Below are 576716 nucleotides of genomic sequence, written 5' to 3' on the forward strand. Positions count from 1 at the left end.
TGCAATGAGCTGGTGTCCTCAGTGGCAGCAGGTAATAACATATCAGCAGTGACTGGTACCTTGAGAAATTACCCACTATGTAAGGAAGGTTTCAGCGGACTGTGCGCTAAACTGTTGTTATGACCTCCTAGCACTTCCCTCACTCGCTCCCACAGGTAGTGTTATATTACTCAGCCTGCAAGTCAGGGAAAGAAGCAAGGACCAAACTGCTATCCTGGAAAGCAAATGTTTCTTCCTCCTTTTCCTGTTGAAGAACAATTTCTGCATGGTCAGAAGCAGATGCCAAAATTAGCAGAGAGTGTGTAGAGTGAGCTAATTAATCTTCAGAGTAAAATGCCTTTGGTGTGACAGAGAAAGCCAAGATAAAAACTGAGGTTAGTCCCTGCAATACTGTGCTGGTGTGTGTTGCAAGAGCCTGCTCCCATTAACTGGTGCTCTTCCAGTGTCCTTCCAGTGGGAATAGAAGTGTTATGAAGTGTGAAACATTTATGCAGTTTGAGTTCCAAATATGTATGTATAAAGTTCCCCTTTTGTGTTATTTGCTTTTACTTAGTTTATGAGTACTGAGCTATATTCTATAATCTGTGGATTCCTGAAAATAGTTTTTGAGAAGTTCTGACTCATCTTTTTTTTTTTTTTTTTTTTTTTTTTGTCAGAAGTAGACGTGAGGCATGGTTTTTAAGTCAGCTGAATGTATTACTGAAAGGACTAGAATTAATCCAAATTTTTGAAAGTGAGTGAAAAAATTACCCTTTTTTTCAAACTGATTCCCTGTCAACAGCATTTGGAATCAATATGCTGGAAAGTTTCTGTTCATCTTCATAGTTTTTGGACTGATGTTTTTCCTGATTTTGTAGTAGAATCAGTGATACTGTTGTAGATGCCATATATACCATAGATCCACTTCACACTCTTTTCCCCACTGTGAGGCTCATGGGAGGAGCATGGACTTGGTACCCAGTGATTTAACAGATGCCATGATCAATCACGTTGTGAGGCCTGCCTGTACCCTGCAGAGCTCTTACTTTCTCACAGAGTTTGTTATTTTTCACACAATTATATTGCACAAATTGACATAAAAAAGTATTTAAGTCCAAGAAATGAGATTGCTTTGTCCACTAAACCATTGCTTTAATTCCTTCTCACCACCCTCCTGCTACTTTTTGCCTTATTTTCTTGTTTTGCTGCACAGGCCCCAGGCTGAGCTTCACACTCAGTCCAAATAATTTAAAAAAAACAAACAAACAAAAAAAAAAACCCAAACCAAACCAAACTTGAGCTGGGCATTCCTAAAAATCCCTCACAAACCTCCTTAAGCAGGCCCCTAAAATCTCAGTTGGATTATCACTGAGATATTGAGTATTTCTCTGGGCTGAAGTGATGTTATCTGGTGGAGGGACATTGGGCTTTCCTGATCCGTGTCTCGCAGTCAAGTGTGTTTCTATCCAAAGTGCATCCTGCTCCCTGACTCGTTAGGCTCACACTCCTCACCAACACAAGTCTGGTACAGGGCAGCTTCTGGGACTGACCCTTCAGAGGCTGTTCTGATTAGCAGAGTCTGGTACTTCATCCTTTGAGAAAAGTGATAGATGTTGCTTGACTTTCTGCACAGGAAAGTGAACTGTATTCAAAGGCAAACCAAGATGTTCTCTGTGTTTCAAAAACAAGGGAACACAAAAACAACCCCTGACAGCAGTACAATAAGCAAACAAGAAAAACAGAGCAGATAAGGTGTAGTAGGACAACCCTCCTGTGGGAGATCAGACCTTTTTGATATAGTCAGAAAAACAAACCATAAAACCTGTCTGCAGTTAGGCAGTACATGTTCAGTGATTACTCAAAAATATTTAGTATTTGAATTCTCTCTGCTGGTGTCATGCTGCTTATGCATCACTGTGAAGTCTCAGAAATCAAAAAGATCTGATATCAAATACAAATGGAAAGCAGAGGGTGCTATAATTCACTCACTCTCCCTGCAGTCATGCTCCATGAGATAATCTGGAATTCCTTAGCAGAGACCCTGAAGCCAAAGTTCAGGTGATCTGATGATCTTGATACACTGCAAGGAATTGTTAATAATATTCAAAATTAAAGACTTGTGGTTAGTTTAAAGATAAGTGCAGTTGTCAACAAGATCTTTTATTGTCACCTAACTTGCATCATTCTGTCTCTAGACTTTAATTTTTAACAAGTCTGCCTCACTGCTGCATATAGGTAACTGAGAGCCGTGGTATAACAGTTGCTGTGTGCAGGGTATATCTTCAGGGAAACTTGTTTTTGGATGCTGTGCTGCTCTGGGGGACAGTCTGCAGCTTGAAGCTGTGCTTGATAGCTGGTGACTTCTGTTTTAGTTCAAGGGCCACACAATGTTGCATACTTGGTGCTACCTGGCAGCAACAGACACAATGCCAGCAAGGTGATGTTGCAGGCTGAGGCTGGTTTATGGGCTTCAGGTTCATTACAGCCTGCTCTGGTTGGTCAACTGTAAAATAGTCAATAATTTTTGATATAAAATAGTGTACACATTCACACTTCAGAATGAGTGGTAAATGAATATCCAGGGGTACACCTCCATTGCTTTACATTCTTTGCAATTATAGGAATACCTTTCAATGGTATATACAAGGTTCATATTTTTAAAAACAACCCACATCTGTGTGTTTATGCCGCAACCCATAGACATATTGTAGGAATCTTGTCCATTGTGGTTTTATGACCCAGTCCTTCTCTGATTTCCAACTAAGGTACTGAAGTGACAGTGTAAAAGCAGTTCCAGACTGCTTCATGATAATTTTCCTTTTTCCTATGCTAATCATGACTTTCACTAATCATCTTTGTATCAGTTACCCCAAGTTCTCCCTCTGGCTTCTTTTCTTAATCTCTTACTGAAATCTGAGAGTCAAAACTGAGCTGCTGCTGTTGGCATCTCTATTGTCAACTTTGTTACAGAAGTCTGAAAACTAAGCGTGATCTTTGTCTTCTGTCCCTCTTGAAGGTCTACGCCAATTATGTGATAATTTGATGGATATTTACAAGTGTTATGCTTTTCTTTGTGCCCAAACTACCAAAATCTTTATCTGAGCATCCTGTCTTAAATCCTGTAACCTTCCTTCCCTCAGGATGGAGTTACCTCTGACTGCTAAGCTTGTCTCACATCTCTTCAGCACCAAAAAGGGGAAGTTTTTCTCCTGCCTGTTCCTACTCTTCATTCCTTCCCCTCCCTTGACCCATTCTGCCAGCTGCCAGACCCTGGGTTCAGCCTGACAGAAAGCTCTCCACTGTTTATTGCTGGATTAGCTTTCTGCCTTTTTAGTGAGTTGAATATTTTGACCGTGGGGTCCAACAAGCACCAGAGCCACTGCTAAGCAAGAGGCAGCTGCAAGGAATAAGAACGTGGAAACTGGATGAATGTTTTCAGCACTGAGGGTCATGAGCTCAGCCAGAACTCTGCTGTTGAACTTTACCTTCAACCTCCATTGCTTCAGTGGAATCCTTGTGATGTGTAGTTTCTAAGCTTGTCTCTTCCCCTGTCCCTTTGGACACATTCCTTCCTGATATTTCTCTCCTATTTCTGCACAGAAATTTTAAGCTTCCTGTCTTCATTTTGAATACCCTTCAGAGTTCTGCTTCTCTATGTTATCTTCTCCTGTCTTAACCCATACCTTTCATTTTACCAAAGATACTTTCATTTTCCACCCACTTGCCTTTTTTTATTTAAGTCAGATATAGAGCTATGTGTATGTGTATATATACACACATTTGTTTCATATTTACCTCTATATGCAAAGATCCCTCCCCCAGTTCATTGGCAAGATGAAAACCCTTTCCCCAAAATATGCATCTTTGTATGAAAACAATGAATAACAATAATGTAGGAGAAATGAAAGAAGCTACTGTTTATGGTTTCTTTGGGTAAGGAGGGTAATGCTTATTTGGGTTAGATACTCAATCACTCTCCTCAAATCTCTGTTATAGTAAAGAGTCAACTTTGTGCAACAGGAACAGTGTGTTGCATGTATTTGTTAGGCCCATTACACCGTGGGAACCTGACTCTGATGATCATACCCAAACAGATATATTTCATAACAATAAATGTAAGTGAAGGAAGTCAAGTAAAATATCATCTGTCTTCAGTGCTTGAAAACAGAACATCATCAAAAGGAAGTGGTTTTTTTTAAGTTTGTCTGTACCGAAAATATATTTTGCATTTTCTTGGGTTTTGTACCTGACACAGACAACAGCAGCCTGTGCTGGCAGCAGAGGCAGTGTTCCCATCAGATACATTTTCAAAATAGAACTGCCACAGGAATTCCAGCTGTCACCCTACTCATGACATGGACTTTGCTGACGGTGCTCTGGAGAGCATCTTTTTCTTACTTCAAGAGAGGTGGTGGTTGTCAAAGACACCCCTAACTGATGCCTTCTCCCATTGCTTGTTATACAAATGTTTTTTTCAGTGTGTATCACAGATCAAAGCATAGATAGTTATCAGGAAACTTAAAATGATCCCAAAATGTTTCAAAAGGAACAGTACAGGTACAGAAACAAAAATGGGTAGCATTCAGATAAATTCAGATTTGATGTGGCCCTCATGATATGGCATAGCAGCAGAAATATGGACAGAAATTGAAGTACAGAAGCTTCCATTTGTTATGCTCATCTCGGAGGCTGCTGGTGCTTCTGAGGGGACTGGGTCATCTTAACAGGTTGGCTATTTCATGGCTGTCTTTTGTATATCCCTGTGTACTATAGTTTGTATGACTTTCACTAGGTAATTGAGTGTGTGTGTGTGGTCAAATATTTGAGAATATCCATCAGCCTGCTGCCCTGAACAAGGCAGGGATAGAGTGTCAGCAAGCAGCTGCTCAGCTGGAGGGTTCTCTTTCCTTCTCCCTGACATGCCCCCAATGGAGCCCATGATGTATTTTCTGATGTCTGCCCAATGGGCTTTGGTTTCTCACTTTTTTTAATACCACTTGTGTGTGGCTCTGATAGTCAGGCTTGGAAAAGAAGGAAGATTTGTAAGGGCATGCAATATGTGTGATTAGATTAACAGATTAAAAATGTGATCAAGCTTTCCAGTGTGCATGCATTTTAGCAAGTCTGATGCAGATAGCACTGAAAACCATTATTCCCAGGCTGTCTGTGTCCCAGCATCAAAACAGGAGTGTTTTGTCCTTCCAGAGCTACTCATTCCTCACCCCATCCCTGCTTTGCCTGTTCTTTCAGAATGGGACTGTACTGAAGTTCTGCAAGACATTTTGAAGTAGCCAAAAAAAAGAAAAGGTAATCTCTAATTATGTTAATGAATTAGGCCATTTGTGGGAGAAGTGATGTTACCAGTTTCAATTGCAGGAGAGTTGACAGATTAAAACAAAGAAAAAACATTTGCAGAACAGGAACAAGGCAGCCAGATGAGATGCTGAGAGAATTGTAATGAGCATAAACCAAATGTCTCTATTCTGTACTATTTAATACTAAATTGTATAGTAATAGTAATAATATTTAAACCTAAATATTTTGTAAGTCTCTCTTCAGAACTGGGACAGAGATGCAAGAGGAAATTATTATTTTGCAGTGGTAAATGATAACCGATTTTTTATTTATAATTCTTGTGAGTTCATTCTAGTATGTAGATGTTGACAGGTTTCTCCCACATGCACTCTCCAAGGACCTCTGGCACATTGCAGAATGTGCATCACATACTGAATGTAAACTTTGATGGCTGAGGCATTAAGAACATTTCTTGCAGACATTCTAGGGGCAGGCTGTTAGCTTTTGCATTTCTGATTCTGGCAAGATCTGGTTGTATTCAGTCCTCTGCATTTTTTTTTAAAGTCTGAAAGACTGAGTGTTTGCTTGAAAGCTCTGAGATTGGATTCTGGAGAAAGATTTGTCAAGGATGTCTTTCTTCCCAAATAGGCTGTATTTCTTTTCCATCTGGCTGCCAGTTTGAGGCAATATGTGACAAACAGAAGTGTCTTGTTAATGGGAGTTTTCTTATTGTATGTGATGTTTGCTAGAGAATGAGCCTAATTATTTCTTACATTTCTCATTCTCTGACATGAAGGTAGCATTTATGCCTATCAGCTTTAGTGATATTTAAGCCAAAATACTGGTGGAAGAATACATTAAAAGTAGAAGCTGAAGTTTATTGTCATTTGTTTTCTTCAAAATTCATTGATTCCTCTATTTCTGCCCACTCAGAGTGAACAGCTATCTAAAACATGCCTGAAATCGAGACCTTCCCAGCTTTGCAAACTGTGAAGCAACCAACTGTTTCAGGTGTCCAGAAAGGAAAGCTCCTTCAAGAGTGGAGGCTTTTTTCAGAGTTAAAAAAAAAGTCATATTTAAAATTCTTTTGACACTGCATCATAGCATGAGCAGCTGTCACCACATCTGACTGGGAGCCTGAAGGATTAGAAGGAAAAAACTTTGTTCCCTGTAGAAAGTTCTTGTAGTGGTTTTAAACCATTGTGCCTAATGGCAGGAGCTCTGTTTAATTCCTCCTTATCATCCCTTGAGCTTTATGTTATCCCCAGCTCTCAGTCTGTCTATTTTCTGCCCTCATGATTTTCTTACTGTTATGGAAACAATTTTTTTTTCTAAAATGTTGTCTCACAGCATTTATTTACTGAGCTCTTACCCTGTCTGCATTTAAGAGCTCCATTTAAAATTGAGCAGCCCGTCCCTGTCCCGCACAGTTACACCTCTGTGCTGGGACAAGGATCCCTTCCAGGCAGGACCCCCTCATCTCAATCTAAGCAAGACCAAGACGAAGAGAAACAATTTGAAATAACAAACATAGTTCACAGAAGGCCACTGCATTAAATGTGGCCTGTGTATCCTTTTGAAGCAGTTTTTAAATTTCATTAAGTACAATGTATAAATACAGGATGCTTATTGCTAGTAAAAGTATGTCTTGCAGCACAGAAGAAAGCCCAGCAGTGCAAGCAAATGGTTAAAGCACTGTAGAGCTGTAAGAAATATGTGTATTTTTATGAAAAACATATTAAAGCAAACTAGCCAACTAGATTCAATCCTTATGCCTTCTTAAAGCATGTACCAAAAGTAGCAATGACTCTCTCTCTCATTTTCAGCTTCCAGAAAATAGCAAGTTAGAAGGAAGGCACATCATATATTGCATAACGTACAAGATAAGGAATTACAGGCATGAGAGGGAGAAAGGTGGATTCCACATTGTTGCATATGATGCTGTTTTCTTGGTTTCTGCTTGTAAGTTGGCAGTGGCAATTTGTATTTCCTTCCATGTATTTTGCTAATAATGCTGGTGGATTTATATTGGGAATGAATTTCACTGACTGCACAATAAGAACATATCCTTGACATTTTCTTGTGAAGCTTTAACAAAAATATTTATAAGTTTAAACTTGCATCTTGGACACTACTGCTGTTTCTGCTGCTGAAGTAAGATAATGAAACTGGCTTTATAAGAGTGGACCAAATTCAAAAGTGAATCAGTTTTAATTGCTAAGTAAAGGGAAATATCAAAGCCTGAAGAATTTTGACATATACTATAAGTATCTCAAGATTCAAAATTGTCTTTTAGTGCTGTAGTAACAAGATGTTAGCATTAATAACAATATCATTAATAGTCTCATTAATACTATCACAAGATGTTACTATTAATGCTTAAAATTATTTATGGATTATGTTTCCCAATAGTTTTCTAGTCTTTTGGGTAGTGTCCCTTTTTTGCATTTAGTAGTATACATATCTACAGTCAGTACTTCCATGTCGTGCCACCTTATTGACACTTTCTTTTCTCTGAGTTGTTGGTTAACATAAATGTGGACATGGTGTGCTCACCAAGTCCAGTCCTACAGAGATTGGGGTGGATTTCCTGCCAGTGCAAGGCGGTATTTTAGGCTGAGTGAAATCTTCCAGGACAGAACCACTACATAATTGATCTGTTTATCCATCCCAGTGAACTGTCATGCTCCACTTCACCTGTCTGTGTGTAGCTGAATTCTCTGTAAAATGCTGCTGGAGCCAGCGAGCAGAGCCCAGGAGCCTGGATGAGACAGCGACAGCCCCTGTCTCAGCATGGACAGGTGGTGTGACTGCCCTTGCTCCACCAGCCTCTGGGGTTGCAGGCACTAGAGGCAGGAAAGCTCTTTTGACAGATTAATGTCTGCCTTTTTTAATTGTAATGGCGAACCAGAACAACTCTTCTTTAATCAAGACATAAGTATCGTTTCACAAACTAATCAGCAGTTTGCTGTAGCATCTCACCTCGATCTACATGGGTATTCACAAGTTCTTTGTTGTATTTTTAAACTGTGAGGGAGGTCTTGTACGGCTCTCCAAGCAGCAGCTGGCCTGTCAAAGCAGCAGGCAGCAGCCAGGCTCAGGCTGGAGAGGCCTTGTGAACAATTTTCCTGCTGTTGGTGTGTTCACTGGGGTCATTCTGCAGGGTCTGTTTCTGGAATTCAAGATGACCACCGTGCTTATTCACCTCTGGAGAGTATATTTGTAACATGGTTGAAGGGAGCAGCCTGTGCTTGCTGAGGTCCCTGTAAAATTTATTGGTAAGGGATTAACAGTGAAAAGCAAGTTTCATGAAGAAGTTTTGTTTCCAAAACTATAGAATCCATAGGTGACTGCAACACTTCCTTTAGAAAGAAATATTGAGGAAAATATTTGTATCCACCTGCACTCATAGAAAATTTTCTTAATGTCAAATTGCTGTAGGTTTTGCATGTTTGTTCCCAGAGAACAATGCACCAAATAGTGCATTATTCTCTGGGATTAATAAAAAGGATTGTGCTGGGATACATGCGGACCAGTACTGTGTTCTGCCATGCAATGGTGACATGGAGCTTGCTTATCAACAGCAGCAGAGCTGCCTCTGCCCTCCCTTCAGCTGGGTCTTTCAGAGGAGATGTGTCTTCATGTTGAGATACCTATCTTGGGCTAGAACCACCAGAGATACTTAGTGTAGCTGGGCTCACCTGGAACTGGTGACACTGGGTCCGCATTAGTGTTTTATAACAGAAGTGATATCTTGATAGGAAAGCATGAATTCTTTGCAGTGAGGACAAAGCATGGGAGTGATTATGTAGCACAATAATTACCTGGTGTTTAATTATTTTATTTGAAAAAAATGTGGTCTCTGGATGTATCTATACAGGCTGTTTTGTAAAACATGGTAATCTGCCAACCACATTTGAGGACCTGTCCTTCAGAAGAAGTTTTTCAGAGTAAACATTTTTCAAGATCTGGGCAGCTGAATGCAAAACTGTGAGGTTACAGATATATACAATAAAGAACCCCAAAAATGTAAAGCCCAAACCAACAAACAAAATGTACACTTACTGTAGCTGTGATTGATTTGATTCCAGTATCAGGTCACAAGAGATTGCCCTGAGAGCAGACTCTTGTGATCCTTACTGGTAGGTAATCCATCTTGCCTCAGTTCAGCACTTCCATCCCACTCCGCAAGTGTTGGTGAAGTAGCTTTGAGAAGGAAAAACCTAAAGCAGTGAACACAGATAATATAATTTATATATTTTGATGTATTTTGAGAATTTTCAAGCTGACTAATTTATTGGGAAAGACAAAATAAATTTCCTATTTGTGAAGTTATTGGACTTGCTTTTTACAAATTTATCCCTATATAGCTACCAATTATACCTAATGTAGTGTATTCACTCAATGGGTTGTCCCAAGGCACCACAGAAATGACTTAATCATTCCTCATTAGAACAGAGATATAAGAGAAGGTAATAAACACACTGTGGTTTGGAGTTGCATGAGTTCAAGTTAATGGAAACAAATAAAAGCTTAAACCATAAGACTACAAATTATTGCTCAATTGCACTAAGTGAAAGCATCAAATCTTAAAAGAAGAAATGTTTGTTTGTGTCACTGTTTGTTTTCTTTGCATGATACACGTAAACATGTCATCTGGTGGTGCTGTGTGAGGAGGGGATTTCACCGTTAGCCAAGGATGGGCAGGAGGAAGGTTCAGGCAACTGCAGGAGCTGGGCGTGGAAGAAAAACATTGCAGCACTCTGAGATTAATACAAGTTTTCTGAAGGGTAGCTTTTATCCAAAAAGAAGGGCCTAAGGGATTAATTTCTCTCTGCTGCTGCTTTCTGGGGGGTAAAAAAACCCAAACCTAACAATCACCATCACCTACATCATTAGATTTCCAACCTGTGCAACACCTTCCTTTTTTTCTCATTTTGGCTAGTTCATTCCTAAATGGTGCTTAGCAACTTCTTATTTTTATCCTGAATGAAGACTGCTATAATATCCATGATCTGCTTCCATCAGGTTTCTTTAAGCCTTTAAAGTATCAGCAAAAATCTGGGATTTTTTAAAGAAGTTCCTGAGAAATTTTTTCATCAGTGATCATCAGGTACTCTGTGTTTGTCAAGACAGAGGCAGTTGAGAATTCATGCAATCCATGTATTCTCAAACCTTCCTGTGCCGAGTCCCTTCATCTCCTCTGCTTACAGTGTTGGAAGTCAGCCCTGGCAGAGGGGAGGTGGGGAGCAGCTTTGGCAGTTCCTGGGCACTCAGTCCTGGCCTTGGGCTGGCATAGCATCCACCCAAGCTATTTCTGTTGCTTTTAAACAAATTATGCTGGAGCTCATTAGTTCACTCCAGTGTCCTTCCAGTGTCCACTGTTGCTATTGGTTCTGAGTACATGGGAATATCATAAAGATACAATCCTGTCCAATTCTAAGGAGTTTTTGGTGGAAAACCAGTGAAATGTCATCAGTTGTCACCCCTATGGCCCTTGCTGTGCATTTGATCATGTGCCAGCAGAAGCTGTCTGCTGTGTGGCTGTGAAATGGATGTGTGGTGCCTTGGTCTGCCTTGGAAGTGCAGGCTGCATAGTGAAAAAAGAGGCAAAACATGCAACTTGATGGGAAAAATAAGGAAAACATGAATAAAAAGGAGGAGCACAGAAAATCTGGACATGAAGGAATATTTTTGTGTTTCTTTAAATTTATCAGTGGGATTTACAGCACACGGTATGCAGTAAGGTGACAAGTAATAGAGATAGAGACATTGAATCTTACTGTATAAAACAGAGGGGAAAAATATCTTTTAGAAGAACTCAGGGTGAGATAGGATATTAAGAATATAATGGAAACATTTTCCTAGCATTAAAACCTGCAAAGGAGAAGACCTTTTTAAGAAAACTCATTTGCTGAAACGGAAGACAGGCAGTAGAGAGGCTGGTGATACATGAGAAAGAGTAAGAAAGAAAACCCAGCTGGGTAAAGAAACCACCCGACCATCTGTGCCAAGAAAACTGTGCACATGGAATCGTCCTTTGGAAACAAAGCCCCACAGACAGATAGGACTTGCCAGTAATTTCAGAAGAGATTTTGTTTCAGTCTGATTTTAAAACTTCTATATACAACAAATCATTGACATTCAACAAGGAGGTTTTATAAAATGTGGGCAATGTTGGAAAAATTTAGACAGTCAGCTGAGGAGACAGGAGCTACTTCATTCCATGCTTTCATTTCTCTAGTAGGGAGATAATTTCAGCATGTGTTTTTGTGCAATAGAAAGGCAGTTCCTCACAATTGTACCAGTCACAGTGAATTCATATTTTATGTTCCAAACCAACCAGCTCATACTGAAAAGGTAAAGTTTTTAGTAAATCTCCAAAGTTTAAAGAGCTCATTAATGTCAGACTTTTTCCACAGCATAATAGGATGGAATAACAAAAATGTTAGAAGAAAAAATAATTCTACAAGGAGACAGCAGAAGATATGATCCTTGAAATCTATGCATGTTAGATTTCTCTAGATTTTAAGCCCTTCATCTTCCTTCTAGGGTTATCCTCCTCTGAAATGGCTCAGGAAAGCAGATGAGCAGAGGCTAGAATCAGCTCCAGCAAGACTGGCCCCAGGATTATCTCTGGGCTTCTTCAGCCCTGAAGAGAAGCCAGAGACATCCCTTAAACCCATCCTGCAGAGGAGATGCAGGGGGAACCTTGTTAGGTCCTGGGAGAAACCTCTTCAGGAGAGTTGACAGGAGGGATAAGAGTGGTTCTGGGTGGGCAGAAAACCTCTTCAGGAGAGGTGAAAGGAAGGATAAGAGTGGTTCTGGGTGGGCAGGAAACCTCTTCAGGAGAGGTGACAGGATGGGTAAGAGTGGTTCTGGGTGGGCAGGCAAGAGCACACAGTGGCATCGCGGACTGTGAAGGCTCTCAGATAAAACCAGGGCAGGCAGTAGGAGCAGGCAGAGCCAGAGAGGGTTGGTCTCCATCAAAACAGAACGGGTAAGAGGAGCTGAGCAGCTGTGTGCCTGCTGGAGCCGCAGGGGGGATGGCAGGGCATGAGATGTCCCACTTGCCCCGAGAGCTGAGCAGTGCTGGTAACACAAAGCTTTAGTCCCAGCATCTGGTGGCAGCGAGGTTGTCATTGTGTCATGTGCTTGCACTTTCCTGCTGGGTGGAGCTGGCAGCATTGTTACCACAAAGAAAACCAGGGGACTTGGAAAATGTGATTTGCAATCCCACTTTGCTGTGACTCTTTTAATTACTGTGATCTGCAGCAAGCCAGTACATTCCTAGAAATGTGCCATCGCAAACAAATACATGGTTACACACTGGCCCAGTTCCTTTGTTTTCCCCCCAGAGATTGACAGAGTTTTCTTGAATGCAAGAGAGCCTTTTGTCCACAGGCTAAACTTCAGTGCTCTGAGACGTAAACACAAACTTTGTCAAAGGACTGGATAAAAACCCTGCTAGGAATTTCACTTCCTGGGCCCTGGAGCAGAAGGTCATTGGGCTAATACTTGGTACAAAATGTCTAAGTGCTGTGAGGTATGCATGTATAAATAATACAATAACTGTGATGATGCCCTAAGGAGCTCCTTTCTATGGCTTTCTCAGTGTTTTATGAACACTAATCCAGACTCTTAATCAAATTTCTTTAATTGACTAAATAAAATGAGTATAACAATGCAGAGTTTAGTGATGAGAATGACAGTAGATGGGCTTATTCTGAAGAGCCTGAAGATTTTAGTTGCACTAGAAGGTTCTTTTTATCCTCTAGCACTGGGGAATCTGGAAACATGGAAATACGTAATATCACATCAGGCAGATAAATATTTAATGTGGTGCTGGAAGCTGGGAAGAAATGACATGTGCAGATTCATACTAAAAATACTCTCTCTTCTGTAGTCTTCCCCAAAACATCTGCTACTAGTTCTAGAGTTAGTATAGTGAGCTAGATGGATATCGGTTCTTGACAGTACGGCTGGTTTTCTGTTCTTATACACATGTATTGGCTTAGTCTGGCTTATTGCAGCAGTATATTTCCAAGTGCTTATGAATTAAAGAAAGAGGAATGAGCAAAACATGTGGACTGGAGGAAGAGGATCTAGCATAAAACTGTTATTTAGGTGTTAACAGAAAGGATGTGTGCAATACAATAATGAATAAAACTTGGTAGTCAAAGGTGCCTTTTGATGAATTATTATTTTATTGTTTATTGCATTTGAATCTGTTTGGTACTCATACTCATAGAATGGTTTGTATTATGTGTTCTTTTAACCTTGGCCACACTCTGCTTGTGGGTTCCTGGTATTAACCTGGTAAGCAAGTATTCTGATTGCAATATAGACTTTGAGATGGTGCTTCTGGGAACAGAACTGCACCCAGAGTCACTTTTGAATTGGCCAGCTGAGAACCAATAACATTTGCAGGTTTTTGGTGAAGAAAACATACCAGATCACAGCCACTGATGAAATTCAGCTGACCAGAAAGATGCTCACTTTAGATATGTCCTAAATATGGAAACATAAGTCACTGTCAGTATGTGAATTTATCTATAATATTTAGTAGTTCCATAAGTTTATATATTTTATTAAACTGAAAATGGGAACTTATGGCTTGCTAGTAAGTGTGCTGACCATTTTTTCAGAATTTCCTGTGTGCTTTTTTATTTCCCTGGGAAAGAAAGATAAGGAAGGGGCAGATTTTATTTGTAATTATATCACTCAACCAATATTAAACCTGTTCCTCTGATACAATGTAGCCGTTTTATTTCTCTACAACGTTGATTTATTTGCTCCTGGAAAGGCCCTTTTCTGGGAAGGATGTCCTGTAGGAATTTGGGTCTTGTGTGCTGTTGGTCCTTTGTTACCTGCTGCTCCAGACTGAGTGGGGAGATGGAAGAGAGCTATTCAGAACTGCTTAGGAAGGTGCCCTCCCAGGATGCTGTTCCTGAGCATCTTTTGGGTTTATAGCACTGTGAGACATTCCAAGAGCCAAGGGGAAAATGAGATTCAGAAAATAACCTCAAGACTAGAGTGGTAGAAAAACAATCCTCATGTCACCTTTCCAATATATGACTTGCACTCTCCAGTTGTGCTACACCCAGCAGACTGGCCCACTGTTCTGCTTTGGAAAAAGCGTTATTACAAGTTGAGGCAGGTTAGTTTAGGCAACACTCGCTGTAAGAAGTCATTGCCCTCAGACACCCATGCACACACCTACTTCTTTGTCCGTAGATAATTGTATGTACATTAGATTATTCTGAATCCTAATTATGACATAAATTCAATAAATTTGAATGAAATTGTGTGTCCATATTAGATTTGGAAATGAGTTTGGGTTTTTTTAAAGTTTAAAAACAGGCTTGAGAGAGACTGATTTCACTGATAACTTACTTCTACAGTTCTCTCATTCACTTGTATCTTCTTGTAACACTTATGGAGTAGGAGCTGTTTCTATGGACTTTGAAAGGCACTCAGTACAGCTGCTGATCTTGAGCCATAGGCACTAATGTCTGCTTGGCAGAGGGCAGCTGAGGTAAGGTCTGGAAGAAAAGCAAGGCACTTAAAGAACCTTCTTTGTCTTGTATGCCTGCCATGCCTAGTAGACCCAGGGCCTTTCTATTACCTCTTCTCTTTTTTCCAACCAAAATAGTCTGTCCAAATGAGAAATATTCTGTGTATTGCAAATTGGTCACAATACTTTGATGGTTGGTGACACACTGAGAATAAAGGTCATCCAGTTCTTATTGATAATGGAGAAATATTCTCTGTCTTCCCTTTAATTCACACAGAGAACAAGATATTTTCCAATTTACTAACTTAAATGAAAAAGTGGTGTTCTTGGAGCTTAGAACTCTTAAAATATATCTCTGCTCTGTCAATGACTCACTCTGTGGCCCTAAATACCCCCCAGACTGCAGCTTCCTCCTCTGTCAAAAGGGGAGATGAATACTCACTTGTGTTTAACTGCAGAGATGATGCAAGACTTAATTAGCTATGTTTGTTGAGAGCTCTGAAAATGTGGAAATGTCACTGCTCTTGATCTTCTTGAATAGCTGATAGCTTGGCTTGTCAATGCATTACTGTTGGGCCCCCTCTTCAGAAGTGAATGGGACACACAATCTCCTGGGTTTGTTTGCCTGCCTTGGCTGGCCTCAGTGCACAGCTGAAGCTCGATTGAGGCTTTACTTGTCTAAGTAGGTGGACAGAAACTCGGCGGTTTCAGAAGGGAGGGTCACATCCCACCTGCTCCTGGGTATGCTGGTTCCAGGTTTCCTCTGGGGCCACATTAGAGAAGGTGCTGCAAGTGGCTTCCTCCTTAGCCTCAGGTTACATCTGCCTGCTCTACAACTATATTTTCTCATCTTCTGTTTTGTTAACACAACAGCTCATTGGTAGAGGCTATTAAGAAATTATGGCTCCTCTGGCAGGACTCCGGCAGCAGCTGTACCAGCAGAGCTACCTAAAGTTACAGAAACAAATCAGAGAGGAACATCATCAGAGGAGAAAAACTTCCATGCCAGTGACCAGGACCGTTCAAAACATGAATATTTCAAACCTTTTTTTTTCCTTTTTAAATGAGACTGCTCACTCAGTTATCCATGGATTCAGCTCATTCTGATCCATGAGCTTGTCCTACTGTGCTGCAGTGAGGTTTTATACACCCAGGCTGTAAAATGGTTCTTGATGAACTCTTAGGCCGAAGTATGGGCAGGATTTCCTATAGATGTAAAGAAAGGAAGGAAATACGAATTTTGGATGTAACGCAGACCTTAACATTTCTTCATACAACTGCTATACAAGAGCCTATATACCATTTTTAAGCTCATATTTCCAATAGCTGATGCATTTCACATGTTCCATGCAATACGTATCTGCAGCTCATACATTGCCCACAGCTTTATTGTTGTTCATTAATGATGAGCTTACAGTGAGGCTCCTTTGCAGAACAGGTGGAGTAAGTCTGTGCAACTTACAGAGGCTTTCAGAAGCTTAAGGTTTGTGGTCTGTGGACCTCTGAGGCACTACCACTGAGTAGCAGCAGGCAAAAAACTCCACCTGCTTACTGTCAATAGGCTTCAAATTTTTATGGAAGCATCAAAAGATCCACTGATAGTTGTTTAGGGTCTACACACTGAAAAGGATTGAAAGCACTGAATGTAAGTTACCCTTAAGAAAGGTAAATGAACTGTAGGTATCAGGCTATCAAGCACAGATGGTCCACAAAGAGAAACACCCAAGCAAGATGAAAGTTACAACATAAAATTAATCTTTCTTTAGTTAAGCTCATATAATTTTGTGGTCATTGAATTACAGAATAGAAAGAAATGAGGAAAATGCCTGGGGACAAAGTACACTTTTGGTGATAAGTGATTTGGAAAGAATAATTTAAAAATGTTTATTGTGCCCACCTAAATATAGATTGAGCAAATCAAATTCATTGCCTATTGCTTGCATTTTGACAAAGCTAAAAGTGCAAACACATAATTAATTGTCTTGGAGGTTTTATTTAAGTCACAATAATGAGACCTGCAATTCTGTAGCTTTCTTTTAAGTTATATCAGCATGTCTGTACTTGAAAAATGTTAACAGGTTTGTTGAAAAATCTTGCTATGATTGGCCAACTTTTTATAAGCTGCAGTCTGATATCCAGTTTGAACATCCAGAGAAATATTAACCACTCTCAGTCTGAAAATCAATACTGGTTTGTTGGTTTCTTTTTCACTGTGTGACTACCCTGCCACAGGTAGATCACTTCAGCCCTCTTAGACGCCTTTAAAACATACCTTCCCTCAGCAGTTCTCAAAATGAAGACTTTATACGGTGACCAGGCAATTCTCCCATGCAGTGCTATGTGACATGCAGGTATGTCCCTCTCCCAACCTTTGTGAAAGAGCAGAACAGTTTTTCTTTCACAGAACAAGCCATCATTACTTTTCTTTTTACAAGATTGCGATACCATGGCTACTCCTCCCCAGTTGGCCAACATTTATCTCTACTTTACTGAAAATGAACTTTCCCTTTCCACCTCTCCCACATCTCCCTGGTACTCTCAGGCTACCCCTGCCCCCCTCCCTGAATTCTCTCGCAGGCAGAATAGTGGTGGGCGGTCGTATTATTTCAAGCTCCTCAAGCTGGAAAACTTTGCCAGAGTGAATCACTTTGCTTTCTTATTACTGCAGTTAGAAGCAAGCTGAAACTTGCCATTCGCGAGGTAACTTTCATTTTGTTCCCCACATTGTTTCTTTGTCCTTGGCTTCCAGAGCTCAGAGTTTTTTTCTCTTTTGCCAGCTCTGCTTGGATTCAAAAGCAGGCTGAGTGAAGTAGTTACTAAAACTGCCTGAATTCAGATTACTGCTGAGGAACTGTACTATTTGCAGTTATCTGTCTTTTAAACACGCTGGGCTCTTCTGGTTGACATGAACAGTCAAGTTCAGTGCTGTGGGTTATTTTACGGTCTGATGAGAAACTGGTGATGAAATCAGGTGTGTCTGTGGCACAGTCCTGTTTATTTATAATCAAAGCCTTTTTTTCCACTAGTATAAGGCAGATCTTAAATAGCAGCAGTTTTTTGCATTTAAATCATATTTCAAGCTCACTCAAGCCTATTTGTGAGGCTTGTTTTTGGGTCCATACATTTTTATATTCTATTGTTGCTTGCTTTCTCAGTTTCATGGACTTCCCATCCCTCTGATAGACACATCCAACATTGCAAAGTAAAACTAAAGAAACTAATCCTTCTACACAGGTCTCTATTTTGGGTATTGATATATGGTATGGAAGCTGCAGGTCACAAAGGGGAGTTGCAGCTCATCTTCCTATTCAGCCCACTTGATTACAGATGTTAACATGGTCAGATGGGAAATTGTTGCATTGTGAGGGAGAGGTGAGAGCAGGCAGGTAGGGGAGACTGTCCAAAATCTGTGTCCCTGTTGCTTTTGGCAGAAGACTTTGTCCAGAGAGACAGTTGTCAAGAGGAAAAAGAAAAATGGTCCCATCAGTCTCAGGGATCACCATTGTTCTCTGGATTGCAGGAGAAAAAGGAGATACTTGAGATAATAGATTGGGCGTTTGGGCAGGGAGGGTTTTGCTGTATTTTCCAAAGGACAGCTCTGCGTTGCCAGGTCTCTTTCATTATCAGGTGAAATGCTTCTATAAAATGATGGCTGAGAATATCTGCACTGGTGGAAGCTGGAAGCATAGGTAGGATTAGGCAGCTCCCGGAACAAAGTTCTGGAGTTCAGAGGAACATCTGTCCCCAGGGAGGGCGGGACTGCCTGGATGTGTTAATTACTCCTTTGTAGGCAGAGTAATCCTCAGAGCAGATATTCAAATATGAATATGAGCCTGAGCATTATGATGTGGTGACAGTGAGCCAGATTTTCCTGCAGTGTGAAGGCAATCAGGCTCTCGATGGATCCATCCCACTGTTGCAGTACCAAAAATACATTGAATAATTTTGCATATGGGGAAGTGCTGACTCCACAGCAGAATAGGCAGACTCCAGCAAAATGACACTGTTAATCTTTCTGCCTATACAGTGTCTGTTCTATGAAGAGAAATCTTTACTTAGTCATTAGTGCTGCAAAAGCAGTGTGCTAACAATTATTAAATCAAAACTCTGCAGTCAAACCAACAATGTTGTTTTAGCTCAGTTAAAGTAGGCATAAAGCACTACACAAGCAAAATCTACATCAACATCTTCCATGTCTGATAAGTCTGGCACTTTTCACCATCACTAAAATTGCCTCCGGCCTACCAAGCACTAAGACAGGGCTTTACGATTAGTTCCACTAATGCCAGAGAAGAGTCTCCTGATGATGCCAACAACTGCAGCCGTTTATCCGTCAGTATTTACAGAGACAAGGGTTGGATCCTTCCTGCTTCTATCTGCACAGTCTCAGGGAAAGGCCCCACTCAGCCCATGTGTTTGGATACTTGGTTTTGTGTCCCTTCTGTGAGCACCATGATTAAAGGAGAGCTTTTTTTTTCTATAGTAGCTGAAGGAATTTGAGACCATGGAGGACCGTGGCTTGCTGCAGGGATGGCTGCTTCTCAGCTCTGGTGACTTGAAGTTGCCAAAAATAGCTTGAGAAGAGAAAACTGCAAAAAGAGAAATCGTGGTAGTGAAAGGAAAAAAGAGCTGCAGTGTCAGCAAAAAGAAGCTCGTGCAAGGACTTTATGTACACAGCTCTCACATCCCTCAGCTGGGCATGTGTTTGTGTTTGCATTAGGGATGAAAAGACTTTCTTAGTAGTCAATTGTAAATTATTGAATATATCATGTATCAGTATATGAAAAGAGGAAATGTAAAAATAGAAAAAGGAATATCAATATTGCATAAGCAATACAGAAAATCTGAAAAAATTCAAAGGGAATAGATGAAATTAAGATTTGATGAAGCTGAGACATGCAACTAGAAAACTTGAGAATAAGTCATCATATCCTAAAAGCTTGAGACATTAGAGGAGGCAAGAAAGTATATTCACTGTATAACAATTAAGAATTTAAGAAGATACTATGAAAATAAAGCTGTACTGTAAAGATGGGCAGAACATACAAAATATTTTTATGATGAACAGGAGGAATCCAAACTTTTGCAGTCACTACAAGAGAAGAAAAGTTCAGGTAATTGCTATGTGCAAAACAGGATACCTGGCAGTATGGAAGAAGGGAGGGATCTACACCTAGTAGGTGTTTCTTGTCTGAAAAAACCTGGATTCTGAACCACGTGCATTGGTAGAATTGTCTGTCTGAAGATGGAGAGGATGGGATGAAACAGAAAGTTTCTTTGAAAAAAATCACTCCCTGCATACAACTTTCTGATGAGGCTGTTATTTGTCAGCCTAAGCAGTGGGCCCTGTGGCAGACACGTAATTCTAAGGAAATATTAGGAGTTTAAGTACTGACCTAAATCACATAATGCATGAGAGTTATATTGACTTACCTTTACCATCTTGCCCATGCACATATCAACCATTTCACTGTGAATTGCAAAGCTTATGTGATTGAACCAAATATATTCAGTAATTTTTGCTGTCATTCAAAAAATATCAAATTATATGGTAAGTTTGTGTCATAAAGTTTTCTAAATTTTTTTTTATGTGTCCAATATGCTCCAAGCATGGGTAAAGATCTCAGCGTATGAAAATATGCAGATAGAGTTCATTTCTAGAATATAAGACACTTAAAGAACATTGCTAATATAAAAAAAAAAGAAAAGAAAAAAGGAATTGCCCACATTTATTGCTTGGAGTTGTTCACTCAGCAAAAAACAAAGAGGAAGTCAGAGAACAGGCAAAGGCACAAGTCATGAACATACAAAATATGCTAAAAATTCTTACTAGATCTAAACCAGGTTGATATCTACAGAAGGTAAGTGTTGAATATTTAGTGTTTCAGAAAATTTGTTTGGATAGAATTGGATAGATGACTCTCAAGCATTGCTAACACCTTCTTTTTGCCTGGAGCATATGGTTCAAAGCATGTGAAAAGCTCTGGCCAGAACAGAGTATCCATCTCCCTGCACTGCTGAAAGGAGCAGGGATAAATATCAAAGCTATTAATCTCAGAAGACAAAAACAGCCACCCTCAGAGATAGGAGTGTGACTCACAAAACTGGCAGCCCAAAGCTGAAACTACTGCCCGCTGTCTGTCCTGCCACAGACAAGGACAACTCAGCAACATGAAAAGCAGCTCTTTGAGCTGCTACAGTTTAGTCGACAGTATTTTAAGTTGCATTGGCCATTTCAGGTTGCCTTTGGACACCGACACAGCAGTGATTCAGAGTGTGTCATCTGGCTGTTTGCAATATGAGGTCAGCAACCCCCAGGAGTGAGGTGGAGGAACCCCAAGGCAGGGCAAACTGTTTTTCTCCAGCTTTAATGTTCCCGAGTCCATTGCAGCTGCTCTTTGCTACAGTAAGAACTGGAAAATCTGGGATCCCTTCACATCCCTCCTCAGTTGCTTCAGACTTGAAAATCTATCTCAGGCAGGAAAAGTATAGAGAAAACATCATTCAGTGCACTCATATTTCAAGCTGTGAGCTGGAGTAGGGGTTGGATTCTGGAAGAAAAAAGATTGGAAATCTTTAGCAGCATATTGATAAATCTTGCATGTAAGAAAACACAATTGTAAAATGACATGTCAAACAAATCACCTACCATGTTACCAGTTTAACAAGTTGAGAAAAAATTGTTTTCCCTTACAGAAAATAGTTGTTTGACCATAGTAGATTTAAATTATTGAACTCTTGCAGAAGCTTATAGGTATTTAAACTCTTTATTGTCTTGCCTGTGTGCTAGTTTGGGCTGGGATAGAATTAATTTTCTTCATAGTAGCTAGCATGGGGCTATGTTTTAGATTGGTGCTGGAAACAGGTGAGGTTGTAGTTTCTGTGGTGGCAGAAAGACAGTTTTTCAGTCCTTGAGAGGGGTTATAGCTTCTTTGGTATAATGCACTTGCATGCCAATATTCATGTTTTATTTTCTCTGTCTTTATGTATTGAGCAATATCCTGTACTAGCAATTCACTGTACTTCAACTCATCAACTAGAGACATCATTTAAGTTCTCAATAACTTATTAGTAAGAAGTTTTATTTTTTTCTAAAAGAGAAAATAAACTTTACTGAGACATATGAAGGAACAGCTATTAAACCCAGAATAAACTGAAATCCTAGAACAGATGACATGATGGATGTAGTCACAGCATCAGCTGGATTAGTGTGGAGCCACAGTATGAACTTCTGGCAAATTAGAGGGCACTTGAGTTGGTAATTTCAGCTGCAGGAAGATGGGTAGAGCTAAAATTGTCCATCTGATCTGTCTGTCTTGGTTTGGATGTGTGAGTTAATCTGCTCTAAATTCTGCTCTGAAATCTAAACACACAGTCCCTGCTGACGGTAGCAGGACCTGTGCTCAGGTGTGGTCCTGGAGACCATTCTGTAATTGTAATGTGTGAGAAATCTTGCTTTTTAAATATGCTGCCGTTTTCTTGAGCCCTGGAATGTCAGTTGCTGAAGGGCCTGTGTAGAGGGTGTCTTTTTGCCCAGTGAAACAAGATGAGACCTGAGTGAAGACTTTTTTTTGGCACTGAGCAGTGGCTCTCTGCTGCTGCTCTCCACAGAGACACTCCTGCAGTGCACTGTAGTCCCTGTGTTAGTGTAGCCAACAACAGATGAAAAACCAAAAGGTGATCTTATCAAGTGATTTTGTTGTCACTGCTTTCAGCTCTTCTCACCTGTTGGAACTTGATGGACTCGATATCCTGCGTCTGCCAGGGCTAGTTAATTGACTTTGTATTGGAGAAGACAGATTGGTTTCAATTACAGATTTTAAATCTTTGCAGATCAATTTAAGCTGTTTGGCTTCTTCTGTGAAGAGTTAAAGCATTCTTATGCTGTATAACACTGTACTGTATTTTGGAAAATTTACCCATTTACTGTCATCATCTTTTCAATCTTGAATAAAATAGATTACTGGTGTTTTGACACAATCTGTCATGTATTTTTAGCTCATGGGGACTCTCCTATTTCATATGAGTCTTCCTTTTTACTGATTTCAGCATCTGCAAATACTTTTAAGCAAGACAAGAAGAATGGAAGGCAATAAATGGACGTGAGATGAAAGGGGAAGTGGGATTGGTTATGGAAAAGAGAATGAAATAAAGAAAGAGAAGAGGAAGGAAGGAGAATCTGATGTTCATGAAATGAAAATAAGAGAAAGCAAGTAGTGAAACAGATCATGTGTCACCTCTTTCTGATTCTTTTTTTTCTTATTTCATCTTCTCTAAAACAAGAATTATCTTAAAAGCAATGTACAAATTTCAGCTGTCTGCTTTTGACCCAGCCCTCTTTAAAGAGAGCTACAGTTGCTCAGAACCAGAGTGGATTTGGAAGTTTTTGGAAGTTTTGGAAGTCATCAGCCAGCAGTTTTGCAGCAGTAGTGAAAGGAAATGTGCAACTCATTCCCTGCTGGTCCCTCATGCTTTGGCACTTGTCTGCTAGCCTGTGCCCTGGAAAAGGCTTTCTGCAGGTGCTGTGGGACTTTGCTCGGGAGCAAATATTTATGCAGGAGCAATAGATAGCATGTGTTTTCAGTGTGAGTAGCAGCAGGAGTGCATTTAACTCTATGTGTAACAGATATGAACATGTTCCAAGTGCATGTCTGTATTTATATCCCTCTAAATTCCTGTGCAAATTGGAAAGTCTCTGCTGTAATATCCTTACCCCATGCAGTCCTCCCTGTTACCATCAACCCAGGGACAAGCTGAGCAAAGGACATATTTCCCTTCAAGCTTCATCAACCTTTTCCTGCAAACATCAAGATAAACTTACTGAAAGCCATGACACTATCCCATTCATTTTCAGTCAAACAAGGATGAGAACAGGGTGTGAAATTATTCTGGGATCCCTAAAGGGGAACACCAGCTGAGACATATATTCTTAATATGCTTATAAACCACATGAATAACTTGTGTGGTGGAATATCTGTATTACCATGTTTTGATAGGCCTTTTGACTAACATACCCCGTGGGTGTTCCTCTTCATGTCACAGGAAGGTATTTTTTCAGGAATGCTCATCAATAGATAAAACCTGATTGTGGCAAATAATTTGGCATAGCTTCTCCAGTGAATGGGTTCCTCTGACAGTATCTGAACTAGTTCCAGCTCTGGTAAGTACTTGACAAACGAGCCCAGTACTGTAGCTCTGTGTTGATAATGTTTATATGTTATTTTGGTAGGGTAGATAAGGCCCTAGGGGCTGATCCAAAGCCTGCAGAAGTCAATGGAAAGACTCTACAAGGCTTTTTAGTCACTAGAATTCTGCATTCTGTGTTTCAGAGTTTGGAAATCTTTGCCAAGAACTTCATCAATAACTGACAGGCTGGAAGAAAAGCAAAGGCAAACTTCTGGACAGGCAGAAAGAAGGAAAGAAGAAAGTAAGAATCCAATAAATTCTCAACAGAGACAAAATGTCTCCAAGTAGCTTTTGTACATGAAGATTAAAAGATAAGTAACCTCTGACATTTTTAGGAAAGTACCATGTTTCTAAAAGCCTAAGACAAAACTAAAATGAACATCACAAGGTCTTAAAATAATTTATTCTACAAATATCCTTTAGTTCAGTCTTCTGTATGAAGATTTCTGGTGGTACTTTTAAATCTTTCAGGTTCCGCTATTTTTAACAGCTTTATTTTTACAATTTTTACTGATAATTTCTGGTAATTGAAAAGTTGCTACAAATCTACTTTTACTGATGATATACTTATGTGTTTGTGTCGAATACTATAGGGATAGGCATCAATGACCATTCTACTTAGCTTATCTAGTATTTTCCATGGAGGAAAATACTATGTTTAGTTTTTCATTTGCTAGGTGTTGGGAAGCTCTGATGATTGAATGTCAGGAGCTGCCTTTTGAAATTGGTCAGGGATAAAATTCCAAATTTGTGTAAGTGCTTTTTCTTAGGTCTGTGAAGTTATGTAGGGATTTTCTGGTCTCAGCTGCTGACATTCACTGTTCCCCTTCTCCCTTTTCCTTTCCTCTGGAAAACTTGCTGACATAGTGGACTTCAGGTATAACTGGCCTCATATCCCCAGAGCAAACCCATCAGTCACAGTGGTGTGGGTGGGGTCTTCAGAACAGCTCAGTGGACCGGGAGAAGGTGGCAGATCATTCTCCTCCTGGTGCAATCCCTGGGTGACTCTGTCACTGTGGGCACAGATCTGTGGCCCCTCCATGGCCCCAAAGGCACATAAAGAATGGCCAGATCCAACACCTGACTTAGACATGTATTTTGCAGTACAAGAACATTCAGAAATTCACCTTTATCATTGTAAGAATATCATTCTATTCAGCCCATAGCATAAACACAGTACGTGGTAAGAGAGCTGGGGCTGGGTAAAGCTAGTAGTGTGAATGTTTTCCTTATGACAATCCATTGCTCTCGCACACGCAAAGACTGTTTGGGTGTCTCCTGGCGGTGCACTCCTCTGTGCTCTGGTTGTCACCAGTATCTTCACTTTTTTCATGTAGGTCAGGTTTTTCACTTTTTAAACCTGCGATTATTCTGCTTCCTTATCTGTGGATTATCTCCAAGTGCCCACATCAAAAAGTGACTCAATATTCTAGCTCAGGCCTTCCCAGTTCTCAGCACAAAGAAGCCTTTAGTTGGCATAACTTAGAGAAACACTCCCATTTAAACAGTTTATGATGGCTTAAACCCACCAGAGCACTATCAAGAAGACTATTAAAAATCCTTGAACATAGTTCATAAAGTAGCCTAAGACCAGTATAGATAAAAGGGGAAAAAAACAAACGGTAGTGAATTCACCTAAAGTCATTCTCACTCTTCCTAATCACCTTCTCACCATCTGGAGTTGCTTGAGACATAGGTTGGAGCCTCTGAAAAGGTTAAAGGTCTTCCGGATTTTCCTCAATATTATTCATTTTTCTTTGCTACAATTTCTTTCTTCTATTGTACCAAAACTTGTGCATCTACATCTCCTAAGTCTGACATTAATATGTGTGTATTTTTGTAATTGCTTTTTACTGATTTGAGGGCTTTTCAATCTCCAAATCCCAGCCTCTTTTGAGAAGTTGTTGAAAATATGTTTTTATTCAGTCTTCTCTCCTTTTTTTTCTTTCTTCAGACCAGAGCTAGCCACAATTACTTAATAAACTTTAATGATTTTCTCATTCATAAAAGAAAATGATGGGAAACACGGCCTTACTCCTTTGTGGAAGAACTGTCAGTACGCAGGAAAAAAAAAATCACAAAGTATAACAGCTGAGAAGTCAACCCACTCCTGTAGCTAAAAGGTTATCCACTGAAGGATCTTAGTCACAGGCATGTTTACTGTGATAAGATTAAAAATTCAAAGTAAAATGTAAATGATTCAGAACTTTAAAAGTCAGATTTTTGAAAAAGAAATCAAGGTTTTCCGTAATAACTAAGCAGGAGAAGAGCAACAGCAGGTAGGTATCCTTAATAGTCAAAACCTGTTAGTGTTTGGTATATTCCCCATGTCATTTTCACAAATGGCACAACTCACATTGGGTACCAGATTTAAGCTTTTTTGTCTGCTTCATGTAAATTAGCTACCCTATTTTTCTTTTGTGACTTTGATACCTATAGGATTTTGATAATTTTTTTAAAAAACTGTAATTCTGCAAGGAATACCATTACTCTTCATTTTGACACTGGTCTTTCTACAGTACTGTATTAACTTTATTTGGCTTTAGGAAATACCCATATTTAAAATCGTGTGAACTTTGAACATACTGTACACTGGATAAGTGTATTCTTGTCAAACCAGGGAATATCTGTATACCATGAACAGACAACTAAACCTGAATACATACAGAATTATGCCATAAAAATTCTTTGTTGTAGAGTATAAAGGCAGGATAAACTGTGAAATAGCTCTGGAAATCAGCAGCATTCCACTGTCTGAATATTTTAACATTCATATAAAAGTGGATTTTGATAATCTGCATTTAGTTGCATGATTCTCTCTCCTTGCATATTTGCAGAGGCTACACAGGGGATTTCAACTGGTGAACATTTTGGATAGAACTTGAATACCAATCATTAGTAGTTGCAAGCTCAGATTCCTTCCATCCCATGTTCCATCTCCTACTTCTTTCTGCCAGACAGATAATCGTCTCTTTATGGAAATCTTCCAACAATGTAACTTTTAATAAATGAATTTTTAGGTTCTATGGTATGTTAGCCCAGAAAATCTCAACATCCAGAACTATACAAATGCCACCCATATTGCAACATGGTGTCCTCTCACTAAGTACATGGAAAGTAGTTGTAATTTTTGTAAACTAGTAACTCTTGCCAATTTTTCTCCTGATTAGTATAATCCTTTTCTCATAATCTCTTATAATAATGTTTTATACTTCATTTATCTTACATAATTAGACCTCGTACAACCTCACAGCCTTGTGACATTTGTTTCTGAAAGTTCATTCTTCCTTTTAAGGAGGAGCACAACAAACACTATACATGGTAAATTGTTTTCAAAATGTTTTCGGAATCATATATGTGTAACTTGTGTATGTGTATCTAGTGGGAAAGAAGCTAAAATCTTGGAGGTTCCCATTCCTGTTAGTACTATCAGTATTCGTGTACAAGTCTTTAAGCTTTGGCCTTAAATCGGATCCCAGGATAGACTTGTTTTCTTGTACTTCATTACTGAAGTTTCCCGTTTCACACATTTAATGGAAAAACTATGAATGTTTCTTTCTACACTGTTAAAGTTGGGTTTTTTTGTTTTGGTTTTTTGTTGTTTGTTTGTTTGTTTGTTTCCAGAAGACTGTTAGAACAGCTGGGAAAACTGCCAAGAAACTTACTAAAGACAGCAAGAGCAGGAATTAAATCACAGAAAAACATGAAAAACCTGTAGTTGTATCTGAACGGTGAAATAGTTACTGCTGACCAGCAACAGTATTAAGTTTTATAAATAAAATTGTGGTAAAGTTCCTGATATGCAACATTATGTTTCAGTAGATAAATGCAAATGACAACTGAAGTATATAATGTGGAACATTATATAGTCTGTGCCATTCTTGTTAAAAGTTCTTGTTAAAAATAGCATGGGAAGAGCCTCTACTGACTTCACATTTTCACAGTTCCTTCTTCAAGTTTCTCAGGTGATGTGTATTAAACAAAGGATTTATACCTCTTTCATCTTCTTGGTATGTTCCCAGCAGCTCTTATGATCACATATAAAATGCAGAAGCAGCAGCTTAATGGAAATTTTCATCATTTTCCAATAATAAATTTGATGAGCTATGGCCATAAAAACATGGAGTATATTCAGTTGTCTCAGTCATCAGCTGTAAACTATTTACTCCAGTTTTATTACATTTCTGCCTTTCTGAACTCCTGCATGCTGCCTTTATTCCACACAAGTGAGCACTGGCGATATGACAAAATATGCTTGTTTCTTGCTTTAACAGACAGATGTACTGTTTCTCATATGGAATTCAGATATATTAGTTCAGATAACTTATGCACGTAATGGCAATAAAATTGATGTCTAAGCTAGGAATTATCTGTGGGTCAGCAGGTAGATTGTTTGACCTTGTGAGTGTCCCAAAGCTTTCCTAAACTGCAATTAGTAGCAAAAGTTCTGTGGATTTCAATTTAATTAGGCAATACACATGGAACCAAACTAATATAAACTGACTGCTCCCTTTTTTACACTGGAAACTGCTAACTAGAATGCAAAGGGTTAGGGGTGCCATTCTCACCCTTGACTTAACTGGGCAATAATTTCACCTTTGATGTTTTAAAAACATCATTAATTCTGCTCTTTAGCTGGGTACCTATTAAACCGCAGACAGCTTTGCCATTTGTACCAGGTTTGAAGTTCTTAAAGTTACTAATACTATTGCTAAGGGAACAAGAGCAGACTGCCAGCTGGGACAGCTGCCGGGCAGGGAGCACCAGAGGACACGTGCTGAGTTGCCCGGTGTTGTAGAAGGATGTTGACATTATGTGCTACAAAGCTTACTTGAACTTCACATCTCTAGTGCCGCGTTTAATTACAGAGAAAAAGAAAAGCAGCTTTCCTCCTCTCGCCTTCCTGTCCTCCAAACTTTGCCTTTATTCTCTTTAATTTGAATTGTTTCATCATTCCTACTCAAAAGATACATGTTGTCAAGCCACACTGAATGTCCATCGAACTGCGCAATACCATTGTCAGAGAAATCCATGAAAAAAGTCAGCGATATTGACAAACCCCTTTGACTTGTGACAGCTTTGAGGAGGAGATGGCTCAGCGGTTCCACACGGATGCTGATGTTACTGATGCACCAGTTTTCGCTCTGCATTAGTCCACTTGCATTAAGAGATGCCCGAAACACCATGAAGACCATGTGATTTCGGCTGGGCGCGGTGGCACACCCGGAGGGACAGCAGACCTCTGCGGTGCCTCGCAGCGCACCTTCTCTCCGGTGCCATGACTTGCTGTCCCTCGGCTCGCGTACCTGAGGCAGGGCGGCAGCAGGCTGCCTTCCCAGGAGGGGCAGCAGCAGCGCCCGTCCCCATAGTGCACCAACTGAGCGACCAGGAGTTTTCGGGGCTCCTTGTGCCGGTGCGCCCCAGGGACCCGCTAGGGCAGCCCCTGCACCCCCGGGCTCGATGCGGGCACCCCGGCCCCGCTCCGCGGGGGCAGCGGGCGGATCGCGCTGCCGCCAGCTGTGGAACCCCGTCCCGCTCCCCCCGCCCCGTCCGCGGTGCCCGGCGGCTGCCCCCGCCCCGCCGCACCGCCCCACGCCTCCGGAGCGGGAGGCAGCGCCGCCGCCCCGCCTGCTGCCGCTGCGCGCCGGGGTAGGCGCCGAGCAGGTGGCCGCGGGCAGCACCGCGGCATGTGAGCGGCCCCCGGCCCTCGGGAAGGCAGCACCGGCCCCCGTCCTGCGCTGCCCTCCCTTCCCTTCCCCTCCCCTCTCCTCCCCTCGCCTCGCTGTCCGGCCGCGCAGCCGGGGCGGAGGCAGACAGGGCGCCCGCAGCGGCAGCCCGGCAGCGGCCGGGGGCTGAGCGTCGCGCCCCGCCGGGGGCGGCCGTGGCGGAGGGCGGAGAGGAGGAGGAGGAGGGGGAAGAAGAAGAAGAAGGCTGCGCGGGGCCGGAGGAACGCGGGAGCCCCCCGGCCGCGCAGGATGAAAGTCACGGTGTGCTTCGGGAGGACGCGGGTGGTCGTGCCCTGCGGGGACGGGAACATGAAAGTTTTCAGCCTGATCCAGCAAGCGGTGACCCGGTACAAGAAGGCGATCGCCAAGGTGAGGGGCGCGGGGAGCGGCGCCCGCGATCAATATGGCGCTTCCCGGAGTGGGGAGGGAAGCGAGGGGGAAAGTCCGGGCTGCCCCGCCGGGGGCGCGGCGGGACCGGGGCCGGCGGAGCCCGCGAGGACTGTGCCCGGCGCCGCCACGGGGAGCGGGTAGCGGGCCGGGGGGGGTTTGGCACCTCCGCGATCCCTCTGCGGCTCCCCGCGGGCGCCTGGCGGGCTCCAGCCCTTTGTTCGCCGGTGCCGGGCGGCCCCCGGGGGTGTCGGTGCGAGACCCACCCGAAGCAGCCGGCAGAGCGGCGCGGGGTCCGGCTGTGCCGCGTGTGCCCCGGGGCGGACCGAGGCGCCGCGGGCCGGGCAGGATTCGCCGCACAGGGCTGGAAATCCAGCCCCAGGCTTCCCGGCCCTCCAGGCCCGGCAGGGAGGGCGGTGCGAAGGGACCCCGTGGCGGGGGCGTCCGGCGGAGCCCCGCGGGCCGCCCCCTGCGCCGGGAGAGGGTCCGGGGGGGTCGTGGCAGCGCCGCCGCCCAGGCGCGGGGGGGAGCGCCCGCCGTGCCCCGGAGTGCGGGAGCGGCTCCGGCTTCCCGCAGCCCCATGTTGAAATCCCTGGCTGTGGGTGTACAGGCAGTTTCACACTTGGCTTTTCCTCCATGGGCGACTTGTTGGGCTTTGTTTTTTTCCCTTTCTGTCTTTTTCCTCCCCCTTTGCTTTCTTTCTTTCTTCCTTTCCCCCTTCCCGCTCCCGTACTTTTTTGTTGCTGCAAACTTCTTTTTAATCAATTGGTTTGTTGGGACAGTACGACCGTGTTGGCTGAGAACTTGAGCAGTGCTCTTCCCCTTTCCTCTGCCTGATCCATCCCAGCAGCTGAGTGTGCTTTCCCCCCTTATCCCTTCTGACATGCTTTACAGTTCTGACTCTGAAAGTTTTGCTTTGGCAAATGCAGACTGCCAGGCTCTCCTGAAACATGCAGTGTAAGGAATACTGTGAATGGTGTATTGATTGGCTTGAAGTGATTCCCAAGAAAATTGTTAAGATCAGGGTTTTTTCATGGAGAATTCCACTTGCTGGGAGGAGAAAACTAACTGAGGTTCCCATCACCTGAAGAACATGGTTTTGAAGAGGGAAAACATACTCTGATTCTGGCTGGAAAAAGAATAAAATGATTCTCTAGGATATGGCTATGGCTGCAAAGCAGCTGTTATTTATATACAACAGTTAATGCACACAGATCATCTACCTGCATGTAGGAGACAGGAGCCAAAAGTACCTCTCTGGTTAAGGTAAACCAGTAAAGTGTGACCCTTGGTGGAGCACAGAATGCCTCGTCGGTGTTCAGATGAGGAGCATTTGCAGCCTTTGTTCGTCAGTGTTACAACATTAATAAAAGTAATTATTTTGATGAGTTGTGTTCCAAAACTGTGGCCTGTGTAACTCCCGTGGCAATGGACTGCATCCTGGCTTCCAATTGTTAAGTTGCATTAAGTGATGGCAATTGCATTCTGCAGCATAATGTTAAACCTGGAAGGGACTGCAAAAGTGAAACACGTGTCAGTCATCAGGAAAAGGTTACATGATTGCAAATGGTGTCAGTTTCTTCAGGAAAGAAGTGGCCCACCTGAGGAAGCAGGAAGAGATAGCAATGTAACTCTTCTTTGAATGTCTGAAAAGACAGTTTGCAGAGGGACAGCCAGACTTCGACTGATCCCTGGTAACAAAGCTCTGCACCCTGGGTTTAAAATGACACAGTGGTTTTGTTTATTAGTATTTATATGGTGGTTATGCTATATGCCACTGGTGTGGACTTGAGGTAGCCATAATTACTGAGATTGTTTCTATTATATGGAAATTCTGTGGTTGAAGACAGTAGCAGAGTCCATGGGCTTTCTCTGTGTTTTATATGGTCACTGTCATACCTTATTTTTAACTTAAATTCACTGCAGGTTTTCTGTGGTGGTGTTTATGTAGTAAGGCAGTGTATCCCCAGTGTTTTGTAAACAGATGTATAGTGCTGCTTGCTATGCTAACAGTTTAGTAACATAGTAATTTTATGGTTTAAATGCCAGAATTTCAAAGATGACCATCTTTTTTGTAGCAGTTAGTTGGTTTCCTTCTGTGCTAGTGTAGCAGAGGAGCAAATCTTCAAAAAGAGACAAGAAAGGGGACAAAAGTAATTCCTAAACTGAGAGGATCAAAGTATGTGTGTGTATATGAATTTAGAGTCTGGCAGCTGGTATCAAGCTGACACTGAAATCTACGTCCCCACCTCTGTGCTGTTATGGAAAAAAGCATATCTGGTGAAAGATTATTCAAAATATTTGAATTAAGTTTATAGTTTTCATACTTAGAGGAAAACCAGCATTTCTCATCCTACAAGAATGTGTGTGTCTGCTGCATGCAGCAGTTCCTTCAGAACTCCTTGAAGCCTCTGAGAACTGAGTTGTCAGCCCTTTCCAGATTACCTCCAACTTTGTCATTGTTTCCAGGCTGTGATTAGTAAGAATTGATCTGCACAATGTGCACTTTTGATGTCCCTGCAGTTGTAGCCCAGTATTGTGCTCGCAGAATGCCAGGAGTGAATAACTTCAAAATTTGACCTCACTGTTCTGACTTGGTACTATTTAGGTTGAAGAGACATATCAAGAATGGAAAAAATACATGTGGAAATAATCCACAGAATAGTAGGGTTCTGCTCTGTGCAAAATTTTGAGTTCAAAACACAGAGATACCAGACCTGCAGATAACTGCAGTTAGCTCTGGGTGTAATGTCTTTGATTATGACTCATAAATATATAAGAATTAATTATGGTTTAACACTGCTGTCGATATTAAATCTATGGGTGTGGCATTAATTATTAATAGGACAGACTGTGTTTGAAGCTTGGTCTGTGCAGCGTGTGTAAATTTTTCTGCTCTTTTGATTTTATTCCAAAAGAGGCTTTGCGCCTGAAACATTTTGTCTGCAGGTCGTGTTTGTGGGGAATGAACAAGCAAATGATAAGAGGTATTTGAAAAGTCCACCTTGTCCAGGGCAAGTGGAGTCAGTAAAATCGATGATGTTTAATGAAGTCCAGTTTGCATGGTGGCATACTAATGGTGCACTATTTGTGTGGCTGGATTGACTGATGCAGCCTCTGGCACAATGTCTGTCTGAGTGTTAAGGAGCACAGCTGGGGCTGGGGGTAGATGCCTGAGAAATGGTAGGTGCATTTTCCAAACCTTGCTGGTGAAGGGATGTGCAGGTTTGGAGATAATGTAGTTCTGCTTATGGCTTCCTAGCAAGAAGGTCAGAGGGATTTGAAAGGGCCAGCCAGCCACACCTGAGTGGCTTAACATTGGTGGCAAGACATGATGGACTGCACCAAAAGGGAGTAAACAGACAGGCAGTTGAGATGAAATGCACTTATCAAATACTGACCAAATGTTAAAATGTGGAAAATTATTATAGAAATGATGTATCAAGTAACTGCTTATCAAAAGGAAGTAATTGTGCATCTTGTAACTTTGGTTTGATCTAGTTGTAGCTAGAGAGGTTTCTGACTTTTTTTTTGGTTGATTTTCAACAACATAATCTTTCTGTGCCTTATTTTTTTATATTGTAATAATTTTCCCTTTTATCTTCTTTTTCTTGCAAGTATAAATAAGTGTGTATAAATAATGAGCAGGTATTTTTAAAAAATAATGTGATTCAAATGAGCACAGTAAGCAAGAATATGAAATAGGAAATCATAGATTTGCTGGAGTTGTTCACTGTCATGTTCAGTCCCTACAGGAATTGTTTGGTCTCTATCATAGAGATGCCCTGCATGACGAGCTTGTTGTGATGTTCCTAAACCTTGTATATAACCCTAACTTTCCAGTTTAAATAAGTAAATTAACAGTTTTCCTGCTGAATAAAAAAGATTTTTGTAGAAGTCTCTTGAGGCACAATACTTCAATTGTTAATTTAAAAACTGCAGTGGGCTAATATTTGTGAAAAGAAATTGTAATCTGCTCTTTGATAGTGTTTGAAGGCAGTTGCTGATAAGAGACCAGAACTCAAGGAAAGTTGGCAGTGTAAGCAAAGGTAACAGGTGTCAGATGACCATATTCTCGCTTAGTTTGTACATGGGAGGCTTAGGCCACCCAGAGCTTAAAGCTCCATCTCTTCGGTAGGTCTGACATTCATCAGCAGGGAATTGTGAGAGAGGGAGGTTGTAGTGTCAGGGAATGTGTGTGTGAAACTTCAGCTATTTTCTGGTTTTGACTTTTTTCCCCAGTGCCAGCTAATAGGGACTTCTCAGATTATTTGCTTAGAAGTCAGTTCTCAGACAGCAGATTGTCTTCCAGGTACACAGTGTCAGCTTGGGTACATTTTATGTTCTGTAGAGCAAAAGGTTTTCATAGTTGCTTGTGATTGTGTCCCTGGGGCATCTTTTATAGATCCCAATACATAGGCGTGGGTTGGTATGAGAATCTGCTGATTTTACTTGGGTTTTGTATTGGTCTTTGCCTATTCCCTTCTTGAGCCTGACCACTAAATTTTGGCCACAGTCTTAACTGGGTCCTCCACAGTGCCTGTGAAGAGATGACTTTGGAATTGTAATGGAAACACTCAAGGGCAATAGTGGGGTTTTTTTCTTTTTTTTTTTTTAAGATTAAGATTTCAGTTTAACATATCTGTAAGTCTTAAGCCTTTTAAAAGAAATCTTGCAGTTTGTTTTCAGAATGTGCAGGAATCCACTCAACATAAGAAGGCTCAAAAAAGAATGAAAAAGCCAAAAAACCCTATCACCCCTGCTGCTCAGTTGACTATCAGTTTTCTTCTAGCTGACACCACCAAGATGATGTTTCTGGGCTCTGCATTTAATATTGGCTGGGTGGTTTTCTAGTGATTTACCTGACGTCAGTCAGACAATTTTCTCAGGATGGCTCTTGACCTCCTCACTCATGCTGGGCTCCCAACAGTTGCAGTGAAACCCAGCTGCTGGGTAACATCATTCTGCTGCAGCTTGGTGAAGGTTGTGAACAGCAGTGGGGAGATGCTAATTTAAGCAGGATTAAGTACTGAAATGGGTCACAGTCACTTAATATTTAGGAAGCTGTTATGTGATCTTGTGGGTTTGGGGGTTGACACTGGAAATGCAAAGCTATAGCAATCAGTTCCTGCACCTTATTATGGAAAACTTTCTTTTAACCTCTTCTCTTCAACTCCCTCTGTGTTTTCAGTCAAATCAATGTTTTCCTGTCATTGTCCTCATCTGTAAATACAGGCGACTCTTGCACATTGCAAGAGAAGTTGCAGGGTGAAGGTAGGAAGGAACCTTTGGTGTGAGTGTGGCAGCAGCTGTGGAGGTACAGCAATGCTGTGCCTGAGGGGACCTATGGCTGGCAAGACAGGACCTGCACAAGTCCTGCCATGCCCTGGGCATGGCTTTGCCACAGCCCCTCTCTGCCAGATCTTCCTGCATTCAGCTATCCATGGAGGGATGGAGGAGGCTTGTCTTAGAGAGGCCCTAAAGCCACACTGAGACTGTACCCCTGTGGTCTGAGCAAGCAGTCTAAATGCTTTTGGGACTATTCAAGACTAATAAAGAGGATGACTGAATTCTGTAGTGCTTACAGAGAGGTGCTTGAGCAGTGGTCAGCATGCAAGCCCTTCAGCTTTGCAGGTTCTTTCAGTAAGGGGGTGTGTGGTTCTGCGAGGGCGGTTGGTGTGAGTAGCACCTACCCCTGCCTTCCGCTGGACGGGATACATTGTTGCTCTCAGTTTGGCATTGTGTGATTTCTCAGCCTTTCTGAGTTACTTAACAGTGATCAAAGTGAAGTGTGTGTTTGTGGAAGAGTGGCTTGAGAGTGATTTCCCTTTGAGCAAACCCACCATTCAGCTGCTGTGAGCCATTCTTGTAGCTCTGAGGGGAGGACTGTGGAGGAGCCTGTGAAAGTGCTCATAGCGTTTGGAGAACGGTTCCTGGAGGCAGTCTGGGGTTTAGGGAGCTGCCAGCCTTCCTTCTCCTGGGTGATAGCCTTCCACCAGTGGAAAACCATCTGATTCTCATAGCTTTTTACACTTTAAATTAGGTTATAACAGTCGCAGATGTTTTAGTTCTGTTATAAAAACACCACTGGAAGTAACACTTTCTCAGCTGTACCAGACTATGACATCTTTTGGTTGTGGCACATTTAATCTGGTAAAATAAGATGGAATAAATGGGGGAGAAATGCTGGTGATGTTATACAGAATACGGTTCATGTAGCCTTAAAACAATTTCCTGATTCTTCAAAGGAAAACAAACCTTTTCATCCAAATATAAATTGAATGGATAAAACATGCAACAATGCTGAACCAATGCTTATGTATATTGAAAATAAAGTGGAATTCTTCTAACATCAATCCAGAGTATAGCACAGATGTTCTCACTCAGGAATATTTTCTGAGCAGTAAGAAAATAAAAAGTAAAGCAAAAAGTATTAAAAATTTCTGCAAGATACTTCAGGGCATCTGTGCTTTATTTTTTTTCCTCCTCTTTAATATACATTATGTATTTTCTTTGTTTCTTTGAGGTCACTTTCCTGTAATGCTCAGCAAGTCTGCTGTTGAAAAATGGATAAAAACCACCAAAAACCAAACTGCCTTTGAGCTAAGTTACATAATTCAGTGGTGCTGTTTAAAAAACTGAGAAAGTAAAAAAAGAAAACAGCAACACAGACATACGTAATACTTGTTGAAATGACTAATATTGCTAGTGAGAGAGAAATGAGTCAAATTTTAAACTGGGGGAAAATAATTTTAAATTAACAGCAAGTATTAAGGTCTTTTTGGTTTTTTGAGATAATCACATTAGTTTTACTTGTTATGGTACCTCAGCAATGTATTTTTTTTCCTTCAAGTAATCTTAGTTACTTTCTCAAATTGGTCCCAGATATTTGTTAAATTGGAAATAATTTGCTGTTCTGTTGCAGTATTTGCTTTTATTCTTTTTTCAATCAGGTAGCAGTTCCTCAATGGCAACTTGTTTTCTACTTCAGTTTCTTATGGTAAAGTGGTACATATTATTACCTATTCAATTCCAAACAAAAGGAGAAATGTATTCCTACTATAAACTGCTGGGTTGGATTCCACTCTCTACATCTCAGGGATGGGGTCTCCAGTGAGGGAGAAGAGTAATAAAGATCTGGTGGGTTTCTGTGTGATTCTTGCTGCCCAGGAGCAGAGATGGGCACCCCATGAAGCTGGACCCTGTGGTGGTGCTGCTGTGTTCCTGGAAGGGACCATGTTCTGGTCCTGAAGAAGTTGATTGGTGTCACCTCCCAGGTTGTTGTGTCTCCAGCCTGGCAGGACTTCTGTGGTGATGGAAACAGGGCTGGTGGAAGGGAGTGACTGTGGTCTTCTGTAGGAGTGGAGAAAAGGATGGGGGATGTCCTTGGAGTTTGGTGAAAGGAAGCATTTTTGGGGTAATAAGGGATGTATGTGACTCTGGGTGCCTTTTCTTTCCAATGAGAGGAAAATGGAAGTTGGTATGGAAGCAAGACAATAATGCAGCAAATTAAGTCCTGACAAATATTAAGAGCCAACAATAGAAAGAAACTGGTTAACTTGGTGCCCCAGAGGTAAGTGGTCCATTTAGCAAGAGGATGAAAAATTGACCTCAGGGTCACTACAGATGTCACCCAAAAGGCTTTCTTTTAAAACAAACCTGTGGAATTTATTATAAGAAGTTTCTCTCTTTGTGTAATAAGCTTAGTGAAAGTAGTGGCTATCTGATTTGGTAGGGAAAATAGACTCTCTTTTGGAAAAGCAATGTCGCAGTTTTGGCCATACTTTCCACATTCTCTCATGCTCAGCCTGCTCTGATGCAGTGAAATTATGAATCCTTTGCAGGAGGAGCAAGCTGGTATATCATTAGCAGTTTTCTTTTTAAGTGGTCATGTTTATAGCATTTTTGTTCTGGGTATGCATGTTTTTACAGACTCAGAATGGCAATTTAGAAATGTTTCTGGTGTTGATATTTTATTACTAGAAAAAAAGTTATGTGGGTATAAAGTGTTTTAAATGGAGATAGAACTTCTGGGAGCGCCTGTATGTTTGTGTGTGCACCCACTTAGGTGTTTCCATTTGTTTGAAGAAATGTAGCCACACTTACTAAATTAAACAAGTAGCTTCACCTTACCCAATATTTTTTGCATGTGCTTTCAAAGTTGTTGTATCTTCCCCTGTGCAAAGGCCACATAATGTTTTTTCTTCTTGTCCTGGGTTGAGCTGGAAAAAAGCCAACTGTCCAGGACAGAGTGAAAAGGGTTCCTCTTCCCCCCAACCAGCCAAGGGAAAAGAAGAGGGAGAGGAAAGAAAAACCCTCAAAACCAGGTTTATGCTGAAACTAACTACATGTATTTATACAGAGAAGAGAATATTAAGAGGAAACTACAATATAACACACACTTACACAAGTTACATATATATAACAAGGAATAACTCCCCACTCCCCAATTAATACAAAGCCCATTACTCTAAATTCATAAGCACTCCAAAAGACACTCAGCAAGAAAGAGAAAGTATAACAACAAAATATTTCTACTTCCCTGAATGCAAACAAAATGCAAGCACAGGCAACAGGAGCAGGACCTAGCATAGTAGAGGAGCTGCCAGATATCTTCCTCTTAGTGCAGCCATGATGGAACTGACCAAGCCACTTCCACACACTGGATTTTACCCCCTTTGAGATGATGTAGTACGGTATGGAATACAATATTATTGGCTAGAAGAAGTCAGGTGTTAGCTAGCTCAGCCCAGCTCAAGTCAGCTGACAATTTCAGGCCTAATCTGAACTTTAAAGCCTAATTTAGGCCCACCTGGCTAAACCCATAACATATTCTACCCCTTATTCCATACCATATTATGTCACTCATACTTTAGATCTATCTATTCCCGCGCTTAAACAGTCTTTGCTCTTTCCAGGGCCATCTTCCACCCTTCCATATTGCAGGCTATAATCCATTAGGATGGGGTAGGTACTTCAGGCAGGGAAAAAAAAACAGTTCATCATTGGACACCAACACCAGTTCAGCTCAGGTCTTCTTCATCTGATGGTTCATGTCCTGCAACACAGAACTCAAAATGCAAGTTACCTTTTTTTTTCTCAAGGTTAAATATCCTTGAGGCACACATTGGGATCATCCCATCCCCTTCTCAGGGGTCACTATACCCTCATTAGGGTCACCATCCCCACACTGGGGTCTCCATCCCCTTTTCAGGGGTCACTATTCCCACACTGGGGTCTCCATCCCCTTTTCAGGGGTCACTATCCCCACAGTGGGGTCTCTATCCCCTTCTCAGGGGTCTCTATCCCCTTTTCAGGGGTCACTGGACCCTCATTAGGGTTACCATCCCGACACTGGGGTCTCCATCCCCTTCTTAGGGGTCTCTATCTCCTTCTCAGGGCCTTCCATCCCCACACTGGGGTCACTATCCCCTTCTCAGGGGTCACTATAGTGGATAACCTGGGAAATAATGTCCATGGTTACATCCACCCCTCGGTCCCATGCCCATTTATAGGTGGGCTGAGGCATCCTGGGCCCATTGAGCCAGGAACAACTCTCCCTTATGCTAGTCCAGGTGTGATGTTCCTTCATTAGCTCAGCCTTTGGGCGCATGAGCATCCACTTGATGAATCTCTACAGATTCTACTCAAGCAGCAGTGTCCTGCCACACACCAACAGCCCACATGGGCCTCTCTGTGCTTCAGTTGATCTTCTTTTATCAGTCCAGCCACCCTCAGAGGGGCACTGGCTGTCATCTACAAGTCAGTGTAGAGGTAGAGTCTTGGCTAGTTTTCTGGTTCAGCAATGTCCAGTAGACTTGGTCGTTCTCCTCCTCCTCTTGGCTGGAGGCAGGGCAGCTTAATTGATGTTCTTGGTTCTGTTCTGGGATCTCTGCTTCAACATGTGGACAGCCTTTTTACCAGCTTTCTTACGTTTTGATTTCCATACCTGGACTTCAAGCACAGAAGTAGATGCACTGTCCCACCTCCTCATGCCTTTCCCCTGGTCACACAGGAAGGACGACAGTTCACCATGTGACTCACGCTTGGGGTTTGCTCTCTGTTGATGTGAGGCAGGAGAGAAAGAGCTTGCTGTGGCTGTAAGACTTCTCCTTGCAGTGGCTGCATTCACAGCAGGTACGAGTTGAGCTGTCTGAACTCACAAAAACAGTCAGTACAAGGAATGAAACGAGTATCCAGTAGCAAGAGACCATTAGTTTATATTAGATGTACCCAAGCAATGCAGATATCAAGGAATGTTTCTATAACAATGCTCCCGGGAACCCCGCCAACCTTCTGGGACACTTGCTAGTGTCCTTAGTTTCCCGGCCAATGCACCGTTTATCTGTCCTGGGATGAGCTGGCAAAATGCCAACTGTCCAGGACAGAGTGAAAAGGTTTCCTCTTCCCCCCAACCAGCCAAGGGGAAAAGAAGAGGGAGAGGAAAGAAAAACCCTCAAAACCAGGTTTATGCTGAAACTAACTACATGTATTTATACAGAGAAGAGAATATTAAGAGGAAACTACAATATAACACACACTTACACAAGTTACATATATATAACAAGGAATAACTCCCCACTCCCCAATTAATACAAAGCCCATTACTCTAAATTCATAAGCACTCCAAAAGACACTCAGCAAGAAAGAGAAAGTATAACAACAAAATATTTCTACTTCCCTGAATGCAAACAAAATGCAAGCACAGGCAACAGGAGCAGGACCTAGCATAGTAGAGGAGCTGCCAGATATCTTCCTCTTAGTGCAGTCATGATGGAACTGACCAAGCCACTCCCACACACTGGATTTTACCCCCTTTGAGATGATGTAGTACGGTATGGAATACAATATTATTGGCTAGAAGAAGTCAGGTGTTAGCTAGCTCAGCCCAGCTCAAGTCAGCTGACAATTTCAGGCCTAATCTGAACTTTAAAGCCTAATTTAGGCCCACCTGGCTAAACCCATAACACTTCTCTGTCAAATGTCAGAAGCAATATCCTACTTGTGAGAAACTTGCAGCAATACAGCTCTTTGCAGATATAATGAGAAGAACAACTTTGTTCCAAGCTCATGGAGTCCTTCTGAACAGGAAGGAGCAGAATTCAATAAATATTGGAAAAAGTATTTCCAGGGATGCTGGAGTGTCACTGAGACCACATAGCCTGAAAGTTTTGTTGCTATAACTTAAATGACAATTAAAAAAAAAAAGAAATAAATTGGAAGCTTCAGAACCTTTAGCGTCTTTAATAAACCGTGAAGTGAAATAACAAAGCTTGATTTAATTTGGTCTCTCCAAGAACCTGTGTACCAAACTTATTTACATTTTTTAAGTGTACATTTGCTTATGCTGTCTGATTTTTCCCCTCTGCCTTCCTGTAAAGACTCTGTGCCTGCAGCTGTGAGCACTTCGAGAGCAGCCAGGCACCAAGTACCAAAAGAAAAAGGATTAAGGTAGCCATTGTGGTGGCCAGCCATTCCTGGTGGGTGATCCTTTGGCTTCACCACTGTGTGGGGCCTGGGAAGATAAAGAGGGAAGGGATTTTACTCACCCTAAATTTGTCTATCTTTAGTAGTAGTAGTCTGCTGGAAGACTGCTAGCCTCAAGTGTTAGGCTTTGCTATAAGTTAAAAATTATTGTGCAATCATAATAATTTAGCCAGTTTGAGAGTAGTCCTCTCCATACACATCACTTGTTCTGCTGGGTGTTTCTGGCTTTTATTATGGAGATGAGTGCTGGGTAAGAGGGGTAATGCTGCTGCTTTAGGAGGGAGATGAGAGGAGGTAGCCCAGCAATGGCTGTGGCTTGCCTGGATTGGGAAAGTCCACTTTGCAGGGCTGCTGTGAGGTGTGTGTGAGGGGGCTCAGTGTGAGGCAGCAGTTCAGGCTTGGATCAAGGTGAGGGCATGTCCTGAGTAAATTGGAAAAGGCTGACAAAGCTGCTGCTTCTGTTGTGGCACTGTAGGTCTGACATGGCTGGGGATGGGGGAAAGGAAAAGACCTGGCACAAGAGACTCCTCATCCTTGCTCAGTCAAGTTGAAAGTCCTGTCTACTGGGCATGGTGGTTATTGTTGCCAAATCCTATATGCAACATTTTTTTCTTTCATTAGGAATACTAATTGGAGAAGATATGTTTGATGGTTTTTGCTCTCACCGAGTTTCTTAACAGCAGGTTTAATTACTCTTTGTAGTTTTTCTTCAAATGAACAATAGCACAAATAAACGTGGTCTGTAGTAATTCTGGAAAATTTGAAGTCTGAAGTAAAAAAATCAGGGAAAAATGGACTGACTGAAATAAGTAGAGCTTTTAATTTTGGAATACTCTGTTAGTGTAGGCTCTGTTTTGGCCAGTGGGTGTGGTTTCAATGTCTATAAATGTGTATGCAAAATATTTGTATGTTTAAGTGCTGCCATTTGAAGAGAAAACCTTCTATATTTTCTAGACTTAACTAACCTGGTCTTAAAAGACAATGTTATGCTCTGTGTGTAAAACAGCATATTTCACTTCTGGTTATGCTGGGCAATGGAGTAGCCTCTTCACCCTGTGCCCAGCAATCACTGAAAAACACAATGCTTTGGTAAACTAAACCCAGATGTTAATGAGTGTGAATTGTTGCTGTAATCAATGTCTTGTAAATCTCTGCTTTATTACTATAGTTGTTTGAAATAAATTCCTGACAACCCTTTTGTTGCTTTGGCGTTGCCATAAAATAGCTGTTGTTAGCTTGAAGCCCCCTGCTAAATTGGAAGTCACAGATAATGAATAGCCTGTATTGTATCTTCTGGGGTTTATAAAATATTTAGCTGAAATGGCTCCTGGTCCTCCTCCTGTCTCAGTGGAGGTAAGAAGTTTCTTTTGCTGGTTAAATTCCCTAGCTGAGGAATGAAAGTAGCAATGAATGGGAGCTAGCTTGTAGGAAAAGCTAATTTGTGCTGAGTTAAATATTCTTTTGATACTTGAATATGAAGTAATTAGCTTGGATGTACTGCTGTTTATATTTTAGCATCTGGAAAAGTCTAAACTAGCTGCTGAAGGGAACTGTATCCTAAGTCAACTTCCAAAATTGTTGTTTTTTTTTTTTATGATTGCGTGTTTCAGACTGAGACTAAATTTGCTTTTCTTGGTGGTATTTTTCCCATAGCCAGTGGCTTGTGGGAGAAAGGCTGAGCTAAATGACTGAAGAAGGGTTTGGGCACTGGTCTAGTGTCTTCCTGTGGGCTGTACAGGATGATCAGATAGATCCACATAGATGCCTCCTTTTTATAAATGCTCCCAAGGTAGGCCTGTAATGCTTATGAATGCATGCTACTCTTCTCATAAAAAATAAAAAGTTTCAATATTTACCTTAACCATCTACTGTACTTAAGACCAATTTGTAGGAAATGGTCTATTTTGTTCTCAAATACCTCCTTAATTCAGCACTTGCTTGGTCTCATAGGAGAACAAAATTAGAAGAGTTTTTTCTTTGTTTTATGTGAAAATTATTGAACTATTTTTAATCTGTAAATCATCATAGTTAATTTTGTAAATTGTATGTCTTGTTTTCATGGAATCATAGAATGGTTTGTGTTGGAAAGGACCTTGAGAATCACCTAGTTCCACCCTTGAGATCATGGAGAGGTTCCACTAGACCAGGTTGCTCAAAGCTCCATTCAACTTGGCCTTGAACACTTCCAGGGATGAGGCACCAACAGTTTTTGTGGGCAACAGATGATTTGCAGATTTTATGGGTTTTTATGGGTGGTCTGTGTTTCCTTTTATGAGAGTATGTATTATGTCTGTGATTAGGCAGTGTGTAAAGACTGCTCTAACTCTAGCAGCCTTCACAAGTTGCTTCTGATTGAGTGTGCCAGTGTTTTGTTGCCTTCTGAAAGGCTTTGTTTCCAAAGGTTGGTGGATGCCAGAGATGTTTAGAATAAAGAGAATTAAGACACAATGAGTACACGTTTTTTTCTTGATCACTTCTGAGTGTTAAAGTTGTGCGTGATACTGATACTTAAAAAAGAGTAGTGTTTCTGTAATTAATTAGTGTTTTAGAAGCGTGCTGCTTTTCATCCAGAGTTTTCCAGTCACTTTTTTCAAAAAGTGCCTTGTTCTTGCTGAACTTAAGTGTGAAGTGTAATAATTGACTTCGTGTTTTGTGTTACTCTTCAATGTAAGGTAGAAGCTGAGATAGGAAGCAGAGATCTGAACTCAGTTTCTAATCAACATCCCTTTGCAGTCTGCGTTTCACTTGATGCACTGTTTGGGAAGGCAGCCTTTGGGGAAGACCACTTGGCTTTGGATTTGTACGCTGTGCCTAGATGCAATAGATAAGAGGTTGTGCATTTCTCAGCATGAACAGCAACTGGGAGTCAGCCTGCTGCTGCTCACCTGCTTGCTTTGTGCTAAGGGAAGGGCTGTAAAATCAAAAACTTAGCTGAAAGATGTCAAGGTTTATCTGTTTTACAATTTTGCAGCTCCCTTCTCCCTCTCTCTAAATAAGTAAGCCTACAAATCCAACATGATAAGCAAAGCCGTGGAGTCCTCCCCCACCTCTTGCATCTTTATATATAGTTTATTCTGCAGAGCAGACTGTCACACCTGCTACCAGCCTCCTTCAGAGAGCAGATTGCAGTCTTGCAATTAAGGGCTCCTAACATATGTTGGTGATACACCAGCAGCAGGCCAAGGCTTTTAGCTTTGATTGGCTCTGATGGTTTGGGAATGTTGTTAAATGGACAAGGGAGAAACAAAATATCAGAGTAATTCTGTAAAAAAATGAAAGCAAATATGCAGAAGGAAGAAGTGAGCTGACAAAATTTCCCACTTCAATTTTTTTTAAGCATGGATTTTAGTAGATATTATGCTCAGTGTAGAACTCCACTAACAAAGCTTCCTGCTGTGTGGTGTTACTTACACTGTTGCCCTGGTCACTGCCATGGGCTGCCCTTGCTGGGCAGTACAGGCACCAGCTCTGTTACCACAAGGTGAGCAGAGGCTCTGATTTGCCATGTGATTGGGCTGCCATGGTGTAATCCTCTCTAGCAGAGGAACAGTTTTTATAACTTGTTTTCATTAAAGAATGAACTATTTGAAATTGTCTTTATTTTTAATATGGAGGTAAGGTTATGCATACGGGTTGTAAAAGTTGTTAGAAAGGACCAAACGTTTTGTGTTCCTACACATTTAAAAGATTCACTAACTCAGCTGTAATTCAGAAAGGTGTGTCTTCAAAGGAGTTTAATGTGTTTTCATTAATATGTTGTAAAATATTGTGAGTGAGTTTTTTGTGACTACTATTTCTTGTTCCATTTTAACAAATTTCCCAGTGCACAGGAGGCTAATGTATGGAAAAAAGTATATGTAGACATAAATAGAGGTGAATACAAATGCTATGGGTTAGCATTTAAGATAACAATTACAATGTCTTTTGGTACCCTTTGGAAGCATTGGCTGAACCTTGTGTTGAAGTTACAGGAAATACCAGTTTCGCTTCCCTGGTGTGATTTGAGAAGGAAAATATATATATCAATGCCCTGCTTTTTTAGATGTGAAAGAGGGGTACAGAGTAGGAATGGGCTCCTTTCCATCACTGCTTTCCCAATGCAGCCCTGTGTTAACTGGGAAGGTGTGTAGGTTTATTCCAAATACAGATGATGAAGTATGGGATCACTCACCTGGAGCAGCAATGTGTATTCCTGTGGCACATTCTCTGCAAGCACCTCCTTAACTGCATTTCGCAACAGCACAATGTTAATTGCAGCAAGCAAATACTGGTATAAAATCCTTCTGTGCTTTTTCTCTGCATCTTTCTTTTACCTTAGGAAAGAGAAAAGTACTCTACTGTACTGGTGATCTGTACTGCAGCAAAGCTGTGAGGCACCTGTCAAACTAGGTGCAAGGAGATGGCTCTTCAGGACCTACTCCTCTTAACAGGGTAATTCCTTCTTTGCTTTGCCACTTTCATACTTCAAAAAAAAATCTGCAAACAAATGTCATTTCATGAGTTGGACAAGTATGGAATTAGGAATTATCCATATAGAGTGTGTGGAGAAGGGAAGCACGGGAGCTCGCTGTCTGATCTAGGATCACACAAACTATTCAGAAACAAGCTGGAAATAAAGTGCTGACCTGCTGACTCCTTAACTGTCAGACTGTCTTTCCCCTCTAGTAAGGATGTGGTAAAATACCACTGTATTTAATCTTTCGCCTCTCCTTTAGCTCAGCTTCTGTATGAAAAGACACACCATACTTTGCCAACCTGAGAAGAGAATAGGTTGTGGTAAATGGATATTGAAAAGAAAGTCTCATCCCCTGAAAAAAGTGTGGAGTCCATCATGTTAAACTACTTAATAATGTCTGTTTCTTATGTAATTTTTTTCAACATGCTCATGCTGCAGTTGAAACTTTTATATAGTAATCTGTACTTGGCACTGAGAGTGTTGATTCCACTATTGTTGACATGTTTATAACTTAGAATGAAAGTAAAGGAAATGTTTATGTTTGACATCAGTATAGCTATCTAAATGGATTTATGAATAATGTTGTTTTTTTTTTAAACTAAGTGATACACTGAAGGCAGGAGATCTGTCAGTGATGTATTTGGTTTAAATACAAGAAATTTAGAGAATGGGGAATATTGATCCATGATAGTAAAATTTAAATATGTTTTTCAATTTTTTTCACTCAGCTGAGTTCTGTAATACACTTCTAATACAGAAGTGTTGTAAATAAGGTGGTTGTGGCCAAAGAATCTGGGGTAGTCACTAAGTGCTCTAACAGAGTTCAGCTGATGTTGTTGAGCCAGAATTGTCTTCATGCTTATGCATTCATTTTAGTTTGATGGAGTTTATTGCCTTGATCTCAACTTTGCTTCTAGATTACTGTGCTACAGATGTTGATTTTAAAGGAACTCAGTCTACCAAAACTTTTAATCCCTTCTGCATGCAGTGCTGAAGAAAGTATGTTACCCCTTGTAGATGTAAGTTCCATGATTCTAATATTCAGGATCTCTGTATTAGGAATAAAGAAATGTGCAGGGCTGCAGTAGGGCCAGAGAGAGTAAAGAGGGGAGTGCTTACTATAGTACATATTAAATCATATTAGTAATACTAAGCCCTGATCTTTGGGGTTTTGCAAGTTATAACTCCACCCTAGAACAGTTGTTCTTTTTTAGAATGATTAGGTTGAGTTTGGCAAGTGGTGATTTATTCTTTTGTATTTTAAAAAGCATGCTACATCATAACTGCCATTTATTATTACTGCCTTTGTTGAAGCCTTCAGGTTTTGTTAACAGCTGTCATAGTCATCGTGTTATCTGCATCTTTTTGCAAAACTGCAGCTGATGGACTATACAAATGGAGGCATTTACAAAATAATTTTAGATGACATTATAAGCAGGGTTCGTCTTTTACCTCTAGAATTTGTCTTTTCAAATGACTCTGTGCACCTTTGATAAACATGCTGTTATTAGGCAATGCAGAGTAATTTTTTGAAACTGGATAGCCTGAGAGATTTCAACAAAATCTTGTAGCACATATCTCCAATGTTTCACATGCATTGTTTTGTGTCTCTTCCTTGATTTTGGCATATCCCTCTTACTCTAGACACCTCTCTCCATTGGAAAGCCCCTGAGAAAAGAAGAGCTGCTTGTGTCTAGATTTAACCATCCCAAAGGTAGCAGTGCTGATGCTTTTCTTCCTTTGCTTCCTTTAGGAACAACCATTCCTGACCTGTTCAATGGCATCTGTGTTCCTGGCTTTTTCATAAGAAATAATTCTGTTCTACTACTTTCTAATATCTACTTTTTTAATTCTGATTTTGGTTTTGATTCTTGCAATTGATTGTTGCATGACAATGTCCCTTTCCCTTGTATGTGCTGTACACACATCAAAGGCTCTGGTTTAGAAGGTTTTCCGTCCTCATGCATTACTGAGTTATATGAAGATGCTATGAAACAAATAACAATACTATGTAAAATACTACTATATGTATATATATTTTTTTTCTTTTAGACTGTCCTCTGGTTGTCTCTTAGGGTATCTGAATTTATTTTTTGCTGTCTTAAATTCAGGCTATTCCCTGTACCAGAACAGTAATCAGAGAATTCTGTATGGGCCTGTTAATCTTGTATCCTGATTAGATGAGCTGTTCCTTAAGGCATGCCATAGCAAAACGAAAGGGGTGCCTGGTGTGCAGGAATGATTACAGCAGCGTGCTCTGGGTCTGGACTCTCTCATGCCCTTCCATGCTGCACTGCTCTCATATGCTTGAACTCGCCATGTGAGGAGGATGCAGATGGACAGATTTTTAAGCTACCAGCTATACTGGCATGGGAATCCTGCAAATGCTACTGAGTCAGGAGTTTTAACAAAATGTTGAGTTTTATTGAAAGCAGGTGAATTGTGATGTGCGGTGATGAATGAGTATGTGGTGGTAGGGGTCTGCCATTTCAGACGTTGTTATGATTGTTTGTCCTCTACTTTGTAAGTGGGATATGTTTCCAAATGGACTTTGTTCTGATAATGACTTAAAAGGGTATTTCTGTGTCTGTTCTATCCCAGGTTGCATTTATATTGAATTTGTACACCATTAAATAACTTTTAAAAAAGTGTATTTTTTTAACATCAGGTAAAGCTTTTTTTATGTAAACACTTATATTAATGGTAAGAGGATGTATAGTCAGCATTTTATCAACAGCAGATGCAGAAAATGCATTGGATGAGCTTAATGCCAAGCAAGCCAGAAATAGAAATCAATATTAGAAAAAGAAAACAAACCAAAAAACAAACCCCGAACGAGCAATGTGAAGGAGAGGAAATAATTTAGTTAAAAATGTAAATAGATAATTGTTGGTATTATACAACTACATTTCACTGAACTACAAAGCCTATGTAAAATCAGGTACATTCAATGACTTACGGACTGCTCAAATATAACTGATCTGAGTCAACTGAACTTCTTTCCTAAGAGACAGCAATGTATCCTGAGGATCAGAAGCCCTTATGTTTCCAGGTGGAAGGAAAATGCTATCTTTTTTGTCCTCCTTCCTCCTCTTCTCATTTCTTTTTCCTCCTCCTCTGGAATTGATTGTAGTTGTAGAACTGACAAGGGCAGGCTGTGCTTTCACAAACCAAGCACACTTCTGTACAATTGTGCCATGGCTTGCTTCTTTATCAGCTCAGGACAAACTGTTCAATCTATCTTTTTACAGCACCTCCTTTTATTGCACTTGCACAGAGCATGGGCGCGGTTGTTAACATTTAGCTGGGCTGTGTACACAAGAAGAAATAGGAGTCATCCCAGCTGCATTGGCCACTGAAATACCTTATCTGCTTTTCTGTTTGAAAAAAAGCTTATTCACGTTTTTCCCCATATCTCATCTACAAAGTGTAAAACCTTTGCAAACATCCGATAGTTTGTGTTGTATGAATGAATGGAGAAAATAATCTGCTGCATCTCTGGAATTTGATATTTACCTATGAAATCTGGAAGGTAAAGCATCTGAGAAAAAAAATTATCTTGACCCAACTTTTGCTCTACTCTGTGAGAAGGGCATGCTTAGTAAATACAAACTTTTGAGTCTTAGAATTAGCATATATGGTACCTGTCCCCTCAGACTAATGGTTGCTTTGTTGGAGTATGTTACATTATCAGGGTCGCTTTTAGGTAGAAGCACCCTGAAATCAGCAGACCTGTGTCCAGGCAGAGGGATCTGCCCATGCAGCTAGTTGTTAAATTCTAGAGCTAAAATCTTAATGATTCACATTTAGCGTTCTATGACTTGCAATCTTTTCAAGTAGCAGTCCTGCAGTTGGATACATACTGTGTCATGGAATCTGTGCAGTGCGACTCCCCACCATGAGCAAGGGTGGCCTTGTCCCCAAGGGTGACTCTGTGTGGTTCCTGGCTCTGTTCAAGGCTGGTGGTTTGGATATGACTGCATCCCTGGGCATTACTGGTGTGCAGAGACAGCAGGCAAAGGGGGTGGTAAGGAGAGAGAGAGGGATGTATTTGTGTTAGACTGTTATGTGGACTGTTTGTAAGCCTGTGAGTGCCACCTGGAAGTGCTGAATGTCACTGGTGTCACTTGCTTGGGTCCCTCTGCAGGACTGCCCATGGAGAGTATTGCTGCATGGGTAATTGTGATATCTATGGACGGAGGGAACTGCTTTGTTAGCCTGACTGCATGTCGTTACCCTTCCCTAAGTCATGCCATGTGCCCAAGTTCTGATAGCCCCTTCTGATTACTCATGAAAGAGGTTCTCAGAGTTGTCTCTGCTGGGGTTTGAAGGGCTTCTAGTGAAGTTGAAGCCATTGTGTTTATTGGTAAATTGAGAATGTGCCCTATAGTTCTAGTCTGAATATAGACCATCACTTTTCAGCCTTGTATTGTGTTGAAGCCAGGGAGGTGGTTCTTGGGTTTTCAGGAGTGGATTTTTTTTTTTTTAATTTTTTTCTGGTGGCACTTGAGATCCTCCAGAATCAAATTTACCTGTGTATAATTGCAGGCACTGTGATGACATTTGTCTTTCCTGTTCTGGATAAATATTTTGAATTAAGTGTCATTGACATGAAAAACTGAAGAGAAAAATGGTAATGTGTAAGAGACTACATTTGATCTTGCAATGACTTATCTTCAGATGCAGTTTTGCTATCTTTGTTTGGGCTCTAGATAGTCACAGGATTGGATTTCATTGGATTTCAGTTACAGGAATGGCATCCATATAATTAAGGAGTTAAGTGTGTATCCTGAGTGTCAGGTTATTGACATTTTGAGGAGTTACTAAGGTGGCTGCTTAATTTTTGTTCAGAGATTTTACTTTTATGGGGTTTTGTTTATTTATAGTATTTCTCTCATTGTCACTCTTACACTTGAACACACATACAAAGATTGTTCTTAAATAGAGCTTAGTTGCTGTCTTATCAAGAAAGAATTTAGATTTTGTTTTCCAAAAATCCAGAGTTTCCAGAATGTGTTTACAGTGGCCTACTGAAATATATATAAATGTTTTCCTGTGACAGAGAGCCTGCATAAGGGGACTGTTTCTCTTCAGTGATGGCACATAGAAGTGCTCAGTTATTCAGAAGTCCTTCTGCTCCACTGTAGCAATTTGGGTTGAGCATGAAGTGTAACTTTGGGGTAATTTGGTGCTATTGGCATCAATTCCTGTAGATCTTGTGATGAGGAGTGTCTCTCTATGTGTAATGAAATGACGCCAGACACCTAGTGAGTGCTGTGAACTTATATAATACAAAATATGAATCATTGTGAAAGAAACCAAACCCAGTGTCTCTGCTGGTTAAAGGTGTATCTTTGCAATCGGAAGCCAGCAAAAAATGGAATAGTGAATCAGCTGGGAAGATAACTTGAGTCAGGCAGCCACTCCTGCTCATGTGATGGAGTGTGTGTGTGTGTGTGTGTGGACTCTGAGCACAGCAAGGCTGCATTGAAGCTTCAGGCATTTATTGGGAGAATATGTTTAACTTCCACACTCACACTAAGCCGGGAGTGTGTACCAAGGTGTCTGTGAGGAGGAACAGAAAGGTCACATTTGTTTCAACAAGGAAAATAAAGATTGAATTTTTCATTGGAAAAGACTTGTACATGTCAGGATTTAGCCATAGAGAGTGTATGTCACTATGAAATTTAATATCAGAGTGTGTGAGAGTTGTTGCACATCACCAGATGTGCATGTTGCCGTCTCCAACCCTTACCCTTGTTTTTGTTTCATATTCTATACTGAGAATGAAAACCCATGTTGGAAGAGTTATCCAGATTGCTCTGTGTAACTGTCAGCTTCTTGTGGATAGTTTAAGACACTTTTGTACCCTAATTTCTTATATTAAATGCTGTTGCTTTACACAGGGACTCTGCACAAATCTCTGATTGCAGCTCTTATTGATACTACAAATCGATATCCTCATAGGTTATCTTCACCTCCCTCACCTCAGCTAAATTTGATGTGTAGAGTTCATGTAGCCCAGCTGTTAATCTACAAGTCTGGAGACTACATATGTTCTGTTTAGAGGCAGTGCAGAGAAATAAATGATTTTAAGGTGTGATTGACCTTCTCCTCAAGTAGCCATGTGAAATGGCTCAGATTTTAGAGTTTGGGATCTGAGTGGAGCATGCTGCAACTATTTTTGCACACGTTTCAAATGTGGACTGTTCAGGTTGCTCAAGTGAGTGCCATCCATTACATATGTCCGTTTGTCACAGGTCCCCTTTTACACTGGTGTGTGATCTTGCTGAGTGGCTGCTATGTGTAAAAGTAAGCATATGTGTGGAAAAAAACTCAAGCTACCTCCTTGAAAATCTCTGCTGCTAGCTCTTTGTGTGGCCATAGATATGTTGTACTTTCTTTACTTGGGATAAGAATGTTGATGCCTTGCAGGATGTTGTGAGGGCTAGTCGATGTTTGTATGAGATTGTACTTATTAACTTGTTGCTGAAGTACACACTTCCCTCTATGCTGGGAACTACTTACCTTTGTGGAGCTGCACCATGTTGAGAAAGGCTTCTTTGCATCTGCTCTTGAGAGAAGGGATTAGCACACCCCAGCTCCTCCCACTTAAGGCTTTTACTCTTATTCCACCAATAATTTGATGATTATTTTTAAGGTCAGCAGCTTATGAATCAAAATGTTTAGAAAAATCATAAACATATTTTTCTAAATAAGCTTATATAAACTTTCCAAACCCATGGGTTTTAAAAAAGGGATATAAGACTGTTAATATCTGTCATCTATTCTTCTACACCTTTGCCGCTTCCAAGGTGTACAAGACATCACACTGACTTTGTTACATGCTATAGACAATAATTCAAATTGGGTTATTTCAACCAAATAATGTATTTCAAGACTGGCATCCCTGCTCTTTCTGCAACTTTGAAACCACATAGCTAAGCAGGTAGAGGCAAATGAGTTTTACACATACCTTACTTTTACATATGAGATGTGATGAACAAATATTGGGAACCCTGGAAAAAGTGCAAGAGAAGTACCAGGGTTGTATAACCACTTCTGTTAGTGAAAGTGGTGTCAATCAAATATGTAGGTGTGTTGCAGCATATCTAGAAGCTGTTTGAAAAGGAATCAGGGCAATTGTTCCTTCTACTGTAAACATTTTGTAACCCTAAAATGTATAAGCAGAAAAACAATTGTTCTTGCAAGTATGGAGTTGTTGTATAGTATGTCTGGGAAAATAATGATTAGTGTTTTGCAATTTATATAATGTCATTTTAAAAACTCAATTGTTAGTGGAATGCCCTTATGGATGTAGTCAATGTCAGGTAACCCTAAACCTACAGACAACCTGTTACAAAGAGGAGCAGGTCTAAAATGCTGCAGGCAGTTACTAGCGTTATTTTGAAGTAAAGTCGAAGTTAACAGCTTGGCAATGTTGGTAAATTTGGCAGTAAAACTTTCTACAGTTCTTTATAAGAGTTTAAGAAGGAAATATTTCATAGCATGAATACTATCGCACACAGACAAGTTGTAACAGTATGTTGAATTCAGAAGAACTGAGAAGCGAAATAGTCATTTGCAGTCTTGAAGTGTAATGTTTCCAGTTCAACATGGACGGGCATCAGGAGTTTTGTACCACTATTAGTGTTATTCTTGAACTGAGATTTTTGTGCTCCCTAATGTTATAATTTCTATTGCTTGCCATTACTCAGCAAAATACTGAGAGTTGTTTCAGGGCTGGAAGCCTATCCCTTCTGCTGAAACAGTTTTAACAGCCAGAGCTGTTTTTTATTGAAGTTACAAAATCTGAAACATGAAATCCTTCATAATTTGCCCCTTGTGTATCACTGGGTTATTATTACTATTATTATTATTATTTTTCCCAGTGTTGGTCTTAACACAGTGTTTCTCCCTGCGGTGTTTAACTGTGTGTGTGTCTGCTGGATTAGCAGATGGAGGGTGTGTGCTTGTGGGCACTGGGGAACAGAGTGGGTTTTTTAAAGCAAATCTGCCTCAGTGCAGGCAGGTCCTATGAGCTTTGCCATTCTTCCTCAGTTCCCATTTGGCATTTTCCTGAACTGTCATGGTGAACACTGATGCTTATGCTTGCGGGTACTGATGTTCACATGCAGTCTTGTTAGTATGTTGTGAAGCCAGAGGAGCTGCTTATGTGATGATGACAGCATTAAATTTTTAATTTGAGCTTGCTCTTTTTCTTTAAAAAGATGTTCTACTGCGGGCAGATCCTGTTTCTGTGAATCAAAGTGGGAATTTACAGCATTTTATCTCTGGGTAGTGTTAACAAATACAAAGTATCAAAAGTACCACTTAACCATGAAACAGTAAATCTGGATGTGGTGAGTTAGTGATCAAGTATCAGGGAACCCATCAGTCATATTCTGTTGGAGAGTGAAAGATGCTTTGCCACCTCCAGTGACCTGTGAAGAAGTTGAGTTGGTGCCTTGGGTATTCAGGATGAAAACCCAAGTACCTTTACAGTGCACAAAACTTGCCTGGTCAGGCCTTGCTAGCATGAAAGTTCACATCAGGTAAATCTGAAAATTTCTAGTTTCATACTTACTTCCTTGAAGTTTTTAATTTCTCAGAGTATTCACTTCAGACATTTGCACAAATTTGAGGTTCTTGGAACTCTTGCTGTGCCAGCATTGCCAGACTGATACAAGTGGGCTTTGAATGTCTTGAAGTTAATAGGGGTTTGAAATGAAGTATTCAAATTAGCAACTCCCAGGCTTAAAAAAGGCTGCTCTAAAATCTTTTATGTTCTGGGTGGTGGATGTTCAGCACAGAATTTTGCATAGAATTATTTAAAATATCTCTGCTCATTTGGTGCTAGTATCAGAGTGAAAGAAAAAGAGCTATCTAGCACTATAAAAATATATACGAGTATCAACACTAGTCAGAAGAAGGAATTCTTCCAGGGAAAATTTATTAGGTGTATCTCTTGCAATTACATTGCATTCAGATTTTGAATATTTTACTGCAAGTTAAAAGATTTTTGGGGGAAAAAACAACATGGGGAAGCTCAAAAACTGTTAGGAGGAATTGGGTATTTCATCAGGGAGGTTGGAGTACAGTTGCCTCCTGTGACCTTACAGTTTGGTGTTCTCATTTACACAATTTCCTCTTTATTTGGAATGATCCTCTGCCCTCTCAACCCTCTAGCCTGGATTTTGAACTGTAGTTTAAGAAGATTTATAAGACCTGCCACTGCTTTGTGTAATGGAGTATACTTGCAGAATCAGAAGGTAGCTGAGGTGGGGGATTCTCAGAGGTTTAGGGTTATTTTTTTTTTCCTTTTTGTGTATACCATCACTGACAGTGAAATCAATAGCAGGTTTAGGCTTTATGTATTTGTCATCTGAAACATATTTTTTGATCTTAAAACAAGAACCATGTTGATTTTTCACCTGTACTTGGAGTCTACTGCAAGCTGAGGTGTTGACTCTCATTGAAGTTGCAGCGCTTCCCTCCTGGGTATGGGGGACATGGGGAGGGAGCCCCTGCATGGCTCTATCTGCAGGGCTGTGGGGACATGGCTTGAAAAGGGGACAGACCTTCTGCTGGGAATGGGTTGGAGCCAAAATGGAAGAAGGATTATTTTGAGGTGAGGTAAGCAAGTGGTTGGTCTAGGAGAAGCTTTGGAAAAAGTCAGCAGGAGCAGGAGTGGGGAAGAACCTGACAAGCAAGTAGGTTAACTCCCAAATGGAGAAGAGTAGGATGTCGTAGCCAGAGGGAAGAAATAATAAGGCCAAGAAGGATAATCATCCTTCCAGTAACGCCTGTACTGAAGAGGGAAGAAGGTTCAGTTATGGCCCTGCCAGCAACACTTTGAAGTGGACCAGAAACTTCTATAGCCTTTGGACAAAATTAGTGAGAAAAACTGTTGTGAAAGAATTTTTTTTTAGCTTTTTCTTAAGAATTCCTTGGAAAGGGCTGGGGCAAGGGAGAGAAGTTTCTTTAGGGTGTGGGACCAAAGAAGCATTTGTGTATGAAAAAAGAGACAGGAACCATAATGGGGAATGTTTGAAAACTAGAAGTTTGTTTGTAATCATGGGAGAGCTGGAGGAAAACAAAAGTTTCCTGAATATATACACCACGGTGGATTTGGAGCTAAAGGCAACATGCATTCAATTTACATCCTCCTTGATCTTGTGAAGGGGTTACCACACTGATGCTGCCATCACTGGGGGTAACTCAAACTCCAACTCAGAAAGCCAACTCCCACTAAGAAAGACTGTCCTTCCCTGCAGCCACCTCTTTGTTTCATTTGGTTCATATATATTTTAGTAGTGAGGACATTAATAAAACCAAATGCATGCTGGTAACACCTTCTCTATTTAAATACTTGAATACTTATTTTCCCTCCCCTAGTTAATAGGAATGCTTGATATTCACATTCCTATTTCTGCACAAAGGAAAACCTGAACCAGCAAAATACTGGGACTTTTATTTCAAATACTGTGCACCTACAGATTGCAATGAAATCAGCAGGAGGAATATGCAGAGGTTTTTCCAAGTCTGTGCTTTGAGTTATTCATCTGTAATTATTCTAAGAAATATCGGACCTGGAGTAAAAGTTTCTGCTCTTTTTTTTTTTTAAGTCCATCATTGTATTCTGCCTTTCTGCAGCACAGAAGCTAGTAGGTCTTCCCCTCTTCCCACCATTTATGCTAATGTTTACTCCTTTATAAATTATTGGCATGTTCTTCAGTTAATTCTTTGATGACAACAAAAAGAAGATTGTGTCTTTTTTTCAGTAGACAGCAATTTCCCTGAGGTGACTATCTTGTTGCTTTTGCATTACTGCATTGTCTTCGCTTCCAGGATCCCTACTTCTTGCTTTGTAAATTGATTTAAAAATAAAATCATGAAGGACAGAGACAAAATGTTTTATTTTATTACAGGCATTACGTTATCTAATTGATACAGCTGAGAACAGAAGTAGGACTGGAGGTACCTGCTTTTAAGGAAGGAGCAGGAAGGTTAAAGATAGGACTGGTTTAAAGGGTAATAAATAGGATGGATATAATCCAAGGGACATAGATGCTGGCCATGTCTGCTTTGGGGAGGGGTTGCCTTTGTGATGATGATAACAAACTGCTTACAAGCAGTGGTGGTGATTTTTCTGCAGTTGAGTTATTTGGCATGTACCCTTGAATTGGTTGTTGAGCTACCGTAAGATGGGCTGGAGCATGAGTGTTAAACTTGATAGGGATGGTAAGGTGTGTGAGGGACAGAAAGGCCTGAGCAGATGAATCTGCTCATCTTGAATGGTGTCTGCTGCATTAGAGTGTGGAAGTCCTGCTCTGTTTGAAAGGGACACTTTCTTGATAGTTTGACCAACATAATGCACAGACTGTTGAGTGGTAGGTGGTAGGATACATACATATTGGTATTTTTTATCTTTAGCTGATACTTCTGAGCTCTTTTTAAATGAACTCTGTCCCTGACTAAGACACCTGAAGGCAGAGGATGAGACACTGGGGAGGATGAGCAACTGCAGAAACTGCTCTGACACTGTTGGTGCTACTGCCTGTCAAATTCAACAAACAACATTGAAAGGTGTCATTGCTGCATCTGTAAATAGGTCTGCTGTGATGTAAAAAGCTGCTGTTTTCCAGGTGAGTGTTGCCAGTCTTTGCAGCCGTGCCAGGTAGAGTAGCTGCCCCTCTCAAAGGGGAGAAATGGGCTTTCATTGCGTGGTCCCTCTGAGATGCCTGTGCTGCACCTGGAAGGTGGTGCCTCTTCCTGTCCTGCCCTGAGACTATCATGCTTTGCTTTCCTCTCAATTAATAAATGCTCAAGCATTTATTAACTTCATTCATTCTTTATTTATTAGCAGAAGTATTTAAGTGCGAACAATTACATTCAGTTTCACTGTTAATTTCTTGCAGGCAGTCTCACTGTTTCTCTGGTTACCTACAGGGGTTTCTTCTGTTGATGTAAAATTTCAAGATGTTTCTACTAAAATATTTTATTATAAAATCATCTCTTGTAAAAAGACTCTTCTGGTGTGACTTTTATTTTTTTTCCATTGGAATTGTAAACTCTGTAATTACCTTAGGTTGGGTTGAGATTGCTATTTCAACCACTGGAAAACTTTGAGTCACTTTTTAATAATTTTTAAAATGGAATTATTCAGGAAAAGTAAAAATTAGTTACTCTTTTCCATGGAGTTGTAAAGTTTGTTGTATGTCAAGATTTCCAGCTAATTTCAGAAGTCCATTGGAATCCTGAGGGGGCAGATAATGATAGCATGAAGGTTACCCATGTGTGTGTTTCATTGCTTTGTTATGGATGCCTTGATGGAGAGTGCTATGCCTACCAGTGATCCTGCTGCACCACTGGTTCCTGTTAACTACTCAGTGACTAAGAACTGTATTGCAGTGTAGATGCTTGTAGAGGTTCAGATTCCCTGAGGAAACTGATGCATCTCCTCTGGGGTCCTGTGCACCTGAAGGGGGTCTTTCTTTTGGCAGTGACCTCTCCAGCTTCCCTGGGCATGGTGTGTTGGTCAGTCCTGGCCCAGCAGTGCTTCGTCATCTTTTGCCCTGTGCCTGATTGCACCCCCATCTCCAGTTTCCTGCTCTGCCACCCTGAGCTGAACATACTGGCTGTTGAAGGCTTTAAAGTGTTGCCACCTGACCTGTGTTTGCAGATGTGTTTGATGTTTGGTGTCCAGAGCAGCTTCTGCTGCTGGGAGTCACCCACAGCACTAAAGAGTTTTGGTGTTCATGGCATTGATGCCCATTTAAAGTTTGTAATGTGTTGTGAGCATCACTTGTACTTTTGCATTGATACTGTATCTGTTTAGCAAGCATGTCTATGTTGTTAAGAGAGAAGATAAGCAGGATTCATAAGGATGCCTCATATTGGAAGCTTCTGTAAGCTTATTAAAGGCACAGGATTTAAAGAAAAAAAGATGTTTGTGATGTTTTGCAAAATTCCACTCACATGAGGTCATGAAAGTGAGAGTATTGGCCCAGATTTTCCAGTAGCAGTATTCCCATCCGATGCTGTAACCCCAGAAGGCACTAAACATCCTGCCTGTTTCATTAGAAGAGAGTTCTCTAGAGTTCTTGAGAGGCAATTCTTACTATATTTGTACAACATTACTTGAAATGTACTTTGAAATGAAAAGGAGGTCTTCCCAAGTCTACTGCTCAAGTACTGTACTTGCAGAGAAAATCTGTTTTTCTCCTAAATCTTCTGACACTTCAGGATAGCTGTGAAGTTAAAAAATCTCTCCAACATGACAACAACAGGAGGTTAAAGAAAAGAACGACAATAAATGACACACCAAAGCATACCCAACCCCCCCACACATATTGCACATAATCACTTCCACTCCCTCTGCTCCCACTACATTTATACTTTTTTCCCTCTCAACTAAAGGAGGAATATTCTTTCCAGACTAGGTGAGTAAGCATTGACCTTAACTTTTCTTTCAGATTTTAAAAGTATGAACTTCTTTCAGTCCAAGTAAATGAACAAAATATAATAATGAGAAAGAGCTTGCATGTACTTAAATTTGCTATGAAGAGAATAGTTAGTGTTCTTAATGGAGGAAGAAATATGAAGAAAATGGAAGAGACTGCAGAATATACATGGCTGTTGCAGAGGCTTTTTTGCAGTGCATTGTGGAAGGTTTCTGGCACCAGTTCTGGACATGGTCTGTCTGTGTTTCAGCTTCCTTTCTTAAAGCTCTGCACTGGAGAGAAATGATACGCTGGCAAGTACAAATTTACACTGAGGGACACCAGGAAGGGAAGCCTGAGCCTGCTTAAGTGGAATGCACAGCATTGATTCCTGCAGGAAGAATTGATTAATCATAAACATTAAAAAAACCCCAAACAGCTGAGCTTGTTTAAAAGGCAAGCTAGTGAAATCAAAACTGAGTCAGGATGTAGCACAAGGCCCATAAATGTAACTGTATGACATATGGATGCACCAGATTTTTAATTAAAGGAATTATTTTATCCTAAAGAAAACACCTGGGAGAACAGAAGGAAATTGGAAGAACAGACACTTTACTGTCATCCGTCTTTATATGTACTTTTCCCATCCTTGCTGCTGTACTTGAAACTGCATTTGGAGTGAGGTGCTTGTGCTCACAGTCCAGCAACTCCAGGTGTGGATATTTACAAACAAAATGAGATACCTGGGATGGTTACTTAAAAAGAAAAAGTAATCTGCACGAGGTTTTAAGAGTAGACACCTGTGATCCAGTAGCCAATGCAGAGAGGAATGATGCCTTGGCCTTGCGGGATTTCTTGTTGGTTTTGAGTGACTGGAGTGGGATGAAATCTGAAATACTGCTGAATGCAAAATCAGTTTGCTATAAAATATGACTTTTTTAGCAGTTAATTCAGATAATTGAGGAAGCCAGTTTGCATTCACTTTGGCTTTTGTAATTTTTGTTGTGGTTTCTGTATTACATGATGTAGCAGCTAAATTCTTGGATATGGAGCGGATTTCTAGATTGTGCAGTAGCTGCATTTTAATGCACCAATAGCTATTTCTCCAGCTAACCTTTGTTATTTTAAAGACTCCAGTAAGTCAGATACTTTTTTGTAAGCGTTTTTGGTATGTCATTAGCTTTAAAACTTGTGTACACAGGAAAAGCCACATTAATAATACTCTAAGGGTTGGAGCACAGCAGATGAAGTATTTTATTTACTTTGTCCACAGATTCACTTCCCATCATTGTGAAGTACTTGCCTAATTTCCTCTGCATTCTTAATTTGATGGAGCCTGTCATTTGACTCTAGATTTTACTGCTTTCTGACACCTTTTTTAAAAAAAATAAAAAGTCCCTCTAGTGATTTGAGCTACAATCCCCTGTGTGGGGGACAAATACTTAATTTTCTAGAAGTGCCTGCTATTTCTTGTTTTGATGTTTTTATTTTCTTTATTATTTAAGAAGTTTCAGTATCAACAAGGCAAATAAGTTACCAGAGCAACTTAGTGTTCTCCTGCAAGAAGTCTTGCAAAAGGTATAGTGTTTGTCTTTTTTTTTTTTTTTTCTGGTGTAATGCCTGTTTGCCAGATGGTCAAGAGTCAGTCAGTGTGTTTGAAGGGCTTGGTGTGAAGGTGCACAAATGCTGGAGCCCTTTGGCATGTATGTGGTGAAAGCCAAAAGACCACGGCAGGTGTGAACAGTTTGGGCAGTGATGTTGGCAGGACAGAGAACCTGGGTGGCTGGGGGACACTTTGTCTTAAGGATCACTGAAATAACTGGGTGTGTGTGATTGGGAAGTGAATTTCCTTAACCCGCAGGAATCTGCCTTCCCCTCTGCATTTCTAACCTTCCAGTGTTGATGTGTCAGGATTGATGTGTCCTGGACATGGATTCATACAAGCCTCAACAGTGCATTTTGTTGGGAATGAATCCTGTTCTCTAATGAACAGCAGGGTTGCACTGTGTGGAAATGGCTGCTCAGCAGCACTGTAGTATTTGGGCAGTGTATTTGTGAGTATATTGAAGACCATTTATGGCCTGATAATCTGTGTTTTATGGTGGCTGTGACATGTGGATTTTTCCCACACTCAGAGATAGGTAGTATGAATCCATGAGTTGTGCTACAGTATCTTTTCTTTGGTCTATGTGGTTGTAAACCTTACTTGGCAAAGGGCTTGGAAAACCTACATAACTTAGAATTTTTGCCCCCCTATTAGTAAAGGGAAAGGAATAAGGAAGGATTGTGTTACCCTTTGCCAATCTACAGTGAACTTCTCCGCTGAGCCTCCTGTCCTCTCTTGTATGTTCGGTGACAGTCCTTGGCAAAATGGAGAGACCTCCATGCCTCATTGGTTTTGTTTTCCTGAGGGTGCTGGTTCTGGTGAGAGGAATAGCAGATGTCATCCAGCAGACGGATGGCTGTTGATACTGCTGGCCCATGTGCCCATCTGTTGAATCTGAGGCTACTTTATAGCTGCTGAAGCCAACGAGAGCTGGTGCTACTGCTGGCACTGCTCTCCCACCCTGTTTTCCCTGCTGGGCTGCAGAGGCAGCATTTGGGAGCTACTTACTTGCAGAGCAAGCCAAGTGAGGAGAGAAGAAATAGCAAAAAGAGAGACCCAGGCTGTACTGTTGGGATGTAGGAGTTTGGGGAGGCCCAGGGATGTGACCTTGCTTTATCTGCTTGTATTGTTGGGGGCCACGGGTCACAGCATCACACTGGCTGTGGGTCAGTGTCAGGTGTGTGAGAGCCGTGTTTCCAGTGGAATCTTGGGGTAATGATTTGAGCCTGCTGATGCCATGGTGTCCTGAAGGGAATGTGCTTCCTGTTGCAGCCTGTCAGGCACCTCTGCCTCCCCTCAATGCTCTCTGACTTGGGGCAGCCCTGCTTCTGTCCCCCATCCCTACAGTCAACCATGCTGAAGAAGGCCAGACTTCTGTGGGTGGTGGGGCATGATGAGATTGCCCTGAGTATGTCAGCATTAGCATTTTATTTCCAAGACCGAACAGGTAAATACATTTTTATCTGTGCCTTGATTCTCATTTCTGCTTTCCAAAAGCAATGGGAAAAAAAAACTGTATCATGAATTAAAAAATATTTTTAGCCTAGATTTTATTTTTTTGAAAATGACACGTTTTCCAGTATTAATTTAACTACAGTGATAAAAACACTTTTATCAAAATAAAGGGGAACATAATAATTGACAAAAATGTATATAAAGAAAACTGAACAGATGGGGAGCTCAGATCTTGGCAGTGATGTTTTTGCAGGGGTGGACAGTACTGTTGTGCTCAGGAATAAATCCTATATGACCTCCAGTCATTTCTGTCCTGCATGTTGTAGCTGACAAAAACTTCTGGTATTAATATTACTCTGAAATTCCTTAAATTATCCCTTGTTTCCTTTAAGTCATGTGCAATATGTCTGAAAGTTTTGTTTTATCTGTTTTTTTTTCATGTGGTGAAGGAGGGAGTCGTATAAACTATGAGCTGGCTGTTATATAGACATCTTATATATTATGACACACTTTCACTCTTTATGTATATGTGCCAACAGCCCTGTATCACAGCATAGTGCCTGCTTTATAGCAAAATGGCAATTTTCCTCTTTACTCATCCCATGGGATAGGAATGAAATATCTCTCTGAACTTTATTTACTTTGCTTCTGGGGTGCTTCTTGTGTACTTTTAGTTGAAAATTTTTCAAATGTTTGTTAATGTTGGCCCATTGTAAAGCCATAGCAAGCAAGAATTTCACTAGAATAAAACAGGATGCTCTATGCCAATTTAAAATGTTTTCTGAGAGTGGGCAAGGAAAAACAATGCAGATGTGCTATACACATCTTGGCAGAAGACAAGGGCTTTTTATAGTGTATTTACCATCACAGCTCGAGTTGGGAATGCATTCCTGTAGCATTCCTGTAGCATACGTATATGGATTTTCAGGCAAACAGTAAACAGATTTTAATGTGGCTTTCAGCACGAACTGAATCTCTCTGGAGTTGGGGACGCTTTCTCCTGACTTCAGTGCCATTTGAGCCAGAACAATTATGTGGTTATACATTTGTCTTGGCCTTTCAGGGTAGTCTCTTTTGGATTTAGTCTGTAATCAAAAGAGAATGTCAGAAACACAAGTCTCAAGTAACCTTTCCCTATTGCCAGTAAGACTGAAACAAGAGAGACTTAGGTAGGCAGAAGTAGTCTACAGCTAAATACAAGGTAATTGCACAGAACCTTATGCTTATTATTACACTTCTGCTGGGCTACACTGTGAAAATTTGAACTGTGAGTTCTAGTCCAAAGACAAACTATTTTTTCCAGCATTTGGCTGAAGTGATGAGCTTTTCTTTTAAAGGATCGAGATCTGTTAGTAACAACAAATTTTGGATTTTCCCTTTCTCACTTTTCCCCCCCTCTTTTTCCTGTAACATTTCTGTGCTGTGCTTAAAGCTGCTTCTGCACATCTTCAAAAGATGGATGAACATCCAATGAACCTTCATTTTGTGCCCTCCCTCCTGCTTGTCTTAGCTAACCCATGTCTCACCCATATAATTTAGACTCTTAAGGCTTCTTAGTGTGGAACAAAGACCCAGAATCCTCTGAAAGGATTTGTGTAATTTTCCCACAAATTGTTTTGTTTCTTGTTAGAGTACACTGATTTTTTTTTTTTTTTTTTTTTTTTTTTTTTGGTTTGAAGCCCCTTTTTATTTTCTTTTTCTGGCTTCAGAGGCAGCCAGGAGAGCAAAGCAGAGCGAGGCAAGGGGGAAGAGCCCTTCTCCCATGCAGTGCAAGCAGTGAAACAGGCATGAAAGCTGTACTTCACCCCCTAGGAGAAATAGAAAGTTTCTCATGTCATTGAACTTACACTAAAATAGACTGAGGAATTAAAAGTAGCTAACTTAGCATTGACAGCTTATGAGCACCTTCTACTTGTGGAACACCCCTGTCCGCAGTCTTCTCTGGAAACAATAAAATGAGTTGTAGGAAATTCACTTAGGTACATCAGTACATCAACTAGATCAACTGTGAGCTGACAGTTTTCTGAGGCAGATGGTCCATCTGTGGCAAAGCAGGACTCTGGCTCCTGCTGGAATCTCTGGCTGTTGTGGTAATGTCAGGAATAAGCTGGAGTGGAGGAGGAGAGGGAGATCTCACTGAGCTGCTCCTCTGTGTCACTGCACCATGCCTGTGCTGCTCACCTGCAGGTTCTGCTGCCACAAACGCTGGATCTGAGCTGGGCGTGCTCTGCAACACCCCACCCAGCTCTGCATCCATCCAGCATTTTCAGGAAGTAGCTCAGGAAGCCTCACATTAAAAAATGAGCTCAAAATACAGCTTAGCTTCTATATGTCTAATATTTGAAGTCTGAAATTCCTAAAGGAAAAGTAAATTCCCCCCCACTTTGAGACATCATGGTGATGAGAATCAAAATACAGGCACTTTTTCAGTTGTGACTGAGTCCAAATTTTGTATCCTGACTATCTCTGTACCAAGTGATCTGTGCAGATGTAATTATTTATGGAACTATTTCTGATGTCTGTCATTGGTATATTGATCCTAATTGTTTCAGTGTAACATTTGCCTTCTGAGCACATCTGTGTGTGAAAGCTTAAGCACAATTTTTTTGTTTCTTTGGAGTTTGGAAGAGTAGCTGTTTTGAAAACATGCCCTTTTTCCTGTGAATCTTGAAAGAGGCATATATCTTTTCAAAGGCCATTTGTTGAACTACTAAAAATTTCAAGGAAGTCTTTTTTAAAAAAAATCAGTTATCCAGGAAAGACTGCTGTATTCAAAGTATAAGAATTTTGTTATATTTATGGTGTGTGAGGTTATAAATTATCACTTTAAAACATAAGTGTACTAAATTCAAATGGATTTGTTCAATTTAAAAGGTACAGCTTGATCTGAATTAACAGCATAAAAATGTCTGCTTTATAGACCTCTATATTGGTCTCTTACTTTGTAGACCAATGCAGAAAACAGCTTGAATATATTTATTGTGTTGTGCAATGAGATTGTACTTTTCATAGGAAGCTTGAAAAATTCCAGAGTTCAAGAGATTTTGTATACTTTTCCCCGCTCTCTTTGTATTTTAGAAGTTTGTGTGGCTATCACAGTATTATACTTGATCTCACTTGATGTACATAGTCTAAATAGATTGTTTTATATGAGCTTGAGAAGTCTTAAAAGTTTTGAGTCCAAGGCAGTTTAATTTTTTTTTTCCCTAAAGCTAAATGAATTTTGAAACAACCATGGTTTCAAATAATAGAACTTACTAGGGAAGAAATTTTGGGTTGTGTGAAAATAAATAAGATTTTACTTCTTTTTTAACCCCAGCATTGTAATGAAGGGACAACTTTTGTGAAAAATACTCTGTAAAATGCCTGCAAGGGCTGTTTCAGAGAGAGTGTCCATGGGGCAGAGATGCTCAGCTGGGAGAAGGGAGGTCTGGCAGCGAGGCCATACCTCTGCAGAGCTCTTCAGAAACCTGCAGCTTTTTCAACCCACATGTCAGATGTCTTAACCATTGACACTGAAGTCTCTTATAGAAAATCTTCATATCAAAGCAAAGTTTTACCTAAACTGACATTTTTACTTTAAGTTTGGTTTTAACAAAGCTTGCATTTAAGAAATTTTGCTCCTAAGGGTGAGGATGATTCCTCGTATCTAAGCTGGCTAGGATATTTATCTTTTCTCAAAGGGCAAAATTTTACTTTATTGCTGATTTTTGTGTTTTACTTTGTAGACAAAAGGGAACTGCATTCCTAATGTAACAACCTGCACTGTGTAGAGGAACAGAGTGAAATGAAATCAACCTTTTAGAAAATCAGAAGAGTAGAAGGTGTATGAGTCATCCAGCAAAATAAAACCTTATTTTATTGTTTGATACAAACCTCTTGATGATATCCACGCATGTGAACTTGGAACAGAAGTTTGGCCTTTCTGAGGGTGTTTCTGTGAGTCACTGTCTGATTCACAACAGCTGGGAGAGTGCGTGCTGTGCCTGTCTCCCCCCACCTACCTTATAGTCTTGGGATCTCTTACATCTACTCATATAAACATTTGTTAAATTGAGGACTGAATGAACAGGTTTCTTGCCTCTCCCTTTTCTTCATCGCTGATACTTAAGACTCCAGCAAAACTTTGATTCCCCCCTTTAGTTTTAAAGGCTGTGGATTGGAAATGTTGTCCACGTGGAGCACAGCAAAGGCCCCAGCTGGCTCTATCTGTCCTTGCAGCCTGTAGATCTTGCTCTGTGTCTTAACCAGTGAAAGTTCATGACCTCTCCATTTCTGAATGGCTCACTATATATAGACCAGGATCTTCCCTGGGAATGCTGGTACAGCCATGGAGCAGCTCAGTGCCCAGGGGACGATGTAGGTGCCATGTGTAACTGGTCTGTGTGCAGATGTTTGTCCTGCCTGTGCTGGGGCTTGCTCTGTACATGGCTGTGAGTTACTTGTCTCTAGTAAAAAGCCTGTAAAAGCAGCTGTTAGACTATATGCCAAGCTGAGGAATTCTCCACCAGAGAGCAAGGCACCCTGTTTCTGGAAAATGCAAATGCATTTCAGGCTCTTGAAAATGATTTTATTTTCCTTTGTATTTTCAGTTTTGTAAGCATATAGAATTATTCTTCTGTATCAAAAACAGAGCACATAGAACTTGACAGAAATCTGAGAATTCATATACAAATGTCTTCTGTGGTAGTTTTGTTCTTCAAGAACAGTATTCTTAGGTTTAAGAACTGGAGAGTGGGTTTTATATACAAGAGTGGGCGTGTATATGTCTGTGCGTGTATATATATATGTATATACATAAGCTTGTTATTTTGATGCTTGCAAGCTTCTATCAGTCCAGACATCTCACTATTTAAAAATGTATGAGGCATTTTTAAAAAAAATATTTTTCTTTCAGTTATTGAAACTTTCATGGTATTGTTAACAGCACTGTTGCTACTACCATAGAAAAGAAGACACAAAACAAAGGCCTGATGGTTGCTAGGAGGAAACCTGCAAAGTTAAATTAATTTATTTGAAGTGGGTTGTTTTGTAAAAATACATGAGTGGAGCCTTGTGGTTAGGTTAAATTGTTTAAAATTTTGGTTAACTTGATGCCATACTGACTGGGGAACTGTAAGTGTATGCTATCTAAACCATATGCTAAACAGTCAAAAAGGTACCATATTTTAATCTCTTTCTAGTCATCAAGGTATTTTCTTTTTGCTCTACCATGTTATAGAACAACAAGCAGATTTTTCTCTTCAGTGGAGTTTAGGACACTATCTCCATGTACCTAACCAGAGTCTTGGTTATGCACTGATCGTTCAAAGCTATCAAGAACTTCCAGCACCTTCTATCTGCATTTTGGTGGGGATCCCATTGGAGAGATCCCAGGAGAATAATATAAACAGGCTTTCTGGCGGGGGGGGGGGGGAGAAAAAAAAAGAGGTAGCTTTTAAGAACCTGGTTTTCATTCTCCAGTTTATTAGACAGGGTTTTCTGCTTGTTCTTCTTAGTCTCAAGTATGCTGTGTTTTACAGAAGTTAATTACAGAAAATGGAATTTGCAATATTTTGAAAAATACTGCTTTTCTGTGAACAGATGAGCTGCACCTAAATGAATAATAAGTCTTTTCTAATAATTTTTGATTTTTAATCAATCCTATGTAAAACTTGTTTTTGCTATTAGTTATGGAAAATTCTTATATTCTGCATGTGTGTGTACATACAATATAATTATGCTGTTACATTGAAAACACTTTTAATAAAGTCAGTTTCTCAAATCACAGAAAGAACCAGAAACTGGAGGTTTCAAACCCAGGTTTCACTGTGTGGAGGATACTCTCTGCTTTGTCTACCAGAAGAGAAGCAACTGCTTGAGATTTACAGGGCTTGAAGGTATAATTCTAGGTGAAATACACATTGGAGTATAATTATGACATTGTCCTTGTGTGTGCAATTGCAGTAATTTCTCTGTGTCTTCCACCCGTTTGCTTTGTTACGAAGATGGAAACTTCAAATTTAGACCACAGTGTAGTGTATGACTGGAAACACCAAAATGTTGTATCATTCTTAATCAAAACCTCTGGAGATGCAAACTGTGGTACCCTGACCTTGAAAAATTGAGCAGTTTTTACAATTTTCTGTATGACAGACTCATAACTCAGCTGAAAAGACTTGAAGGTTTGCCTCTTGTTTGGAATAGGGCTTGGCATTGCTTCACTGATTTTAATGGTTATATTTGTTGCTTTCTTTTCTGGTCAAGAAGACTAGCTGGTTTTGCTTCTCTCTTAATAAAATCTTCTGCTTTAATTTTGACGAGTGCAGACATGCTGTTAGAGATTTAAGCGATTTTGCAAGATGTGTGATGGGTTAGAGTTCAGTGTACTGCTGTTAGCTGCTCCCTGTCACTGGAGGTGACAAGGGAGAAGATAACTAAGGAAGTAAAAAGAGCTTTTTAGTGCTGATCCCCATATTCCTGCACTAGCAGACTCATTTTCAGTGCTTAATTTGGCAGGCTTTGCTTATGTTGATGGGTGCTAATGCAGCTGGGTCTGTGAGGGTAGTGCAATGTCTGCTTAGAGGGAATACTGCTGTGGAAAACCAAAGGGGGAAACTCTACAGTTTTTTCCAATACCTGTCATCTGTGTTTGCTTTAGGATCTTGGAATTAAATCTGTTTCTACTGCTGGCCAGGTATGGAAGTGATGGTGAGCGATAAGCAAATGTGGAAAATAGAGGAGGAGAGTGAGTTTTGAGAAGCCAAAGGAAGAATGGTGGTTGGGGAGCAGAGGAGGAGAGTGAGTTTTGAGAAGCCAGAGGAAGAATGGTGGTTGGGGAGCACCTGGGAGCTGCAGTTGGCTGGTGAATTTTTGTATTTATACTCAAATCTGGAACTGGAAATGAGATTGAGGGAGGAGTTTGAAAATGAGGAGAGTGCTCTTTAAGTAATGAGTAAGGTGAGGGCTCAGGGCAAGGAGTTTTCCTGTGTTACAATCTTCCCATTATGAGCTCTCTTGACTACTTAAGAGTGTGGCAGTTGGGATTCTGGTGTTCTGGTGTGTTGGTGTTGATAAACTGGGGCTAACATCAAGCTCAGACCAGACCTGATCATACTTGTCAATTTGAAAAAGAGGATTATTGCAGATTTGTGAGTAGGAACTGCTACTGATCCTCTCTGAACAAAACATGGATGTAAATTAAAATAGGAGTAAAGGTAAAATGTGATGTTGGTAGCAGTTAGCATTAGTTCTGCCTTTATTTTCCTGGTGAATTCTGCAGCCAGCTGTGGTGTTAATTGCTTTTCATCTTAAATGTGATAATATCCTACAGCAGGGCCAGTAGGAGTACAGCCATGGCAAACCTAAAGTTACCTTAGGGTCAATCTAAAAAAAACTGGCAAAAAGTATTTATCTTTAGAAATAATGAATTTATTTGAAAACAAAACAAATAATCCTTGAGACTACTGGATTTAGAAGTTTAGTTTTAAAATACTTCCCTTCCTTCTTACTAATGTGGAGTGTGGCATTGCAGTTCCTGCCCTGGATTAGCAGCACTCAGAACCTTGAATTCAAAAAGAATGGCAGATCTGTTTTATTTAACCTTATAAAATAAGCATGATTATAGTAGTTGAATTTATATAATGATTCTTCTCAAAGTTTCAGAAAAGTGCTAGGCATGTTCAGAAATGAGTGACTACACACTATCAGTGTTACTAGGAGGTATTGAAATTACACTCCTTCTAAAAGATTGGGCAGTTTGGAAAAGTAATAGCTAAATATTGTTGCTAGAAATTGTTCCCTGGAGATGAAAGTAAGTTCTGCTTTGGTTAAAGTATCTTTAAAAGTATTTAAGAGATAAATTAACATGATACCATGGTTTTTTCCACACTGCTTTTGCAGATGGTTACTGGAAACTAGTTTTCCCTGGTGGGTTTGACCTGTAGACACCTGCTTGTATGTGCACAGCAGTGTGTTAAATGCAGATACTGACCTGTAGGTGTCTGATCCTTATGGGAGGAATGGTGGAGTGGGGGTGTGCAGAGGTCATCTGGCCTCCTGGCAGCCTATTTAGGTAAGGTAGAAAGCTTTTTGCATGAGCTACATAGAAGTGGAGAACAAAGAAAGGGAATATAGTTATAGTCTTGGCAACAGTTTTATAGGGCACACTGGAAACTCCTGAACCTTTCAGTTCCCCATTCACTACTAGCAGGGTTTTCCTACAACACAAATCAGTAGAAATGCTCTGTGTATCTATGTTGGGTCCTAGGACCTTGTGTTGGTCTGTAGGTGTTTTTCAGCATATGTTAGTTTGTCACTTCATTTGTGCCTTTTGCCAGTTTGATCCAACAGCTGTAGGTGACAAACTTCTGCTCCTCTGTAACCAGACAGAGAATGTGTAGGCTGCTGCTTGTGCATCCTGCGGTGTAGGGAGTGTAGGGAATCTCTTCCCATATCCCCCCTGCTTACAGCAATTGCAGAGGAGGCAGGGAGATCTCTTGGTGCCCCTGTGCACAGCTGACCGGATGGAAGGGGAGAGCAAGGCATCTAGGATGCTAAAACTCTAAATCCTATAAAAAATGTAAGATATCATAGCTGACCTAAATCAAGATAAACTTTTCAGTGATTCACATAATCTGTGCATTCCTTCCACATGGTTCAACAAAGCTGTTTATATTGCAAAGTTCTACACACCAACCCTTGAATTTGAAGCACTCAGAGGAATAATATAGCCATCAGGGCAGAGAGTAATATTTCATATTTTTTCTTACCTTCATAGTTACAGTATGTCAGAAATGTGAGGCATTGTATGTAATAATGTTTTTGCAACTCCCTCTGTATATTTGTCATTGTTTAGAGTTCACATACTGCTTGATTAATTGACTGTGCCCACTTGGGAGCATATATCAAAACTGGTGGTTTCCATCTTTCATGGCACTTGCTATTAATGGCCCCCCAGTGAAAATCCGATTTCAAGTACATTTCTCAAATAAATTAGGCTCTTCATCTCATGCAAATATCACTGGGGTAGTACCAACTGTATCTCTACCCTCTTAAATCTTCCCTCAAAACATTTTTCTGGGCTTACTTTTTGTTTAATCAACATTAATCAGTGATGCACATGTTGGTGTATAATATATATGGCTGTGTGTATATATGTGGTTGGTTATTCCAGTAAAATCCATTATTCCGCTCTAAATCTAGTATTGTATTTGGAGAGCTACTATGGTGGCTGAAAAAAACAATGGACTGCTTAATGCAGGCAATGCTGTAATGATGAGTGGAGTTCAAAAGCTCTTGAAAGAAACAGAAAGCACTTCTTTCATCAAATTTACTTATATAAATTCAGTTGTCAAGCTGCAATCCAAAGGTGTTCTGCAATTCTTGAGCATTGTTGTCCAAATTCTAATTCACTGCATATAACATGGTACACCATTATACCCAGTACATTTCACTACATATTAATGAGCTATGGATTTGATTACTGTAATTCATATCTGTCATCTGGAGTTAGTACTAGTAATTACAAATTGCAATCAAGAAACTATTTTGTTTCATTATTTGCTGTATTTAAATGTAGACAATGAAGTAAGGTCTGAAGTAAGCAAAATAATCTGAAATGGGCACATTTATCTTACCTTACTTGTGGACTTATCACAATTGGAGTTTGTGGCAGTGCTTCGACAGATGTCTAGGATTTTCTTATATCAAAATGAATCCCATGTAAAAGTTTTATTTTGCAGTTTGGGCAGAACAGTGTTATTCAGTGCTCACAGCATGGACATGACAGAGTTTAGAGATACAATGTCATTTCCACCCAATATGTTTTTCTGAAATATTTAATTTTTTCCATTTTGCAAACAACGTAATTGTTCGCAGCGTAAACAATCAGGAGTCAGGGTGAAAGTGTGTTAATCTTTCATAGCCAAATGTAAAGCTTTATTCTTCATTTCTTATTTCTCAAATTTGATTGGCATATGCGTTCTACTGGCAGCTCTAAATAACTTTTCCTTTTTTGTGGTTGCCTGACTTGATGCTAAACGAAGAGGCCAGGTGTTGGCTGAGTGCTCAGGAGCCTGGACCTGCCCTTTGGTGGTGGCACCTCCTAGTGGTTAGAGAGCTGTGTGCTGTGAAGAAATGTCATAAAGTCATTAGTTTTGACAATGTGCAGTATTTTCAGTGCAATATTTTTGGAATAGGCTGCCAGGAGGCATGTGAAATGCAGCCATAGCCCCAGGACCTGGGGGTATTGATCAGCTAAACATGAGCCAGCAGAGTGCTCAGGTGTTCAAGAAGGCAAAGGGCTTTCTGATCTGTACCAGCAATAATGTGGCCAGCAGGACCAGGGCAGGGATTGTCCCTCTGTACTTGGCACTGATGAGGCCGCACCTCAAATCCAGCCCATCACTACAAGAAAGATACTGAGCTTCTTGAGCATGTCCAGAGAAAGGCAATGGAGCTGCTGAAGGGTCGGAAGCACAGGTCTTATGACGAGTGGCTGAGGGAGCTGGGGGTGTTTAGCCTGGAAAAAAGAAGGCTCAGGAGAGACCTTGACACACTTTACAAGTACCTGAAAGGAGGCTGTAGCCAGGTGGAAGTTGGTCTCTTCTGCCAGGTAACAAGTGATGGGATGAGAAGAAATGGCCTCAAGTTGCACCAAAGGGGACTGACTTAGGTTGGATCTTAGGAGAAGTTTCTTCACGGAAAGGGTTATCAAGCATGGGAACAGATTCCCCAGAGGAGTGTTTGGGTCACCATCCTTAGAGGTATTTAGAAGGTGTGTAGATGCTTCACTTAGGGGCATGGTTTTGTGGTGAACTTGGAAATGTTGGGTTAATTTAACCTTTGGATTTGTTGATCTTAGAGGTCTCTTCCAGCCTAGGCGATTCTGTGATTCTATGCCTAGTCCTGCACTAGGGAAGGAAGAGCCCATACAGTGCCACGGGCTGAGACTGAGGTCCCTGAGTGGGCAGAAGTCAGACCTACATCTGCCAGCAGGCAGTGCCCTGCGCTGGGCCAGCAGGGCTTGTCCAGGAGATGAAGGAAGGGATCACCCTCCTCTGCTCAGCATGGTCCATGTCCAAATCTGGGATGCCCTGAGGGCCCTTCCAATCTGAATTATTCCTTGGCATTGAATTATTGGGCCAAATAGAGATTCTATGCTATTTAATAGGTAAGGAAAATATGCAATACATAGTAAAGTTTATATAAATTAATTAGTGGTATGATTTCTTATGGATTGGTATAGATTGTTTCTAGGTAAATTGGATGAGTTAAAAGAATAAATAAAAAAATTCCAGACTTTCATGATGCACTGAGGTAATACATTACAGAAAGAACTGTTCCTTGCCAGTATCGCCTAAGGAGACGTTCCGCTGTGCCTTTTGCGACCAGACTTGCCTATCCTGCATCGGCCTTTTTAGCCATCAGCATGCTTGTAGCAAGCGTGGGGAGAGCCCTTCCCAAATCTTTGTTCATGAAGCCTAGCCATGATGAGATCTCAGACTACATTCCTTACAGATTTAGGAAATCACCATTCCTTTTTGACAGAGCAAGAGATTCATATATATTTGAAAGTTTATGCAAACTGTGTAGTGGCTAACAGCCAAGATAAATTTAATATTTTTATTAGCAACCTTTTGCCACTGAAAACAAGATCCAGTAGTTTCTTCATGCTTTTTGTTGTAGTCCCGTAGTAATGCAGCACAGTTCAATATGTAGTAATGTTGAAGATTTTTACTGACCATGTTATATCAATTTAGTGGGTTTTAGGAGACATTTAATTGCTGAAGTGGTCAACTATTTTGCTCATTTTTTTTCTCTATCAGACTTCTGTTCTGGGGACTGACACTGATGGTGGAACATGATCAATTTTTAAATAAGTCACTGCAAATGGTGAAATTGGACATGCAGGATACATGGAAAACCTAACATTACTTTTCCCACTTCATAAACACCCTTTCCAACATTTCAGTATCTCAGGAGGAGTGGTAGTTCCCATATGTTCAGATTTTGTCTTGGATGGATTTCTGGTAAGCTAAAGCCCTTTTAGCAAGGCTGAGAAAGCATTGCTGAGTGTAAAAGTGGACCAAGAGGCTTCAGTGATCCAACTTGTATGTTTTTCTCTTTTTCATGACTGGTTCATATCATATGAGTATATATCTTTTGGCTGAAGACATTGTATATACTCTAATATGTTTGAAAAAATTGAATCCTTGACCAAACGCTCTTATAATGGCATGATTTGTAACCTTCCTGGCTGTGTATTCCTCTTACTCAGTAATACCAAATTGCAAGAAATTAGCTTTAGTGTGGTACATCCTCAGAACAAAGAGCAGTTTTACAGGTTAGGGATCAAAAAGATGAAAGGGATAAGGCTTATTGTCTGCTGTACAGTATTCAGCTGTTTTCTATTGTTGTCTGTAGTGCTGTTTTTCTTGACTTCATGGGATACAGGGAAAGCTGGAATGAATGTGCTCTAAAATTGGTCTGAGGGAGTGATTGCAGGTGGAATGAGGTCAGACATGGAAAAGATAAGTGTCCATTCAACTCATCAGCTGGTAACTTAAGATTTGCTGTGGGTATCAATTGCTTTCTGAGACTTACTGGGCAGCTTTCATTAATGTTAAATATTTTTCCAACTTGTGCCCTTGCAGAGACAGTGAATGCACTTAAGTTGTACCATTAGTGCCAACTGTCTGTGGTACAGTATCAACATATTTTAGAGAGCACAGTCCTATTTGAAGCTGATTCTCCTGTTGCTGTTTCTATGTGTTATGCAACAGGTCTTTGTGCCTGGAATTTGAGGAGACAGATGAAGGGAAGGACATGCAATTCAAACCCAGGGACTTGTTCTTGCTGGCCTGTCAGGCTGTGGAACGTAACTGGAATCCAGCTGATGTGAGCATTCATGGCTTTCCTTTGGCACCTGACTGCTTGTTTTGATAATACACTCCTGCAGCACAGAGCTAGACAGGGAAATGAATTAATTCACTGGCAAATTTTCAGATATATTAGGTTTTTATTAACCATCATTTTCCTCTCAGACTGTTAACACGCCCAAATGCTGCTGAACAGACAAGTCTGGGTACACACCCCAGCCTGGTGATTTAATCGGTTTTGATCTGTGTGTACTCTGCCACAAAGGCTTTAACGGTTCTCAAAAAACTCCATCCAGTGATGGTAGCCACACACACGGCCTTGTAATATTGAAAGTCAAATGGTTTTGAGCAGAAACTAATAATATATACTTGCTTTCCCTTCATCTCCTCATTTATAGTGAGGAGTTATATCAACATACTTGGATATGCTTCTGTTCTTTCCTTAGTTCTGGCAGTGAGTCTGTTTTCCTTTGAGAGCTACACTGAAAGACCTGTGCACAGCTGTCCAGTTGATACTGTTTTTAAAAAAATCATTGAAATATCTATGTACAGAAAAAGATTCTGGAGCAAAAAGCTATAAATTTTATCTAATTTAAATAGTTTCAGTTCTAGAAATGTGATCTTTGATAGGCACAGAGAGCCTCTGTGAGCTAAGCTTGGCAAAGCCGATCCATTTCCCCAGAGACTCCTGTGTGGTAAGAAATACACTTCCTATTTGTGCCGGAACAGATTGGAAAATATAGGAGTGTGTGGGAAAAAAATATCTGGTTTACTTGATTTCCAGATGTGTAGCAAATTGTAGTGGCAACTATAGTTAGTCTGCAACCAGCTGAAGGCAGTAGTTGGGGAACCCAAGTTCTTATGGTCAAAGATAAGTAGAAAGAGCTTTTGGGGAGAAGTTGGTGTTTTCCCCTAGTAGTGCTCTCTTCATGGGCTTCAAACCAAACACAGGAAATTACATACACCAACACACACCTCTCTCTGCCATCCCACCTCCAGCTATGTAATTGGTTTTTGTGGTGCTTCAGGACATTGTCCTGGTGGCGGATGAGATTAAATAGGAGTAGTGGGCACAATTTGTAAACACTAAGCATTGTACAGCAGGCTTTAAGGAGTCTGATTTTCTGCTTTCTGTTAAACAGATGGCTACTTCTAAGAAGTGTTGGTGCTCTCTCCTTGTATGACAGGGACAAAATATTTCAAAGAATTTATTGTAACTTTTTATGTTAAATATTTTAATAAACTTTTGGAAAGGGTACATTTGCGAAACCCAAGACATCTATTTAGATGTAAAGCAATAAGACATCTTTCTTTGCCATTAATAAGAACATGTTGCAGTTTCCATTCTGATTTCTAGGTATTGTTTTCCACATATGGTCCTTGCTTCTATTATATGGGAACATAAAATTGTTAGCTACAGAACAGTGAATGATACTACTTAAACTAATAGTTTTCTCTGTTTTTCCTTTGGGCTTTTCAGAAGTCTCGTTTTGTGGAATAAACAGAATATGAATGGCTGCATTCTTGTTGCCTTTGTAATGTGCTTTTCCTTCCACTCTTAGTGCTGGTGTTCACTTAGAAAATATTTATCTCCCATTACAGAGGACTTTGGAGCAGAAAATGTGATGCTCATGAGTTTAAATTATAAGTACTTTTATAATCATAGTCAAGTAGAATAGTTAAATGGGTGTAGACAGGAAATAGGAGATCTGACTTGCTTAGACATGAGCTGAGTGATGCAATATTTAAATGAAGATATTATAAATCAGGTTTAGCGTTATTTCTATCCTCGTATTCAATGAAGTGAACTTGCTGGTTCTTCTGCATGAACTGGTGACAAAGGCATCTATACAGCTTTTTCACAATAATTGCATACTGCTAACTTAGACATTTTGTGGAGCAGTGTAGCTAATAACTTTTCTGTCAATGCTGGTTTTTATGTCTAAATGCATTGCAGATTTGGAGAGTGCAGTACCCTTTTACACAGTCATAACAGTGAGAGAATATAAATGTAGCTTTGTTTTATTGAGTGTGAAAACCTGATTCTAATATACAAATTCAAATTTTGAAACAACAGCAGTGTGTCTGACTCTGGGACATTTTGTAAAACCATAACAACTCCAAAGCAGGTTTCTTGAAAAGTTTGAGTGAATTTTTTTTTTTTACATTTGTTTCATATTTTTCTTCATCTTTACAGAAACTGACTTTTATAGACTTAATATACTTTGCATTTTCTACGTTTAATAATTAGAAAATATTTTCTTTTTCACTTGTGAAAGCACCCTGTTGCACATGCCCTGAGCAGGTCACCTCTCTGTGGGCAAGTGTTGGTGCCAGTCCCTCATTTGTGAGATCTCACCTGAGAGCCCTGTGCTGCCACCCACAAAGGGTATTCACGTATCCTCAAGGAGTGATTGGACCACTTTACCCCACAGATGAAGTTGTGTCAACTCCAGTAAACTTTGGAAATAGCCAATTTCCACTTTGTGACTTGGGAACTGGTCTAAGCCAAAACAGTGTCTCTGACTGCTTCGGAAAATGTTTGAAGACTGTATTACTGCTATTGCATAGGGAATTGTGAGTATTTGTTTACTGACTGAGATCGAGAAATACAACTTGGCCAAGCCGTGAATACAGATATTGTAACATCGATGTAGTAGTACTTAAATTCAAATCAGTGTCAAGTCTGGTTCAGTTTCTTTTGTATTTGACAAACAATGCATATGAGCTGACTCTTACACAACATTATGTTCATTTTAGACAGATCATGGAATAGGAACTTAAATGTGAGCATTTATATAGTTTGGGGTTTTTCAATGTTGTTTAGTTGGTTAATATATAGAAATAATTGCTAAATTTTGGAACCATAAATAACTGTGGATTTTCATAACTTGTTAAAATCACTAGCTTCAATGCTGTTGTTTTCTTCCCCCCACCCCTCTATGGTGTCACTAATCTCTATATAAGTACTCCCTTCCCTCGTAGACCTCTCTTCCCTCCCAAGCCTCCCCCATCAAATGCTTGATTTATGCAAAACCTTTAATAGAGTAAAAAAGGCCTTGAGAGAAGGGCTGCTCTGACGTTTGGAGAGGGCTTTAATGAAAAGTTGCATTGTTATTTCATATTTACTTAGCAAATCCCGCCAGAGTAAATTCTTGCCAAACTAGTTTTACGTGTTTCTTGTCTGGTCTTGCTCATGTATTGTTTTGTATCAGGACCTTGTCCGACAGGAAAAGCAACCAGAGCAGTTCAGGCTATGGCATTGCTAATAGGTGATGCAGGAAAAATGAAGTCTATCTAAAACTTCTTATGCAATATTGAGAAACTTTTAAAGGAAGTAATTAGCAGAAGTGATGCAGCTTATATATCAAAGCTATTTTTAAGTAGATTGTGCATGCTGGAATAGCACAATAGTGACTTAGAAGTGGGTGTTTCTACTATTGATTCTGTAATCGTGAATGTTTTTTTTTTAAATTTGCCTTGGAGGTAGGAAATAGTTGTTGTAGGAAGGAAAAAACAAGGATGCAGGAATATTGAAGTTGTAGTTTCAGTTTGGGTACTGCTTGTTTTGAAGGATGTAATCAAGTCACTGAACCAGTATTGCAGTTACCTGTTTTTAATGTGCACATTCTTCAGTAAGAAGATTAAGTGTTGCAAGCAAAAATGGTCAAGTGGGTGATGTATGAGGGATGAGACTCTAAAAGCCCAAACCAGGTTTTCCATCTCTCATTTTGCAGTGAAGGCTGGCTTCAAGTTCAGTTATGGCTCGGCTTTAAGATGGAGAAATTTGTAGCGGAAACTCAGTCAAGTCCTTTAGGAGTGCAAAATGCTTCATAGCTTGTCTGTTTGGTTGTGTCTTCAAAGTCTGGGTCTTGCCAAATGTGTTGCAGTCTTTGGTGTAGATATGAGAGGCAGAGGAGATTTTTGTAATGGGCTGGAGGGTGAGGAAGGGTCCTCTTTTAATTCGAGAGCAGAATTTACAAAGGCACCTCTTCAACAGACTTCCCCTTAGAATGTCTGTTAAGGAATGTTGAAGGATTTCTGGTGTACACAGGTGATTTTTTCCAGCTCTTTATTAGTGGAGGAGTCAAACTTAGAAAAAGTTTATCCAGGAATTTGCACTATGAACCTTTTTTACAGAGCAAGTTTCTGTATTGTGTAGCTATGTATGCTCCAGTATGCATGACGTGAATGATGTAATACTAATTTTCAGTTTTTCCTGAATTTTTATTTTTAAAAGATGGATCCTGTATTATCTTCTTTAATGTGTTACAACACTAAGTGCTGCTTAGGGAAAATCTATATACTAGAATTCCAGTTAATTGCATAATAAATGCTTGCTTAGAAGAAATGGAAGTTAGTGATACTTAACACTTAGAGAAATCAGAGAAAAAAAATCTATAATTTAATTTCTGAAATGGACAGCCTAATGACTGTAAAATGTAATTCTGAAATCTGTTCATCATCTGATGATGACTGACAGTAGTATTTAAGGTGAGTGTACTTATACAATGAAGTAAGTTTCATATTAATCAAATTTCTCCAAAATATTTGACCTATGCATATATATCATAAACAAATAAATACAGTTCTGGGAAATTAAAACCAAAATGAATATACCTTGATGTTCTTTTGTGCAGTATGTTCTGTCAAGGTTTAAATACCCATATGGATTTAGAGGAATTCTGGTGGTCCCTTTTCTTCTTCTGTTCCATCTTTAAGAAATCAAAATATTTTGAAGACCTTTTAGAGTGGAGGTTGTTTATTTATTTATAACTTTTGTTTTTTTAGTGTGGTGGGTTTTTGCTGGATTTGATTTTGGCTCCCCCCCTCTTCTGGACACTGATATCTCACAAAACTGATGCTAATTGCTGTTTTTAGGAAGTCAGGAACCTGCAAGATGTTGCAAGTTTGAAGGTCCTCACATTAGTCACTTTGTGCAGTCACAGCTTCTCAGTGAAAAGCAAGGAAGCTCCACTACTGCGAGACTCTGACCAGCAGCCTGTGGCATTGGAAAGTGGTTTTGAAAAGCAAGAAAGGATTATGTATCATGTTCAGGTTGTGTGTTTACAGGGCAACCTTCCCCCATTAGAAAACAAACCTTGTGAGAATAGCAGTGCTAAACACCCCTTGGGTCATGTAGCCATACGCAGGTGGCACTTTGTGGACACAGCCTTATTCCTTATGGTTTCCTTTGGTATCTAAAGTAATAGTAAAGACTATAAAGGCAGTCTTCCCAGTTCCTGGCAGACACATGTATAAGCATAAACCCACAAACACACATTTATATGTGCATATATATATATGTGTGTGTGTGTGTGTGTCTGTCTGTCTGTCTGTCTATCTATCTGCATCTATGTGTGTGTATATCTGTTTTTTACTTAAAATGTGGAAAATGTTTTTAGCATAAGATTTAGATATTCCATCTAGTGACTCTACCAAAGGACAGGTAGAAAGTCTTTTGGTGTTTAAATCTTGGTTTGCACCCTTGATAGCTGTTCTGTAAATAACCCATACCCTTCACATCTGTCCTGTAATTTTGTGTGCCTGTTGACACTGTCTGAGATACATTGTCCTAAAAATAAACTATTTTCCTTTTTTATAGTGCATATGTTCAGTAACATTGGGAATGCTGTTCCTCTACATGTCAGTGATGGGATTGTGATTCATGCAGAGCTGACAGAAGTTGGAAGACTAGATATCTAATCTGAGGCAATTCAAAACAAAGAATTTTCATTTTACATGTCAATTTACATTTACTTACAGAAATATGACCTAAATAGATGTTTGATGTCAAACATTTGTAGGACTGCGATGCTAACTATGTAGTGGAGTAAAATGTTTCTGTTGGCATGTGATATCTGATATTATTTTCTTCCCCATTTATGCAGGATCCAAACTACTGGATACAAGTACACCGCCTGGAGCACGGGGATGGGGGGATCTTAGATCTCGATGACATTCTTTGTGATGTAGCTGATGACAAAGACCGTGTAAGTACCAATGGCTACAAAACCAACTCGGTGCAAACCGCACTTTGGGATATCAATGTTCTGTCTTTTACTGCATGTGTCCCAAAGTAGGAGTCAATACACAGCTTTTAGAGGTTTCTTATGTAGTTTGCTTGACTGATGTGAGAAATTGGTTACTGTCATGGTTTTTTTTTTTTATAATTGAAATAATGGGTTTTCTATCCTTTTTCATTCTTTAACAGTTCATATATAGGAAAAGGAGGATGCAAGAACAAAAAAACCAGTGCAACAATGATGCAAAAAAGAGAATGTCTAAATTGACCTCTAAACTTTGTGTTACTGGTTGAATGTGTGCACAAAAAATGCTGGTTCTAAACTGTGGAATGTTGGATTGTTTTTCAAAAATTGTTTTTGGAGGAATTGCTAGTTACACAGAACTTGAGTCAATAATTATATACTGCTGAGTCTTCACTTTTATTCTTTTTAAAGTAGAGATTTAGATCACAGTCAGCTAAAAGTTTATTGGCTATTTGTTTGAGGTTATAGATACTTGCATCTTTGAGTTATATGTTCCAAAAGGGTAGGTAAGAAACATTGTGGCAAACTAAAGTCCTACACCACTTTTCTCTGGAAAGCCCTGTGTGTTTGCTGAAGCTCTTGAGAGCATCTGACCCTGACACAGAATTCAGTCTGGAAATGTGTTTCAGAACCACGCTTCTTCACAGTGTACTTAATTGTCTCTGTTGGAAGCAACAGGCACTCTGAAGGCTCCTTGAAAACCGGCCAAATGATGACTCTTAGGCTAATTTTTCAGAAATAGATACTTTGCCTGTAGTTATTTCTTGTGACAAAATTTAAGTGATGTTGTTATTTCAACCAGGACTTTATAAAGAAAAATTATGTGAGGAGTCTTGGGACATGGAGACTCCTTGCTGTCTGAAATGTTGGGATTACTCAAGCTGTATAGAGTAACAGTGCTGAGTTTTCAGGAATTTCTTCCATAAAAATAGTGCCCAGCTAAGATTTCATGAAAAGCTAATTAAAACTTCTAGTTGCCTATCTCATACTGAAGTGCTCAGCTGCATGATTAGTTTAGCTTTTGCTTACAGGAAGGAGGCTGGTGCAAGTTGTCACTATATATATATGTATGTATGTGTATATATATCTATCTATACGTATATACACAGTTATTTGGATCATGCACTTCTTAGCTCCCTGCATGCTCTTACCTTCAGAAGAGGTTTGAATTCTGGTGACTTCAAGACCTTATTCTTTGGCTGCTGCCTTGCCTTGATACCTTCAAGTGGGGTAATTCCTCACAGTGAAACTCTGTGGGTGTTTTTATAAGCATGACTAATAGTTGAAAAACTCTGACTGCAACTGAAGCAGGCAAAGTCACTATTACAATATTGTTTTGGTGTATAGATGGACAAGATACCTAGCAATTAGTAGTATTTATCTCTGCATTTGCCAAGCTCATCTCTACTGATGGCAGTTATGAGTTAAATTTTGTTTTTTTAAAGGATGTTGTAGTATTGATTGTAAGGGTGCAATATAGATATGCATTGTGCTGTACTGGTTTATATCCTTGAATTAGTCGTTCTCACTTGACCTTCACATTTGGTTCTTTTCAAGTATTTTGGTCATTAGTCATTGTTTTTTCAATTTCCCCTTAGTGTGTTTTACTGCTGACCTTCCTGGTTCCCTTTGGTTTTGTTAGCTTTGCCTCCATACTAAGTGTATCAACTAGGTTGGTGTTGGTAGAACCTAACATAGGTCTCATTAATGCAAAGTTCAGAATGTATCTCCAGCTGGGGATATTTTGTATATGTACACTTGAGTGTAAATAGGTGGTGTCTAAACATTTAATTGAAGAACTACTGTGGTCTGTAGGATTAGTTGTGCTCAAAATTAAATATTAGCCTTTCTCTCTCACCCTCTCTCTCTCTTCCTATGAACCCTCTCTTTTTTTTTTATTTTTAATTGGGGCAAAACTATCTAGGTTATTGCTAAACCGAACACTTAATGTTATTGGATTCATTTTCATGAGAAACTTCCTTACATTCTTGAAGAGGAGTTTGTTGTGCTATTGACTACCAGACATCTGTACCTTTGAAAATCAGTTTGTTTTTATCATGGTTCTTTAGACTTAATGATCAGTTCCAGTGATAAATGTAATTTATGTCTTTTTAATGTTGCTTTCATGCCATAATTGTTTTTGCAGTGTCATATCAGCACAATACAGATTGTAAAGCAGCTAAGGACCAGCTTGTCCTCTTGATGAATTTATTGCTTTGTATAGTCAACTGCATTAGTGAAATAAAAATCTTAAGTGATGTGAAGAATATGTTTACTCCTATTCCACTGTCTCCATGGTGAAAATGTTCTGTCCTATAACAAACACAAAGACCCTTATAGAGAGCAGCTGTTCTGAATGGAATGAGAGAAGTATCTGATGGTGTCCTTTACACTAAAATGCAGCATGGTAGGGTGACTTTATTTAGCTTCTTCTGCCCCTATATTTTGCTATTCTTCTGTCACTTACTAAAACAGAATGGATGTCTAAAGGTTAGCCAGTTGCTTTCTGGAATAATTTGTGATGTTCAATGTTGTTCCTCCTTTAAAAAAAGGAGAAAAACGTGACAAACTGCATGGAAAAACTGATTTTGCGAAGCTGTTTGTTCCTTTGTTGCTTTTCTTAAGCCCTTTAACATAGTTCATTGAGAAAGTGCATAATGCGTTTTAACTTAGCTGGCATGCAACTTGCACATTCATATTACACAATATGAAACACATGAAGTTTCTTAGTTAATGCAGTTAAAGGCAATAACAGAATTAAAATAAAAATTAATAAATGCGCATTTGAATAATTTCTTTTCTTAGAAAACTTCTTGTAATTTATTATAATGCAATTTCCCCCCCAGTTTTTACTATGGGAATATATATAGTTTTCAATTAAAATATGTTAGTAGTTTCTGTATTTATATATCTCTGTATTTACATGAAGACAAATGGGTTGACTTGTTCTTATTGTTTTTGAAAAATATTTGACTACAGGAGACAAGATTCTGTTTCCAACTAGTAGCATCCACTCCAGTTCTAATATGAGCATGTTTGGTGCTGTTTTTGAAAACTCATGGATAAGCTTGGGCAGATGAATAGAAAATATCTCTTTTCCAGAAATAAAACAGAAAAAACTCCCTTTAACCTGCATTTAGTCCACTGCATAATCTGCTTTTGTTATTTTAAAAATACAGATTTCTTGTGCATTTAGTGATCAGACCAATATTTTAAAGAGAGGTTACCAACCTGTTTTGTTTGGATTCCTGCTACTTGCAGAAGTAGCCCTCTCTTTAAGGCTCTCAAAAAGCATATGTCAACTTGACAAGTTTCCAACTTGATGATAACATACTCGATGACCTCAGTTCAGTTTTTAGTAGGCAGAAATTCTCAGCAGCAAAAAAAACCCAACTGCAGAACAAAACCAAAACACATATTTTCTTCTGGTGGACAGAAGCACAGAGACACTTCAGTGATCCTCACACTTTGGGTGTAATATGGAACAATTTTCTGTGATCTCATAGGCCCCTGTTTATCCCTGGAAAAATTATTCAGGAAATTGTGATGTAATCGATCATAAAAAAAAGTACAGTTATGAATATAACTTGCTCCCAGCTGAATTCTCACTGAAACAGTAATCTGTATTTTAGGCAACGTAAAAAAATTATTTTGTATGCAGTTGTATGTATCTTTTTCCTACATGATAATGCTCAGACTGTTATTCAGTGGGAAACCTTAGAGATCAAAATGTCTGCATTTAGTGTAGCTTCATTCCTGAAAAATCAGAGCCTTTTGCTCCCAAGAGAGTGACAAGAATCTGACATTAACAGCCGCTGGTTGTGGTGAGCAGTGGGCAAATAGACCTACTTTGAAACAATGTAGGGATGAACTTAATGTCAATTACTCATAAATTCATTTCCTCAAATGTATTAGTTTTTTGCTAGTTTGTGATTAGCAACTTGTAAAGGTAAAAGCATTAGCCTCTTATAATTTGTTTTATCGTTGTCCTAATAAATGCAACACTAGTCCTCAGAAATAACCACTGTAATTTGGTGTATGCTTAGATTTACAGCCTGGTGTTATTTCTCTAAACTAAGGCAGGCATGGGCTTCCTTTTCTTGACTTAGCATTTTCAAGTATTCAGGCAGCTCTTCACCCTGCATAATTCATACTTAGGCCCACTGAGTGCAGAGATAAAACGCAGAGGAATATGGTTTGATCTTGCCTGGAGTGAAGTTTCCTGCTTACCACAGTGTGTGTGGTGTTTGTATCTGGCCCAGGTCACTGTAAGTTCAGGCTGGTTGTTGGTGCTTCCTGCTGGTTAGACATACTTTGAATCTCCTGGAAAGACACACAAGAAATTTCTGGTTTGAGTGGAATACTGGTGGTGAGAATGGCATGGAGATTCATTTCATTGATCTGTGCTGAAATGGAATTTGTAAACACTCTTCGCTTAGAGTTAACTGTATTAACTAAGCAAACTGCTGCTGAAAATCAGTGAAATCAATTGTGCTTCATTTGCATCTGCTTTTAGAGGCCTACAGAGATGCTATTAATATTATTATGAATTTAGTGCCTGCTTGCTTCTAGAGTGATGGGAAAAAAGCTTTGAGCATATTTGAAGGCACATTTTCCCAGTGTAGTGGAAAGGAAATGAACTTTTGGGTTTTGTGTTAAAACAGATGGTCATTCTAAATAGTACTGGTGTTTTGTTTACTTCCTCTTGGAAAGCTCTCTTGAGTTAGAGAGGCATGTGATACACAAAGTGTGGGTTTGGAAAGAATGACTGTATTTTGTTGTAACAAATGTTAATTTGAAGCCAACACAGAAGTAAGGCTATTTTGAGCAAATTCACTATGATGTTACAGTTAAAGGCTAGCTCAGGACTGGAGAGCTGTGATTACATATCTTGCCTCTATTCATTTTTGCTCTGTCACTCTTATTTGTAGGGACAATTATGCAAGACCCCATTTCTCTAGTAAATTCAGGGTAAAGCAATGACAGCAGGATGCTGTTAGAAATAATGAGGTTCTGGTAACCCCATGTCTGTTCATTCTCTCTGAAATGTTAAAGAGCTTTTGAAGTTGATGAAAGTTGCACAGATAAACTAGTGTTATCTTTAGATTTCCATCAGCATGTAATCAGAATACTCAAATAAATGTTGTTTGTTCTAAATTTGGGTGTCTCTGTCTCATTTACGTAAACTTGCAATTCAATTTACATATGATTTCTCTTTGACTCTGCAAATTAAGAATTTAACCCTAAAACCATGAGCAGAGAAGAACAACTTTTTGTACTTCTTGTTTGTGCCATCGACAGATTAAAAACCTGGAGTGAATAAAAACCAGCTAGGTCCTCTGCAGCAAAGCTGACAGCAAAACCTAAAAATGCCAAAAAAGTTACTGAGAAGTATGATTCTTAGTATTTACAATGTCATGATTGGTAGGCCCTTCTTTTTTCCTCACAGGCTTTCTATCAGATTAATTTTCAGCTATTGCCATGATTATCTCTGTAGAGCGTGTAGCTTTACTCTTCCTGTTCTATGTATCCCTGTATCCCAGGAAAACAGGATGACCTTGAAAAAATTGTTGTTACTCATAAGTGACTTGGCAAAACACATTTTGAGCATAAGGCATTCTTTTCTTGTAACAGCTTAAAATAACTACTTGACCCACCAAGCCTGGGAAAGTATTGATACTGGTAAAGAAGCTCTTTGTATGACAATTCCATGGTTATTTTCTGTTAAAAAATTAAAAACCTTCAGTTTTTGAACAGTGGACTCTTGATCTCATTTACTGTTTCGCATTAAGTTTTATTTTAATTATCCATTTAGAGTGACTATTTTATTGACTGAAGTTGTGAAAAATTGATAATAACAGAATGTGTCCATTTCAACCAGGTTTTCTTGCATTAACACTATGGACTCATTATTGCTGAGATTGCCATGATTTTCAGATCTGTTGCTGACAGATTTAAAGTAGAAAATCAAAGTTTTTACAGAAGCACACAGTATTCTGAGTTGGAAGGGACCCACAGGGATCATCAAGTCCAACTCTTAAGTGAATGGCCAATACAGGGATTAAATCCCCAACTTTGGCATTATCAGCACCATGCTCTAACCAGCTGAGCTAATTTACAGAGCCTTTATTCCCAGCTGCTATTTAGTGAAGACATGTTTGGAAGTAACAAATAGAAATATTATCTTCTGTCAAAGAATGAAATTAAAATGCTTGTAATATTTCTAATAATAAACTAAATTTTAAAGTCACAATATTTATGGATGAGACTAAACCCAATGGAGCTGAGGAAATACAGGGCATAATATATGACTATTAGAATGAGCATTTTCCAATCGCTAAGATATATTAGATGTAACTAAATGTTGTCTCCCATCTGTAGTTCTCAGTTTTTTGCCTCTTTCAACACTGTTCTTCAAATGATTAATCACATCATTTTTCTAGCTGTGTGAAAACAGCATTTCCATTCATGATTTGCTGTTTATTTTTGGGATAAACTGCAACATTCCAATTCCTTTCCTGTATTGTGAAAGCAGTTGTATCAATGCACTAAGAATTCCTGGGTAGGAGAGAAGTGACATTTATAAATTCATAAATTAGTTTCCATGGAGATCTGAGTTGCTGCAGGTAAATCAGACTTCTGAAAACTGAGTATTTCAGTAAAAACTGTTCTCTGAGGTATAGCAGGTGCATGAATGAATATGATATACCAGGGAAGATCATGACAGTGTTGTCAAGAAAGTCATACCTCATGCCTGTGTTCTCAGCAGAAAGACAGACTTGAGCAACAGTGACTGGGTTAGTACAGTCAAAAACACCACAGACTTGGCATGGAATAATAGGAAGGGTCTTATGGGTATGTAACTGGTTGGAAGATGGAAAATAGAGCATGTATTGTTCAATATATTTGCAATTGTTCTGAAATAAGGGAAAGAGGATTTGGATACTGTAGTGATAAATTCCATTATTGTGTGTGAAGCTGCATGTTGATGGTGAGTGCTGGTCATGAGGGGTTTCAGAAGTGTCCAGGGAGTAAACAGTAACATGGTAGATGTAATACAGTTTTGGCAAAGGTGATGTATTTTTGGAGAGAGACTGCTTTAACTGAATACACAAACTAATGTATTCTGAGCTAGCTCTTACATTTGGGAGAACATTTTTGATTTTGCAATAAGCCTCCAAAAACAGTGGCTTACAGTGCAAGGTACAGCTTTGTGAGATATAATCAGGTCTAAGAAGGCTTCCAACAGTTTGCCCTTGTGTCTGCCTCTCACCCACATTTTCATCCCTCTCATGCCTCTTAGGTCATGTGGGTTGTGGCACTCTTTAGACCCCATCTCATAGCAGATTTATTCATTAAAATGTAGAAGACTTTTCCTTGTAAAAATAACTGAGTATTTTTCTGCTATTTCGCGAACATGGCAAATTCAACAAAGGATCTGGCAAGCTGAGAAGGAAGGGGAGAACACCGTGCTGCTGGGAGTGGTTGAGGTGTGAAGGAAGAACAAGACGAATGGGAACATGAGAGGGCTGAGATCTTTCTTTTTGTGCAGTGAAGCTGTCCATGGCTGTGGAGCTGCTGCAGTGGTGCCTGTGACGAAGCAAGGGGTAGAGAAGGGAACGGGTGGTGGGATTTTTCTGCTGTGTGTGCTGGTGGTGAGACCTCTACTTCCTCCAGCCACAAACCAAGCAACCAAAAAAGATTTTGTAGAAATAACAAAAAGCACAGAGAAAATGCCAACTCTGACTGCAGGCATAGATTAAAGGTTTCTCTAGCAACAGTGTCTAAATGGACCAAGATCTCGGCTTCGAAAGAGGTTGTAAGAAGCAAACTATAGATGACTGTAGAATCAAAGGTGACACTGAGGAATTGTTCTTTGTCTTTTTCAGTGCAAAATCTGGGGCATCAAATGAAACTGAAATTTTCATTATCAAAGTAAATGAAAGAAGATACGTTTTGTATTTAGAATACTACCTTTTGTTTTCAAAATGTGTTGAGTGTTGCAGATTGTAGTATTTGGGGGAACTGTGAATATAAATAAACCAGACCATTATCTTTAATGATTTTAAGGACCTCCATACTTTTCAGTTTTCTTTGCAATTTGCTATCTCTCATTCTGAAAGCCTTTCACTAACACTGATCATTCCTGTTACAATTCTTGCACCTGTTTTAGGCTTAATGATTTATTATTGAAGTGAAATGATCAGGATTGCACCTTGTATTTGATACAAAGTCAGCTGCATTTTTCAAGTTCATTTATGCCTTTGTCAGCCTTAATTGCCGTACTTATTTTTGTGCTAAAAAGCAGGATGAAACTCATAATTATAAATAGTGATCCTTGACCTTATTTTTTCTGATAGATCAGAATACCTGTAATTTTTATCAAATGCTGTAGAAGTTTTGGAGGATATATTTTTTCTTGAGCTGTTGTGGTTTGCAAGCAGACATAATGCTGAATTGTGTGCTTAGTTTTACTCTTCAAAAGGGTGATGCTTATAAAGCATGGAAACTGGTAATTTAAGTAGGACCTCAGTTTGTGAATAAAAATGTTTAATCTAAACTTTAGTGAAAACCACAAAAAATGTTGAAATGATGGTCTCAGAGTGTCTAATAGTCACACTGAAGGTCAATATGTGGCTATGGATGATGATTGATACAGTATTATAAACACATCACAATTAAGAGAGACTTTGTACTAAAAATACTTAATAATGTGTTTTTCTATATCCTGTAATAATTACAGATGTAGTTGCAGATAATATGAAGCAGTGCTTTCTAAATCTTCACAGTGGAGATCTCCACAAAAATGTGCGATGAGTCTAGAATTTAGGCTATTTTGGCTAATAAATGCATAACATTCTGATGGCTTTTGGTCAATTTTAGCAATATCACTTTGTCCTAGAGGTATATTATTCATCCTACAACAGAGGAAGAAGTTGCAGGAAAGGTTGGTTATGGGAATTCATTAACACTACCCTCCTACTCCTTGATATCAGCAGGTCTTAAAAGAAATTCTCTTCCAACTTCACAGATATTTCCTAACAGAGGTGGTGAGGCTCATATACTAGAGGAGTGACCCATATTAAAGCTTAATTATAGTAATGGATAATCCTGCATGTATAAATTATTCACAGTTGTTTTGTATGTGAAATAGCGTTATGAATAAAATAAGTTTCTGAAGAAGACTCTGCACACTGTCCTAAATTTGTCAAAAGGTAGTTTTCCTCCTTGTCTTTTAACATGGATTAAATCTCAGTGTTAGCTTTGTAGGGCTTTGCACTCTGGATATGTTTTGCTTAATGGAAATCAATAGCAGCAGTCTTGGGGCTCTACACCCTTGCAGTGTTCCTTGACTAATACATTAGGCAAGAGAAACCTTCCTACCTAAACACAGTTGTGATACAAAAGTTGCAATCCCAGCTCTCTGATAAGATTCCCACACTGTCACTGAGATGAGAATTCATTAGTGTTACCCTCTTACCCGTTAATACCAACAGGCCTTAAGAGAGTGCTGTAATTTCATAGTTATTTCCCAGGAAGGCTTGTAAGATTCATACATAGTCATGGACTGTACTTTCTAGTTGACTTGTTAGTCAAAGTACCCCAGAAGCTGGTAGTGTGAACAGTGTAACTGGCAAAGAGAGAAAAGAGAAAATTTAAATTAGATTAAAAGAGAACCCCTAATGCATTTGATGGGGCAGCTGCCTCATTCTAAAGGTTGCTTCAGAAAGTGCCTTGGATTCAAAGAGAAGAAAATAGTTCTGTGTTTTTTGGTGAGCTTTCACCAGTCTGACTTCTCAGTTACCTTCCTAGCAATAGCCCAGAAAGGAAGGAGTTAAGAAGATGCTTTGAACCTAAAGTCTTCTGCTTCATCCCCACACCCTGTTGGTGTACTTCCACACCCTGTTGGTGTGCAGGGAACTACCTCCCGTTCACCTTTCGCGTGCTCAGCAGCATAGTCACTGTGTTTTCAGATTAGCATCACTGCTGAAGCCTGCTTGAGTTTCTACAGCAAGGAGGAGTTCTGCCTGCCTTCCGTGACATACAGCATTGCAGGACCATCGGCTTCTTTCTTTTGTACAACCTGTTGGAAGAACTGAAATTGTTCTTAGGTGGGCTCCATGCCTTGTAGGCTGCTCCATTTTCTGTGGGATTGAAGACTTTCATATAAGCTTGGTGGAAGCTTGATGATACCGAGTTTTTATTTTCTTGGGACAGTCTTTGTTGGAAGGTAACCATACTTTGGATGAAATGGCAGACACACCTAAGAGGAAAATTACAAAGAAATCGTCGTCTTTTTCATACGATCGCCGGAGAGATTCTGTGAAAGTTAGGAGACAGTCCAAGTCTCTTAGCTTTAAGTCAGCTACATTGGGTGCTCAGAAAAGGCAGGCACAGAAAAAACAGGTTTGTATTTGGATACTTCTCAAAAAAATATCCTAGCCTCCTACATTTTTATCAAGATTGTAAAGCTTGCTGTGTTAATATGAAGTGCAAAACAATCTGTGCTGATTTGCAATCTGTGTGTGGGTCCGGATGTGCACACACACAAACCTGAGTACAGGTACAGCCAGCTATGCTTGCAGTGTTAGTGTTAAGGCAAGAAAAGCCTACATCTTGCCTGCTTTTTAGACATGGTTTATGGTTTCTGGTTTGTCTCAGTCAATTGCTCCTGTAGCGCAATATGCTTTCTGTGAGCTTTATGTAGTGTTGTCTGCTGTGCTGAAAAACATGTTGGATGCTGAAATGTTTGAAAGTATTATTCAGATTACAGCTGTTCCACTGCTCTTCACTATTATTATTTTTCTTTTTTAATGTTGAAATGTACCAGACTGAGAGCTTTAGGGAGTGAAATATTTTACTTATTCCAGAACAGGTAATGCAAGTCAGCAGCAACACCTGTTCTGGTGGGACCAGTTCTTAGGGTTAGAGGGCAGTTTAATGCCTTGGCAGTGCTGCTCTGCCATAGTAAAAGACTTTCCTACACAGGTCTTTATTTTGTAGCTGGGAAAATGAAATGAAATTTCTCCAAAGAGAAGATGTAGTGCAGTAGTAGTGCACTGTAGTATATGGCTTAAAGAGTGAATCAGTTAATGAAATATCTTTGTATACTGATCCCCAATTTAATCTAATATCAAAGGAGCACAGGATCGCTGCCATCTCTCATTCTGCATTTGGGTGCACAGGGTACTTTTTTAAAGTGTTTAAATGAACTTTACCGGGAATTTGTAATTAGATGTGTAGAACATGAAGCATTTTAACACTTTGAAAATAGTGTTTCTGCAAATGCTTTATAATAGACTAAATTTTCATTAGCAGTGTGTGCAAGTTTCTCACAAGTAAATAGTTCTCAGGTGCTGACAATCACAACTGTGCCTAAATTTTGAGGGTATATATCCATTCAGATTGAAGAGAATTTAAGTTATTGTGTCCAGTATAAACTTTGTTATTATATTAAAAACACAATCAATTTGATTTGTGTGTGGGATCATATTTCTGTTCTTCTTGGAAGCTTAAAATGTCTATTTAAATACCAGAACATTAGCTAGTAAAATCTTAGTATATTCCAGCTTACTGTGATTCTTTAGTATTAATTACAGATATAGCTTTTGTTTGAAATGAAATTCCAGAAGTTTTAAATGAGGCAATATTTGAAGAAATCAGGAAAACCTTCTAACAGGCAGCAAGCTCTGGCAATCCCTCCACCCCCTACACCCCATTATTGGATGTGGTTTTCAGCAGTAAAAGTCATAGATCTTAATTTTCTGAATATGTAGAATACCAAACAACATCTCTGAGCATTCATTTGCATTGGATCTTTTGAGAATATAGGCTACTCAAATTAATTTAATAATTTCATTTGTGGGTGCAACTCAGTGAGGTACCCCTGTATTTTGATTTTACCAGACCAGAAGGTTTTGAGTCCTCTCAACTTTTGGATAGCTGCCATGGTTACTGTGTGACCTCTAGTGGTTAGTGAAAAATGTTCTCAATTACTGATTTCAAGCTGTTCCTTGAACAAGTCCTGAATATATATTCTTGTTGGTTTAATTATTTAATCATCTAGATTCTATTTCTATTGAAAAGGGAAAAAAATCATCTGCTTCCACTTAATCTTATATGGTGTTACTTCCAGAAAAACTGTTTTACTAAAAGTTATTATTCACAGGGATATGTGTCTGAATTGCAGTACTCACAGATTCAGAATTATAGGAGTAATTTTAAGACACTTTTCCTACTTTGGCTTGATTACAGTATGTTAGTGAAATGAAGCTGCAATGAAGCACTCTAGACAAAGCTCCATTCTAATCAACTTTTGTATATTGGTTAGGTCTGAGGAATGTATTTTTATCCCTTCTAAATGCTCCAGTTAACTGTAAGGAAAGTTAATTTTTCCTACAAGCCTGGTCTTGTTTTCCAGATCATTATAATTAAGTGAGACAAAACCATTCTTACCTCCTCTTTACCCTCCCCCTCTTCTCACAATGGCAATACACATACTTCATTGAAAGTTCTGGAGAACACAAAGCACAAATGCATTTGTTACTGTTGAACTTTGGAAATACTGAAGAAAATGATGGGTTTGATGTTAGCAGTATCTGATCAGTTTTTAACCAGCCAGACCTAACTCTTCTCAGCACAGTGTAACTCTGGGGGCTATGCAGGCTCGTTCCAGGCCTCAGTTACTGAGTGAGCAGTAGCTCAGTTACTGCACCAGGAGAAATGTTACTTAAAAATGCTATTCTTTGGTGATTGAATTTCTTTCTCTTTTTTTTTCTTTTTTTTTAATGTTTTTCTAATAGATATTTGACATTTGAGAACATTTAAAACTCTGCTTTGGTCTTTGCTATTTTAGCAGACAATAGTAGACTTTGCTGCTCACAATATATGTGGTTTTACTTGGGTGGTTCCCAGAGAAACAAGACTATGCTTCTGCTTATACAGGCAGGCAAGCCAGAATTATTTTTCTAAATGTTTTGGCAGATTGATATTACTCAAAGTCTCTCTAAATCACAATATGCTACAAAATCCTTTTCTACTTCCTTGACCTTTGTATTGCAGACCCCCCTTTTTTGGAGAGTTTGATTTCTTTTTTTTTCATTTTTTGGTAAAATTTTCATTTTTACTTTTTTCTACTCCCTGCCCCCTGTTCAAATTAGAATTATTAAATCACTGGTAAAGTAGTACTGAGAATATGAGAGCATTTTAAAAAAGCATTTGTCATATTTTCTGAATTAGAATGATGCGATTGTGTTTAAGGAAAATTGCTGCACTTTTCTTGCTGGGGTTTTTTGTGTTTTTTTTTTTTTTTGTTTTGTTTGTTTGGGTTTTTTTGTTGTTGCTGGCTTAGCTAACTTACTAGAGATTGAAAATAATAAAGTTTTCAAACCCAACAATATCAAATATTCTGTCTAATGCATAAATCTTCCCAACAAGTTATTTATTGATACAGATTTTATTCCATGGATTTTCCTAGACTTATCTGTTCTGAGGTAGAAAGTCTCATGGTAATTACTTTCACTGGCTGCTGATACTGTCATAGGAGTTGAAAAACCACATTGCTGAATTTTTAGGTTGGCCTTCCCGGGTGTGCAGGTGTTACGTTACATAATGCATGAATGGTTGATAGTTTTAGGAGAACAGGTTGCCTCGTTTTAGGTTTTGAATGAAGAACAAATTGAATTTCATGAAGTAAAATCTATAAATTAAAAAAAAAAAGAGAGCAATATCCTTATCTGCAGGGGAACATAAAAAAGAGATCCGGTGCTATTTTTAGCTGTTTTGTGAGAGCCTCTCAAGTCCTATTTCTCTTTGTCAGTGCCAGTTGACTGATTACTGTGACATGTACTGGAGTCTCAGTGGATTAATTAAGATCTGAAACTGTTTTCCTGATAACTACTTGTGTTTTGGCTACAGCATTTTGAAACTTGGCATGGTTTCAGGCTCATACAAGACTAAAAAGTGCTAGCATAGACTGCAGATTTGTGGCTTGTTCACGTATATTCCTGTTTTTCTTCCAGGGAGTGTCATAGAATTGAGCTGACAAATGCTTTTCCCCCTTTTATTTCAAACTCCGCAATTCCAGACCCATGTGAGGTTCACTGTCCGCTACTGCAGATGTGGAACAACACACACAAAGAGGGTATTGTTAGAAAATCTTCCACTCCCTGTATTTAAATATGGCTCAGTTAATAGGAGTGCTCCAGATCCCTTGTTAGGAGCTTCTGAGAGCAGGCAAAGGCCTGTGAGTTACACTTTGTGCTTTCTTACTAGAGAGATGCCCTGACTGGAAGAATGGCACTGGGAGACTGGGGATGTGAGGGGAGGGGACTGGTCAGAGGAAGCAATGGTTTTCCATGTTAAACTCTGTGTAAAGAACATATATAGTAGATGTGTCAGGTGTAGGGCTATTGATGTGTGACAGGTCTGGTGAGCAAAACCCATATGAACAGCAAAGGAAATGATCTGTTAACTAAGCAGTAAAGAAAAATTAGGAATGAGAGAATTCTCAAATAATTAATTTTCAGATGTAGTTTTTGAAAACCATGATCTGTGATTACTTTTGCTCTACTGATTTTCTTTCTGTCTTTACAAGAGCTTGTTTTGAAGTCTCTGGAGCATCTCAAATGCCTTCTCTGGAGAGATGGAAGTCAGCTTTAAGTGCAAGCCCTCAGAGTTTGTTGTGAAAAATGTGATCCTGTTTCTTTTAAAATGGAACCAGACAAGTATGTAGAAAGAAAAAGCATGTGATGTGTGTAACAGAGCACTGGGAGATAAGAGTGTGTGGGTTCCTCTGGCAGCTGGGTTGTTAGAAGAAACTTCGTCTAGCAAAAGTCATTCCCTGTGGAGCATGGCAAGCTGTTAACCGTAGGGGTTAGCTATTGTTATTGAAACTGTGGTCGTAGCAGGTTAAGGTGGATTGTAGCTCATGAAGCAAGCCCACCTGCAGTAAAACAGAGTAAAATTGGAGCAGAGTGGCATGGTAGTGAGAAGCTTGACCTTCATGGGCCTTGAATTCCTGCTTTCCCTTTCTTACTGAGGCTTGTTTGTGGAGATGTGGTAGATTAGGGTGCGCCCTACGGCGGTGTAAATCATGGTGCCTTGGCAGCATTTGCTCCTCTGCTGATTTCCAGTGCACTGAGAGAGAAGTTGCCCTCTCCCAGAGGTGATGGCTTCCTTCTCTTGGTGTCTTGTCCTGGAAGTTGTTATGACATTATGTACAGTCATACCATCTTAAAAAAATATTTTGTTGTGGTGTTGAAATAACAGCATGTTACCAGGAGGTTTTCAAATTTATTTGGTGATTTCTTTAATACAAGCAAAATATTAGACTTCTATTTTGACAATTTACTGGTTCATCTGACCTGAATTGATCTAATATTTTTAAATCTGGCTGAGTGGTTGTTATTATAGCTCATGTAAGAATTAACATGATTAACCACACTTTTTGGTTCCTGAAGGTGTGGCTTTGTGACAGATTTTAGCTGATCCAAGGCTGTGATGGTGCTGCAGAGGAGAGTGGCCTCATGCTCCCCCTGGCTGTGCTTCCCACCTCTTCCTGGTTTCAGCACTGGAAATTGTTGGTTATGATGAGTAGGGTCAGTGTGCTGATAATCCTACCACAAAACAAGGAAAGGGGTCATGGAAAAAGAGGTAGAGACAAGGCCCCTGCTGCAAGGAGCAGTCTGTATGTCAGGACCAGCTTTGCCAGAGTTCTGGATGTCATAGCAGAAGACAAGTCTCCCTTAGTGATGCTTCAGGGGTCCAAGTGTGCCAGCTAAGGGAGCAAAACAGCTGACCTGGCATCCGATATGCCAGTGCAGAGCAGTACCCAGTGTTGAGAGCAAAGGAGGTGTGAGGGAAGGCAGGTCCTTGGTCTTGTGTGTGCCCACAAAAGGCTGGTCCTGACCTGAGTTTGGCGAAATGCAGCAGGGTGAGCTGAGAGGTTCTGTGTGTATTGACCAGACTGCTCACAAATGGAAATACCCTGCCTTGGTGGAATGCATTTGGTCAGCTGTTGAAATGTAGGCATGCTCCAAGGAGAGTGACGAATGAAACAGTCACAGAGTACAGAATGATTGAGGTTGGGAGGGACCTCTGGAGTCACCAGGTCCAACCCCGTGCTGTGAACAGGGCCTGTGCAGTCTGGATCTCAGCATCTTCAGAGATGGGGATTGTACAGCCTGTCTGTGCACCTGTGTCAGTGTTTGCTGCCAAGGTGGAAAAGTGTTTCCAAAGCCTAAGCTGAATTCCTGGTGTTGCAATTAATGTGACTGTTGCTTCTCCTCCCACTTCTGGGTCACCTCCCAGAAGATCCCAGCTCAGTTTTCTCTCTGCCTGCCTGTTAGGCCACAGATGACAACAATAATTGTCTCTTTTAGCCTCCTCTCAAAACTGAACAAGCCCAGCTTTCCTGGCATCTCCCTTGTATATATGGCAGGACATGCCAGATACACTCATGCTGTCACAGCCTGGTCTGCAGGCACCTGCCTTCACCATGAGGGTACAGTCCTACCTCACCTTCCAAATGCTGTCCAGGAGGGATCTGCCCATCCTTTTCTACAAAACCACTCCAGCTGGCACCCAGGCAGTGCTGCTGCACACTGATTATTAATTTAAAATTCTTGGTGGCATTCCCTGATTAACAAGAAAGCAGGAGGCGTGTTAAATAAATCCCTACCTGACTTCTACTGTCTTTCCTATTGTGCTGGTTTAAAGGCGAACCAGCAGGGGAAATGAACTCACCATGAGAGAGATTATAAGTCAGACCTAAAATTTAATAATAATATTACAATAAAAACACTGAAACAAAAGGGAAATTGCTTTCAACTCACAAAAGCCCAGCAGTATAACTCAGAGTCCTGGGGCACAAACCCAAGGGGGTTTGTTTGCCCTTGTGCTGAGAACCCTGTGGCTCCCCCAAGTCCAGAGTAAAAGGAAATGAAAAACCTGTTGGTGCAGGCTGTGGTCTGGGCGAGAGCGGTGATCTCCTCCTGTAGAGGTCCTGCTGCTCCTCTAGATCTGACGAGAAGTTACCAAAGTCTTCTTACCCACCACTTATGTGCCCTCAGGGGGCACCCAGTCCCTCCTCCTGGGCGGGGACTCACACAATGGGTGATTAACTCTGGGAGCCAGGGGGTATTGAACTGTTGATGGCCCATTAGCAGTTCCGCCCCCTCAGGCTGAGTGTGAGGGTGATAATGGCTCCCTGGGCAGCTGCTGCTAATGGCCCATTGTCCTTGGGGAATGAATAGAGGGGGTAGAATACACAGCTTTGATCACCCCCACACAGTGTCAACTGGTCCCTCCTGCTCAACTAGGACACCTATGTATTTTGCTTGCTGCTTATTGTGCAGCATTATATCCTTGAAATGAGGATGCTGCCTTTCTAAAGAGACTGTTGTCAGCTGCAATAATACATTTCTAGGTTTAGCCATTCTGTTCCAGTTAAGAGGGGAAAGAACACATCATATATAAACTAGATGGAAAAAGAAAACTAGTGTTTTAGTACCATTCAGTACTTAAAAGTATGTTTTAAGTACTCTGAGAGTGTTTTTGTGAAATGATGACCCTTGTGAGGTGTAAAACTGTGATTTTGTGCTATATAAGCCATATTTTTACAGGTATTTTGAACAGTCACTGAAGTTCTGCATGGTCTTTGTTTCCATTTTAATATCTGTGGAAAAAATTATGCTTTAATGTTACAGAATTTGCTAATGGAAAAGGATTTTATTTCATTTCCAACTGTGTTGTCACTTTTGTAATAGCAACAAAGTTTTGTCCTCTGTTGTTCTGTGCAAGAGCGATTGAGCATTTTGCTTTACAGGAGGTTGATTTTAATGTTTCTTGACAAAAAGAAAGGAAAATTAATTTTAATTATCTAAAAATATGTCCCCTGGCTCAAAGTATAGTTCTCAGATAGAAAGCAAGTAATGTTTTCTTTCTGAGCAATTTCTGTCACTTGAAGTGTGAATTTATCATGGAGGTAATAGAACATGGGGAAATCCAGTGGGAACTGTCTGATTTCATATGTGTTTCAGTTTAAACACTTATGTTCTTTTGATTTGTAGACTGTAATTTTCACTGTGGTATTAGTGGCTTTTAGAAGAACATCCCCTGACAGATGACATCCATCTAACCAGCTGCTGCCTAATCTGACTTGAGGCTGAAGATTGCATTATTTGACTGATTTGAAATACAGTAAATATTAATGACTGTTCATCTGTTCTTTAAAATAAATAAAAAAGTAGTGAGAGAGTGATGCTCATATTTCACACTTCTGCTGTAACTACCTTCTTGTCATCTGTTGAAATAGTATCAACATTCGTGACTGACAGCTTTTCTTCTAGAGTAATTTCTTCGGGGAAAAATAGATGTTGTTTTAATTTTCTTTTTTCTCCCACAGCCTTTATTACTCTGGTTTTCAGTATAGTCAGAAATAGTGAGATGTCTCATGTGGTGTAAGTTTAAAAGTAAAAAATCAAGTTGTTATTTTCCTTGTCAATCTTGTGAAAATTGTCTTTCAGATTAAATAGTTATCAAGAAATTATAAATAAAGTTAAGAAAATAGCAAAAATAGTATATTGCAGATTTAGAATCACAGAATCAATGAATCATTTACATTGGAAAAAACCCTCTAAGATCATCAGGTCCAACTATTAACCCAGTACTGCCAAGTCCACCACAAAACCATATCCCTAAGTGCCACATCCACATACCTTTTAAATAGCTCCAAGGATGGTGAATTAAACTCTTCTCTGGGCAGCCTGTTTCCATGCTTGATAACTCTTACTGTGAAGAAATCTTTCCTAAAATCCAATGCAAAGTTTCCCTGGTGCTACTTGAGGCTATTTCCTCTTGTTACTTGGGAGAAGAGACCAACCCCTACCTGGGTACAACCACCTTTCAGGTAGTTGTGAAGAGCAATAAGGTCACCCTTAAGCTTCCTTTTCTCCGGGCTAAACACCCCCAGCTCCCTCAGCCACTCCTCATAAGACCTGTGCTCCACACCCTTCACCAGCTTCATTGCCCTTCTCTGGACATGCTCCAGAACCTCAGTGTCTTTCTTCTAGTGGGGGGCCCAGAACTGGACACAATACTCAAGATTCGCCAGTGCTGAGTACAGAGGGACAATCACTGCGCCAGTCCTGCTGGCCACACTGTTGCTGGTGCAAACCAGGATGCCATTTGCCTTCTTGGGAACCTGGGCACACTGCTGGCTCGTGTTCAGCACCCCCAGCTCCATTTCCACTGGGCAGCTCTCCAGCTACTCTTCCCCAAGACTGTAGCACTGCCTGGGATTGTTGTGACCCAAGTGCAGGACCCAGCACTTGGCCTTCTTGAACCTCATACCACTGGCCTCAGCCCATTGATACAGCCTGCGCAGATTCCTCTGCAGAGCTTCCTGCCCTCCAGCAGATCAACACTCCTGCCCACCTTGGTGCTACTTGCAAAACGACTGAGGGTGCCCTTGATCCCCTCCTCCAGATCATTGATAAAGATATTAAACAGGACTGGCCCCAGTACTGAGCCCTGGGAGCACCACTGGTGACCAGCCACTAGCTGGATGTAACTCCATTCACCAACACTCCCTGGGCCTGCCATCCAGCCACTTTTTTACCCCGTGAACAGCACACCCATACAAGCCATGACCAGCCGTTTTCTCCAGGAGAATGCTGTGGGAAATGTGTCCAAGGCTTCACTACAGTCTAGGTAGACAACATGCACAGCATTTCCCTCATTCACTAAGTGGTCACCTTGTCATAGAAGGAGGTCAGGTTGGTCCAACAGGACCTGCTTTTCATAAACCTCAGCTAGCTGGGCCTGATCTCCTGATTGTCCTGTGTGTTCTGCATAATGGTACTCAAGAGGATCTACTCCACGACCTTCCCCAGCACCTAGGTCAGGCTGACAGGCCTGTAGTTTCCTAGATCTACCTTCTATTCCTTCTTGTAGATGGACATCAGATTTGCCAAATTCCAGTCACCTGGCATCTCCTCAGTTAGTCAGGGCTGCTGGTGTATGTGCCTTGTTTGCCTTCCCCCTGATTTTTACCCAGAAACATTCAACCTAAGTGTCACCATCATTTAGCTCTAGGCAATCAAAACTGTTCCTAACATATATAGCTTGTCCCACCATGTGTTCTTCATTGCCTGTCCCCTCTGAAGAGTTTGTAGCCATTCCTTGCAGCATTCTGGTTGTGTGAGTTGTTTATGATGGCAAAAGTGCCAGGTTTCCCTGCTGCACAATGGCTTCCATCTCCTCTTGTTTTTGTGTTCAAGCAGAGGCAAAACTCTGTAAGAATGTGATGGTTTCAAAAATCTGTCCTTGAGTAGTTGCTGAAGCACAAGATAGAATTTATGACCAAAAGTTGGAAAGAAGTTAAAGAAGTGAAGAACAGGATGATGGTTATGGTTATTCCTAGTGGTCAGTAAAAACTTTGCACAAGGGTTTGGACTTATATCTGTGGTATGTGATATACTTTAAATATATGGTTAGAAAGGTCACTCTGAACTTAAAAATGCTTTAGTTGTTTCTGTGCTGATCATCTTTAAGATGAGTTATGGAAAGTTTTCATAATGTAGTTTTCTACTTCATCTGCTAATTCTTAAAAGAATTCTGACAAAAGAAAAACCCCACAAAACCAAAGAAAACCCACACAATGGTTTCCTGTTTTCTGAAAAGAAAACTCAAGAAAATTGAGGTAGTAATAACTCTACTGTTTGTTTGTCTTTCATTGCTTTCATTCTGCTTTTATTGAGAGCAAGATCAAACATGAAGTGTTAGTGCTTGTGAGAACTGCAGTGTCCCACAGTCTGTCACTCTTGAAGTCAGTGTGTTCATTAACGGCTGTTCCAATTTTTTAAACATTGTAAATTTGATACCTTTCTATGAATCTGACTTAGATTCTTTTTATAGTCCTTGCTTTACTGAGTTACCTATTAGTACTTTGGCACGTTCGGGCAGACTACATTGATTCCTTTATTTTGAATATTGTTAATCATGTTGCACATATTTCATCAAAATAGCTGTCATAAATCTGTCAGCTGTCAGAAATGGAAGTCAGCTTTGAAAACTTTTAAATATTGCAGTATGTTTTCTTAAAACAAGTTGTCAGCAGAGAACATATTTCTTTTCTTGACACCGTCACACCGCTTTGATGGATGACACTGGGCAGTGCTGTTTCCCTTTCCAGCACTGGTTGGGTACGATACCAGCACTGCAGATGCCGACTGAGAAGCCCTTCCCTTCCCTATCAGGCTGCTGCAGCTGTTTGCTCACAGACAGGCAGTGGGGCATTGGCACCGCCAGGAGCTCATGGACATGGACAGATTTGCATTGGGGAAACAGATGCAGAGCAATGGTGGAACAGCTTCTTGTCTTCTTAGAACGACAAGGATTTCCCAAATTGTTACAAATGTTGATGCTTGCTGCTGTAAAACAATTCACTGAACTCTAATTCTGTGCATGTAAAAATATGTTCACTAATTGAAATATAACAATTATAATGAATTCCTTTCTCTTCCTCCTTCCACGCTCCATCAGAAGTTAGGTGGGCTGAATATAGACATGGAAATCAGATGCAAATGAACTAAATAACTTGAGCATTACCTTTGGCTTAGTGTCTTGGAGTCAGTATTTAGGCACCTGAACAGCTACGTGTGAATTACAGAACAGGGAATTAAACTTTTTTCCCCTGTCATACATCTTAAAAGAATAACAGCTGACAACTGCTGATCAGTAAAAACACAAGACTTTAGTCCTACAGATGATAAAGTGGTGCTTTAGTAAGCAAATAAACTCTATAGTAAACTGTTTAATTCTGTGGCTATGGAGCCATCCTTGTTTAACTAGCTTGCAAGTTAAAGGTTTGTGTCTGTAGGCAGCAAGGTACAACCAAAGCAGGGTAGATCTTTAGGCCATTTCTGTCTAGCCCTCTGCCTCTTGGCTCTTTCCTCTCCATTTACATGCTCAGTCTCTTGGGTGGCCATCAGATATGAAAGGGTTGAGGGTATTTGCTGGTAATTTAAAGGATTGTTCTGTAAAGATGTTACAGAACTGGTGTATGATGCTCGCTGGTTCACAGATCAAGATAACCACCTTGTTGTACCCATTCATCACCTTTCCCACCCTGTTCCTTTTTACGGTTTCCAAAAAACAACTGTGTTTTCGACTGCCAAAACAGAAAAAATAGGCTGTTATGTGTGCGCTCACTCTGCTTTTATTGGGAGAGAAAGTGCTTAACTAGCCCCTCTGAAGATATTGCATTTATCTTATGGAGAGGTCAGTGTTTCCTTCAGATTTCCATAGGACCTCCTAGATACCGTATGGATACTGAATCCAGGTTAAATAAATATTTGAAACTGCTCTTGCCTGTTCTTAATCATTTCCAAATTCAACAGCCTGGTGATGTGGAGCCTAGATGGGCTACTTTTAAATCACTCCCGAAGTTGATAGGTATGTATTGATGTACTCAGTAAATTTATGTTTTGGTAACTTGCAGAGATTAACACATTAATCTTTTGCTGCATGATTGTTCATGATTCTCATACCCTGAAATTGAAAACTTGTTGCATATTTGGACCTAGCTTGTCTCAGCTCATACTGTTTAGATCAGCGTTTAGGTTGGACTCATAAAATGTTGCAGCTGTATCTCATGCTTTGATCAAACAAAAAAATACCTTTAGACTTGCTGATTTTGATTCAAGTTTCTTTGCTATAATCCTAAAATTGTACCACAGGAATGATAATCTGAAGACAATATTGTCCCTTCAAAAAAATGCTGGTTATATTAATTTTTAAGTAATTTTAATTTAAGTGCTTTCAATTTGTTTTCGGGTTTACCTTTCCATCACTACTTATTTTCTTAATTCTACTGCTAGAAGCTGGTTTTACAGAGACACTGAAGTGAAAAAGCATATGGCTTTTTGTTGCTGTTGTGGGAATTATTCTTGGAGCCATGACAAAATTAATAAGAAGAGGAAAAAAAAAGCAATAAGGTTTTTTTTTATTGGTTTTACCTCCTGCTTCATTATATGTTTAGTTAAGTAGATAAATCAATAGCAACATCTGTAACACAGTGAATTAATTTAATAGGAAAAGTTTGGAAGCAGTAAATTAGTGTAGACAGAATTAAGACAGGACCTTTTTTTTAAATAAAATCTTTTAAGATGATAGGGGATTAAAGAAAGTAAGACACCCCTAGATATTAAAAAAGAGAATTCCAGTTCAGAATATAAGCATAATATAAGAAAATCTCAGTGATCTAACTGTGGAAGGAGAGAGCGTAGACAGGTTTCTTTCCTGTAAGTCAGCGGAACAACTGAAGGACCTGTAGGGAAAACTGATGTTCCACTCCGGCTGGGGCAGGCTGTGTTTTGACTCTGTCACAAACATCCTGTGTGACTCTGGGCAAGTCTGTTTTGGAGAAATTGTTGGTATGATACACCCTGGTAATGAGGAGAAGGAATGTGGCACAGCCAGCTCGGATTTTGTTTTACAATACAGCTGCTTGTAAGCAGGAGCAGGGGCTGAGTTGATAAAGGAACAAACATGAAGGAAGACTTTGCAACTGATTGCTTTTCTTAAGTTTAGATGTTTTTATGAATCTGATCTTGTGGGGAGGCTTGACATGTTGTCCAATTTCTGTTTGTTAACATAAGCCATATTTCACAAATCTCTTTGGGCTACTCTGGTGGAATTAGGATGAGCCATTTGCTATTTCTCACTTGGATTTCTGAATGGTGTTTGACCAGGTCTCTCTCCAGAAGCTCTAAAGAAGATTTAACAGCCATGGAATAAGGGAGAAGTTTGTCTATAGCTAAGGAAAAAGAAATAAAGGTGGGAAATAGAGGGTAAGGATAAATACCAAGGTTTTATAGTCAACACTAGAAGGTCACTAGCAGTTTTTTTCAGAGATTGTGTTCTTAGAACTATAAATGAGCTGTAGGGGGAAGCAGATGGCAAAACTGAGGGTTGATCTAAGCTGTTTGGAGTGGTGGAGACTGGGTCTGCCACAGTCTTTCATGTGTGGTTGTTAGAGGACTGTGTGATGAGCATTACAATGACAGATAAAACGGACTTCAGTTAAATGTTGAGGATTTGTAGGGTTTTTTTCTCCCCTTTTCAATTTAGGTCCTGAGTAATGAGCTTTGAGATAGCTGTTAGAACTAAAGACTGAGATCCTATGCTTACAGTTTATAACTTAACAAAACCATCTCTGTGCTCAGTAGCATAGGATGGTGTAACTTTATTTTCATTTTTCCATCACACTTTGAAGTTTTGTAATGCTTACTTCTTTGTGTAAGTTTTTTGTAGAAAAAAGATATTTTATTTGTTAGTAGTACATGAGAAACATTTAGCTTTCTGTATCAATAAATGAATGTGTAAATTATATGTTTATCTTTAAAAAATATAAATTCTACTTTCTACTTTTCTAAGATTGTACTGCTGAACTGGCTATTGCTAGGTATTTTACATGCTAGAGTAAAGATGTTACTTCTCTGTGGAGTTAGAGTATAGATGACATTCATCAGACTTTTATTAAGCGACTATTATTCAGTGTTTTTAAATTTATATTGATGTTCTACAGTGGTGTGAATTTTCTGAAAGCAATTTTTTTTTCTACTTGCAGTGCATTGTAATTGTTATTGATAAGATGGAGAGATGATCCTGCCATCTAGTGATGTAGCAGCATGGAAATGTATTCACTGACTGTAAACATGAGCACTTGTTTGTATTCAGTATACAGTGTGATAGGTGGAGTACTCCTTTATCTAGGATATTTATAGGGAGGTCTAAGTGAATAATAAAAGAGGACTACAGTAATTCAGTTTTCTTTTATTAAAACTTGGAAAGATCTAAAATAGTATATGAAATTATATTGGAGTAATTGCATGAGTGACTCGGTGAGAAGTACTTTCCTGTCCTTGCTATCCATTTTGAACCCAGTATATTTGCCCCAACTCCAGCAGCTTTCAAAGCCAGGTTGGATAAGGTTTGAGCAACCTGGTCTTGTGGGAGGTGCCCCCATATATGGCGGGAGGATCTGGGACTAAATGATATTTAAGGTTTGTTCCAACTCCTTAACATTCTGTGATTCTGTGATTTGTAATATGCCTAATCTGTAGTAGTCAAAACAATTCTTAATGTTCACAATTAAACAAATTCTTTTAAAACCTTCTCAAATAGTCTGTTTTGCCTTGTTCAGGTACTTGCAAATACGACATTAACACATCAGTCTGTGATGTCCCTCCTGAAGACTGACTACCACTGGTGTGAGGCTCCTCTCCTTATTCTTTGGTGACAAGTTTTGAGTCTGAATCCTGCTGAAGGAGCAGCCATAGCTTGCTGCCCTAAGGTGTGGTTTGGTGGAACTATTTGGTTACCGACCACCGGGGGAGCATAAACAGATTAGTGAGTGGAGCTAAGATTAGCTTTGGCAAAATCCTTGTGCCCAGATGCTGCCAAAGCTCCAACCTAAAGAAGTGTCTTGGATGCCTAAATCTCTTGCTTTTGACCTACTCTAGACATCTTACCCAGTGCTGCAGAGTTGTTTCTCAGATATTATTAAGTTGTAGGAGCATGCTTGTTATCTGTGTCTGATTCCTTCTCACACTCCTTGCTGGCAGCGAGCTCAGCCTCAGCCATCCTCTTGCTCGCCTTCGCACCTGTTGGCAAAGGAGCCCAAGGAACCCCTGCAAAGCTGGAACTGGAATAAAGCAGTTTTCATTAACACCAGTAAGGGGTGGGGGTGATGCAGGTCCTGGCTGAAGGCTCTTGTCGCTCTGGACCTTTCTGTTGGCTTTCCAGTCAGGTTGCCTGTGTTATGTTTTGCTTGAGTTCAGGCCAAAATGAAATGGTATCTAGCTGCCCTAGCTGATATTCAATCTCTTTTGGTGCTTCAACCTCTACTTGTTCCAGGATAAGATTCCTCTGGTTTGTCTTGTCAAATAAACACCAGCAATTAAGGATGTTAGGTGGGTAAGAGCATTAGGTGAATTACCTGCTTCTGCATGTGAGCAGTGCGGCAGTTCCCACATTAGTGTCAGGGCTGTCACAGGTACTGTACACTCAATTAAACCGGGATAATGATATTTTCCACTGAGTGACTACAGCTATGCTGAAACATAAATGTGTTGAGCTGCTTAGGTTAAATATTTCACTAGAGCTACTACAGTTATTTAAATAAAAATTGTTGGAATGAATCATTGCTTCAGATATTTTCAAGAGCACCTGAAATGGGCACATGAAAAAGGCAATGTAGAATATAATAGATTTACAGATTATGAAAAGGATGCTGGTTTAAAATATTCTTTGCCATTTCAAATTTTAATTATGGCATTTTTATGTAGAATTAATGAGCTCTATAGTAAATCAGGAATGAAACTTAAGGTCGTCTTTTTGTTTTCAGTAAACATTAGGAACTAGTATAGTTATTAGCTGCATTTATGTGTTCCTCAAGAACATGGTGCAAAGCTAAGTGGCATGGAATTTTATCTCAAATATTCACTAATAGTATATTTTTTCCTTTTTTGTTTCAGTATGTGCCCCTTTAGGGGAATACGTATTTAGATGTATAGCTGTGGTTTATTATGCTTTGGTAAATTTTATACTATAGAAATCTTACGTGGAGTTCGCTGCACGCTGTGCATTAAATGCTTTTGTATAGATAGTTTGCTTTTCAACATAAAACATTAAGTGCTTTGAGATCTGTTACTGAAAGCTTCTCAGTGGGAACTGGGTACTGAGATGACAGTAAGATGTGATCTGTTATGGCACTGAATATTGCGTATTGCAGTAACAATTGGCAAAATCTCCCTCACTCCATTTATTCCGTAAGAAATCTCTTGTTGATAAGAACAGCTTTTATTCAAAGCAAGAGTTTTATGCAGTTTCTAGCACTGGTTTTGTGGTAAAGATTAACTGGTAGGTCATAATTTCATCTTTTGTGTTGAGTGCATTAATTCCTTGGAAGAATGTTGGCTAAAAGTGGGATCCTGCCACTGCAGGGGCATGTCTACCCTGACAATGCAACCTCAAAGAACAGATTCTAATCTGAAATTTGTATGTGTGCTTGTTTATGTCTGTGTACACACTCAGGAGAATGTTGCATCTTACTTGACTAGAGAGAGCTCCAATCCTGTTAGTGTTTGTGAGAGGTTCGTTGTCCATAATTCACCTACAACTGTATCTTGATTTAGTTAGGACCTGTACCTGTGGCACTAACATACAAGCTTTTTCTTTCCTTTTCTTGCAAAAGATAAAATATGACTTTAACAAGGTCTTGGGCATTATTCTCTGGTCTGTTGGGGTAATGTATACAAACTGTATAAAATTTAAGGTGATCTTCTATGTTTTTAGGCAAGTCTAAAAGCTCTTTATAAAAGCCCCTTTTTCATTGCATATTTACCCTGGGCAGGTGAGCATCAGCTTGATGCTCTCACAGCTGTTGTGTAGCACCTGGTTTGAAGCCTGAGCCTGTGCTGCTGCAGGGGGGTGGCAGTCAGGGCAGCAGGTTTTGCTCCAGCCTTTCAGACTTCTGCAGCCCAGAGTTAATGTGCATAATGAATATTCTCTTTCTGTTCTCAGCATGTGTGTCATTAATGGGAGAAACTATTTGACAACGAACTACAGACAGGTACAGGTCATTGTAGCCAGGTGCTTAATTATTGTCATTAGGAAGCATTTGGAAGTTCCTGGTGTGCACTTTTACAAACATAACAGTGAGTGAACCTCTTTAGATTTTGATGGATTTGTCCATTGTATGAAAGAATGATTAAAATAATTAGATACACAGTGTTGAAGTATTAATTTTCTGAACATATTTATCAAGAAGAGGTAATAATTATAGTCTACTTGATAATATATACACATCATGCTCCTTTTAGCTGATTTTTTCCCTGCAACTGTGCCAGATTTTAATTAACATATTTGAAAACAAGTATGAAAACTTGTGCATTTATAATTACATCTTCAATATCACTATTATTGTGCTTTCACAAAGGTGGATTTATCATACAAAAATGGCTTAGAATTACAGTAAGTTGTAACGATCATCACAAAAATGCTGGGGTTATGTGTGAAGCAGATGGCATTCCTTTTTACTGGGGAAAACAAAAGCAGCCAGGGTGAAAACAAACTTCTGTGTGAACTCAGGGCTTTGTTATAAAATGACTCAGAGTGAACAAGGTGCTTTCCACAGAGGTACACCCCGAATAACCCACTCACTGCTTCCTATGAATGCCTTCGGGCCAGAAAACTTTCTTATTTCCATCTTGCTTTTAAAAACACGTCTTTCCCTGTGGCAGCTGTATTTGCCATTCTGTTTGCTTTCCCCTTTCAGAGTAGAATGGAAGAACATGGGAACACGAGCTACCTCTTGTGTTCAGTCTCTTTAATTACACTCAGGGTTTTTTTTCTGTGGTGTGGTTTTGTAGTACCCCCCCACCTGAAAGGCTAGGTAATCACTTGTTTTAATTGCTAGAATTCAAATAATTTTATGAAATACTAGAAATAGTAACAGCTGTCTTTTGCTATTAAGCAGAAAGGTAGATGAGGCCATATTTCTACCTGTATATCTTTTACTGAGATATGAATTTTTTTTTAAAAGCTTATTATGGAAAAGCTGGTCTTCATTTTTCATTGGTGAAAATTAGTCAATATTAAGTAAATAAAAGATCTGAATTTACTAAGCCCCCCCTTTTTCCCCCTTTGTTTTAACTTCCAATTAAAATTTTGCAAAATCTGTGGCATATTCAGAGACATGTAAGCCACTATAAATGAAGAGGGATAAAATAACCATAGGTGTGCTTTTCTGGAATGCATTTTTTAGTGTTTGTTCAATAGATAACAAAAAGTATATTACAAAAGCCAACAAATGGCTGTAACTGATAGGTCATTTTTTCCCCCCTAGGCATTTGGGAAATATTTAAACACTGGTTAGGGAGAGTCTGGCCTGCTGGTTTGTAATGCTGGTGTTTTGTCTTAAAGGATTCAAATGTGATTAACTTCTGTAAAAGCAACACATAATGCTACAAGCTTTTACAACATACACAGTAGTCTAAACTATTAAAATCAGATTAAAATTCAAAGTTCACTTTTCTCTTTTGGAAGATGCTGTTACAGGCTTTTCAACCTTCTTGATCTGTGGACTCCTGGACATTTTCCAGGGATATCCTTTATTAATTTCTGAATCACTTTTTTCTACTTCTTTCCTTTTTCCAACCACTGGAGACATATCAGATATATGAATCCATTTTGAATCTGAAATTAAGAAAAAATAATTAGAATTTTTAGAATTTTTGGAAGACAAAGACTGCTAATTCTGAATGATTTAGGGTGCTAACAGTATTATTGCAAAGGTAATTTTATAACATGTGTATCTCCTTCATCTGCCAGTTTAACAATTAAAAATACTGCCTTATATCTAAATTATTTGTCAGCAGAACAGCAAGGTACAGGACTGTTCTCAAGTGCAAGTTTATTGCTTGAATTCCAGCACTGTACTTGGTGCAAACAAGTAAAACTGCAGATTTGCGAAAGTGTCTAAATAAATACCTGAGAGTTTGAGGTGAACTTCCTCCTGCAGCTGGGGAGTAGCACATTGCAGAAGGAGGGAAATGTTCTCCTGTGTGTTTAAGTGTTGTATTTGGGACTTCCATCCAGCTTTTGTTCATCCACATGCACATAAATGTGTAGATAGACTTTGTGATTCTGTAAGTCTGTAACTGAGGTGTTTTCAGTGGATATCTAATATCAGCTGTAAATGGGAATGCAAATTGTTTACAACATACAGAAAAAGTCACAAGTATAAGGACTTTTGAGTGCTTGACGGCAGTTTCCTCCCTGATGATTTACTATGTTATGAACACAGCAGTTCCTGTTTGTATGTGAGTTTAACTTCTCAGATATTAAAAGCTGTCCTTATCAATAACTTAATTCCGCCTTTTTCCTTGGATTTTTGCTCTTGGATGCTTTTTCTTTCTTGTTATTAGCAGGTAGCTGAAGAAGCTTTTTCATTCTCTCAGTAGTTTTGTTGAGCCCTGAAATGTTTTTGTTATCTGCAGTGTAGCAGAAATGTAGTGCAAAATATTTCTGCTGGATCTTCTCTTTCTGTGCATTTTAAAATACTGAAGATTGTAGAGAGGCACAAGGACTGGTTTGTTTCCCATTTCAGTAAACAGTTCTGTATTTATTGATTAAGGGATCTTCCTTCTAGTTTTTATTTCTTTCAGCATTTTATATGTATCATGGATTTATATGTTTCACATTGCTTTGGAAAATACTTTAAGTGTTATTTTTCTTAATACAAATGCACTTGCTTATGTTGTCACAATAGATAGTGTACCCAGATGCCACTCTTCAGGACTTTTGATGTTCTGGTGAGGTGTATCCTAGACTTGTGTCACTGTTCAGCTGAGGGTGCCAAGTGGATGAGCTAGCTCACTTGTTAGCTTTGTCTGAATACAGTTTGCTTATGGGTTTCCCACAATTTGTCTGCTGTGTGCAAGTTTTGCAGTTTATTTGTGCACAAAATCCAGTGCAGATCCCTTGTGAGACTTGTATGTGGACGATTATTTAGATGGGAATGGCTTAACAGCTGCTTTCAGCTGAGTTGTGGCAGCAGTGAGCTGTCCTTTGGTGTTCCTGTCCAGACTCTGGCAGGGCAGGACAGGGATGCCTCATAGACCGACCAGATGCCACTGCAGGTATTAACACTGTTAAGTGACATCAGTTTTGCAAGATATCCATTTTAAAATATATGCATTTTCAAACATGTACATTTTCAAATTTTTCTTTGCAGTGAGCAATTTACATTTGGATGTGGTTAGGTGTTTGTTTAAATATCGAGTTGCAACTGTAGGTTTTCTTCATTTCAGACCCTCACTCAGGCTTTGTTTTGCCATGTTAGGTATGTTGGTCTGAATTGAGGAGAATGCAGGGGGTGGCTGTTGCATCCCTGTGCCTCTGGCAGGGAGGCTCCTGGCCAAGCCTTGGAGAGAGCATTTATGTTCCTGTGACTCTGACTGTCTCCAGTAAATGCAGTTCTTCTCAAAGCAACATTTTTTTCCCTGGAAGACAGTACTTTAGTGATGGACAGATAGGTAAAGTCACTTCAAGGGGGAGAGACATTTCACTCTTGTTTTATATATTTAGGAAGCTGCTGCTGCTGGTTTTTTCATTTCCCCCACTTTCAAATGGGTTATCTAATTCAGGACATTTCAAATTATTATTCTAGACAGTCGCTTAAATAAAAATAAACAATTTAAAATACACCATTAAAAGTATGTTATGCCCAAAATGGAGTCAATGATGTATCCCACAGGACCAGAAAATGAACCTCGGAATATTACGGACAATTTAAAATGGGCAGATTTAATTATAGCAGGAGTGTGCAATTACTGAATGAGGTATGAGAGACCTGGGAAATGTTCCCATCTAAATAATGACCAGAATGTGCTTGTTCTAATAATATTCCATAACACATTTAGGGCCCTAGGATTGCAACACTTTCAAGTTATTAGAAGACGATGATAATAGTGTGTTTTATTGCCAAATTACTACCATATTCTCTGAAGTATGAAGTGATATTAATGACCATTTTCAATAAGAAATAACATTTTGCAACATCAGTAGCATTTAACCATATTAAAATATGTTGTGTTGTGCAGTAAAGCCCTGGGGTATAGAGATGAAAACTAAGGAGTTTAATTTTGCGATGCAATTGGGAAATTATTTGGGCATTCAAAAAAAGCTTTAGGGTAAAAATACATTAATGAAGTATGTTTTTAACTATTTGCAATAAATGAAAAGATGGATGCATATTACCTACTTGTAGTTTTGGTTTATAAAAATTTTAAAATTGGTGCATGACCTACATTCTGTTTAGTGTGCTATATAAAATTTCAATTATCTACATGTCTGTTAAATTTAGAAATGGACCAATAAAAGAGAAAATTAGCACATATATGTAAATGAATGCTAGTTGTAATGCTTATTAAAAATATTTTTCATGAAGGGGGAAGCTTTATAGAATAGGTGACAAGATAGCATTCCATTTCTCTAGTAGCATATTCTCTTAATGAGAAGCTCTGTGTTCATACAATTTACCAACAGCCATTCTTTACAGATTTGTCTGCCTCTTTAACTGTAAATATTGCAATATTTGTTTTGCCAAGGTCAGATGCTCAGACTTGGTGACATTATTGTCATTGATCTCATCAACTGTAACTCTCATACCATCTGGTTAAGTTATTATGTTAATTCCAAGTAAATAAGTTAATTCCAGTCACTCACAACTGCCAAAGATGGGAAATTTCATGATGTCAAAATATGCCTCTGAAGCTAAATAAACCCTCTGTACATCTTGTGTGTTATGAAATGTTGTAAAAACTAAAGATGTACTTTCCTATGGGAGTATCACTTTGATTTGCTTAAAACAAATATGAGTTTTATTTAGAGTCATAAAAATAAGGAAATCATATTGTGGTTTTATAGTCACAGTAAAATACCATAAAATATTTGTAAGTTACCATCTTGCTATTGAGTCAGCAATTGAAGAGTTGAATATGATATACATTCTAATTGTATATGATATCATTTTATACTATACAAATACTGTTAAATGGGTGCAATAGGATACATTAAGGATTAGTTTACAGCCACAACCTTATATTTAGTGTCAGATGTGGAAGTGTCAGAATTACAAAGCTTGACGTGGGTCTGTACAGAAATAATTGGAGGAACTTGCTATCTGTTGACTTAGAGCTTTAGTTCTGCTTAAGGATATGAAAGTTAAATCTGTCATTTAAATCTGTGCTAGGTCATGGGAACTTCAGTTCTTCTTTCCCTTAATGTAAAAAGATCATGATTTGAGTGGTGAAAATTCAAGAAATTCAATTTTAGAAATCCTTGTAATTTGTTCGAAGTTTATTATGAGAGTATCATTCTTGTGATGCTGCATGAGAACGTGTCTTCATAAACTGAAGTATTTGGGGTTTAAGCTAAAACATCTATTACGAAACTCTGGATTAAAATCACAAGAGTTTGGTGAAATGTTAAAGACTGAAACCCCTCAAATTTTACTTAGGACTTGGGTGAGTCCTGGTTCAGCTGCAATTTGATGTCAATCTTTTTTGCCATATTGTTTTGAAATGGTCAGTTTGTGGCTCTTAAATAAGTTGGGACTGCCACAACTTTGCTCTATTTTGTATCTCACAATTATTCTGGCACCTAAAATTAAAACAAAAGTCTTGTTCTAGTCATAAACAGAAACTTTGTTAGACTACATCAGATATTAAAATCTGGTGTCCCACAGGGCTTCATGGCTTTAGAGCTGTAGGGCACTGAAGAGGTGCTGTCTGGTAGCTTTGATATTGAAGCATGGCCTTGGGAGCCATTGTGTCTAAAAGGAACAGAGTAATTTGAAAGTCCCTCAGGGAAGGATTTGTGCTTGGTGGCACAATATGCAAATTACTTGCTTGGTAACAGGGCATGGAATGCAATTTGAGATGGAGTTTTAACTAGTCCAGTTTTATGCATAATAACTTAAAAGCAATGTAGAGACTTAAATATTACACTCTTTTTGTTGGTCTCACAGTTTAATATTGGGTGTTTGACTGGATATTGTTTAAATAAAATCAAGGTTGCATATGGAGGTGCACATGTAGATTAAATGGCTCTTGTAAATAGTGATAATAACTTGTTATTGGTAAACATTGATAAATCTAAAATGTGTGTTTTCTGGTGGCAGAAACAGACAAATGAGCTCTTTCTTTCCATTCTGTATTCAGAAATGCAGTTGCCTGCTATGCTGTAGAAAAGGAGGGAGGTGTGGACTGTCTTCTCTCCAGCTGATGGGCTGTGCTCCATTGGGAACACTCTCTGGTGGGCATGGCCTGGTTTTCGACATTCTCTAATGGCACAAGGAAAGGTCTGAGCAGTGACAATTGTGGAGTGCAAAGTGCTGTTAATTTTTTAAATTGGCAGTTGATGGCAAAATTGTCAATGCATGTTATGATTTCCCTCACTGGTGGTTTATAGAAATGACATCAAGTTTGATACGTAATTTTATAATTTTTTTTTTTAAATAAGAGTCTCAGTTATCATTTAGGAATGCAGTTATATATATGTGTGTGTATATGTATATGTGTTTATATGTTCATGTTTATACAGATGTTTGTAAGGTGTTCACTAGGACAGATCTGCTCTATGATTATTATGTGCATTTCAGCCTTCCTTATAAACTCTCTTGCTTTTTAAGATTCTAAATCCATCGGTGATTCAGGTACAGATTTCTAAGGGAGAATATTTTTGATTTTAAATCACATTTAAATTTAGAAGATTTTAAGTGTGTCAATACTGAAAAGTACTAAATTTGATTTAAGCTAGAAGAATATTTCCAATGCATTTAGTTTGCCTGGGTTTGAATAAAGTGTATCATGTCCCTATGTACAGGTTTTTCTCCATATTTGATAAAAAAGAGGTGTGGTAACCAAACCACTCTTTATTCAAACCAAAAGTGTTTTTGTAACGTTCTCTCTCTTCAGGAGGGAGCCCTGGTATCTTCGTAGGAGATCCATTTTTTTTTAATGCATGAAAAGAGGAACCACTTTTTCTGTACTTCTGTGTGGCTGAGTCCACTGAGACTCCTCTCCTGTTCTCCTGGAGAAAATGCTTTGGATATTGTTGATTTGGCCAGAGATTCTCAATTACTTACTTTCTAATGGGGGAGGAGGGGAAAAAGATGATGGACATAAATCTGAGTAGAAAGGAGGAGTCTGCCACTAGAACATGGTTGATGTGCCTAATGACAAGAGGAAAATGGGAGCTATAGAAGGAAAAGGGGCAGCCTCAGAAGCAGTTTTTAATTTTTGTTGAATTTATTCTTTTTTATCTCTTACCCTGGATAAACAGAACTGTCTCTTGAAGTTGTGGTTGGACTTCACCCCCATAATGGGCAGTGTGGGAGACTGCACAAGGAGAAGGTGGGAGAGGTAAAATCCCCATCCCACAGTCACTGCCGTGCACTGTGGAGTCCAGGATGGTACCAGGATGAGCAGGACACCCCTCTGCTTGCCCTGCTCTGCTGGTAGTCACGACTAGACAGAAGCAGTGTCCAGTGTTGGCAAGGCTGGTCTGGACAGCTATACCTAACCTAGGAAGAGGATTTTGAGAAATAGCAATATTTGCAGTAGTTTTAAAACCACATCAGACAGAGATTTCTGAATTTTCTAATTTATAAAACTGAAGTATTCTCAGTGTACAGCAGCCAGTCCTGCTCTCACCACAGCCATTATTTAGACCCTGGAAGCACAAGCAGCCTGTTGTTGTTTAATTTACTGGAATAAGTGTATTCCTTTAGTGAATAGTTGAAATCACTGTAGCCAATAGCATTAGATAGCTCACAAAGTGACATACAGAGCTTTGGTGAAAGTTAATCTTTTTGTTTTGGGTTATCAGAAGATTCCTCCTGATATTCTGCATACAATTTTATCTGTTTCATATCAAATAAAGCTCTGGGTTTTGCAGCTCAAACAGTGACATTCCTTTCATAATGCTGCTTGTGCTGTGCATTTGCGCATGCTGGGATTGGCAGCATAGTAGCTCCATTTTCAGTCTGCGTGGAAGATGCACTAACTGTTCAGCAGAGGTCACTGTAAGTTTGTGGTTTAGACGTTTTAATACAACTTATCAAAATGTAGTGCTGAAAATCATATAATATTATGACTAGGAAATTCTTGTGCCTGCATTAGCTTTGAAATTAAGCACTATGAATAGAAGAAAGATCTTTTTTGTGAAAGTTGTAAGTGGAGGTGATTACAAGATTTCAAAGAAACTTGAATAGCCTTAAGAAATGTGGCATATACCCAGAATTTCCTAATTTTTAGTATTACTTATCAAGAGTTATCCAAATGATGCCTTCTGTAGATGTGCCTCCTCCTCCTCCTCCTTCTAAACTGTGTCATTCCTTCCATCCCCCAAGAGCCAGGTGTATGAGTGCTCTTCCCTAACACAAATGTTTGCACCTTCCTGGAGCTCACTTGTCTTGCACTTAAAGGTCTCAAGATGAAGACTTTCCATTGTGGCTTTCCTGTTTCTTTTGTGGCTTACTAAAGGCAGTGTTGGAATCAGCTGTGAGCTCCATTTATTTTCCAACTCTGTGTATTTTCTCTTGTTCCCTTCATCATTGCAATAAGCTTTTTAAGCGATGTGGCAGCAAGTAACCTTTTGCTGCTGTTTTTCCCCTGGACTGTGCACGTCTGCTCTGCCATTGTCAGTAGCAGTCCTCATCCTCTGCTGTTTGAGAATGTTTTCCATTTCTAAACAAACTAAACCACACAAAGAGCATCTGAAAAATGCTGGTTTAAAGCTTTCTGTTTTCCTACTACCAATTGCTAATTGTAGCTGTGAAAACGAGTCCTTGGAGAAATCTCAAAAGTCACCCTTCTAAGACAACTTCCGATTCTGATTAACCAGAAAGCTAATGAGGCTTTTGAGTCTTCTGGATTTTTCACTTGATCTTAGTTCTTCAAGAGCTTATATAATCTTATTATGGAAATGGTGCCAACAGATGTTTGCAATTTTGCACTCACTGCATCTCTATCACTGCATAGGCATGGGAGACACTGGAAGTTGATTAGTGGAGTAAAGCAGGTGGAGTTAAATTGTTGCTACATGTTTATATGGAACAAGGAGCTCCAGTTTCAAGAAATTATAGGAAGGAGTTCATTTAACCAAGGGTGGAAATGATGTTTGTGAAGTTTACACCAAAAAGAGTATTTTGCTAGATCAGCAAAAAAGCCCTGTCCAAACATATGTTCTCATTTTATGCTGAACCTTTGTCAGTTTACATATTTTTTGTGGTTGCACTGAGGTGAGACTGAGGTGAAGTAAAGTGGAAACCTAGCATAGTGAGTCTTGCAATAAATCATGCCTGTATTTGTGACTTTGAAAAAAACTAGTTATGATGGTTGTCAGAAACAGGAACTTTATCATTAGTTACATGCCTCTGTGTGGTTCTGTGGCTTTTCAGTTGTATTCCAGTTTAGTCATGATTCACAGTACCATGTTTCGAAAGCCAGAAAGCATCCCCAAAAGGTGCCCTGAGGGTGGAAGGACATGTAGTCGTCAATGGCACTTTGTGTGTTTCTCTATTCCTCCTCCATGATGTACTGAAGTTTTTTGAGTATGCGTCACTCCCACAGAAGCATCTGGGGCAAAGATGGGTACCCAAGGGGTTGATCTGTCCCATACAGGACAAAAAATTGTGGCTTCAGATTTGGCAAGGACTCAGAAATTCAGACAAATGTGCAGTTAAAAATAACGTCCTTGGGCAGGACCCCAGTAGCTGGATAGGAGGTTATAGCCAGCAAAGTTGGAGAGGGAAGTCTCAAACTCCTTCCCTTGCTGAGGGACACAGGTACCAAAAGGCAGGGGTGTACAGCTATGATCAGAGCAGAAGTACTGATGCTTCAAAACAGGGGATTTGAAAGTAGCATCGGTGTGAAGCTGATGTTGTCTTTGCTCCTCTCTCTAAAAGGGTAATGAGGCAAAGTCAAATAAGTCAAAGTGTAATAGGAATACTGGGTTAATCATGTATGTAAAACTTGTGGCCAGAATTTAAAAACATGTGTCAGACTCTCGGTTATCCCCAACCCTCCCCCCAGTGTTTCTCATTGCAACTGTGATATCTTCCAACTGCTATTCCCTATTCAAATATTGCATACTCCCTTCCATTTGGGTCTTCTGCAGATGAACTGTACTAGCTAGGCTAACATTAAGGTAGTAATTACCCATAAATCAGTAAGATTAATATTTTACTGCTAGACCACGCCTTATCACAAATTTCACTTTGACTAGGATGGAAAATATCCTTTTTGAACTGTCATCTTGAAATATTCATGATTGTTTCTGTAAAGATGTGGTGACTGAGGTAATGCATTTATGGAGATGTCTGCATGTATAGAGAAAGGTTTTATGCAAGGCATTGATTAAAGACAAGGCTTTGCTATCTGTAACAGTCTGGTTAGTATGTCCAGAGAGCATCACTCTATGGTGGGCCTGTGCTGAAATACTGTTGAGCTTGTAATGCTGTGCAGCTGCAATATAAGACTCCTGGCACAGGTATCTCTGAAGTAAAAAACCTGCTGCTAAGCAGGTTCAAATAGCTGATCTTCCTCATACTGAACTGACACAATTTACAGAGCTTGTGGCTACTTTCTGTGTAAGAATGTAGTGCCTGTTGGGTTGTCTTGGTGTTTTCAAAATGGAAATATTTTGGTCTGACCAGTTTGGTGGTGTTCTTTTGGCTTTTATCCTCCACCCTCAACCCCTCACCAAAGCAAATGTCAGTTTTGCCTCCAAGAGTGGTTTTGTGCATGGTAGAGAAAAGTGTGCTTGTATGATGGGCTGACATAGGCATCTTGTAAGTGAAAAGGGATTTGCTTTTTCATTGAAGTGCCTTAGTTCTCTAGTCAAATTGTAAAAAGGACATATGGATTGAACACAGGCAACAGCTCATCATGTGGTCTGAGCAATGTTTACCTGAATGGCACCAAGGCCTGCAAAGAGAAGATGTTCCTTTCAGTCATTTCCTTTCAGCTTTTGTCAGTAATCAGAACATTTTCAAATAGTAAAACAGAAATTCCCAAATCATCCTGAACTTTGTGATTTAACTCTTATCACTTTTCTGGTCTGATTTTCAAATTTGGTAAACAAAATAGAACCCCTTCACTTGTGCTGTATTCATGGAAAGTGGCCTTGATGTTGGGCTTTACCCAATAAAATTGATGAGAAATAATGCTAGTTTAACCTTTCCATGCTAAGGTGTGGGTGAGAATATTGTGACAGGAATATAATCTTAACACTTAAGTTGGGAAAATAAATGGAAAATGTTTCATATGTGGCACTGGTAGTAAATAGAATTCTGCTCGTCTTGTGTGTATTAGGTACATGCAAGATACGAATAGGTTTTATAGAAAAATATCTGTTGCTATCTCATTGAAATGTGTTTCTTATACCTATTAATGATGTAGTGTGATTCTGCTGTAATTTCAGTGAATATCCATAGTTCCAATACAAATATCTAACAATGAAGAAAAACTTTGAAATTCAGCACTAGTTGTGTGCTTCAAATCACAGTTGTACTATGATGGATTATCCAAATAGGTCCCAGAGGGACCTCAGCCATGTTTCCTGCAGTCTTTTAACGCAGATAAGGCAGAGAACACCTTCAGAATCTCAGACTTCGACAAAATTCACATCATTGGACTTTACAGAGATGTCATTACAATGATTTCCAGCTGCTGCTGTTTGCACTGGAACATGAAACCTTGCTCCTAATCCCATTCTCCTTCTCTCCATATCCATATAGAGAGTAATTAATTATTATTCTTAGACACTTATTCTTTGTTTACAAATAGATTATGAAAGGTAAAAAATAAGGACCTCACCATCCAGTATTCAGTGACCAAGTGCTGCCCAGGATTCAGCTGAAGTGCAGTTGAGAAAAGTGATGAAGCAGCTTCCAAAGGAAGGAGACCTGATCTGCATCCTTGCTTCCTTAAACTGCCCCCTCTACACAACTGCATGCTTCTTTCAAGATAGTGCATTTAGTGGCCTTTGATAGGAAAAGTGAAATAAATCTTTCACTTTATCTGTACTTTGATTATTGACATTTTGGCTCTTTGTGGTCTTCCTCCATATATTAATATTTAATATACAAAAGACTAGGGTATTCTTCCCAGCAATAACCTTGCTTAAGAAGAAACATGGACCAGTTATAAGGAGAAATAAAAGGGCAGCCTCTCTGGGGGTCTGCTGCTTCCTATAGCTTGGGTCAGATTGGTTTCAGTTCTTTGTAGTTTGTTTCATGTTGGTGATACCATTGAGTGCTTCTTAGACCTTTTCAAATGTAGGCACTGACCTGGGGACAAAGTTAACCTCCACGCATCTACATATTCTTCTTTTACAACCAACTATTCCTTTCATTTCTACTGTTTTGAGAGTGTGTCTTTATTTATTTACATGTATATATAAGAATTTTGTAGCAGTTTACAAGCAATGTCTCGGGTTTTGTAGCCAATCTTTTCTGAAATAGTCTTCTGAAAGAAGTTTTGGATGTAGCAAGTAGTTAGCTACATTGAATACAATTTGAAATATTTCTTTTGGTCCAAGTTGGGTAAGGATGTGAAAACTCTGCTTCTCAGCTCAGTGTCACTAATCCAATTTGTTTAAAAGATAAGATTGCTTGACTGTAAATTTAATCTGGGCAAGGTCATTGGGAAAATTTGTGATAATCTAAGTTGTGCAAAGCAGGAATGTCTTTGTGGAGAGCACAGGCACTATCTGCTGAAGCCAATTTTCTCAGTGGAGAAGACAACAATTTTCTTTCTTTTCTCTCTCTTCTGAGGTTTGTTACATTACTGCATGCAACCTGAAGCTTTCACAACCAAAAGGAAAACTGTCTGATATTAACAAATAATTTGCAAACAAAATTAAGATAATAAACATACTGGCATGATGGCTGGCTTGGGCCATGGTAGTATCCTCTGGCACTGATCTCTAAAACACCCAACAAAATCCTCTTTGAGAATGAACACTTTCTCTGAGAAGGTTAGACAATTTATAAAAGTGTCTGCCACTTTACAAAGTGTAGATACTCTCGGTGTGTTTGTCAGTACTCAGTGGATTTGCTTTTAAATGAGCTAGCATCTTTGCAGCCAAATTTATTTGTCCTCCTGCTGGCTTCTGTAATCAAGCATCCTAACTCTATCTAGCATCATAAACTTTTTGACAGGAATGAGTTGACTGCTCCATTTCCTTTGGCACTCAGGGTCTCGGAGCTGTTAGTCACATTAGTGCAACACACAGTGTGCCCCAGCCTTGATGGGACATGTCTGTGAACCTTCAGCAGAAGGTGGAGATTCATGTTCCTCATGTTCCTCCTTTGATTCTGCTGAGTCACAGCAGTAACATGTCCTATTGCATTTCCTCCAGGCTGGGAAATGCATGCAACAGGAGTGATACAACATTTTGGACAAAATTTTGGTGCCATGTTTACAAAAGTAACTAAGGGGCATAATTCAACATAAGGACTGAATTAGTGGAGATGAGAGCTGAGCAGATGGCTTAATACTAAGATTTATGAGTCACCTGAGATGCTGAACAAGAAATACATGCATATCATAGGGATCTGTACACTTTTAATTCCTCTAGTGCCCTTATTTTGGTGTCATTTGGAATCATTTTTATAGTAACCCAGCTGGGTATGGAAATTTTTTTGTTACAGGCTTGCAACTGGAGTGCTAATGAAAGGTCAGCCTACCTCTGTAGAAAGCCTTCTAATTTCTGTTATTGCTGCTCTTTAGGAAATGACTGTCTCAGTTAATTCCCTGGCTGGCAGAAGGAGTTGTCCAAGGACTTACCTGCTTCAACGTGAAGCCAGCCAGCCTCAGTGCTTAGGATGGGTGTTGGAACAAACTTGGGTGCCAAGGATCAGGTCTGCAAATCACAGCCCAGAGCTCCTGACCTTACTGCGCTCTTATGTGGCAATGTAGCTTCCCAAGTGTTGGGCCACCTTCTTTTTCAACCCTTAGATTTATTAATAACTTTTGGCTGTGTATTTATTGCTTCCATTTTTTAGAAAACACTGAATTAGCAGAATCTTAATTTAACAGAAAAAAAAACCAAATAGTTTTCTGGATGTGTTTTTTTTTCTTTTTTCTTTTTATCCATGTCATGGCTTGTTTATTTTGAGCTGGGTGTGGATATATTTTCCTTTCACTTGGCAGTGTGCCTTTCCCACCCAGCCACATAAACAAGAGGGAACATCTTTCAATTCAGAAGTTGGCAAAAGTAATGGAGCAGCAAAATTCTGCCCTTGGGAAAAGGTTAGGTATTCTTTTAAGAATGTGAGAAAAGCAGCAGGTTTTGCCTTAGGGTACCAGGGTGAAAATTGGTATCTTTAGATGGGATCTTTCATTAACACGTGAAAGAACAAAGAGAACACATGGGAAGATGTACAGAAAAGTGCTACTACTTGAAGAGTAGCACTATCAGCTTTTCCTTGCTTGGGATTTGGGGCATTTTGGACATTCCTGGAGTTTTGTATCTGGTTCTGAATTGTGTTTCTGGTTTTCTAAAACTCACTTTTCATCTTTACTACCCTTGCTCGGAAGCAGTGATATCACTAACAAAAAAATATTTCAGTTTGATATAGTTTAAATTGAAAACTCATTGATCAGTGAAGAGGCATATAAACAACATGCATGGGGATGGCTTTGTATTTTCATATTTTATGAATAAACAGAATAGAACAAATGATTCAATTATGAAGGATCAGAGAGTTTCAGTCTTGATCAGAGGGTGCAATGATTTATGCCATTAACCAATTCAGATACTTGAATTTGTCACAGATCTACTGTGGCAGATGGAGGATCCCAAGGGACAATTTGCTGCAACTGAGTAGGAGCTAAAATGTAGTTTGTGATGAGATGTGCAGCTGCAGGAGAGTGACATGGAGAACAGCATAAGAGGAAGATGGGCAGTAGTCTTGCATGCTGCATTCTGGAGCAACATGGCTTTTAAGCAGTGTGAATTAAATTAATATTGAAGTTAGTGCTTCTGCTGCAAAAGTTCTGTTTGGCTGCACTGTTTTACAAAGCACATTAAGACAAGGAAATCTTGTATGTGGGTGTTTGCAGATCTTGAATTCATGTTTGACATGAAAACTTATTGTTTCAAAACATCCACTGCAATTTTTAGCAAACTGGAAACTCTGGTAATAGTAGTAGTTAGCTATAAGAGTGCCTGAGTGTGTGTGCTTTAGACATACTGTGGAGAACTGCTGTCATGCTGTCTCTGGCAATATCACACACTTCAACTGTAATTTTTCCATTGGTTTCTAGTTTATTGATTGGAGATTGTGTAGGCTGTGCTAGTGGGAAATCCCAGAAAGCTCAGCAGAGGTTGAGAAATGGTGGCTTGACTGCTAGGATAAAGAAACCTTCTGTGTTATTACAGAGGTCACTGAGGTTTGGAAAAAATGTATGAATTGGCTGCTTTCTGGAGAGTGCATTTATTGCAAAATTTAAGATGCAGTGTACTGACTGTGACATCTGTATTCCCAGAAAAGCTCATAGTTGCACTCTGTCATTATCGTTTATAGGGCACAGTCAGTGAGATCAGCTCTTTATAGAAATGAAGTTCCTGGTCAGAGGAGTTTTAATTCTAATTATATAATTAACATGAATGAATTTTTTAGATTAATTTATTAATTAGGATTAGCAAAATAAAAAGCAAAAAACTGTTAAACACTTCTATATTGTGGTTTCTTTTTTTGTATGTACAGACCTGAACTACACTATCTAATGGAACAGTTGCTTCACTGCAAGAATTATGTTTACACACAGAATTTCATATGTGGTTAAAACTGTTCTTCCTAGCAGGATGAAAGTCAAAAAGCTCTAAAAATTAAGCAAATCTAAATGACATACTGTGAGAGGATAAATTTATAAAAATGAAATTTCAAGGAATGTACATAGTGTATAATGCATATATTGGTAAAACATTTAACATCTGTTTTATATTACTTGCAGTGACACCGCTACAGCAGTCTCTCGGAACTTGAAATTGCTAACACAGTTACATAGCTTTAAGTTACCAGGCTGCTGGGGACTTGAACATCTGTGGAGTAATTGTTTTACTGTTATTTTTAATTCTTTCCCTACTTCCTTAGGTGGTTGGATTTTTGTTTAGTTGTTTGGGGTTTTTTTCTTTTTTTTCATCCTGACAGTTGTAGTTAGCTGCCTAATTGCAGAGTTATTTCAAGTCTTCCTTTTTCAGATGCTTGCTAGTGGCAGTAATTGATTAACAAGAAGCATGTTAAGGTGTCATTATATAACCCCCAAAATGTTTCTTTCCATGTCATGGTCAGTGGCTCTCACTGACCCTGCTGATTAGATTATAAATGCAGAACTTCTACTGGAAGTTCTGTCAGTAAGGGCAGGAGAGAAGATGCTTTTAGTGCTGTTTTATTGTTGGGCCATGTTAAAAAATAATACAGAATTTTATCAAGGCACTTCACATCTAGGATATAAATTGTTCATGGGGAAAATATTGCTCGCAAAGGTAAATTGGAATATGCACAAAAGAATATACTCACACACCATTTATTCTCTGATTTCAAGAACAGGTATTTGTATTTTTCTTTCATGATGCATCACATATGTATAGATGTATATATGCACCCGAAAATTTCAGACTTTGGTAAAATTAATCTTTTCCTATTGATTTTATTGTCTGTTTGCCTCCTTCACAGAGTTTCACAAAACTCTACCTGTATGTGTAAATTAGCAGCAGATGCTCATGAAGAACGTTAGTGATTACAGAATAAGATTAAAATAATTAAGGAACCAAATGAAGCATTTCACATGAAATAGTGCTAGAATTAAAGCTTTATATGCACATTTTAAGTTTCCATATAGTAGTTTATAAGTCTTTTCCTCCTTCAGTGTAATTTTTTATGGCTGTGAAATGCAAACTGGAAACCACATTTGGCTTCACATAAGTTTCACTTGCTCGTTTCCAGCTTCTTCCATCTTGCCTTTCTTTTGTCTTGGCTCTTCTATCTCTGTAGTTCCAGTTCTTTGTTCTTTTTGCTCAGGACCTGGTCCAAGTCTCTGCTCCCCCTTCCTATCCTTTGCAAAGATTTCTTTATTTTTACCTGCCCTACTGTCATTAACATCAAGCTGAGCCATGATTAATAGAAGTGTCTGCTGTATTTGGCATAAGAAGTAAATAAAACGAACATGCCCCCAGCAACTGATGATCCTTAGGGAAAAGTATAATCTAAATTAAACAGTGTACTAAAACTTGCTGTTCTTTATAAAGAATCAATTTCTATCGGTTTCATCAGTGCAGGTTTTCCATAATATGTAAAAATCCAACCCCATGCAAGATCGATCTGTTTGGTTTTATGGCTTTTCAGCAGCCCAAGTGCAATGCATTCAGGTTCGCTGGGTCCCCTGTTGCCATCCTGTCTAAACTTTCTTCCGGGCTAGAAAATTGATAAGTGTCTGATAACCACTGTGGAGACAAAACAGAAACATAAAGATTGTATGTTGTGCAATCATCCTGATTACTCTGAGCAGTACTATGCTGCAGGTTTCGCTAATCAAGATTAATTGTGATGTAGGCTACGTGAACTGCCATGTAGAGTGGATTGTAATTAAATAAAAATATAATCATTTTAACATTGTGCCACTAATATGTATTTACAATAGGTAGTACTTTTGAAAAGACTTTTACTCCCTATAGTGATTAGGAAGCTGAGTTATATTTTCTAACTGCACAGATGTTGTTAAAAGCTCATATTTCAGGCAGTAAAGGCTTATTATACTTGAGGTTGTACAGCAAGAGAAAAATGGTTTGTGCATCTGTCTGTTGTGTTAAACATTAAAAGCAACTGGAACAATAGAGATTTGTGGAAAACCTCACAGGTGTATGTGTATATATAATATGTTTTAAATATTTTAAACATATTTTATATGTGGGATATTTGTAGTTGGGTATTGCTAAGAAAAAATACTTTGACAGGTCTTTACAATTCAGAGGAAGAAAATATTTAATAGAGTGTATAATAAGAGAATCACCTCTGTTTCAACTTTCTCAGCATGAGCTGACAGGTCTTGACTTCTTTCACATGGTATCTTAGAATTTTTATCTAGAATGGATTGTACAAATGCTTCTCTTTGAGGCTTAATGAATCAAAATGTTTTGGGGTATGTATACTCAGGTTGTCTTCTATGGGGGCCTAAATTTCTGTTCCAGAATATTCTGTTGTATATTCTATTCTGACAACTAGAAATGTAATAAGCTTAAATATTTCTTCTTTTCATATGGAACAAGGGGTGCATCCTAGACAACCATGCAAAAACATAAAAAACTGTAAGCGTGCAGGTAGATTGCTGCCCATCTGCAGAATGTTTATTTTGGGTGACTTTTTTCTGTGCTGCCACTGTTTCCAACTCTTGACCATTGATTTTCTTGGATACTGCTTTGTTGGCTATCAGTGCTCCCATCCTCATGGCACTCAGCAATAGTGGAGTACGTATACCTCAGAATGTCTGTAAATACACTGGCTGGGTGGGTTCTCTGCCTTCCAGTGGCTTCCTGCCTGGGCAGGATATTACTTGGAGAAGTTTGTTTACTGACCTTGCATGAGTTCTGTGAGAGCCATACTGGTGTTGGGACTGTATCAAACACTCACAGGGAGATTGTATTGATGTTTAGGGGGGGAAGCCATGGTGTCAGGAATGGAGCCGTCTTGCGTGCTCAGCTGAGATCTTATCTGTGAGCGCCAGATACAGAGGGCTTTTTCTAAATGTGATTTTCTTTTAAAAGACATGCGTGTTAAAACTGAAGAAAATTAAATTCAAATGTGCTCTCAGATAATATTGAGTCAAGCTAATAAATGGATAAAAGCAAGGAAGCTCTAGCAATGCCAAGGGTCTTTTCCCATCCCTCACAGGCTGTCCAGGCAGCTGCATGTGTGCTGCCTTCCATGTGGCCCCTGGGGTCAGGTCCTGCTCTGTGGTCTTCAGGCCCATATTACTCACTATTTGAGTTTCAATGGAGTGACCCATGAGCAAACACTTAGTTGGGGATCCTGTTCTGCTTGGAAGAAGCATTTTTGATGCCAAAGAGTCCCTTGTGATGTGGCCAGTGCTCAGCTGTGGATGCAGGTGACTCCCAGGGTGCTCTGAGAACACCCTTTGCAGACTCGGATGGGCCACAGAACATCCCTGTTTCTCTGTCATTTGAGTCTAGACAATGAAAGTATATTTCCCATATCAATTATCTCAGAAAAGATTACTTTTTTTAAAGAAAAGCATAATCCTAATTAAAAAATGCAAAGCATGTGGATTTTCTTTTCAAACAATCATATCAAAAAACCAGAATATTTTTCCTTTGTCAGGTCTGGAAACATAACAGAGACATTTTTAAAGTGGGTCACTTTTATTTATTTGGTGTCTGTATGAAAATGTAAATACCATCCTGTGTATCAGACAGTACCGAACCTGCCAGTGGCTTAACCCAACCTCTGAAAATGATCAAACCTGTCTTATTTTGTGACTGACTTTGAAGATGAGTCGCTCCAAATTGCCTGTGCCTCAAACACTGCAGTGTCAGTAGCAGAGCTCTAACTGGAGTTGATTTCTCCCTGGCCCCATTCCTGAGCCCCCAGGTGGGTCAGAGGTGTGGGCTGCACAGCTGAGGGATGTTGCACTACAAGAAGGAAACAAAAATCATTGCTGTGATTAAAACAATCAATTGTTCAACCTACAACCACACAGTATCAGAAAATTTGTTTTTTTCTAACCAAATGTGTGATTACTATTATTTATCCAACTATAGTAAATGAGGCACTGTTACTTCCCAAGTGAATATAAATAAAACATATTATTAACCCCTAGAAACTTTAATTTTGCCCAGATTGATGAGGCTGTGGACTATATAACCATAGTTTGAGTACTGACACTGTCGACACTTAGATCCTTTTATACCTTCTGTTTCTTATGTAATGGTGGATGCCTTTGGAGGGTGCATCCAAATGATGGGCAGTTTCTGTGCTCATGGCTGCTCCTGATGTCTTTTTTTTTTTTTTTTAAGGAAGACTTCCATGTTTTTGTTTCCATAAAATACGTGATTTTCTCCCTCTAGACACAGTAAGGAACCTGGACAGGGAACATTTACATTCATTTAATTGCAACTGTTTAAACTGAAATTTAACCTCGAGTATTAAATGCTTTGCTGAGTCTGTGTTTGAATGGGCTGAGATGACTGCAATAGGAAACACGTTCTCCTTGGCACTTTCCCAGGCTTTCAGGCTTGTAGAGGTGTTGCTAACCCTGTGTGAGGTTAGTTGTTGAAGATTTTGAAAAGGGAGAGAGGAAAACCCCCTTAACAGAAGATAAAATGCTTCTTTCCCCCCCCCCCCCCCCCGTTTTCTCCTCGCTGAGGAAGACCAGACAGTTCAGTCTCAAACTCTTCTTAGCTCTACCTTATATAAACTATGGATTTACAGGAAGATATGGTATTACCAGTCAAAATAATAGTTTAGCCAACCACTCATTGCATATTTATGCAAAATTCTAATTGTGGGGGGAAAGAAGAGAAAAACCCATTGTTTTCCATCATCCTGTTTTGACCTTTGAGTTACTGATGTTTTTCATACATCTATTTAACTTCTTTTTCATATATCTATTTAACTTCTTGGCATTGCAAATACCTGAATTCTGCTTCCTTTTAATAAAATTGGATGGTAAAGGACTTATAACATCCTAACTCTTTAAATATATTTTATAATTTTTTTAATTGTTAATTTGGCCATGTATTTGAACTTACACTGTTTCACCTTTTGGCTTTTATACTAACAAGGATTTCTTTAGAGTTTCAAGAACAGCTTTAACTGATATAAACGAATGTGTGTACAATGAAACATCTTTTGTGTAATTTTGTTCCTACATGTTACACAGTTCCCCCTTTGTCTTTAAGTGATAATAGTGTCTGTATGACATGTATATATATATTTTGTACACCTATATACACATGTGGCCATGTATGTTCTAACTTTAGCTATTGTCTCTTAAATTCTTACATGAACTGTCAGATGTCTTGTTTCCTGGAAGCTGATTTTCTTTTAAGTTGAAGCCTTTCTAGGAGATGCAGTAAAATGAGATTATGGTTAGATTTTCACTAAGTAATCTATATGGATTGACTATTGCTGAAGGCAGTTTTATTTCCTGAACAAAAGAAATGTGACTTTCTTTGCCTGGGTTTATTACTTTTAAATTAATGTGACTAGTGTAAATCAGAAAGGCTTAGTATGCCAAACGTAGTGCGGCTGTTTAATACTTAGATGAGAAGTACTGGAACAAATGGCAACAAGGCATTTTACAGAAATAATCATAATGCTGAAACCAAAAGCCCCTGTTGTCTCTTGGTTAGCCTTTGATTTCTATGACCAGAAGAGATATTTTGGTCTGCAGAGTTGGTTAGCATTTATTGAGACAATTCTTATGTGGTCTGACAGAGAGTCTCTATTTCAGTTGTGATTTAATTTTTTTTTTACCACCTTCAGAGATTCTTGGCTAAGGAAGTAGGCAAAGAAACCTTGCAAGTTCAAAGAGGTAAACTACAATAAGAACTTTATTCTTACAGGACTGAAAAAAAAGGCAACATCCCCATAATTACATATTAGGATAAAAATTTTTGGTTTTCCTAATAAAAATGCTTTGTGGGAGTTGTTCTCATAAAATTAAGCCTAAAACATTTGCAATTTGAGTTTCTCTATAAGAGTAGGTCAGATTTGGACAAAAGGTCTATCATCCAGATATTTATTTAGGCTGGAGGCAGTGGCCAGTTTTAACCATACAGCTGGGGACAGTGGGCACTGCAGGGCCTGAGGTGGGGCTGGATTGACTCACACCACTTTTTTCAAACTTGCTGTAATTAACACAGTCAAACTTTTTTGGGACCATTTCCCCCATAAGTTTTCTTAAGAAGTTTTTGGGAGAAGGAAATTTAGAAGTAGGAAGATCAGCTCAGTTATAGTGTTATTTTTAAGGGGTTGATGTTTTCCGTGATTATTCTCTCTGCTAATTGATTATTTTTTTCTAAAAATCCTTTGTTTGAGAACAGTTTGCTTTCTGCTTTAGAGAAGTGACAAGATTTAATCTCTAGTTCTATTGAGAGGAGAAAAAGTTAATAGAAGTTTTACTGAAAACACAGCACAAATGAAAGTATAATGCCAGTTTTAGAGAAACACAAAGCTAAACAAAGCCCATTCTGTACTTTCACCTAACAAACTTTGTCCATGGGGAGAGATAATAAATGTTAAACTTTACTACTGATTTTGAAGAGTAGTTATACGCAGGTAATAAAGACACAAGTTGCTTGTCTGTGAGAAATTGTTAAAAAATCTTCCAGATGTGAATTTAATTTCTTTTCTTCAGGAAAATATTGGCAGGTGATTTGGAGATAATATATAATTAATTGTTATGAGTAGAGAAGGAAGAAAGCGTTTTTAATTTAAACAAAATACACTTTAAAAAAATTAACCATAGTCTTATCCATCAGTAGCTTTACCACAATCTCATTTTTTCTTTCTTTACATACTTTTTGCATGGAACATACATTTTTATGTACCTGCCTTAAGTGATCTAGGCAGACTACCAGCTAGTTGTAGAGTCCTCCATAGTGTATTCTACAGGTTGCAAAACAGCCGCCACTTGCATCATTATTGGATGCTTTATTGAGGCTTGTAGTAAATGATGCTTAGCTCTTCAGAGATGTCTTGTTCCTCTTCAGATGGCTTACTTCAGGGTCTATAGACTTCAGTTTATTTTTAATCCTATGATAGAGGATCACTTATCTTCTTATTTTTGCATGTTTAATTTTTTCCTCTTTCCTCCAAGTACACTCCACTCACTGTCTGTGGTATCTGACTGTTTTCCATACTCTCTCTGTGCTGATTATGTTGCCATCCACTGTGCAGCTTGGTCACTGTATTTACTTAAAACTTTTAGGAAAGGCTGATTGTAGATACTTGAGATCAGAAGATGTAGACGTTGTTCTGATCTTTGCTCTACTGCATTTTTCAGTCACTTCCCATGCAAACAATTGTCCCCAAGCCTGTGGTACGGATACCTCACTTCTGTATTAAAATGCTGCTTTTTTACCTTCTTGTAGCAGGTGCTTGTAGCATGTGTCTTCAGTGAGACCTTACTCTTGACTGGAGAACACCAACAGGAATAGTCACACTATGTGATGAATTGTTTTTATTCTTACTTTGGGAGTATGAGTCCATGGCAAACATGGAACACTGCCAGGTGTGCTCTGAGTCTCCACCGTTGAAAGTTCGTCTGATGGCAGAGGGAGCCTTGGTTCAGACACCTGCATTATGTGCATACATTGCAATTATGCTGATACCAATTACAGGTGAATTTTTTTCCCTGGCACAAGTGTATTGGGACTGTTAGGAAGTTGTGGCTGGTAATGCCTCATGTCAACCACCAAATACTGAGTCTGCCAGCTTGCAGACTTAATTACAAAGCCATGGCTTTAGCAATCCGTTGTCCTCAACAGTGCTGGGACTGGTGATAAGTCTATCAGTTTTAACTTGGTCACTAACACAGCACCAGCATTAAATTCTAAATGGCAGCCTCTGTGTACACTGCCCAGGCTATCTCTGATAAAACATTAATCATTTCAAGGTTCTATTCAAACCCATTGATAGAAATTGCAAAATGTAATTTAGCTTTGAGAATAGAATTAATATTTTCTAATAGCTCTAAGCTACTCCATGATTTATTGGTTCCACCGCTTGAGGGTTTTTATAATCTAAATTGGTGATTACAGATGATACACAACATTGTGTATCATAAATAGGAATTATGTGTCTGGTGAAAACGATAATGGGTTTTTGTACCTTGTATGTATAATAGTACATTCAGTAGTATATTAAAGGCTATTTTAGAATTGGAAGATATTTTGCCCACATATAGATCTTCCCAGCTCATTCAGTCAATGAACCTGCTGCTATTTACTGATCCTACTCTAATTTGATAAATATGTGTTGCTTCAGAACATCATAAAATTAAATGTACCACTGTGGGATCTTGTTATCATGATATGCTCTTCTTTAGAACATGCTTCTTATTTTTTTCCTGTTTTTGAGGAGACATTTAAGACTATAATACTGTTTATGATTTGTGAGAAAATTTTAGTCCAATGATTGATTGGTGATGAATGTATTTACTGGTTATGTCTGAGAGGATTATTTTTCCATAGCCATGTTTGCCATTGGACAACACCTTAGTAAACATGGAGAAGATGAAGTGAATGTTTTTTGTGGACAATGTAAGTTTTATATACTTTTATTAATGTTTTAAAGTGTGCTGTTATTTTTCTTTTTTGATCCAAATTTCTGCCCTGCAGTGCAGATCAACAGTATTGGCCTGCTCTTTCTGTCATCTGTGGATTGCTAGGCTACCACAGTAATTCTCAACAACCAGTGGTTTTGAAAAGCTCTTGTTGTTGTAAAAATTGAAAAGATGTTGTGATAAAGCAGAATCATAGAATGATTTGGGTTGGAAAGGACGTTCAAAGGTCATCTAATCCAACTGTCAGCCATGGAAAGGGCCATCTTCTCTAGATTAGAGAGAGCTCAAACCACCTCAAACCTGACATAGAGCACTTCCAGGGATGGAACGTCCACAACTTCTCTGTTGCCCCAAAGATGAGGTATCCGTAACTTCTCTGAAAGTAAGAGTCATACCTATGGGAAGTTATCTGGAACAACTGGCTTGTTGTTTCTAATTTCAAGCTTAGGAAGAATAGATGTTAGAATACCCTGAATATTGCTTGCCTTTCCTTTTGTTCTTCATAATGTGAAGAAATGCAATAAAAGTAAATGTCAAATTTAAGTAGAATTAAAGAGTGATTTTTTGATAGAAATAAATTATATCATAAACCAAGCTATTTCTTATCAAACAGTGCAAATCAGTATGTATTTCTTATTTATCATATATATATAATTATAGAGAAGACACTTTAGACAAGGCTTTCAATGAAACGAGGAAGTCATTTATTATGTTCCTCTTAGAATTTGTAAAGCACTCAGCTTTCATGGTGATGACCATTTATTATTATTTTTATTACATAAATACTTAGATAAAGAGAAATGGGTGCCAGCAGTGAATTGAATAAAACCTCCAATTGACCAATAACTCAATTTAGTTTAGAATTTCTTTAGAAAATACAGTGGTATTAATCAGGAGAGAACACTTCAAGTATAAAATTGAATTTTCTTTGTGGAAAATCAGTTTGCTTTATCAAAATCTTACAGTCTCTTTCCCCCTTTCTCTCCCCATCATACAATTTTTCTTTTGCAGTAAGGCTAAATCAGATTTGTCTGAAGCAGTAATTGGTGATTATCTCCTAACTGCAACTGTAGTTGAGCCTCTTTGGTTAATCCTATCTTGCTTGCCATCTATAGTGAGTCATAGCAAGGCAAGGAAGAGAGAGGACTTGAAATGTGATTTCTAAGATCATTTTTCTATGAGGTGTAATTATGTCCAAGAGCTCTGCAAATTGTGAAGAGAAGGGTGATTGGACCTCAGCAGAGAGATGTGAGAAGTTTGGGGTGGAGAGGAACTTCCTACCTCATGTGAGGCTCTGTGGCACACGGAAGGGATCCCAGGCTGAGTCCTCTTTGTGTGGAAAAGTAGAAACCCTTGTGGAAAAGTTTTTATTGTTTTCTAAGCTTTCCTGTGCACTCTTGCATAATCTATTAATTATTTGGGCTAATGAAGTGTTACAAAATAAAATTTACCTAATGGAAAAAAAAATCCTTACTTTATTCTACCTAGAAATTAAAAATGAGAAGTGAGGATAATTTATGCTTATGCAATGTTCTACATTCTATTAAAAGTCTGTGTTTTGCTTCCCACTTGAGGAAGGATTTATGTGTGCCAAAACATTTCATCATCATCATTGTTATTATTGTTAGTATTATTAACAACTGTGTACTCTAATAAAAGTTATCTATCACTTCAAATCCTGACTTGCTTGTTTTATTGATGCATTTTAGCATCACTTTGTCAAAGATGACACAGTTCCTGTGGAAGACTCTTCTGAGAGATGCTGAGAACCTTTCAAGTGACCCCTGTTGGAGCCAAGAGGGTGATTTATAATTTTGTTAGCAAAGTTTTCTCCTAGCGACAGCTTCATTAGATGTTTTATGGGAAAATAAATGTTTTAAAAGTCCAGCCAGTAGTTTGTTCTTTTGCTTCTGTGTCCCAGAAATCCTTACTGCACCCTTAGTGCCAGGTTCTTGGCTCCTTGCCTAAAACCTCCATTGCTGTCAGAACAATCCTATGTAGTATGGGAAGAGAAAAGCAAAATGGTAATGAGATTGCAATTTCATAGTTTATGAATTCATTATGCAGCTTCTCTCTATAGTCTGTGTTGCCTTCAGTTTTGGAGAGGAGATCAATATGATAACTTACATACCAATCTCTAGGTAATGTTGCATAAAACTAATAACTGTAAAGGAACTGTTTCAGAAATTGCTGATATTTATGCCTTGTGCTCTTATAAAGTATTTTTTTACAGTATGTTGATTTACTCTTTAGTGATACTGTGGTAGAAGGAAGGTTTGGGGTTTTTTTTTATGTGAATAAGCCATATATAACTTTGTTAGTGCAAATATATATATATGAGTGGTTCTTCCAGAGCTTCCCATTTTCAATTTGCCATACATTTGAAATGAAGTTTTCATAATCTTACATCAGCAGAATGCTTTGTTGTCCTACATATTGCTGTAGAAAGTAGACTGAAAATCTCTGCTACCTGGTAAAGTATCATTAGTTGTTCCAAAAAAGCATCTTGACAGTATTAGGACTGTATCTTATATGTTTGTATAATACAGTAGACAGAATTTTCAGGCCATTGGGAAATCTTGTGTATGCAAAATCCATTTTTAGCTGCTTTGTGGCTGTCCTTAAATCCCATCTCTTAAGATGTCAGTTGAGCAATAGCAAAGCCTCTAAAAAAGCTGTAGCACAACATCTGTGATTTCAGCAAATCTCCCGCTCCTTGTGTTTGGTGCATTGCCTGAGATGCAGCCAGGCTTAAAGACTCTGGGTCTGAAAGGTTAACATGCAGACATTCATATGATCATGGATGTATTAAAGAGAAAACACTTAAAGGAGGTTGTGGGGGAAAAAAGTAGTTTGTTAATAATTGTTATTAGCATTTTAAAACTAAGGAACTTCATATAAATCCCCCCTGACACCCCTGTTCTTGAGGTCAGCCAATATATACAGTTAAAGGTATGTTATGCTTCAGATCCTTTGTGGATACCTTCCAACTCAGAATATTCTGTGAAAAACTCTGAGAACTTAAGCAATTTTTGCACATACAATTGTGATCAGTACTTATATTGCTTAGTTTACATTAGAATTCACTGAAACCATCATATAGTGGCTACTGAATTATAGTCAAAACTTCATAGTGAAAACACCAATGCAAAATAGTTTTTAATACTGATTTGGTGCTGGGTGGCATTTTTGTTTGTTTGTTTTCTGTTTTTTTGTTGTTGTTTTATTTCTTTTTTTTTTCTCCTGGAGAATGGGTTATTCCAACCAGAGAATTCATTAATTTTGGTTATCCATTCCTAAAATATGAAAGGTAAAACTGAACAAAGGTATAGGAACAGTGCATGCAAGATGGGTACTTGCTTTAGGAGGTACTTTATTTTCATAGTTTTCTGAATTACATTTGGGAACTAGGATGGTTAAAGCTTAATATGTAGAGGTTAACATCGATCTATTCACTCTTTCCTCTCATGGTGTAGATGTTGCTTTCATTCATATGTTTGCTGGTGTCAAACAACTGTCAGCCCCTTGCAAGGGATGGAGCAGCACTGTGAGCACTGACAGTGCTGGGCTTCTCTGGCTAGTGCTTGCACCTGGGCAACCCTCAGGGCACCACAGTGCTCTGGCATAGGAATAAAAAATGAGCCTATGTGTCCTGAATTTTCATATTCTTGTCTTGCTTTTCCTGCTTTCTATACTTGGCAGTATGATTTCAGATTCCTTTTTAGAAGGTGCTTTAACTACTGGTGGTTTTCAGTTTGTTTTCATTTATTCCTGGAAAAATTGCAGTAGTAGAGAGGAGGCTGTAATTTAGGTACAGTCAAGCACAGAGATTTTGTCCTTAAAAGGCAAAATATTAATAATTGATATGTCTTGTTGAGGCCAAGTGGGCACGACAACAGTCATATCTTTCTTCTGATTTCTAGTAAGCAGAAAACTGTCAAAGCTTGCTTTATTTTCTGGAAAAATATTCAATTTCTTGTGAGACATTTTTAGTGCCTAAGCAATATAATTACTGCTCTTCTAAAGAATAGGGTTTTGTTTTGTTGAATTGCTAATTGCGTAGTTTTACAGAGAATTGGTGTGTGTAATTTCCTCCCATCCCCCAACATCCAAGGAATGTAAAAAGACATATGGTTTTTTCCCCTCTTGCATATTTCTTGTATATTAGATTCAATTTGGAATGGGTGAACAAGGAATAGTAGGCAAGTTTGTAATCTGTTACTCTATCTTGTAGTTCCTGCAAGTCTGTCAAAATGCAATTTCTGAAAATGAGTATCATTACATAAGTTCAAGCTACTTTTTGGGGTAGAATAGCAGTGTGCTGCTTTCAGCATTTGCATTTTCCAGTATGATTGTGTGATGGTGCATGATGCCTCTGGCTGGTGAGATCAGAGCAACTAATTTCTTGCTGATGTGGGTTGACTTTTCAAAAGTGGTAACAGGATTAAAGAAAATTCTGTGTTGCCATCCTTATTTGTGTACTAGCAGATTTTGGGAACGAAGATGCTCCTGGATATTATGTGTTGCATATGAAGCAGAGAATTATCGAATTTGATTGTTTGAAATCTGAATTTTCATTTCTTAGATAATTACCGAAGGCAGGATGAAATTTAATTGTTTGAATTTTCAGTTTAATAAGTGTTTTTGTAATTATGTTCTCTTCATTTTCCATTCAGAAATCAATGATGAGAGATGAGATTTTCTTTTTTTTTTGGTTAGTCATTAGTATTCACAGCTCTATCAGACGGCAGTTCAAACTCTTCACTTTTGTCACAGGAGATGATGGAGCAAGGTTGCTTAGAAACACTGAGCCACACTCACAATGGGAGTTATCAATCTGTTCCGTGTATTCACCTGCACATGCAGGGTAGAAAATTGAGTTTCTCTACAGATTATGATAACTCATTGCAAGTTTGTTTTACCAGTCCTGTGCTAAATATTCATAAATGAGCATTTAGTTTCATTAGATATACTGAGAAAATGTAAATGATCAACTTCTTAAAAACAGTAATTTCAAAGTATGAGGTTTAATTTGCTTGTAGGCCTTCCAAAAAGAAAATGTTACTATTCTTGGCTAAGTTAATCAACTTGTGTTTTATTGACAAGTTGCGTAAATTTGAAATTATTTCATGATCTATTTAAAACAATTTTTTATAAATCCCTAGCTTTAGTCTTCAGTTCAAGAACATATGTCGGCTTGACTACCAACAGCAATTACATTTTTCCCTAATCTAGTGAAATTCTTGACCTTTTAAAGACTGGCCTAAAAATAAACCGAGTCACTCAAGTCATACAATTTTGATCTTTTCAGCTATGAGTAACTTTGTCTATTTTTAGACAAGCTGTAATTGTGCACTAATGTGCTAGAAAAGATAAATGTAGCTTTTTATCACTCTAACTTCTAAGCATTTCAATTATTACACTTATTAAATATGCTGAAAATGCATATATTTTCTCCTGTAAGTCTGGAAGACTTTAATATATTTTCAGGAGATTTTCGTGTCACTGAGCTCCTACCCCTGTCTTTAATGCACAAGCTGTTGTATAGGGGGTTGTTGACATGGGACCCTGCTTTGTTTTCCTTACTTTATGCTGAATTTATCCTCTTTACATCCCAAAGAGCAAGAAATCTGGTTAAAAGTAAAAGCTGCACAACAGTGATTCTGTAAAGCTGTAAAATGCTTATGACTACTTCATACAACAAAACAATAGACAACAAAAGTAATTCTTATAACTCAGTGTAGTAACAGAACAATAAAAGGATAAGTGTGAGAAGCAGGAAATAATTTATTATCACTTTCATTTTCACTATGATTTTAATAAAAATCAGAATCAAGTAATATAATTTGTTAAAGTATATTACGTGTTACTAATGAGTAATTTACTCTGATGACTCTAGACTTAGATATCTTTGAATTGTATCCTTGTCTGAATTTGTTGCATGCTTAAAGTAACTGAATATATGAATTTTCATATAAAAGATAGACTCTAGGAAAAAACTCAACCCAGCCCAACCCCCAAAGCACAAGATTTTCTTATGCATTTGGTTTTCCTTGGTCTTAGTTTCTAAAAGTTGGTTGTGGATTTATCTGTGTAGCTTCTCATGACTGGAATGCTCACATGTAGGAAAGGCATAATTTAATTCTAATGCTGACTTCTGAACTGGTTTTAGTAAAGCTAATTTGTAGGCTTTTCCTTGTACTAAAATCAGAGGGTAGGAGTTTTTAGAATCATCCTTTCTGTGACTCTCTCTGGAAGGAGGGTGGTAGGTGGTACATGAGGGAGAATTCTGTGTCAGTGTTTCAGGAATGAGGACATGGATCCATTAACGAGCTCAAGAAACACAGTCTCCGATGTCATATGCAGAGATTATGTTTCTCTCTCTTGATGAATGGTAGAAATTTCCACATTTAAGGTGGAAAGATTTTACAGTCTTAAATAAATTTTAAAACTAGAAGATAGCATTATAACCTTTAAATCTAAAGGGCTTTAGATTTTTAGGCAGAGATATTAATTTTCTTGAGCCCCCAAATCTTGTATTTGTCCTAGAGAACATCCCATTTTCTGTGCATAGTAATACTGTCCTTTTTTTTTCAATTTTGCTAATGCATAAGTTAGTTCACAAAGGGAGCTTGTTTTAAATGAGCTAATTTGGTGTCATTATCAGTCAATATAACACTCAAAAGTGGCTTGTGTATTGTAGATATTTGTGGGCTTTTGCCCTAAAGAAGGCACTGGTCTATTCTTCTATGTAAAACACATCTTTTACTGACAAAAAGCAATTTAATCCACTTTGTGGTTTGTAACATTTTTACTCTTCCCCCCCCCCCCCCCCCCCTTGTGTTTTTTTTTGGTTGGTTTTTTGGTTGGTTGGTTGGTTTGGGTTTTTTTAAATTATTTTTTCTTATCCTAATTGTTTAGGAGAGTGCTAAACCTATAAAATTTGCTGAAAATTTCCTTGACATGCAAAAAGGAACAGTAACTAGCACATTTTCCCCCTGTATGCATTTTTCATTACAAGAAAGATTTATGATTGGTAATACGACCCTGTGAGTTGGGCCACTTTCTGCAGAGCATTATTTCAGCACCTAAAGCAGCAGGAATGATTGGAATGCATGTTTGCATTTTGATTTCCATTCTACAATGTTGACCTTTAGTTTCTCTTCATTTTTGTCATGTTTGCCTTTCTTTGTGCTTAATGGGTATCAGTGTTGCTTTTTCTTCATATTGGTAATAGCATTCACTAACTTCTGTCTTTGTTCACTGGGAGAGATAAATGCTTTAAACCTTGATTAAATGCCATGTAAGATGTTGAGTTATTGTTAATAAACCCACTGCTTTAAAATCATGCTTAAATCTTGGTGTATTCTTTATGTTCCTTTGGTACTGCTGACTGTGTTCAGTATGCATTTCTGGTGCAGCTTTGATTGCACAGAGTGAAATGGAAAACATTGTGAGAAGAGGGAATATTGATTTTTCTCCTAGTTAAGCAATGGTTTTCCAAGTGACAGAGCTCAATTATATTATACTGGTTATTGGACTATTTAACATATGCCTTTTTAGTGAAGTGATTCTGGCCAGTAATGTCCTATATCTTAATTAAACCAATATTTTGAGGGCAGTTGGATAGAACATACATTTGAAAATGTAAATGTCAAGTATATTGTACCAATGCTTATCTGTTAAATACCGTGAGGTTACAGCCCAGATGAAGCTGCTGGGAATAATAACAATTGTTCAGCCTTTTCTTCTTCTGTTGCTGTGTAATTAGATCATGGCATTGTCCATTTGATAACTACCCAAAAGTGTAAATTAGAGTAAGTTGGAAGTGGATGTAAGAACATGGTATTTAAATTTTTAATTACTGAGATGGAGTAGGTGCTCCATGGGAGGTCAGCCTGCAGGCCTCTCCCAGGAGCCTTGTCAGAAAATTCCACTTAATGGTAAGAAAAATGCTGAGAGAGTAGAAGTGTCTTGAATGCAAAGACAGTTTAGTCACTTAAGGAATTAAATGCACTTTTTCAAATAGGCGAGAAGCTGGCAGTGTGGCCTTTTTAAAGAGTGTATGCTCCCTTTATATTTTATATACTTTACATTTTGAGGTATCCTGACTTGTGCTGTGTGGGCATACGAGTTTGTGTATATAGACGGAAACACAGTTTCTTTCGCACAAGCAGCAAGTAGTTCACGGCCTGTTTGGGAAGCACTATAGCTTTTCTTCAGTGGGTTCCAGTTTCTATATTGATCTAAAACCATTGCAAATAAAAATAAAATTAATGGTAACAGGATCTCATTAACCTTATTGATTTATACATGTCAAGAGCTTTAAAATGCTGTTTGCAAGGTCTTTTGTTCCAGCTCTTTCTTCCTTCCCTCATCCCCATGTAGGCACGAGCGCTACCAGTGCAAGGTACTGTAAAGTACACAGAGTGGAGCAGTGAGTGCTGTCAGCTGTATCAGTGCAATGAAGACTTGATTGTCTAGAGCTGGAAATATTTTAATAATTTAGCAATTAAATTCCATTAAATAATGAGGATGGTTCTGCATTTTAAAAACAGATCAGGACAACGATTCTTGCTAAAAGTACAATAGGGACAGTTACAATTACTTTCAGAAATGTTTTCAGATTTGATAACAATATACTGGTATGATGAAAAGAAAAGATATATATACTGGCTGAGGGAAGTTTGCTGAGTGAGTGTGCGGTCTGGATGTAAACATTTTGCTTTGAAAAAAGGTTAAAAAACCAAACAAAAGCCACCACACCTGACTTCATGAAGCTACAGGAGCTCTTTCATGAAGTTCTGTTTGATTCTATGTTGAAAAAAAAAAGTGTTTACAAGCAGGTTATAAAAAGAAACCAGCAGGACTATCCTACCTGGCAAAGATTAATTGTCTCTGTAATTTTTGAACATTTTGTGATATTTCTTGAGTTCCTTCTTTCTGCCCCCACTCCCCTCCAGCCCCCAAACATAAGGTCCTAAAAAATAAAGGCTAAAAGCAATAGAGTTCCACAAGGTTATTGCTATCTTATGATCATCCTTTAAAAAAATGAACCCAAATTTTTACCCCTTGCTTAATCTAGGTTTTGAAGATATGTCCTTTCTGTCTTTAAAATTGGATTATGATCTGTTTTAAGTGTCTTATATAATGAATGTAACTGAATGTCTTGTAAACATAGTTTCAGTATTCATCAAAAAGGGGAAAGAAATAAGACAATTTAATTTACAACCATGAGATTTTTTCTTTTGACAGTGCCATCATGCCATCAATGTTGACATTGTGAGCCTAGGCTTCCCATATAGCTACATGAGCCACTGTGAATGGAATACGGTTGCTTATGCTCTGACAGCTTTGTGAGTTGTAATCTGCTTTGCTGTCTTCCATTTAACAAAACGTCCCTTCCTAAGCAAGATTCCATTGATGCCTTGATACTCCACATGCACTTTGCACTGAAGCTCTGTGTAGGAAACATTTCAATAAAGACATGTTACATGAAAGACATGTACAAAAAGTAACCTTTTAGTCTGACTTACACGATGCTGTCCCAAATGAAGCACAGGCTCCAACTCTGCTGACCTTTTTGCATGTCAGGGGCTACCTATACAAGGTGTCCTATTGAACTTAGGTGAATTTTCAGCACACAGAGCATTCTATGTGCCCACAGACATTGGAAGTTTTTGCTTGCTGTCTTGTGGGGGTCATAATTTGTATGGCTGAGTCTTCTCAAGAGGGAGTAATTTTCAGATTTTGAACTGAATGTTGGGTTCTATAAAGTTAGTGTTCCCACCAAAAGGGAAATCTGAAAGACTTGTCTTCTGTATCTTGTTACTGCTTGCAGCAGCAGAGGTCTTTGTCATGTACAAGCTCTTTTAATGCTTGCACCTTGATAACTAAAGACAAGAAATAGTATTACCATGTTACTTTGTTATTTTTTTTTCCCAACACAAACGCTGTTTTATTGTCATTACTAATCTTGACTAGACCTTTCTTGCCCATCTCCTGACAAGTTACATCATTGGAGTCCAGCAATTATTGTCTCAGGGGGAGAAGGGTGTTGCCTGGCCTGGGAGGGTACAGACAGCAAGTCAAGGGCAGGGTGTGAAGGGTGGGGGTCCATACATGTCTGTGTTGCTGTGGGAGGGGAGAGGTTTTGGGCTGCATATGGAGAGTTGGAACAAGTAAGGAGAAATAATGTTTTTCTTGGATTTATTTTTTCTCATCTGCAGTTTTTGTTTCTCCTGAACATTACTGAGGATACTAGACTTGTATTTCTTAAAATATTAAAGTGTTTGTTGGGTCTTAAAATTACAGTGATTCACTTTTGGTCTTACTGTTAATGAAATTTTCTGTCTTGGGAGATTCTGGGGAGTGAGATTAAAGAACTAGTAATGCTGAAACTCACATATCTGTTGATATATGTGGGGATTAATGTGCTTTATGGAAAATTATAAAATCATAAGCTATTATTAAGAGCTTGAGGGAACGTGATTCAGACTTAGCTACTGAAGAAAATTTAAAGTGGGAACAATGTTCAGCCCTACTGTGTTCAGTAGTGAAGGTGGCAATTTAAAGTGCCATGTCCTGCACTTGGATCACAACAACCTCATGCATTGCTACAGGCTCGAGGGACAGCACTGGAAAGCTTCCTGGAGAAAAGGACCTGGGAGTGCTGGTTGACTGTTGGCTGAATATGAGCCAGCATACACCCAAGTGGCCACGAAGGCCAGAGGCACCCTGGCCTGTGTCAAAACCACTGTGATCCGCAGGACTAGGGAGGTGATTGTTCCCCTATACTTAGCACTGGTGAGGCCATACCTTGAGTGCTGAATATGTCCCTCACTACAAGAAAGATGTTGAGGTGCTGGAGTGAGCCCTGAAAAGGCAACAAAGCTGGTAAAAGGTCTAGAGAGTAAGTCCTATGAGGAGTGGCTGAGGGAGCTGGAGTTGTTTAGCCTGGAGGAAAGGAGACTTGAGAGAAAGACCTTACTACTCTCTAAAACTACCTGAAAGGAGGTTGTACCAAGGTGGATGTTAGTCTCTTCTGACAGACAACTAGTGACAGGACAAGAGGACATGGCCTCAAGCTGTGCCAGGGTACATTCAGGTTAGACACTAGGAAGAAGCTTTTCACTGAAAGGATTGGAATGGGCAAATTTCATCTCAGTTTGAGACAATTTGGAGGGCCAGAGAGTCAGAGAGCTGGGACAGAAGTCTCCTCTCTCAGATTCAATACCACTGGTTTCTACAACACAGGGAGAGAGGCCAAATACGCTGGATGTAAGTAAAAAAATAACTCTTTACCAAGAAGAATGCTAATAAGAATACCGATAAAATTGGGTTAAACCAACCAATGAGGAGAACGTCCCAAACCCTGCCCGCTGGACCAAACTGAGATGGCAGTGGGCCTCTGCACCTGGAAAAAATACTTGTGGCCACAGAACAAAGACAAGATGGGCATTCTTCCATGTGGTTTGCCTCCCCCATGCCTGGAGAACCTGCTGAGAATGGTCAGAGAGTCAGCGCTGGCAGGAAACAGTGGATAGCTGGGATTTGATAGCAGCAGATGCTTGTGTGGCACTGGAGTGAGGTGGCAGTGCTGGTAACAGGCAGTCAGAGCAGGGCTGTGGATCCCCTGGGAGACTGGAAGGACCCACAAGCACCCATTGGATCCAGCGATGAGACTTGGTTGTTGCAATTTCAATGCTTGTTGGTCACAGTGGTGGTTGTTGTCCTGCCAAAGTGGTGGTGGCAGTCCAGATCTGGCAAGGTAGTGGTGGAAGCTCCAGGTAAAAGGATTGGAAGGGGTTGGCCAGGGTGGTGATTCTCTGAATTAGAATAAAAAATTGGTCTCAGTGGACGAGCTGTTGGACTGTATGCCGTAATGCTGGCATTAGCTCCTATCTAGAAATACTCGTCTTGGCTGTACAACCAATTTAACTGAGAGTTGTTTGGTCATTGTTTAGTCGTCACTCAAATGTTGAAACCAGCCAGTTTGAGTAAAACATAGGATGCTTGTTAGAGCAAACTAGAAATGTGCCAAGTCTTGTGTCTGGTGGTGTCAGGAATGCAGTTGTTTGAGCTGCATTCACGGTGATTTTGTAGAAAAATTAGTTTAGATTGTGTCCAAATCAGTTTTGGTCTTGTGGAGATGCCAATGTTTGGTAAAATCACAACCTTGCTTTCTGTCTGGTATTCATTTCGTAGTTATATGAGTGTATATTACTAGAAAAAGCATTGTTTGCTTTCAGGCAATGTGCTGGAATTTCGGATAACTGTGCCCCACAGTCAGTCTTCATCTCTGTGGTACTATTCTTGTCCAGACATGTGCCTGACTTGTGTTTTACTACTCTGTTTCATGAAACCAGGGTGGGATGTTCTAGCTCATAGGAAATACCACCAGGCTGAATCAGTCTGTTTGAAGTGCTCTGTTCAGGCTTATGTACTGAGAGTGTCCCAGGAGCATGACGTGTTCAGGCTGGGGTGGATGCTGATGACTTTAGTTTTCTGGAATGCATATTAACTGTATTTTATATAAAAAAAATCTTTGCATACATGTGGCCAACAGAAGAGTTTATTTCTGAAAAACACTTTAGCTGTTACTGCTACTTGTTGATTATGACCTAGGAAGTCTTCTCCAGGCTCAAAATAGAATCTGTTCAGGCTTGTTTGTACCTGTGACATCATTTTTGTAGACTGTAGGCTTTGCAATAATGCCAAGTATGAAGCAGCATCTTGTGAAGAATTATTTTTGCACAGCTAATTATACCATTCTAAATAAAAACCCTTCTGTATTTATTTTCAATCCACTCTTCTTTAAAGTTTCTCATCAGTTAAATTTAATTTTATATCCATATCAGCCCTGGTAGTAAATGCTTTCTTAAACTATTACTGCAACTTGTGAAAAAATCTTGGCTTTTTGTATTCCCTCTTCATATAATGTTTGTGTTGTGATGATGTCAGGCACTTTTTCACCTCTTCACACAATTGCTTTGCTGGATGTGAACTCTAAAGAACTGTTTTTGAGACATGTGCTTTCTTCTGGTTAATCTGTCCTAGGTATGCTTCACATATCTCAAAAGAGATCTTATAATTTTTTTTTGTCAAATGCATTTCTGCTACCCTTCATGAAAGGTTAACTACGTGAAATTAGCAGTGAATAAAATATATTGATTTGGAGATAATGACTTGAATTCTGTACATTATTGGGGATGCACATTGTAGGTATCGTATGAAATTTGAATTCTATGATCATTGCAAGCATCTTGAAGATAGAAATGTTGCACAGGATTAGAAATGTGAGGACCAAATTTCTGACATACTGGGCAGGTGCTGTTCATGTTTTGTTTTCCAAATTGTGGTTTTAGCAATGTGAAAGGTGACATCCCTACTGAATAGAATGTATGACTGGAATTGAGGAATACAGGTTTCTGTTCTGTTTTACAGATTTCTGGAGCCACTTGCATGGGCTTTTAGTCTCTTAATAGACTGTTACAGGCACTATATTCCATCATGAAACACTGAGTTGTCTTGGAATGCTAAGTAATATAATTTGGACTTCTGTGTGGAGATGCAAAGATATTATCAAATAATTTTGTATTAAAGCTTATCTGTCCAAGACAGTAGGTAGATGAAAACAGATATCTTGGTGGCTCCACAGTCTCTAGCCTGGATTTCTGTCCACAGCAATTCATGTCATGTCCTGTTAGTACTGGGGCGATGTTTCAGTGGTGTGACAGCAGTCCCCATTATTGAGGAGCAAACAAAATTGTGTTTGTGATATCTTCATTTCTAAGCTGAGTGGCAATGGCTTCTGCCAGGATTTGCCATGTTATAATATTTGTTCGAAGCAGACTAGGTAATTTATTTTTTATTTTTGAAGTGGTAACACAAACACAAAATTGTGAGACCTTTCTATACAAGCACATTTTTTTCATGGTCTTTTAGAATATTTTTCCACTTCCCTTGATTTGCAGAGACCTTTGGAGTGTGCTAGTGAAAACACAGACTTCTTGACACATTAACACTGTTTGATTTTCATAATTCATTTTCTTTTTTCTGGGCATGCTTAGGAGTGGCTCACAGACCACCAGATGGTCCAGGGCTGGAGGTGAAAGCACATTGTTTTAGACATTTTATTGAGTACTTCAGCACTTCTGTGGTTTAACTAAATGTCTGAAATTTTGCTATGGGGAGAATAGAGAAGGTATCATGTGTTTATGAGATGATCAGCATACATATGTAGGTCAAGTCCAAGGATTTAAAAAAGTGTTTGATCACTATAGTATTGAAAAGGTCATAATGCAGCAGTGTGCAAACATATAACTAATCATGTACTCATGCCAAAATGTATTGCTGCAGACTTCCAAGTACTGGCTTTATTATTAGAGAAGGTGGACTTAGCATGAACTCTGGAAGATGCCTTACGGGAGAAAGCCAAATTTGAGGACCTTCAGAAGCAAAGGAGGAAGCTTATGCTACACACACAAAGTTCAAGGTCTTGTTCTCAAAGATGTTATATTCTTTTGACTTATTTTGTATATTATTGACAGGGAACAGGGAATGGAATTTGTTGATGGAAAAATTAAAACCTTCTTTTTCATAAATTCACTATATAATTTTTTTCTGGATGCGTGCCAGTGTTTGATACTTGTTTTCCTTCAATTTTTGACTAAAAGAGTAAATCTGGCACTAGGATTGAATTTACCTAGTGAAATGCTGGAAGTATGTCATCCAAGTCCTATTTTTTCCTTTTTGGCACTTTAAAATAAAAAAGAATATTGTGCATGTTTTACATAAAAGTGATATCCGAAATGGTGTAATTCAAGGCTTATTTCAATTTTTATTCCAGGAAAATTATCAGGGACCAATAAATAGCCAGTAGGGAAAATTATAATGGAAATGTGAATCAAAGTATCATATTTAATTCTTTATATGTAGCATATTCTATTTGTCTTGAGTGCCCCCTCAAGTCACTGCCAACTTTACCTGGCTAGTAGGCAAACCCTCTGAGAGTTGATCAGGCTGTGGACCACATCAAGTTTGACTGTCTTTGTTTTCTTCAGTTTTAACTTCTTAACCTACATTCTAAAGATCTTTTGAAGGTCCCCTGAGCAGTGCATTGTTACAAGCTGTATCTCGAGAATTAGAAGCAGAATGTGAATTTCATTTTATCATCTTGCATGGACTGAGGATAATTGCACACTAGATTCCTATAGATGTGAAGGTTCTGGATGCTTTCCACCGTCCTTGCACTTGATGGTGTATGTGTTGTTTAGTAATAGCAAATTTCAACCTTTGTTTTACAAGTCTCAGCATATTTTTTTCTTGATAGAGAAACCAAAGAACCATTGGTTTAATAAAAACATTTTCAATAATTATACACACTCATGCACTTCCTTTTATTGTGGTATTAATGATACATAATGGCTACTGAATTTGTCAGTCCCAGTCAACCATAAACTGAGGAGCTGTGATTTTTAGCAGAACATTTTGAAATATGAGGAAACTGAAAAAATGACTGTTATTACAAATCATACTTTTCAGCAGAATTGGTATAAAACCATACTTAAATCTAATATGGAAAATCCCACTGTGGATCATATGTGAACATTTCTAAATGGTATCTGCATCTGTTGTGTTTTTCTACTAGCAACATTTACTTCAGAAGTGGTTTTTTTGTTGTTCATGTGTGTACTTTTAGTTTCAGTGAGTGAGCAAGGTCAAATCATATTGCTGTTCTGGGAGCAATGTTTTTTAATTGTTTATCTGCATTTTTTTTTGTGGATGAGCAAAAAAGTCTATTAAAGTATAGAATAACAGTTTAAATTAGACTGCAGTTCTGTTAGGTGCTGTAGGAGGCATATCCTTATGGTAAAAGGTACTTGTTAGGTATCATTCCTTTGTTGAGCCATTTTCCTTCACAGTGATTCTGTGCTGGTACTGTATAATGAGCAGCAAACCTGTCCTTCTCCCTGCCGTACTAAACTGAAATACAACATGAACCTCTGGGGTTTTTATTGTTGCATTATTCCTTTTACATCTTGGTCCATTAAAAGCAGTCAAACAATAACCAGGCAATGGTATGTGCAAAGAGAGTTGGCTTCTGCCAAGGATTTGAACATTTTAAATCTTGCTTTGAAATTGCCACAGTTATATGTTTTCCATAAGTGTAGAATGATAGACATCCAAACTTGAGAGAAAAATCTTTTGTCTGGTTAACTGAAGCTGTCACTCATGTAAGACCTCCAGACGCTGACTTCTAGGGGCCATGATTTGCACCAACATGGGAGGGTGTCTGGACCATTAACCCTCCTGTCACTGTGTGCTGAAGCCACCTGCCCACCCACTGCAGCCTGTCCCTGCTGTAAAGTTGTGAGTTTGAAGACAATTTGGTTCTCCTCACTGTACTTTGCAGCACAGGCACTTGTTTCTGATCCTGACAGGTTTGTGGATGTGCAGCAGGTTTGCTGCAGCAGTGTCATCCCTGTGGGAATCCCAGATGAGGGAATTGCAAGGGACAGAGAAGTTCTTTTGCTGAAGGAAGATGAACAGATTGATAGACACCATGCTAATACATCACTTCCAAAGGTCTAATATTTATGCAACTCATTAAAAGTAAAATGCACATTTATGACTGGTGAGAGGATTGATGTGTCCAGAAGCCTGTCTTTTCTAAGAATATTTGTATTAACCTATTAAGTAGTTTACTTTTCTCTATAAACCTTGTTTCTATAAATTTACATGAGTTGCATATGCTCATTCTATAGAGTGACTTTTCCTCATTTCTTTGGTTTGTCAGCAAGCCTGTGTATCAACTCTTCTGTTTCTCAGCGCAAAATCAGTTTACTTTTATGGGAAATCAGTTGGGCCAGAGGTAAGCAAGTGGGAGAAAAGTTTAATTTGGTGAGCTTTGATGAATACTGTATTGCTGTTTATGGCCTGGAGCAAACATCATTCAACTTAATAAGTCTCATTCAAGTGTATTGAGTGAGATGTGATTATTTCCTCTTTTGTTCTTTTAGAGACACACAGAGTTCAATGTGTCAAATCACAGCTAAATTTAGTGCAACAGTCCTTGAATAAAAAGTATTTTTTCCTTTGGGCATTCAAACATTTCATAGTTATCTTGCATTCATCCACTTATCTTTTACATTTTGTATAATATACTGCTTTCTCCCTGGATTTCTTGGCGATTTTCTGTTATTAAATCACCACACCGAGATTAAAATCTATTCTTTAACTGAAAGATATATTTATGTGATACTTGTTTAGTATTTTAAGGCAGACCGTATTTTAAGATGAAAAAAATAGTTGCTTTTTACCATATTATAAAATGCCTAATAATACCAGAGTTGGTGGTGGGTAGAGGAGTTAGTAATTGGCAAACAACATTTCAACAGATAAAAGAAATGAAATAAAGTAATTTCTTAACAAAATGACTGGATGCATTGTTTCCAGGGAGAGGGAGCAATACAAAGGGGAGACAAGGTGTATTAATAACTTATGAAAGTCATCACTCACAGAAATGTTGCTATCTTTGATTGTGTATTACAATCAATATATCAGATTTCTGGCTTCAGACTTTTTATTCTTGCCATTTTGCCCTGTGTTTATCTGACAGTTGAAATCATCCATCTAGGAAGGATGGATATTTACAGACTATTTGACTACTCTGCATCAATGGGATTTCCATTTGCCTTGCTTGCAGTGCAATACTGAAAGCTTTTTTCAATATTTTTCTTGAAGTTCCTGACTGTTTATCTGTGACAAGACAGTTTTGATTGTTTTCTTGCAGATCTGCAAAAGACAATTTGACTAGCTGGAGAACAGTATGCCTAGAACAATTAGGGGATTTGGAAAAGCTCCTTGGTTTTCAGTAATCTTAAACTTTTAAAAGGCAAAAATGTTATCTGAGGGAAAAACATGGACTGAATTAAAGTGCCCAATTCAGTGAAAGATGGTGAACAACAGCAGAAACTCCTTATTCTTTTAGAAATTTAGAAATAGCTGAAATTCTTTTACCATTTCCTTCTGAGAAAATGCCGGGTTAGGGTATATGCAGAGTACCTACACATATAGGTACTCCTGTTTATTTCTTACCTTTAAATATGTTGTTCTGCAACAGGATGTCAGCTTAGATTGTTGCTAACTTTGTCTGAAAGGTGGATACAGTAAAATAAAAACAAAAGCCAATGATTTTTCTAGAGCCAGTTTGTCACACAAAGAGCCATTCAAAAACTCCTGTTGAGTTTCAAGTGGACTCCTGTGTCAAATCTGAGGAATAAAGAGCTTGACTATAGATGAAAGCTCATCAGTTTTCTCCAAGTAAATGAAGTCGTTTATATGTTTTATTACTTTAGGATTGAAATACCAAATTGTTCTGCTGAGGAGAGGGAGGACAGAAATTTCATGCTCCAAATTAAGAGATTCTAAGATACATAATACACAGTGGGTCTTTCTCAGGATATTTTTATGCTTATCTGAAGAATTACTTGCTACAAATTGAGCAGTCTTTGTTGTAAATTATAATCACCTTTCAATTTTTTTTTCCTGTTTCTATCCTTTCTCTCCCATTTCAACGTGTTTCCTGAAATAAAGAAGTCATGTCACATACTGGCTTATGTGTGTGATGGAAACTACTTCAACATTTTGCTATAAGGATATATGCAATAAGTATTTCTTCAGGATCACAGGAGTTGGAAAAAAAAATCAGAATGAACGTTTTTTGTTGGGTCACCACTTCTGGCTATTGTCACGCCTTCTAGTAGCATTGACTAAATCTGCAGCAAGGTACTTTGCTGCTTATGGAGTTGGAAATAATTAGATTGCAGAGGCTACTTGGATCTCATCATGTAGGAAAAATACCAGGAAGTCTTGGGAGATGGTGAAGTTGAAGACCTGTGGTCATTCAACGTACCTGGAAAATAAGTAGTAACAAGGAGAGTTTCAAAACCCTTGAAGTTCATTGTCTGCCACATCCAAGTCTCTTGTGCCAGTACAAAGAGACAGGAAAGACAGAGAATACAGTGGGTTTTTTTCCAGGCTACTACCTTAGTGGGTAGGGAATGATTTTGGAGCTTTGCAGGGCAGAAATTGATTATGTTTCTCCACCTGTATTGAAAATCTCATCCTGAGGATGTAAGAAAATTACTGAGGCCTTTCTGTGTCTGCTTGTAGTGGTGTTTGCCCTAAACAGAGACATAGATTTCTGCTTGCTACATGGCTTTCACTGTGACTATGGTTTTTATTGAGACTTTCACACGTCCAGCAAGGCTAGCAGGATTAATTTACTACTGAGCCTTCATTTTTGAAGATTTCAAGGGTCCTTTTCAGTTCAAGTTTTCAAAACTGCTTGATATGTGGACTTTCATAGTCTAGTTTTGCATCTATTTAACCCTCTACAGAAGTTAGTTATTTCCTGGAAGAGTAAATACACAGTATTTAGCTTTCTGACTAATGACACTTGTCTGTCTTTATGGAGAAAATCTTCCTTGGCATTTCAGAAAGAGAGGAGTTTGTAAGAGACCTGTTACTCAGAAAAACTTTCAGCTCAGGCAATCTTTGCCTCCTCACAGGGGACTTGTACACAGTTGTGTCCTCCAGGTGACTGGTGAAGGAGATCCTTGCCCAGGGGGCTCTTATTCCACCTGCCTTTTGAATCCCCTCATCCTGGGAGCTGCAGAAAGGTGGTGTGTTGCTGCAAGGAGTGTACAATGCCATGGGTTCCTCCCTCGTGAGTTGTGTTTCTCATTGTCAGAACGCTTCCATTCTGGCTCTGAAGTGGCTCTGTCTTGTGTTCTCTGCTGGGTGACCACACTCCCACTGTGTGCCTGTGGGAGCTGTGCAGGCTGGCACAGTGTGTGCTCCAAGGAGATGCACACTGGCAGTCAAAACCCCTCTGGCCACTGTCTTCCAAGTGGTCCTGCAGATAAAGCCAGCCGGGATGGACACGCCGGACCATCTCCTGCTGGCCTGACACAGGGCCGAGGCTTCTGAGACACCTTAATGGCATCGTTCCTTGCAGAGCTTTCTGAAGCCTGAAGACCTCTTTGAAACCAAACTCTCTCTAGTGTTTCAGAGGAGGAACTTGCTGGTGCTGATTCATTTACTTTACCATTAGACAGAGTCCATTAGTCACCTCCCTGTCCTGAGGGCATGAGTGGGAAGCTGCCAGGTACTGGGACCTCGGCTCAGCTGTAGGTGCAGCCTGGTGGTGTGTGTGGATCATCATCTACACAGAGGCTAGGCTTTGATATAGACCTCATCCTCTGCTGTTTTTAATTAGATCTACTTTTAAGTATAATATTCTTCTGGTGGGAGGGACAAAAGAGGGCATTTTATTAGGTTAGAGAATGAAAGTGCAATCTATCATGCTGCTCTGATAAAACAGAATGATCAAATTTTTAATTTTGCTATCTCTGGCTTGTCTTATGAAACATGGTATAGTTTTATAGTCCCACTTCTTGGACACGTGGAGACTGAGTGGAATGAGCATTCTTTGTGAATATAAGATAGATTTGAAACAATTCCGTTTATTAATTGTACATTTGTATATGTGAGGTCACCCTGATTATAGACTGGACCAGAATTGTAACCGTTGTGAAAACAGATTTTACTGTCTTTGCCTGCAGATTTTCTTTCAGGGTGCTTTCATGCCATGGCACTGTTTGTAGTTGCCACTTTTTTGGGCTGGATGTTGCTTCTTCAGACTCCTAAGCTGTCCCTCTCTCTCCTTCCAAGAAGGCTGCAGTGGAGGAGGTGGCATAGCCATGAACATGCCAGTCCCATACAAGTAACATATGACTTCAGCTGGAGATACAAGGCAGGCTGGAAATAAGTGTCCTCATTTCCCCCCTCTAGAACTTGAGGACCCAACATTGTATTGTGTGCTGATTTCTGAACAGTAGGAGAGGTAGGTGCATAATGTAGAAGCAAACCCATTGTGTCTTGCTGTCCTACAATAACCTTAACTGAACCTTTCAGAAATATTTCTAGGAATCCTTGAGTAACATCTATGTTTCTTCAAGAACTAACTGCATTTTAAAAATGATTATAAATATGTAATTTCTAGGTAGTATTGGGGAAATATTGTTAACATCATTGCTTATGAGCTTCTGAGATCCAGTGTACGTTTCTTTAATTTAATTTTGATTTTCCTGACTTGACTCATTAAAGTCCCTGAGAGAGATTTACATCAAAATTAATTATATCAATGGTTAGATTGCTCAGAGAACTCAGTTTTGAATAGTTTGTAAGATGCTGTTTAGACAGTATGCTTGTGTTTCATAAAATGAGATATTTTAAACCCTATAGATTCTTATCCAAGATGGCTTTCAGAAGTAATGACCTCTGTCAAGGACCATGGAAATTACTATTGTACAAATACTGTCTATTTTTTTTTTCAATTTAGTTGCAGAATTTTAGAAATCATATTAAAAAAGGTAATAGTAATAGGTACTGTAATAAAAACTTAATAGTCACAAATACACTTCAGTGAAAAGTTTTAATTTTTGTGAAAAGAAAAAGAATCAAACTTCATGGATCAAATGGTGGTATTTTGCCTCACTATGAAAAAACTGTTCAGAAAAGCTAATTGAAGTTCTACATTTGAATGTTATAGCACACCCCCTCCTGCCCCCCCGCCCCCATGCCTCTCTCCACCCCAATTCCTTTGGTTACTTTTAGAATACTTTCCTTGTAGGTTTTTCACTTAAAATCACCATAAAGCCATAATTTTGGAATTCTTATTTGACTCCTATCCTTCCCCCCTCCTTTTTGTGGCAATGTAGACCTATAAAAATATGAATTGTAATATGTATGATGAAGTACCTGGTTTGAAAGGCATGATGCAATTACAATAACAGAACTTCTGGCTTTTAGAGAAAGACTCCCAATTGTGTCATGGAAAGTGAACAGGTAAACCTTATTTCCAAAGTGCTTTGATATATTTAAAAGGTTTTAAAATCTTATTTAGTTGTTTTTTTTTTAATTTTCTTCCTTGTTTTTTTTTCAGAAGGGAGCATAAAATATAATGTGATTTAACATAACAAAACTCAGAGTCATTTAGAAAATGAAATGTAACAGTGTTGTGCTGCTGCTTTTTTTTCACTCCAAACAGTTAAGGGCTAAAACACTATCACTTTGCAGATAAGGAGAATATACTTGATGATCCTACCATTTTGTGACTGCAAAACTTGCATGTTCACAGAAGGAGGCACCTCCCTTTCTCTGAACGTGCCTTGAAGGGCCGAGAAACCCATCAAAGTTCAGAGCAGCTCTTTATTACTTTTGTCAGTGTTTACATCGTGCACTGAGACTTTGCAGAAAGGCCAAGAGAGACTTCCAGGAGGAGTGAGATGAACACATTGTAAATGACCTGTTTCTGGAAGTAACCAAAGCTCTGAAAGAAACCTGCATTGTGAGAGGATGAGGTTGAATATTAATTCTCTTGCACTGTTACAGAGCGGCAACTGACTATAATAAAATAGTGTGAACTTTTAAGGTGATCCTTCAAATGACAGTTGCACCTGGGTGATGATTCTCACTGTCAGAAGCCATTATCCAGGATACTTTCAAAGTTTCTGTAACTCAGAAAAAAGAAGCAATGCAAAAATTACTTCATTGGTAGAAGTAAATAGTCTTTCAATTTGAAAATAGAGTGGAGTCTTTTAAACTACATAGGGTCCTTAAGGTTATTTCCAAGGATATCACATATGCTGGATGTCCAGGCTCATTTGGAATACATTTTGAGGTTTGTATTGATCAACTTGATATAAATTGTTCTAGAAAAAGTACAGGAAAACTTGTTAGGTGTATAATTTGGAAGTTTTGGTTTAAAATGCAGTGCTTGAAAAGAACAAATTTAATCAGATCTGAACAAGTGGCGTTAATAGCACTATATCCAAGAGTCTGGATTTAGATAATTCTAAATCTAATCCATTCAAAATATTTATATAAAATCTCTGTATTATAAATGTATATGTAATTTTGGCTAAAGAGTCTAAATACAAAAATCGTGTGTGGGGGTTAGGATGTCCTTGAGCTGCAATCACTGGAGAATGAAGACAGGAAATAGTTTTACACTGTTCTTTTGGCATCTGCTTTTGGAGCTCGTTAGAGGCAGAATACTGGGATGGTTGGATCCAGGACATCTGTGTGTTTGGTAGGTGTCTGTTTCTCTGGTTTTTGCAGAGGTAATGTGTGTGTGTGTGCTTTTCTATGTACTTACTTACTTACTTACTTACTTATTTATTTTTAATTTATTTAGTAAATATCTGATTTTCTAGAAACATTTGAGATTTGCTTTTCCACATGGACCTATCTATAATATACAGAGAAGGTATCTGTGGACTTATCTGCTCAAGTGTCAAAATGGCCTGCTGCTGAATACTATTACATAGTTAATTTGTTTTAATGCCAGTTTTATGTTTATGCTATCTAGGGATGTGATTTCATGATCAGTATTGATCCCTCTGGATGGCTGTAGGAAGTAAGGATGCTCAGAGGAACCTGCTGGAGACAACTGTCGCTTTGGCAGCTGGCGGCTGCAGCGCGAGTGGCAGGGACTGCCTGGCACCAGTCCCTGGGAGCCACTTACACTGACATTGGCACCATACCATACTGGATCCTCTCCATCTCTAAAGTCGTAATAAGTACAATTTGCAGAGCAGTTCTTCTCCCATTGGTGTTCTGGGAGAGATGAGATCTTACTGATCTTCCCTTTCCAGTTTTTACCACCACTTGAGTGAGCTGGAAAAAATCTCCCTTTTCTTTACTATTTCTCCATCATTCTATGTTTTTCAAATATTATACAGAGTAGATTGTGCTGTCTGATTATAGGTAAGCCTAGTTACAGTAGGCAATCTTTGTATATGGAACATTTCAGCCATGGTGTTTTGTTGTTGGCTTTTTTTTAAGTGCAACAGAAAAGAGATTTGAAAGGTGACTGCATTTATTTAGTGCTTCTGGGTTTATCTGTTAGGTCATGAATCTTACTTACCATGAATTTAGTGTGCACTGAAATGACATTACCTGGTTGATTTAGTGTGTATAATTTAAAATATCAAAGTAATATTATAGTTTTTTGTTATAAAAATAATTGCTCACTCATTTATTAGTACTTTGATTAGTGAAAATTCATATCCTACATCTCCTTAATGGAATAATTGAGCTATTTCAATACAGCAAAAGAAAACCCAACTCAAACCTATTTCAAGAGGCAAAAGAAGATAACATAATTTTCCCACAAAAACCTATAAAAGTAGTGGAAATATTTTCCCCTCCAATTGCTTGTCTTCTGAACATAAGGCTAATAACTTCTTGCCATGTTCAGAATATTTCATTTGAGTTCTGACAGTAATAACCGTGTTTTATTTGGCTGTCAGGGACCCTGTAAGATGGACAGATAATGTGTTCATTTTTTTCCAGTGGGAAGAAAATACATTGACTGTCTAAAATAATATGAAAAGAATGAAAGCCTGATAAGTTGATTTTAGGAAAAATAAAGGCAATATATATATTTTCAGCAGTACATTGCAAGTTATTGTTTAGATGGACACTGGTAGTTCCTTGGGGATTCTGTAAAACAAACCAAACAAACCAAACACAGCTGTGTCTTGTGAACACAGACACCCATTTGTTCTGGAAGATGCCATCACTTGAGATGCTTTTCTATTTCTTGTACTTTGAGAGATTTGAACCTTTTTCCATCCACGTTATAAGAAATTTAAACTAAGCAAAAGCCTACAGTGAAGTACAACCTTTAACAGGGAAATATACTTTCTGACACATCTGGTGTGGAAAAACTGACTGACTGGAGCAGTTATGTTTCAAGGGATGTGGTTACATCTCCATCATGGGCACAGCACTGTAATAATAAGGCAGATGTGCCTTTCCCAGTGCTCACTGACTTGTGGCACATGGGGAATGCACTCTGTGTTTATTTATTTACTTTCATTTCAATTTTGTTTGCTTGTTGTTCAGTTGGAGAAAGACAGAATATGTTCCTGAGTTCTTGGCTGGTGGCAAAGGTGTGAGGAAAGGAATTGCTGCCTGTATATATTGCTTTGCTGCTTTGTCACTCCCAGCTGCCTGAATCTGTTCACCTTGGTCACCTATTAATCTGATGCTACAAGTCTTTAATGAAAAATAGCCTCTGCATTGGATTTTCAAGTGCTTAAAAAGATTCATATTTCACAAGAACAGAGGAGATGGATCATTAATAATGGACAGACAGATCTGGAATCCTAAATCTAAAGAGACACTTGCTTTTTCAGTCCCTTATGTCTCCCAAAGCTGCTGTGGTGGCAGCTCTGCCCTAGTTAAAATAAGAAATTCTTTCCTGGTTTACTGTCGGACTGTAATGGGAATACTGAGTGGAGTTATTCACTGAGGAAGACAGTTATACTTGGTTGAATTACTAGGTTGTGTCTAAAATGACCTGCAAAGAAAAAATTGGGCTGTGTTCCTTGTGAATGCCTGTGAGGGGCAGTTTCAGCTAAGAGTTGCACAGAACTCAGTGGCTAAAAATCAAATCATCACTTTATTCTCTGCTTAGGGACAATTTCAGGGAAACTGGAACAGGCAGTCCCATATTTTCAGCTTTTGTCTAGACTGCATGCCATTCCTGAGGGTTAGTACTGCTGTGGGTCACACCAGGACCCGCAGGCAGTCTGTGATTATGGTTGCATATGTCATGTAGATGGTTTTGGGGATTATGAGTACCTTTAACAGGAATTTTTCTTAACTTCCTTTCAGTGTTTTAATTAAAATGATGCTGTATCTTTCCACAAAGTCTTCTGTGTGACAGTAATAAACACTTGACTGATTGCCTGTTTGACTGATTCAGCAGGACACTTGTCAAAATAATCTAAGATCTCTTCAAGTATACATGAATAAAGACGTCCGACCATCCAAATTCTGATCTCTAACCAATTCATTTTTTACTTGAGCACAGTCAACTCTTGTTAGTTTGCTGAGTCAAAGATGTGAAAATAACCTATCATGTAATTTTGATGCAGTTTGAATTACTGCTTCAAAATAAAGATTGAATCATGGAAGGCATAGTGTTATAAGCACTTCATAACCTTTTGTTCCCTTCTTTCAGATTACACTTAAAACATTAGTCTTGGTCTGGAAGAAACTGGTGGACTGTATTAACAGCCATGTTGGTCTCAAAAATTACATTTTTTGTAGCCTTTTAGTCAGTTGATCCTTGATTTAAGTCATGTGGTAAAGATGCTACACAGCATGTAATGTATAGTTCTATAATTGTTCCTCTTTGAACATATGTTTTACAGATTTATGTTCCTTATACGTTGTAAATGATATTTGATGGCAGTTCTCATATTTGTTAACATTTAATAATTGGAAGTACAGCTCTTAAGTGGAACTTTAAAATGTTCTTTTTTAATTATTTTTTTAAAATTTGTTTGTTCCTCTCCATTTCTGAAATATCCCTGCAGCAAAGTAACACAGATGGGTATTTTTGTTGCCTAACTGCTAACTGTAGGCATCAGATGGGTGCTACAGTTAAAACTGGTATCCTTGTGTCTATACTACTAGTGAAAGACATGAGGATACATGAGCTACACACTGCAGAAAGCCATTCAGCATCGGGCACGCTGGATTCCCTGCTGTTATGCAGAGACCAGTTCTGAAACAAGAGGCTAAGATTGATGCCTGAAATTATACAATGCTTCTCCAGGAAAAAATATTACTTATTTTTTTTTCTATAGTTTAATCTTCAGGTCAACTTGCAAAGTTAAGTCTGCTGCATGATAGAATCTATCCAGAATGAGCTGAGTATGTAGAAGACTCTTTGGTGCCCAGGTTATAGGAAGTGTGTCTGGCTGCTGAATAGGTGCCAAGCAATGTTGTACTTGGTGCTCCTTGGTGGCTTGCTGTTCTGCTAACAGCCACACAAAATCCCAGCCTCTGGGATATCAGAAAAACATCTTACAGAATACATATGAAATGCTAGTGCTTTATGTTTAGCTGGCACTGGTAGCTGGGTTCTGGCAGGGGTGACTGCTGTGCCTCAGTGAAGCAGTATAGCCTGAATATAGTTACAACTTATATCTTTAAAGCAGCTTTTAGTCTGTAACCACCAGTATTGGTGCCTATTGCAGGTTAATTACTTAACACAGAAGTAAAATTTTATGCATAGTCTTTGTTTTCTTATTTGATTAATTAGACCTTGACAAAGAGGTACAAGCAGGAGCTTACAAAGAAGCTCCATTAGCACCAGTAACCTTTGGTCATATGTGGTACAGGCAGCCCTCCTCTCTTTATCCTCTTGCAGTGCCTCTGTGGGTGCTGATGTTGGCCATCTCTCCTTCTGTTGGTTCTGAAATGAGCATGTTCTTCTGGAGTCAGTGAACAAATTGTTGGACAGTGGAATTGTATGAGTCTCCTGCCTTTCCCTGGGCAGGCAGGAGGCTCCTATCTGGCGAAGAAGCCAAAGCCAACAGCTGTGGCCAGTTTGTGTGCATATCTTCTCAGCCCAAAAGTTACCTGGTAGGCTCTGTGCTGTCCACATGCTGCATAGACCTTCTCCAGGAGAGTTGTTTCATGCTTAACTTCAGTGGTTATGGTGGAGGGAGTTGCAGTTCTGGATTTTTAAGCAACCAATTCCTATGTTTTGAGGAGCAGAGCAGACTGATGTTGCAGACAATAGTACAGACTGTTGATTTTTCATCTCAAAGTTGGCCATTGGTCTTACATCATTTTATTACCAAAGGGGTATGAGATAATCCAAACTTGTTGCTTGAAAAAGCCATGCAGAACATTGAAGTGGGTTCTTAAAAACACTTTTCCTTTTGAGCACCTGGTGTTTTGGCTCTGCAGTGATTTACACCAGGGCCAAAGTTTCTTCTGCAAGTTGAGTGTATTCACCTGCTGGTCCCTGACTGTAGGCATTGGGATACTGAAGATTAAGTCCCTTTACTCAGCCCGCAGTTTTAGGAATGGGAGTAGAGTGGAACAAACACATAAATAGCTCCAAGTGGAGTTAAAGTTTACTTGTGGGAGGGTTTATTGGGAAACCAAAGTGATGATGCTCAGTTGTTTTCTTAGAGGATACTTCACATACCAAAACCTTGATTGGATCCTTCTGGTCATTTTCAGTAAACAGTTTGCTAAATTAGAACTGAAGGAGTATAGCTGGTAACAGATCCAAAATAAACTCATATACTCAACTTTCTTTATGCAAGACAACAGAACAATGAACAGAAACATATATAACGATTGCAGCTTCCTGGCAGTGATGGCAGAGGGAGAGTAGCCACAGTAGCCTGATTTGGGGCAGAATTAAGTGGCCTCAGAAGAAGTGACTGTCCTGCCTGCTCCTTAGCACAAGTTACTTCCTGAATTTCAGCTATAAATTACTGACTGTTAAATCCCACCATGGAGGGGGAGGCCTGCTTTTTGTGTGCTGACTCTGAGATACATAATTGTTATCTGCTTTATGCTGGCTGCATGTGTGAATTCCAGTGCTGCATCCACTGTACATTCTTCCTGAGCAGGTCTGGAGACCTCCATTCCTGCATCCCACCCTGTGAGTCCTCCTTTTGCCTTGCCATCACTGCCTGTACTGCTGCATCCTGCTCCCACCCTGGAGCCCCTTGTTACCTTTTAATGTTCACAATATACATGATTCCTGAGCAAAAAGTTCATTATCTGTGCATCAACTGGTGTGTGGAGCCATAACAAAGCTGTGTTTTAAACAAATGCTTACACTCTACCTCCTTTTATGCAAATGCATGTGTGTTTATTTTCCACCCATCTCTGAGCAGTGTTGAGGATGCAGGGATCTGGGATCATAAAAATATCTGTATTGAACAACATAGAGCTGTCAGTGCCAAATTAGAAATGACATGTGTGTTAAATATTTTTTAACCAGTGCAGTGTATCTTTCCCCTCTAGTTTGTTGTTTGAGATTTTTTTCCTTCTCTGTTTCTTCTATCTTTCTGTGATGTCTGGATGCAAATGGATGGTGGACACAGCCCAGGTGGCCTTTCCCTTTCTGACAAAGTTATTGACCTAATCTGGGGCCAAAATCTTTCTCAAAACCATTCAGCATCACCCCTCCCCAACCTTTCCCACCTCAAAAATATCTCTAACAGAACATCCAAAGTAGGGTGCTTAGTGGGAATAGGAAGTGAATCCATCTCTGAAGTGCAGTGAAATAGTGCCCCAGTGGGTTATGATTTTTTTCTCAAGTTCTAGTAGTTTATATAACTTTCACGCACTTAGTATTAGAGATGTGACTTTGGAAAAAATTGACATTTTTGACTTTTTTTTCCCTTCTCTGCATGTGATTTTTTTTTGTTACTGAAATTAGTTTTGAAAGACCACTGTGGTTGACAGTGTTTGTGAGTGGACTGGACTGGGGAATGCACAGCCCCTCTGCTCTCTGCCTTTTGGTTTCTCTTTGCTCACTGCCAGGCTGAAGGAACATTTGCTCTGACATGTAGTGGGAACTGCATTTTTTTCCCGTGTGATTTTCTAAGAGAATTTAAAATTGCAGTTTGGATTGAGCTTCTGCACATTAGCTAAGGCAAATGCCTCTGCATGTCCTGGTACCAGCACAGTGGTGCAGCAGATTTACATTTGTTTGCATTTTTAGGCAGTTGCACAAGTCCATCTCTGAGGATTAATCTCCTACTGCATTAATTATTTTGGAATTAAGTGTAACATGGAACTATTACAAATTTGAAACTTGAGGATTTATCACTTGGAGTTTTAAGGGACTTAGCACAGCTCAAATAATCTTGGTAAACTAACATTATTTGAAATTTTAATTTAGATCAGCTTAAGGACAAAATGCTTTATCAGTGATCTGTAAATCATATTAGCTACAACTCAAAACACTAAAAAACTTCCTTTTCAGCCATTTGCCAATTCTCATAAGGAATTTCATAATATGATAAGGAGGTGCATCACCTGATCCCCTGTTAACATCGTACAGTATCAGCCCAGTGCTTTCTAACATATGTGCCCAAAGTTAGGTCTAATGAAAGTGGATTTCAGTAGCCCATAGTGGTTTCTGAGGAAAATGTTACAACCATTCTGTGTCTGAAACTTAGGTCACGTTTAAGGACCCTGCCTGATCTTTACACTGGTCAGGTCAAAGTTGTTGGCATTGTAGAAAATCAGAAGAACATGTCAGGAAATAACAGCTCATGTCCTCGAATTGTTTTAATGTTTTGAGCTTATATATATACACAGGCACACACAGAGCAGGGTATCTAAGCTAGTTAACTAGTTAGTTTTCCAAAGATGTATGTCCTTTTACTAGTGCATGCAGTGCCCCAATGTCTACAGGTGAATCTCAGATTATTAGAGCTGTCAGTGATAAACAGAAAAGGAAGAAAATGGAGAAAAAATACCTATTTTTTGCTCTCCACTCTCCTCACTGACTGGGCAGCCTGTAGCACCAAAGCATATCTGGAGAGTCACCAGGCTGTGCTGCTCTAGAGGAGGAAGAGGATGGTCTGTGGGCTGTGGATTTGTACTTGGGTGGTGTTGGAGCCTCATGCCCTGGAGGCTTCCCTTCTCTTCCCCCACTTCTGGCAGCCAACTCTTCTGCTGTTTTTCTTGCTCATCTGCTCCCTCAGGCATGCATGGCCTGTGCACTGCCTCTCTCACACTCTGTCACAGTATGCTTTGCATTTTTGTGTTATATCCCATTTTGCTCTGTGTTCTCCCTTAGACGTTTGAGGTTCCCATCTCAGGAATTCCTGCCAAGTTCTGATCTTGGCATCTGTTCCTGACATTATCCAGATGCTCTAATTTTGGGGCCTTTAAAAACATGACTTTTCTCATCCTGTGTTTCTCTGAAACCCAAGTAACCTGAAGGACAGATACGACTGTGAAAGTGTTAATCTAATTGTTAAACAATAGTATAGTCATTCTGAAAAGGACACTTTTGACCACAAGAGTTTTTGCAATTGCTGGTATGTGCTGAATGTCAATTAATTCATTGTGCCAGGGCTAAAGTTACTTTAGTGTGGCTGTGGCTAGATGGAGCTGTCAGAATGCATAACGTGGTTTGATTTATGTGCAAAGGCTACACGTGTTAGACTTGCCTGGTATGTGCTGTTCATTTTACCTACCTATGGGGTTCAATGTTGATGCCCTTTTACTGTTTTAGATAGATGATATAATGTTGGGTAATTATTTTGGAAAGTAGAGAAATCATTTGGGATACAACAGGCACAGAGACTGAAATAAGGTTTGCTTTCAGTGAGGGGCAATATTATCTTAAAGCAAGGACATTTGAAAAAATAACGAATGCATAAATGTTTCTGATTAAATGTGCATTTTTTTGTTTTAGTCTGGGCAGACTTCTTTTAATAAGTGAATGGTCTCCAGTGAGGCAGGTAATTTAAAAGTGGTCTTGCACATGAGAAAAGGTGACCCCTAATGAAAACCAAAAACTATTCTCTTTAGAAGCTATGCTGTCTCTCATTTTCAGTCTTTGCCTTTTAATATTAATTGCTAGGATGTTTTAATTAAAAGCAGATCTGGGAGGTATTATCTGCTTCCTCTGTTTAGTCCTTTTAAATGTTAATCACTTTTGACAGCATAATTTACCCAGCTACCTGTCTTGGCCTTATGCAATGTAACTGCTTTGTGTGGTACCCAAATACAAACTGCACCCCGAAAAGGTCTTCCAAAAATTCATACAATTGCAAAGATTAAATCTTACAGAAGAAATACAAAGAAAGGAGAATTAAATGAAGATTTAATGAGACAGTCAGAAAAGCTATTTTAAAATGGCTGGAGCTTCTCAAGAAATGGTTATTTTGCTAGAGGTAACCAGACTGAATCCACTTCTGTTTCTGCTCAAAGCCGTCTAGAGAGGAGGGAAAGGGAGAAGGCAAGATTGGAGGTAGGCTTGGAGCCTGTGAGGAGTTTCCATCAAGCACAGTTGTGAGATGCATGTAGAAGAACACTTAAAAAGAGAGAAAAGGGGAAAAGATCTAAAAATGACAACCTTACCTTATAATAGTAAAATTTAAAGGAAACTAAAAATTAACCAGAAGAATTTATTTGCTTGTAGGTTTAAAGTAAGTAATCTTTTGCTACACAAGTCAAACAGCTTGTTTTGTGTGATGTTTCACACAAATGAAGTGGTGAACTTTGGTAATCAGATTCCTCACACACTTTAACCTTGTGCAAAATTTAATGAAAAACAGAGTTACTACTGAATATACTGTTTTGCCAGCTCAACAAAAGATGTTAAGTTCTGCATATTTTTGCATAATAAACATGAGTGTTGACAGTGTAATGATCCATTTGGCACAGATGAAATCATGAATGATTTTAATAACCTTACAACAATATTTGAATTCACTATGAAATATAATATAGACAGGGACAGGCCTGCTGCCCTGTTATGGGGTGTTAGTACTTATAATCCTAGTTTTTCTAGGAGACAAAAGAGGATAAATAGGCTGGATCAGCCTAGAGGAGAGGGGTGGAATAAGGGAGTCTAAAAGATGGAAGAGAGCTGTTTTGAGGTTTTCAGTGTTGTCCTTGTTCACAAGTTGAAGCTGATGATTTTTAAAATTCATACAGACTTCTCTATAATACTCTTGGTTGCAGAAAACCTAAAGGTGTTCAGGAAGATCCTTTCCTTTTCTAGACTATCAAATGTTGTCTAATGGGTGTGTTTTGCTTAAAACCAGAGCTCCTTATCTGGCATAGGTTCACATAGTAATTCTGATGATGCAAGTCCCCTGTGTCTGGAGGACCTCCATGGATCTCCTGCTATGTATCATTTGCCATCAGACTTGTGCTGTTGGACTGCTACCTTTTATTCTTAATTTTGTAAGCTCAGTCCTAGTGTAATTTAAGTTGCAATGTTTTCACTATTGTTACATATTAAAATAATACAAAGTATTAGTCATGAGGGAACAAGAAGTCATTTGAATTTAAGATTTTTTTAGAATCTTATTTAGAGAAGGAATTATTTTTTCATGCGTTGATTATTTTTGTCATTACATGCAAAATGAAGGATATTGTTATTGTATTAAATGACAGAGGTAAATGATTCTCTCTGATGTTTTTTTTAAAAATCTAGATAATGAAGTTAGTTAAAAAAAAAAGAAAGCCATATCTCATTGTTTTTAAGACCTCTGAAAAGTTTATGGGGGGAGGGAAGAGAAGTGTTATACGAAAGGCAAAACACACACACAGTTTTACCTTTTGAACAGACCTTGACATTGATTTAAAATAAGCCTAATTTAATAGGTATTGTATTGCAGACTGAAGATAATTTAGGCTAGTGTCAAGGACAAGTGTTATCTATTCCTTTGTTGTAGTGAGGTATTGAAATAATGAGTGGAACAGAAGGGAATCAGAAAATGTTTGAAGTTTTTCATCTGTGTCTCTAGATGGGTATTTTTAATCACATTCTCCTGGCTTTTGCATGCAAATTACGATGAACAGCACACACTATATAAAATGAAGAGCTGTATTTTACAAAATCTATTTTCTTGAAGTTTAATAAGCTTGCAAAGATTGGCCTGTGCTTTAACTAACTAGTTACCTTTTTGTACCTCAGCTGAAATTAAAATCTTGGAATTTCAATGCTGCTGTTTTGATCCTGTAGCAGAGGAATGGAAAGCTTGGTCTTTTTGGAGGTTTCTGAAACCATTTCTTTCTTGGTACTCAAAAGCTGCAGCTCCCAATGACAGATGAGACAACTGTTAAGATTTAATACATTTTTATTTCAGCAATATATCTTGCTGCGTGACACCAGCCCCTGTAATAATGCAGTATCTGGATTACTTACAGCATAGCGTCACTGCTTAACTGCTGACCTCTGTGGCAGAAATAAAATACTGAACTTCTGTATGGTCTGTGCTTTTGACTTGGAAATCTGCAGACCTGCAGAGTCATTGCATACCCACAGGCTCACCTGCATGTAGAAAAGTCTGGGTATCCTTTTGAGCCTTGTCCTGTTAGAAGAGGAGACAGGCTTCCATAGTGCACTCTAAAAGTGTGAAATTGGTTCCAAAGTAATATTAGCACCATTGTCCTCAGTGTGGTTCTCATATACTCGTTTGTGCTGAGGAATCAAAAATGGAGGAAATGAAATTGGCTTATTCACACACTCGGATTGTCCCAGCTACTTTCCAAGCACAGCACTCTCACTTCTGATATCATGTTTTCTTCACGTACCTCTTTAATACCAGGATAGATGTAGTTTTTTCCAATTTCTTTTCAACATGAGCCAAGGAGATACCATGGTAAATCATATATTGTGGTAATTTTGCAGAGTATGTGCTTAGCCTTGAACAAGAAGACTGTTTTTACAAAAGGATTTTGGATGACACATTTTCTGTATAAATTGAGATTTAAGAAAATAACAGGACAGCATATACAGAAGAGCATTCCGTATGCTTTGAAAGGAAGAGTTTGTAAAGAAACAGGTCATTAAAGAAATCCCATGCTAAAAACCTTATGATTGAAAAGCTTTCTACTTTAGGACAAAAATATTTTCCCCAGCTGTTCTCATAGCCTAAAAAAGCATGGAATTAAGCATTTTTGTACCTATTGTATAGAGGGATTGTAGCAACTGTGAGAAGCAAATTTGTCTCCAAATGTAATATCTTCACTTTTGCTGAGCAGCATAGAAGCATATTTTAAAAAAATAGGGCGATGTTCTTCTTGCTCTCTTATTTCAACTGTAGTTCTGTGTTTAGTTGTAAGCTCTGAAATCTCTTACCACATAATCTTAAACAAACCAGTTTTGCAGTGAGATATGTCTGCAGTATTTCTGCATTTTGGATTTTGCATGGCTGACCCCATCCTCCAAGGGATCAGGGTGCAGCAATAGCACTGCCCACTCTTTCACAGAGTTTAGTGAGTGTCAATGCTCATTAACGCATTCTCTGGGAAGGCTGGGATCAGTAGCTAATTCCAACTGCTTGTGGGGCATCCCTTTGCAAGGTTACAGTTAACAGCAGAACTGCAGCATTGAGAAGCATGAGCCAAACTTCAGCGTCTACCTGTTCCTGCCCAGGAGAATATGCCCTACTGAACAGAAACTCAGCTACTGGCACTGATATCCTTCTGTCCATGTCTGTTAGCCTCGTGAAACGCAGGGTGCTTCTGCTGACAAGTGTAGATAGCCAGGTAGTTTAGCTGGTCATGAAGGCCAAGATCCAACTGTGGTATTGGTCTTACTGTGTCCATGCAGTAGGTTTAGCCAAGTGACCACATCAGAAGAACTTCTCGAGAAAATCTTCTTGTGTGTGCTCTGTAGGTACTTGTGTCTGACTGTTCACATGGGCTGGGGATTCAACTGTCATTCGGTACATCATGTAAAGAAGTGGTGTGTCTGGTATGTTCAAGGTGTGAGGTAATGAAAACAAAATCCAGCCAACAAGTCAGGCAGCTGGTGGCAGCTACTGCTATGAGTCCTTGAAATACTTTTAACACTGTTCAGCTATTGTCTTATTTCTCGGTCTAAGTTTCAGCTTGACTTGGACCATGGCGATCAAGTTGAGAGCGATTCAGACAAAATATACACAAATTACTTTCCAAGGTGCCATAGTCATGTTTGCTTTTAGGCTGTTGCTCAGCAATAGTGTGGAAAAGGGAGAAAAAGTGTTTTAAATAGATGTAATATTAAATTAACATTTTAAATATTTTAACATTTTAAATATATTTAAAATATTTTTAATAGTATGGCGACTTACAGGATAGTATCTAAAACTGCATTTAATTCCTGCTGAGAGAAGATTAGAAAGCAATTTAATATTGATTCTGGAATTTCTTATATCAAAGTGCTGTGGGAAATGAATAATCAAAAGCAATGTTTTAATAAAAGGCTTGAATATTTACTTCAGGATAGTTTCTGAGATTTAAAGAATCATGAAAGCAGAAGATTCTAAAACTACCTGTAAAATTAAAGTGTTCTTTGAATCACTTTGAATCAATAGATGAGTTCTGATCTTGCAAATACGATTTAACTTGGTATGTTATGTTGAGCTTTGAAAGTGAGGGATACTTACTTAGTCAGCAGATTTGAGAATTACTTTCATTGAGACCTGTGATGTATTTTCCAACAGTGGTTATTTTATATCATGGGGACTTGAGGGGGTGGATTGTGTTCATCAAAGGCAAATATAGAGTCCTCTATGTGCACTGGAATAACCCCACTGAGCACTATGGACTGGGAGGCCACTTCCAGGGTAGGAGCAGACCTGGTGGAGAACCTGATGAACGTGAGTCAGCAGTGTGCCATGGTGATAAAGGTGACCAGCTCCAGCGTGGGCTCTCTGAGCAGGTCTGTAGCCAGCAGATTCAGGGAAGGGATTAGGCTGGACACGACCTGGCAGTGTGTGCTTGCAGCCCTGAAAGCCAACTTTCTCCTGGGCTGCATCAAAAGCAGTGTGGCCAGCAGCTTGAGAGATGGGATTGAGAGCCCACCTGGAATGCTGCATCCAGCTCTGGGATCGCCAGTACAGGAAGGACACTGATCTGTTGGAGTAAGTTCAGAGGAGGCCACAGAGATGATTAGAAGGATGAAGCATCTCTCTTATGAGGAAAGGCGGAGAAAATTGGGTTTGTTCAGCTGGAAAAGAGAAGGTTTCAAGGTGACCTAATTGTGGCATTTCAAGACCTGAAGGGAACCTACAAGAATGAGCTCAGACTGAAAGAGAGTAGGTTTAGATTAGATATTAGACAGAAATTCTTTACTGTGAGGGTGGTGAGGCATTTGAACAGAGAAGTTCAGAGAAGTTGTGGATGCCCCATCCTTGAGAGTGTTCAAGGCCAGGTTGGATGGGGCTCTAAGCAACCCGGTCTAGTGCAGGATGGTTGGAACTAAATGATCATTGAGGTCCCTTCCAACCCAAACTGTTCTATGATTTTTGATTGTTTCTCTCGGTTTCTGGAGTCTTTGGGCCTCCTCAATACAAATAAGACGTTACTGTGACAGCCCAGCCAGAGGCCATCAAGGGATGAGTTAGTAAGCTGGAAACCACCACAGGCCAATGGTGACCTTCAGGGGTGCTGATGGCCATGCTGTTCCCCATGGCATGGCATTCTTGATATAATTGCTCTTTATCAGGCATGGCGAGGTTGGTGCTGGACTTTTCCTGGAGGTACAGAGGAGGAGTGTGAGGCACAATGGGTACAAGTTGCAACAAGGAAAGTTTCAACTTGATATAGGGAAAAAAAATTTCTTAAAACCAAGAGGAGATAAACACTGGGACAGTGCCTACAGAGGTTATGGAGTCTCTGTACTTGGGGTTATTCAAAATGCAACTGGGTGTGACTCTGAGCAACATCCTCTCACTGACCTTCCTTTGAACAAGGGCATGGACTTGTTGATCTCCAGAGTTCCCTTCCAGTTCAGGTTCTTCTGTGATTCTCTATGAGCTTACACTTCTGTGTAATCCACTGAAAATCTAATACAAAGTGTTAATTCTAATACAAAGTGTAGAATATGAACCTTTAAATGTCCTTCCCTGTGTGCCCTCCCCCCCGCCATATAGCAATAATGCTGAAAAGTTATTATAAAAAAGTTCTTTGTTTGGCTCCCGTCTACCTATGTTACTTTGAAAAGTTTTATGAAAAGCTAGTTCTGGTTTCATGACTGAAGTGATTAATTAGAACAAGTAGTAATTTTCTTGAGATTATAAAGGTTTGTTGTTTGGGTTACAGCTTGTCTTAAATTGAAACTGCTTGTGTTTTTCTCCTTTTAAAATGTTGGGTGATGTCTAAGTTTGTAGAAGGGACACTCAGGTTGCACAAAGAGCACATAATGACTCTTAGCTGCTGCTATATTTGTTAATGGATTTTTTTTAATGTCTGTGGGCAGTAGTGTATTATTTGTGAAAATATCTATTTTTTTCCCTATATTTCCTCTTACCAGTTCATTGAAACAATAGTTATATTTAAATGGGTTTTTAATGAGCCATGTAGAAAAGTGAAGCTCAAGGAATAATAAGAATTTGGGTCTGCCATGGGGCTATTAAAGTCAGTTCAGTCATCAGAAAGCCTATGAATTGATTTTGTATTTAGTTCTTTCATATCTAAATAATAATTGGCTACTCCCTTGCTAGTTGTTTTCCTGAATTTATGTTTTTTTTTCCTCTTAAACTCATCTGTTAATTCACAAGCAACTTGTATTTTGGGATGTTTTAGAGTCTGAGGTGCCATTAGCTGAGATTTGATTTACTGCTGGGCCTTATTAATCAAGTATGTTTTAGTTCTACATTGGACTTAGTAATACACAGAGTGCTTTGGGTATAAGTGATTTTTGCCTCAGAGTTACTAGAGACCTCTGCTTATTTTCTCTTGCAATATCCTGCGGTTGTGCTTGTTGCAGAAATGTGTGTAGTCAGTTCTCTGGCTGCCTTGCTAGTTCACTGTGCAGGCTCACCTAAGACTGGAAATTTTTTTGCTGAGGAAAGGATGCCAGTGATGTTTGTGTTTAAACTTTCTTCTGTGTCCTCAGCTTGCTGCATCTGTCTGAAAGTGTATGGCCACACTGTGAGATCTCCCATAGCAGCAGATCAGGTGGCTGTCAGAAAGTGCAGATAGAGACCTTATACCCTGGAACTGCAAGACAAGTCTGGGCTCAGCCCTCTGGCATCAGGGTTTAAAAGAATGCTTGAAGGAGCTATATTAGGTGAAGATATTTTGACAAGGCTAATTTAGATTTTAGAATCTCTTTTGGACCATTAAAATCTCTACATTCAAGGACCATAAGTCTCCTGTGAAAAAGTTAATTCAGTGATTAAGCATAAGCTGAGCACCACAATCCTTGCCAGCATGGGTGCCTCACTAGAGGTGATTGAGCTGCTCCATCACTTGGAGCTGCCTCAGAAGGGCTGTGCTCTCTGTTCTCCTAGAACCAGAAAACTGACAGCTTGTGTGGACACCAGTTTTGTCCACAGGTGTCCCTCCTGCATGAGAACTTGTGCAGCATAAATGTCAGAACTTGTGCAGCTGTAAAAGGGAAGAGTGTGTCTGGAAGTTGTGTAGACCAGGAGGGGATGTGCGTGGTTCAGCCAGGGGACTCCAGACACTTCTGGTTGCTCCACAGATCAATTACTGATCAACTGGCCACTGAACAGCAGAAAAAATTGGGAATGTCCTTGTATGAAGTTTTCTGATAAGTGTCCTTCTAGTGAGAATAAACCAGGTATTTAAAATGACTCCTAGTTGTCGAAAAGATAAGTGAATTCAGTTTTGCTCAGTTTTAAAAAAGAGTGGATAAGAAGTGCAGAGCCTCTGTGAAAACCAGAGGATCGGTTGCTGTCTTTCCAGCAGAGTGAAGTTGTAATCCTAACTGATGTTAGAATAAATCTGAAATCATTACTGGTGCCTACACATGAGCCAGTGTCAGATTCATCAATACATATCACAGAAGAATTAGCAGAATTTGGACAAATACTTAGGAATATACAAAATTCAAGTGATCTTTTTGACAATCTTACTTATGGTGGGTGGTGGAAAAATTTCTAGATCTATGAATTTCTGAAGTGGAGTGTTTCTGGTTTTGTGCTGGAGAGAGATGACCTGATTGGACCGTTTAATAGTGATGAATTGTTTTATATGATCTTAGTACTAAATGAAAATGTAAACAGCCATTGCTGGTGCAAATAATTTTTTAATCCAGTTAATTAACATTCAAGTATTTAATATAGTCTATTAATTATGACTGCATATGTGTTTACTAATTTTTAATTACTTCAGAATAGACAGAAATTGTAATAATTAATGTTGGAATGCAGACTGCTGCTGCTGTGTTGATATTAAAAAAAAATCAATCATCTTGCTTTTTATTTATTTAAGTACATATAACCTGGTTAGTATGACATATTGAGTCTCAGACAGAGGAATAGAGAAGCTTATCCCGGTATCTCTTTCAGAGAGAACTCAAGGTTCGTGTGTAATTAAGTCAGTACAACATGGTGTTGTAGAGAACTGAATACAGCAATAGGCTGGAATGCATTCCTGCTATTCCAGAGCCAAAAGTGTCTCAGTAAAACTTTGTTTTGATATCTCAGACTGTAGAATGATTTCTTTGTAAATAATTTGCTTGATAGAGCTGGTTTATTTAGCAAGAAGAATTAAATGTGGTTGCTCTCTTCTTTTTCTCTTTACTATGGAAAGAGTCTTTATTAGTCAGAAGAGAAGGGCATCAAGTTAGCTCGTTTTAAACCATAGTCCTGTAATTTTTTTGTCTTCAAAGGATAAGGGTAGCAATAAGAAAAAACCCCTACCTCTTGAAATATGTAAAAGATCACAAGTATACTTTTTACAACTGGGATAATTGTTGAGTTTTACTGCAGTTCTTTGTATTTCTAAAAAGGAAAAACTGTTGGTCAAATAATGAATGTTGTTGCATTTTAAAATAATCATATCTTTTGTTGATAATTCATACAAGATTACTTGTATTTCTTGGTCTGAAGTTTAAAAAGTATTTGAGTTTATGCATAATGACCATTTGAATATTTATTCTTAATTCTACTGCTGAAATGGCATGAACCTTTCCATAAGTTTTGATCTGAACAGAGCTGCTGTCTTTATATCTGAATGTGTTAATGAGTATTTGAAACAAATTTTTTCTTGACAAAGTAATATATGCTCATGCTGGGGACCAAATTCTTGTGGTAATCAAACTCATGATACTTCCTGTGCCAGCTGCCCTTGATGAATGATGTGGATCTGTGTGAAAACCTCCTTTCTGTTGCTTTTGCCATATTGCATTAAGAAATGTAAGCATGACAGTCTAGATTAAACCTATCACTTTTTAAATTTCTTCTGGGAAGACAAAGAGGTTTGTTGCTACTTGATTTTATTTTCTATTTCCAGATTTTTACTTCAGTGATTGAAAAATGTAAATAGTCCTTTTACCTCAGGTGATAAAACTGCTGTAACCTATTAAACCATATTTGCACATCTTTGATGCATTCAAGTTCGGGTCCCATGGAATGGGGAGCAGATAAAACTTCTTATAACTACTATTATTATTTATTACTGTTGATATGATATTTGGTCTTTGACTGTGGGATTGTTTTTCACAAAAAAAAGGGAAAATAGAAAGAATTAAACCAATCCAAATGGCTCCCATATTCACTGATTTTTGGTGGAAAACTTTTAAAGAGCTACTACTGGACTAATATTGAACATCTAAGTTATTTGCTTTATTCTGCATTATTATGGTTTGATCAGTCCTTCTGCATAAGATTGGATGGTATGATGAGTTTCTCAGGTCACTGCAAATGATGAGATCTAAAAGTGAAGGACAGAGAACTGGAGGCACACCTCATGTCAGGTATTGGATATAATGAGTGAATCTTGCAAAGGTAGCTCCGGTCACTTATTTCTTATTAAAGAAAAAAAAATCAACATGGAAGCAGTGTCCTGACAGTAAAGATTATGTTGTTTCCAGAAAAGATAGTAATCTTTGTGTTCTATTCTTTTTGTAAATCTGGTGTCCAAAGCCTAGAAAAATACCATAGGCTTACCATTTTATCAAGTTGATAAAAGCCGGTCTAGTAATGTGTACTTCATTCTTTGACAAATTGAAAGCATTTCAGTGGTTAAACATGACTCACTGAGAGGCCTTTTGTTTCCTTGGCATAGGACATGTTTGTCACTGTGAATTCCTGCACCAAAGGATTCTTTGCAACTCCAGTGACTTACTCTGGTTGTTCCTTTTAAGTTGCCATAAGGCATCTCTTCAGATGTTTTTTGGTTTTGTTCCCTGTTCCTGAAAAGACAGTATTTGAGATGTGATTTCAGGGGCTCCAGAGGTTAAAAAGTGTGTAATTCCTCTCCTCAAAGAATCTCCCTTGATTAAAATAGAGGGTGTTGGAGAAATCAGAGTCAAATACTTGATATCAAAATACAGTGCAAGAAGTTTCGGTTGTCCTTGTTTCCTCATCATCAGCAGAGTGTCATACCAAGCTCTGAAAATCAACATTCAACAGTGTTTTATTTGCTTAAAGTCTTCAACTCCCAAGTACTTTCTAGCTTATGAGTAATGAGTGTACCATTGTAGTGCTGTTCTACAAGGAACTTCCTAACTTGTGTTCCTAATGCTAATTAGATTTGGAGAAGACTAACATGGTTTGTTTCTTCTCATGTTATATGAAAAATGTTACAATTTGGTGTACTCTTTAATGGAACTGAAGCCTTTTGAAGGTTTGATGCTGTCAAAACAGTGAATGCCTTTGAAAAAATATAAGATCAAAAGCTAAGCTTGAAGTAAGAAACATTTATTTTTAGATGTTCTGAAGTTAGTTATAGGTTGTAGAGTGTCTGGAATAGGCAAAAAGCTGGAAGAAACTTACAGTAGGACATAACATACATAGGGATTTATATCTACATACCTTTTTACATGTATATAATATCTATAAAATACTTGCAGCTCCATGCATCAAACAGTATTGTTCAATCAGCCTCAAAGGAACAATGTAATTTGGGGATTTGTCTTGATACATGATGTGCAAAGGAGAAAAAGATTTGATGTTTCATGCCTAGGATTTGTAAGTGCTTTGTCTTTTGTTGTAATACCTTACAGAGCTTCACTTGTGGATTAATTTATTTTCAGTTGCTTGAGATTGGTAATTTGCTCGCTATAAAACAGTAAGAGAGTTATGAGTAAAGTTTGAGAAGCATATTTTTGTAAGCATTGATATTTCACAATGTGTTAGAAAATTAAATCTCCAATACTCTTGAGCTGCTGACATTTTGGTATTGTCACTTCTTTTTTCTGTGTAGATTTCTCAGGCATAAAATAATGACTTTTATGTTAAAAACGTGTTGCAGCTGTGTGCAGCTGCAGCCTGGTTTTTCTGTTGCTCCCTACCTTTCAACTAACATTGGAGGGAGCAATGTATCCTTTCTGTTTTATGCATGTCAGAGCCTAAATTTGCATTAAACATGGATTTATTGGCAGAAGTTTGCTACTCTCTGTAATTTCAAGATGACTTGTTAAAAAGAGTTAATGCCTGGAAGTACTTTCAGAAGCTGAATTGCCAAATGATTTTGAATTGAACTTACAGTTGTGGTTTTAAAATTTTTTCCTGATGTTTATGTAAGTTGGATTTGAGCAAAGGGACTAATATTAAAATCCGTGGGATAAAAATGATGTTGAAATCGCTTTAAAAAAAAAGAAGACAGAAAATGACCTCTGATTCCTTTAGATTGCAAAAAGTTTTAGCTGTTCTAACAGAATAAACAATTTGCAGAGACTAGCATAGGTTTAAGTTGATTTGCTCCATTTGCCCTACAAATTTGGAGAGAAGAATGTAACTTTTTCTTGGAAATGTCTTTCATATATTATATTATAGATTAATTTGCAGACTGCGGAATGCTGTTATCCCTAAATTTTTTTTCTCCATGTTGAAAATTAAGTTCTACACTGAAATCTGTATGAGAGCTGGTGCTATCTCTTTCAGTAGGTCACCAAAGATAAATTGGGATAAATTATTTATTTAAAAAAGAAAAGCGTTCATTTACTCTGGGAAAAATATTTCAGGTTTATCAAAAATCACCATGATGTTTTTCCTATTCATTTTGCAGTGATGAACACAGATTTAGCAAAACTTTATTGAATTAGTGACTTGGCTAAGTTACAAATTGGGTTTGAGATTTCAAATTTGTCTTGGAGAAGCTGATTGCATAAAAACGCAGAGTATCTCTGTAAATTTGACTAAAGAAATTTTACAAGAGAAGCCCACAACTTAAATCATATTAATAGATAATAGATCAGTAGGTGGCAGATTAATGGATGATAGCTATTAGTGATTATAACATTTACTTGGCCTGGCATTTTGTCTGTAGTTTTCAATGTGTGTTAACATAATTTCTTCTAGTATGGTTTTATTTTATATAACTCTGGTTTTGATGATAATCTGAGTTTGTAGTCATCATGGCTAGGCTTCGCGAATGAGGATTTGAGAAGGGCACTACCCACGCTTGCTCCAAGCGTGCTGGTGGCTAAAAAGGCCGATACAGGATAGGCAGGTCCGGTCACAAAAGGCACAGCGGAACGTCTCCCTAGGTGACATTGGCAAGGAACGGTTCTTTCTGCGTTGTCTTTTCTCCTCAAGACTGACTCTCCGTGCATTCTCAAAGGAAGTAGCAGCGTCGTGAATGGTGTGTCTCCATGAATCCTGATTGGAGGCCAGAGTTTTTGGGTTTGCCTGACCAGTAGAGTGTGTAGCCAGCACCATGTTCTTTAAGGCTGCCTTCCTCATGAAGACGAACTTCACTGAGAGCAGCAATGTCAATGTTGAGCCGTGACAGTTTGTGGGCAATTAGAGCAGAACCACGCTCAGGACGTCCACCATCCCCAGTATCAAGCATGGTTCTGATGTTCCAACATGCGAGTGCTAGTTTGAGCACACCTTTGCAGGCAGGTGAATGCCTTTGAAATCTCTTTGTTTTTGTTTGACCGCATGGAATATGCCGGTTGGCCGCGGTTATCCAACTGGGTGTGGAGATGAGCTTTGTTTAGGCCACCTTTGCTAGGCCCCTCTCCGTGTGTGAATGGTGGTGTGAATAGTTTGTAGTAATGATGCTTATAGAGGTACCAAAACACAGATAAAAAGTTGCAGTGCACAGGCATCAATCCACACTTAGATAGTTTTCTGAATTTGTGGGTGAGATGAAGTGGTTTGCTGGGGAAGGTGCAGCCCTTCCTCTCCTGCCTTGGTGCTGTACTTTCCGTGCCTCACAGTGATGCGTTTTGTGTCCCATCAGAGCTATTAACCTTTTGTAGTATCCAGTTAATGGCTGCCTTTCCTTGGGCTGATGATGTTGTGATCTAGCCATTGATCGGAGTTTCTGCTGATAGACATTTCTTGCTCTTTGGTGGGAAGAAATGATGAAATGCTGATCTGCAATGGCACTTTTATGTTGCTGAAAGGCTTTTTTTAACATTGGATTAAATTGTCATTTGCAGCTTGTGGCTGTGTTTGATGAGCAAGATCCACACCATGGGGGTGATGGCACCAGTGCCAGCTCGACAGGCACGCAGAGCCCCGAGATTTTTGGCAGCGAGCTTGGCTCCAACACACCATCAGCCTTCCAGCCTTACCAAGCAACAAGTGAAATTGAGGTCACCCCTTCAGTCCTTCGTGCAAGTAAGTAAATGTTCTTGGTATCTCAAAGAGTTTCATCTAAATTTACAAAGATGCTGTTACCCATTGATGTTGCTGGGAAAACGATTCATTATCTGTCCTTATCAAAAGCTCATCAGAATTGAGGAACTCCATAAAGTCTTGTTGCATGCAAGTAAAAAAACCTTTTAGGTTTTAATAAATTATTTATAAACTGCTTTTAGGAGCCATAAGATCCTTCTGTGTTGCCAGTTTGAAATTATCCTTACACTGAAAATCACAGCAAAATTTCCAAATGCAGTTTCTGCATGGTGGAATTTTCAGTTTGCCAGTTTCATTCCATTTAATGAAGAAAATGGGAAAAAACCTCTAAAGATAGGAGTGCTTTCTACTGAACCTGTCAGTGTTGCTAGGCTATGCTTGTCACCTTTCCATAAGAACACCTGCTAAAATGTGCATTTACTGTGTTGCAAAAATACACTTCTTTAAAAAACAGAAACCATAGCCAGAAACAACCCTTTGTTTTGTTTATTTCAATGTGGTGAACATTTGTTGCAAAACCATATAGTAGGAATTATTTATCACATTTATTGCTCAGGCAGAGCAAGAATATTTCAGCTTATTAAGAAATAAAATCATGAAATGAAATTTACTGTGTAATTTTCATTGTTGTTAAAAGTACCCCACAAACAAGACAACATGGATAAAACATTGTGCCCTCTTATCTGTCTGTCATTTCTCTCACTAAACTTCTGAGGTAGTTACTCCACTCCAGAAAATTCTTAGCAGAAGTTAGTAGCATCAGTCATTTGATATTGTAGAGATACAGTGTTTTAAGAAACTATCTGTAATTCCCAAGAAATTGCCTCTGTGTAGGTGTCCTTTTAATGGATAAAAATCTGCATTTAAGCAATCAGGTAAAATGCAAATGGAAAAGTTACCACTCTATTAAGTTTGAGGGGTTTTGTACCAGAATGTTTTCTGTAAAATTAAGGGAACAGCATTTTACAATTAACCTACATAGAGCTGAACATGTATCTTTTCAAGCTATAACTGTGCTTTGTTGCAGCACAGAATTAAATTAGAGAAAGGATTAATGACAGAATAAAGAAGTGTCCTGGAATTTCAGGACCCTTCCATTTTGCTGTCACTAGAGTATGCCACTGCTAAATGCACATCTCATTTCCATACATATGCCAAAAAGCTGTCCTCCTGGGTTCTCAGCTTAAGGGGAGTTGGAGCAGGCAAACGCATACACATTTTCTCATTTGTATGATTATCTGATGTATTATTATACAATGCATGAATGTTAGCACATCAAAATCATATAGAGCAGAGAAAATTCAGTGATATATTGGACAGCTCACTTATCTTTGGTGTTATTTTGGAAAATACATGGAATACTTAACTAGTTCACTGATTGCTAAAATGACCAAAAAGTGCTTTGAGACCCTACAATACTTAGGTCTTTAGAAATACAGAAGACTTCTAAAACTGTTGGTAAGAATTAAAACTCTGACCCTTTTAATTAAAAGTGTTCAAAAATAAAATGGCTTAAAAATTTGTCATAAATATGTTATCAGAAATTAGAGATATTCTCCTATCTAGCTAATAAATTTTTTAAGTGTTGACAATTAGATATATTTCAATTTTAAATATTCCTAGCCACAGGCTTAGAATCCTAGTCCAATATTATTATCCCATATTAAACATACCTATTTCAAGAATTCCAGTTAAATATACATTTAAAATGGAAATACTATCCTTATTGTCTTTCCTTTATAACTTGTGAAGTGAAGCATAGCATACAAATGGTATTCTCAGTATTTCAAATAATTATCTTCTTACTGTGTAAGTTCTATTCAGCAAATAAAACCCATCCAGTTTTGCGGTAGATGCAGATCCTGATTATTACATGTTGACAAGGTCATATATCTATTAATTGGATTGGAGATGGGATACAAAATTGCTGTAATTATTGTAATTTTCTAGCTAATTGCAGGGTTGGCGGTGAATATTTTACTTTTAACAAATGAAAAACAGTATTCCATCTGAAATTGGTTTATAGCATTTCAGACGTTTTGTTTTCCATCTCTGGTGCTTTGTGCTGGAGAGTTGGGCTCTGTTCGGCAGCACTTCGCCCTCAGGAGCGGAGCTTTGTGTCATTCTGCTGCCACTCACCTGCACCCGCAGGGTCCGGAGCGGGCTCTGTTCCGAGGCAGCATCTCAGTGCATTAGGCTGGGGCTTAAGGGCCTGCTGAGATCTTCCTCTCTTTGTTCTGGTTGCCATGCTACCCCTTTTGTTTGTTTATAGATCACGCCATCCTCTTCTCTCAGCAAGGGAAAGGTTAGCTAGATCAGGTCCAGCTGGAAAAGTAATACTCATCTGGAGTCCCTCTTTTCCCATGTACAAACACAGCCTGTACTTTGCACGTTGTGGGGGTTGTGTCAAATTGAATCTTCCCATAGAAACATGGAAACAAAAATGAGGCTGGGCCATACCCCCTGTGTTGTGTTGCACTGTGAAAACACAATTCACTGATACCAGCAGTTGATTTATTTATGTTTCTTATCTAGCTCTTTCTTTTTCACTACTTTTCTGTTACCCAAGTTAAACTTCCTCTTGTATTTCATCACTTGAGCTGCATTTTTTTTCTAAGCAGACAGTACACAAGGCTTTTTTTTTTTGTGTTGTGCCTGCGTGCTTTCTGGGAAGAGGTTGGAAGCTCACTGCAGAAGATTGTTAAAGCAGACTGATGTTTATTCCCTGCTGAAATATAAACTGGAGGCGCAGGTGAAAATTGCCAAACCTAATGAGCAATTTGGCAGATAAGACAGGATGTCAGGCAGTGACAGTTCAGCAGCGGGAGCACTGCCTATGAACCAAGTTGTTTGTTTCACAGTACTGCATTTAAATATTATAAATAAAATCCCTTTCCAGCTACACAAGGTATTGTGAAAAGGGTCATCTCTTTGTCTTGTTTTCCTTTTAAATTATTTATCTTGTTCAAGAGCTAAGACCACCCTTGGTTATTTGTCTTGGTGTGATTATATGTAACAAGTCTCTCTGAATATTTCAACAGTTACAGTTAAAAACGTTTTTAGTATGTGACATTATTTGGAAAACATATAAAGAGAGACAGAGAGGTCTGAAGAACTGATTTTTTTTTCCACTTCTCCCCCCAACACCCCTGGCCCAAAGTAGAGAAGTTTTGAGGGGGCTGGGAGATCCTCTTTTTTCTTTAGCTGTTTAATAGAAGGGCATTGAGAAGATGAAGTCAGAGTCTTCTCACGTAGGCATATTATTTCTGGAAGGAACACACACAGGTTGCACCAAGGAAAATGCCAGTTAGAAGTAAGGAAAGCCATTTTCTCCTTGAGAGCAAAACAAGCTGCTCTGAGAAGCTGTGGCATCTCCGTGTCCTTGGAGATGGACAGAACTTGACTGAACATGACCCTGGACAGCCTGGTCTACTGGTCCTGTTTTGTGTGGAGTGATTGGACCAAACGGCCTCCAGAGAGCTCATCAAAACTGTAATTTTGTGATTCCAAACATAATTATTAAAATTAAACTTTTTGCTTCTTGAAGCTATTATTTCTAAAAGAGAATGATGTTCATGGTGAAATATTTAGCAGACAGGTGTACAAGCCTATTGTACATGTACAGCTTCCCAGCATGGTTTAGGATTGTACTAATTTGTGCCAGTGTGACACAGATCAGCTGCCTGTGCCTTTTACAAGACTGCTGCTTTTGTTTTCAGGATGTCTTTGTAGGTGCTTCAGTTCCTTAAAAATGAGATATGGGGTAATTGCAAGGTTCTCCTAAAGGTTGCGGAGTCATCATCTTCCCAGAACAGTTGCCGGAGCAGCCATAGATATTACTAAAAGCTAAGAGGAAATGGTGCACTCCAGTGATACATGTGCTTAGGTGATTCGTATTGTATATTTTAGTAGGACTCTCAGCATCACTTTCATATTCTGGTCAGAGAAGCAGACAATGAAAAAAAAAGTGTCTAGATGAGAATATCTGAAGTCAGTGCACAGCTGTCTTTGAAGATGTCCTAGAAGTACAGAGGAGTAAAGAAATTGCTGCTGCTTCACATCATTGTTTACCCAGCAGCATGGCTGTTGCTCTGAGGTTCCCTGTGTGCAAGTTCACTCTTACCCTGCAATCAGCACCAGTTTATTCCTCACAGGTAAGAGCGTGAACGCAGACTTTGACTGGGAATTCTTTGATCTATTGAACTTCATGACCTTGCTTGCCTTTGAATTTGTGCATCTCTCTGCTTTTTGAGTAGTTTTCAGTTGTTCACTGACAAATTAGTAGTACGTATCAAGTATAGTCCCTGAGGGCTCACTTAGTTTAAAGGCTGTTTGGTATTTTAAGAAATCTGAACTGGAATATAAAGAATTGCATAAAAAACTAAAATGGAGTTTCTGGCGCTTTGGATATCAATGTTTCTATTCAGCATTAACTTGATACATTTATAAACTGTGTTGAAATCAGTGAGATGTGCACAATCACTGCATCTAGGCGAAAAATGGTGTTTTGCAAGGCAGTACTAATGAAAGCAAAATACACTGTACTGCAACAAGAATCTAGGCAAAATAGTGCATTATTACAGGACCTCAGGACTTAAACAGTGGGGCCAGTTCTGTGCACGCTGAGCCTCACCTAAAATCCACTGCACAGGCTGGAAGGGCACACCCACGTGGAGACAGCCCTTCCCAAATCTTCGTTCGCGAAGACGAGCCACACACACACAGTGCATCTGGGCATTATGCTCTTCCGTCAAAAGATCAAAAGGAAACATTGCTGTGAGCTCACTGTTGTGATCAGGAAGACTTCAGCTGCAGTGACCAGTTGTGGTGCCAGCCTTGGAGAAATTCTAAACAAGTTGGAGAGAGTCAAAAGAGAGCAACAAGAGTAAGTTGCCTTGGAGATTATGGTGAAGCATTGGTAGGATCAGTTTATTTAGTTAAGGAAACATAAAAATTGATAGGATCCAAGTCTTCATGTCTACTTAGAGAAGGACAGTTAGCATTACCTGGGAAAATGCCTTTTTTTGTAACCCATAGGCCTAAAAAATGCGTTTACGCCTCATGTAGCAAGCCAGTATTTGTGGGAATGGTTCAGGGGTGTGTTTGATGTGCTGCTGAGCACTGGTCTGCACTGTGCTCTAAGGCAGGAGAGTGAACAGCTGGCGGTGGCAATCTGTCCTGTTCCTGGCTGAGCCACTGGGTTGATTGTTAACCACAGGTGAGATCCTTCTTAAGTCCATTGTTCAAGTGTTTGTGTTTAAGCGTCTCATAATTTGAGTGTTCAAAAAATTCAGTACTAAGCAAACTATTTAAAGGTGTAAGCATATAAGTGTGTGATTTTCAAGTATTTTAAAATTTCTGTTTTAAATATGGCACTTCACTGATTCAATTCTACTATTTATCTAGAGTCCTGAATGCATATTCTGAGTAATAATTTGTTAGTATTTATAAGAGCCTTTGTTTTAAGGTTTGGAGCACTCCATGTTAGTATATTGGCAAAGAACTGCAGAGGTGAGTTTATGTTTGTTCTGGTTTCAAAAATGATGATGGTGTCAGCACTCTTTACCACATATGGCCATTAGAAACTTTTTCGTTCTTGTTTATATCTCTTAGACTCCTTATTCAGCCATGAGTCAGTTTTGTATATGGCAATAAAGTAATTTTCCAATGTCAAAGAGCTAAGGAAGCGAAAGATTAGAAAAGGGAGAAAGAGAAGGATGAGTTCATCAAGCTCCAGATGTTTGGAGCTTTATCAAATCGAGTTATCTCCGGGATTAAATAGCTGATTACCAAATATATTTATAATGAAAGGTTAGAGTTTTACAGGAAATTCTTGCTAAAGTCAGTGGGAGGTTTTCCACTATCTCCATCAAGCTTTGGGTCAGGTCAGCTTTCCACAAGGTGTCTGTCATTCCAGTGAAGTTCCAGGAATGAAATCCAAAAGATTTCCTAACCGTCATTGCCACTTACACTTCTTTGCCAGGCTCTCTTATGTTTCCTTTACTGTGTTGGATAATACAAAAAGAACCTCAAACTGAGGCTTTCACCAAGCTGTTGCCATCTGAATAAGGAAGATTTCTGACGCATTGGAGTTGTACAAGAAGATTCAGCAGAGTCTGTTTGCTCACCTTCTGGTGCTCTCGCTGCTCAGGAATTCTTATCATGTTTATCCCTATAGCTCTATCAAGGATGTGGTTGTATGAAAGCCAGAGTTATTGAATCAAAAAATCAGTACCAGGTGCCACTTTCTTCCATGAGGCTAAATTTGATCTTTCTACAGCACAGTTCTAACTTGAATTGTTGGTGTTTTCTCCAAGTGTAGTGCTCTGCTGTTAATTTGGGATTGTTGAGCAGTTTAAAAACCATGTGTTTTTGATGAGACTGTGACATGTTTGTAAAAACAAATGGATTTTAAACTGCTTAGGTTTCTAAATTAACCTTTAATATCTTCCGTCTTCTCAGTATACCATCAAGCAAGATACTGTTGCTTCTAGTAGGATTAAAAAAATCCCTGAACCCAATAAAGTAAAGAATTTTAGAACTTACTGGATTCTCTAGAGGAAACCTGAATAATCATGGGGCATTTCAAGACTATATTCCATATGGTGAAGATTTCTATCTACAAGTACTGATAATGGGGAGTAATAAAAATACAGTATTGTATCTGATAACTCGTTGTATTTTGTTCTGTAGCTACAGAATATAGCCAAGAGAGATAATAAAGAAGGGTTATGAAGTTGTGAAGTATTGAATTTGATTAGCTTAAGAAGTCAGGTTTGGATATTAATCTAAATTTGACATATTAAATAGATTTAGTGATCATTTGAACAACAAGCTGTTATGGAAATCACAGGTGATTCTGAGAATATTTCAATATGGGTGTGATGTTGGTGTTGCTGCCTTTTATTTCCCCCTTTAAATGAAAGGTAACTTTTTCCCTAAGAGAACTGCATTTTTGTGTATACAAAGGAGTTATGCCATTTTATCCAATCAAACACTACAGTGTGGCTGCTCAAGTCTGTTTTATTGTGGTACATGGGTTTAATACTCTTTGATAAAGCTATTTGTTCCTTTAAAGAATTTTGTCATCACATATATATCAATAGGTGTAATAACTCTTTCAATAGATAATTTCTTGATTGCTCCTCTGTTTTTTTGTGATTTCATTGTGAGCAAACAAAAAGGGGCACAGTGAAGGCAAAGGAACATGAATCTGAAATGAGTAAGGAATGCTTTTTCATGGCACAGGCAACCACGCTGTGAGATTTTTTACTTTAGGAACAATTGTGTACATATGACATTTTTTTCCCCAACAGTTTCTAAAAACCTTATGCAGTATTTATAGGTACTTATTCTGAGATATAACACCATGCTTCAAGGCATCCTTAATATCCAGAACCACCAGTCTGCAACACTGACTGGTATCCCAGTGGTGTTTTGCTTTTCTTTGAGGCAACAGCAATATTGGGCCGGGGGGGGGGGGGGGGGGGGGCAATTGACATAAATTACTTACGGACAATTTAGCAGCAGGAGAGGATGCAGAGTTTGTCAAATGTACTTAATTATTCACTTGGTCCTAAGCAGGCTGATCTTACGGGAAGGCTGTTGTAGGGCTAATGAAGAGTGTTGTGGTGCTGGCGCTCTGTGCTGTACTGTCTGCAGGGTTCAGTTTATCAGCCAGGGCATGGCTCCCTCCGCAAGCATGTGGATGTTTTTGACCACAAGCCCAAGGGTGTAAGATATTACACTTAAAGTGTATTCTTTATTATGCTAGACTTGTGCTTCAATGTGAGTATTGTTCGTTGTTTTTGTTCATAATTCACAAGGGATGTTCTTGCTCCCTTCCTTATTACATTTGCAGCACATGAACTTGACATACTCTTTGCTTTCAGATTGGGATGTGTTTTGGATATAGTCCATCTCTTTGGGTGATTACTGGGAAAAGTTGCTTTAAATTCTATGTCTTTTGACATGTTCTTTTGAGGAGGATGAAGCAGGGACAGATGGCTGCTAGTTGAATAGACTTGTTTTTTAGTTTGTTTTTTATTTACTCTCCCTCATGCACTTAAAAGAACTGAAACATGATATTGAAATAAAGGAGTGGGTGAGAAATAACTTTCCATTAATTTACTGCCTTATTTCATACTTTGAAATAGATAAAATTTATTCTTTCTCCCACCCATCTTTTGCTGTAAATCTTAAATGAATTATCTAAGTAAGATGAGTGCCAGCTTCAGAACTGCTGTGGGTTCATGTTAGGGGCAGATTAAGCATTCAGGATGAGAATAAACCATATGTTTTTAGAAGAATTTTTCTCTTTTTGACCCATGGTACTAGATGCTGTGGAGATGACAAGCTTGGCTTCAGCCCATGAACCTAGTCTGAACTGGGTTGAGACACAAGCCCACCACCTACTGTCCTGCTGGCACAGCTTGGCTTGGCTCAGTGTAGCTCAGTATCCCCAGGCAGGGGACACTCTGCAGGCAGGGCTCCTCATCTCCCCTTTTGTGATGTTGTGGGGCAGATGGGGTCCCCCTTCATGACACAGTTGTCACCAGGCTGGTGGGGGCTTTTACTACACAGGCTGATGCCAGAGCTTGGCTGTTTGGGATTGGAGTGAATGTGAGCTTGGGCTGTGTTCCAGGTCTGTGTTTCTCGCCTCTTATGGATTTAGGTAATTAATTCTGTCAATAGTTTTAAATTTACAGAAAGTGGAAGTGATTGTATATGTGGGCAGGGAGTTGGGGACCATTTGGGTTTGCAAATGAAAGCAAAAAGTGGTTCTTAGGTTAAGATAAAAGGTTTGTACTATTGCTTGGTTGCATACAGTAAAGGGTTGTACAAAGACAGCAAGAGCAAGCTTGTGTTAGCTTCCAAAACCTGTGCATATGAGTCAGGGACTAGGCTTCTCAAAGCAAACTTTGATCAACCATTAAAACCTTATCCCAAGGGGTTGGATTTGATTCAGCTCTCTGCACAGCACTGCTCATGTTCACAACTGAAAGTAAAATTGGGACTCTTTGGCAATTACTGGGCAACAGCTGATTCAAAGCAGACATGACGGCTGAAGTTAATACCAAAAGGCTTCAGGTTCTGCATCTGAGCTAAATGCTCAAAGCAGCCTAGTTTCTCATTCCTGGACAAGAATGGACACCTTTAGAGTGAGTTCATCTGACCTGTTTTACAGCTTATTTCAGGGTGAAATGCAGCATGGCCTAGACTAGGTGCAATGGATAATCTCCATTGATGGGAGAGAAATGTAGTTGACCAGTTCTGAAATACATGTCTGTGGATCCCAATGTGCCTGTGATTTAACTCATGCCATAAAAGTAAATCCTTAAATGAAAGACTTTTTTAGAATTTTTTATTATGAAGCAGGATGTTGCCTTAAAAATGGTCATTTGCAGATTTGGAAGAGAAAGGCTAAGGTGCATTTTACAAAGGAAATGGCTTCTCAATTTGACTCACAGAGCAATTTTACATGGCTGCAGGAAGTTTCTGCACAGCCATAATTATGCTTGGGAAGTATATTTGGGTTGTGGACAATATGTCATGAATGCAGATGGTCCTATGCTGGCCTTTCTTCAGAGTAAAATTGTGCTTGAGACATTTCCATGGAATTTTATAGTTAAACCAGCAGTGTCACCTGCCTTGGGTCTGCTCTGGTATCTAGTCACTTTATATAGTACTGCTCCCAAACTGGCAAACCTCTGCAAAGGGGTGGCTGTGCCTTTTCTTTTTTCTCAGACCTGGACGCATAACAGGTACCATGTGGCAGTGAAAAGCCAGCCTAAGTCTGGGGGGACAAGCATGACGTGGAGTCCATGAGCACTGAAGGACCTCAGCTGTCTTCACAGCTCTGTGTGGTTGAGTGTCTCTGTACCCCATTCCCTCACATGCTGTGTATTGTCTGGGTGTTATTACAGACGTGCTGCCTTTCCTGCTGTTGAGGGTATTCCATCTCTCTGTTGGCTTGGGAGAGGAAAGTTCTTTGTATCTGTACTCCTGCAGGGTGGCTGCAGAAAGGAACATCCCTCAAATGTAGACTGTTAAAGTAAATGCTTTTGCAAGTTTGCAGGCAGAATAATCGTGAGCAACAACTGCTGAGACTTTTTCAAATGAAATAATGTTTGAAGCAATGCTAGCAGCTCATTTTTAGTAGACTATAAAAGAATAAAATTATGTTCACCAGTTTTTGACCAGTCAGAGAGTCAACTCATGTGCCTTGTTAACCAGTCCTATATAATATACAAATTAGTCTTTCAATGCTTTTTAGTAAGTCCTGGCTTATCTTGCTGCTTTTGGGGTTTTTGGAGATTCTCTGCATAAGAAAGCTTTCTCTATCAAATACAAAAATTATGTTAGCTTCTTCTATTCCAACCCATTTTAAACTCTAATGTTTAAGACCTTTATTAGATGATAGCGGGATTTTAGGTCAAGCGCTGCCTGACTTTCACAATGATTTCCATCTGAAGGGTCTGGCATAGTAAAGTCTCTTCACGTTTTATTTAAACTTTTAGTTCGGCTTTTGACTCATGATAAAATAAATAAAAATGAAGGGCTTACTACGAGTGCTGCAGTGAAAAAAATATGGAACTGCTTTATCAAATGAAATGCGTGACATTTATCCATGAGAAATATCCATTAAGTGAGTGAATAAAGTTACTGCTCTAGGTTGACATAGTAGGCCATATTTCTGTGAGTATTGTACACGTGGATGATTTACCTCTACCTCTGTTTTAAGTTCATCTTTAAAGTAATAAAACACAAATGGACAAAGTCTTCCCGTAATCCTGCTTTCCTGTAGCAGTTTATTGTGTTGCTTGAAACATAAATTTACAGTGCAATATGTATTTTCACTTCATCCACCCCTAAAGGGTAGGGACAAATTTGTGGTTAGTGCTGGTACTTAGTTGTTGTTTCTGGTTTGGGCTTCAACAGTGACCAGGTGTGCAGGACATACAGTTGAAGGCTTAGAAGAGGATCCCTGCCAGGATGCTGGCTCCAGGAGCCTGAGGAGGAGAAGGAGAAGTCATATGTAAGCAAGTAATGGAGGGAAGGAGGGCAAAACTGAACTGTTTAAAAGCCTATTGTGAAAAAGTGAAGGGTGAAAAAGCTTCAGTGAAACTGCAGCTGCGAATACCCATAGGTGTTTGTTTATTGTAACTTGGTCTGCGTATTTCTTGTGTTAGCTGCAGAGTTTATCCTAAACTGTGTATGTTGTGTCTTGGCATCTCTTTTATGCAGTAGTATGTCTAGTATGTTCTGGTGGCATCACACCCAGAAAATCCATGGAATATGGGAGTACCATAACAGTGCATGCTTGAACGATGTCCTCTGTAGCACTGAGAGAAAGCAGCGCCCTCCTGGGGGGTGCAGGCTGCAGGTTTGCTGAGGGAAGCGGATCATGCGAGTGCAGAGTGTGCCCCAGACCCCAGGCAGGGGAGCGGCACTCAGGGCATTGGGAACTCGGCTGGGCTCAGGCCCCGCAGCCTTTCCACTCCAGCACATGGCACATCCCCAGTGGTATGAGCTCCAGAAGGAATGCAGTGCTCACGCATGGAATTTTTCTGTTGTATTAGAATTCTTGTAGTTCTCAGTGACTGTGAGTTCAGGGTAGTATTGTAATACTGCTGTTTATGTGCTGTTTACCTGGTGTGACTGCTGGTGTACAAGCAAGCTTCTAGGAGTCTTAATTCTGCATTTCACCAGAATGATTTTGTGGATGTGAATTCCTTGCATGGGATTCCTGTTATGGGATGAACTGAATATTAAATTGCTCCTCAAACCCTCAAGGCTGTGCATCAACTTTACTCATACTAAGCAATTTTTGCTGTGCTGTATGTGCCATGTACTAGCTTCAGTTTCTGAATTCTCCCAGGGCTAGGATTTTGTTCCATTTGTTTCCATTTTTCTTTTTCAAAGCTGGAATGTCTTACTAGGAGTGCAAAATATTTTTAACAAAGTATTTTAATTTGTTCTCATATTATGGGCTTGTATTCCACCCTCTCTTCATCCAGGTTTTGCCAGATGTTTTAAATATTTTGTGAGTACATATGCTTTCAAGGTTTTTCTGCAAATCCAATTGTGTTTAATAGGCACTGAGTCCTTGTGAATCAATGTTATATTTTTCTCTGCTTTATGCCTCTCAGATCTGGCAGATGTCTTGAGTTCTAGGACAGGAGATTTTCAGTGTTTACTGTATGAAAGCAGATAAGATTGGTACATAGAATTTCCTCGGAAAGGATCAGAGTTTCAGACTTCTATGGAAAGAAGGCATTTCATTAACCACATATTTTTACAGCATTTAGTAAATTTAATAAGTAATTAAATTCAATAATTCATCTTACACTGTATCAAAAGGGACGGCTTTTGTAAGGAAGGCTGTACTTGTGCAACTTTTTTCATATTCCCTCTTTTTATTTTCATTTTTTTTGACCTAAGTGTTTGTGTATGTAACATGTAACAAAATACAGTTTCCTTCATCTTACCTTGGAAGAAGATCTTAAAGTCATAATTTTAGCAAGATGGATGGTAATTTTCACTCAGAAATACATGTCCTTAATTCAGTTTTATTTTCCTCTTGTTCAGCCAAATTAAATACATTTGTTTCATTTTAGTCATAACTATTTTATTACTTGCACTGCAACTGTTTGCTCTGTTTCCTTCCTTGATTTTTAACCACACTATTTTTTCTCTCATATACTTTTAAGACACCTGAAGGGTCATTTTTAAAAATGAAAAGTGAGGAAATGTCAAGGGTAGGGCTGCTGCTGAAGGCTCTTCATGTGCTCTTTGCTTTCTGTCTGCAGTTATCAAGCTGCAGAACGTGAGACACTCAGCACGTGTGATGGGGATGAGAGACAAGGTTAGCTGGTGACTTGATGCTCCTGCCTTCTGTTTCCATTTGCTGACATCCAGATTAAGAACCCTCTGCGTCCCGGTTAACTTGGTGCCTCATGGAAATTTTAGAAAGGGGGCAACCACTTTGTACAAGTCTGTGATTAGAAACAGAAGGAGAATGGGAAAGAGAAGGCATGAAGAATTAAAGAACAAAGAAGCATGGATCAGAAAAGCAGGGAGGGAAGGGGGGATGGAGCTGGTGGTAGGGAATGCTTACCTCCCTGGGGACAAATAAAAATACATAACTGTTTCCTTGATGTTACTTTGCTGTATAAACAATTACCCCAGGAAGCACGTAAATGATGTATGACTATGAAAGTGAGTAGGTTTCTGCTGGCCTCCCTCTCACCCCTTTTTTCTCTTTGCAAAACTCTTTGTAGAACTTGAGACCTGGTCCAGGCCAGAAACTGAAGAATAAACAAAAATAATGTTAAAGACATGAAAAAGAACTATAATCCCATATGATTACACTTTTGTTATTTCTTAATTGTTAATCACAAAGTGAAAAATGGTAGTGTGTAATCTTAGATTTGTGTAAGTGCATCATGACATTTTGAATTACCTTTCCTGAAACACCAACTGTGGATGCCTCAGACACAGAAGACATTCACTGCATTGCAGAGCTTTAAAAATGACAGTCCTGCGGCTTTGATGGATTCTCTGTCTCCTGAAGTCTTGAAATTAAAGTCAATATTTTTCTGTATTTCCAACAGAAGTTAAAAGACTAAATGCAGACATTATTGCATGGTGTACCTGGGCTTATATAGGTGTTTGACAGGATGATCACAGGGTGTCTTCAGGATTTGAGTTATGAGTCTTGTTTGGAGTCTCGCAGTAGTGCTGCAGTGTGTGTAGTGAATGATTCTTCGCATACTTGGACCTGTACTTTTCTCATTTAAGATTCTTCTTATCTGTTTTCTTAATGTTTTCTTTTTTTTTTATGCAGTTTTTCCAGCTGTACCTTCTCTCTTTGTTTATAGCTGGTTCTGTAGTCTTCCCATCCTGTCTGCCACAGTCCCTTTCTGTGCCTGTACTGCTGTAACACCATTTACTCCTGCGAACCATCCAGTAACTGAGTGTCTCATTCATCCATACCTTGTTTTGTTTGTGGGTGGAGTGTGTTTATTTGGTTAGGGGTTTTGTTGTTGTTTTATGTGTGTTTTGTTTTCTTTTAGGATAAAAATGAGAAAATTCTCTTTAAACGTTTTTTGCACTTTTATTTTTTTTTTAAATTCAGCTCCTCCTTCATGCAGACCAAGTGCAGACTAAGAAGGATGGACAGCATCTGGTTCAGTCACCATGGCTTGGGCTGGTTGTGTTCTCCTGTGGGGACTGGCTGGCCACTCAACTGCTACCCAGGAAACTGAGGCTGATAAAAATTCTGCATTAACTTTTTATACTTTCTTAGCCCTTTAACAGAAACTGAGTTTCAGCTCAGCTGAAAAAAGAGGACATTTTGAGCCCCTTTCTTCCCAGAGTATTTATTCTCCTTACTGTACTTCATGGCCAACTGCTGGTGTAGCTGTATCACAAAAAATCCCCAAGACTGTATTTTACAACAATGGCTTCAAGTGTGCTCCGACTTAATTAGCAGGAAAACCAGCTTATGTCTCTGGCTGTCTTAGAGGCTTCATGCTGTTGTGGTGTGACTGCTTATTGTTGAACATTCAATACAAAAGGCAGTTTACTTTACAGATTTTTTTTTAAAGAAAAATAGGTTAAATATGTAAGTCACCAAATAAATGCTAAGTATGATTGTAAAATGCAAAATGATGATACAGAACTCTATGAGGAGAGGCATGCAAGACTGCCTGTGGGCCTAGGTTTTTATTTCTAAGCTTTTAGAAGCAAAGAGACTAGAAATGCTTATGCAATATTAATTCAGGATATACAGCAAATTGGCATTTGGAAGCATTCAATTTTCCTCATAATTGTTCTCCATTCACTTGGCCGATTATCAGTAATTTCAGGGAATTAAAGATGCTCCTTTTAAAAGTTTCCAGTGAACTCTTTAGAATTGTCAAACAATAACAAACCTGCCACTTAGGCAGCAATTTTCCCTCTCACTGTCCTCACGCTGATGTTAGATCATTGTTTGAAAAGGCTAGACAAGAAAACTGCCATGTAGTAAAGCAGCAGGAAAATTTTTTCAGTCTCATGCTGCTGAGTGAATTTTGATCCAAGAATTCTTGTGTTTGTTTTGTTCACGTAAAGACTTTTATTCTTGAGTTTGGGACCAGAGAGGTTGTTTGTTAACTTTATAGCAAATCTGCAAAAGTGTATTTTGTTAAAGAACTTAATATTATATTTTAGTGGATTGCGCTTACACTTCTTCAATCATCTCTAGGTGAGTCCCTTAAGAATGTAATCCAAAGCATTTGATGTCCAGGTCTTTCATTTTTCTCTTCTGTAATGTGAAAAGGGAAACAAAATTGTTGGAACCTCTCAGGAAGGGTGTTGTGAAGTGTCATTTACTGAATAGTCTGTTCTCTCTGGCTGTGTCACAGGACTTCCTAAAGCACAAAGTGTGCACAGGGACAAGAGCTGCAAACTGACTGTGGTTAGAAAGGGGTGCTGGGAGGGGCTTTTTGATGGGGTGTCTGTGACAGTGTTATTCAGTGACCCCACAGGGTGTGTTATGTACCTGCATTTATGTTAAGGGCGTGCTGAGCATCATTGCCTCTGTCTCATGATTTCTGTCTCTCCCTTTCTCCTGGAGTTAGCAGGCTGAGGGGCCAACATCCCAACACTGTCCCTGTGCCAACCAGGAGTGATGAGCATGGACATCTGAATGAGCATGAGCTTAGGCAGCTTTGGCACTCATTGCTCTCAGTGTGTCTGCTTCCCAGTCCTGCTGAGCTGCTGCTGAAGAGGAGCAGCAAAAAGCTCTCAGATGAACTCCTTTTCTCCTCAGCTGCATGGAAACAGCTAAAATCTATTACACTTAATAGGTGGTTTTAGTCCAGTACTCTTACTTGAGACAACCAAATGGCTTTTGAGGAACACGAGAACAACCTTGCTTTGCACAAATGGTTTTGGTCATCTCAGAAAAAGCAAATATATCTATTTGGTATATTTAAATCTGCCCGACATTAGAATTGCCATAATAATCGCACAAAAGGTATGATGATGGTTGTATTCCAAGAGCTGAAAAAAATTTGGGGAGGTGAGTGAGGGGGCTTGATGCTGTGCATGGAACAAGGAGCAGCCCAGCTTGTTCACCTGTCAAGAGGCAACTTGTTTTGTAATACCTGCATCCAAGAGTTGTTCTTCCATGAGTGGCCTTTCTTCTTGCTGGCATTTGCATGGTAAGGCAGAGCCCTTCTATTGGAAATGTCCTGCTGTGGAGAGAATGGAATACCCTCCATTACTAAAATTCAGATGTGATTTCCCACATATGCAAAGTCTTGGCTCCTTTTTTTAAATTTTTGAGGAGGTTTGCATTTTGTATGTGTTGCATGACCAGTGGGTAAGTTTTCCCTCCTACTAAGTTTGAACTTGAGTCTGAGACTGTTAAACCTCCCTTGGAAGTATTTTCAAATGTTTGAAAAATACATAAATCAAAATCTCATCTGAGACAGAAAAAATGAACTCTGTCATGAATTAATAACTTTTAAAATAGTTCTTCAAATTCTGGAAAAGAACAGAAAGTAATGAACTTGCCCTCAGAAAGCCATTTAGTTTCAGAAACATTTAAGAAGTATTTTTAGTGTTTATGTGAATGATACAGAAGATAGTGTTTCAGTTTCTGTACAGAAAAATTCCAACTAAGACTAATGCATGTCTGTATGAATACAAATTTACTTTTGTTCTGGAGTGACTTAAAAAAGATCTACATAAGGGTTCTCTGTGTTAGATATCCTTTGTAATTGTAGTGAGAGTAAGTATCTTAGATGTTATTTAATGCTGTAGATTTTTGTCATCTCATATAAAATATTAAATACACTAGCTCACATATAGTTATTAAAATACTCTGCCTTCAGGGATTGCATAAACATAAGTAGATAAACAATAATAACCTATTCTGCTTTCTTATTTTACATGGAACTCAAGATAGCTACTTTTATTAAACAGTAAAGTAGTTTTTAGTCAGGACTCCATATATAATGTAAAAATGGTGTAGTTTGGCAAAATATATGAGAACAATTAGTTAGAGATAGTTTTTACATTTTTAACCAAGTACTTCAAAAAACAGAGGTAATTGCTGCTGGAAGCACATCGACTGTGAGGTGCACACTGCAGAGAAGTCAATGATCTGTGAGAGCCTATAGATGTTCTATTGGCAGTCGTTTATTCTGTGTTTATTCTGGGAAAGGCCAGGTGCTACGTACAAACCTCGTAAGGATGCATGGATTGAAAAATTAATATGCTAGGGAGCTTTGTCTACTAGAAAGCATTTTGAATTCCAATAGAATATAAAAATGGTGATAGCAAGGCTTGTTCCCTAAAATCCATTGCTCTTGGTTGGGCCAAAGAAATAGCTCCATCAGTACAGGAGATTGCTCTCTTTTCCTGTGGCTTTCTTTTAGAGTTATGCAAGATAACTTTCTTTTGAAGAGTGGAAAATATCTAAATTGAATTTCACGGAGCCTTTGTGGGGAAGTAACTTTAGCTAAACACAATTACTACAATGAATTTTAGTTTTGATTGTAACAGGAGCATCTGAAGGATGATACACAGCTACAAGGTGTGTAGGGGAAGCCTGTGAATGCTGAAGACTGGACAGCTGTAAGACATCCCAGTGCAACTTGGGCACTTATCCAGGAAGGTATCTCCTCCTTTACATCTCCATGTTGGCAGTTGAATGGAGAATGATCCTTCCATGTTCCTACTTTACTTCTGAATACATTTCCTCATGGACTGAGGTTGTTGGTCTTGGCACTGCCGGGGCTGTGTCTGGGTGTGTGGCACTCAGGGGAAGTGAGTACTCTGTCCAGCAGCCCATGTACAAAGCAACCATGGCCATGGTCTTGTGTATAAGTGCAACTGTAGTTCCTTTGTTTTCTGGGTTTCCAGTCTTTCCATCCTCAGTGGAGATTTTGTTAACTTGTTATCCTTCTGCAGGGAGGCCTTGGAAGAGAGCGAGGTGTATGTATGTAGTAACAGCACAAGGCGCTTCACTGGGTTCGGGTGCAGAAGGAGGCATTCAGCTGCCAGATCTGTTGTAAGAGCACTTTTCTTCTGTTTAGTGGAAAATGCGAAAGATGTTAAGGGTTTTGCAGAGTACTCTTGTCCAGCTGACTACTTGCAGAGCATTTTCAGGATATTCTATGCTGGGCTATTGATTTTCATTTGAATCTGCTGAGATTCCTCCTGTTCAAGCTGGTCTCCAGTTATTCATGCTAATGGAAGAGGACCAAGTAATATATGCTGGCAATACCCTCTTTTTCTCATTTCAGTGTATCAATATGTTTTGGGCTGCAGAACAATAAAGACCTTATTAATCTTCTTTGAAGAATGAAACAAAATGAGAATGCCTTAATAGCATAAAATGAGTAATAATCATAATTAAAAATATTAATGAATTTTGTAAAATAATTTTTTTTCCTCATGTTCCCTCTCTGCATGCAGATACTTGAAATTATCGTAGCACATTCTAGGATGAGACAAGGAGGGAGCCTTGTGGTGTGGAGACAGCTTGGAAAAGTTAGCTGCTGGGAACCGACAAATTCTGGCATGAAGTATAGACCATAGTATTTCAGTAAATATCTTCTGTTAGTTCTGGCTAAAGCTGTTTCTCCACTAAGAAAGTTGATCTTCGTCTCTGGGCTAGAACCAATCACAAATTCTTATGAAATTTGGCAACTGCAAGCATGAAAAGTCATTGATCCAAAAATTCATGAACTGTCTTTCATGTAAAACATTTCCTTTTGAACCTTAGCTGAGGCTCTTTCTCTTTGCTTATTCTTGGTTTTGAACTTTTAGGAATAAATTTTTACTCTCTTTAGCCTTGGCAATGTGAAATAAAACAATAGAGTGAGAGCCATGTAATTAAGCATGCAGTGTAGCTGCATATTTCCAGAGAGGGAAGAGAGGAGGGAAAATGAGGGGCAATGGGGTGTGGAATAAAAAAAAAAAGAAAAAAGAAAAAAATATTTCCAAAGTATTTCCAAGGTACAGAAATTTTTCTTCATTTCCAGAAGAAAACTATTTAGGATCCTTGTTGTTGAAGTGGACTTAGTGAAGTACATGTAAAGGTAGATAGGAATGCTCTACTTCACACATACTTCAAGCAGCAGCTATTCTACCAATGACTAGTCATGGCTTTAAACAATAAGGGGATATCTATTTCTAGAAAAGAAGAATTATGGATGTTTCCTGGTCTGTTGCCGTTTGGGAAACAGCAAGTGTTCTGTTTTATTCTCCCATTGTGGGCATTATCTGAACAATTTAAACGACTTCCAGTATGGTCTAAATTGTCTTACTCACTATTTGGCTACTGGGAAAACTGGAGTTTTCTGCAGAAAGTGATCTTTGACCTTGGGAGTTAATGAGAAGTTTCTAGCAGGTGCTGAAGTTGGAGCTTCTTATTCCCCACTCATGCAATTGGAAAGCGCTTGTTTGGACACCATTAGATTTTTGTAGTTCCCAAACTTTGCAGCTTCCCAGACCACTCTCCGCCCTACCCCCAGTGAAAGGTCAGGCACAGCATCACATATTCTTGCAGGGAGCTGCACTATCTGCCCTCCCATGTCCTGGCCATGGCAGCTCTGCTGCCGTGCAGTCCCTGTGCATAAGGAGGGTTGGTGACATTTCATCTCATTATTTAAACACGCAAATGCTTGATTTGTCTTTAGGGATTCAGCTCGATCCTTGCAGCTGAATGACAGAAAGTACTATTCTTGAGATCTTTATGCTCTGTGCTTTGCCTTTGAGCTGTGTAGTCCCTGCGTGCAGAAGAGCCTTCTGCTTAATATTGTCTGTCTGAGCACATGGGGTGGCATGGCATGGCCTTTTCCTAGTTTTGCTTGAGATCTTTTACTCTTCTTGGTCATCATCAGCTGATAGCAGTTCAGTGGAACTTTAAGTCACAGAGATTTGATAACACCAAATGAGAACATGTTTCATGAATGTACCAGTATGCTTCTAATAATCCTAGTAAATGTTTCTGTCGTGGAAACAAGAGCAAGTGCCATAAAAATTGCAGAAGCTGTTAGCAATTTTTAATAGTTCTTCAGGTCTATATTTGCTCTGTCTTATTATTGATGTTAGTTGTAATTTGCTTTACTGTGTTGGAGACTCGGTAGTGTGCATAGAGGCTATTCCTTCCCACATGTTCTATTTTCTTTGTATTTTTTGCATGTAACTATGAGAATGCATGCATGTATACTTTCTGACCAAACCCCCCTCAACCCTTTAAATAAATGTGATCAAGTTTCCTTGATTGTCGTAACTACTATGCTTCAGTTAAAAATCTGTCCAAATAATTTCTGTAATATAGCTACCTGGATTTTGGGTAACACAGGTTCAGATGCACTTCCAGGCCTTGATATTCCAAAACTGTTGCCTTCTCCAGCTTGACAGTGACCTGTGAACTGGATCTAAGCAATTGTTTTTATATCTTAGTAAAGGTTTTGATGATTCCTGAACTTCTTTGCAATAGAGCAAGACTGGAGCCAGCCATGCTCACCCCAGTCTGAAAGGAGGGTTGCCCAGTGCTCACTCAGTGGCGAGGAGCTTCTCCACAGAAACATGGAGACATAATAGATTAACAGCCAAACACCTTCAAAGATGGAGTATTCATCTGATAACTGGCAAAGAAATACCTCTGCCCTCACTGTTTCAAATATAACCGAGGTAAACAACCACATGCATAGCTTGTCCATTGTTCACGTAATTAAGACTCCAGAGGGATCTCTGCTGCCACCCATTATTTACCATACTCTGTATACACATTGGGCTATTTGGTGATGGTCTCATCATGATGTTTTACTAATCCAGAAGTTTGGCCACTTTCTTCCCGTTCTAAACTCCAGTAGAAATGCTGCAGGTTTTCATTTCCTCGCTGTTTGCCTGTTAGTTGGGTTTCCTTCACTGGGCAGCTGCCACAGAGGCGATGCTGATGGGCAGCCAGGAAGCTCCACAGCCCTCTGGGCAATGCAGGCCTTTAGCTTTCTGTCAAGTCAATTTGTGCTGTAATCCACGAGCCAGTGGATGAGGCATTAGGTTTTGATGGAGAGTAAGGAAGGAGAGAGATTCCAGTATCAGCTTTGTAAGACTTGTGCAACAACAAATCTCTTGCTAATTACATGTATTTCTGCTGAATTGCAGTTAAGCATTTTTAACTCTTTGGCGTCTGCATATGATCCACATAGGAATTCCAGTCTCATGTATGAGGTGGTGAAGTCATGCATGAGGCTGTGTTGGCAACAGATGTTGAAAGAAAGTTTATGCTCTGATAAGTCAGAAATGGATATAAGACTGCCAAATAGTTCTGAACCCCTAATGTGTGATACTGCAGGGCAATGGCATTTCTCCTCATCCTTTTCCTCCTCACATAAAAGCAGAGTGATGTCCTGGGGACCAGAAAGGCATCATGTTCGCAACTCTAGTAGGTTTTCTCTGACTGAAACTCATTGATGAAAGAACCATAATATGTGTTACACATGTTTATGTCATTCCTAGTACTTCCCAACAGAGCTTTTGGGCTTGCAATCTAAAACTTATTGTTGCATCTGTATTTCTTCCCTTCTGTCCAGGAAAAAGTTGCAAATGCCTTCCTCTAAGTAAGCGTTTCTGAGCCTACCCAAAGCATTTAGACAATAAACAATACACAGTTTTCACAGCACTGCATTATGTTTACTAACAGGAACAATTTCACACTTAAGTTACAGGGGATTTTTCAAAGTTGTGGTAAGAAAACTATCTGCCAACTTCCTTCCTGTGTCTCAGAGTGGTAAAGCTTTATCAACTCAAAGCAGCGAGGAATTTTCTCCTGTCACTTTAAACCCTTGCCTGAACTGCAAAATGAATGAAGATGTAAATACAGTGTCTTCACTATAATATAACTAAATATCAATCATAGTCTTATTAGCAAGACATGTTCTTTAATGAAAGCAGGAAAACTTCAGCAGCAGCAAAGTTAATGATGTTTCTACTGTCATACAACTGTTTGAAGAAGTAAAACACAAAGTTTTTAAAAAGTTTTTAACATCTGGGAGTTACATTTTTCTTACCTTTGTAGCAGTAGAAGTAGTGTGAAAATAGGTAAAGAGGTAATTCAGCATGTTTTAAGGAAATCCATGAAGAATGTACCCAAAAACCTGAGGCTGTAGCTCGTTAAAACATACTGAAACACAATTTTTTGACAGAGATAAGTAAAACATTTGTAAAATCTGACATTTTTGTCTTTTTTTTGGCATGCAAGGATATTTGCATTTTAGACAAAAACCCAGAGAAAAAAGATGGAGAGGGTGTAGATAATTAAATTTTAATTTCAGTTTTAAGATCTTTCTCTAATTAGCTTTAAAAGTCAGTGTCTAAGTAAATTGAGTTTCAAGGTGAAATCATAACATTCTTCTTGTATCTTAGTATTCAAAAATAAGGAAAAAGAATATTAGAGAAAGTGAAGATAGATTGTTATTTAAAGGCCTTTCAAGATAAGGATTTAACATTACCTCATTATTAAAATATAACTGTGGCAGGTTGTTTTCTTATTTCTGAATTTCGAAGTCATTGAGCAATCACGGCTGGAAAAAAGGAGAATGTAGGTTCTTTTAAAAGAAACTGAAAATTAGACTGATAAGGTAGAGACTTCTTTATTTTGCTTTAAGACTTTTTTTGGTGGCTTGCTTCAATGATCTTACTGTTCTATGAGTCTACTTTGATTACAGGCATGCTAATATAATGTCCTCGGTTTCTTAAAGGTGTGTTAGCATGCAGTGGGCTCTTGTCTGTGTATTTCACACAGCCAGGTGTATTTTCTCTATGTTTATGTGATGGTTGAGGACACAACCTGCTGCATTCCTGTGCCATCTGCTAGACCATGTTGTGCATTTTGAGTGCTGTGGAACAGCCCCTGCCCCACTCCTGGTGTGGCTTCGTGCCAGAGCTCCAACTGCACGGGGCAGTGGGATGAGGAGAATGGGCTAATTGGGACTTGTCATGATTTACTGTGCAAATGCTGAGAAATGTGCCATCTTAAAGCTAAAGAAATAAGAAAGCAGAGAACAATGTTCAATAACATTGAAAATATGTCTGTGAGGAAGTACATAAACTGCTGTTTGACGATGAATAGCTGGAAGAATAACTGAAAACAGTTGGGTTTGTACATGAAGTAGTTATAAATATCTAGAATTGTGTGAAGCTAACAATGGTTTATTTTCTCTCTAAGAGCAATGGCAGTCTTGTTATTTAACCAAGAGTTCTGATTGTAGAAAAAATAATTTTAGAAAATGATAGTTTTAGGCATAGGCATACTTTCAAGTAGAGAAATGCTAATTATCTAAACTATGTCATCTGAAGCTTTTTTGTAATTCTGAAAGGTAGAACCATGAATACAAGATACCTGGCATTTGCAGGTGAATGCTGTATAATTTGTGTAATATTTGCAAATGTTGAAGCATTTGATAGAAATTTGAGTGTCTTGAAAATTCCAAGTTAATGTGATCATAAACACTTCAGTATGGTTTAAAGATCAGTCTAGAAATCTTAAAAATTGAAGGCAACCTTAGTCTAGAGATTGTTGTCCAGTAGGGTGTCATGAGGCTTCCTGTCAGTTTTGGTTTTATTTAATATCTTTAAATCTGGGAGAAGCAGTACTGTAAATAGTATGTTAATTAAATTTTCAGAAGTTGTTAGACTGGGAAAATGGAATAACATGAATGAGGGAAAGATATATAACCCAATAGAGATGTTGTAAATACACTGAATATTCAGTTTGATTCAGCCTGAATAAATAGAAGCTAATATATAAGAACAGTGATCTTAACTGAACATATGCTTTAATTATTGAGACAAAGATGCTGAAGTGAAAATATAAAAAAGTTTTAGGATTTCTGTGGATGTTCTGTGTTGATACTATGGCAATGAAATACCCAAGTGTGATTATTGTTGACTACATATTAGTGTCAAAGTTCAAAAACAGACAAGAAGGATTCAAACTGCTCTGAGGGTATTTCATAAGAGAAACACACTATTCTGTGCCTTCTGAACAAGACTACAATAATAGTTACAAAAATGAACTGCAGTAGAGAATTAAGAGAGGAAAAGGTGAAGTTTTGTGCTGTACAGTGCTTTTTAGGGGAGAATTGAGATGTCTGTGATATATGAAAGAAAAAGATAGTTTTGTAAGCAAAGGGGAGGTAACTAATGACAGTAGGACAAACTTGGGGAAAATAATACTAATACAAAAACAAATTCTGAATACTTTGATATTCTGAAACATTGGAAATTATTAAACAATCATTACTTAAAAGTGGAATGGATTCTAGGAAAGAATATACTGCTCTGGGTCATGAAGGGAGAGTTTTTAGTGTGTGTACTTGTACATATATTTTTATATATATATATATATATATGTGTGTATATCTCCTTCCTTTGCTGTCACACCCAAAAGTAGGTTTCTGAGAAGATCTGCAGCTGGCAGTATTTTTGCAGTGCTGCTGTTTTGTGTCCCTCCCAGCTGCCTTTGCTGTGCAGCATGCCCGAGTTTGCATCTACAGGACAGATGGTGCTGTTGTCCCAAGAGTAGTTCTTCACTTCTTGGAACTGCTTAAGTTTTTAATATTTTTTCTTTTCTAATTCAAGATCCCTACATTTGATTTGCACTCCTTTCTTAATCTTGTAGAGAAGCACTGGCTTCTGTTCGCTGCTCTTAAGGTTTAATGCAGTTTGTAGATAAGTTCAAGATCAGCTGTATTTTGTCTCCTGCTGGTTTTCTTCTACCCATAGTCCAGTTTACAATAGCCTCAGTGGTCTTTGGAAATTACCATCATCTTGTCTCCAGACGTTTGCAAATATGAAAGTTTAACTGATTTGGGGATTTGAGTTTCTGAAGGTCATAAGGGATGTTTGGCTCTTGATGTGTCCAACTGAGTGTAACAAGGAGCTGAGCTGAACCTACTGAAATTGGAACCAGAGCTCTGGGAGCTGTGCTGAAGTATGAAACTCAAGTCTAATCTAAATATTTTTAAAGAGATATTTCAGTTAAATATAGATAAAGCCTTAATTTGTAGTTTCAAGCATCTCAAGCTGAAAGAAGCAGTCCAGCTTTTCTCAGCACTTGGATGACCCAGAGTCATCCTTCCTCTTGGGCTCCAGATGAGGATTTGAGGGGAACGATGAACTTGATTGGTGATAGAGGCAGGAAAGCTGTTCAGTTTCTATCTCACATTCCCAGACTGGTTTCTTGGTGCTGAGGAACTCTAACCTGAGAAGATTTTTGGTTCACTTTCAGGAACTCTAACCTGAGAAGATTGTTTTGTTAAAAGATACTCTTTCCTATAGAGATTTTGGCTTTACTGCATCATCATTTTCTCAGAGACATCTCTAGTGTGTGGAGAGAAAAGAAAAGTAAGTCTTGTTCTAGTCTACTCATCAGTCATGGGCCTGATAGTCTGTGTGAGATGGCCAGAAATGACTGTAAGATCACTTTTTCTTTTTTTATGCCTTAAATCCACTGCATGTCAAATTGTGCAAGCTACACTGGCACTGAGGAGCTGAAGCATCAGTTGAAATCTTCAGAGTAAAATTATCTTGGCTATGCTATAAGTATGTATTTTTCTAGTCATGCCCTCCAAGCTGATATCCAAGAGGAAATTGGTATGGGAAGGTATATATAAGCTCAGTTCTGGGAGGCCACCATCTATTGTGCTGAATGCCTGCATGCAGGATGACATATTCAGCTTTATGGATGAAATTTGCCAGATCCTCAAATGCTTTTGCTCGTGAGCATATTTGAAAATCAGTGAAGGTGATGACCCTTTTAAAATAAAAATGGAATTGGTGGCAGGAAGGGAAGGTACAACTCTGTGTTCTTAACATTTAAAGTTGGTTATAAAATGTGTATTGGCTGTTTTTATAATTTATAGTGAAACTGCTGTTGCTTTTAATAAAATGAGACTTCCAGTCAGAATTTCATGATTATGAATGTAGCATTTTGTTATACAGCTTGGATATATCCTACAAATAACCATTTTCTAGCAGAACTCTGGTTACATACATAACTTAATGGGATTCTCTGTCACACATAATTCTTTCTGAACTTGACTTGTGGTTGAATACTTCAAGTCCTTGAATGTGACTCAAGAAGTGAGTTAGTGGTAACATTCATGATTTTTAATTTAATTTTTCCTTATTTCTTAGACTTTTAAAACTTCCTGTAATTCATTATTAGATTTACTGTTTCAAGTGCTTATTTAAAAGGCACCTTAGCTGCAGAAGCAAATCAATATTTACAGTGCATTAGTGCCACAGAGAATTTGAAGCCTTGTGATTAGAGTTCATTGCTGTTTTATCCACTCTTCAAAGAAACCACAGACTTCAAACGGTATCAGCCATCATCCTGAAATCAGTGACATTGCATCGGTCCCATGCGTACTTCATCTTGTGGTTTAATTATTAAGTTCCTTTCCTTTGATTTTTCTTTTAATATTTCAAAGTATATCCTCTTCAAATCTATAAATTCAAGTAAAACAGAGGATTGTAACCAACAATATATTGGTTAAAAAAATAATCTCTTCAATATATTCTTTTATGTCATTGTTATAATGGAGAGTATCAAAACCAAGTTAGAATGGTCTCTCAGAACAGAATTGAAGAGAGGAATTTAGGACATTGTATTTACAGGTTATGGCTAACATAGTCTGACCAGGATTTAATTCTTGGATTAAACTTGGAGCAGTATTGGCCATTGCCAAGCAGCATGCATTAGATATAGCCCCATGTGCTTCTTCCATTACAGTAATAATGTCCCCCCCCCCGGCCCCCCCCTCTCCCATTGTCATGTTTATATTTCTAGTTTAACTAGGAAATACACAGATCCAACACACTCAAATTATTGTTTTTTATAATTCACTTTATTGTGAAATTTGCTTGGTAATACAAATCAGTTTTCCTTGTGTATGAAGCCATATTCATAAGAAGACACTGGAGAAGAGAATATAATAGATCATGCTGTATCTTTATATTGACAGAATATATTTATTTTTTTAAAGGTTTGGAGAAGTGTTCAATAAATGTCTAAAAAATATCTCAATAGTGAATCTTACTAAAATGAAACTGGTCGTATTAAAGGTGGTTCATCTGTGAGTAGATTTCGTAGAGAAGCTTTTCATGTTAATGTTTTCTCTGGAGCATATTAATAACTGGGAATTCTGCTGCATAATAGACTACCTGTATTTTGAAAACTCTACTACTTAGCATTGTGCAAACTGCCAGGTTTTCACTACAAAGGGAAAGCCATGGCTGTGATGAGGGCTTGCTCCTCTCCAGTAACGCTGGCTTGTATTCCAGTTTCAGCATTTCTTTCTTTGTTAGCAATTTGGCTTCCTTTCTTACAGAAGTTCACCCAAATGAACTTTTGTTTTGTCAAGGAATTTGGAGAAGTGTAAAAATACAAGAACATTTTGCTATCACCATGCTTATATATAGATGTACAAGCATAAGGAACAAGTGAACTCATGTTTGAAAATTGTAATTCTCTGTTGTGGGGAGGGTAGCTAAGGCAAACAGGATAATATGCACGGGCTGCTGCTTGGAACAAATATAGATTGGTATTCTTCTTTAGTGCCTCTACTACAGAGCCACTTCCTGGCTCAGGCTGATCTAATAAATGGGAGTGTATGTTCAGGGCTGTGCCAGCAGCACAGGCACCTCTGTGAAGAGGTCATTTCATCCTGTGCGATGGGGCACTGGCTGGGGCTGCAGCTGAGCCACCTTTGTTCAGAGAGCTCTTGCAGTTTGATAGTGCACTATTAGTATGTTTGCTGTTGAGGGAGAGAGAAGATGCTTTGCCTCCACCTGCTTCATGAAACTGGAAGGAGTTGAAGACAAGGCAATAAAAGACAAACCCTCTATAAGAGTTTATGAGTATATACTGAGAAATGGAATTCCAAATAGGCTTCACTAAGACCATCAATACTTTTCTGCATAATTAGTGATCTTCCATGAAATGTTCTTGTAATTAATTCTAGTTCTGTTTTATGCATATTATATACGTGTGTATATATATATGTGTGTGTACACGTATGTATGTGTACAAATATGTGTATAGGCAGTTAAATGCCACCCTGACGCCCTATCCTATTCAATCTTGGAAGCTAAGCAGGCTCATTCCCGGTTAGTGCTTGGATGGGAGACCTCCTGGGAATACTGGGGGCTGTAGGTTCTAGTCCTGAGGACTTCACTGTCACTCTCCAAGCTCGCTCGGCCGTGGCAGATGAACCTTAGGACTTAAATGGTGGAGCCAGTTCTGCGCATGCTGTGCCTCACCTAAAAAATCCACTGCGCAGGCTGGAAGGGCCCACCCACATGGGGAGAGCCCTTCCCAAATCTTCATTCGTGAAGACGGTGATGATGTATTTATAAAAGAAAGCACTTTATTAGCTGGAAATTAACTCTTGTTATATAAATGAAGCAAATGAAAGGAAAAAGAAATAATACAGTGGTTGTTGGGGAAAAGAGATGAATTCTTTGATATTGTTTACCAGAATAAACATGAAATATAGTGTTTTGGTGTTTGGTGTGTAACACTTGTGCATATCATTGTGTTTTCCTGCTGGTATTGTGAGACGTGCACCTTCAGTTTCCTTGGGAACTGTTTCATTGTAGAATTAAAACATAGTCCTGGTTTTTATTCTCAGCTGTTGCCCAGTGTGACTTTCCCACTGACTCTGCTGCTTACGTGCCATCACTTTCATTTTTTCTTTTCTGCTTTGCATTCAAGGTTCCCAGTGCAGCAATAAAGAGAAATAAAACTGATAAATCACAGCCCCTCCATTGTTATGCTGAGTGGGAGAGTACTAAGAGGTCACAAATTCAGGCAATGAAACTTCTGTTTGGGCAGGGAGAGGATAGATGTGTGGATATTTGTTGTAGGATAATAAATGAAATTGGAAAAAATTAAGTTGTATTTCAACAAAAACTAACTTTAATGTGCCATCAAAGTTTCCAGAATGAATGTGACCTCTACATATATTAAGAAAACCTTATCTCTTTCGAATCAGTCTACCTGCCTGCTGCATCCTTTATTACTAATAAAATATTTTTCTTCTGTCACTCATGCCAGCTGGAAGGCTAAGGGAATCAGGGTAAATCAGCACTGATCTTGTTTCAGCTGTCAGGAAGAGGCAAAGAAAGAATGCAGAATAGAAAGCAGTCTCTTCCATAAGTCTTGAGAAAGAAATGGAGAGTATATTTTAAAAGGCAAGGAGGATTCCTTTCATTGGCCAGAAGCTTCTTGACTGCATGTTGTGCTCACAATGCCCAGGCTGCAGCCTTAGCAGTGGGGTGGGGGACACACTGTCCTAGTCCATCCCTTACTTGGTCACCAGGCATTTGGCTACTTGCTCTTTAAAATACCTGTGTCACTTTTGCCTCTTAGTTGTTCAAGTTTCTGTTGTATTTTTTATGTTGCACAACAGCCAACAAGCAGGAGTTTGTACTCGGAAAGCCACCAATCTGTGCTGGGTTCAGAGTTTGGTTTTCCCTTCATTTTCTCCTTGTGTGGCCAAGCAGCAAAGCTGAGGTTTTGAGGAAACAGACCTTGTCCTTGAGGAGCTATGCTGAGGTCAATAACTCCTTACTCTGTGAAACCACATTTGGTCAAAACCACCCATCCAGAGCTTGAAAAAATATTTTTCCTTTGTCAAAAACATTTTAAATCTAGGCAGTGTTTATTTACTGTCTGTTTTGTTCTTCAGATATGCCTCTTCATGTCCGACGTAGTAGTGACCCTGCACTGATTGGCCTCTCAACCTCTGTAAGTGACACAAATTTTTCTTCAGAAGAGCCTTCACGGAAAAACCCTACAAGGTGGTCCACAACAGCAGGCTTCCTCAAGCAGAACACCCCTGGCGTGCCCAGTGCCCATGAAAGAAAGGTATATTTCTTTCTTGTTCTTTGTGAAATAAGTGACAAATGTGCATGAATCTTGAATTTTTTCCACCTTCTCTCACCTGCTTCTTGTTTAAACTTGTGTTTTCTGACCTTGTCCACCATACCCCATCATCAGCAGAGAAATATTTGAGTCACATGTGTCCTGCTCTTTGGAGACTCTTGGTGATATGTGCAGCAGGGACTCTAAAAACTTGATTTTTGCTATTAGCTGTAGTTGAAGCTCACATTACTCATTACACTGCAAAGCAGGGCCTAAGTGCTGTCATGCATTTGGGTTGGTGTGTTTTAAAGGATTTCTGTGTGGTTTTTTTTTTTTAATAGGCCTTGTCTGTAATGACTTTTACTGATCTCTGTAGAAGTCCTAATGTTGGTGAATAATCTGCATGCCCACAGCTGGTCTGGTTTGTCCTTCTAACATAGCATTGCTAGTTTTTACTTTCTGAGGCTCTAGTCAAGTAATACAAAACACAAATTGCAAATGATTTCTCTCCTTGATAACATTCTTAAAACTAAACCAGTGAAATGTAGAGGGAGTATTTTTTCTTTCCATTTTTCAGTATGATTTCAGTATCTCTACATGAATTGCATTATTTGCTAGAGAAGTCAGCAGGGAGCTCTCTTCTGAGTGCATTGTTAAAAAAAAAAAGGTGGAAGAAATATGCCCTTTTGTATAGATCCCAACATTGCCCATAACCATGATGGTAACTTGGAGACAAACTCAGAAAGGAAAAACATATATATATATTGTAATAGAAATGAGTAATTTTAAAGGAATACTGCACTTATGGTTGCCATTCTGACTACACAACACAAAGTCATCTTGGAAAATATGTTGTTTATTTTAGCTTTTTTTTTCCCCTTCATTTTTTTTAATTGTGTGTACTATAAATGCAAAATGTATTGTAGTATTAATTCTGTGTAGTATAAACAGAGACTAAGCAGTCAGGACTTTCATACCCAAATAGAGGAGTCTTTATATGTTGCTAATGAACTGAACTATTTTTGGTGGGCTATTGGTCATTTCAAAAACATGTATAAAACACAGTGCTCATAGGCACTGAGGTCCCCATTCATGCAGATGTGTCAGTTTAACATGGCATTGTCAGGTTTCTGCTTGATCAGGATTTCAGGCAGGTAATGGTATATTTTCTGTCTCTTGTACTGGTGTGGCACAAAAGTGTATGTTGTTTTGTAAAAATGTGTTTTATACTATTCTGATTCAGAGAAAAAAATATTCCATTTTAAGCATTAACATTTTCAGTTAATTTTTCTGAAATCATAAGGAGATGACATTTCATTACTCTACAAGCATAGATATGAAGGGCCATACATAGCATAATCAGATTTCTTTGAATGTCTCAAGTTGGCAGAAATTGGAGAGAACTGAACAGCAGCTCATCTTCCACACTAGTTTTCTTGCATCATTAGCTGTTCAGCATGCAGTTACTCTTGATTTCTGTGAAAATATTTCATGTCTACCGGAGTACAGTGACCAAACTGGAAAGGAATGTTATGTGATCTCATGTAGTGATGGGAAGCAAGGCACCAGAGAACATTAAATTAAGAAGATTGGATAGAACTAAAGTTATATTAGTTAGCACAATAGATACTGATAATTTCTTTTAACTTTTATGCACAATCTTTATGGGAATCCTTTGAATAGAGCAGATTACTGCACTATTTTCAATAGGTAAGATGCAGGAAACATCTGGAATGAATAATAATTGCTTATGCAGTGTGTGTTATGAATTAATCCTGAGTTCATTCATGCTAGACTGTTTTTTTATTGTGTTCAGTGTCTCCTATTTGTTTTAGGAATAGATATTAAGAATTCTCTGTTCCTTTCCCAGTATTAGCAACGATTTCATTTGTGTTATTATTCTAAAAGGTGTATTTTTGAAGTTCCTGTCACCAATTTCTTACCAGAGTACTAGCACTGAATTTTTACAAATAATTTGTGTTATTTGAACTCCAGAGAGCCCTCACTACTTTTCTTGGGTTGTTTTCTTCAGCTACTTGGATAACAAAGAGATGGCTGTGCTTTGTTCCAGGCTGTTTCATTGATTATAGATGACAGACATTTTGAGAAAAGCAATGAGAACAATCTTAATTTTCTGCTCAGTGCATTGGGCTTGAGCACCCATATATCTTTTGTGGGTGGTTGGCACTCTGTAATGTTTTCACTGCAGTTCTCTCTCTTGACAGCACAAGAACATATGTTCTTGGGCTGAGATTTGCAGCACAGTTGTAGATTAGCAACTTTGCCCCAGCAGTATCTTGCAGAAACAAGAAAAGGGTTTCTGGGAGAGTTGCCAAAAGCTTCATCCACCTACTGACTCTTAAGAAGTGACATTACTTTCAGCCCGTCACCTCTAAAGAGAAGTAATTGACAGGTAGAAACTCTGTCCAATTTTTGGAGGAATTAGCACAGGGGAAACTGCATGTATCTAGCAGAAGGGATTTATTTCTTGGGGACAAGTGAGAGAAGACTTCTTATTGGTGTTTGTTTCATTTTGGATATGAAGAATTTGGAATGGCAGGAAAATGGGCAGATACCCAAGCTGAGATGAAATGAAAGGGGTGGGAGTGCTGCCATGCACCAAAATCTGTGAGGAGCCAGGACTTATGCCAGTAGTTCTGGGGAAACAGAAAGGGAAAAGGGGAAGAGGAAAAATACAGGCTGTTTGAAGGATCCTACTGACAAAATTGTAGTGCTGCCTGTAACTGCTAGGATAGGTGAAGGGAGACAGTAGGATCTGCTTTGTCCCTAGGGAAAGAAGAGAATGACCAGAGAGAGACACAGTTTACTTTGAAGGAGACTGAGTTGGTCCTGTGAAGATCTGGATGTGTTGAACTTGAGGTGCATTTCTGCTACAATAAGTAGGATATTTTGACATGAAATCATTGCCCTAAGATGGACATGCACTCATCTATTTTTATATAATCTCATGGTAAAGAAACATTTATTATCAGAATATCATAACACACCCTGTGTTTCCATAGAACTGGAATCTTGATTAATTTCTAGTTTCTGTTTGTTCACCTGGAAAACAGGCTTTTCCTGTCCCAAAGTACTTACTTATTTGCAGAATTATTGATTATTTACAAGTTACTGTAGTGTTGGTAACTGTGCTCAGTTAAGTATTTCCTGACCTCATCCTTTCCATGAGTGGTTTCAACTAAATGATTAGATCTCCCGAACTGTAAAAGTATTTACAAAATTGACTCATGATGGTCTTCATTAGTAGGTAAATTCCCTTCTTGGGATTTTTTTTTAAACTGAATATTAAAATCACTTTCAAAATTTTTTTGTGTGTCTGTGTGTGTCTGAGAGACATATCTGTATAACCTGGTGACCCATGGCTTGACTTAATCCTGTCTCTTGCTTACTTGAGCCATTCTAATGAAACAAGAAGGAATCTTTTCCCAGAGGCCTGGAGTAATACCTGATTTGCAAGCTGTAATTTGTTTGAATTGTGTGGAACTGTACAGGAGAACAGATTGTACACAGCTGAAGCATATCATGTCTGCTTTCTTCCATAGCTGTAAAATCTTTTTTGATACTGTTGTTTTTTCAATAAGTGTTAATTTGAATCACATTCTTAATAATTTAGTCCCAAAGCCTATTGGCTTAACTAGTTGCCCTCAATGGGTATGAGCTGCATGAATGAAAATCATGTTTCTTTTCCCTTAGATGTTTGTGTTACAGTATTGGAAGAACGTAAATGCAACAACCAGATACGTTTCATCTTATAATGACTGTGAATTAATTATCCTATATATTTTCAGTGTAGTTTCTTAAATTTGCATCTCCATTTGTGGTGATGAATGGCTTAACTTTACCAATTAGTTACCTTCCTTGCTTCTGCTTCTCTGAAAGACACAAGGCTTATCTAGTTAACCTGCCTTGCATAATGCAGGGATACACTATGGCTAACTGGCTTAGGAAACTATGGCTTTTCTGATTTTGATTCGTATACTGTTCCATCAGAGATAACAACATTAGTACATCAGAAAGAAGTGAAAAAGTATGTTAAGAAGGAGAGCTCAAAAGAGAGAAAAATGTTTGTACATGGTCCTCTGTGCCTTTCGCTCTTGAGTTCACCCACCTGGTGCAGAACAAATGGCACAGAGCATGCTCTGTGGGGTGGAGTGGCAACAGCAAACACATAACTGAGTGTACTTGGCACAGGATTTTGTAATTGCTTTTTTCCTCTGCTTTTTGTCCTTGCCATTTAGTCATCAGCCGAATTGTTTGCTTATTTGTTGTTAAAAGGATTTATCCATGTGTGTATTTCTAGGTGGAAAATCAGCATGCCTTGTAGAAATAATAATTGTTTTTAGGATATGTTTTCTTCCTATTTGAAAACCTAATCTTTCTGGGCTCTGTAAATTGCAGAGAAAGAATTTCAAACTTGATGTGAGTGATTGAAATCTCATCTAGTGTCACATAACTTACCTGTGAAGCACTGTGTTTTTCACATCTCCTCTCCCAGGTATTTTTGCTGTTCCCATGGTTTGAGACTGAGGAGTATGAATTTTTAGATCGCTGAGTTACAGGGTCTTATATTTATTTGAAAGATGCAATGCTTCCTGAACCTCTTTGTAAACAGAATGAAAAAACCGTTTCCCTAATGAAATATGTCTAGATATGGAAAATCGTTAATGCATTTTTTAAAAGATTCAACAATAATGGTATGTCAGTGTCAAAATCAGATTTAAAGGGAAAATTAGTTTCATTTAGCTTTGAGTCTTTTTAAACACAGCTTAGTGAATTTTGTTTTGTCACTGTCACCAAAGACATGGTATTTTAATAGATTTTAAGTATAATTCAGAGAATTGAAGAGCCCTGTATTTGAACTGTGCATGTTAGTGTCATTTTATAGTCAGGGTGTCTGAACTGCAGAGTGTAAATCTATTAAATTGACTAGGGAAGACTGGCTCAAAAGACTGGACGTCATTCTAGGAACAAGGGACCAAAGTGTTGCTGATGCTTCTTGGGAACTTTAGTTTCTGGTACTCCTGGTACTCTTCCTACTGCTGCAGAAGGGAGGTACTGTTTACCAGGTGATCAGTGTTGGTAAAGTGCTGTAAGTTAACAGGATTCTCTAAGGAGAAGTACAGGATATCTGCAAAGAGCCTGGCATCTCTGTCACAATAGTTTTTATCCCCCTACATGATGAATACAGCTTTTTGCTTTTAAAATAAAAATGCGATGTTTGAAACACAAGTTCTGAAGGATTCAATAGCCATGAATATTTCTTCATCCAGGTTTATTTGAACAGGCATTTTCTCTTTTAGTGAGGATGTCATCCAGATGTGGTTTCACAGAGTGAGAGGAAGGAGAATGAAGAACGGGTTATCAACAGATGATGAAATAGTGTTTTAATGTGGAAAATGTTGTTATAGGAGAGAGATTAATGGAAATTCAAGAAAATGGGAGTTATATGCATCCATTTTCTTTCTTTGTGATAGTAACTCATTGCTGGCAGCTTGTCATGTGATGATAAAATAGTTCAGAGGAATCTTACCCAAAGAGAGTACAATATAAAATAAACATAGTATGTGTTATTTTTGTCCTGGGTAGTGTGTAAAATTCATGCCTTTCACAGAATCACAGAACAGCTGAGGTTGGAAGGTACCTCTGGAGATTGTCTAGTCCAGCCTTTCTGGTCAAAGCAGGGGCAGCCAGATCAGGTTACTGAGGTCGGTGTCCAGTCAGGTTTTCAGTATATACATCTCCAAGGATGGAGCCTGCACCACCTCTTTGGGCAACCTCTTCCAACGTTCAATCACTCCTACAGTAAAAAAGTTTTTTGTGTGTTTTGATAGAATAACTTTCTTTATGTGTTCACTGCCTCTGGTGCTTTCACTGAATACCATGAAGAATCAGATTTTCTTCAGCAGAGTGGCTAGTGATGTTTTAATGCAATAAAAAGTAAAACCTCTATGAAAGAAATTAAAATTCCTGCCTTTCAAAATGTGAAAGCAAATGCAGTATTTCTTACCATTGCCGGCAGGTTGGGAATGAGAAACACAAAGTGAAAAACCCTTAGATTGTGCACAGAGGTACCAGCCCAATGTGCATCCCTTGGTGTGTGCTGTTCTGTTTGCTGGGAACTGTGTACATGGACAGGACTTAGCTGTGTCCACCCGAAAGTCAGTCATGACCAGATGTGTCAAGCAGGGAAAACCAATGACAAAACCAACAAATCCACAGTGAAGGTGTGATTTTCTCCATCTCCTTTGTTGTTTTACCTCTTTTTGCTCCAAGTCATCCATTTGTGGATGTTCATCTGTTAAATTTCCTCTGTGTCCCCCAAAAGAGACAGACTATTAGTGTAAGATCTGAGAACTGGTGTGTTTTTTTCCACTTCTGCTCTAAGGCTGAGCAAGTCTGTTGATCATTCTGTCTTTGTTCTTCATCACACAGGAAGAATGTGTATTTTTTATCCCAGTGCCCATGTCTCTCTGTGTGTGATGGGTGAGCAATGTCTGGGTGAGCAATGTCTTGTCCATGTGTGAGGGGACACAGTACTGCATCATGAGCTGGGAATGTTAAGGAGGGTCTGGTTGAGCCTCTTACTTGTAATGAAGGAGTGGTGGAATGTGCACGGGTTGTTTTTCTTTTCACTTCAGTAAATGCAGTGTACAGCACCTCTCTGAGAGACAATGAAAGCTATACTGAAAACAAAAAGCTCTCAAGTACATGTTATAGAATAATTGAAGACTTTTCCTCTGCCATTCATCTAAGTGAATGTGTACTTTGTAAATTTCCACGTTTAAACGTTCATTTCTATTGTTTTTAAATTTTACTGTTCTTTCAGCTCTCCCTGGGTTTGAAAGTGAAAAACTCTGAACCTGAGAGAGTAGGTTGATAAAAGATTGAATGTGGTTTTTTTTTAAAAAGTTGGGTGTTCAGGTTTAGTGATTTTTTTAATTTATTTGTTTTAAAGTTTAGAAGAACATATATTTTCCTTGGCAGTAGTTGACCTGTTTTCCTCTGTTGTAACCTTCAACCATGCAACAAGATATACTTGTGGTTCAAGAGTTTTTTGCAGACTCATGTATTTGTCTGTCTTGTTTTCTGAGTATGAACGTTGTATATTGGTGCAAAGCATGTTTGGATTTTGGCTAAATGTGTAGATAGTAAGAAAAAGGACTTTAATGTACTTCAGGTTGGAGGCTGTACTTCCCAACAGTGCTCTGATATGAACCTTCGTCTTTTAAACAGTAAATATTTCAGCTTTTTTGGCTATATTTGTTGCATTTTTACATAGCAGTTCACTTAGCCTGGTTTATTTTCACAGCCTTGACAGAAAGGGGATGGTTATTGTTTACTACCACCCGGTTTCATTATCTCATTATTAATGAACTCTTCAGCTCCTGTATACAGACGCCCAACTTAAGACCATCATCTGCTGAGCACATGAAGTAAAAGGAATGTGGATAAATGTGGAAATCTTAAGAAAGATGGGAAGCAGTTCAGTGTGAGAAAGGCCCATTGGACTGCAAGGGCCAAAGGTGTTGGTGCTGCTGCAAACTCAGATAAAAGAGAAATGCTGCTGCTACAAGCTGCCTGTCTGGTACCTCTTTGGGCCTTTACCCACAGGCTGCAGGAGAGATTTTGACCAAGATCTGAAGTGAATTGACAAGTTGCATGAAGTGATGGATGTTTTGCAGGGAGCTTTGTGGAGACCCCTGTCCATATCGTTCTGCCTGGAGGAAGGTGGTGGTGGTGGTGTGGGTGAGGGCAGACAGTGAGGAGAAGGATGGGCTGGATGTGTGGCTGCTTGCTGTGGGTATGGGGCATTGCCTTCATGCTTCTGACCTTAAATACCTGCACTTCTCCATGCTTTACTGAAGAAAGGGGAGGAAAAACTGTTTGGTGACTCAGAGAGGCCAGAATGGTTACCTCATATTCCAGTCTTCTTTCTTCATTTCAGGATCACAGATCCAAGTTTCTAAACATACAGACACCCAGTTGCAGCATTTTAGAGGTGTGGCCACCTGACACTTAAAGGATACTGCAGGTGGTATATAAGATATTCTTCATTTCAGGATCCAAATATAAGGTCCTTGTGATGTTTCCTGTACCCCCTTGTTTCCTGTTTGTCTGAGCTCCTCAATTATATTTAGTATTGACATTCTATTTATTAAATCCTATCTTCAGAGCATACTTTTAAATTAATTCATTAACAACTATTTTTTTTCCCTTCTTGCACTTTGATTTCTTGATCCTCCCAAGGGGTCAGATGATAGGATGTTGACACCTAAAATGAACAAACAACTTTAAAAATTATATTTTGTCTAAATCCAAGTTGAGATAAAATGTATTCATTTGTATACAAAAGCAAAGCTCTCCTGAAAATGACAGGACTCTGCATAATTACATTATTGCATTTAAACAGATATCCATATAGATTCATGTATAGGTGGCTATAACTACAAATTCTTTAGATGCCTTTAAAGTGGTCCAGCATAAAACATTATTTCACTTGAATGATAAATAGGAGGAGGGGAAAATCGTTTCTCAGTATAATATGTAGAGGAATCAGAACTGTACCTTCACGACATCTTAAGTTAACTGATTCATGTATTTTACTTTAAAATGAAACATAGAAAGCTGTGTCTTTAGTGAAGCTCACAGATATAAAATCCAGCTTCTGAATTATAATTACTGAATATAAACTGCTGTATGTTACTTGGGTTATTTTGCATTATCTCTTCTGGGGTTTTATTATGAGATTAGTAAGTAAAGAGTGAAAAGAAGAAGCCGCTTCTTTTCTTCCACCTGAGAAATTGCAATGTAACCTGCTTGGAAATGTCTGACTTTGCATGTGTATGTGCAAAGATCATGACATTTCTGATTTTTGTGTTGTAAACAAGAGAGATCAACATAATGTTTTGGATAGGCAGTCTCATGTTTTCTAGGTTACTCTTAATTTCACCCATATTCTTTAACACTAAATATTTACATATAACACCACATGCACAGAAAACTGTCTGTTCATCATGGCCCCTAGTTATTGCTTTGTTTTTAAGGTCAGACTTTGCTTGTCAGTCAAAGGATAACATGGAATATATAAATTGGAATTGGACAACTCTGGAAATTTTTGAGCATAAGGTGATGGAATTTAAACAGAACACTGGCTTTCAATTGCTTTATTTCCTTGTTGTCATCTAATGAGCTATTGTCGATGCAATATATATTACTTCCTTTTATGGAGCTATACAGAGGTCATTTCTGAAGACAAGTCTCTCTGAAAATATCAGAATGACTATAGAGTGGTCATTCTCATCTCTTTTCATCGTAAATAGAGCATGCAAGTTCTTTATGAGGCTATTATATTTGTATATTCTGTAAATCTGTTTTTACTAGTTATGGGAAATGACCCGTGTTCTGGGCAAGGGCTGAAAGGAGACATGAGCTCTTATAATTCTTTAATGTGGGAGTCCTCTTTCACTTTGCTCTCTGGAGAATGGCCTAAGATCAAAGGTTCCTGACACTGGGTGACTGTAACTAGTTCCTTCCTTGATATGCTTAGGTGGATGTTCTGTATGTGGATTATTGTAGCTCCTCAGGCCATGTTCTTCAGTCTGTATCAAAACAAGCAAGCTTGGAAATTAAACTGTAGAATGATGAAATAAACTGAATATACTGGAAGGGAAAGGAAGCCCACCCAAGCAACTGTGGCAGTCTCTTACGATATATAGACAGTTATAAGGAGTGACTGGTGCATTTAGTTTAAACTGTTGACGTTTGATAGAAATTGTTAAAAGATGCTGATGAATAGAGAGAATAGTTCCAAATCTGGCATCTATGCAAGTAGTTGGGGGTTTGTGTGTTTGTGGGTTTTTTTTGTGTTTTTGTTTTTTTTTTTTAATGGAATTTCTGTTCATGCAACACATCTGTTGAGTTAATTAATTTCCCATATGTAATGTATTTGGTCTGTAAAATACTTTATTTGTGCAGCCGTCTTTGGGGTTTTTTGGTTTTGATTATTTTTTTTTTGAAATGGGGATCCAATTGGTCTTATCCCATATTTATTTATATAAAATCCAATTAAAAAACAACCACAAAACCTCAAACAAACAAAAACCTGTTTGCTAGACCTTCAGACAACATGGAACATGGATATATGTATGTATTACTGCATTTGTAAACAGATGTGTGCATCAGAGAGTTATTTACATAAACTGTGTGACTGTTTTGGTAATTACAGCTTTTAGCATCCTATCTGAGAGTGACACCAAACTGTTCAGGTTCTAAGGTGTCTCAGTTTAAAAGAAACGAAGATTTCTGTCAAGGAAAGTGGGGAACCCTTCTGGACTAGGAAGGAGGCCTCTCCCCAAACCCCAATACAAACTTTGACATTAAGAGACTTTAATCAGAAAATGTAGAGAAAAAGTATAACAGTTCTTTAGTACAAATATATATATATATGTATAACCAAAGACAAACTAAAACCAAAAACACCCCACGAAACAAAACAGAACAAACAGCAACACTGTAACCAAACTTTCAAATAATCCAGTCCTATCTCTGCCCCTTTGGTGCAGTTGTGTTTACAGGCAGCAGGAGGTGATGCTGTGCCTGGGGAGGTAGCAGTTGCTGTGACTCACTCAGGGGCTCTGTGAGGGCAAAGACAAGGAGGTGGAGGGAGACGCTGGCTCCAAAGGCCTGTCTGAAAGCTTTACAGGGAGTTAGTAACTTCTCTGTAGGTGGCATCCGGCCCTCGAGGAGCTTGTAGCGAATCCAGGCAGAGGTGATCCTTCCCTCAGAAGAACGGCACAGGGAGCGTGGAGTTTGGGGAAATCTGGGAACCCCCTCCCAGTGCTTCCACCAGCCCAGCAAGTGGCAGGTGGCACCCATGCAGACAAAGAAGTGTGCAAGGACCAGAAAAAAACTCTCCTCTCACCTTCCCCCAGCCCTCTGCCCAGCTATCACATTGTAATGCAAAGCTATCAGCCATCTCTTTGTTTGTGCTTTAGGCAGTAAGCTGGCTCTGGGAGCAGGTACCTGGGGGCTGGGCTTCAACAAGCCATCTCGTCCAGGCCTCCAACTCCCAAACCACTGTGTTGGTAAGGGACATAAACAAATTTCCATGGAAGATTTTGAAACTATAACAAGTAGACATAGTGGAGCATAAAAAGAAAGAAGAGCAGCCCTTATATATTCCATAATTGCACTTGTACTTACGAGTTTGCTCAAAGTCTGTCAAGTGAAATTATAACCTCAAAAGACTAAACAAAGTTTCACTTATCAACAAGTCCTACTCAGTCTGACGCCATGACAAGGAAATAAAGCCAAGCAAATGAGGAGCCTTTCCCAAAGTGTACAGTGTACAGGAAAAGAGACTAGATAGCAAAAAAAGGGTCAGTGTCCAAAACGGTCTCTCTTAGTGAAGATCCTAAAGGAGACATGGCTATTTGCTGTAGAAATAATGAAAGCGAATCTTTGGTTTAAACTTTTGAATCTTCTTTCACAGGATTACTTTGAGGAGGTCTTCAATCTATTTTACTCCTGTTGTAATGCTATGGGGTTTTTGTTGTTTGTGTGTGTGTGTGGTTTTTTGTTGCGTTTTTTTTAAAAAAAGGCACATGAAAATTTGCCACACTTTACCATAGCCATTCAGGAGGTCAAAACAAATGGAAAACCCAACTTCTTTACTATTTGGAAAGTGAGCTAATGGCAAATGAGATAGCAGACATGGAACTGTCACTGTACTGTATGGAGAACATTCTAGTTGGGTTTGTGGTACTGGGACTCTGTAGAGGTAGAACTGTGAGTTAAAATCACAAGTGAGCTTATGCTGGCAGGTAGTAATTGAAGTACACAGATCATGCTAATGCATCATTTCATCTACAAGCTGCAGAGTCTTTGACGAGGATCTTATTATATATTGCAAATCACCTGAAATTAAAAGCATAGCAAAATTGCTTCATTTTTCCTGTCCCCTTTCACCCAACCCTCCAGCAAAGCCCTGCAGGGACACCATGCTGAACTAAATATCAAAGTGTTAGATTATGTGTCCTCATTAAAATGACTGCAAAACGCTGCTGTTAAGTGTAGTGGTGATATTATGACTTGGCAGTTTTAGTATTTTATTGATCAATTTCCATTTCAAACGTGATAAAGCTGACATGGCCCATGGTCCCCAAAGATGTTTGGGAAAGAAACTTTTTATAAAAAAAATTAGAGCATTTAATTGTAACTGATGATGCGTGTCAGCCTGGCTCCCAGGAGAGCTTACAGCTGCAGCTCCAGAAGAAATGAGAATTCCCTGTGTGACCCTGATGGCTTCTGTACCATGAAATCTTTTTCTTATGGTATTGTAGCTAAAAGTACACACACCTTTTCCATTCGGATGTTGGAAGCATTTGTGCTAATGCTGGATCATGCTGAAGACAAGCAAAGCTTTCTGGGTTGACATTGGCGTATTTTACAAAATACCCCAAACCCAATATATATATATTAACAGCAGACAGCACTGCAGCTGGTTCAGTAAATCCCAGTGTCTAAGCTGCAGTGATATTTTTCATCTCCACCTCTATCTTTGAATTAGATCTGGCAGTAGCAGTAATGGAAACCCCTGCATAGATGGGGTTACAGGTATCCAGGGGCATTGTGATGCTTTGTTGCATGGCTGGCTGTGAGAAGGAAAGCATGTGGCAGTGTTGAAAGTGCTGATCTCTCTGCTCCTGGTCTAGCTTAATGCTTGTCCCAGTGCTGTCATCTGTGGGGGACAGGGGTAGCTGTTTGCCAAAAAACAATGTCAAAGAAAGGAGTGGAGGACTTGTCTGTGACTGGTTGATCTTCTAATATTTAACTGCTTGGCAAACACCAACATGACTCTCTGTGGGATTGTAGTACTGGTATTTTATTCCAATCTGATAATAGCATTATTTTGAGCCTCTTAACAGTTCTGAGAAACACAAGAAGTTACAGAAACCAAATGCCTCTACCATTCCAGCATTTATTTCTGCTGTCAGAAAAATTGTTTAGTGACTTGTGTGTCTACTGTATAAAATGATCTGGTATAGGTCTTAGCAGAAGAAAGACCACCTTCTACAGAAGTGGACTACAAGAAGAAATATTTTGGCAGGTGGGATAAATATACTCCTCTGGTCAGCACAGATAATATCAGGAGTGAACTCTTTGCAGAATTCATGATGTTAGTGTAGATCCACCAGAGGCTCTCTTAGCATAGATAATCTCACTTACATTGTGTACTGTGACATGAGACTTTTTACAATGCAAAGTTGTGGACTACAAAAAGAAATATTTTGGTAGGTGGGATAAATATATTCCTCTGGTCAGCACAGATAATATCAGGAGTAAACTCTTTGCAGAATTCACAATGTTAGTGTAGATCCACCGGAGGCTCTCTTAGCATAGATAATTTCACTTACATTGTGTACTGTGACATGAGACTTTTTACAATACAAAGTTCCAGTATAAACTTTGTGCATTAAGACTGTCCATTGTAATTCTGAGACCTGGTGATTGAATGACTGAAGAACAACACATCCCTAGATGAACTTTTTCTCCTTTTCTCTTGCTCTTGCAAAACACTCCTGTGCATGGGTAATAGATGCTGTGTGGGGAGAGATCTTTGTGCTTTATAAATAAAAATGTCTTTTTAAAAAGTTGCTACAGAACGTTGTGAACATGAATCAATAAAATATAGAATTATCTATAAAATACAGAAATACAGAAAACATCATGTTACATAGGAAGAAATTTCTGTTTGTTTCGAGCAGGTGATGGTCTGTCAGATAGTTATTGTTAGATGACAATAACACGTGCACCAACTGTGTGGGTGGTTTTGTGCATAGAATGATTTTTTGTTATTTCTTTGTCAGATTTTGATTTTGTTGTTATACTTGCCCACCACTTTGAACAAGAGAAATTGTTGTTTTGGCTTATAGGAACTGTGTCACCACTGTCGCCTGAAGAGAAGAATCAGATAAAGAGAAGCAACAGGAAAAAAAAAATCAATTTGTACAGCCTGTACCCTGCCTTTTGTGCTTTGCTGAGGGACAGTCGTACAATGCTGACGTCCACTGTCCCTTTCTAAGCAAGATGCTGAACAAGTTTCTAGTTTGCTATGTGGTTAGCCAACACTGGAAAACTGGATTGTTTTTAGTTGCTGAAAGACACAAAGTTTTTATTAATTTGTGGAAGGGTAAACAAATTTCTGGTGGTGATTTTTTAGGCTGGTTTCTTGTGCAAACTTATTTTTACAAGATTATTGTGTGCTGGTTGAATTTAAACTTAAATGTCTTGAAATGGAAGGCGTATTTTACACTATAAAGTCTTTCAAGAAAAGAGATTGTCATCAGTTAAGAAAGCTTATGTTTGATATGTCAGGGAAAAGACTGCTCTTGCACAGGAAGCTTTTGAAAAGTGGTGTTTCACAGATATACTGAGGCCTGAATTTCCTAGCAAAGCCTGTCATACATTTTCAAGAAATAAAGTTGTGAAGGACAGTTGTAAGGCAATTGATGCTGCATATAAAATACTGAACTAATATTATGGCAGGCCAAGGAAATATCAATATGGTAAATGGGGAAAGGAAATACTCATGCTGATGGAATGCAATTGTTTTAAGAAAGGACCAAAAATCTGCTGTGGGCTATAAATAAAGTTGTTTTTTTTTCTGCAAATGTGCATTGGTGTTTATTATTTTAGAGACTTTTGCGATTCCTAAAAGTTTTAGTATTGCAAAATGTATAGGACTACAATCCTGTTTTAAAAATAGACACTCTTTCTAAATTATCTGATTTGGCATGAAGATAGACAAATATAGACTGTAAAAAATACTTTGCTTCTGAGGCCAGATACTATAGTATATTATAGCATATTTATAATCCTCTGTTGAAAAGCTAAGCAGAATTTCAGTTCCATGTATTTTTACAGTTGCAGGGAACTAAGCTATGTAAGTGTCTTGGGTAACACTGACTTCAGTCTAAAGGTAGCTCCCTTCATTAAGAATCAGCCTCTGTGCTTTCATTGGCTTTTAGTGAACAGACTGGATAAGGACTAATAATCTTTAGAAGCAGAAGAATTTGTACAGCTGGTGGCAAAGATGTGCAGAGAAACTCATCCATTAAAAAGAAAAAACTTATCACACTCATTGGGATCAGTGTATGTATCTCTGTCAGCACAATCTCTGCTGCTGTTCTACAAATGTGACTGTATTTGTATACCTTCAGGCAAACCAAGGAAAGCATTATTATGTGAAATAATAATTCAAGTTTGGAATTCTACAGCGCACTATTCCTGTAGCTGGAGCAGTGAGACCTTTTTCATTGTAAAACTGATTACATATAGAGACTTGGGAAGATTATAGAGTGGCCATAGCTGTCACTGGATGGATTTGTGTTTGCTATATTTGCTTCTGGTTGCTCTAAAAGCCTTGCTAAGGATGTACTTGTGAAGTCTTTGCACTAGAGGTTTGAGGCTGGAAAAGAGAGGAAGGGAAGCACGAGTGGGGTCAAGATCGACAACACCCCCAAGGCTTTAGTTGGGCTTCCCTGGTGCTGAGAAAATGGAGCTCCTGAAGTGGGATGGCCGAGCACTGGCACTGTCCTTGGGTCCAGCCAGACCCACGTTCGCTTTTGTCAGTCTTCCTTTTGTATTCATTTAGTAACCAGCTGCATTGTTAATGTGCAAGGACTGGTTGTTTTTTATAAGACACTTTTTTGTTTCTTTTAAACTAGAAAGATGAAAACTACAGAAGCCTACCACGAGATACTAGTAGCTGGTCTAACCAGTTTCAGAGAGACAATGCTCGTTCATCGTTAAGTGCCAGTCATCCCATGGTGGACAAGTGGCTGGAGAGGCAAGAACAGGTAATATATATGTGTATATATATATTACTTTATCAATCTAATCCTTATGCTACACCAAGCTATTACAAAGAAGTGTGTTCTTCTGTGATATAGGCTCTCTAAACATGATAGAAGCATCAGCAGTATCCTAACTAAATTTGTATGGAGTTCATCCTACTTCCAAAAAACCTACATTAAAACTGAAATGGACACCTGCAAATTATTTAATTTTTGAGTCATAAACAAATTTATATAGTATATGGAGTGCTGCTGTTTTTCACTACTGATACCAACATGGTTGTTTTAATTAGTATTATTTTGATAAACATTTTGCCATTGAAATCTAATAATACTACTGCAGAATAGCCATATGTGAGTGAGTTTTGGCATTGTGCTTTTAAATGTTTGTTATTCTGAACATCAAAAATACATTAATTATAAATTTAAAGACTGTTATAATATTTTAGTATACTTTTATATCATTTTTGATCTTGGGCTTTTTTGAGACACTAAGTAATTCCAAGTGGTGGTTTGGTTTTGGATGGATTTTTTTTTATTTTTAAAATTTTTATATTTGTTATTAAGCTGGTAGTCATAGAGGCTTAGGGGTCTGAAATTCAAGTTATATCTTTGTATATACCTGAAATTTTTCAATAGTATACCGAAAATGCATCTTTACTATGGAAATTGGAAATATAAGAGGAAGCCCAGGGTAGTGCATATGTAGAATTATTACCTCATTTTTCTCCTTTATACAATGTGACATGAAAATATCGAATTTTTGCATTGAACAAGCATATACAAATTTTGTATTTTACAGCAATAAGACATAAAACTGTAATTTGCTTTATACGGAAGAGCTTCAAAATGTAATTTGCTATTTGACATAGCCCAAGCTTTCTTGCACTGTACCTTGTGAATGGAGGGGAAGGTTTTCAATCCAACATTGGGCTCCTGTCCTGGGACTACTGTCCTTCACCCACAAGTCTCATAGTGATATTTTAAGTTCAGCCTTGCTAAATCATAGCATGCTCCAAACAATCTTCATTCATTCTGAGTTTGAAAGGAGCTTAAATAATATCACAGAGTATAAGAAAAAAATCAAACTAAACTCCCCCCACAAATGTGAGGTATTTACAATTTTTATGTCTTGTAATTACCTGCAAATTATTTTAAAATTATATGTTTTATGAGAAAAATTCTGTCTTTGGTCCTTGTACTCTTTTCTCTGAATATTTAATAATAGCATTCTTTCCATTACTATTTTCCTCTAAGAAGATACTGAGTTAGTGCAGATGAAGTTGGCCGCTGTCTCCGTATCAGGCTGGGTTGAAATGGAAAGTCAATGCCAGATTTGAAGGCCTCTCCTGTGACAGTTCTGCTTGTTTGATGTTTTCAAGACTTAATTTCCATGTGTCATTAGAGTTGCACTATGGCAGTTAATGAAACTGTTGTCTGAGTAGAAGAAGTTGGATTAGAAATCTTAATAGTAATCATCCTATAAAATGTCAGATACATGAAATTTTAATATATGATGTTTCATCTTAAGCTTTATGTTGATTTTAGTCTCCACACAGCTTAACTAGTTCAATTTATCCATCAGTTAGGTAAATAATTGGGCCATAATGGTAGTCTGGAAGCGTATTTGTTACCACAATTTACTGGTTTCAAATTTTGCATTTTGAAATTGCAAATATCATGTTTCTTTGGAGCAAGTTTTCCTCTTTTTGGCTTTGTTTATTTGTAGTGGTATTTTGGGGATTTTTGGTTTGGTTTGGGGTTTTTTGAGGTAAGGTTCATTCTTTGAATGTGTTACTGATTCTGCATTTACCTTAAAGACCAGGATCCTATTGTGATTTCCTATCAGCAGGATAATTTATTAGACTGAAACCTGTTTAGCAGGGTATGCACTAAGTAAGTCTATTGTAAGAGTGGGATGCATCATAGTGAAGAAAAGGAGGACCTTGCTGGGGCCTGCAGACAGAGATATTCTTCTTCCACTCTTTAAGGGGTTTTAAACTCCAATATGTTTCTCATTATCCTCTGCGGGATTTTGTTTCCTGTTGGTTAAGCCTTTCACTTCTGAGAAAGGGAAACTCAATGTGTTTGCGATGAGGTTGCGATCTGGCCTAATCAATTAATTTAGCAACTTCCAGTCATGTTCCTGTGTGCTCGACAGAGCTATGGAGGGGCTGGAGCAGTCTGTGCATCCTGCCAGTATGTGCATATAGAACAGCAGGCACCAGGTCTGGCACCAAGGGTAAGGCTGCAACAGTGCCAAGAAACCTCTGGGGGAGAACTCATTGCAAATACCAGGGGTATTAATAGTCCTGGTCTAACCTGCCTTTAGGGCTTTTTGGAGGATTCATCTTGCAGACTCCAGGGGCTTGTTGTTGGATGAAGGCTCTTCTGACTTCGATTAAAATACTTGCCTCACCTCTTCCTTTTGAATATAAGGCAAAAAAAGAATTCCAGGGTGATCTTTGTCACCTAGCATACACAAACATTCACTGGAATTACACTTGGAATCAAGGTGCACTGTGCCAAAGAATACAATTATTTTTGTGTGGACAGACCCTTATTTCCTATAAACAATGTATTCACTACATTTCCTATGTAGCAAACTGTAATTCTGCAGCATCACAGTAGTTCTGCAGATGAAACTTCAGGAAACATTGTTTCTAAGAAATCATTATAACTGCTGTAGCAGGAACTAATAAATGCACAGAATTAGATATGTTCAAGAAGGTGTTGGAGAAATAGTTCTCTAAACTTGTCTGGGTTTTGGCGCCTAAAAGCGGAGGAATGTATGAAGTCCGTTAAAATTCCTGGCAGTAATTGTTTTTGCCCGTATCTATTGTGTTTTACTCAGACTCTGCTAAATTAGAGTGATACATCAAAGAAATGGAAAAGATTAATTCTGCTTTCCAAGTGCTTTAAGGTATTCTGGTTGTATATGTTGGTTGTCTGCATCTACCTAGCAATTGTTAGTTCCAGAGCTCTCTGGTTTTCCACAGGGTAAATGATCCATGGGTTTCTATGAAGCCAAAAATCCAAACAGAATTTCAGAATACAGTTAGAAGGGTAAGGATTATTAAGGGACTTTTTACAAGGGAATGGCTTTAAACTGATAGAAAATAGGTCTAGATTAAGTATTAGGAAGAAATTCTTCACTATGAGAACAGTGAGATGCTGGAACAGTTTGCCCAGAGAAGTTGTGGATGCCTCATCCCTGGATTTATTCAAGGCCAGATTTGTCTATAGAAAGGTGTCCCTATTTATGGAAGGGCTTGAAACTAAATGATCTTTAAGGCCCCTTCCAACCCAAACCATTCTGTGATTGATTCTATTATTGTATTTTTTACTCTTTCACTCAATCATTCCCTCTTACAGATTGCCAAGTACTAGGAAAATGGGAATCTTTAATTTGATTCTGAAATATCTTAAAAAAGAAAGAAGAGGCTCATTTTCGTTCTTCATCTTGCTCTCCACAACACCCTTTTTTTTGCCCCACAGCAACCAAACTTTGAGGAATGGCTGAAAAATCTTATTTTCTCTGAAATTTATTCATATATATGGAAATATCACTTTTATTTGAGAGGGTTTTTTTTCCCTCAGTTCACCTTAAAACTTGCTTGGGCCCTGATCAAACCTGGACTCATGCTGTTTCACACTAGGGAGACATGAAAGCGAATGTATGAAAGAGTTAAAGTTTTCACCAGTTCCCTAAGAACACAAAAAAGTTCTCTCAGGTGGTTATTTTAGTTTTGTTAGTCAAATATTGAAACTGACAGCAATCAAGACACCTTGAACTTAAATAATATATTCCTTGCTGTGCTGGCAGGGACTGTTTTGCAGAAGGATTAAGAGCACCTGGCTGTGCTGTATGCTGGGAGAGGGGGTGAGGGCAGCAGGAGAGGGAAATACTAAAGCAGCCCTGCTGAAGTATGAAGCAGTTTGTCAGATTTGCAAGTACAGTGAGTTTGCTTAGTTAAAACTATATGTAAATCTATAGACATATATATATATTATGTATTTGCTGTATATCTGCATTTGTCGGTTCATGAAAGCAAGGTAGGCGATGGAGTACAATTTCACCATTATTACTGAAGAACAGCCCTGATTCCTAAATTCCCAGTAGCTTTCTGGTATCTCGCAACAGCCCAAGATTATAGCAACTCAATTGTGTTCTAAGATAGAAAGAGAAGCTGGTTACTACTGCTGTCTTCTTGTGTAGAAATATGCTGTATGGAGCACTTTCCCTAAGTTATTCTTACTCATGACATCTGTCCATGGTAATCTGGTACAGTTTCTCTGGTTCCTGTTGCAACAGGATCAGGCATGAAAGTAGCATATGGTCTTGTATCTCCAGCTGTAGAGTACCTGCCTTCAGCTTGTATTTTCAGCAAAATAAGGCCTGCTTTTAATATGATTGAATATACTCTCTTAAAACATTTGGATACTATAAATTAATCCATTTCAGCACTGTCAGTTGGAAAAAAAAAAAAGACCAGAGCCTCAGAAGTAGGTTGGTGATTTTAAACCACTAATTTCCTTGTGAATTCTCATGTTCCAGCTCATCCATGTTGTTATCCATGTTTAAGTTGTCACTTAAAAACAAACCCCCCATTTCTATTTTATACCTGAATATAAGAGAGAAGGCAAAAAAGGAGCTAACTTATTTTGTTTACTTCTAAATGTGTCATAATAGTAAAGCTAATGTATTTGACTAGTTTTGTTTTCACCGATGTACCTCTTGTGTTTCTCCTTGTGTGACAGGTGTATTTTGACTTTTTTTTCCTGTTTTTTTTTTATGACTAACTACAATGGAAGGGCCTGCAAATACTCTTTTTCATGGCCTGAAGATGGGGAGGCTCAGGGGTGGAGGCTCTTATCTCAAACTCCTCACACATGGAGATTGCAATTGCAGTAAAAATTATTGTCTTTAGTAAGAAGTTGTGCTTTAAGATTTGGAAAAAGGATTAGCTAGGCTTCAGTTGGAGGAATAATTTTTAACTGGTTATCCATTATTCTGTAAAATGCCAGGGTAGAGTCTATTGCTTTCTTCTCTTTCAAGTACATGTGCTTTATGATTTATCTCTTGTGATAATAACTTTAATGAACATAGAACCATGACAGTGTATAAATTATAAAATACAAAGACAGTTTTAAAGCTTGTCATATTACTTAGAGAGGATTTCCATCACAAAGACAGAGATATGCATGTGTTCAAAGCTCTTGATGTAATGCAGAGAACTGTCTCTTTTGGGGGGTCTTCAGCAGAGGTCCTATATGAAAGGTGGGAGATGTATTGGTGTAGCCACAAGATTACCCAGGGGTAGTGAAACAAGACAAGACCCCTCTGAGACTGATAATGGGAAGAATAAATTTTACCAGTCAGTGAACAAGGCCATGGCACCAGACTTAAATAACTGGACACAGTTTTAACTATGAGCAGGTAGAAGCAGTAGTTACCAGTGCAGTGGTAGAGGATTCACTTAAGGTTAATGTTGGTCACAGGGTTGAATGGAAGATCCCAAGGTGTCCCTGCTGGAGTTCAAAGTCTCTCCTCTCCCATATCCATTTGCAAATGAAGGTTTTTTACTGCTTGAGGTGGGTTCTTGGCCCTGTGATCACACTGGCTTCACCCTATCCACACTCCATGTGCTATAGCAATTGTTTCTTCTGGCTTTTGTAATATGAAAATGGTGAAAAGCTTGATTTTCTCTTAGCCACTGATTCTGCAGGTGTTTAGGTATTGACTGCTCCCTTTATTTCTTTATACTGACAAGATGTTAACTGCTTCAGCACAGGGGCTTACAGGCTCAGATGACATGTAAGCTCTGAAGTGAAGAGCTTACATGTTGTGCCCTCTTCAGCATGAAGAGGGGCAATGGCATCCCAGCAAGGACAGCGGTTGTGTGTAGTTCTGAGGCAGCCAAATGCCCTGTCTGGCTGCCAGAAGAGCACTTTGATTTCTGGGAGCCATTACTAAATACAGGTGTAGTAATATTTTTATTATTTTTTTCTCTCATTTTTTTTCTTGGACTGATCACCCTTATGGAATATTTTGCATGTATAATGTGGTCAAAATTGGTACACAATTTCTAATAGTCTTTGACTTCCCATAAGACTGTTGTGGTACTGGGGTAGATCTGTATGTGACCGCAACTAAGTGATTATTCTGTGGATTTGTTTCAGTGTTTTATCTGTGTTGCATTTATTATTACTAGATTAGGGAAAATACTATACAGAAGGAGCTCCAAAATGAAAAAGCTGTACTTTGGTGATTATAATGCGAGTACCTACAAAAAGAATATCTAGACTCCTGTTGTGTAGTACTGGAATCTAGATCTGCATGGAGTTGAGGTGTGCATGGGCTCAGCTGGGTTGTGCCCAGAATGGACCTGCTGAAGTGCTTTCAGCAGATGAGGCTCTGGTGGTGGTGGTTAGGAACCCAGTTGCCACAGACACATCTCCATCTGGGTGGCTTGCTGGAGCTGGTTCTGTGTTACATAACAGAATGCTTAAAAGGGAGGGTAAAACAACCTCTTATCATGGCCATGTTAAGTTCTCTATTTCTGTATTTATGATTTCTCATTTTAAGGTTAAAATTTTTACCACGTCTTTCTGTGGAGAGAATCAGAATCACAGGCTGATTTTGGATCTAACTTGCTTCACATCCAGATTTCTAAATCTAAACATAATTTCCATATTAAAAGTAATTTGATTTTAAAGTCCTAACTTGATATTTTTCTGATTTTTATGTAGACTCATAATTCCTACACCCTTAGAAGAGTTGTCATGTCTCACAAATTTAGAAAAATATCTTTATTTTTCTATATAAATCTTAATGTGAATGTTATATATATATACACACACACACATATATTTGTTAAATATTCTCAAAATGTTTGTGCATAACCACAGAAACAAGGAAGACTTAAAGAGAAAGACTTATCTTTATGCTGAATGCATCAGTGTACAAGTGTGGAATTTAGAAGTCTGAACTTTTGTACAAAATAGACATTTGTGGACATGACCATAATTGTATATTTTGGAAAGAGATGGCTCTTCTTATTTGTCTTGGAGTCATGAACAGATTTGAAGTTGTTTTTCAGTGCTGAGGATTTCAGTTTATATGAGGTAGGAGGTTGGAATAAACAGCTTTATTGCTTGGGGACAGCTGTAGTGGTGATGCTTTTATAAACAATGTTTCATGCTGGCATCTATCTTGTTTTTCTTTCAAAAGTAATATGTCATTTCATACTGTGTATTAAATAGGTGAGACAGTTTGAGGGCTACAGTCTACTTGCAGTTGTATGCTGCTGTGTAGATGTGAATTCAGTGGCAGAATGTAACTCCATATGTGTTCACATTAAAAAAAAAAAGCCAAACCAAAGCCAGAAAAGGCAATTTTATAAAAATACTCATGGGTTTTAATTATTATAGAAAAAAACATGCATCATTTTCATGCATGCATATCCTCACACTCAAACACTTTTGGTATAAGCAGGCAGATAGATGATGTACTGGTCTGAAATTTAAAGAATCAATAGGCCACATTGGAAGACACCTGGTCATCTGGTCCAACCTTTTGTGGTAAAGAGGGCCTAAGTGAGACTACCTAGCATCCTGTCAAATCCTGTTGTGAACACCTCCAGTGATGGATAGTCTACCATGTTCCTGGGGAGGTTCTTTCAGTGATTTTTTGTTCTTGCACTTGTACCTGTAGGATCTCGTCTTCTCCATGTGCCTCCATGTGAAGAGAGAGCCTCCATCTTTGTAGCCGCCCTTTAAGTACTAGAATAATGTGATTAATGTGATGAGCTCCCCCTGAGCCTTCTCTTCTCCAGAGAGTAAAGCATAAACTTCTTCAGTCTTACTTCACAGTATTGACCTTCCAACCCTTTTATCATCGTCATGGCCCTCCTTTGGACCCACTTTAGTCTGTTCTTGTCTTTCATGAACTCTGGTGGACAGAACTTGTCATGGTACTGCAGGTGCAGCCTGACAAGTGCTGAATGGACTGAGGTCATCACAACTCTCTCTGCTACTGTCTCCTAGAAGATCCACTGTGTTCTGCAGAAACTTTCTGAAGAGTGTTGGCACATGTGAAAGGCATTTTCTAACTTGCTAGTAAACACACACTGCTATTTTCCTGCCCTTTTGGACCAAACTATTTAAATAATCCTGTTGTTATGGTAATTAATTTATGGTAATGAATTTATGATACCAGCAATATAACTAATGCACTCTTAAATTTCAGGTAGATGCTATAGGAAGTTTTAATTAATTATTTCTGTTAGGTTTTTTACTGTTTTCTAATTATTTTGTGGAACAATATTATCTCTGTCTTTTTAGACTGCTGTTCATCCATGGCAGCAGGCCAAATAAGGACATCTGAAGAGCCATGAATGGGCCTGGAAAAGCATTTCATCAAAGGACATATCCAGTCTTCCTTTTCTCCTTTCAGGAATTTGTTTTCTTTCTTTGTGCTGTGAAAAAGGTTTATCTTCTCATATCTTTACTTTTTAGTCCAGGTGTACATAATGTACCGCCATGGTTTGTAATAAAACTGCTCTGTTTCCATAATGTGCTTGTTGCTGCTACTGTGCTGTGCCCTCAAAGGCACCGTGGGGAACATGGTAGGAGTTAGTCCTGCACAGCCTTGCCAGTGGTGCTGCAGCTTCACCCCTACAGAAGTGCTGGAGCTGTGCCTAGTCCTGGGAGAGGGGGAAAGGTGGCCCCGAGATGGCAGAGTGAGCAGCACTGAGCAGAGCTGCAATTATGGCATGCCAAAGTAATGCAGAAGTGAAATACATTAGTAAAATGAAAATTTGTCCTCATTCCCTTGGTGGGTAATACAGTTAATGAAAATAGATCTAACCAAATTAAGATAATTTATTTCATTAGTTTACAGCACTATAAAACTTTTCAGAGTAGTACAGCCCTTCTGTGCAAACCTGAAATAGATGCAGTTTCACTATTCACTTCAAAGACCACAAAGGTTAAAACTTTTAAGTGTATTAAAGCAATTCTGTTAATTGTGTCTATAGAGGATTCTCCCTTGCCCTTGGTAAAGTATTCTTAATTTAAAATTCGCATTATGCTCGTTCTGCATTCTAGCTTTTTAACCAGAGTGTAAATATGTGATTACTTGTATCTTTGAGGCTTAAAAAGAAATTATGCATTTTTACTTCAGAAGGTGGTACTAGTAGTACATGGTATTGATATTTTACCTTTTTTCCCTTTGTTTTGTGTTCTTATTTTCTCTGCTATACCTTTGTTTTCTTTCTTCATACCTGCTTTGTGGTTTATAATACAGGTTGCTACAGAGCAGGAGCAGATTCCTTAGAAGGAAAGAGGTGCCATCTCTACACTTCATCTCCCTCTTTTATTTTTTTTCAGTCTTGATGCTCTTCTTTATATTCTATCCCAAGTTATCCCAAGTGCTGTGGGGTTTTTTTTCTCACAATCACTGTATGGTTGGGGTTGGAAGGGATGCCTGGAGATCACCTAATCCAACCCACTGCTGAAGCAGGTTCACCTGGCGCAGGTTGCACGTGATCATACCCAGGCAGGTTTCGAATATCTCCAGAGAGGAGACTCCACGGTCTCTCTGGGAAGGTTGCTCCAGTGCTCTGTCACCCTCAAAGTCAAATATTATTTTCTTGTTCCTTCCAATTTATAAGAAACCCCAAGATTGATAAATTGCTTGGTTTTCTTGCCAAACCAAGCTTTCATAAGTCTGCATTAGAAGTCACAATTCACATTAACTTAATTTTCAGTTAACGTAATTCACATTGTGGAATTTTCTTGACTTGAAATGGAAAAATAACTCCCTTTTTGTTGGTTTTTGTTTGTTTGTTGTTTTTTTTAATACTCTCATTTTCTTCCTGATACAATTTTTCTTCTAAATGGCTCATGTTACTTATTTTAAAGAAATATTTATGTTATTAGTTTGTAGTGGGAGTTTTAGTGCTTTCTACACTAAAGTAGAACAACTTATCTGGACAGGAACATGGATGTGAGAGATCTTTGCTTCTCACTGTAGTTTTTAGGGGAGATTCAGGTAATACACTGCTGAGTCCTACAAGTCAGTTAATTCCAAAGAGAACAGAAATAAAGACAAAGTCGTTATTTTGGGCAAGGGAAAAGAATTTTATCTGACCGAGAAACCTATCTTTATCTAATTTATGGAATAAAAGCAGGATGGTTTTCATTTTTTAATTTCTGTGAATTACAAATTGTGAAGAAGGTGCTTTCAGAAAAGGCTCAAGTTTGTCCTTTTGGTTGAGGAAGTGACAGTTAATTTATCTTTGATTGATGGAAATAGGAAAGGTGCCTATTCTTTAAAATCCTCTGTGGACAGGTCATTTTAATGACATGGTTGCACTCTACTGTAAATGGGAATGATACCATGTAACTTAGAGTTAAAAATTGAGTTATGTGGAAGTAATTTGTGTGGGCTTTTGTTTTATTTTGGGTTTTAAATTTAATCTTGATTTTATTGCTTAAGTATGAGCATTTCATTATTGAATGTAGTACTCTTTGGCTGTATTAAGTGGTTACTGTAATTTATAGGATACTTTGAGGAATGCCATGATTCTCATGAAGGGACACAGCAAGATTTAGAGAGTGCAGCAACTGAATGAATGGAATTACGTGATATGACCTAGTTGATGTGATATACCATGAGATTTTAAGTCAGTTCCTCAGTCTAACAGTGTGAGAAAAGAAGATAATAGGCTAACCCTGCTAGTTCATTCAGTGGCTGATTTGAAAATAAGTCCATTCTAAATTGATCCTAAAACTAATTGGAGTCGCTTCTGAAGTGGTCAACTGAGTATCCAGGCAGGGCCAGGGAGAGGGCAAGCAGGGAGAATAGGAATTAAGTTGGTTAGGAAATTGGGATGTACAAATAAGTTTTTACTTCTATGTATGTCACATGCAAAACAGAACAAAACCCCAATAATATCTGTGGGTTTTTTAAATGCCTTTATTGGATCTGACCTAATAAATAATTAATATTTTCAAGAGACCAAACAACTGTCAGCCGCATTGTGGTAATGGTAAGGCATTTTGCCAAATCTCTGTGCCAAAGAAAGAACATTAATGTATAACTGATGTAGTTACTCTCGTTGAGGGAGGTTCCATACCAGGACACATAGAATTAAACCAAATACAGTACAACCAGTGTTTCCATGAGAAGCAATTGATTGGATGAACTAAAGAGTTTCCCTAATAAACTGCTGTCAAGATTTTACTTTTTAAATAAATACTACTTTTAATTTCTATCTCTTGAATGTGATATTTTAAAAATAAGAATTGTTGGCCAGATTCCATGTTAAGGTACTACTCACTTTCATGACAGCTGCATGTGATTACTTTAACTTCATTTGGATTGAAATTTTTTAGGCTTCTTTTTCCAGCTTAGAAATGACTATTTCTGAATTTGAGAAAAATCAGTTGGCTATTATTATTATAGCACAATTGCCATTGAAAATATTACTTGTCATGGTTTAAAAAATCAGTGTTAAAGACAGCATACACACAGAACTATTTCTAAAATGGGAGGGGAAAAAAGTATTCTTTTGCCTGTATATTGAAGACATTTTTACAGACTGTGGAATAAACACATAAGGAGTGAGGTACTCAGTATGATCAATCCCCCTGGTTCTCTTAGTATTTCTTCAGAATACTAGGCAGGAAGCCAGTGTTCAATCGCTTTGTATCAAAGCTTAATTTCCTCTTCCTTTTGGATACCCTCATTTGTCTTCAAAAATCTTTATTTTCCTAATGTTCAGGAATTCATGATTGCTTATAATTTCAACTCATTTATCCAAAGTACAGACTAAATTAAATGTCCCAAAAGAAAGCGACCATATCTGTGAGCATCGCTGTTTAAAATTATTGAAAGTCGCATTGAGTATTCCATCATGCCATTTTTATTTATCTTGATTTTCTAGGCAATAATTGTTACAACAAAGCACAGATTTCATAAAGCAAGCCCATCAGGATCTCCTCCTTGTAGTTACACTAGTAGTGTCACTATAAATAGCTTTCTCTTCATGAAAACTCTTTTAACTTATCCTCTTATCAGAACTGATGGATTTTGGTGGTGACTTGAAGGTCAGTCAAATTATCCTCTGTGTAAAAGAAGTATCTTATAATATTATACTTCAGTAGCATGGTATGTATTGTAGCATTCTGGGTAGGTGAAATTAATGTGGCTCAAGGACTCTGACAATTTTTCCCTAAATTAACAAATGTCAGTCTTACCGAAAAACTGAAGGTTGGGTAGGAGGCACTTCAGCTTCATACTGGTGTGTTTGGGAACAGCAGAGAATACTGGGATGTAAGCTAGGAAATGTGCAGGAGAAAAAAAAAGTAATATTAGTATCAGTGTGAACGCACATATCTACCTACACCATTGCAGTGCAGCTCGCTAATGACTTTTTAAATTTTATGTCTTCCTGTGTTTGACACTTTGTGCATGTAAGAGTAAGAGGAGGCGCAGCTGAAGAGTTGTGCCCTCCCATGGTGGCCCCTGGGGGTTTGAGCACTCTGCATCAGGCACACTTTGACTTGTCTTACTCCAACACCAAACCTCAGGCACCTTGGATGAAACCAGAGCAGCGTTTCCCTCTGCAGGGTGCAGCTGGGACTGGTTTGGGTGAGGGGAGCCACACCGAAACCACCCCTTGGGCTGTTTAAGCAAGGCAAGCAGCAGCTGCTGGAGCACTGCTGGCTCTGCTAGCTGGGTGTCCTGGGGAGAAGTAATGCCTCTCTAGGTCATCTCAGCTTGGAGACTCTACAAAAGGCAAAATTTATTTGGTTCATGACAATGTCTTTGTTTGCCCGTTAACATACAGCAAACTTTTATGTTCATTTTTATACTTCCACTTTGTTACTGCTCATCAATATATATGTTAGAGTTAAATAAAGTACACATATATGCTTGTTTGTGTATTAGAAATACAGAACAACTCATTAATTGCCCACTTTTAGGAATGGAACTTTACAGTCCTGTCACTGATCACATACACATACACATATATATGTAAATATATATATATATATGTTTAAATGTGTCTATATATAGCTTCCAAAGCTTTCTGACAGGTGTTTTTCATGTAACTGTTTTTTTAATACATTCATGTTGTGGAGTTCTCAGTGACCTTCCTGATACTTTGATTATTGTGATAGTGTCAGTAATTGTTTTAGAGGCCAAAGTGCCCACTGTAAATTTCTGCATACTGGAAGAGGTAGTAAATAAACATAATTTTGTTTTCCTTGAATTTGACTTTGTTTTTTAGTGCCCCTAAAAGCAATAGTCTTTATGGTTATGTTTACAGCTAGCTTGAAATTACAGTGATGGCATAAGATTCAGGGTTTGCTCAATCACACATAGCAGCATCAGTTGAATTCATTTTACAATCTGGAAAAGTGGTCTTATGTAATGTATTTTAAAAGGTACTACTAACAATTGCTCATTTCAAGTTCAGATTCTAGGGAGATCTTTCAGGAAAGGCTGAACTTCAAGCATGTAGGTACTACACATCAGTTTCTTGATTTTCAAATCTTGGATTATTTTTCTTTCCCTATTTTAATACCAGTAGTCTAAATTGGGATAACTTTGAGGTAATTGTGGTAATTGTGGTGATTATAATCAAGGGCACCCTAAATACGGGGTCAGCAAAGCTATTAGCGTGGCAACATTTTGCATCACGGAATCTGGGAAGCACAGCCTTGCTTCCATCTGGACCAAGAAACCCGAGTATTGTTTTGAGAAGAAATGTTTCAGAAATGCTGAAATAACCAGTTCATGCTCAGTCCTGTAGTATTATAAATCTGTAAATGGATTCTCCAAGTCTCCTCTTTTATCTCATTTATACAGCTAATTTTTTCTTTTTTTTTTTTTTTTTCTGAAGACAATAGTTTTACAGTGTTGGATAGTTTAATTTTCTTCCTTTCTATTTTAGTAGACTGGCAGAGCAGATACCACCATCTTTGACACATCATTTTTTCTCTGTACAGTACAGTGTACTTTGGGGCACTAGCACAGCAGTAGACTGGCCCAGGAATCACAATCTGGGATTATTGTCTTTGTGTATCCTCAAGGAGTAATATTTTAAAGTCACTGCATCTGTTGGTACTTAAAAGCATGATTTTTACGTTTAATTTTTGCCAGTTTTTACCATCTGTGTGTCTGTTTTTTGGCTCCTTGATTTAATTTTTCACTTTAATTTCTCAGTTGCACTGGGATTGCTTTTCCTTTCTCACACATGCTCTTTTTGAGTCATCCATGAACTTATATTAAAAAAAAAGAAATTATTTACAGCAGTTGCATAGTAAAATTCTTGGCCTTCACATTTTGGATTTTTTTTAATGATATCTTTATACTGAGTCTTCTAGTAAATGCACGTCATTTTTGGAAGTGAAATAACTTATGAGACTTTGTTTAAGTTTTAAAAAATTAGTTTGGATTAAATTGAAGCATTTTGGCGGGAAAAGCTAGCTTGATCACACTAAACACATTCTAGTCTTTCGTACTCATTTAGTTTTTAATGCCCAAGAGGGAATAATTTTCTTGAGATATCTGTGTTATAATCATAAACAGACATAATTCAGTAATTTTCTCACGAAACATTGCCTGAAGTTTTGGCACTAATGACTTGAAGCTCACACAAGCAGGAAGAATTTTGTTTAAAATCCAAGAAAAATACTAATGAAATATATTAAAATAGAAACAAAATATACATGCAGTGTGTTACAGGCTGTTTTCAATAAAAATGATGTATCTTCATCAGTTGAATAAATGTCTCATGAATTCAGGCATGTTCGAGTATTTCAAGAATGTTCCAGTAGTACTTGAAGTAATTTTCTCTGCTTACTCTTGAAACATTTTTTTACAAAATATTGCATTGTGTAACTAAATTTTTAAATGTACAAGGATAACTGTGTAGCACATCTATCAAATATATTGCTTCTGTATCTATTTTTGAGTATTGAAAACTCCACTGCTGCTCGGATCTTTTTCTTGACTTGAGTACTTTGCTTCTCACTTAAAATATAATACATTCTTTAAGGTTGAATTTAGTGGCTTTTAAAAAGCCTGCTAGTTTCTTTTTTAACCTCCCTCAAATATTTTGTAATTGAGGATTTTAGAGTTCATGTTTAACCTTCTGGGGTACTTGCTCACTTGTAGCTGATTCTCAAACCAGAATATGGAACTTCCTTCATTTTTTGATCTTTCCCTCCCGCCTTGGTTTCTGCTGAAGGTTTTTATGTAATGCTGCAGAAAATACTGAGTAAGGATTACATTAAAATACCAGCACTAGCAGATAAAAACGTGTTCCTTTCAGAATATATGGCTCCTATAACCTATACTGACCCCTCTCTTTGTGTGGGCTGCTTTGCATTATTAACAATCTGGTAGATTATCAAAAGACCAAAAAAGAAATACTTTGTTCACTTGAGAAACTCTTTTTTTGACAGGAAGCATTGCTCTGAATTTCCAAGGAGCAGAACTAGTTGTCTTCTCTTCTGCCTGCATATGCCTCCTTTTTCCTAAAAAACACCGTAACCACTTTTTACTGTGTTACAAAACTGAGAGAACATAGTGGTTTTTCGCTAAGGTATTTGAGCTTTCATTTGCCCCTTATTCTTTCTGTGTTTTGCTGGAAACTTTTTTTGTTTTGGAGTAAGAGTAGTGTTAGTGTCTTATTATTTTAAATTATAAGTTATCATGATAAAAGTTTTATTGGTAGAGATTCAAGCCATATTTCAATGGTACCAGGAATGATTTGAATTCCAATTTTCAAAATTTGAGTTCCAAAATGTTCTCCCACTGTAAGGATTTTATTAATGCTAAGTTTAACTTCCTCATTTCCTGACAAATACTGTGTTATGTAAAGTAAAGAGGAAAGCTGAGTGGGCAAACCAGTATGCATTTTCCAGTGTACTGAGAGATGTGAATGTTGTTACTGCTCTGTAATAACACGGAACTGATGTGGAGTTGATAATATGTAATCAAGAGACTGCTGATAGTTTGTTATCTTGTTGCTTAACTCTTAAAAATTTTTGTGTTTTCAGTTGGGAATATAAATTAAGAACTAGAAGTAAGATGCTTTCAGTACTATGGTTTGTTTCCTCTAGGGCTCCTTAGAAAGTGCCAGTGCAAATGGTCACCTTTGCTGTCTTTTTCTCCTTGCCTCCCACATGGAAAGCAAGTTGTCTCATATTCTCATGAGATGGAGCTGTAATACCATGACAGCAGAACTCTGCATGCATTGGTCTTTCCATAGTGTCAGTTTACTTTGTGCTGATAGAATTCAAGCAGTAGTAAGTATTCCAAATGCAATGATGAGAGCAATCCATCTGTTTCCAGCATCATCCTCTCTGAACTGGAGCCTTGTACCTACCTCGAATCTAAACTAATTGTACAAGTCTAAGGATAGCCTATATATGAATACTCATTCGTGCTTTACTATATATTTTAAGACTTATGGGAATCTAGATGTAAACTTTTGTCTTAGGTAGTTTCCCAGCTGACTGGTATGTTGAATTATTTGAGAATAGGAAGGGATGATTCAATTCATTTCCATCCCTTGCATCTCAGTCATTTTCTGCAACGACGCACAAGGATTGATTGCCATAGCAACTGTGTTTTAGCTTGTACTACTGTGAATGTGGTTAATGATAATAGAATTATCTAGTCATTTTAAATCCTGTTATATTATTAGGACATCCGAACCATCCTCTTGCTATGCTTTGAGTTATTCCCTGTAGCCTATCGTGTTCATGCTGCTTTTACATGTGTTGAGTGGTGGGGATTCTGCTTCTTCCCTTGGGAGACTTTTGCAATCTGACATATCACCCCATTAAGGACTTTTTTCTGGTATTTAGCCTCATTTCACCTCCTTTCTTCCAACTACATGGATTTGTACCGCACAAAGGTTCTGTTCCGATCCCCTTCTCTGTCCAGTGTTTGCAATTAATCCATATTTACCTGCAGTTAAATGCCTCCCTGACACCCGATCCCTTCAGATCTCGGAAGCCAAGCAGTGTTGGCCCCAGTTAGTACTTGGATGGGAGACCTCCTGGGAATACTGGGGGCTGTAGGTTCTAGTCCTGAGGACTTCACTGGCACTGTCCAAGCTTGCTCGGCCGTGGCAGTTGAACCTTAGGAGTTAAAGTGTGGGGCCAGTTCTGCACACGCTGTGCCTCACCTAAAAAATCCACTGCGCAGGCTGGAAGGGCACACCCATGTGGGGAGAGCCCTTCCCAAATCTTAGTTTGTGAAGCTTAGCCATGATGGTGATGATGACCTGCATCAGAATACACCAGCTCAGTATTTGTGCCTGTCAGGATTTTCCTATACGGAAAAGCAAGTTGATAAATAAATAATCTCTTCTTCACCTTGACTGCATCTTGATAGGAAGGTCCCTAGTACTCAGCTAATATTTGGATTACTTGAACTTCACAGACAAAAAGCTTCCAGCTTTCCAGTGCCTAGCTGTGTTCACTTGAGCACACACACACCACGAGGTTGCTGTTTCGCATGTGTGCATCTGTGCCCCGCTCTGTCTGATGTATAATAGTTTGTGGTGAGTTGGAAGATGTAGTTTTTTTCTCCTAAAGCTGGAGAGGTGTTCCTTAACCCTTGCCACAAGTCAGCAGAGGTAACCCATCAGTCAGTCCTTCTTGTACAGCCAGTCTAGCCTGGATATTTCTCCTCCCCTCCACATGCACAGGTCACACGTTACCCTCTGGAAATGTACCCTGTTTCTAAATCCTTTCCACCTACATCGTTTTTCCACTATAAAGAGAAGTATTTTCCAGTCATGTTCAAAGAGATAGATAAATGGAAATGTAGTTGTCTGCTCCACTTCAGGCATTTCAAACTCTGTGCTACCTGTAGGTAAATTAGAGTAGGAATTAGGTTAAAACAATTGAAGTACTGTTCCATATAGTGAGGCTATGAGTTAGCTATTAATACATTGCATAGTTGGCAGTGTTGTGGAGTTGGTAACTAAGACAGAGGAGTATTATCATCTTCCCAGTAATATGTTGTTCTCACTGGTACTTATGCTTTTTGACTAATTTTCTTCATTAATATTTGATGTTATACAAAACCCATTTCTTTTGTTATTATTAATCTACAGTATAAATAAGTACATACTACACTGATATTCATCCTTATTATCCCAAGAGGGCAGAACACTGGGAATTGCAATTTGAAATCACTTTCAGAGCTAAATTTGCTGCAAAAATATTTGATGCTGCAGTAAACCCCAAATATATTAAATATACCTCAGTATTATCCCAGACTAATTCTTTAATGTATGATTATTTTTGCTGGTGTTTTTTTTTTTTTTTTTGAGCCTACTTTTTCCAAGATTATTCCCTTTGAAGCATAGACTAGATTGCATTTCTTAGAATTCTTTATCTTATATTTGTTCACGTTTCAATTTCCTCAGTCACCAGGCTTCTCAGTCTACTGGTGTGATATAGTGAAGTCTTACAAAGCTCGTTGATCATGTTTTAAAAGATTGTTTTAAACCTGGGTTGTGTTTTGCTGGAAAATTTCATCACTTCATTTTGAGTTGCTCTTGGGTAACATTATCTTACTGTCTATCCCATTGGGAAGTATCACCTCCTCTATTTTAAAGATTGTGTTAATATTCTTTTGTTTCTGTGTGTGGATAACCTCTGGTTCTTTGTTCATTGTTGCCTTCAAACTGTTTATATGTAAAGAGAGAAAGACAAGTGCATTTCATTAATTTTAGGGATTCCTCTTCCCTACACTTTCTAGAATATGTGTGTGTGAGATATTTCTTTAAGTTTTGTTGTTTATTTTTATTTCAATAAAACTGAAGAAAATATAAGTATTAATATTAAGGAATCATTCTGAGGCTGTAAGTACCCGAGGATAGACCATACAAAAGAAAAGAGCAGGGAATGTGCTGATTATATTAAATAAAAATTAACAGGTTTTAAACTCATCTGTTTAGTTTCTCCCTGTATTATCTTCAAATCATATTATTCTGTGAGAACACTATGAGCTTTATTAATTTCGGTGAGAAACAACAGACTGTCATAGAATTTTCTAATTTTTTTCTAAATTGGTTTTCCCTTTACATGGAGTCAGTTTCAGTGTAAGATATAGTGACCTTTGTCTTGTTTCAGTGATTCACTCTGTGCTTCACACTTCTAATTCTGTGATGATAAAAGCAGATGATATTCTACTTCCCATCTAGTCAAGAGTACTGGTAGGTCAGTAGTGTCCTTGAAGTGCCCTCTGCAAGAGCCAGAGCTGGCCACAGCAGAGTGCTGGACTACCCCAGCTAGTTAGTCTGAAACTTGATGTATTCTGTGAAACTGGAGAGTGGAAGAGCCCGAAGATCCTGCCCAGAGATGCAGAGAAAGAAGCGCTCAGTGCAGCTTGATTTCTGATGTCATTTATTGAAACCCCAACAATTCCTTGTTCTTCAGGTTTCTTCAAGCTTTCCTTTCATGGCTTGAAGAAAAAAAGCTTCAGACTGGGAAGGTAATAGTGCTTGCTGTCTTCTGGTTTGCTAAAAATATTTTTTTCCAGGTTCAGAAAATATGTTTGAAGAGTTAAAGCAAAATAAACATTTCTTCAAGGAGGTCTTAGACTGGACTAACTTCATTGATTGGCTTATCTGGGATTCAAATGTGATTTATGGGAAATTGATAACAAGCTCCTGTATGTGTCAAAACACTCAACCTGGCTTTAGCTAGTTTATAACACATAGGAAGATGTTATATCCAAGTCAGAATGTTTAAATGTGGGGCTTAACAGTGTCCATGTTCTTATAATAAACAAAAGTTGTTCTGGATCATTATCGAATTTTGTTTCCAAAAATGCTATTGTTAACCTTAAAAGAGTTTATGTAGACATCTATGTATCAAGTGCTATGACATTTTGATAAAGAGAAGCAGTTGGGCACATGCTTCTCTAATGTGTATATGACTTCCATGTTTTCCCTTTTTTTTGGGGTGGGATCAATGAAAAGAAATTCAGCCACAAGATGAAGGGGGGGGGGGGGGGGGAGGGTGTTCCGTCTGTTTATGCATCTTAGTTTTTAATGCATGGAAAAATATAGCATTTAAAATCATGGTTGTGCCTCTGTCTTAATTTGGTCTCCTCTAAGGAAGATTATGGAATTTTTGTATGAAGTTGTTTTGGTAACTACTCATGTGGTGATAAATGAAGTTCTGCTATAGATTAGAAACTGGCAGGGAGAAAAACAAATTATAGAAAATAGGTCAACAGTGTACAAGGGCAAGAGGGATTTATTCCTGGAAGGCCTGCTCATTTTTAAAGAGGGGAAATGCTGAGATAGCAACTTCAGTGAACAAGACAATTATTTAGATTAGTTGAAAATAGGTAGGATTTTGAAGGAGGTGATAAAAGACATATGAGATTGGACATAGAACAGTGCAAGTTATTGAATGCTGAAACGAGTGCCTTGAGCTGTGTGTGAAACCACACATGAGCCGTATCCTTTCAAACACTGATCTGAGTAAGTCGCCTCTGCTGCTGAAAGAAGCAGTCCTGGCCATGCTTTGCTTCCTCCCTTGTGCCTCTCTAAGCTTTTATGAGGCTGTTAATTAGACTGAACTGGACCAGCCTGGGAAATGTAACCAATTAAAATTGTTTTTATTAAACATTAATTTTAATTTAGATCTTTTGTATAATGATACAAATGCTTGAATAAACTGAAAGGAGAAAGTGGACAGAGAGATCCAGTGCCAAACATTAACCAGCTGGGGAGAGGAAAAGAGGAGACTACCTCTTTCAACAGCCCACATCTGTGGTTTGTGCTGGCCTTGCAGGATAATGAAATGCCAGGCTGAGGTGTTATTATGGGCTGCAGGATGGAAATACAATTGCTTGGAAATACTGCACCACCATCACGTGTGCTGAGTTCAGCCTCAGCTGCTCTGACCTGTTGTGGAAAAGAAAGGGAAAGAGTCACAAATGGAAATAAGGTCTCTGAGAAGTTTAAAAAGAGTTAGTTTTATTGAAGATCTGGAGTCTCTTCTGCTGCAACAAATGAGTTATTTCTTGTTCTTTTTTGTATAACTTACAGATAGTTTCCAGAGTGCTTCTAGACCTGTGGTTGTGGCACTTGTGTGGTGTCCTACACTTTGTTCCTCATTACATTTTAAACAAAGAGGTTCTCTTTGTTGGTCCCTGGAGAGCTTTGTGTGGTGGTGGTGATGAAGTTTGGCTGTTGGTCGTGTTTTGTTGTGTTGTGTAAGAGTTTTACAGGACAGTAAGCAGCTCACGTGCTGCTGCAGGCTCAGGGCCAAACTGCTCCGAAGGAATCGATGCTTTTCCCAGCCTCTCCCCAGCCAGGAGCAATGGGACCTGTGGTGCCTTCTGCTGACCTCAACAGGGAATGTCTTCAGTGATGAGTCTAGAGATTTTTGATGCCTTCAGAAATCTGCTTAGTGCTATTTTATTTTTAAAGTGCTGTTTTATCTTCTGGCCTTTTGGTCTAGTTCAGGAGCACATGCAAATATTTTACATTTTTTTCAAAGTAAGGCTTTGTCTATCTCAGAGATGTCACCCAAAACTGAAAGCATCTAAGGCTTGAAATGAGCATCAAAAATATGGAAAGAAATCTTTGGTGCCTCAGTTTCCCCAAATAAATGATTTGGAGAATAACCTCTAATATTTTTTTCTGAGGGTGCAGTGAAGCTAAGGTCATTATTGTCCATGAAGTGCTTTTGCCATACTGTGCTGAAGGGCACTACAGAAGTACTGAGTAGTATTTATTTTAAATTTGATTTAATGCTTTTGATTAAAAAATTAATAAAATTGTCATAGACCAGATTGTAACCCTGTAGGCACTTGGAATGGAACATTCATAAATGAAGCATTTACTGAGGAGTTTGAAATTGTTTTTCATGTTGATTTCAACAAAACAAATTGAGCGAAGAACAATGAAAAATGCTATAGTATTTCCTGTTATTAAAATGGTGAATTTGTTTGGTGCCTAAGGTAAAATCCATGTTGTGCAAAAGACCAAAAAAGAAAATTCTACAGCATAACAGGGAAACTCAATTGAAGCAATTTTAGTGGAGTGCCCAGTGAAGGATGGCATGGGAGAAAAGTGTAGCATGCGACTGTGCAATTTGGCAAAAGAGAAGTAAAAGATAAAACTGCAAAATGGTAAAATCTCATCACTCAAAATTACACAGATGCTGAGAGCAGTCTTGGGTGCGCCTCTCTGCATCAAAGCCACATGTTCTGCATTGTTGTCACAGTGCTGGGGCTCCCTTTGGGGTCTTCCTCCTGTGGGAGTCGGTGCCAGCAACTTGCTTAGTTTTGTTCTTTCAGAGGAGGAAGAACTGTAAGAATTACCTTTAAGATATGCAAATTAGGAACCCTTAGCTAAGGTGTACATTTGTCCATCTACATGATGTGTAACACAAAAGACCTTTGGAACAGAATTGTAGGGTTTTTTTTTCTTTTCATCAGTATGGCTATAAGTTAAAAAGTCATAAACTGAAGCTATATGTTAGCAAATCCTAGCAAAGTGGAGATGAATCACTATTTAAATGAGAGGAAACCCATGGACTTTTCTTCAAGGAAGATGATAAAATAGTATAATATCAATGGAATTGAGTGCACCCTCAGCAAGTTTACTGCTGACACCAAGCTGTGTGGTGCAGTCGACACACTGGAGGGAAGGGATGACATCCAGAGGGACCTGGACAAACTTGAGAAGGTGGGCACATGCAAACCTCATGAAGTTCAAGAAGGCCAAGTATGATGTCAAACACCTGGCTTGGAACAATCCCAAGCACAAATACAGGCTTGATTTAGAGCAGCCGTGAGGAGAAGGACTTGGGGGTTTGTTAGTTGATGAGAAGCTCAGCATGACCTGGCAATGTGCACTCACAGCCCAGAAAGGCAAATATGCCCTGGGTTGCATCAAAAGAGGCATGACTAGCAGTTGAGGGAGGTTATCTTGTTCCTCGGCTCTGCTCTGGTGAGACCCCACTTTGAATACTGCATCTGGCTCTGGGGCTGCCATCATAAGAAAGATATGGACCTGCTGGGCTGAGTCTAGGGGGGCTCATGAAGATGATCAGAGAGCTGGAGCACCTTTTCTGTGAGGAACACTGAGAAGGTTGAGGTTGTTCAGTCTGGAGAAGAGAAGGCTCTGGGGAGACCCTATGACACCTTCCAGTTCTTGAAGGATGCCTATAGAATCACAGGTGGAAGGGACCCACAAGGATCATTGAGTCCAACTCTTAAGTGAATGGCCTGTACAGGGACTGAACCCATGATGTTGGTGTTATTTAGCACTGTGCTCTGTGCAACAGTTGGGGAGGGACATTTTACAAAAGCATGTAGTATAGGACAAGGGGGAATGGCTTCAGACTGAGAGAGAGTAGATTTAGGTTAGATATTAGGAGGAAATTCTTTACTGTGGGGGTGATGAGGTGCTGGAATGGGTTGCCCAGAAAAGTGGATGCCCCATCCCTGGAAGTGTTCAAGGCCAGGTTGGATGGGGCTCTGAGTAACGTGAAAGGTGGCCCTGCCCAAGGCAGAGTGTTTGGAATGAGGTGATCTTTAAGGCCCCTTCTGAACCGAACCATTCCACAGTTCTATGATAATTACCTTTTTATGGTTCTTTGGGTGAAATTAACACTGATTATTAGTAGCACAAAAGTAAAATCTTTGAAAATTGCATTTCCTAAATAAGACATAAATGAAAGAATATGTCCTAAGTTTAAATTCCCACCAATGTACAGACTTTTGCTTTATCGGAAAACAGATATTTTAATTAAATTTTCAAAAAGCCAAGTCCACAGTAAGCTTTCTGATGTCATTTCTCAACAGTCCTGAGCCATGCTGAGAAAAATATCCAGAATTGAATTTTGTTATTAAGATGCCTGTGTGAGTAAAATGGTGTTGTGTGTGACAGAGAACAGAGTGCTATACTTTTAGCTTGCTTCTAAATTGACTCTTACGTTCAATGCTACAGGGGATTGAACAGTTCTGTACTTGGCTGAAGCTAGTGAAATCCTCACATGCTGATATAGATCTGCAAATCAAGCAACAAGGGACCATTTCAGATTAAAAAAAGAAAAAAGAAATGAATAAGGATAAAAGAGCTAAGAGACCTGTTTGAAAATTGCCTAATGACAAATTCAAGTTACTAAATAAGAAATACTTTTTGTGTCTTAAGAAAAAAATCCTCAGAAGGATGAAAATCACGGTCTTTGAAAAGGTGAGGAGAATAATAATATGTTCAGGAGTGTTACAGGGAAAATGTGAAGTGATTAATGCAGAATTGTCTCCTTTCCTTTGTCTTGATATCAAGGGGAAACTATGTGACTTATCTATAATACATCTCTGCAGAAGTCTTTCAGATCTCTAAACTTAGAGGTGGAGGCATGTACATTTGGTTTTCTGCAGGGAAAGGATGTCCCAATTTCACATTTTCACTGTAATTTTTTTTGGCTTTTAAAAATCATGCAGAACTCAATGACTGTTTTTATTCCTAGTATTGGTATACAGAATAAACTAACTTGTCAGATTAAAGAGAAAAGTAGTTAAAATTCTTTTGCTCTACATTAGTTACAAGCAGGTGAATTCAGTGTGGATCTATTTATAGGAGAACTAATGGATGTGTCTGAGTTGACCTACTTTAGACTACTCAACAGAAAAAACAAATACAGTGAAGTTGTACCATTGCCATGTAATTTTTTCTTTTCTTACCTTAAGAAGGTAAGAAAAAACTCTCATAAACATCAACTTCTCCATATAAAATGAATGTTAGGTTTTTTTCTTTTCTGGTCCTAAAATTCCAGATCTGTATTATCTGGTATTGTGAAGTAGGGAGAACTCAAATTCTAAAAGAAAACTAATCTTCATTCTGTAAAGATCACTCTTGCTGTGAAATAATTCAAGTGAAGCACCTTCTACAAATGCAGGGTCAGTTTTCTCTACATGTGCAGAAATTATGAGAGTTAACAAGGGGTTGTATATAGGTGCACATGAATGTATCATTTCACACGATGAAAGGGAAAATAAATAGTGTATGAATACATCAACCAGTAGTGTGTTGGTTACTTGGCAAGTGCTACATTTAAGTTGGTTCACCATGTGGGGATGTCTGTAATTGAGGTAATTCCTGCATTATGCAAGGTAGATGATAACCAGGCCTGGCCTTTGGGCCAAACTTTGCAGGAGAATTTGATTATACATTGACCTATAATTTTAGCCTTGTTTCAAATAAAGCTGATAACTATTTCCGTTAAAAGTATTTCCCATGATTTTGACATCAAAGGAAGAATTTGAAGCTGTATTTAGTATGAACCCTAATATTTATTTTAGAGTGGCAGATCTTGATGGTCTGTATGTCAGTTTGTGAAACATATGAGAAGAGTATAAAACTTCAGAGATTTGAATATGAAAATATTCTGCAGAGAAGCCTTATACAAAACAAAAAAGAGCATAAACTTTTGCTTGTGAAACAGGTACGTTTTGGATCCTGAGGAAAAAACTGTAACTAGGCAGTTACACAAAATTACCTCTTTTAAGGCAACAATCAATTTCAGGTTGTATGGGCATCTATGAGAGAGTTACTTCTCTTTGTAATACAATGAACACGTCTATAATTTCTTATTGATCAGATATTCAGAAAGCTGTTTAGATGCTTTGCTTAATATTGAAAGTGTGACAATCCATGCTTGATGTATTTCAAACACATGAGAGGCTAGTGCTTTATTGTTGCATCTAATATTTTAGTTGGTTTTATTGTTGCATTAGGTTTTAAAGATGCATTTTAGTGGACTCCCCAGCAAGCATCACTATTAGCGATGGGAAGCCTTGTCTGGTGCTGCCAAGTCTTTTCTGGCTGTGCCTGTTCGCTGTGGTTAGTTTTGCTTAAAGGTCACTCTGTAAGTGAACTGTCTTACAAATTCATTGTGTGATGAAATGCCTTCAGTTTTGTAGTTCTTCAATTACTTTCCATCTAATAAAATGTTTAAAAAAATAGGCTATGCGCTGCAGGTGTTACTAGGTGCTAAGAAAAGGAAGAGATGAAGATTATCAGGTATATATGTGTTAGAGGTGTTTTGTGGCTCAGCATCCTAAGCTGCTGCTGAGATACATTTTAATATTTCTGCTTCTGAAAGTGTTAAATCTGTCTTATCTTTGCCTTTGCAAACACGTAGTATTATCCCCAATGTTCTGAGTGTTTTTCTGCAGCTATTGTATAGCGAATCAGTGTAGGATTTAAGAAAGGATCCAATGTTGTCCTCATCTTTAATCTGTCTTTAATATAATAAATATGTCATTAAGGTATTAGGTTCAATTTGGCCACAATTTACTCATTTTTTGATGAACAGAAACTTAGGGCACTGATTTATAGTCATTATATTATTTTCTAACGTGCTATGGGTGTTATGTTATAGTGGTGCATATTATTTCTGGATTTAGATCTGTTACAAAATGACTGACCATGAAGTAGTTTTGTGCTACAGTAACTCTAAATCTTCTTTAAAATGTCTCCTAAATATGATCTGGTGGGAACAGCTACATATTTTTGTTATCCATTTGATAGCTGCCATCTGTAGAGGACCTAGATACATTGATTTGTTCTGGTGGCTATCAGTTTGCAGCACACCTCCTCCCTCTGCCTCCCACCTTGGACTAGCAGTGGGCCCAAAGAAGTCACTGAAACATCCAGAATGGGATGACCTCAGCCTGGCAAAAACAAGTGTTGCAGTCAAGCAAACAGCAAATTCAGTCTGTGAAATATGATTACAATATACATTGTGAAATGCTTGAGAATTGGTGATGCTTTAGACATTACTGTGGGCTTTTTCTCTGTCAGATCTGTCTGTGCTGTGTGCCCTGTGTGGGGTTGCCAAGTTCCTGAGTCTTTGCAGTTTTTTGTTGATAATTTTTTCCCCTTTTTTCCTCTCAATATTCTTTCTGTGCTGGTAGGCATAGACTATTCTGTTGCATTAATTAAGAAGCATGTTTGATCAACAACAGAAAGCCTGTTTGAATTCTAATGCATTTCATTGTGTTAGTTGGCAAGCTACCACTGTAAGGTCATGCCCGAGATTTTCTTTACTGTGAAGAAGCAGAACCAGCAAAGTGTCCCAAGTTAAATTCAATAGCAAGAAAGCCTTTTGTCTAACCTACTAAACTCTTAAAGGCTCTCATACCAAAACGTGATGTCTGCAGTGCCTTCTGTAAAAAGAATTAACTGCAGCATAATCTAGTAAGAAGCTTTTTTAGTGGAAGGTCTGTTATATGGCCCAGCAGTATTTGTGTTGTGCTCCTAGGCTGGCTAGTGGTGTGATAGAGGTGTGTGCCACCCAGTTGTCACACAACATATGAGTGTCATCTCAGTAATCTATCACAGATTGTTGAGCCCTTAAAGACTACTGACTTCAGTAAACCTCTAAACTGGTACATGCTAGAAAATAATTATGATACTATAGGACTTGTTCAGTTTATATTAGTATTAAAAGGCTTTTAATACATGTTTTAAGAGGAGTCATGAATGAAAAAAATGCTAGTTAGTCAAAATGGAATGAATTCTTGTATAGGTTTGTCAGAGAAAGGTTATATCAAATTATATTCATAGCCTATCTGGTGTTCTCCTTTTTGGACTATAGGAAATCAAATTCATCTCTCTTTAAATCTGTAAAAACATTTCCTGTTAAGGTGCTTTACAGCAGAAATAGTGCCATCATGAAGCCAACCAGGTTTGCTCAGCTCGATCAGTTTAATAAATGGGAAATAAGCGATGATTGCCTGTGATAGCAGGGGATGCATTTGATATTCATCAGAGACCTGAAAAATCCCTCCTATTCTTCACTCCTCTGTGTCTATATGATATCTATTCATTGATTTGACTGAGCAAGGCAAATTTGATTTTAGAGTACTGAGGCATATAAAAACTATATGAATATTGTCATTTCCAGTTGCAGGGTGACTGTTCTGCAGACGGACATGAATAACATAGGGAATATTGAGATGCAAGGAGAATATTAACTCATATATATGTATAAGATTTAATAATTTTTGTGTGTCCATTTTTTTCTTTAAGTGGACAGTGATTTAATATAAGGTTTCTCTCTCCCTGGCTTACTGATAACAGCAGCATGCGTAGTATAGGACTGATGTGGATTACACAAAGCTCTCACCTAATTATTTGTGCATATTATATGTGTTCAAGAGGGAGAAACCCTATTTTTTGTATTCAATAACTTCTGGTTTTTTCCCATGTGATCTTTGTAACTGCTCTTCAGATGTGATTGAATATTGCCATTCTCTGGAGATTTGGCCAGTTAATCAAAAAGTGAGAGCATTAGCACAAAAGCCTGATGCTAGTGTATTTGTGCTAGTTAAGAAACAGGAAAATAGGTCCCTTAGGAGCTGTTTCCTATCAAGGCTGATGATACAGAGAGAGAGAGAACCTACTTTATGTTACAAGGACCAAACAAACATTTATAAAACATGGCTGCCAGGAGACTAGTAGTGAATGTGTCTCTTCTTCCGTCATCATTACAGAGAAGTGCAAGAGGATTAAAAAGGGAAAGATGAAGGGAAGGGCATATTTTAATAGTATAAGCATAATTTTATTTGTGTCTTGGATGAGTAAAAAACTATTGTCAGTAGCTTGTTCTTATTGATAATCTGTCCCTCTCTACAGTGACATCTAAAGCACCTGTCGGGTGTTAGATGTTGTTCCTTTGGATGACTGTGACGAAAGCAATAATTCCCGAGAAAAATTACTTACAAAAATTTCTTTGTAAAGATGATCACTACAGCAATAATGGTGTAGCATCACTTTCCCTAGTCCTTATGGCCCATCTCACCAGCTTCTGAAAGGGTTGGGAAAATGCTCAAAAATCTGTAAAAGAGGCCCAGGCAGAGCTTCCTATCCTGTCCTTGTTCAGATACATTTCAGTGTATCTAAATTTGGTTCCAAAATCAGTTCTCTCATCCTGGAACACACATACTGCAGACTGGATTAATAGTTGTACTTGATGATCTTAGAGGAATTTTCTGACTAAATAATTCTATAATTTACTCAATGCACAAGATAGTTGCTGTTTACACAATCAGTGTATTTTTGGTCAGTGGAGAGATCTTGCCATGGAGTGTTCAAGTAATTTGAAAGCAGAGTTACTGTCTTTCATACAACCATTCTCAGTAAAATTCACCATCACCTTCTGAACAATAATGAAATATCACTCTGAACCAAAAAAATCCCCACTCAAGCCAAACACCTTTCCTTCCTTTTTTTTTCATTGGTAGAATGAAGATGTTGTTGAATTGACGAGATGGGATTAACTGTTCAGAGAAGATAGATTTACGCATAACCCTTCAGAGCCCATTTTCTCTTGTGTCTGGCTGAAGCAGATTGTAATAAGCACTTTCTCAGATCAGGCACATAGAAACAAAGGCTGCACAAATGAAACATATAGGAATTTAATATTCAGACTCCCTGGTTGCTGTTGAGTTTTCTGCAGGTAATTGTCAAAAGACAAGGGAATATGAAGAAATTCTACTTCTGGTTTTGGAGAGTTTATTAGAAGTGTATTGAACAGCAGAAAGAAGTGAGAAAGTGCTTCTTTGAAGATGAAGTAGTGACTGGTAGTAATTGTAGAATAATGAGAGAAGGAGCTGATATTTAGGTAATGAAAGTTAAATGTCCAGTAAGACAGGGAAAGCATGGCTGGGTTTGTGCTTTGGAAGTGACATAAGGCAGACTTCACTTAGAAATTATCTAAGAAAATGTAATTAAAAGAACTCTTTGAGGTCATATATATTGAATAAGGGTCTGTTGGCAAGAGTAATGCTCTCATTTCTTAACTCTGAAGATTTTGTAATCCTGACAGGGGATAGAGAGATTTTCATCAAAAATATAGAACCAGTTGGCAACTTTTGGTATGTATTTCATTAATACTGTGCAGGTGAACTGTGAAATGGACCTTTTTATAAGTAGAACTTCTTGCAATACAAGTCCATTTTGAGCAGTTAAGATAATTTTTTCAGTTTTTGAGTCATTAATTTTATTACAGAACTTAGGATAATAATGATTTTATTTTTAGAGCATGGGAGAGTTTTACAATGAACACATCAAGATATATAGCAGTACATTGGAAGAGGCCCTTTAAATTTTCTTCTGTGATGTAAAGACAAAATAATCTTTTAATTATCCTTATTTCAATTTTGGAGAAAAAAAATCATTTTGGCTTTATTAGCTGTACTGTACCTTTTGATATAGCCAGAATCAGTGTTTTTATAGAGAGAAAAGAAGGCTTATAATTTTGGAAGTTTACTCAAATCAGTTATTTCTGAGAAATACCTGCACTGATATCCACCTGGGTTTACTGAGACTTTCTTCCTCAACTAAATGTCCTTTTCCTCATTTACCTCGTCCAGGTGGAATTTGCCTTTCAGAAGAAAACTACTTTCCAAATAAAGAAATAATTGCTTGCTGCAAAGATTTTCACAGCTAGTTAGTTACTTTTCTTAGTAAATCAGAATTTAAAGTCAAATCCCTCTGCAGGTGTCCAATTTTTCTCTCAATTCATTTTAGTGTAAATCAAAATCTGCTATTTTAAGAAGAAAAGAGAGTCTGATTGCTGTAATATTAAAGATTTTTTTAAAGGGTACATCATACATCTGTTGATTATGACAGTAATGCTTTCATTAGAATTGTGATTCTTCCCTAAGCACCTATTTATGGGTACATGCATGTTTTTGATACAGATCTGTCTGCTGTCCAGAAAAGCCAGACAGAGGCGTGTGGAAGCTGCTGTTTCTTAATTGCTTGGATAACTGACAGGCAGTGTCGTTCCAAAACTTGCTGTGTTTATAATTCTCGATACAAAAGGCACAAAATGTAGATGTGATGGTGCCAGATAGCATCTGTTTTACATAGCTTTTCATTTGCAGTTTCAAATTTGTTATATCCTAATATTGAAAAGTACATATTAGGCAGGAGGCAGGTAAGTTGGCTGTTTCCTTCGACCTGGCTACACTCAAAGTCAGGCAGTTCCGCCCCTTGGCAGAATAAACCTCTGGACCACTAGGTGGGAGAGAAAGAAAGGAAACAGAAGGTCCAAGTGGAGAGGCCCAAGTCTGTGCAGACATTAGGAACTGGTGGGAACAAGAGCAGAGATGCTGTGAGGGCTGGGAAGTGGTGGAAGGAAGGGTTTCTACAAGTCTTGCCTGGTACGCTGTGTCCCAGGAGGGCAATGAATGTGGGCCTATCAAGGGCAAGTCCAAAGGACTGCTGCAAGGACCAAGTGGGACAAGGGGAGTTTTGTTTGCAGACTTACTTTAAACTAGTCAAGGGAAAAGCTTGTGGGACTGAAAGGTGGTAAAATGTAAGACCCAAGTGGTGCTACGTGAATGGTTATGTTGTACATACACAGATGTCTGCTAAAATGATGCAGCATAAAGCCAGACATTCATTTTTTAGAAGAAAGATATCTACTAATAGATAGCATGTTGTTTCAATAATCTCTGATGGCCTTTTGTCCTAAGTAAGTTTCAGAATTGGGTTTCATCAGCAACTCTGATGAAAAGAGATCTCTTTAGACTTGCAGATAATAACTTCAGTGCAATAAAAATACTTATGTATAGTTTTCTACCATCATCAGTGTCCCTAACTTCAAAACAAGAAACCTATAGCAACAGAGATCTGCAAGGCGCTGTATGAAACAAGGTGGAATGCCTCTTTTCAATTTGAAACAATTCCAAATGTTCTGATTATCCTTTATAAACCTTTGTCACAAGCAAAAATGACTATTGTCATGGAGATTTGAATATGTATTTAGTTTTAAACCTTATGCAGTGGTACATATAGAACTTCAGCTGAAATTAGTTAATATATATAGAAAGATAAACACTAGCTGATATAATATCTATGAATTATATGGTTTATCCTTTATATTGGTTCTGTAAGCAACTTTTACTATATGGAAAAATCTTTTATTTTGAGTTCTTTCTTATATTCATAATGCAGTTTTAGGAAGGTTTAAGATGATGGTTAACCTTTGAAATATATACTTACCTAGTGCTTAACAGAGAGAGATGACGAGAAAGTGCATATTAAAGCCTCTCAAAACACAGGATCATCAAACTTCAAGCAGCTTGGCTTCATGCAGTGTGCTGCTATCCAGGATGCACAAGGCATATCTACAGCCCATGGAAGCTTGATGCACGCGGCCTCCTGCTTTTGCAGATCCTCTGTGAAAATGTCAGTGGGACGTTACTGACTCTCTGCCTGCCTTTAATATCTCTTCAATAATTTCATAAGTTGTTGTGTGCTAAATTCATAACCTATCACACATTATTTTACTGACCTGTTGTCTCTGGCTCTGGAATCTTAGTCTGCGTTTGAAACCTACTGTTCACACTTTATAATATTTTCTGTTTGATTATGTGGGTATTTAAAAGCATAAGCTTCTAATAATTACCAAAGGTATAAGAATGGGTTTAGATCTTATTACTGGAAGTCCTTGAATTACCCTGATCTAAATTTGAAAGTACACCATTCACAACTTTGACATTAAAGTTATACATTTGGTGAATAATGTATGTACTTTTTGGAAAGTGAAATTAAAAATAAAATCAATTGGTTAGCCTTAGAACCTCTTTGATGTCAGCCTTCTCTGGCATGCTATTAATAAAGGCTGTGATAAAATGTTTAAAGAGGTCTTGGTACTTTATGGAATTACAGAAGCTGAATTTTCTTATACTGTTTTTAAGTCTTTGTAGAAGAGCCTCAGTGAGCTGCCTTGTGTGTTCAGGCAAGCCCCCAGTAACCTCCCCGGGGAGAGCTTGGGAGGAGTTTCCCCAAACACTGCTGACTGTCAGCTGATTTTGTGCTTCTGCTTGTCTACCTTTTAAAAAAATGCTGACTGCGGTGGCTTCTGTAGCACTGCTTTTATAACTGTAGTAAAATTATGATAGAAAACTGACTAAGCTATAAATATCATTACAAAAATGCATAAAGTGACAAAAAACAATTTACAACAGTTTCAGACAGCAAAGGAAAGACTTTTGTAGTTGTGGAAGCACAACATTTCTACTGCATGTGTGGCAACCCCAATAACCTAAAAATGGTAAAATGTCATTACTAAAATGAGTTAAGCTATTTTATCTGAGTTTTCCTTTTTCTTTTTTTTTTTTTCCAATATCTAGGATGAAGATCGAACAGAGGAGGACAACAGCAGAGTTGAGCCTGTTGGACATGCAGACACGGGTTTGGAGAATGCTACTAATTTTTCCCTGGAGTAAGTTACTGGCAGAACATATTGTTTTAATGATGAGGCTTAAGATTGAACATAGACTAGCAAAGTACTCAGAGTAATATGAGTGATACTGCTCTTAAGAAAGTGGGGCAATTGTTTTTAGGTCATGTGTCATTTTGGTTTTAATCAATTGGCTTCATAAACCTTTTTAAAACAGATTTTAAACAGTTTAAAAAACCTGTGTTAAAGATGAGCATTGGAAACTTGACATTTATAAGTGCTGATGCTACAGTAGATTTTCTGCCTCAAAGAAGATGCTTATTTGATGGTGCTTTGAAAACTTGAAAAAAGGAATAGGGTCAGTGCTAGTACAAATCGATCAACAGGCAAGAATTTCAAAGGGGAAAATCTTAATTTCTGTCAGTACTTCACAGTCTACTGGGGAGATGCTTGTGGGGGTCACAAGATGTGTGGTCAAAAGCCTCATACTTTGTGAAGGAGTCAAAATGGGTGTTGTGTTAGCTCCTCTTAGTTTAAAAACTCAGTCACACTAAATGGTATTTTATTTCATTAAAAGATACAGCAAGCTTGACTTTTGCATTTCATTGCAAAAAACTGACCCATACCTCACAATGAAATTAATGTGAAACTATCCCTTCTACCCTTAAATTAAACAGTTTAAGCTGATTAACTTAAATTTTAAATAAAATTAAATCTCCTCTTTGTATTATGTTTGAATTAAATTTTGAATTAGGTGCAGAGGATTTAAATATTAGATAAAGATCATACTGGCCTACATTAGGCTGTAGATGGTGAGTTTTACTCAGTTCCATTTACAAAATCTCTGACATTGTAAATTCCAAATGTTGTTTCCTAAATAGAATTTGCAGAACTTCTGTCAAAGTTAATGCTTCTTGGTGTTGCTTTTAAGTTACTTATTGACTTCTCATCATATGCTACTTCCTTTATTTTCTTTTTAGATCTCATACTTTGCATGTTTGTTTGAAGCAGTTGGCCCAAACTTCTGAGAAAATCAGGAAGCCAAATTGAAACAATCTGTCTTAGGAAGCAATAATTTCCTTTTGTTTTCCGTTTTCTGATTTTTTTAAAGAAAAAGTTTAAGAAAAATGAATGCAAAGACCTTAAATGTGCATTTTTAAAAAACAGGAAATGACTGACTCAGGCAGTAGAACAAGTTAAATGATGTCGACTGGATGTGAAAACTGAGGTGTTTTTTAATTTAAGACATGTTTCCATTTAGGCAGTTCCAGGCAAAACACAGATTTTCACTTGTTCTCTTCCTCAACCCTTAATTTTCTTTTAAGCTAATAGCAAAGCAAAAAGCTGATCATAGGATCCACAGACCTACCAATAGCAAAAGATGTCTTTTAGAGTTCCCTTTGGGGATTGAATGTATTTCTTGATTCCTGAGAACTGCTTTGCACCTATTAATGAAAGATTTGCCTTAATGCGCAGTGAGAAGGAAATGAAGTTAGAGTATACAGAAACTGTGACAGCGAACTTTACCAAATACTGTAATGCTGTGCACCTTAAACATCGGTCCAGGGCTGAAGAATAACAGGTTTTTGGCTGGTGTCTCTCAGCCCTCCTGTTGCATTGCTTTCTTGAGCTTACAGTGATAGCATAGATAGAGACCTTCCATTTGCATAGTTTGAAAATCAAGGTGACAAATCAGACACCAATTGACACCTACGACAATTGTAAAGGTTAGCTTAAAATATATATTTAAAAAAATTAAAGTGGATGAAATGTAAACTGAAATGTAAACCAAACTATAACACAGGATTTGTGTTGACTTCCCAACCATATGTGGTCTGGTTATTCTCAAGCTCAAGATTAAAAACTGTAAGCTTTCCTGATGGGCCACCATATGATCAAGAGCTTATTGAAGGAAGTAGAAAATCTTTTACTGCCATCACAGGGCATCAGTCTTGCTCTGTGCTCCACTGTGAGATTAAATTTGATATGCATGCTTATCAGGAACAAGCTTCTCAAAGATCCACGTGTGTGTGTGTGTGTGTGTGTGTGTGTGTGTGTGTGTGTATACACACACACACACACACACACACACACACACACACACACATTTATTTATTTCCAGGAAACACAGAAAAAGTATGTAACACTAGTGAGAGGCATAAGCCACAAATTTAGATTGTGGCTTTTGTGACTTCCATTCAGATCTCTCACTTCCAGTTCTACGGAGAGATTCGGCCTTGTATTATTTTCTTATTGGTGTATTTATTGCTCTTTATGGTTCTTGAGCTATATTCCACCTTTCCAGATGTGGGCATGTTTCAAACACATTAATAGATTTGGTCTCAATCTATTTCTATAATTTCTCTCTGAACCTGTATTTCCCTCTTCTGCTTTTCCCTCACTACAGCAGAAATGTATAATTGAAAACTAAATGCATGGTTGCTTCAGGGGACATCTGGTTGGTTTTGAGTGTTATAGTTAAATCTTACTCTGGAAACTTTGCTTAGTAAGGAGATACAGCAATCTTCCAATAAAAGAAATGGAATTACAATAAAAGAAATTATTGTGTTTTAAAACTGGAAGAATTTAGCCAATTTGAAATTTAATAATTCTCGTTTGATTATTTGGTAGTTATATGAAAGCTTTATTTGCTAGTTATATGAAAGCTACTGTTAACATTTAGCAGTGGTTCTAGGATAAAAAGTAAAGCTGCCAGTGCTATGATCAGCTTTTAGGCCTCTGTGGAAAATTTGTATGTGGTATTTATGGTACTTCTGCTCAATCGTGCAAATAGTTAAATTTAAATTTAACTTTAGACCTTTAAAGAAATAAAGCAATGTGCATGCAGTGATGGTGATAACTATTTTTATGTTGCACACTAAGTTTACAAAAAAAAATATTTGATTTGTGTTGGTTTTATTAATTGAACTATTTTGATGATTGATCTCCTTTCATGCCATCAGATTACTCTTCAGGTATGTAGCATTCAACAATGCTTTCATCACCATGACTTGATTTCTGGAATGGTTTTGTTTTTCTGTGTATGTTTGTGTGGGGTTTTTTGGTTCCTTCACAGTACATGTTCACATTCCCTCATTCGTCATTGTCTCACAGTGATATGGTAAAGCTCGTCGAGGTCTCCAATGACGGCGGGCCTTTGGGAATCCATGTAGTGCCTTTCAGTGCCCGAGGCGGAAGGTAAAGTATTGTGCAGGCTTTTCATTGAATTGTAACTTGCTGTGGTTTTTCTTGGTTGTGTTAATTTGTGTATTGTGTGCCTTTGCCTTCAGTACAGTATTGTCTGTTTATCAAAAGGCAGTCTCACTGATTAGGAGAGGAACAAATGCAAGTTTACTGGCTCTGTACTTGTTATGGACTGTGTAGTTCAAACGTAGTTCAACTCCTTAATAGGAGTTAGAATTGTGTCATCTAAATAGAGCCTCTATTGTAATCTCAGGGGTATTTTAAGGATAAAGACATTTCCTTTTGCACTCTTAAAAATTATGAACTTCTGCCTTAATTCAAGTGGATATTTCTGCAACATTTCCTTGCTGACTGTTTCTAGTCACAAGTTTCCAAATAACAGCAGGAGTCTAAACCAGAGGCATCCTACGCCTGTGCTTGATAAGAGTGGGAGAGAAAACAATCCTCCTGTTTGGGAAATTTCATGTGTCCCATCTGTTGGGGTTAAAATGAAGTAGCAAAACCAGTTGAAACATTCTGGGTTTGGGAAAGGTGAACCTGTTTTATTATATGACAGGCTGGAACTCTTGAAGTTCAATGATATTAAAAAATAAAAAAAATGTGTAAAGAAGTTCTTTACATTAAAAATATTATGTTGGGGGTGTTATTAATAAGCAGAATACATATTCTCTAACGAGTACTTTATTAGAGTTTTAGCATTTAGAGTCATTAATGTAATCTCAGAAAAATAACTAAACTTTGGTAGAAATTAGTGGTGGATGTAAAGTTTTTTAGTATCTTGAAAAATAGTTCTTCATCCATATCTGCATTTATTTTCGTGTTTCATAGTCTAAGTATACACTGGTTTTGCTCTCTTTAACAAAAAAGGTAACCAATATATATATTGAAAATAACATGAAGGGGTGTTACGTTCTCACGTCTGTCGTCCCAGCAGTAATTTCAGTTTTATAATGAGGAGCAAGACTAGCTGGTTATGACAGTATATTTCTCAAATATTATGATTCCATTTTCAGAAATACAAAACTATTTTAGGTATTTTTCCATCTACACCAAGTATTGTCACAGGATTTTAAACACAATATAAGAGCTTTATTTGCAGTTTTTACTTTAAACCAAATGCTTTCATAGCTATATATTACAAGAAGATGTAATTTTTTTTTTTACTTTAAGGCTATTTTCTCTGGGAACTACAAGTATTAAGAGCAAACTTCTGTAAAGTGTTAAATTCTTCTCTTCATAATCTGAAATTCAGTAAATTCAGTGAGGGGATTGAAAGAGCATGAGAGAACAGTACTTCAAACATACTCAGAAGTAAATCCCATAGAGTTGGAAATGGTTGAAATGTTCACAGTTATCTGGGATTTAGACAGTGTCAAGGCCAAGGAAAAGACTGGTTTAAGAATGTCAACTGCCTACTAATTACTTATTTAATAAAACTTATGTGAAAATGCATATTTTGACATTTTGAATAAGAATTTTAACTTAAGTAGAATTCAATTCCAGGCTGTTAATGTGGCTGTCAAGTCTGAAACTTGTTTATACATAATGAGAGCATGTTAAATGGAAAAGCTGTAAACACAGAAATAAAATAAAATACCTTTTTTTAAAGGATCCAAACTATGTCATGCACAATTATATGATAAAGATTTATTACAGGAAAGTGAATTTTAAATATAGATGTTTAGAATCAGGATATACTGGACAAGTAAATTCAGTATAAATTTACAAGTTACAAGAGGAATAATTTTCATATTAAAATGCATCCCTTTTTCTTCATAATACTAGAACTCACTTAATAGAAAAATGGATTGTACATGTCATTGCTGAGTTTTTTTGACACCACCACCACCCCTGCTGGAGAGGGGACACACTTGATTCCATGTCTCAAAAATGTGGAGGAGCAGAGGTGGGAGGGGTCCAGACTATTTCCAAAACATTTCTCCCATGTCCTCTGTATTCTAGTGAAAGAAAAGTAGAGTTCATTGCTTGGGATTGATTTTAAGCACTTGGATTGTGGTGCTGCTTTCCTATCTGTGTGCCCACACCTCTGTGTGCTTTCAGTGAGGACAAAGATGTTTTCTCCAGCTGCTTGCAGTGTGGGCAGGTAAAAGAACACACCCAGCTTCAGGTTTGAAGGCAATTGGTGAGGGTTTTGGTTCGTTTTTTCCCCCCTCTCTGTTCCCCAGTTCTTTGGAGCAGATAAAATACCTCTACTTTGCCTGGATTTAGAGGGAGAGAAGATGCTTGGCAGGGATCTGTTTGTCACTTTAGCATGTGGCTGGTCTGTGTTCCTGTGGCTACGAAGCACAATGCTCTCTGCTACAGTCAACTAACTTACTTGAGCAGGGGCTCTGCTTAGTAGGAACCCAAACAGACAAAACCAAACACAGGACTCAGTAAAGACTTTGAGGGCTGTCCAGAAAGAAAAAAATTTAGTGTGTCCATTGTGCCAATATTGTTTTATATTTGCTTACTGTTCAGTTCCAGTTATGCAGTATTTTCAGTTATTTTTCTTGCAGTTATTTTCTTTTGCTTCTGAAAATGTTACTCAATAAGCAACTGTAAAAACTTTAAAAAGTGAAAAAGTAAAAAAACATATGAAGCAATTCATCCTTTTGTCCCCTATGGAACAAGCAGGGGCCTTCTCTCCCTAAAAAATCCCCCACGCCTCACCCCAGGAAAACACTCCAAACCTCTAAAAATTATGTGCTATAACTATGTCCTTTATTTATATCGAGAAAATATTTTACTTTTTCATGGTTTTCTTGAGGGTTTTGGAGTAAGAATCTCTTCAGCTTTGGCTTGTGATCTTGGACAAAATCTGTAAAGTTTTCTGCTTCATCTGTATAGATGCTGCCATTTATTTCTGTTCCCAGTAAAACTGAGACCTTTTTTAAAACACACAAAAAAAAAATATAAAAGCTCTGTATTTCTCTGAGAAAAGTAGTATTGATTTGTAAGGACATGATAAAACTTTCTCTCTTTCTCCTACAGATATGTTTCCTTATAATCCTTCTGGTTTTGTCTAGAAGTTTATCAGTCTATTGGCCATTTTGATCATATGTTTTTTTAACAGAGTTTTTTCACCTTACCAAAAGGGAGGAGTATACATATTGATCACCTTATGGTTGTGAATTTTTCAGGATATAAGTTTTGTTTGCAAACCTGCTTGGACATTTTTGTAATGGCATTAGATGCAGTGCTAAGGAGAGTAGGCATGAAAATGAAAGCATAAGGAAAGACAGAATAGATGACAAATAAGAAAGTGTTTAGATAAAAGTAAAAGAAAAAGAAAATGCATGATAGAAAAGCATAAAAGGGAAGAAAATTCTAATTCTGTGCGCAATATCGCCTTTAGCACCAATCCTTCATTCTTACTATGTGCTCAGAGATAAGAGCAAACAGTCAGTCCCTTAAGAATAGCATCTGAGCCATCCTGGCTGATGGGGGATGTTATGCTGATCTTTAAGTGGGGATGCATCAAGTTCTCTGCAAGCTCAACAGTAATTATAACATAATTTACTATTATATAGCCTCTTCTAGTTTTAAGAGTCTTTGAAATCTCCTCAAACTCTATAGCCTAGATGCTCTTCTGAAGTCCTGCCATGTCTGCCTTTGGAAAGAGATCCAACTGATACAAGGAATATATGAGATAACATCAGAAATCTCTGTGAATAATGATATGAAAGTTAGTCCCATAATCCCAAGACTACTCTGAAGTCTACTTAGTAAAACAGAACAGAAAAGGATTTGGATATTCATCTGAAAACCTCACAATGAACACCCGTTAATAGGTATCAGCCATGTTACTTTGATACAGAGAGGTGTGTGCAGCTCCACCAGCTGTTCCTCTTACTGAAGCATGCCACAAAATCCATGATAAATCCTACATCGAAAACCTGACAGCTAAAAATATTTAATTTGTGGTTTTGTTATATATCCTGAGTGTCTTAAAAATATTAGGAAGTCTCAGAAAAGTGAAAAAAAAAAGAAGCTGATTTTTTTCAGTTTATATGATGAATTTCATGGATTTTATTTGGAAAAAGAGAAAAAACTCAAATGAAGGTAGGCATTGAAACATATACAGACCCTAACTACAAAATTTTTTATACCTTTTCTATTCTGTAGCTTTTGTTTGTTTGTTTATTTTTTGCTTTTAATGGAAGTAGCCTTCATTGTCTGGAGTTTATAAATCACTTAATGTGTCACTGTAAAAATTTTAGTCTTTTCCTCAAGATGCAAAGAAAACTAAAGTAATATCTAATGGCCATTTTTTATATGGAGAGTCCATAATATCGCCTTCCAGGTGTCTCTAATAATCATATTCTGTTTGATCACCTAGGAGGTATCTACTGTTTGCATCTCCATTTATTCTTTGCATTTCCAGCCTTTTAAGTCTCAAAAGTAGCCATGGTTTTCAGAAACATATGTATGAGGAGAAATTCTCTGTGGTGTGAATGTACCATTCCCTCACTCTTGTATATGAGTTCAAGACTGTCTGATCTCAGCCTTGGAAAAGTTTTATAAGCTTAATCTGGAGTATTACTCAAGCTAAAAAGCTGAGGAGTAGTTATCAAAGATTGGAAGTTGGTTCTGGACTCCAGGTATGAAGTCTGATAAAGATATTTTAGTGCTTCTGCAGAAGCTCTGTGACGTCAATATTGGGCAAAGGAGTTTATGTGCAATTTAGCACTGAGTAGCCACAATAATTTAACTTGAACAAACAAGCTGATTTGCCTGCTCTGATCTCAGAATCTAGGAAATTTATACAGTGCTTATGTTCTTTTAGAACTTCTCAGAGATCTTTCATTCCATGAAGCTGCTACGCATTGGCTTTTCAATCAATCCTTATTTTTGTAACTTAATCTAGTTTTTGCCTTTTCATGTTAGTGACTTTACATAAACATCTAAATTGGTTATTTTCTCTTCTGTCTGATTTGATTACATTACAGTTAGCTTGCAGGTAATAGGTAAATAACTCCAGTGTGTACATACAATGGGCCGTGATGGCCGAATCATATTCTAGATGCTGAATGTCAGTTTTTATTTTTACTTACACTGTCAGTTTTTATTAAGACAAATTGCCATCATTTGCATACATCTGGATGGCATGTGGGGAGTTTGTGTTTCAAGAACTACCCTGACTAACTCAGGCAATTTAGATGTCAATAAAACATTCGCTGCTTATTTTTAGTTTTATCATTGGTTGTAATTTATACTGAGAACTGAAATGTTAACACTTGTAGCTGAGTTTATTTTAATAGTATAATTAGAGTAATGAACCTTGTGGAAATACAGTGGTGCAAATGCTAATATAATCTCAGCTGCTTACATTCCCAATTAGGTATTTAAAACAAATACAAAGATTGAGCTCTTTGCTTTGGCACTGTTTCCCTTCTCTGTCTATGTCAGATAATGTTAGTCTAAAACAGCACAGGTATGAAATTTCAATTTATAATTATTGTTTCAAAAGGATTGTAGACTTGCAGAGTGTTTTGCAAAGGTTTACATGATATTTAATCCCATTCCTGAAGAAGTTAAAGTTTAAAACAATTTTAGGGAATAATTTTTGTTAGAAACCCTGTTGCCTTACTTTAACTGGACAGGTAAATTCAAATGCACCCATATATTTGTATGCTACATAGTTAGGTTTAAAAAACTATATATACGGATTTTTGTACTTTATACTAGATGAGTTTTCAGGCTTTCAAAATTTTTGTCTTCCTAATGTAGGAAACATTATATTGAAGCTTTTTATATTGAAGCAGAGCTACATCTCCACTTATCAGGATTAATGACAGTGGCATACATCAGGGAAAAGCATCCAATTAGTTTTTAGATTATTGCATATTTGCAATATCAGCTCTACTCTGTTTATCTCCAGTTACTGCAAAAACAAACATGAATTCTCATAATGCCTTTTTTTAGAGTCATATTCTTACATTCTAACCATAATATGCTGAAGAAATGCTACAGGAAATTGGTAGAGTTTTCTCTGCTATGCAGACCCTTGTTCTGGAAATTGTTCCTTGAACTGTGTCTAAAGACATCTTTTGCACCATGTGTTTATATACAAAAATAAATACAAAGCAGTGTGAGGATCCTGGTTTCAAGGTTGACTCAGGCCTTCATCCAGCCTTGAACCTGTTCTCAGTAACTTTAGCTTTCTGTGCCTTGGTTTACCTAGCTCTAACATTTGTTATAAAGCAAAATCCTCATGAGGATCATATGCTGTGTCTGACATGAGCAGTCTTGCATTAGTGGAACCTGTAGTCTTTGCTTATTTACAATTTTACTGGTAGTTTGTTTATCTGTTACATTTTTGTACTATTGATTAGGATTAGTAATATTTTTTACAAGATTTGAGTGCTTAGGTAAAGTACATTTAAGAAATGACAAACCATGCATAAAGGTGCATCTTGCATTAATAATTTAATATAACTTTGGAAAGTGAGACAGTAGAAAGTGACATTTCAAGAAAAGTGCTATGTCAAAACTATTGATTGAGAAATTACTTTGTAATCAAAAGTGCGTGGAGACATTGGCATAAAATAACCATATTATTTTGTACAGTGTACTCTCTTTGTATTAACTTAGATTGTTATAGTTTGTGTGGATATTGTTTTGACATCTTAGTATTTTTTATATTTAGTCATATAAGCCAAACCCCAGTTGTCAATACTATATATGCTCTTGTGCAAGCATTGCATGCACATCCAAATTCTGAATTGTCTTTGAGTGTTACAGAGGAGTAGACCTGCATAAAAAAACCGTTGGGCATCAAGTGAAAGAAGGGGAAGAGTAGACACAACACTTTCCTCTCTCCCTCAAATATTTTGGTTGTTTTCTCTTAAATGTAACATTGCCAATTTTATATTTGCTTGCTTACATCTTCCCCATTTAGTTCTTCATCTTCTTCAATTGCTTCCCTTTGTGGCTCAAAGACAGACTGCCCAGGGAAATTAATAAGCTCCCAAGTGAAAAAGTCATGAACTTGTTTTCTAACACATCAGTGGTCTATGTATCACAAATGTAATTCTGATAAAAATAATGTAGTGAAGGCATACCAAGTATTTTTCCTTTAGTCATTAATATTCATAACTCTTACTTTAGCTCTTTAGGCAACTATCAAACAATCTATAATGTCTTTATAATCAGTTTTAAAAATCGAAGACTGTCTTCAAAGCTTATTTTAGTGAACAGAAGGAAAAGAAGATTGAAGGAATATTTTAAAATTTGTTTTGTTTTAATTCCTGTGACAACATACCTTCATAATTGTCAGCAAATTTGAGTACAATAAAAGGTCAATAAGTTAGTGTGCCGCTGTTGTGGACTTTTAGAATTTTTTGTCATGCAAACTATTAGAGTATGGTAGGAAAGGCAAACAGAAACCCACCTAAAATATCTAGATAATAAAAGGGGTTTTGCTGTTTCGGTGATCAGGAAAAAAGCAAGCAGGGAACAATTGTTTTTGCTTTTGAAAATACTGGAAAATTTGGTTTGCTTTTTGTTAAATCATTTTCCTCTTTAATGGGAGATGCTGGGTTGTTGGAAGGAATCTACAAATGGTAGAACTTTCCAAACACAAAGAATATGAACTTGTGATGAGGAGGGACAGGACTAGTACTGACTGTGTTTTTCCAGATTTTTTTTTTCAGAAATACATGTATTTTAGAAAAATGATACTTTACCATTATGGAATCCTCCTGTTCCATGTACTCACCAGTGCTGCTGCAAAGAGACAGCTTGCTAATTGCAGCAGCTGACCTGAACTCAAGTCCAGTCAGTTAGTATCAGTTACTGCACCCAAGGAGTCCCTTGGGACCCAAATGAGAATGGAGCAAGTTTTACTCTGATGGGACACTGAATGGGTCAAAAGTGCAGTACATTATGTATTTGCAGAACACTTCCTATCAGTTGAAAACAGAGTAGCATCACTTAAATGTAAATGTCTGACACAAGCATCATTTGATGAATTGTGTTGTCAGAATGCTTTGTGTTGTTTTTCTCCTCACAGTCTGTTTACACCTTTAGATCCTTTCAACATCATATCTTAATGTTTATAGGTGGTTCCAAAATGAAAATACTACTAGGATTGTTTATCTTACTCCTTCATCTGCCTTGGAGGAGAAAATGCATGACTGTTCTATAAAATAAATGTCTCATTTGCATATGTTGGTGATAAATTGGTAAGTGAAGAATTTAAAGTGGAAGAAATAAGTTAGTTTTGATTTTCTGACCCATTTGATTAAGTGCTCAAGTGCATATATAACTTTTGAGTGCATGAGGAGTCCTTTTAAGCATCATTGACTGCACATTTACTTTGAGGTATGTGTGAACTGAAGTGCTGTGATCACTGGAAGTTTTTTGATAAATGACATACGTGGTCTTGCAATTTCTGCTACGTGACCAAGTATTCCCCATGCCATGCCTTGAAATGACTTCTGAAAAAGTAATGCTGTTGACTTGGATGATGTGAATTTGACCCACTGATACATCCTGTGGGATTTCAATGTAAAACTGATCTTCTTTAAAAAAAATCAAGTGCAGTGTTGATGCAAGAATAATCCTGAAGATTGAGTCCTTCTTCAAAACTAGAGTTCAGGTATAGAAACATCACTGACTTTTCATACTATCCTGCCAGTACCTCAGAAATCCATTCCTCAGGATCCATTTCATAATTTCAGATTGAATGTTTTTTACCTTTTCTCTCTAAGAGAATCCTTAAGATGACACCATGGGTAAGCACTAGACAGAGGTGACTACCTCATTCCACGAAGGCTATCAAATGGAAATTGTCTTAATTAATTAATTTAAGATGTTGAATTTAAAAAATGACATTTAAGTTTTTAATTTTCTCTTTGCTATTTAATAAAAAAGTTAAGTTTTAAAAATAAAAGCATTTGATTTGCATGAAGTTCCTGAATTCTCTGTCCATTCCTTCATTATAGGCTGCTTATTACATGAGATTCCCCACATTTCACTTGCACAGAAGGAGCAGTGATGGCTGTGGTATTCTCTGCTAAATCAAAGATTCAAATTTTAAGTTGAACCTGTTCACCTTTGGTAAACTAGCAGAAAAGAATGCGGTCTCTCAGATGTGTGGTGGTTCTTGGAGCTTTTACTGCTCAGAAATCTTGACCTTTTGCAAGAATGGACATGCTATCATCACACTGCCTGTTCGTTCTTACTTTTGATATGCTTAATTCACCTAGGCTTTTTGTTTTATGGAAAAGGGATAATAATTCAGGTAATGGGTATAAGTTATTTGAAACTATGGTATACTACTTCAAGGTAAAGATGGTTTAAAATGTAGTTTCTGTAGTGATTATGATAAAATATTAAATCAGTAGGATTTTCTATGTTGCTAATTATTCAAACACTAATCATTTGTAATGTTAATATTCCAGAACCCTGGGGCTGCTGGTGAAGCGACTGGAGAAGGGTGGAAAAGCTGAACAAGAAAACCTTTTTCGTGAGAATGATTGTATTGTCAGGATTAATGATGGAGACCTTCGGAATAGGAGATTTGAACAGTAAGTGTTTTTACTACACGTCACGTTGCACTATTTGATCTTTAACCCTGCACTTTGCAGTATTTTGAGAAAGGTACGAAAAAATCACTAGGCTTTCTTTCTAAAAAAGAAAAGATACACTAAGGGACATTAGTGGTTTACAATTAGCCAGACTAAAAAAACCTGAAGGTTAATTATTGTCATTAGAGTATATACAATTCTCATTTAATTATTTTTGTACATTATAGGTTTTTTCTTCTTACATTGGTAAACTGTTTATCCTGAAATTCCCATATGACTTTTGCTCTTATACTTGCAGTGCACCATATTCAATATATGTGGACAGCATGGAGACTATATTTTTAACATTTTAAAAATATGTGTGGTTTTGCCTGTGTGAGAATTATATATACTATATGCAGAAACTTCCTGGAAAAGTTTGAGAGATACATATTTGCTCAGTGGTTGTCTGGTCTTGGTAGAATCTGAAATGGTGAATCAGAAAGACTTTTAAGGATGAAATTAGATGGGAGTTCACACACAGATAATTGAAAGAAAAAAAACCCTGAAAATAGGTATGCTGAAAATGAGAAAATTTCAAAATCTGTAACATGTTGAGGGCCAAAGGAATATTGTTTGTTCTGATCATTTTGTACTTAATGTATATTTAAAATGTATTTTTAATTTCTTTGACTTTAACCTGAATTGGAACATAACCCTGCACCATATGGTTGAAAGCAGCTTGTCTCTGCTTGTTCTATGGTTCTGAATCATAATTTGTAAAGTCTGTGAAGAGACTTGTTGACTTTGTATACTTTGGATCATGACCTAGAGCCCAATGTCTGTCTGTACAGGATTTGAGCATTTTTTCTGTACAGGATTGAGCATTTTGTTTTTGTATTTCTTAATGTTGTATTCTGAAAGACTACTGACTCACAAAAATTAAAGTGTAAACTAGACTGTTTGCAAGGCTGCATATAATGGCAAATTATAGAATACATAGTCTTTTTATAAAATGTAGTTTTCATTCTAAAAGTTCTGTTGTCATTGTTATTCCTGTCATAACAATTATCACAATTAATCAAGTTCAGACCAAAACGACCCTGCAGTCCAGCTATAGAACTGTCTGCATTGCAAGACAGTGGTTAAAATTTTTGCTTTTCTGAATTCAGTGCTTGCTACATTAGTTGTGAAGCATATTTAACCATTGTGTTGCCCTAAAGCAATAAACCTTAGCGAAAAGCAGACCAAATAGACCAGTGAACAGATTCAAGTTTTATGGTTCATGCTTGAGTGCAATGTGTCTGTCAGCTCGTGTTGCTTAATTAACATTAGCAATTATGCTTATAATGTCCTGTAGTCTGCCAGTCCTAATTTGCTAATTTTCTGTCGATTTTAAAACCTAGAGCACAGCATATGTTTCGCCAAGCCATGCGCACGCCATTCATTTGGTTCCACGTGGTCCCCGCGGCAAATAAAGAGCAGTACGAACAGTTGTCTCAGAGCGAGAAGAACATGTACTACGCCAGCCGGTTCAGCCCCGACTCCCAGTATGCTGATGGGAAAAGTATTAACAATTCTGGACTTCACACATTGCAAAGAATGTGTCGAGCGGGTAATCAGTCTGATCAGACAGACTCCTACTCGCAGCTACCTCATAGTGTGAATTCATCAGGGAAACCACCCTCTGGCCTGGTACCGTCACCTCAGAAAGTTCTCACCTCCACTGCAAACAGTGGGTATAACACCAAAAAGATAGGGAAGAGGCTCAGTATACAACTAAGGAAAGGTAAGGCCCAAGTGCATTTCTCATACAGCATGAGACATGTGTATGTCAGGTGTGCACATGTGTCTGGTGCCAGGGTATTGGGCAGGATGGCTGGCAGAAGCACAGGGGATGCAGTGGGTCAGTTTGGGAAACCAAGACACTGAATTGACCCTGATAGCCCAGGAGTCCCACCCTGCATTCAGCATGTGCAGGGGTTTTGCAAAAGGCCAATTTGAGGAGTGTTTTAACATTGTTTTCTATCTCTCAGCTAATAAGGAAACACAGTAAATGCCTCAAATTCTGTTGGCCAAGACCCAGGGAGTGATGAACTGTTTAATATAAACAACTAAGCTAAAATGGCCATATTCTGTTCTTTACAGTCATCATGACTTTTCAAATTGAGTAACTGCTTTTGCCTTAAGATTTTAAGACTGGTTTTGATCCACTTGGTAAATTGGACTTTCTAATTTCCTGCTAAAGCTTTTCTTTATTCCACTGAGATGTGAAAACCTTTGATTGAGATGTAATGTGATATTTCCTGTCTTGGCCCTTATGCTAATGTAATTTGAGTGTGGGTGAGAGACTATTTAAAATAGTGTGTGCTTATCTCAACATCTGTGTTATATGTGCACATGTAGATGCATTTGTACATCCCTGGAATTTTTATGCTATGAGAAAATTTGGTATTTTTGTGTAGTTATCATCCAGATGCTTTTAAGATAGTTTGAAATATAATAAAAAGACATTTAGGTGCAAGTATTTCTTAGCTCTTGGGAAATTATTTTTTTTAAGGATTATATGTACTGTAGGCTTTATGGTATTAAAATGAGCATGCTTAATGATATATATAATTTGGCCTCTAGCAGCAAGAATAGGGTTCATATTACATAAAAAAAGTTTACCAATATGACAGTATTCTCCATGAAGTCAGGTTATATTTCCCTTAGGATATTATATTTGCTAATGTTAATAATGTTTATTAATTAATCTTTTTATTGGAAGTCATTGCAGACAATGCATTGAATGGTAGAGATTTTACAATTTTACAGGTACCAGGCTACTTGTCAAATTATCATTTTGCTTTTCTTTCTATGAACTTCACATGAACCACCAGATTGCTTCTTTCTGGTTGCTGAATTTTAAGCTCTACAAACTTGGATGACATAAGGTTGAGTTGACAGTTTGCTTCTGTTGTTGATGCTCCTTCAAGAATTTCTTTAGGCCATCAGCTCAGATCAGCCTGCTTGGAAAAACTTATTGTTATTGGTTGAGTAAGGAATCATTGTGCTTATAAATATACTCAGTCACTACAGTGATTTTTACCTTTTTTTTTATGTGTGCGTGAGTGTGTGTCTGTGGAACCTCTAAAGATATTATTCAGACAGTACATAAAAGAATTCATAGCCAGGGGTAGAAATAAACCTTTCATATAATTTAAAAGCACCAACAAATGAATATAGAATAAGGGACCACAATGTTTTTGTATGAAAAAAATACAGTGTTATAGCTGCTCATAGGATATAAGAATATAATTTTGGTGTGTTATAGATTTCTTGACTGTGGTATGTTGTTGTATTTTGGTCATCTTGCACTGCAAACTGTTTCATAAATACTCCCCCCGGGGCTATAACATAATTTGTTTTTGCTGGTAGCAATATATTAGATGGGTTTGGAGTAAAGGAGATGCATGTTGATGAAAAGTGATCTCTAAGATACTTTAACGTCTAGTTCATAGCAGAGAAGTTTGATGGCTCTTACACTAGTAGAAGCTTTGAAATCCTTATCTAGAATATGTTTCAGAAGTTTAAAGGGGATATTTTTTCCTAACAGTCTACTTATTTGAGAATACTGCTTATGATGAAATGATACCTAGCTCAGATTATAGATGGACAGATAGAAACTACTTAGTGTATTGTGTTTTATTCATGGTAAAATTAAAGAAAAATGTGCCTAAGGAAGGATGCCTTTTTATCATAACTATCTTTCATTTGTTCATATCCTCTGTAGAAAGAGGCATGCCCTCCCATTTTGGCTTTCTTGAGGACATACATTTGAAGAAACAAATGCAGCAAAACACTTAGGCATGCCCCCAAGTAGTTTGTTGTATATATGAGAGCAATAGGCATGTTGATTGTCTTTAATGATTATTTCTAATGAAGGATGCTGTAATATTACAGGCTTTATAGATATTGAACAAGTGTTTTTATTTGTAGCTGATAGGCCACAGCTATTTCACCAATTACCATAATTACTTTAAAAACTCAGTGTGGGGTGCATTAAGGCATACAAGCATGCAAGACATCATCTTTAAATTCAATTTTGATTTAACTTGTGCATTCTAGTTACAGATGTAGTATATGAGAACTGACTCTTTTTCAATACAGACAGACCTCCTTTATTACAGCTATATTTCTTTATATTGCATGAGCTTTATTATATAGGATGACATGCTAAGATAACCCTACTGTATGTGCTTCTGTAATTATGATTTCTTAATATTTATTGCTGTTTTGGCATTTTAAAATAACCTGGACTTTCATAGGATTTAGCTGTTAAATAAAGTCAGAAGAGAAGGTCAGTCATATGTTTCAGTCAATGCAGAATGTTTGTTGGTTTTTCTAAATGAAAATGGATATCTGTTTATCTTGCCTTAAAGGTCAGGGCCTGAACTTTTAGCATATAGATGTAGGGGTTATTGCTGATATTCTAATGCCATTAAGGTTGTATAACAGTCTAGCTTAATGGCTCACACAAATTAAGATAGCTCAAGACATGACACTGAGCCTGTGTTTATATATATTTTGGTGTGAACTGATACACAGTAAGTATAAATAAATAAAAGCAGGTCTTTGCAGGTAATAAATAAAGAAAATAAGACCAAGGATATAACACTCAAGAGTGTTAGGGCAAACTTTATCCTCATATACACCAGGGCACTCCCAGAGTTTGTCTTCTTTGGTTGCAAGGCTTTCAGCCAATGCAATTGAGAGGAATTCAGTCCAACCCTCATAAATAATAAATAAGCAATTATACAGCAAATGACTGTAAGGCTCAGTCTTTGAGCACTTAGTAACTCATAGCATTTCGCCTGATACTTGCTAAAGCATTCCAAAAACTGCTTTTGCATTGGACATTGTGTTACTCAGATTTCATATATACTGGCTTTGACACTGCTGTACTAAGACAAACCTGAAGTACTCAATCTGTAAATTGACTTCACCTTACTTGATTGGCCCTAAGTATAATGCTACTTGCATGATATAGTTTCCATCTATAACTATGTATTTGTCAAGGTAAATTAAGTAACTCATTCTTGAAGTAAAACGTCAAAACTGAGCTCATGTTTTTTAAGTTGTTCCTAGGTCCACCGAATAGTTTGCTAAATTTTTGTCTGAGATATTCAGTGAATTGGACCTTCAGTCTCCCCACTTCCAGAGGGTAACTTAGCTACTGAACATGGGAGTTGTGATCATCGCTTCCTTTTTGACCCAAAGAATATTCCTCTCTTGCAAAACAGTAAAGATTCCAGGGAAAGAAATGCATGACAGGACTGTAGGATACCTTACAGCAGGAAAGTTGGAGCCATTACTGAGTCCATCACAGAAAGGACGTAGCAGCTCTGTTCTAGGAGTGGTGAGAAATGAAGGAGACACCTCTGTGAACTGCAACAGAGAAAAATGCTGCAGTTGTAGATGTGAGTAGTATTACGAGAGTCATTGGTCTTCAGAGTTTCTTGTCAGATTCCTATTTGGCTTGCTGGCCTTTCTAAGGTTAATAATGCTCCATCTTACACACAGACATGATCAGAAGCACTCCAAGTCCCACCAGGTGCCTGGGCATTCAGTGCTGTAACACAGTGACACTCAGCCCTGCTGCACCTAAATTCCTTTCTGCAAGAAGTCATCAGAGACAAAAATAAGATGCCATGGATAGTTTGGGTGTAAGTTAATTCAAAATTGCATCATATCTTGTCAGGAGTAGAGACATCTATGGACAATTACTACTTTTACTTGGGTTTAGATAGCACAATATACAAGACAGAACCCTGAACTTGTCTTTAAGATATCCTGCAGCATGGATCTGAAGTGTACAGATTTACATGCATTTTTCATCATACTCTCCTGTTTTCCCCACACAGTTTCTTGAGCCAGACTTTGAACTGACATTTTAATTTTTTGTTTAAAATGGCTTTTGAAGTGATATGTTCTCTTAGAATTCCTGTTCAGATGCAGTAAGGGTGTTTGTCACTTTTGAAATGAAGCATGTAGATTCCTAAATTACTTCAATGACCTTGAGAAATGAGATTCAAAAGTGAGGCAAATAATTTTGAGCATCATTAGTCACTGAAGAAGCATAAACTGCATCAAGTTACATCTTTCCATTTTTGTAAACCACTTCTGATCGCTGTTAGCAGGCAGTAGCAAAAGGGGAAAAGAGTGTTTCTCTCAGGTTGATCAAAGGTCTTCTTGAGAGGTCTGAGCTTTGCTTGGAGAAAAAAACACACTTGTTCCAAATCACTCAACTACATAAAAATGGGCATGCAATTAGCCTTGATTGTGCATGTGGCTGCAAAAATTTTATAGACAGCTGAGCAGTCAGCTTTCTAAGCAGTCATTTGCATGTGTAGTTAGCCTGTCTACATGTGAGCAAATTCTGAAAATGTGGGGGTTAAACTAGAAGCAGTAAATTGGTTTTTGTCAGCTTAGTGAAGCCCCTTACAATAAGGAGAACATCCTTGCTGTTCAGCTCTTGCATGAGATTCAGTTCTTTATAAAAAAATGGCTTTCCAACATAAAACACCAGGAAAACTATTTTAGTAGTCACCCCTCTGTATGTAGATCTCTTCTGAAAAAGCTGGAAGTTGAAATGCTTGGAAGGACAGTGTCTGCTCTGATTATTGTCAGAGGGTGTTTGGCCCTTCTTAGTTGTATAGGAATGTTCTCTCTTTCCTTATTCTGTGTCCATTTATTCTACTACTTTCATTAAGTGACGATGCTTTATTTTGTAATTTTTGTGGTTTTGTGTCACTGTTTATATGTGCTACCAACCTCGCTTATTGTTTTAGGAAAATGAGAGTGTGTTTTCTGTCTTTCATGAAAAATCCACACTTTTCCTTAACAGTCCTTTTAATTGTAGATGCAAGCAGAATTATGAGATCTGAGGATTGTTCACCCACATGAATTTTCTACATTTAGGTTGTTCTGTAATGTTCTCTGCCTCTCTGAAATGTTCTTGCCTCTCTTACTTGGTTGGTTTATTTTTTTTTTAATTTAGAGACATCTACATTGACCTACCTGAGAATCTATCTGTATTTTCTTAAATTAGAGGAGAAGGAAGAGCAGGATTTACTTCTAGCTCTGCTTGTAGTCTTGAAGGGGAAGATAATTGTAAGAGAAGTATCATAAAACACTGACAGTGTAGGTTCTTCAGCTGTTCCTTATGGGTCTGTGAACCAATGTCCTTTTGAGAGGGATGTGAAAACTCTGGAGGCAGTGCAGAGGTGATACTCACTTTTTGAATGGTATCCTGACAGTATTTCTACACAGCAGCACATTTTGCTGCTGAGAATTTAAACCTGCAGTTGTTGCTGGATGAGGAATGAGCAACTCGTCATACCAAATAGCCTTAGGAAAACACTCTATGCCAGACACACTCTCTCCACAATCAAGAAGGTAATCCTAGCATTAGTGAGAAATTAAATACTTCATCACTGGGAGATAAGAAAGTCTAGTCATTTGTAATAGAATTGAATGAAATTTTTTAACATCCTGCCAGTTTATGATCAGACTGCTCAAAAAAGAAAGAGATGATGTTCATTTTGAAAACATGTTCAATTAAATAATATGAAAGGATCTCCTCTCCACCCATCTTAATGCTACTAGAACTTTTTTCTTCCAAAACAGCAACTGAAGCATCAAATCTACCACTATTCTCTTTATACAAAATAGTTCTTTTACTATTGCAACTGCCCTTTTTATTCATCTAAAACTACTTAGCCTTCAGCTCAGAGCTGGTGAGTTCTTGAGGGTAATGCAACATCAGAAGCCCTGTTCAGCATCACATTCAAGAAAAAAGGGGAGCTCTAACTTGTCGAGAAAGCTGCAGATTTATCAAAGAAGCCTAAGAATTTGAACTACACAAATTAGTGGGTAATTTTTAAATGTTATTATCACTTGGTGTAATTTGATCATTGTCTGAGATGACAGCTATAGAGGGAGGAAAATGCTTTCTACTCTTTCTAAAATCTACACAATTTAAAATCTATAAGAGATTAAACTGAACATAGCTCAGATAATCTAGACATTGCAAAGTAAAGCTCCTAGCTTTGTGTAGGATGACTCCTCTGTTTTCAAAAATATGGAAATTTCTTCTGTTTTCTACTCATGTTGTTGTTCTGCCTCTATGTGTGTCCAGTCTCTACTGTAACATGAGTATAAATGAGAGATATCAGAGAAGCCTACAGTGTGTTTGTGCAGTTCCCTCATTATTATAATGCAGTTTTACAACCAAAGAACTGAAAACATTTTAACAGCAGGAAGTTATTAAGATCTTATGTGCATTTCTATCAACAGGAGAATGAAAATGCATGGAGTAGAGATAACTATATCAGTTATGTGTATAGAAAGAAAAAAAATTAAAATCAATTCAGTCACAGAAGTCATATTTATTTTTTGCCTCGGTTGGATGTATCCATTTATTTCCCAGTATTGTGAACATCTAATTTATATATAATAAGCATAGGAGCTTATGAAGCTGTATCATACAGCTAAGAGCAGTTATGGTGCATGAATAGCAAATTGAAGCAGAGAAAAGGTAAAAGGAAAATAGCACCCAAAAGCCACCTCATGCAAAGCTACACAGAGCAACATAGTAAAACACAGCCCAGTTGAGGTCCCTTCTTTCTGCAGAAACAAGTAATTAGAATTTTCTTCTGCTAATGTCTGGGCTCAGTGTGGATTTGTGGCATTCTGCAGGCTTTGGTAAAAGATTTCTGGAGATTTGATGCAGAAAATGCCACAGTCCATATTTATATCCTGTGTGAATTTGTAATGTGAACATTTCAACTTCTGTTTTTTCCATGGGGGTTTGAAGTAGAGTGTGTGAACCAGACATCTGTAATGATGCTGTAATCAGGCTATGGGGATTAAGCTTATTAATAATGAAGTATTGTCCTGGAATTGCCTTTGTGTTCTGTCATTACTTTAGAAATTTTAGCAGACAAAACTGACTCAAAGAACAGATCCTTATAATGAGAAAAAGATAAATTCCATAAAAATCTGAGATATGCCTTAAAAAATCCTGGTACAGATCATATGTTGCAGGAAGTTAAAGAGTTCTATGAATGTTTGAAGCATCATTAAAATTGTGAGATTTCCTAAGTAAAAAATGGATGTTATGAGAGCTAATTTTTTTTTTCATCTCTGTGTAACAGCACTGATAATTTTTATATTGGCCTGATAGTGGATGAAGACTTTCAAATTCAAATGTCAGCTGTCTGAAATGCTGCAGAGGGAAGGGAAGTTGTGTCCTGATAGTTAGACTAGAGGAATTGATCCAAATTTCCTGAAAAATAAGAACTACGTGCTCTTACTGTGTATACAGGAGTACTTAGTTATGTTCAAGATGAAGATTTTAAAAGGTTGTGTTACACCCAGTCCTGTCACCTGTGTCACTTTACTTCTTAACATGATTACTGTCTTGATAAAAATACTGTACTAAATTTTAATCAATTGTAATTGTGCAGTTTTCAGAAACCTGAAGGTAGACTACTGATGACTATATTTGACTCCTGTTTTCTTTTCATGTGTGAATATTAGCCTGCTCAGTAAAAAAGTAGACTTAGCAAATGAACGTGACAGGAAAAAGACAGAAATTAATTCAGGTTTTAACATTATGATGAGTTGACCTTGGATGGACACCATGTGCCCACCAAGCAGCTTTATCACTCACCATCCTCATCTGGACAAGGGAGGGAAAAAACATAGCAAAAAAACATGTGAGTCAAGAACAGAAAGAAATGATCATTGATGAGATTCAGATTGACAAGGGGAAAGGCAGTGATAGGATATCAGATATGCTTTGTTCTGATTCCTTGTCACTCAGCTCATCTGAAATAGAAAATCAGAAATATGGCAATGACTTGGAAATTGTCAGAACAAGCAAGTTGAAGGGAGGGCCTGCCGAGCCACCTGTGCCCAGACTCAAAAATTCAGTTATAGCCTTCTTAGAGATGCCTTTTGTTTTCTTTTTTTGCCATGCAGTAATTCTTACATCTTGTATGTATTTTCATGGATTGCATCAGTGAGGTATACATACATTCTGCTTGGTAAAAATAATATGTAGTATAAAATGTACATTTTAACTAGTAATATATATTCTTTATACAGGTACAGAAGGCTTGGGATTTAGCATTACTTCAAGAGATGTCCCAATTGGTGGCTCTGCTCCAATTTATGTGAAAAACATCCTTCCGAGAGGTGCAGCTATTCAAGATGGGAGACTAAAAGCTGGAGACCGATTAATTGAGGTGAGGAAATGTTACATTTTGTTTGTCTATGTTTTGCATGTATACACTACCTCCCTTCCAAAAGCTTACAATATTTTATGTTACAGGAAAGCGTTCCCCTCTTTTTCCTCTCTTTTTTTTTTTTTGATAAGAGAGCAAGGTGCAAGGCATTGTCAGTACGTAACTGTTTAAAGAGCTGGACCCACACATACCACAAAAGCACGAGATTACATGTCCTTATGTGAATATGGTGTCATAGCATTGCATTGCTGCTTAGAAATAAATTGAAGCAAAGTGATTGTTACTTAGTAAGTAGAATTAAATCAACATGGAGTGACAGACCAGAAATTATTGAAGAAGTTGCTAAGTATGGGAGACAATACCCTGAAAAGGTTTAGTGAGGAGGGGAGTCCTACAGAGAATCAAGGCCACTTCCCTCCTGAAGGAAGGATGTCCTCAAGGGAACTAAATTTGTCTTAGATAGGTGCACTGCAGAGATCTTTCTGCAAATCTAGCTGGAGTGATATAAGATGTTACCACCCATAGCTCTTCATTACTGTCCCTAAGCTAAATGGCACCGGAGGTATAGCTGAGTCTGTAACTGCCTCTCAGTGCCCTAACTTCACTTTGCTGCAAAATTGGCCAAGTCAGCTTGAATTGTTGCTGGAGGATAGCCCTCTGTAATTACTGTAATTCAAGGTAACCCAGATGAGTTGGGTAGAAGGGGACTGAGAAAGATTTTAGATGACAGCTACGGCATCTCAACTGTGTGAGCTGTGATCTCTTATGAAGGGAAGGAAAATGATGGTTTGCTGACTCCCTTGCTTAACACTGTTGGTTGATTTGCCTTTATTTTCAGAATGGTTTTGAACAGGGAAGCCTGAGATCACTGGATATTTCTCTGGCTTCTCCCTTACTGAAGTTAGCTCAAACAGTGGAAAATTCTGTTTGTATTCCATACCTGTCTGTCCCTGTAAGTGGCATGTGGAGGCCAAGGGAATGGACTACTGAACAGAGGCAAGATAAAGAATAGCTACCCAACGCTATTCTGGGAAAATTTACTTTCTACTATTGTCACAATTCATTGTGCAAGATATATTTGAAAGGTAGGTAAAACACCAAGGCAGGTGGCAACAGGACCAGTTTTGGGTCATACACTGCTTTTGCCAAAAAGATTTTTATGCAGAAATTCTTGTAAGAAATACTGGGAGGTGGGATTAGTTGGTTTTAGGGTATACTGGACTATGTGTGTTGCTGTTGAAAAGGAGTGAAGTATAGCTGTCTGACTTATTTGTATGGGAAGGATGACCATTTAATTAGATTTAATAAATGAAAGCTGTAATATGAGCTAATAAGCAGATTGCTCCAGTGGAGATTTTTAATACTGTCCCATATGATTCACATGACTTCCCTCTAAATTTCTGCTGTTTTCCTGGTTTGGAGTCTTATCAATTTCTGAATTTTTTTTGTCACAGGTAAATGGAGTTGATTTAACAGGCAAAACTCAAGAAGAAGTTGTGTCTTTGCTGCGAAGTACCAAGATGGGAGGGACTGTTGGCCTTTTGATTTTTCGACAGGAAGAAACATTCCATCCAAGGGAACTGGTGCGTAAAATAGAGAGCAACTAAGAGATTTAGATGAGTATGAGCAAATGATTTGATCTTGTCACCTGCTAGTAAATATGCATGGCCAGCACTGAATATAAGAAAAAGAAAGAAATCCTATTTTGCTGTATTTAGAATATTTTACATATATGTTTTATATTTTCTTCGAGATCTGCTATTGGAATTAAGTATTTTTTGGTACTGTATAAATGAAAGCTTTATTTTGAGTGAAAATGTTTATAGATTAAGTTATTGCATAGACTTTATTTGGATGCATGCAGACAAGTAGATTATTTCATACCTTTTGTAAGGACAAATCTATGTTTGAAATCCTGTCATTTGTCCCACTGCCTGCTCACTAATATGTTTTAGAGTATATAAAATTATACCAAAACAGGATATGTAAATACCTTTCTATCAAAAAGTGGAAGATATAAGAAATAGTAACCTTTTTGAATATAAATGCAATCTCTGTGGAATGGAAACCCTGCAGTTATTAATTTAGCAGGGCAATTCAGAAGATGTTTCTGGTAATTTACATTAAATGGAAATAAAATGACATTTCTTACTGTACCTGCTTCTCTTGCATAGTATATACAGGAATTTTTCTGATAATTATTCCAGATAATTTCTGTTATGAAAAGATAGACTGTGAATGTAGCAGTCATACTTTGTTCTGTACTCAATTAAACTGCTGAAGTTATTTATTATTTGTATTATTATAGCTATATGCAGCTCTAAAAATAACTTATTTGGCTGCCTTATTGTGAGAAGATAGACAAATATAAGTATGATGAATTAATTACTTCATTTTTCTATTGGATTGGTGTTATTTTGAATGCAAAGGGAATGATTTTTTTGGGCCATTTCAAGACATTTAACATTAGCCTTTTAAAAACTCCAATTAAACCTAAGAAATCAAAGTGTCAGGGAAGGTTGCAAATGAACCTCACTTTCACCTTAACCTTCTTGGAACATGACTTCAAGTGCTGAAGTGAAAGCTGTCATAAAATGAAGAGAAATAAACAATTTGAAATCCTACTTTATCATTGGAACAGCAAAAGCTATCTGTTTATAAATTCATATGCTGTAATTTTCACAGTATTACTATCTTACATAAAGCTGAATAAAAATGCTTTTTGAGTTTTCTAAATAAACTTAGAAGAAAGAAAATGTCTTAATTTTGTGTATATTATTTCTGTGGTAAAATGAGGAAGTTTTAATGCATAATTTGATATGAGATTTTGTTTCAATAATTGTAAACAAAGATATAATATGAGTAATGCAGAGATTTAATAGCAACACTTGATGAGGTTTTAACATAACACTCAATCAGCCCCTTCAATTGAGTTCAACCTCAGTAGCCCCACTGCTGCGGCTCAGGCACTCCTGCCTCTCATATTTTGGCAAAGATCAGCATAGGGAAGGCAGTCATGGCTGTGTCAGGTGGTAGGTGGGCTTTGTGCTGTGTAAGCAGAGATCGAATCTGAACTGGTGTGTTTTTCTATAGCTCCAGTTGAACAAATGATATTGTGAGGATCTGACAGTACATGCATGTGATGATCCTCTGTTGCATAAGAAGTTGTTTGTTTGCATTCTGACATGAAGGACTCTGAGCTGCTGTCAAAGACCAGGAGCATAATTGCTGGGCAAGGTGTTGAAATAAAAGTCATAAGGGCTGTTCTTTCTTCTCTAGTATAAATTTATCATTAAAAAAAGAAATAAAGGAAGTCTTTTCAAGTAGCTCCTCTCATTGACTTTTACTAGCTTTATGAAAAAAATTTAAAAAAATAAGATTGAAGTAGTAAGGTAATGATCTGAAACATGTCATTTCATCTTTTTCACATGCAAACCTTCTTTGCCCACTTAGGAACAATTTGTCTCTGCATCCTTCCCCTATTTCTGTCATGTAGTCTACATTTGTGTGCTTTAAATATCAACTGAATGAGATGTGTCTCAGAAATCACGTATAAAATCATATTATTTGATATCAACCATGGCATAAAGGGCAGGAATTGCTATTGCTTGCTGAGAAGGATTCAATCTTAAGACCATTTTATATTTGCCAATATTTGTACAGATAGTAATCCCAATAAAAATGTTGTTTAGATTTTATGTTTTGGGTTATGGTTTGTTGAATGACTTTTGAAAAAAAAAAGTTGAATATCTTTGGGTTTCTTTTTAAGTAAAATGAAGATAATAAACTTTAGGAAAGTTGTGGAGTTTAATGTCTTTGATATCTGTTGCTATTATTGTCTGGAGAAGACCTGCAAAAATGTGTAGTTGTAGCTAAAATTTACAGGATTGTTAAGCTGAGGTTGTTTAGGTTACTGTGGGATCTTTGTAGCTTGTGTGATCAAGACAGGGAGTGTGTGTATGTGGTAATCCAGAGTAGCAGATCATGGCAAAAGGGAGTAAAATGTGGAAGCAGGGAATAAAATCCAATTGGCAGAAGTCAGCTTTTCTAACTGATGAGATCTGGAAGAACAATTATGTTTCTCCAGAATACCAGGTATTTTATTGCTTCCACAGTTACCTTATGCCAGATAGGTAATGTACTGGGGCTTGTCCGTGTCAATGTGAGGTAGAGGCACATTGTCTCTTAAGAACATTCCTTCTCTACTCCCTCCCTTTATGATAGGATTAAGTAGAGCTCCTGTAGCACTGTGGTTACATCACATAAGTAGTGAAGCATTTTCTTAGATATGCTACTGACTGTGGGAGTCCTGTGAAGGATTGACTTGGGTTATTTAGTTTTGAGCTGTATTCTCAGTGTCAACAGAGACTGGCTGACAAGAGTTAATCTCCAGTACCCTAAAAATTAATATACCCCTTAGTACATACAGGTCCTTTATATGCTTCTGGTAGTTGTCTCCATCATTTTTCCTTACTGGTTGTTGACTGCAGGTTCAAGCTGACTGGATGTTTGTCTTACTGCTTTTCCAATACATCTTTGTGCTTTATCTTTTGAATCTCCTGCAAAACAACCTAAAGCAAAAGTGTCCAGTAAACTCTAGTATTTCATTCTGTCCCAGCTGAATGGAAAGAAATAGCTGGTTATCCCGAAAGTGATCAGCCAGCCAGCAGCAAGGTGCCTCCTGAGTGCTCAAATGAATTTTAACATTGGTAGATGGGCTTGGAAAAGCCATAGTTCCTTATGTGTGTTTCCAGAATTGTTTGGGGGATGCATTTTCCAGTGATGTGTGTTTGCCTTGTGTGCCCCGAGACACAGTTGAGGAATGCAAAGCACAGAAGGGTCCCATTGCTGGTGAACTGAAAGCACCCTCCTGTCGTGGGATATCCAGCACTGTAGTTCTGGTTCACCTAAATATGCTCAAAAGGGGAATCTCTTGCTAAAATGAGAATGGATGTTTTGAAAAGCAGATACTCATTTAAAATACTTGTAAGGGTTCATCTGGACTGCTGAGGTAATTCTTTGAAAACTTCAAAGCAGAAAGGAAAGGCCAGGGGAGGACATCCCTGAATGAGGAAATTCTACCAGCCAGAAAATGGTGCAAGCAGTCATGGTTCTTCCTTGGCCAGATAGTCACCTCCTCCATAATCAGACAAAGTCAGGGGCACTACCATGAGATCCCTGGAGTTACTTTTGTTCACCTCTCATTTAGTGCTTGTTTAGACAGTTTTCAGTCAGGGGTGTGACAAACACACTTCATTTTTTCATTACCACTTCACATCAGAATTAGATCTCTGTGTTTATCCCCTTGCTGATAGATACTATATGTTGTATGTAGTCGTGTTCTTATTTATTTTTTTTACTTCCTTTAGAATGCAGAACAAAGCCAGTCACAAATTCCAAAGGAAACGGTAAGAGCTTTGTCTTTTCCATATTGGAAGACTCCCAAATGTATTTAACTTGGTATGGCACTTCTCCATCAGAGTTACACAGATCCTTCTTTCACCTTATATACTGTAGATGGCTCTCTGTAGCTTTACATTTTAAATGCATTTTTTATGTAATTTCAAATACTATTTGAAAATTATACACAATTCAGTTATTTCGTATGTTCAAGTGCTATTTGAAATTACATCTGTCACACACAGTCAAGGACCTAAAGTTAAATGATAAAAATAGACTGTTAGCTTGGGTTACATATTGAAGCTAATTGTTTTAATCATGACTGTATGACTGAAATATGAGATACAAACAGACAGTAGGCAGTTAGGGTTTAAATTTTAATTGTATCCTGATAGCAAACCACTGTTATTTACTTTTAATAAACTATAGGGAAATATTATCAAATCTAACCTTAGGAAGGCTGCAACAGGTCTGTATGTGATGTGTCAGTGAGGCTCTATATTGAGGTTATATACTGTTTATATACCTTACTTTAGTCACTCCAATACACAATATACTAATACATATAAAAAGTTTTTCTAAAATAAAAGGTTTCTTTTATAAAATACTAACAGAGGATATAACAATAATATATTACCTTAAAGGAACACCGTATCTTAGATAAAAACATACTTCAAGAAGCTCCATTCAGTTAGGTATCCATTTAAAAATCAAATAATAAATTAGATTTTTGAGAAACTGAGAAGATTCATGTTGGGATTTGGAATTAGTTAGGCTGCTGAAAAGACAGAAGGAGCTTGTCTGGATGAGTCAGAATGTCCTACCAACAATGGCGAGGTGGTGTCTGGGATAAAAGAGAAAGTCAGGACTAGGTGAAGAGGTGTAAGAACCATCTCAGTGAGATGCTCAAGGGTACATTGGCTGATACTATTATTTTTTCAGGCCAATGGAATGTAACTGTAAAAATGGACATTTGGGTTGGATTCACTTTTATCCTTTTGGCCTTAGGTGTCCTTCTAGTGTGGAAGTCATCTGCATAAGGGCTCTGCAGGACCGTGGGTGTATCATTGTTTCACACATGCCTTGCGGTATCTTTTTAGCACATCTTGTTAGAATATGTATGTTTTTATCTTCATAGTTTCTTACCATGCACTGCTGATATGCAAGATCAAAGATCAAAGCCCAGGATAGTATTTCTAGCTGTAATTGAATACCATTGAGAACAATGTGTGGGTGCAACCTTATAAAAATGTCCTGGTTTTAGGAGTTGAAATTCTGCCCCAAAAGCTCATTAAGATAAGGCAGATTGCCTACAAGGTGTTTATAGAAATCAGTTGCTTATCTGTTGCAAAGTTAATGTTTTGGAGGAAATTCCAGGGTGAAACCCTTTCTCCAGCATTCTTGACCAACATCCTGATTTCCTCTGAGGAAAGACCAAAAGAAAATAGATATTTTTCATTTATTCTCTTTATATGTGAGGTAAAAATTGCTTAACCAGGAAATTATACAGGAGGGACAGGTAGTGTATGAATATTAAGGCATTTCTGAAACAAACCAAGCCAGAAAGCCCTAGCAAGCCTTGGAAATATGGAAATAGTTGAAAAACATATGAAGACATATGTGGTTACTGAGGGAATGAAGCTAGAAATATAAAAAAAAAGCTGATCAATATAAAGAAAAAGTCTAATGTCTTGGGTTTTTCCTTCATTAGAGGTTGGGATTCTTTTGTTATTTATTTGAAGGCTCAGAACAACAATGATTGATAGTGGGAACACCAGGACTCTTTAAATTTGCCTACTCCAGTGTGGGCATAAAAAATGGACTAAATGTGAAAGGTGTCAGTGGGTATTTATAATTCACAATACATTTGCACTTACCACCATTCTTCCAATCTACTATGCTTTGGATAACTGTGATACTCCAGTCCTCCAGAACTAATTTTCCTCAGCTGCACATTAATAATAGAGTTACACATTTTATTTTTATTTTTTCAAAGTATTTTTCATCACTGTAGTTTATTCTCCTTGGTTCTGCCTCAATACCTATTTATTTCACCTTTGTCTACTTTTCAGTTCTTTGAGATTTCTAATCTTGGAATTTCTATTTCTGTGCCTGCTCTGATCTTTGTGCGGTTAGTTGTGAGGTTTTAGTCTCTAAGTGTCAAGGACTTGATAGTAGAAAGCAAAGCAAAAGAAAACCTCAACAAAAAAGCGTGATGAAAGCAGTGAAGTTACAGAAATGAGAGAGGTGAAATGCAAGTCTGTTTTTAATTTAAAGGCAAAATGTCTGGGGGTTTTTTGTTGTTGTTGTTTATGTCTTTGTGGGAAAATAGAAGAAAAATGCACCTTTGAAATTAAAAAAAAAGAAAAAAGAAACCCTTAGAAGGCCTGAAATAAAATCTTAAAATATCAAGTCTTATTTATCAACAAATTTTTAACATTTAGATGTTACCTTCATGTAACTGTTACTTTGAAATGGTTTACATGAGTATTATGGCACTTGGATACAGTGGTTAGTCCTCAAACATGTAAAAAATTAAAACCTTGAAGATCAGTTTTTTTCTTAATTTGTGGCCTGAAATCCTTGACAGAATTACTTCTTACAATCCATATATAAAGCATGTAACTTCATATTTTTCATATCACCACAGAATACAGATTCTCATATTCTCAGGCTTGAACTCCATATGAGGAGATTTTGCCATTTGCTCGGCTCACAGGATTCAAGCTTTTCTTTCCAGGTATCCATGAGAAATGCAAATTGCTGATGCAGCTTCAGCTTCTGTCTGTCACAGTTACTGTCCAGTGTCTGTGCCCTGGTGAAAACAGGGCTGCTGGTTTTGCCTTCTATTTGGCTTATGAACAGAGTTGGCAGTCTACTTATGAAGCAAGGAAATCTCCTGTGTCTTGATTGAAAGATTGTTTCACCAGCCACGAGTTTCTACCATTTGTATAGCTGGTGGCAGCATAGAAGAGATACACCTATTCCTAAACATGGAGATTATTTGGCATGTAGGAGATTGACCGTAATATGAAAACTAGTAATTTATCATTATTACATTTCTGTTTCTAAGAATAATTATCTTAATCTTGTTACAGTGCATTGAAATGAACTGTTAATTATGCTATGTAAAACATCTGCCAATTTTTCCTCATGCTATTTAAAAGTCAATAGGGTTTCAGTAATATTTTGCTTTTACAATTGTCATTCACTGTTTGTTTTCTGAATTCAGAACAAGCAAGTTAACTTTCATGTAAGGAGAATGCTAGAAAAATAATAATTATCACATAAGTATTTTCTAGGGGGTGTTGTCTATTGATAAAAAGAGATTCAGAGTTAGAATTCAGGATTTCATTTCATGATTGTTGCACTCAGCAGGATGAGAAAGCTTCGGTTTTCTGTTCTCATTTGTTTTTCTGTCAAATTGCTGTAAGTGAGCAGAATGTTATGAATTTCAGTGAGTGCAGGATTCGTAACAGTGACATAACAAGAGTGGTTGGTGTGTTGGAACAATATATAAATGTTTAGCAGCCCTGATAGAAATTGCAAATGGAATTACTTTTTATCTTCTTCTGAACTCAAATATTTGATATTCCTGTTATTATCTAAATTTCATTTTGATCGCTATGTTTTTTTCAGATCCAGTTGCTGGTTTTGCCATATACTTTGTGTATAATTCTGAGTAAATTAGCTACTACACTTTTTATGCAAGAATTCATTACCAATAGGAATGGGGTGATACTGGTCAGAGGCATTTTTTAAGAACTAATGCCTAGGGAGGGTTTTTTTGCAACTTTTTGTGCTGTGAACATGAGAGGTAATACAAATGCCTAGGAATACATATTTTGTATTGATCAATACAATAGAAAACTCTTGGAGAAATGGACATGGTGAGTGTTGAGAGGGTAGTTTTCTGAGTGCACATGTGTTTGTCTTTTGCTCAAAAGCTGTTTGTATTCCTTCAAGATACCTAGTCACTGGAAATGTATTTGTAGATATTTTTCAAAAGCTGTAAGTTAAGTTTCCACCATTTTCTATTTAGCACTTATAGTGGCTTTTAGAGTGACTTTGTGTCAATCAGTTGATGCAACCCTGTCTTCACGTGCAGCCTCCTTTGGAAAACAGTTTAGAGCTTCATCAATTTCCATTGCTGCAAAATGTGGTCCAAATGTCCCACAATTGAGCCAAGATCATACATTGGCTAATATCAGACTGCACCAGCAGCAGTGCTGGTATCATGAGGTGCAGAATGACTTTATTGAAAGTGGATAGATTTGACTGATGGTTAAGATGTTGCTGTTATTGCCTCTACTTTTCTTTTTTAATATTGCAGATATATTTTGGTACCTTTTTATCTTCTAATGGTATGAGGCACAACAGTGATAGTAATGTTTTAAAAGCCTTTTTTAGTGCTATTTTGAGTGGTTTCAGATAGTATTTTTGATAAAATTGTGACATAAGGAAAAGATCACTGACAATATGAACGAAATAAGTAGTGAATGTGTGATTTCCTTTGGCGTACTGTTGTGGTTTCAATCTTTTACCATAGGAGGTACTCTAGTATTGAATAGCATGCTCTGGTGCATTAATGAGTAGAGATGAGCCATTAAATCCTAGTAAATAATTAATACGACCGTTGAGTGCTGGTGCTCGTGAATGCTTTTTGACCAGTCTGAATTTCCTGAATTGCTCAGTGATAATCCACATATACTCTTGTGTAATGCTGTGCTTGGAACTGGACCCTCAGGTTCATAGTTTTGACTGTCACCTGCAGATGATTTACCTGGGCTGTGGTGTGGCACATTTAAGCTGACTTTGTGCAGCACCATGGAGGAGTTTTGGCAAATGTCTCAGCACTGGCATTGGTCCTAGCACTTGCTGGCCGATTGCTGATTTTGTGGAAGACAACTTATGTGTCTCTCCACTGAGGTTCTGTGACAGTGGGTTGGCTCAGTGCCACCATTGCAGTCATACAGAAGTCACACTGGTGTTTACAAACTTGTTGGTTTGATGACAAATCTTGTTTCATTGCATTGTTGGCTTCAGATTCTTGATGTTGGTTCTTTCTCAATATTAAATTCAGGGAAAATAGTGAGATTAAATGGTTTGCCACTGTTGCCTGAAAGTTGGCAACAGGAGTAAGAGTAAGACACAGATCAGTCTGAGTGCCCTTTATGGGCATTGCTTCATGTGGAATGTGCTTCTTGACATGGACTTCTGGAAAGGCATTATTTCTCTTTCCACTTGTTTATTCTGTCTGACTTTCCCAGACTCACGCTATCTCTTTCTTTAGTCTTTCAGGTCTTGTAAATCCAATAGGCCAATGAGAGATGTATAAAGATGTTTTAGAGAGCTGTGTCATTAGTGTGTTGGGCATTGAAGTTTTTCTTGAAGGGATAGTGCAGAGAGCTGTAGCTTTATAGGCTTCTTTGGCAGAGCAGACACCTGCTGTGTATCTAATCCCTTGGTTTTCACTTCTCTAGGATAAGCGACCTGTAAAGAAACTGGGTTAGAATTACAATCACATGTTTTTGGTTTAGAACATACAGTCAGAACACAAAGTTTTAGTAGGAACAACAGTTTGGAACAAGGTATGTTAGCCTGAAAAAGTACAGTCATTATGGTACCTGCAACTGACTAACCTTGGAGTGAAGTGCTGAGATGCAGAACCAACAGAATATATTTAGTGGTCTGATCAGTTTTTGAAATGTAGGATCTCATCTGCTTAAACCAATTTCTATGACAGCTCAGATCTGAGTGTTGGCATTAGGGAGAGTAATGTTAGCAATGGACTTCTTATAGACATAAATAACAAGCATGCGAGTGTACTTAAATATGGGGGTTTGCAGAGCTTTGGTTTCCATATTAAATGAAAATCATATGCTAGAATTTTTGTGCTTTGGAAAAACATTTATTTTTTTTCCTAAATTCTATTTTAATTCATCAAAGCCTTTAAACTGAAGACATTTTTGAATGTGGAACATCTTTTTCGATATTAAATTAAATCCTTAAAATGGACATAAAAGGAAATGCAATGAGCATGTTTTACAGTACTCTCATGAGCTAGCATTTCTGCCTTTAAATACATACCAAAGTTAATCCACATATAATATGTAAAAAAATTTTCCTTGATAGGATTAAGATTAAAGTAGACCACATTTTCCATAAAAATCTCAGTATTCAGATGTAGTTTTTGATATTTAGCAGCTGCTGTTTGATTTGAATGAGTGCAGTCTTTGCCAGATGTGACATATTAACTTCGCTAATACGAATAACAAGTCTCTGTATATGTGCAAATAAGATTCATTAGTGTTTATCTAACATATGGGGATATTAAAATATTTAATCTAGGAAGAGTTAGAAAAAGAAAGCAAGCATAAGAATTCTATTGTTTAGATGGCTTAAAGCCCTTGTATAACTTTATAACCCTGTAAGTAGACACTTCAAGTCTTCATAACCTGTAATGCAGCACGTTTGATTAAAAACACCACCAAAACAATAACAACAAAACCAAACCAAAACACAATAAAAGGTCTTGTATTTCAGAGGAAAACTGGGTGGGAGTGTGCATGCCACTATTGGAAGAGTAGGCAGGCTTTTCTCTGTCAGAGGTCCAGTTTTAAATCTGATTGAGTTGCTTTAGTTATATTTATCTTTCATACCTATCCATTTGCGGGATGCACCAGGTCTGTTATTTTTCACAAGGAGGGGCCTCAACTGACATTATAAAGGTGTGTTTCAGGCCACCTACATTGCTCTGTTTTCAGTACCTCCAGCAGTAATACATTACATTTTTTTAAGTACTAAGCATCACCCCCCACAAAACAGTTGTTGACCAAAGAAGCTGTTTTGGTTCCTTAGAACTGTTTGTTTCACATGTTCTGTGTTTGCATATGTGATGAAAGTGAGTCATCATCTTTTTGTGTACCTGAGTTTAGAAGGTGACCTGATATGACAGCAGTGTCACCCATTTTAAGTTGAATGACAAAACAGTTTGAGTCGTCTCTGATGTCAAGAATGTCTTTTCACAACAGCTAAGTGAAATTTCTTCTCTAGAATATATCATGCATCATTCTATTTTGTAATAATAATAATGAGACAAATTATATTAGTTTCCCAACGTATGTACTAATGACTTCTTAGTATTGTGGCTACCTTATGAAAAAGAAGAAAATAATGGATGCACATTAAAATCTTATAAAGACTGAAAATATCTCAGAAAAGGCTGTCATATTAGGTTGGAATTCCCCAGTTTTGTAACTAAATAACTGAACCTGGGATTTTGCAGTTTCCTGTAGTTTTACAGTCTGCACTTCCTAGACCTGGTGAATTCTTACATTCATGTGGCTTCAAACTCATCTTTCAAGAACTTCAGATTTTCCATCTGGATAAATTCTAAAGCAAAAAGACACATTTGTGAAGAAAATTGCTGATATATTAAAAAAAATAGTTTAACAGAGGCTAACAGGGCTGTAATGTTAGATGGCTGGACACAGCAAGATTTGAGGCAGCTGAATTGAGCAGTCAGTGGGGTCATTGGAGGTGTTAGTGTTTCTGCTGTAGTTACATAATTTATCATATGAATGTCTTCAGTGTGGTATATATATCTCTGTGTGTGTATATATATATATATTTAGAAGGGTGTGCTTGTATAGGCACATGTGTATAGCAGTGCCTACAAGAGCCTTGTAAGAGTTTTCACATACATGTTTTCATTAACTTGGAGATAGGTTATCCTTTAAGATGCAGAGCTTTATTGATTGCTTCTGTGAAAGGAAACAGGACCACATTTCTCTATACATAATGTCAAAGCAACAAGCTGGCAAGTTTTAGTGACTGAACAGCCTCTGAGAGGGCAGCATGTCTAAGCTTGCAAGAGAATGAACTTCACAGGAGAGAATGTAGCCAGATTTGTAGCTGCATTGAGTCAATTCAGATACTTGTCCAAGCTTGATTAAAAATTGCTTCCCTGGTTAGGTGGGAGGAGGGTTTTCTTTGCTGTTCAGTTTCTGGTTTCACCCATCTCATGCTGCTTACTCACCAGCTGAACCCTGGTGAGGTCCTGTAAAGGGAAGAAGTCCCAAGCAAGACTATGTAAAACATAAAAGAACAAGGAGGAGTTGCTCTTACTAGTATAATGAAAAAACTTACAGCACTCTTACTGTCAAGGTCTATTTTAATGTTTTTTATAAAATTAAATCAGATTTTGTGATCAGATCAGAAACCACTATTATGTAGAAGAGAAAAACAATTCCCCTTGTGTTTATCTTTTGGCTTTTTTAATCCTTGTATATATCAAAACACTGCCAGAAGTTTGGGCTAGTCAGGAAGTTTATCTTTAAATTTACATTGTATTTATGTTGTACTTAAAAGGTGAAAAATTTATCTCAAATGTCATGTAGCATAAATTGATGCTAAATATGAATTTGAAGCCAAAAAACATCACCTACGTATTTTATCACTAATCGAATTTTTATTACAAATTACATACTTGAGCAACTTCATTCATTCATCTGAAGTGATTTCAGATGACCTTTTCCTCGGCAGCCTCTGTCTGAACAGAATACTGTTCTGCTGTTAATTGTTTTGGACATAGTGTATGAAAAATCTTTAGAGAGTTAAATTTTGTTGTTCAGGGTTCAGAGTACATAATTTTGCTTGCATGTTTACTGCTGGCCTGTCAGAGTATATGAAGGAATAAATTTCTCCCACAGATCAGCTAATCATGAAAATAGTGTTGAGGTGTTTGATTGACACAGTGAAGCCGTTAATTTAGAGAGTATCAAGATCAAATGAAAGCTATTGCAATTAGGTAGTGATTGTGTTCTCAGTTGAAAATTTTTAATGCTGCATTTTAGATTTTTTTGCATTTTTTCTACTATCTCATCAATGTATTATAGAATTCCTATGATTTGTTACATTTAAATACTTAATTTTCAACACAATTTCAGTGCAAATTTTACTTTTTTATAATAGCTGTTATTACATTGTTTGGTGAGAGTCACTGTACATATAATGTTTCTGTACTCTAAAGGACTTTGAGGAAGAAAGGACTTGGTCATTCTGAGGTTTTGTTGGTATTTTGTTTTGGTTTTGTTTTTAGAACTTCAGTTCCAAATATTACGATAGCAGCCTAAAATCTTCCTGCTCATTTCTCTGTGAGTGGCTCCTTTTGGACATGCTTAAATGTTCTTTATTACTGAATGGTCCTGGTTTGTATGTATGAAGTTGTAGTCAATATATAATTTATAATAAGACTTTTTTTGATACCATATAGGGGTGCAAATGTTACAGTCAGTACTATCATATCCATAGTTCTTGAATGTTAATGGCTCAGTTTTCCTTGAAAGCCACATTTTTCACGTTTGTTCTCTCTATTACTTTCTCTTTTTAAAATGTACATTCGAGCAGATGATACTGAAAGATGATACACCGATTCTAGAGGATGAAAAGCTTCTCATGTCCCTAAAATTGACACAGATGTGGTGGTGAAGCAAGTTTGCTTAGTTAAGAAAAACTGTACATACCCTATGAAGTGTCTCATGAAATTTAGCCATAGAGCACTAATGATAATTATCTTCCTTGGATGAATTGAGTAATTTTCTCATGCCTTCAATACTTGTGATGATGTGCTGAGGCTGCTGTTCCTCATTTTGTCATGAGCATGATCTACTCACTCATGTGCACCTTCTAAGGAGTAGTTTACTCCAGGTTTTGGCTTTAAATTTCACCTTCTCACTCAGGTGTCTGTAGCCTGATATTGACTTATTTCCTTATTCAAGATTGCAGGAAACAAGCAGGCATAAGCCTTACATTACAAACAGTGCTGAGCTGATAATGCACCTCTTTGGTCTTGCTGAAGAGAAGGCCATTAGCCAAGTCCTTGGGGATGCTTTGAGCTGTCCATTCCATTTCACCCTTTGGCATATAGAAGTACACCCAACAGGTTGTGCAAGTGAGCAGTTTAGTTCTCTGCCCTGGAATGGAGTTTGCCTGAAGTTATGGCAGATTTTTTTTAAGATCAGAGAGTATTAGAGGAGGAGGGGAATTGATTCTAATTTATGTTAACAGTAGTAAAATAAAAATTCAATAAGCGTATATACTTCCTTGGATTAGCCATATATCCTAACTTGGCTTTATCTCTCTTTTGACTCACAAGCTTTTACTTCTACTACTGTTTATTAAGGAATATGAAAGTGATCAGTGTTACAGAAACTAAAAGGTAACCTGCATCTGTCTCAGATTGTTTTATTCTGCAGCCTCTTGACAAAAGATAGATTCAAATGTATGCTGGAACCACTGCTTCTGTGAGCCAAGCAGGACAATTAGGGTTGTAATTGTCCCAAAATTTGGGAAACATGTTTTAGCTCCTGTATGTTTCAGTGGGCATCTTTCCATTCCTGATCATGCTGTTTTGTGTGGCCAAGAGATGTGTTTGGATAATGGGATTCATAAGCAAGGCAGCTATTGCAGTTGCATAGGGGATGTAAGTTCTTCGTTGTTTTTGTTGTTTGTTTTGGTTTTCTTTAATTGATGAACCATTAAACAAGAGGAGGTTCTAGTGCAAAGGGAAGGGCTGGTGAACACATTAAGGTTCATGCTTTTAACAGAGTGGGAAAAGACAGAGCTCCTGTTTTTCTTCCCTTGGCTGTTGCAGCTTTCTCAGCAGTCTGACTGCCTTCCCATGTGACATTTTCACACTGCATTTCTAGGTCAGTGGTGACACAACTAACATGCTTGTGCCCAAATTGATAATCTCAGTCTGCTGTACTCCACATGGCTTTCACATCTATCTTTGCCATGGTCTGTGTTTGGATTTCAGAAGAGCCTGTCAGCTTTGCATTTCCTAGTCTTAAGAAACAGGCGCAGCTGAGCAGGCACATGTTAACTTCTCATATGTCTTCTCACTCATATGAATGAGCTTTGCAAATATATCTGTGACGTGGGAATAGTTGGTGTAAAATCAGTGTCAGTAAGTGAGGTGACATATTTGCTAAGATTATAAAAATTTGGTCAGATTAATTCTTCCAGAGAAGAACTGCTGGTGTTGGACATTAATGTGCACCTTCTGGTGGATGTTCTCTTAGTCTTTCTCCTTCATGTGAGTTAGAAAAAACCAGCACAGTTGGGTTCATGAGCATCTTTTTGCCTTTAAAAACATGCCCGTTTTCTGTCATTGATGAAGTTATAACCAAAAATGGTTATAATCTCTTAATTAGAACTGAAGAGGGTCAAAGACAAGTGGATAGTATCTGGTGCAAGGAAAAGGGGTGGTGAGCAGCCTGTCACTCCCATTCCTCGCTTTTGGTAGCAGTCTCTTGTGCATGAGCATGCTCCTCAGGGTGTGACCACTTCCATTCCATGCTGTTGTGCCCATGCTGCTGCCCCATGAGTGTCACTGCTCTGTGGGGACACTGCAAGGTCCATGGTCCCATCCTGCTGCCACCCTGAGTTCTCCAGGAGGTGAAGCGAGAGGTGTGTCACCTGTGCTTTCATGGCTTTTGGAAGCATGGAAGGGTGTCATTGAGCAGCTCCTTGCTGGGGGCAAGGCTTGGGACTACAATTCCAGGTGTTGAAAACCTGGAATTGTCCCAGTCAGGCTAAAAGTGGGTGTGAAGGGCAGCAAAGATCCAAAGAGGTGGATAAGAGGACAGAGGTGAAGGGCAGTGCTGGGAAAGACAGGAAAGTTGGTATGCAGAGCTGGATGTGTTGCTAAGCCTGGCAATGACAGAGAGATGTGTTGTTGCAGATCTCAGCTGTATAATTTTCTGTTTCTCCTAACACAGCTAGTTTTAAACAAAATGTGGTGAATGAATAATCTGTGAATTTAATTTCCTTTCACTCAGTTTCTCCTATAACTGCAAAAATTCTGTAGGTTTGCAAGTAAGAAAATATTTCTGATACAGCTCTCTTATGGCTAATGAAATAACAGCTTACATGTGAGTTGGTATTGATGGCAGATTCAGTAATGACATGTGATTCAATTACTTTACTAGAGAGAGAAGCACTTAGACACAAATGTAAGATATTTCTGAAGCCAGGCATCAGCTGGAGGTGATTGAAAATACACTATTTCTGTACATTTCTTCACATAATTACTGTGGAAAATATTGTGGCATTGTAGTTAAAAGCAGAGAGTTTTTAATGCTAATAGCTGTAGAGGGAAGAGAATTCCCAAAGAGAAATGCTATTCTATAATCCCATGCTAATCTCCCCAACAGAAAGCAGAAGAAGAGGAGCTTGTCCTCACACCTGATGGCACCAGGGAATTCCTGACATTTGAAGTTCCACTGAATGACTCTGGATCAGCTGGACTTGGTGTGAGCGTAAAAGGTAACCGGTCAAAAGAAAACCACGCCGACTTAGGAATCTTCGTGAAGTCCATTATTAATGGTGGAGCAGCATCTAAGGTAAGAGGGGACATCTGTGTGCTTGGCCTCCCTCAGTTTTCCATAATAAGACTGTTTTGAAAATAACCGGAGATTGAAGAAGAATTAGATTGCTTTATAACTAGCTTTCTCCAATTATATCATCAGAGGGAACATTTAGATTTCTACTCACATGTTTGCACGTCCCAAGATTTAAACAGCCCTAACAGTATCTCGGGAAGGAACAAGCTATCTCTGGTACAGTCCAATTAGTATGCCGTTTGAGCAAACAGGTATGATAATAGTTTGCAGTGCAAATCTATAATTGGAATAGACATTTCCTACAGTGGAAGCTATTATTCCCATGTTCATTTGGCCATAAACTCTTAGGACTAAGCATAGTTGGTTGATTATTTTTCTTTTGTTTTTTTCCTCTCCTCAGCAGACTAAACTTTTTTGCATGTTTTATGTAACCATCTGTAATTTTTCCTTTTCCAGGATGGCAGGCTTCGAGTAAACGATCAACTAATAGCAGTTAATGGAGAATCCTTATTGGGCAAAACAAATCAAGATGCTATGGAAACCTTAAGGAGGTCTATGTCCACTGAAGGAAACAAACGGGGAATGATTCAGCTTATTGTGGCGAGGCGAATAAGTAAATGCAATGAGGTAATAAACTTTTGATATAGGGATTGGGAGTTCTCACTTCTAAGGTATTTGTGTTTACAGGAGATGTCAGGTTTCCTCTGAGATTTAAAAATAATATTTGAGAATCTAAAGAGAGAGAGAATTACAAAATGATCTGAATTTCAGTGTTAGACATGCTAACGTTATTATTGATCAATAAAGCTTTTCTTTTGAGTATTTTTGTCAATGAAAAACAGGAAACAAAAAATAAAACTATATTGATTTTGTAATTGGATCCCATTGTTTATGTGATTCTTTTTCCTTGAAGTTTTTTATGGAAGTCTATTAAATCTTTCATTTATAGACTTTGTGTTAACTGATTTGTTTCTTTGTCACTTTCAGATTTTTAATTAGGTGTAGAGCTCTAATATTTCATTACTATTTTATCTAAGCAATTAAACTTTTCATGTAAATATTCTTCAAAACTTGTTACAAATAATTCTGTCATTTTGGATTTTAACTATGTTGTGTCTTGGCCTTACTTGCAGGAAAGTATAAAATACTGGATTCAGGGTGAAGTGGTGATTCTTTTCCTGCCTGTTTGCAACTTCTGTCTTCTCCAGTGCAATGTTAATGTGTTGATGTTTTGAAACTTATTGATGGCTTCCAATAGTTTATATTTTATTTAATGTAAATAATCCTATATACTGGGAATATGTGGACATATGATACTGAGAAGGATTGCAGATGTTGTGGAGGGCTGAATCAGACTTCTCAGAATGATTTTAACAAATTGAACAAATGCACTGAGTTAAATAGGGTACGGTTGAATGACGGGTCAGAGAACCATCTGTTCTTAAGACATCTAAAAAAGTCAATTCTTTCATTCTTGTTAACACCAGTAAGGTCTTATTGAGAACATTACTTCTTGATCATCATGCTTCAAAAATGTTGCATACAGATTGGTTTAGTATTGCTGCTCCTGCCTGGGGGAAAAAATAGTTTGTTTTTTAAAGCATAAAACCGATCTTTGAAAATTTCAGTCCACAGTGTGTTATAAAATCATGTTGAAAAGACAGTAGCCTCTCTAAAAGTATTAAGCTCCTCTTGATTAACTGCTTATACACAGCTTTTATAAACACACATGGGTTTACATACACACACTGCTAGACAGACAGCTTGAATGCACATGGTTTCTCACTTAGTGTTGGAGGAATTCTGACCTTTTCATATGTGGTGATGTCCTGTTCTTTCCCTAATTTTGAACTTGAATGTCAGACTGTCATTTGGAGACTGCTCCTTATTTCTGCACAATTTCAGAAGCTTATTGTGTTACTACATAAAAAGAGTGAAATGTTTTAGACTATTTCTGCGTTTAGCATAATTTTTTTCTATAAGGATATAGAATATGTTCCCTTTTCTCCTGGTGAAAGTCTTCTAGATTGAATTTATCGAGACAGTGTTTGTAAACATGATGGAGAAAATCCATCAGTGATGAACCAAAGACGTTTCTCCCTAAATCTGATAGAATTTTTATTCACTCAAGTTAAGAAACAGTTTGGTGCCCTATATCTGCTTGACATTTAGTATGATTTATTTTGCCAAAACCAGCACTGCTAAGCCTGCAGTATGTGTGCTCCAAGATGAAATAACTGATTTTGGAACCAGATTTAGATACAATGAAAGGTATCTGCACAAGGGCAGGATAGGGAGCTCTGTCTCTGCCTCCTTTACAGTTTTTTGTGCATTTTCCCAACTCCTTCAGAAGCTGGTGAGATGGGCCATAAGGACTAGGGAAAGTGATGATATGCCATTATTGCTCTAGTGATCATCTATACAAAATAATTTCTGTAAGCAGTTTTTCTCAGGAATTACTGCTTTCATCACAGTCATCCAAAGGAAATACAATGTCAATACTGTTTGCATATTTTAATATGATGAAAGGACTTATTAAAGTTGTTTACCTGCTGAGCTGGCAGTATACAAGAAGCCACTTTTCTGAAAGTCTTTCAATACCCAGACTTGAATGAAATGAAAAGAGAATTTTTTTCTTGACATGTTGCAATTAAACCCTACTTCCTCCTTCAAGAATGTGATGGATTTAAACTTTAGATATTATTATGCTGATATAATACTGATAAAAATGTGATGTTATTCCTGTTTTTTTATTGCATGAATATCATATATGAATATGGTATTCAGTCAGCTTAGTCTCTGAGTAACAGCAGCACTGCAGGAGTGAGCACTGCAGTGGCATTGAATTCCCTTTTACATGGAGCATCAGGCACTGGCCATGTCTGGCTGCCTTGGCTGTATTATGCTTAATTCAGCAACACAGATTAATTAGATAAGCTGGTACATGAGTTGTCCCCCTAGAACATTCCTGTAATTGCCACCAGCAAAGCTTTTTTGTATTAGAACACAAAAGAAATGGCATTTGGCTGGCAAAAACTTAATAAATCTTAATAAATCTTAATAAATCTTAATAAATCTTACCTTTTACCACCATAGAACAGAGTCATTTGGATTGGAAAAGACCTCAGAGATCATTGACTCCAACCATTAACCCAGCACTGCCAAGTGAACCACTAAACTTAAGTACCACATCTCCACATCTTTGAAGACGTGCAGGAATGGTGCCTCAACCACTTCCCTGGGCAGCCTGTTCCAAAGCTTGACCACACTTTCCAGGAAGAATCTTTTCCTGATTTTCAGTCTAAACCTTCCATGGCACAACTTGAGGCCATTTCCTCTTGTTCTATCACTTTTTTGAGAGAGAGAGAGAGAGAGAGAGAAGAGACTGACCACCACCTGTCTACAACATCCTTTCAGGCAGTGGTAGAAACTGTTACGGTTTTTCCTCAGACTCCTCTTTTCTCCGGGCTAAAACACCTCAGCTCCTCAGGAATGGGGATTTACTGCTTTTATTAAAGACAAAAAGAAATGTTTACCTTTTGAGGAAGTATTTCCTTGGTGTTTTCTATGCTTTTCTCTTTTTGTTCTCCAAAGGAGTCACCATAAAACAAGAGCAGCAACAAAAACGGTCATGTTCAACTGATTTCTTTTCTTTCTTGACTTGGCATCGTATGTACCCACTTTATGGACAGAAATAGAGCTCTGTTTCTTGTTAGTCTGGCTGAACCACAGCTGAGTGGAACTGGCTCAGTTACATTGCCTTTTCTTTGTCACCTCGAGCAGTGTTCCTTCTGCTCCCTCGCAGTGCATGGTCAGTCCTGTGTCACGGTCCAATGACAGACTCAGCCCCTGGGATACCCTGCCGTGCCATGGAGCAGCCACAAGTGTCTGTAAAGGGAAGTTTGTACAAGGGTTGATAATATCAGTTAAAAACAGTTGTGCTAAACATCTGGATTATAAAATCTAAATGATTAAAAAAAATAACAGCAAAAAGACCAAAAAACACCCAAGCCTTTTTTTCCCTGGCTTCAAGTCCATTAATTGTTTTGCGTTTGCAAACTCAAACTGACTTCTTTGAGATAGATGGGCTATACAATCTGCTTCTTTCTTCAATTAAACTGAGGTTGAATTGGATTTTAAGAAAGTTAATGATATGAATACAGTTCTTTTGGTTTTAATATTGATTTTCATAATCAGTCTTAAGAGTTACAGGGGAGGGAGGATTCATTTGTCAGCATGGTTCTGCAGATTGTCATTTCTGGTGTTTCAATTTAGACTAGGACTTTCGTGGGGTTTTTCTATTTTGGTTGCTGTTTAGAAGAGAGGGACAGCTCAACTCCTATCCTGAGTTTAGAGAGGCAGACACAGTTGCTTCTGATCTGCTGCAGAGGATTTGTCTGTGTCAGAAAGCTTTCTTTGGCTTCTTGAACATGAAACTGTTTCAAAAATCTGTGAATTGACCCTGATACTGCTTTTCCATGCCAGCATTATTCTCAAACAGCTTCACAAGTTCTAATGTTGTAGACTAAACCTCCAGAGCAATTATAGTAACAATAAAAATGTACATAAACACCGTAAGAGTATTATCTTGTCTTCAGAGAGACAGGGAGGAGATCATTTATGTCATCACCACTTCCATAACTGTAAACTCAAAAGAGACCACAAGCTTCCCAGAAGACAAAGACAGTTTTATGCTGTTGTGGTTTTGTTGAACTGAAGATTTGCCTGTAGAAAAAAATTTCATTGACTTACCAGGAGATAGCATGTAATCCATGCAGGGTTTCAAGTGAATTATCTTGTAGTAAATATTGATATAAGCATGGAGTGAGTGGTAGTTATGAATGAACTTCAAACCAAAGCTGTGTATCTGTTTTTCTCCTGTTTGTGTTATGTCTATAGAAAGCATGGGAATACAGTTAATTTTGCAAGCTGCACAACTACAAACCTTTCAAAACTTTATTTAATAACTCAGCCACTCCAGACAAAGTCACACAGTGAATATTTGATGGATGTTGTTAGATTACTGTAACGAAAACATCTAATTGAGAATGTGGCTAAATCTAAGATTCACTTGCCCCCTTTTCAAAAAAGTGAAATATGCTGTTCTATTCTATGCTTTCAGCTTTCAGCCTTGTGTGTTGACTCAACAACTTTGCTGTTTAAACACAGAGAGACTCCTTAAGATACATTTTCAAAGCTGTGCAAACAGTGTCAAAAAAGGGAGAATAACAATAATATTGACAATATTCATGTACAGCCAGTATTGAACACCTCAGTTTTCAGAAGGTGACCATCAGCTCTTTAGATCTTTTACTCAGAGTTGACATTTTTTAAATTGCTCTGATTTAAGGAGAAACACTGGAGCTCCTTGTGCCATGTTCTGTTAATTAGTGATATTATTATGATTAGCCTGTATGGGCAAACAGCTGCTTGCTGTACTGCCAGAATGCATTCACAGCACTCAGACATGTCTGTCAGGCAGATCCGTGCAGCTGGTGGCTATGTGCCAATTCAAGAATATAAAGGTAATTGTTACTTTTGGAATTCTGTGCTTTTCAGTCCTGCAATGTGGACAGCTTAGAGGCACAGATTGCTGGTCTGCACTCTGTTCATGTCACATCCAGGCAGCACTTGTCTGCCATTAAGAGAGAGCATCACCATTTTCCTCAGAAGAAAAATTTTAAGGGTTTTTTCTTGTCTCTTTTTTTTCTGACAGAATTAATGCCTTGCCAAACCCTCCTGAAATGAAGGTTTGCAAATGATTTGCAGATCCCCAAATTTCTTTATGTATTCCTGTTCATCTTTTGCTCCAGTTGAAAACGAGCAAACCATAAAACAGAGAAAGAGTCGTGATTCTAGACCATATAAGGACCTCATCAACTGTTTAAATAAATTGACTGGTAAACAGATGAGTGAGGAACACTTCACAAATGAGTGGTTTCATTGTAAAAGAAAGAAGCAAGCATCCTTTATTTTCCCCGATATGTGTGGAAGTATAAAATATTCAGCCTAATTTTTTCCTGCATGCATCACTTAGTTACCTACTTTGAAATTTATATGACAGGTTTGTTTTTTTTCTTTCTCACTAGATTAGTCTTGTGGTGACCTTTAGAATTTAACTATCAAAAGTATTTAGCATCTTCTCCAAACACAATGTTTCACTGTTTCCTCCCATCTCCAAGTCATTGATAAAGTTGTTTATCATCTTGAGCTGTTCCCAGCTCTTCTCCATCCTGAAGCTCAAACTTTGTGTCCAGTCCTTTAGCCAGTTTTAAACCCTGAAAATGAAAACTTAGTCCAGTCCCATGAAATTTTGTTTCTTTAATGTCTTTGATATATATCACGTCCATTTCACTGCCTGAAAGCTCAGAGGTCAGGATTTCCCCATGGACTTGTGCCTTCTCTGTGGACCCATATCTGTCATGCTCAGTGATCTTACTCTTTATTGTAGATGCCACCATTGCATTTGGAAGGAAGTCAGACACCTGGTCTGTAGTACCCAAGATCCCCTCTAGATATACCAATCCTCTGGCACTATGCCTGTTCTCAAGAGTATGTTGACTGTTTTAGCCAGCAGTAATGAAACTTCATATTTGAGTTTCTTCAGGGCCTATGGGAGAAAGTCATCCAACCAGGGGGATGTGTAAACTCCTCACCTGCCCATTTGTTCTAGTTTATTTTCACCTGCCTGATCTCACTCCTATCCTAATTTGCTGCAAGAATGGGGTTAAGTGTGGAAATCTCCTCAATATCTTCAGCAGTAAAGAATGAGGCACAGAAATCATTGAACTTCTCTACTACAGACTTGTCCTTTGGTGCACCTTTCTGTCTTGCCATTAGGGAGTCCATCTGATTCTGAGTGTACTTTCTTATGTCTGATGTCCTTGGTGAACCTTTTACCCTCAGTGGGAGTGTCTTCTGAAGGAAGTTGTTAAGAAAATGTGTACATGGATTTTTATTTTGTAGTATTTTTTGTCTTCTGTTCTGCCCTTCTGTCTATACCCATTTATTTTGATTTAAATTTTTGTCCTTTATATGTTTTCTATCCTTATATCAACTTACAAGCTGTATCTTGGCCCAGGTTCCTCCCCATAACCTACATTTTGCAAAGCTGTGGGTGTTCCATCATATAATTCTGAAGGCATTTTCCCCCCTCCTCTTTTGTTTTAACATTGCCAGAATAAGAATGCAGTATTGCTTATAAACACCGTACTAAATTTACATACAGCAGTGTAGGATGGTCCATGTAAGTCAAATCTGAACCTATTACTGGGTATTTGCCTACATTTTAGCAACTGGCAAAGCCTATCCCTCATACAGGATCCCAACTTGGGTGGTAACAAAGAGAACTATATTTAATATTCGTAGTAGTATTTTAAAAGTATCTCTGTTGAAAAAGGAAGCTGAAGCATTTTGGACATCTTAACGACATTACACAGATAAGAAAGTTAAAGCCTGGAGAATAATTCTGTGTGGCAGAAAGAGCTTCAGTACCCTGGATGCTATGTAATATATAGCAAATTTGTATACTGGCTTCTTTAAAATCCATAATGCTTGCATGCCTATATTTGGAGAATTAACTTTCTGTAGAAAAAAGGGAGTCTGATTGCTGGGTTTTTTCTTTCTTAAAAAAAAAAAGGGTTTGTTTATGCTTTGACTATTTTGGCAATATTCTTGTGCATAAACTTTTTTCATATTTATGTGCATAACTTCAGATAGGATGGATGGTGGTGTTTAAGTAAAAAGGAACGCATTATTTGTCCTTTTATCATTTAGATAAACAGCAGCTGGGCTAGTTAGTACAGACAGCACTTTAGCAAGCAGCTGGTTCTTATCTGAATGACAAAAGGCCAGGGTAGAGACTGTTTAACTAAAAAAAATTAAAATCTTGATTCTATTTTTATTCTAAGAGAATGAAGAGAAAAGGAGCTACAAGGAATCTATGGCATGGGAGGTTTTGTTGCAATTTTAGGAGTATGATCTTCATAGATCAGCACAACTCTCTTCAATCTAGAGAGAAGAAGGGTCAGGGGGATCTTAACAGTCAGTGTCTATAGATACCTGATGGGAGTAATAAGGAAGACTGATTGCAGCCTCTTCTCAGGGCTGCCCAGTGCCAGGACAAGAAACAACAGGCACAAACAGACATACAAGAAATTTGTTTATACATAAGAAAGAAATTTTCTTCTTAGAGGTGAAACAGACACAACTTGCTCTTGCTAACCTTGCTTTGAGCAAAGCTGGACTAGATAATCTCTAGTGGTTTCATCCAACCTCAACTGGTCTGTGACTCTGAACTGTCACACCAAGGACTGCCCCAGCCAGAGGCAGCTATTGGTAGTGGCCAATTGCTGCCTGATTTCTTGTCAGGCCTTTAATGAAGTTAGGAATTCATACAACTTTGTTTATATCACCTACTCTTTTATCAGTTAATCCATTAAATTATACCTAATAGCACTGGGACTGCATAGAGAAGGAACTGGAACGTGTAATTCAAGACCTTTACTAGAAATACATCAGGAAGAACTAATCTGTTTGAACACAGTCTTGCTTAGGACTGTTGGTCTTTTTGTCTTGCCCACAACACAGTTTTCAAATTGTGTGGTTTTATCTTACACAAACTTTCTGTTAACAATGTAAGGAAAAGAAGGAAAATACTTCTTTTTATGAAAGCCACTTGCCTAATTTTTGTTATTTTATAAAAGACATGTATCTTTTGTAAAATATTTGTGTAGATTGCTGTTGATGCCTTTGTTTAAACCCATCTTTTGATGTGCTAATTAGAAATGGAAAGGTTTTCTCTATGGAAACTTTAAAATAGGTGATTCATTTTACAAAACATGGCCATCTAAACACAACACTTCTGCTATTTCTTTTATTTACCTACTGTATTACAAGAAGTTAATTTCTATGTATTTCTCTGATTCAGAACAATCTTCTTATCAGTACCTTTCTGAAAATCTGTTGAGATCTTTCTACAAATTAGTTTGAAATTGATGGGTTGTCACATAAAGAAGGACTGTGCGATATGGCTCACTAAAAGCTGGACGCTTGTTACATAAAGTCATCAATATAGCACTGAGAGAATAAATCCCAAAGGACTTTGATATTTTCACACCTTATTTATAGGCAGTGAAATAAAGGATAGTTCATAATTTAATGCCCTTATCACACAAGTTTAAGCTCTCAAGCAGTCTAGTGTTGCTATGCTCTTTTTTTCTTAGATTGTTTCAGAATTTAACATTTCTCTTCAACTTTGCCTTAGATTCCTTTATAACAGAGGCTACAAATATTGTTTAATTTACTTTTCAGTAAAGCTGTCAGTTGTAATCTGCAATTTAAAAAAACTAATAGAACAAATCCTCATTTCACAATTTAAACCTTATTGAGTCTAATTCACTTGCATTGCAAGTTTATTATTCTCCTGCAGCTTGACGTGCCTCCAATTGTAATTGTGTTGACCCTCCGATGCAGTAAATCTCCCCAGTGCTTATCAAACTGGGAGAGATAAGTGTACAATTTGGAACTTCATTAAATATCTCATTTATATTAAACAGATGATGGCTTTGAACAGAAATAATAATTTTTACAGAGCCTGCAACCTCCCGATCGTGGTCTCCTCAACTGCAATGTGGCATTCCACAAACCTCCGCCCCTCGGTGTACCGGGCGTCCCGCCAGCACCCACATGTCAGAAGTCATCAGTCCATCGGGCTGACTTCAAAGCCTCTACTGGGGAGGCCATAGCCGAGTGCCTTGTAGCCCTTTAAGCAGACTTTTAAAAGTCTTTCATAGCATACATTTCTTAGTCATCTGGGAATTGTGGATGGAGTGATTAATAATGGGCAGCCGTTTTTCAAGAAGAAAAAAATCAATCAACAAACATGTTGCTTGTTACTGTAATTCCTGAAACTATGAACTTCTCCTCTCATGCTCATTTGGAGGCCAGTACTTGGAATAATCATTCCCAGTGGCTTCAAATAGTTTGCAGTGTGCTCAGTTTCTTTCACTGCCTGGTCCCTACTGTATTTGAATACATATGAAATAAATGCCATGGGATTTGCGTAAGGACATTGATTTCGAAATTCAGCTGTATGCAGCAATATGAAGAGGTGCTAATGCTTTGATATGTGAGTTCATATTACTTACCTGGAAAATGCATCTATTTTTTTAATACTTGTTCTTTTTTAATAGAGCTAAATTCAGTTCTCGATTTTAAGGTGAATTGCTTTAATGGTCTCGGCACATTACTGAGAGGCCAGCAGGGTGCTAGAGCCCAGGTGAACCAAGTGCTTCAGGGGCAGGGAGGCTGGATGGTGTAAGGATTGAGCCACGGTGTGGGGAGTCTCTTGTCTCTGCAGGGAGAAACTGAACCCTGGCAAATTGGGCATCCACACTGCCCTGTGAGTGCACAGGTGCTTGTTCTCATTCCCAGAGGCTGTGTTGACAGCAGAGCTGCCTGTGGCTGATGGGATTGCTAAACCCAGCTAGATGATTATCAAATTGTTTTGCCTACCATGGGTGCTGCTTTCTCCTGAGCTCTCATTCTCTGGGGCTCACTAAGGAAAACTTGATATTTTCCTCTCTTTTTGAAAAATCTGGACCATTTATATAGGAAAACAAGGGATGGCCAGCCTCAGCAAGCAAAGGCTGAGCTGGGAAGTCACTCAGAGAAGTCTTCTGAAGGAGAGCAGCTCGGGTGGGCAGATGGCTGTACATGCAGTCTTTTCCCCTGTGCACATGGCCAAGCAGCCCATCTCCATCACTTCTTCCAGCACATACTTCAACTTGTCTTGTGATGGCCTGGAGAGTCCGGCTGCAGTTGTGGTGGGCAGGGACCTGGCAGTTTCAGGGGTTTGAGAGCTGGAGTGGAGGATACTCCAGGTCTTGCCATTTCTGCTTTTTGTGTCTATGCCTGGATGAAGTGTGTGAGATCTCTTTAGTCTGCATCCAGGAAAGGCAGAGCAAAGAATTCAAGTAGCAAAAAAGTTACAGTGAAGTTTGACAACTTTTTGTTTTTCTTTTCCCTTCTACAAAACTCTTAAATGTTTCTGCATTGGTGCTAATATGAGTGGCGGTGTTTCCTGGGGTTTCCATGATAATTACATTTGAAAGTGAGTTGCATCACTTTTGCACCAACAGCCAATTCCAAATAGGAGTTACCATTCCACGCTCCTGTCAGTGACTTTGTTGTGTCCAGCTGTCAGTGTGGGGAAGGTGGCTCAGCTGTCTATTGATGGCATTGAAAATAGCCCAAACTGTCTGTTTAAGAAATTATCCAGCAAAGACACACCAAAATGGAAAGGGAATTTTCCACCAATTTTCTGCTGAAGGATTTGAAATTTGACAGGCACCATGGGGGGTACAATGTAAAGGGGTTAGAAAGTTGGTCATTAAGCAGAGCTGTCATTGCAAATTATCTTTACCCAGGGTGAGAACTTCTAGCTCATTTGGTGCTCAGACAGGTCTAGGCCTTAGGCAATTTGTTAAGTTCCCCCATGTGGCTAAATGGACCTTGGGCGCTAATTTTCCCCTCTCTGTGCAGTTGGAATCACCTGGGAGCCCCTCCGGGCCTGAGCTGCCCATAGAGACTCTGCTGGAAGACCGGGAGCGGAGGATTTCCCACTCCCTCTATGGCGGGATCGAGGGTCTCAGTGAGTCGCCCACAAAGAACGTGACACTGAGTAGGATAATGGGTGAGTCAAAGCAGCTCTGCTAAGCAGGGCATGGTTTTATTCCTCTCTGTGATTCATTGAAGGGCCATTGATGCATTATGTGGGGATCGGGGAACACTGATGTTGCACTGGCCAACTTAAAACGTCCTTAAAAATTGTTCCCCACAAGCCTTCTGGATAGTTGATGTAAGAAAGTAAGTAAAGTGGAATTCTAAAGTGAGTTTTGTATCCTATGACAGGTGACAGAACAAATAGCAGCAGCATTTAACATGGTTTCTCGATTTCTGGTTTGAGACAATAAATTATTGGTTGGTCTAGGCTCCGTGTTGAGTCTTCAATCGCATCAAAATCAGTGACTCATGGGAATTTATGATTTTTTCTCATCATTTCTTCTCTTTCAGTCCTACTAAAATACAAAAATAAATAAGGCAAACTTGCATCCATTTATGCTTATTCGGGCATTTCATTAATTTGTTTGAATTTTTTTTTCAGAACACCAATTTTAAAACCTCATAACTAATTTTAAGCATCCCATGTGTAGATTCTGTGCCATACCATCTGCACGGTCCCAGTGGATAATGAGGTTATTAGTGGTTGCTCTGCGGCAATTCAACTTCCAATGTGCAGAGCTAGGTAATAAAGACTTGCCTTGCTACAGGAGTGGTTGGATTTACCGACTAGAATGGGATTAGTTTGAAAGGATTTTCAAATTTAAACACAAAAAGCAGCTTGATGAAAATAGCACCTGACAGAAGATGAGACGACTGCTTGCTTGAGTTGCAAGTTTTAAACAGAAGAGGAGGCCATTAAATCTGAGATTTTTTTTAGTGGTTTATATACACAGAATATATTAGAAGATGCTGCTATAAGCTTGATATGAAGCACTGCTGAACTTAGTTTTTAATTGCTTTAGATCAATTTTCAGCCTTAGAGAATTAAAGTCTACCGCATAGGCTTTTTCCATTAAACAGTTTGTGTATATTTTTCACTCTGTTTTGGGATGTTGGGTCCCCCTCTCCCCCCTTTTTTTTTTAATTTTTGTATTTTGGGGGTTAAATTTCCTTGGTAGTAGCAGAATAAGGCTGTTCTTAAACTGTCTGAAAATCCACAAGTTTGCTATTTAGGGTATTTCTTTCATTAAGTCTTTTGTCTTTTTTTCTACATTTGGGCAACAATAATTGGAAACAAATATTCTGTTCTATTGCATTTCATTTTGTGCAGCTCAGAATTAAAATTGTGTACATGAAAACCAAGGAAGTGTGAAACCTTGTCACCCGAAGTCATATGCTCTTAAAGAGAAACATTCAGAAAAACCCTTTTTATTTGTCAACAAATTTAAGGAGTGATAAAATAATTTGAAGTCTCTAGCACTACCATAGAAAAGACTAGTTCTTGTGGTGTCAAGGCTTTAGATTAGACATTTGCAAAGCACTACCTTCTGCTTTTTCCATCAGTGCTGCAGAGGATTTATACACAGAGCTCATATAAGCATTAACAAGTTATCGCTAAAACACCTTGTCCATTGATGGGAGAAGAAACTGAGAGAGTCTGTTGCATGTGTGTCAGCAATGCACTGTACTTCCACATCAAAGGAAAGCAGGACTTGCTGTGCCAAATTGAACTAGCAGTTCATCAGTCTGGTATCATCCCTTTGGCAGTAGCCAGTCACTGATGTTTCAACAAAAGAAAAAAGTCTTTCCAAAGCTATTAAAATCTAATGCTTTTAGATACCTTTGCATTGTAAATAGCAGGGAAAAAAGCCTGTCCTGCATTTTCTAAGTTTTTTTCCAACATGAAGTTCAGGTTTTGGTTTCCTGTGAATCATCATTTTTCTGTACGGTTTTCAGGAACCAGAAACTATGTAGAAAATTAGATGTTGTGACTTAAATCCATTGATGCTTTAGTGGAAGCATGTGGAAAATCAAATTGTACCTGAACCCCATAGTAAATGTGATCTAGTGGAGCGTAACTGAAAACTGGTATTGCCAGGGCTGGACTGTTTCCTTCTGCAGTCACAGCAGCTTCACAGAACTGTCATGTTTAAACCCAGTTTTTAAGGAAACAGTTAGTTTTGTAATGGGCTAATTTTTCTGAATTAATCAGTACCAGTAAGTTAAAACTACAATGTTCATAATCTTTTGTGGTATTACTGAATGCAAGTTTTCTTGCAGTGCCAAACAACAGAGAAGTTATTATTACCTATTAGAAGAGATACATGCAGTTGCTTTTTTCAGAATAGCTAACATTTGTAAGTATGCAGTGGCATTCCTGTCCTTTAAGCATCGATAATGAGAAAAAACTCAGGGCTTTTTTTATTTTCTTGAGACTGTTTTATGTTGCACAACTCTTCCAGAGCTATCTTCCTCTCTTGAAAATTGGCCTAAAAGTGAGGATTACTCCTAAGAACAATCTAGGTGAGGAAGACTGGAGGTCTATACCTTCCCATGCTAGTCCTGACCATGAAAACAAAGTGCTTTATGAAAAGTCCTGTATGAAAAAGGACTGCTTTATGCAGTGATGGTTCCCTTGAGTATACTCCCCATATGAAGAAGGCCTTTGACTTACAGGCTCTCTGAATCACCTGATGGCTTTTTATTTACCCCTCAACGGGTTTAACTTTGTAAACTTTTAGTACTCTCACTACGTTGTAGTGAGGAGGTCACAGCTTGTTTTCATGGTGAAAGGAGTAGGTCTTTCTGCTTCTTTTGCTATTGGATAAAATTGATGGGTTTGAGTTTTCTTCCTTCCAAAGTTAGTCTATTCAAAAGCAATAATCTCAAAGTCTAGAAAATGCCTGCTCTTTCTAGTCATTGCTCAAGTTGGGAGGAAACTTTTAAGAGTTTTGTTTCTTTTAAATGCCACTAATGTAATTTTCAGAAAAAGAATTTAAGAAAATTTCCTTACTCTTTCAATCCATAACTGACACCAAGAACTGATTGTCAGAGCCTTGCTGTGAGAGTAAGAATAAAATACCAATTTTACAACGTGATTTAAATTAGGTAAATTAATGTTTGCTTACTGCAAAAAGGCTACATGAATCTTTTAATGTTTCTGATGATTCTCATGTTGATCTACTTTTCTAGATGATTATTGCTATTTTAAATTTTCTTATGCTTTTTCATTTGATAATATTTCACTAAAATTTTCTGATGGAGAAAAGATATGACTTTCTATATTCAAAGAATAATATAGTTTTTGATGAGGCGTTCATTTATTTATACAAATTGGGGTTTCTGTTTTAAGATGGCTGTAATAAACACTTATGTTTTTTTATTTTAATATTTTCAGGTTATATGTTGTTAGCACATTCAGAATAACAACTATGTTATACTGGTTTGCTTCATTCTATAATTAAAAATTCAAGTCTCTTCTTTTGATACACTGCGCTTGTATATCATGCACTATATGCTCCTGAGTTTTGCAATACACAAATACATAGCTGCTGTCTGTATAAATTATTCTCATACCACAAACAGCCTAGTACAAAGTCCTCTTTCATCTCTTTCTTCTAGTTCCTGATTTTTTTTAATGAATTTGTTAACGGTGACTAAACAGAAGTTATATATCACGAGGTGCACAGAATAACAGTCACTTGCACTGAACCTTCTTTTCATCCTGAAGGATCCCCCAGAAATTTGATGGTTTCTACACAACAGGAAGTACTTTGTTCTCTACATAAATAATTGCTGTCTCAAGGATAGAATCAGGAGGAAGTACTACTGACAAAAATTTAGTTAGAAATGTAGAGTGTGTGTCTCAGTGAAATGAAAGTAACCCTCTACAATGAGAACGTAGTTCCTTGGCCAGGAATCTCATCAGAATGTGATGCTCTACTACAACAGTTGACAAATCCAAGGCATGAATGTAGTGAAAAAATTCTTGTCCTTAGATGTTCCCCAGGCATCTGTTGTACAATTGATCTGAGTCCCAAAGTATCAAAATGCTCACAAGTCATTCATAAAGGAGTACTGGATTTTGAACATGGAGTGAGACTGCTCAACAGATTTTTGTAGACCATCCTTTAAAGAAAAAGCAATAGCAAAAGCTCAGGGATCAAGGCAGGTACAGTTCCATGGCAATGCAGTGTCAGTATGGGAGTCAGGTTATCCCAGCAAACAAATTACCCAAACTTCAGGGAATTTCAAGATTTAAAAGGACCTGGAGCAGTTTAATTCTTCATGAGTAAGCCTGTTGCTCATACTATGTACTGTGTTTTGGAGTTTTTTGGAGTGTTTTATGTTAGTGGTTCGATTCAGGTCCAGACTATCTTCTGGTCTGTTATATGTGTGTAATAGGTTTGAGGTGTTGCTGTTTGGCATATTTTTTCTTCTAATATTAAAATCCTTGTAGACCTGGAGACCAGTCATTTGGTTCTGGAGCTCTGAGACTTCTCTGAGACTTCACAGACAGATGGGAACCCTTCTTGCCCCATAGTTTGTTGTGGCCTGCTATCCTTTAGATTGGTAACTTGTCCAAGAAATTTGAGCATAATTTTCCTAAGTTGAGACACACTTGAAAGGAAGAATGTTTTCCCTTACTACACTATTCAAAATACTTTATATTATTACAGATTACCTCACTGAATTTGAGTTAATATATGCAGAACTGGGCTTGAAGTGTATTCAGTCTAACCTTTATTGCACTTTTCTAGCCAGAGGGAAAGTTATTGTCTTGAAAAGGTTTGTAGATAGCTCAAGTAATGCCTTAGATTTGTAGATCAGTCAAATATACTGATGATTACTGGGTTTGAAGTTTATTTCATGTTTCCTTGTGTCATTTCTCCCAACACTTGCAGAGTTAATTCTCCAGGGGTATTTTCTGTCCACTTCAGCTGAGTTCTGTACAAAGGATGTATTGAATCCATTGCTGAGGTTTCTATAACCATCTGCTGGAGGTGAAGCCTTTCACCTGTTTTTAGCTTCATCTGCAATGAAAAGCATGGGCACGTCAGATGGATTTTCTCCTAAATTCCAAAGCAACTATTAAAATGTCAGTCTTCACCCTTGTCAGACATAAAGAAGGGTAGTGAAAAGTTAAAAACGTTACTGAATTACTGTAGCCTCTCAAATGGGAAGCTCAATGTGTCGAATGCCATAAGGTTACACCTTTTCACAATCAACTCTTTGGAGACATTATTAACTACAGAGTTAACAGTCTTGTAGGCATTATGTTTGGAAAGAAGTATATTACCAGGCTAAACATTAACCTGTCCATCAAAGGAGCTACTGCTGGGCAGAATCAGCTGTTATGCAAACTGCATACATTCATTTCAGTTTGACAGTGATGAGATGTTCACCGTGCAGTACCTTTTTCTTCCAGCCACCTCTTCAGCCTTCTTTAATGATCTCTTTTGAAGCCAGTTTTCTCCTCTTTGGAAAGCTGTACAATATGTATTATCTAGTGCAGTGAGGATTTTAGCTAGCTCTTTTCACATAAGGTTTTGTTTGTTCATTTGTTTTTTTAATAATTCCATTGAAAGGTAGTGATTGTAACAGAAACCTTTCCAGATAAGGAAAATTTTTTTTTCCCCTAATTATACACAATTTTTCCATATCTGTAGGAAAAGTAAAGTGTGGTGTCAAAGGTTGACTTGACAAAATGCCATATGTCAACCACAGAGTCAGAGCCCCCTCAACCTGGAGGGAAAGGAAAGAAAAAAACTAGAACTAAAACTGAAAATGGCAAGCTTTTTATATTTACACAGAAGAGAGAAAATTAAAAACTAAATGCAATATATACAAAGGTAGGAAGAAAAAACAAATAACTCCACACCAAGTCGCCTGGTCAATAATACAGATTTCACTACCTAGACCCACAAAACAACCCAAAAGATGCCTCCCAAGAAATACCCAGCAAGAGAAGTGAAAAAATCAGCAATAAAAAAGGAAATGTTTACTTCCTGAACTAAAACACAGCTGTAAGAGTAGCAGTGAGTGGCAGTGAGGCCTGGCTGTCCAGAACAACACACATGGCCTTCTCAGTTGAGTAACCATGGGGGAAAGAGCCCCAGGCACCTTCCTCACTTGCTTTTATATCTGTTTTGATGTCAGACGATATGAAATATCTCTTTGGTCTTAAGTCAGGTGATGCTTGTCCCTTCTACTCTACGTATTACTTTCCGGGCCTACTAAAACTGAGGCCTACTAAAATTAAGGCCTAATCTAGGCCTAGCTAAAACTAAGGCCAAAACTACCATATGTGGAAATAATTGATGTGATCATAGAAGCAATTTAGGTTATGGAAATAGAAGTTTTGCAATATATCACTCTGGTGCATCATAGTTGTACAATAATTTGCAGTTTATTGTCAGATTAATGGTTGAGTCAGATATTGGAAGATAAGCAGGGCAGCCCTGGTTAGTACTTGGATGGCAGACGTCCTGGGAATACCAGGGGCTGTCAGTTCTCTAGCCCCGAGGACTTCACTGTCACCATCCAAGCTTGCTCGGCCGTGGCAGATGAACCTCAGGAGTTAAAGGGTGGGGCCAGTTCTGCGCATGATGTGCCTCACCTCAAAAATCCACTGCACAGGCTGAAGGACACACCCACATGGGGAGAGCCCTTCCCAAATCTTTGTTCACGAAGCCTGGCCATGATGATGATGAATGGTTGAATAAGTTAGGGTATTTCTTCTCATGAGCTGTGACAATTTTACTAATTGTTTTAGTAAAATCATATAATCTTTTAACTTCTACTCTCAAAAATTCTGCCACTGAACAAGGACTAATGTAGAGACTTTATTATGTCCCTTTCCTGTGTGTGATGGCTCTAGTTTAAGCATTTTAAAAACAGTGCTAAAACTAATTTGAATTTGGTGGTAATAGAATTTGGTAGTTTTTTTCCCAGCTTTTGAACATGTTGTCTTCCCAGTAGAAGTTGAATAGTTTCTAATTTCATGAGAGCAAGACTTATTAGGAGAAGTGATGAACTCTTTCAGTCCATATTGAACTCATTCTTTGTTTCTACCAAAGGACATGATGAAAGAGGAAGTACTGTCTGGGAGAGGTGCTTTTCAGTGGCTCCTCAGGCTGGGCCTGAGACAATGGGCACAGACAGAAACATGAGAAGTTCCCTCTGAACATCAGGAAATGATTTTTCACTGTAAGAGTGACCATGCACTGGCACAGAGTGCCTAGAGAGGTGGTGCAGAAGAAATATTCAAAAGCAATTTGATTGGAGTCCTGGGTAACTGGCTGTAAGTGTCTCTGCTTGAGCAGCAAGGGTTGGACCAAACGAGAGGCCCCTTCCAAACTTCAACACTTCTGTGACACTATGGTCTTCTTGCAGTAGGCCACAGATAAAACTGGTGTGCCTCACTCTTTAGACCTCTGTATAGGAAGATGTGTATAAACTGAGAAATAGTTAATTTTATTTTCTGTATTTTGTCGCTCTTATCAGTAGTACTGCAGCTTGACCACTTATCAAGTGTGATTATATATTTTTCAAGGCATTCTCTGCACTCTCTGCCATTATAAAGTTTTGAGTTTTTTTCTCCCTCTTCTTCAGGTAAATATCAGCTGTCTCCAACGGTGAACATGCCCCAAGATGACACTGTCATTATTGAAGATGACAGGCTGTCAGTCCTTCCTCCTCATCTCTCTGACCAGTCATCATCCAGCTCCCATGATGACGTTGGCTTTGGCACTGTTGATGCTGGTGGATGGGCGAAAGCTGCAATTAATGAGTCAACAGACTGGTAAGAGCATGGTTTAGTGGAAGGATAAAAGAGCTGTGTTGCATCCTTTCCTTTAGTTACACTTTTGGCTACTGTTAATATTACTTTTTTCATCATATTTGGATTTTACTATTTTCAAACTGGTAACTGTCCCTGTTTCAGGAAGGAAGTCTGTACAAATACTTCTGGTTGCAGTTTTGTGCTGTGTTAGAGCACATTTGTGGAAATGCTACTAAGACCAAATCAGTATATAGCTGTGTTAATATGATGATTTAATATTAATTTAATGGCCAACTGAGCTAGCTTTTGTAAAAAAAAACAAAAACTTTGCAAGATTTGACTGGAAATTTTGATTGGAAATTTTAACTTATAAACCTCACTGTAAATATTTCTAAGTCTATAAAACAAAGATTTTATTTTTATATTGCAGGCCTAGCTGAACATTTAAAACCTAAATTTAGGCCCATCTGGCCAAACCCATAACATATATCTAGGACCTTTTCAACACTTCTGCGTATTTTATTGCTTTTCCTAATAATGTGCAATAATTTTAAAATCTGCTTAGAGGTCTAAGCAGCTTTTTTTTTGCCTTAGTGTTAATGCTTGTGTAAAAAGAACTAGTTAAGAATTCTTCATTATACATGAAGAAATACCATTTGTATTATTATATGATTTGCAAAGATAATGTATCGTAGTAGCTCTACATTTAAATATTTGGAAAGTAATAGTTGCACTTTTAAAACTATGGATAGTAAGCTTATATGTTTAATCCATAGTAAAAATAATTTTTGTGAATCTTAAGTTGACTCTTCAATTATTTTAATACATTTTAATATAAGAGTCTTAATGAGAAATACATTGAGGTCCATTATTGACTTACTTAGGTTTCTGGCAAAGAAATACTGTTTGTTGCTTAGTTAGTACAATTAATACAGATCTAAGATTTAATTTGCAGGTTCTGTAATTATCTATATTAATAGCAAAATAAAAGCCCACCCCTGTACACTGCCACTTCGTGAAGCTAGATAATTACCATGAATGGTGTGAAGTATATGAATTTTCTTATTTTTCTTGTCTCTTCATCCTGTTACAAATATGTCAGCAATACCTTAATAAAACAGCAATAGCGCCTGCCAGCTGATATGCACCTGTCAGCTACTTTGCTTTATACTAGTTTATTTCATCATCCAGGAATTGAGTCTCATATCTTAAGCACTCTTTTAATGATTGTATAAAAAGGTTATTTTTTCATCCTCTTTTTTTTTAATGTTACAGTTCTTCTCATGGACAAGTCATACCTGCAATTTGGGCCCATGAAAAGTCCATTTATCGTTTGCAAAAGTTTTTAAAGCTGAGAATCTGAGACATTTAAATAGAATCATGCTCAAGCCTGCACATAATAGCTTATTGCTTAGGGACGTTTTTTTAGCCAAATATGAGAAAAAAACCTATGACATAAAGCACATTTGAAACATGCAGAGGCTTTTACACTGACTTCTGCAGAGTGTCTTGCTATTCATATACTTTGTAAATGAAAGCAACAGTGAAGAAAATAGAGATTAGATACTGTAGAAGTGATCATGCTCAAAAAATGTAAATGTTTGTATGAGAAACTGTAAAGGTCTTCAGATACATTGGCACTTAAAAGAGTAAATCAGTGCTGCACTTTACTATCTAATGCATTCTATTTGTAAAAAAAACAAGTAAACAGCAGTAGAATTAGATAGTTGCATTAATTTCCTGTTGCTAATGGATGAAGGAAGACTTGTAAAACGAAGGTGCATTGTATGATTTTGCTGGAAGGCACAAAGGGTAAAACTAAGAATATGGATGAAGGGTTATCCAAACAAGAATGGCAGCTGTTCTGAATCACAGAAGAAAATGTAAGCTTTTCCAGCTTCACAATATCTTCCTAATCCTTGATGAAAATGTTATGAAAACAAAGGGGCAATAAGACAGGATTAATAAGTGGAATTTTAATAACACTGAGGGTCAGAAAACGGTTACATTCTTTTAAGGATCAGCTGCCATTCCAGAAATCTTATTTGTTAAGTATGCTAGAATATAGTAAATTGCATTTGGCATTGCTTAATGACTTGCACTAAATTCACCTTCTGTCTTTTATTGATGTAGTTGAAAAATATGAAAATGAGGCATTTTAGGGGCATTAGCTCCTCCTCTGTGCTCATTGGCTTTTGCAGTTGTGGCACTTCATGGGGACTTTTGAATACTTTTAGACAAGGTACATGCGTTCAGACTCCCGTGACCTGCTTCTTCCTTAATTACTAAAACACACTCATGGGTCATTAATAATAGAAGTAAAGCAGGACTTGAAAATTGATAACTCTACATAGGGCTCAGATAAAGGGGCTAAGTAGCACCTTCAGTGTGCATGATACTATGTAAACATGGAATAACAATTCCCCTAATAAGTGTGTGTGGAACCGGGGGTGTGATAAAGGCAGATCAGGGAAGCAGAAAGTCCCTGAAGGCTGTGTCCAGTGGAAACACTGGGATCCAATCTCCCACATTCCCAGTTGCTGATGCCATGTCCAGACCCCACTACTCTCTCAGGGACCTTTGGTAACCTTTTCAAGTTATATTTGCCTTTGGAGTTTTAGCCTCTTAGGACTTCAAGTTCAATGTATATGTGTGTGCTATATTTTCATGGAAATTATATTCAACTCTATTAGAAGCTTTATATAGATTGATCAAAGCAAGCTTATATGAAAAAAAGAAGCATACAGCCAAAACAAATAGTTATAGAAATTTACCCTTTTTGAAGAAAGTGTCACAGGATACATATTGTTCGGCAAGATAAAGCTGGTCATCTCTAACAAATGTGAACTGTGCTAACAGATGTTGCTGGAAAAATATTCTCACTTAGTAAACCCACATTTTTCTGGCCTTCAGAGACAGGGCTGAGTAGCAGTGAGCCAGAAACTCCTGTGTGGCCTTGGGAAAGTCAATTATAATCTGATTATGAAAGGTGTTGAAACTCTGTAAGTTCAGTTTGAGTCACTTTGAAGGACATTTCAGACTTTGGTCATTCTCATTCAGCTATGTGTTGCATTGCTGTAAATGCCAGAATAGTATATTGGCCTTGTCTATTTTATCTTTCTGTCATGTGGCGATAATTTTTTCCCTTTTTGTGGGAGTGAATGTGAGGACTAAATAGTTATTTTTGAGTTTGGTCTCTGATTCATCAGAGCTTTTAAGCATATGCTTCAAAACGTTACTAAATTGCACAGACATCTCTGAAATAGTTGGAGTAATTAAATGTAAAACATTATGAGCCTGAGCCAGAAACATTAAAGTCAAAAGGCACTTGACATTGGCTTTATTCATATAAGCTCTGATCCTGCTCACACTGAAGTATTATGTGCTTGTCACATGCACATATATTATTTGTAAATCTGCCATTACTAGACTGAATTTCTGCTCGGCTGCCTGGTAATGGGGATAGGGATTTTTGTCCTTTATAGTACCTCATGCCTTTGAAGACTTTTCCTTATCCCTATTCACTGTTTGCCAAATACCCAGGTGTTTCTTGATCAAAGATGCTTCTATAATTTGTAGTATATGGCATGCATAAACATGTGCATGTTACAGAATTTAAAGTATGAGTTGGTTTCTGTAGAAATTTGTTCTTTGCTGTTTCTCACTAGGAATGAAATGTATATTATACTTAACGCTTACAGTAAAAAGTAATTATTTTGAAACATGGTACTAAACAGTAAGAAGTATGTACACAATATTTTAAATGGCATTTAGATATCTGTTTAGAGATATCAGTGACAAAATACTTTGTTTTTCTTATCTTGAAGTACAACAACAATCAAAGGGGGGGTTGGAGGGATCATTTTCTTATAGGATAGATAAAAATGGTGCAAAATACTAATATTTTAGTATTTTTTGCTTTTGGTTTCTTATTATGCCAGCTGAAGTAGAAATTTAAATGCTCTCCCTTATTTTCAGGAGTCAGAAGATCTTTGTGTTTTTGCTTTCATACTGTTTGTTAGCAGTAAGCAATCTTGGTTTTTTAAAATTGTTTTTAACATGTGTTGTGTCCATGGTGACACATTGCAGGCTTAGGGTTTAGCTTGCACACCAAATTCTGCCTGCATTCTTGCATTCATGGTTCTGCCAATGTTTGACCAACATTAGTGAATCTTGTCTTTTGGCATGTTTCTGGTGAAGTTTTGCTGAAGACCTGACTCACTGAGCCGAGGTCACATAAGAAACCTGCAGAAAAGATCAAAACTCAGAACAGTTGTCCACATCCCTGATTTAGTGGTGGATCCATTGTGGCAAGTTCTTGTTCTGTAGGGAAGAAATGAGTGAAAATATGGTTGTCTGTCATAGTCAAGTTAAAAGCAAGGGAAACTGTGAAAAATGTATGAGCAATTTCACATATGAAGAGAAATTTTAATGCAAAGTCGTTAAATGAAGAAGTTTAAAGCTCTGTGGGCTTCAGGCAGGACAGATTCTATTTATACTTTCCTAAAAACACTTTTTGATGAAAAAAATCTGGTAATTTCCTATCAATAGAACATATTTGTTTCTCCGGAAGAAAAAGGAACTGTTTTATTCTCCTTTGAATTATTCCTGTGTTGGGCTTTATGTTCTGATAGTAAATGTATAGTGCACCAGATATGTGTATCTTTTATTAAGGGTCTCGACACTTTTTGACTAGAATTGCTTGATGCAGTAAAACAAATCTATGGTGTGTGTAACTGAATAATTCCAGTAGTTCATTTAAAACTGTGCACTTTATCATTGTTAGAAGTCACGTGCTAAATAAATGCTTTTCTCTGAAGAGTGAAAGGTTGCGTGATCTTGATAAATGTTCGCATGATTTTTTTCCCTTCCTACAGCACTCTTAGTCCAGATGTTGATCCAGTGCTTGCCTTCCAGCGAGAGGGTTTTGGACGCCAGAGCATGTCAGAAAAGCGTACAAAGCAATTTTCAGATGCCAGTCAGTTGGAGTTTGTTAAAACACGAAAATCCAAAAGCATGGATCTAGGTAGTGAGTGATATTTTTTCAATTTTTTTTATATGAACCTGATTTTCATGTTGTAAGTATATAGATTTTGTGATTCCAAACACATTGTGTATGTGCAGTACTACTGCACATAATGTCTGCTTGTGGGAAGTAAAATACTAACTTAAATGGCCAAGTGGCCTATGTGGTGTTTGTTACTTGTAAATGTCCATACATTGAAACATTGTAGCCCTCTGAATATATGGTTATACATAAATATAATGAACAGTATTTATTAAAATGGAAGTGAACAGTGTGTTTACCAATCCACTCAGAATAACTGTGTAAAACTGTACCATACTGTAGTTCTGGGTAACCAGGTTTATTCTTAGTTCATGATTATAATGCAGTTAGCCTTAAAGGTCCTTCATAGTCTCTCATTTTGTAGATGAATTTAGAATTGGAAAATGGGGCTAGTCTCACATCTGTTTGTGACCCAAGTTTTAATATTTATATCATAAGCCCTATAAAGTAACAACAGCTAAGACAGGCAATCACCTAATATCATTTTATCTGATAAACCAACCGAGAATAAATAATTGCTAACTAGCCGATCTATTTTTCTGCCATTGAATTTAGAGTTTGAAGTGAGGACTTTAATAACCTTTAACAGTGAGTTTTGATTTTTTAAACACACAAAATTCCCTGCTAAGAATGATAAAATATTATGCAATTCACTCCTTTACAATAGTTGTGAATATCCTGTCTACAATCCCTAGTTCACCAACTTCCTCAGGGTACATTAAAGTTGGTGGTATTGACTTGTCTTGACTAGTTGCGATGTGCTAACGTGTAAATAACATATTGTACCTGCCTGTGATGTGAACATGACTGACATTGCATGAAGGTTACTAGTTTGCTGCCATTTCTACCTAGAATGTTTGCTTACTGTTGCAGTTTATTTGCATGAATTATGACATTTCTAAGGTCCCCTAACTTAAAAAAAAAAATTATGCAAAACAAGAGGAATGGTTGGGTGCATGTGGGGCATGGGCACTAACTGGGCTAACCGTTATGCATTTACCTTTTAACAGTAGCTGACGAGACTAAGCTCAGTACAATGGATGACCAGAAAACAGGTAAGAATTGACAGTAACGCTGTTGCTATAGTAACCTTGGTCAAAGCAGCTTACCACAATTACAGAACTGCCAGTCAAATTGCATGAAAACATGAATATTCCAGTACTTGCATGGCTGCTTTCTATTGTTGTGAATAATCAAGTCGTACAGAAAAAGAAAATTTTCTATAGAGATAAGTATCTAGGGTATTATATTCAACCAGGTATGCATGTGACTGTAGGCAGACATCTGTTTCTACACTTTGAACTCATAAATATTTGGAGTTATTTGGGGGGTTTTGTCCTCTCAAAAAAAAAAGTCTTAGAAAATCTCCTCCTAGCTTCAAACTGTAATGCACAGACAGACGATTTAGAAGAGTTGAGTGTTTGGGTATTACAGTGCTAACGCTGTGCTTGAAAATAATTATTTTAATTAGAAAACTGCCGCCTTGGCCTTAAGTGGTCATCAGATACATGTTCTGTGCTGAGTTGAAGATTATTTGTGCAAGTTGATTTGCTTTTGGAGCTGAAACCTGAGCCTCATAAAAGAACAAAAGAATATGTAAATAGAATCTTTTCCACATACCATTCACTGTAATGTTTTACAAAATGATAATGAGAAATAGCTTTCAAGGCATATTTTTTTATTAGTAATTAAAATAATGCACCAACTGCAATTATGAACCTTTATGATTTATTAATATAAGTTAGCTTTTGACCTATGGAATGCTATTTTAATTAGACTAGATCCAGAGGACACCATAACATTACTTAGATCTAATTAGGAACAATTCACCTTTTTAACCTGAAAATATTATTTATTTTAGAATGATTTGAGGAGTAGTGAATTCTATAGAGAATTTACAGTTACTAATTCACAACTGCATCTCTGTTTAACCAGACTTTATAACCTGAGTAGGAATACCGAAAAGCTGTAAGTTATCAAGTGATAAAATTATAATTTTTATTTGAACAGCTAAGTCTTCTAGCTCTTAAAATGTTGCAGAATATGGCCACAGACTTACAGCTTTACAAATTAAGAATGAATATGCAAAATTAAAATGTATGAATGTTTTGATGGATTAAAGTCATTGGAGTGTGAATGTATCAATTGTGTTAATGGTTGTGGTAATAATCAGTGCTTAGGAATTGCCTTCACCCCTGAGCATTATTCACATAAAAAGGAGTTAAAGATCATACTCATAATTATTGTAAATTATTTTTAATTTTCTTATTAACCTGCCTATTTGAATGAGATGTGATCAGAATGGTGTAAAACCTATGTGTTTTAGTAAAATATGATGCTTGGGTTTGCAAAGTGCATAGCAGTTTTGGTGGTATCAATAGAGGGTGGTATGAATTGAGCGTAGTTTTTCTCTCTGTGTAGCACTTGGATTAAATTAAAAAAACCCCAACCATGTTGGAGAACTTAGGTGAAAGAGCATGACCATACCATCTGGACTAGACAGTTACATATTTTGTGCATAGCAAATTCAATGGCTGGAAAAAAGGAAAAACACCTTTTACTGTACTTTTATTTTATTTATCTTATGTGCTTTTAACCAGGTTTTGTATATAAACACTGGATTTCTCCCATTACTGAAGATGGATGTGGCTGTTAAACAAACCACTTACTGTAGTTTGCCTTAAAAGTTGTCTGGTTCTAAGGAAAAAAAAAAACCCTTCCAATGGGTGGTGAACTATACTTTAATGAACTGTAGAAGCCAGAAAACTTCAACATATATTTACTTTAGAAAAGATAAAAACAAGCTCTGTTACTGTCACAGTTGAACTTAATAGTATTGGCTGAAAGGGAGACCATAGAACTCACCAGCCCAAGTTACTGTAACTGTTTTCTAATTATTTTTCTTTCTGTAGTTCGCTTGAATGACCTAATCCTTGCAGTGTTTACAGTTCATCCTTGAGGTCAGAAGAATGTTCAGTAGCAATTGAGCATAGCTCATTTATAGAGTCCCAGGCATAATATAGCCCTTGGTGCTTATTTTTCCATGTATACATTATGAAAATGAGAAAGAAAGAAAAACGTCAAAGAACATTTATTTAATTTTATTTCATTATTTATTTATTTGCACGGTGCTTTTAAAACAAACTTTTATTAAATGGAAATGAAACCAAAGAGGTTTTGATGCAGTTTCTTGCTTTATTCCTCCCCTACTTTCCCCAGATGAAGTGTTACTCCCTTAGTGTCAGAATTGAACTAGAAATGGAAGAATTTATGAAATGTAATTTTAGTAAGAAAACAAACTCACTGTCAATATCCTTCAAGAAAGTGTTTAGAAAGTAGACTTTATGCCTTTTGGAAAACTGGTTAAATCAAATCCAGAGAAGATTTTGGTATCAGTTGTAGGTAGCATTTGACTTGACAGTTCACAAAAATAATGTTTCAGAACGAAAAAAGTTGTCATTTTAATTGACTTAAAAGAATGTGCTGATGAAAAATTTACTTCTCAGACTAATATTAGTCACTGGGTAAAACATCATATATTCTTTGACACCATGAGTTTTGCTTTGCAGTTCGCCCAGTTTGATTTGTGTCACTGTATAGTAATTAATGTAAGGTGAGATAAGTGGAAGCACAATGAGTTGTTAAACAGTGTCAGCACCAGGGAGAAACAAAGGACTTGGAGCAGAGAGCAGCACACAGATTTCATGTGATGTCTGTACATTAAGTGTCTCACTGGATCTGTAGGTACTGTGAAGTTATGTGTAAGCTACCACACACTCTGTCTGCACAGCCCTGCATGAGCAGGGGGTGGCTGCACGGATGGGAGGGCAAGGCTTGACCCTTGTCCCCCAGCTGGGGACACAGGGAGTGGAGATGCATGTGTGGTGGGCAGGGGCTGTGCTTGGCAGGGTGAGCATGTCACAGAGCACTCAGGAGGTGCATAGGGGTGTGGGACATGTGGAGCAGAGCCCTGTGGCCGAGCGTGTGAGGAGACTGCACACATAGTGGCACTTATGGCAGGAGGATCGCTGAGGCACACAGGGATGGAGCTACCTCAAGGGATATTTGTTAGGAAAATCATTGGAAAGCGAAATTTTGATAAACTCGAAATTTTAAAAATTATAAAAGAATCCCTTTCATCCTCAGTCACATAAATATGCTTTAGGTAGATGTGTCTTTTCCTCTCTTTTTTTTTTTCTACTTTAAATTCTGGTGTCAAAATAAAAGTGGAAGTCATTCTGAGCAGATAACATTTCTGATGATTACCACCAATGCTGTAAAGACTGGAAGAAAATGCTGACATTTTTGTATTTAGAAAACAAGATTTTGATGTGACTCATAAATTTTAAACAGAATCCATTTTAAAGAAAGTTTGATGTTTTTTACCAGATTATGAGTAAACAACTCTTTTTCTGGCTGGTGAATTCTAGTAATAAATTCCTAACTCACTCAATTTACAGGGAGACTTAAGTACATATTTTGAAAAGAGTAGACTTGCTGTGAAGTAGCCATGGAAGATAGTTAAGGTATTAAAATATACATAGCTTTAAGATCACAGTGCTTAAATTGCTTGTGAAAGGAGATTTCTCCATTTCAGGTTCTGCAACCTGTTCAGATTTGTGTTCATGGCCACCCAAGTTCAATAAATATTCTTACCATTTCTGAAATCCATTATTAGTTTTACAGGACTTGACACTAGGTCATATCCCATCTAGCTTTTCCTTTGGGAAAGCACAGCTTACGTAAATATGTTTCTCACAAAGATCTGTATTGGGTGTCAGTAAATGGAATTTCATTTTAAAGTCCTTTATGAACATAAATGGGCACATAAATGCCTTCTTTATAATTACTGTTTAGAAAAAGAGCCACTCAGTAATTAGGAAAAGATCTATGATCACTTCCTTTGGAAGCTTGCTAAGCAGAATGTGGAATAAGAAAGTTTACAGTTTCCATGTAAGAGGATACCCTTTCCTTTTGTATATGAAGTTGGATCTGTCAAACAACTGGTTTATATATGATTGTCCTGTTTCCTCTTTTTTCCTTCTGTCCTGGGTTGAGCTGGCAAAATGCCAACTGTCCAGGACAGAGTGAAAAGGGTTCCTCCTCTCCCCAACCAGCCAAGGGAAAAAAGAAGAGGGAGAGGAAGGAAAAAAACCCTCAAAGCAGGTCTATGCTGAAACTAACTACATGTATTTATACAGAAAAGAGGAAAATTAGAGAATACTACAATATAACACACACTTACACAAGTTACATATATATAACAAGGAATAACTTCCCACTCCCCAATTAATACAAAGCCCATTACTCTAAATTCATAAGCACTCCAAAAGACACTCAGCAAGAAAGAGAAAGTATAACAACAAAATATTTCTACTTCCCTGAATGCAAACAAAATGCGAGGCAACAGAAGCAGGGCCTAGCATAGTAGAGGAGCTGCTAGATGTCCTCCTCTTAGTGCAGCCATGATGGAACTAACTAAGCCACTCCCACACACTGAATTTTACACCCTTTGAGATAATGTAGTATGGTATGGAATACAATATTATTGGCTGGAAGAAGTCAGCTGTCAGCTCAGCCAAGCTTAAATCAGCTGACAATCCTAGGCCTAGCTGAACTTTAAAACCTAAATTTAGGCCCACCTGGCTAAACCCATAACACCTTCAAAATGTTGCATTAACTTTTTTTCTCTCTCATGGACTGCTTTAAAAAGAATACAGTCTTGAAAAGAAGAAAACAGCATAAAGTCTCATTTCTTGTGTACTGCAGGCATTAGTGGAGGAATAGCACATTTTGATATAAACTAGAAAGTGGACAGCTGTAGAGGACACTGTCTTAATTGGAGTTCTTTACTTGGTAAAGAGAATGTTATGTAAAATGCTTCCCCTAGACTTCAGCCCATGTTCAGAAGTTTGGTGATCTTGGACTGCAAGTTGTTAGCACAGCTGGGAAGCCACCAACACTCCTTGATCCCAGCTGGCCAATGCAGTCTGTCCCCAACCATCCTTATGACCCTCAGCCCTCCAATAAGTACAGGCTGTGAGTGAGAAAGTGGCTTCTTCTAGGAGATGTGAGTTCATCAAGATAGAAGTTCTCATTTGCTGGTCTGTGTTTTTCTTACCAAGGGTCCAAGCAGCAGGTCTGTGGACTGCGGGTGGTACCAAAACTGTAGGAGTTGTGTAGACATGTGAGAGAGGATTTTTGGTTTGTTTCTGTTTGCAAGTTCATGTCATCAGTAGGTCAGTTGAAGGGGAATTCTTTGGCAGCTGCTGTTTGAATTTATTTGATCTCAGGGATTTCAGTTTAATGTAATTGCTCAGACTTTTGATAGCTGAATAGAAAATGAAAGCACTTGCTGCTTTGCTCCACCTAATACCAAGTTAACAAGACTTGTCACGCTGCTATTCTGCATCATTTCTGTGGGCCCAGCAACCCCTTGCTCCCCAACCAATACTGAATAGTTTTAGTAGTGTAGTAGCAGTTTTCCTTATTTTAAGGTAACTTCACATAATTTTCAGAAAAAGGAGTGACTGATCTATCCCTCTTCTCTCTCCTAATAGCTACAAGAATAGGGTCTGACTTCAGAACTTTATATTATTCTGAGGTAAATACTTTAAAGTTATGGGTTTCCTTCATTCCACCTTTGTTCACAGCAGTACTAATGTACTGTTCATAGGTTTGGTATTCCAGGGGATTCAGGTCTTAGCTTTGTCTCTCAATGGAGGCTGGCTGTGAAATTTACCTTTCTATGCCTCTGTCAGATAAGGATCCTGATGTCAACTGAGTAACAGCCCACCACGTGGGACTGCTGTGGTGCCACAACATTCATCTGTTCTGCTTCCTTTGGGTAGAGAAAAAGTGAGGATTTCATATTCTACATGAGGGTCCTGGTTTTCAGGAAATATAGCAATGGTGATGTTGTACTACCTTATCTTGCTTTCCAGTCCCAAATCCTATGGCAAATCTAGCCAAGGACTTTACTGCACTTTTGAACAAAATCACTTCAAATATATGCAGTGATTTTTTTTTCCCTGAAAGATTTCTCTCAGTTTAACTTAATATGAGATCTAGTTGTGCAATTGTCAGGTGATTTGCATTGTGAGTTTGTATCTAAGAATAGAGGCTATGCATTTAGTCCACAAACCTAGGAAGAAAAATCTAGATGGAGAAAGACTTTTGCAGAATGCTGCCTGGGGCTTCCTTGGCGCACCTTGGACATGCTGCAGTGATAAGAGCTGCCCTCTGCCCCGGCTGTAGTGCTGCCCGAAGTTCAACATAGTGACTGCCAGGATTATGTTTCTTTTCCAGCTGGGTAACTGGTACTGCCTGTCTAATTGTGTCCTTTCCACAGATTATTTTTAAGCAATTTCACAAAATCTGATCAAGTCAGCTGATATTTGTCTGAAGCATTTAATTATGAAATTGTTAGCAATTTGGCACAAGGCATTAAAACAAACAAACAGTGTGTTCCTTGAAGCCAGAAGTCAGGCTACTTTGCAAGACTGTTGCACTAAACACAGCAGGATTCATGTCTTCTGTTCATCAGTTGCTAGTACAGATGAAATGTTCTGCTCAAACAAAAAATAATTAATAGTTTTGTTTAATTCCATTAGATACGCATCTCTGTTTTTATGAGCTACGGTTTAAAGCCCCATGGTTTCTTTATCATTGAAGTTGTTTAAAATAATAGTAATGGATGTTGGTCTCTCTTCACTGATTTGAAAAGCCAGACATTGCTAATGTTGTCTGTTTCGTTGACTGTGACTTGACATACTCATTCGCTTCTGAGACCAACAAATCTGTGGAGAATTCCCTACAGATTATTGAGAGACGATGTGAATAATGTTAAGTGTGTCCCCAAAGACTTTCAGGATGGATATGCATAATCAAGCGTGCAGTTCTCAATAGTAATTCTAATTACATTTTTTCCCCCTCTTAAATCACTAAGGTTCCCCAACCAGAGATGTGGGGCCTTCATTAGGTCTGAAGAAATCCAGCTCATTAGAAAGCCTTCAGACAGCCGTAGCTGAGGTGACTCTGAATGGTGACATTCCCTTCCACCGCCCGCGCCCGCGAATTATCCGAGGACGAGGCTGCAACGAAAGCTTCAGAGCTGCCATAGACAAATCATATGATAAACCTGTAGCAGATGATGATGATGAAGGCATGGAAACTTGTAAGTAAACTACTGTTGTACATAAAGAATATTAACAACATAGGTTGATTCCTTTAGAAAGCGATTAAAGTAGTAGAAGATAATTTTAGGATTTTAAAAGGATAGAACTAACTACATCAATTTTTTTTTTGTAGGCTTTTCTCCTTCATTTGCATTAGCAGATCACAAAATTCTGTAGCTTCCTTTCTTTCTAAAATAAGAAAATAAAACTACTGGGAGTGTGTTTTGTTAAATTACTATGAAAATTTTCTCTAAGACTGTAAACTAATTAATGTACTAATGTAAATAAGAAATAAATTTAAGCAGAATTACAAATTAACCCTCTAAACTTATGTACAAATATATACACATCTAACTTTGAAGAGTACATTTGTAGCATTGGGGAGATAAAAAGAAATTGCTGTCCTTTAATTAGAGTGAGTAAGGCTGGCAGATCTAATAAAATATAAAGTTAATGATCAGCTATTACCCACCCTAATGGGCAATCATTTACATTTTCAGTTCTTTAACCTGAAGTATGACCCAACATGTGGAGAATGTCATTAACATAAAAGAATCACTTCAAAGCTAACCTTATCATTATTGAACTATGTAAGAATGGGCTGGTAAAATGACAACTCGTATTGAATGAAAATAGTACGAATGGTAAATTACCACAATCAGAGGTTGTGTTAAAATCATTGAATTTTTTAACCTTCATGTTGTACTACTTTCAACTTGTCACATACCAGCAGAAATTTTTTTTAATCAACCTGCAGCTAGTTAGAAGTTTATGAATGAAGATGGTGGTGGGAAGAGTTTGAAGTAGTAAAGTATTTAGCCTGAATGCTAATGAAAGAGGCTTGAAAAGGAATTTTTCATTCTCTTCTTTTTGAAAAACTTTTTCATTTCAGAAAGATTGTTTAATAGGCATCATTCCCTAAATTGTTTCATAAACTACTTACATAATCACTTTTTTTATCTTTTAAAAATGCCTTTTTTTTTTTTTGAGTCTGCCTCTTTGTAAAAGTGTTCTGAGAGTGAAAGGGAGGTAATTTTTTTAGTCACTTTTCTCAAAGGTAGTTACAGACAGAATGAATTTTGCTTTACTTTCTCAGCACCTAACAATCTCATGCAGCAGTGAGGCTAAATGCTGGTCTGGTGCTGCTGGCTGTCAATCTCCTTCTGGCCACCAGAACAGCTATAAGAAAATGTGTAGTGATCTTGCTCATTCTCACAAGCTGCATGCCTGTGGTCTTTTGGGACATAAGACCATGTTTTTGTGGAGGACTTTATTTAGTGTGAGCCCATGGATAGTAATATCCCTTTTTGAAAATTCAGATATCCAAGGCTTATCCAGAAGTTACAGATAGTTTAACTTCATTTGATCAAAAACATAGCAAAAATGTTGTCATGAAGTGCTCTCAAGGTGAGTATAGGTTTATGAGATTCTGGTAAGGGGTTCTGAGCTTGCTGATGAAATGCATAGAGAGTAGCAAAGAAGTATTTGGAGCCCTTTTTATCATCTTCATGAGATCATGGTTTAGCCCCAGCCAGAAATCGAGCCCCATGCAGCCACTTATTCACTCTTCCACTGGCAGGACAGGGGAGAGAATCAGAAGGGCAAAAGGTAGAAAACTCATGGGTTGTGATAAAGGCAGTTTAATAGAGGTGGAGAAGCTGCATATACAAGCCAGGAATTAATTCACTGCTTCCCAGAGGCAGGCAGGTGTTCAGCCATCTACAGGAGAGGAGGGCCTCGCCACGTGGAACAGTGACTTGGGAAGGCAAACATCATCACTCCAAACCTTCCCTTCCTTCTTCCTCCCCCCAGCTTTACATACTGAGCATGGTGTCATATGGTCTGGAATATCCCTTTGGTTAGTTTGGGTCACCTGTCCTGGCTGTGTCTCCTCCAATCCTCCCATGCAGCCCCAACTTCCTTGCCAGTGTGGCAGTGCAAAAAGCAGAAAAGACGTCGGCTCTGTATAAGCCCTGCCCAGCAATAACAAAACCATCTCTGTATTACCAACCCTGTGGTCAGCACAAATCCAAAACATAGCTCCATTCCAGCCACTGTGAAAAAAATTAACCTTACCTCAGCCAAAACCTGCACAAGTGGAAAGCAGTCAAAGCCTTCTGGCTTGAAATGGAAATTATGTGGGGTGAGACTTTGCCCTTATCTCTCTGTTTGGATGAATTTGTCTAGCACTGGTGGAACAAGAGCCATCTCATATCATAAGAGAGCAAGAGTGAGGCTGTTGTCAGATCTCACACAGTGAAGAAGGGCTGAGCAAAGTGAGAGCAAGGTATATGTGTAGAGCTATGCCTTCTGTTGTGTTCTAACATCTTCCACATATAGTAATGAAACACCTAAGAAGTAATCCAGAAATTTGAATTGCCAGGTATATAGTGCCAGATGAGTCACAAAGCAAATACAGTAAGTTGGTTAGAAAGAATTCAGTCCTCAAGGTCAGCTCCTTCTCCTGGTGGCCCTGGGAACTTAAGAACTATCCCAGCCATATGTTGTCTGTCTTTCTGAAAACATGGCTGTACCTGCGTTAAAACCGAAAGCACTGCAGTCTGCTCCACTTTGTGTAAATTATATGTGGCCTTAGGTGCCAAAGAATTTACCAAATGGTGTCTTCAGCTGGACAAAGCCTGGGCACATATGAATATGTAGGAGTTTAGCAATCTGGTCCTAACGTAACTAATGCCTCACTGCTGCCATAGCGACATTGCCTAAGTTTTTTTTAAATTGTATTTAATTATTCTATAATTGTTTGAAATTAAAATGTGGCTTTCTCTCATTATAAAACCCAGGCAAACATGCTGGAGGTCAATTTGCTGATGCCCTTGGGGTTGGATCTATTTGTCTTGAATTTTTTCGCCTTTCTCCTCCAAGAGTTTCAGGGCTAGGAATGTTTCTTTGTCTTCCAGACAGTGACCCGCTTTGGAATAGCAAATAATAGCACTGCAATATATTCTATAGAGGAATTCCTAACATGTCATCATCCCATGTACAAAAGCCATAAACAATACAGGTAGCATATGAAGCAAAAGGACTGAATCTTTTAAATGTCCCTGCTGTCCTTGGAACAGTATTCTATTAAATTACTCACTGCAGGATGACAATCAGATGGCACTGGCCAGCTCTGGAGTAACACTTGAAGTATTTGATAAGATGTGTGTGAGTTTTAATGGCTGTAAAGAAGGAACATTTGTGGAGAGGTGTGGGTGTTCAGTTTCGACAGTTCATTTTTCTTGAGTTTATTTTTTTCTTGTTTTTTTTTTGTTTTTTAAATAATTGAAATAGCTGACTAGAAAGAAAATGTTTATCTTTAGTGTCATGAATGAGAATAAGGCATTTGGATTGGGAGAGATCGACAAAGCTTTCTAATCTTTTGCTGAATCTTAATTGCTAGAATCTAGGGCTGTATTAAATATCACAATAAGAGGCCTAGAAGCTTAGTGGCAAAATAGCTTCACATTACGTAGCTTTGATTCCTCATGTGCATCTTTTCCATTTTATGGGCTAATTAGGGGAATAGCTTCATAATACCTGTTTGTGTAGTTCTCTGTAGCACAGTGTGGTTCATGAAATTACACCAGTTTTCAGGTTTAATTGATGTTTAAAATATACTCCAATTCAACTTTTTGGCTTCAACATCCTAAATGGGGAGGCAGGAGGTTGCAGGAAAGGAAGAAAATAACAGCACCAAAACAAATACATTCTGCATTTTGCAGTAACCTAATGTCATTACTGCAACATAGCAAAAATTAGAAGTTTCATTTGTAGCCTGGGCTTGAATTTTAATTGAGCAGCATTTGCATTTGTTCTAAACACTAGTAATTAGGTGTATGTTAATTGCAGAATGTCTCTGCTGCATAAAAGTGAAGCAAGTTTTTCATGCTGAGTCCTTTTAAGAAAACTGGAAAAGCTCTTTAGTCCAGTAGAGAGACCAGTGTTTACTCCAGGAGGACAGGCATCCTAGTTCACAGGCCTCAGCCTAAGCACCAGAGCTAATTGCAAACAAACTCTGCATTATAGACCAATATATATTGCAGCACCAGTGTGGAAAGGAGGCAATATTCTCTTCACAGAATACACAAAATAAATAATAAGCAAAAGCATTGTTATAAGAAGTTGTTCAGCAGCTCAGTATAGTACAATACACAATACATATTTATTTTAATATAGTGTATTGTTATATGAATATGAGCAAACATAAGTCCAAACTGATTCATCTTTAAAATTCTAGCAATAAAGTTTCAAGTAAAGAGCTGACTGCAAAATTTGTCAGAAATTTTATGCAAAGTTGGTTTTTTTACTAATTATATTCGTTTACAAGTATAATCTTTTAAATGTCTAGTTGGTTTTAACTGGAACAGATTGTAGCTATAAATTAATGTGCAAAAAATTAGCATCTCTATTCCAAAGTGTTTTTCCACAACTCTTTTAATAATAACTAAATATCATTCCAGACACTGATTAAGAAACCCTGTGACCAAAAAAGTACAAGAACAGCTAGTACAGAGGCATGTATAGGACCTGTTAGTTTCCTAAAATACAGTTATATGAATATTAAAAGTGTGTCTACATTTGAGAAACTGTATAATCTGCTTTACTCATAGCAGTCCTGAAGATAACATTAAATGCCACAAACTGGCCTTGTTCTGTTGTTTGTTTGTTTGTTTGTTTTTCTTTTTTTTTCTTGGTGGTTTGTACGTTAGAGTACTCATTGAAATTTAAAAATAGTTCTTAGTGTTGAAATATCTCTTTCATGGTATGTTTTTCTTGAAATATGTTTATGTGATCTTCCAGGGCTGGAGAATCTTGATGCTTGGTGAGTAAGTACTAAGTCTGTTGGACAGCTCTGTGGATCGTAATATTAATAAATAAAAAGTATTTTGCAATCATGTGTCTGAGAGAGAGGAGAGATGATATTGAAAGGCTTTCAGTCAGTGATTTGTAGACTCTTCAGGTTCAGTGATTTACTTGTAAGGTCAATATGAATGATGACTAAGAAAAGCAAGTTTATATTCTACAGTAGTCCATATATGAGATATTTCTAAAAATTCCACTCTTCTACTGGATGTAGAAGAGTTGCTGCGGGTTTTAGTAACATTAGCAGGAATAATATTAAGAGGTAGTAAGCAAAAGGGAAAGTAAAAAATATTTGGATTTCCTTCTTTAAGTCATGACCATTTCCAAATCTAATTGAATACAAAAGTTTTTTTTCTTTTCCTTAGACTGTATAATCTATGTGACTTTCAGACTTAAACTCAGTTCTTTGGTCAAGGTTTAGGCAAGCCAAGTACATAATCAGGGGTCATGCTTAGCTAAGTATGTACTGAATGGGAACATTTGAATTTGGACTATCTGTCTGTAACTACACTGGCTTGCTATGGAAATAATAGCAATAACAGTAACATAAATAACTTATAGCAAATAATTATTATGATTAATAATATGTAATGGTAACAATGATAATAATAATGATTATGATGATGATAATAATAATAGTAGTAGTAGTAATGTAAAACTGTATTTTTGATCTTGTACTGGCAAAAGTTGTTTGGAGCCTTTGTATTCATTAGAGCTACAGGAGACAGCACTAAGTATGCATCTGTGATCTGAATTTCTGCTTTGGGCTGTCTATTGGAAAACTGGGAGGTGGTTGCAGCCCTGCTTATAGTGTGATGATGTAAAATGTTAGAGCTCATGGGAAGTCACAGCTTCACCAACCATACAGTGCAGGATTCTGACCCACCTGCTTGAAGTATTTTATTTTTTCTTAATAAACTACTGGAGGAGTTTTCAATTTTTTTAATGGATTTTTATTTTTGGTCATTTTTCTTTCCAGCTTCCTGAAATACATGTGCTCTGTTAAATCTAACCTTGGGTATACTTTAGGAGTCTTTGTCTTGGACTAGAAACAGAGAATGAACATGTTATCTGTCCTTAAAGGATTTTACTTGTTCCAATGGTTGAAATCTCCCCACCTGAACCTCCCAGAACACCCTATCTCAACCAAGAATAACAACAAAAATTAAAATCATCATGCATGATGTGCTTTAAATGGCTCCAGGAAATGAAATTGTTTAATAAACCTATTACTTTACTTGTAGAAGAAGAAAAAGTCTTAAGGCTTGTGTTGAGAGTTAACACTCCTGAATGACTTCCCTATTTTTATGAGAGTATGACCAGAATTTACTGACAAGTCATGCTGAACTGCTGTTGTTGTTGCATATGTTTCTAAAGCTCTCCTCACCTGATTAAGATACTGAAGCAAAATGGGCCAATTAACGTCTTTATTAATACATATATTATTCAGAGTACCCACAAAGTAAAAATTATGTTTTTCAGAGTGTTCTGCAAGGGTAAATTCCTTGCATTAAGCAGTTTTATAGTTCTAGTGAACACTCTTGGAAGCCTTCATGAGAAGATACTGATTTTTTAGAAAAATATGTGTTTATTGTGGCTGTGCATATATCCTGCTTCAAAAGTCATTATGGAATATACAAAAAAAGTCTTTTTTTGTTCTTACCCCACTGACATTTCTTAATATTTTCTTTCAGTGGAGGAAGACACAGAGGAGAGCTCAAGATCTGGTAGAGAATCTGTGTCCACAGCAAGCGACCAGCCATCCCACTCATTGGAGAGGCAGATGAATGGAAGCCAAGATAAAGGTGACAGAAAAAAAGCTGGAAAGGAAAAGAAGAAAGATCGAGATAAAGAGAAGGATAAAATTAAGGCAAAGAAAGGAATGCTGAAAGGTTTAGGAGACATGTTCAGGTAGGTGCTTTGCAATGAAATGTAGAATGAATTATAAAAAGAAGTTTCATCTTTTGGTTATTCATTATACTGTGAATGTTTGCTGAGGCCATTTTTACTATGCAAATACATACATGGTGTATATAGACTGATCTCTCAATTTTTGAGCCTATGGTTGGTGTTCTTAAAGGGCAGCAGCTCAGAATGGAAGAGAAGGAGATGGCTGGCAGGCCAAAGGAAAAGAAAGGCAAAGCTAAAAGTGGATTTAATCCAGAAACTGCTTGGTTTTGGAAAGAGTCTTTGGTGATGTCTAAGTCGTGCACACATCCTTTGGCAAGTCAAACCATTTTGTGTTTTGTGAGTTTTTTCCTTCTTAAATACTATACCCAAAGCTTATGTTGCTAAATGAATGTTTTTCTTTGCTTTGCTATTAAGACTGTTGGTATCATGGAGGTATGATGTGAAAGAGATGAATCAGTTTGAGATTGAAAAACAGCATGCTCCTCTCAAGGCAAACAGAATCTAAATAAGATTGTGTGCTCTGAGAACCCATAGAGAATGGGCAGTGAAAGACTGATTTTTACCAAACACTGAGTTCTTTTTAAAGGAGTCGTCTCTCCAGCAGACATAAGTGATCTGAAAGGAGCAGACTACTGAGGGACACCCTGCTGTTGTGGATAAATGAGGAAGCATGACAAACATCTTTGATCACTTGTGGGAACGGGTGAGAGAGCAAGAAAGGCAGTCTTTTTTTTAGCTAGCTAGAGTAAATAAATATATTTTGAAGAAAAAAAAACAATATTAAAGAAGTGTTTGTTTTCTTTTCTATATTCAGTTCTTCATTATTTAATTTTAAGTTGAGGTACCAGTATTATTTTATTAATGACTCTGCTCTGAAAACATGTAAGGGGAGCTTCAGTTAATTCCATTACTTTTTTTATCCTGTAAGACATTAATTGAACTGTGTTATAACTGCATAGGTTCTTGAGAATTGATCTATGACTGTGAATTGTAATAGAAGAGTAGTAGTTAGAAAAACTGGTTAATTAGGAAAAAAAAGTAGTTAATTAGAAAATATTATTTACAAAACTTCTTTAGAAAATGTGAAATAATACCATACTGTTAGACAATGTATGCCATAGAACACCATAGAAGTCATAGGAGATATGTCAGGTAGGAAGAGAGCACTTTGGCCTGGTCCCTGTGAGGCCCAGGGGGTGCCTTCATCTTCTTGGTATTTGTCTGCCTAAATTCAAACCTGGAGTGGAGCACTGCACCCTGATCTGGGAGAGTGTGGAAGGTAGGAGATATGAAATGCTTACTGGTTCTTTTCTGCACTCTTAGCCATTTTTATACAGCAGAAATGACAGGTAAAATTGAGGCACATTATACATGATAAATTCTATAGATTCTAAGCAGTAGCTTATTGGGTACCTTGAGTGCTATCTTGCGAGTTCAGGCAGAAAGTGTTTACAGCAATCTAGAAAGTTTGGGCAGCAATGTGGTCCAGACAAGTAACCTTTTCTGTATGCTTGATATAACATTTTTGAAATCTTTAATCTGAAAACAACAATAATTTGACTGATAGAAAGGTCTGATGATTGCTTTGTTGTTTGTTCTTCATAACAGTCAACATTTTCTTGAGTTATTTTCTTCCCTCACTACCATTTCTGAGTGAACTTTATTTTTCAGTCTCCTCTTAATTAACGTGGTTGCAATTGACTCCTCCTGGATCTGTAAATTAGTTTGCACCTTGTCAGCCCACCCAAGAGAGGTGTTCCTGGCAAGCAAGAAAATGCTGATTGAGGGAATTAAGCATTATGTCTCATTTCTTCTTGGTGCTTGCTTTGCTTTGTTGACAGGTTTCTCAAAGATGTTTGAGAGATGGGCTTTGTTATGCCTGCAAGATAAGCTACTACTTCTACCTATAACAGGCTTTGTTTTTCTGTACATTTGGCATATATCATAGATATCAACTAATCCCTGAAAGAAGTTGTGTGATATAAAATAATAATGATGACAGTAACATTTAAAATTCAAACCAGGATCAAAGCATAATTGGATGTTTTGGTTCTGTGCAACACTGTGATTTCTTTGTCATTTTTATTCTTTTCTCCTTTTCCACTTTTTTCTTCCTTTTTGGTGCTCTAATCCTAAAATAATCTTTCTTCATTAGGATGTACAGGTAAAAACTCTTGCAGGATGAAATTGCTGTTAACTGACACTTTATTCCAATGTCTGTATTTAGCCAAAGGGCTTTTTGTTGCCTATATGCAAACTGGCAGCTCATAAAGTGGAGTCTATATGATGTATAAAAATAGGTCCCCTTGCCTTCAGTTAAAATCTTAAGAGTTGCTACTGGGATCTTCATTAAACTGTACTATGGGGTCGAAACTCCCACTAGGGAACCCTAGTTTACATTTATCCTTCATTATCTAGTCATCATTTCCAAGAAATTCCTGGATGATTTAGATAACAAGTTAATCTTTTAAACACTTCCATTGTTTTACTGTTTATATCAAACATCATAAAGAGGATTGACATAACATGGAGTAGAACTGCACACTGAAAACTGCAAAACTGGGTGGCTCTGACACACACAACGCCCCTATTTCCAGAGGACCTTGACTGACATTGGGCTGTGGACAGTCTGAAAGTTAAGCCTTCTCACTGTGAAATAAATCTCTCTGAGAATATCTGTATTTCTTTTTTTCAGACTGACATTTCAGGGCAGAACATATTATTTAATTATGTCATTTGGCTGAGAAGTCTCTTCCTCTTCACAGATGCAAATATGGCAGAAGTTAGCTTAGAAAAGTGTTGAACAGAAAAATTGCTGTATTGGAGGAGAGTCAGGTGCTGCAGTGTTTTGCTTACACCTGAATGTACTTGTTTTACCTGAATAGTTGTACTGTTCCTGTCTTATCCCTTCAATGGAATCATGTGCTGAATCCTGTACTCTGTAATATGCTGTGCAGTTCCTTATTCATCGTTGGTAGTTAAAGAGTGCCTGGATGGCCACTGCCAGCTCAGAAAACAGGTTTTGGGAAGCTGATATGAATTTCTGCTAGCTTTTTGTTTCATTGTTGAGAAGGCTTGGGTGGATATATGTTTTGACATCAGAAGTTTATAAAAGTCAGTATGCTTCTCCAAGTGCAATATGAAATATGTTTACTCATTTCTGAGTCTGATTTTGTTTATTTTTCAGTAGAGATTTTGTTTCTTGATAAAAATCAACCTGACAAAAACAATCAGTAGATAAATAAGTCATTGCAGTGTTGCCTTAAAAAAAAGCCTTCAGAGTTTCAAACAGTGTGTCTGTAATTAGTGCTGGTAGGTGTACATTAATTTAACATGTGTCTCTGTGGTATGATTCTTTGACATTTCTCTCCTGAGAGAAAAATGGTATATGCTGCTTTTTTTTTCCTCTCCACTTGCCTCTCTCATGTACAGAGTATTTTAATTTATGAAAATGGATCCCCTCAAGATGTAAGAAAGGGAGATTTGAGATGTTCATTTTTACAGTTATTGGGTGGTGATGAAATGACACATCTGCTGTGGTGCTGCTAATCACAATCCCTGTACTTCATTCATACTTATTCCAAGTGTACAAGATTGGATATTGTTGCTAGGTGGGTGACTGGGCTGGTGAAGTAATAGGCCATAGGCAAATGGAGTGATAGTTCCACATCTTTCCCAGTCCTTGACTTTTCCCTTGTTATCACCCCTGAACCATATTTCTGTAAGACAATGGTGTCACTGTGTTTATGTCACTTTTTGTGGGAATTAAATTAATTTGCAAGAAAGTAGACAGCCATGCTCTCTGGGAATTTTGAATGAGGGACTCTCACTGGTGAGTTTTATGATACACAAAATATGTCCAGCAAGTGGTCAGTCTCAGGAAAGGATGTGTCTGAGGAATAACACCTTTACAAGAAATTGAACCTCTAAGATTTTGAGAGTAACAAGGAGAAAAAAGCAGCTCTGGACTTCCAAAGGCAAGGAAGGGAATAGTAGGGAGACCAAGGTAGCTAGTCATATCTTGCTGAAAATATCAAGGGACAGTCATTCAGTGCCTCATAATAAAAAACTACTGAAACAAGTAAACCTTGATATGATTGGAGAAAAATGGCTTTGAAACGATGTATGGTATGTTTGAGTTTATGTGGAGAATAGCTGAAGAGAACAAAAGATGGGGAAAATGACATTGTATCTTGAGTTTAAGTAAGAAAATATCTTCATTGGTTTTGGAGGTTGCTTATGAAATGGATGTAATGTAATTTGAAGCATTTGTGGATAAGTATGTTATGTGAAATAAATACATTTTCTACTATAGGAGTTAAAATCTGAGTCAAACATAAACATGACTTTTCAATGGAGAACATAAACACTGTGTATTGAACTTCACAGAACAAGAGAGTAAAATTAACCCTGTGCGTAAGTGCTTTTAGTGTCAGAGGTCATGTATTTTAAGATCTGGCCTGTAATGTTGATGGAGATTTAAAGTCATAATTTATGGTAACTGATCTTTAATTCTTATCTTAACTATTGTAGCATACAGGTGGGTAAATCAATGCACTGAATAGCCAATGCAAATATAATATTACCAGATTACCATTAAAATCTAATTCTAATTACATTTAATTACATTTAAAACTGTTACTGGGAGCTTGTACTTTGTATCTTCCAGTTCTGTGAGGAAATAGATAATTCAGTTTGCAACCTTGTTTAGCTGAAATCCGATATAGTGTTGCCTTTTTTTTAAACCCCACACAGCTGCTTCCAAGGTGCACTGGACATGTCCAGATTTATAAACATACTATTTGTAGCTCTGAATTACACATTTCAACCACATTAGCCATCTGAGACCTCTGACTAGGCACTTGGGAGAATAACCTACATGGATTACTGTTGCTTGTTACATGAATTCCCTGTATTGCTTATTCTGGTTTTCATTTAAGTTTTTTTCATTGTAATGTCTGTGAGGAGATGAAAAGCAAATCACAAAGGTTACACCACTGATTGGCTAATTGCCTTCTTTCTCTTTCATTTAATAACAATCTTCTTATTTTTAAGCAGGCACATGACTAAAAGGTATCTGAGTTGTGTAAAATAATGTTGAATTATACCCTAACCAGCAGGACCGGCAAATATTTGAAACTTGATAAAACAAAATCTGTGGTCTGACTTCTATCATTCAGTAGCTTAAGAGGCAGCAATAATGACATTTTCCTTGGAAGCATGACTAATAGGACTTCGTATTAGTGAATGACACTGATGTGTGGGTTTAATAGAAAACATGGGAATGAGCTCTGAAAGTTGGGGCATTTTTTTCTTTAGTGCTTTGCCCATGGAACAAACGCTATAAATCTTAAGCCTTAGAACACAGAGGAGGAGGTTAGTGTTTAAAAAACTCATCAACTGTATAATTTCAAACTTGGAAGCTTGTTGTGCACACACTGAATTGTGCCTGGTTGCTAATGTTCATATGAGAATGTTGCTGACAGCTTGTGGTGCTTGTGCTGAGATGTTCATCAGAAATGCTGGGCTGGGTTGTTGGTCAGTTAAATGGAATCTGGGGCTGTCTGTGCTCTGGTTTTTGCCTGCTACTATTACAAGCCACCTGGCACAATTATCATTAAGTCCACATCTGCTTCCCCTTTTCTGCCACCAGCTAGAAAATGCACAACCTGCAATAATCCTAGATGCAGGGTCTAAGCAGGATGTCCTTTCAAACTTAGGAGGAGAGCACACTTCTCATCCTGGCTGCAAGTTGGATACTGTTGGTGATACATTTTCTGTGCTCCTCTGGTCTTACTTGGTCCTGATCCATTTTCAAAGTTTCAGCTGCCCACTGGCACACACAACACCAGTAATGCCTTTCAAATGAAATCAGCCATGCAGCAAATTCTCATCTCTGATACAGACAGTTACCCAGGACTCTTACAAATGTCTTTTAAAGCATTTTCATATTGTTTACTTCCTTCTTTCCAATTAAAAGTAAATAAGGGACTGAAAGAGATAAGCTCCATTGGAAATAGCTTTTCTTTTTGGAAAGGCAAGCCATGGTCCTTCCTTCCTCTCTACACTTTTCCACCTTCCTATTTCCTGCTGCTTGATGGAATCAGTTGCTTTGAGGAGATGTGTGTTTCATTGCCTGCAGCTCCAAGCTTTTGACTAAGTTGTCATTGCGGCAGGGGGCAGCGGAATGGCAAATTTATGTTTCTAAACCAAACAAGTTCATATATAATCTGTCAGGGGTTTAAGGAATGCAGCTTCATTAAGTGGTTAGTAGACTCTATGACTTTTAAACGAAACACAGAAAGCAGTGGCATGCAATTGTGCGAGGGAGATTTGAAGTGGGAGATTAACATAATCATATGTGGCTTTCTGGTTTGTCACTCTGACAGAAAGCAGGGCTTTGCTCTATGTATTCTTAACACTGGATTTTCCTAGAGTAAATCTTGAACTTGTAAATCTGATGGGGGTATAGTATATGAGGGCTTGGGGTTTATTTTAAATTTCAATAGAATCAGGGCTTTTGTTTCTAACATCCAGAAGTAAGCGTCAGGATGACTTGTTACTAGCGACGAGTTCGTAGTGGCTGCTAGCATATTCTCCCAGTGTTCTTCGTTTGCTTGTCAGCGACTTTAAATAGAGAACCTTTGACACCTTCAGCGCCGTCTTTGCCTGCAAAGCAAGCGAGGGAGGCAGGTTGGGTGACAGCTGAGCTCTCCGCCATCCTGCCCGGTGTTCTGCACGCTTCTCTTCCAGGCCTGCTGGATGAATATAGAACGCAAGTGTCAAGGATGACACCTACTTTATAATCTCTGCAAAGCCAGCCTTTTCAGGGAAGAATTTGTTGACAGTTCAGAGATTCAAAGGCAATTTCAGTTTAAGCTCACAGAGATACAGGATTTTTTCCTCCACCTGATGTGATAATTGAAGACTAACCAGGCAGTGCACTAGTCCATAACAAAGTATCATAAATAAATACTGTCCTGAGACATAAAGTACTTGTTAGGTGGAAAACTCTGTTAATGACATTTGTTTCATTATCTGTTGGAAAGGTTCTTTGAAGGAGGTTTAATTCACTACTGATAGCAGCTGTAATGGGTATACATTACGGATGCAGTAGATTATGTTTTTAAAGCAGAGTTTTCTGTATGAATCCTTTTTAAAATAGGAATAAAAATGTTGTCGTAGAGGAAAATGAATGCAACTTAATATATTTTTATAGCTGAGATAACATAGACTGTTAAGTCATTGTTTCCTGAGGTACTTAAGTTGGCAGCTGCAGGATAGCTGATCCTTTTCTAAAAGGCAAAGCTTGAACTTACTACTTTGTTTTACTTCCTGGAAGCAATGATCTGTATTTGCAGTGTGTTTGCAGGCTGGTGCCTTCTATTAAGATGTCCGTGTGTCCTGCTCTTGTGCACAGAAATAGTCATTTAAGACAGAATAATACAGCATTTCAATGAAAATGGGAAAATGGGGATAAACTAGTGTGTGATCGCTGGAATAGAATATATCAGCACAGAAATAGTCAGTGAGTTCCCGTATTTCCCTGAACATAGTATGAAAACAGTGGGTATAAGGCATGCCTCTGTGTTTACCTGAATGCAGTAAGAAAATACCAGGTATAAGGCATTCAGAAGGCTTATTAAGGCTTTTAAGTTATATCAGGAAAAAATAAGAGGAACAAAAGTTTTACAGGAACAAAAAGAAAGAAGGAAATATTAGTATATAGGAAAGAAGGAAATATTGTACACCCCACTGGCAGTGCCAATGGGGTATACAAGTAGTATTCCCCCCACTTTGAATCTGCTGATGACTTTTTCTAGAGGGGAAAAAAGAAAAAGATAGAATTAGGAGGAATTGAAGAGATACTGCAAATACTGCACTTTTACAGTGATTTGGGCAGGAGGGGCTCCCTGCTTGGTTCAGCTCCTGCTCACAGCAGTCCAGCTTCAACGTTTCATCAGCTGAGTGTCATGCCCAGTTGAGTTTCAAATATCTCTAAGGATGGAGAATTTGCAACCTCTCTCAGCAGCCTGTTCCAGTGCTTAACCACTCTCCTGGTGAAAAGTATTTGTCCTCAGTAAGAGAAGATAGGAATAAGATACACCAAATCATAAAAATATGAATCAATCAAAATGTACTTACCCTTCTCATATAGCAAAAGCATGTACATGTATCTTGGGTTGAGCTGGCAAAATGCCAACAGCCCAATACAGAGTTAGTCTCCCTTCCTCCCCCCCACCCCCCTGAGAAAAGAATGAGGAAAAAAAACCTCTAAGATTTAAACTTAAACTAATTATATATATTTATACAGAAAAGAGAAAATTAAAAGAAGACTACAATATAACACACACCTACACAAGTTAGAAATAACAAAAAAATAACTCCCCACTCCCCATCGAACAGAAATCCCACCATTCTAGCTACAAATCACTCAAGGGAACTCAATCCCCTGAGGGACAGACCCAAGCAGAGAGAGAGGCTAAGAACAAACATTTTACTCTCCTGAGATACCATAGCAGTGAGGTGGTAGGGCCTGGTCCAGGAAAGCAACACAACATGCCCTTCCCAGATAAGCAACCATGAGAAACTCAGAGAACTCCTCCTACTCTGCTATATTTATAGCCCAGTTTGCATCGTCTGGTATGAAATATTTCTTTGGTAGTTTAAGTCAGGTGACACCTGTCTTTCTTAATCTATGTAGCACTGTCAGGCTTACTAAACTGAGGCTTACCAAAAGGCCTAACTAAAACTACCACAATCTCCACTCCTTATTTCATCCCAAATGACATCAAACCTACATTCTATATCTATCTATTTCCCATGCTTAAACAGTCTTTGTCCTTTTCAGAGCTGACTTCCACCCCTCCATATTGTAGGCATTAGTCCATTAGGATAGGGTATTCTGGGCAAGGGAACAAACAGTTCGTCGATGGACACCAACACTGGTTCAGCTCAGGTCTTCTTCACCTGATGGTTCATGTCCTGCAACACACAACTCAAAATGCAAGTTATTTTGTTTTCCCAAGGTTAAATGTCCTTGAGGCACACACTGGGATTGTCCCATCCCTTTCTCAGGGGTCATCATCCCCAAACTGGGAAAAAAGATTGCCATCCAAAAAGTTTAAATTTTACAGGACTTTTGTGATAGGTGATTGCCTACAGGGACTTGATGCCCTCACAGGACCCCCAGAGTACAGGAGGTAACATAGCTCAGCATGCACTTGTGACTGAGTTGTTCAAGGTATGCTCACTGTTAAGGAAGAAGTTATCTATAAAGAGATTATTTTTATTGTGCTTCCAAGCATCTTACTCTAAGTTGTCTTGACCTGGCAACTATTAGGATACTGACCTTGATTAGCTGATATGGTATCTTATAATGTCTGATATGATCCACTGACCTAGAAAAGGTAATTATTTTCTGTGGAACTGAGGAAGAAACAGTTAACAGAAATCTTCCTTTCTACTCTTTCATGCTACACCAGAAAATGTCACCTATTTTTTAATTAAATACATGAAATTTGTGTTGTATTAATGCTGATACTTTTCATTTTCATCTCAAAGTACAGATATCAAGTAAAACCTCAGGCATTTGTAGTTCAGCCAATCATAAAAGAAGGAAGTTTATCTTACTTTTGGAAGGGGAAAAAGGATTATTTTTAATTCCTTTCATGTTTGGTAGTTTCCTTAGAGTTTAATGTCAAAGCGTAAGAAGGTGGTCATGCAGAGTTGAATGATACCTGGGAAATTCCTGTACCCCAATACTTCACCTCTGACAGTGATCAGTAGTAGCTCTCAAAGGCAGGATACCTGAACTGGATGACTATATCTACCTGGTCTGTCTTCCAGGCTTTCAGTGTTCTGCAGCTCAGGGATTTCTTGAGACAGTGCCTTTGTGCTCAAGTATGAAATAAAGTGTGTATTTGTAAAATATTCTGTTCTGGGCAATTTGTCCTGTAATTGATTATTTGAACTATATTTGCCTAATTCCAAAATACTAATAAAATTTGTAGCATGTCATATACAAAAATGTCTTTTAGAGATTGTGTAGTATGACTTTTGTGTTAAGGAGCTGCTTTTACATTTCAAGTGCACAGACCTGCTTGCAGTGCACCACAGTACATCTGACTCATTATGTCAGTATTTTATGGCACTCGGGTAAGCATGTTTGCAAAGTAGCAGCAGACCCTTCTCATGGAACACTACATTTCAGTAATTAATGTAGTGTTCCACTGCCTATTAAATTTTCCTGCTTCTGTGCAAACTTACAATAAGCAAGAGTGCAAGAAAAAATAGACCCTGCTGGAATGAATTCAAGAACTAGTTTTGTACTGTACGTTTGGTCTAGCTGATGAACAGTTTGGTCTAACTGATTAACAGTAATTTTTTGAATGTTTGCTTCTGCAGAAGATAAATTCTTAGTTTCTATAAATGTTAACACTTTTTTCAAGTCGTTTTTTTTGCTATCAGTATTGTAGCTCCTAGTCCAAAAAGGAAAAAAAAATGTAATATGGTTTCATGAAACTACTTGGTGGGCTTGACTAATTTTGAGAAGTATAAAAACATGCTATTGATATGGCTGTTTTCAAGGGTTTGTATTATATGTTGAATGTATGTTGTCAATGCTGTATTGGTAGAGAAAATCTCTATTATAAATAACTAGTTCAGTCAATATATTAACTTCATAGACCTAGTTTTTTCAATGGAATCAGCATAGTTAGTCCTTGTGGTTTGTTTTTTTCCTTTGTGATAGCAATAGGAGAAAACTCCTGGACATTGGCAAGTTGCTTAAACTTTCTAGAAGAACAATTTTATCATTTTAAAAATAGAATAGTACCTGGTCCAAGCTAGCTAGTGTCTCCAGGGATTCTGATGTCCTGTGTTGTTTCCTGTATTGTAGAAATATGAAATATTTGTATGCTAAAAGCATAAGCTACAGATTCCAGATACTGATGTTGAGCTTAGTTTGAAGGTAGATGGATGGTGGATGGCTGACTGAATGTGTATGTAATTTCCTTTTTCATAATATAAATCATAAGTAGTACTTGCTAAGAAAATTTCTAATCAGTAACTAAGTTTATGGCTTAGCTCCAGAAGTTCTGAAAAAGAGAATTTAATAACTATATATATATATATATATGTGTGTGTGTATATATATATATATATATGTATATGTATATATATAATTTTATCTTTATCAGTAATTTTGAGCACAACAATAATGAAAGTAGTATATTTTTTACCAACTGCAAGTGCCTCTAGCATACTCAACACCAGGTGTGCCAGCAGTGAATGCAAGCTGAACTGCTATTACACATTTCAACAACAGCATACCACAAATCAATCTCAAACATTTCACAATGTTTTTATAGATGCTATCTTTGTCTTTAACCCATAGTGCTAAAATCCTGAAATTCAGAGCACAACATGCTGGCACAAGCAGGAGTTTCGGATGTAGTGTTACAGTTAAAGTATTTCTTTTCCCTGATGTTGCTGAGCAGGGAATGGCAGCAACAATATCATAATCTTGTAGTTGTTAGGAGTTCTGATATCATCTGTGGAGCTCCAAATACTTTACTAATTCTGTTTGCCTTTTATAACCCCAAAGGAGGAAAACTGCCTGTGTAAGATGAATTGTGAAGACTCAGTGCCATTTTCATTGTTCATTTTTATAAAAGATTTATTCTAGGCTACATATTCAGAATAAATAGTGAGATGGCAGTAATAATTGCTGTATACTGTGTGCAGCACTGGATGTGAGCAGAGCTGATCTCATATGGAGAAGAGCATTTCAGGAGCTGGATATCTTTGGTGTCGAGATTGGGTTTATTTTAAACATGTTTCTGATTTCTCAATAAATATAGGCCTAATCACTTGCTTCTTCTAGTGCCTGAGCAGGTATGAATGAGAACAAAAATGTCAGTGTGTATGGGGCTGGTCCAGGTCTGAGATATTCTCTGCTAGGAGCTTATTTATGTGGTGGCTGGAACAAAAAACCACAAAACAACTCACCACTCCACATCTCTTGCCTGTAACTAGTCCCAAGCAAGTCCTGTTTTGTGCATCTTTTCAATCTGAAAAAAAATCTCTGCTCCCAGTTTGGCCCTAAAATAATCACTGCTGTAAATCACAATTGATATAGATATTTCGACTGCAGTTCCCATGAAGACAGCTCAAGCTCTCAGTGCTGGCAACTACAGGATGCCAGGCATCTCCAGGGCTCCAGGTAGCTCTGGGCAAGCCCTGACACCAGCTGCTGTAGGGACTTGCTGCCAGACTGCCTTCCCAGCGATGATCCACCTGAGTCTTATTGCATCTACTCCAGAGATAGTTTGTTCCAGTGGTGCTGCTGCAGTGCAAAGTCTTGCTCTTCGTTTTCCACCCAGAAGATACTGCATGTGTAAACTAAATTTTCATGCCACAGGGCAAAATATAAGCTGATAGAACAGGCAGATGTATGTGAAACCAGCAGTGGCATGTTAATGTTTATTAACCAGAGCCTTGGTTCAGGCTAAGTCCTGTGCTTTAGCCCTATCTTTGCAGCAAAATTTGAAATTACTGTGCTTGTCATTTTTTCTCTCTATTTTTTCTTATAATGTAGATTCTGAGAGTCATAAAATGGTTTGAGTTGGAGCTTAAAGATCATCTAGTTACAATCCCCCTGTTATGGGCAGGGGTAGCTCCCTCTAGACCAAGTTGTTCAAAGCCCCATCCAACCTAGCCTTGAACACTTTAAGAACATTAAATGAACTGTGCTCTAGGGGACCTTGTAAAAGTGTCCTATGGGCATTGTTTATTTGGTTTTAGAATTAAACTTCATTTTGTTATTCACAAGAAGACTTGGGTGGCACTGTGGAACCCAGAATGGGACAGAAGACCCTGTAACCTACAGCCATCAGCACTGGTGTGCTGTGGTTCAGCAAAAGAACTTGCTTTCTGGCATTGTAGACATCCTCTGAGATGAGAATGACAGCTGAACACTAGTCTGGCTCTAGGGATATTTTGGTTAGACTTGTCCTACAGATCTTACAACACTGAGTGTTTTCTTCTGCTGGAAATTGTCTGGGGGTTTCTTACCTCCTATAATAGTAAATATGTGAATAGAGATATAGAGATAGATATCTATATCTAAATATAGATATCTAAAGATATAGAGATATCACCTACTGCTTAATTTATCCTACAGAGGTTATTTTCTAGGAGATGTGTATCAACAAAGATTTTTAGTAATTGACAGAAAAAAGTGCTGACTGACATTAACATTTCTAAGTAATGAGACCTATAGGGAAATTTTAATCTTTGTTGTCTTCCAGATAAACTGCGACTAGTTTGATTAATGTTTTATATGTCTGTGTTAACTTTTGCTGATTTTATACAGTGTATTTGCAAGACCACAAGACTTACGTTGTTGCAATAATGCTACTGAAATTTCCTGCTGTAACTAGCTTGTGTATTACATTTCTGTACTTGTTTCTCTGTTGTTGCATGTGCTTAGCAAGCATTTTTAGTGATTTCATGTTGTAGCTCATGTTTACACAAGGCGGGCCATGCTTTACGTAAATGAGCACTTTGGTTTTAAAATGGAGTTATGATGACTCTTCATATTACTGAAGGATTTTTTTTCTTTTTGTTTTCTTTTTCTTTGGCCTTCTCTTGAGTGCCAGTAAAATGGGTTTCATTAGCATTTCTTATAAGGTCTGCCTTTAGACCAGTATCCATTTCCGAAATTGTACTTCTATAGGATTGGAAAAAATCATGGCAACCAGATGCAGTATTTATCTCTGGCCTGGCAAAGATTTAACAAAAGAAGCTAATAAAAATGTTCAAATTGACCCTTCTCATCATTTGGACTTCTCAGAGCTCAATCAATCACTCATTATTATCAGAGTTATTCACGCAGAGGCAGAAGTGCTAGTATTTCTCATAATCAGTCCTTGAGCCAGACATAATTTGCAATTTTGAAGCATTGTATTTGGAAACAATAATGCATTAAAATGAACAGAGGAGGAATAAGAAATACAGTTGTGGAGAGAATGTGTTGAAGAGTAGCCATGGTTTAAATGCTCTCTCTACACAATCTTAGTGGACATTGGAAATTAGAGGCATATGATGTAGTATTGTTCACACCCAAACTGGCCCACAATTTTTGAACTCCTCTTTGGAATGTGACAAATGCAACAACAGAAGTGTGCTCACCTTGCTGTGTGGTTACAGGGCAGCAGTTGTTGGGGGGGAACACTAGGGTATCAGGTGGTATCACCTGTTTGGCACAGTGTGAGTGAGAAATGGTGGGCTGGACATGGCACCCAGTGTGCTGGGATGTAGCACTTCAACTCTGAAAAATTGCCTATATAGAAGGGCTACATTTTACTTTATATTGTCAGGCACCTGTTAATAATTGCTGCTGCTTGAAATTTGGGAATTTTTTGTTATTTCTATGTATGATATTATGTATTGCAAAGTAGAGGGTTGCATGTCTGCTTTTATGGGTGCAGTCATGAAAGATGAGTTAACATACTGCAGGTCTTCACTCAAACTTTTTTCAGGAGCCTGCTGTTTACTTTGTAAGTGAGGCTTTTGCAGTTTGTATTTGCAGGTTTTCAATTACTTTTTAACACCTTACTGCCCAATACTGCATTTTAAAACAGGGCACTGCAGCCTTGATGGGCACGTTCTGTCTGAGAGTATTTGTGAGCACTTTAAATAATAGTAACTAAAGCCTATGTTGCCCATTAAGTATATATATATATATATATATATATATATATATATATATATATATATATATATATATAATTAGCTTGTCTGTGTCACATGTATGAGCTTCTTCACTGACAAGTAGCACATTGTTAGTGTATCAAATTTAAGTCTGGGGCAATGACTGCTCTCCTTTTTAAATATATACACATTAAAGAGTTTTGTCACAAACTTTAAAGTGCTTAAAATGTTAAGAAATGTCCATTAAAATGTCATGTACTGCTTCTGTGGTTGCTCCTATCCTTGCTGTTCATTAACAAAGTTGTGTCTAAGAAGAAGCTTTCTTTTTTATTCCTGATTCCTTCAGGGATGCCACAAAACAGAGTTTAACATGTTTTGACTGACCACCATGAAAATTAATGATTTATGGTGACTTTTAATGTGTTGTGGTATTGTTTACTGAGTAGATTTGGGCATGCAACATAAGACCCTCTTGTCTTATTGCTGTCTTGCTGTTGTCCAATATTATCACAGTAAAATTATTTCCACTTCCTTTGACCTTCTCAGCCTGCTTTTAAACCACAGTGGTTTGAATTAGTTGTTAAGTTTTTCTTATTTTTGTGATCGATCTATCTATCTATCTATCTATCTATCTATCTATCTATCTATCTATCTATCTATCTATCTATCATCTCTGTCATCTATCTATTAGACCTGTCCATGGCTTCAACTAGCTTTAGGCAATCATGAGTAGCAATGCAAGAAGATTATCTTCTATTTAGAGATTTTCAAACAGATGGTCTTACCATAAAAGAAATCTGTTTTTAAAAGTTCCACCATTTTATGCTGGAAGTAAATATTACAAATGCTTAAATTGTGAAAAGAGCGACTTGATGCGAATAATATTCTGCCTGTTGTGTCATGCCTTTCAGGAAATGTTATCAAAACTGTTTATGAAAATAATTGAATGAAAGCTCATGACATGTCTCTTGGTTTGGCATCAGATCCATTTTCTATGAAGTTGGGATACTGACGCACAAAGGCAGATTAAGCTTCACTGGCTGGAAACAGTTGCCGTTCACATATGTTGTTTCCACTTCTTTCCAGGAAGTAGTTGTGAGAATCACCAGTGATGTTGTACATGAATTATTGTGATATATGTATTGTCCTGGCTGTTGGTTTGGTGAGATGTACTAGAATTCCCACTTGAACAATGCTGAAAAATGTGTTTTAACGTTTGGAAGGTGATGCAGAGGCTGTTAAGAGAAAATGTGTGACTATAACATAGACCTTCACATGCTTTACAGTACTCAGACCCAAGGTGGCCACTTCAGGGGGCTGATAATTGGGAGTGATAGCCACTTTTCTTGTCCTGCTTTGAATTTCTGTGTTTGTGGCTAAGCACATGAGTTTATTGCTTGAAGGCAATTAATTACTCTGAAGATGTAAAAGTGTACCTTTCCAGGGTATTCTTCACTTCCTGAGTTACCTATGACCTTTTGTAGTGCACTTTTCTTGGTTGTGACAGCAGAGTTCCCCAGGAACCCTCCTGGAAAGGGATCTTTTGCTGAATGTTCCACCAGAAAGTTTGCTGGTTTATCAGTTTCAACATAGGCAAGTAAACCCATGGGAAATGAAGTTATAAATGTCTGTTTTAATTATGCCCACAGCTCCTACATCAAGGTGCCTGTACATCGGTGCTTCTTTGTCATCTCAGGACAGTGCTGCTGCTGAGTCACTCCGGCAGTCATTCCACTCCTTCGTAACAAGTAGACTAGGATCTACTAATTTAATTAGTTTTGATATCTGGCTATTTCAAGAAATCCATTGCAAATATGTAAATTTTTGCACTTACAAGCATATTTTTAAAACAGCACTTGCACAATTTTGCTTGGAAAGGAGGGCTTGTAAACCCTCAAGTCATCACTAAACAGGATGATTTTTGTTTGTGTGTTAAGTCCTTGTTTATGCTCTTTTTTTTAGCAGCAGAACGTTTTTGTCTGTCACAATAATATTTTGCAATATAAATCTTATTATTTTGCTGATATAGCAGGGTGGAAGCCATTACAGACATCATTGGAAAACCCTTGAGTAGTGTTAGGTTATGTGTGACTGTGTATGAGTGTGAATACTGTTTGCTACTATGGGGAAAGAACATGCCTTGAAGACAGAAAACACTGACAGAATAGATCAAGACACTTACCATTTGTTAATTTTTCATGATGGTGATTTTTGTATTAAGGAACATAATGCTACTCAACTTCTGTTTCAATCAATTTTTGAGTTTTTTTCATTAATCAACTAATGCATGTTTCTTCTGTAGCTATTTATTCTAATGAAATATGTGGATGATTTGGCAAATGACAATGATCTCATCAGTAACGCATCAGAGTACAATCCATTTAGCAGATTACGTGTATATTATTTTTGTTACATCAAGGATGCTGATATATATTCTTTTAAACTGAATCTATTTTTGAGATAACTTGTAAATGTGACATTTCTGTTTTTACCACTAATACAGCCTTCTTTCTTCACTTGTACTGTCTGTATTTATGTCTATTTTTGCAAAATAATTGACATATTCTTTATGTCTACATGTGCATTTTATATACATTTCACATTTTTTGATATATATGGTATCATGTTGTAGCTTGAGTTTGTTTTTAAAATGTTCTGTCTTCTCTGTTTAGTTGCTCTAATGCATTGGCCCAAGGCCACTGCAGGCACTTTCTCGGCAGTGCCTCTCTGTTCAGTGTGATGGGCTTCAGATTAGGTCACCTCCTAGCTGGTGACAGTCATTCAAGTAAGTAAGCCTGAAAGTGAGCCAGCTAGGGACTGATAGAGAGGTTTGGGTATGCATTTTAGTTTGATTAGATTATTCAGAGTTCACGGGATTTCCTATTTGAGGATCAAGCTTACAGTCTATAGGTCTGTGTTGTCTTTTTATTAATAATAATGTGACAAACTAGTATCACAGATCTGAGGATGGTCCCTTCCTCTGATGTGACTTGGCTGTTATATTCTAGAGAACATACTTTTAAAAACTGGTCCTCTTACAATTTTTAATTTCTTCACTTATTGTGATTGCTATTGTTGACTGAATTTGAAGATTAAATCTGTGGATCTGTGAATATGACTTTGAGCATTTACACTTATCTTGAAACTTTCTCTAACCTTTAATGTAGAAGGTGAATTAAGAAGATATAAATAAAGTGGAACCCTGGAGTATCTTGGCAATTAGAGTGAACCAGATTTCAGCTCTTCTCTTTCATCAATTTCTCACAGTCTTGGACAGACAGGGTATTTTTAATTTACAACCTGTATTTCAATTAGTCATTGGAGTTTTTTCTTGAAGCCTTTGCTTATGTAGTTACAAAATAAAATTAAACTTCTTTTTTTAGTATACTTTTAATAACATGATTTAAATGAAAAAACTATCTGTTACATGAGGTAAATATTGTTACTATTATAAAGAGATTATTCTATAAGCATGTAGTTTGTGTCCTCAAAGAACTGTTAACCTATGTCTATGAGAGGATATGTTTATGAACATAATGGTAATTTTTTTATTACTTGGGGTTTGGAGGAAATTATGCATTTTTTTTCTATATTTTTTCACCCTGAGTAATAGTATTCTGTGTTCTGCTTCTATGGATTGAGATTGAGGAAAGTGGTGGTCTCAGGTCAATGTTGTGCTGCTGTGGCTGCAGGGGCTCCGCAGTAGCTGCTGTAGCTCCAGCATTAAGAACAGAACTGTTTTCATCACATGACAACTTTGTGAGGCAGTAGTGTGTGTAATGTGGTTGCATATCATGTAGGAGCTTGTGTCTGTGTGTTGGTACTTTGTGCACTGATTTAGGTAAGGCTTTTATAGCTCACAGTCAAATTGTTGGCACTGAACTTAGCAAATGACAAGAGCTTAGAATTAGATTCTTAAGACTGTCAGAACATCAGTGCCACAGATACTCCTTTTCCACATGGTTTGGGTTTTTAATTCCATCAGTAGTTTTTACCTTTGTTTTTAAGCACTTTTTTCACTAATGCAAGGAGCATTGCTGTGCACAGATGCTGAGTGGTGGAGTTTTCACGTCTGTATCAGAAGGAAGGTTGTAATTTCATTTGCATTTGTAAGAACTGCAACAAGTATCCCAGCAGCCATCCTCACAGCGATGAGAATGAGACCATCTCAGGTTCAGACGAGTGCCTGACAATCACCAGGCGCTTCAGGCATGCACGCAGCAGAGAACAGCTCCTGCGTCTGGGGAGGGCTGGAATCACAGCACTTGGCTGTATCCTCAAGGCCTTGCTAAAGTCTAGTCTCTCTGACACAGGACAAATGGATGGTGATTGCTGTTTTACAAGGGAGATATCATTAACGATTGCACTTTGGGAATTTCAGTCTGAGGTTGTTAAAAGTAAGTGAGCAGTCACTTCAGTGAAGAAACTTTATTATGTGGGTGTGCCAGGCCACTGAATATATGGATTATGGGAGAAATAGTTTTGGAAGCAGTCAGGTTCCAAAATTGCCATGGGTCATGTATGAGACATACATCCTAATTCCATTTTTCCTTCCTTTTGAGTACCTGAGCAGTAAAGAGGTGAGATTAACAGTGATGCAAAGGCTGTTGGGTTGCAGAGAAAGTGTCACACACATTAGTGTTCATGGGAAAAGTCAGGGACTATTCCAGCTGCACTACTGAGAAGGTGAAACTTTTATATAGGTAAGCCAGTTCTTTTCACTGGGCTGATGCATTCAGTTCAGGGTGTTTTAAATACTGGAAGTAATTCTGTGGACCGGAGCCATGCCTTGCTTCTTTTGACTCACACAACAAAACAAGGGCCACCAGACAGCAGCAGAAAGGGCTTTGCCACTGGCTGTGAAGACAGTACTCAGTACCTGTGGGATGTGCATGTGGTGTTTTGAAGGGATATTGCATAGACTTCTTGAATTTCAGTGGTCTGAATAGTCTTATTTCTAAGTGTCCTGTTTTGCTTAATATTCATGAATCAGAGTAGGAAACATCTACCTGAGGAAATGGTTTTGAATAGCTTGACACCAGTTTAGTTACACCACAGTATAGCTGATGGAGTGTTAACAGCTGGCTTTCATGGTGTGCCTTAGCATTGCTGTATGTTGCTTTCCTGTAGTTGAACTTAGTTTGAATATGACTGTTAAATAATTTATAAATGTCTGTTATAAATTTAGTGGAGAGGATGCTGATTTGAGCTGTGGGTTTCATTATGAATGTAAGTTCTACTTCATGGGACAAACACTTTTAATAGAAGTAAATAGCAAACACGTTATTGCTAGCCAAAGACTTTGAATGATGTTTAGAGTGGGGAGTGTTGACTGCTCCTACAGAAATAAAGGAGGTGGGGTGTGTGTAAAAATGTCTCTTCATCACAGTTCTTTTCAACACCTTTCTCAAGTGCTTGGTGGCTCTCTCAGCATCTTCTTGAGGTGCTGTCTCAGCATCCTAGTCATGCTTTGAGATTTTTCATCCACAATTAACACAACAGTGGTTTGTGCTAAAAACAAGAAGCCACAATCAGGAAGTAGGGTGGATGCTGTTTATTATTCTGGGGTTGAATGTAGGGACAGTGCAGCTAATGTTGCTGAACTTGTTACAGGCAGTGGTGATTATGGCAGATATATCACTTCTGTGGGTGACAAAGTCCAGAGAAGGCAACTTTGCAAGACCACCACAGTTCATACCCTGCCAGGCTGTCCACTGCTGGGATGACCACAGAGCTTGTCAGAGATCAGCACTGGAAAGTCTCCAGTCAGAGTGGGAACAATATGGACACCCTTTGAAATGCTTGGGAAAGGACCAGAGATGTCTTCCAGAGACTTTATCAGAATGGTCCCCGAGGGCAGAAGGAACATTCTTTCTCAGAAAGAAAACCCTGAAAGAGAAGAAAGGTTATTGCCACAGCCTATTCATGAGTCAAAGCAAAGGGAACGCTCGTGGTGCTCCAAGTGCTGCATGTGTGGTGCCTACCTCTGCCTCTCTGGGAATGCAGCATGGATGTGAGGTGCCCAGACTTGGGTGGCTGGATCTGGAAACTCAAACCATTGTATTTTGCAAGTTTTGGATTACATGTTAATGTTAGAAATTCTCTCCCCACAATCACGCAGCCTGACCATACATTTACTAGATTGCTTACAAGGATTATTAGAAATTTCCTATGTACTTTATTTTTTCATAAGGTATTGATTTCAGTATATATCTGTTCATACTTACAGTGAATTGATTTATGGTGGCAGAACTTCTGTTTTGCTGCCAAAACCTAATGGGCACTAACTAATTCAATTTCCCCCCCCCCCCTTTTTTTTTTTAACCAGTAATTCTTTTTCAAAAATAAACTGGGTACTCCAGAATTTGATTCAATTGCTTTGCCTAACATTTGAATGAGTTGAGGAAGTATAGGAGACAGAAGCAAATGTGGGCATCCCAGAGATGCTGTGCTATAGTCCCACATATGTTGCTTGTCTCTTCACAGTTCTGTGTGTTCCATCAGACCTATGCTGCCACCTCAGGCACTCTCTGTCTATCAGGGTAAAATGGCTCAGTTCCACTGTTTTTCTGCCAAAACTTCTCTCTTGACTAGAGGTTTTAGGGCTATTTTAAATTAACTATTCTCTTTTGTCTGGTGTACAACATCCAGAATTTGGTTTGAATCTCTTGTGTCATATATGTAAATGTTTTGTATAATGATTGTGACTGCTCTCCAATAAACAAGTGGATGTTTTAAAAGACACATGTTGGTGTTTTGAATGACTGAATTTAAATATGTCAGTTTTATGTATAATAAATTATAAAATCAGAGACTTTATGTCCTATTTTGTATTTCTTAACCATATCATATCCTTTGCCTGTACCTTTTCATGTGGCTATTAATGAACAGTTTTAGTTTTCAGATGCCTGAATTACTTTGGAAATGAGCAATCTGGGAACTGTGGAGAACAGGCACACACTTTAGTATTTGTACACATGTTCCTGTGCTGTATTATTGTGTTGTTTTGTTTTCAAAGTGCTTCCCTAAGAGCCATAAACATGACTACACAGTATAATTAATATCTCTTGACTGAGTGGCCAGAAATTAATCATTCTGCAGGGTTGCTGTGTGGTGTGTCTTCAGCCCATACAATGGCTTTGTACTAGAATTAAAAAGAACAAATGGGAAAATATTATAAATGCCTGGTGGATTCTAAATATTTCAAAGAGATCACATTAACAGGGCAGAAGAAAGTTTTAAGAACTCTGTGGTTTATTTCACTGTGTGCATTTGGGGTGTCTTGTCTACACTACTGCTGGACATGCTTCATTGCCCATCTCAGTGCTTTCATTTCACTTTTGGTGTGAACCTGATTGTGAAGTGCCACAGTGTCAGTCAGCTCTCAGGTGAGCATTTGGTATAAAAAAAGTAAAATTCTTGCTGCTTTTGGTGTGATAATTGATGCCACATTTAATTGGTATATATAATAATATACTGTTTAATAGATTTGTTAGCCCTTCTATCATAAACAGAAAAATTTCATCTAAATTATAGATCTATTTAAAGGTTATATTTAAGTGCTTGTTTGGTTCACTCTATACAAAAGTAATTCCTTTCATAATAGGTCAGAAATGTCTTAAGAAAAATGTGTAATTTTGTCCTAATAATAACTGAGTATCTCAAATGCCAAATTCTTCTCTCCCTGAAAGTTTAAAGAAAGCAGTGCAATGTGCAAATATGGAAGAAAGCTAAAATACTTGAAATGTAGCCCGCAGAGGGGAAGAGGAGATGCGAAGAGGGCATACCCTGGGTTGGCAGCACCCTGCTCTGCCTGGAACAGCCCAGCCTGCTCCATCCCTCCCCTCACCCTCACAGCACTGAAGAGCCTTGGGGAAAAAGAGTCAGGAGTAGTAAAGTTTTTTAAAAACTTGGTGATGGAAGAGAATAAACTTACATTTTTGAATGGTGTCCACTGTGTGGTGAAACTGCTCTTGCAGGGCAGGTGCAGGGGTGGCACTGAGCTCTGGGCAGTTTTCAGACATGTCTCTCAAGGTTCAGATGTGGAAACCTTTGCTTAATGTGAACCTGAGTTGTGTTCTTTGGCAGAGATAGTTCTAAAACATTGTTAGACCGTGTGTTTAAGATTATCAACCCCAAAATCCTGGCATAAAAGAGGAATGTGGTCCAATTATTATTGTTTTGCTCTTTAGTGAGAAATTCTATAAACTTTTAAGAGGAGTGAAATAAAGAAAAAATTTGAAAAACTTATGCAAAAAAACCCAGAAGCAGCCGAAAATACTAAAAATTCAGATTCTATGGTCTTTGCACTTTCTCTTCTTGGTTTCTATGGAGTCCTTCTTGGAGGACTCTCTTTATCATAGGAAAAGGAAAATATTCTTTTGTTCATTTCACAAGTTAGATTCTTTTTTTGTGTGTTATTAACAGGTTTGGCAAACATCGCAAAGATGACAAGAGTGAGAAAACTGGTAAAATAAAAGTGCAGGAAGCTCTTACTTCAGAAGAGGAGAGAATACGAATGAAGCAAGAACAGGAGAGGTAGACTTCAGTATTTGCTTAAACCTTGATAGAGAGTTTGTTTTTTTAAATTAAATAACTGAATTTCAATTTTCACTGATGAAATTTCCCACATGTTGATATGTTTATATACTTTAAATAACAAGACAAAGCTGGATTTATTTTGGACATTAGTATCAACAGCTCCTTTTATAGACCCAGAGCTCCCTTCCTTATTGAGGAGACTGAAGTAATAAAATGAAATGTTTTCTCTATATATTCTATTACTGATTTTATTGACATTTTCAGAAAACAAATATTTATATAGAATGAAGTATGTTTTGTATTTTTCTTCAAAGTCTTGCAAATCTAGTTTTTTCATTGATAAATTCAGGAAAAAACTAAAAATTATACTTACCAGTATATTTGTCACTGGAGTTCAGTCTATTTATGTGCCATGCAGTCTGTTTATGGAATGATATGTATATTAAACTGCCAATTGTAAAAATGAGTGGTGAGTATCTCTGTTTTTCCTTCTCAGCTTTCCTTAACATAAAAAAATCAATATAATATACATGTCATATGCTCTTCTCAATATTTTCATTCTACATTTCATCCTGTCTCTTTTAGTCCTAGATATTTGGGGCCTAGACTCAGGTGTCTCTGAGATCAATTTAGTCAAAATCTTGGAAAGCTTAGGTTATCAATTAACTAGTATTCGAGGGTGTGTGTGGAGAGACAACCTCTTTGAGTAACATCACTTCATGAAGAAGTCAAACTTTACAAAATTTGATTGCTGTATGATAATAGATTCAGACATGTTTAGCAGTGAAAGTGGATTATTTATCTAAAAATCGTGCTATAGCTCAGCCATAAATTTAGAATTGATGCAGGAACTCCAGAGGGATATTTTGTTGTCTTCGTACAGGAGGTATCACTAGTTAGTTGCAATGATTCCTTTAACTGTCATCCGTATGTACCTTGGTCTTCTGCAGGTAAGAGCCAAATGATGGCTTTATCACTAGCAGCTCAGTGGAACAGCAGAGCCACAGTAACTCCTGTGTAGTCTCCTCAGTTAATCCTATAATGGTTTGCTTTCAGTTCTTCTAGGGTTGAAGGATTTGTGTTGTAGTTGAGACAGGCTACAAATATGCATTTATTAGTAATACTTGTTAAACTCCAGAAACTTTACCATTTGTGACCATCCATTTAGATTACGTTGTGGGAATTTCTTTACTCTTTAGCAAATATACTAGGATAAATTCTTGTAAAAATTTAGTCATGTCTTTCTCCATCCATTCCAACTGTAGAGGGTGGATGGCTTACAGTGCGTGGAGGTTTTTTTCTTGTCTGATTGGTTTTATTTTCTCTTTTTTAACAAAAGTAGGTCAGGGTCATTAAAGTTATTCCTTTTTTTAAAAGTTAAGTGCTTTCAGATTAATTGGTAAAGGGGAAGACTTGTATTGAAGGAAATAAGTGGCTTTTGATATGAAGGTGATTGAGTAGCCAACTTCCCTTTATGCATGGGTAGAGCAGCTGCTTGGTGGATAAATTCATACCAGGGGTGCAGAGCCATGAAAGCTGCCTCTGTTGTTCCAGCCAGCTCAGGGCAGGGGCACAGTTGGCCACACATGCACTGGTCTGTTCCCTGGCTTCATATGCCCTGTTGAACCCCTGCTGGCCCTGCACAGAGGGTTTCTTAGTAAAAGTGGGTCTCCAGAAAATTAGTCATATACATCTATTAAAAGAAGAAAGACCTTACATCTGAGTTAGTAATGTTTTCTCTCTCTTCATTCTCTCTCTTTGTCTCTCTGTGTCTCTCTGTCTCTCTCAGTAAGAATGGTGAGAGTATAGACTGTCCATGTGATGATATAAGAGAGGTTGCAATAGTCACGCTGGGTACCAAGGTAGAATTATGAAATTATTTGTATAGCCCTCAATGCATGGAGCAAATTCCTAATCCCTGTCCTTCAAGTTATGCTAATCAATTTGAATCTTTCCTGGAATCTCACTCCTTGTTTGTCTTAAAAACAATTTTAAGTGTTCACTGAAACTGCAGAAAATGCATGTCCAGAACTTTATAACAGCTTGATGTTACCATAACATGGGTCCTCCTCCTCCCCTTACTCTCTTTCCCTTGTATATTTGCTTTCCTTTGTGTTATGTCTATAAGAGAATGCAACTTCTTTGGGGTAGTGGCATGTAAAACTAATAAAAGATAATAAAATAGCAACCAAATGTGTGAGGTGCTTCCTTATGTCTCTGAAAAATTCAGATGTTGATTTTGTCCATAGAGACTAAATATTTTTGCAGTTAGATTGCAGAGAGTTTCCTTTTGATCCTGTAAAATAATGATGTTAGATACATGCTGTTAATGAAGAGTACTCTTGCAAATTAACTGAACAATCCCTCAAAATGCTTACTGGGAGACAGAGTAAAATATTACTGTCAGTGTTGGCTCATCATGGCTGCTATTTTAACTTTGTTTTCTGTGGGTTTTTTTCTTCTTATTTTTTTAGTACAAGTCACTTGTTCTATTTTGATACTATATATCTCTAAAATAATGCAATACTTTGGGGAAATAGGTTGGATTTAATGAATTTACTATGTATGAGAGGCTAGGAGCAAAAATCCTTAGGGGAGTCAGAGAACAAGTGAACAGCCCATTAAAAAATCAATCATGCCCATAATTTTATGGAATTATTATGCCTTGACTTGATAATTTTAATAGTATTGCACTTACAATAGTATTTTCTTTAAAACCTTAAAAGTAGTGTTCATGTGGATTATGAAACATTCAAGAAAACTAATACTATTCAATTTACCATGGTTGAAATTAATAAAATGGCCTTTTATAAATATATTATTAATGATAATTTCTTGATTCTGTGATTAAGGAGCATATCTCTTAAGCTGTGTATGGTATGTGTTCCCTGAAAATCTTAAAGTACTTTTGAACAGGAAATGAAGTTATCTAGTTGAAAATGCAGGCAGATTTCAATCAAAAAGGAATACTGGAACAATTAGGGGCATCATCTGAGAAGACTACCCACCAGTCTTACCAAAACTGCTGTAAAATTTATAAATCCTCCAGTTACTATGTAGGATAGAATGACCAAGAGGAATTAATTCATATGGATCATCACCTTCTGCTGTGCTACTGGATCTAAACCTCCGGAAGTCCATAGAATTTTCCAATCTAGAAACTCCACATCTGGTCCTTGAGGGCCTCCCAGGGTAGGCTTTGCTCAATATGTAGCCAGTATGTCCATTAATATCCTGCAACCTGATTGCCCTGAAATGTTTTCTGACTTCTTCAAGGCCGTTTAGTCTCTTTCTTAGGAGATGGGAAAACAGAACCATTCAGAAAACCTACTGCTTTTGTGTTCTGACCCTTCAGGAAAGTGGCATCCCTCCAATAACAGGTTCTGACACCTTTTGTTCTCCCTCTTTCAACTTTAGATGTTTCCTTCAATTTCAATTTTTGTTGATTGCTGTTTTGGCCTTTTTTTTTTCTTTCCCCTGCAGCTCTGTATTCATTAAAAAATTAATCTTCAGCAAATCCAGAACCTTTGCTTGTGGTCTGCACTACTTTAGGTCAGGCACATGCAGTTCTTGACACACATGGCAAGGCCATATGTACCAGCTGTCTTCAGCCTTGGACTGGTCTCCTCTGACAAAGCAAGTGCTCCGCACCCCAAACAACTTTACTCTTTTTACCCAGGTCATAGATAACAGAGGAATGAACTGAACATACCTCTTTGTGAAGTCTTCAAGAAATTGATCTGAATCCAGCATAGTTCACTGCTGGATAAAGTTTAAAAGATGGAAGTTGCAAATTGTACGTAATCTCGTTTAAAAGTTCATGATCCCAGCTATGGGTGAACAGTGCTTATGCTGTAATCCACCTCTAGAGGCACTTCCTTCTCTTGGAAGGATGGTCTACAGGATATTTTCTCTGTTTAGTTAATACACTGATTTAAGAGCTATAATGGTCTATAAATCTCTGGGTTACCCTAAAAGTGTTTTAATATGTATATGGTATTCTTTAACTCCACTGAAATGGATGCAAAGTCAAGTTCTTAAACACCCATGTTGACAGGATCAGTCTTGAGGAGACAAGGAAAAACTTTTCAGAAGAGAATTAAAGTGCTGTACTGGTGGAAGTGCTATGACAGAAGCTCCAGAGATGCTGGGAGGATGATAGCCCTATCAGAAGGCAGTTTGTGGAGCCGAGGACTCCCTCTGCTCTGTAAACGCAGCTGTGAAATGGCAGCGTCTTCTCTGTCCTCATGTGCCGGAGGACACTTAACACGGCAGGCAGTGCCGCGCTGGGTAGGTGCATGTGTAGTTACCGAATGGAACAGAAACCTGCTGTGCTGGTTTCCCCCAGTTCTATTTTGGAAAACATGACCTTGTGTTCCTTTGGGTTACAAAGGGAGTTACATTTGCATAGGTCCTCTGTTCAGTTCCTCGTGTCTGTGGAAGTTCTCCGGCCCGGCCGGTGCTTCGGGAGCGGCGCGGGGCCGGGAGGGGGAGCTGCGGGCTCGGCGCTGCCGCCCGGCCCGGCTCGGCTGGGCTCGGCTCGGCTCTGTCTGGCTCGGCTCTGTGGGGCAGTGACGGGCGCCGGGATGTCAGCTGGGGACACCCTCTCTAAGGAGGACGAGGGAGTTGCTTTTGGCGGCCGGAGCGGGAGGCGATGCTGCGGTCGCTGCCGGCGCACGGCGGGGACACCGCGCACCTTGGTCCCGCAGAGGTGCTGCCTGGGGGAGGCGGATCAGAAGTCCCTGTATTCATACATTTGTTGCTACTTTTGGAGATAAATCAACAGGCTGACAGCACTTTTTTTGTGTGAATGTAAACAAGGCTGTGATTTCAGTGGGTGTCATTCATGTATTATTTTTCCTAAATTTAGAGGGAAACATTCTGTGTGTTCATTAGTAGCTAAAATAATATCGATTTCCCCCAACCCCCACCCTGAAGGATTCAGTTATTCCATAAAATGCTTCCTGTATTTTATTTTCCTAAGGGTATATGGGTCTTTATCTCTAGCATATAATAAACTTCCCTTCATCCTTCTCTAGTACCATTAAAGCCACAAGCCCTTTGTTGTAAAAGTATACTAATGAATAGAAATGTTACAACAAGAACAGAAGTCTTGTGTTTTCCCTTCATCATGCATCATCCATTTTAATTAGACAAAAGGGTGGTGAGTACTGTGACAAGAGTCTGGAATTAAAATCATTAATTGATGTCAAGCTGACGAGAGACTGCTAACATGAATTTACTGACAGCAGGAAAGAAATTAACCTTATTACTTTATTTAGTATATTGGGACTATTTATTATATTTGCTTATGTAAGTTCAACGTGTTCTATTAGTGACGCTAAAGACAAATAATTAATAAAACCTACATAAAGTTTTATTACCTCCTATCAATGAAGTTTGCATGAAAACCACATCAATAACTTACAAAAAACAAAACCACATCCTTCTAATCAATATAACTCATCAAAACTGTTACAGCAATATTTTTGATATTTTCAATGAGTATAACAGGCTATTCTCTCCAGCCAAGTAGAATTTCAAAAGTGATTTGATTTAAAAACCACGCCTTAGTTTCTTAATGTCAGTGTTGCAAAAAATGAAACATATTTTCTGCTGCAATGACATTGATTGGAATAACTGTCTGGTTTGATCATCATTGGAAGGTCACCATAAGAGAGATGAGTTTTAATGTTAAGCATCTTTTTTCTTTAGATGAAAGAATACTGCAGTGTCTTACAGAATGACAGCAGCATCCTATAGATAATTTGTGACCCAAAGGTCATAATAAAAGAATAGAGGGGAGGTCATCCTGTAGTAAAGGCCATCTGGAACTGTTAAAGCATCAGATGGAGTAGGGGGCTGAACAGCAGGACACTCTTGGTGCCTTTCCAGATTTCCCAGAGAGACCATAATATTTTTATTGGAAAACCCCAACCTTTTTCCTCCTTAAGCAAAATATTTTCATCCAGCAGTTTCATCTTACTTTTAGAAAAAAAGACAACAGACTGTGATAAGGAAAGGATTCTTGTTTCTTACATAGCCTAAGTATTTTCTGTGTCTTTGAAATAATGTAAAAGTTCAGCTTTACTTTTGCTGCTGCTGCATATTCATGCCAGTTAACAGCTTTCAGAAAAACTGTTGCTCTAAATCCATTATTACTGCAAACGTTGAGAATATAAATAATTTGTAAAGTAACTTGTGTAAAATCTTTTCTGTTAAAACTTTCACCCCCTTCCCAGCCCATAAGTGAGGAGAGGAAAAATTCCTCAATGATCAGAAAATTAGAGCGATATGTTTCTGATTCTCACTTATTTTGTGAGGGGTTCTGCTTGTCTCAGTTTCACTGAGGTTTGTAGCATTGTTTTTGGCAATGTTTTTTTTACATAATGGAAGGGTGCAGGATGTGAAAACAAATCAATGGCAATAATTTCTGTAAAAGAACACAGAAATGAAGCATGAGAATACTGAGCTTTGGAAAAACATTTCAGGCTAGTTCCACTTCATAAAAATATTGACTTCAGGAGATATGTAAATTGAAGCTTTTGTATAACACTAGCTGCTGAAGAATTTTTTTAAACAAAGCACCACATATTCTCTAGCTACATGTTGTAAGTATAGAGGTTTTAGGACACCATGCTAAAACTACATTTTCTCTATTATTCTTCCACAGCCATTCAAGACATTGTACTGGGCAAGGTCCTGTCAAGTCCCTTGCAATATAGTAAAAACCCTCAAAATTTAGGTGGTCTTTATAATATTCTCAGTTACGCATTTGTTTTAGGTGTCTTGTTGATCACAAGAGTTCAATGCTCTCTAGACATTTCAGTTTTAAGTAAGAGCACTAAAATGTTGTCTCACTTTACAATGCCAATGGCTTTAGGCTAAGGCAGCAACATGTCCTCTGATGTCACATGAACTATGCTTGAGTGTCAGAGTTCTTGTACCAAATAATTATTTGAGACTTTGAAAAGCTTTACTGTGGTTGCTAACTTATTATTGACTTGAAATGTTAGTGAACTTATTGTTGCTGAGTTGAACAAAATTGAAAACTCATAATATTTTCCAGACTGCGCAACAGGAGTCTGTCTAACAGTAAGATAAAGCGTTAAACCCACTCTTTTTCTAATTCTTAAACACAGCAGAAAGTATTTGACTAGCCGGAAAGACACCTAATGATACATTTGTGACAGACAGACGGGTCGCCTCTCCACACCACAGCTGGAACATTTATTTTGTAACCAGTTACTAGAACAAAGCCTTTATGGGTTATGAGACACCTGGTTGTGTTTCTGGCCATGCCATGGGTTTGTGCTGTCAGAACTGTGACCCAGCAAGTCTTTAGAATTGAATCCTCAGAGGGTGGTGTGAGTGCAAATTTGTGGGTTCTGAGGAGCAAAGATAATGACTTATAAGCTATATTATCTATTGATGTTTGGGTTTTTTTTTCTTTTCCTTTCATCTTCAGTGTGTGAGATTCACATAATCCCTTGCTTTGTTGTTAGATTTTTTTGTTGCATTTTTTTTGTCACATCATTCTGTTTCATTTTCCAACTTCAGGATTAGGCTACTTTATATATTACTGTAGAAACACAGGATAATGGACCTGAAGTAGAGCTAGTATCAGGATTTTATATATACTTTTATTGCTAGACTTCAGCTGGAGGAACACAGATGCTGGATAGGCTCAGCTCAACCAACTGGTGATAGTGTTGTAGCTCAACCTCCAGGTACTGCCTGCAGTATCTGGGAATGATTGATTTGATATATGGTATGATATATAATGCAATTTGATATATGGGATGCCTGTGTCATTTGTTTCTTACACACATGGGAACAGCTGCTCCTTACACATCTAACTGCAGAATTCAGATGTTATCCACCAGTTCTTCTGTCTGAAATTGTTCTTCAGTTAGAGAAAAAAATAGAGGCAGAAATATTTTAAGCAAGTCAGTGTGAGAGAGGAAACCAGTGTTTTTACAGTGAGGAGGGATGGAATCAAGAGCTAGGTCATGTTCCAGCAATAGCTGAAATGTCATGATCTTCCTTTCTACTTCTGTCCAGCAAAAAAGCTAGAGAGACTAAAGCTTAGTTAATCTAATGATCAGGGACCTGTTCTCATAGGTGTAAATAGCAGCCTTTCTGACCAGTTTTGTTATGCAAAAGAAATACTAAATTCCATCTTGCTTACAGACAGAAATGTTGTTCTTTGATGCATCATGGTTCCCAGCAGGATACCAGTCCCAGTTGCTCATCTGGGTGACCCTTCACTGCTAAGGTCACTGACCCTTGCATCAGACTTGAAAATAAGGACAGAAAATTTCAGTCATGGTGGTGTTTATTTTGGAGACAGGAGGACCTATACTTCCTGTGTACCTGAAACATTCATCTTTGGTTGACATATATTCTTTAAAAAACCCACAACAGATAAACCCCAAAATGTGGCAGACTGTTAACTGCAAAGTAGGCTAAAAGCTCCATTGAAGTGCAAGTAAGATGGTAATTTACAGATTTTTTAAATCAAAGTAAGGAAGGATTTTCACTTGTTTACTACAAGTTCCAAAAAAGCAGGTTTGAGGTACTCTGCTGGTAGGGATGTGTCTTCACTTTGGAAAGACAAAGGGTGAAGCAAGAAAGTCAGGGATATGGAGGAGTAGAGGTGAAATACATGAGAGAGTCCTCCAGGTAGAGGAAATTATTCTAATGCCTCCTTTAGTTTCATCCGTGTCACTGATTTCAAATTGGTGTTTACACTTCACCTGCATATATGCATAATATTTACTTTCTGTCCTGTATTTTTTCATTTCTTTATGTCGTCATTTGTATTTTGCTGCCTTCTTTAATAGCCTTCTTTAATATAACTCCGTATAAAAATGAGCATGTTGTTCTCTTCTTAATATATTATGGCACTTACAGTAATCACCTTATCATCTTTATCCTTCATCCTTTTTTTTTTTTAACTACAGCCCTCCTGGGTTGTAGCTCATTAAAGGTTTTTGAAATTCTCATGCATCTCTTCTGCATGCAGGATTTGAGGAGGGGGGACCTTCGGAGAGACAGTAAGTACTATCACATATTCTAATTGGCAGATAGGCTGTGATTGTTGAAGGAGAAAAAAATTAGGACTGTCTGATTCTTTAATTTAGAGGTGAAGGGGAGCTTTTTTCTGCTTTTTTTTTTAATATGTAGTCACTGCTCTATTTCTCTGCTATTATAGAACCAATATATAGGAAATATATGTGTGTAGAATTTCTATGTAGGTGCAAAACTGTAGATCTTTAAGAGAGATCGTGCCCCTTTTTCAAGTAGGATCTGCAGAGTGTGCAATTCCTGAAAGATGTTTGTTTTGTCCTGGGTTTTTTTAATAGTTTACAATTACATAAACCCTACAACTGACCAGTCTAGGCAGTCTTTTCCACTACCTTTCCTTTAGGAAGTTCTTCTTCCCACAGTACCTAATGTCAATTTTTCCTGCTGTGGTTTAAATACCTAATACTTGCATTAAAGGTGGAAAACATAATTCTTTTCCTCCAGTGTCTGTAGACTGCTGTTATGTCTCCACTCTTTTTTTTTCCCCAGCAGCTTGATGTTGCAGACTTGTATCTGTTCCCCAGCAGAATTTCCAGATCCATTCCTGAAAAAGAAACTCACAGATTTTTTTCTCTACTTATAGTTGATATGCTTAATTATTGTGACTATATAATATACCTTCCAGTTGATGTTAATTCTGTTTTGAAGTCTACTCTATTTCAAGAACATTTGAAATGTTAATCCCTTTCACCAAAGTCCATTTATCTGAGTTTTCTGCAGATTCAATACTGTCCTAAATTATAATGAAAACCCTGAGTAAATTCAGAGTATGACCCATGTAGAAAATATCTCAAGCTGTCCATTCTGTGTGACTATGAATTGCTGAGAGTTACTCTCTAGATACTCTGTAGGAGCAGCCTTGTTCAACCTATTGCATCCATCCCATAGCTGTTTTTCTTAGCCTAGGACACAGTTTCTGATCTGTTCACAAGTTTGTCTACTGTGTTGTAGAAGAGAATCTGACTGACTTCACCACATCTGTTCTTGATAATTCTATGGTGGCTACTGCTCTTCCCATTATCTCCTCCAGTAGTTTGCTTTAGAGGGGATTGAGGTTAAACTCATGAGTTTTTAATTCTCCTCCTCCTCTGAGGGATGTTGGCCTTTTTCTAGTTTTTCAGTATTCAGCTGTCCCCAACAAGCCCTCCTGGTTACTGAAAAAGTCTGTGTGTGTCAGATGAAGTTCAGCTAGCTTAACTCGTTTCTAGCTACTTCTTTTGTTGCCGTATTGAAGATCTTTTTGTTATTGCCGGAAGTCAATTGTGCTGGTCATCTGCTTGCAGTCAACCATTTCAGTGAAGACAGACACAAACGAAAAAACCATTAAGCCTCAGGTCTCCTCAGCATCATCTGTCAATATCGTTCCCTCACTGCCACACAGGGGAGCAACCTTTTCTTTGCTCTTCCTTTTACTGCTAATGCAATTACGCAATGATTTATTGCTATCTTTAAAGCTCCCTGATACTTTTATTTCACGTTACACCTTGGCCTTTCTGATTTTGTCCCTGTATGCTTGTGTAAACTGACCACATTTTGTATGTGTTTCCTCATGTGTCTGAGGTCAGAGGACAGTCATATTTCAGCCAACTGGCCACACATGTATGTACATAGCAGATAAGGCAGAAGTGTTAACATTTTTCTTTTAATGACTTGAAAAAGATTGGTCTCTAGACTTTCAATTTAAAAATTATATTTACATAACAGTATTTTCTGACTTTTTTTTTATATTATGCAAATATTTTGAATGAAATAGTGGAAATGAGGAAGAGGAGGTGTCTTTCTTAATTATAACCTACCCCTGCTGATGCCCATGATTTTATCCATTGCACACAGTGATCCTTCTGAATGATTTTCCCAGGAAAGCAGATGACTTTGCTGAGAGGTGGTTATAACTGTGGTAACTGACTAGCTCTAATCATGATAAGAAAAGCGAGGTGTCATATTTCAGTGCACAGTGAAATCACAGTAATGCCTATAATCAAGGTACCCTCATTAGAAGGGTAGTTGTCAGAAAAATTCTGCTTGGATCCAGACAAAGGTCAGATAAAAATACAGGAGAAGACAAACTCCCATATTGACTTGATTGCCAAAAATTAGGAAAAGGGCCATTAAAGCCCTGAAGGCAGTTGAGGAGGTTAGGGGAGGAACAGCAAGACCTGGATTAGTTTTTGGCATGCTGTTCCTGCAAGGTATTTTTCACTAGCAAGGGAGGACAGGACAAATTTGTCAAGATCTGGCTACTGGCCAATGCACTTTCTTGACCTCTTTATTAGAAACAATACCTGGCGAAAATTGGACCAAATGTGTTCATCCCAGTGGACTAACTGGAACAAGCTGTGACTGGCTTTATAAACCTGTGGTTGTTTTTCTCTGTTTCCAATCCATCATCCCAGTGCATGCCAGTCTGATGGTAGAAGAACTGAGAGCTGGCAGCCGTGAATGGCTTGCCATTTAACTTCTGTCCTTATACAATGCTGTTTCTACCCTTAATAAACATTGTCAGCCATCTCACATATGTGGAACGGCAAGCGTTCAATACTGATTTTGTAAATGAGTGAGCCTTGGTGGAAAAGACAAGGTTGTGGATTATCACTTGGGCAATAGCTGAATCCTGGCAGCAGCAGGAGGATTAATTCAATTGACCAAACACTTGCACACCAGAAGCAGCAGCCAACTTTGTTTCTGCTCTTAGGGGAGGACATTGCTGCCATTGCAATGGCAAATGTAACATACTAGCCATGAATGCCCTTCCCATGCTGTGTTCATCAATTAAGATAAGTAGGTGATTTTTTGCAAGACTCTAAATCACTAAAATGAAAAAATCCCACATAGGAGACTGGAGCTCCCAAAGATATATTTATAGGTTACTCCTAACCCTGAATGAAATTAGGGTTGATTTGTCTTCTGTTGACAACTTTGCTTATTCACTCTTACTCACAACAGCTGAGCCAGAACCACAGATTTTCTGTCGCTGAAAAAAGTTAGTTCAGAGAACTGCTGTAAACCTTTAGCTCAAGGTGGAACTGAACTCAAATTAATATGGTTATTTAGGACCCACATATGAGCTACATGGTTAAATACCCTTTGGCTTCTCCTTAAAATGGCCACATTGCAGATGTTCAACTAAACTGCACTTTGGACCCTGCAGCAGCTGCCTGGTGTGACTGAATCTTGACCGTCTCTCCTGGGAGTTCAAACATAACTTGACAGCTAAATTTAAGTGTCTAAAATGGTAGTTGCCTCCATCTGAAAACTGGACATTGCTCTCAGAGTTTTGAAGAAGGGAGCGAGGTAACTGCTGTTTGCTGAGAGCCATGCATAAGCTTTTCCCTTCCTTTTGTGACCACCATTTCACGTTCATAGGAATCACTCTACAATGGATATGTCTGTCATTACTGGATTAGCTTGCAATGAAAAACTCTTGTAACAATTGTAGGAAGTTCAGCAGCTAACAATATTGTCATTTGAAGCAGTTATCATTAGCTTTTGAATTGAATGGCACACAAATGCATAAGGATAGTTTGTGTTTTACTGAACATTATAATTTGAGTCTGTAAAGCATGACAGTACATTATTGACATTTTCCATATTAACACTTCAGCAGGAAGGGTTTAGAAACTTGGGATAGCTTTTGTATTTTTAAAAGTTCAGTTTCATTTAAACACTGCAAAATTGATTAGCAGTTTTTGCAAAAATTCTTTGACGATGAAAAGAGTTATGTGAATGTTAAGCATTATTATTATTGTTAAATCCCCACAAAATCCTTTGGAAGGCCATAAATCCTCAAAATTAGCTGATCTGAAATTTCAGACATAGGCATTTTTATTGTGCCATGTCAGGAAGGAATACAATTCAGTGAAGACAGCTTAATACACTTATTCACATTATGAAACCAAAGCACTGTGGTCAAACACTTCTCCAGATACTGGATTTCAAATAGCAGGAATGTTGCTGATTAGGGTTGATGTACAGAGCAAGTTTTAGGTTCTCATCTGTGCTGCACAGCGTGTTTACATAATCATTTTAATCTTCCCCACAATAGTCTGCACTGGTATTTCCCATAGATTTATATACTTAATGCAGTATATGCTAACAAATTATTTGGGGCATGTCATGCATATATGCACATCAGCCCATGGCTGGTGGGGGAGGTCAATATAAGAAAACTAGTATCACATTAAGTTCAGGTTCTTATATAAAGATATATTCCAAGTTAAAAGCTATTATTGCAAAAGGGATAGTGCAATATTCAGCTGATAGCTCTTTTTCTTTTCAAGAATATGCCTATATATTTTTTACTAGTCTTTTATGGCTCTCTTAAGCTGGGAGAATAATGTTTAAATGTGGTATGTCCTTGAAAAGGCAAAACCAAACAGTATTTTAAACAATATTCAAAAATATGTTAAGCAATTGAGATACCCATAACTTTTGTCATGTGAAAGTGGTAGGATTTGCACATTGGCTTAAATGTAAAGCACAAACAATTAAGAGAAAAAAATCATAACATTTTGGGTATCAGTGTGGTCAGACATCTTATACAATTTACTTTAGGGTTATCCTTTGTTAAATGTTGTTGCAAATGATTACTGGGTACTTTGGTTATAATTAACAGGAAGATCCTAATATATTTAGACTCTGATTTTGAATACTATGTATATGTATTAACACATTGTATTAGCAATTGTGGAAAATATTCTAAAAATTTTTCTGGTGGATGTGAACATACTTATTTGCATAACTTCAAAAATCAGTTCTTTTCCACTTGAATGGGAATAAGTATCCCTCATTGAGCTATGCGCAGGAAATCTGAAGGTTCTTGCTGCAAATGGTGCTGCACCCAAACTATTTAAGAGCTGATAAGCAGATGCATGAGAAAAGGTGATTAACATGAAGCAGGGAACACTTATGTCTGCACCTGTGGAGAGTGATGTGATGTTCGTGGTCAAAAGTTACATAAGTCCACCATCCTCTCTCATGTAACACTAAGGCATCAGTTACCACGAGGTAAATCTGTTTTATAAGCACTTCAGGTAACAATGTTTTCTTCTGACTGAATTACTCTATGCCGCATTATTACTATACTGTCTGATTTCATACACTGAAACTTTGCTTGAATACATGGATTTTTTCCCTTTAAATTGGTGTCAGACAATGTTCCAGTATGTGATGATACATTGTCCATTTAAAGAAGAATTAAATCTACACATGTTGTTATAGGTCCTTTTATTTAGAGAACAAATATCAGTAGACAAATGCATTTCTCCACAGAGTAAATAATACAGGACAACAAATTGGAAGCTAAATGCTGAGAGAGGAATCAACATGCACAGGTGATTTTCAGGCCTGTTTTTCCTCCTACATAGAAACCTCCCAAGTGACTGGCTGCAACATTTCTGAATTACAGCTTTGGACTATAGGAGACTGTAAAACATTTATTTTTAAAATAAGTATGCAGAAACACAGTTTAAATTTTAAATCAGTTTTGGATTTAAAAGAATTCTGGTTTGATGTTGCTGAAATTATTGTGAAGAAAAATTTTCTTTCCACTGTGAATGAATGTAAGAGCGCAGTGCACAAATCAGTGGTAGTAGACATAAAAAGAGGAATGCTGAGGTTTAACTTGGGACATGTAAATGAGTCACTGAACCATCAGTGTAGGTGGCTCTGGCTGTTGAAGGGAATTCAGCCAATCAGTTGTATCCAAAAGCAACCTGGTCAATAATTACAGGATTTGTGGGAGAAAACAGGTCTGTCTCTCTGTGCCATCCTTCTCTCCCTTCTCTTGATTTATGATGTTCGCATACCAGTTCTGGGCTGGATTCACGTGCTTGAACACAGATGTCTTGTGTCATTTGGTTATCACAGTCTTTGAGACTTCAGCATGACCTAAGGGAGTCCTTGTCCAGCAGCTGCAAGTCCAGCAGGATTACCTGGGGATGTCAGGTGGCCATAGCTGCTTATGTTTGAGCAGCTGAATCAAAGCTGGGTATCCAAGCTCCCAATGAAGACCTAAAGCACAGTATTTAAAGTGTCTATAGAGCGACTCCTTTTCTGCTGGAACACACTGACTACTGTGGCACTGCCAGACTGGAGTTTGCTACTGATAGCTCCCTGTCACCCTAAAGGCAGCCTGCACACGTGGCTGGTATGAGCTCATCTGCTGGTGGCATCTAACTTCTCATTCTGCAGTCTGAATCCCACCCTTTGTGTATCCCCTTTTGTTTTTGCAAAACTAATCTTGAATCTGGCTAGTTTAAAATTTCCAAAAATGTCAAGGTTTCCTAACTTTGAGGCTTTTCTATTTCCAGAAGAGACAAGGCTTACTTTCAAAAGAGGCAGAGGCTTTGAATAGGCTGCCCTTGTTAAAAGTTGGTGAACAAACTGTGCTTGGAAATGACACACAGGAGAGATAATACAGAGATGTAGTCTGCATAGATGGATGCTGTCACACTGTAGCCATGGCAGTATTAGATGAAAAAGGAGCACATTTTCCTAATGGAAGGGAGGAGACAGCTGAGTGCTTCATTTTGCAATGATGACAGAGCATTAAATTGGTCTGGGGAGACAGTGTCGGGGATTGTGTGGTCAGTTTACTGTGCATATGTGTGGGTGATACATCAAATTTACTAAAATGCCAAAGAATCTTTGAAGCCCAGATCACATTTTTGTAATAGCTTTGTGTGCTTTTGAAGATATGATCTGTGCTCAATTTGTGTTTGTCATATTCCTAAATGTCATCTGTTTCTATCTGTCACTTTTTTATCATACAGCTAAAATAGTGCACCTAAATAAAAACTCCCAGTGCAGCATCACCTTCCTTTTGTAACTTTAAACACAAGACACAGATTACTTTCTGGGAAAATACAGCCTGCTTTTGAGAGATGCCAGATTCAGTTTGTTAACATTTTAAACAAAGCATGCACATTCAAGTGAATCATGAAAGAATCTGCTTCTGCTGTTTACTGCATGAATGCAAACATAAATGTATATACGTATTCTATCCTTATGCAGTTTTTAAATTCTGAAAAAAGTATTTTTTTTAGTATTAAGTTAAGAAAATACATTAAAATTTCCTCTTTAAATACATGCTTTAGAACCATTACATCTGACAAGTTTTGATGGAGTGCAATACAATATAAATGGTATCAGGCCATTCTCAGGTCAGGTAATAGCACAGACATTCTAAGATGCATGAAACAAAAGGTGAACTCTGTTTACCAACAGACATGTCTAGTAGTTATTTAACTTAATGAATTAAAAGACAGTAGATAATCAGACTTGCTCCTTAAAGAGCAATGTTGATTGTAGCATTGTTTCAATCTAGGCTTCAATATTTAAGGTAAACGTGAGACCCCATGGAAAGTTGAAGCTGGAAACATTTCAGTGGTTTTCATTAAGACAGACTATCCAAAGTCTCTGCTAACTGCTGCTTTCAAATGTCTGGGGTGGGGGGGACAGCCATCAGTTTCAGCCTTTTTTTAATTTTTCAGAATTCAAGCAAAAACTCGGGAATTTCGAGAGAGACAAGCTCGAGAACGTGACTATGCAGAGATACAGGACTTTAACCGGACGTTTGTCTGTGATGCAGACCCAATGTATGTGGGGATCCCTTCCTATGACTCTTCTTCAAATAGTGGCACAATAACACTGAACACCCGACCACAAAGCCCGAGGGAAGGACAGACAGTGGAAGCCTTGTATGCTCAAGTGAAGAAACCACGAAATTCAAAGTCTTCACCTGTAGACAGGTAGGCACCAGACATCAATCAATACACTCTCTCAAAATCTATCCTTGTACTCCTTTTGTCATGGGAGATGACTGTACATCAATTGGAAAGTCGGAGGTGCATTTTTATTAATGACTTTTTAAAGCCTTTATGTAGAACAGTATTGAGCTCACTCAAATCAACCTGTTACAGAAAGGGGAGGGAAATTAATTTTCTGCACAGCAACTGGTTTTCTTCTCGTTCTTCAGATGGTTTGGAATTTTGGAGTCACCAGATGGTATCATTGAAATTAAATTCAAATTTGTGAGATCATCGGGTTTATTTATTAGAGTTCTAATGGATGTGCTTGTGGAATACAACATTTCTAACCTATTCACAGCAACTACAAAATCTCTGGAAAGCTATTTTGTTACAGCAAAAATGGATTAAAGCTTACCTGGATTCTAGGCCTACTGTTGTCCTGAACAGGTTGAGCTTTTTGATTAAATGCAGACCAAGTGAGTCAACTACAAGCTTAACTCATTATATACTTTCTCTTCTTGTGCTGTAGCTTATGATTTATACTCTTTCTGTGGTTTCATTATCTGAACTGGGTCATGGTTGTTTTTATGCGGAAATTGGACAAAATTCTGGTTGCTGTTGATGGAAAACCTGAAGCTACAACAGGCATGTAAACTAACATGAAGTAAAAATAACCGAAGGCAAAATTCACAGTTTTTTAGTACTTTAACAATGAAAACACATCTGTTTTCTTGGCTTACTTTTATGAACTTGTAGTTCTGCATTTTCTCAGCTTTACAAAAACTAACACAAAAATCCCAGAGTATGAGGTATTGCTAACTCATTTGATGCTTATTAATTTAGTTCATAGTAAAGCCACTCACTTTATTTTCTACCTCATTCTTTCCAGAATTAACATATTGAACTTCAGTTAAATTAGCAAATCAGCGTCTTTGCTTACAGTGTTTGAGATCTGTATCTGTATAGCTCCTACATGAGGACTGGCATTCATCTTGCATATTCTGTTCTGTTGTGGTAAGGACTCATTTATATTTGGTCTAAAGGAAGGTAGCTGTCATGCAGAGTTCAGCTAATTGTCTCTCTAAAACTCTTTGAGGACTGAGATTTTGTGTTTAACCCTCCACTAGATCTATTTTGCAAGGTTTCTTTACATCATATTGATAAAAATATATCCTCTAACATAGCAAATAAAATCTCAGATGCATAGTGTAATGCATACATTTTTACTAAAAATCAGTAACACAGCTGTCTTTTTATTTTCTCTGTTGCATTGTCCTCTTCCATTGTGTAGAAGGTCTGCTTTTCATGTTAAATGAAAATAATTTATATGTTGTGGTTATATGCACATTATTTCAGTGAAGGAAGCAAAATAAGGTTAAAAGATGACAGCTTCATCTGCGTCCTTGGAATTTTGCATTCCTTAGCATTATATTGGCTGGCACTGGTATACCCAGATGTATATATACATTTGAAATATTATATATGTACATTTATATATATGTGTGTGTGTGTGTGTATAGTATTATATATAGTGTATAACATTCATATACATATGAAATATACATTTCAGCACTTTTGTGTCTTTGGAATTCAAGATAGCTTGGTTGAATATGGCTGCCACGTGGTGACTCTCATGGCTGTTTTTGTTAGACCAAAGGCAGTGTTTCATGCTGGAGTTGAATGGCATCAGTGTCACATCAACAAAAAAAAAGGTTCTTTGATGCAAGCTTGGCACGGTGAAATAGAAGACCTGTGTGACCTAGCTAACTCTGTGTGATTACTGATAAAAGAGCCAGGAGAGAGTGAGTAAAACTGAAGATAACGGGGTATTGGGGGAATGTAATGTTAATCATATGGGTAGGACTGTGGAGCAGGGAGGTAGTTTATGACATTCAGGCTGCTTCAGGAGCACGGAGGGCCCTGCCTCTCACAGCTGGATCACACTGTAACAAAAGGAGAGTCCCAGCACACACAATGGGCTTGAGCAGAAGGAGAAAAAGCAAGTGAGGGACTAGAACTGGGATGAGAAAAGCCACCCCTACTCCCATGATAAAGGGGGACACATTTGACAAGAAAGACCTAGAAAGAAATATTTAATTCAGGTGTAAAAATATTATTGTTTGGTATGAATGTGCTCTAAAGTACCTGTTCAGGGATCTGAGAAATGAAGTTCTGGTGTATGAGGTTTTCTTTTCCTTCACCTCATGACTTTATTAACAACCAAACTGGACGTGGTGAATCCCACCAGCTTCTGACTGGGACCTTAGGGGAATATTTCAATGATTAGTGGAATCTCAGGCTCAAAGCTGCCTCTCCCAGAGTCTGTAGTTTGGGCCCACTACTGAAAGAGCACGTCATAGTGTCTGTCATAAAATAGTTTGGGTTGGAAAGGACCTTAAAGATCACCTAGTTTGACATAGGGGAGATGTAACAGCTGTGAGGGAGCAGCTTTCAGTGTCTTCCTCAAGGTGTGTATAGGATGTCTGGGAGCTCAACCCTTTGTAATGTTTAGGAGGAGAGCCTGGATTGTGGCTCAGGTATCTTCCCAAAGGCTGCTCTGTGTTTTACGGGCTTTATCTTAGATGTACTAGGAAATCATCCTCTGAGCATTTTAAGAAACAGTTGTTACCATGTGGATCTGAGGTGCTTGTTAACTGTGCTGTCTCCTTGTCTGTAGGATACCTGGCTCCTCACCCTGTGTGCACTGAAACTTGTTTCTTGCTATCCCTTTCCAGCAGAGAGACCTTCCCCTTTCACTTGGCATCTCCTGTGATGCCCCTCTTGACACCAAACATCCAAATGCCTCTTCTCAAAGCTCTTCTTCATGGAGCTCTCTTCTCTGGAGACTGATTTATCAAAAAAATGCTACAAGAAATTTGATGAGAAATGGTTGCCGTTTTGCATCCTTAAAATATTATGTGCATAAGCATTCACCTATGGCGAGTGTTATTTTCAGTGTGTTTTACCCCTTTGCCCAGTAGGTTCTAGTCCTGAGGACTTCCCTGTCACTGTCCAAGCTCGCTCGGCCGTGGCAGATGAACCTCAGGACTTAAACGGTGGGGCCAGTTCTGCGCACGCTGAGCCTCACCTAAAATCCACTGCGCAGGCTGGAAGGGCACACCCACGTGGGGACAGCCCTTCCCAAATCTTCGTTCACGAAGTTTGGCCATACACACATACCCCTTTGCCCTCCCATCCTTTTCTTTCCCTTGGATGTTTCAGAGGTTACCTAAATAGAAACAATTGCTTTCAGCCTTTGTGAATGAGAATGGAAGTCACTTGCAGTGTGTTACCTTTATGCTGAGCTGCCAGAAGCTGGTAATGGCCAGGCTGTCTCAAATCTTTAGCACGTTCATATTAAAAGCAGCATTGTTTATATGGGAAATGTTATTTCTATTAAAGTTCGGTGCTTAGTGCCAAACAAAATTTGACATTTAAGTATGTCCAAAAGGTTATTTAAAAGGCTCTTACAAGGAAGCCTGTAACAAAATGTCCCATAATAGTTTGCATACCATTGCTGAACATTTATGACAAATTTTTCCGTACCTTGCAAGAGAATTACTGTGCCTGTGCGTGAGGCCTTGTCAGGGTTTATTTTTCTTTAATATTCCCTCAACTTCTCTCTTACTTTCAACCAACTGTTATAAGTTTAACTGTATCATGGCATATGAATAATAACAAAGTGGAGGGCAAATATGTAAACTGTTTATCAGAATAGTAGATAATTTAATTTTGTTTTTTACATATTTAAGGTTATTATGAGAACAACTATTATATTACTTCAAAAAATGGGGTACTGTTGTCAGACAGTTATTTTATAACCTTACTGAAACCAATATTGAGAACAGGCCTGTTTCTCCTGCTTGAATATATTTTGTATTTGCATGTATTACAAGCATTTCAATTGTACACAGATAGTACAAAACAGTAAGCAGAACACAGTTATTCCTTAAACTTTGTCTGTCCTTTTATCTAAATTAGAAAGTAGATTATATAATGTCAAAATACAGCAAAGGAGAAAGAGATGTTAACTTACTCATGGGAGACAGGGAAATCTATATGTGTGTAAATGATAATGTTTTACCCATCTTACCAACAACGCCTGGTAAAAAACCCTACTCTGTAAATAGTAAATTTTATTCAAATATATCCTTACAAGTCTTGCAACTAGTTTAGAATTAAATTAATGCAGATTTTTGTTGCATCAGTCTTAAGTCATTAATGGATGTTTGTGGAGCTTAGAGTGGAAAGTGTTGGTTGATTGGTTTGGTTTTTCATAGTGATAATACTGGTTAAAGTGATAGTGATAGTTCTGGTTAAACTTGTGGTTGAATTATGGGAGTTTCTTTATTTTGGGCTTCTTATGTAGCTCATATGAGTCTTAGAACACTTCAAATTCCAGTTACACTAGTCATAGCAATTCTCTCCAGCAGCATTAAAAAAGTTTTCTCTTCTTGATCATAGAGAATTAAAGCAGATTCTCTTTCTTAACAGAGGAGCCTATTTCTCAGAAGAAATTAGGCTCTAGCAATAAATAAATAAAATAAGTAAATGTGTTGGGAGTGATTGATCATCAGTATAGCTATATATACTTGAGCTGCCCTTGTGATATTATCTCCATCCTATGTATTGATAGATACAGAGACAGGCTGCTAAGGAGGTTTCACTTCTTATGTTAGGCATTAATGAAGCAAAGCCGAAGTGGAATGTATTATCTATGTTTATTTTACTGTTCAGTAAAGAGGTGTCTCAAGAGCTGTGTTCTTGAGGATAAAGCTTTTAGCTTAGCTGTAAAATGTCTCTAGTATGTTTGGCATCATACAGAAGAGAACTGGCTCGACTGATCAATAAGTTTTTTTGCGTAGATGACAATGATGCCATGCAGTGGGGTTTTATAGTGATCACCTGACGTCCAGAGCTGAGCAGTCTGTAGAAAGACAACTCCTAATGGACATTTACTGGCTGTCACTCTGTAATCATTTTCCACCAAGAGTGCCTTGTCCTGAAATATAATTGAAATAAAATAGGCACTGTGCTGCTGTAAATCTAAATAGCTTGAAAATAGTAGGTTAGACTCCTCCAGCTTGCTGGGGACATTTTAATGGAAACATAAATACCATAATCATATGCTTTTTGCATGCATTTTGCTATTAAAAAGAAAAAGAAATCTTCATTTTAGAAGGGAGACCTTTATGAACTTGTTTCTTTTCTATCAGAAGTAGAATCAAGTTATGTTAAAGGAATATCTTGGAACTGAAAATAGCCCCACTTCCTTTAACTGTCATCTGTTTGGTGCAAAAAGGCGAGATGCTGTTTTTAAGGTTGAATCACGTACTTTGCTTGTTGCTTTTCCAAAAAAGAAATGGAGAACATTTTATTAAGATGTTAACTTTGATTGAGTAGTATCTTTGTGCTTAAATCGGCATGAGAGTACTGAAACATGGAAACTGCATAGAAACACTCTAATATAATATAGAAATATGTAAAAAGTAAATTAAGCAGACCCTGTTTTTCTAGTGTGTGTAAAATATCTCCTAGCAATAGCAGAATGGGTTATGAAAGCTATGAAATGCTATATTGCCATGTCTGGATAAATATTTGTTTAAAAAGCAGTCTCTTGTGCAGCTATATTAAACTTCTTTATTGGTAGTGTCATTCACAAGAGTGTTTTTAAGTCTGTGGGATAATTTATGCATAGGAATATGAACTTACTGCCAGGCCCAGCAGAGATAAGAGATAGTAATTATTACTCAGGGTGATGCACCCTGTAAATGGTAGGAAGTTTCCTGGATGAAGAGATTTTTTGATGGTTCTGGAAGTTGACTTGAAGAGCACTTTCATGAAGGGAAAGGCCATGGCACTGTAAACCATCTAACCAGTGACATTTAAAACCTGCAGAGCTGTGCAGAAGGCTAGATTGAATAAGATTATGAGTAAGCTCTTCCCTCCTACCTCTGTTTACTTCTCTTCGCTGATGTGGAAGTGTTTTCCTATGCTCGAATCTCTTGTTCTTCATTGTTTATCACCCTCTGCCATCAGCGCCCTACAGATAAGGTGCTACCAGGGGAAGGTACCTCTCATGCGGGTAGATACATTGTGAATACTCAATCATGTTGCAAGCGTTTCAGAGTAGGGACTTGCTTTGTTTTCCAAGCTTCCTAAATAATAAGTGATGTTTCAGAAATTAGTAGTCAAAGGTTTTATATCCTTGCCTTTCAGTGTATCATTCTTTTGTGTCGTGACACAGCTTCATTCCTGAGAGAATCGGATTTCTGGAAAGGTTTTTCTGGCCTAGAAAATAGCACATACGCCATTATGGGATAATCAAACACACTTTTCAAGACAGCCTGCTGGAGAATAGCAGGTTAATGAACTATTTGCAGTTTTTCTAACATGTAAAACTCAAAATAATACTTGGAAGTCATTGTGGTATTTTTCCTCCTCTGTCTGTGATAACCCAAAGAAGGATTAGTTAGAGCCTCTGTGAGACTCTTCATGGGGTTTAATTTCACTTTAGCGCTAACACATTGGGCTTTTTGTTTCTCTACCCTTCATCCTATAAGCCAGTAATCCTTGCCCCCAGGACTGCCTAAAAATTAGCTTGGTCTCTCATAGACCTGTATATTTAGAACCCAATAGACACTATTAGCATTGGCATTTTATTATCTTAGGTTGGTTGTTTTCTTTTGTTCTTCCATCTTGATAGAATATAAGACAAGTTTTAATATAAATTCATGAGGATTTATGTAGGCTCCCTATTGTGAAAGTATGCGATTGCACTCCCCTGTTTGGGTTACCACTTTGGTAGAATAAATGGCAGACTTACAGTGAACTCTATTCAGGTCTCCCTTTTTAATTACTTGAAAGTCCTGGTTTCTCTCTGAATAGATACCAAGCACTGATATTGTTGTGAGAACCATCTCCTTCTCCATTTACCACAGCCACAGCCTCTCTGAAAGCCCAGTGATTTTTCTTCCCCTCTCCTCTGGTCGCTTGCCGTGTAATGTGAAGTGTGACAGCTATTTGTTTGTTTTTACAAAAGCAGCTCGAGTTAGGACCTCTACAAATGGTTGCAGTGGGAAAATGCACAGAGAGATAAGACAGATGAACTTCCTTCTCCAGGTTACAAGACAAGGGCTGAAAGGGGCCCCACCCAAACGTGCCCCTTGTGCCCCTGTTCTGAGTGACTGCAGATGGGCTGCCTTGGCTGGAAATTGCAAGTATCTGCATAGCTTTGTGATTTTCAATTCTTTTACACGCAGGTGACGGATTATGTATAAAAAGTGAGTCAAAACCCGTCATTCCTCAGCAATTTAAGGGTATAATATATTAGTATTTTTAATACTTTGTAACTGAATTATGCAAAGGATTTTTTTGTTGGTATATTAGTGCAAGCTGCACACAGATATAGATCACTTGGGTGTTTTGTTGCTTGGAGAAAAAAGAGAACTACCTTTACATTTTTCAAATGGTAGGAGATAAAAAAAAAAGAAAACTATAATTATATATTATAGTATGAAACAAAACAAGATGCAAAAGCAATAAAAGGCAATGTCTCAGGCATCTAATGGTTATGGTATGGCTTGAGATTACAGTCTAAAAACCCAGCTGTGTCTGTAATGTGCACATCTTTATTTCCCACTAATGCCATCAATACAGTTTGAAGTTCTTCATCCTGAGAAAATTATGGGGAATATTTGAGTACACAAAGCTGAAAAAGCAAAGGCTTTCCCATTCATTAAATGAAGTGCTTTGATCCTACCAATGTAAACTGTTAAAATCTGTTCTTTGCAAGTCCTACTAACCAAAATTTGGATTGTGAACTGATGTTGCGCAGCACTTGAACACCATAATTTAATCAGTTTAATTTGTTGTTGCTGTTGAATATAGCCCTTTCTAAATAGAACTCAAATTTATGATTTTTCTGTCTTTTATGTCTCTCCAGTCCACCCATCTGTTCCTTTTTGGTGAAGGATTCGGGATTCTCCTTTCCAAGTATTTAAAGAGCTAGGGGTTTCACATTTTAGATTTGTCTGGTTATAGGAGGGGGGTGTACAGGCAGAGCTTGGAGAGAGTGCTGTGTGTCCACCAAATCCTGGCTTTCTATTTGCTAAAACTAAATATGCAATTTAAAGTTAGATCTTTAAAGTAATGTAGTTTAACGGATGAACAGTAAAATTTTCTTCTAATTTTGGAGGATTTGAAGAGTTTTTCCTTATTTTCTATTTTTATGAATATCTCCTTCACACATGAGGCAAACTTTATTTAACCATATTGTTTATCCTTATGGCCACTACTGTTTGTTTATGTGACTTACAAATCATCCTGCTTATGGTCAAGGTATTTTGTCAGTGGCGGAAGTGCTGGAGTGTAATTGTGGAGAGGAATCCTCTGCAGTAAATTTTAGAAAGGAAAATAGAATTACTACATATAGGTTGTAGGGGGAGGTGGTTAGTTCCTTTTTAAACCTTGTAAACTCATTGAATGAGGGCTTATGAAACATACCACATTGGCAACCCTGGAAACTGAGAAATTGCTGAAAGTTCTCATTTCAGTTTGTTCTTGGTTACAAAGCTGAAAAACAGTGCTTTTCCACTCATCACTCAGAAAACAGTGTATATTACTGCAGCCTTATACTTCATGGTATATTGTTAAAGAATTGGTTTATAAAGTGTTTGAAGTCTTGTTCCTTAAGGCTCAAACACTATGATGTGAAACATTGAAAGGTGTCTTGCATGACCTATTTTATATGATTAGGTATTTCTGAAAAACATCAGACTTATTTCTAACATCAGGCTTACTTGCTATAATTTTTTTTCCTTCCTTTAAATACTAGTGACATTTAAATAGCTTTTCAATCTGATGTGTTCATAGGAGTCTTTCTTACATGATGGATATATTAAATGTTATTATGGTAAATAGATGACATATTTGTAATGGGTAGGTAATTTCATCTGCCCAGAGTTTAGGTGGTGATATAACATATGAGACTTAATCTAGGACAGAAAAAGCAGAGGAACAGATTTTGCTTCGTTTTAATTTCTGGGTATAGTTTTGTAATAACACTGCAATGCATGCCTGAGTTGCATTGCGTTCTGTAATAAAATGTCTTCTGTGTGCAACAATTCAATCTTGATTACAGCCTTCCCTCATTCCTAGGTTTCCCTTTGAAAGGAAACACAGTACAAAGTGGGATGAAAAGAGAACACATAATTTCTACTACCAACATTTTAAAAGAGCAATTAGAATTTATACGACTTCAAGGAATGTGAAAACTAATGTCTCTCAGACTTTTCATTTCCACTTATCTTTGGGAAGGAAAGAGCTCTGACCTGGCAAACAAAGGAGACAGAAAATATTAGCATTGGTCTTTCTTTCCCAAAACATAGTTCAAGGTCCACTAATAGTTGTAGTATATATTACTTGGTATTATATGCTGCAGAGAAAATAAGCAGAAGTTGCCTGTTATTACTTTGCATTCGTGTTGGTAGATACAGTGTGTGGGGAAAAAAGAAAGAAAAGAAAAAGGAAGGTTTATCTGTGTTTCATTTTGCACATCATCTTAAACTGTGCTGTGTCTGTTTGCTTAAGATAAACTCTGCATATTTGATAAAATGTTGTCAAATTAACCCACCCATTTCTAAGGATTGCTAAATGCCCATCAAGGAATGGAGGGTGTGCTGAAGCTATTTTAATTAGCAAAGTGTGATTTAAAGGTTGCAAAAATCAAAAAGAGCTTATCCATTTTTCATCAATAATAATTTTTCTTAATATTTCATCAAAACCTGCTGATTTGGAGACCACCTTCTGCGCTTTGATTCATTATGACTGCAGACATAATTTAATTTTTCTCCCTTTCCTCATTCTGTGATATGCTCTTTCATCTTTGAGATATTGTTAAGATGTTTCTAACATTCACAGATTGCTAATTGATCCAACTTTTTTTAAAACTGTACTTAAGACAGAGACTTCTTTTCTGTGGAAGCAATTTGTGTGCACTAATGTTTTTTTCAGTCTCTGTATGGGATAAAATATAAGTTCTCAAATAGACATAATGAAAATTGAGGACATGTATGGTTTTACATATGGCAAGTGAGGCAAAAGTATTAGAGATATGATGGGAAATTAAGAGAGTTGGTACAGTCATTAATATTGCACAGTCACTGCATTAGGCCTTTATAGTTCATCTGGAACTAACTTGGAATTACACATAAGTCATGTTTTTTGATCTAAAACTTTGGGGGATCATGAAGAAAAGCATTTATGGGAGTTTATACAAAGGCATTTTGTGAAAGGGTGTACAATTAAAAGAAATGGCTCTTTTCACTTTAGTAGGGCTGTTCATCTAAATTTGATCCACATTATCATACTCTGGTAATTTCTAGTCCCCAAATGCATTTGTGTTACTGTTTTAAGTTGAGATTCATAACCTGTTTCTTCTTGGAAGATCTCCCTGTAGAGTAGTATCCAGGAAACTTTCTTTTCAGGTACCATGTTAAAACAAGTGATTGGTTACTCAGCAGCAGCAGAGCATAGTGGGTTGAAGCAGTCCAAGAGCTGTGGGCTGTATCCTGATCCTTTACTGTGGGTGCTTGGAAAACAGTCACAATCTCTGTTTTCCTTTGCTCATCTCACTTGCGAAACGTGTCACAAAGGGTAGATGCAGCTGATGGCCATGGCACAGTGATTTAGAGCAGGGCCATCTTTTTCTTTTCTTAGGGGTAGCCATTTTCCTCAATCCAATCCAATTAGAATTTCAAAAAATGTCCTCTACCTCTTGCTTAGATGGTCAGAGCTAAGTTGTTTCACCTGTGAAGTCACACTGAACAGTTCGTGCACACTGAATTTCATTAGCTTTCATTTGTTGCACTGTTCTGCTGTAGTTAAAATTTCTGCAGCTCAAGATGTCAGAATTTATCATGAAAATAGGTAATACTGAGGTAGCATTCGGTGTCAGGAATAATCCTACTTTACTGGAGCTTATGCTTATGTTTTTTAATATTCCTTCTCAAGCTCAGATGCCTCCACATTTTACATAGCATGTCATCTGTGAGTGTGTGTCCACATTCAGTAGAGCACATACACAGGTGCAGAATGCAATGCAGATACATGAATGTGTTTAGCTGTGGTAGAATTTTCGTGTCCCTGTGTGTTTATGTATGTTTGTTATGTTTTTGAATTAAAAAAACCCTCTAAAAATTCCTCTGCTCCAGAGGAAGTGACCTCCAGAGCTCATCTAGTCCAACCTCTGCTCAGAGTGGTTTTGGTCAGGCCAGGTTGCTCAGGGCTGCAATTGTGTCCTGAATATCTCTGAGGATGGAGATTTCATCCAGCTCTGTGGGTGCCTGTTCCAGTATTTGACCAGCTTCATTCTAGCTGAAAAAACAAAGACAAAAAAAGAGCTTTTTATATCAGAATTTCCTGTGCTCCTGTTTGTGTCCATTTTCTCTCATTCTGTTGCTGTGCAACTCTGAGAAAAGTCTGGTGAGTGTGGAAAAACCCAAACCCTACCCAAAAAATCCAACAAAAATTAAAGAATCACTTTTGTAAGATTTGGAATATGAAAGAACAGATTCAAAATTTTCAGGCATTAATAATAAGGATTACCTTACAAAATAATTGTTATCATTGAACTTTTCCTAGAATGATTGCAAATGCTGGGGTTTTTTCTTGTGTCACCTATTTTTATTTTCATGTTTCAGAGTTACAGTTATGTATGTGTCTTGTTTCTCACAAATTATTTTGAAAACATCTGCTTTCTTTTTCTCTACTAAACTATTCAAAACTTGCAGAATAAGTCTGAGAACGAAGTGTAACTCTTGATTCTTCTTGAAATATAGGAAGCTGCCTATTCTCATTTAATTCACAGGTTTTGTATAGTGCCTACAACATTTAGCTTCACCAAAAATAATGCATCTGAAAAGTACCTTTAAAAATGACTCAAAGCTCTGTGTACTGTTGGATTGCAAGTGCTCCAATATACTTAGTTCTTGCTTTTCAGTCAGTCTCATTCTGCTAGTGGAGAATTGTGTTGCTGTGCTGCACAGGCAGGATTGCTGCTGTGTGGGACATGTGGCTCTGATAGCCTTTCTTCTGCTAAAGGGTTTTCTGTATTTCTCTTTAAACGCTGAGGTTCTGTAGCTTATCTGCACAATTTCCTGAACAAAAAGAGATCATAACTCCCAGAGAAATGATACTGTGTTAGCAGGGAAATGTGAAACAAAAGCTTCCAAGTATTTTTCCAAGTCCTGCTCACTATGTTCGTTCTTCAGCTAAAATTTGCAGCTAGTGAGTGCTGCATTGCAGGAATGGAAGCTCAGGAGACATGGGGTCTCCTGTGGAGCTGAAAGGCCACATTGGAGGAGAGAGCGGGAAATGAAGCAACTCTCCTGTGGAGATCAGGAGCACTGTAGGATGGGCACTGTGGAGGAGAACTGCCTGCCGAGCCTGCTGTGGCAAAGGGGAGCCAATAATCCTCTCACCTGCAGGAAAACAAAAATCAACTGTCCTCCTTGTAAACATAGATGAGGCATAAAATGGACTGTGCTGAGTTGTCTTTCATCTAGATAGTATGTTTGCAAGTACTCTAAAGAACTTGATAACCTTTAATGGGACTTGTAGTTCCTATAATGACCATTTCACTCTGCAGCTGATCCCCTCACCACTCCCTGCACTGACAGGCAGTCACCTGCGCAGTGACACACCGTTGCTGTTTAATTGCACATAAATCAGGGCCAGGGAGTGGAAAGAAGCCAGGAGACTGTAAGTGTAAAAGGTAATCACCTGGGCTGGAACACAACCAGGTCACCAAGGTTAACATTTGTGAGAAGTGCCTGTCAATATTATTCCAGAACACCCATTTTCTACGGTGTTATAAAAAAGACCTTTTTTGTTACCTAGTCGTATTCCCTCTCAACATGGAATTGGTTCTTACTGTGGTATAGTCCATCACTTGTGCAGTGCACAGTGAAATGGGGTTTGGCCAACAGCATTATGTGGGCTCTTTCTTTTATAGCTCTTGTTTGAGAAGACAATTGCCTGGTATATAAACTAAGTTTTTTATTTTATCACCTCCATGTTCTCTTGAATGTACTAAGGTCTATAGCAGAAAGATATAAATAGTGTGAGATTCACAGTACATATCTGAGGATGTCCCTTGAGATCTTAAGTAAGGAAGAAAAAATTATTTTGATGTGTGTTCCTCAGCCACAAAACAGAGTAAATTAACTGCTGCTGAGACCTCTGTTGCAGTCTTTATACGGCTGCAAAACCAAAACCAAGCTCAGCTATCTCCACATCACACCATGAAAGACACAAACCCTTAACATCTTACTTTCCTTCTTTGCATACAAATGCAACATCTCTCCTTTTGTGAGCTTAGTTTAATAATATTTTTCTTATTTCACCCTCTTAGTTCATTACTCTATCTTCAGTCAATTTGTGTTCTCTGTGCAGAGCACAGGAGTACCATTTGAAGCAACTCAATAGTCAAATCCTTCAGCATTCTGTGTGAGCTACTCAAACCTGCTCTTCACTGCTGCAATAGTGAGAGCAGAGCTGCGTGCTGCCTCCAGTCATACAAGAACTCTGAAAAGTGTTTTTCCATTTATTTATCAGTCAGGTATTTATACCATTTTAAAATCCCTCATACTTTGATCTGAAGATGCTAGTTCTTGAATACCCATCTCTCTAGTAGGAGGATAAATAAATTTGGTTCTGCTTTTGACCTTGTTTTGATGGGTATTTTTCATTTGTAAAAAACCTATAAGGTTCTGCACAGTGTGTCCTAATTTCTTATTATGCCTGTCAGTATTACCCGAGGAGCTCATCATAGGAGGTCTACAGAACATTGTGTTTATTTGTCATGTCAGACTGGATGTGGACAACTAGAAGGAAAATTTTTATTTGTACAGGTTGAACCAAGACTCGCTAGCTGTGGCTGCAGTATTTTTATTCCTTACAGGCAAGTGCTGAAAAGGACTTCTGCACATTCAGCAGTTGGTTACACATTAAAGTTAGGCAGTTTAAGATTTGGGTTTTATTTTTTGTTGTTATTGCCTTTTATGGTTGATAGCATAGTGATCATTAATATTTCACTGACATTTGTTATAAAAGCGAATTATACTGTAATGTTAGAGGGAGATGTTGAAATTCATATGAGATTTTAAATGACTGTGTATCCAGACTGACAAACTGTGCTAGCGTGTAGGAAATAAAAGGAACTAAGTTTAAAATCATGTGAGTAGAGGAAGGTCATTTTATACAGTAAATAAATATGATATTGAGACAGATGACATGAAGGATGTGGTTGATGTGGGAGGCACATGTCAAAATTGGAGGAAATGAAAGTTAGAAGTATCATGCTGAGGACTAAGGGTGAGAATGAGTTTGTGTGTCCAAGGTAAAAAAAGTTCCCAGATGCAGGACTTGGAGATGACAAGTTGAAGATGGTTATAGAGGGTAAAGAAAGGTAATAATTACATTTCAGCAATCCTTAATCTTTTCCCCCCTGTATGAGCTCTCTTCCAGGATTCACCTGAGATTAGGCAAAGATATCTGAGCTCATTCATTCCCACCGTGCAACATCAGCAGTGCTGCAGATACAAAAATGAAGCCTTGACTGCTGTATCCCATCATCTGAGTTCAGCTGCTCTTCCCTTTGGTACCACATCAGAACAATTTAAAAAGGCATAAAGCAGCAGGAGCTACAATGTAGGTGTTCAGGTTCTTGCTGCTTGGTCACATTACTATCTTGCTGTAACTGCAAGGGTGTTGCAAACTTGATTAAAAAAATTAATGATGAGAAACAAAGGGATGAGCAAAGAGAACAAAAGAAAAAAATGAAGAGACCGTGCAAGAAGTTTATTGCATGCAAGTCATCCAATTATCCCTCAGAGTCCAAATCCCTTGTCTAATTGCCTAAGTTGATCTTCAGGACTGAATGGATTAAATGAAATAGCATGGCTGGTAGAAAGCAGCCTATGGGAGGCATTTTTTTAACAGACTTGCATGAACAGCAGAATAGAGTTTCTGTTTGTTTCTGTTTGTCTGGGCCTTCTGTTATCAAAAAGGAACAAAGAATGAAAAATATGAGGGCTTTTGATTAGGAAGTAGTCCCTTTGGCTCAGATTTGAGGCACTGGAGAATGCTGGAAAACCTATTCTAATACTTTTTATGCTATGCTAGTCTGTGTGATATATCTCTCTCTGGGATCATAAACTCTCACTTTACACTATATTAACTTCATTTGAAAAACTGAGGGGAAAGAAAAACTTCTTCAAAATATCTTACCAGATACTGGAGAATGTTGGGATTGAGCTGGCATTAAAATGAGAGCAAGTGGCAGCCCTGATGCTCTGCTCATGGCAGTCATGTGTGCCAAGCTCACAGTGGAGGAAAATGACTGCCAAGCTCAATGTACCTGAAAGGGCTTCTGTTTAATACATTTCTCTGCATATACACCAGAAAGAAAGAGTCCCATCTAAGACTCGAGTATCTTGCTCTGTTATGCAGATTATCTCCTGCAATTATCCCCTCCAGAAAACATCAGCTGCATTTCCTCTGAAACATTAGGGATGGAAGTATTATGAAGGGAAAGAAAATAAGAATCTGCTGTACAAGAGTGTAAAGCAGAGGAAATCAATCTTCTTCCAGTCTTGTTTCCTGTTGGCCAAACCCTTCAGTTTTGCCTGGTACATTGCCCTGTGAAAGAGGACATTTAGGACACAAACAAATCCTCAAGCAGTGATCCTATCTTACTTTTATTTATACAATGACATAGACTGTGGTGCAGCACTTTATAAAGTTTTTAATAAGATCAGGTTGTCCTACAGTTATGTGAAATGTTAAGATGTAACACAGCATTAGAAAGAAAGGAGGCTACAGAAATGTTAGCTAGTTCATTTGACAGTCCTCAGGTGACATCAAGCTAAGAAATTAATTTCCTGAGAGAAGCCTGCAGCAGAATGGAAACATTATCTGAACTGGAAAGGGCTTAGGAGGGAGGACAGAAAAAAAAAAATTTTCTAAGCAGTCCTAGACCTGACTGATACCTGCTTACTCCTTCTTTACTTATACCTTAAATTTTAGAGTAATAGTTTTAAAAATTCCTACACAGTTATTTTATCAAGAGCTTTTTCCAACCTGCTCTGTGGTGAAAAAGGAAATGATTCATGCAGTCATACTGTTCTGACTGAATAATTGATGCATTTTGACAGGCTGAATGTACAATGGATTACATCTGCTTCTCAATATATATATATGATAATTAACATGGCTAGGTCTTATGTGTGCTCATCAAGGGGAGAAAATGCCCCAAAGAGAATATTATTTGATGGTTCAATGAACTGAACTTTGATACTGCACTTAAGTCTGTTGATAGCATTAGGATTGTCATGATGGTTTATGGATCTAGCTGTCAAATTAGAAAATTTCACAGAGTTAGAGAGACAACTTTGTGAAATGTAGAGAACTTAAAGAAATACCATTGATATGTTTAGATCCATAATTTCTCATTCTAAATTCTAGTCTTAACTCCTGGAGGATTAATGGATATCTCTGAAATACTCTGATTTAATGTGGTTCCGTCAAACCTAAATCTGTCGGGATGTGTCCTAGCCAAAGCTACAGAGGTTCCACAAAAAATAATTCAAAGCTTTAAAGAGGAGCTTATTCATGCCTAAATTAGGAAGTCAAGCTATCTATATAGCCAAAGGAAAGAGGTAGTATCCTCAGGAGGCCAATTCAGAGCATCCACGTGAGAGCTTTAGGCAGAGTTGTAAATGCTCCATGCCTATACATATTTATCCTGCCCTGAGATCGTTTAGTTACCAAGTTGATATGGACTCTTTAGGTTACAAGTTAACCAAGCTTCCTCTCTGTGCATGTTTCAAATGAAAGTCCATTCAATGAAGGCTTGGCCATCCTTAGCTCTCCTAGGATTGTTTGATTTGCTCTGATGATGTTCTATAATCTTGATATTGTAGTGAATGAGCATCACTTTTGCATCTAGCTTTATAATGCTGAAATTCTCATTAAATGGAGGACTGAGGAGGATGTTCACACACAGGTAGTATAAGTATTAAGAGAGAGAAATCTATATATAGTGCTTAGATAAAGATATCTCCCCGGTGGAAATCAAAGCACTCTATGAATGTGCCTTTCTCTAATGTCTGTGTAGGACATCTGATTTTCATAACACATGTACTGAAAACTAAACATGTGACTATCCCATGAAAGACAAATGTAAAAGCCTAAATGTAAATGTTTGGAGCATCTTTGGATGCCCTAAAGCTCACAAATCCAGTCTATAGCTCTCGTTAAGAAGGATCTGTGGGTGCTGTATGTCTGTTTCATATCTGCCATTCCTATGGAAGTAAGTCTTTGTGTCACTGAAACAACACTTAGAGTTCCATGTTTAGACATCTGAGTTGTGGTACTCACCAAGTGACTTTTAGCTGCAATTGCAGTAGTCCAGGGTAAAGTTAATTGTGATTCATCTACATGCAAGATCAGGCTTAAAACCACTGCACTTGCCTGTCTTTCCTGTCAGCAAGATCGGCCTCTGTCCTCGCAGCTGTGCTTAAGGAGGCAATGTCTGAACTTGGCAGTGTGTGGATTGCTACTGTGTACTCTCAGACAGTCCAATGCACTTAAATGTTACTGGATTTAAATAAATGTAAATGCTAAATGTTTACATGTAAAACAAATACTACGTAAAGGATTTAATTTCTAGGACTTTTAATAACTAAGTACTTGGACCTTTCATTTGCTGCTCTCTTTTATCATGAAGTGTTTTCTGGGGCAGGAATACATATACAAGAGAAGTAGTTAAGAGTCAGTTCATTGAATCTGGCCAATTTTAGAATGTTTCGGGGCTTGTATTCTTCTGGATACTCAAGTGTTGTTAACTAAACACTGCCTGTTTCACTAAATTCAAAACTTATTTTTTATTTTAAGATGACTTTAATGCATGGATGTCTGTTATATCTAACCAGCTCTTTCTTTTTGATGGCTATTTAAATATCACAGAGCCATAGATATGATTATCAAATTGATAATTACCTGGAGTTCCTTTTGTTTTTAAAAAAAATTTTGTTTCCATATTTTACTATAAAATTTTATATCCTTCATTGAAAACAATGCCTAAATTGTTGAACAATGTCTATTTGTAGCTTTTGAGTAAACTCTACTGTGCAATCTCTACATACTCAGACTTGAATTTGAAAACTAAATGTTGTTAACTGACATTTCCTCAGCAATTTCAGTTGCATGTGATAGCCCTAATTTGTGGCTACACCTCGGAAGGGCTACTAGAGAAGAATTGCCTTTCAAGGACAAAACAACAATTATATACAGTCATTTTACTTTTACATGTTCCATTAATACCATTTGCTGAAGTAAGATAAAGTATTTTGAGATTCTGTAAGACTAAGAATTTTTGCTTTATGTAGATAATATAGTATATTGTAGATTGGGGGAGACATTGCTCAGACAATAATTTAAAAGGGTATATAAGAATTTTGATATCTCAGCAACTGTAATATTGCTCATGAAGTCATGGCATAAGGTAGTCAATCCCTTAAAATGCAATAACAGATTATTTTAACATTTGTAATGAAATTTTTCTTACTTATTATAATTGGCACTATAAGTAACATATTTTAAAAATTTTATATCAGCAGTACCACCATAACAATGGAATTACTTAACATAAGAGAAATGCAAATATATGTTGTTCTACTTCATATGCAGTAATTATTAGTGAAAAGTTCTTTCATAAATGGTTTTCAAAAGCATACACGTCTTTTCAAGCAGTGGTCTTTGCTACTATCAAACTCTGAGAGCTGTCCTGATTAGGTTTCTCAAAAGAAGGAAATAATTTATTCTTCCTATTAGTAGTTCATCGGACAAAAATTTTAGATTTACAGTGGAAGTTAAAAAGATGTTTCTGTCTAGTGATGGAAGAAGTAGATTACCTGTAAAAAGTTATGGTTTTCTCCAACTTCAGCAATCTTTATGGTCATGTCAGACTGGTATAAGCAGATACAGCTCATTTGCTTCAGAGCAGAAGACTTTAAGGGCTCTTCCAGCTCTACACTTCTTTATATGGTATAAATGGAAAGAGTCCCCAATGGAAATTGATTTGACTTTTTTTTTCCTAAGGGCATTAATATTTTTTTGCTAGTCATGTAGGGTTATGTGATTTTTTAAAGAATATTTGTCCATGTTAAATAATTTTTTTGTGGCATGCTATTAGTTGTATTTGTTACTGCTGTTGTTGTGTTGTTGTTGTTTTATTGTTACTTCATAATAGTAGTTTCATAATAAGTTTTGGAGAATGTTTTGCTACTACTAAGAGGAAATGAAAAGAAAAAGAGAGCTGTTAGAGGTGATAGCATGGACCCTTTGTACTAAATATTTCAAAATAGAGTGAATTACCTTGCCGTTAACAAAAACTCAGTATGTTACAGAAAGTTGGAACTTCAGAGCTAATGCTTTGAAAATTTGTACAGAAGTAGCTTTGCCAGAGAGGCAAATGTTTACGTTTTGTATGTCTGAAAAAGGAAAGCTATAACTACTATTTTAAACTGCTGTTATAATAAATATTTTAAAATAAGTATATTGCTTTTGGTTCTTTAAGAAACACCTCATTATTACTGCAGTGATCTTCAGGGTGCTTTTAATCAGAAAATCATGTCAATTAGGTAGACTAGTTGGCAGCTAATAGACTTCAAGCTTTGGATGAATTATTTTGTGCTCATACAAGTAATAGGTATATTAAACTAAGCATTTCATCATCAAATCTCTAATACAAGTGAAACACGTTGAATAGTCATACTTAGCACTTGCAAAGTGCTTTGCTGCTCTGAAGCATCACACAATTGCTATTGAAACCTTGTGAGTTGTTATCACTGCCTCAAGAAAAAATATTAACCCAGCTACAGAAGTCAGTAATGCAAATTGCATTGATGGGAAGTTGTGTCAGAGTTTTGTTTATACTCTTGTAATCTTCCCTGGATGTTTGCTGTTACAAACATGGAGCAGATGGACCTTTTCTGTGATCCAGTTCAACTGGTTTTGTTTCTTTAGGGTAGAAAAACTAAGTCACAACAAAAACAAACAAAAAAGCAATAAGAGGTCTATAGTTTTGTGAACTCAATTGCGTACAGCTTACTGATTTCTTGAATCTACTTGCAGGCACTTCATAAAGTAAATAGGAGTCATCAAGTGCAACTGTTAACATAAAAGTTTTAATGTTCATTGACTAAGATGAATGACGCAGAGAGAGATGTCTTTATTAGTGAATCCCACTCTCTTGTCTCACTTCGGATACACATGAAGTTGCCATTTAAATGAGACAATATGCCCTTTACTGACAATAGTGTAAAACAGTACCCTAAACTTTCATGTAGTTACCATGCGAGTACCCAAACTTTATTCAGGGGGGTGACAGATGGGGGGGTTATTTTATCACAATGAAGACAGGTGGTAGAAGATGAAGATGAGCTTTGGGGTTGGCTCTGAGGACTACCAGTCTCAGTGGCCATGATAAAATTACCACCACTTCCAAGCTGTCTACTATTCTTAGCACCTCACCTACTGCTTACTGTAGCACCATTTATAGCTGTGGAATGGAATGTGAATTATGTAACTTCTATACAAAGTTTTTCTGGCCAAAGATTTTTCGCTACAGTTTTCTGACTGCTTCATATTAAAATTCCATAGCCTCATTTTCAACTGCTTGCACCACTTAGTTGTGTACTATCCTGCATCGGAGAAATATTCTCTGGTCAAACATGAGAAAAGCAGGGCATTCAAAAATATAAACCACTGAACCTGACTGTTTTTTGCTCTAAATTGGCTGTCAGATTGTTGCATGGAGGTGTGTTGGGAACCTGGTGCTGTTCACCACCCCACACACAGAGTGCACCTTTGAGCTGGGGGTGTTGCTATTCCTGCTTCCAGATTGCACCAAAGGATCAGGCCTTATGGCACACACATAAGTGGTTTGTGCTGGTTTAGATTAAATTGCATTCCATCAGTGCTCTAGATTTTGTTATCATCAAAAGAAATATTCAATTCACCTGCCATTTAATCTCTCCTCTTCCTCCTCTCCTATTCAAGACTGAGAACAAATGTTGAATGAAATTATTTTAAACCCACACATTTGAGACATATTAAGCTTAATCTTTCTTGTCCTAGGATGTTTGAAGTAGTCTGCTTTGTCAATTACCAACATGCTGGCTTCTGCTGGACTTTATTCAGGACTCTTATGTTTCATTACAGAAAAGTAAATTAGAATTGTGGGTTTAGCATGTATTTTCTCTCTTTTTTTGCAGTCTTTCTGAGAAATATAAGTGTTATGTTTATAAGTATGCAGATTTTTAATCTTCAACCCAAAATTTGTCTTTCAACACACTGGCAAGATACATTTGCTTATGGAACTCCACAATGTCTCTTCAAGGAAGTACATCCTACAGAGTCATCTTTCAGTATCTGTCTATTTGATTTCTCATATATTTGGCAATCACCATACATATCACTATCTATCTATCTATCTATCTATCTATCTATCTATCTATCTATCTATCTAAATTTATTTTTTTAAATACATCCAACAGCAGCTACATTATTTTTTTTCTTCCATGAGCTTTGCTTTTTCCACCCACTTCCTCTTTGTCATGATGAATTTCCTTTGTAGTTGATTATAGTGATTTTCTGGTTTGACATCCCTCAGGCTCTGCCTTCTAAATCAATATCATCTTTCAGTGAATGTTGTTGTGATGAACTTTTTTTCTCCCATTTAAAGATTACTTTAGAATAACCCAAGTGAAGATTTTTTTATGATATGTCAATTTACTTGTTCTTATGTCTGTTTCTCAGTCAAATCTAAATCAATTGTTGTCTAAAGGTTTCTTGTTTTCCATTCTTATAAATTGCTACAGTCCAGTTTTTTGTTTCCCAACTGGCATTTATCTTTGTCGTGTAGCTGTCCACATTTTGAAGTATACAAATACCATGGACCCCTGACGTTCCTTCTTTAAATGTATTTGAGGTGTTGACCGGATTATGGAACTCATCAATTCCCTCTTAAGACAGAAAAATGTATCTCAGGTTCTGTGGGAGAGGGGCTAAAAATATTCTTTGTTTGCTTACTTATCTGGGAAACTACAGTATGTTGCCAAAGCCAGTTATCATGAGCTTTGATTAGAAACCAGCAAAGACAGCTGCTGAAAAATGTAGTGAGAAAGATTTTATCTGCTCAGAAAAGACTTCCTTTGACTTTGGAAGAGCAGGGAGACATAGCTGAGGGAATATGAATATGCATTCTTTTTAATACGGAGATGGCTATGGATGTAGATATTCTAGCTTGCACTGGTGTTGTTGTTACAGTGTCACTCTCCCTCAAGACTTCTTTATGAGCCAGTGGAGGTTTTTCCTTTAAATTTAATTTTAATTATTTGTGTTGCATCCAAATGTGTAGGCTTTCAGTATATTAGATTTTGTAACTTGTGCCCATGCCTGTATTTGGCTTTGGCTGAGTGATACCAGTTTTCTAGTTTAAAGTCTTCCAAACTGAAGGAAGGGGCAATTCTCTACTGGGTTAGAAGTACGTATTTAGTTGCTACACTTCTCAGTGGTTTTGTCCATGTCATTCCATTTATCTGTTGATTTCCTCTTAAAACAAAATTTCAACAACAAATTGTTAATTCAGAATCTTAGGAACTTTGCTGGGAAAGTTGGTTATCCTATGGAGCTTCTTGACTGAAGCAATTCTGGAGGTTTCCTTGGTTTTGCAGTTTTTCCAAGTTTCTAAAGGATTTTGTGTAGAGATATAAGTGTTGACAAAGTGAACCTGAGAATGTCATCGCTGATATTAATATTTCCATATTGAGCCACTTCCCATTCCCAGAGCTCTAGTGCTCTGCTTCTGTAAACAACCAAGCTGTTGCAGTGTCTCACAGCCATCAAAGAAAGAAGAATGTTTTGTTGCCCTTCCAGCTTCCTCAATTTCTCACGGTCTGGCCTTCTCCCACTGCCAGCCTGGGAATCACAGCACCATTTGCTGAGCCAGGTCAGCTCACTGGCTCCACCGAAAACTCTCTTTTCTACCCACTTTGGTTTTCTGCTCAACCAAAGGCATCACTGTGTTATGAAGTGCCTGGTGATTACCAGAGCTGGAGTTAGGTGAAAATGATGTTAGCCTATGAGCATGGAAGTGGGAGAAGGAAGAAATATCCATGGGAGGGGCATGACCAGGTCATTCTGAACACTTGGGATTACAGCACCTTTTTGAGAATGGGCAGCCCAAGGTGAATGAGTGTCATACTGTGTCTTTGCCACTTTAAACCCAGAATGATATAAAGACTTCAAAGTCTGGAATCAGACCTGGCTTCTTTCTGTCTTAGTTCCATGATATTTGTACTTATTTTTTTTATGTTAATAGCTGACCATTAAGTAAAATACAGGTCAATGCTGTTTCAAATCCTGTAAATTTCTCTTAAATTAAGAGTTTTACAGGGCAATATTTTTCGGTTTAGGTACTTAAATTTGGTCTGACATCCATTTTCTGTGATCGAGTATGTCTTCTTTTCAGTGACATAATATCCATTATTTTGAAACATGTATTTGGTGTTTTATGCATTGAATTACCCATTTTGATTTTGGTACCTAAGAGGGTCTCAGCTTTGGAAAATGTTCAGTGTATGGTGTGCAAATGTTGCTAGATCAAGATTAATAGACAAGGACATGTGTTTATCCAAGGAAGCAATGTTTTTAACATTTGTGAAAGTGGATGGCTGACATGAAAAGAGAAAATGAAAATTGCATAGGAAGAAATACTGTAGTAACTATTCACAAGTCTTCTGATATTTGAAGTACCTGATACAGCACAATAACAGTAACAATGATAATATGGGGATCAGCTTTGACATAATGACTAGAAGAAAGTTGTGAGAAGGGTAAAGGTTCTTGATACTTTAGATGAACAAGGGCAGCCCAAAAAATGTCAGTGAACCCAATGGGAGGAGATATAAAGAAAGCTTTTTAGTTTGTGAACCTACAGTTGCTCAGACAGAGCAGATGCTTTTAGTTCCTTACATGGCTTCTGCTTAAGAATGGCAGTGTCCATGGTGTAGATGCACAAAACCAATACTAAGTGAATGTTACTGACATGTTTTTATTCTTTTATAGTAATTGATTTCCTTTACTCTTCTGGTTGAATAAATATTGTTTAGAGCAGACCAGCAGTAGTTCAAATTCTGTTTTTACTTTGAAAGCAGTGGGATTAAGTTACCTGGCAAGAGTTCAGCGGTCAGTCTTGACACCGAAAATTGTTTACTTTGCAGGATTAGACAGATTTCTTTTTCATCTCTAGCAGCTGAAACAATTAAGCACATTCCTTGCATTAATATAGAGAGTGTCCAAATAACTTTTAGTCTCTTTCATGGTATCCTTTAGTTTTGCAGTTAGGAAGTTATGACGCATTTTATAAAGAAACATTTTTTTAAGAAATTTTAATAATTTCTTGTAAAAATATGTTTCTTTTCTAATTAATGTGCACTCTACCTTGCAGTGTCATTGGCAAACACAGACATAAAATGCATTTTTTTTATGGTAGTGAAGAGAATGTTATGTGTAATGCTGCACAACAGCAACAAGTGCAATGTCAGTGTATTTTGAAGTTAAGATAAACTGTATCAGCTATGACTGTGAGGGTACCTCTCTCCAGTTATGAAAAGCTTTTGGAGAGGAAAAGATGATGATAAGTGCAGCAGTATCTGTACCACATTGGGTCCTCACATCCTGTTATGTGACCTTGCCTGTGTTCATGGAATGTTCAGTGAGACCTGAATTAGCCTTTTTTTGAATGCCTTTGCCTAGACCTTGCTGCTGTTTGATCTTTGATTTAACATGGGCGTTGGAGAAGCACTGTGTGGTCAGGCCCCACTGTGCTGGATGTAACTGTATAGCAAATAACTAATCTTGACCCCTTGCTGCCTTAGTGAGGGTACAGATGCTGCCAGTGGATGAGATAAACAGAAGCAAGAGTAGAGCCAGAATGAGGGAGAAGGAAAATATCAGATAGTTGCATTTTTAGCAAAGTTCACTTAGCAGAAGATTATAATAGCATATTTTGTACTGAGCTATGTGAGTATATAAATAGAGATTATATGTATTTTGTAATTATGGGGTGTGATTATATGTTGCATTTTGTTCCTTCAAGGACATATTAAGCATTAGATAATTATACAGCAATGATGCCAAATGTGACATTAAAATTAGTGCTTTGAGCTTGATATCTTTTTTTTTTTCAAGAAAGACCTTAAACAGTAAGGCCTTCAGGTACGTGCAGTGTTTCCTGACTTGTTAGGCATTAAGATGTTACTGTGCCTTTTCTTGACTCTCCTCATTTTAAAAATTTAACCCTTAAAAATATTCTGTTCAGCTCACTACTGTAGCAACCTGTGGCACTTAAATAAAACAAAGATTACATTCTCAGATCAACAGCAGATCACACAAAAATGCTTTCTTCAATCCTCACTCCTGACCATTTGTTTAAAAAGTCACAGGAAGCCAGTCTGTAATTTGTGTTTAAGAGTTTAAAATCAAATACATAATTTGTGACACATACAAGTAGAGTGCTGTTTCTAATAGCTCTAAAGGGTAGGTGATTTGACCTTGACATATGTCAGACATACCCAGTCCCTGCTCTCTCCCACACACAAACACATACACACAAAATGACAAAAAGAGAAGCAGCATTTTTCTTTTTGGAGCTCACATGTGGGTATATGATTTCACTTCCCCTAAAACTACCTTCCTTTGGTGTACTTTGTATTTTAACTGTTTTGGTTTTTTGGTTTTTTAACCATCCACATGCATTTTAGGGTTATTTTTCTAGGTGCTAAAATTTTATATAGGATGTATATGAATATTTTTTCTTTTCGAATAATTTTGTTCTGAGATGTAGTACTTTTGAACTGATTCCTCAATGCCTTCAGCAGATAGTCTTCAAATCTAGAATGATGCTTTAACTGGTAGCTTCTCCATGGACATTGAGCAGATGTCAAGGAAAAATTTCTCATGAAATCCTGAAGCATGCAGCAAGGAGGAGAGAAAGTTGTACAAAACTAGGCTGCAATACCTCTGTAAAGAAATAAGGGGCTTGTATTAGTTTCTATGACAGATGACTGTTGTCTCTGCAGCATTGCTGTTCATAGCATTGTCACCAGGGTCACTTTAACCAGCCTAAAACTGAATGCCTCAAATTATGAAATACCCATTCTCATCCAAAGAAAATTTTTCTATGCCAAAATGCATGTAAACCATCTGCTTTTTTCTGAGGATGACTGTATTTGGCTTATTTTATAAGACAGCATAAATACCTGCAAAGCTGCACCAAGTCCATTAAAATTATTTGTGGCTTCAGTAGATTGATCCTGTTGAGGAGCATTGTTTTCCACTCATTTTATAAAGACAGAGGAGCAGGAAAGATTTCTGTAAATATTCTACCCATATTCCAGGCAGTCTTAAAACAGCATCTTGACCCTTGCAAATGTTCGTTTAAAATCTCAGTTTTTTTAGCTGTCTTTAGTCACTTCTATTTCAAGGATATTGGTTTCTCCAATTTAGCTGTTTGTGTAAATTTTGTGGATGGAGTGCAGTGACACAAAAATCCTCAGTTAGTTTTTGGCTTTTTGATATACAATCAAAGATAAAATAAATACATTAAGTCTTAAGTCAAATCTCAGAAATGTCAATAAGCAAGTACATTAAAAGAAAGAAGCTTCTTTAACAGTGCTGTGATTTATATATCACCAGTGGGAGGTGGCATGTTTAATATTGTCTAGAAGCATAAGGCTCTTATTGTCAGTGGTAGTATTTGAAGTGTATTTTTCCTTTCTAAATTTGCGATCCATAGCTATAGCAACAAATAAATATAGCAGTCACATTTACAACACAGATATTATGCTTTGCATTTGCTATAAAAGGTATATTTTAAAATAATTCTCCAAAGATAGATTATAGCAGTTTTATGTTAGGGTTAGCTTCCTAATAGATCCTCAGAGTAAGAATGTGCAGCATTTGCTGTTTATTAAAATGAACCTCTAAGTTTTCTAGACCTAGTGTTAATGTTATGGGTTGCATTAGGAATTAGATTTTCAAACCATGCACATGATTGTATTTCAAAATACTGCAGTCTTTTTTTATATCAATAATTTCAGGAATTTCATGGTTAACTACAGTTTGCCACAGTTATCAAGCAGGAACTCCTATTTATTGGTCAAGTACTATTTTTATGTTTGAACAAAACACCTATTGTTTTGCTTTGCTTATCAACAAGCACTACTGTTTTCAACTAAGGTTACATTTAATAATTAGGTTTTCTAGGGGCAAGAAGTCAACTATATCTTTAATGAGTTCAGTGACATCACTAGGGCTGCTTATGCTCCTTGGCAATAGTCTGCTTTGTGTGAGCAGATCACATTAGCTTTAAGAGAGTAGTGCAGATGCCAAGGTCAGGGCATTGGCAAGTAAGAGATCTTTGAGTAAAATAAAGAGCTAAAACTATCCAAGGCAAGGGAACAATGAACTGCTGTTTAGCAATATGGTAGCAGCTCTCTTAAGAAGTTATTTTGTTCCATGTTTGAGTGTTTCCTATGCATCCCTTGCTTGTGACAGTTGGGTGAGGAGCAAGGAAGATCCTGAAGGTCTGAGTTAGGAGTGGTAAAAGGAAAGAAATATGCGATGTCATGGCAGTACTTCCCTTTCTGCTGTTTTTCATATTTGTGCTCTCTTAAGCTTAATGGCATCTTTAATCTAGGAGGCAGCCATCATAATTAATTGGAAATGTGCAAGAGCAGAATTTGGAGTAGAACTGCTATTTTAATATGTGGTTGAGAAGGCCTGCTTTTTGTTCTTGGTCTGTGGTATGGCATTGATAAATGAAAGTGTAGTGCAAAAAGGCTGTTGTTTTATCTCTGCTCAAAAGGTGAAATTGGCAAATTCTCACCCATTTGTGCTTCAGACTATCCCTTTAAATTGCGTGTAGAGGAAGAACTGGAACTGCTTTTTGCCTTAATTCAGAGAGAAGACCAGGAGAGGACAGAATTAGTACAAACGAAATGGAAGGGAAGGTAGTAAAACAAGACAGTGAGAGCCAGTAATGGACGTTACAGTAGGTAGAAAAGATGGGAGAAAACACTGAAGAAAAAGAATCTGTACTGGAAATAGCCTTCAACCAAAATCAGAGTGTTCACAGGGGGAAGTGGTGGAATACTGCAAAGACATTTGTATGAGATTTAAAAATTGCGCATCCCATCAGGCTGAGAACGTTCATCCATGTGTTGCATACTGTTGGAAATGTTAATTTTTTTCCATGGCACTTGCCAGCTTGCTCTCATAGATTCAAAATACAGTCTCTACTGGTTGTGTTAGAACTAGCTAAGGAATAAACGTGCCCAATTACTGAAATATGTCAGACAAAAAAGATGCCATACATGGAATGAGTGGAATGGAAAGATTGCTTCTCCCTCAAGGGGATTGGCAACAATAACAGTAAAAGTGAACTACATGTGTGCATTCCAAGTGATCTGAGAACTTAAAACGTCATATCACATTTTTTATGTGGTGCCTTTATCTCATTGCCAGGGCAAGGCACTGTTACTGCTGGGATGTAGAGCTATGAAAGACACATTAAGACCTATCAGCTTGGAAGCTCCTCAGTGACTAATGACTGAAAAACGAGGTGCCTGAACTGGGGAGGACACTTCATGTTAAATTTAGGATTGTTCGGGTGCCCTGAGCTCCGCTTCTGTGCGTGACCAAACCTGAGCTAATTCAAGTAGCTTGACATTTCTGTGCCCACTCCCATCTGTGTGCACAGAGCACAGGGAGCGAGTACTGACTCAGCTGGAGGCCTCGCACAATGTGATGCAATGGCTGCTGGAACAAAGGGGAGCCAAATGCTTCATCTAACACGAGAGTGGGTATGGCAGCATTTAGCAAATGAAAGAGGGGAATTCACTTCTCACCTTTTTGTGCCACATTTCTTTGTCACAACTGTGCCCCTGTAGAATAAAAAAAAATCCCTGGAACAGAGGAAGAGACTATGAATCCTTCCCTGAAGGTTATGGGATCTTGCTGAGGATTCTCAGCTGTTTATGCCCTTTCATTTTTATTCTATCTGGTGACTCTTTTAATACATATTGAATAAACAGATCTCCAAATCATTTAAGTGATATCTTTTATTACATAAGTCCCAACTCTATAAAGCAATAGCTTTATAGGTGGCAGAACTGAAATGATTTCTCTTGTCATGTCATGTCATACTCAGTTTTGTATATTTAGAGAAACAGCTGGTTTCCAGGGAATGAACTGGAGGCCTGAGAAAGAAATTGTTTTCCTCTAAGCAGGTTTATGTGAGCTAGTTCCTTGTGATTGATTGTTAGAGTCTAGGTGTCTGAACATCAAAACAAAGGCAGGAAGAAAAAGGTGAGGGGAAAGGAAGAAAAACTGAGATCTGAGAAAACAAGTTGTTCAATAAATATAAGCTATAAGAGCCCCTTCATTCTGTATGCAGCTTCCTCAGGTTTCCATGAGAAAATCTTGCCACATCTCTTTCCAGTACGAAATGGCAAGACAGATTTCAATCTCTAGAGAAAAGCAAGAGTGCCAGTTCAAGTACAGCACAAATGCCCACAGGCTGCTGTATTCTGGCTCAGAGCTTTGGTATATCCAGTCACTGTCTTCAGACACTGCTCCCATGTTAGTCCCCTCTGCCCATCACAGCATCTAGTGCTTTCTCATGTAAAGTTTGCCATCAGTGCTTTCCACTCCTGCTGAGACGTTTTCCTTCTGTATGGAACATTAAATGCACGTGGTACCTTACATCCTAAGCAAAGGAAAACAAACAGGTCCTGTCTGACCAACCTGATCTCTTTCTACGATCAGGTGACCCACCTGGTGGATGAGGGGAAGGCTGTGGATGTGGTCTATCTGGACTTCAGCAAGGCCTTTGATACTGTCTCCCATAATATACTCCTGAAAAAGCTGGTAGCCCATGGCCTGGACAAGTGTACCCTCTCCTGGATTAAGAGCTGGCTGGAGGGTCGGGCCCAGAGAGTGCTGGTGAACGGAGCTGCATCCAGCTGGCGGCTGGTCACCAGTGGTGTTCCCCAGGGGTCTGTATTGGGTCCAGTCCTGTTTAACATCTTTATTGATGATTTAGATGAGGGGACTGAGTCCATCATCAGCAAATTTGCTGATGACACCAAGTTGGGAGGGAGTGTCGACCTGCTGGAAGGCAGGAGGGCTCTGCAGAGGGATCTGGATAGACTTGAGAGATGGGCTGATTTCAATGGGATGAAGTTCAACAAGGCCAAGTGCCGGCTCCTGCACTTTGGCCACAACAACCCCCTGCAGCGCTACCGGCTGGGCACAGAGTGGCTGGAGAGCAGCCAGACAGAAAGGGACCTTGAAGTACTAATTGACAGGAAGCTCAACATGAGCCAACAGTGTGCCCAGGTGGCCAAGAAGGCCAATGGGATCCTGTCCTGTATCAAAAATAGCGTGACCAGCAGGACCAGGGAAGTGATCCTTCCCCTGTACTCTGCATTGGTGAGGCCACACCTTGAGTACTGTGTTCAGTTTTGGGCCCCTCAGTTCAGAAAGGATATTGAGGTGCTGAAGCGGGTCCAGAGAAGAGCAACAAGGCTGGTGAAGGGACTGGAGCACAAGTCCTATGGGGAGAGGCTGAGGGAGTCGGGGTTGTTTAGCCTGGAGAAGAGGAGGCTCAGAGGTGACCTCATCACTGTCTATAACTACCTGAAGGGAAGTTCTAGCCAGGTGGGGGCTGGTCTCTTCTCCCAGGCACTCAGCAATAGGACAAGGGGGCACGGGCTTAAGCTCTGCCAGGGGAAATTTAAGTTGGATATTAGAAAAAAATTCTTTACAGAGAGAGTAATCAGGCATTGGAATGGGCTGCCCAGAGAGGTAGTGGATTCACCATCCCTAGAGATTTTTAAACACAGATTGGATGTGGCGCTGAGTGCCATTATCTAGTAAACGGACTAGAGTTGGACCAAGGGTTGGACTTGATGATCTTGGAGGTCTTTTCCAACCCAATCGATTCTATGATTCTATGAAACATCTTTGAGACCCTCTCCTCTCTCAATTAACATTATTGACCCAAATATGCTCTCTCAGGTAGTCATTTCAGTTATTCTCCAGTAGCTCTTGGGATACTTTCCTGAAGCTTACCATACAGGAAGGATTTCCTTCTCAGCATCATTTCCTGAACAGCCAGAGCTCTCAACACCTTGTCACTGACCTTGTTGCCTATAAAATCAGTGGACACATAACATGGCATGGAATTAGGAAGGAGCATTTCTGTGCTTTTGGCTCTTAATATATGTACTGAATATATATATACTTAATATATGTACTGAATGCTCGGTTTATACCTGTAACAATGAGTTTACAGGACAGCTTGTTGATGCAGTTGCATTTAAATAGTGTGTCAATGGGATAAATGAGGAACTGTCCCTGCACACATTTAATGCTGCTGTTTAATTAGAGCTCAGTGCTTCTCTGTAACTTCATACCTCCATAATGAATGTGTTATCAGACACTGATATGTTATCAGATGTTAAATAGTGTAGTGTTAGTATTATAGGCTTTCTTCAAGGCCTTCTCATGGCTCAAGCTGATGTTTTAATTCCAGTACAGGGATTCCACTGCTGCATAAACAAACCTGTTACTACTGTGGCATATGTGCAGTAACTGTGTGCCAACCTAGCAGACCATAAATGCTATGAAATACAGCAAAAACTGAAATGCAGCAGTTTGCTTGGTCTATTCTGTTTTGGCGCATCAGGAGCTCAGATCTTGAAAACTTGGTGATGGATCATCCTATCCTCTGCTGCTGAAAAGCAGCATTAAGAGAGTGGTTGTTTGCCGACTTTTCAGAAGTGTGCTGTCAAATAAGCCTGTATCTTATCTAAGATAGGCATTGCATTAAAAACCTCACTAAAATGTAAATTAGTATTTGACTTCCTTCCAGACAGAGTTCATTCCTTAAAAATATGTCTTTTCCCTCAGAAGCATTCACTATAGGTTTTTATTAGACCCTGTGATCATAGTTTACTATATCTCTTCCCTTTAGGTTTCCAGCCATCCATATAGTGTGGGCGCTCTGGTGAATGATCTGGTGTGGAGGTTGATGGATAATCTCAGCAAACCTGTGAGCTGAACAGGTTTGAGCTGGGAGAAGTTCAAGTTTGACCAGATTAGCCCTGTGTCATTGATGCTTTATGCCTGCATATACTGAACCAAACATAGTTATGCAATGGAGAAGAATATCAAAGATGTTTTGAGGGTTGCAAATGGGTTTTATGAGTGAGAATCATCCTTTTTATTGCTTCCAAAGATGAAAGCACTCAATTTTCGCACACATGAAAAAAAAGGACTGTCAGATGTTTTAAATGTAAAAACTGCATAATGTGGCTTCTTGTCATATCTGTGGTTCCCTTGTGGATGAAAATTTTAATCAGATGGTTTTGTACTTTAAAGGTTTTTCATTTGATTTACAACTTATAGGAGTGGAGTAGCAGTAAGCAATCAGGGAGAATGCCATGAAGAGGACAAAAGGAAGGTGAAACACAGCGTTAATAATTTAGTTTCAATAACCTTAAAAGGTTTACCAGTCACTTTTAACCTTGTATCAGAAAGGAAAGCACAGAAAGCAAGTTACTGCACTGAATCATAAAAACGTTTCTTTTAATTTGTTACTCATTTATCTAAGTCTGGATAGAAAACAACCAATACATTTGTTAAACAAAAGGGTCAGAAAGACAACTACCCATCAATTTGACATAGTCCTTTTGTAAGGACTGCCTGCAGTTTCACCAGGGTCGGTGAAGTCATGAAGTAATGGTGATTGTGGCTATGAAAATATAGAAGTCTTACAAGTATTTCAGACTAGCCAAAGCAACATTTTAAACAGGCAATAGGGTTTTCAGAAGTGCTTAAGCAGGTTAGACATCTAAATGTTATTGATCTCAGAGGGAATTAGTTACCATTTCAAAGCCTCACATACTTTAAAAAACTGGTAAACACCTCTGTTCAGGTTTCTTGCCTGCTGACTTACAGTGTCTTAATTTGTATCTGGTCTCCTGTAAAGGAGGTAACACAAAAAGTGACATCCTCATGTTGGTGGTGTGAGAGTTTTTGAAAAAGAGTTGGGTTTTGGTTTTTGTTAGGATCAAGGCATATTAAAAATTCCTGTGATGCTTTTGTACATAGTTTCTCAGCTGAACAGTTGTGCTTCCATCTTTTGAACAGGTACATTTCAACTTTTGCCACAAATGTGCTGCCTGTATTTCAGTTTTTGGCACTATACTTTCAAACCATCTTTGTAATTCTCCATGGTTCATGGTTTTAAGTAGTTTGTACTACACTGTTGAGACGGAAAGTGTTTCTACGTAAAAGATTACTAAGATTCAAGGTACGGAACCCAAACTTTGGGACCTGCTGCGATCTAGTTTAATAGAAATAGTCCAACACTAATATGTTCAGATAGCTGGGCTATATCATGGAGAATGGAGTATTTTTTCATATACATGTGCCAAATACGGCATCATCATAATAATACAAGGTTCTCCAATATTTTTATACAATAAGCCTTAAGTACTCCTTTATGTATCTTCTGTGCAACTCTCCTTCATGCAGCCTTTTAAACCTTTTACCTCTCAAAACTGCAAGATGTGCTGTCGTTTTTTTAAGCAGACTTGTTACCATTTGACAGCAAGATTTTGTGCATGCTTTTGTTTGGCAATTTTATGTTAGAATTGGAAAGGTTTTGGGCTCCCTATTTCTTTTGTTACAGATCAGAGGCAGTATCATTTATTTGCACTGCAGAAGTGATCAATGACTTCACTTGTAGATATAAACAAATGCATGTAAAAACAGAGTCACTCCTCCAAAGAGATTACATCTTCATTTATATTGAGAAACATCATGTAAATGTGGAAAATAGTGATGTTTATATAATTTTCATTGTTGTCCAACCTGATAATTGTAAAGAATCAGATTACTTTTTAAAAATATATGAGCTGGTAAAATGGATTATTTACATCTTGTGACATTGTTGATTGGCTAACTACTGTTTACCACTGTTTACCAGCAGTGTTTTTTTGAGAAGTTGAGTGAAAAGCGAACCATAAAAATTCAGTTTAATCTCTAGATAGAAAGAGCATTAGAACAAAGTTTAAATTACAAGTACTGAGACTCCTTAAATGAAGATCTCCATGAGTGGGTCACTCGTCTTAGAAATGTGTTCATGTTCTTAGCTGCTCTTGGGTATGGTGGTCTCTTTGCTGAGACAGGAAACAAGCTTGTTCTAATAGTGGTTTATAAGGGATTAAAATAAGGTCGTTCTGATTTGTTTGCATTTTAATGAGAATGTAATTTCTTCATCTTACATCCATGTAATACCTCCACACTGTCAGATTTATAAGGATATCCATGAGTTTAAAAGGAACGGTAGTTAATTAGCAATTGGAATATACGATATCTTCGAAAATGTGGACTGGGGGTGGAACAAGTCTGAAACCAAAATAGGCTAGCATGCCATAAGTTTCTGTTTGAAGTCAACTAATTGAACTAAATTACTGCTTTTTGTATTCATAGATAGCCTGTCTCCTCTGATTTTTATTATTTTTACTAAATTGCTCCTTATTAGAAATGGCTGTAGTTGAATCCATGAATTGTTGACAGAAGAATCTCTTCAGCTCTGCCTTTGATTATTCATGGTATGCTGTTGCTCTTTGGTATAATGTTCTATAGTTTAAGCTTTTAGAGCAAAACTTTTAAAAACAGAAAGGGAGGTTGAAGACATTTTAGGCCAGCTATAAAAACTCTTTTCAATTAAGTCTTTGTTTAAGAGAGTTTTGTTCACAAATAAGCCCCTATATATGAAGTAATTTTTTAAAAAATATTGCTTAAGGGAGCATCATTTCCTCATCTGAGCTATGCAATGTGTTGTAAGTCTTCCAGTAGAAAACAACTTTTTAAAGTAATGCATAAGTATCTAAATAATAATTGTGTATTTACTATTTCTTAATCTTAGCCTCAGCTCTATTGTTCCTGAAATATTTGCTAAATTTGTTTCCAAGGCACTAATGCATGGGAGAAGTCCCATGATTTCAAGCTGAAAGACTGAAGTGGTCTTTTGTAACATTTTATTTATGGAGTTCATTTATTGACTTTTCTGTAATGCTCAGCACAGTGGTGTCTGAACACCTCCCAGATGCTAATGCATCGAGCATCTCAGCAGTTGGGGAAGTTTTATTTTATGGATGGGGAGTTGAAGCACTTACAAATTGGCCAGCATGAGCTCACTGGCACTTTGTAGCAGAGTTGAGGAAGGAACCTGTGTTCTCTAATTCCCACTCTCGTACTGTGAGCAAAACACCATCTTTCCTCTCTAAACAAGTTTGCACTTGTTTTACAGTGACAAATAGTCTGTCAAAGTAGTTTAAAGGTCTGTCATGGTTGGGAAACATCAACTTTGATTCCAAAGTTAACCAGAAGCGTAAATTTCCCCTCTGCTGGCATTGGCCACGGCCCCTTGAATTGCGGGCACCACAAAGCCCCTGGGGATGCACCACAACTTTGTAGTAGTTCAGATGAAATTGAAAACTCAGAGTTTTGGGACATGGAACAGGCACCAGTGAACTGTGAATTCTATCTCTATATATGTCTATATTTTTGCAAGGAAATCACTGATAACATGGTGACAGGCGCCGGGCTGGAGGGGGCTCATGGGACAATGTGAAGCCTGGACCATGTTAGGGCTGTGACAGTAGCACTCTCATCTACCCATGCACTTCACTGGGGCTTCCCCACAGCCAGTTCTAAGATGTGGGCCATAGCTCTGCATCTCTGGGTTTTTTCCTTCAGAATGGAACAGAGGCGTGCAGTAGAAAGATGATAAAAATGTCATCAGTTTTTTGTCTTCCCTCTTGCTTTCTGAGGGAGAGCCTATGTCAGGATTTCTTACTACCTGATCTAATTTCTTGCCAGAGATTGTATTATACCAGCAGAGATACTAGAGTTACTTGTTAAAGACGCATATAATTTTTATGTGCATAAAAAAAAACCCCAACCAACCAACCAACCAACCAAACAAACAAACAAAGAAAAAAAAACCCAAAAAACTCAAAAAAACAAAAGAGGAGGGAGCAACATAATTGCCAAAAAAAAAGTGTTTTCATGTGAGAACATCATCAGAGTGGAAGAGGGGATGTTGTTGAGAAATTTATTCTGATTTACAAAGTTTGAGTTTGGTACATCTATACAAATGCAATTTACCTTTGAGCATAATTAGCCATCGTGTTAAGCTCCCTGTCCACTGTGAGGAAATCACCATTATGGCTTTCATATGGGAAGGAATTCAGGAGTGCCTTGTTTACATTGCCATCATTTATAAAACATTTAAAGCAGCTATTCTGCTGAATAAACATTCGAGAGCCTGAAGGATAAGCATATCGCTTAAACTTCTTAAGACTAAACTTTCCAAACCATTTCCTGCCAGAGGGACCTAACAGTAAAATTGCAAACTCTGTGCTCCAAGATGAGATAGGCAGAATTAGATTAAGCAGCTTACTGTTGACATGTCTATTGATCTGGGTTCAGCGCCGTTTCCTGTCTCTGCTAGCAGTTAGATTGCTGTATACAATAACACAGTGGCCTGGTTTATGTGAAATTGGGGGACTCCGAGCATCAATTACTCCAGGAAGGCAGTGGCACTGGGAGATAAGGTTAAGCCGCTCACAGTGTTTAAGACTGCTGAAACCTAAGCAACATATTTGCTGTCTAAATTGCTGCTTATAAATTTGACAGTATTCCATTTATGTTGTTGATTTTTTTTCCCCCTCTCCAAAGAGAGATCGTCCTGTATTATTCTCTGCAGGTAGCAGTTTGGTTCTCATTAGAAAAATGCATTGTTCGTTAGCCTTCCCTTCCTATCAGCCCTTTGTTAAAAGTTCCTAAGCATCACCTGGATATTTGAATAGAAAATAGTTAGACCGCAGGGAGAAAGGCATGAAATGTTATACAAAATACCCAATAACTAACAAAATTTTCATGGTCATACTGATTTGGATACTGCATAAAGGCATTGTTTTTTGGTGCTTTTCCCCCCTTGCTATCTGGGAACACAGCATTGAATAACAGTGGCAAAAAGGAAAAAATCTGGTACCCTTAAATTTCTCATTTCATCTTCTGTTTTCTTCATAAGTGGTTCTCTCTTATGCTGTGTTACTTTTTTCTCTTTCCCAGAGACTGTTAACAGAATCAGTTGAAAGCAAAATGATGCTTTTCACATTTAAAGAAGCCTGCAGAGAATTGTTTCAGGGGTCTGCTTGTGATTAACTCAACATTTTTTTTTTTATCTCTGGAAGAGGGTCATGCAGAAGAGTTTTTCTCCAAGGGGTGCCTTTTAAGCCACTTTACAGGTGGCTATCTCAGTTCTGTGCCACACGCATTGCCATTGTCTTAAAATCAACCTTCAAAAAGAAATTCAGTATTCCCACAGAAGGATTAGCAAAGTTGAGTCAGTTCTGGCATTGTGATGGGAGATCTGTGCTGTGAAACTGATGAAAGGAAATATTTTAATAGTGACATTTGAGTTCATTTATCATGACATTTTAGGGACTTGGTGGTACATATTTTTATCTTTGAACACTCTCCCATCAGTCTACTGCCATTAAAGTGGGGGAGGGCACTCCTTCCACATAGCGCACAGTGCTATAAAAGTCCAAAATGATACAGCAGTCAGCTGTGATAAACTGAAGTAGTTCTAACTGGTAGGTGACAAAAAATGAAATTGTCTCATTTTATTAATTTAATTTTTAAATAGCTTGACATGCTGTAATTAACATTGCCCTATGCTAAAATTACAACAGCATCTGAGCTTCTGTATATTGGCTCATACCTTGATGCTATAAATTAATATATAGGAATACTGGAAAGCTAACAGAACATATTTCACATCTGTTTTAGCATTTCACTGACATATTTTTGAGTTTTATTTTAACGAGTTGCTGATTGATGTTATTGTTGGCTTTTGTATAAGGGGCACTAAAGTACTACCAGCAGGTGGGCACTAATAAATACTTTATATTGCTGAAGATTATAACTATCAATACAAAACCTACCCCAATTATTGCAAGGAGGCTGAACCCACAAAGTCCGATGTCACTAAGGTTTATAATTCCATTCTCATCTAATGCTATTGTGCAGGTACATGTGTGATCTTTATGGGGAGTATCCACTTTCAGACACTGCACTGCCTCATCACAATAGGTTTCTGTCATTTAGTGATTTAAATTACATCCTTTTATTTTGTTAACTCCTTTAATAAGTGTTTTAAACTGCCACCTTCTGCTCTTTCTTTCTTGCCCCTTCTCCCTCCTGCAGAGTCTCCTTGCAGACTTGCTAATTCTTCAGGGGTTTTTCTGACACCTTCCTGTCCATCAGTCCTGTGCAGTTAATCAAGGGACCTGTGAACATGCAGGGTTAGCCTGGAGCAGAGTTAATCGGGCTGGCTTTGAATTAATTGTGCCTATTGTTATAGGGGAAATCAGCACCTGGTGCAGGGGGCCAGTGCTGTTGATTGCTTGAGAGGCTCAGCTTGCAGTACAGTGTGCAATATGGTGCATTGCTCTAGAGCTGCTTCTAGCTGTAAAGAAGTTCTAACATTTTAAGCCTTGAAAGTAATAGTTTGGAAGTAGATAAGCTCGTACCATGGGAATTAAAATAAAGAGCAAATGAATAATACCCACTGCAGACACTGTTTTGGGCTGCTAAAACTGTATGAGAAGTGAATCAGTGGTGGCACATATGTATTTAACACTAAGCACTCTCTAACATATCTGTACATCATCTAGCATAGATGTGTAGTGATAAAGACCTCTAGGAAAGTGGAGTAACACAAATTAGTGTCTGAAGACATGAAAAGACCCATGTGTTTTTAAGGTCTAACACAACTTTATCACAGACTGCCACTGATTGTAGTTTGGGGTTTTTTACCCCACAAAATATCAGAAAAACAATTACCATGTTTAAATACTAAATTCTTACTGAAAGTGAACTCATGTTACATGAAGAAGAGTTGCATTCTTTTTGTACTCTGATTGAAAAGCAAGCTAAGGGGATTTGGACAAAATAAATCTTTTGATTATTGACTTACAGATACTTAGATGACTATGGACTTTGCTATAGCTCTGCAGTTGTGTTTCTTTGATGGTGTTGATATTACAAAATGAACTCTTATAATGACATATCAAACCATTAAAAGCCAGCAAAAAGCAGTATAAACCCCACACAAATTAGAAAAGGAGAGAAAAGGTTCTGCAGATGCTGTCAGATGAGCTGTCACCCAGCAGCATATCAACAGGAAATTTCCAGTTCAGCCTTATAGAGCACATTTTTGTGTCACATATTTTTCATAGTCCCTAAGTTCTTCTGTGTCAATATAAGATCCAGAAGCCATAATTTCTTCAGCTATGTGTGATAAATAGCTCATGTATGCCAAGGGGTTGATGCACTTTCTCTTTTCAGGATGATATTGATGCATTGATATCACTTTAATATAGTATTAAGGGTGGAAAATCTCGTGGGATTATTATTTTCTCTTATTTAACACTGTTTGAAGGATGAAGAAAATTAAATCTTTTTGAGGTTTTTCAGATGACAAGCTCCCAAATGGTATCAGGGCACTCAGCATTCAAAGGAATATGTTGTGAAAAGGTAAACCGTGCTTTAATAAATTACTGGATTTTATCAAATTAATTCTAAAGCTAAATTAATTCCCTAAATAATGAAAATAAATACTCCAAAATTATTTACATTTTCTTCATGTTGTTTGCATGTAACCACAGATTTAAAATGAAATAAAACATTTTATTTCTCCTCAGATCTGTTTCATTACATGTAAGACTTCAAATTCAATGCCATTTTCACAGTCTTTTATTAAAAAAATATTTTATTTAATCAGTTTGTTTTTAACCTGTAGTAAGAACTTCCTACAGCTTTTAAGTTCTATCTAAATAATTTTTAGTGATTTTTTTTCCATTTGAAATTGAATTGTTTCTCAAGAGGAAAGTTTGCTGTGTTCAAGTACATGGAAGAATAGCACACTACAGTCCTGTTCATGCTAGCTTTATGCCCGAAGCTCTCATGGTGGAGTCTTTTACAATTTTGCTTCTTCATTGATAAACCATTATCTGTACACTGTTTTTATAACTGCAGGGTTTTGCATTTTGCCACAGAAAAGCAGCACTAAGTTCACTGCAATCTATTTCCCTAATTTCTCCATTATGCACCGTGACCTTTCCCAGGATGGTGTTTCTTTGTGGCAAGATAAAGAGGAAGAAAAATAAGAGTTTGCCCTTTCCAACTAATTGACCAATGTTTTGTTTTAAAGGTAGAATTACCTTTTAAATGAAGTTGTTAAAGACATAATTTCTTTATTCCTTTGTTCTAGTGACTCCTCCAGTATTCTGGAATATTCCTTAACTGCAGTCCAAAGTTTATTATGTAGAAATTACAAGTAAAGTTATATTAAATCAATTATTCAGTCACTAGGCTTGCAAGTGGTACCATTGCTAATGCTTGTACAATATTGTGATAGCAAAGTAATTGTCAATTAATTTTTTCTCTTAAGTGTGTTTTAACATTTTAATCCTTAAAGGATATCCTACAGGAGGAGGAGTTTTGCAAGCCTTATGTTAGGAAAGAATGAAGAAATCTTATTTGTAGGTAATTCACTTTAACAATAAAAGTTAAATAACATACTATGAATAAAAATGTAAAAGACTGTAAGAAAACTTTGAGGTTCTTGGATTTTCATGAGGAAAACTTATTTTTGTAAAATGTTCTCAGGAAGATGTGTGATCTGGATTGCACAAGCAGCTATAAAGTGAGACTCAATGAGGAAATAAAGGCACTTTGCATTTACTGATTCCACACCCAAGCCATATGCTTTAACATGCATGGGGTTTGTTTTCCTATTTCAAGGCAGAGAAGCAGTAAAAGCAAATATTCACATATACACACGCAGCAGAGTCTTAAATTCAGCTCTTTCTGAACATAAATTTGCTGTCTTCCAAGCAGGAATGAAAGGTTCCCTGTGATGTGGCAGAAGCTGCAGCACATAAGGCACCATCATACACTGGATAGATAGACATTCTCAATACGTCAGACTTCTCTGTGCTCGATTGGAAAAGCTATTAAGCAGTGACTGCAGGGCAGTGTTTTTACTTTTTCCATGTCTTGGCTTGTTTATGTTAAATCAGACCACAGGAGGTCTGTTGCGTTTCTCTGGCAGTTATTGCAAGGCTTGCTGTGGCAAATTCTATTTATGACACTTGCTGTATCGTAGGTGCAGTGAATCTTGGCAGACAATCTGGAAAATTTCCCATCTTTGTACTTGCAGAATATAATATCTCAGTAATGGTGGGATTGTGGTGACTCACTGTGAAGGTCCTAGGTTCAACTACCACAGTAGCCAAAAAATCTAGACACATATTAATTGCTGGCATGACATTTGGAGTTTTTGCTTCACCACTGGACGTAAAATATTAAATTGAAACTCCTCCTGTTTTGGCTAGAGTATATTCAAGTTGAAGATGAAATCTAAGAGCAGCATTTCAGAGGTGTAGGATAATGGCTTCTGGCCTGCAATTTTTACCAATGTGATGATCATCTCTATTAAGAGAAAATAATCTTACATATGTGTGTTTTAGTGCTGCAGCTATCCTCACTGATGTGTGCACAGTCAATCATGCAATTATCCTACATAAATAACATATTGATTATTATGGAGATCTAGGATTCTGTTATTGGTCTGTATGAATGTAAATATGTTGTCAAAAATCATTTATCTGTACGCTAAATGCCATTGCTTATTCCTTTGTAAATTCTCACTTTAAAAATGGTGAACAAATTTTCTTTAGGCAAAAGTGTATCTTTCTTGTAAAATCAGAGACCATTACAACCTTTTGGAACATATTTCACATTGACTTAGGGAATCTTAGTGTATAACATGTACAGTTATTTACAGATTGTGTAAAAGTGCCATGGTTGAGCTATGTGGAATAACTTTCTTGTGGGGCTTTTAGAGTCTTCTACTCCTTTTGTTTTTAAAACCTGTTTCATGGTCAAGAAGGGGGAAATTCATCTGTCTATTTATAAAACAAAACAAGTTAGGGCCTCAGGACTCTATAGAGTGAGAATGATGATTGTATAGATGGCCATCAAAGGACCAGTGCTTGTATTACTGCTGGGTGAATCATAAGACTTCTGTGGGGGTTTTGGTGTCTTGGCTTTATGCTGGGCTGCTGATGTGATTTGAAAAATGTGTAGAGTTAGAGGATTCATGGGATAATTGGCACAACCTCCACAGATCTCTGTGAGGTTGCCTGGAACATCTGCCTGTAAGGCATGGCCCTCATGCTGAGAGCTCTGGCTCTGGCAACGCCACACACTTATTTGCCATCTTCCCATTAGCTTCCATGTAATGACAGAGCACATGGGTCCTCTCAGCTGCTCTATGGAAGCTGCATCAGCATAGAAGCATGGACTAACCTTTTCCTGGCATCTTTTTTTTGGTGCCATATCACATTTCCTAATTCTCATGCAGTTTCCCATGTCTATCACTGGCATGGAAAAGTTGACAGCTGCAACATGATGGCAAAGCAAATGCATCCTTGCCTCCTTGCAGTCCTCCCACTTGTGACTCACATCGTTTTCCTAAAGGAGAGTATAAGGACTTTAAGGAGAGAGAACTTTCAGCACTTTGGGAAACTTTTTCTTTCTTGTGATAAGAACCATCAGAATAATGCATTTTGCAGTAGGGGACCTACCTGCTTTATAAGACCAATGCCTATTGACTACTATAATTAATGTGTGAGTCTGAAAGCATAAGAGAAGACAAAAGAAGTGATAGCTCAGTCTTGTACTTCACAGCTGCTGATGCCTGGGACTTCAGTACCAAATGCCGGTCATGCCAGAAATGCAACCAGCGTGTGGACGGGTTTGTTTCCATTGTTAAGAGATAGCATACTTAATTAATTTCATGAGGCCTCTGGGCTGCTGTTGACAAAATGTGCTTACACCACAAAGTTAGGCTGTGGGTTAAGGACAGGGTTAGGAAAGGTTTGACGTGCTGATCCCTAGGCTCAATTACATTTAATATTTTCTTTAATGATACAGATACACTAGTTTTGCTTAATTACACTTTGCTGTCTCAAGAAGTCTTTCCCTTGAGTCACTTAAATTTTTATTACAGTGCTTTAATCTGATTTTGAAAATTAATATACTTGTACTATCTTCTAATTTGAACAAGTAAAATCTCCTTTTCACAAAATTTCAGCCATATTAGAAGTATATAGGACAGAGTTGTGAGTTTTAAAGTCTATAATCTTCCAGTGTGAAGCATTATAATGTAAAGGTAATATAATGAGAAGCAATATATTGCAGACCTCATGGAAATCAGCACAAAATTATTTTTCAAAGTATTTAGCAGTTGAAATCATGTAAATAAAATTTAGGAAGTATCTTTGGAGGATGTATAGAAAAGCGCACACAAAGAAAAAGGGGAAAACCTGTACAACAATCATGAAAGCCGGAAGACAATTTTGTTTCCCAGCACTTGTGAGTTTAGACTTGGTTGAAGCAGTATAAAGTGCCTTCCCTTTCATTGTTAGCTTGGGGCAGACCTGCTTTCAGGACACTGGGTTGTGTCTGCAGTAGCCCGTGGCTTTTGCCTCTGTTGCTCATGCCTTGCAAAGATGGGAGTGCCCCAATTCCCTGTGCAGGGGCATGAGCAGTGTCTGAGGGGCCTCATTCTTGCCTGGCTGCCTCAGGGATGGGGTCACTGGAGGATGTGGCCAGCACATGCTTGTGCTGACTTCACTGGAGCTGAGTCGAAGTCCTTCAGGGCTGAGCTATCTCTGATACCGCGCTGTGAGTTACTGACACCAGGGATACGATGAAAGCTGATAAAATCCCACTGTGGCAGACAGTTGGATGTTTAGCAAAATACACCCACAGTTATTTCCAGAGACCATTTCTAGAATTTCCTAATGTGTTGCCTTAGAAAGCTCAGCTATAGCATAGCGGCTGCTCCATGTGTTTTATCTCTCTGCCTTTTCTACAAATCTCCTGATTTTCCTTGTATGTTGCAGAGGCAGAGAGCTGTAATGGGAGACAGGTTGCATGTGATGAAGAACTAAGCTAAGAGAGTTAAACTGTGTGCAGTCTCTAAGGAATGAGAAGCCATTGGCCATCTTGATTGTGAGAATAGGTATGATTTAGTACCAGCTCATTAGAGATACAGCTGGCAGCCAGAAGGAATGTGGCTGCATACAAAAATCATAGCTTTAAAACACTAAGAAAATATGCTGAATATAGGTGTGAAATTACCAAGAATTTATTTGAACACATTTTAACAACATCTAAGAAACAATTTACAGACAGCACAGGACCTAAAACTACTTAAATTTGAACATGTGTGTTACACCACTTTTTATTACTGAATCTGCACTTTCCCCCTCCCAAACCTGGCAAAGTTTGGGTCTTAGAAAATTAGTTAAATAAAAATTCAGAGAACAACCAGAAGATATCAGGATGGGGATTCACCTTGCTATGAAATTAAATTCCCTAAGGGAAAAAAAAATTGTATTTTGCATCTCTTTACATCAAAAATATTACAGAATGAAAAAAGTCACCATTTCTGAGAAGTGCCATTCGATACTTATGAAGATATTAAAAGCAATTTCCTAAGTAAAGTAAGAAAGTAAACATTCTAAATGTATTTTAACAGAACTACTATTTTCATTTAAAGTCAAAATGATGGATTTCCTTACTACCCTTTTCCAGCTTTTCCTGCAAATTGTATGTAAATGAATGCAAATAAGCAGCCCTCACTACTAAGTTGCTTAGAAGTATAAAATGCATAAAATTAAGATGTTCAGTACATCTCATTTATGTAAAGAATGTTAAAACTTCAATTAAGTATTTCAGCTAAAAGTATTATTGTTCAGGTCATAAAATGGGTTTTTTTGTGCATTACAGAGAAAGAGCATATAAATCTTGTTACCTTCTGAAGACCTGGTAGTGTATGTTGGAGTTGGTCCTGTGTCAGCCAACCTAACAACCACTCCCCCTCCTCAAAAAAAAAACAAAACCAAACCCTAGGAAATAACTAAAAGGTCAGCGATTCAATTTTGAACATCTTCCATCAAAGTGTGGACTAAGTTCCACTAGGTTTCATTGCCTGTTTATGTCTGTCTGTCTAGTCAACACTTCTGCAGTGGGTAAACCTGAAACGTAGTGGAAAAGAAACCTTGAAAACCACAACTACAGAAATTCTTTTAGTTCAAAACATGCTTAAAACCTGGTGCTACAGCCAGCAGACTCCCCACCTGACTCTAATGGTGCTATGCATCAAGAGAAAGGAAAATTCTTCTTGATTTTCCATAAGATACCAGACTTGAGTAATGCCTGTGGTGCCGTAAGGGATTAATGATCTCTGTGCTATTTATAACCAAGCAAACTAAATTGCAATTTTTCGTACAATTATTGGAGTTTTATTGTGCTGCCCATCCAAATTCAGCAAGTAAGGCTCATTAGTGCATAAAACAGAGTTAATTTATACTGAGTATCCCCCACCTTCGGATAGGTAGCTCTATGTAAATCATCTATTCTGGTCATTAATTTGGGCTGTTTGCATTTCCTTTGCTGGGTGAGCGTAAGTATGAAATATTAACTAAACTTCCCTGGCAAAAGTGCCCTCTCATGCCTCATACTTAACGTGGAAAATACATTTGCTCTTCTTATAGAGCTCCTTTGTAATTGAAGGGTGAGAGCTGTATTATGGAGCTGAAACACCTAATGATAATTGGCATTTACAACAGATTTCCATAACTCTAGAAACAGGAAACCAAGGTATCTCTAGAAAGCCATTTGATGAACACTTCCGAAATATTGGTAAAAGTGCAGTGAATCTTTCAACAGTTGATTCCATAATTATTGATCTTAGTTTTTTGAAGTAATTGGTGGTATTTCTTTAGTTCAATCCGTTAGTGCAAATAATTATTAATCAATATGCACTCAGTTCTTACTTTAGAAGATCATTTTAACACATGATTTATTCTGAACATTTCAATTGAACTACCTTTAAAAGGAGAAAATCAATTGGCTAGTGGTCTAAAGCACTTTAATTATCTGATGAGCTATATTCTGGTCTGGGCTTCTTTTGAGTTAGGGTTTTTTTTTCATACGTTGTCCCATAGTGATAAAACCCTTCTGCTGGACTCTACTACCCTCAGAAATACACTAATTCTCTATTTCAGGTTATTTTGTCTTAGAAGTTTTCAGTTCAATACTGCAAACATAATAGGATTAAACCCTAACTAGGGAAATTAAATAATATGCAAAATGGAATAAAAATAGAGCTTTTTCCACATGAGAAAACAGTTGGTTGGGTTGTTTATTGTGAATGTGTCAGCACATTTGTAATTTCTTTGGATGTTTTCACATTCATAGCAAGCAGAGCAGTGGAAAATTACAGTTAATTTGAAATGATAACATGATGCCAGAACTTAGACAGAGGTTTGAAATATTATAGGACAAAAGGTGAAATCATTAATTCATTTCCAGTGAATATTAAATTCCTGAAATACGCATTACTCTCTCATTATGTTTATATTTACGTGTTTTAATATAGCTGTAAATATTATTGTGAGTCTGAAGCAGCATTTGTGCCATGTCCATGAGCATGTCAATACAGCCTTTCAAAGTAATTTGCACTTGGGTTGAGGCAAAAGGTTATGGAGCCATCTGTCATCATGAAAAATCATTAGAATGAAGAGTGTGGTACAATTTTACTCATGTTCATGATACTTTGTGTTTCAACTGCACCAATACAAACAATTCTCTCAAATGCCATTCAGAGCCTATCAGGGAAACTTGAAAAGAGTCTTGTGCCCAAATAGATCAAATACCAGTGGATTTACACCAAATAAGACTTCAGTCTGCAGTCTTGTGGTGACTTTTTTGGATCTGGGTTGTTTTGCTGTGGAAGTTCAAGGATGAGAGTTTCTGCCTCTAATAATAAAAGGGGTTGATGTTCTTGAAATGGCCTGAAGTTAATGTTTGGTTATATCCATTTTTACTGTACTTCTCGTATTTCTCCCAAATTAGACAATGAATGTATAATCACAAACATCCAGTTTTCTATTTAATGTGATTATAGTCATTGTTTCTGCGTTTTCATGGCTTTCCATATTACTGCAAGAGACGAATTAGATTTTCCTTTAGAACAGTACAGGAAATATTTATTACTTTGTTAATATAGAGAAACCTATACATCTTCAAAGTATGAAAGTTTAGATCTTATAGCTGCATTTGGCTGGAAACATTCCTTCAGAAGATTCCTTGGAGGATAGTAATGCACTTTTAAGAGTTTTAAAGAGTCAAATAATAAAGAGACAGCACTACAGTCTGAGGACCCAATTACTGAAACACTTGTACATATGTTTACTTTTAAGTCATTAAGTACTGTGCATGTGGAAAACATCATGTCCTTCATTTCTGAGCCTTGATCTTCAAATGTAAGTGTTGCAGAAACAGGACTTTTGAACCTTATCCTATTAGGTGCCAAGTGCCTTATTTGCTGTCTGAGCTAGTGGGAGATCTGCCTGCTCGATAGTTCATAGCACTGTTATCCAAAAAATCACAAAGGAAAAAGTGGGTTTGCTTTAGGGTGTAAAAATATATTTTATTTGATGCTAATTCCTACGCAACTGACTACACAACTGGCTGTGAATGACCTCCCAGAGGATGTCTTAGAAGGATTGATATGATAGTGTGTATTTTCCTGCTAAGAGGCTGTGACTGATGATCATACTTTAAATTATGTTTTGGATGAGACAGAAGCAACAACAATGTGAATATTAGAATAAATCTTCGCTCATTTCAAGTGGGTAATTAAAGTTGTTGGTGGCTTGATTTGGGATCAAGATTTCTATAGGAGCAAGAGAGGGGTCAGTCTTTAGACATTTGCTGCTCTTGTTTGGTGTCAGAGTCTGTCTGCTGTCTCCCCTACTACAGAAATCGCAACTCTTTTTTTTTCTACAGTGCTTGTTTATCCTATGATACTTGTAATCTGAACTTTTGCATTAGTATACCTAGGTAAAGTTATTAATGAGAATCCAGACCTGGTTCAAATCAACTGATTTTTTTTTCCTTTCAGTTCAGTTAATGGCCTTTCTGTTTTCTAACTCAATAGCCATTTTGAAGAACAGCTTTTAAAATCCTGGGATTAGAAGCAGTGCTATGTTCTCTTCCTTATGAGAAAACAGATGAAGAAGATGTGTTTATGTAGCCAATCAATAGTTTTTTAACTTGGCTGTTTTAACTATATTTTTTTTGAGGTGATTATCTCCAACACCAGATAGTCTGTCTAATGGGTATAGTACAGGTGATTTCTTTTAGGTTATTTCCTTCAATTTCCAACAGAAGTGAACTATTCAGGAAGTGTATTTAGAAGAGTCTATTTTTAAAGAGTTCTAAGGCTAGAACAAAGGACAGGAGATCATGATGATATGCTGGTAGGGCTGCCACACACAGAAGTACAATAGCGAGCACCTCTGACTGTGGAGGAACTGTTGAAGCACTGTAAAATGTAGTTGCTGTGTGTGAAAGATCAAGCAGGTTAACTCCTGGGATTTTTTTCTATCAAGATACTTTCTTCCTTCCATTCTGTTGCCTGCTGTCTTCAGAGCACAGTGGTATTGAGGCTCTGCAGATTTAAAACATCTGTCTTTCCATCTCCAGTATACTACAGAAGGATAGCTCTCAATTTAGTCATAAAAAATTTAGCTGCATATTAGGCTGCCTTTGTTTTTAGGAATTTTTATCCTCCTTGAGGCTACAGGCTAGGTAGCTATCCCAGTATTTTCTCTAATGTCACCCTATTGTTAATTTTTTTAAAGGAGTATTTGTAGCCATTGTTGCAGAATTCAGATGTATTCAATTAAGGCAGGATTACGGACCTAAATTATTTTGTATTGCCCAATTTAGTGTTTTCACATGTGTCTGAATTCTGTTCTTGAGATGTATGAAAACAATGGCAGGCTTGGTATTGTAGGGAAAGAGTTCATAATGTTATATTTAAATGAATTTAGAAATAGATTAATTTTATTAATTTTAAGCCATTGATAACACACTTACATGAAATGCTGGAATTTTCATATTGCAATTGATTTGTTCAATTTGGTTCATTGGGTTCAAATAAATGTTAACTAAAAATGCACATACACTTAACATCTTATGAAGAATTAGGCATTAAAACCGGGTCTTGAGAATAAATGATAAAGTTTATGTTTTCAGGTTATACAAGGTAAATATAATTATAATGTCTTTCTTGGTACACACCACAGGCTTAAGCTTTGAGGTTTCAACTCACATAAAACTGTCTTATTTTATGAGCTATGTCATGTTAATGTTGGGTAACTGGATAGAAGATAAATCTGTACTTAATACAAATATGCCTGGGTTGATGATGTTGGATATAATTTCTATAGAAAGTCTAATTTTGTCATGACAAAAAGCAGTTTTATGTGACAGCTTTAGTTGTGGGCATGGTTATTATCCTCAATCATTTCATATATTCTCAGGAATATTTTTGCATTCTACACCTTCTTTAATATTTGAGAATTTTAATTTTATTTTCATTTTATGCTTACTCACAGTGTATTGTTGTGCTGAAGTTTGGAGGTTTCTGTTGTTTATAGCCATTCTCATATGATAGAATCACAGAACACGTTATGTTGGTAAGGACCATTTAAAGGTCATGTAGCCCACAGCCCCCACAGTGGGCAGTGATATCTTCAACTAGAGCAGGTTGCTCAGAGCCTTCTCTTCTCCAGGCTGAATGGCCCCACCTCCCTCAGCCTGTGTTCACAGAAAAGGTGCTCCAGTCCTCTGATAATCCTTGTGGCCCTCCTCTGGATATGCTCCAACAGGTCCACGTTATGGCAGGGTCCCAGGGCTGGATGCAGTACCTCAGGTGGGGATCTAATGAGAGCAGAGAAGAGGGGGAGAACTGTCGAGAACTCTGTTGAGGACTAATTAATACTCTCTGCTGGGAATGAATTCTAATGTATCCAGTAAAAGCAAGTTTCTAGGAGATAGGTCTCAGATCTTTGTTTATATCTGAGATATCTGGTGGTGTTGAAAAGGGAGGAAAGCTCGCTATGTCTGATGGTCATATAGTCTAAAGGCAGTTATAGATGACTCCTTCACATTGTGTTTTAGGAGGACAGAACCAGAGACTCATGGCTTATTTCAGAAGAAATCTCCTTGTCCTTCATTAACTGGATGTAGCATGAACCGCTCTCATAACTGATTAGCATGGTATGCTATTCAGAAATAACATGCAATTTGCATATGTTAATAATAAGCAAAATTCTGCTGAAATGTCAGCATCCAAGCAGCTTAAACAACATCTGTTTGAGCAAGACATGCAATACACATTATATGCCTATTTACAGAACACCACTTAACCAAAAATCTTGGTTAACTAAAGTTAGCTTATCTCTCCCAAGTTGTCCAGCACACAGACACTGGTCAGCTTTGCCGAGCACAGTCCCTGTAAAACTGGGATTTAAGCCAGCAGGCTTCTTTCTGCTGTATCTGGGATTGCAAACATGAAACACAGCTTGTTTAGAAGGAAAGGAATCCAGTGAGCCTTGGAAAAGCTGAGAAAATATCTTCCTTTCTGATAAAATAAATGAGATTTTAGCTTAAGGTTTTCGTGCTCCCTCAAGACATTTAACTAAGCATAAGGATTGAGGTATAGAAAAATGTCATTAAGGCTTACGTGCAACTCTGTATATATGATGCATGTATATGTTTCCATATAAATGCTGACATGTGAGTGAAAATAACATGAGAAACTACAAAAAACATTTATAATATTCTGCCAGAATAGTAAGTTCCTGTTTCAAGATGACCACAAGCTTCTTTGTGGTAATCATTTATTTAAAAATTTGATAACTAACTCTGCTCCATGTTTATGGCCATGTGTGAACTGCCTATTTTTTATAGAGTCTCATTTAAAAGTCACCTTTTGTTTCTGACTTAAGACCTCCTTCCTCTGTACTGGTCAGTGTCCAAAATATTATTTATTTGTTCTTATTGCTCAGGTCATGGTTCTATGGACTGATAGCTCTTTTGCTCCTTTTGTTACCAAGCCTATTTTCCCCACTATTGCCTTGACTTGAAGAATGGATTTGCTTCATTGTATTAGAAAGAATATTTTCTGACAGCTTTTGAGTACAGATCATTAAAAAATTGCCAGTTTGAAATGTTGACTTTGTCTTTTTTTCTCTCAAAAATAGCTTATTACGTCTTTCAACTTTCTAAATAATTAAATCTCCTTGAAAACTCATGCATATTCTGTGTTGGATAGAACAGGTTGTAATTAAACAGTTATTAATGATTTTGTTGTTGATAAATTTGGGCACAACTCTGGTCTTGCAGGTACCTGTTGCCTTTATTGGTCTGATGTTTCTCCTCATTGAAAGACTGATGTACTGTGTATACTGTTGACTGTTTTACAGTGTTGTAAAACCAGAGTAACAGAATAGAAAACTGCCAAAATCATGTGTTTGCTATATGAATAGTAGATTTATGGCATCTTTAACTGTCCATTCCTTTAAAATTAGCAGCTCCTGTTCTGTAAATGATGAGATAGACAAGTACTTTGTTTTCACTTGACAATTGAGACCTGCTTTAGGAAATTATTATAGATACTCTTTTGAAAAAAAACAAGAACTTTTTATACTCTGGAGTGTATTGAAGTCCAAGCTATGCTAAAACCAAGGACAGAGGTCTGTTTAGGAGCAAAGGACATTTTAGGATGTGTCAGAAAAGAGCTTCACCATTTCCTAGCTGTCTTCTTACTAGTAAGCTCTTAATAATGGATTTCCAAGTAAATCCAGTGCATTTTGTTGTTTTGTTGTTATCTGTCAGCTACCTAAACCCCCCAGATATTTGTATTTTATTTAATGTTATTTTATTTTTGTCCTCCTCCCATACCTATACTTCCCTCACTTGGTTTGTCTATATGAAGATGTGTGTTGAAATTACTGAGTGGTGTTTTCCTGTGGCTGTTTCAGTGACAATATTTTGTAAAAGAGCACAGCTGCTAATTTGTAGTGCAGTGACATCCCTCAGTTCTATCTCATGATTTTAGGAGGAAGTAACCCAATCCAAATTACTTCACTAGAGCTTTGTCTGTTACCTTACTGAAGCCTAAAATCATCCCCTAAAAGACAGAAGATGTAAGAAACTGCAAAGGTTTCATCCCTTCATATTTACATTTTTACACCTTATATTTCTGACAAGGTAGATCCAGGCTACAAACCAGAACATTTTATTATTTTTGAAAGGAGAGCTTTTATGCAGCAGAAATGTGAGCTATGACTATAAGTGCACACTCATCATGCAGATTAAAAAGGTGGCCAGAGTTTCATTGTAACACATAGGGCAATTCTTCCATCCTTAAGTGTTGAATACTGATATAGAACTTAGTCATCCTCAGCTGTTTACCCAGTAGAGAAAGATGGTCTGAGATTTCCTTCCCTAAAAGCCTCTTTTCTCCTCATCAAGGGCAGCCTGCTAAGGAACCTGAATTGCCTGACCTCAGTCACACATGTTTGGGCTTCTGCATCATGCTCTCCTTATACCAAGGCAGTAGAGCAGGAATTAGTGTAGCTCAGGACAGTAGTGTGAGGACTCTGGCTGTATCACTGTGCGGGGAGAGAGGGGTGATCAAAGTACCTCTGATGTTCAATCGAGCAGACTGACTTCTCACTGACTGATTTAGAGGGATCTTGTAGACTGTGACATGTTATTAAGTGGCTAATAGCTGGATTGCAGCTTAATGCAGGGGTCACTTTGGTTGCCCACTGGATTAAAATTTGCAGAGAATAATTGAACAGGAGAGGAAAGATCAGGATTACAGGAGGAGAAGGAAAGTCTTTGTGGTCTTCTAATCATTTTACCTGAATTAAAAGCCTTCTGGTATTTTTAATATTTTAAAATACATTAGACAAAAAAGTAGTCAGTTTCTCCTCAGGAATTTATATTTTCTCCTACAGCAACCCATAGGCTTGTATTTAATTATTTATAATGATATATCAGTAGCTATGGAGAGTTCAGATCTAATATGAAAATGGCAGTATTATATCAGGATGAAACCTTAAAAATGGGGTGGAATGAAACATTTTAAAATAATGTCTTAGTCTCTTGTCTCTATTAACCCTCAATAGCTTCAACTCTTCTGTGCAGATGTGGGTTTTTTTAAGGAATAGTTGAATATGAATTTATGGAGGTTCATTCTTTCTGTAGATGTCCTACGAGGTTTTCAGGCACAAATTCATGAAAATTGCAAAATAATTCTGTCAAAAGTGGTGTGTAAACTTTGCTGTGTCCATGTCCCATCTGTTATGAGCAGTAAAGCAGATATCTTTCTGATTCCCGATGTGTTTTGCAGCAAATCAATGTATAGTAAATGGGGGCAATTCAGACCCTGTTCTCAACTCTTTGTTCACATTATCTATGGGCAAATTCCCCTTCTGTATTCCTCTGAGCATTGAATTTCAGATGTGTTCCACTTTTAAACAAGAATTTGGCCCTGGCATCTTTTTGATGTAACTTATCGATAGTTGTCCACCCAAGATCACGAGGGTGCTTAAAGAAGTCTGGAGATTAAAATTTTTCTGTTCTTCAGACTCACTTCATTGATTTTTGAGTCTTTAGAGATTAAATGGTTTGTGTTTGCAGGTTTTTCTGCACCAGCCATGTGAGTAGGTCTTACTCTAAAGGAGAAAAAATGATTTTTTGAGTAGCAGAACTGAGTCTTTTGTCCTACAGATTTTTGTCCTGTGTTTTCTAAACTCTTTGTCTCCAGAAAGATACCAACTCCCTTCCTATTAAATTCCCACCTGAAAAAAGGCAGCAGTTGTACAAAGTTCAACGCTTAAAGCTACTTATGTGTGAGTAGCCAGGAAAGTATGTTGGTCAACCATCTGGCAGCTCCACAGCAATGTCTCAGGACTGAGTTATGACCACAGTCCCAGCGAAGGGCCCAGCAATTTCAGCTTCTGACCTTGACCCAGACAGTGATTTGTATTATAAAACTCTTAGGAACTTAGTTATTTTTGAGACTTAATTTTGACTTAAATCAGCCTGTAGTTAGAAAGATATTCATAGTTTGAAATACAGATCAGCATGACCATAAAAACTTCCTTTTCTTAGGCAACTAGATTAAAAATACAAGGGATGTGTAACTCCCATCACTTGCCGCTTTGGGAAAATACATAAATGTCATAAGACTAGAGATTAAATTGTGAGACTTGGATAACAGAACAGTTACATGCTGCTCATAAACTGATCTAATTTCTCAGATATAAAATGTGTGATTGGGCTGTGCAGTTTTGAGAACATTTTTCCAATTTACCATGGCAGACTATTGGCAGGAAGAAGCAAAACTGCCTATTACATAGGCATGATAAAGTTATGGCAACTAAATGGAAGTTGGGGTGGAAACCCCAGACAAAGGGCTTTCATGAGGAGAGTAATGGCCTCTGTTCTCCCCTAGCATTGCTATTCACTTCCTAGTGGTGATTTTATAACTACAGAAAGCTTTATGAATTTAATTGCTTGAAATTACCTTTTTATTTCTTTTACAAACATCTAAAATTCATGCTCAGGAACACCAGTCAATCAGGAAACAAATCTTTGGTCTGAGTTAACCTTTGCAGGTGGCTTAAGGAAAATTTAATTCTTTCCCACTTGGCCATGTGCAACACCTTTGTCCTCCTGTGAAGGTCAAAGTGAAAATCTCCTCCGAGCTCATTGTAGGTGCTGCTGTACTTGAGTGTCAAGCTGGGGTTGCTAAAAAATTGTGCAGGTGGCAAGCTTTGCCCCTGAGACAAAGCATGTCACCTCTGTGCCTGTTATTTTGCCTGAAAATATGTAACTGCACCTTTCCCAGAAGTGGCAGCAATAAACCATTGTATCACTTTCAGCATCAGCAATTTTAAATGCTAATTGTACATGCTAGTTGATAAACATGGGGGCTCTTCTAACAAAACCATAATTTATCACTTTTTCCTATTATCATCATGTCCACAGTGTTCTAATTAATAAGTTTACTGCATGTCTACTGTGTGGTACTTTATAATATTTCTACTGTTTGGTGTATTTTCTACAGTAGTGTGCAACTTTGCAATATCTTCCTCGGGTTTTGGCTTGGTTCCTCTGAACATATGTTTTGCCATTTGTCAAGTGATTTAATAGCGCCCCTTGACCTTAAAAATAAAATAAAGCTAGATCAGGGTGTAAAAACATGAAAAACTTTAAGAGCAACCTCTACTGCACCTTCTCTCACTCAATCCAAGAGCTATCAGACAGCATCATTCATTACTTTCTGTTTCTGCCGTAAATGAAGTGACATGGTGTAAGTCTCTTTATTTATCATAATGTTTGGTTTATATCATGGAAGGTTTAATTTTTGGTAAAGAGATGTTATTAAAGAAAGGTACAAAGAGGGTGATCTTATTACTTATGATATACTGACTGTTAGCCAGAAACATTGGCTACTTAGTCCACTGAAAGCACCTGTACCAGTATCTCATGAAATGTGTTCTTTATCACTGAACTAACAGAGATCACATTTATGTTAGTGCTTAAATTCAATGAAAGAAAACAATGTGGCATGAATTTGACAGATGTACAATAAGAACTTAAACACCTGTTTTCTGTTTAGTAATTTAAGAGCTTTGGAAAACACAAACACAATGCAGACCTAGGGCATGTGTGAGGAATATAAATTCTCTTTAAGATTCTCAGTCATGGCATAAAAATGATTGTTTTAAATATTTAGGGCTTGTTTGGTTTCATGCAATATTTCAACTTTAATTTTCTGCTATTGTGAAACTCATAGTTAGCAATGTTTTAAAAATCAGGCAATTCCTCTCTCACATAGCATGAAATATTGCAGTACTTGAATGCTAGACTTTCCCAGCTCAGTAATTAGGAGACAGGGGCTGCTCTATCTGTTCTCCAATGGGGAAATTCCTCAGACCTATTTGCAAGTGTGAATCCAGAGTGGTATCTCAGAGGTCAATGCATTGCCACCTGGAAGCATAGTTCAGGCTACCTTTCATCTTTTCTGCTTGTCCCAACACGGTCTGTATATGAGAAATGAGAGCAGAAAGGGGCAAACAAAAAGCAGGAAATAATATACTTACCATATCACAAAAGATGGAAATGTATAGTGCATCATTTTAAGAAGGATACTCTGCTGTATGTGCTGAAGTGGCTTTTGCTTAACATCAGATGGACCCTAAAGTAAAACCTTCTTGAATTCTTTGTTTTCTTCAATGACAATGCCACCTTCACCTGCAAGACACTGTTTTTAGAAAAGAGTCATGGAGAAGGTTATGTGGTCAAGATCAAGAAGTTGTTACTCTCTATCTGTGGGTCATCTTTTTATTTTTCTAAGATTTCAGTCTGTGAAAAACAGATAAGGCTTGCTTGGGACCAGCTGTAATCCTGAGTCCCAGAGACCGGCAACACCATGGGATGCTCTCCTCCCTCCCTTTCTCTCCACAGCATACGTACCTGAAGGAGGAGGTTCAAGGGGAGTGACAATCAGAACAGATTGCCTTGCCAAGGATTCTGTCACACTAGACAAAATTTCAGTTTACTGATCTCCAGTACAAAATGGAATAGAGCTAAAGATCTACCTCATGTCAGCTAAAAAGTTCTCCTAACTCTGGAACTCTGCAGTGCTGCTGCAATTGTATAGACCTAATTGTGTGTGTAAAAATATGCAGCCAAACATGTATACACTGAGGAAGGCAATTACAAGGCATAATGAACAAAACATTTCAATGTATATTTTTTTAAGTCTGCCTTTCAGTTCATTTGTTCATCTAAAATAATACATATATTTCTTTTTTAATGAATGTGTGTTATCATGCAAATTCCACAACTATTAGCAAATCTTTCAGTAGAAAAATTTAATTCTTACCTTACTACTGCTCTTGGTTGATTCACAGGTGAAGGAAATAAAGAGGATGCATGCATAGACCAGTGTCTCTTGGCTCTAGAAATTCTGTGGTGGCTTTCTCCATCACAGCTGGGAGCTGGGACTAGTCCAAACCAGCTAATTTTCAGAAGGTAGAAGTAGGGGGTACATATTGCTTTACTAACTTACACAGAGCTGACTTAGGCTTGTACCTATTGTTACAATCTTGTTTCCACTTTAGGTTTCAGTCTCTTATTCAGGCTGCAGGCTGAATTGGTCCCTGGTAATGTCAGATACAGTCTGAACATAGTCTCATTTAAAACACAACAAAACTAATGAATAATATTGAAATTCAGGAGATAGTATCAGTAAACGTGGAAGAACATGTGTTTGTTCTCATTTTTCATCAAAATAATTTCATAAAGAGCATTAAAATTAATTTCAGACCCATAGCTCCTCTGTGAACTAGGGAAGCATTATCCATACTGAAGGGTTAACACAGATATTTTTCTTTGTGCAAAAATATATTTCCTGTGCAAAAAAGGTTTGTTGATCTGGATTTTCATCATAATTTTCTCTTTTTCTTGTTCAATTTAGCATTTCTCGTCCATCTAATTTCAACTTAAGGTTTCAGGTGAGAATAAAAATAACTACCTACATTGCAAATTATACCAAAAATATGTCAGTCTTATTGAATATGCAATCCTTCTAATAGACATCCATTTGAAAGTGTGGTGACAGAAACTGCAAATTACTTTTGTTTAATGTTATCAATGTCACATGCAGATACATGTGACTTCTCTGTTCCCACATTGCACATCCAAGTGCAAGAATTTGCTGAATACACGAACTCTGAGAGCCACTGTGCTATAGTAAGAATGGTTGTTCATTAGGACTGTGAAGATATTTTTAGTCATCACTGCTGTCCACTATTTTGTTCTGACATATTTAGGTTTTCTTATGTATCTTGAGTCTGCTGTTCAGTGCTGTTGGCTCTTCATAATGCATGTCTTTGCAATGTCACTGAAGATATTGCCATTAAGTGTTGGTTTCTTATACACAATTTGTTTCTCAGATTGTCAGTATTCTTTAACATGTTTAATATATGAGCCATGTTGATTTTGTGCCATGCTACTTTTTCATCAGAGAGATAGTAGGAAGAGATATTTATACAGAAATTAAAGCAAGTATTTTCAAAAGTTATCTCTCTCTAGCTACTGAATTTGTAATATCATCACAAAATCATACAAAACTTCCCAAGGAGACCTGTTTTCTATTAAACAGTGTTGATTGGTATTAATCATGCTCCCTCTCAATCCAACTGATTGCCTCTTTTCACATTATTTTCAGAATTTATCCTTACAATGAAGTAATGTTGAGATGATCCAACTTATTTCCTTGAAATGTTGACACATTGTGTTTTTTCTAGATTTTAGAATTTCTCCTGTTTTATAGTAGATATTATAGTTCAAAATACTTAACCCTCAGACTACTCCTTAGAAATTATAAGACACAAGTATTATAATCTTGCAGATTTTAAAACAATTCCTGCAGATGTCTGCTCTTAAGTGATCTCTGTACTATTGAATTGGCAGCAGTTTTTTCCCTTGAATGTAAGAGAAACATAATTCCTTTGCATTATTGCTAATAATTCCCATGTAGTAATGGACATGGAGATATTCATGTCTTGTATGATCTGTGCTTCCCTGAGTTTGGGCTGTGGCAGATATTGCCATGGGCTACTTAGCCCCCAGTAGAAAGTGATGTGTGTATATTGTAAAGTCTGAAATAAATACTACTTCCTAATAATTTTTCTGTATTTTTATCAACCTTTAATTCAAAATTGATCCAAACAGTTATTAATTCATATCCTAAAGAAAACTGTATTAACATCAAGGAGGTGTTTCTAGTGCATTTTTAAACCATGCAGTTGGATGTTTGGCAACAGTAGAATCTTATGTATTTCAAAACATGTGCCTTGGGTGTAGTGGGGTCTATTTTATTTTAAAATCCATTTGAGTCTATAGTTCTGCTTCTCTGCTTTCGTACATCTTCTTTAAAATTTTACTTTGACATTGACAAACTGAATATACAAATACCAAGAGAATTCTCATACTGTGTTGAAAAGCTTTTCAGTAGCCCAGACAACTGTATGCTAAGAATTTGAAGTGCTGGAGGCTCTTTTTTCCACTGAGCAGGACATTTTGAGACTCTGAAAAATTAAAGCATAATTATGGCTTAGTTTTAAATAACAATGCAACATATTTGAAGTTTTCATCATAAATTCAATTTACTTTCTCTAGCAAAATGACCAGCATGAATCTTTCTTCTTGCCCCGGTTAGAAAAGAGTAAGTTATCTAACTCTTGCTTGCTTTGAAGGGCTATCTGGATTTTGAAATGGCAACACTTCCAGATTGTCTGGTTTGAAAGAAAGGGTTCTAATGGTCTTGTAGTATTGAAAAAGTAATCAAGGGACTCCTAGTACTTCTATTGTTCCTGGGGTTGTTCCTTAAAAGAGAATCATATCCATACTTGCAACATTTTGCCAGTTTCCTTAAGGCTTTTTGCAACAGCATTGATTGTTGCTACTAATTGGAAAAGTAATTGGAACATGCCTGCCTCTTGTGTTTTACAGCCATGCCCTGTCATTAGCAAAAGTGATGCCCTCTGACCCCAGCCGCTCTCAGGGGTCAAAATATATCATTATGTTGGAGTGCAGTATTTCATAACAAAGGCCACAGCAGTAACATGGCTTAAACATTTGGGGGTTATTTTAGTGAGAAGAATAGCTTATCAGGGGAAAGAATGACCTCCTAACTATATTTATCTTGCACTGTGAGTAACTGCTGGCAAAATACAGAGTCCTGAGATGTGCTGTGTAAATATTTTATAAAGGAAGCTTCTCCAGCAGAGATGTTAATAATTTAAAATATGATGTACTACATACTGAGTTTTAGGCATAGACATTTAGTAATAAATTTGTATTTTGTATGAAAGCCTAGTAAATGACTCCCTTGCCACATATTTTGTGTTACAATTGTGTTTGCATGTCTTCCTTCATAAATTATGCCTATGTATATATATGTCACAGTAAACTTGGATTTTATAACCAGCCATGATTCCGGGGGCCATTTAGAAAGGATTATGAATCACACCTAAAAATGGTGTAGCCTCCAAGTCAATGGTGTTGGCCTCCAAGAATATTTTGTTGGAGTCATACATTTATTTTGGTTTTCCTTCCTAACCTTCCTATGCAATTCAAGGGAGAACATTCCCCCAGACATGCAACAGGGTTTTTAAGTCAGGTTTTAGTCTGTTAAAAATGGCTGCAGCAAGGGTGGCATTCATCTTGGACCAGGTAGTCAGTCAGAAAAGTTGGTGAGGAACCTGAAGACTTACTCTATAAATGCTTTTCTGTCCTCTGTCCTTAGGGACATAACTCCTCTGGATTGAGCTTTAAATGCACTTGGTTTAGAAAACTAATTTACGGTATTTGCATATTGCTTGAATGCCTTGAGTTGTTTCAGAATAATGTTGAGGTGATAAATATTCACATTATATTTCCAATTTTCACAGTATTCATGCTGGGTAAACAAAGTAGATAGAACACACAACAATAAATCAGTGTAAGGACAGGCTTATAAATGTGTCAGTCAAAATATCTTTTAATTCTTCAGGTTTAAAATTTTATTTGCCAGTTTTGCTGTTTGTATTGTACGCTTATCTTTTTGTCCTTAGTTGCACTTGCTGTTTTATTATCCCATGTTTCTTTTATAGTAAATTAAGTCTCTGTTCTATGTTGAATTAACCAAAGAGAGCATCCAGAACAAGTAGTTATGTTCTAGTTTGTCAGAAAAGGTTTGCCATTTCATACATGTATGGTATTTATGACTGCAATATAATAAAATATTTAAAGTTCAGATTATAACTCTTCTGTACTAAAATTCAGAACATTTTCTGTCAGGTAGGAGTATTAAATCTCAGCATTAACTCTGTCTCTCTGCATCAGATAATGCTCTCTATTTGTATTTGTTAATAAGTGCAGACATTCATATTTTAGTACCTGATGGGGATGTAAGAGACAGAATATAGATTTTTTTCCCCTAAATTAGAAAATTATCTAAACGAATGGTTGATTAATAATCATTTTAAATCGAAGTGCTTTCATAAGCAACCATACAGCACCTCACTTTTAAAAAAATCAATCTTTCAAAGCTGTCACTTTTGTCATTTGTTAGGCATTTGTTGAGCAGGAAAGAGAATATTTGTCCTAATTCTGAGCTCCCTAAGCTGTGCCAAGAAAAGGAAAAAAAAATATCCATCCTGCTAATGCACTGTATTGCAACAGAGATTAAATTGATCAGTCTGCTTAGGTATTTCCAGAGTGTCCCTTGCTGTAATATCTGGGCTCTGTATTGATGTGCTGCACAGTGCACTAATAGGTAAGAGAAAATACTTCAATAGCTAGTAATATATCTAATTCTGCAAATGACTCCTTCCATAGTGGATCATTGAAATCATAAGCCTGGTGTCTGAAAGGCATGAGACTTTGGTGAGATGCTAAAGAAGAAAGGATGAGCACATTTCTCAGCTTGCGTCAGCCTGTTCTGAGCGTGTGATGGCTCCGAGATGGCCCAGGGAGCTTTCCCACAGAGCTTTATTGAAGGGCTGAGACTGAAAGTGAGGGTGAGAGACAGTCATTTATAAGAACTGATCCTGGATCTGTCATCTCCTCTCTGAGTGGTTTTAACACTGAATTCTGCCGCAATTTCCTCTTCTTAATGAGCCAGTGAGGATGAATCAGTTAATGTTTGAACATATCTTTTAAAATGTTACAGGCTGTTCTTTGTCGACTTTCATTAAGATTTTATTTTAATCTAAGAACACCAGTCAAACACAAAAGATATGAAAAGTACTTCATATTTTGGCAAAGCCTGTTTAGAATACTTTACATGCATAAAAGCAAAGAGAGAAACTGGATGAAAGTGCATTTAAGTGCATTTACTGAGCTCATGTCTCTTGGTATGACTGAACTGGAATATTTAACACTGAAGCTTCTTGAAGAGAGTCTGATACTGGGTCTTGCACAAGACCCAGCACACACTGGGTCAGAAGTTTGCAGTTTTGCTGCAGGTGAGCTTCCTGTCATAATGGATGTGTTCAATAAGCTCTAGTTATTTAATTTAAACACAGAGTCTCAGTTCTTAGTGTAATTCAAGAAGTTTTGAACACTGAGACCCAGAAAATACCATTTTGACCTCTTAATAAATTATAAATACATGACTCAGGGGCTCAAAGTGTGGATACATTGCCTATCCTCTCTCTTGAAAACAGAGAAGCAGATATGGAGAAGGAGCTCTTGGCTGGGCAGAATTGTTCTTTGTTACTTTCCTTCTCTATAGTTTCTTTTATTGACTTTAGACATGCTGTAAACAAACACCAATCTCTCTTGTCTATCACATTAACTCATAGGCTGCTCAGCGGTCCTCAAAGTCTCACAAAGGTCATAACATTTCTTTAATCATATCTAGTTTACTCTTCCTGTGACTGCCCATTTTCCATGCTGTTTTCTTGAAAACAAAGTATGTGATATTAACCTCTGGGTATTTGATTTGTTGATATCTCCAAGAAGGAGTTGAAAGCAGACAAGATCACAGTTTGTTGATTGTTATCTGTTCTTTTGAATTTATGTTGTGTTTAACTAATCTCATGCTCCATGATATCTATTAGTAACCTGAAAAGGCCAGAAATACTTTGACTTTGCAAGGCAGGTGGTTGGGGAACAGGACTATTTCCTGAAGTTCCAGAGCTTAGGCACACCTTGGGAAATGCTGACACACTTATGAACACTGCTCGGGTACTTCCCACTGAAAACTCAAGGGTGGGCTGGACATGCCTTTTGAAGTCAGGATACTTTTTCCTATTGTCTTTTTATTGGAGACCTCTATATGAAAGGGACAGATTTGTTTTCTTTATAAAGTGAAATGTAGTTCTCAAATGACCCACAGAGGCATTTCATGTAGCATAAGTCTTGCTGATGCCTGTAGTCTCTTTCTCTATCCATGACACAATGAGTTTTATATGCTTTTACTGTCTTTTGTACTGAGAGTGTTAATTTTTTTCTCAGAGTATTTTGTAGAATTTGTGTTGTTCCTGGCAAGGAGTTGGAAAAGGAAGACTCTTCTGGAGTGCAGTCTTGCTAAGCCTGAGGCACAGGGTGCAGGGATTGGTGTTTTTTCTGACCTTCCAGTCTTGCACTGTTGCTCATCTTCTGAAAAGGCAAAACTAGCTTTATGCACATACTAAGTTTTCAGATTAAAACAGAAGGAACACTATAATTCTAAATATAAAGGCTATGATCTTGGAGGTCAAACTTTTTTAATTTCACTGCATACTTCAATGGTGAATGAAACAAATTTTCTATTAGATTTTCAAATTTTTCCTTCCTCCATTAACTTTTATGTCTCTGCACACCTATATGATTTGTCCAGTGATTTGTAAAAACTAGCTGTCACTCAGACATTTAACTTTAGATGCCTAAAATTTGAGATGATCCTTACCATTATTATTTATAGTTTCTTTGTAGCTTCTCTAAACCCTGTTATTTTCTTCATCTTTTCCCAGTATTTTCTCCAGTAATACTGTCACATTTTATTATGATATTTCTATCTCCCCTTCAGATTTATGCATAAGTACTTCATCAACCTTTAAATCTCCTGACATCTCCATAAACATATGTTTGTTCCTCTTTCTCCCCTTTCGAAGTTCCCTTAGCTCTCCTCTATTTTAAATTTACTTCTCAAAAAATTGCTTTCTCCTATAGGAATTCTCCACAGTCTTTTTCTCTTAATTTCTTTACTAACTGATCTACAGAAGACAATATGAGCTGAGAGGCAGAGGTGTCTTGGATAACATCTCCTTTCCTGCTTTTATACCAGCTAAAACATGATCAAGGAGTACTCAGCCTATTTTCACTGCTGTGCTCTCCTCCTCCTCATTTCCTCTCCCCAGCATCCTTACAATCCAGCTCCATTGGCTTTCTTCCTCCGGAAGGCAGGTGGTTGGATGCCCTGGAAGGCAAAACCATAGAGCTAAACCCTTGAAGAGCAGATGTGTGTATTGACCTGCAGTAATAGCCTAAAAGCTCTAGAAATCCTTTTGCTTTACTCCGAAACAGCTCTTTCACACTATGGGCATTAACATTTGCCTCCTGCAGTGGCCTATTATTGTTTAAAGTCTCTAATACATAAAACTAAAGTCTTTTGTTGGGGTGGAGTAAGCAGGGGGAAAATATGCATTCCATCCAGCAAATTTGGTCTATTTGACATATGTTCTTATTCTGCAGCTTCTTTTCCTGACTTTAAACACAGTTGTTGCAGCAGCAGCACCTGCATCTCCCAGGCTTCCCACTAATGCTCTTAGCCTGCTGTGCCTCCCTACCCATCTCAGACACCCTTTGCTTGCTGCTGAGGAATGAGGCAGGAGGTGGAACATTTCTTCCTTTTTTCTCATCTCCCCTGCATGTGTTTTACTCGTGTGAAACTCTCACCTTGTAAGAACAGAGGAGTGAAAAGTCATTGGGAAGGGATCAGATCTTAAACAAGTTCCTTCTCTAAGTTGTGCTTCTCGGCCACCAGCTTCATGGTGCTCTGTGCCATCTGAGATGAGGGTTATAGTCATTTAATCGTAACACATTCCTTTTACCAACTTGGTCAATAAAGGAATGATATGAGGGGTTAAGGTTTACAAACTACTGAACTCTCCTCTTGGATGCTATTGTTCTCCTACTTGCTTTTGCCATTGGAAAGTAATTGCTTTGAACACCAGAAGTGATTACAGAAGATTACACCTCTAAAACCAGCCTCAGGATCTCATTCCGAGGAAGGACAGAGCCTGTAAAATGTTGTGTGCCTCACCAAGCAATTACACTGTTGTAGCTAATTTCAGAAAGCATAAATTGCCCATTATTTCTGAAGAGGGCTGGAATTTTTTGACCAGTGGTGCTGTAAGTGAATACTTTTCCAACAGATTTTTCTATGGCTTCCAGAGAGTTTTACAAATGAGAAATAAAATATTTTGTTTCCATTTCTCACTTTTTCTTTTAGCATTTAAAATTTAATTTCTTTATGATTTTTTTTTTTGTGAGCAAAGTTTAGTAAACCATTGGAACCCCCTAAAATGATTGTGTTGTTTTTCCTATATTAAAAGTATTTCATTATGGAGGTGTAATTGTAACATATTATAATTGCAGATCAGGCACTTCAATCCACAATAAAATATTTTAATTTATTAAACAATCTTTTTTCATTTCAACAACACCAAGTATCATGGATGCCATCTTCTGTGGCAACTCATTACTGGATGTTGTCTGTTATGAGACAATATATTCTTCTCTCTGTTTCATTTTTTGCAGTGTACATCAGGAAATGCCTAATTTTTGCTGAAAATTCCTGTATTGGAGAAGCTGCATAAACCACTTCAATTGCAGTCCATGAGAGCCTGTAGCAATTTGGGAATAGCACAGGTGTTTCTTGAAGTGATCCCAAATGGAACATGTACTGCTCAAGTGAACTAAAATGAACATTATGATTTAAGGAATAATGAAGTATTTCATTTTGGCAGATAATTTTAGAACACTATTTTCCATCATCTCTGCATCCTGGCTTTTTCCAAGTTAATAACCTCCTGTGCATATTTCAGAGGCAGGAGAGATATTGAATGCATTGTCTTTAGGAAAATGGTATGTGTCAGTCCATATAAGCATCAATGTAATGTATTATTAATACAGTGCAATTTTAAAACAGATTATGAGATAATACAAAAGAAATTCCCTAAAATTATTAAAATCAACATAATTGAAGTTGGATGATGAAGCTGTGGTACAGTACTGAAATATACAGTATTCTGCCCTCTTCCATGCCCATATGAGGCCATAAGGAAAAAAGAGTTTCCATATGCTGCTCCTATTTGTACTGCTCTAGGGAACTGAAAGAAGTTTATGCCTCTCTTCATAAAAATAAATGTACTTAAGCTTTGTAGGTTTTCCTTAATGTGCATTATTAGGAACTGACTGATCAATAATACTACCCATGTACATCTGGCATTGAATTTCCCAAATATACAGCTTTTTCATTATCTTACAAAAAAAAAAATCCATGTATGCTTATAGGGTAAATCCCACTCCTTTAGTATACTGTCCAATGTACAGTCTTTTCTGTCAGCTCTTTACACTGCAGGATCAGATGGTTTGGATCTAAAAAGTAAGTGACTGAAATCAGAACAACAGATACCTTCAAGTGTAACCAGTGCCTTACAGAATAATTCAGTTTTCAATGAATACATAACAGCAAAGTACAGATGGACAAAAAATTACTAGAATTCTATGTACTGCAATGACCATGAAATCCAGAAGAATGCTGACTGACAGCAGATGAGATCTGATTTATGGAGTAAGGTATATTAAACAGATGCTTTCAGATATTGGGGGGACAATGATTCCTGATTATGGAAAGAAGCAACAGAATGCCTGCTGCTTTTCTCCCAGTTCCCTCATGGAAAAGTGAAGAAACAGGCAGAGCCCGTAAAAGGTGACAGCTCTTGTGAAGTCTGATTCTGCTGGTTTACCACTGAGGATAATTTTAATTTCCAGCTGCCAATGGCATTTACTACTCTGGATATAAAATCACCCTTAGCTGGTATTTTTGACTGCTGATGAGCTTTATTCAATTACTTTCTGGATACTCCGAGCTCCTGTTGACTCCTGGGGGCACTGGGGACACTGCAGCAGTTAAAAACTGCTCCTGAAAACATGTAAATCCAGGGGTGTGAGTACTGGTTCCCCTACGCTGCTTGAAGTCAACTTCTAGGTAGGTTGGTTACCTGGGAAACAGCTGTCAGCACAGTGGAAAGGAATCTATTTAGTATGGTGGATAGGTGGTGGTTAAAAAAAAAAAAAGAGAGAGAAACAACAAAAACCCTCCATAATTTAGTTTTTAAGAATATCATGAAAGAAACAGGAGATAGAATGCATTTTTACGTTTGTTAAGAATTAATTATTCCTGGAACTAATAGTCTGAAACTTCAGAAATGTTTTATTACTGGAAAGAGTCTTTTAATAAGGGATTTAAATTTCAGTAGTAGCTCAGATTTTGTTTACAACAACAATACTAAAAATAGCTTTTTTAAATTTTTTGCTGGGTTTTTTTAATTTGTATCCTACAAAGATGCCATAATAGAGAATATTTAAGTTGTTGACAGTTTTTACCTTCAGGATTCTTCCAGAGGCACTAGTCTTTAGATCACTCCTCCAATGAAGTTAAATATTATTGAATATTTCAGATAGGGGTTCCTAAATCTGCAGTACAGATGGGTTAAAATAGTTTTTCAAAAATTGTGAGAGTTAAGAATTCCTGACTTCTGCTCTGTGATCAGATTCACTGACCCATGTCACATCTCAAAGGCAAAAGCAGAAAAGACAGTGAAATGAAAAAGCTGCTTGTCTTGGCACCACTTATGCATTTCTGATGGCCTAATGATAACAGCACCATCAAAGCTCCTGTTGTTACCTGTATTGCTGTGCAGTTTCCCTCTTTTTAGAAAGGGTTTCATGCTGCTGTTTTGACAGAGAAGGATAACCACATCATTTAAAACGTGTAAAAAGTACATGCCTGTCTATCTTCCTTGATCGTAAATTTCTGCTTTAGTTGTTAATGTTTCAATTTGAGATGGACTCTGAACATCTCACCATTGATTTGTCTTCCTCATGTGACCAAGTAAACTTCCAGACTCTCATTGCAAATTTACTTTCTTAGGTTCCTCTTCTACCTTAACCATGGCTTCCTTAGGATGCCTGAGGATTTAAACACCCCTTTTCTATTGATATACAGTGCATGCAGGACACCCTAGGGACCAGTTTCCGTTGAAAAAGACAGACTTCTGTCTTTTCTTCTGCCCCACATCATGTGTCCCTGGCTGTGGTAGAGCTCACAGAGGCATCAGGGTGCTGATCTTCCTGAAAGCAAATACTGTGGAAGAGAGAAGAGAGAAGAGAAAAAATAAGATTTTTCATTTAGCTCCTTGGTTTGGAAAACTGAATGACTTCATGAGTGCTTTGTAGCTCAAAGACTAGGACAGGAACATTCTGCAGAGAGCAGAACTTCTACATCAGTTCAAACTGTGAAACACACTACAGTTGCCTCAGACTATTTTGAAAATCTTAGGCTCAAAAACTGCAGTTATTTTACAATTATAATCTCCCAGTCAATTTAATCCTTTAACTACAGGTTTAAGAAGTACTCTTCCCAAGTATTACAGTTAACTGTGAACATCACATAGGTGTATATTTAAGGTAGACATAGTATAAAAGAAGTAAAAGGCAGGAAGGGTATCGGGTATCGTGTAATGTATATATGTTTGTTCATGAGTAAATGTGACAAAATTGGGCATGGAGCAGCTCTGAGCTATTAAATAAAGAGAAGTCCCCTAGGAGTTCCACAGGAAAAACAAATAGCATGTTTGTACCTCCACACATCATGAAACTGAGGTGTTTTATTTTTCTCAACTGTCTTGAAAAACTCCATATAGTTTAACTGTTTAAGTCCGTCAACTGGAAAATTATTGTCTCAATTACCCACGTATCCTGATTTCAAGATCTAATATTTCTCAAGCTTCAAAAATGCTACAAAAAGGTATCCTATACCATTATCTGGGAACACCATTTCTCCATACACCTCAGTTTTCTACTCTTGCTGATCAGTATCCTCAAAGCCACAATCCTTAGATTAGGTTAAATATAATTGTCCTATAGGAAAGATAGAAAAGAAGGAAAGATATCCTGGAAGGTATTTGAAGTCAATTAAAGTTGTCTGAGAGCAGATGATGAGAGGAAATGATGCTAGATGAACACAGCTTGTTTCATGAGTTCATACTTCATGGTTCCAGAAATAAAGGTACTTATCCCAAACACCATGTATATGATTTTACTTTTGGTTCTTTTTTCAAGCAATCTGATGACAACATTATTGCCTCCTTTATTCTTTCTGTGCAAAACAATTAAGCCCAGCTAAAGGAACTAGACCTAGGCTGTATCTATTCTTGCAGAAAAAGCCAAATTAAGTGCAAGAGGTGTCTAAGAATAAAATGATGGCATGAAAAGGTTCCTCCACAGAGAAGGAAAATTTCACATGAGTATAAGCATGCATTTATGTTAATTAAGAACCATCTAGGGTTGGAGAGTCTTGAGAAATTGATATTACTGTGTGGAATATATATGATCACTCTTAAATATGTTGTGCCTGTAACTGCATATTACTATATGCTCCACGCTATACTTAGCAAGTCTGTCTGTCAGAAAGCTCTAATTGCTTTATGTGTGAGAACATTAAGCTGCAATAAATTTATGTACACAGCTGTTCCATTACTTCAGATCAAGTTTTATCTTCTAATAAATTGATGTTTCTTTTTAGTGTCAACGCAAACCAAAATTTACACCCGAGAAGGTGAACCTTAACATCACATAATTAGTTCAGTGACACCAGTGGTAATAGAGGGTATATGCTGTACGTCTCTTGAACATATTGATGGAAAAAAGTTTTGACTTCTGCTAATTGTTTCTTGAAAGCTTAATTGTGATTAAGAGCAGCTTTAATTGGAAAAGGGAAAAGAATCATGACCTTTAAACATACACTGCAAATAGTGTGTCTGCATTAACAAGAAGTTGCACCATAATAGGAAAAAACCTAAAAACCTTCTTTTAAACAGGGCAGGGCAGGGGTGGGGGAAGGCATTGTGGTTCTGTGTGGAGTCACATTTAGGTTAATGAAACTGAAGCTCAGAATGCCCTGGACTTTTGATTAATATTTAATTAATCTTCCATAGAAGACTCTGATTTGAATTAAAATGGGTACTAATAAAAGAACCAATTCACCAAAGAGTTCACATAAATTTGACCTGCCATTATGAGAGTTTAAATTAAAATGGCCAAAGTTTTGTTTTCTGCTCATTTTATGCCTACTCTACATCAGGTGCAAGTAATTTACTAGGAGTGATGAAGCTGGAAAAATGCAGCCTGACTTGGTCTTAAGTAATAGAGCCATAGCTGTAATATGACATGCCATTTGGTTTTTTGAATAAGTACCATGAGCTAATGAGTTGTATTGTTCTCTCAATGCCGGCTTGTACAGCCCTGCCAAAGAAGCATTTACGTGTACACAGCAAGGGTGAAAAGAAATGGAATTATTTTGGGGAGCTGCTTATACTTCTACATTGTCTCTTAATCAGAGTGGCAGTAAAAATGATGCAAATGAAGTCAGTTCCCCAAATGCTCTGACTGCCTTGTCCTCCCTTCCCATGTGTGTAGGGGTGGCTGGAGGAAGTACTGCCTACTGGGAAGACAGGGAGGGTCTCATGAAGAATTCTCCTTTTTGCAGTCCTGATGGATTGTAAAAAGCATCTACTTGACCTCAACATAGGAAAAATGAGTTTGTAGTTATTTCACTCAGAATTTTTTCTGCTAACTCTTTTCAGAGTCATGGTAGATACCATCACCACCTCATGTAATAGTCAGCTCCTGATTTAGTGAGCATCTTTGTCATGACCCTTTCCATAAGTCTGGATGATATCTAAACCTCACAGAATTTCTTCAAGTATCATTACAAAGGTGATTATTCTCATTCAGGTGTTCTAACTTCAGCAGTGTGCTCTGATGGCTAATTTGTCTGGTTTTAGGTGTCTCGAGGGCAGTCCTATATTGCTCAGCTCCCTTTGCAGTCAGTGGAAATGTGCCCCTCCTGCATGCCCTTGTTCTGGGGAAAAGGACCATTTCACAAATGTGTATGTGCCTCCATTGTGCAGGAGCAAGTCTGTGCTTAAACTGTAAAACCTTTTGGCTGGTTGCAGGCAGTCTGTGTAGTGTCTGCTGCAGACAGGGTCCTGCCATTTGAGTAGTGCTTAATGATGCAGAAATCTGGCAAAAATAATAAAAAGTAAATAGCAAAAGAACAAGAAAATCAGATCTTTGTGGGTGTTGCTTACTAGGGATGTTTATCATTCTTTCCTTACATAGCCTCTAATTCCTGGTTTTCATTTTCCTGGAAAGCAAATTAGTGTGCAGCTCAAATGGTAAAATTCATGGGAACTGAACTTCATCTGAGTTATCAGCACAGCAACATAAACTGCTCTTTGGAAGCCATGTCTTGCATTTGTTCTTTTTGAAAATTCCCATAGATACTCATGGAGTTCCTGTTACCTTTTTTAGGGGAGAAGTCATTTTCAGAAAAGGCTAGTGCTTGCACAAGTGCTGTGCAAAGTCTAGTGCAACTGCCCTCTTTACAGGATCATGGCAGTCAGATGGTACAAAAAATACAGTGTGACCTTTTACAATATAACCCTTGAATTACAGAGACATTATTACACTTTGAGTTTATTTCAGAGATTAATCTTAAATACCAGTGCAGTTTTATGCTCATGTTTCATTAGTCTGTCACTTAACAGCTCATTGCATTAATAAAGCTCATATTATTGAAAAATATTAAAAAAATTTATAATTCTGTTTTTTAAGATAATTGAAGGAGGTGCACTGAGCTTTAAAACTCGAGGTAGGAAAATGGGGTAAAAAGAATGGGTTAAATACCTTTTTAAAGAAATATATTTGTTAAAATTGACATAGTCTTCTATATATGCCTCTCAGACATTTCAGCCTACTTGGTTGTTTGGGTTTTTTTTGGCAAGTGAAAAATGGTCAATGCAGTAGAAACAAGTCTATAATTTGCACTAAATGGAACTGGCTCTGCAGTTTGCTTATGGTAATAGTTGCAGTTACTTTGTTGTAATATTCATCTTGTCTTTTGAGAGCATGAAAGAGCATTTTGTAAGTATGTATCAAATTCTTCAGGTCAGCTGGGTTCATAGTTCTGCAGGCTCACAGGTCAGGAGCTTAATTTTCTTCTTCTGGCAGAATTCCTCTTTGCTGGAAATATCCAAAGGAAACTCTTAAAAAAGATGTAGAGAGCATTGGAATGTCAGGGTACAACTTAGCCTTCTGTCGATTGTTTAATAATTGTACATTTTCTAGTGTTGTGAAAATTAATTTCTTTTACTGGAGAGTAGTTACGTATGAACTTTAGTTGGACTCACTAGCTATTTCCCTGGAATATAAATTGATGCCATCAGTTGTTTGAAAAATTCCATTTTCATCTCAAAGTCTGTCATCCCATCAATGGCTTCAGAGTCTGAGTCCTGAAATAGAGAAGAAGGAAGGAAGGAAAATATCTTAAATAAGGAGTAGCAATGGCAAATTTTTGTTTTGGGGGGTTGTTTTTCATAGATATTTGTTTACTGTATAGATCAAATGCTTAGTGTGTCCTTTGACAAGTGCAGTCCGTTAAATGCTTTATTCATGAGCTGGGATCAAGGGATTGTCTCAGTTCTAGCCTGCTCTCTGAAATAAGATAATACAAGCAGTTTCTATTAAGTAGTATGGTTTAGGAGAGTGAGGGGAAAATAAGAAATTCTTTAATCACTTTGATCAGATTTGAATGGCAGAAAAATCTTATGCATTAATGTTTAAAATTAGAGATTTTATCAGCAATCATTTTAGTAAGTAGAACTTGAGCTGCTGTGCTGAATAAATATACTTCTTAGTACATGTAATGTGTTGATTTCCCTGGAGTTCCTCTGTAATTCATGGTAGAGAAAGAATGAAGAACTGAACTAGTAAATAACAAAAAGAAGAAACTAAGTGATGCAGATGTAAGTGGAGGTGTCTAAATTGGTATGATGTGCATCTTTCTGGTAGCCCAGGCATAATTTACCAGATCATTTCTGAAGCAAATTGTTTCAGAATCAATCCCTGAATTTCATACTGGTAATGAGAAACTAAGAACTGAAAATTATTCATTATTTTTTCCCCTAAAACTTTGGTTGGATCTTTAGATGCCCTTAAATTCTAAAACTCAGTTGGATTCAATGGGTCTAGACAGGTTTACACCAGTTAAAGCTCAGGCCCAGCACTGCATTTTAGAGCTCGGTACAGGAACTGGCATTGCTGTTCTTTAGCTAGAATCACATATGTAGCAATTTCCATTTCAGTGAAGCTTATGAATTAGAATTCTCACTTTCTTAATAGCGTTCAGGAAATAATTTCTGGTTTCTATACAGGGACTCGTGAAGCGAGCGTACGTCAGATGCTCCAAAGGCAGCAGAAGGTTCTGGTTTGCAGCAGCGTTTTTGCTGCTGGGCCTCCTGCCTCAAGTGTCCAAAATAGAATTACAGTACAATTTATTAAATTTATTACCATGCTGTAGAAGAGAAGGCATTTTCATGTTTTTATGATCTGAGGCTCTGTACCATGTGACTAATCTGTTATATTTTGGGGATATCTGGCCAGTGCAAGTCTGAACGTCAGCAATGTGCGTTACACAGCCGTGCTTAACGTCTGCAAAACTTTTTTCTTTTAGCACTTCCACTTGGACTGAAATCTTTCTAATTATAGATGTCAGAATAAAGCAGTATCTTAGAAATCCAAACGAAACTAGGTAATGATGACAAAATAAAGTGATATCAGTTTGGATATATTTTAACATGATGTCAAAACACATTGTCATCAAAATCCCCAGAGACACCATTATGGTGTCAAAATGAAACGTTATCAACCTAAGACTACAAGAATAACAACTTGAAATGATACTATTGTAACTTTGTGATGTAGTGACAATATCATGCGAAATAAATTTGGTGTACTAAGTGGAATTATTATGTATGTTTCATTTCTTTCAGTTTACTAGAAAGCATATGGCAATTGTGTTATTCAAGAAAACATTATAGCATTTGCATAGCTTTTGCTGAAGTAATGCAAAAGTTGAGATACAAATTAGCCACACTGAGGAGATCTTAACCACAAAAGCTGTTATGTTGCAGTCCTTGGTTTATCTCTGGCATGGCTATACATTTCTGTATGTTTCAGAAATTAAAAGATTTAGGCTTTTATTTCCATAAAGGAGAATTCCAAATGGTAATACAGCATGGTCTGTAAAGAACCCTTAAAATTACAGTAAAGTAAATGAGAACTGTTTATTGTATACAGAGTCTTAAGGAAGGCTAGTGCCCATTTGTTGTTATGTGAATGCAAACACAGAGAGAGGCTTGAATGACTTTTAGTTTTATTCTAATGATTTTTTCCACCCAACATTAAACTGCTGTTTTGTACTGCTATGCCAATTGTCCACCCTCTACCAGGCATTCCTAGTACTAGATTTTCTTAGGATGATTCATTTTTCAAATAGCTTGAGCCCAAGTTAGCCATCTAGAATAAACTTTATCTGCCCTATTATAATTGTCTAAAGCGATAATCCCTCTACTCTTCTTTGTCAACGAAGAAAGGTAATGAGCTCTTGACAGTAATAATTGCATCCAAAGGCAAATGCTGTGACTTGCCCTCTGGAATAGCTATTTCTCTGTATTTCCCTTAGAAAGGGTCTAGATTAGTAGTTTTAACTACATGCCTGCCTTTTAAATGATTAAGAGTGGTTGAGAAAAATCCATCCTTACCTTCTTCTGGTAAATAAATTAGCTTTCTATAGCCTTTATCAGGCTAATTATCTTGACAAACTACTGAAGAGGCATTACAAGTAAATGTTGTGTTTCTTCTGCAGTCTGAGAAATACATGCTTTTGGGTTTCTGGAATATGCAGTTGCAGTGAGAATAAGCAGCCCAACAGAAAATATTGGAATTCAGGATTTCTGATCCAGTTTTTCAAAGCACAGCAAGACTCTCAGCAATTACTGACTATCCTGTGCAGTACATCTGAAAAATAATTCCTGAGGAAAAACCATTTTTAATATTTCCAAGAGGAAATATTAGTGAAAGAACTGGAAAATATCTTAAGTAGTAAAAGTTGAGTTCCCACTAACTCACTAAATAACCTAGTGAATTTTTGGATAAAAGGTAATTGCTGGTTTTGTCTGTCCTTACCCGAAATTGATTATTTTTTTAATATAACTCTAATTTTATGGCAATTACTAGTTCTAAAATTAATCAAGACAGTGTGGTAGTAAAGCATATTAAAACATTTATTTATTAAAATCTTCATCTTTAAGATAAAATGCTGAAAGGATTTATCCAGAAACCAATTGTTTTGCAAAATATCATATTGTGTTTTTTATTCTCTCCATATGCATATAATATTTAATTAAAAAATCTTAATTAGCTTTTGTGCTAATCACTATAAATCTTAGAGATCAACTTCATAAGAAGGCAGCAGTCATATGAATTTAGGCACCAATTCAAGTAATCAATCTTTGCTTTTATTTTAATTTTTTCTTGGTTGAGTCATATTGTGTGCAAAGGCACTGAATGATGAAATGCTTAACAGTAAGTTCAGATTTAAAGTTGTATTTAGAAGTTGCAAATCATATAGTGTGAAAAATAAAACAGTGATCCCACGTTTCTCTATTTTTTATATGGAATTTCTCATCTACTTCTGATGCTCCTGTCAAATAGGGTCTCTATAAGTTTCAGATTTTGGAAACTGTCAAACTTTGGCTTAGCCTTGGTATCCTTAGGCCAAATCATTTTTGTTTGTTTTTAATGGACAACTTCTCATTTTGCACTTGAAAATTAGCCTATAGTTCGAGTAAGATATAATGTAAAATCAATCAAAATATTATTTGGAAATTTATAATGCAATAGCTCCTCTGTCAAAGTGCAGAAATAATTATACTATAATTATGTTAGCAGCTGGTAAGGACAGTGAAAGACATGTGAACTGGGTGCAATGTATTGTCTCTTTTAATGTTTGGGCATTTAAAAGAGATATCTTAGTCCATATGTCAGTGTTTGTCTAGTGATACATTGTTTGATACTGGAGTTTAATTAATACTTTAAAACAAGATGTCACTTTTTTTGAGGGCAAATGTTCACAAGAGTCAAAAACATTCTATTTTGTTTTGCTAGTTCCAACACCCTGGCACCCATTGCTACCTTTTTTCTTTGATTATAGAGAAATAAACCAACATCACATATTTTTGAGGTTTCCAGTATAAGTTGTCTCATTATATTATGGAAGACTTGAATAATTTTAAAGAAGTGGGGGTTTGCATTTAAAGAGAGCTAAATTTCACCATTTATAAATATATATTAGAATAAGGTTTTTCTAAAATCTTTTTTCAAATTTGAAAATGTGAATAATTTGATTATCACTTTTGATGCATCCTTCAAATCAAATGGTGCAATCAGGATCTTTTTTTCTCCTACATTTTAATGTTGCTAGACTCCTCCAATGAAGCTTTTTCTCCACTCCAGTGTTGTCTTGAGTTGGGCTCTGAAGCAGATTTTACAGGGTAAAACACGGTGTCAGCTCAAAGCAGAAGCTGAGCCGTGCTGTGTGCCGGGTGAGTTGGGTCATACCCACGTCACCCCATTCCCACCTCTCAGTGGCGCTGGCTGCAGACAGATGTTCCTTTTAGGAAATTGCTGCTGTGTTTTGAGCAATGATGGCTCCTCAGCTGCTTCTGCTGCCCCTCTACCAAGTTCTGCCCCCATGTCTCATCTGGAGAGGAAATCAGAGGGAGCTCTCCCTAAACAGTTTCTAGCAAAGCAGCTGGATTAGCTTAATGGGAAACAAAGACTGACGTGGCCTGAAGCCTACTCGGAATCTTCCAGATGATCCCTTGTGCTGGCACAGGAATGGCCAGCTAGCGCCAGGAGGGGATTCTTCTCTGTGCTATTTGTTAAGTGTCTTTGTATTGCTGTGCCAGGCAATCCTCACATTGACACAAAATAGGCTGTGATACCTAATTGTGGATGTTCATCAGACCTAATAGCACTGGAGCCATCATTGTCTCTTCGAGTTAAGATAGCAGATTCTTAGCAGATCAGAGCCCATTTCCTCCCACCTGACTTTGAAGTAACTTTGTATTTAATTTAGAATCAAAAATGCAAATTTCTCCTTTGCTTGATCACCAATATTCTTTTTATTTTCTTTTTTTTTCTCATGATTTATTACATCTTTCTTTGTGTATTTCTGCTATTTCTTTCATCATGAAAAATCCCCAGTAAGATGTTTTATTTTGTACTTTCTTCTAGGTTACATGTGATGTTCTCTTTTTTCTTTTCCTTTTTTTCCCCCTCCTAACTCAGAAACTGCAGTACCCTACAACAACAGCTGTAACAAGTTGTGTGTGGCTGAAAATTTCCTTGGCTTGTATCTGCAAATTCTGTCTGCTCTAAAGTAAGGCATAGACTGTGAGATAACCCAGTAGCTGAATATCTGTTTTCAGATGTTTATAGCAAGCTCCTCAAATCCTTGCTTTTCGTTTTAGTGGAAGAATTCCACTGAAAAGTAAGACTGGATTTCTGTCTCCAGTGTGCAGGCTCTGACAGGCTAATAAGGAAGAGTGATGGTGGCAATAAAAAGGGTCTTGGGTGCATTCTTCAGATTTCACTGGTTGTAAAATGATGGCCCTACTACAGAAGGGCCACAGAGGGACTTGAAATGAAATCTAGTCTGGAAAGTTTGAAGAGACTGTTGTGGTGAAGTGACCTCCCCATCAGCTCCACCTCTCCATGTTGTTTATGGCCATCACATCAGAAGCAAGTTCTGAATTTTGAGCATTTGAAATTTCCTTTTCAACCCAGAAAACAGAGGGGTATCTTTTTAATTTTTAATTATTTACTCTGTTGAAATTGTGTAAAATGATCATCAAAACACAATGTCAAAATTTGGAAAATAATTTTATTCAATGAAGAAAGCAAATGCATTTGGGACTTGTGTAACTTCTTTAACTTGATAACTACTACTGTGAAGGTAAAATGGAATGACATAAAAATTCCCAATGAGCTGATTTCACATGCATACATATTGACATAAATCCTGAAGTTTAAATCCTGTTTTGATGGAATTACTATGCTGAAGTGTGTAGGTATGTGTACAGGTAACATGTTATATCTTGCTTGTCACATTAAGCCAATCCCTGATTTTGACTACCTTTAAAATCTGCAGACTTTAAAGGATATATAATTCTCTGTGTTCATTTAGCAAATATAAAATGGCAAGAGAGGATGATTTTTATAACCTTGTGAGCAGTAGAAATAAGCCAAGATTGAAAGAGATCTGGGGGGAAAATTCAGATAGGATGTATACTCTTCAGCATGCAAGAAGCTGCCCTTGTTAGAAACTAACTTTGCATGCATAATTAATTTAAGCAGCACATTCCGCTTCTTACAAACTAGAGGAGAAATTGAATTCAGGTGTTTGGTGAACATATGGGGGATTTACTGTGAATTTATGACCTGTGGTTTGAGTGTAAAAACCCAAGATACTAACTGATAAAACTTAATGAAGCTTGTGCAGAGAAGCTATTTTTATTTGCAGTTTCGTAATTAATAATTTTTTGTTGTGTTTAACACTTCTCCCCTACCTTTTTATGCCTTACTCCCAGTAAATTCTTTGATACTTAAAAAAAACAAAAGTAGTGTGGGGTAAGCCTTTCTAAGCCTCTTTCCAGGTCACAACCATGTAACAAGTAAATTTGTAGTCTCACATATTTGCTGCCTTGCTCAGCTAATTTTTTTCTCAGACTGTCTATAGCCATTTTGTAATCATGCAACAGCTCTTTTATACAGTGCCTGCTGTCCATGGTTGCTCCTGTTTGTGTGCCATGTCTGTGTATGTTAATATCCATGTCCGCATGAGAAATCTATTCCCTGATGTCTCAGAGAAGGACTGTATGCAGGGCACACTGGAAGGAGGGAAAGAGCCAAATTGGTTACACTAGTTTGAGCTTAAGAAGTGGTATTTAGATGTCGAAAAATAAACCATAGAACAAAATAATAGGAAAAGAGCAGCGTGCTCTGGCAAGTTTGTGGCAGGAAGGAGACGGTGAGAACTCTGCTGCTGCTCAGCCCCACGGTGTGTGGGCACAGTCATCTGTGTCACTGATTATTAACAAATCTGTTTAAAGTGAAGAAACCAGCAGACTGTGCATTGGAGTATGGTGATAACTTTAAGGCTGGTAAAGGGCATACTTTGGTTTTGTATTATGTCCATGACTTTTTGAAGCAACTTGACAGTTTCTGCTTATTCACCCTCAAGGGCCGTCTGAAGCAGACAAATCCATCTGCTTAGGGTTAAACACTGAGGCAAGAGGTTGCTCGAGTTTCAGTAAATGTAGCAGAGTTTTTATATTAGCTCATCACCACTCTGCTTTCTGTGGGCTGTTTCATCCTGTTCAAGCATTGAAGAACTCGGTGAGTTCTGAATTTTGGTGAGGATGTGTGCGGCCAACTACAGCGTGGCCACCAGAGCTAGGACACTGTCAGTCCTCACTGGGATGGAAATAAACTCTTGCTGCTCCTCTTTATGTGTAAACACAGGTAGAGTCAATTCCAGCTCTTGATTTTTAATTACATAAGTAATCTGCCCAAAAGAAAAGGAGTTTAAATTATACAAATGGATGATAGTTATTTGCCAGCTTGAAGCAAATAAGAACCCATCTGTGTTTTATAACTGCTATCCAGAGATCTAAGCAGCTGGTCAGGACAGCAAGGCCCTGGCAGCTCAAACGTAGGATAAAAGGTGTAAAGAACTCTTGTTTGTTTGCTAACCTTTTGGTTATTCTAGTCATGTTGCAGCTGCCTGGTGATGCTGTTAAGACCCTTTTCCATACTTTTTCAGGCCAATAATTTTTTCCCCAAGCTTTACTCATCCCTATTCCATAACATGTTTGTATCTACTTTATCACACTGAAAATCTGTCTGTTTTGAAAGGAATACAGCTCTGCACATCAGTGCATGACATCACACTAAGACATTGCTTAATGATCTGAGACTCTGATGGCCATTGCTGGAACTGCTTGTTTCTGGAAATATGCGACAGCTCTGGCCTGTCTAAGCCTTGCTTACAGTTGCATTTTCAGACCGTGCTGGTGGTGCTGTGTTTTAAAGCAGCATTCACAATACAACTTATTATGAAAAGTGCCATCTCCAGATGGAAGGCAATGGGGTGCCAAGTAAAGCTGTGATACAAGAGAACCTTGGTGCTTTGCAACCCGAATAAACTTTGGCCCTAAAAGCCTTTCCTTGATATTATTTTTTTAAGAACATTTAATATTGAGAGAAATTTGATAGAAGAACGTCTTTGGCATCTGATGCTAGGAGGTGCTAATTGTCTTCTGTAAATTCACAGCCATCCCATTATTAAGTAGGCACAGGGAAAGGCTGTCTGGGCAAGCTGAGGTTACTGAGCAGAGTTGTAATTCTGGTTGTGCTGAGAAGTTTAAAGTCAGCATAGGTCAAATCTTTGATAGACTTTGAAATGGATTTCAAGTTAAACTCCTTTCTTCCTGCTAGTAGTCCTGAATTATTTGTGGTGGATCTGCCTTGAGACTTTTGGTTCATTTGAATGAAAGGCTCAAACAAAGCATGGTGCATTTAACTGAACTTTTGAGGACTTGCACCATATATCTGCAAAAGGGAATTTAAGCAGCAGGCACACCTGCAACCTGCATTCTAGTAGTCTGTTGATATGACCCTGCCTCTCTTGGGTCAATTCATCCAATAAGTCAAAATCCATTTTGCTTTAGACTGGCTAAGGACACTTCACACTGGATATAATTTGTTTAGCTCTATCCCAAGGGATAATGATGTCACTTACATAAAGAGTTATAGATAAAACAGACCATTTCAGGACCTGAAAAGGAATGAAGTTAGGTTTGCACTCTTGACTCAAAAATTTTATTTCTAACAGTTTCTTATTGTGATTATGATTTTTACATTTCCCTCCTTCTGCAACTACTAATTGGAAGTTGAACAAGATCTCAAGTGGGTGTACAAAGTGTTCCCTGAGTGCAGTGGGAGAAGTAAAAGGCACAGCAAAAAAGCACTGATGATAAAATTAACTGGATAAAGAGAGGCATGAAAAGAAACAGGAGACAGCATGGCAGGCAAGGACAGAGATGTACAAGCTGGTGAGAAGGTTAGGGCAGCCATAATTTAACCTAGAGAATCAGAACAAGGTTGAAATGAAAATGAAAGCAAAAGGATGCCAATCTGAGATATAGTCTAAGCCCTCAAATAATCTTTTAAGAAAAGTAACTTAGCCCCTCAGCTGCCTGCCTTTTCCCTTTTCCTCTTCTAAATGAAAATATTTAATTTTTTTTATTATTATGAAATGACTGACTTGAACTCACTTTCTGCTTCTCACAGACTTTTTGAGCACAAAGAAATTTGAGTAGATACAGAAGTGCTTTTTTCTAATTTTGCGCTTTCTGTGAAGTAGTCCTTTTTATAATTCATTTCTTTTGCAATTTTCTAAATTTGGGTCATGTCCCTTGCTTTTCAGATAAAATAGAAATATTGTTGAAAGATTTATCTCTTCTGCCATTATCAAACCTTTAATAACTTTGAACAGCTTGACTTCTTTTTTCTTTTCTGTTCTTTTCTTTTTTTTTCTTTTTTTTCTTTTTTTTTTTTTTTTGTTATTTGAATAAGTTCTTAGGACTGAAGAAAAGTTAATCAGAAATCCCAGGATCCTTCTTATCCTCTGTTATTCTATCTCTGCAGTGTTAAATTCATGCATTTGCTGTTCAGGAAAAGACATAACTTTTGGTTTCATGGCATGGATACTGCATTTGCCTGCTATTCCTCTGTTGATATAATTGTTTTATTGAATATCACAAAGCGTGGAGAACTCAACATATCTATAATAACCCTTCTGGTAGCCCATTTTGGGGCTGGTACAGTATGTCTGTTCTGTGTAATGTACAGGATTTATGCAGTGCTTTGGGGCTTTATCTTCTGTTTGTCATTGGATGGCTGCTTCAGTGTCACTTTTGTCCTGTGGTTCCTTAGAGTTTTTCAATCTCAATTATGGAAGGCTGTTTATTTATCCATCTTCTTAACTACTTCAAGATTTCTACATATGTCGCTTTTCTAGTAATTTTTGCAATGAAGTTCAATGGCATTTATCTTTCAAACATGTATTATTATACTTGAAATAATGATACTCTATTTTAGAACATTTAAGTGCAATTTATCACACAGAAAACACTTGTCTGTGTAGAAAGCATTGGACTACTTGTTTGTTGGATTAAGAATACCTGTTTTAAAAATCAACAGGCCATTTAAAAGTGTTCTGTATGTCTTATACTGATGAATCCATTTAAAATGTGCTGTGTATAGCAATGCATGGGAAAAAAAAAACCAAGGGGCTGTATAGCAAAGCTGGGTGGAATTTGACAATAAAGAATAAATTTGCATAATATAAAACTGTTAATGGAGATAAGCTGTTTCACTAAATTAAGTTGACTTAAGGAAATAAAATTTGCAACACACCTACAATGAAGTGGAGATTTTGAAAATACCAGTGTTTCATTTCCACCTGTTCTAAATAAAGCTTTCTTTTAATTGTACTTTTCAAAAGGCTAATTTGCACATAGAAGTTGACTTACCCTACAAATAAAGCCTTTCTTAAAGCTCACATTCGGGGAAAGAAAAGGAACAAAAAAAAAAAAAAGAAGAAAGCATAAAAGAAAACACTTCTCTAAATTTCTTCCTTTACTTTGCCTTTGGTTTCAAAAAAAGAGAAAAAATCAATCAACCGAAATCTCTTCAAAACTGAGTTTTTGTTAGAACCACATTAGTTTTTCTATTTGGCCAACCAAGCACTGATAACCTGAAAAGAGTGGGAGAAAATGCCTCAAACATCTACAACTTCCAATCCCCTGCACCTACTACTCCCAAAAGACATGGAAAACAGTCACAAATGCACTCTAGAGTTGTCTCTTTTCGTACGAGAGAAGACATGGGATATAAATGCACTGTGTTTTATTGTACCCTCTGTCCAAGAACAGAAATCTATGGTATTGCTTTCCACTGTCTCTCTGCATTCTTCTCCTTTGAAACAAAGTAATAGCTATCCATTCCTCATCAACTCTTTTGAAATAAACAATGAACTGCAGGGCTTAAGAAGTCCATAATAAAAGATTAAAATGCTCCTGGTTAGTCTTGATATAACATATGTGTTTGTCAGGCTTCCTGTGATTCCCACATTTACATGTTTGGAATACAGTGGCATTGTGGAGGTCAGGCAGGAGCTGCACAGCTGGAAGAATATCAGCGAGATTAATAGATATCCAGTTTCCCCCTTCCCCATGAAATAAGCCATTCCTGTGCATATTTCATTATGGTTTCACATACACCTGTGCTGTGAAGAGTGGATTACCAGGCACTGTGGAAAAATCGATGGGTTTGAAGGGTTCAGGGTGCTGGATGTGCTGGTTTGTAGCCCTACCTGAGGGGCTGAGCCCTCCTCAGCCCACCAGTGTGTGTGGGGCTGAGGCCAGCACTGGTCTACTGCCCAGATGCATTCCTGCCTACAGTGCTGGCAGATGGAGTGCTTTTTGCTGGCCCCCAAGCCTTTTAAGGCTTTCAGACTGATCAATTTAAAAGACTTGTTAAAAACAGAGCTAAGGGTTGACAGGTTTTTATTGATTGGGGAAAATAACCAAATTTTATATAGGTAGAGCCTTCAGACATTGTAATTAATTTGATGAGAATAAAGATCTGACAGTCTACCTACAATTTATTGATTGGGGGAAAGTATCTTTCATGTTTATTCTGTAACAGAGATCATTAAGACTTTTAATTTTCCTTTCCTCAATAGTCTGACTCTATGGCATCTATTGCTCCTCATTTATAGGAGTGGCATATACTAAAGAGATGCCAACAACTTTTGATGATTTTTAGGAATATTCTCATTTTTCTTATCCTTGCAAAATCAGAAGCTTCTTTATAAGTCAAACAGTATTAATAATCTTTAAAAAAAAATCTACAGATCTTTGTACTAAACCCTTGTAAATTATCCCTAAGTCTGTACTACTGCACAATAGCAGCAGTCCTATGTTAAGAAATCACAGTCACAGGTGGCAGTTCCCAAGTATACTGATCATTTCCATCCTCCCTCTTTTAGCAACAGGTCGACCCCTAACAATCACGATCGGATACAGCGCCTGAGGCAAGAATTTCAGCAAGCAAAGCAAGACGAGGACGTGGAAGACAGGAGACGGACTTACAGTTTTGAGCAGCCATGGGTAAGTGTGTGGAGCCTCTCAAGCCTGGGAAGGTTGGCTGCCTCGTGCTGTTCCTGGGCTGGCTGGGAGGAGACAGATAGGGAGGCAGGTTCCTCTACCTCCACACTTCTGCCCTTGCTGTTATCCCTGGGTTTGGTTCATTGATGTTTATTTAATTTCTAAACTTTTTCAGCCATCTATCATGTGTGCAGATAGCATTGTTTGCTCTGTGTTTAGACCCTTGATTCTGTGAGTTACTACTTGGATTTTTTGCCTCAAAGGCAATGTCAATTTATCTGCAATTTTCAAGGGAAATCAGAATAAAATGCATACTAACAATAAGTAATTTAGAGAGAACATGTAACCTTGTAAATGGTATTTTCTCTGAAGCAACATCACTGTGATTAGTTATTTTCATAAAAGACAGAGCCGTGTCTTTTCACAGTAATAATGGAGGGATGTGCACACTTTACAATAGTACCCCTTCACCACTTACATAAGCTGAGATAGTTCTGTATCGAGATATATGTCCTAATTGATCATTTAAATCCTGTTCAATCTGATCTAGCAATGCGATACAATTATGTAAATTCATGTGCTTATCTTGTTTAACATAATTAAATGACTTAGTGTTTTCCTTTTAATCAATTACGTATCCTAAATTAGGATCCTTTAAACATGAGACAAATACTGTAATTCTGTTGAAAAGATCATGATAAAGACAGTGAACGACTTGCTTGCATTCCCAAAAAAGTGGTAACTGTGTGATGGCAACAGTAGAATCTCTCACACCTTCCCCCGAAGCAGGTGTAGGTGATGGGTTATTATTTCTTAGCATTGCAATGCACACCAGAACAATGTGGGAAGACTCAGCTGAAGAGCTGTATCTCTGTGTAGGAAGTTGCTGAGAGCAACCTAGGTAACAGACCTAGGTAACATCATAATGCATATGTCATCTTTTGTTTACCTGTTGTGGTGGATATAGAAGTGGGGGTTTTTTGCTTTTTTGGGGTCTCTGTGTCCTTGTCCTTCTTAAACTCACCAATTTGAACCTGTGATATTTTTGACATGCAGCATGGAGACGAACAAAGGTAAATGTGTCCCTAAATGACTTAATACTGCTTAACATACAGTATCAGGATATAGGCTTCTCTTTTTCCTGTGTTAGAAAACCTCTTTCTCTGAAATTTAATAAATAATATAAACATTTTCTTTATGACTAGAGGTTTCTGTTTTAATGTGAGGAAGATAATGTGATAGCTCATCACACTGAGTTTAGCAGTTTTGGGTAAATTTGGGCTGGGTGTAGGAAACACTTTCCATTATGCCTATTAACTACTGTTTAGTCTCTAAATGAGAGATTTAAGCAACATTCTTGGGAAAACTGTGTATGAGAAAAACTTGCACTCTTGAAGACTTGGGAACTTAACTACTGAAGGTCATGGGCCAAATTGTTGTATATCTAAATGCCATAGCAACTTTAGACAGTCAACTTTGCTTTTATTATAGTTTTCTGTAATGAGCGAAGAGGGAATTATTTGGATGACAGACTGATTACCTTAGGAATGGAATAATTTCCTAAATTGTGGGTCAGAACACTGACCTTTCTTTTTTCTATTATTCAAACAAATGGGATATCTCTGTTTACTCCTCTTCTACAGATCATGCAAATGAGCTCAAAGTGACTAATTCAGCTTAATGTATTAATATAAATTCTGGAGCTTATTGTTGCTTTTGTAGGAGCTGCTCTGTTGTTAAATACATAGGTGACCAAATGTTTTATTTTAGATAAGTACTTTAAAAAAAGTTGGCCCAGGGTCTATTTGAATTATAATTTTATTTTTCATCATGTACTCTAGCCTTTCAAGATCACAATGCTTGGAAAGGATAAAGCAATGATCTCATCCATTTCAGCAGTTCATAATCATTTCAGTGTCAAGGAGCCGTAACCCTTTCTCTTAAGGAACGTGTACTACTTTAACATATTAGTCTAAAACAATGGATTTTCTTTAGAAACCCTTGCAAAACAGATCCAGATGTATTATTAAATACTAATGACACAAAAAGATTGCAAAAGTGGTTTATGATATGTATGTAGGAAAATACTTAAATACATTCATCAGTATCTTTTTAGTCCATCTGTAAACTCTTGGTTCCAAACCACAGCAGTGCAAAGTGCGCCTGGAATGTACACCATTGTTGAAAGGTGTGTTTTCACCTGAGGGAGATGGGTTGTACAGCCACCATAAACAACTGCATCCAGAGAAGCATCAGAGCTGCTTGACAGCCCCCAACTCTGACCTGCTTTGGCTAGAAAGAGAGGAAAAACCCATTCTCAGGGAAGTGTGAGCTACAAGATTATAAGTTGCTTGCAATTCTCTTTAACAAGCTGACAGGAGGGTTGAGGATCAGGAACAAAGTGCTTATGTGATGTGGGACTGTTGGTCACTTTAAGTATAAATGAACACCAATTTTGCAGTGTAAGTAATGGGTATTGCTGGAAATCTGGCAGCTCTGTGGATATTCAGAAGAGCTCAATACCTCAAAAACCCACTAATACATTACCAAAATGATCCTGTGATCCTCACCAACTCCAATGCATCGCAGACTATTAATGGCCTGTGACACAGGACTCCAGTTACCAGTGACAGAAGTTGTCAGTGTCCTGCGTGGGTGGAGGCAGATCTCCCCACCAGGAGCGCTGCCTCACACTGGCTCTGTGGCAGCAACACTGGTCAGTGCCTGGCTCATCCCCTTCTGCCTGTGCCTGTCAGGGGAAGGTCATCTCTCCATAGACAAGCAACAGAGCCAGACTTTTTGCCTGGCTGTGTTTTCCCTGCCAGTAAACAAAATACTTGACTGCCTGTGAGTGTTCACACAGCATCAGGCAGCTTAACAGACAAAAAAAGTGATAGCACTGGAATGAGATGACACCGTCTATTAAACAGCGTAACATTTCTGCTCAAGGCCATTTGAATGACACACTGTTAGGGTTTAAGTAACTGCCTAAATGTTGCAACACTGAGCCATCTCTGAAATCCAGTAGTTCTGCAGCTGAGTCAAAGTTTTATAGAAAACAAATTTGCGTTTGTTTATTTTAAGATAACTTTCTTAGGCAATTTTTTCTCTTATATGGCTTTTTGGGTTTTGTATGTATGTGTGTGTGTGTGTGTTTCAAAAACAAAGTACTAGAGGCTTTCAATGGCAATACTATAGGCCTGATGCTGAATGGAACAAAGAAAAAAGTAACATAAAATATGATTCATCCATTTTAATCCTGCTGGTGTTAATTTCAGTAAGAGTTTGCAGAAATCTGTATCTGGGCATATAGAATTCCATGTGATTACAGTTATGTGTAAAAATATTTAAGGCCCTTGCTGTTGCTATGTTATTTTTATACCAATGCAGGATTCTTTTGGGCTTGTTTTTTCTGTTTTGTATCAAAGTTGGGCTTCTGGTTTCTGGGGTTTTCTGGATTGTGTGAGGTCTGCTGAGGTTTGCCCTTCCTTGTGCCAGTCCCAGATTGTTGTTGTAATGTGTTCCATATCTTGTATTTTTGCCTAGTCACATCTTGATTAACAGACTCCCCTCCACCTTCAATAATAAAACCGTTCCACCATAAAACTAAATTTTAAATATATGGAAAACATTGCAGCTGGTAGCCAATCCTGCTTGTAGGACCCCACAAATTTGTAGGAGAGACAAAAGTTAGTGGTTTATTTCTTCATATTTAATAAAACAATTGGTGCTGAAAATGGAAAGTGGCAAATTCTATTCGCAAATACATTCATCTCCAGTCATCCTGTATCTGTTTGAATGATGGGAGAAAATTGACATTGAGAGAGCAGCTGAGCAAACTCTAAATATTTAGGAGTCAAATAAAAAGATGTTTTATTTTCTAAAGATAACAGTAAACTGGGTCAAAATAAATATACTACCTGACTTGTCTGAATATAGCTTTAAATCACATGCTCAAATTTGTGAAAAGTAAATAATTACATGATTTTCATAAAGAAAATACTCCAAGAGTCCTAATAATATATTTCTGCATAGCCTGATAAATGAGGGCTCAAAAAATGTAGGGACTATGCTTGGTTTTTTTCAGCTGTTTGTTGGTGTACAGATCTTGTCTCTAAGAGACTTACGGGAAAAAAAATTCTTTTTTATGTGTTCATGATACTCATTTCTTATCCCTGTATTCAAGTCCTTGACTTACTCAAAGCCAAAATGAATTCTAAATAATCTAAAATTCTCTAAGAAAAACAAAAGCCTGATTTTTATTTCTGTGACTTCGACTGTAGCATATTAATATTACCTGGAAAAAATGAATGACAGACTATATTCAATACAAACATTGTAATGTTTATATCAGGGTGTAAGTTATGTAGAATTACTGAACACATTAATGAGAAAGAGAAGCAGTATATTAATTCTTTCTATTATTAATCCATTTCAAGTTTTTCTTTTAGGATATTTTATGCAAGATACTAGACAATATCTAATGGAAAATTGCAGTTGCCAAATACATTAGGAGCTAAATTGCAGTTTCTCCTACCCCGATCTGTTTCAGAGTGGAAACCAAAGTTATGCAGAGCAGCCTCTCCATGGGTAACTCATCTTCAGCTGTGTAGATAATATCCATTTGTGTGAAACCTGCAAGCAATTTCCTAAAATACCAGCACTTTTCTTTTTTCTTTTTTTTTGTAAGATTTATGCTCTAACTTTAATATTCTATATTTTCAACTTTTTTCCCCACTAGCTTCAATCTACTAATTTATTTGAAATAAAAAATGAAGATAGAATATTTTAAAAAGAAAGGCATTTTGGTTAGCAAATAAACATAAGTATAGCTCACAGACATACAGTGCATGTAAATATCTCCAGCAGAATGTAAGGGCTTAGTGGTTTGTTGCTTCCATACTGAATATTTTCTTTTTGCTGCTCCTATCCACATAACAGAAATCTTTGTCCCATACCACACTGCTCAGCTTCCTACATACACACTACAGAAAGGTATAGAAAGCAATAGGATTTTCTTATTACATGGTGTTTAAATTAATACACACACCTGCTGGCAACTTTTAAAAGACATGTTACATATATGTTCTGTTCACCATAGCAACATAAACAAAAATTGAAGTAAAAATAGTTTTCAAGGACATCTCTCAGAAACATTGAATGTTTTTTATCATTCTGAATTTTGATATGCACAGTTACTGGATTGTCTGTCATCTGTGCCAAGTACATTTACACATAAAGCAGGCAAGGTCATTTAATCTTATCTATTTCTAATTAGTGCTGAACTATAATAACCATGGACTTTTGGAGGGCCTTGTGTCTGCCAACTTCCCAGGTGAACTTGAAACTTCTCAGTTAAACACAGAGCTTAATCTGGAAAAAAATGAGCACATTTATTCTAATATTAAATAGTAGTCTTTCTTTTTTAATAACTGGGAAAATACTAAGGGACTTGCTCCTTTACTAATCTCCCTATGAACTATTTCTGTATCAACACAAAAGAGTTCTATGAGTCTGAGTAAGCATTTCTCCCAGCTTGTGCCTGAAGGCTGTCTTATGTGTTTATCACCTGAATTGGTTGGATCTCGCTGAAAACCAGTGCTATGGATTGCCCCCATGATCTCCTCTCTGTAAACTCTGTGGCAGCTTTGGTCTGTGCCAGTCCTGGAGGATCCATACTGCCACCACACAGAACTACCCTCCCTGGGCAGAAATGCCACTCTGCAGGGAAAGCTGTATAGGCATCCCCTGGTGTAGGTAGGAAAGAGAGGATGGGCCTTTGTCCCTAAAAGATGCTGCCCTGGACTGCTGATAGTGGGCAGTGAAACATGAGCCATGGATGCACATTGTCTGTGGTGTGAAAAAAATGTTCACTTAAAGTGAGAAAGTAGAAACTTTTAACTTTGCAACCCTGGTTTTAAATTAATGCTGCTTTAGAAGACAGTTGTGTAATTTCATCTATCTTTAAGCACAATTTTACATGCTGAATATTGTTTAACAATGCTGAATGCAGTAACTATCATTGCCACTTAAATGTATTGTGGAAGACATGAACACACATTTATTTGTATAATGCAGCCTTGGTTGTTGTTGTGGCCTTGACCGCATCCTAATTGAAAAGGTCAGTGCTTGTCATACATCTCACTGCAAGCAAGGCCAGAGTTCTTATCAATCTGTTCTGTGAGGATCAGGCTGTTGCCAGGTTTGTTGAATGGTTTCAGGTTGTTATAATTGTACTTAGCCTTGTGTTGATATCAGTGTTAAAATTACTGTGTTATGTATGTTCCTTTTATGTGTTTTTTTGTTGCTTTTGAATGATCTGAAAATAGTGCAAGTTATATTTTTTTACATTATCTACTTTTGATGCTGACATCATTGTGGTAGACGTATAGAGATGTGTGTTTATGAATATATTTTATATAAATATATATGTATAAAAGGATACTTTGGGATTGAGACAAAATTGCCAATTAGTTTTTGAAGATTAAGGTTTTTATTATGCAAATAATTTTTATTTAAATACTTTAATCAACAGCATATTGAAAAGGTAAATCACTGTGAGATGATTAGCATTTTTCTGAGCAAGGGTCCAAAATGGAATATTTAAGTTTTTATATCATCACGATATGGGTATTCTCTATGGTGTCACTGAGGTTTGGAATGAAAAGTATTGAAAGAAAGACCTTTTCATTAATAAGATGTTTGAATGTACCTGTCTGTGTGTACATATGTTATGTTTTGGAATTTGTGATTACATACAAAGGAAGTATTTTTATGTTTCATTGGTATATTTTTGGGTGCTTCAAATAAGACAGTAGATTCAATTATATGAACAGCTTATTGTAGATATGAACATTCAGACTAAATAAGTATCCTTTATAGATTTTTAAGAAATTCAAGTTCTCTTAGTTTGATAGGGCATACAGGTACTCATGACTGCAGAAAATCAGATTATAGATTTGAGATGTTTGCCTTTAGACCCATCAAATTATAAACACTATCCATTAGATGAAATGCATTGTGAACTGCACTACAGAGAATCCAGAGCTCACTCCTCAGATCCCATCATTCTGGGCATGCACTACAGCAGGCAGACAGGAGTTATAGCTCCTGCCTCCATTTAACCACTGGTTCCTCTGTGCATTGAAAAGAAATCTCTCTGAAGCCACATTTTGATCTTAGTCCATTCATTGTCCATTAGGACTTTCAAAGCCTCTGGCACTTCAGTAAAGACTTTTGTGGTAGCTTCACCTCTCTGCACATGTGTGTGCATGTACTTGCATTCATGCTTTCTAGATGATGCATTTTATTGTCTTGTATAAACCTTAACTGAGCAGCATCTCAATCCTATCTCCACCTGTGTGGTAATTTAATTATTGTCTGTACTAAAAATGCCTTAATCTGTTATATTTAGAGTGAACTGAAAAAAGTGGAGCTTTTCAAACAAAGAGAAGCAGTTCTGATTTTATATCTTACCTGTGATAACTACTTTCTCACATATCATATAATGTAGCTGCAAGCTTTCCAATGTTGTTGAATTGAAACCCATGAAATGAGGAGATTGCCTCTAAAATCTTAGTTTAAATGTTTTTATTCTTTATGGAGAAGTTGATATGGGAACTTCTGAGTTTCCCTCTGGTTCTCTGCAAGCTGCTTATAACCACACAGGAAAGAATTCACAAATAAACCTAGCAATTTTCAGGTAATGACTCCCTTCCATAAGCTGAGCCCTTCAATAAAATACCAAATGTCAGAAGACTCTCAATAAAGTCAAGAAAGTTAGAAATGTTGACATATGCAATAACTGAAATGCTGCTCTGTATGTGTTACCCTTATTTAATATAGTAGGAAATCTCCATGGGGGTTGTTGGTTTGGACATACATATGTACAGCTTATTCATCTCTTCAGAAAATTTCCCACAAGGCTGACATGCGATTCTGTTTTCTCAATTTTGTTGCTTCATCTTACAATTCCTAAGGCATTTTTCATTGGAAATGCTGTTTTACAGAGTTTTTTGCAAAGCAAACCTATTCTGAAATAGACATCACTGTTACATTAAGAATTCTCTTAATAAAGTCTATGCTTTCATATTGTGATTCTTTTGCCCAGTAATCTTCCAATAACAGGAAGATTGTATCTGTTAAATTCTGAACTGAGACTGATGTTCTGCCTGAAATGTATAGTCATTGAAAACAAAGTTTCTAAAAGTTGTACACCTGTTTCGAATGTGCTGTGTTTCTGGCTACCTGCAGGTATTTGCCTATATAGCAAGACAAAGGAGAGGTTTGTGTCGCAAATGACAACTTTATAGTTTCTAAAACTTGTCTTCAGTGTACAAAGCATTTGAAAAGCCTTTTATCTTGCAGATATTTGTGAGCCATTATAATCTCTTTCTGCTGCAGAAATTCTAATGGCAAAAAACAAGAGATGTTCGTTTTGAAGAAAAGCACAGATAAAAAAGGCAAAAAGTGCTTGAACAACAGCAACTCTGAGACAATCTGTTTCAGTCCCAGGCTCAAACAAGTGGCTCCCTAACCTCCCCAACCACATATTTTGAATAGAATTAGTAATTTTAAGGAGATAGAATAATGCTTTGTTTCTTTATAGATGAAGCCTTATTAGTAAAACAACAAGAAAAGCCCATAGCATTCTTTGATTTTTGTGACACTCCGTTTTGCAACTTGAAATTACAAAGTCTGAATATAGTAGTAATGGAAAATGAAAAGTGATATCTCTACAAAAGTTAACTTTTTTCATATTCCAAAGTTTAGATCCAGCCATTCTGACAGATCTTGATGGGTAATACTCTGTATTTCCAGAAAGACTCTTCATTTTCTCTTGCTCTTACTATTGGCCTCAAAGTTTCAAATTGTCACCTCATTAAGATCCTACTTAGAGATACTGGAGTCTACAAGACACTTGCTGAATTTATCTACTTGATAATACCTAACCAGAAAATGTTTCCCCATCTCAGAAAAGCAAGCAATGGGTGTCTAGGCCAACAGCAAAACAGGATGGTTCCACTAAGGGAGAGCATCTGCTGTGCTCCCTTTCCCCTCAGGTTCTCAGTGGAGTGTTAAACTTGGCATTACCATGGCTGGGCTAACTTACAGAGTCTGAAGATCTGTTTCACTGACTTAATTTAAATTACAGTGTTACTATAAAAGCATATTCCACTCTGGACCAATGTTTTTCTGATACATCTCAGAAATGGCAGGTCAGAAACAAAATCTGTAGCACAGGCCACTGTTACAGGTCAGAATTTAAACTAAATATTGTGAAAGAGCTGCTTGAACTGCATGTTGAAACAAATATAATTATTTGTGCAATAGAAATTTAAATGATGACTCTTTCATGGTTGTTTTTCTGCTTCGTTTAAGACATTTTCATTTTTGTTTTGTAGCCAAGCACCAAGACGTACTCACAGAGTGGCAGGCACTCCGTGTCAGTAGAGGTTCAAATGCAGCGGCAGCGGCAAGAGGAAAGAGAGAGTTTCCAGCAAGCTCAGCGGCAGTACAGCTCCTTACCCAGGTATGGCCACTCTCTGAAGCTGCTCCGTGCTAGGAGCCTGCAGCTCATTTCATTTGTGCAGAAAAATGTCGTACTTAGTGCAGGCACTTTTGTTTAGCATCGATATAAGGTGGAATGTATTCACTGTGGAAAAGGCAAAAAATTTCTTAAATGAAAGCATGTGGTAGCTGTTTATTTTAGGAGAATTGCTTCAGAGCTGATTTCACGGGGATTTGGTGACACTCAGCACCCAACAGAATTGAGACATTAAAACAAAACTATTCTTTGTGGGACACCATCCAGTTTAATTTTCTGCTATTACAGAAGTCTCCTGAGCATGACATGAGTCATCCCATTTTGACATGTCAGATGATTCTTTTCTGTTGCCTAATTCTTACTGGGTAGAAATTCTATTTTTGTGATGATAATACAAAGGAAAAAAAATTGAAAACCTCCAACAAAAGAATATGGAACTGAGAAAGGTATCCAAAAAATCAGAGGCCTTCAAGTTTATAGTATATACATTTCTTTTAAGTTACTGGGTCATTAGCAATGGAATACTGAAAATTAATACTTTTTTATCTAAAAAAATTATATTTTTTAAAAAAATCATACTCGTTTTTTTTAATTAGTTGTTTGGGTAAAAGGCCTTTTACTTGATATTTAGTTTTAAGAATTAATAGAAATTTTGCCAACTTGTATTTCTTATTATCTATCATAGTTGAGCATTATGCAAATAGTCTTTGCATTTTGAAATATCAGCAGCAATGGTTGAGTGGAGAATAATTTACACTGGAGGCTGGTGTCAAATTGCTTTCCAACAAGGGTATATTATTTTTTGTGGCTCATGTGGAAATAGTGTGGAAAAAAAATTTGTTGCGAGAAGATGTGTTTTACCAGGTATATTATAACTCTTCTTTTTGGAAACAAATATAAGCCTCATAGCAAAGTTATCTAACCATGGTATCTTGCCAACATCTTTGAAAATAAAACAGTTTCAGATTTTCGAATGCTTTAACACCTCTCAGAGTAGAATTTTTCTGTTAAGTTTGGAAAGTGGGAAAGGGGAATGTAAAGTTACTGTGTTTTCTGAGATTGTCAGTTTTTCATTTTGAAAATCATTATACTCCCTTTTCTTCTAATCTCTTCCTTCCTTCTGAAGTGACCAAACCTATTAATGCCATATTGTTTGTCCTGATAAATTCTCTCTCAGTTCTGTTATCCCCAGCAAGGCACTGGTAGAGTGGAAGGGCACAGACTCCAGTGTTACTTTTAAGATGGACGATTTATTTTTAGTTTTGAAACTATAATTTTTAAAACTGACTTTCCCTGTTCTCAATCACTGGTAGCATTTAAAAGCTGGAAGTCAATTGCAATGCAGTTCTAATGTCAGAAATTAAGAAATCTAAGGAGAAAATTAATCTACTAGAAATGGAAAATAGATCACAGAATAGAGCATAGAAATGCTTGTTTTGAAAACAGTTACTGAAAACTACTCAATTTGGTCTTCAACATGAGAAGTGACTAGCAAGCTAGCAATGCATGTTATTAAGTAATTAATGATAATTTAATGACTTTGTTTGAGCACTCTGGGTATTTCAACTGTGCTGAGAGGAGACAGAATTACAGGACCTCCGGCTAAAGTTCAGCACCGTAAATACCACAATACTCCCATAACAAGCTGGGGCATCCAGTTCTCTGGCTTTACAAACTGTGACTGATCTTTAAAGAAATCTTGCTGTTATTCTGAAATTTAGTCCCAAGCTTAATGTTGCAACCATGCCTTTGTAATGATTAAAGTTTGTACACTGGCTTCATTCTTGAGCTTGGTTGTCTTTCATCTTGTATAGTCTCTAGGAGCCTCCTTTTTTTTTCACTTTCCACATTCAAATTTTTAGTACTGAAGGCAAATAAACTCTTGAGACAATTTTAGAGGATTTTCCCAGAAAGATGGGGAAAGTGTGCCAGCTAATTTTGAACAAGTACCAGAAAAGTCAGTAAATTAAATCAGTTCAACTAGTCATCTTCTTGTCCCATGTGAAACTGTAAAACAAGGTTTAGCTCTGCGTTAATTTTCTACTCCTTACAATTTATCTTGCTCTAGATCAGAAACCTGACAGTTTCATAGCCTGCAGAGGTTCGTTCAATTTGTTCTTGTTCCAGGGAGTGATAAAACATGACTCAGAATCATTGTTTCTTTGGCAATGTTGGATATAAGAATACCAATAACAGCTATAAAAATTTGTGTAAGAATTTACGTTATGTTGTAATTTTTGCTGTAATAATTTACATTCATCCTGCATAACATTTTTCATCCAGAGATATCAAAATCAGTTCTATAGTAAGGTGGATGAGGTAATTTTCATATTATATGCATAGAAGGAAGATTGCAAAAACATTAGGTGACTTTTTACTTTTACTAGTGGTAGAAAAATTCTCCCGGTCTCTCCACTGCATATTCATAGGATGAGCCCACATCATCATATGTGTTGGCATGAAAAACCAAACCATTTATAAACTACTAAATTATTTTCTTATTATGTCACAATATATTTCATTTTATTGCTTGTTTCTCATACACTAATTTTAATCTCATAGTGGGTATCTCTTCTGCTGCAGCACAAAATTGTTTTACTTTATCATCAATGATCTTATTTTAAATTCATACAAGCATCTAGCAGCTTGATAGTAAATTAAAGTTACTTCAAAACCATAATCTGTCTCCAAAATAATGTGATGATTTATTGTGAAAAGATATAAGAATTAGTAATTCCTATATGTACTTGTCTTATTTATCTGCACTTTGGAGACAAAAAATGCACAAAAAGTTTTATCTCTGCCCTTTCTTTTATGAAAGCTGTAGCAGACTGGACAACAGTCCCGATAGCATGAAATTCCTTAGTTCTGGAAATGGGAGGAAGAAACTGTGTAACTACTTATCACCAATGAGCTTTATCTTATGATTTGTGCAGTGTCAGATCAAGTGTTTTAAGGATCTGTCTGTTGCATTTTTAATCAAGTGTGAGTCTAGATTCAAATTTTTCATGAGTGCCTTTACAACTGCTGGCTGTTACCTCATTTCTTAGGAAGCACAGCATCAGGTATGGTCTTTCCTAGTCTGCAACTGCTTTGTAGCACATTTTTTCTAGAGAACATAAAGGTAGTTGTAGCACGGAAGGGGTTCTGATGGCATATTCTTCACGTAGAGACCTAGAAATATAGTCCAGCTCTCTGGAAAATGTTCTCTCTTTGAGGCAGAAGAGAACTTGACTTCTGGAGAATGCAATAGCTGGAGGAAACCTGATCGCATTGCAAAAGGACCCTTCTTTCCAGTGATTGATGTCAACAGTAGAAGGGCAACCAGAACATTTGTCTTAAAAGCCTCTTTTGTTTTTCTTTTCAGGCAAAGCAGAAAAAATGCCAGTTCTGTGTCTCAAGACTCCTGGGAGCAGAGTTATTCCCCCGGAGAAGGGTTCCAGACTGCAAAGGAAAATCCCAGATATTCCAGCTACCAAGGATCGAGGAATGGCTATATGGGGGGACATGGCTTTAATGCCAGGGTAATGCTAGAAACACAAGAACTGCTTCGTCAAGAGCAGAGGCGGAAAGAACAACAACTGAAAAAAAAACCTTCTTCTGAAGGGTCTAGCAACTATGACTCATATAAGAAAATTCAGGACCCTAATTATACCCCTCCCAAAGGCCCATTCAGACAAGACGTACCGCCTTCACCATCTCAGGTAGCGAGGCTGAACAGATTGCAAACACCAGAAAAGGGAAGACCATTTTATTCTTGAGGTGAAGCCAATGAAGATCAACTTACCATGCAATACGGAACATTTTCATATAAAGACTTATATTTTGAATACTTTTTAAACTGATGGTACTAAGAAATACATCCCTTGTCTATTTCAGTGCCTTTGAAAATACAGGCAAAGCATTGATGGGCCTTATGTCTTTGCCATTCTGTCTCAAGTGTTGACTTCATGGAAGGACCTTCCACCATTTGACAATCATAGAGGAAATGAGCAATGCTGCTCCTGCGTTCTGAGTCCTGTAACCCAGTCCAATAGTTGTCAATGGCTTTTTGCTAGGATTTGTTGTAATAAGTTTTACTTTGCAGTGACTTATTACACCAAGATGCAGCTTTGTGGCATAAAATGAATTAATTTGAGGTTGAAGGAAGCATTGACATGTCCTTTTTTTATTTCCCTCGGGCCAGGAAGAGGGTTACCTATCGCTCTTGAGTGGGTAAGGCTTGGCAGTACTCTGGATCCCCAGCAGAGTTTCTGATATGTTTTATGGTGGAGTCATTACCAGTCTTTGTTGATCTATATTTAAGTGTCTGTATGCTGAAAAACTATCCTTTTCCTTTTATGCACATATGCACTCTTTTTTTTGTCTCTCTCTCTCCCAACTCTGAGCTTATTAAAAAGGCCTTTACCCTGACTCATGAGGAAAACAATATTAAGCTTTCAGTTATCCTGAGCATCCTGTTACAATTGCCTTATAATCTTAATACACAGTCCATTAAAAATGAAATAACTAGGGAGAGTTTATTCATACACTCACAGCCAAACCAAGTATATTTCACTGTTTTATTAAAGACAGGAAATTTTGAACAAACATACAACTGAGTTCTGCTTGGCTTTGCTTCTAAATTAATTTGGTCATATGACACTTGTATCTAGGAAGAGAATCAGGGAGGGTATCATCCCATTGGCATCTGATATACAGTTGCCTTTGGGCAAATTTTGGAGATACCTAAAAGCAAGAGCAAAGAAATCAAGTTTTATTTTGGATCAAAAAACTGTAAAGAAAACAATTCCTTCTTAGAATTTGTGAAGCTTTGTGGACAATTTTCTTTGTGCTTCCATAAACTGTATTGTTTCATTGTGATGATACATTAAAAACAAACCTTTAAGTATATGAATGAGGGATAAGTGGAGACAAACTGTTACACATCATCCTGAAAACATGTCAGTATCCAAAAATAACTAAAGCAAAAAAGATTACTCTAGCAGTGAATAATATTTGAATGTGCATATGGGATATGAGAATTGCTTCTGCAGCAGCTGTTTTTATGTTTGTTGGTCTGAACTTCGTGTATTATAAAAAACTATAGCTGGGTTGCTGAAGTGCCTGCAAATCCTTATGTGAAAAGGCTTGAGAATAGATCTCAGCATACTGTGTACAAAAAGGAAAAGAGAAAACAGGAAAAGAATTCATGTATTGTGTGATTTAAAACAACAAAAAAAAGCCTATTTTTTTTTACTGGCACATTTTATTTTTGCGTCAACTTGTTTCTAGAATATATGTGAAATATCAGCACACATATGTGTCTTTTATGCCTGTTTGTTAACAGTTTTTGTTGTTAATAATGTACTCCATGTTTAAAAGTTCTTATTAGTGTAAGCACAGTGACATTGGATGACAATAGCTCTTTTACGCAGAATTTACAAAACTGTGTAAAACGGCTTTTCGTGTACATATGAAATTTAGAATAAAAGACTGTTTCCATTCTTGTCTTGGTATTGCATGTAAACCCCTACAAGAACTACTGCACACATTGAGTTTAAAAATACTTAACAGATGTTATTTCTTACTATTCCTAATGGTTTGCGTGTGTCTTTCTGTGAGCCCTTATAAACATCAGAAAAAAGAAAAAAGATTTGCAGCCCAGCTGAACACCTGAAGACTATCCTCAGAGGCAAAAAACACATAATTTAAAGCCTTGTGTTATTTTAGGCCATACCTACAACTTTAAAAGGCATATTTTTAAGACTAACCTCTGAAGCAAAAATCTTCCATGCTCTAGCATGGAGTCCTCTCCCCAAAGAGAGCAGTCAGAAGGACACCCACTGCGCTCTGGCAAAATCCAGGCGTGTGTGAGGAAGCCCCCTTTACACTGTGTGTGTCTTTTGGGCTCTGATGGGAGCCCTTCACACGATTGTTGACATGGGGAAAAAGAGAAGGTAGATTAATGAATAAAGCAATATTTACAATGCCAATGATTCTGTGTTTCCCCCATTAGTATTGGAGCTCAGTCTGGTTTTCTCCCTCATCCCCTCATTCCTCCTTTTGTTGGCTACTGCAGGAATGTCAATCATGATTCTGTATATGCATGACATCAAGGTGTTGCCATGGCAATAATAGTGTCAAATTATTCACTGTGACTTTAGTGTGGGATCTCAAGGGGAATAGCAGGAGCTCTAAGGTGGACAGGCAGCTTTCGGTGCCCAAATAAAGTAAAGGCAGGATTTTGCAAAAGACCCAAATTGTAGTGACTTGCAGTTGCAAGTGGAGCAATAATTGCATTTGCAGTTTTGCAGGCCTTGCTGTCTCGTCTCCTGTCTGCATTCCCAGATTACATAGTTTGATGTTTCTATGGATTTATTTGCACTGCCAAATAATTGCAGGCACTAAAAAAATACATCCACAGGAATGGAAAACAGGTTGAAATCCTTTTCAAAACAAGGCCTTTGATAAACTGTTATAGGAAAAAGGGCATATGTTTGGAAAAGTATGAAGTACAGGATGTTTTATGTGTGAGGATGGCATATGTTAAAGTTTACCCTACTATGAAAGTCCTCTTCAAGGTGTTAACAATTTGCCATAATTAGATGTGTTCATGAAAGAAGGCAGATGTTCTCTTTGGGCCGTGTCTGTGTTATGTTAGTAAAGAATAAGGTCTTTTTCTGGCTTCATCATCCTGTCTTCTTCCTGACATAGCATAGGCAGGATTTCTAATATTAACTCCCATAAGTTGCAAAGGGTGATAAGGAAACAGGAGGGAGATATTTTAATAGAAAATGACCTTTAGTTCTGCATAGTGAATAGATTCAAAAGCTAATTGAGCTAACGACATTACTGCAGTAATTTGTTTGTGGACGCATTATCATTATGAGATTAACTCTGTAACATTAGTATATTTGAGAATGGTCACAGGACAGACTGTGAGGGAGCTTACCATCGAGGAGTGGGTGTACAGCTTGCACATTTTGCTCTGTTGAAACCCTGAAAAAACTATCTGCAAAGCCTCCTGTATTTTATCAAAATAATTTGTTAATGCTATTGAAACTCCATGGGAAAGTTTAATATTACTAATGCAGAAGACTGCTGCCTTTCTCAAAAAACCCACTTTCTCTCTTCCTATAGGGCCTCCTTGGAAACAAGAGTGTAGCCCCAGTGAGTTATTGCCTGGCCAGATAGTTTAATATATGTCTTTGAGAACTCTGCCATCAAAAACAGAAAAAAATGGCATAAAGCCCAGCTGAACATGGTCAGAAAGTACAATTGCCATTTATTGCTGGCAAGCAGCATGAAGAACAACAAAACAAAATTTAAAGCAATCATGACTGTAGATATATGTGCTGCCTTTCAAAGCGGCACTGATGTTTCAGTCATGTTCCCTCTGTTTATGAGCATCTGTAATGTTGCATTTATCTGTTCTCGGTATGTTGAGAAGGGAAAGGAAGAAACCCTGGCCAGACAAAGAGAAGATGTGGCAGATTAGCCGTGTTGACTAAACATTGAGTAATTCAAACCTTTGAACTTGGGTTGTTGAGAAAATGAATTTGGCTATTGCATGACCTGGCTTGCAAGTCTATTTTCAAAATATTTCCTAATTCTATTTGGTGTGCTTCACTGTTTCTACCTCTTTCTCTCCCAAGTGCTCAGTGTAGTTAATAGGAGTTGTGAGGAATTTGTCAGGAATGCAAACACAGAAAAAAAAATCTCATCTATTTTTTATGCTGCTGTTGTGCCATCACACTCTGGCCTTCCAGACCCAACAGCATGGCAGAGGAAGAGTGAGAGTCAGAAAGGTTCAGTGGAGGACTGACTTTGTGAAAGTAGAATTTGTGTGTGCATATACGTGAGAGAGGCACAGACTGGATTCATATGCCTTTAATTCATGTCCAGCTTGAAACCTTCTTCAAAACATTTCTTCAGTACTTTTTTCATCTGTGCAGAATCCAGCTATGATTTGATGCACACAGTCATTGTTTCATGCCCTCTTGTAATCTTTTCTAGTTTGTATCAGCATCACACTCTCTCTTTTACATCTCCTGATTAATTTTGTTCCGTTTATTTGTTTCTTTAAATGGCATGCAATTCATGTCCTCGGCTGCTTCTTGCCAATGATTGATTTTTCTCTCTCAGATTTGCAAACTTATTTTAATATTTTTCTGTCCTTGGGAATAGTACTGTCTTTTGTAATTTACACTTTAATCACATTTTAAAAACTGAGACTGGAAGCTCGAGTAGGGATTACACAAAAGCAGACTAAAGAATATGGCTTTGATTTCTGTGCTGTGTGCAGCGAACACTTTCCAGGCACTTCTAGGGACTGGACAGTACTGTCTGAATAAGATGAAGAAAAACATAAAGCCCAGGAGCTCTGGAGGAGAAAAACCTTAAGAAAAGTTTGGAAAATATTTATACCCACTGCGTTCTATCTACTGTGAAAAATATCCCCAAATTCCTTAGGGATATCACTTTGCCTCACTGACTAATGATTTCAGAGCTCAAACAGACATGACAGTGGTTTAGAAACAGACGAATGGAAGAGGAAGCTCCTTGTGCCCTTCCAAAGGATGCCAGGATCCACTTCCCTTGCAAATTGGCTCCCAGAATTCTGTTTTCAGCTGCACATCTTACGGCAACCAAGGTCTGGAATGGGTTTACATTCACACATTGAGCTTTCAGTGAAGCCACTGCAGTGACATCTGTCAGAGGAGAGATGACAGCCATGAGTGATAATAGCTTAGTTATCAAATTTTAATCTTCTGGTTTGTTGGAGTAATCTTTGTCTTAACAAAAATAAGGAAAGAAATGAAGAGTGAGTGAGATGTGTGAAGTGTGAGCAAAAAGGTTCTCCTCTTACACTACAGTCATCATTACAGACACTGATATTTAGCTCCCTTTTCTTCTCCTTTATGCCACAAAGGCATAAAAGGATAAACTACCTAGCTGTAACCTCAGCACAAAACTCCTGACCCTCCTAGAGATTCACTCTCTTGTGTAGCCCATAAGATGTGAATTAGCGCAACAAATAAAATAGCTTTCCTGTCCCTCTCTTTTTCTCTCTGTGGATTTCCCTAGGGTGTGTTTAGGTTGTCAGTCCTTGGGACTAGGGGCTGTGTTTAGTTTGCATTATCTATAGAACAGAATACTATTGTTGGCAGTAAGAGATAGTAAATATTTGGGGGTAGGGGATGGAAGTCAGTGTGAAAGGAGGGATTTTTTAAGTTGGTTTACATGGATTTTTGCAACAGGTGAATGTTTCAATTTAGATGTATTCCTAGTCCTAGTAATAGTCTCATTTGTAAGTACAGACCATATTGCTGGAACCAGTAACAGCTGGGGCAGTTAAAATGAGTTCCTCAGCTCTCACCATTTAACTAAGGAACTACTTCTTTGAAGCTTTTATAGAGAGAGCGAAACATCTCTTCCTCATGAAAATAGGAGACACATTCCCATGGTCACTGTTTGAAGATGAGGAACTGTCTAGAGGAATTTTAATAGATTTCCAGGAGCTGCAACCTTCTGCCAGGAGCCCAGAACAGTTATCACCTTTGTGTTCAGCAAGCTGGAGAAGACATTAGTTTACACTGCTCCGCTAATATAATTGTTATTTTCACTTGGAATGTGTTGAAGTCTGAGACCCCTTTCTGGGTACCCATGACATTTTATATCTTCCTTAGGGACAAGCACAAAGCTTCATAATACTTCAACTGTAGCCAGGCTATTAAAAGCCAGTAGTCTCTTAGGATCAGGAATTTCTCTGCCTAAAACTTTGTATCTAATGATGATGTATGTTTTGTTTCATTCTACCAACCATCTGTTGTTTCCTGTTGGTGACACATGTCCTCAGTTTTCTCAGGGTCTGGTACATTCAGGCTCTGCTCTACAGTCCAGCCCAAGCTGTGTTATTTTAATAAATGTTTATAAATAATATTAATGATAATTTATTATTACACGGTTAGTTGTTTTCTGGGCTATCAGCTACAAAGGAAGGCAAATTTATGTTAGAGGAACCATTTTCGCATTTGCAGAAGTTTAAGGCTGAGAAGCCTTTTCTCACTATCTTCTGAAACTCACTGAAGGTTAATATAGTCAGCTGCAGCATAACAGAGACTGGAAATGGCAATGTCTTGTTTTAGTGCCTGGTTGATGGTTTGCAAGAGTCTATTTTACAATCTGGACTGAGTTCACTGTAATTTTCCACATATTGTTCCTCACTTTGAGAACTATATAAAATCATATTAGAAATCGAAAGCACTAAATTATGCAACCTGTTGCTAACCAAAAGCTCAGTTAATACTATAGCCAGCAAAGTAGAAATAATTTGTGCTGCACATCTCATTCTTTGTTTACAAAATAATGCACAGATTTCTTTATGAATAGCAGTATACAGAATTTAACAATTGTTCTTTTTTTAAGTCAGTTTGCATGAATAATTTTCTCATTTTTATGCAGAAATTTTCTGCATTTTTGTTGACTAAAATATTACTAATCTAATTTCCTATTAAAAAACTCATTTCCAGCATTGCAGAGCTGAAAGGTGTTACCAAGCATTTAGTCTTCAATTTACATAAAACAAACCCTGTAATCTGATGGGGGATTTCACACAAGGATGGCTGCATGCAATTACATGGGCAAAGAAAAAATTTCATCCAAGGATCTGTTCTACAACAATTTTGTCTGTTGGTCTCCTATTAAAAGTTCCCCTATTGTTAAATTGCTTATTATGTGGACTTCAGAGTAGAAAAAAATACAGTGTTGTCATACCAGGTTTTTAACGCTGTTTGCATTTTTCTTTTTTTTTCTTTCTTTTTAATTATAATTTGCATTTGTTAGAAAGGGACAAAGTAAACAGATTGGAATTATTCATTTGAGTTAACACTCATTTACAAGAAAACATTAAGCATTCTCCAGATGAAGCATCAGTCATGAAAGACAGAAGGATAATCCTAACATTACAACTCAAGTAAATTAGTTTTTGGGTATATATTCCAGCATTGCAGGAAGCTGTACCAATTCTTAATACTGGCATAATAATATGCACTTTTAAATGCTGCCAGAAATCATCATTACAACAGAGAGAGGATTCACTGTGTTTATCAATGTGAAAATGTTGGAAGAGTATTTGATATTAAATGTCACAGTCTACAGTGATTGGAGCTAAACTGTAAAACTGATTGAGAAGACTTGGGCAGATAAATACAAATGGTAAACAGTGCTCCACGTGGTGAAAGTGTATCTGATGTTACGCTTCTGACATCACAGAACAAGTGCAACCTTGTGAACCTGGTGCAGCCGCTTTGGAAAGGCGGTGAGGAAAAGTGGCAGGTGCAGGACCAAGGAAAGGATGAGCTTGAAGCACATTTGCTCCTTCTGAGTACAAGGGAGCCATGTGTGCCTTGGGTGGGCCACTCCCTTGCACAACTCAGTTGTGTTTGTACATAGGTGGGCAATTGAGGTGTGGTTTTGCTTAATTTGTGGAGGATGGATACAAAATTCTGCCCCACCACACTGTGCCATCAGCACCATCGCAGTTGCTTCAGAGAAGCTTTGACTCAAAGCTCGCAGTTCACTGTACATGAAGGCCAGGATACCTTTGCTCCAAACAGGATGGAGGAAAAGCAGAGTAGGGAAATACCTTGCCCTCCCTGTGTGTTAGGATTCCATGACAACAGAAGAAACTGTTGCAATAATGTTAATTTGCCTAGGCTGTTATATTTCCCTTGAATTAACTGGTATTCTGTGAATTTAAAGCAGTGTTCACTGCTGCACAAGGTTTAAGATGAAGGACTCAGGCTGGGAAGGAGCATCTGGAAATTTGACTTGGTGCTCTGGAGATATTATTAAAAAAGAGAAAGAAAAGCAAAAACACACGTTACAGAGCAGCTGATCTATCTCCTAGTGTCACCATGTGTGTCCTTCCAGTCCACACTAGACCATAAATGAAATGTGGTTAAGGGTTTATCTCCCTATAAATACTATGTATATTTATTAAATGGTGAGTTAATTGCACTGTTATGACATTTGATGGGTGATACTCGGATCCAGCTGGCAAAGTTTCAGCAAGGAGCCCAGAGAGCAGCAACAGTCCTTCTATTGTCTAGAGCTGGCGTTGTGAGGCAGCAATGAAAGCAATATCGCTGGTGATGCAGTAACCTAATACAGAACACAGCCTCCTTCGTTTGTTAAACATCTTCTCCTAAAAATGCTGGCAAGTACACATTGTTTCCTTATCGTTTTTTCCTCTTGAGAGATTTCAATTCCATTTACCCCACAGGCCCAAATCCTTTCTGAACACATGAGTTAGACAGCAAGGAGGATTACCAGAAATAGCTCAGACAATGACCAAAAGCTGTCTTGCATGCCTTTTCTTTCCAGCCAGCCACCCACCTTTCATTATCAAGGGGATGAATACCATATCTGACTGCATAATCAAAATCCAGTGACCTGTCAGAGCAGGCAGTGAAATAAAACTGTCTTGCTGTCTCCCTTTGACTAGACTTATGTTTTGGAACCCTTTTAACCTAGATTTTCTGACATATTATAACTTGTAGACTTTTAAGGATGCAACCACTGAGCTAATATGTTTTAGATTGTGGCCTTATAATATATCTGATATATTTAGTGTCACAATTTATGGTAAAATTGAAGCACCTCAGTGCCAAAGGAACAGCCTTTAATTAAAAGAGTAACAGCAAAGAAAGTTAAAGCATATTGAATGATAGAAATGACTGCCCAGTTTTTCCAGCAATTTTTCTCCCTGTGATATTTGCCAGCATATTCCTGATGAATGTTTAAGGTAAAAAAGGATGCTCATTTGGATCTTGAATGCCATTCAACAAATGCGAAGAATCATTTACTTTTCTTTAAATGTAATCCCATGTAGTCACAGTGAACAAAACCTTTATTTTTTTTCTCCACGTCTCCAAAATACATTACAGTGCCCTTAAGTGGATTAATGCTTAACAAAAGTTAAAGTCATATGACGTGCCAAAGGGGCATATCATTCTGTTGTGAAGTTTAAACTGCAACTCTATGCCTTAGAGCCAGCTCTGGATTTTTTACAGAATGAGGGAGAGATGAAGTGTTTTTCCATACAGTATGTTTCCCTTTCTCCCTCTTAGCAGAGTCGAAAAAGCAGCATAGCTCCATAGAGACATAATAGTCTTTCTGTGGATTGGGGAGGGAAAAAAGAAGGGAGAGTTTCACACCTTCAGCATAACTGTGCTACCAAAAGGGGTCTCAGAACAGATGCCCTGGCAAGCCCTCCATGTCTCTATGGTATATTTGTCTCTGGGATTAGACAGCAGGAAAACTTCAGTGAAGAGCCTTCTCAAGGTCTTCTCAGTTATAGAGCTCCTCCACAGTCATTCCAGATTTCTTTTTTTTATAGTAACTATTAAGTAATGAGTTGACCTATTTAACAATAGATTTTCTGCACTTTTAGAGAGAACAGCTCAAAAAAAAATCTGGTATTCCTTTTATACTTTTTTCCCTTTTCTCTCCTTTCACAAAGATTAAGTTGGTTCCCTACCCAACCATTTTGCCCAAAGAGGATAAAAAAATTATTCCTTTTATAACACAGATTCTAAGGCTTCAAAATTGGGAAATGCCATTTGTGCTCTTTTTTTAGCAAAATGTGAATATTACAGAAGTCAGCCTAGGAGTGTGGTACTAAACTCAGCAGCAAGCCACAGACTGCCCCTTGTATTGTCTTAGCACTAAACCTGGATCTGTTTAATAATAACACTTGACAAACTGCGCCTTGGCATTAGGCCCCAGAGACTTTAGTTACCATTTTTTTATTTTTGAACTGAATGAAAATTTAAATTTTTAATACTGAAAGCTTTCTAATTGGCTGATTCTTTTAGTATTTTCAGATTAGGCTGTGCTTCTAGGCAAGTAGACTTCTACAGACAGGATCTTCACAGCCAGAGAAACATCTCTACTCAGTGTGCAGAAGTAACATTTCAGACATCTATTTTGTGTGACAGAGAAGAAGCATCATAAGCTACTGGAAAGTTATTAATTTTTAATATTTTATTTAAAATTTTAAGGTGTGCAGTTGCTAGATAATGAAAAATACTTGGAAACAAACATTTTGGTGGGAAAGTACATGAATCAGAAGGATGCTTATTTTGTATTTTCACTTCCTGTGATCTTCAGAAAATGCTGACTGCAGTCAGCAATGTTGGCAACAGTCCTTTTTCACAGAACCCTTGAAGTATTGCAATACTTCATTGCCCACAACAGCCAGCCAGGCTTTTAATGAATTAGTCCTGAAGGTAGAGATAGATTCTGGAGGGATTCTGAGGTCAGAAGAGACTGCTATAATAATCTAGTTTATTACCTAACTTCCTTTCTAACACCAATTGTAGAATTTCGTTCAATACTTTCTATATCAAACCCAGTTAGTGGTTGATATTCAGAAAACCTTTCAGAAAGACATCCAGTTTATATTTAATATGATAAGGGATGGAGAATTCACCACATCCTTTGGCAATGTCTTTAGTTTTTAATTGCTGATAAAAATTTATGTTACAGTCCTTCTGAAGTCTGCTAACTTCATCCTTGATGATCTTGCTGTGCCTTTTTGTTTTCTCAGTTAAAATACTACATAGATGTAATTTTACACACTCAGTAAACCTGAGTTCAAAATGAGAAACATTAGCTTTGAGTCTCAGAACTTCTGAGCATGGAAAACATGACCACCCAGATCATGCAAGAAGAGGGAGAGAGAGAGGAAGGGCAAAGCCCAGAATGATGTTAAGTGTTGAACTCAAACAGGATACAGTCAAAAATAGCAAGCAATTTTGAAAACCTGGACTTAAATGCCTCAACTCAGAAATACATTTTCAAGGTACTTTCTGCTGTCAAGTTAACATTCTCTTAATGCATCAATATCTTCCTTTTAATGTTTTTTGATGTTTCTGTAACAAAAAAAACAGGCTTGCTTTACAAAGAAATGGTCTGCAGACTGTTAGTACTGTGACCTACAGATATTTCTTAATTCTATTTCTGTTTCGTATAAAATCACAATGCATTTTCACCTTGAACCTACATCCTCTCGTAAAGGCCTTTAATCTTATTTTCCTTGTTGAACGAAGGCATTCTCATATCCTTTTGTAGTCAAATTGTAGGATCTGACTGAAGCTGTTTTCAAAGAAAGGAATGTATTTGGTAACTGAAAATTTAAATTTTATTTGAAAACCTAATATAAATATTTTGTATTCAATTTTTTTTGTTTTTTGGGGGTTTTTTTTGGTATTGAGGACAAAAAGGAGAGCAGGAACTTCAGCTTCACAATAAAAGTCAAGATAAACACCTAAAATGAAACCAAGTCTTCCAAATTAATCCTTTCTTTTTCTTTGCTGCTCAGTTTTTCTTTCTCTAAAGTCAGAGGGATATTTGCTATTTCAGTGATAAAACTGTGAGCAGCAGAGTTCAATCACACCAGGGAGAGAATATGATACTTTACATGAACACATCAAGGTAATGTCAATTAAAAAAAAAAAAAGAGAGAGAGAGAAAAGAGGCACAGAGTGACTTTTTAAATCTTTCACACAATCTTATCTATTCATAACCCAAATCAAAGCAACTCTGATTGCTCCATCAAGTGTAATATATAATTAAGGCAATTCAGTCCTAAGGTTTGGGGTTATTGCAGTTCTTTTGATTTGAGTTGCTGATTGTCTTAGTGAAAGAACTGGTTGGTAATTTTTGACATAGAGGTTTTCATCTTAAAGAAAAAAAAACAATCTGTCAAATGGAAAACTTTACAGTGAGGATAAAGCCTGCAGAATAATCGATAGCCCAGGAGGTACAGCACTCGCAGGAGCGTGGCAGAGAGCCTGCCCTCAACTGGGGCAGTGCCCAAACCCCCGAGCTGGCGGCTGCCTGAGACGGGGCCAGGCACTCCTGATCTCCATTGAAACTGCATGGACACAAACACCCTGAGTGCTGGGCTGCATATTTAGTCCCTCTGCCTCTCTGGCTGGTTTTGATTTGGCCTTGATACGGGGGTGAGAAAGGTTTGAAATGTTAAGAAAGCACACTCTGGGACAGAACATGTTAGTTCCGAGATCTTTATGAACTCGCCTGCCCTGAAGTTTGACCTCTGCAAGTCTCTTTGAGTGTTCATTATGCCAGAGACCCAGAGCACACGCGAATTTCAGCCTTTGTGTGACACCCGTGAGACTGAAGGAGTCACACAGTTGCTCACACCTCTCTGTGCTCTCAGCCACATCAGGAGACGGGGTGTGAGCCACACACAGACTTTGGGACTGTTTAATGGTGAGGTTTAATGTCTGCATTTTGAGGAAGGGGCTGTGCTCGTCTGGAACATATGCAGACCGCACTTAAAGCTATGCGTTAGCAGGATACAGTCAGGCTGAAAGGTGTTGGCGGCTGCCAACAGGGATGTTCTGGCTCCAAAGAAAATAACAATCCTCGTTAAAAATAATGGGTGTGCCAAATAATCGGTCAGGCTCAACGAACAAAGCAATCAAGCCCCTTTATGAGGTAAAAGCAGCTGGTGACTGAGGAAATACCAGCAGCACTTGTATGTAGCTTTACAATCCAGGAGCTTTACAGCAAGGAGCTGGAGTTCGTTCCTCCCTGCCCTTCTTCTCTCCCTCCAGCCTCTTGCCCGCAGGCTGCAGCCCCTCAGCACCGGCACTTGGGTGGAACAGGGTCTCCCAGAGCTGTGGCTTCTACCAACAGCCCCTCAACTGAAATAACATTGAAACTGCAGTCTGACATTGCTACATTGCATTCTGCCCCACCATTTTTGATAGTTTAATATTTTTTTTCATAGTGGATATAAAGAAATAAAATAATGTCATTTTTCTATTATCTTTAATATAAGAATTTAGTGCTTTGTACGAGGTTTTACTGAATGTGAGACTGAGAAAAAGGAAATCAGAAATTCCTATGCCAACCATGGTGCTTGCTAGGATGTGTCTTTGTCATGTGCACTCCACTAAGGATGGGATTTACATTATCTAACTTCAGCTAGCCAAAGGTGTTAGGATAAGTTAGTCACATAAACACATTCGTTAGTCAGCTGAGGGAGAACCACCTACACAAGGAACTCCTGCCTACCCTAAAAAAGGGTTCAAAACTGGGTGCTGAGCCTGACCCAGCCTTAAAGAAAGCATGTATGATTGGCAGCTGAACTTCAGCGTATTGAAGATAGGTGTGAATTCCACCCTTATAATATCAAAATCTGGTCCCACTTAAATTTAAAAGAAGATTCCCACATGTTTCTCTGGAACAAGGGTGTGCCCTCACATCTCTTTTGAGAGAAATGCCTTCTCACATTTCAAAAGGAAAGCACAGTGAAGTCCCTGAGACCACAGATCCAGCAGAATCCCTTCCTCCAAGTCCCTTGTTACACTGACAAGCACTTCACTGGCTATAGCTAAGTGGGAGAAAAACCCAACTCAGCTTCCTTTTTGATAAATCTGTTCCTCATCTTTATCTGTCTCACAACTGGTACTTTGGAAATGTAATAAATATTTGTCAAATGCTTCCTAGGTGAAAGACATAGAAATCTCCCATTTTAGTAAGAACAAAAAATCAAAAAGTGAGCATTGAATGTTTATTCCTAATCATATATGCTACTGCTGTATTATGGAAGACGTGAGAAAACCAAGATAAATAATCACCAACCTGACAAACCATGCATCTCCAATCACAGAAATTTGCACAATTCCTGCAGGGACCCATAGGTTTTGGTAAAAAAAAAAAAAAAGAGTTAAATAAAACCTTTTGTTTAAAAATGTTATATTGAGATGTCCACCGTTTGCTTTAAGCTCACAAAAGTAAGGAAATTTAGTTTCTGAAAAAATATTTCCTTAACTTATCCCATTGTGCTCTTTAGATGAAAAACCTCTTTGCCTCTAACAGAACATGGCATGCCAACAGAAATCTCCTCTCTGTCAGCAAGTTGTAATTCTTTATAGCTATATACTAGATCCAGATGCTTTGGCAAAGGATATGGTCCTTCAGGATTCCTGCCGAAGGGAGCCTGTATTGATTGTCTTTGCAATTATAGATTTGACCATGATAATCACTAAAGACAGGGAAACATTTTGATTCTACATTGTACTGGCTCATTCTTGCCTTTAAAAACAAACAAAGAAAGCCATCTATTTTTACTGTCTGTATGTTTTTAGCAGTGCATCATCAAAAAAACACCCCAAACCAATCAACAAACATGCAAAGAAACAAACAAAAAAACCTCAAGAGATTCGATGGCCTCTTAAGGAAGCCAACAGTATGTCCTGCAGACCTTTCCAGTCTTCACATGAGACATTCAACAATTAAAATAATTCAAGGATGATCAAGCCCAAAATTTTAACAAATAACTGCAGATCAAGACATTGTCATTAGATATTTCCCTCAGTCCTCACTAATGAATCTTTGGCTACCTGGGTTAATCAGCAGCCCCACTGCCACTTCGGAGAAGACCAAGAAATCTGCCAGGTCACTGATGGCTGTTGCTCCTCTGCATACACAGTTGCCTTTGTGCTTAGTGCCTGTGGCTAGACACAAGACAGACTAATTTGTCTTAATTCAGTTCAGTTAGATGGGGGCAGCTTTTAGATGGGCTTATATTTAACATTCAGCAAATCAATTTATCATGAGCTTGTGGCTTTACAAGCACATCTTAAACTGATATAAGTCGATGGCCCATGCTGTGACTTCTTCTGGCACACACAGATCCAATTCAATATGCCAGTCTCAAATCTCATTTGAAAATATTTGTAATAAGCTCTTAAATTTTAGGTGGTAATTATGATCTTTAGTAGTCTTTTAACCTAAATCTCTGGTTTAGGTATACAAATAAGACACTTTGTCATCAAGTAGATATTTTGAAAACTGGTATTTAATCTTATCTCAACAGACATGCTCAAGGAAACCAGTTTATCTGTGGACATTTCCTATCTGTTAGTCCTTTCTGTTCTACTGCACTGATGACTTAATCATTAATTTGCAAGCATTCATTGATGGCAATGAATTTAGTGCACATGATTTCTTTAACTTTGCCTCATGCTTTTCTTTTTCAGTAGTATAATCAGCACAACATGTTTAAAAGCTATCAACCTGATACTTCTGAGTTGGTCTTTTTGTATTATTTACCTTGAATGAGTATACAACTAACACAAGGCAGTTTTGCTCTAACTTGCAGGCTTTGCAGAAAGAAAAAAAAAGCCCCAGTTTGGGACAGTATTCCCAGCTTCGAGAGAATGCAGCCATTGAAAAAAATAGTAGGAAGAAAGGAAAACTGTTACCTTTACTTAGAGAAGGACTATATGAGAAATGTAAATCTTTGGCTTTAAGCCTTAAAAGGGGCTTTAAGACTTGCTCATGTAGTGTGAAATATGAAGACTTTCCCTTAGATAAGTTACACATACAAACAGAAGCAATACTGTTACGGAAAATTTTTCTGTGAGCAACTTTCATATTTTGAGAAAGCTTGAGTTCTGTTATGTCTTTTAGGAAGTGGCAATCAGCTATAGGGAAAATACTGAATTGTACAAATAATCACAGTGTGCTGGATACAGTTCATTAGCTTGATCTTTCATATTTAATTGATGTTTGCTGTGAAAATAAAGTTCAGCCAAGCAGAAGGGGGGAAAGTATGTTGAGCCACATTAATTTTAGTTGTACAAGCACATAAATGGCCATGTGATAGTTCCATACGTTAATTTCATACCCCTGAGAAAGGCTCAGTCAGGTTTTTTTTCCTTGTTAAAGCTTCACATTAATAAATAAAATTGAGTTTTCATGCTTTGCTAGACAGTCAAGACTCAATAACAGAGAGCTACTGCTGCTTGTCTTGACCACTCTGCATTCATTTCCCCTTGGGCCCATTTAGGTAAGGTAAGGTGAAATACTGTACCCTGTGGCTTGAACCTCATGTTTCCTAAAATATGATAGAGAGGAATACTTTTCAACTGCAAAGATGATTGTGTTGCTGTGTTCCAGAAATAGCATCACAGAATCACAAAGGAACAGGGCCAACATGATATGACATAAATGAAAACCTTTCCATTCACTTCAGTAGGCTTTAATCTCACCAGTATTGCCTTATTTTCTAGTTTCGTTTTGAAGTATCCTTTAGACTTATAGATGAGAACTAAACCCTTCTCTCCCTCCCCCTTCATGTTTATGAGCTAGGCTTTTGTAATAGTAGCAGTTTTCCTGCAATGCCTGCAGAATACCAATGAAATATTTCTTCCCTTAGCGACACATACAATCATCCTCAAGTGGGAGGAAGGATTATTTACAATATCCTACTAGACTCCCTCTTTAGCTTAGTAGGTCCCTTCATCTGTGTCTTATAGTTTATTACCAAATGCTGTGAGAACACATGGAACACCTACACCTCACTAGAAAGACAACATGAATGGTTTAAAACACGTAGTCTTTCAATGACTGTCTCACAAATTATCACTCGGTGAATAGGGACTTTATTGCATCTACACTATTGTGCCAAATTGCAGTCGACAAAGTGACACAGTAGACAAGTTTAGATGAAGGTGTTTACTTGTGGATTAGCCAATGGCCCAAATGTTTTGAACTCCTGGACCTTTTCCCAACTTCATTTTCTTTTTAAATGCACAGCATGGCAGAGTTACCCAGCAGCCAACCTAGTTGTATATGGGACTCAATAAAGCATGTTTGTTTTTAAGCATTTCTAAGGCTGTTACTCTGATAGCAGTCAGGATTTCTGGAAATAATCAGTGAATCCCAAGTCAGAACAAAAGTGCTAATGTGGTACTAAGTTCCTGAGTAAATAAACAATTGCTAAACAAAATCTTTTGAACAGCATTGCATGTCTGTGTCAACATTGTGTTTCCTCCCTGAGTCATCTGGTCAGCAGTGCTCCAGCTACATGGGAGAGGTCATCCACTTCCTACACCTCTATGCAGAAGACTGAAATTTTGTGAGAGAATATTCCTGTGAGCCACAGGAGTTGCATTTTTTTGGCAGCGTTAGTGACAAAAAATCAGGTTACAAAGTCCTGATGGGCATATTTGAGGGGGAAAAAAAAAGACATGAAACAAGTGCTGTTTGTTCCAGTCTCAGTGGCTGTTAGCTAGTCAGATATAGGAACATATTTGTTCTTTATCACCCAAGCACAGAAATACAGAATTTTAATACATGAGAAGGATGGATCAGATCTTTCTTATACTGCAGACTAATAGGAAATGACTGATAGAGGTGGAGGGAAAAGACATCCACACAAGCACTCGTTAGCTTATTTTAAATATCCAGCACTTCAGTAAAAGGTACAGATTTTGCTCATGTTCAGAACTGGATCCAGAAACAGAAGGTACCTACTTTCTAGCTCAGATGTAATGGAGAGACCATTCTCTCAAGACTTGTTGGAATCCTCACAGAACTACTTGATTTCATATGATTGCTGCTATTTAAGAGATGTACAAAGCATACAATCAGTTCATCTGATAGGAGTTTTTCCAAGGCAATTTGAAAGAGCTTGCAAAAACTTTGCAATCTGTGTGTTGTTCCTGGTTCAGCTTGAACCTGAACTCCAGGGTCTGCTTTTGAATGTCCCCATTACCTTTTCTTATCTCTTGTGATGTTTTCAGAGTCCAAGCAAAGATATTCAGCCTTTTTTCTAATACAAATACAGTAAATCTCTTGTCTGTCATCATAACATAAGATTCTTGGATGAATCACATCACAAATTTCACATTAATAACTTATTATTTTTCACCAATATAACACATAGGTGGATAACATTCCATTGCCAGTGACTGTAATCACCTTCAGCCTCAATTCAGCATCCTCAGTTCTGGCTTGATTAAGTATTTGTCGCTTCTATTTCATCCTCTCTTGACAGAGATAACTTTGTTTTAATTCAAACCGTCACACACTGGGGTTCAAGAAAGACGTGAAAATGTCAGGTAATAATCCCTCCTCAATCCTGTGAGTAGTTAACACTGCTAATATGCAGAACCATTAGTATGTTGGCATGATTTTAGCTTAATCATTTGCAGCAGTCCAAGGTTTATTGAGATACCTTAAAGCTGATCTGGATAAGCGTCTCCAGTCTTTACATGCTTTACTCTGCTTTCAGTGCTTAACAAAAGGCACATTTAATTTTGCAAATTCTCCTACATCTTTGTAGTTTTATTTTTAAATAAATTTCATCAGTAATTTGAGAAATTCATAAAATCAAATGCAATATTTGGGATTTTGGTTTTTTGCTGGTTTTGGGTTGGGGTTTTTTGGTGGTTGGTTTTTTTTTAATAATCCAGCCCAAAACGGGCCCTCTATGTGGCTATTGACTTCTCTGGATGTTTGAGACCATCCTATCAACATAATTAGCCATGTGAAGAAACAGGAAAAACTGCCTGCATTAAACAGATAATCAAAAGCTAAATAATACATGAAGAAACTGATCACACACAAATAATAATTGGTTTTGTGTCCTTTCATTTCCATTTGTCTTTGACTTTAGAAGAATACTATCTGGTACCTCATTGCCTCTCTCCAAGTGGAAGCATCAAGAAGGAAAACATTGATCCCAAGAGTAAAAACTTTGAAGAAAGGGAAAAAGCATTATCTTTTCAATATGTTTATAGAACATATTAAACATTTAACATCTTTAAAGAACATTATCTTTAACAAGTTTATACTGTGAAGGAGCTAAATGTAAGGTCTCCAAGGCCTCATTTTACTTCAGTGGGATGGGATTATTGTTGTACTCTATCCACACACACAACTACCTTCTCTGACTTCTTTTATCCCTTGAATCATTGGGTTTTTTGCTCTATAGCATAACTCAGTAGCAATATTCAGTACTAGTTCACTTTCTTGTTGCTTGAATGTAGTCGCTTGAAATGCATGACACCTGCCATCTCTGTACCTTTCATAACGATGAGTAAACACAGCCAAAGGGTAGTTTTGTAGCTGATGAGTCAATTTATCAATGTGAGTAAATGACATACCCTTGTTCGTGAGTAAACCTTTGTAAACAGAGTGAGCCCTTCAGAGATGAAGGAATTTTCTGGGCTGAAGACTGCAATTTGGTGTACATTACCCAGCTCCTCTAGGATGGAGCTGCAAACATTCTGTTGTTTCTATGCTTATTCACAGAGCGTCTGCTTGTATTTCTGAAACCTTTTCATCTAAATGAGATCTCTTGAAAATCTTGATCTCCTCTCTTCACTTTCCTCATTATGTTTGTAGCCTGTCTACAACTGCAACATATTAAAGCAAGTATTTTACTTTCAAGCTCACAACCCAATAGCAAACTAATGGTCACTAACTCATACCTTGATTGAATTCAATTTGTTTCCACAAATTCAGGTGAACACAGAATTGATAAGATAATGAGTTTTCTTTGTGGGGAATTCAGACCAAGGTCATAATCACCTTTCTCTGAACAACATTTCAGGGTGACCAGAGGGTCTGCTCTGAGTTAGGAATCCTTGTAAAAGACAGAATTCATTTATTTAGTGTTTCAAACACATCTTTTCCCTTGCAAGAACATATTCTTTTAATTTCCCTTTCCCACTTCACAAAGTCATTAGAATTTACTGATGAAAAACTGTTTATCCAAGATTAAGTGTCTGGAATTCATAAAGGATCTGGTTGTAAGGAATCAAATTTAATATCATTGAGATTAAAAGTTTACCAAGAATTGATTCTTGATATTTCTCCTCAAGCATTGTGAAAGAATATGAAAGGCCACATTCTCAGTGGGTATAGATTGGCATTGCTTCATAGAATGAAATGGAGATTCATTCCAATGAACACCAGCTGAATATCAGGCTTTGAGATCATCAAAGCTAGTGTGTATTAACCCCATGTGTTTATTGGCCACACACTTCCCACTAGTATGTGCTGACGTGAACACATTAAATACCCTGTTGGGAAATTAGCTGTTCTTATTACTGGGAGACATTAATCCTTTCAATCTAATCTATTTTCTTGATGGAGCTTGTCATGGTTTAATTCCAGCCAGCAACTAAGTACCCAGTTCTCCTGCTGCCATGGGATAGGGAGGGAGAAGTGAAAAAATGGTAAAACCAGAGATGCACAATTACTCACCACCTGCAGGCCGATGCCCACGTGGTTCCTGAGCAGTGATTGGCATCACTCAGCCAAGTCCTCCCAGTTTATATACTAAGTGTGACCTTACAGTATAGCATATCCCTTTGGATAATTTGGGTCAGCTGTCCTGGCTATGGTCCCTTCCAGCTTCTTGTTCACTGGCAGAGCATGAGACACTGAAAAATCCTTGACTCAGCGCAAGGACTGCTCAGCAACAAGTAAATCTTCAGTGCTTATCAACATTATTCTCATATTAAGTCCCCAAAACACTACACTAGATGGTAGGAAGAAAGTTAACTCTATCTCTATCCCAGCTAAAACCAGGTCAAAGGTACAAAAACAAAATAGAAAAAAAAGGAAAAAAGGAAAAAAAAGAAAGAATCCAGGAAGTGGAAAGTATGAGAATCTAATGCAGTGTGTTTCTCCAGGTAGGAAGTAAACTTAGTTGGATCAGTGTATTTGCCTTAATGGGGGTGATGGGTGTGTACTTAATGCATTAGTTTTCAGGAATACGTCTGAAAGCAAAGTTGGCTGAAATCACAGCACCAGAAATCTACATGTGCATTATCATATTCAATATGAGAACAGAAGCAGATGAATTCTCAATTGTTAATGCCCTTGGAGAACTGTGAGTATGAGATTCAAATAAATTAAAAACCTTGGTGGCCTCCATAAGGGAAAATAAATTACAAGTGAGAAAAGAAGGGAAAAATAAAATGTGTGTGCTTGTTTTGGCTGGTCTTCCCTTTATTTTTTTTTAATTGCATTTTATTTCCTGCTCAGATAACCAAAAGAAGCTTAGAACAAACTTTATAAGAAAAGGAACTTGGTTTGACTTGTCTTTATTATCAGCAACTTTTTGAAAGTAGCCTCGAATATCATGGACTGATATTATGAACGAATCTCAGATAACACAAAGACATTTGCTTATTGCTCTCCATGGAGAACTGATTAGTTATTTGTTTACTATTTTATTTCTTTTATTCTTCATGCTGTAATTATATTTCTTCCTTCCAATGAGCTGAGGAGTGAGCTGCATTACAGTGAGAACCCAGGACAGTTTCAAGAGAGTGCTGGGTAAACTGATAATTCAACAATTCCCTATTGTTTCTTCCTATAAGTGACATATTTTAAGATAAGAACAAGAAATAAAATTCCTTAAACTATTTATTATGTCCTTGTAAGCAGTGTGAACCATTGTCACATACATCAGTGTGCAGTGCTTGGATGGTTCAGTCACCTTCATTCCTTTCTGTCTTGGTTTTGTTTTGGCTTTCCAGTCCCCGAGCTGTCCCTCTTTCTTTTGCCACTCCTTAAAGCGGGGGAAAGAAAAGGGGGAAAAAAAACTTGAAAGAGACTCAATTGAATCAGAGTATATATGTATTTTTCTAAATGCTTACAATTATATATACACAATTTACACCCAACATCAGAAAACTTCCAAGGGAAAAGGAAAGGGAAGGGGGAAAATAGGGACAACAAAGAGACAAACCAGAATAGGTACTACTAGACACACACCCCCACCCCCCAAGCAAACTAGTACAATACAATCTTATCAATGACTCTCAGAAGAAAGCCAGCTCCTTCTCACGTGCTCTCTCTCATGTCTTCTCTCTGATTTCCTGCATGGCTCCGACAAGGGACAAGACCAGTGACTTCCTATCTCCCTCTCTGGTATCCTCCCTTGTCACGTGGGAGGGGAAAAAGAACCAGGTGGGGAATATCTAGGAGATGGGTCCTTCCCTAGTTACACCTGGTTACCAGGGAAGGCCTGGGTCAAAACTATCACACTTTCTCTCACCCCAAAGTTGTTTACATATTTAACAAGTTAAGAAGAATGATAAAATTCACATAGGAAACATTTCTACAGGAACGGTTCTCACTAAACTCAAGTCATACATGATACCACTGTTTCTTGTGTGTTTGGGGCTTTGCTAGAGGTAGAGACAGCATTTTGAAAGAAGAGTTTAAACAGAATCACCTAAATCCATGGGGCAATGTATTCCACAAACTAAAATTTCCTGGATGGTGTTTCTAAACTGCTGGTGTATGAGAAGAGAACCACTTTTTCACTCTTAGTTAAATCCATTTTGAAAGTCATAACAGGTCCTAGCTGTTTATAGCAGATTTATTCTGCAGTAAATGCCCCTTTTCATGTAGCTCTAATAATTAATTTGACAGACTAGATGAATAAAAGACCTATTAAATAATTGTCCTAGAGACTAAAACATTTAGCTTGCAAGTCATATGACATTTGCCAGGGACTCTGTTTACAGACACAGTGAAGTAAGAATTCCTTTAGGAAAAAATGAGATTTTAATTATTGACTTCTAGGAAGACATGATTAACAAGGGCTTCTCATCCTCAGTTATCAAATCCCAAGTGTCTGCTTCTGCATCTACTGTTTCTTAAGTAAAATCCCCAAACTTCCTTCCAGTTCTCAGAGCAGTCTCATTAAATCAACTGTAGTTAAACCTTCAGTAGAATAGAACTGGTTAGGGAAATGTAGATGTAACCTTGATTACCTTTCTAAAGCAGATGACACAAATTGATTTTTAGAGATTGGTCAGCCCTGCCACTGCCAGAGAGTCACCTCCTCCCTGTCCCCAATTTCCCCAAAAACAAGAGTTAAGCCATGCATTTAACAGGTTTGCAGTAAACAAGCTCTTCTGCTCATAGGTAATTGCTGGAGTTTTTTCTCAGAATAAAAAAGCCCCACAAGTTCTGTGATCCATCGATACTGTATGTTTTGTATTGTCTTTAGAAAAGACATATTAACAGGGAAAAATACTTTGTATCATCTCAGTGGGAGCTGTTTAGCACTATGTAATTGGATCTAGGATTAATCCTTAATTTTGATGAGGCCACGAGGAGTTACACTGCTATTTTCACCACAATAATGATAGACAAAAGACCTGAACACACTGTCTAAAATGTCATTGCAATGGGCTGGCTGCATTTCAGTGTCAAGTTTTGGTTCTATAATATGCCTTTGGATAATTCTTGTTTTCTTTTGGGCAATGCATATATTTCTATCATTCAAAGCATAATTTAGCAAGAGTAACGAACAAAAAATATGTTCTAAAATAATAATTTTACTCAATCATGATGTGCCTTAGATCAATTGTGTAATAGTCTGCCTTTACTATATAAAAGATAAATAAAAGGAATATTTAAATCAAGGCACTGTCAGCTGCTTTAGTACGAGGTAAAACTTTATCCACTTTCAAGAATTTAGTGTTGGTATTGCATACTTTGATTGGCTGTTCTTCTAGCCATTGTGGAATATTATTGTAAGGTAAGTTAGAGAGGGCAGAGAATTATCCCTCCACACATTATTGGCTGTGGGATTACTTATCAGGTTGATTTTAATATTTGGTCACTAACAAGGCCTTACATAGCTTAATTTGTCCTTTCAACATGATTTTTTCATTGCTTGTTGATAGGTTTTTTCCTTGGTTGTCTTCCAAGCTTTTTCATTTGTGTCATATACAGGCTACAAATGTTTTATATGGTTCATATGCATTCACACAGTATGTGCCCAAGGCAATGAAGATCCGCTACAAATGCAATAATTTCTGAATCAACTATCCAATTTCTCTGCTGAAGTTATGTTTGCAAAATCTTATTGGTAGTTTATTTCATTGTAAAAGCTTCATATGTTTACTTGAATTATCTGCTTAATAAAGGATGCATTTAATGATGACAATTATTTTTTTCTCATAAGCGGATTTCATACTAGGGAATTCTCAAATTATATTAAGAAGGGAATTTTCTTCACCCAATCTCAAAATTCAGTGCTGAAGAAGAAGAATAATTGTTCAGCTTTGACCAAGTATGTCTGGAAACATCCCTTTCCCTAATAAAAAGTGTCATGGCTCTTTGTTGTCTGTGAATTGCAAACACAATTCCACTTTATAGAAGATCTTGCCTGTGAAATATTGTGTACTAAGCTTCCTAGAGCACAATTTGTCTGATTTGGATGAGTAAGAGTAGGGTTAGTAGTCTCTTGCCTGTTTTGAACCAGTAGTTCAAGGGAGTCTAGGTTTTTCAAACTGAGCTTGTAGCACTAGAACAGCTCCTCCAGTATTTGAAGTATCAGCTTAATGAATCACTCTCCACAAAATAGTTGCTTCTGACATTTCAGCCAAAGCCCTGCTGCTTTTGCAGAAGCCTATATGCTTTTATCTTGCTCATTGCTCTGAGCTGAGAAAATGTTCTGGTTTACCACATTCTGTTCTGTACTGTCACTTATAAATATGCTTGTGCTTGCTGAGTGAATATTGATAAGATACCTTGAGACTGTAATAAAAATGGGGCAAAGAGAAGATATCTTTCAAATTTGATAAATAAAGTCTTTAAGAAAGGGATAAAAGACTTCTGAGAGTCCATTATTGAGAACAAATTCTCAGAGGTGTACATGAAGTTGGGGATTTATTGTTTGGTCATGCTCTTTCAAAGGTTTAGGGCTTTTACTCTGTGTTTCTAAGAAAAGGTCTTTGAAGGTCATGTTTGAATTCAAAGCTGTACTTATTGTCTGTTTTTCCATGCTATCTACATTACTGTTGCATATCACATTTGGAACCCCAAAAGCACCTGAAGGTAATATTTTGTAATTCCACTTATCCTACCCCCTGGTGTAGCATTTGTCAGTTCAGGTTTGTGTCTGCAGGTATTGATAAGGTAGGAAAAGAACATTATTATACTGCTTATTTTTCCCAGGTAGTTTGAAATGATTATCACTGTTGGACTAAAGTCATGTGCTAAAAGATAGCATGCCTTCCTTCTGCTGTATCACCCCACACACTTTAAAGCAGCAGTAGTTGTGCAGACTACCTGGCTGTGAAACATCTTACAGTAACAGAGTGGGAAGGATTGAAAAGACTGGAAAGGAGGGAGATGGGGAGGAGCTGCTTTTCACTGCTGGTATTATTCTTGTACCGAAGGCTATGGCTCCTTGTTCAGGTATCTGAGTGGGCAATTAATCTCTTGCTGTTAGAGAGCAGCACTGAACATAACCACTAAACTACTGATGGTAATGGTGGTCATAGAAAAAGAAGGAAGCACTAACCCCTCTGCAGCTGATTTTACTCTGTGAGATGTTGGATTCGTGACCTGTGATCCTCAGCAAGAGTAATGTGTGACTCCCCCAGCCCTGAGACGTACCCTGAGGGCTTGATGGGAGGGGGTCATACCTGTAGGACCCAGTAGCCCTAAGGGTGGCCTGGCCCTGTGCCTCTACACCACTTCAGCCTGAAAATTAATTCTGTTCCACTGATATTTTGTTTTGATTGTAAGAAAACAATAGAAGTGAATGGAAACAACCACACTTTGATCACCACGTTTTTAACCTGGCAGCTCTATGAGAGGTTAAAAAAACTAACTGTGTGCTCGAGTAATAAAACAGGAAATACCCTCAGGAGCCTTTTTCAGCTGCACCCTCTCTGCTGCAGGTCTCTGTTCCTCAGCAGACCATCAGGCCACTTGTAGGCGTAAATAAAACTTGGCATGGTCGACCAGACCTGCCTATCAACACCTCCCATGTGACAAAACATTCCGTATTTTTGTTTTTGTAATAGAAACAAGCACCCTAAAACATGTTTAGTTCTAATGGAGATAGTTTACTGAGTCTTTCAAATCCCCCTTTTCCCCACGTTCAGTAATAACATAGCACTTGGATCAAAACATAGGTAAGAAGCCCATTTAAAAAGGTGTGTTCCTACATCATAGATGAAAAGTTTATGTAATTTCAGCACCTTTGTCCCCACTCAGTTTTGTTTTATCTAACCTTTCACTTTTCTACTCTCTCAGCTTCAGGAGCTTATGGAAGATATCCTTATACATGTGCTTTGCATACCACCATGATGACCAGTGTAACAGTGCATAGGCTGGTAATTGGTCCAACCTACATGGGTTGCCAGTGTAGTCCGTGACAATCTAGTATTTCAGTCAACACTGTGAGTGTGAACAGATTTTCTATTCCTACCTGTTCTAACAAAGATATCTAAATTGTTCTCTCTTGATGGATGCAAAATATATGTTTGTAAGGACAAATAAATAGAGGACATTTTTAGCAGCCAATTTATATATGTTGGACTAATAATTTGTGCCTTAGTAACCATAAGAAGATAAAAACAAATTAATCATAATTCTTGTTTCACCAGGATCCTATGAACATTTTTCAGGTAATGTGTGAAAGTAATAAAGAACTCTTTTCTGTGACTGTTTCAATCTAGGTTTGAAGCACAAACTAAACCTTAGTGAGCTTATTCTCAAAACCTCCTTACAGTTTGGGAATGATTATTCTCATCCACATGCCTAAATTCCAACTAAATGGAAATTTAATGACGTTTCATTGGCTCAGTGCCTAAACAGAGGCATCCAGTGTGTTATCAGACAGTGCTATGGAAGCTGCACCCATGAGAGATCTGTTACCCATTGGAGAAACATCTAGGGATGAGAGCAGGCACCCACCAAAGGTGCTAGACAACTTTGTGAGAGCAGTTGAACTGAAATATCAAGGAAAAATTGAAACTGCTCTCCAAATAAATCTATTTACTTTGGAGACAGAAAAGACTCCTCAGGCACCATAGCAGAGGCTTTTGCACCTGATCAGAAACCCAGGCAGGAGAGGTGAAGCACCATGCCTAAGTAACTGTGCAACATGATAAGAATGACATTAAAAGCTAGTCATGTTGGGCTTTTATTGAACTGCCTTGAATAATTGCATAATTTCCCTGATTGGTTTGAGTGGTGTGCTCCCCTGAACTTGAGGACAGTTTCCACAGTTTTTGTGACTTGGAGAAAAACAAGCCATAAGCCATAAGCTAGACATTCTTGCTGTAGCACATGGTAGAAGAGAAGCTGACATCTTGGCTTCTTGAAACTTAAAAGAATACCTAAATACAATAAAAGTAAGGTGTTTTGAATCTCTTAAGATAGATGTATGGCTAGGAATCCTTTTTGGCTTTAGGTTTCCTGCATGACACCCTCCTACAGGCAGGACAAGTCACTCTGGTTGCTTATGAAGACAGATAATTCTTTGAATATCCATCTGAGTTGTGGAGAGGTCACGTGAAATAATTAGGCTTATTCTAAGTTGTGGAATTTATCTCACCATCTTCATATCTGTTGTGAAAAAGGGCCATTTAACTGCTCTAATTGTCCTGAGATTCAGTCCCTCAGGAAGTGGGAGGAATGCATATGGACTTCAGTCTCTCAAGGTTGTATCAGGAGTACATGGCACAAACGGAAGCTACATTTGGTGAGCTTGGATCTTGGCCTATGGATCTGGCAAACCACAGCTTTACTATTTAACTTTGGCTATGAATGCAATTTTTTTTTTCATCTATGATGCTTTTTTATGACAGCAGCTGTAATTGGAATTATTATTTCTGAGCTGAATTGGACAGGGGAGAAGGAAATGATGTTTTTTATTACCCATAATATTTTTTGTCCAAGATTACTTCTCAATAATTTGTGAAGATCATTTGTTTCATTTTGCTTTTTAAAATTTCATCTTTTCAAGGTCCCACTTAAATTTTATTTTTAATTCTTGTTTTGGTAGCTTATTAAGTTTTTGATTTATGATGAAGATTTCTAGAGTCCTGCTACTTCATTAGCATATTTAACATTTACACTCCTTAGAATAAACACAGATATAAATAGAAGGTGTGTTAATTTAAGCAAGACCTGGCAATGTTTTTCATAGTAATCATTATAATAACAAACAGTTGATTAAATTATTGATAATTCAGGATAAACAGTACCTTAAAAAGTTGTGGAACTAGTTATTGAAAGCTGACGGAGACATTGTTTTTACATTAATGAAAGATCTGACCCATGAATAGAATATGCCCCATCTGCTGAAATAATGGCCATGTACATATTGCCCTTCTCCTCTGAATTTTGTCTTCAGAAATACAGAAGTTATCAAAACTTTATGGCTATTCTAAAACCAGAATAATAATTTTCTTCTACCTGGTATGGCTATTATTCATACATGCCTCTTATTTTAACAAAAGCTGTATTTCATAAGGCTGAAGTCCATTTATTCCAAACATTCTTGGCAAGATGTAGAAATCTCAGAGTGCATTGTTTTCATTTCTGACAGAAAACTATGTATGACATATGTTTTTTTAATATATTGAACATATGTATTACCTGCTCTATAGCAAAATGTACAAAATTAATCACTTATAGCTGTTCATTTGAATTCAGAACTGATGCACGGGCAAAATATATGCATTTAATCTATCAGTATAAGACATTAAGATTAACCTGTTCTGTACTTCATTCTTAGTGTAAAGAGGTTTTCTGCTGTGGTAAGGTAGGTGAATTGTCATGTGATACTACTCTGGCTCCCAGAAAATGTAATAGTGACTCAATTAATAGCAGCTTCTAAGTCTATACATCATGACTTTCCATTGTATTGTTACTGTAAAACTGTGTAAATCCATAGTTTATTAGCCCTTTGTGAATTTAGACTGAGAGAGTAAACCATTATTGTTATGGCAGTAGTAGCAATCAGGGAGTGCAAATTTTGCCTTGGTACTTTATGCCAGTCTCAGTAAGAGTATTTCTCCACTCATTCAAACAATTTGGTTTTGAGCCTTTCTAAAATGATTTTAGAATTATTTGAGATACAATAAAATAGTCTACTTTTTCAGTAAAGAACCCTAGTTGGAGTAAGTCCATAGCATTGGCTTAAGCTATTATTTTTTTGTTGTTGCAATTACCATGTTTAATAACCTGAATGTCTGATATGTTTGTTCTTTGGCACCCACAAAATCTGCTTGTACTTTAAAATATTCCTTCTCCTTCTGAAGCTTGCTCAGAAAAAATTTTACTTGCACTAGGTGTTGGAATATAAAAGCAAATTAAAGCATTGATTTCCCCATTTTGCCACCTCTGGAGAACAATTCATAAAGCACGGAAGTCCTAACTAGTCAATCAATAGTTGCTACTTAAATCAGAGAGACACTGCAGATAGCCCGTTGTTATTAAAAGTGTTCTTCAGAAGATGAGAATAAATGAAAAGAGAGGAACCAATTCAACCTCTGAGTGGAGTTCAAAATTGACACATCGAAGGAAGGAAAGCTGTACATGCAGTTCTTTTTTTTCCACGGACAGGTGGGAAAAGCATATTTCCTTAAAATTTTCCCAACTCTTAAGAACACTGATAACCTGAAACACTAGAATGTTTTGTGAAAAATCCTGACTACAGAATGACATGGAGGTCTCTGTCAGACCTCTGTCAGATTTCTTGAACCCTTGACTTCTCAAACCCAGTCCAGAGGTCTGGGTCTTGCATTGCAGCCTGCTCCTGCATCAGAAACACAGATATTCCTGCAGCAAAGGAGAGGTGAAAGTCTGGAGTCTTAACAGACCTGTCTGAACAAACAGTCTGAGCTGGGAGTCTCCAAGCAACCTCAGAGCCAGGCAGTTTGAGAGTTCAATGCTCCTACTTCTGCACGATTTCTGGAACATGCTGATGAGACATAGGAGTCAGAAGCAGCCATTTCAGGAAAGCAAGACAAAGTTTTCTTTTCTGTGGAAAATTTAAAGACTGCTATTTCATTCTGGATGAAATACAGGGGTTTGAGCTTTAGCAAAAAAAAAAATCATATGGAATGGGAATTTTAAGCCTTGAACATTTCATCTATAAAAGATTTTGCAATACTCGTGAATGATGCAGCTGACAAATGTGTTCCTCCATATGATGGCAATGAAGGAAGCTAATAGTACAGCCCAAGATGCAGCTCTGCATGTTCTCGTTCTGAAGTTGAGTTGTGAAAAATGCTCACTTCCAGTTAAGTTGGTTAGGCTGTTTATCAGCTATCGGGAATCTTGTTATTTTTCTACACCCATTATAAGGGCGTACTTCTTGATTATTAGTTGAGGAGATGTGCACATAAACAAGTGACAGCAGAGTGGGTAAGGTGAGATCTTGCTACCTTTCATGCTGATCATGTTTGAGTTGCTCAGGCACAGGAGGTGGGCACAAGTAGTGGGGGCCATGGGTGGCAGCTCTGTGGGTGGAGGCAGGAGGGACCACCACAGGACAGCTACTCTAAGGCAGAGGGAAATAGTGGAAAAACCCTACTTCGCAGAAAAATTTAATAAAGGCATGCATAAATTAGCCTTTTAACCATAAAAGAAGCACATTGTGAACATGTTCAAGCACATTTAACAAGAAATCTAGCAGGTGCTGGGGGCTGAAGGCACACAATTGGTGAGGGGTGCTCAACACTAAAACCAGTGTCAGGGACACTCTCCAGGGACTACATCCATGGGTGACTCACAATGGGGCAGGGACATGCAAAATTGTTTTGCATTCACAGTAGGCTACTGTGAATAAGTATGTGCACACAGGGCGTTTCCCCTGAGTCCTGAGTACACTGCAGACCTACAGCCTTCCTTACACTGCAGTGATGCAGCCATGTGCCCCAACTGGGAACAGATCACTTATCTTTGCAGTCATACCTCAACAGCGAGGGCGAACTTTTCTCATAGTGTTCCATTACAAAGAACTGAGAAGCAAAGAGCTTGTGTCTGTGTGAAAAGATCATCGTTTAAATTCACCATCCAGTAGTGTTTGAACAAATAAAGCTGTGCTTGCTGCTCTTTTTTCCTTAATAAAGGGGTACCCCGCTCTGTTAACCCATGGACAGGAAACTGCAAAATAAGATTTGGTGTCTCTAAGATATTTCTACAGTTATTATTAGACTTAGAAACCTCCAGCTACATCGGTAACCAGACACCAGTGGTAGGGTCAGTGCCGTCCTGCATATCCTGCTTGAGAAGATATTCTTTTTAGCTAATAAAGTTGCCTGAATCTGTGATGTTTCCTCTATTGTTCATCTTGGTGTTCTTCTTTTGCATTTAAACCATATTAGATTTACAGCAAAATGCCAGTGAGATGATGCTCAGTGACTTATTTGCATTGGCTTTCTCTCACATGCTGATGTAATGGTGCATGACCTATCAGCAGAACATTCAAAAATGCAAGAATGATTGGGCTAAGTGTTAATTGTTCTATTAGAGGGGAAAAGAAATGCCACACACTCTCCCTCCCTTAACCTCAAATCTGACCCTGAAACTCTCTGTCACAACTCAACATATCCTTCCTACTTCCACACCTATACAATTAACCCTAAATAATTACAGTCTCTAATGTATCCAACATGTCAGGTTAAATTCAATTCTCCAAAGATATTTGATGAAGTGGGTTGAGGTAATTCTGTTCCAATGTGGCAAATGAAAAATACATTACTATTAGAAGATGTGAGATGATGTTGAACATTTATAAGGTCCCTCTGTCTGAGAGGAGATAATAAGTCACCAGGAATAAGGACAGCATGGTAACACTTTTGGTGTGAAAAACATTATAAATTATGAGTGTGAGACAGAATAACTGCCCGACTTAAAACCCTGATGTACTCTTACTGGACTGAGAGTCTTTTGAGACAGGTTTACACTGAAAATGAGATGCAATATGCCCAAATCTCTCCTGCAGCAGGTGGATAAACAACAGGTGTGTGATTCTGCTCAATAAAATGCTGAAACCAGTGTCAGAAACAGCAGTAATTTTATGAAGTGCAATGAGAGAAAACCAGGCATCTTGCAGAGTGAGAAGCAACAGTTTGTGATTTTTAATTCATTTTCCTGGGTGTTGGTTGTTGTCATACTAAGCTTTGCAAGGCAGGTAAGGAATAATAAACAACTGCCCAACCAGTTAAATTCAGCAGTAGTACTAGAAATAGCATGGGAGGTCCTGAGCTGATAGCCATCTAAACCACAGACTCCTTCCAAAGTAAGCTGGAGATATTCAGAAAATTGATGATAGCCGCCCTACGTCTAGTATTCATGTCAAACAGGAGACTTGTTCCATCGCAGAATACACCTGCTTGCATGGCACCCTTCTCTGGATGAGCTTGGTGACCGGCAGTTCTCAGGCACTAAAGGTAATGAATGGAATAACATTGTCTGATAACAATGCAAAGTTGCACGGGGGAACAGAATATACCAAAGGTGAGTAAAACGGAAATAGTAAGTAGCTGTTGGGAGAGCTGGAATCAAAAATGAACATATAGCTAGAGTTCACATTGTATGAATTTCATCTCCTCTGCAGTAATTCACTCTTACCTGAATTTAAGTAATTTAAGGCTTTCACAGAATGTCTCCCAGAACTACAATATCACTTGGTAAAGGGCAGATGCAGAAAACTATCAGTGACTCTTAACAAGAAAGAATAACTGGTGGATTCATTCAACTCTTAAATTACCAACTTGAATCTCATACTTTTTAATAGAGGTCAAAATTCTCACAGATTTAGCCATATTGTTGTCCACATAAAAGAAGCCTGGCATGAATGGTCATCCATGTGCATCAACTTCTTTTGAAATAACATCAACACAAACTCAAATTGCTGTGTGTAAACCTACACATTGAGGTGTAACAGAGACACAAGTAATTATTTGAAGAGACCATTTATCCTAGAGTAGCATGAACTTTATCTTTAAAATGGTATCCAATCTGCTAAACTTTCCACGGGAAATGGATTTAGGAACATGATTAATATTTCATTTTGGCATATTTTGGTGTATGATAGTGTTAGTTCACAGCAGTGGCTAGTGTGTGTGTTCTTACAAAAAAGTCCAGTGCAAATGAAATGTTTAAAGGGTTGCTTTACCATGCTGCCTCCATTCAGGATGTGAAGGCATGTAACTGCTCAGAGAAGCAGCTCCAGGATTCAAGTCTTAGTCACTGCTGCAACAGTGCGACAGAAAAAAAGATTTTTCAGAAGAACAAAACTTTGAAGACAATGAAAGGACTCAAGAATACAAATCCCACTGTCTGTCAGTGGCACAGGTTCTTAAACACTCAATATGACCCAATTTGCAGAAGTATTTAGAAATCTAAAATTTAGATAAGCACCTCCTGCCATTTCTAAAAGCATCCATTCCACTGCCACTGAAATCTGCATCTTTAAGTGAAGAATTACCTTTGAAAATATGTCTGAAGTTGCTTTAGAAAGGATTATGCTCTTGTCAGTTAGACGTTTGAAAATTTTACAGGATGATACATCACAAAAGCCAAGAAAGCAAACAAGCCTTCCAATTTCTCCCCAGTTCCTCCCAAAAATTAAAGGAAAATAAAACATTATCCCTAAGATCTTTAAACTTGCTGAGTTTAAAAAGCACGCTATGTTCAGATCAAGTTTAAATGTGACTTTTTTGGAGTTGACAGTGTCTCTTTAAGGTAAGTACTTTCAAATGGAACAACTGCCAATTTATGGAAATGTTAATACTTAACAACCTTGACAGTGTCCTTTTGATTAGTCTGTGAAAATGAAGTTGCTTTTGATAGGAAAGTCCATTCACTTATTTGAAATCTCTACATATTATGCTGGGCAGTCTAATAAAAGTGATCTGTAATTGGAAAAATTTGGTAATAGATGCAATTTTGCACCAAAATTCAACCATGAGAAACAAAGATCTAAGTGGTTTTCTTTCTAAGACTGTTCTGAAAGATGCTTAAATTCAAATAACAGTCTTCTTTTGTGCTGGATACAGCAAAAATTAAATAGAAAAAGAAATGCTATATTCAGGTTGAATCACACATGATGACATCTTGCAAGAAAAGAATTCAATTGGTTTAAGGATATAAAAGTAATTGCGTTATTTCAAAATCATGTGTTGCATTATTTATCATAATTCTAGCCAAAATTAACCAGGTGAGAAAGTTACTGCATATAAAACATCGTATGTAGTTATCTGTAATTTGGTCAAAATAACGAATGATAATTAGAGAGAGATGATATAAAAGTGGGATAAGCTGTTCAGATCTCTTTAACAAGTAAAGAGTGGCTGGTAGATACAAAGAGATGATGTCTGATGTTAAAGTAAATTCAAGGAGCAGGTTCTGCCTTCACTGAAGTACTTTTTTCCCCACAATTGCATTTAATGCCTAAAATCTGCTCTTTATGTTGGCTTGCCTGCCCAGGAGATACCTTAGGGATATTGACCTTGAGAAACGACCTTGTCAGAAGTGGGGAAGTGAATACTGAGTGACAGAGAGAGCAGAGGATTTTTAGTCTGACATTTTGGGGTTTGGCTTGCTGCTTCTCTACTGACTTCATTGATGAAATAGCTGCTTCGCTTGAATAAGTGGTAGCAGATTGCAGGCTGAGCTCAAGCTCTATTAAAAGAGCGTAGTGGAATATTATGGCTGGGACAGACACAATATGGATATTTCCTTCTGCTCTTAGTCTTCTTGCACTTCTCTCCCCACTACATTATTTTTTAAAACTCAAAATCAGGGCCTTGAGCAGAGTTTCAGCACCCTTAAAGAGAGGATAGATTCTTTCCCCACAGTGTGTAGAGAGCTTTGACAAAGCTACTACTCTCCCTATGTATTAGAAAGAAATTCTCATGCCCATTTCTGTTAACATAGCACCTTTTTTTCTCCTTCCAATTTAGATGAAGAGTTGTTTCTTCCTCCTCCCATATTGCAAGGAGATCTGTTTCTATGTCCTGAGCAATTACCACAGTCTGTTTTGTCATCACTCTCTCACTTTTCTACTCTATTTCTTGTCAACTCTTTGCTGACTCCCTCCTCTTAGTCATTCTCTGCCTCTGGTATCCTCTCCCTGTCCCATGGCTATGGGCATTAATGGTATCACTGCCAGCTGTCCTGAGGGGCCAAGAGGCAACAGAGGGAGAGGAGGGATGTTTGACCTGGAGGTACAGCTGCAATTGTGTCTCTCTGTGGGTAAGTTGCAGCTCTTTCACTTGCCCAGTGAACCACTAGAGGAGAAGGCAAGTGAGGAAGAAAAGAAATATTGACAATAAAGCCATGGGCTACAGGATTGGGTTTGTCATTGTTAGCAGAGCAAAATTTAATGAAGATTTTGGTTAACAAGCAAAAAAAGACAATGACAGCAAAAAAAGATGAACTCTGATCCCTAATAGATGTGAAGCATCATCATTAAGGTCTTGTCCAGTCTCCTGACCAGAGCTCAAAGCATGTTGGCAAAGTGGAATAGTTGTTAAAATGGGTTATAAGTGCTAGAACTAATATTATAGATGACTGATCCTTATCTAGCACTGTTTATGCAAGATCTGATTTTTTTTAAATCCATAGGGTTGTTTTCAAATATTTTTCTGCAGTTGGACTTAAAGAGTTACTGATTGGCAATATGTCAGATTTAGAAGTGTTTGGACACTTTTTGATTTTATCATTTTTTTCCTTATCCAGTTGTCGCTTAAGCTGTACTAAAACAGCAAATGAATAATTTAAAGTGGAAGAATGGATGTTTCTTAGGAAAAGTTTTAATGGAGGTATTGAGATTATCAAGTCCACAAGGTCTTTTAAAAAAAACCCACAAACTATGAATGAGGGAAAACTGTGATTTATATTAGAGGCCTGGCTGAAATGTTAAGTATGATTTCTGCTGCCATGAACACCACAAAATGAAACTATGTGCTTATCTGCCTAGACTATATAACTCTTTTCTGAATAACATTTTCATGGGGAATAAAAGTAGATACAGTCATAGTACAAATTCAGTTTTACATTTTTAAAAACTAACTTATGATTGCAGTAATTTAAAATGGGAATTTTAGATCGGACATAATAAAGCATATTTAGCTTTTTAATGAGTATGGAGTGTTTAATTTGGATTAAAAAAAAAAGAAAAAGAGAGAGAAAAAAATGTTAAGTCCTTGATAAAGGCAACCAGAATTTCAAACTGAAACAAATCATTAAAAATAAAGATGAAAATAACAGTCCACATGTAAAGCCCTAGTGCAGAGAGTTAACTGTGCATTCAGCTGAGCACATTTATCCTGCTCTGCTGAGACAGACTGGTAGGGTAGGAGATTTTCAGCATTTGTTCATTTAAAGATAAGGATAACTTTGCACAGAGCACCGCAAGCAGAATGCAAAGAGACTCCCTTCAAAGTCTGTTCAAGTCAGTAAACAGACTTATTCAGCTTTATAAGAATTCTTGCCCATCCTCTTGTAATTCCACAGGCAAACTCTGCCAAGGCAGCTACTTCTAATTTCTGTTAAATGAATGATGTCTTACTCAACTCAAACTGATAAATAATTCTCTCAACTATGGGTCTGAGCTTGCTATCTCACAGAGACTGTGATGCATTTGATATAAGAATCAACATTATGACTCATCTGAATTATGTTACAGCAAAAACCTTATTTTGTTGGTACAGTTTTTTTCCTATCAAAATGAAATACAAAGTAGCTCTTCCTCTGGTTTCTCTCTCCCTCTGTCATTCATTCTCTTGTGCACATTTTTAATACAGAAGGTGATTTTCTGAGAGGTATATGCTTTTCTAGAGCTCAAAAGTGATACATGACCTTACTTGTCTTTTATTATTTCCTTTTCAGAATTTTTTATTCAAAATTTTTTTAAAACTTGTGCTCACAAAATAAATCTACATATATCAATACTTACCATTAAGCCAATCATTTCAATTGGGAGGAAAATTATGGTTGGGATCTGAGAAAACAAAGTGCAATATATGCTTTTTTGCCTGTAGCTTTGGAAGCTTGAAAGTCCTATTATCCTAAGAATCAAATTGGCTTACTCTAATGCATACAGATGGCAATGCCTTGTGCTAGGTACAGCTGCCACTTTTTAATTTATTTCTTTTTGTCCTCAAAGGAGAAAAGGAAAAGTCTAGTCTGTCCACCTGCAACAAACAATGAGATTTCATAACATAAAAGTGAGTTTAAGGGTTTATTCTACATAGTCCCATATGCATGAAACTTCAAGACACCTTTTTGTGCATTTAATAATATTTCTGACAAAGTCATTCCTAAAGTGACATTTCTTGGATGGAAAACAAATTTAAAATGTGATGACTGCTGAAATGTTAAAGAACTAGCTACTTCATCCTGTGGTAAACAAATAATATTTGCAAAGAAACACAGCAAAATTATTTTTGAAGTAAATCTATTTATAGTTTAAAAAAATGGAATCACTATAATCTTCATTAGACAATCTTTGAGAAGTCTAATGCATGAAAAGAGGAATCTTCATTTCAGTTCATTGACTATTCATGCAAATGTATTTCTAACTTGTTTTTCTTTTGTGCATGACAGTCAGTGATTTTGCTTAAATTGTTATTTTCCGCTCTCAAGGCAAACAGCATCTTTTTCAGGCTCAATGTTGACTGCAGAAACTTCTTATGAATAAAAAATTCGGGCTTTCAACTCTGACACCCACAACCTTTCTTTCCAGAGAAAATGTGTAGGCTACACTGAGTACTCATAAGGATGCTTGAGGATAGCAAAAGGTTCACAGTATCTGTGGATAACTGTTGACAAAACTGCACAGCCAAGTGAAATTCATGTGACAACTCTCCCCGTTTTGATAATATAAATATTCATTATACAGTTAGATGAATTGGTGAGTGTGACTGAGGTGAAGGTGCTTGTTCTTAGAAAATATGAGGGATTGAGTAAGTAGACCATAAACTGCAGTCAGATGTTGGTCATATAAAATATTGAACTATTCCAAAGATAAACTGACTTTATAATGTATACATATATAGCCTGATGTACATGAAACTTACTCAACCCTTATCCAAGAAGTGAATGACCTTATCCTAGATTGATTCCAGTAGGATAAACATGGATGATTGTTTCTTCTTTAGAAAACTTTGGAGTCATTAGATACTGGAAGAAAAACAGCCTAAAGACATTGGAAAGACTTTGCTTTAAAAAAAAAAGTGCAGGTTAAATAAGGACAGATGCATTTTCCTTCAAACTGTGATAAGTGCTAAAATGAGTCCCAAATCATGAGTTGTGGCATTTGCAGTTTTTCTCTCTGGGTAAAGATTAGTCAAAGTCCCAAACCCAGAGATAAGACTTTGGGGGACAGTATGCTAGAGGAACATTTGAATTGTCATTGGTCCTAGGGAAAACAGAGGTCCTGAAGACTGTATTTCTTAGGATTTTAAGTAAGAGACTTCTTTCAACAATCTGCTGCCATTCATATTTGAAAACAACTTTTAATATTTTTTCTGCCTTCTTGAGTACATACTCATACTTCCTGCATGTTGTGAATGAATAAACCAACCCCCAAACAAAGGTTACCCTCTGCTCTTAAATCCTTCTGGTCCCTAGACATTTCTGACTGATGGAAATTGGATGTAGAGGCAAGGAAAACTACTCTGGCTAAATGCTTCTGAATAGGATGATGGTCTGCTGCTACATAAATCCTGTGTGCTGTCAGATCCCTGGGGCATTCTTTGTTCTGGCCTTGGAGAGATTTCTTGTCAGCCACCAGACAGTAAGAAGAAAACTGCAGTTGATTCTGTCAGAACATCACACTAAATGAACAAAGTGATGATTCTCCCTACATGTGCATTCAAACTTATTTTTCAGAGTTACCTCTGGTTCTAGCTCAGTTAAAAAGGTTCAACAACAACAACAAAAAAAGATTCACCTTTTAATTATCCAAATGTTCTTTTCAGAGAACAGCTATCAGTGCAACTTCCTTGAGCAACATATTTTTTCTTTGCAGAGTATTGCAAACAGGACAGATGGGAAAGAGGAAAAGGTGGTAAAAGGAATAGAAATATTGTGCAATAATTCTTCTAAATCTTTCCTTCCTGATGTACTGTGTTGTAATCACACACAACTCATGACACTTACCATTTGAAACTGCAAGCAGTAGAGATTAAACAATAAGCAGTTACTGAGGAAGTAGAGTGGGGTGATAAACCTTGCTGATGGGACTGTTATTCAAGGTAGTAGAAATGACAGCCCACATGGACAAAGTGTTGCAGAAAGACCTTATGATACTGAATGATTAGACAATAAAATGGTACAAGAATTCCATATAGTTAATGTAAAGTGATGTACACAGGAGAAAATTCTAACTTCACCTGTGAAATGATGAGCTTTGAACTGATGAGGAATTTAGGAATGAAATTGTGGGGTATCCACTCAGTGTTCATTAGTATTAAAAAAAAAACAAAACCACAACAAATCAAGTGTTAAGAAATGCCAGGAAAAAAAATCAGAAAACCCCAGAAAATATTACACTACTGTATAAATTCATTATTTATCTGTACCTTGAGTACTATATACAGTACCAGCTCCACCATTTAAGTTTTATCTATGTATCCAGCCCATGTAACACTTTGGACGGCAATAAGGCCACCTGAGATTGACTATAAAAAAAGGTATAAAATCATGAGAGGCCTAGAAAAGGTGAGCATGAACCTCTTGCAGCACAAGAACTAGAAGACCAGCTATACAAGTTAGTAGTTGGAAAGTTCAACATAAAAGAGAAGAAAGTCCCAATGGCATGCATGGAAGCTGTGGAATTTCTTGCCACAGAATAGTGCAAATGATAAAAGTTTATGGAGTTCAAAAAGCAACAAAAAACATATACAGTGAGAGGGATAATAAGTTCAAACACATTGTCACCTAAGGAAGCTGTGTTTTGAAAATTGCTGCAAATTTTGGTCACATGTCACTTTGTGCTAGCCTTGTTGTTACACTTCTACAGAAGAGATGCTGAGCTAGGTGGACCATCAGTGTAGTCCAGCACAAGTGTTTTTATGTTCTCTTATGACACAAGAAGGGTTACCAAAGTGGAAAGGATGAAGCTCCGACTCTATTGAAACAAAATCTCCCCTGTCTTCAAAGGGATTGTGAAACAAATGCCATTCAAACACTCTTTTTACAAAAAGGCATCATTCAAGTATATATTTATTTGCAACTGAAGTGTACACAGGGTGGCAAAGAAGATTTGCATATATATTTTAACTTTCCCAGGGAGAGTTGAATTGATTGATCCCATTTTAGAGATGAAGAGCAAGAGTGCAAGCACTGACATAGAGGTACTCTGACACAGTAACAAGCTCAGGATTGCAATTTACCACACCATTGTTTCCATTTTTGATGAAGCTGGGGCCATGGTGTGAGACACAGTCAGGTCAGGTCATTGGAAATATTTGCTGTTGAAGCTGGGATATTGATTTGATTTCTCTGAGAAGAAAGGCATTTGTGGGAGTATTTATTTGTAACTACAGTTTGGTCCTTCTGTTTTGTCCAATAGAATGCTCTCTTCTTTATTTCTTGATGTTAATTTACCGCACCTTAGTGAGTCTAAAATATGAGGGTTTTTTCTGACATTTTAGCAAGTAAAATGTGATTCTGAGAACTCTAAGAAAAATCATGACCTAACCTTTCCCAACATAATGATAATAATGATACCATTTACAGGAAAAATTACTTTAAATTGGTTAGAAAACACTTATGCTAAAAGACACATGAGGCAAGAAAACTCAGAGTACATTTTCATAGTTAATTTTGGTTAAATAGGCTAATGAATGTTTTCTGCATAGTAGCCAAGATTGCCATGTGGCTGCAATCGCTGTTGGGAACAAATGCTGCTTGTTTTTCCTTTTCAGTTTGTTCCTGGATTCTGTGCCTGACTTTATATGGATACTGTGTGTGGCATTAACAGATTAAAAAAATGACTTGTCTGATGCCTGGGAAATAGAGCTCCTAATAGTGTGCCATGTGTCTGGCCTATTCAGAAGGTGGATTTGCATTCACTTCACAGATTTTTTGCATGCCATTTTCTGTATTTCAGAACAGAGTTAGAGCACAACATCCCCATAATCCATCTCAGCAGGTATTGGGTTCTGAACAACAAAGATCTCGGGTGAGAACAAAGCCTGGTAGTACCCAGAGTACGAAGCCCTGGTTGCTGGGCAGAAGTTAAGCTTGGAGCAGACTATGAGATGCATGAATCAACCATGAGTGCACCAGCATCTGTGCCAAACTCTCTGTTTTCAGCACTTAAGTATTGACTCTCACTGCTCTTAAACCTTAGGCATGAGATTTACACTTTGCTTCATTCCTTGTAGATGCCTGTTTACTCTCCAAAGTCCTTCCAAAACCTTGAGTTTTGCTTAGAACAAGGTTGTCAGAGAAATAACTCCTCAACTCTTTTCCTTTGCCTCCTCATTGGAGCCCTACAGGAACACTTCAGTCATGTTTTCATGACTTTTTTCTGTAATTGTCAGTGATAGTAACTTTTTTTTCTGCTAGTCTTTATAATCAACTGACAGCAGGAGCTAGAGTTTCCAAAAATGTATCAGAGATGGTGAGATTCATGATAAAATTCTGCCTCAGGAGATCGGCTTTCATCTTTAACTTACTCCATCTTTTTCCTTGCTTACAGGTTGCAGTAGTGGAGCCCTGAATAAGTCTCTAATAGTACTGGAAAAAAAGACTTTGAATCTCACCCATTGTCACTGCAAATAATACTATTGGGGTGGCAGCAGTTTTTCTCATTGTAGAGCTTTCAGATTTGAGCTGTCCTGCAAGAGAATCTACACATGGTGTGAAGCAGACTTTGGTCTGCAACTGCAGGGGCTGTAATGAAACAATGGAAACCATATCTGTGAGAGAGAAGGACAAATGTCTTTAGGAGCATCAGTACAGCTGCACCTCTTCTGACTATAAACAGCACTTGCAAGGGGAAAATAAAACCCAATATCAGACATTAGGGGTAAGCTAATGCTGTGTAATGCCCCAGATTGTATAGCAGGAAGAATTTATGGTACAACTATAAAGCTATTGTGGTTTTTTAAGTATAAAAAGCTTTAGGGATGAATAGGAGTTTTAAATATATGTATTTCCTTTATGTTGGTTCTTTACAGGTTATTTCACTATATTTTTGTTGCTTATGTCTAGCCACAGGGAGAAGCTGATTAAGTGATCTAATTTTTCCTTATCTCCTATCTTCTCTGCTTGACCTTCCTGTTTGAGCATATTCATTATTTCCAACAGAATTTCTATTATGAAATCCGGATTTTGTTCTGGAAGTATGTAGTTTTTGATGAACAACAAGAGAAACACAGGTGAGTTTCTGATAGCAATGTGCGTGAGTTCCTGCCAGCTCATTTTATGGGCTTCTAGATGCTCCAAGCAACTGTGTTGTGCAGAATGTGCCATTTTGAGAAACTGTGTCCCGATAGTACCTTGGAGCTACGCTTCCTGTGAGACTGCAGACTGACTCCCTGCCATACACACATGAACCATAAGAGCTTTGGATCAGTTTTGCAGGTGAGATCTGAACTCTAGGCTCACCTTCCTTTTCAGATGAGATCCTTCAGCATGCGGTGGCTCCTAACATGGACTGGAGATCCCAGGAGACCAAGGAGCCTCACCTCCTCATCATTGCTGCTCTCCCATGTTAGACTGACAGTCAACAGCCAAGCTCAGGGCTGTTGTGTTGCCCATCAGACCTTTTGATAATGTTGCAACCAGCAGGAAAAGGTGAAAATAATGGGGAGGCTTTAATGCACTGTGTAGGATTACTGTGATAAGCTGTGGAAAGGCAAACCTTGCTGCTATAGTCTCCTTCAGGCAGCCTGGAAGCCCTGAGGACGTCAGGTGTGTTATTCATTCCTGCAACACTGTTTGGCAGCCTTGTGAATTCTCCTCTGATCCAGAGATCTCACAGCTCCAGACCCTCTGCTGTGGAAGTGCAGGCAGCAGTTCTCCAAACTCATCTGTAAATCGCAGCACTCCTAACTTCCTGCACTCAAAAGAGCCTTGCCAGGTACCTCACAGTTTGTGCTTCTTCCAAATGTTGTTGTGGGTGTCTCAGATGGTACTGGGCACATATGGTTGTGCTGTAGATTTTCACATCAGTTTTTTGCAATGGAACGTTTTGATTCTTTAGAGTGGAATTTATTACAATTAATTTTCAACTGAAATTTCTAATTTCTACTTACCATTTATTCTGAAATGAAAGGTTGTTTTACTTGGAATTTCAGAATTCTTTCTCAGATGGAAACAGTTCATTTAGACCAGGTCAGCATTGGCTTTTGAAGAGAAGGGACCTCTTTTTTTATTTTTTTTCTGACTCCTTCAAATCTCTGCTATAGACTCTCCTTCTTGGCATCTCCCAGAAAAACCCTTTGAATACTGATGCTCACATACACTGTCCCATACTCAATTAATCTAGTTCCTTGTCTAAGACACTTTACAAATTATTGTAGTATTGCCATTATTAGTCTGGAATACTATATCTAATTATGCTAACACTGCAGCATTGGTTTCACTGATGAGATCAGATTCTATCAGATCCATTTGAATTGTTTTCCATTAAATACCATCTCAGGCTGTCCTTTCAGGATGAAAACTCTCCTCAGTCTGGTGTTCTCTTAGTTGTCCCCTTGCCAATCACTTCTACACTGTTGTTGCTCACTCCTGTTCTATAACACACATTTATAAAATGCAGATAAGTTCTCTAGTTGTGTAAATATTTGGTTTATTTAAATGCAAGTCATAAGCACTGCTTTTTCCTTCTTCTTATTTGTTTGTGTCATATTTGTGTTGCTTCTAGGAGTAATTAGACTCTGAGTTTTTCAGGACAGGGAGCACATTTTCTGGGTTGGCACAGCAATTCCCAATATTGACCAAGACTAGGAGGCATTGCTTTAACATAAATAAATAATAGCATCTCTAAAAATCTTTTCATCACCTTAATGGCTATGTGATCTCTGTGCATTTTTGTGATCACAGTAAGTAGTTGTAAAAAGCATTGTGATAACGTCAATAGAAGCATGGTATGGTAATGTAAAATTAATGAGCTAGATGGTAATCTTTTTTGAGCAAATCGTGTTCTATAATACAGCACACCCTCTCAATTAGTCTGTTCTCAGGAGCCAAGGAATCAGTGTATTGTGTGTCAAGTGCACAGTAAAATTGACTGTGTTGCTCAGGAAGATCAGCCAAGCTGATAGTGAAAGGGCAATAATCTCATATGGAACATAACTTTACAGGGGAGAGCATTATAGGGGGAATTCAAGGTACTTTCATGCTTATGTTTTTTAATGCCCCACAGGTATTTGTTAGTAAAGGGAAAGAGTCTTCAGTGTCTTTTGTTATGAAAATGAAAATAAGGAAGCTGGGCTGTTGCCTTCTGAAAGCCTATGCTCTTCCAGGGCACTAGTCAAGTCATTAATGAAAGGTAGGACTAGCAGGGGGCATGAGGACTTGTTTCATACTCTCCACAGATATTACCTTTCAAATAATTACCTAGTTTTTTACCTAGTCCAATTGTTGTCTGAATCTGTCCATAATAAACACTACGAAGCATAATATCAAGTAGAAAAGGTATGTGATGTGCAGTCATGGCAACTGACCTCCCAGTCTGGAGGGAAAGGTTACTTGGTGGAGCGAAACCTTGGAGTTGTACAAGGCTGACAAGGAATAAAATTGTGCTGCTTTATCTGATACTTGCTGAACACCAAGCGCAGTTTCTTTCAGTTTTACCTGTTGCCATTTTTGCCTGTGCATGGTATGCTCTAAACAACATGGCCACACACAGGTATCATCAACACTGAGGAGCTACAATCTGATGTATAATACTCACTGCAGTAGCAGTGATACAAAGAATATATTTGATCCTATAGATCACTCAGAGAAACTTCCAGTTTCTTTAATGAGCTCCATGGGAATTTGATTAAAGACTTTCAGACTGGGTTCGCTATTTCTGATGAAGGGGTAGGGAAGAAATTCATTAATGGAACAATTTCTGGAGGCTAGGACTTAAATTTGGTTTACATCATGAGAGAGATTCATTTCATCTCAAACTATAGCTCAGTGGACATTAATCTATATTACAGTTCTGCAGCCAGTGAAAGTAGAAATTCATATTTGGGATCAGAAACTGAAAATATAGCCAGTGGTGGGTCTAACAAGAACAAATACTAAATTTTTTAAAATTTCAGAAACTTTTGACCAGATATTGAATAACTGAAGATTTGGACTTAATATTTCCTGATTCATCTGAATGTTTGGGGAGAGACAATCTAGCTTATGAAAATGAGGGACTGATATTGACTGCAAAGGAAGCTTATCTGCTATTTTAAACTGCTGTAAGCTAAGATCTCATGCTAAATCTCACAGAAGCAACATCTCCACAAGGTCAAAATAGTAATCATGGTAGAACAAAGTTAAAGACATATAAACCCTTGTTTTTCATTCCATGTCCCTAAATTGTTAAAAGAAAAAAATACATGGTTTCTTTGATAATTGCCACAGAGGCAAAAATAATGTTTTGGAATTTTTCTCGTGTTCTTTTACTGTATTAAATTGCAATTTACTGCAGAGACTTTACTTGCAATCATAAGCAATTGTAGTCTACAGTGTTAATGTTGTCTACATTAATGTAGTTCACTTTATGAAAAAAACTACTGGACTGTGTTTTATTTTATTTATTAACAGTGTTATAGATTCTATTTTCATTTAGGTCTTCAGCAGTGGGTAAACAAAGGAGCTATTGATTATATACAGAAAAGTTTCTGACAACTTCAATTACAAAAATCTTCCTTTGTTCAAATGGCAAATCATAATCCTGGAAAATTTCCTATCTCTTTGCATTTTGTCTGAAGGTTAATTTATCAATTGGCATACCACTGTGTCCAAACCTGCTTTTAGTGAAGTAAGTGGGAATTTTGCCATTGGCTTCAACAGGAGCAGGTGCACGCCCCTAATGAGGTGTGTAATGGAAATGGTGTACACACAAAAAACCTGGACACAATCAGCATGAGAAACACTGGTTAAGAAGGATTTCTCAGAATCCCAGAGCACGTGAACGATATGTTGTGGTGACATTTAAGCATTGACAAGAAAAGTGAAGAGATCAAGTGAAAGAATAGAATAGACAAGAAGATACTGTCACACTGGCACAATTCACCTCATGCTTGGAAAACTTTATAAAAACCTTGAATAGGGAGAGAAAGGGCACTATGATAAATGAGAGCACCTAAGCCACATTAGATCAGCTGATAACACAGTCATCTTTGCCAAAATCCCTGAAGACCTTGAAGCACTGATGAGAGAATTAATCACGAAAAGTAGGCTTGAGCAATTAGGATAGGAAGAGCTGAGTTGTCCCCAGTGAAACTTGACCCCAACCTTCAACCTTTATTGAAATCAAATATGACCGAAACCTTTGCTGAAGTATGAAAAAAAGCAAAGGAAGTTTTTTTCACCTCATTATTTCTCACCTCATTCACTGTACTCAACATAGTGTGCTGTGGATAATCTCAGACTGGTATCAACTAAAATAGCACCAGAACAGCAAGACACTATGACTTTATCAGCCAACATTGCATATACAGCAATTAGCCCTGCTTCTAAGCAGTGAGGAAGGGCATGTTAATGAGGCTGAGAGCAGTGTTAACTAATCCTGAGGAAACTACTCTGTGAACTGAGACACTGCAATTGTGCTGGTCTGCCCCACAGGGAACTGCCAGATCCTGTGGTGTTAACTGGGGTGTCCACCATAGCGAGATCTCTCAGGGTTGATGCATCCTGTGTTTCCTGGGTAATGTGCATGCCAGGATGCTACAGGAGAGGTTGTGTTTGAAGAAACTCCGTAGTTATCTCATGTTCAGGAAAAGGCAGTGGTAAAGTGGGAAGAAGAAGCACCTTTATGCAGCAAGCTTAGTGTAAGTTATGTGCTTCAGCCTTGGGTGAGATATGAGATGCAGAAGACAGGGGAAAAGAGATAGAGGCTACTTGATGCTCCACTGTTTCTCCTGTTCATTGGCAGTGTTTATTTCCCAATTGTGATGAAAGGACCAGGCTTATTTTACCAGGAGGTGCTAATACTCATGATGAGTACAAAGAGTACTCACATCCTGAGTACTCACATCTTGTTGCTGTCTGCAACAAGAGTGGGTGTTTGCACTGCCAGAGCCAGGCTGTGCCTTGTGCAGAAAAACGGAGGAGTTCTGTGGTCTGGGTTTGGAAGGGGATTTTTGTACATTTGATGATCTGGTGGGTTTGGCTTGTTTGTTTTTCTTTTTTGTTTTTGTTTCACAAATGTTGCTCTGAGTCTGGACAGCATCCTAGAGGGGCATCTTTATTGGACGTAACTGCTGTTTTCCAATCCACTCTGAGTGTTTCATCTTGGCCGCAAGCTGAAGCACACACAATGAAGAAAGGAACATCACTCATTATTTGTCTTCGGGATTGGCAGAGTTGCATGGGTGAAGGCAGATGTGGGTCTCTTGGGATGCTGCAGCTATTGTGGTAGGAAATTTTTTCAGTCACAAATTCGAATGAGGTTTGGGAGATGAGTGCAATTTGTCTCTAGTTTTATTTTTAGTGATTTCACTTTTCTGGCTTAAGTATTTCATTCTCTTTTATTGTCAAGATTTATTACCAACAGTGTTGTGAAGTGCAGCCAGTTCTAGTCCTCCAACTCCTTCTTCCTAAATTTAATTTTTTTCAATGAAATAGTTTCCTGTAAGACATAGAATTGTTGGCTTATTCGCAGATTACATCCAAGAGCTTTTTTAAAACTTACTATGGCCAGCACCAATTAAGTGCCTGGTGCCAAGTCCCTTAGCTGCTGATGGAATAAATGAGAATTTCAGTTGTTTCAGAGACGACTGTGGTTTTGGACAGTGAAAACTTAAGAACATCAAGTTCCTAGTTCCTTGCTACAGTACTGGTGTTTGTGTTTCTATAGCCCCATTTTTTGGCAATTTTAATACATTTATTGACATAATTTTCCTGTTGGGTAGGAAATGCTATTATCCTTATCATTATCATTATTTTTCAAGTGGGAAAACAGAACCCCAAAAAACTATAGCCATGTTTATATTAGAGAGTACATCACATGCAAGAGAAGAAGCAACCTTACCTAGAGGGGATAGCTGTTTATAGAGAAATGCTTCTTGTGATGAATTTCTTATTGGATCTGTCAAGAGACACACTGAAAAAAGGGAAGTCCAAGTTGTATTTTTGCATATGTACCAGAAGATAAATCCTTGGAGGAAATTATACTTCTAGCTCTCTAGGCAAGTCATGGTATCTGGGATGGAGAATGAGGCAGATCTGATGTGAAAATCCCTGGACTGAGCCCTTTGCCCCATAGGCCTGCTGAACTAGGACTCCCCCTGTTGCAAGCAAAAAATGTCTGCAAAAACAATTACTAAAAGAATGTTTTCTGGAAAGTAGTGCCTTCCACTGAGTAATATTTGAGTCCAAAATATTGACTGGAACATTTTTTCTTCCTCTTCACAAAGACAGCATCTCCAGGACCTCTGGATTTTGGGTTTAGTCAACTAGTATAGGCTTCTTCTGTGCCTATTTTTTGAAAGTATGAAACACACCACACTAATTAAGAGCAGGCTGTGATGAGCACCTTAACTCCAGACACACAGGGCTGTTCTGTAATGGACGGAAAAGTAACATGCCTTAAACTGTACCTTAGGGGGAGGTCCAGCTCCTTGTCTATGTCTAAAATTTCTTGTTCATACTTGTAATTAATCTGAACTTTAAATTATTCTTTACTCTAAAGAAAAGGAATACAGAATCAACAAATGGAGAAAAAACATATGGGCTTTACTCTAGTTGTGAGTTTTGTCAAAATAAACATTTTAATGGGTTATTTTCTTTGTTTATCTACAAAATATCATCTAATTCTTTCAGGAAAGCTAATTTAAAGGTTTCTTTCCTTTAAATATATTCTGTCCCCCTCCAATATATAAATAGAAAGTTTAAGAAGTGAAGTTTGACTTCTGTGTTCCTGAATTTTCTCTAAAAGTCATGGAGCTGGCAGGATGATGAGTTATTGGTTGTCAATAAAGTAACTATTGATCATAATCTTCCAAAATTCATCCTTCATATGTGTGTGAAAACAGATTATGCTGCAAACTGTAGAACAGAATAAATTACTTTGTCCCCAAGGGAAGAGCAGATAATTACCAAATAACATTTCCATCAAAGCTGTAGCTAAGTCCTGAGTGTTACGTGAGACAAATTTCACACTCCTACGAAATGAATAAACTTGTTGGTACTTTCACACAAATTAAGCTTTGTAACATTTCAGTAAAAATCCCATCAGGAATGTCCTCATTTTTATAATTAATTTCAATTTCCTTAAGGACAAAGGAAAGATAGATGTTCAAGGGAGAAAGCACATATTTAGAAATCTTTTGCTTTCCTGTGTATATTTTTAACAGACTGGGTTTATGTTGTTAATTTTTAAGAATTCTATAATCACTTGTTAGCCAATATGATTTTAAACATTTTCATATTTCCGAGGTCTATACTAGGTTAAAATATACATTTTGGAAAGCAGTATTGTAGTGAAAGGGTAATTTATGCTTTGCACTAATTCCCTCTTATCTATTGACATAAATTACTGCTTTGAGAGAAGGAGATGCCTGAAGCTCTCATTATTTTATGTACCAGCTTGTGTTCAAAGACCAGAGGAGATTTTGCAGCTGAGATTTCACAGCTAACATTTTGCAGGACATTCAAACTCTTTTACTGAAACTTATGCTGCCCTCCAGAATTCAGTGGAGATGACTTTGAAAAAAACTGCACTGAAAATAATTTGTGCAAAGCCAATTTGCAGTTTCAGAAGGCAGAACTTCTTATTGGAAGAGGCTAAATTATTTACTGGAAATAAACTACCTATCAAATATAGCTATTTTGCCTTGTTTGCAAGTAAAGACCAGATTTTGGATCCCATTAATGTATTTGTTACTCAGAAGTCTTTTCCAATAAACTGAAATATTCTGTCTATTGGCTGTTTGTGGTACAGGGCCAGTCACCTCCACAGTGCAATTACTGCCTAACTACAACTCACCAAACAGTGGTGTAAAGGCACTTCCCAATTCACTTACCTCCAAATGTCTAAATTAAGTGAAGTCAGACCTCTTGTCACCAAAAGGAAGTTTCAGTCACAACTTCACAATTAGACCTTTTCTTCAAGTGCTTTAATGAACAGTGAAATCACGACATCTGACGTGGTATTTCTTGGCAGCTGAATGACCACCTCAGGGCTAAGTTATAAGGACGCTTCCTTTGCCTTGACTAATGCAGTCTTTCTCAGCTACACCTTCCCAGTGTCTCAGCCAGCAAGGCTTGGTGGTGAACACACTGAAAATGCTTCTAGAATGGAAGAGAAAGGGACAATAGAATGGCTTACTTGCTTCTTGTGGCTGCAAGAAGATGTTATTTCCTTGCCTTCCCCATTCTCTCTGCTGCCTTATGTATCCTTCCCTTCACCCTCCCCAGTTTGTATTAACTTTGGCACCTTCTGGGATCTTCATGGAGATTCTTTAACTCACAAGGGCCCCACAAAACTGTTATTCTTTGGCCAACTCAAAATTCTGTTTAGTTACTAAATTGGATCAGTGTTTACAAAAGTCTGCTGAATGCCAGTGCTGGTGCAATAGAAGAGTATGACCTCTCCTTTTAGGCAGTAGTGAGCTTCTGAACAAGAAAGTTCACTTTGCATACTGGTCTAAATAGTGGACTTGTGTGTGCAATGCCTAGAGAGACTTTTCCATCACACAACTAACAAGGAAGGTCACTGAATAAAAAATTGCCCATAAGTGGTGCCTTCTATGAAGGCAAGTATAGAAGTTGGACTTTGATGATCCTTCCAAGTCTGGATATTCTATGATTTTATGATTAGAAATAATATTCATAGTGAAAAGTGGTTGTACTAATAAGCAGACTACAAGGGGGAAAGACTTAATTCCTAATTAATTCTTTAATCCTCTTTCCTGAACTAGAGGACTCTAAGCACCCTGCAAGGCCCTTTGAGTCCCTGGGCCATGGAAATGCTGTCCTTTACAGGTCCAGAAATTGCCCTGTGGAAGTGAAGATTAGAGAACACCAAGCACTCCAAAGTGTGATGCTACTGGATTAACAGCTAAGGCAAACAGATCTGAAAAGGAGAGAAATATCCATAGGCACAATGAAAGGTGCAGAATTCTCAGATTCTTGGGATGGGTAGACATGGGATGGTATATGACAACTTAAAGGACTACAGTTTCTTAAGGTCAATTGCCTACTTTCCTTCAAAGGGAGAGAAGGAAATGCAACATTGAAGCTCTGGTCACTGAAATGCTCTGAAACATTAAGCAACGACGCAGTTCCAGAGAGAAATGGATTTTATTTGTTATATATGGCTTAGAAAAAAGGAAGTTTGGGAAAGTCTTTGGACTTTCACAAACATATTTACTGTGGCATTAGCTTGTACAATATCTGGGAAAAATACTGAAGCTGGAATCAGGGTTTCAGGACTTGGGAGGTTTCCCACACAGGAGTTATGAAACTGTCAGGAGGAAAACACAGACTGTGGAAAACACAGCATGGGAGAATGAGTAGATCAGAAAGATATTTCCAGAATATCCATTGCAGGTTTGTGGGAACAAGCTCTGCTTTTGCTCCAAAGTGATTGTAAGTTTGGAGAATGTGGCTAGTCCAGTGCCAAAGACAAGCAAATACATTCTGCTATAAAAAAAGATAGTTAGCAGCAGCTGCTTTCTCAGAGTATACTCTGAGCTCCTATCTGCTCTCAAAAGACTACAGAACACAGCTATGGGAGCAGTAACAGTGTCTCTACAGTGTAAGCAGAGCTTTCCTATATGTGACCTGGAAAGATGAACTCTTATGTTGAAAGGAGAAAAAGGATCTAGGAGATGAAGTTTGGCCAAGTGTTTTGAGTACTTAGAGAAGCTGGAGGAACAGAACATCTTTTTGGCCCTCTGGACTTTACTGCTATCCTAGACTAGAATTATTTTTCTGTATATGCAGCTTTGGTACAAAGGCCTCCAGAGGAATGTGAAAGGCCCAGTAGCTATTTCCATTGAATCAGAAGCAGGGATGTGCTGCTAAAATAAGAATTGTGGAGTCTGGGATGAGTTAGGGGAAGGAAGTGAGCCAGCAGAGGTTACTTTCCCCCATTCCTTTTTGTCTTCTGGGTGAAAGCCTGAGCAAACGAGAGAAACCTCTGCCTGTCCCACTGAACATGGGTGGTTCCTGGGAGAAGAAAGGCAGATGCTTCAGAGGAGTTTGGTGGAGGCAATTCTGATGGTCAGTTCAGGAGCCAAACTTCCTCCATCACAGCTCTGCAGCGAGACCATGTTGTGTAGCCACTCTAATGTGACAGAATATAGGAAAAGAGCTGTTTAAGAGAAGTATTCTTTTCCTATGGACATCTTGGCAGTTATTTCTTCTGGGAGTCAGTAATTGTTTATCAGTAATAGGTGGTAGAGTAGCATAACTTAATCTAATGGTACTGAATTTTGTAACATGATATGTTTTAAACATGGTTATCTTAGAGGGATTTTGGAAAGTAAACACATAATAGACAACTTCTGAAAGTTGCAGCGCTGGTCAGATGTTGCAGAGTGCAGTGTTAGAGTTCTCAGGCCACTGTTTGGTCCAAGTTCAACCAAGAGTATATGGGACAGTTACTTTTGGCTGGGATTTTTGGAAATAAAATACTTGTTTGTTCAGTAGTGCAACTACAGCTAGGAAGATTGAAAGCATCTTTAGAAAACAAAATATTGTTTAGGAATTTTATGCATTCCAGATGGAATGATGGATATTGAGCAAGAGAATCCTGGTGGCCCCCCTCTGTTTTCTCTGAGGATATTTGTATACAGAAGATTGCAGTCAACTATCATGTGAGAGAACTTCGTAGCCAGGATCTGTAAGCCAGGAATGTGTGGACATGAGGGTCTTTAAGGAAATAGGGAAGAAAATATGTTGAAGGAGACAACTTGCAATCAGACAGTTTTGCAAAAGGCTTGAAGGCAAAAACAAGGGCATTTTCTCTCTTATATCTGAAGGCTGTAATGGAAAGCTGTATGGAGGGGACATCGAAGAACACCACTTTGTGACACCCACTAGGCCGGGGGATCCAGCCATTGAGCTAGAAAAAGCAGGGAAGGAGGTGGTTTTAGTGAGAGAGAAGATCAGGACTCCTATGCATGACTAACAGATTCCTCAACAACATTGTTAGTGAAGGACACAACTTCCCTTGGGGTAAACAATTGACAGCAGAATCGCATTTTTAGTTTTATTGAGCCCCTCAGTATGGTTTTTAGTCATGCCTTCAGTAGTGGCATCTTGACTTCCATTTCTATTACAATATGCTAGCAGTTGATGCAACTTTGAGGACTCTTTTCTTTGCTTAAACTCATTAAGTATTATATTTTCATGGACTCAGAGACTTTATTTGCAGATTTGAGTAGAAACTATTGTAAAGCTCAGTGAGAATCTACACAATTATTTATATTCTGTTTCAACAGTAATTTGGAAAATCTCTTGCCTTATTCTTACTTACACATTCATTGAACAAAATAGCAGCAACAACAATAACAACAGCAACTACAATAGTTGTTGGTTGTTGTTGTTGTTGTTAACCAGTTTGAAAATTAAAAATTAGTTCCTGCTATATAAATTTTGGCCATATAGTGGAGAACATAAACCCCCACTGCAGAAATGATCAGCCTTAGGTGATCATTTCTGCAGTGTAAATAATATTATGATAAAATCACTGGATGTGTTATTACTAATGAATAATTGAGCCAGTTGCAACTATAATGAAGAATGCAGTGGAAAGTCATTAACTGAACATGTATTTTGGGGTGTCTATTACAACACCTTAGGCAAAATTTTGCCGATCAGGTTTTATTCCTTGGGGCTTTCTTTCATGTCTCGAAATCTTCAGTATTTATTTATATGGGGAAAATGGAAATGGAATTGGTTGATTTTTTTCCCCCCAATATACATTACTCTGCTTCATTTACTTTGACAGAGCAGCATTGTGAAGAATGATACACTTGAAATATTAAACATTTTGCTGGATGTCTGATCTTGCACTCCCTCTCCAAGCTGAACTAATTCACTTTGATGTCCGTATGATTTTTGCACACAAAATAATTACAAGATCAGGGCCTAAATTTTTAACAATTTGTTATACCAATAACAGAAAAATCACACTGAGATAATTCACCTTGATTTCTCACAAATACATGCCTCTTTATCTTGCTGTGTAGAACATCCCAGATGGTTAAATCTGTTCCCTTGCAATAGCAACATGAAGGACTAATACTTGAGTGGATGCTGGAAGCAAAGTGATTGCAGCACCAAATGTGACTTGTGAGTCTGTAGATAACATGCAACCTATGATAAGAAAGGCATGCTTGTCTTATTAATTATTTATATTTGGAATGTGCTTATAATATTCTAGCAGAGGCAAGGTTTGTAGAGAGATATAATTGGGAATCAGTTGGGGTAATAAATAACATACCAAAATGAATTTTAATTAGATTAGAAAAACATTCCAAAGAAATAATTGTATAACAGACAAAAATGAATAAACACGCACCATCTCAACTGTTCTTTTCCACAATATTAGGTTGCTAATGGAGACTTAAGCAACTATTAGCATCTGTGCAGTTGACAGCTCCTTCTGCACAAAGGTAAATCTAACAACCCCCAGGTCTGAAGGTGGCTCTTTGCAACCACAGACTTCATAAATTTTAATACAAATTAAAATCCTTATGTTGGGACTATCCAATTGTTCTGAAAAAAATCTAAGCTGAAAAATGAAGGAGAGCAAAAAATTGGAAGTTGATTTTTTTGCTATTACCATGGAAAGGTTACAAAGTCCACTCCTCTCATAATGTCATTCCATAGCAGTGTAGGAAACGTGTGCTGGCTTCAGCTGTCAATCACTGTTTAGAAATGCCACCAATAATTTGTACTCTGGATGTCCTCGATGTGTGAACCCCTGGCTCTAATTGGATCCACTGATTTCAGCTAAATCTTGTCCTGTCAGCAGCTCAGCAGTAGGTAGGATATTGAAGCTCTAATGAATCCACTAATAACTTTAAATTGCCAACCTGGATTATTTTAAGTTTTATGTTAGCAAAAATAGTTTTACTTTCCTGAGGGAAAAAAATAATCTTGAATTAGTTCTTAAATAACTATGCTAAATTACTGACCAAGCAAGGGGGACATAAGCATTTTATATATATATATATGTGTGTGTGTGTGTGTGTGTGTGTGTGTGTGTATCTGAAGGGTTCCTTTGGCAGAGAAAGAAAATTAGGAGAGAAGGATGTCCAGATAAGTTGCATCGGAAAAAACAGAATTTCATGCTTTAGTCTAGCAAGCATAGAAGTAATTAGAGAAGTAAACCTTTTTTTCTGAGAAATAGGAATGATGAATCCAATATTGTTTCAGTAGCTGCTTTTGTGAGACAGAGGTAGTGCTGCTTTATCAACTCCTGAGTTTCTTACCCTGGTTATCTAATGAAATGAGATGTGTACAATAGTGCTATTTGTCTGTGTCTGTCTGTCTGTATACTCATGTCTTCACCCAGGAATTTTAGAATCTGTGATGAGAGTTTAGCAAATTTGACAAAGGATTAAATGTCTCAAAGATATCAAGTATATATAAATTTCATTTTTGCCAACACATAAAGATCCTGTTGGAAAGAGGCAGTTCAGTCCCAATCAGCCTGCTCAGAGCTATGCCATGGCAGTGAGAGCCACCCTTCCTGACTGGCTCCTGGCCACAGAGGTGGTGACAGGGAATGAGGATGAAGGCCTGCACTATCAATCCCTCCATCCCCTACCCAGCTGCAAGGTCTGACGAAGGCCTGTTAAAGACAAAAGAAAATATGACTGTTGTAGTGGGCAATCCCCGCTTTGTGAGGCAAGGATAGAGAGGGCAAAGCAGCATCACAGGGAGCAGAGAGGATAAGGAAAGCTTCTGGAAGCATAGGGAGCTCAGAGAGTGAGCTGGAGACAGCTGCAACTAATACAGGAACACAGCATGGAAGTATTGGGAGATACCAGACACTAGTTGTTTGGACTTGCACTTGTGGGGAAGATTTAGGGATGTGAAGTTGTGAGATTAGGAAGAAATGTAGTTACTGGTGATGCTGGAGAACACAGGATACAAATCCAAAGGAAACAAACCTTCACTAGCTGTGCAACACATGGAACAGTTGGGTTTGACTGTTTTTTTTAGATCTGAGACTTCTTCCTTGATGTTTCTGTGCTAAAATGGCACTGACTTAAGGTATGCTGCAGCAAGAACTACCAGCATGAATACTTTCAAGAACACTTGAAAAGCTAAAGTAAAAGGTATTTTCCACAAAAAACCCCACAATGTTTATTATCCAACTACATAACTACATATCGTCATAACTTCCTTGTCTAGGAAGCTGAACATATATATCCAAAATATATATGCTGTGACTGAAGACATAAGCCTCAGCTACTTCTGCCCCTGCTATTATGCTGGCATGGTAAAGCCAATGACCTAGAACTAAGAACAACTTTTAGGGCCCTGAATTTATCCTTTGGTTAAATTATGGGGCTTATTTTTAATTGCATATGGAGTAGTCATTTGCATGATCACTCTAACCTAAGTATTTGTCTACCATGTCCTTTCTCTGTGCTATTAAAAACAATAGTAATAATTGTAAGGCAATAGCAGATCCTGCCGCCTTGTATTTATAATGCCTATACACTTAATTTCCTTATGGTCTGAAAGAATTGGAATTTGGTCACCTCCGGCCACATAGAAGACCTGATTGATAGAATTTTAAAAAAGAGAGAGAAGCATGTGTTTCCTACACACTGGAGAAGCAGAAAGAATGTTTTGCATGGGCTTGACTGACTGAGCTCTCCTGAACTGATTGTTTGAATACATCTGTGATTCAGTTGTACTGCGAACAGTGTGCTAAGACACTGAGAGTCTGGGATAGAATCTTTCAATTAATTCAATATTCAAATATAGAATCTTTCACTTTAATGAATATTGGACAGATACTTTATTTCTCTATGTCATTAATTACCCAGATTTTAATGAACCTTCATTAAGGCTCTCAATTCCTTCAGCTTGTTTTCTCTCAGTTCCCTTTGATTGGCTCACATCCTCCTGATTCTGAAGTATCCGAAAGAGAGGAGAAGAAAACAATTGCAGAAGCAAGACAAACTTGGAATGCAGGAAGCTGCGGTTGAATTATTTTATGTGTAAGCTGAGTTGGAAACTGCAAGCACAGTACAGAAAGAATATATTCAGATTTTGCCTTGCAAGAAAAGGAAGGAACTCATATGAGAAATGACCACAAAAGGAAATGTGTAGCTGAAGAACAGGAGGACATAAGCCTGCCACCTGCCTCCTTTGGAATGAAGTAGCTGGGGTATGCATGTTTTGCTTGGATTCATTTCAGTCCAGCTTTCTAAACTTCTGCTTTCCTTACTCTTGGCTCCTTTCAATCTAGGATCTCCCCAAAGATTTGGTTTTTTTTTTTTGCTTCAGGTAAGTTAGTTTCTTTTTGCTGCTACATCAGCCAGAGCTGCATATTGCATAAATTATGAAGAGGGAAAAGGGGAAGGAGAAAAAAATTCCATTAGCGATACTTAGATTGTAAGTGTCTGATAACTGTTTTAATAACTGTACATTTGTCTTAAGGATCAAAGACTCCAAAGGCAAGTATGTGGATTTGCAGCTTGTTTTCATTTCTTCATGTATCTGTAGGTAGAGAAGCAAAAATAAACATAGATAACACAAAATGGAATGAGTGACTGGAAAGCTAAACTCCTTAGCCCTCTTGAGTTGTTTTATCCAGCTAGCAAACTTTTGCTAGAGATATGAAGTAAATACTAAAGAAGTGGTATCATTTAATTAGATAATATTTGTAATGCAAATATTGATAAAGTAGTTAATGGGCTAAATTCTTTCCCTGCACAGGGCTGCTGTAAGGGACAGACTTTGGAGGAAAGGAGAGGTTCCAGCATAAGGTGCCTGCAGCTTTCCTTGTGCCTTTGCTGGAGATACAGAGGACAGCCAACATGACAGCAGTGCTGGCTGAGGGAAAAACAAAGAACACTCTTATCTGGTGTTGTGTTCTGCTGGTGCTGTCAGTCTTTCCATTGACTTACCCTAGTAGGAAATCCAAGGAAAATGTGAAGGGAAACTGAAATACAGCTTCCTGAAAGTGTGCATGAGGTGTATGTAGCCTCTTACTGAGGGTATGCCGGGATTGGGGAAGTACAAAAAAAACCCTACTGAGAATTGAATATTGTAAATGTACAGCAGGGGTCTCCAAATCAGAGATGTCTGAACACAAAATGCTCCCCCAGCCATGGTAAAGATCTTGGCTAGGAGCCTTGGTAGCTGGGAAACTTGCTAAAGGTAAGATCCTATTACAGCTGTGGCAGAAAACCAGACCAAAACAGCAGCTAGGGCTACATGAATGACGACTCCTGTGTCTGTAGTCTGAATGGCTGTCTGTATTTGGGATCATAAAAATGTCTAAGTTGATTTCTTCTGCTGCACTATAGCAAAAGTTCCATTTTAGAGCAAAATGTACTTCTACAGGTGCCTCATCCAAAATGCAAATGTTAAAACAGAAAATCTAGGCCAGCTTTCAAAGGAGGAATGTTTGGGAAATATAAACTGGAACATTCATTACTAATTTTTCTAGGGCCAGATTTTCAGCATTGATTTCTCTACTTGCAGATAAAATTTCCTGTCTGTAGATAATTACAAACACATTTTTCTGATAAACAGTCACCATGTTTTAATTCAAGTTTTAGAAGCTAAATACTAATATTTACAATTGTAAAGCAAAGGTCAAAGCCAGAAGTACCTTTATGAGACTTTTGATCTACCTTGCTTTTTGCAAAAAGTCAAATTCTAGCATGTTTTTGTGTCCCTTTTAAATTGTGAGAACCCTATTTTCATCGCAACAGGACCATGAAAGAACCCAAATGTTATTTTCTAATTAAAACTAGGAATTATTTGAATAATTCTAAGTTGCATAAAATTTAATACATTTTCATGAAGAGATATCTTCCCCAAATACTTTTGGATTTTTTTTTCTCTTGGTAGAAGTTTTGGCTTGCAACCCTGTTTCTAAAGATTTGTACTAACTTCACTTTGGTGTTCTTTCTTTCAAGCTTATTTCCAGGAACTCACCTGCTCTTTAACAATGATTAATCCAAGTCTTTTCCATGCCCCTTATGCACACAGAAACAACTACCACTCTGTCAGTTCTATGTATACATCTTTCTTACTAAGGAATGTTTGTCCATCTCTTTTACACACATCCCATGCCACCATGGCATCATTTGTGCCTGACAGTGAGTCCACAAGCACAGCAGTAACAGTTGGTTTTGAATGGCTGATGGCTCAGCAAAGCTCTCTGTAACTGAGGATACAGTAAAATCATTTTGACCCAAGTTCAGAGTCCCTGACAGGCTGGCACCTTGAGCAAGTATGTGAGTAATTTCAGTATACTGGGCACTGAACTGGCACTGAACAACACTGCCTTTTGTCTTCTCGTAACCCTGTGGTAATGGTGGCTGCATTTCTCCTACATGTTAGCCCTAAAGCTGCATATGAAGCTCTTCTGCTATTCAAACAATCACGAAGCCCCAGGCTTTCCCTCAGGGCAGCTGGCCATGGGCACAAGGGCATGTCACAGGAAGGACTAAGCTGGTCTTGCCTTGCTGCTTTGGCTGGGATGTTTCTCTGCCCTCCTATCAGTTGGTTTTGCCCATGGACAGTGAGCAGTCCTCCACCTCTGCAGCACTCATCTGCCACTTCTCAAGTTCACAAATAACTACTTCAGCCCTAGAAAAACCCAAAGTGGCTTCTGGGTTTTAATTTGAGTGTTCACAGGTAGCTGTCAATTAGTACTAAACTGCTACCTGTACAAAGACAATGAGAGCTGGTGCTCTTTCTGCTTGATGATGATCGCTAAAAAAGTCTGGCTAAAATGTATCTGAGCTGTTCTCTCCTCTGTCTCACCCAGCTGGCTCTATAATCATCAGCCCTTTCCACTCAGCCTGTAAAGTAGCACTTAGCTGAAGAGCAGAGGTTGAAAAATGCCAGTCACTTTCATAACCATATAGCAACCACATTCACCGGGTAACTGTAAAGGATTGTGATGTCGCCATGTGTGTAATTTTTCTGTTATAATGTGGACAACCCCAGGTAAAATTTTAGCTTAAGCCATAGACAGGTTTGAGCATTTCATCTGTCTCAGGTCACACTGTGCATTTGAAAAGCACAGATGTATTCCTACTTGTAAAATCATGTTGTGAGTTCCTGCAGAAAGATGAGACTGATCTAAGAAAAAATTCTGATATCCTAGGGGTAGAAAGAGCCATCAAAAAGTTTTCCTTTTTCCTGTCTGTTTACTTTTAAGTAATACAGAGTGAAGTATATACATAAGAAAAACAATGCATTTCCTGAAGAAAAAGATCTCCACCCCACTCTCACCTGGACTTTCTCCTGCTCCTTGCCTCTTGCTGATACTTTGCACCTGTGTGCTGGCAAATAACACTTCAAAAAATTAGATTTTGGGATAGTTACATGCTCATGCAGAGGGATGCATGGGTTGGTAAGGAATATCTGGGACAAGCAACAAGTGCTGAACCTGAGAAGCTGGTGATGAGACATGAAAAGCAGGCACTCTGCTGAGAGGCATGGTACTTTTCAATACTTTTCAGTGTTTAGTGACTTTGTAATCTTGTAACTGACCCCCTGACACTTTTCAGAAGAGGACATTTATCCTTCTGTGGGCATTCAAAGGTAGAAAATTCTATAATTTCTGTTGTTAAACCATTCCTACTTCTTGTGACTAGAGGAATAAAGAATACTTGTGTATCCCCAAGCCTGAACTGAATACTTGAGCTTTTGGCAAAGTCAGTTGTTAGCTGGAAGCACAGAGATATATATGCAGGGATTCTCACGCTGATCTGTGCAGCATACGTGGTTTGAGAGCTTTCAGGGAAAAAAAAAATTCACAATTCTTTCTGGTTAAACATGACTAACAATGAGGTAATGGTGGCTCAGAAACATGTTGTAGTTAAGGTTGCACTCTAGAGACTGTGGTTAGCTTCCCAGGCTCTGCTATTGGGCCAAGAAAAGTAATTACAGTGATTAATAATAATGTTTGATTTGCCAGTCACATAGTCCATGCCTCAGAGCTGGTTGGTCTGGAGGAGGGGGAGGTAAACTGTGGGAAGGAAATTAGAGCAACAAAGTACAGTCCTTGCAATATATAACCAAACACTGCTGGAGCCACCTCAGTCTGGTGTCAGCAATTTTCATACAGCTGGATACTACAGCTATGGTTTTGTGCTGTACAGCAGAAGTTCACTTATGTATCAGTATCTTTCTGGTATGGAGGTGTGCAGTGCAGAACGGGATAACTCACATACTGTGCCCTACAGCTGTGGTACTGTGCCATACAGAAGAGCCTGCTTTGTGTAACTGAACACCACACAGTCATTGCTGTGCTTCGGAGCGGAGTTGGTTTGTAGGATTGAACGCTATAGCAAGGATAATTTTGTATTTCTGAAATGAAGAGCTATAAGTACCTCACCTTTCTGATGGGGATTTACTGGGAATGCATGTATAATGGGACTTGAAAAGGGAGCTTTGGCTGCAGCAATAATCATAAAACCTTAATACTGTCCCATTGTGTGCTTCCTGCCCTTGCCCTTCAGGGTGCCTGTGGGGAAGGTGGGGTGGACGGAAGGAAGCAGTCAAAGGCTGCTGTGGCAGAGACGGGGGGAAAAGGTGAAAGCCAATCCCTTGGCAAAGTTGGGCTTCATGATTACTGGAGTCACCACAATGAAGAGGAGTTGTCATGGAAACCATTGCAAAAGATTAAGCATATCAAGGAAAACTGATTGTGAGAGAATGGTTGGAAATAGAATTAAATTAATGTAGAAATGATGTTTTTGTTTCATTTCACAAGTCGTGATAGAAACCTTTACATTCACAAACATCCAATTAAGAGAGAAGTTATGGTGAAATCTGCAAGCCCTGTTTCAGAAGAGCATGATTGCTCTATAATTAAAGGAAAATAAATAGTGTTTTACTATCCAAAATGAAAATCCAGTGGTGCAGACTCTGTTATTCTTCACTTTCCCACTGTAGAATCTGCAGAGTTTTTTTGACATTTTAGGCAGACAGGCCACAGTGACCCCCTGGGATGTACTCACAGGTGCAGTGGCTTCCAGCCATGGAGTGGTCAAATGAATTTCAGATATTTGGGAGAGGAAGGGAACACTTAACTCCTCATTCTCTTTGTCACATGTTGGCCAGGCTCCTGGACCAGCTAAGCTGTGCTCATTTGCAAGTTATGAGAACAGAATGGCAAAGGTCAGTGGTTTATTCTGTCTGTGCTGGGCACTGCCTACACCAGTCCTTGACATAAAACAAAACAGACTTCAAACTGTTTTATAGTGATGAGAAATAACTAGCACAACTGGCTTAGGTAACTGGGAAGAAAGTAAACTTGGAATTCATGACCACTCCTCCCACTCTTGGTAACACCCCAGGGACAACCAGGGCCAGGGTCTTGACATCTGGACCTGACGAAGGAAACTAAAGCCAACTAACCAGTCAAAGCTTTTTTGTATTAACAGAAAAACACAGAGTATTATAGATGGATTGGAGAACACAACCCAGTGACTCCTGTTCATGCATTAGCACTTTGTTGTGCCACAGTCAGCAAGGGATTTGTCTCTTAAAAAAGTATTTCTGGCCTAGCATAAAATTAATGACACTGGTTTTCACGCTGCTGCTATGAGAATGTTTCTGGGGAAAGTGGGGATTATGCTACATTAGTGAAAACAGCAAACCTTGTTTCAAGAAAATGCAATTAAGTGTTTGGCAATAACAGAAGACAACATTAGAATGACAGAGTAGGAGTGTGGAGAGGGTCTTTCTTGGTTTGGAATAGATGTGTTGGACATGCTGTGTCATTAGGCCTTTCTTGCTCAGCTCAGAGGCTCTGAAATAACGACACTGGAACATCTGAACAACACAGCTCCTCCATGTCCTCCTTGGACTGAGTAGTATCCATGCACCTGAATAGCTGGCCAAAGCCAGGGAGCTGAGGCGTTGTCCAGTAGATTTCAGTCACTTTAAACACCTGTGCATTGACTAGTCACCATCCAGTCTTATGTAGATAGAGTTTCAATTGCTCAAACAGGGCTAGGTTGAACTGAAGATGCCTAGGGAGGTAATGGAAGCTTACATATAGAGCCGCATAATTTTTTATGGACCTATGTGATGATGAATACCTGCCTTTTCCTTTTGCTTTAAGGTATTTCCTGAGGTGCCGCAAACTCACACTGGGGAAGACAAACATAGTGCTTCCTGATTAATTTTTATTACTGAATCCCAAAACTTTAATCCAGATAGACTGCCCTGCACTGCATTAACCCATGTCTTCACAAAAAAAAAAAAAAAAAAAAAAAGCCTAATTCACTTTCCCAAAGTGTTCGTGGGATCAATACCATACCAGCAGGTGGTGGGTGATTAAACTTCTTTAGTGTGTCACTGAATGACTGAAAAGTGTTGGATGTTGCACATCAGGTCCAAAAGGTTTTATGTTTGAGATGACTTTGACAGTGCAGTTGGCTTCTTTTTATTTACAACTGTCACATAAAAACTGTGACACTGGGCAATATTTGTATCAAAATCTTGCAAGATCCCAGACCTAGTTATACCGTATGTTGCTTTTCCTAAGATACCTCTGAGAGCCCTTTGGAAACCTGAGTTGGTGCACATGATTGTTTTAGATGCTGTGAATCGAAGTGCCTTGATACTGGAATGATGAACGTAAAATAAACTCCCAGATAAAGAAAATAACTACACCACGAGACAAAAACAGCTGTATGGGTTTCCTGTTTGCATCTGGCTTTAAGTCAAGCTGCTGAGATAGCTATCTAAAGCCCTGCATGGATGGAGTCTGCTCTGCTGTGACTCCCTCAGCCTAACAATTTGGCAGTGATATTAAAAGTCAGCTGAGATATCTGTGCTAATACTTTGTTGCTGGGGGCAGCCTAGCAGGGTGGAGCGCTTGTGGTTTTGTCTTCTGTGTTCAACAAGAGCAAACAAGATGTTTTCAGGGTCTGGCACCCAATTCAGCTTTCCTCTCAGGCTCTGTCAGACAGAGCTTGGCATTTAGTTTGTTGACTTGGTGAATTTATATGCTAGCACTGATCAATAGCATAACATGTAGTGTTTGTCACTACTGCACATGGATCCCGAGTCTTGCATGGATCAGGAAATAAATAAAGTACTATGTAATGAATCCATAAAAGTGTGGTTTCTTTTTTTATTCTAGTAGACAAGGGAAATATATGGAAATGAAGAGAAAACACTTTCTGTTCTTACAATTATTTAAACCTATATCTTAATATGAATCTTTGTTAATAAAATAAGTGTGATTATTTTTTTCTTTCTTCTGCCTTTCCCACACTGTTGTGCTATTCACTTTATTATTGCTGTCACAATCTGCTCTCTGTCCAATATGATTGCTATCCCCAAAGGTTTATTCTACATAGCAAACATCCTGTAATAGTGACCTACTCTAATAACCGGAAATTTATTTTTAAACTGCATAATGCCTACTCCATATTAATCTGTTTCTTTTCAAGAAAAAAAACCAAACCAAAAAACAAACAAACAAAAAAAACCAACCCAAAACCAAACCACAAGCCTACTAATAAAAATCTACTAATATTGCCCAAAGCCTGATCATTTTCCACAAAATTTTCTATCTTGTGAAGTCCAGAATGTTCACTAATTTGGGATAGCAACCAGACATTTTTTCTTTCCTGGTCAATAAATGCTAAATAATAAATATCAGCAAACAATCAAATCAGTCAAACATCAAAGGTCAATGCTCATCAGTCACAGTCTTTTTGGAAGCAACTTTATTCTCCTCATTTCAACCAGTAGTTGCGGAAAGAAGTTAACCCTTGCTGTGCATAGATCATGGTCTAAAATAGTGTGTGACTCTCACCACTCACTCCAGAACGGGTTCATTTTTATCTAAGTCCTTTCCTTTTCCCTTTTTCCTTACCTATCCTTGCCTTTGCAATGCCACTTTGGGATCAATGCCACCGTTATCCAGTGGGTGATAAGACATCAGTGTTGATTTTTCTATCTCTAATTGATTTCCTTGGGAAGCAAGAAAACCTATCACGTCAGATCCTTCTTCAAAGGACCCAGTAAGTTTACATTCACTACATCTGCTGGAATATGTAATGAACAAGTGTAAGCCTTTTGGGTTTCCTAACACAAAGAACTACTACATCTTAGGCCCTACTTTAATACCCTTAAGCCTGAAGGGTCACATTATCAAATCTCTGCTCTATCAAAGTTTTTCAATTCTATCATTTTTCTTTTTTTTTTTCTTCCTTTAAACATAACTTGACAGTACTTCTTTCAGATCCATTTTATATTCTGCATTGCCTGCCTGAAGGATATCGTTTGCATATCTATCTTAATGAAGTTGAGTTCTGTATCTACTACCAGGCTATTTTGTCCCAGATAAATCATCATATCTGCTTCTGTCAGAGGGACTAACGTAGTGCATGGATGAGAACACCAGCTGATTTCCACTGGTCTGTCTCTCTTCTCCATGTATCATGCACTCTGCACTGCATAACTAGCCCCTAGTGCTTCCCTCATCACTGCTCTGACACTGATCACCTTTATGCTTCATGGCTTTCCTTTTTAGATCTTGAGGGGTGCTGCATACACTCAGACCAGTTTGCAGGAAAGAAAACTTGGTCTGTGTGTTAGTCTCTCTGAGAATTCAAACAGAAAATAAAACAAAATTCAGCAAAACTACAGCATAGTTTTTCTTCCCAGCTTGTCTAAATCCTTCTTCAGATAAAATGCTCACAAAGCTGACATTAATTCTGACAGGAAGAATGTGCTTAATGCTTCACATTGGTGCTTTCCCATGTTAGCATTCAACTTGGACAATATTTAATAAAAGCCTAACGAGTCATATCTTAATAATAGAACTGAGACAGAATAGAGTGTAAAGCCATTAACTTTTGTAGAGGTTGCCAAAATATTCTGGGAATAAACACATTGCTATCAGTTAGAGTTACTAAAATGTGTATGCTATCCAGTGACTGATGGGCCACTGCACTCTTAGTAAGGGATTTGAGTTATTAAAACAATTACAAGATGTATGATTGGTTGTGCTTCCAAACCTCTAGGTGTATAGTGATTTTGTTTGGCTCGTGTCTAATTAAACTTCTAGAAGGATGAAAATGTCTTTTCCAATTCTTGAATGTATTTGCTTTTGAAATGCTGGTTGCATTTATAGAACCCCTGCTTGGGAGTGGCTGTGGCTGAGCTGGTCTCCCTGTGTCATGGTGAGCTGCAGCCTGTCCCTCCACACTGTCATGGTGACAACTAGAAACCAGCACACGAAATCCTTCATGCTCCCATGGACACATACTTGTCTCCACATAAGCTTGTGCCATCATTTTTCCTTTTTCCTTCTCTCTAGGCAGGATTAAAAATGTGCTAAAAACAAAAAGGGGGGGGGGGGGGGGAGGAGGGGGAAGCCCCAGCAGTCTGTTACTTGGATGCATGGCTAATTTCTTTTAGTGTAAAACAACTTTTTTTTTACTTCTGTTTCACATTTCAATCATTGTGTCACATGCAATGAAAATGAAAAATAGAAGTGCATCAGAACAATTTGGGGTTTTATCCATGTCAACATACGCACTTTCTCATCCAAAAGGAGAACATCTGTATACATGGGAATGCTGCAAATGTCAAAAAATTAATACAATGCAAAATTTTAGAGACTTCCTTAGAGCTGGGAACTGTACAAGTCCTGCCATGTGGACTCTTGTAGCAACATCCTATTAATTTCCCTTAGAATTATTTTCCATAGAAGCAAACTGTCTTTGATATTTTGTTAAAAAAAAAAGTTGCACCAGTTCAACACACTTTTGCAATAAAAAAAGCAATCAGCTAACTTCTAAAGAAAGGCTTCTCCTGCTGGAAGGTCCACAATATTTATGTAAAAGTAAAGACTGCACCTCTGTGGTAGTTTTAGTTAGGCCTTTTGGTAAGTCTCAGTTTAGTAGGCCTGATAGTGCTACACAAATTAAGAGAGGCAGGTGTCACCTGACTTAAGCAACCAAGGAAATATTTCATACCAGATGACACAAACTGGGATAGGTAGAGTAGGAGGTGTTCTCTCAGTTCCCATCATGGCCGAGGCAGAGGCAAGACACGCAGCTGCTGTCTTGCTCAAGTAAGCCTGGGCTGCTGCCCACTGCTACTTCACATTTTGTTTGCGCTTAGGGAAATAACCATTTTATTGTTAACCTCCCTCTTTTGCCATGCTGGGTGTCTTTTGGGGTGCTTTATGGATCTAGAGTGATGGGATCTGTTTTCAGTGGGAAGTAGAAGATTGTTGTTAGAGCTAACATGTGTAGGTGTATGTTATATTGTAGTTTTCTTTTAATTTTCTCTTTTCTGTATAAATATATAGAATTATTTTAAATCTTTGAGGTTTTTTTTCTCTCTCCCTTTTCTCAGAAGGTCAGGGAAGGAGACTGACTCTGTATTGGGCAGTTGGCATTTGCCAGCTCAACCCAAGACAACCAGTTATAATGACTTGTTTGCACCCTTTTTAAATAAAACAGCATTTTCCCTCTCGGATCTAGTTCCAGCATTCAAAATCTTTACAAAGACAGTAGAATGCTGGGGTCAGATGTGGTGAGGTGGAGCTTCCCACTTTCTGGCATGAAAGTGCTTCTACATTTTAATACTGAGCAAGTCAAAGCTTGTAAAAAGTAATTTATGAATTTGGATAGTAGTCTATGCTTGAAAACAGTTGGTGTGATTATGGACAATAATGAGGAAGCAGGTGGGATACCCCTGAGTTTCCACTGAAAATATGCAATAGATGACTAGAAAATGAAACTTGAAAGAGTACTTTCCTTCCCTGGCATTTGCATTTTCAAAACTGTTTTGACCTTTGCCTATGTGCTGTGTCTGGGGTACATTTGCTAACAATAGTGATCTAGTATTAAAAGTAACTATGCTTATAACTTTCTCTTGAGCCTTAGCTGTCCTATATAAAAATTATCAACAAAATAGATCGAAGAAAGAACTGTGGATTCCAAAGAAAAATAATGTATTGTAAGAAAAGCAGCAATAAAAGGGTGAAGAAAATGAAGGCAGCAGCAGACAGTTAGGATGATCAAAAATTTTGGGTTGGAAGGGAGCTCTGAAGGTCATGTGGCCCACCTTCTCACTCAGAGCAGACACTGAAGTTAACTTGCAAAGCAAAAATTTGAAGAGAAGGGATTTTTCTGCAGTGAGCTGCTTGTCTTCTCTTTGTCTAAGACATGAGGTACACAAGCTGCAGATAAACCCATCTATGATACCAGTCAATGCCCAGCATACCACATTTAACAGCCCTCTGTATCAACTGCTTTTACTTCCAATTACTGCTTCCCAACCCAGCTCCTTCCCCCTGCAAAGACTAACTGACTGATGCTGCTGAAGTCGCATAAGTGCTGATAATACCAAGAATTTGGTCTGCACTTTATCAGCAGCCCTCAAATCTCATTACCAGGTGGATAGACATCATTATCTCTTTATCCCATTGGGAATAACAGTGTGCAGAGAAGTTCCTTGCTGAAGGTCATACAGCAATCACTGTAAAAGTTTGCAAGTGGAATTAAGGTCAGTTGTATCCTCATCACAGACACTCACATATTGATAAGGCTGCTGGCATTGCACCCATGCAGTTATCAGGACCATTAACTGAACCTCCTTGGTGGGGATGGGAGCGTTAGTGACTAAGAACTGTCAAATGTACCTGTCTAGAAAGATGTTCTCTGTCCTGAAAAATAAGATCTAAGCTAGTGTTTATGTTATGCTAAAATTGAGGCTTTCCTAGTGTTTCATGTTGATGTCATGTAAATTTTTGCTGTGTAGTGGGATTATGGAAAGCATTTCTTATCCCTTCTCCCTTAGAAAAAACAAGAGTACAAGACACTTAAAACTGGATGTGTTGCTAAAACCAGTACATAAACCTGAACTAAGACATGAATTTCATGTGTAAACGCTATGGAAGGCTCCTGAAGATAATAAGACTGGCTACTGAGGCTTACCTCTACTATGATAAAATGTGTTGCCTGCTGACAGAATGTTAGTCTGGAACAGAAGATCAGTGGATCATGGCTATTCCTTACTGTTAGTTATTTTCTAACTGATCCAGTTTGAACAGAAGTCCATTTGATCCAGCAAAATGCCATCATTTTCCATTGTAGATTCAGGCAGGTCTTTCTGTTTATGTATGTAAATATTGCATTTGTTGACTATTTATTTTCTTCCTTTTTTTTTTCTGTCTCAGGAGACATCTTTATTCATTACATATCTAAGTCTTTTACTTTAAGTTCTCTAGCTATGAAGTACAAGATATAATCCCTCAATTTATTCCAGTCTAGGAAAAAAAATCAACAGAAGAAAGGCTCAGGATATGTCATAAGATTTATTTTCACTTCAGTATTTTAGACAACAGATGATTCATTTACAAAGCAGTGATCTGTGTCCAAATCTGGACTTCCTGACAAATGGACGTACAAGACAAATACACATTCTGAGTATGATTTCTGATTATCTATGACAGGTACCTGAGGGTGTCTGTCTCTTTCATAGTTTGAGAATCTTTGTATGGTTCTTTGTGTAAAAAATAAAGTTCAGCTGAACTGAACTGAATTGATACACTTCAGGGATGAAATGAGGTCCTGATTGTTGACAAGAAAAATGGTATGATGTTTGGTTATGTTATTAATCTTAAGAAAATGCTTTAGGGTTAAGAATTATTGTTTCAAATATATGTGAGCACTTTTGAAAAAAAGTAGAAAAGTTGAGAGTAGTAAAATAGATGCAACTTTTAAAAGAATTTTTTTTTTAATTCAAGCTGCTTAAAATTAATTTAAATGTCTCTTCCTAGTCTAGTGTGTAAGATAAGCTACAGATATCCACAGTTCCCAAGAAGGGGAAGGTGCAGTAAAAACACCATTGGGGGAATTAATTTCAACCTATTATTCTTCAGCATGTATATTGTTCTCAGTATAATTCTATTACCAGATACTATACTGAAATGGAGCAGGCAGAGCCAGATGGAGCATGGGAACCTTGAATAGATGCTCACAAGAGCTCATTCATTTTCAGCTACTATACAATATGCAAATGTATACACTGTGATTTGTAACTGACCTTCAAACTTACCATCTATATGCCACAGTTCCTATATGGTGACTACCACTCAGTCTTCCTGCCAGTTTGACAGCAAAGCATCTCATCACAGAAAGTTTCACAAATATACAGTTTAGTTATCAGTATTTTGAGAATTTTCTTCCTTGCTATTTCAGAATTAACCCTATTCCAGGCTAATAATTACATGGGGCTTGTGACATTCCTCATCTGAGAATACAGCAATGGCTTGATAAGTAGAAACATTTCCTTCTTATGCTTTATAGAAATAGAGCTGTTTGAGTGGGCAAATGCGGTTTCTGTGACACACACATCTGCTGTACATAGTTTCTGATCATAGTGCAACAGAAGTAAACATAACTGTTTCACTGGCTCATCAGGTTCTGGTGAGGTGCAGAAAGTGACAAGGACAGAGAAATTTGTTGCTGTAGGCCATGGGGTGAGAGCAGAGTCAGCACCTGAACCAGCCAGCACTGGAGGCGAATGCTCTGGGCAATTCTCTGCAGAAGCACAGGCAATGTGGATCAGTGGTAAACGAAAGGGCTGTACCTCTATCTCTGGCCTTCTTTATGCATGATTAGGGTAGAAGTAACATCATGATGGATTTCCTGTCCTCATGCTCCTTCCTATCTGTAATGGTTTGACCCATGGCTTCTTCAGTAACCATTGTATTTAAGGAAGTTACAAGTATTCCACACGTGTCTTCCACATAGCAGTGGGGGAGTGGTGTTGTTCTTACTTCTCGGTCCTGGGCTGAAGAGCTGGAAGGAAGTGGTGGAAGTTTGGTCCCTCCGGTGCCTGGTGGTTCTCCTGTCCTGGGTGAGATTGTTTCATTCTTGTTCCCCTTCCTTGAGGTTTTTAATTGTGTTTGTTTTGATTCATTCGGTTTCTTTGGGTTGGGTTAGTGTCTTCCCTATTTTCCGGCTAATCAATCCCCTTTTCTCCCTTCCCCTCTCCCCTGGGGGGTGAGATCCTATGTATTGTGTATACAGTGTGGTTTGTAAATGTTAGTAAATATAATTTATTCTTTTTATTCAGTTCAGTTTCTTTAGAGTGCATTTCTTTTCAGTTTTTTTTTTCCCTTTCCTTTGCTGAGAAGGTTCTGGGAGGGGGAAGGGGGGCCAGTCCAGGGTTAGCAACAGCTAGGCCAAACCTGCGACACTATCTCATCCCTAAAATAATTTTGCTTCAAGGCAACAATACTACTGGGAGTAGTAGAAGAGATGAAAATGGCACCAACCTGTGTAGCCAAGACACTCTCTGGTCACAGTGAGAGCTGGGGATGGGATCAGCTTGATCATGCATCTGATGAGTACTGTGGACCTTCTCTGCCTCTTGCCATTGTGTACAGACAGGTATTGAAGAAACCTGGGGCAATGGGTAGAGGGTACCTTTTACCCACAGAAATTTACAGAATGTGGGCATTTCTTTTTACTCATTTACAGAATGTGGGCATTTCCCTGTTTTGTGGCAATCTGACACTCTGGAAATGCTTCTGCTGATTTTATTAAAAAATTTTCTACAGTCTTTCATTCACATTTTGAATTTTTAATCTGAGAAGTTCTGCTTGACTCAGAGATCCTTTTAATGGCCAAAATAAATGCCATTCCATTAAGCAAAACTATTCTGTGGAACTATGAAGCCTACTCAGCTTACCAGGAGGCTCAGTAAGGGATAATAGGAGTGGAAATTGAAATTAACTAAAAGACATTTGTAAGCCGAGATCTAGCCAACATTTTTTGAATATTAGAAATCAAGAAAATAATTCTAGCTATCCAAATATTCTCACCCCAACTGTTTAATTTGTTAAGTACACTTTCATTGTGTTTATATTGTATAGTGTATTGTATTTTACAGGGGCTTGGAATATTGTCTCTTTACAGAAAGGAAGTTGTTAAACAATTGTCCTTTTACATCTGTCAGCTCAAGGCTATTCATATTTATTCTAGTGGAAGCTGAACCTTTCAAGTATTTCCTCACATTCATCTGTCTTATCCCTCCCACGACAGACAGTCCTCCAAAACAAGTCAGAGACTTTTGCGAATGACAGGTCACCGTGCAATTGTGAGTTCCCCTCATCGTGTCCAATACAAATAAACAGATTAGATGTTCTCTGATTATAAGAAACCTTGCCAGAAAAATGCTGTAGCCAATTTCTCTCATGCTAGTTACTCTTAGGCACAAAAATGATAACGAATTACACATTTTGAGTTGGCTAGTTTGTGCCGAATGTAGGACACACTTGAACATTGTAGCTTTGGAAGTTTGATTCAGGTTGATAATAAATGACTTCTCATTCCACTAATAAGAGATTGTGTGGAAGGGGATGGAACAGAGAAGACAAAACCTAATGAAGAGTGAAAATACAGAGACTGAAAAATGAAGGGAAGAAGGTTCATCCATCCTTATTACATACACAAAAGTTAAAACAGGATAAGAATAAATGTTGAAATGTGGACCAAAGAAAAAAATGGTTTCTGGCATCCCTCAGCTGTGCAGAAACATTCCTAATAATTTGTACTTCACACAGGAAATCATAGCCACATATGTCATTTTGAGAAATTCAGACTTCTGAGATTTGAAAAGTTCTGCTACTTTTTCCAGCACAATACAGCTACAGTGCTTTAAATTATAAGGGAGTAAATCAAGAATAAAAGACTTGATTTCAGTGGAGTTTACTGGATTTATATCGTAATTGAAAGTCTTGTGGGTGAGGAGCCATGAGATGTTACATATACTTGTTCCAAAATGCAAGATGGATTATCTCTACAACCCAAGTGATGAGGCCATTTCTTGCATTTTTTCAGGGAACAACTTGTTTGTATGAGGTTTTCTTTCATTTATTTCAAGTAACAATGAAAAAAACATTCTGAAAATGGCAGGAAGGAGAAACAGCAGCAGGGATCTGGCAAAAGCAACACATTGAGTGGCTCTATTAATAAACTGATCAAGGCCAGAGTATGGGCACAGGCATTGGCTGGAGGCAGCATGGCCCCTTCGCGCTGCTCTGCCAGGCACAGCAGAGTTTGAGAATCTTCGTATGATTCTTTGTGTAAAAAATAAAGTTCTGCTGAACTGAACTGAATTGATACACTTCAGGGATGAAATGAGGTCCTGACTGTTACCAAGAAAAATGGCATGATGTTTGGTTATGTTATCAATCTTGAGAAAATGCTTTAGGGTTAAGAATTATTGTTTCAAATATATGTGAGCACTTTTGAAAAAAAGTAGAAAAGTTGAGAGTAGTAAAATAGATGCAACTTTTAAAAGAATTTTTTTTTTTAATTCAAGCTGGGCTGGGTCCAGGTCCTGACACACAGCTGAGTCAAAGTCAACCCTCTTCACAGGGGTTTAGATGTGTGAGTTTATCTGTTTTGTGCTACCTGCCACAAAGCTTGGAGAACCGGCCTCATCTTGTTATATTTGCTATCATAGAAGTGGTCAGTGAATTTTCCAAAGGTCGTGGGAGGGAAGTGAAGTGCAGCCACTTTAGGAAGAAAGGAGTGGATGGCAACAACTCTTTCTTCATATCAGTAAACACCTGGAGAACATCTGATGAGGGAATGAAGAAGGTTCAGGCCAGTTCTTGCTTTCATTAATTGTTGGTTTGTTTTTTCCCTCTATCTCTCTTCAGGTGTGAACACAATAGGTTAAGAGAAAACTCCCTGTCACTGCAGGTTCCCTTGGAGATGTATTGGAAGGCTAAACCAGACATGTCATACCTTGGGGCAGAGAAAGAGCAGTTTAAAATCCCAGTCTTTACAAAAAGGAGGATGGCAGTTGAGGGATTTCTGCACTGATCAAGGGTGGGTAAAATGTAACTTTATGGGACAGACACTTCCCACAGATCTCTTACACACACTGAGATCGAGGAGTGGATATATCTGTCACACACACTGGCACAGTACTAACACCTATATGGCCCTGGGAGAAAAATGCAAAGGAAATCCACAAATGCTGGCCCTGACTCCCTTCCTTGCAGTCTGCCCATACTGGTCCTGCTGTGACTCCCTGCCCTGCTCTCTCCCAGTCTTCTACCCTAGCTTCACTGACTGCATCATCCCTGCCTGCTGTGCCCTCCTCCCCTTCTGTATCCCTGGGATTTCTTCAGTTTGTTAACTCTTTGGGGCAGTGACAGATCATTTGCATATGGCCCTAATGGACGCTGTTCTTGGCTGGCCCCAAGGCACAACCACAATAAATGTGAGTAACAACAACAGTGACAAGCAACATCAACATTAGTAATTACAATAATTATTATTGTTATTATTATACAGTCACCAGAATGACTTGGTAATTATTTGCATAATTTGTATAAATAATTTACATAAGAAGAATAAAAGACTGTTCCCATATCCAGAGAAGATCTCAGTCTTAGTGGTTTCTTCCCTGTATGTGCCAAGGTTTCCCACTGCTGTCAGTGGGAGATTTTTTTCTTGCTTATTTTGAAAACCAATTGCTCTGATGACAGAAATCAGTGGGAGTCCCAATAACATGTGGCTTCATCCAGTGGGGTGCTGAAGGTGCTTTGCTACCTCTGTCTTCAATTAAGGTCTTTAGAGATGAAGGTACTCAGCACTTTTCAGAAGCTTCTCATGATGTGCAGAACTGAGCCCATCAAGGCAGCTGTTTTGGGGCTCTGACAATGCAAAGCTGAGCAGAGATTTTTTTTTCCACTTCTTAATTGTCTATTTACAAAATAAATTCCAGCAGCTCAAGAGCATTTATGGCCTAATGGAGAAAGCCCCAGTGGGTGGCTTTTTGGCTCTTGAAGAGGAACAGCCTCATCAGTGACACAGAGAAGAAAGTACAGATCATGCACACAAGGCAGGGCAAGGAGCACAGGGGAAACAGAGATGACTTAGAGAGGTGTTTGCAGAGTACTCTTCCAAAGAGCCTGGCATTGCCTCCAAGCTGGCAGTCTTGGGAGGACAAACACTGTATTTCAATTTAGTGCAGAGAATAGATTCTGAGAGGCACAAAATGTCTGTGACAGTGTGTGCTGTCATTTCAAGGGTGTAGTTTCTGGGGTTTCTTGCAGTTTTTTAGTTCAGGAGATATTGCAGGGTGTGCCTGGGTCTCTATGGGAGAGGTATAATCTCTGGCACACAACATTGGGTCACTTGGCTCCAGAAGAAGCATAAAAATTAAGTTGGAAGAATGATGAGGAAAGGGATGCAATAAGAAAAGCTGACATAATATGGGATGGCAAAGCAGAAACTTCAGGTTGCCACAGAAGAGCCCTTCTGGGATTAGGATTTGTGGCTGAATGCTGTGCTAAATCTCATATAAAGAGTCAGTTTGACAAGAGTCAGCCTGAGAGGGTAAAGATCATAAGGCAAGTTCTCCAATGCCCAGAAAACCAAGGGCCCATCCCTTGGCTGGGAGCAGACTCTGCCCTGCTGCTGGGAGGGGAAGCCCAACAGCACCAGATGAATGCACTGTGTAAACCCTCTTCATCTGCCTCAGTACCAGCTGGGTTAGCTTATACTGCCGGCAAAGGCATGTTTTCAATGTTTACTTTCTTGTCGAGTAGTCAGCATCCCCTTTTGCTTCTGGAACTGCTCTGCCTCTGCATATGGAGTAGAGAGTAACAGGACAGGCTGCAATCGCTGCTATCTAAACACATTATTAAATACGGGCATGCCAGATCTTACAGGGCTCTGGCCTTCCTGCACTTGTTTAACTTACTGCTGAACAAGTTAGAGCATGCTTCCACTCCACAAAAATGCATCTGCCCAGACGTGAGAATTTCAGCTGCTTAAGTCTGAACACTGACAGAAAAGATAATTTGTTGTGTGATACCAATCTGCTTTTTGCCTCTGTAAAACTGACCAACTTACCTTGAATGTGAGGACGCTCCAGAGCCCCTCAGAAAAGTTACTTCAAATTAGTGACCTGTGACCATGCAGAAAAATATACCGACCTTTCTGACCATAAACCCAGACTTACTCACAGTGTCTCTATTTTGCATTTATTTTATGGACACCAAAAAGATAATTTGGGGTTGTTTTTTCATGCTGGCAAGCCTTTTACCCAGCTATTCAGCCACCTCAATAACCTCCTTTCTTAAACACTATTCTTCATAAACCAGCAGCCCTACACACTGTCAATTGCAGGGCTAGGTTAGTTTTAACAAATGTCACATTACTTCCCCTGTTCTTACAACTCTTTCCCTTTGGGAAGGTCTGACTGTGTACCTTGAAACACTTGTTCCACTCAAGATTTTAGTTTTGAATATTGACAAATCATCTAGGAGTGAAGATGTTTCTGAATCATTATTTGCCGCCTTTAAATAACAGGATATGCCCAGGAGAAGAAGATTTTTATCTCTTGGTAAGTTCCAAATGTTAATTCAGCTTTAGTGGAAGATAAAGGTAAGTAACTTGCATACTAACTACGGGAAAACAAGAAATCCCTATAGATTGTCTCCCATTTCTTATTTAATGTATATTTTCATATAGACAGATGTTATTCCCAAAGCCATAACTTCTTATTTTCTTTTAACTGAAAAAACATCTTAGTGCCTGTAAATCAGAAAAGAATCTGTTCCCCAAGTTTTTCTTGAAGTAAATCTCCATTTTTCAGCTGATCTCCTGGCAATTGCTTCATCTTCCAGAGTTAATTTTCTCTTCACTGTATTGCTATCTTCAGATTACCAAAACTGATGCCAAACTGGACTCATAATAGATGCTCACTCAACATTGTTTTTGCATTATACATCATAGAGGTCAGGATGTGATTACATTATTAGATTTTATACATGAAAGAAGTATCTCTATTTGAGGAATCAGTTGAGAGGAGAGGGGGAAGGCAGCCTTTGTGTACTATATTGAAAGACTAATCCTTAGGGCTTGATTTTGTGAGTAACCTTGGTTTTTTGCACCTGCATGAAACTAAAGGCATTTACATGTCTAGCTATTATACCTGATTGCTGGCTAATTATGCATGTGAGAATGGAGATGAGGGAGGGAGGAAAGTAGATCTAAAAATATTTTTTTCTTGGTCTTTTAGATAGACTGAGATATTTCCCCTATAAAACCCTTTACAATAAGAGACTTTAGGCAGGGAGAGGAGAGGTATGGCATATGAATACCAATACAAATGCCATTTTCTAGCCATGGCATCTGAATATAAGTGAAAACATGTAAATATTCTCCCAGCCAAATTTCAAAGCAAATTAAACTTGATTTTTTTTTCCTTTCAACAATCATTAAGGGCTGGAGAAGAAAATACTTATGTTTCAATACAAAAGGCATAGCAGGTCATTTTGTTCATGGCTTCGTTGAGCAGGACTGTTTCCTTTAGGACTGTGCTATTCTAAAAGTCCTTGTCCTCACTCAAAACAACAGTGTGTGGAATATGGATGATTTGCCATCCTTAACACTGTAAATCACAGCTGCATCAAAAACACTTGATAGAGGGAGAGGGAGAAGGAAGACAAAAATTGTGTTAGGGCTCCTGTATTTTTATTACTCTAGGGAAGATGAAAAAAAAATGAGAAAGATACATTGTGTTTGTTCAGCAATGGAATATGCATCCATGAGAGCTGACAAAATGCTCCCAAATACATTCATTTTGTCTGGCATTATATAGAACACGTTTTCAGGGGTGCCAGGTTACTAAGTCTTCAAATCCATTTACTGTGACCTGGAACAGTTGTTGATTTCCATTTCAATAGTTATTAGGGGTTTTTTCTAACCATCAACAAGGATTGAAATAAATACATTTTATTAGAGTTGGCAAGTCTGAGAACAGATGTGAGATCTCCCATAATCTAAAGGCAGGGAGCCCATGGGACAGAAGTGTTCAGGACAAGGGCTGTTTCCTTCCAGAAAGCATTGGCTGTGGAAATTCTCAGTGTGTGAGGTCTGCACACATTTCAGTTATGTAAAAGGAGAACTGAAAGGTATTTTAGCCAGTTCTGGTGCTTGCTGTTTTATTCTGTTAATTCACAGTGAGATATAATACATTCAGTAATGATATATTTGTTTGCACTTGTTTGCGCTGCCTAGCCCAGATTGCACAGGCATTTTACAGTATTAGACCCCAAAACCCAGACCCATAAATCACAAAGAACATCTGCTATTCCCTTGTGGGAAGGATCTTAAAAGAGTGTCTTCTGAGCATCTCTGTTGTATGTCATTTATTACAAGTGGGCCCTCAGCCTGGAACAAAAGAGACCTCCTACATCCTCTTCCCCAGGCAGCAATTAACTGACCTCATCTTCCCACCCCCTTCATCAGCCCCCACAATCAATTATCCCAATCAGCCCTTCTGAAGAAGACAACTGGATGAACAGGTGGACCATTATTCTAAATACTTTGGCCACTTGGAAAAAAGTTTAATGCCACAGGGTACTTATACAATGGTGGTTGAAATTGTACAGAAACTGATTTGTGTAAGAGTATTTGATTGCAAAGTTCATTACAATATTTTTCTTTTTTTTTTCTTGAATGTGCATACATGTGCCTGCGTGTGAAATAAAATTTCACAGGTCTTTTGAGGTCTTTTCAATTTAGTACATAGAGTTTATAAAAGTAGTAGTAATTCTACATACCAGCTCCTGGCCTCTGAAAAATAATATCTTGATAGGACTGTATAGCTCCTAATTATTGTCAGAATAAGAATCTGTGCATAGAGGCTGACTTCAGCCCACAGAGTTAAATAGTAATATGGTAGAGGGCAGCAATAGGTGGTTAAATGCAGCAAAAGTGCTTTTGGTCCTTGGACACTCATGGGCCATAGTGATGAGTACGCACTGGAACAGGTTGCCCAGAGAGGCTGTGGACTTTCCTTCACTGGAGATATTCAAGACCTATCTGGATGCAATCCTGTGCCATGTTCTCTGGGAATACCCTGCTTGAGCAGGAAGGTGGGACCAGATGATCCCTGTGGTCCCTTCCAGCCTTATCCATTCTACATGATTCTCTAATTATAGTTAGTGTTCTACCAGTTTACTAGAGGTGAGTTCCAAAAGTACATAATATTGTCAGGCCTTACGCTAACAGAGCTTGGAAAACATACATTGGCTAAAGAAGATGTCAATATTCTGGAACACTTACTGTGAATGAGTCCATCTTTTTACTTTATTTGAACTAAAAATCTAAAGGAAATAGATCCCCAAAACTAGAAGTTTTGAGTTGAATCACTGAAACTCGCTTAGATGTTTTCTACTGCATTTGCTATGTTGCATTATTATTACTCATGCTGTTAGCAATATCAAGTGACCTCCACTTTGCAGAAAACACCCAGGACTTATTTCCAAGCACTCAATTACACAGCAGATAAGTATTATTACCCAATTTTATAGACATGGAAACAAAGAGAGAAAAGCATCTTTTTCAAGGACAAGAGTTTGTCTGTTCTGTGTCTTAGTTGAGCCTGCTATGCAGTAGGCCATACAACTTTCAGCTGGTTGCTAGTGATTAGGTGTTTTTATAACAAGCTCTTTGTAATTCTTACTTTTTCCTAAGGTAAAGGATTGGTGCTTGTCTGTAATGTCTATAAAATGCTAAAGCTGTTAAAACACAGTTTTTGTTGTATGCCATCCAATTTGCAGTTGGGAAACTGTAAAATTTGCCTAAATTGGAAACATATGTTGTGCTGGGAAGTAGGCAATGGAATAGCCACCTTTGCATGTTTGAGATTCATGCCTTTTCTGCAATTTACACAATAATAAACTGAACTAATGAAGCTAGTTTAGCCATTATAGATCATTTTATTTGGTGATATAAGAGTCTTCATGCTAGAGAGGGACAGGAAACATTTTTCATGTCTTGTAAAATCTTTCAGGATTTCAGAGCTGTTCCTGTTCAAAATCAGGTGAACCTGGAGGCCACTAAAAATGCAGCGTAAAAGAAGTTCCTCACACATCACAGCATGTCAAAAGTGAAAGGCCAAGTCCTCCTTCAGGATATGGGATGCTCAGCTTAAAGCAGGTAGTATTTTCTGATTTTCACCAGAACTTCTGTACTTTATAACTGGTATAAATATTTTAAGGGGGGGAAAATGTTTTAAATGAACTTGTTTTCCTTGATTAAAAAAATGTGTTTCAAAATTTCTGTCAAACACCCCTTTATATTTTCAACAAATATGCTGTGGCTCAGATATGTCTCCTGAGACTTTGGCCTGAGAGATTTTCTTGCTCTCTTCACTCGGAAAAAAGGCATGTTTTTTGATATTTATTGTATGAATCACAACCAACCACCCTTAAAGTGTGGATTCAAAATGTGCTGTGAGAAAAGCCTGTGACAATGCAACATTATTTCTCCATTGCTGTCCTTTCCCTTTCTTCTTCCTCTACTACTGTCTTGCTGTGCTTGTTAAGTGTCTTTAAAGGAAAGGCTTTGCATTTACGTTCAAACTGATGTGTCTTAGGCATTTTATTTGGCTAGGCTGTGTGTTAAATTTTTCTTTTAAACCTTCACTCTTACCTTACAGAGTTTCCTCCTGTTTTACTTGACTGTTTTCTTCCTGTCATCTTTTCTTTTTTCTTTCTATTTGGCTGTCATTCCCTTTAGGATGGGAAATGGCTGCAGGCCAAAAGCCAGAGAGCAATCATAAAAAGCTATCAAAGGATGAGTAAAAGATGAGAGTAAACACGATAGTGTTGTCTTCTGAAAGCATAATTAGCACTCCTACCTTCCTCGCCTGACTATAGACAAGGATATTTTTTGGGACTGTGAGAAGGACAAAACTGTATACTCTATTCATACAGATACATGACTAATTCTGAGTTACTACCAACTAAAGTACATCTGGTAAACACTGGGCACATGGAGAAAATGCTATGAATTTATGCATACCCATAATTAGCTCTCCAGCTGAAGGAGAACAAGAACTTGTGAGAAGGCCTGACAAGTGTAAAGACATGGATTAGCTAATAGAATTTTTTTTTCATTTAATAATTCTTCACCTATAATATTAGAAACCTTGCACTATTGAAAAATATTATGACAGGAAACATTTGAATTACACTAGTAATAACCTTCTCTCCTTGCCCAAGTGTTTAAACAAGCTTCTACTGAAGTGAACCCATTTGCTGAACAAAAATTGCTTCATTATATTTTTTTTGTATGGTTCTCATTTTATTGTTATCATGGTTATTTTGCCATTATAATTAGTCCCATTGCTTCCGCTCTTGTGCCCCAGACATGATAAGAATCAGATGCTCTTCAAGAATTCCTGTTGTAAGAAGAAAACCACGCAAATGAACTTCAGACAAATTCTTTCTGCACTGTGCTTTTACTCCCATATATATTTGAGATCCATATTTCGAGGACACCCCTGACCTTTTAGAGCCAGATGTTACAGCCTTGGCAACTAAGGTTAAAATGGAAAGATCACAATTGAGAAAAATAGTGGTGTATCATGCACCTCTATATCATGTATCTTCAGGCAAAGTCCTATTGATGCTTATGACATGACATCTTCCTTGTTGCATATTTATGCCTTACCACTGGATTTCTAATCTGTGTTTAAGAAGTCTGGATAACTAGAACATCAGAATAACATTCTTACACCATATTTGAGGTTTAAATGACAGATATATTCCTTTAAAATATCAAGAACTATATTAAAACTGGTTTGGGCAAATGCTGGAGGGCAAAGTGTACAGCTGATTTACTGTACTAGAAAAAACCTGCACTGTGGATCTGACTCTTCTATCTGACTCTTATTACAATTTGCTTTCCCATTCAACATTTAGTGAGGCAGAAGTCAATCAAATAAGAGTATTATCCTCTAACAGTGTCTATGGAATAAACAAGTGTCTTAACACACTCATTTGCCTTAAGAGGTCAGTGTAGGGATCTACTAGTGTTATGAGCTTAAGATAGTTAATCTTTTCAGAAAATTACATCAGAACTGTATTCACCATTTTGAGGAATATTTTGACATGACCTCATGCTGGAAGCAGCTGCTTGATTAGAGTGATTTCTGGAAGAAGTTTGTCTGTGTTCTGCTTCAGTACATTCCTCCTTTTTTCATCATTATGCCAGAGGTGTACTCCAACTGCAAAGAGCAGATCTGTATTCAAACTTCTTCAAAGTTGGGGAGTGTTTGATGTCTAAGGGCAAATGAAGGTTCCGCACAAAATAAGGTTGCAGGCAAAGGCACGTAGCAATTACTTTGAGATACAGGATGAGAGTTCCTTGGAAAATGTTGATGCTCTTGTTCTTTACTTTGTTTATGGCTCTAGGGATGAGTTTCAAGTGGCAAAAGAGTGGAAACAGGCCAGGATATGTCTCTGTGGGACACTTGCTGTCCCAGATGTTCCTGCAAAACTCTTTGTTTATATATGTCCATGTCTGATTTTCTGCCACAGTAAAAAAAGTATTCCCAGAGAAAGCAAATATTCTCATAGTCTCTGGAGGCAAAATCAATGCAGTGCATCAGACTGTGGCTCTGAAGTCCCAGCAGAGCCTGGAGAATGAGCTTGAAGCAGAATTGATACACAGGCTGCATGAGAGGTCAAACATCCTTGAATCTTGTTGTCTGCAGCTCTTGCTGCTGATACTGAAGGAGAGTGGCAGGTTCGTGGTAGATGTGGTGTCACTAATTGCAAAGGGCCTGAGGAAGCTGTGCAGAGCCCTTAGCAGCTGGAAGAAGCCCTGGGGAGAGGAAGGCATCCTAAAAAGTATACAAGACAGGCACAAACAAGATAATAAAGGATGCAGAATATTATATACTGCTACATAAGTTTCACTGTGATTTGGCTTTATCTGTCTGTTAATTAACATCCCTGACATACAACAACTTGGCTGATTTTATTCAGTTTCATGTTAGCAATTTAAGGAACCTGGGCAGCTCAGTTTCTTTTTTTCTTCCTGAATCACACTTCTTTCCCTCCATTATGTCCATGTCTCATGTGTGCTGGGGAGCCCAGAACGTGACAATACTCCAGCTATGACCTCACCAGTACTGAAGAAAGAGGAAGGATCACCTGCCCCATCCTCCTTGCTTTACTTTGTTCAATGCAGCCCAGGATAACCCTAACAACCCTAACCCTAACCCTAACCACTAGTCTTTTTCTGTTGCAAGAGCACATTGCTGGTTCATGCTGTCTTGTTAGTTGTCATGCTAAATACCCATTTCAGACATCATCTCCACCACTGACTTTTTACTAGCCAGACATTGCTGCCTAATTGCTCAGGAGAGGCTTTGCTTCCCAAGAAGTTCCCCAGCTGTTTCTGGAGACCATGCTCAGCTCTGCCACACTGACAGGCATGGCAGAAAGTGCTGCCGTTGCCAGGGTTTGAGCTCTAGGCTGAGTCTGTGCTTCCCAATGCAACTGTTTGGACCTCCTGGGTTATGAACAAAGGCAGAGCACTCCACTTTGTGCTGCCTACTCAGTTGCCCCCAGGTATGGCAGAGCAGAACAGCTCCAGCTGTTTGTGGCACTGAAGTTTGTGAAGATCCTCATATTCTGCACAAGTATGCTCACAGGTTTTGTGCATGATTTGCATATTAGTCATGCTCCTTCAGTACTGGTACCTGAGAACGGGATTAGCTACAGTCCCCATCAAAACCAATGAGCACTAAAATAGTTCCACATGGCACAACATAGCCCCAAGTGACAAAGCACGCTTTATTTTCCTCTCCCAGAGTGTCTGAAACAAGCCATACTGAATGATGTGTCACATATTAAGAACAACTTTATTTTTATCCTCCTGGAATTCCAGGAAGCTAACTCCAGTGCCCTCACACTGACTGAAAATGCATGATGTGTCCTAATAGTTAAAGGCAGGACAAGGCAAGTATGTAAAAGGGACAGTTAATTAGTTGCTCCATAAGAAACTGAAATGCTGTTATATAAATGGTGTGTTTCTGACAGGCTTGAAGGTATCTAATGATTTATAGCACTAGAAGAATTTTGATATATTGTCTAGAAAGTCTCTGAAGTTTATGAGACAGATCATTTCAAGTCTCTTTAGTGAGGTTTATTGGAATTTAAATTCAAGAGAACACCATGTTGCAGGTCATCTTAGCCTTTAAACAAGCTCCTATTATTGGAGTAGGACAATATCTCCAAGTTCACCTTGTCTCGGCTGCATCTTTCTGTCCTGCAAAAAAAAGTGGAAATTAACATCTTAAACATGACAGTACAGTTTTTCTAATTGATATTTTAGAATAATTGGTATTGATTATCTGTTTTCAGTGCAACAACTATGAAAGCTTATTCAGTGAGCAGGGCGCCATTATTCTCAGCATGCTACAGTTGGATCTCCTGGCTGCATGAGTCAGACAAAATATGTTTGTGTTTGAGCAGCTTACACAGTGCATTAAGGTGAATGTGAAGATACTTTGTTCTTCTGACCACAACATTTGGCACCATCTTGCTTAACTCTGCTATCGTGTCTCATATTTCCAGCTACAAGTGTGTACTACAAGTCTTTCTTGAAATACAGGATTTTTAATTGTGCTTAGCAGCCCCCTTAAACCTCCAATCAGATCCTCAAAATATGTGACTCAGGAGAGGTTTTTCCCAAATGCACCAAAAGTATCAGATATTCCTGGGTTGGAGAAAGGAACTGAGAGAAACCCATGAAAAAGAGAGTTTTAAAATTAAAATCAACTCTATGGCCAAAACATTTTTACAATTTTCTTAAATAATTTAGTCTGGAAAGCTACTCCAGTCAGATCAGTAAGATTTTATATCATGCTATTTTCAGTTAGGGTTCTTTAAAAAATTTTAGCTATGCAAATTTTCACACAGAAATGAACATCCTAGGTGTTGTGATACAAAACAGTGTAATTATACCAAAACATTTTAGATATTTAAATGTCAGGTCCAGGAGGTGCTAAACAGGTAATAATACAATGATGTTTTCTAAAGGAAAAAAAAATAATGAAAAGATAAAAGGGAAAAAATTTAGTTAACATAATAATAAGGCTTAGCTTTTAGCAGCTGTTTTACATCGTCAAACCATTGCTAAATTATTAACTAATTGATACCAGATCCTGCACGTTCTAGCTTGGTGCAGAGTCACCGGGAGGACACCAGCAGTGTTGTTGTTGGCTGAGTAGGTACACAAATGTTGCAATGTGAGTGGTAGGAAGTAGTATTGCCATAAAGAGCACAGTACAAAACCCTCGGAGTACTGGTTCTAGCAATAGTAACCTTGCCTTCGAAAGGATACAACTGCTCTTATGGGGTTGCCGTACATGGAAACCAAAATGATATTAAGCTTTAATAATGAAATTATTCAGTAAGTAAGAGAAGGACAAATTTGTGCTCAATAGAACACAAGAGACTACTTGCTTTGGTGACCTAATTGCTGCAGCTATTTTTTTTTAAGAAAGAAAAAGAAATTATTATGATAGCTGATTAAAAGGTGCCAGGGAGCTTATTCACATTTGCCAAGAGCACACAGCAAATCAAGCTTTATGACTTGAAATGAACTTGGTGCTTTGTCCAGATTAAATTAAGAAAGGAGGTCACTGAAGTAAGGAGTTCAGAAGAGCACTTGAGAATGGAAGTATGAGAAACGAACAGCAGAACTGAAATGCAAAAGGTAAAAGAGAGACAGAAGCCATTTTCTGTTTCTACTATTTATGTTCTTCAGAGGCTAGTGAGCAAAAAGAGGGGAAACTATTCAGGAGCAAGAAACCACAACAACCCATCCTACAAAACTGCATTAAAAATGTAGTCACAGGAATGAGTGGGAAGTGATGGGAAATCTTTGGCACATGTCCAAGCAGTACTCATGGGAATGCTACTATACCCAGACACCAACAGGAGAGCTCATTTTGTTGTCTGAATGAAGGATATATGGCACAAAAATTAAAAGAAAATAAGAGGATTCTGACACTGCAGAAGTTTCTTGATAAAATATATAACTTCTTGGGGCCTCGTAGTACATTCTGTGTTTAGAAAGTGGTAAAAAAAACATTTATGATGAAGTCCACAAAGGAGATTCTATGCAACATTGCAGCCTGTTGTGTTCTGGCAGCCTCAATGTTCCAAAGGCAGGATATTCCAGCCCAAAATAAATATGGAAGGGTTGGATTCCTTCGTCTGAGGTCCACATCTGCACAAGGCACTCCTCTTTCCTCCGCTATCAAAAGAAACAATTCCTCTGATCTCTCTTAGATGTACCCTTCAGGAGATGAAATGCTACCTAGACGAACTTTCCCATATTCTCTGTCAGTGAGTTTAGGACGACTGAAAAACAGACTGCTAAAATTTAGCTTCCCAGATTAGGGCATGTGACTCACAAGAAGTGACATCACTAAGCTGTTATGCAGAGCCAGAACTAATTGCAACTAGTAAACAGGGGAGAGAGAAGCAGGTACAAGCTCCTACCTTTTAATGTGATCAGCACATAGCTACTCTAAGGATTCATGACAAGAAATCGTGTAACTGGGGTCCTACATCCCTTTGCTGCTCTGTTCACCTGAGTGGCACAATGCAAGGGCAGAAGAAGCCCCCACAGTGGAGCTGCAGAGAGGCAACCAGCTTGGAGACAAAAAAGATGGGCACGTTATGAGATGTTATTCCAGCTTTTCCCAAATTGTTTAGAGTTTTCTGGCATGCAAACTACAGTGTTTCACATTACCTGTCCAAGGCCAGTGGGAGATAGATTTAGGCAGAGCATGTGTGTCCTGCTTCACTCAACCCACATAAGGGATGCTAAAAATCTCTCCCACAATTATACACATATGTCACTGGCAGGATATTTGCCCATTGCCATTAAATAACTTTACTATAATTCCTACCATGTGGAAAATGTCTCAAAAGCATATTTAATGGCATGCAAATACCAGCTGGCCAGGTTAACAGTCTCCAGTGCAAGACTACATTCGGAAACGTGAGTGTATCAGCAGTTCGTACTTAGAGAGTGGAACAGCACATGAAGCGCTGACAGATTCCTCTGCATCCTTCCAGTTAACAGGCTGTGAATGTTACTGTGGTGCTCTGCACTTCAGGTTTGTTCTAAAAATGTAGTCTTGTAAAACATTCTTCATGGACCTTTCCTGAACCTGGACTGAGTTTTTCAAAGGTGACTATGGGAGTTAGCTGTTTCTCAAAGATGTGCAGTGGAAATCATTCTTTCTTCTTTTGAATGGCCCTGTATGGGCAATTTATGGGAGCTGCTTAAAAATACTATTGAAGCTCAATCAATTAGGTGACTTGCTATGTTAAAAAGTACATAAAGGAACCATGACAATCTTAATGAGGATTTTCCATTGGTTTCTATGACTTCTGCTATTTTGTGAAATATGCCCAGTGAATTACAAATTCTTTTATTGAGAGAGGAAATCTTGGCCAGGGCCCCAAGGTTATTACTCACTGTATTCAAAGGGTACTTGGGGATCTTTAATTTCCAACTGGAGAGCTGGCAGAAGGACAGTAGGTTTAACATTTTCTCTGAAGGATGACACCTCTAAAAGTGCCACACGCTGCTTATTACTGCAGTACACTGGATGGGAGCCAAAGTCCCAGTATGGGACTTGAACCCACAAGCAGTTGGCTGTGAGACAGACACGCTACCCACAGAGTCACAATGACACCTAGTAGCATCTTAATTTAATAGACCACTTTTTTCAATGGCAATCTCATCTTGCATTTCTATGGTCTGGATCACTGAAAGTTTTTTTTTTCACTTCGTCATGCATTGAAGGAGAATGTCACTCTGCTTTCCTTTTCTGTATTGCTTTTGGCAACTGTGAACTAAATACTCTTCAATAGTTGTGTCCATTTAAAAGTAAACATTTTATCACCTGTTCCTCTATGCTCCTTTGAAAGTTATGGCAAGAAAAAATCTAACTTGTTTTAAAAATAAGCTGGGGAAATATCTGATGCCACAGAAGGTCCCTGCATCCATGAATAATCATACCTTTTTAAGATATTTTCAAAGATGTGAAGACTGAAGGCACGACTGGTTAGTTAAGCCTTCTTTTCTGAAGCACAGCAAGTTCTTCAACACAGGCATCTACCACTTATATCTGCAAGTGCAGTAATTTGAGTCCCCAGACATCTTTGTGGCTATTTGGTAAGAACACAGTGTTAAAAACTGCCATTCTAGCTGGAAAATACACAGCATGGAGTAAGGCAGGAGGTAGTGGGATGCTGGGGGAAGGGGAGAAAGCGTCTGAGTTGGGGGAGAGAATGCATCTGATGGAAGACAAAATGGACAACACTGGAAACACTTGGGGCAGAGCTCCCTCATTCTGGCACAAGGACCCAGTACTTGTGCCAGTGATGACACTAAGGCTCTTTTTGTGTTTTATTTCTTGGCTCTTGGTCTGCAAAAGGTTGGGCACTCATCACCTAAGGACAGATCCAGCTTTGCAGGTGCCTGGAACTGGAGCTGAGAGAACACTGCCCCAAACCCTCCCAGGCCGGCTGCTCCTCTCGCTTAAATGAGCTTCCCAGTATTTGAGTGTTTGCATAATCCAGGATTAAACTGTGAGAGATTTACAATATGTTTGCCCTCCAGATCTGAAAGTTTATTTTTGACCATAGCTAATAAATAGTTAATACTCACATTTGATTAAAAGAAACCTTTCCTAAGAAAAAAACAAACCCAAAGCAAAACTCATAAACTCCGTAAATATCAGAGAGATTTTTAAAAAATAAATACATATAAATAAAACATTAGTGCACTCGAGGGAAAATAATGCCATTTTGATCTCAGTTAGAAAATATATTTGTCAGCACTTAAAGAAAAATATAAGCTGTTCTGTCAGGTAGCTAACAGAATTTTTAAGATTGGTGAAGATCATACTACTTCAAAAGAACAGCCACTAATTTATTTGTTCATTTAAATGCATCAGTTTGAACACAAGTTGTTCCCCACTGCAAGATGAAGTAGCTAGGGTTTTTAGCTAGCATCAATTTCTCTACATGGCTCTTGGGCCCTGCTTGGAAACCAGCTCTCCAGTAACCTTTCAGTGGCATCCAAGATCCCTGGCCTTATGGGCATCTCCATGGCCTTTGAAGCTTTAGACAGGTATGGAGCTCTTCTCCATAACTCTGGCTGGGATTTTGAGTCACTTTCCCTTATGTTGGCATAAAAAACGTCTATATTAATCATAGGTGCCTTTCAGAACAACTTCAAGAGGGAGACTCATATGATTCCTGATTCTCCAAGATCTGAGGCATCCTAGACACCAAAGACAAGAGCAATGTATTGCTGTCTCATGGTGGCTATTTTTCATCAGTACAGATGTTAGAAGGTCAAAGACACTGATCTATCTTGATAGGTAATTTTTCAATCTTTAAAGTTAGATAATCGCCTTCATAGTCAGTACAAAGTATTCAAAGAAGGTATGCTCCCTTAGCAAACCACACTTCTGAGAAGAGCAACCCAATCTTTTTAAATCGGTTTATACTTTATCTTTTCTTTGCTTATTCTTGGCATTTAAAACTGTTGCAAACGACATCATCAAGGAAGATCTACAAAGACAAAAAACACAAGAGGAATTTTTTTAGAGATGAAAACAATTAATGGTGTTCCTGCCTCATGGTTGTCTTGTGATTGAAATCTGATCTGCACTATTGACAAGACCATTAATTACTGGAAATAATTTACAATTGTTTTCGGAAGTCAAATTCCCTCATTCTTCCCATAACAATTCTGAGCACCCATCACAGCTTTGCATATGCTCAGCCACAAAATGGGGTCCTTATCCAAGATAGGATCATTATGTGTATCTTATACAACTAATTAAAAAGTACATTTGTCAGCAAGATTCATTATTGAGAAGTAAATCAGAGATTCATATAACTGTTACAAGCAAAAAAAAAAAGAAAAAAGTAATGAAGAACTTAACTGTTGGACAAACATTTACCTATGTGTCTATTAATTAGTTAACCAGCAATTCAAAAGTAAGTCTTACAGCTTTAATATGGAAGCTATTTGTAGTAGTTTTGGCTTTAGTTTTAGCTAGGCCTCAGTTTAGCAGGCCCAGAGAGTGTGACATGGATTGAAGGGGACAAGCATCACCTGACAAGGAACCAAAAAGATATTTCATATCATTTTGACATCAAATCAAGTATAAAAGAAGGTGTAGGAGGTGCCTAGCTCTCCTTCCCCTCATGGCCGAGTGCTGAGCAGATCTGCTATCCCCTTGCTGGGGGTGTTGGGCCTTGTCATCAATTCACAGCTCTTTGGTGTGGGAAATACTTTTTTTCTTTTGTCCTTGGTTTTCTCCTCTTTTGCTGAATATACTTTGGGGGAGTTTGTTGGGGTGTTTTTGTGGGCTGAGGTGGTGGAGGTCTGTGTTTTTTGGGTGGGACACTCGGTGGTTGTTGTTTTTTTCACATTTGTATATATATGTGTTATATCATGTTCTGTTTTTAATTGTCCCTCTTTTGTATAAATATAAGAAGCTTGCCATTTCAGACTTTGTTTTTTACTTCTTCAGGGTTTTTTCCTCCACCCTCCCTTTTCCTGGGAGGGGACTCTGAAGGACTATTGGGCAGTTGGCATTTTGCCAAACTAAATCAAAACACTATTGAATGGCAATGTGTTTATTTTAATTCCATTTTGAAGAGGTTATGAAGTTGCAAGTTCCCAGAAGCTCCATTCATTTGATATTTTTCTGAAAATCTTATTTTGAGCTGAGATGAGAATTTAATCTCTAATTTGTGTAACAATAGTAAGAGCAAAGAAGCAAGTAGAGAAACCAGTAGCATTTCAAGAATTCTAAATTATAGAAGTTAAATAACAAAGTGTAAATGTTATTTTTAGTCTAAAAGTTCGTAAGCAATACCTAAACTCTGAGGGATGGGAATGTTTTTGGGCACCTGGGGCTGTCAGTTCTTCAAACAAAAATAAAAATTAACAAATGAGAAGGGTGTATTAAACAGGGAAAAGCTGTTTTACAGCATTATGCAAGTAAGGTGTATTTCCTCATGGTCACTGGCATTTGCAGTTACAGAATGAAATGACTTTGAGAGCCTGCTCCTGAGTTCCAAGGCATACACTGCAAGCCATAGAAAAAGGAAACACTACCTATAAATCAGTGTCACAAGAAGTGAAAAAAATGACTGCATTTCAGTCTACAGTAAAAATATTATAGTTAATGAACTAAGTATGAAATCTCTTAAATTCAGAATTTTTCACTTCATCAGCTCTCAGGACATGTGAAGTTTCCTTGTGCGTCTTTAGAGAGGCAAAATGGCCATGAGCCTAAATTTTTAACTCAGCAATTTTCACTACCATTCCTTTAACATGGTCTTCAGGTTTGTATATTATATAATTATTTTCATTGGAAGGCACATTTTAACATCTGGGAGTCATTTGAAAGAATGTAATCAACTTTGCCCTTTTTTTTTGGAGAGTATCTTCTGTGAATATTTAACCCATAACTGATTGCATGATTTACCAGTTTAACCCTGACCAAATAGCAAAATTTATCATCCTTGGTTGTTACTACACAAATCTATCACAGTAACAGAACCTTTTCCCAGTTCTCTGTGTGTACAATGCTGTTCTTGTCTATGACAGGCTGCTCCATTCATGCTTCTCTGCTGTGTTAACAGGGCTAACACTGGAAACAGGAATTTCCTAAATGTGGTGGAACCTTTTCAGGGTGAAGGTTATTTTTTGATTGTTATAACCATTTCCTTTTCAACAGTGGGCCAGATCCTAACATCCACCCTTACTTTCTGTATTAAGTCTTATGTTTTCAGTCTTCACTCTGTCTAATGCATGGTATTATGTAGTAAATGTGACCCTTAAAAGTTGATCAGATAATATTAAAAGAATGCAAAAGTGGTTATAAATACACACACTGTTATACTCCTGGGCTAGGAACCCAGGATTTTGTGGCCTCTCACAGATTTGCAGATTTTGCCCAACAACTTCCAGTTATTTTTCAAAACTCTAGTGGACTAAACCAGTATCAGCTTTGTCTTACTCTTTTTTTCCATTGCCCCTCCTCCTGCCCAGGAGTGAACTATGAGGTCAAAGAGGGACAGGGGGGGAAGGGAAGAAAGAACAATATAGCAATAGAAAGGGCGATATACGTCTTTCAAATAAGGTCTAGGAAAGGTCATATACTAAAGAAGTGAGAAAAAATAACAAAATAAAAGGGCAGGTGCAAGTGAGAGAGGTATTAAATCAGAGATTAAATCAAATTGGGGAATAAATCAAACGATAGAGTCTAGACAGAAGAAAAGGTTGCAGGCCCTAAAAGTGCTGGGAGAGAGAATATATCAATGAAGACAAGACAAATTAGAATTTGCACACTTGTAGTGAAAGAGTGCCTGATAGACAAGGGAGGGAGATGCATGGGGGAAATTCATCTTTTGTGTGTACAGTGAGTGTGCAGAAATAAGATCAAAATCAGTTTGTTTCTTGATTCAGAGGGACCAGCTCTGATCGTTTAAATATTGTGTCTCCTCATGATGGAAGACAGCAGCGTCCTGCCACCTAGTCAGAGACCCAGTATTGATAATAACACCAAATGTTCATGCCCAAACAGAGAACATGGGTGAGTTGAGAGAGTTGCCCAGACATAAATCATCTCACAGTTATGCAGAAATTGAGTCTCCCTTCCTGCCACACTATCACCACAGGCACTTGGGGGTATGATTGAATTTGGCTTGACCCTAAACTTTTGTAAAGATAAATTTCTGCACAGTTTTGGAGAGATTTCATTCATCTGAAGGTAGGAATTGTAATGGTTGCATCCATGGAAGATGGATGGCTGTGCTGTTGTCTGATCCACAGAGCAGTTACTCTGTAACCATGCATATTATAGCCCCGTAATTGCATCCATCATACCTGCTGTAAAAACAAACAAATGGACTCCCATATTCACTTAAAACTAGATAAGCAACTGTTCTTTGGCAATGTGACAGATACTTATTGCCTGCGAGTAGTCCATAACAGATAGGAAGGACAAGGATTATGGTGGATTTGTAAACCATAAATTTAGAAATCCACCTGGGAGTCTCCAAGCCAGTCTCTTCCCCTAACTTTGTTTGAGTTATGCCCATGGATAAATCTGCCCTTCTGTCAAAACTCAGTGAAATTTTGTGCTGTCTCCTTTTAAAGTGTCAGTCATTTATGTGTTATAAAAGCTGGAGCTTCAGCAAATCTAAATTAGCCTAGAAATTTTTTCTTCACAATTTGTAGCAGGATGAAATGCTGCATTTTCTATGGCTCTGCTTTCCTGTATGAAAATGCACCAGATGAACTTCATTAAAAATTTGTGAAAATGCTGCAGAATTGTGATTTTATCCATGTTGGTTCTGAAAGAGCTGAAAACAATATTGCCTTTTCTAAAATATGCATATAAATACATAAATCAAACTTCTGCTTGTTTTGCTTTTGCCCACAATAACTGAAACTACAAATCAATTAATCAAAACTAACAAAAAAAAACCCCAATAACTGAAACCCCCAGAGGATTAGCTAACATGCTAAACACTAAATTACTGCTTGGGTACACTAGTTAAACATTAGAACAGATGTGACACTACTCACCTAATTTACTTGGACCATGTGGATAGTGAGAAGCTAGCAAGCTGAATGAGGAAGTCCACACAGGAGCTGAAAGTAATTTAGGTCACAGAGACATTGCAGGCAGGTCTGACAGCATAAGATGAACACTCCTTCAGCTCTTTGCTGCTCCTCATCTGCCAGACAAAATGTTTGAGTGCATCTCTAAATTGAATCCAAAGTCATTCAGGGTTGAAACTATCACAGGCTCACCAGAGCTTTGCAGCCTGCACAACCTGGCAGTAAGCAGCCCAAAAGACCAAAAGCACGTTTCAAAAACAGAAACTAGGTTTTACTTGAGTAAAAGCTAAAGGAGTAAACTTACTATGGAGGAAGTCTAGAAGGAAATACAGCAAACTGAGAGTTTGTAAATGAACTTTCTCCTGCTTTATGTCCTGGCAAGACAGGGACATTCTGACAGGGCTGCTTGGAATATGAGCAACTCAGCGATGTTCTGGGTTGTGAAAAAATTTACAGTCTGTTTTGGTTATTACATCAAAAATCTTTCTTTCTGTAATATCTGCTGAACCTGTGTTCCCCACACTTCTGAAAGGTCTCTCTCAATACTTCAGGCTCGGTCCTCCTTTGCTGAGACCCTCATGCTCACCTTACATTTAGAAGTGTCCCTTTGCCCGCTCCCCACTATGCTCTATTTTTTCCTCAGGAGGAAGAGCCTTACTCTTCTTCAAGAGCAAAATAAGCAAGGAATCTTCTGTTGTACTTCCCTCTGAAAAAACCAAACCAATCTGGCATGCATTAACATGTGGTTCCCATAAAGAACAACAGTAGTCCTTCACAATAAGCTCATGTCACCAAGGGGGGGTTTAATAAGCTCAGCCCACTGACTATGATGCAGTAGTAACTTGATTTAGCTACAAGTATCAATTATAATTAATTGTTAATATCTGTTGCCTTTCAGGAGCCCAACTGCTATCTGCATACCCAGGTCTCTGGGGAGGCTTCTGCTTCTCTCCACATCATGTCTCCTCAACATTCCCTTTCCAGTTCAGGGTCAGGCTTGGAAACCCTTGCATTTCTGCACCCTGATTCAGATGCTCTGAGAAGGACGATATTTTCCTGAAGGTGAGACAACCCATCTGATCTGCATTTAGATGGGTTAAACAGTCTTCACATCACACTTTCCTTGGCCAGGGTGGTTATTTCTGACCACCAGCTGGGAGCCATTGGAAGCTTCAGTATCTGCATTGCTGCCTCCAAAAGTAGATCTCTGTTGCTTTGACCAATCTGTGTCTAATTTTCCCTCCTGTCTCCCTGTAAACAAACATTGCTTTGATTAATCTGTATATAATTTTCCTGTATGTCTCCCTGTAAACAAGCATTGTATTTCAGTTTAATGACATCCTTAGCAGTGATGAGCTTAAAACGTAGGGGGAGACACAACAGGGTGTCAGGAGATGAAGAAAGCTACCTGGAAAATCTGAAACATAGCCTGAGAACTGGTTGCTGTTTACTGAATTTAAAATGGGACAAGCATGAGTATATTTGTCCAAAGGGACTAGAGGAGGTAGAGTCGAAATAGTAAGATAAAGGCAGAAATAAGAACAAATGGCAAAGAGGTCATATGGATAGAGCAATATGAGGGCACTAAGAGAATAAAGGACTGCTCCTCCTCAGATGCAAAGTGGTTGCAACCAAGAGCAGATTTAGTGACTAAATGACCAGAAGTAACAGCATCGTTTCCATTTTTTCTACATTTAATGGCCGTTGTGACAATAATTTATTCTTCTAAGTCACAACAACTCAGGCTTATATCCTTTCCTGTTCCAGGAAGGCAAAACATAAAAAAAATTAAGCTTTCCAGAAGTAGTGTCAGTGTAGACATAGTTCTGAAATGGATCCAGCTTCTTGGGGAACATACCTAACAGTTCACTTAGGTTTGAATCATTGATGTTTCATTGTTTTGAGTTGATAGTTTAACAACAAATAGTTGTTTCTTCTTGTGGAAATGTTGGTGGGTACAGATATCTCACACAAAAGTTTACTCTCCTTTGTTTGTCTTTTCTTTCCTGTGAAAAACTTAACTATTCTTTGGAAAAATCTTGGCTATGTGCTGCACTTGAATAGCAGGAATGAATGTTGTGACAGCTAGCAGGGGACATAGCAAGGTGCCTGGTGTGGTTGTATCACTGTATGTTCTTCTTTTTGATTCTTCTGCAATGTTCTGTACAAAGACAGCTGCTGCAGATGGAAAAATGCATCTTGAGCATATTAAATGTATCCTGCTCATTCAACACTGAAAATAAATATCAAATTCTCATACTATTTTTTATTGTTCAATAAATTTGGCCCATTGTGTATCACTTTCCCAACATGGTTTGTCTTTTCTCTCTTTTACCACTTAGCAATTTGTCTGCCTCTTTTATTTCATTTTAATTTTAAGATATTACAATCATCCCAGTATTGTTCAGATGGAAAGAGGACTTCTCTTCTGCAAAGTCCCCAAGTGAACTCTGAAATAAATGGAATATAGTTGCTGTTGTCCGATATTTACTTGGATCTGGAACATCATATAATTCACACCATAACAGATTGTAGTTTACAATCAGGAGGCCGAATCCATGTCTGGCACAGCTCCACTAAACTCACTGGAGTTGAACTGCTTTATTGAATTGCCTTGTGAACCTATATATTGTAAGTGGATCTGCTGCAGTCCTTGGAGTAGAAATATCAATGCCTTTCAATATTGCATAAATGTAAGTATAATCCCAAACTGCATTAATTCCTCTAGGGGCATTATGTTATTTTTATTAATGAGTGGGAAGGGTCTTTTCTCCAGTATGCTTCATTAGCCTATGCTGATAGACAAGCTGTATTTTTGAGTCTTTTTCAATTGCAAATTTGGAAGAATCTCTATGACTTAACCATTTTATGAGGGTATTTGAAACTGGAACTTTACTCCTGGGGATGAGATCACATCATAGGCATTGACCAGTGTGATTATTTAACTGCTCAAAATACTTGGGGGAAATCACTTCTGAGAATTACACTTTGTTATTTTAAATGTGATTCTGTGCTGCATATCCCACCCACCTCCAAACCTGGCCTTCAGCTACTTGGACTCCACTCAGGCAATGTTAGCTTTAGCTGACACTTCTTTTTGATTTTCTAGTTCCCAAATGAAAACTGTTTCCCCATGGATCACTGTATACATGTATGTTCATCAGTCTGCCACCAAGGCCTCTCATTTCAGGTGTGAACTTAATCCGATCCTTATGTGTGATCACCATCTCCCACTTCTGCCTATTTTAGCCATGTCTATACCAGGGAATAGGGCATCCACAGTGGTCAATACTGTTTCAGTATCAGGCTGCTTTTGCCACACCAGCCACCACTCCTGCAAGAGGGGATTTAGGGAACAGCGTGGGACAGTGATGGTTCCCTGTGGGCAGCAAGGGTCAAACAACAGCTTCAAGAAGATTGAATTCTGTTGTGCCCACACAAACCACCACACGCCCCTTGCCCTCCTGAGCTGTTTCCCATATTGGCAGAGATGTAGCTGATTTGTAAATTCTAGAGGGTCTAATTACAGTTTTCCTGTTCTGACTGGGAAATGGTAACCTGGACTAGGATTACCCCATCACTAACCAGCAAATGGGCTGAGATAAGAACTAGAATCTCATTACAGCTGCTGCACATGCTGATGAAGGACTGCCTTTTCCTCAGCTTTTAGTACAATGTTAGTCAAATGAGTACCAATATAAACATGATAACAAGTAGTCCTATTTTTAAGTCTTAATTAAAATTACATTTCACCTTTGGAAGAAAGGTTATACATTGATGTTATTCTGGCTTTCACACACACTCTTACTATGTATTAAACAATCACTCCAGGTGATGAATATGCAGAAGTTGGTGAATTTTAGAAAATAAATTTTTCATTAAGAGGAAGAAATCACCCTGCAGTTTATAAAAATATTCTGAAAATATTGCTAGCAGTAGCTAAAGCCAATCATAAATTGAGCTGTAAAAGTTCTGTCTAGATGATTCAGTTTTTCAGAAAAATCTTTGCATTGTTCAAGTCTGTGCATCCAGTTACCTGGATTTCTCTGGATGTTTCCTAGGAACTACACAGAAAAATATTAAATAATAAGAAGTAACAGGGTAAATGAGTATCTAAAATTGTGTAGCTCTTACATGTCTTGACTATATAGCTACAAACTTTGATTAATAACATTACAGCTAACAATACTCATTCTTTAAACAGGGAAGAAACCTTATATTATTACACAGGAACATATGTCCATACCTGCCTAACTCCCTCATTTGCACAGACCATAAGGGGGTTAATCCATATGGAGGACTAGTAAATGATAATTGTAGCTATTCAGCTACTGATCCTTAAAAATACTCTTATCTTTCTGTAAGGTATTTGTTCATGTGGACTGCTAGCAGTATGTATGCTTCTTGGCTAGCTTACTGTCATGTAAAGCAAGTCTTGCTCATTTATTCAACAATCTGCGCAAATTTAACATAATTTGGTTAAAGATTTCCCTGCCAAATTCAGATAGACAATTGTATTTTACTACAAACCTCATTCTAATATCCTATTTAAAAGTCTAATCCATCCACTACTATTTTGCCTTTGATTTGTTGTATCTTTGTGTGTTGTCTTGGAGATTTGACGTAACTTCCTTCCAGATTTATTGATATTTAGAACACGGACAGCATGTTTCTAGAGACATATAAGCATGGAGAAGTGCTCTCTAACGGGATACATTTCAGGTTACAAAAGGTCTAAGGAGGACACTTCACTTCTATAAGATGGAGATGTCCCATTAAGGAAAATGTTAAAAGAAAACAAGCAGCTAAAACTGGAGTACATGTTGTGGCAATCATGTTCATGGAATTAGCCATGGAAGTTCAGGTTCAAAAAATGAATATTAAAGCCAAAGCTAACACTTTGAAGATTTCAGGAAAAGTAAATATGTTAACATCTGCAAATAATCCCTTCTAGGAGCAAGAAAGATACATAGATTAATAATAAAAACTGTTGCATCACCATGCATTCTCAATAAGGCGGTTTGACTGTAAAATATTGAAATGCCTCTTGTAAAACGTCTTTTGGTAGGTACTGGGACAGGGTATTTACTGGCAAGCTACTACCCTAAAAAGACTGTAGGATCTAGTGCAGAATTTTCCAAATTCTAAAATCCAAAGGATAGTCATCTCACATGATAGGCCCATTTATAAAAAGGATGGTTCATATGCTATAAAAAAGCCACAGGTTTTTCCCAGTCTAGTAAAAAAAGCAAGAGAAGTACAGAAAACAGTGATTTTTACCAGTTTCATTCCTTTTCAGAGCTGTAGCAGCAGTCATTGGAGAAAGACCAGAAAGATGTAAGCAGATTACTTCAGGAGGTCTGTATTCTCTTTGTAGTTTATTACCAGGATGGCCCAAAAGCCACGCTTTATCTCTGTAACAGGAGCAAGGCATCCATTTTCCAATGCACAGATTGAGTAATGTTACTGCCATATTTTATTTCCAAATTAGAGGAAATGTCACTCAGCGTTCATATTTAAAATGAGAAGGAAGAAAAGCGCTCCCTTCATGCAGTTAAAAGAAAAAAAAAAGAAGTAAAATCTGTTAAATATCCACTGACATTTGCATGAACTTAAAGCAAAGCATGCATCACATCTTGGACTAGCACAGTTCGCATATCATATCAACTAACATATATCGATTTTTAGATTGAAATATATATTTTTTCTGTGTGGCAAACAATTTCTGTGGGCTGTTAATTATGCAGAAGACACAGGGAAACCTTCTGGAGCCAGGGAACCGGGATGCAAAAATGTCCTGTGTCCAGCCCAGGCCTACTGAAGCATCTCCCAGTAAGTACAAGGGTAGAGGAAGATAAACTGTACCTATATGTGCATATACCTGCAAATACATAGGATTCAGCTTTCTCTGAGAAGCTTAGGAATGATTTAGCCATCTGCTCTGCAGATCACTCAGTCCAAATATAAACAATTTGGACTGTACATAAAGGAGATTTCTTTTATTTTCTCCCCCATAAATATTTAAAACTAATCTTGAATTTGAGATCTTTCATTCAAAAGTATAGTCCAGGCTACAGATCCTACTGGGAACTGCCATAAAGCATTACCTATAAAAGTAATTAAAGTGTTGGTATCTGCATGTACTTCTGAGCAGCTGGTCTATATTTGAAGTAAATCTCTGTTCCTGGCTCCATTAAAGAAAGGGACAGTACAGAATGAGCTAACTGGCAGACATCTCTGAGGAACCTCCTTTGAAATCAGCAGGAAATTTAGCACAGATTTCTTTCTTCTCTGTCTGCACGGGTAAAATCCTGGTGTGCTTGAACCTGCTGTGCTTGTGGCTGATTTTGTCAGTACTGGAATCTGCTGGGAGTCTTTTAGGTGCTTAGGAGCATCCTAGACAAACCAGGTTCTTCAGACTGCAGTTTTCAGCTGTCCTGGCAATAACACCAGATTCAGGTCCTTCAGAGGATTAAAGCTCTGTTTGGGTTTTAGGAAAACATACTTGATTAAGTTCTCAAGATCTTAACACTTCACTTTCAAATATTTTTCCAACCAGCTGTTGTCTGATCCTGCAAAGTGCTGAGCACTGTCAGCTGTCACAGGGCTTTTAGCTGGACAATTACATCTTTGCAGTGCTCCTGCCATGTTCCACCACTGGAGGTGGAGGCTGAACAGCTTTGGCAAGATAGACTTATCCTTCTACAGTAAGGAAATAAAATACTCACAGTAGATTATATTAACTGTCTGTCTGAGCTGCTTTAACATATCCAAATACCTGTCCTATTTTTCAAACAAGCCAGCGGCCTCCCCAAGTTTCATTATCTGTATCAATCATATCACTATTTAAATAAAAGGAAGAGCTTTAAAATGTGAGAGAACAAGCCTAGATATTTTCCCATGGGGCACCTCTGAGCACAATAGTATCTTCGCTTCAATATTTTTTCTGCGTCTCTTTCAAGCTAACCACATCCAGACTGTGGACATGCCAGGAAATGCCATTCTGGGACTAATTTACTGGTACTGAAAACGTTATTTCCAGAACTGTCACTTTCCAAGGGAATTTGAGTATCCACAAGTATTTCAACTCTAAGAATTCATTTTCTGACATTTGGGATCCATCTACACTTCAGTCCAGCTGAAACCAAACAAACTCTATCCATCCGTAATCTCCCTGAAACTGTTCAGGACTGTCAAGGAAATTGCACTGGAACCAGTGTTGGTATTGGCTGGTATGGTTCAATGCTTTGTGTGGAATGGGATTTAAATGAGATCATTTCACTACACTTTTGGTAAATTCTGTTGAGAAACAGCTGGAGGCAATGATTTCATTGCCTTATTATTAGTTGTATTATAGGACACAATAGAAGCAGAAAAGAATAGGATTTGTGTCAGAATTTTATGTAAAATTTTTCTCTCCTGCCCAGGCATCAGCACTGGGTCCACAAA

The 576716-nt window shown here is 38.0% G+C and overlaps 1 protein-coding gene, 2 long non-coding RNA genes and 1 pseudogene across 15 annotated transcripts; all 4 read left to right on the forward strand.

The window, feature by feature from the left end:
• Positions 1-17018: 17018 nt before the first annotated feature.
• On the forward strand, positions 17019-27805 carry LOC139674528 (uncharacterized). Its single transcript, XR_011698315.1, has 3 exons — positions 17019-17142; positions 24121-24218; positions 27602-27805. It is a non-coding gene; the product is annotated as an uncharacterized lncRNA (long non-coding RNA).
• Positions 27806-29596: 1791 nt separating this feature from the next.
• PARD3 (par-3 family cell polarity regulator) lies at positions 29597-477234 on the forward strand. Of its 13 annotated transcripts, none has more exons than XM_071559915.1 (25): positions 29597-30072; positions 81291-81392; positions 178353-178533; positions 208317-208495; positions 224242-224373; positions 257600-257691; positions 260764-260847; positions 270264-270389; positions 271775-272157; positions 280524-280663; positions 282118-282246; positions 286033-286071; positions 298285-298473; positions 298930-299100; positions 310018-310168; positions 317653-317842; positions 322699-322850; positions 323900-323944; positions 330838-331065; positions 337627-337843; positions 360989-361099; positions 377683-377940; positions 462086-462206; positions 471608-471735; positions 475118-477234. In XM_071559915.1, exons 1-25 carry the CDS (start codon positions 29953-29955, stop codon positions 475509-475511), a joined length of 4062 nt encoding a protein of 1353 aa, XP_071416016.1. In that variant the 5' UTR covers positions 29597-29952; the 3' UTR covers positions 475512-477234. The 13 variants fall into 13 exon arrangements, with proteins under 13 accessions (XP_071416016.1, XP_071416017.1, XP_071416025.1 ...); XM_071559916.1 differs by having other exon boundaries at positions 322699-322847; XM_071559924.1 differs by lacking the exon at positions 377683-377940.
• LOC139674795 (5S ribosomal RNA) lies at positions 241368-241485 on the forward strand (annotated as a pseudogene).
• A 45384-nt stretch (positions 477235-522618) lies between the features above and the next one.
• Positions 522619-571523, forward strand: LOC139674098 (uncharacterized). The gene is made up of 3 exons (XR_011698273.1): positions 522619-522693; positions 555580-555725; positions 570166-571523. It is a non-coding gene; the product is annotated as an uncharacterized lncRNA (long non-coding RNA).
• Positions 571524-576716: the final 5193 nt, after the last annotated feature.

This window comes from Pithys albifrons, chromosome 7 (assembly GCF_047495875.1).
Source record: "Pithys albifrons albifrons isolate INPA30051 chromosome 7, PitAlb_v1, whole genome shotgun sequence".
Taxonomy (NCBI): Eukaryota; Metazoa; Chordata; class Aves; order Passeriformes; family Thamnophilidae; genus Pithys; species Pithys albifrons.

What these genes read in the sequence shown, in the direction of transcription:
- PARD3 (XM_071559915.1), top strand. Translation starts at nt 29,953, where the DNA reads ATGAAAGTCACGGTGTGCTTCGGGAGGACGCGGGTGGTCGTGCCCTGC. An exon ending in TTCAGTGCCCGAGGCGGAAG is followed by an intron (nt 260,848 to 270,263) that starts GTAAAGTATTGT and finishes TTAATATTCCAG; the next exon opens with AACCCTGGGGCTGCTGGTGA. An exon ending in AATGGATGACCAGAAAACAG is followed by an intron (nt 323,945 to 330,837) that starts GTAAGAATTGAC and finishes TAAATCACTAAG; the next exon opens with GTTCCCCAACCAGAGATGTG.